Here is a 444,927-nt window from a genome sequence, read left to right on the forward strand (position 1 = left end):
ATGTGGGCTGCGGTTCAGGGCAAGGTACAAAGCTTTTGGCTCCATACTTCACCAAGGTGGTTGGAACAGATATCAGCCCAGCCCAGCTGGAGATGGCATCAGCCAATAGCAACCTTCCAAATGTTTCATACAGGTGAGGAGGTAGGACAGTGTCATCAAGGTTATTTCGTCAGGCAAAGGTCCAATATAACCTCCACAATCCTTTTGGGACACTTTCTGTTTGTCTCCAAATGCGCTTTTCAAACTCATTTTTGACTTTTCCTTACAGAACTGTGAGAATTGGTTTTATCAGTCACCCCCTATGAAGTGTAATCTAAGCCACAAATCAAGGGCCAGAGTCTAAGACTTGACAGTGTTCGAATGTAAAAGATCTTCAAAAAAATCACCAAGGGAAGTCAGCATTCAGATGCACCAGGATTTATTCTGGACAAAAATCCAGTAGTTCTTAGCAGTGATTAACACCCCAAATATGAACCAAACATGCTGAGTTGTGTACTGTTTTGTATACTGTGAGGTTCGGTCCTCTTCCCACATCTATAGGACGTATGATAGTAGAGACAGTTTTGACACCATTCTACTTAAATCTATTGGTCACATCATGACGTTATATTTCACCCTTTTCACCTCAACCTCAGACAGTGTCCAGCAGAAGAACTACCGTTTGCATCTGGAGAGGTGGACCTTGTGACGGCCATGACAGCGGCCCACTGGCTCGATCGCCCGCGGTTCATCCAGGAGGCTGATAGGGTGCTGAGGCCTGGAGGCTGCATGGCCCTCCTGAGCTACACCTTGGACATGGACCTGGAGTATGGGGATATCGCCGAAGCTCTCACTGACATCTGTAAAGAGGTCTGTCCCAAACATTAAAACTTGATTATCACATTTAATATTCAGTATTTGTTTACATTGATTAGAAAAAAATCCACTGTTTTTTTTTCATTAGTTCTACGATGTCCTGCGTCCATTCCGATATTCCTATCTAGGACCGAGCTCTAAGAAGCTCTATGCTGAGATGTTTGAATCCTGTTCATATCCAGACAAAGAGTGGTATGTGCTGTCTGATGCTGAGTTCGATTTTATGTGCATAATTGAAAGAGTATTTGGTACTAATTAGCAGCTTTCATTTAAAACACAGATTAATATTTTTTAATTGCATATGTCTGTGTAGATTCTCAGTCATTCAGCAGAAGGCAATGTCATTTGTTTTTGGTTCTTAAACATGTTTCAGGTGTGTTTGTGACCCCAAATTCCCAAGAAATAAGAAAAAACTAAATCTAAAAAAATCCTATTAGATCTTCACTCCCTGCAGACATCACTGTCCTATTATCACACTTGAATTTGGTTTATGGCATTTATCCAGGTTGCTTTCTCCTGACTAGATCCTTGCTTGTATTGCATGTACACTCAGATCAGGGCCGGCCCTAGGACTTTGGTGGCCCTAAGCAAGATTTTTTTTGTGGCCCCAAAACATGCACACGGCAACTACCAAATCACGTGCACAGCTTGTAATTGGGTTGAAACACACATGCACATGATTAACAGCAAATATTCAGCCCACTCCTGAACTTCCTTTTGGAGCCATGATGCCATCTCTAGTGCTACTGCTTTTCCATCTGTGGCTTCTCCAGACCAATGTAATCGATCAAGTTTGAAACGGTGCCGTGGTGTCACAGTAGCCTAACTTACGCACGAAGCATGGAGTCACCAACTGACTGCTGGTTTATTTTTTCTTTCCTGTATTTTTCCCGTATAGTTTTCTAATAAGCCAGTTTAAATTGATATGTTACCATGATGATTTATGTTTTATTGGAATAAAGACAGGCATGGGCGTAACCACCATCTCAGAAGTGAGGGGGACAAATTTTTCAGAGCGATTTATCATTCTCTTACATTTAATTGCACCGTCCGTAGTGGCTAAAGAACCACATAATCCCTAACAGCCACAGTACAATACCAGGGGACCAACTAGGTTAGTTCTTTAAACTATAAAGTATAAAACTTTAAACTATAAAATCTAAAGTTTTAGTGGCCAAACTCTAGTTGAGTTGACAACAATGTCCCTTGAACATCTACTGGACGAGTAGCCAAAGGTGCCAAACACTGAACATGAAATGATCAGTACTGCCTGGTTTCTCCCTGCAATAGATATCTTATTTCCAGGAAGTTATAATCTCTCCTTACCTGTAAAGACCCTACATCCTTGTCCCTGCTGCTGGCCTCTGATCCATCTCCTCCCTGACTCTGCTTGTTCTGTTATGGCAATAAACATAAAAAAAATGTAAGAAAAATTCTGAAATAGCATCAGGAAGAGTAAAAATTGCAGTAGAATTTAACCTCAAAATCACTTTAACCCATAGATGCATATTTTTTTCTCAGCCACTTATATATTTATTTTCACCTCTGCAGACCCTGCATGGTCAACATTACTGCTGGTCGCTGCCTCTGGTCCATCTCCTGCCTGACTCTGCTCTTTGTTATGGAAATAATCATTAAAAAATCTGAAAATCAAAATTCTGAGATAGAATTAGAAAGAGAAGGAGTAAAAAACAGTTGTAAATTTATACCATAGATAGCCTATTCTTTTTTCTCCTCCCTGACTCTCCTCTTTTGGGACCAAAAGACTTAAATACACGGAGAGCAATTGTGAGCACATCGTCTGCCCAGAACTAAAAGAGGACTGGGTTTATTCCAAGAATAAACTAATTAGCAGTAATGTAACAGAGGCAACCACATTTGAATTATTGTTAACTAGCTTAACATATTGATATATTGCCACGTTTTACCTTGTCGTCATTTAGCTAACAAGTCTAACATTGTTTGCATCCAACAAGGTCACACAACTTACACGGTTTGTTTGGAAAAAACTGTGTAAAGTTTTTTTGCTTCTTGCTAGCTCTGGCTGGTTTGCTAAACATTACTCCAGACGCACGTTCAGCACTGCTCAGCACAGCAGCACGTCTCCTGTGGAACACCTGCGTTAGCATGCGCTCATGGTGCATTCAAAGACGGCTCGGGAAAATACGTTACTGGATGCTAATAACGGGTTTAGCTGTTGTAACGACTGAAAAAAGTGCGGGGGGACAGAGGGGACAGATGTGGAAAGTGCGGGGGACATGTCCCACGCGTACCCAGCGTCCGTTACGCCCATGAAGACAGGGACAAAATGCGAATCACACACTTATTGTGGTGTGGCCCCCTCTAGTGGATGTGGCTATAAACAACTGCATAGAGTGTTTATGCCAGCGGCCGGCCCTGACTCGGATGTACTTTACTTCGGATAAAAGCATCTGCTGAATGAAATTGTAGAATTATAGAAAGAAATACGATGTGAAACTGCCTGGTGAGGCACCTCAGACCTGCACTTTAAGTACCTAGTAAATGTGTCATAGACCCCCTCCTCTGTTTTGGAATATGCTGTTCTTGTTAAACATAGACAACTTCCTTCAGTCCACCCTTAACTTATCTGTCTTTTCTGTCCAGCTTGTTAACACTTTGCTTCCGTTAGCCTTCAGATGCAGGTGGACTGCTGAGTCTTGTACTCAGGACCTGAGCTCCTGTATTGCTTCATGGGCTAGTGAACAGAGCAGCTCTGTTCGACAAAAACTGCATCACCCTGATGATAAAACACCCAGACACAAGTTGAGCCGTATATGTAGTTCAAGTATTTGCTGATACTGAGGAAGCGTCTTGAGAAATGAAAATTCTTTCAGCACCAAAAAAGAATTCCAGTCACCTTCTACTGAAGCACTTAGGAAAACTCATTTATTAGCATACATCCAGTGAGCCCATACAAATGTGTGCAGGACTGACTGTCTGCAAGTAAGAAGGACCCTGCCATTAAATGGATATATTTGCATGGTGGAGACCTTCTCCAGCTACCAGAAAATGAAGGAAAAGGACCCTGCTGGAGCTGAACGTCTCTCTAATGACATCAGGAACAAGTGAGATATTAACCTCCAACTCATCCACAAGTGTAATCTTTATCCTCCTTTCACCTGGCACTGAACAGTGATCTCCTCATCTCTGACCTAGATTAATTTATCATTAACAGAAACTGCTAAAAAAATGTTTCTGAATACTGTCACAGTCTCGGGTATAAATCAGAAAAACATTTCTTGACTAAGCTTAACTGTTGAGCTTTTACTGCTTTGATAATATAGCCACCATTAATCCCCCTGCCAGTGACAAGACAGACTGGCTCTCCAAGCGCAATATATGAGGAAACAAGTGCTAAGCCATAACTTTCACATGGAGGAAAATTTGTATTTCATTACTATCACAGTTTAGGAATATACATACTTGTACGCTCTATCTCTTGAAAGATTTTGACCTGTGTTTTCTTCTTTGGTCTTTGTTCCACTAATAATTCCACTGAGTTTGATTTCATCATCAATACACCCAATTGCCATTCTGTCTCGTTCATTGCAGGTTGATGTCTACCATGAAGGTATCTTCTCCTGACACAGAAGTGACGATGGTTGTCAAGTATTTCTACTTTCTGGCATTCAAACCTTCATAGTTCTTTCGGGGGTTTTTTGCCACCATAAAGCAGCCAATGTCCCGTTCTGGCCCTTTGTAGAATTCACTCTTGCAAAAATGACAAAAATAAATAAATGAAATTCCTAGAGGATGCACTTTCTTTGAAAATCAAAGACAAATTAATTTATAGGGTGCATTTAAAAACAGTACAAGTTGAACCAAAGTGCTGCACAATTAAAGTAACAAACCCAGTAAAACACAATGACACATACAACAACAGATGTTAATAAAAGAAGACAATAAAATGGGAACAAAAAGTTACAACACAAGATATATTTAAGTGTTTGTTTTGTAATGTTCCATGCCACAAAATATATGGTTGAGAAAATATGATTAGTTACTTTGTGCATCATCAAAGGTTTTTGTTAATGTGCAATCAAAAATGAGACTTTTCATGACTTCTTCTTACTACTTGACCAAAATTGCAGATACAGAATCAATGCAATGTTGATTAATTGTGGTGAAAATTGTCAGCTTTTATCTTTGATAGTTCCTGGGATATTGTTGTTTAAGCACTGCCTCAAATTTCAGTGTATGAAAAAGAGTGCTGAAAGTCGACAGACAATATATGTGATGTATCAAGTTAACATGTCAATAATATCTTCATAAAGATCCATTTTTTATGCTGTAAATTTTTAACACCAGTCAGAGAAGGTCAAGCAGAAATTGTTATGAAATTTTGATGATTTGTCATGGAATGAACCAAGTGTTTCTTTCATATGAAGGTAAAGTGCTCCAGAAATTAAGGGTTGCCACCTAAATTCTTAATCACCTTTTTGTGTCTTGATCTCAGAATGACAGTAGTTGAATAGTGGTAGTAAAGGCAAGTAAGTAATTTATCAAAGTATTTGCAAGAAACATTGGAATTTCACTTTTGCTAAGAGTCTCTAACAGATAGATGGAAGTTTTGGCAACTGAGCTGATGTACCTATAAAATTTGAAAGAGTTGTAATATATATATATATATATATATATATATATATATATATATATATATATATATATATATATATATATATACACACATATCTTAAAAAAAAAAGCTGTTGCAAATCAGTTGCCCAAAGGTCCAGTACACAGAATAATCTCAGTCCAAATTTAATTTCTTTGGTTTTTGTTTTCTGGTTTTGACAAGCTCAGTCAAAAAGAACTTCAAGACCTCTTATGTAAATGTGAAACAATGATGGAATGAAGTCAAATTAATTAAGTTTATGAACAGAATGAACATTAGATGAAGCTCTGTCATAGACTGATGGATGAGAGTCCAACTGAATTCTACTGCCAGATTCATACACAACTAAACATCTTAATCTTCCTTTAATTGAACGTACCAGTTCTAACAATTTATAAATGCCAGTGTCCAACTGCAATTAAAACAAGCCGCTAGTCTCTCACGGATATTGTTGTTGATTTCATCAGGGATATTTGATTTTTTTTTAACAGACTTCAACTGCTTTTTTAATTTTTTGCTATTCATATCCAAAGCCTTGGTACTTTGTGTAAAAAAATAGCATTCAATCATAATTTTAAATAAAATGCCATGTTCATCTTTGTGCAACTCCATTTTTCTCTCATCTTTTTACAGCTTTCTTGTCTCCCTATCTCCCGGTCTTCACCTCCCTTCTGAACTTGTCATCTGTGTTTCCTTGAGTGTCTTCCTCTCTACTGCTATGTGGGCACAGATTGTTTAAGGCTATGAGAACAGATGGTAATTAACATGTATGGCCTCCAAATCCCCTGAATCTCAAAGAACTTTATTACCTTGACATTTTCATATTGGTGATGTTATCCATCAAAAATGATTGCATGAATAGAACCTATTTTCATACCAAATAGAACATTTATTTTATGTTACTGTCTCCTGGAGTCAAACATATTTAATGGCATGCAATTTTTCACTTCACCTATCATATTAATATGTGAATAATTGGATTTCAAGACAAAAAGTACAAGAGCATGGAACACAAAAGCATTCTTTCCATGTGTCCATATAGACTCATTTACAGTAGGTAAATAAAGAGGGCTGCGCGCGCACCCTGGCAACGGAAGTATGGCGGCTAGTAGTGGCTTGTCAAGTCATGCGGGTGCATTATCAGTAAAAGATCACGAAAAATACTTTAAAAAGATCACTTTAACAAATGGCAAGAGGCTCCCAGATCCCTGTACACTTACCAAACGGGACTATGACGTTAGTAAGTGGCCCAATATTCAGTGGCCTGATATTTATTTATATTTAGTTGAAAAACCTAGAGTGTACACTAGAGAGATGCTGCGAGCATACAAATCTATGGAGGCCTATGATTATGCAATTTGTGGACAGGTACCGATGAGATACAAGGACACTAACAAAGAGTTTTGTGTTTTGATGTCTGAAATCCTACCTAGCCAAAGGCAAGGGCAGAAGACTACGATGTATGAGGCATGGGTGATCATCAACAAAGTGGAGAACTACATACACACAGCAAACTGCACCTTTATGGCGGCGACTGCAGCCGCTTTATTATTTATGTCCCCCTGTCACAACAGTCAACAGGGCTTTTATTCGTGGCTCTAATCGTGTGGGAACCGACAGCTCGTCAGTATATTCTGCACTGATTTCACTTTATTTGCCACAACAGAGCACACGCGTGCATTGTTGATGGTATCCTCCGTCCAATCCGCTGGCTTGATAGCCTGGAGCCACAGCCGTCTTCGGTTGCTCTGAAACAGCTGAGAGCCCATTGGCATGCGGTAGAACTGATGTCCCTCTTGAGTATTTCGGTTCGTACAACCAAAAACACAACAGCCTGACATTATGATGCCGACAGTTCAGCGTTAGCTTTTAGTTTTGCTACTCCGCGTGGTGCGAACAAAGCCAGGTAAAAGATAAGAAGCGGTACTTCCGTTGCCTTGATGCGCACGCAGCTTGTTGATGACGTAGGCTCTGATGGGGTCTATATATGATCAATGTCTGTGGCCAAATCCAGCACCTCAATGACCCTAAAGCACTCCCTCTGTGCGTTTACTCCTCCACACCACCAAAGCAGTCATGAGCAGGGTGACCAGTACTGGCACTGCGATGAATGGGGCAAGGACACCGATTGGTGGGTCATGGAGGAGCCGGCCGGTTAGAGCGCAATCGTGGAAGTAGGTTTGGTGAATCTGCATGAAGAATCGGTCGACTATTTGATTGGGCCAGAAGCAATCCATCCTCATGGCCACCTGGTAAGTGCAGTTTGTCAGACCCTCATAGATCCTGCAGAGGGCGACAATGCACAGACAAATCAACATATCTAATACATGCATTGTGTAAAACGGAATCAACAGACAATAAAAGGGAGAGAGAAGAAGGAGAGAAAAATTTGATGCAATTAAGTTAAGAGCCCATGTTTTCTTGATGAACTTAGAAACAATTTTCACTGTTCCTATTTATATTCTATTCATGCCGATAGGAAAAAATAAAAAGGCAAAGGAGTGTATAGAATTACCAGTGGGCTTAACGCAGTTAAATATAACTGCAAGGTAGGAGAGGGCAGGAGAAATGGAGATGCATACCAACAGAGTAGCGGTTCAGCATTGCACCATACCAGGATAGATTGTAATCCACATGGCCACTGAGCTTAACTGTATTACTAGAAGCCAAGTGGACCAGTACCTCACAGGACCTCACAGAACATCACAGTCTCAAAGGAATGGCATAGATCTTAAACTTGTGGGCAAAACGTGGCTTTCGACAAGTGTGACTGAGATGCTTTGTTGTCTCGTTAACTGAAAAACACTTGAAAATAATCTTACTTCAGACAAAAGTTTTAAAAAAGCCCACTTCAAATATATAATCCAACTTAGAATGGGACATTTTTGCTTTTTAAATTTGGATTTTATAAATGCAGAAGTACCTCTTTGCGCTCATCATAAAAATTGCAATATAGAACTTTTGATCCCTCTCCAGTAATATGAGTCACTTTAAAACTGATGTATTTATTGGACATGAGTCATCTCATATGAAAACACAGTGGATCTAAACTAGTTTTAAATGCATGCCTGTAAAATACTTTCAGTTTCATAAACAACTAGAAAAGCACTCGGAGAGCATACCTCCGCCAGGCCATCTGTCTGCCTGTCCGTCTGTCTGTCTGTCTGTCTGTCTGTCTGTCTGTTGACAGCATAACTCAGAAAGTCATGGACGGATTTTCACCAAAATTTTACAGGATGTCCGGAAGAGCAAAAGTAACAATCGATTAGATTTTGGAGGTGATCCGGATCACCGTCTGGATCCAGGATTTTTTTGAAGGACTCTGTACCATTGAGAGATGGCTACCAGGCGGCCTGGCAGACAAACAGACAAACGGACAAACTCCGGTGATTACATAACCTCCTGGCGGAGGTCATGAAACCATTTTTTGTTTCCCTTGGCAGACAATGTGGTTTAGACTCTGATAAAGTTGGAACCCATTAACCAGAGTTCGATAGCTTGTAGTGATAACTAAAATTGGCATTTCTGTATTTACCACTGTTTGGATCTCACCTGCAACTCGATTTGCTGTTACAAACTGTCGCTTCATAAGATGTGCTGACAAAATATAGGTGCTGGGAACATAAATGCCAAGCTCCTATGCAAACAAACAACAAATATAAGGCAGTGCTAGTATGGAGGAGTTAATGAGTCCACTTGCCATCACTTATCTATTATTACAAATTTGGTGCTGAAAAATTTATTTTGTCTTTTTAGCATTATCTGGAGGTTACCACGAGCGCGACTGTGAGAGAGTATTGTCAGTGTGTTTTACCAGCTCCTGCAAATAAACGGCAGATTTGGTGCCAAAGGGGAAGATGCCCCGTGCTTGATTACTCACACAACACAAGAGAGAGCATACAACCGCTACACTGGCTGTGTAACGTAACCCAACATCTTTGAAAAGAGAGATGCAGCCATTTCAGAAATAAGGAAACAATGGCAGAATTGAGTGAGGAAGCCACTCCTTTCAGTCACCAGGCAGGTACTATGCAGATTTGTTACTTTGTGATGTTGATAAGTAACAGAAGAAATGCCTGGATCTCAAATTGGGGTATTTGAGGCAGGAAAGGAGCAGAATTTTCTGAAGGAGAGAATAGATCCCTTTGGCTTGGGCATTACGTGACCTTAAATGAAAGGGAAAAAATAGAATATGGGCTCTATAATTTAGGAAACATTAGCTTTAAGAAGCGCCAAATCATACCCCACCAAGGAAGGTTATAGCTGAAATATCCTTTATTTTACTGCATTGGGCAATAATTTGATGGATCACTTCAGATGTAGAATTTAGACAATTTTGTCATACATTTTCAGTCTTACTAAACTGGCTTACACATTGGAATTAAAAACAAAAAATTCCCAGCCAAGTCATCAGGGAGCCAAACAATATTGCAGGCTTTTATGAGTTTTGTGACGCACCTGCAAACTCTAAAAGTGCTTGCACAGATGATTTTATGAGTTACAACTGCACACTCAGACACATGCACACACAAAGATCACCACCACCAATTATGTGTTCCAAGAGACGACAGTGTGCCAGGAGGGAAATGACATAGTTTTGACAGTAGCCTCTCCTGTGGGCCTCCCAGCTACTTCCACCCTCCTGTCTGACTCATTCCCTATCTGGCAGTATTTGGAAAAGAAGCCACCAAACACTGAGACACTGTCTCAATATAATGTCTAACAGACAGTGAAAAGATCGTGACCAAGTGATGTGGTGAGTCAAAACAGAGGCTATCATGGCTGTAAGGCAAACAGCTTTGATGCTGGGCAAAGAGTATGCAATAAGAGAGTGCGCTAAACTCAGAGCAACATATCGGGAGCAGCCTCAGTTATTAAACCACATTATTCCTAAACTAACCACGAGTGCCAGTGGAAGAACAGAAAAAAAATATGTGAACCGACTGATTATAAGACACAGTAAATTCCAGTAATCTAACCTTGAGGAGATTAATGCAGTAGTCACAATCTTCATGTTGATTAGACAGAAGATGGATTTCAATTTGGTGTTGTTTTCCAGTTAAAAACAAATTTTTTTTATGAGAGCATTAAACTTTTCATCCTGTTCCAGGGCTGAGTCAAAAGTGACACCAACATTTCCGTGGGCATGAATGTTTGGTGTCAATGGCAATAAATGGCTAGTAATGTTCAATATGGTGACAGTCGCTTCTGTCTTGCTGTCATTTAGCTTTTGCCATCCAGTATTTCACGTTGTGGAGGCAGTTTAAGATGGATGTAAAGAAGATGGAGTCAGAAATATTTGTGTGTAATTTTATTTGCAAAAGATGTAGGCTAAAGGGAGCATATGCATGAAAAATAAAATAGATCCCAAGATGGAACCTTAGTGTGTTTGGGGCTGTAAACGAGGACTGATTTTCAATCTTAACAGAAAAGGAGATGATGCCTGGATGTCAGCATCTTAAACAGAAACATATTTTTAGCCATTACTATTATAAGAATCTTACATTTCAACCCCCTTTTTCAGAGCCAAAAAATGTTGACATTTTCTGACTTTGCTTGAATTGCTACTGCTGAAACTTTAAATCATGATTCATCAAAATCACTTCACTGGGCATGTCTCAATTACAGGTTTGCAGAAAATAAACTACTTGCATAGTTATCCCAACAGAACAAAGCTTACTCAGTCTGTTTAGATGGTGAAATCTCTCCACTTAGACGTGAAATTCTACATGAGGATTTTAGCACTGTTATGTTCCACCCTGCTTTTAATTTTTTTTTGGTCTCTTTTCCCCTTTTGCGTGTTTCAGTAGGTGAACTCACTCTGTTGTGTCCGGCCAGCTGCACCACAAGCCTGGGTCCAGTCCTCCCATGTCGAATTTGAACTTAGCTAAGCAGAGATCACTGATCATCCTCTCGAAGAAACCTCTGTTGCAGCCAGACACCAGTGGAAGGACTTGAGCTACAGAGCAAAAAACAATGGACAGAAATGGAAACAAAAAGCTTGCACCAGGTAATGAGCGGACAAAACTTTCTTCATTGTAAAGACACAAACAGATTTTAAAAAGCACACATTGGTTATCTGCTCTGTTTAATTCTTTCATAATTAGGAGCATGTTTGTGCAATAAACAAGGTCATGTTCTGGCAATGGTTATTCCTAGTGGACCATTTCTTCCCTATTAGGCTATACTTTAATGAAGTTTTTTTTTTTTTTTTTAATTTGCAGACCCAATCCCATTTGTTTACTTTCGAGTTGTGTGTAAACAGCAGAGGCAGAGTGCAGCCCTCCCACAGGATGCAAAATGAATGTAACATCACCAAGCAGTACAGTAGCAGAGGGAGGCTTAAGCTGGTGGGAAAAAAAATGCCCTCGTGGAGATGAACAGGTTGTTGTTACGATCGAGAAACATGGGGGATCTCAGTCTGTGCCGGCTTGATAATGGCCAGCTGTGTGCCCATTATGTTTGCTCTGTCTCAGCTAGCTCTCTGGGCTCCCAAATGCTCAAAGGAAGACTGAATGTGTTGATATGGGAGTTTTGAAAGGAGATGCTACAGAAGGAAGATGCAGTGCACCAAAAATGCAACAAATAGCAAGCTGATTGGGGAAAAATTAAGTTCCAACTAGCTTGTACATCACTCACTTAAAGTTAAAGTGAGGTTACGTTTCACCTGTCTGTCTATTGGCAACTGCTGGTGGGAAAGACTGACATTGAAAGTTGTCTGGTTGTTAGCCAACATTCATTCCATTTTCCAGGAAAATTGAGGCGAGCCATGACAGATGCTATAGCACTCTCTACTGTAACTGAAGGTTCGTGCTCTGTCGACTTACTTTCAAATCTATTAATAATTTGTGCAGCCATTAGTCAAGCAGAAATCACTGATTGTGTGTCATTTTCACTTCAAAAGTCTAAAAGCTTGAAAGGAGAGCGTTAAACTCCTTCTCACACAGTTTAATTGCAAAAATGTTTACATTAATTGACTTCTGTACATGATATGAGATCATGTTTGATGTCAACATTAGACCTTCCTTGTAACCAAATTCACATTGCAACAAGTTGTTGCTGTACAAATTTTGTACTTCCTATGCTGCGGGATGATTTCAAGCCATTGAGGAATTTTACGGAAAAAACATCAAGGATTTAGCTGCATGTGTGTAGTTGACGCGCTGTATTTTTGTGACAATTTGGACTTTGCAATATCTAAATACAGTGCCTTGTGAAAGTATTTGGCCCCCTTGAACTTTTCAACCTTTCGCCACATTTCAGGCTTCAAACATAAAGATATAAAATTCTAATTTTTTGTCAAGAATCAACAACAAGTGGGACACAATCGTGAAGTGGAACGAAATTTATTGGATATTTTAAACTTTTTTAACAAATAAAAACCTGAAAAGTGGGGCGTGCAATATTATTCGGCCCCCTTGCATTAATACTTTGTAGCACCACCTTTTGCTGCAATTACAGCTGCAAGTCGCTTGGGGTATGTCTATCAGTTTTGCACATCGAGAGACTGAAATTCTTGCCCATTCTTCCTTGCAAAACAGCTGGAGGTCAGTGAGGTTGGATGGAGAGCGTTTGTGAACAGCAGTCCTCAGCTCTGCTCACAGATTCTCGATTGGATTCAGGTCTGGACTTTGACTTGGCCATTCTAACACCTGGATGCGTTTATTTGTGAGCCATTCCATTGTAGATTTGGCTTTATGTTTTGGATCATTGTCCTGTTGGAAGATAAATCTCCGTCCCAGTCTCAGGTCTTTTGCAGACTCCAACAGGTTTTCTTCCAGAATGGTCCTGTATTTGGCTCCATTCATCTTCCCATCAGTTGTAACCATCTTCCCTGTCCCTGCTGAAGAAAAGCAGGCCCAAACCATGAGGCTGCCACCACCATGTTTGACAGTGGGGATGGTGTGTTCAGGGTGATGAGCTGTGCTGCTTTTACGCCAAACATATCGTTTTGCATTGTGGCCAAAAAGTTCGATTTTGGTTTCATCTGACCAGAGCACCTTCTTCCACATGTTTGGTGCGTCTCCCAGGTGGCTTGTGGCAAACGTCAAACGAGACTTTTTATGGATATCTTTGAGAAATGGCTTTCTTCTTGCCACTCTTCCATAAAGGCCAGATTTGTGCAGTGTACGACTGATTGTTGTCCTATGGACAGACTCTCCCACCTCAGCTGTAGATCTCTGCAGTTCATCCAGAGTGGTCATGGGCCTCTTGGCTGCATCTCTGATCAGTCTTCTCCTTGTTGGAGGTGAAAGTTTAGAGGGACGGCCGGGTCTTGGTAGATTTGCAGTGGTCTGATACTCCTTCCATTTCAATATGATTGCTTGCACAGTGCTCCTTGAGATGTTTAAAGCTTGGGAAATCTTTTTGTATCCAAATCCGACTTTAAACTTCTCTACAACAGTATTTCGGACCTGCCTGGTGTGTTCCTTGGTCTTCATGATGCTCTCTGCACTTTAAACAGAACCCTGAGACTATCACAGAGCAGGTGCATTTATATGGAGACTTGATTACACACAGGTGGATTCTATTTATCATCATCAGTCATTTAGGACAACACTGGATCATTCAGAGATCCTCACTGAACTTCTGGAGTGAGTTTGCTGCACTGAAAGTAAAGGGGCCGAATAATATTGCACACCCCACTTTTCAGTTTTTTATTTGTTAAAAAAGTATAAAATATCCAATAAATTTCATTCCACTTCACGATTGTGTCCCAATTGTTGTTGATTCTTGACAAAAATTTTTATATCTTTATGTTTGAAGCCTGAAATGTGGCGAAAGGTTGAAAAGTTCAAGGGGGCCGAATACTTTCACAAGGCACTGTAAGTGACTGCTGCAGCACAGACCAAAACATCCTGATAATTAATCCGAAAACTGCTACATCCTACATGTCATTTAGTGATATCATCAAATTTTGTGTGTTAACTTTTACAAACTTGAAACTTTTGTGTCATGTTAAGCCTTTGAGGCCTCAATCCCAATGGTGAGAAATCACATTGTCTTTTAAAATACAGCCAAAATGATAACATTTGTATGTCCCAGAAACTATTAAAGCAAACTGCATCATCAGATTCTCAACTTGTGCTGGTTCTTGCACGAATCATGTATGATGTGCGAATTCATCTGGGAAAGTCACCACATCGAAGCTTAAAACTGTAATATTTCTTCAAAATTACTTTATTCTAGATGTCTCATAAAAAAATCCAAAAAGAAGGCTTTTGCCAAAATCAGATTCTGCAAAAAAAAAACTTTGACACTCCCCCATGCAACCTTGAAGTCATGAGTAACTCAACTACAACCATCATGTCAACTCTGTCACTTTTTTTTTGGATGATTTGCTGAGAGAGATTCAGAGAAAAATAAAACGTACTTAATAAAACAAATGCCACCTGGCTCACAAATGGTTTACAGAGCAGCAGGTTGCCACGTTGCTAGAAGATACATTCGACATGGTGAAACATCTTTCGAGAGATGATGTGTAGAATAGTGTGACGTTTGTGGAGGCTGTAAAAAAAAACAGGTAATTTAATATCTATAGTATGTAGTCACCTGTTTTTTTCACAATTGGTAACAATTTGATTGCTTGGAAAAACTGAAAAACATGTTCATTCCAATTTCAACTTTTGTTTCTTCTATTTTTTGTGCTGTTTCCATAGAGGTGCAGGACACATATATGTTTATAATTTCCCAAACATTCATAAGATCCAAACATATACATACGCATCCAAAACATCCAGTAAGAAGAACTTCATGTTTTACCACCACACACTAACCTGCCATCAACAACAAAAGCCCCGCTTTTAGGAGTGTGGCGCTCTCCAGAGCCATGCTGAACACTAAGACACGCTCCGATCACTCCCTGGAGATCACACAGCACATTCTCAGTTCGGTATTCTACCCAAAGCTGCTGTTTTATCCAGGATGACACCTCCACGAATCTCACCGACGTTGTGCGGTCACTGAGAAGGCGCCAGATCACTGCACGTAAAAAAGCCCCTTGACCTTCCACAGTGGCCGCCTCCTTCCCTCTGACCGCAGCCCTAATCATAGCAACGCTGCTTGACATCTGAGCTGCTTGTCCAGCTGCTTAGAGCTCCTCGCTGGGGACAAAACAAAGTCAGGCGCCAAAATTAGTGCCACTCATTACTGAGCCAGAGAGTCATTACTGCGGGAAAAAGGCCCATCAGTGTTGCACAAATAACAGAGCGTATGGGAACAGCAAGCTATATGAAAAAAAAAATAAACTGGCAGTTGTGTGAGTTGTAAATTTCTGATAGTAAATCCACCCCTTTGTGGGATGTTGCAAGAATATTACATCCCAGAGAAAATATTACACAGCAGAAGCCTCTGAATCCAAAAACTGAGTCCCTGCAGCAATGGGTTTTACTGACTGTTTTTTATTTATTTTTACACTGTTAATGCCCCAGCCTCTACAAATGGTGTATTGGTATGCACAAACGTCACATTTTGCACAGAATAGCCCTTTAAATACACAGTCATCACGATTTCTAATCTATCATTCGAATGATATTGTCTCTCAATGTGAATAATTGTGGCTGCAGAGACCAGCTGTAAGATAACGTCTTTAGGCTCATTCTGAATTTTTAATTGAAAGCCTATGAGTCACGTTTTCGCCATTACTTATTTATTAGTTGTAATGGATTACTTTAATACCTTCTCCACTGCAAGCCATTGTTCTGCAGCCCTTCACTCAAAGTCTGCACTGAACCCACACAGGGGTCCATTTTCACAGTACAAAAGACACAATTCCCAGTGCCATGTCAAAATCCATATCTATGCAAATCTCATGCAGCTCAGTAAGTGTCTATAATTGAATGTTTCGTCTGAAATTGTATTTTTTTTAATGTTTTATTTTTTTGTACAGGAACAGAGTGATACTCATTAGTATTCTCTGCATTGTGCTACCACCCAGTGTGTCTGTCTGAGTGTCCCATGACTCAAACAAGTATTTCCATGTGAGCTTTAGTTCCCTTCACTTCACTCCTGATTCTAAAAAACATATAAAGAGATTGTTTTTTATTACCAAAGGATTGGTTTGCAAAGTGGATGTCTCTCGCTGAAACCCACTGGTGGGAAACATAAACGCAGTGATAGAGTAAAAAATTACATTGCTACAAGAAAGAAAAAAGTCTGTATTTAAGTAAAAAATTGGTCGGCATGAAAATACACTTGAAGTGCCTGAAGCAAAAATACTCACTATACAGAATGATCACATACATTAGGTTATTGGATCATAACGTTCCTTCACGCTGTGTAGCACCATAATTTATTTGTCGATTTATATTTTATACTCTGAACCTGCAAAATGATGAAAGCGTAACAATAAATGTAGTCGAAGCAAGCACAATATTTGCCTTCAAAGTGAAGATATTTTACTGTATTTTACCACTGCCAGTCAATTAGCTTCTACAGCGCCCTCCATAATTATTGGCCCCCCTGGTTAAGATGTGTTAAAAGCCTTAACATAAACTCAGTTTTTATTGCAGAAGCATACTCTCACACTAAAAATTGTAGAAAAATGCATTACAGGAGAAGATTAGGTGCTGTTTTGTTGACAAAAGGGGGCTGTACACTGGAAAAAATGCCCTTCTCAAAACAAGAAAAAAAAACTTATTTCAAAGAACTTTTACCTTGCAATAAGTGAAAAAATCTGCCAATAGAACAAGTGAAAAATGGCTTGGTAAGATTTCTTGAAAAAAGATACGATATTGACATCTTAAAATTAGCTGGGAAAACTTATTTTAAGCTTTATTTTGAGAGGATTGTCAAGCTTAGGTGTCTTAACCCTCCTGTTCACAAAAAAATATTGTTGCCTTGTCTTTAAAAAAAATTCAAAAATTCTGTAAAACAATTCCCCAAATTTATACAAATTTGCAAAATCTTCCGGATGAAAATTCCTTAAGTATCCCTTTAAAGTTATTTTTTAAATCCCCAAATTTGACAAGAAATAAAAATTCAAAAAATAAAAACATTTAAATTTTAAATATTTGAAAAAAATTGATAAAAATCTTCCAAACAAATCCTAAAAATATCTAAAGTGATCTAATATTTTCTTTAAGAACATTTGGGTAAAAATCAACCAAAATCCAGCGAAATTCACTGGATTTTGGTTGATTTTTACCTGAATGTTCTTAAAGAAACATTTTTTTAAGCATTTCTTTTTATCCATCAAAAAATATTCAAAAATTTCCCCCCAAAATTTGAAGATGTGGAAGTTTTCACTGTAAAAATATGTTTTTTTCCCCCCCCTACATTTTAAACTTTAAAACAGGTCAATTTGACCCACAGGACGACAAGAGTTAAAACAAGATAATTTCAAAATTGTTTGAGTTAACAAGATATTTAAAATGAATTGTCTTAAAACAAGTCCCTCCATCTTGCTGAAATGTCACTTGTTAAGCGAATTTATCTTAAATCAAGTGGGATGAGACATTTAGACTAAAAACAAGACAAATAGACTTGGTAAGATTTAGAGTTTTTGCAGTGTACAAAGTATTAACATCAGGGGTGCTAATAATTGTAGCACACATGATTTGATGCAAAAGAATTATTTCTTAATGTGTGATTTTTTCCCCCCACTGAATAAATGCACTTGAATTAAAGGTTGGATTTTCCTCTTTTTTTTCATTGTGGTCCTATATTATTCAGGAAAAAAAACAATTATTAGAAGCTAAAGAACACATCTTAACCAGGGGTGCCAATACTTATGGAGGTATTTAGGGACGGTACAAAAACAGCCGCTGTATAAAAGAGAAATTGAGGCCTACTCCGCTTCATTCAAAAATGAAAGCACAGCAAAATCTGACACAGTTTTCCTCTCTAGTCTAGGATCACACTTGTCAACAGACTAAAAAAAACTTCATGAATCCAAACTGGTGTCCTCTGTATACAAGAATTTTCTCTACTTCAACCTTTATTGCAGAAATTTTCATCTATGATGAAAAAACAACTCTAAAAGAACTATGGAACAAGAATGAAAAAACCTCCAAACCCCTGTTGTAATTTCCGTATAATTCCTAACATGCATGTTTTTTAGTGATCTATAACTTTTAAAGTGATCTTGTGCATTTGTGCCTTGAAATTGCACAGCTATGAACACATAATCCGACATGTTATTTGATATCCCCCAGCACTTTCATGATCCATGGGAGCTGCTCCAAAATGAAATTTCAATTCTCCATAAATTCCCCTAGAGAGCAGCAGAGGACACTGAATGAACCTCCTCTTCATTGGTCTGGTTGGGATAGCTCAAAGATGATTTTCCAACCTCACTGTACAAGTAGCTGAATTTCAGCAATAGAGCCAATTATGTGCAAGTTTTCACCTTACAATGGATCACAAATCAATATCTTTTTGTCCTTGTTGATTTGCTAGGTCGTTTCACACTTTTCATATCAGTCCCACAAAATGAAGCTCCCGAAGAAGGTACTCTTGCTTGTAAAAATGGTAAATGGTACACTGTCGGAACCTTCATCTTCACTGCAGCTCCACAGGGCGAACATCATCAAAGTTTATCGGCTGTGCCTTCTCGTGGTGGATATTTGCAGACTCTGCTGGCATCGCAGGAAACTTTTGTGGTGTTACTCTAAGTATGTTGTACATGAAATGGGCTGTAAAAACACAAATTGAGCAAATGCAGTTTTATTATAGTTGCAATGTAGTCTGTAATAAGCAACTTAATGACCTAAATTACTTCAATATTTACTGCTCTGTAGTAGTTGCAGTACTATATTGCGAGAAATGAAATAAGACTTTAAATTAGGATCATTATTTTTAGTAAACAAAAAAAACTCTGCTCTCTATGGCAGCACATGTAGTAAAGTGAACTCCAAAAGAAACCTGCTGCTATTGGCATCCGCAATTAAGCTTAATAACCAATCAGGAAAGGTGATAAGTGAGGTGGGCGCAGGACACAAAACTGCTAATCTTTCAGATATGATTCAATAGGCAGAATGAGATGTCGATCACACTAAAAGGGGCGTGTTCAGACCCCCACCACCCCTCCGTCCCCAAACACACGCGCACGCCTGTAACCAACCCCCCCCTCCACCCCCCCTCACCAGCCACCGGCGCAATGGCAGCATGAGGAGTAAATGGCCAAGTATCCGCTGTGGAAACCGACCTAAACACTGGACTGGGAACCGATAAGCAAACACAGCAAGGCGCGGTGCGTAAAAACCTCTCACGAAGCGCGAAGAACTGTGCCAGTGTCCAAAGAACCAAGAAGATCCCGACGTCTTTTTTTCCCCTCTTTGTTTTGATTTATTTTCGTGTGTATGTGAACAACGAGGATATCTTAATTGGACATGTGAGTTACGGGAGTTAACACAAGATGAAGATGAAGTTCTCGGCTTGCTTCCTTGTCACTTTGGTGGTGATCCGATCGAGTGCAGCGCAGTCAGGTGAGTGCTTCGATGCGCGTCTCTGGTGTCTTCAGTCAGGTCTGACTTTCGAAGGCATGGGATGAAGTGAGGCTCTGAAACTTTCCCAAAGAAAAATCTGTCTTCTCTGACACAGACATTTAGGTTTGGACAACATTTTGATCATGAATGCACGCTTGTTCACTGAATGGTGACAAATGGAGCTGATAGTTAAACACACGGGTCATTCGCTCTGGTACGATTTTAACACAAGTTCATAACCAGCCACACTGATTTGAATCACCTCAGATTCACTCACACCTACAGCATACTGAGATTCAGCTGCCTGTGAGAGCATGTCGGGCTCTGCGTAAAAAGCTCTCCAAACTGCCCTCCGCATATCCGCCTTTAAAACAAAACAAAACATAACCCCAAAAACAATTGCCTGCATTTTAAAGCAAAAAGGACATATTCCCGACGTTTTCTTGATTGTCTAATTTGATAACAATAAAAATCTACTATCAATTTTTTTATCTTTCCCCAGTTCAGATGATGCCCTACTCCTTTATTTCCTGCCTTAAATATGAATAAACGCGCCATCGTTTCCATTTACTTTCCTTAAGCGGACAGTGATTGACCGAGGATCGCGGCTATTTTCGGTCATTTTTAGAAACCGAGCACCAGTGATACATTTTAAAAAAAATCCTTGCTGCCTTTAAATAATTTAGATTTAGCAGATATACTGAGGGGCTATATGGGCAATGGCAAAACATTTTGCTTTCATCATTAGAACCCCCGTGGTGTCACCCCCTCGACAAAAATCACTTTAATGTTACTGCAATATTCCTTGAAAGGCTTGTAATGCGTCCCTGACGCTCAACAGTGAATTTATGTGAAGTTACTAATAATCTTGTTTGTGTTCAGGCTGATTTTTACTTTGGCACTGGTGTAAGATATCTGCTGATTCCTCTCCCTTGATATTTGCTCCTTTGACATATAACATTTGAGGCTTGCTGTGATATTTAGTTTGCATTGATTGCAATAAAATCTCTCTGTCTGTTTATTGAAGCAGATTATTAGAGGCTGTGAAGTTGACTTTTTCAGTTTCACTTTGTGCACAGATTTACTTATCAATTAACACGCAGATCGTTTGGTTTCCTGTAATATCTGCTTTGGGATGATATCAAACTATGAGGTGACCTTTAGTTATACTGTATGTTTCATTCTGCACTTGTAAGCGGTCCATGATGCCAGAAGCTCTCTCCTTCATATTATTAAGCTTTGACAAAAAAGTCTTGAAAACAAGCAGAAACATTCATGAAGTTTCACCGCATGGAAGTTTGCAGATTCGATGCTCACAAGTGAATTTGGCTCAAACTCTCACAGGCACAAATTAGATTCCAGGATGCTTTTCTTCCCGCTTCCAACGACAGGTCGAGTCTTGGCTCAGTGTCTGGTGGCTTTTGGTTCTTCGGCAGAACTGGAGACACAAACACAGACACACTCTCCCCCCACTGGTGTGGATCTTGGATGGAAGAAACTGAATGCTGCCTATTAAACAAGGGTGGATGGATGCATGGGTGGATGGTCGATAGGCGGGATGAATAGGGAAGGAAAAGTGGCACCCTTGCTGGTTTATTTATTCTCTGTGCATCCACTCCCATCCGTGATATTTGTGATGCAAATTCTGCCCAAGAATCTGAGCTATGCCTCTTGGGAAGTTCATTGTGTGTGGGTGTTGGTGGGTGCATGCTGAATAGATATTTGTGCGCTGTCTATCCACTCTTTCGTCTCAGTCAGTCTCCCTCTTCTTATTGTAGTTTCAAAAAACTCGCTCCCAGCATCACATATCAGTTAACACTACCTAAGGTTGAAGTCAGTCAAGGCTAAAGATGTTCACTTTTTAAATGTATTTCAGTCTCCGTGCTCCTGCTGTGAGACGGATGTCTGTAGCATTCCTGCCAATTGGGTTGTCCACCCTTCTGTATACATGTGGTTGTGTGTTTGTGTGCTGTACTAGGTCAGCACATGTGTACCAAGCATAAAGGCAAGCAACATAAAGGCATACACTACAAGCAACTTGATTCCTTTCACAGGAATCAAGCTCAGTTTTCCTCCATTCTGACACATTGTTGGCAGCAGAACTGCCCAACGTAGAGGGACATATTTTTAGAGGTACACAGTCTTCCAGCAGACTCCTGCTAATTTTTTTATCAAAAGAAGAGATTAACACCAGGATTGACCTTAACAATATGTCTGTTGATAGATGTGATTATGGGTGTAGATTCTGTATGAATGCTGGAGGTCCTGGAGGTCATTCTGATGCTTTGAAGTTTGTGCCTTTTTTACATCAATTTATGGTGAAACTATATTTATTTATCGGAAAGCATTAACATTCAAAATAAAATGGACATAATAAGGCTCTTTAATCATTGTTTTTAATCACCTGTAGATCAATTTTCATCATTTAATTTTATCCCTGCTGATTCAATGCACACTACCAGCCAAAAGTTTGGACATACATTCTTATTTAAATGAATGAAAAAGTGTGTCCTAACTTTCGACTGGTTGTGTATCGGCATGACTTACTCTGCTGTCCTCTTTTTTTTTGTCAGCAAGATTTCAGTACATGTTCTAAACTTTCTGCAGATGCAAAACATATCAAATACACCTTCACTTTCAGAGTCATGTGCATCTCACCTGTATTGTTGAAGCTGACTGGAAGCAAGAATACGACTCATTTTCTGTCAGGGAATGAGACTTTGTTATATTTTTTTTTCAACAGTTCTTGAAAACTGAAACAAACTTAAAACATCTAGTAGCTCAAAACTTGCTTGGTGTTATTTTTTTTAGACATCATGCTTCTCTTTCCTTCTGGACAACCTGTCTGCAAATTCAGATTTTCAAAGTGAAAAAGACCCAGTGCTGGAGCAAAAAGAGTTCTGTTAAGAGGGATTTTTGCATCGATAAGTAACAATATAAATTTCCAGCTTTAAGTGTTATGTTAGAGAAATGCATGCCTTTCAAATATGTAGGGAGGAATAACCACTGCATCTACCCTGAAATCTACAACTATTTTTGTTGTTTTTTATATTGATAAGTCAGATCACTGGCAGGCTGATCAACAAGTAATCTGATGTCCATTGCATATTGATTGTATTGCTTTCAGCAGAAAAGTGGGCTCAGGGGTAGCAACTAATGACTACTGTCGCATGTTGTTGGTGAAGCTGAATATTATTTCAACAGTTTATTATGTTGCCTATAAAATATGCCTATAAAATATGAGAAAGCAGAAGAATTGCTCATAGCCAGAGCTGATGGATTATAGCTTGTTTTGTTATTCCATCAGTCTACAGCCCGATGATTGTAATTTTTTGACAGTGAGTTCTAAAAATAGCTCAAACTGTCTGATTAATCAAGCAATCAATTGCTCAAGGAATTCAAGAGGTGATATAAATGCTAAAGTTTCTGCCTCTGTCCATTAAAATGCATTTGATAGCTCTGTAAAAAGTTTGGAATTGGAGAGAGAACCTTGAGTTCAATCTGAAGTGCAATATTTTGCCACATTCATGTTTTTGAGGTCATGAAAAAGCCGCCATGTTCTGTTCTTGTGAAGACGATTGGTTTCACAAGTTTAATGATAGAGATTCTCTGATAAAATAGTGGCTACCAGACCAAAGCTTTTAAATGATGCTCACCACAGTAATATCATCATCCTCCATCAAGCTCTGTGTTTGTGTGTGTGTGTACTAAAAACATTTTAATCGCCCCAGCTCTTTGGTGGCAAATGCTGCATCTGCACGTGTGTGTTTGGGTGACATTTAAAGACGTGGTCTCCTGTGAAATGGCTAGGGGAGAAAGAGGACAGTGGGAAGGGACCTCGCTGAATGCCAGTATCAAATTACTGGGCGTTCATCAGCTGGCACACACAGAGCCATGGAGCTGGCCGAGGCTTTGTACACGACTGGCGGAAATGAGAATTCATTACAAGCTAATTAAGCTCTTTTTTTTGATAGCATCAGTCTAGACCACAAGCCCTTTATTTGACAGGATGAGAGATGAGGCGGGTGAAGGAATTCAATCTTGCTCTAAATTAGTCAACATTGCTATCATAACTTGATATCTGCCAGGCTCAACCCATGCCAGGCTTTGGCTGGGTGTTTTCAGAGACGATGCATTCACTTTTGACGCGCTGATGAAGATTTGTATAGTTTCTGTGCATCCGTCAGTGTCTCCTGGTGAAAGAGACGGAGCCAGAAAAGTAAAATATGGCGGTTTGCACAAAAGAATAATAATTGCAGTTCAGTGATGGTGACATTGAGGTGTGGGATGTTATTTGCTTCCTCTGTCATAGCTGGACAGTCTCAGGGGGCTGCAAGGGAAGCCTTACAAATGACTATGTGACGCGTGGGGATGATTGAATGCTTTTCCAAGGCCTGAGACAGCAGTACAGTACCTCTTATGGTACTCGCCGTCTGAATCAGCGCTCAGATTATTATCTGCACGGGCCGAACAAAAATGACACTGTTCTATCTCTCTCGCTCCGAAAAAGAAAAAGTCTTTTTGTCTCCTACTTTCCTTTTCCCAGGCATTTGAAAGCAATCCGGCGATGTCACAAGCCTGTTTGCTTGACATTTTGTTTGCCTGCCGGCTGTACAGAGGGGCTTCTGTTCTTCTGAGTTTGCGTACCACCCAAATATTTACATGCAGAATCACAACTGCACAGCATGGGAAGGGAAACATCCAAGACTTGTGTGCAAAATAGCAGCTTTATTGGCCTTTGCAATCATCCAGTCTCCCTCTCTCCGTCTCTGGCGCTGAGTTTGGCAGGATAGACTTTTGAACCCCTGTGTTTTTTGCTTCCTAATGATGAGCAGGGTTGGTTTTGGTTGTGCCGAGGTGTCTGGTGCCAACTCCAAGTGTGAGTTAGATTGGCCAGCCTAAGACTGAAAGCCTGGCACAAATGTCCCCCCACCCTCCCCCCTTTTTTCAGGAGGACTGAGATCTCACTTATAACGCAAGCACAGCATACACAGGGATTTGCTTTAAACATCCGTCTCATACACACACGCAAACTCAGGGTCATGCAGGGCACGATGGGAGAAGAGGCCGTGACAGCTTTGTTTTCAAGAGGGAGGCAACTTTTTGCTTTCATATTGTTTGCTTTAAGTGCAAGTCTTGAATGTAGTTTGGGTTTTGTGGAGTTCTTACACACATGCTCTGATCGAGGCATGGCCCAAGAAAAGAAAGAAACCGGAAAGACAGAGGAATCTTTTCTCTTTCCTCTTTTATTTCTTCTAGACCACTGGAGGGTTTGTTCGGCCCGCCACTTGTAATTCCACTCAGTGACAAATGCCTCCATCCTGTGTCTGAGGGGCTTCCTACACACACACACACACACACACACATACATACACACACACACACACACACTGTGGCAAGTGTTGCAGAAACACATATACAGATCCAGGTTGGCTCACATAATTTCAGACTTTACTTTGTCCTTTATTTCATTAGCTCTCTTCCACTTTCTGTCTCCGACATTTGTCATCTCTTTTCCTTTTTTCATCCCTCTCGCTCTCATACACACACCTTGTCTCCTTCCCGTTTTTATCCATTAACATGTCTCATTGCGTTTTTATATATTTTTCCTGCACTGCTTCATCTCTCGTTCACTGCTTCTACTTGTATTTCCTCTTTTTAACCAGATTCATCTTTCCTCTTCTGTAGTCTGTCCCTCTCTTTTCCGTCTCTCACACATCTGCACACACACACACATGCCTCCTTCTGTCTTTCATTAGTTGTGTGTGCGATGCTGTCACTGAGCGCACAGGGAGAATGGAAAACAGCTCATTTTTCCCGCTTTAATTATGACACCCAATTTGTTTCATGAACATGCTGTCTGCAGCTCCATCATACACAACTCAAACTGTCATTTACATGCTAACGTTTGTGTCTCTCGGTGCAAGCTTGTGAGCTTTAACCCTCTGAATCCCAAACACTTTCTGAGCATTTTTTGTCACATTTTTACTCACTGCGATAATGTGAAAATTTATTACGGTAATCTACAAGAAAAAGCAATCAAAGCACTCCTCCAAGGCTGCTCAGTTGTTGTATCATTTCCGGCAGATGAAATCAGTGTTATGCATATATGTATACTGAATCGCCTGACCTAAATATATAGCGGGCGACGGGAATTGATGGGACCCGGCAACAGCACCACAATTTAATCAATTGTTATTTGTATCATTTGCGACAGATAACTCCCGAAAAGCATACATTTTGTAGTAGGATCATAATCATGTGATCGTCAGCAAGCAGCTGACGTAGTGTTCACTTGTCATCGTTACGGTGACACCGTACCGCTATCTCGCAATACAGAAATCTTTAACAAATCTGTGGATCCAGACTATAAGCCACATCACTAAATCTAAAAAGTTGGTTCTTGTGTCATTTATGATCTTCCCTGAATATTTCATCCGAATCCGTTAGTCCGTTTTTGACTAATGTTGCTAACAGACAAATAGACAGACAAGCGCACACCGATCATCACATATAAATTGCCATAGTGACCACATGACTGTTGGTCAGCGATAAGTTCTAACCTCCCAGTTGTTCAAATAGCTGCAAATGTTTTTGCTTTTTAAAGAATCTGGTTAGATGAATCAGTTTATTATTTAAATTACATATGCAGGACAAAGTTATTCTGACAAAAAAAAAAAGCATTTTAAGCTTAAATTTGGATAAATTTTACAACAGAATGGGAAGTCACAGATGAGCAGTTCAAGGGCCGTAGTTGAAAATTCAATGAGTCTTTGTGCCTGTATAGGTTCTCACCTGGTGCTTCTTCCCACAGTCCAAAGACTGAGGTGAGGTAATTCATGATTCTAAATTGTCAGCAGTTTTAAATGTAAGTATGCTATGTTGTCAGTCTCCCTATGTGGCCCTGTCATGCACTTTTGAGCTGTCCAGGGTGTCCCATGCCTTTGTCCTAAGTCAGCTGGGATATGCCCCAGCCTCCCCATGACCCAACAGAGGATATAGTGGTGTATAGAAAATGGATCAATGGATGCTAAAATGCTATGTCAAGGTTTGAGAAAAGAGTCTGGTTTAGAGTTATAGAGAATCGGTGCATGGATTTCACAAATATGTATGTCTGCATATCCGTCTCTTTATATGTACAAGTGTTGGCTCTAAATCTACGTTTGCAGTGGCGTTTGCTCAGGCACTGCGCCAATTCAGGAAGCGGGACAGTATTCAGCTTCCTGTGATTGGCAGCACTTCTTTGGCGAAGCAGGATCAAGTGCCATCGACTCGAGTCTGAGCTTTTTCTTTTAGTTCTTTTGCTTTCTTTTTCACTTGCTCCCCTTGCTTTCTGTTCTGACTCTGTGTAGCACAATAGAGGGCATTAGAATCACAATAGAATTTTTTTTCCTCCCTGTAACCTTGACAAAGGCTTGCGTTTTAATGAAAGTCTGTGAAAAGAGAAATGATCACTGGGCTCTAATCCCTCATCTGTGCATGTGTCGATGTGACAATTCAACCACGACCTGCAGATTTTTGTCTTTACCATCATTATGTGTTCCCCACTCTTGTTCTTTTCCTTCTCTTTCCTGTGTAAGGAGATTAAACACATACCTTTAAACACACTCTGCATCTTCAGATAGTTAAAAACATAGCTATTTTGGATATAATCATTAGTTTACTTGTGTGTGTGTGTGTGCGCGTTGAAGCCATTCTAGTGTATTGTGTGTGAGTTAATCCCTGGTAAGATATTCATGGCAGCTAATCTGTTTAATTACACTACAAATTAAGGATGTTTACTGTTCCAAGACTTTTATGCGATACCCGCCTTAATCAGGGCCTTAATCTGTCTGGTGCTGTGAGAGTGTGTATTACTTGGTGTGTGCGCATGAATGTATGTGTGATTGATACTCTGTATGCTTAGGCATGTGCAGCTTTGTGTCTGTCAGGCCGTTTCTGCCTGTATCACTCCACTTTAATTCTTTTCTTGAATATTTGCCGACAATTAAGAGAGAACAAAACAAGAGATTATTGTATTTTTTCCAGTTGTCGTCATGCCAATGAAAGGCATCATTTACGAGGATTAAAATGTAATATCAGTGAGATGTCGCTTCAATATTTAAAGGACACAAACCCAGATCTATGCGAGTCTTTCTGCCTTCGACTCGAGCTCATGTTCTACTAATTCTGCAAGATTAAAACTGTGTTCAAACCATACTGTGTTCTTTGTCAAGGGCAGAATAGTGAAGATAGACTGCTGCAGTGTTATTTTTTTTTCTTTCTGATACTATAAATTTGATCTGAATGCAATGCCTGTAAAATCCATACATCTGTCAGCTGCTCCAGGAGTTTTGTGTCTATTGCAGCCTCACTTAACCATATTTGCTGTGGCTAAAAGCAAATTTCAGCAAAATTTGCAGTCACTCGGGGCCAAGTGGTGAAGCGATGCAGACTCATAACAATGTTGATTTTTTTTTTAGAAATAGAAACTAGTTTGTCCTATTTATTTAACTATTTATCATGTTGATGAGATAGAGGACTCATGCATCAAAAATGATACAAATTTTTTTTAATCACATCCCACCACTCATTGTTACAGTAAACCATAGTAATATTATTTGAAGTTTGTTGTAAAAATATGTTGGGAAAAACTGTTACAAATTATTGCTAGTGGTTTTCAGAGGTACACTTCACCTGACAGGGCAAATTCTGGGGACACAAACTTAGTTTGTAAATATTGATATACCGGTTCATAAAGGGGTTCTAAAATGCTGATTTCTTTTGTTTTTATGAACACTGTCATTGGTCAAACTGGCAGAATTTTTGCACGATACCCATTTTTTTGTGCAAAGTTAACAGGCTTTGAAGAAGAATTCTCAAGATTTGTTTCAATTTTGTGCTAAAGTTATTCTCGTGTGTGTGTGTGTTCCATTGGGGCACACTGTCCTTTTTAAATGGCCCCTTCTGCGATGGTGACCTGTAATAAATGAGTGGGCGCGAGAAAGTGGCAGCCATGACAGCTGACTGGGGAGGATGGGAATAGAGAGAGAGAGGGGGAGAGAAAAGACAGAAGTGTGTGTCCAGTGGAGTGCGTGTTAGAGAACAAGAGAAGACAAAGCGAGACAAACCAGAGGTAAAAGAGATGGAAAGTCTCTAAGGATAGATAAGGAGTGAGGATGAGAGGGAGACAATGGAAACAGAAAGGGGGGCCACAGTAAGGCATTGTGGGTCGATCGGTGCAGAACAATACCTTGACCAAAGGTGAAGACTCTTTCTCTGTTGCCACTCATTCTTTTTATCCTTATTACCCTCACCTCGCTGTGTTTTTTTCTTTACTCTCTGAAGTCACCTTGCAGTCCAGCAAAAATATGACTGCTCCTTTGGCAGGTTTAAAGGTACATAAAACTTGCGGAGGAGAAAACCTTGGCCAAGCTTTAGTGTGTGTGTGTGTGTGCGTGCGTGTGGAAGCGAGTCACCTTGAGTGCCAAGAAAGATGAGAGACCAGAGAAAAGAGTGCATTTGTAAGAATCTGTTTGTGCACTTCTATGGTTTTGTGTATCGCCTCATTAATTTGTCTGAGAGGCAAACACACACTCACAGGTTCAGGTGCTCACACACACACACGCCTGGGTGCCCCCTGTGTTGCACCTTAACCAGTTGCTCCACGGCAAGAACGCTATCGCTCTTGGCAAGGTGAACGTGAGCTGATGGTGGGTCATTTGCAAGAGACGGCGTGACAGAGAGCAAGAGAGAGGTGGTCTAATTTCAACTGAGAAAGGAAGGGATGAAGTGTGTGTGTGCACATGTGCATGCGTGTGTGTTTACAGTATGTCTGTGTGTGTGTGTCCAGCAGAGGTTAAGGTGGACAGAGAGAGACAGCGTGTTGTCTCTGAGGAGTACAGCTATCACCATCACTGAATGCTCCAATTAATCAGCCTTGGCCACACCGGTGTGTGTGTGTGTGTGTGTGTGTGCAGGCTTGCCAATTGTGTGTTTGTGAAGTATCTATTGTGCAAAGACTGTAAAGTGTGTCACGATCAGTGGGATGTGTCACATACATACGCAGCCTTGTTTTGTTTTGTCTCCATGGATAATGCTAATGGGGTCAAATGTGTTAGTTGTACCTGAAGAAAAGGAAAAGATGAAAACAAATTGTGCATTTGCATGTGCAATTATATACAACCCATTTGAATTGGCAAAATTTGCAGGAAAACGGATTCCCAATAGGATTTTGCACATATCTTCAAGCCAAAACAAAGTGTTCATACTAAACATATTGGCAAAAACAGTGAACATTTATATTTCAAAAAATATCTGACTTCTGGTGTCTAAGATAACTATAGGGCTATCTATTGTGAAAAAATGCCAAATGAATTTCTTTAGAAATATGAACGTGTTTTTCTTCAAATCCTTTTTTATGTCAAGCCAGAAGCCGGTGTTCTGAGATGCATATTTTTTTTCTAAATACAACCACGCTGCACAAGACATTTTCCAAAAGATACAGCTAAAAACTGAAAGAATACGGGGGTATAAAAGAGATTCCACTGTTTGCTCCTGTTTGATGTCCAGCTCCATTATTAAAATCCAATGATTTAATTTTGCTTTTCTATAAGGTTGGTTGGCTCACAAGGCACAGATTATGGGAAAAAAGATTAAAATCAAAGCAGCAGAAGCTGGAATAATACAGAGCCATACATGTCTCATAAAGTAGCTTCACTCACACTCCTGCATTGAAGCTATCCAGAGCCTATGCTGCGGCATAGTGACCTATGTCATTGTTAGTGTCTATACTTGTACACTTTTGTGCCTGTGATGCTCTGCAATTACACTGCCGAAGTCAATGAAGTAGTTTCTGTCACTGTGACGAATTCTTTGTGTACTTCAAACAATGGCGACTGAAATGGAGCAGACCATGTTGGCACTGGAGTTAATAAATGTTGAACAGCATTTACTTTCTATACAAGGATTGGTAGAACTATGAAAACAAGAGAATGAAATGGACTAGATTGTCTCAATACTTGTAGTTGTGTTTTCATTATAAACAAGCCAGGTGCAATTACAACTCATTCCATTTTGTTTCACTCAAGAATTAGCTTTGTCCAAATCAGGTGACCATACTTAAAAAGCACAATGTCTTAAAAATAATCAAAAACATTGGCAATTCATTCTTTTCTAAAGAATATTTTTGAGCTTTTTTAGCCTTTATTATAGTACACAGTGGAGAGAGAGACATGAAATGTGGGGAGAAGAGTGACTGAAGGACATGCAGCAAATGTCCGTGTGTCAGACTCAAACCCATGACTGCTCTGTTGGGGACTAAATCCTCTGTTCATGGGTTGTCTGCTCAACCTGTTGACGTACAGGACGTCCATCAATACATTCTTTCTAAATTCCATATAACGCAGCTGTAATCATAATTCCGGCTGGCTAATTTGCATTCCTCTTGGTGATTAATCTGTATTTCACGTGTATTTCAAGTGCATCTTTACCATATTCATGGTTCTGTTTCAGCAAATTGGAGTACTTGGGTAAGGTCTGATGAAATGTTGAAGTCAACACTGACTTACACAGAGGGAAAAGCCGACTTCTTTGATGTTTTAACAAAACCCACACTGTCTTCTCAACCTAAAGTGTTATAACTTAAAGCTGCTGTCCGGAGTTTCCGTTTGTTTTCAATTTATGTATCATTTTTTAACAAAGCTTAAATGTGTTAGTCTAGTTCGATACTATAATATAAAGTTAGTATAACGCGATATGAAAATTTATTCCTGAGCTCCGCCTTCCTCTCATAGACCCCCATGTTATTCCAAAAAGCGCCGGTTGCTGCCGACCAATCAAGTTCGAGCTTCAGCTTTGTCATGCTGTCAATCAACGGTTACGCGCACAGCAAGCAAGCCCATGCAGAGGTGGGCGAGCTACGCACTACGCAACCGCGCGCACATTTGTTTTGCTTGTGGAGGAGAGAGCATCAGGGCTCAGCAACTTCCAGAAAAGTTACCAATCCCACGGCTTGTCAGGCCAAGAGACTGCAGGACGTTTTTTGGCTCGGGGTGCTCGCATCGCTCCCCGACCACGGCCTCCATAGCCCGCCTGACGGCTTCGTTTAGATGCCCGACCTCTGGAGGAAGATGTTGGGGCGTCTGGGACATACTCTTCGTCAGAGGAGTCATGCAATTCTGAACTCTAGATAGAAATAAATAAACAATGTGACACATATACACGCGTAAATGCACTAAGTTTGATAAACAACGTAATCGAGAGGGATACACGAGTGTAATCACATATTGAAACTTTACTCGTTCGTCCTAGCAGATTCATGTTATTTTGGTATTAGGACAAGTTAGACTCAATACAGCATTCTAACGTAATTCCTTTATTATTTACTAAATGTACTAAATGTAGAAGAGGGGAAAACAGCAAAACAGGCAAGATGCTGCAGCACTCCGGGCACTTCTCTCATGTACTGCACGCGTGCACAAATAAAGGGGCGAAATCAGAGGGAGGGAGGGTGGGACCACCAGTGTTTTGGGAGACGCTGCGATTCAAACTCCGGACAGCAGCTTTAACAATCTGTAAGACGTGATTTATTCTAAGCAGTACCAATGAACTTAGTTAGAAATCCACTTTTGATTTTAATGATGCCACTGCTAATTATGTATGATTATTGTCATTTTTTATTTTGTCATGGCTTAACCCAGGGATGTCAAACTCATTCCACAAAGGGCCGGCGTGGCTGCAGGTTTTTGTTCCAACTAAGCAGCATCACACCAGACCTGACTCATTTAATCAACCGATCTCAGTCTCCAGACAGGTGATTGGTCAGACTGTGTGCTCTAGGCTACAGCATTTAGTTCCAACATATCTACAGCACACAGTCTGACCAATCACCTGTCTGGAGACTGAGATCGGCCCTTTGTGGAATGAGTTTGACATCCCTGGCTTAACCTATACAGTGTTAAAGTTTCAACTGACAACTAGCCTGTAATCTCATGAAAAAATTCCTCAGATTCTATAGTTCCCAGAGACTAAGGTGAATACTTAAAATAGCTGTCTAGTTGAACTGTCCAGAAACCAAATATATTTTACAGTAATTTCAAATTTTGCATATTTCCTTGATCAATAACAATTTTAGCAAACTTATTGATGACATTTTTGTTGATGAGCATTGCTTTTTCATGTCTACAAGTAAAAATATGTGAGAAAAATATTTTTAAAAGCACTGATCATGCAACTTTGAATAAAAGTGATATTCACATACTTGAAATGTCCCATTGTTGTTAAATCTGAGGATCATTCTGAGTTCATTAAATTCCTACATGTATTCATGTGTTTTCCTGCAGATAAGGACTGTGAGAAAGCCCTGAGAGAAGAACATGGAGGGAAAATATGAGAGACAGACAATGAGACATTTGCAAAATCAGAGATAAATATGAGGGCAGATGGAGGCGAAATGCACGTGGTTTCATCGTCCGGCTTTTCAGACAGCGCTTTATACTGTCACGCTGCTGCCCTCTGCAAGCCCGTGTTCCGCTTGAAAATGAAATTCTCGAAAAGCTTTCAGTCCCTTGAAATCATGTTTCAACTGTGGGGCAGTGGGGCATACAAACAGGTTCACTCAGAGAACTCATTGTTGGATCTGTCATAGCTTTTTGTGTCGGATTATAGAGTACTTTTGGAGCTTTTTCCACTTGAAGAAACACTTGACTTCAAATAAGGCCAAAAAAGAAGAAAGAAACTACTCATTAGCTAGTAAAGAGTTATCAGTTGTTGTTCTTGAGCAGTTTTTTTTTAACCATACCTGTTGAGCTGTTATCTTTCAGCTTTCAGTCCCAAGGGGTGTAGCAAGGTTAATAGGTTAGCGAGGTATGGTGAACCTAAAGTCAGAGTTTTCAGCTTTACGAAGTAAATGTTTGATTTTCATTTGCGGTAACTTAAGATCACTGATCCAATGCAAAGAAACCGAATGGTAAATAGTGAAGTCGTTATCAGTGAGATAAAACTCAGCGCAGTAGCGTTAGATTACTTGCTGCATCGTTTTGAGGGAATCTTTTGTGCATGTGAAGACAATTTTACTCCAAAGGAGGAATAGTAAACTATGTCAACAGCAGGGATCGCTACTCTGTGAGGGTTGATCAAAAACTTCCAAGATTGTGCGTATAAAAATTTATAACCGTACCTAATCTAAATTTGTTCTCTATCTTTAAAGAAGCAGTCTTCTTGTACAGTGGTGTAGTGCTTCTGCATGACTTGTCAGTCTTGCAGGAAGGACCATAAGATAAACATATCAAGCACCAAATATGAGGGCACCTGAATCTCTTTAACTGTATTGAAATTTGGTGAATAGGGTGGGTAGGGAACAATGATTGTGTTGTTGCGGCTGAAAGAAAACACATTTAACCACCACACTGTGATCATGCATACAGCGCATTGGAGCACCTCCGTCCATTGTGCCACAAGTTCTGTTTGTTTGCACAAAATTTTCTGCTTTGACTATCCACCCCTGGGTGTCTGGTACTTGCTGCACAACCACATGAAAGTGTTGTTTCGTCTCTTAGTCATAGCAGCAGACCCACCTCATGTCCTGAGTGATGATCCTCAACGTGAGGGTTGAATCCGTCTGGTTAAGGACTGTCACAGAATGCGATCTTTTCTTCTCTGCTCTAGTTTGCCAAACAGTTTTTTTTTTTAACATGCACATCCACCAGTGGTCACAAAAACCATGTGTGACACAGATCCCACTCTTTACAGCATAATGTTACCCAAGATTCTGACTTGTGACAGTTACTGCTCAGTTTTCTCTGTTTTGACTGTATGTTGTTCCTTTGATTATCAAGTTCCCAGACACAGACAGACCATTATGTCTGTATTGTCATTATATCAGTATTTGACTTTTTAAATATCACAGTAATCATCAATACTGTCATTCTGCAAAACCCCTAATACAGAGATAACTACAAAATGGTGATACATTGAAAGGTTACTGCTGAAGACAGGCAAGTCATAAGTAGCAAGAACAGGGAACGATTTCACGAAAAGATTAAAACCTTTAGTAGATGAAATGCAAGTGAATGTAATTTACTTATTTCAATCATTCCCAAAGTGCCAGCAGTGAGTGATTTCTATCAATGCTACTTCACTCAACCTAAATGTCAGGGTTTGACTGAGCCGGCAAGCGGAGAATTGGTGCAAAAACGTTTTTTTTTTTTTTACTTTAAAGTTGAAGATAAGACAGTGAGAGCGAGGTGTTGTAGAGAAAGTGCCAGACAGAGAATACACACAAACACAGACACAGAAACCTAGAGACAGCCACTGTTAGGCTAAAGAACAGGGAATGTGCGCTGTCATGAAATGGGGTAAAAGGCAAGATAGGTAGTCTGTCCTACATAGGAACATATTAGATACACAGACACTCACACAGGCAGTCATATTTCATTTCTCTCCATACAGTGAGTTTTCATTTCCTTTCTGGTCTGTGGACATGTGACATAGGTGTGTTGTGAGCACACACATACACACATTGGTGGAAGCATAAAAATGCAGACAGGGCGAGAAACAGAGAAAGCATGAATAAAAGACAAAGATATCTCACCAACAAGACAGCAAATGTGATGTGTGTTCTTCCAGAGAATTACCAGGAAAAGGCAAGCAAGCAGAAGAAGAAGAAAACAAAGGCTGAGGTGAGAGGAAGGGAAACAGTTGCAGCCCTGTGGGCTACACGGACAGAAAGAGGAGGAAGTGTGACTGTTTGCCTTTTCTTCTTCTCCCACCATCTGCCCTTCCGATTCTCTCATTTACTTAATTAGAGCACTGTGTCTCAAGGCCGCTGCTCCCAAATGGCATCAGCTGTGCGTGTGTGTTACCAGTGCGTAGTAACGTGCAGATACCTCAGGCATGGAGGGTTGTGTTTGTGAATGATGTACGTGTGTGTGCAAGTGTACCCTTTGCAGGCTTGTATAAGTGTGTGCAGTATATTTGGAGGGCTATCCTAAGGTCGGTCCTGTTCAGAACGGTTGGAGCAGGTGATTGTAGCACCCTCTTCCATAAACAAAATCTGGTAGTGTGAGAAAAAAAATTAGTAGTGACCTGCGTTTTGGCTCAAATGCACGCCAATACAGGTTTTTGCCCATGCCCACTGACTGTTGTAATACTTTTCCCTAGCTGCTTTAATCACAGTGATTTAGAGAAATAGTTTACTTATTTCTCAAATATGCTGTAGTGATTATTTTTAAACATGCAATACTTCAGCAGTATAGAGGAAAATAGTAAAAAATAAGCATTATCCTTAATTAATAATTTTGCAGAATAATGTCTTAACTATGTGCTTTGAACTGTAGCAGAAGTTTGGTGAACTTTCCTGTTTTAAAATGTGCGTGAGCAGGAACCTGAAGAGACATGACGACAAAGGTCTAAAAATTGGCCCTGAAAAAGAAAACCAGGTAGTTAGACCCGGAAGCAAGAATCGTACAGAACCGATAAATGCCAAACCCGAACGGGCTTGGAGACACAGATACAATTGGCACTGATTTAACAGCTGATTGCCATTAACATCCATCTATCCATTCATCCATCCATTCTCTGTACACCGCTTTATCCTCATTAGGGTCGCGGGGGGTGCTGGAGCCTATCCCAGCTGACTCGGGCGAAGGCAGGGGACACCCTGGACAGGTTGCCAGTCTGTCGCAGGGCTACATATACAGACAAACGATCACACTCACATTCACACCTACGGGCAATTTAGAGTGATCAATTAACCTCAGCATATTTTTGGACTGTGGGGGGAAGCCGGAGTGCCCGGAGAAAACCCACACATGCACAGAGAGAACATGCAAACTCCATGCAGAAAGATCCCAGGCCCACCCCGGGATTCGAACCAGGGATCTTCTTGCTGCAAGGTAAAGTGCTAACCACTTACGCACTGTGCAGCCCTTGCCATTAACAATGAAATGGTAATTTGCAAGTTGTCACATCAAAACTTTGTGTCTTATCAATGTAACATTCATAGCTTTCTCCCTTGTGCCTGGCAGTGGCACACCTAATCCATCCTCCTTGCCAAGAAAGTTTGTAAAATGCATCCAGGTTTTCTGTTAATCCTCTCTTGCTAATTGAAACAGCATGGCTAATCCACTCGTAATTTCAGCTCAAATGTCAGCTTGCTGTTATGGTGACAGATGATAAACGTGACTTGTTTAGAATCGGCTCTGGAGTTTTGTTGCACCTAACATAATAGAGGTAACTTCGACTGTTTGCCATTTTGAACTGTGATGATCATTGCTCATTTGGGTCTTGGAGTTCGGGTGAAAACGTGAGGACTCCTGCTTTACACCCCAAAGCTTTGACCACAAGTGCAGCGTCACTGTTGGACCTCACAAATGCTTAAGTAGTTAACTGGGAGAAAATTATTACAGCCATGTTCTGGAGACTGTCTCCTTGTCCCCTCCATCAGTTTCTTACAAACTGCTGACTCTTGCACATATATCTACACTTTTTTTGTCCCACTTTTTTTTGTTCTTGCTACTCGCAAATTAAAGAATGCATTTGTAGTTTCAGCTCTCATTCCTGTAAAGTATACCTTTTTGAACCCTGACCTTGGAGGTTATTCTGCAAGGATACCCAACAGCGGCAGTATCCATTAGTCTTGTGTGAAAGTTGTGGGGTCATTTATTCCACATTTCACACTTCAGAACATCTTTGAAAAACTGATCAGAATTTAGGAGTGAATGGAAAGCAGTTCTGTTATACTGAAGGCAAGTGTGGCTGAGTCTTTTTTTCTCCGAAGGTTGAACAGAGTCAATGGAGAAGTCCACCTTTCAGACAATGTCACTTTTTTAGTCTTTGAATTTGTCCATATGGTGTCTTTTACTTGCTGGAAGGCACATTATGAGCAAAATAAGCAGTTATCACATGGCTGAGCATTTGAGTCTATAGCTTGCTATCAAAAACATAGATGTGTGACAAATGTGAATTTTAGCTACAGTCAGTGAAGGCAATGTAGGTGTTGCTATTAAAAATTGCATTTGTCCATACCAAAAGTAATGTACTTTTAAGTTACAAATCATGTGCTTTGTCCACAGTGTTTTTATATTCTCACACTTTGTCAGTACTGTGATATTTAGACAGTAGATGCCGATACTCGCGAACTTTCTTCGTTGAGTTTTACAGTAACAGCAGATGAAATCTTGAAAACATGATTTAGACCAACAACTCTACATTTCAGCCTCATGAATTTCTGTTTGATTACTCTGCAGATCCTTGGGCCAAGGTGAATGGCTACACCTGCCTCTAAATGAAGATTTAATGGGCAAAAACATAGACAGCTAAACTGATATAGAATGCCAAGGAAAATATTGCAGGCCATGCATACTTTTTTAGCACAGCTGTGGTTGGGGAAGAACATCCATCATTCATGTGACAGAGGACACTGATAGTCGGATATCTGATATTTAATAAAAGGCCAGTGTTTGCTAGATAAAATGGCAAACCAATATCTCTAACGCTACATAGTCTGACTGTTAAAGCTTTTACGTAACTGTGTGTTTACTTTTTTTCCAGTGTAACTGGGCAACAAAGGTCTCATTTAATACAATGGGAATTGATATAGTAATCAATATTAAAAGTTTTTGATAGCTTAATAATTATGTAAATACATGATCTCTGACTGATCACACTGCATGGCTAAAGTTGTTGACTGTGGACTGATTGTTGGTCATGTTGTGCCGCTGTTATGTTCAAGTGATTTCTTGAGTGCCATGAGGAAAACAGAAATAATCAACTGTTTGGAGTGCTGCTGCCTCATTTTGATAATGTAATCAAGCTTTGGCACTCACAATCGGAGCACATACGCGCAAACTGCATGCATGTGTGCCCGATCAGAGTGATAGTGGACACAGTCACGCTCAGGTTAAGATGGGAGGGACAGACTATGAGCCAGTCACTCACTCTTCCACTTCTCTCCTGTTATTTCTGAATCCTGTCCTCTGACACACATCACCTCCTGCATCTCCCCACCTCATTTTCTCTGCCTAGAAGTTTTTTGAGTGGCATGAGAGAGAAAGAAAGGGGAGGGAAAAGTCAGCAATGCCGAAAGCTGACACGGCATTCTAAGTTTGTAACTGTGCTGTGTTGCTGTTTCACAATGCAGTGCTCCGAGGCTGAACGCTCTTTGTTGTGTGACATCAAACATATGAGAAACCAGATTCACGCTCCTTCAATCCCTTTGCGAACAAGTTCAACTCGGCAGCTCCTTTAACCGTGTACATGCCACCAGAGACCGCATAAACCCTCACTGAAGGCAAATAGGCAAAAAGGAAACGAGTCAAAAGCAGCTCTTCTAGGAAAACATTATGAGGGTGTTAAGTTTCTGCTATGCATCCCAACTGTAAAGATTTGAACTTAATGAAGGCCTGTTATCAACTCTGAGAGTTGCCCGAGTTAGTTTTCGTCCATATATCCTCACTGATTTTAGACCCCTACAGAAGAAGGACCTTCAGTTCACGTCAGAGTTTTTTTTATGTGGAGCAATGCACTATCGCAGTTCTGAAAGTAAATCTAGTTAAAAGGGAGGAAAGAGGGAAACACGAAGCTTTGTAAGGAGAGATGGTGATGCAAGGACCCAGTTTTATCAGTGGGAGGGCTGCGGTAATCGCCTATCTAGGGGAGGAAGGCGACGGGGGGTCCCTAGTTATCAAAACAGCTTTGGAGATTCACAGAGAACCTGCAACAGTGAGGAAGAAAGCAGGACCATTGTGTGTGTGCGTGTCTGTGCGTGCATGCGTGAGAATACACACAGTAAAAGTATGAAATGAGATAACCTCCACTTTTAAACTTCTCTGCATTCTTGTTTAACAATGACTGCTGCTCTGAGAGGAAAAATGAAGTAATTAATTATTTTGACATGCAGTGTTTGCTCACAGTAATTCGTAATTTTGTAGATGGAACTCAAGTTAGTTTCTCAGTAATAAAAGGTTTTTATTTCCACTACAACGGAGGCAGCCCTTAATAGCTTCAACTGGAATTTAGAAATTGGGAGAAACTTAATAAAAATTGTACACTGAGTAACTAACTGTTAATACTTTGACACACGATGTTCCAAATGTAGAATTAAAAGAGTCTCTTGTTCTTTTTCTGTTTTAAAAGGGTGATTTATTAAACATGGCATTCCAAATGTGAAAATATAAAGGGCTCTTTTTCTTTTTCCATTTAAAAAAGAGTGACTAAACAAAAAAAAAAGACATGTAGAACAGAAAATAGTTTCGTGAAACATCCCTGCAGAATTTACAGCAATCAATCATGGCATTAAAACCAAAGACAGGTGAAGGGAATTACATTGCTTATCCTCTTACAGTGGCACCTGTTAAGTGGTAGGATATTTCGGGGAGCAAGTGAACAGTCTTGCAGTGTGAGGATCTGTTTGACTTAGACAGCAGATCTGGTAGGCTGTTTCCAGGTTACAGTGGATATTACCTACTAAAGTGATCCAAATAAGGGAGTTGGACTGATCCCACAGAAAAGCTGCTGTAGCACAAATGACTGAAAACCTTAATCATTAAAAGGTGTCGGAACACATCAAAATGCTGCAGACCAGTCAGAGTGCACATATTGACTCCTGGCTACTCCTGAAAAGGCTACAATTGACATGCCATTAAAAAAAATAATCAGATTTTCTTTTACTTCATGTAAAATGTTGGATATGTTGTGTACCTAAGAATGAAGTGGCACCAAGATGCACTTAGAGAAGCAGGCAAGTCAGTATAGGCAATGTGATGCTGTAAGCTAACCTCTATGCTAACCATGCTCAGATGTAAAATAGATTAAACTTATCTTTATGTTGAACTTCACAGTTTAGCTTGAGCACGAAGAAGAGAATCAGGACCTGAATAGCACTGTCTGAGTAGAGAGAAGTAAAGAAAACTTTTTATTGGAATGTCTTGTTTGCATGTATGCTGCCCTTTGAGTTAATGAGGATGTGTTGGTGTTTATAGATGTCGCATTTGTAGGCTGCTTCTGCATATAGAGTATATCAAAGACATCATTTACTACATGGAGGCGCAAATGAAAACTAATCATCACATTTAACACCAAGTATATAAACTGCATTCAGTAACAGACAGCAGCTGCATTCATATCGGCACAGATTCACAAACACCTCTTAGTTGCTTCCACACTCAGACGTGATGAGAGTACAATGCTAATATAAAACTATACTGCCACATAAAACGTGTACTGCTCATTTGCCTGTGTGCGCCTGTATAATGAGCATCTGTGCTTTTTTTATGTAACGTTATTACCTTTAACAGCGCACCTGTCTGTTCTACGGCTCAGATAAAGTGTGGAGATTTGCTTTTTCCTGGAAGCCTTTTTCAAATGCCAGCCGGCAATCGACTTGGTGGGCAGTTAGCAAAAAGGACTGACAGACAAATGCATGCACGCACGCACGCACGCACGCACGCACGCACGCACGCACGCACGCACGCACGCACGCACGCACGCACGCACGCACGCACGCACGCACGCACTTGCATGGCAGCAAGCATTCTGTCGGGAAAATAGTGCTGCTAATTAGTGGAATTAGCCACAGATCAAAAGGTTCAATTAAAAAGTGGTGTTGTAGCGTGGAGGCAGTGAGCCTCATTTGCATCACAACACATGCTCAGTGTGGACAAGGCAGACGGGCGGATGGACAGACAGAGGGACCCCACAATATGGTGTGCACCTCAGAGGAAGTATGATGAAAGGCAGACTGCACATATAGCAAATATGTACCTCAAAAAGGATGTCTTATAAAGTAGTTTTAAGCTGAGCAAATGTGGTACCCTCAAAATCTGTGATTGCTTTCATGTCTATTTTGAAACTGTTGCTTCTATACTATTATTATTGAATTATTTTAAATATTGAGTATGTTATTTTTGCTTGTTCATCAACCACAATATTTCAGCATTATCCCTTTATTGTGAGAAGAAAACTTTGTAAGTAAGAGAGGATGGAAACAAATAAGCCTAGGTGATGTTTCATTAGGTGAAAGACACTGTCGTGAGAGGAAAAATCTGTAAAGGAAGGAGATGAATGATTAGTGTCGTCGTGTCTGGGTCTGAAAAATGAGACCAAAATGGAAGTAGCTTAAACTTGTTTTCTTTCTAATCAACAGCAGGCGGTAACTCCTCTGGTAGCAAAAATAATTAATAAAAACATCTGATTTTACAGCATGATTTTCATTGGAAAATAGGCTAGCCCTGAATAGTAGACAAATATTTCACAGTTATTTGTGTTGATAGGATATGGACAAGATTAAAGAGGAAGATTTTTGCTTAATGCTGCTCAGTGAAATAATACTGCATGTAAGGAGCATTTTTATTGTTGCGCTAACAGTAGTGGTCCCACTGCAGACACTGAAAAGATACATTTGAACAAATAGTGAAGTTTATTTTATTCACAGAGTGTGGTGAAGCTAACAACTGGTCTAAAGGAACAGAAACATACTAATGTGCTGTTTTTGAAACAAAGCAAGGACAGTCAACCAAACAATAGACACTGTGATAAAGTGGCCCTAATGCACAAGGCAAACTTTGAATATTCTCTTCGTGTTTTCAAAATTTTGCATGGTTTGTGTCCCCACTTGTGTTTTTCAGGAAACTAAAAGACAATGAACCGAAATCATTTGTTTCTGTAGTACTAACACACATGGCCACTTTTGAAATGTCAGTTTTTGAGATTTCTGCCATCACAAAATCCACTGGTGGGGAATGGTCTTTCACAGTAACATCTCTGCTATTTCAAAGACAGACCTCGCAATGAATAGTTTTTAGCTGCTAACTATCCTCCAAAAATTAAGCCTGATAAATGCCACACAATCTATGTGGACAGATATGGTCAGGAATAAGGAAATTGTACTGTGGATGAACTGGACCTTTAAATTTACATCACATATTGACACAAACATGCAAAGAAACACGCTGATTTGTGCAACACACGTTGACCGAGAGATGAGAAATGGCATTAATTTACCAAAAGACTCCCTAATGAACTTGCACTTACACACATTAACAAATGAAACATGAACATTAGACATGCATACACATGCAACAGCAAAATGCTCACACAATCACACATATATCAGATAATTAGAAGCATGCCACAAATTTGCACACGTGCATTCTTGACTTACTGTGTGGTTGTCCATATAGTGTGTGTTGTTGGCCTTTTGAATTCCTGGCTTAATTAAGAGTATAATTAAGTGCGTGCTGTTATGGCTTTGCTCAGTGGGGTGTGTGGTGATGTGCGTGTGTGTGCATGCATGTTTGCATGCATGGACATTCCCGGAGCTGCTCTCTGCCACAGCTTGGACCAATACGGCCAATTCACAGTGCCGCTAATTTACCATTTAAATACCACATGTCTGACTCCTAATTAAATACAGCCTCAACACCAGCAGCACACACACATTTTTTCCCCCCAGATGCTGTTGTTTGTTCCAGTTAAAGCAAAAGCACAATCTAAATGCCATGCACAATGTGATTTCCTGCTGTTAATGCTATCCTCCTGTTTTCTAAATGACGGTTTCATTTATGGGTATTGTGCTGTGTTTCCCCTCTAGATAACTGTACATCTTTTTCATTCTTACCATTTTTTTTTCTTTGTCAACGTCACCTCTGTTGTTTTTCTGTCACCTTTTTTTTTAAAATCAATGACATTGATGTTTGCGTGAGTTTTTATGTATTTCCATATACCGTATTTTCCGCACCATAAGGCGCATCAGATTGTAAGGCGCAGTCTTGATTACGGGGTTTATTTCTGTACTTAAGCCATATATAAGGCGCACCATATTATTGAGCGCATGCTAAAACAAGGAAACTGAAGAAAAAGAGTGAGTTTGGGTGAACTTCATTCTATACGTATTTAAAAATACAGTCACATTATTTTTGATCAATCTTTTGTCACACATTCATAAAAATCCTCATCTTCTGTATTTGAATTGAACAGCTGGGCAATCTCGACATCAAACACTCTCGTCGTTGTCGGAGTCGGTCTCGTTGCCGGCGACCGCGTCCCGCTCAGGTGGCGGTTGACTCTCCGGATGACATGGTCATCATCAGCAATGATGCCGGCTTTCACGAAAGCTTGGACAATAGTCAGTACTGTACGTAGCTTTATGTGATGTTCTCTGCCAGCGTGTGTAGTGTACGTATCACGTCCCTATGTCGGCGGGAATTGGTCCGACAGTCAGATTTTGAAACTCAGTGCACACACAAGACGCACAGAGTTAAAAGGCGCACCATCGATTTTTGAGAAACTTAAAGGCTTTTAATGAGCCTTATAGTGCGGAAAATATGATATGTATAGTACATTAACTTAAAATTGGTTAAAAGAAACGTTGACTATTGGAAAAATCAGATTGTGTCAAAGAGGCACATCTATAACTTCACCATATCTTAACATGTGACAAAAAAAGCTAACACCAGAATTTTGGGCAATAAGTGCCAGTAGAAACGGAACAAATTAAAGGCTGACAAATATTCTATTTTTACTATTTTGTAAAAATAGATTATATTGCAAAGGGTAAATAATGAGGTAATTGTTTAGGAACTTAACAGAAATGCATTTTGTGAACTTAAACCTATTGTAAGGACATCGTTTGACTCAGTACTGCCATCAGCTCAGCTGGCAGCCCAGTCTCTACTTTACATTTGAATACAAGTAAACTGCATCTCGATTATGTTTTGGGGAAATTGCATTTTTTTCCAAATTACATTTATAGCACATCACAAATACATTTCTCAATGTGTCTTTGCAATTTTTTCCATTGCTTCACTGTCTTAACCTTTTCGACCAACCAGTCATATGTTAGATTGACTTTTGCAGACTTGTTGCTCTTTCAAAATGTGCGCCTTTCCAACCACATCGCAGCTCACAAATTACGCTAAAAATTTACTTGAGTATGCAGGTTAGTTGCATAGGAATATGATTTTGTGGGTTTACTGGGTTGGTTTTTGGCCGCCTGACAAATTTTAAGTCCAATAGTTGCCCTCTTTTAGTTTTGTTTTGGTCTCCTCCAGCTCCTGAGAGAAACACCTTGCTCTTTAGCTGTTAGATGATTCTCCCTGTTAGCAGACTTCTGGAATCACAAATGTTGCCAACCACAGTGTTACAGAGATGTTGTAGATATGGACTAGCTCAATTCGCTGTAACACTTATTTTCTTTGGAACCAACTCACTTGAATGATTTGACCATTATTGATATTGATATTGTTGTTCACAATGTTGTACCTGCTGCGTTTTAGCTATTATGTATTTACATGACAGCAGGGGTCCACTTGTGAAGGAAAAATGTTAACACAGGCCGTTTTAAGCATTTGCACAATTGGCCAGTGCTGTCGTTTTTCTGGTCAGAACAGTCTTGTTTTGTTAGTTTGAGCGTGCAGCCATGCCAGGGTCTATTTTATGCTGTGTGTGCATGTGTGCGTGCGTGCGTGCGCCTGCATGCATGCGTGTGTGTTTCCATCCTGCTACTGTCTGTTACAGTGGCAGTTTGTAGCTCCATGCTGTGTTAAATGGGAGTGTCCGGGCTGCTACCAGACCTCATTCATCAGCCTCACACAGTAGCAGACCTGGCTGCTGGGAAATCACCTGGGACACACAAACACACACATGCAAATACACACTGAGTACATACAAATATTTAGCAATTTAGCAATACCTATTTACCTCCAACTGCACAAGTAAATGGTCTGACTGATGTTCCAAATTATTATGCATATTCTGTTTTTATTAATCTTTTCTAAATAGTCAATAGAAATGACAGTTGGTACGATTTTTTAAAAAAATCCTCAACAATTATATTCTAATAAGGATTTTGATTACAGGAGATGACATCAGTCTTTTGTAAAAATAAAAAAAAACAAAGCACATACAGTGTTAAATTATTATGCACGGCAGTTTCAAATCATTCAATAGGTTAGAACAATTTGAAAATGGAAGTCTGTTATATTTTTTGCATTAAGAGAAGTTTTTTCTCATAGTAAAAACTCTTTCAATCAAAAACATCTTTACAGGTAAAGTTACTTGTTAACATAGAAGCCCTTCTTGGATGTCACCTTCACAACTCAACCATTCATTGAACTTGTGAGTCCATGTATAGTTTCTACCTGGATTTTGTTTGCATGTGCGAGATATACTGACACCCACCCTCATAGATCTTCGTTTTAAGGATACTCCACAGGTTCTCAATGCAGTTGAAGTCAGCTGATAATGGTGGCCATATCGTGATTTTCTCTCCCTTTATGCCCATAGCAGCCAATGATATTTTTTGCGGTGTGGGATAGTGCATTGGCTTGCATGAAAATGATTTTACTCTGGAAGGCACGATTCTTCTTTTTATACCATTGCAGGAAATGATCAGTCAGGAACTCCACATATTTTGGTCTGTTGGCTCACTCCCCATTATTCCACACTATACCATCACTCCACCACCTCCTTGCGGATGTCACAACCTCGTTGGGACATGGGGGACATCCACTAGCCATCTAGAATTCCATCCATCTGGAACAACCACTTCCTCTTTAGGTATTTCTGAGTCCACTGCAAACATTTCTCCTTGTAAGCATTGGTTAGGGGTGGCTGAAATACAGCTTCATGCACAACTGCAAACCTCTGAGGGATCCTGCATCGAGAGGTTCTTGGGAATCCAGAGGTACAGGCAGCTTCAAATGTGCTGCTCAGCAGTGCTTTTTTTTTTTGAACAGCTGCTCTCTACATACAATGTATCTGCTTGACAGAAATCTTCCTCAATACACCTTTATCTGAACCAACCTGTCCACTCTCTGAAACACACACACGCATCTTTTCACAGAACGAAGATCTCTCACATAAGTTTCTCTTAAATTTCCAGTTTTTCAACCCTTTTGCAAGGCAATGCAATATTTCATGCTTATCATCTGCAGAAGGGTCTTTCTCTCTCCCCATATTGGATGAAACCTGTGACTTGCTTAATAATGAGAAACAATCTCCTTTAGTAGTTTCCCTTTAATTAGGCTCACCAAATAAATTGGTTAACAGACTTGTCTGAAATTGATGCCAGACAGAAGAAACCACACAAGCAAAATATTTCATTGAAAAACAAAAAAGACAAATGTTTAACTGAAATCCTACTTGCATAATAATTTGGAACACAGTGTATATAGATATGTGCCCACATATAGCGTGTATAGATGCAAGCTAAACACAATCTTGACCTTACTTTGACCGTCTTTCACTCTGACACCTCCTCTGTGACCTCTCCATTCTGCTCGGTGTCCCCATCACATTTTTGCTGCTGTTCTCAACCCATCTTTGCTGTTTTACAGCTTGATCTTTCCTGCCTGATTTCCATCTGCTGCTTGGCTGCTAATAGTTGTACCCCCAACACACTGCAGCTCTCATTTAATCCAAGCTTGCATTGGCAAACATCAGCGAGCATCCGACAAATTCCTTCCAGTTTCCTCCATAAGAGTAATACGAAAGAATGGTAATAATAATAAAAAAACAATTCTCTGATAAAGTCGAAGGCTAGCATTTCACAATAGGCAACTCTCTTCCATCTGGGTGCTAAATTATTTTTTGGTAGCATTCAGTTTTCTTCCCCTTTTATAATGTTAAAAGGGTTAAAAGTGTAAGATCAGACTATTTTTGCATTTTCAAGGATTTCTCTTTTAAAAGGTTTTGATGGTGGCTTGTAAAGCCACAATTGTTAGTGTGCCATTTGGTGAATCCTTTTATTCCAACTGCCTTGCAGTGCTGTGAGTGCATTCTTTGTTCAATAAGTATGGCTGAATATTCTTTTTTGTTCATTGCATTATTTAAATCAAGCACCTTGAGAGATCTGTGAAATTTGACAGGTTTTTTCCTTCCTCAGAAGTTCTTTTTTGTTTGTAACCAAGAGCTTCACTTTAGAGTTTAGCATTGAACTGCTTTGAAAATGCCACAAGGGAATGCAATATTTTAGCAATGTCTGAGTCAGAAATACAATGTTTTTTGCTGTTGTATCAAGTATCAAGAAATTATTAGGGAAACAAAAAGCAGCCTTTTGAAACTTTGCCCAGCTTGTTCAGCCTTGGGATTGCTTGTAACTCAAGTCTAAAGTAATTTTGCAAACCCTGAGGTCACTTTTGCATGTACTTTGTTGTTGTTCCCTGCATTTTGACCACATCAGACAACGTGGTCATTTGCAGTAATTCCCGGCTAAAAATAATGAGTAAGAAGAGGAAGAGAACACCTGAGAATTATGGCTCCTATCAAGTCCTGGAAAGTCTTGAGAAACCATTTCAGAGCTTCTCTCATCACTGTAGTTAGTCTCTTTTGCTCCCAAGAATGAAGGGGAAGATTTATATGGCTCGCCTTGACCTTGAATTCTCTGTTTCATCGTTTTTTTCCTTCGTTTTATATTACACCATGAGCGTTCTTTTTCTCTGAAGACTTATCGCCTTTGTAGTCTAAAATTGCTCATGTTGAGTTTAGTCACCGTAAAGGAAAAGACGCAACGAATGCAAAGGGAGAAGTAGGAAAAGCAGGGAAAAAGTGTATTTTTCCCATATGAAAACAGACATCGTGATCATCCCTAAAATTTCCTGCCTTGATGAACAAACTTGGGAATCAATCTAAATAAAAGCGCTTCGCATCTTCTCCTGTTATTTCCTTTTCATGGGCCTTTTTAAAAGAGGAAATGTTCACATCACCGTGCTCACATTTTGATCCTGACCTTTCTGTTAACCTATTGGAGTCACTTCTGGTAGTTTTTCTTTACCGACCCAATGTATTCTTTTTCTGTTGACAATTGAGATTAACCCCAATCTTGTGTGCAGCCGCCTTCGTATTGTGCAAGAGATCAGAGCCCATGTTAACTGTATAAAGCTTGTTTGCTGCTGCTGTGACCTTCTTACTTCCTAAGAGGTCGCAGCAATAAAGTGAAGCTCATCGCTTCATTTTCGCTCAGTGTTTACAATGTGAATTAGTAAGAAATTATATGTTTTCCTTTTCTTAATGTCTCTGGCAGTTATTTAGATGGTATAGTGTTGCAGTGGTTAGCACAGTGTCCTTACAGCAAAATGGTTCCACATTTGAAACTGATCAGCGGGATTGTTCTTTTCTGTGTTTGCAAGTTTGCACGTTCTTCCTGGTTTCGTCCAGGTAGTATAGTTTTTTTTTTTTTTTTTTTACTAAATTGTACTTAAAAAAATTTATTACACTGCTATTCTACAGATTTTCCCCATTTTGTTAATTAGCAGATAGTAATGAGTAAAATCACACAAAAAAATTATTGATTTTTGTGTGATCTGTACAAAAAAACAGAGAGAAACAGGACCTAACTGAATATAATTTTCATATCAAGTTCTGTATTTTGAGTTTTTGGTTTACTACATTTAATTGTAAAATGATACTGTTTATTGTATTGACTTAAGTGTGTGTGTACACTTTTTTTACAGTGCAGATTAATTGACAATTCTAACTTGGTTGTAGATGTGAATATGAACAAACATAGTAGTCTATCTGCAGGGATCAGCCCTAGTCACTCTGTTCCCTCTGCAGGATAAAGCTGGGTGAATGAATGGGTTTGATCAATCTCACTCTCAATCTTTCTATTCTGTGAATGTCCGCGCACTTTTGTTCTTCACTTTTCCCTTCCTGCATCAGGTCAATCCCCTTGCTAATTAACCATCCATTTCACCCTTGGGGGAGGGGGATGTGGAGCGTGTGATGATTGACAGAGGTGAGTATTGGCGTAATGGCATGTAGTAGTGGCGTCAAGGCCATCTGTCTACCAAGGTGTTGAGAGAGCTGACGGGAAAAGGTGTGTGGGGGGAAGGTGGGGTGTGTGTGTGTGTGTGTGTGGGGGGGGGGGGGGGGGGGGGCTTCTTCTTATCTAATCCACCACTGATGTTTTTTGATGTTTGTATGTGTGTGCCAAGATTGGTGTTCAGGGATGCCAGCTCAGCAGTGTAAGCTCAGCTTGACTGTGAGGCTATTGTGCCCATTCTACCTGCTCTGAGGTATAATATCAGTGCTGAGAGATGCCACTTCTCTCCTTAAATTCTCTTATTTCCACTCTTCTTCCCCCACCTCCCCTTCTTTTACTCTTTGCTTGCCCATGCAACCATGGAGGTGTCATTAGCACCGTGTCCTAATTAGTCCAGTGCCAGCTAATTGTGCTTCTGACGCTGTGTCTCTGGGGAGGCAAGCCTTGCTAATTTCAATAAGAGTAAACAAGCAGACCGCTCCCCACTGACAGCTATGGATTAATTAGAGACCATCCACTACACGTGCCGACCAAAGGAAAAGGGTGGGAGTTTTTGAGAGAGTTCCGTGAAGATGTAGAGACAGCAGAATAAGCTGTAGACAAGGAGGTGAAAGAGAGCGCGTTGTTGTCAAGCAACACACTCCAAGACTGACGCTCATTTTCGGAAATTACCATCGCTTTCATCTTTCCAGTCTTTCCAAAAGAACTACCCTCTCAAGTGGCAGCTCCCCATTGAGAAACAATGCTGTGCATGTGTTGCTTTTTCACAAGTTTCATTTAAAAGGTTGAATTGAAGCAAACAAGTCTGTTTTCTTTAACTTGAGAGACTCTGATTTGTGTACGCTCAGGGCCCAGATCGCGACAGTAAAGGGGTCTGTGTTCCAATTTTTTGATCAACAGTCAACAACTGCTCTGTGTGTATTAAATCTTTCAGGTTTGGCTGAGCATTCAGCTTCTTTTTAGCATGGTTTGCCTCATGATCCTGCAGTTACAGATGCATCTCCAGAGCAAGTACAACTTTTGTAATGATGGCTACTGTGCAGCTCTTTCTGACTGCTTATACTTCCAGTGCATTTCTCAAGACAGCATTATGATAGGGAAAAGACATACTTTTTTCAGGTTACCTGACATGAAGAAAATTTGTAGAATGTGATAAATTAGTTGTATAATATTGCGATGTCATGAGGTTGTAGAGAACATTTTCAGTATCTTGTCCCATTTCAGTTTCACTCAGTTGAGTGTTTTGTAGGGGTGGCTTAGAAACCAGCTTCAACTTAATCCATGGCTAAACCCAAATCAGACATACATTAGCTAATAATAACATACAGATACAGATATGGGGCGGCACGGCTCAGTGGGTAGAGTGGCCATCTTGTAACTGGAAGGTTGCTGGTTCGATCCTCGGCCCGTCGAGCTCATGTTGAGGTGTCCGTTAGCAAGACACCGAACCCCTAATTGCTCCTGGTGGGTCGTGGTTAGCGCCTTGCATGGAAAGCTTCCACCATCAGTGTGTGAATGGGTGAATGTGACGTATTATGTAAAGAGCTTTGGATAAAAGCGCTATATAAATACTACCATTTAGATTCTTTAGTTACATGTATTTTATGCTGTCTGTATAGATTTTTGTGACAATATTATGAAATATCTGAATTGCTATAGAATCTATGTAAAATTTTTCTGGCTGGTCAGAATTACCTGACTCTATGTGACTAAATGCTGTGGTTACACATAAATAAGGCCGTAAAACAATGGTTCCACAAAAAAGCTTTGAAAAAAAAAGGAGTTTGTGAATGTAGCGCCAGTTCTATGTGTGTTACTGTTTTTTTTTATTTTTTTTTATTTTTGGTGTTTGTGTGTAGTGACCACACTTTAGTTTGTAGAGCCTGGACAACCCTTTGGCTCTGCCTTGCATTTAATAGAATAGTAACCACAATAAGTTATTCTACATGTGTAAGTATTATTCAAACATGCCCATGTACATTTTCGCTGCATTTATTCTTAGTCTTCTTTTTGTAGCAACAGTTATTATACCTGCTACACACAACAATCAGATCGTACACTCCAGACACTGTCCACACGATTGTTGAAGATCTAAATTTGCATCTTTTCACAGCACAGTCTGGTCTAAGGAACTGTTGTTCAGGAACATTGCCGCTCTGACACAGTAAAGACCAAGAGTAATGAATTTCGGATGCTTTTACATAACCACTTATGTGGAAATTCACATCACAGTAAAATCACAAAGCTGTGAACAGCAAGTTGGTTTGGTGATTTAAGGGCTGTGACTTTCTGATTCACTTCTGGTGAGTTGCTACCGGTGGATCTTTAAAACTTGTCTCCACTTCATTTATTTATTTATTTTTTTCTGACCAAAGATGAGCTGATGCAAACTGTGAGCAGGTGCCATGCTCGCTTCCACCCCCGTATGAGAAACTCAGAGTAGTCAGTCAGCAGTAGATGGATGTACTGTGATGTGCCTGTGTATCTGTTTCTCTGGCTTCCCTTTTTACATTTTTTTTTTTTTGCTATCTGTGAAATGCAAGTCTTCACATCTCACTTCCTTGCAGACCGTATCGCACTCTCCCTTCACACCTAATTAATCACGCTATTGAACTTAACGTCACTCAACAAAAACCAGTTGGCAGTGAGAGTGAGGTGATTTGCCTTTCTCTCTCCTTCTTTTTTCCCCCCTTTAATTCTGGTGTGATCGCTACATGCAGGCAGGCTCGTTTTTCACGGTCCACCTCTTTTGCCACACCCTTTGTTTAATCGGGTTCACTGAGGGTCCTTCTTTATCACCGCAAGCCTGTCTATATGCCATTAAGTCAGGCATTAACAGTCGAGCCCTCCATCCACAGCAGGCTTGTAAATCTGAGGCCGCTGAAGGGTGTATCTCCTCCTGCAAGTGATGAATGGACTAATGGACTCTCATTACAGGCTTCCCTGTCAACACTGAGACCATGTGTGCACTATTACAGTGTAGATATAGTTTCCCTTTTGGGGAAAAACACCAATACTAAATAAAAAAAAAAGCTGTAAAATAAACTAAAAATGTGGCTAGAAACACAAACTGAAATTCAGGTATGGACACACACACACACACACACACACACACACACACACACACACACACACACACACACACACACACACACACACCCTCTCACACTCTTTAATGGCAGCAGTTACAGCTGTATCAAGGGAACAAAGGTGTGGGCGCTGACGTTGTGATAGATGGTTATTTTTCAAGAAGATGCTAATCTCTCAAGTGTGTATGTGTGCGTTTTAAGTTTTGTCATCTAAAAACATGGATGCTGCTTGTGTAGGAGACAGAAAGAGAGGAAAGGAGGGGGAGGAAGAAGGGAGGAGGGAAAGATAGGGGTATTGGAACGATTTATGGGTGTAATAATGGAATCTCAGTGGCTGGGCCATTGACACTGAGGCATTTTCTCTCATCCTCCTCCCATTATTAGATGGATGGAACAGGAGGGAGTAAGCACACCAACATATGGGCGGGAGAGAATGGCATTCTGTTGTGTTGTGAGCACAAATCGCATACTGTGATGATCGCTCTGCCTTTATAACATCCAGGCATCCGTACAACAAGCAACAGATTAGATGATTTCTCAGTGATAAGTTCACTTCATGGTTTGATGATTGTATTTTGCTGCATATAAAACTGTATTTTGTCTTCTGCTACTTTGTATATTTTAGAAAAGTTTGTCTAGATTTAGTGTCCCAGTGTTCAGTTCAAGCCCACCTTTACTACTAAAAGGTCTAGTCTGCAATGTGTTGATGATTAACTTTTGTTATATTTGTTTGATCTTTGATTGACAGCAATCACTAATAATAAAAAGGAAGAAATACACCCATTCAATCATTGCATTCAGCCTAGGGCTGCAACAACGAATCGATTAAATTGATAAAAATTGATTATTAAAATCATTAGCAATGAATTTTATTATCGATTCGTTGTTGCACCATTCATGCGTCATTCGCCATGTTGGGTCTGGACTTAAAGACATGGCTATAGGTCAGGTCTGAGACATTTACAGGCCTATGCATAGCTCCATTATTAACCACTTAAAGTAAAACCTTCCTACGCATCACAAGTCATCATCTCTTTTGCAGCTAAATAGCGACCTGTAGCTGATGCTTTAGTCATGCTAATTATGTTTACATTCATGTTTAGTGTTTCAATTCCTTTTATTTCACATATGAAAGCCCACTGACTCATATGCACATAGTTGTGGCTTTGAAGGCCATTAGGTTATGCTTCCGGATTATCTGCGCTGTTGTAAACACGAGCAGCAATGACTGTTTATTACAGTAATGTGATTTGCTCCTATTATCGGTCCTTAAGGTCACCACTGCATTAAACAAAATTGCTCAGGCACTCTTCCCCCTTATTCAGCTGACTGAGAAAGAATTAGAGCAGTAAAATCTGGCCTGTCATGGTTCAGTCTAAACTGTTAATGAAGGATCTTGTGATATGCTCAGTTAAAGAGGTATTTTTGCTTCATTTGGTGGATGTTCACTCACTTGTATTTGCAGCCTTGATAGAGTAGGCAAGAGCACTTTTGTAGAAACTTGGCATGTGCTTGCAAGTAACTTTAAGCTGTTAATCTGCATTTGTCTTGTTTTTTTTTAATGTAGTTTTATTGGTCATGGTTCCCTTAGAAGGGAAACCAATTGGAAAAAGATGGCGGAGAGGTTAAGTGTCCATCCATCCAGCCACTCATGTAGCTTTCACCACTGTCTATTTTTTTTTTTTTACAATTCTACATCCAGAAACAGCCCGCCGGTATGGCAGATTGCCACCAGCACTGCTTACTGGCCGTCAGTGAGCAACAAACACCTGCCATTTCATAATTAACACCTGCCGTGTGATAACAGACACCTGCTTTTTGCCTGCCTGATTATTTTATGGTGACAAAATTGAATGTAATGAATGGCTAAACGTTTTTCCTTCATTTCCTTCATTTACATCAAAGTAGCAGCCTCAGCACTCGTCACAATCACACTCCCACAGCAGCAACTCAGCGTTACATTAGCAAAGAGACAATAAGATGTGTTATTTGAAAGGTGGAGATCATTTGCAAACAGTTAGTTAAAAATGTCCCTAAAGTCATACTATTGGGGTATTAGAAACAGCCTTGTACCAGAGGACAGAAGTACAGGGCCTGGTACTTCGGCAAAAGTGTCAATAGCAAAGTAGAATTGTTCTCTGTAAATTCAGGTGATGCATTGAAACTTATACTTTAGCAAATTTGCAAAAGCAACATCAGAATATGCTTAAAGTACCAAAAGTACAAGGTCCCATTATGCTGAATGACATAGTTCAGATTAATGTATATTGATGGATGACGATAATTAATAGATTGTGTTTAGCACTTGAAGTAAAGAGGATTTAATCACTTTATTTAGTATATCTGCTTGACAACTTTTGAATGTCTTTCAGTGATCTTTAAGGTTTTATCTTCAGAATTGATGTAAAACTCCTAATTTATTGCTCAGAATTGAGAATTTGGATTTTCAAACTACATCTGCTAACTAAAATTATCAAATAATGCAGTGGGGTAAAAACTGAAACTGTTTGTCTCTGAATTGTAGTGGAGTAGAAATATAAATCCTAAAAATTTAAATTGTCGTTGTAGGTTTCTTGAACTTTACTTAAGGACAGTACTTTTGTAAATGTATTTAGTTATGTACCACCACCTTCCTGTATCTCCATCCTGATGATACCGACTCACACTCCTCAAAGATAGTGTCATGATTGCAGTGCTTTTGTTGATCTACAGTGTTGTCATATATTTTAGCAATAATATGAAATGTATTCCTATGAACTACAGATTGTGAAAAGCATCAGGCATTAAAGCAGAAAGTCATAATTGTCTCTAATTTTTGTATTATCAAATGTGCGTGTTGGGATTGAAGGGGCATGATGAACCAAAGTGCCAGATAATACTGCAGGTGCTTTACAAATATGACTCGAGGCCTTTGCTGAATTATTTAGGTTAACTGAGAAACCTTGCATGCATATGATCTCCCAAGCTGCTGTGACATTTAAATGAAATGTCAGCATTTATTATATAGTGTTACATTTTCAATCTCTCTGCTGTGTGCTGCAATTATTGAATGTTGGTGTCTATTCAGTTACAAGATTGAAAAGGTTTCACTTGAATTGCCGTGGACACCCATTAAAATAGCGAGTTAACACTGCTAATTCAGTATACTGACCATGTGTCAATATTTGCTACCACTCATTCAAAGGAGTGGGAACGAGGAGCATGGTATTGGGTCTTGCTAAGTTTACTTAAAATCCGGTATCTGAATATTCGGATACCAAAATTAATATCTGGATACCGCCGTACCGAACGGATATTCGGGATATTCGGGTCCAGCCCTAATTGTTTCCACTTGCTATTTGGTCTAGGCACTACAACTGCTTAGCTTGGTAACAGATTATGTTTGAGATTAAATCTTTTCACAATAAAGGGTTAGGGTTAGCATATCACACGGTGAACTTCTTGCTACGTGTGAGGAGCAACAGTGACAACACAAGCAGAGTATAGAAAAGTGGAATAAAGAGACCGAGCTGTTGTGCAAATTCTGGTATCCAGGCAAGATGCATTTGCATAGCTAGCTTTTAGTAAGTATTGTAACTTGTGATTGAGCAGTGGAACCACATGTTTTAATACAATCTAGTTTTTATAATGGTAAAGTGTTATTAGGAGGGTTCATACAAACTATAGTTTCAGTATGTCATGGAGCCCTCTCTGAACACAAAAAAAAATTCTGAAAAACTCAGCGCTACATTGTTGAGCCTATTCACCAACTATTTTCTGACATACACTACCGGCCAAAAGTTGTAGAACACCCCAATTTTTCCAGTTTTTTATTCGAAATTATGCATGACAATGTCTCATTGTGCTCTGAAATGAATGCATAGAACAAATAAACAAATAAAGTTAAAAAGCAAAACACTTGCTTTACTTTCACTCTTTTCTCAATTTCCTCCCAAACCATCTCCATGGAGTTTAAGTCTGGAGACTGTGCTGGCCACTCCACATTTTCAAGCTTAGTATTTTTTAATTTTTTTCTTATAGTAGCTGTGGCATAACTTGGACTTCAGATGTTTTGGGTCGGTATCTTGCTGTAGGATGAATCCCTGACCAACTAGGAACATGCCAGAGCATGGCACAGCCATTTTGGTTCAGGGTACCTCTCACTCTGTACAAGTCATCGACCCTGGATCCAGCAAAACAGCCCCAGACATCACGCTTCCTCCTCCGTGTTTTACAGTTAATGTCACACACTGAAAAACCATCCTTTTGCCTACTCGATGGTGTACAAAAATCCTGCGTGATTCATCAATCCATAATACCTTCTTCCAGTCTTCAGTAGAGTCCATTGGTGGTGTTTCATGGCCCAGGCAAGCCTATTTTTTCTTACTCTGACATAACAATGGGTTTCTTGCTGTAAGCCGACCTGTCAAACCTGCTACTCCAAGTCTTCTCTTCACAGTTGAAACTGAGACTTGCTTACTACGACTTAAGCTGTGCTTGAAGCTTTTTTCCTGTGAGCCACTATCACGCAAGCTCTTGACTCTCATAAACCTGTCTTCTGATTCTGTTATGGGTTTGAGTCGTCCAGACCTCTTCCTGTCAGAGTTTCTCCCAGTTTCTGAGTGCCTTTTGATTGGTGAAGAAAACTGTACTCAGTGACACCTTGACTTTCTACACAGTTTCTTTGTAGGAAAGATTTACATTTTTAGGGGTTATGATGGTCTGTCTCTCTTGTATTGTTAATTGCCCTTTCCTCACCATTTTTATGGCAACACACTACTTTCTGCAGTACAATACTGCTCAAATAATGCTCTCAAGGGTATGGTGACAGGGTGTGTTCCAACACTACCTTTATGGAGACAGAGTGGGTTGTAGGTCATCAAGAAAAGGACACTGGAACACCTGTAGGATTTGGTAGCAACAACTTTCAAGGCTTGATCACCTCCATTGCTGCAGAGCAGCTTTAAGTTGTTAACCCATTTCATGTTCCCTGAAAAAGCCCTTTTTATACAATTCTTAAATGTACATTTTTCGTCAGTTTTTGGTAACCTTACATGTTTTCAGCTACTGGCAGTTCACCACTTACCTTTGTAGCATTTAAGCTGTCCATTGGACTTGAACTACTTGAATTTCAATAAAAAAAATTGAAAAGCTGAGGTGTTCTGAAACTTTTGACCGGAAGTGTATATTGTGTGTTTAAAAGCAAATCTCTGAGCTTTCCTTACACAGACTTCAAACTCAAGAAGAGAGACACTGAAGGTAAATTAATTCATCCACGTCTTTTCTACTCTTCTTTGCCCTTGCTGGACTCGGTTTGGCAGCATTTGCAGGAAAAAGAGAGAACAAAGAGGCAGGCACTGGTGAAGTATTAAAAACAGCATGCTGAAGGCTAGACAGCTCAGCATCTAACAAGAGGAACATGCATACCACAGAGAAAAGCAGGCAATCACAAACTTATGATTTTGTACTAAGTGTTCTTAAATCAACAGAGCCAAGTGCTCTTGAAATTTAGGTGCATCATTCAGTATTTTGACCCCTTCACTTAGGATCACTGCTTTCTTTTTCAACTTTTCATCAAACAACAAAAAGGCAAATTGTTGTCAGGCGTGGTAGAGAGTTGCCCTCATGTTCACCCGCTGTTGTATTTCAAACAATATATATATGCTAATCCTAGGTTCGTTGTTGCTGTGCGGCACCACAGTGCTGAGCGACATAATATTTCCAAAGTAATGCAGACATTTTTGAGGGATTAAGAAGGGGTTAGGAGCTGGTCGGGGAACCCCAGGCAGCTCTGCACACACGCCGCATCAGCTGAGAGTCGACATAGTAAAGGGCATGTGTTTAACTGTGATTGATGCACTGTCAGTAATGTAGAAGACAGTGGGAATCCAGATTAGAAAAAATGACCCATGGGAGCTGAATGAGAGATGGGTGGGAGAGATGGAAAGTGAGGCAGGCGAAACATGGTCTCTGTGAACATCTGATAATCCATTTTCTCACTGCGACACGTTTCTCTTTAAATTCCAGAAATTCCTTTTCACTCCCTGCTGTTTCTTTTTTAATCTGTCTTTTTTTTCTGAAGAAGGCTTACTTTTAGTCGGACACTGCAATGACGATACTCCAAACACCCCACCCCACCCTTTTTAAAAGTCAAATCAGTGACTTTAGATGAATAGGTCTCATGCTGCTATGAAATCAAAGTGATGTTGGCCAGTTGTGCTTCAGCGCTGCTGTTATGGCAGGAATTAATCTTAATTTATGCAGTTATGTTGTTATGAAAGCAAATTATTCCAAGCAGGTATTAATATACTCAGAGAATCTAAAGTCCACCAGGCAACAAAAGCCCCGAATGGAAGAGGAAAACAATAAAGCGTTTGATTATCTTTGGAAAGCTGGTGTTTGATTTATGGAAAAATTAGATTCTAGTCACACTTGTGAGTTAATTATAAGTAAATGCTGTGGGAACTTCAGTTGATTACCATGCATTGAGATACTGGGATTGATATTGATTGGGAATTCTCACTAAAATGTATTCGCTTTCCCAGGGAGCATTACCTATGGGAACCTCAGGGTTTTAACATGTGTGTGCTCAAAATATGTACCGAATCACAGATGCATTCTTCAAACCTCATTAACTCTGCTAGTGTAGCTAAATAGTAGCCTGGTATGAAGTGATGGTATAATATATCTGTCATAAATCAATGTTCCAGCTATTACATGATTTTCAAATTAGTACTGATGCTAAAATGGTAGCTTAACATGCTCAGTTGTGTAAGTAAAAATTAAACAGAGCACAAGGCATTTAACAGGTGAAGCTTCAAATGCATAAAATAACATGGACATTTCACAGATTGTCTAAAAACAAAGTTTATATGACATGCAATCAAGTTTAAAAGTGAAAAGGCTATAAAATAAATCTAAGATCAGCCCCATAGAGATGGTGGTATGCTCCCATATAATAACTGAAAGCTGTTAAACTAGCAAGAGAATACAAAGAGAATGCACACTTTTGAATGACTGCCATGTTTTATTAAAGAAAATGTGTCCTACAGTGTGACAAAAACGAACAAATGACTCTCAGATTCTTTCACTATAAAGAAATATTCAACTTTAATTTAAGTTAAAAAATAAAGCCGAAATGAAGATGAGTTCAAAAGACGTAACTATCAGTGACAACCAGCGATCATGTCCAACATTCAGTGAGAAAACTTTAAAATATCAAGAATTTTAAATGGAGTTTGGGTTGTTTGTCAAAACTAATGGTAAAAGGCAGGGATCAGGTCCACACTTTCAAAGAGCCATCTTTCACTTGACTGAGTTGGACACCAGCCTGAGCTTCCATAGAGTGAGATTAGTGATTAAGTGAATGAATCCTCTTTGAGAACATTTTCTAATGATTCAAGAACTGCTTTGCTCAATACTTACTCCTTTTTTTGTTTTTCTTTGTTTCAGGATAACATTCTTCTTCTTCATGTTCCGTCCTTTACAGGGTTGGAGGATATGGTAGTTCTCCACGTACTTCTATCTTCGGCTGTTCTTACTGCCTCAGTGTACTGTATTTCTGTCCACTTCTTTATATTGTCTGTCCACATTGCTCTTGGTCGTCCTCTTTGCCTTCTTCCATCTATTCGTCCCTCTAATAATATTCTTGATATGTTATTTTTTCTTATGAGATGACCAAAGTATCTGAGTTTCCTGAGTCTTAATATGCGATCTAATTGTGTGCTCTCATTTTTTATGTTGTTTAAGACTACTTCATTTGTGATTTTATCTGTCCAGGATATTTTCAGCATTCTTTTATATGTCCACATCTCAAAGGCAATAATTCTTTTCATGATGTTATTTGTAATGGTCCAGGTTTCACATCCATATAACATGGTTGACCATATATAGCACTTCAAAATTCTCTTTCTGGTTGTTAGTCCTAGATTTTTATTTGTCAGAGTGTTTCTCATTTTGTTAAACACACCCCTTGCTATTGAGATCCTCCTTATAATTTCATGATCATTCTTTCCATCTTCAGTTATCTGTTGTCCTAGGTATATGAATGTATCCACTTGATCTATAGGTTCTCCATCAATAGACATATGAATTCTTGGTGATGGGCAGGTCTTTGATATTACCATTGGTTTTGTCTTTTTGGCATTCATTTTCATACCAAACTGTTTCCCTGCTTCATTTACTTTTGTCAGAGTAATATATGATTGTTTAATGGCAGAAACAGTGGTGTTCGTAAATCTGCAAAATATAAAGCTTTCGTTGCTCTAACGGATGCCTGCCTCATCTCTAAGTGGGTTTGTTACTATCAAGACCCTAGGAGTAGAGCTAAAAGCCCCAACTTAGGAACTACAAGGAGCAGTACCAGGTGACACCGAGTTAGGAATAAAAATGAAAAAAAGATAAAATGATAATAAATTTTGAAATTGTATTAGTGTTTGCATGGGTGTAAGATAGTATGATTTTCCTGTATTTGTCTGTGGGTAGCAGAGAAAAACTAGCCAGCCAGCCCATCCATTGCGGCTGTAAGCATGGGCCCGACAGAGGGTAATGGCTCTTATTCTAATTCTCTAAAAGATGAGAGCTACGAGAGGTTCAAATGCACACAGACGAGAGGGAGGAAGAGACAAAAAAAAAAGACACAAGGGAGGGATGGAGAGGCCCCATTCCATGCCTCATTGAGTCCTCATTCACAACGGCCGGCACTTCATTAAAAAACGAAGGCATCTTTCGCCGAAACACCAAAAAAGGCCTGCTTGTTGTTCATATTCCATCATGATGCACTGAAAGCCCAGAGAGTGTATTTGTTTTATCACAACCACAAAGCACCCAAGCATGTCCTTGAAGAAGGCAGGCTGCAAATTTGTAATTTATGATAATTGCCCTCTACAAAAGTGTAAATATATGATGATTATTTCCAGGAAAGCACACACCAGCTGATGTGACGTTTCATCAGATGGGGGCTAAAGAATTATTCAAGCAAAAATATGAAAGGCTTCCGAAGCCAGTGAAGTGAGCAAGGCGGAATATGGTGTCAAAACACTTGTACTTTCACACATGAATGCATAGAGATCAGTCACAAATGCAAGCTTCGCTGAATTCAAATAACTCAACAGCAACTTGTGTTATTCTTTTTCCATTTTAAACTCAAACCTTTATTTATCCAATTTTGATCAAGTGCATTTTCTACATTTCAGCGGTCACATTTACATATGTTCGCATGTTTCAAATTCAAAGTATCGGACTGCATTGGTGTTGACAGCTTTACCGATTCCCAGCGGAATGCCAGCACATTACACGATGTGACAACTTCTAGACTGAAAAGTAATAAGTAAAGAATTTGAACGTATTACTGTGAAGAAATGAAGCATGCATATGTATAAATCAGGATTAAGTTCTTAATAAAGGCACAACAAAAATGCAATAAACAAACAAAACTATAAAAACTAATTAAAAGTGCAAACTGTCTTGACTCTTGTTTGTGGCTGTTTTTGATTGAGGTATCAATTAATTTTTTAAGTGTATAATCTTCATTAATAAAAACATTCCTTGACTGGCAAGGAATGGTAATTTATCAAAGATGAAACACTTTTTTTTTTTTTAAGAAATCAGTATTTGCAGGTACATTAGACATTATTTTAGAAAAAAAATAGAATTAATTTTATAAAGTAAAATGGCAACAAAAATGCAGAAATTAAAAGAAAAACAATTAAAAACACATAAAAACATAAAAAACATAAAACATAAAAAAAAAGTTTTACTTCTCTGTGGCTGTATTAATATGTTATTGCAAGAAAAAAACAGAACCACAAAACTTGATTTGCCACCTTCACAGGTAGACTACTCTATGAGAACACATAAGTAAATCAGATAATTAAACTTTTTTTCTGTACAGCACATATTTTTTCAAATTTCTTGATCATGCATCATTGCACCATTGCACCATCGCGGCTCTGATTTTGCTTGATTCCAGCCAATTTCCCACTGCACAAATATCAAACGATGTCTCTGCTACTAGCATCATATGACAAGGTACTTGTACGTATAAAAACACATATTTCCGATTATGAAGATTTTTTTTCTGCAATATAAAATCTGCGAGAAAAAATTAAAACTCTGCAAGTATATCATATCTACATATCCGAGACTGTTCTGAAGAAAACAGACAAAACAAAACGAGCAGAGTAAATGGCTAGCCCTCATAATGATCAAGGTAAGACCTTGAAAATAAATCTAGTGAAATCATGCAGACAATAGAGTTAAAGAGGTAGGTGTAGCAGGTTTATTCTGTTGTATATTGTGTGTGTCTTAAATATTTTGTCTATATGTGTGTGATTTTGGTGTGCATAATTAATACTTTATGCTAGCTGCACTGCTTGTCTAAATATATATGACTGGTACAGAGCAACACTGCCATGGATTAGGCTTACATATGTTGATTTATAGAGTGATACAGCAGCAGAATTATATCTTTGCTTCACTAAATAAATTTTTCGTCTGACCCGTCTTGCGTTTACCAAAGAGAGATTGATAATGTGGCTTGAATATTCCTTTGGCTTCTGGCTTATAGTCACATGAGCAGTCTGTTTGTGTTGATTACAGATATTGATCCTTGGTACCCAGCCAATACTTGTTCCTCTCCACACTGGTAACAATTAATAATAAAGTATTAGTGTCCCGCTCCCCGCTGTTGTAAAGCGGGGTTCTGTGTCTGTTGATTAGTGGCCTTGCTTTGCAAAACAGCTGTTAATATGCTCTGCTTTGATACTGTGTTGATACAGTGTGACTTTAGACTGGATTATAGTACCATATTTTGTTTCCACAGACACAGTACGATTGTGCCAACAAAGCTCATAAAATTTAAGCATGTTTAAATGCAGGTTATGTTTGTTATGCAGCCCTGAATTGTCTTCTGGGTTATATTAAGGTTTGGGCAAGGCAGACTTAGAGGCCTCGGATGGTTTATTGCAGAGGGTATCGCAGTATTGGTGTCAATAACACACTAGGGCTGTAACTAATGGTTATTTACACTGTCAGTTAATCTTTTCTTGATTTATCAGTGGTGAAAAAATACTGGTATTTCCTAAAGCCCAGTAGGAGATCTTCAAATGTGCCCCCCCCCCCCCCCCCCCCCCCCCCGCAAACCAAAGATATTCAGTCACAGAGGAGAAAAGAAACTAGAACATGAATCACATGAAGCTGGAATTAGGGAATTTTGTTAATTTTCTTTAGAATATTACTAAATCCAATGAATTAGCTATCAACGAAGGCAGCAAATATGTAATAGTGTAAAATTAATCAATTAACTGATTAATTGTTGCAGTTATATAATGCACATAGGATTTAACAACATTACAAAACATGTAGGACGCATGTGTTTTAGTCATTTTGCTCTTGTCTTCTGTGGTCTGACTTGCCATATGGTTCTTTTTTTTAAGAATTCCTTTTAACCAGCTATTGTACAACACAGAACATGAATTCATTTAAATAACCTATAATAGCTACCAGTTCTACCAATGTGACTCTTGTAAAGAGAAATCAATGCCTCTGTTCTGGACTCTTTTTTTTTTTTTTTTTTTTTTTTTCTTGTTCAGTGAAGAAATAATGTCAAATTGCCTTCTGCATGATGGCATATGCTGTGAATTTGCTTGTGTGAGTACTTGTTCACCTGCCAGCAACCTGAATGCTGTACCTCAGGTGTTTTCTGCTTCTTCAGCTACTCAGTTTGCCATGTTCACGGTATGTTTTTCTTTCCCAAACCTCCTTTGTCAAAGGGTCAAATCTACAGTGCACGGTGAGTTCTTTTTATCCGAGTCTCTATCTTTGTGTCTCCATCCTCCACATATTGATCGCTTACTGACCTTTCACCCCGACTGTGAGTAATGGAATTGCTTGTCGTGGACGCAGGCACTGGTCAAGGTCTTGTAAATGTACGACACATGTTTGTGCGAATTTGCCAATCGATGCCTCGCCTGCTCCGGTGTCATGGAGAATAGAGCTGTCCACTGGGTTATGTCTGTCAGGGCCTTATCTTGATTCCTAAAGTCCTTGAAATTCAGCTAAAACCTCCTGGTTTGAAGAGAAGCACATCTGTATTAGATTGGCTTCTTTTAATTTACGGCACCTGCTTTTAAAAATATATTACTTGACTTGATATTTTATATTATGTCTTAATTTGTCAGACAATGTTGAAACAGGTGTAATGCCTTGTGAGAAGCACTTAAACACAGTGGACACCTGCTGTCACAAAATGATTGCTGATATGAATGGTAGCAAAAAGCATGGAATTTTGAGTCATTTCAGGTTCTTCACTTGTAAAATAGCTTCCTCAAAGGAGTCACTCGTGTGCTTTTGAAGTACTGACAGATACATTTAAGGTTTATTCCTTTTTAAAGTTTAATTTCTCCCCTATAATCAGACTCTCACAGTGGCACAGCAATTGTGATAGCTGCAGACTGAGAGAAAAGACTTGTGAGTCGATCCTGGAGACTTGTTAGACCGCGATGAGATGGTATACCCCTCAAGAGTCTATCAGATTTCGTTCTGACAGATGGGACCAGTGCGGGGAGGTACCGCCTGGCGATGGAAAAGATTGTGGCAGAAAATAGGCCAGCATGGATTACGGAAAGGTGTGAGGTGGGGGTTGCTGTGACTGCCTTTACAGGAATGTTTGTGGTGGTTTCCTCAGTGATGGTGAGTGTGTGTTTGTGTGTGACAACAGGATTACTGATATTTTTGGAAGAAAGTTCGAGGGGGATGCACTGGAAAGATCACCCTGAACTGTACACTGCAAAAGAGTTTTCAAAATGACTTCGACTGATTCACACGACACTATTCTGTTGTATGTTTGTGCTCATGCACAGGGCAGTGGAAACTGAGGGAAAGGGGAAATGGATGTATAGTCTACTAATGAGTTTTCTTTGTTCTGAATCCCAAACCTGCTGAGGGGATTTGAAAGGCATGTGGTCTTTTAAAAAATCACCAAATTAAACCATTTGTCAGAGCCACAAACTGTAAAAAACAAAGAAATCACCAAAATTTGAACTTCCTCACTTTCCTGATACTACTTAGTTGTGATGCAGTTTCATTCGAAAAATTTACCCAATTTAAGTTTAAAACTGTAGTATTTCATTAAAGTACATGTAGAATTTAAAGAAGAAGTTCCTAAAACAAACCATTTGTTGTAACCAGATTCGGTTAAAAAAAAAACATTAAATATTCTTCCCTCCTCAGCATAATTGTGAAGCCACCAGTGACTCACTACTGAGTCACAGTGATGGAATTAAAAAAAAAAAATTATATGCAAATTTATGTAATTCTTTCTTCTTCTGAACAAGGTTGTACTGTTTCAATACAGATGTGGAACTTGAAACAAAAAATGAGCCCACATTGTGTGAAAACATGACAGGAGCAAAGAAACAACTACAACTTGCTTGAGTTTTTGGACATGTGCTCAAAATAAGAAAACAAATTACTTTAACCAATACATACATTATAAAACTAATAATTTAAAAAGTAACACAGGCAAGCAGCTCTGTCAGGTGCTAACATGTCTTAGCTTTTAGCTTTTATCATAACATGCTAACATGGTAGCATTTGGTTATTCTGTAGCACTGTTGAATGAGTCAAGTCTGATTTGTTTTTATGGTGTATTTTACAATATTATATCAAAGAACCCAAACAAACCCAACATTTTCCTTTGAGCAGCACGTGGGAAGAAAAATGGGGGGAAGTACAACTTTTTGAAACACCTGACAGAACCAGGCTTAGGGAGGTTGGTCATCTGCTTCGACCAGTTGGGGTGAGGGTGCAACAAAACAGATGAAAGTTTAGTTAGTTTTGCAGGAATTGTCTTTAGAGTGGAATTTTTGGCGATCACCAAGAGGGTTTAGCCAGCGGCAAACGAAAATCTCAAGCACACAAGAGTAATTAGAGCTATTTTTGTGTCAGTTTTTGAAGGTGGGTTTTAGTTTCTCAATCACAAAACACATTTTTATTTATTAAATTATCCAAACTAACAGGACAATGCACAGATTTCTGTCAAATAATGGAACACAGATTTATTACCGATGCTTCACTCTGGTGCTACCCTCCCCACAGGCCCATTCTGAGCCAGGAAAAACCCTAAATTTGGTCATCAAACAAAAATTAAATTTGACTCAAAAATTTTGACAAGTTCTAGTACGGTAGACAGTACATGAAATTTATCTGAATTGAAACAGAGTTATGAGAATACAACATCTGCCAAGCCTGAACAAGATTTTGAAAAATTTCACTGGGCAAATTTGTAACTTGGCTGAATAAGTAGGTGGTTGTTGACGGGTGACACTAGAGAAAAGTCTGGGTATCACCAAAGTCATTAGGATCCATCTTGTAAGGAGCGTGAAAGTCTGCATACAATTTTATGGTGATCTATTTAATATTTGTTGAGAAATGTTAGTTTGGGGCTTTACTGTAGTTCTGGATAGAATGACAGAAAAAGGCTGATATTTCTTGCAGTGTACCTTTTTTATGCAACTCAGTGACCTTAACCCTCACCCAACACACACACATGGAAAAAATTCACACATATACACTAATGTCAGGAATCTGGATTCTCCTTGAGAATCCAGCAGAACCCCTTGTGCTATGTCAACGCATGCACGCACCCAGAATAGCAGCACTGCCATGTCCTTTGCATTCCACCACCCAGCTGGCTGCCCCATGTACTCACACATACTGCTGTTGTCTTGCACACGTAACCAGTTACAGCAGACATTTACCATACATATTTTTCAGCACACATTTGGATAATCACCCCCTTCTGCCACAAACCACCCCCCCAAAAAAATAACGCACACTGATACTGCTTCTTCTCACTTCCCACTTTGGACTTTCCCGTCTGTTTCAGTGCAGAGTGTTCACCGTTTGCCTCACCCCATCAATGAACAATACGAGTTCGGCCATTGAAAGCCTGTAGTTAATCCCTCAGCTGTTTCAAGTTGGCAGAGGAGAGCCGAAACACTGGAATAGCCTGTGCCTTCGCCAATTGCAGCACAGATCAGATATCAATTTGTCAACAGAGCTGGCCGGGTGGCTGCCTGGCTGGCTGACGGGTTGGTACAGGGCCTGAAGGCAGAGGTGAGTCAGCAACTCGGACAGCCAAGAATGGAGAGCCAGCCAAGCAACCAGCCAGTGTATTCAGCAGCAGAGAGTCTCAACTCTGACTTTATAGAGAAAAAGTTAAAAAAAGTTGAGAAAATGTCCACTCTAGTAAAATGACACAAACCCTTTTTTCTCTCTCTATGGATAAGGAACATTTTACGACCAGCTAGATTGTGGGTGTATTGTGCTTCAAAGTTTTATAATGGACTGTAATCCATTTCAGCCCCACTGTTGCAGTGCCACGCAAATATTGAAGATTCCATAACAAAAAACGCCTATTGTTCTTCTTGTTTCCAGTATTTACTCTCACCTCTTTCTCAGAGCATTGATCTTGAGAATCTGAGTGGGATGGCAGCTTTAGTGTGCACAGGAAGACAACTCTCAGCTGCACTTTTTGGACAATGCGATGCGAATGTGCTGTTGGATTCCTGTTGTTTGAGGAACTTTGATGCACCTATATCCAATGTGTAGCAGGTATTGCGGTGGTTGAACAGTTAAGTCGAATGCTGTAGGCAGGATTAGGAATTGGAATGTAAATTTCCTGCACCAGAAGCAGACACAGATGAGACCAGTGGCTCATGGAGTTTGTCACTTTACACTTAAATCTGTTGTTAACTGTTCTTCTGTGTAACTATCAGTCAATCTTCACATCCTAGAAAGAGAAATAATTTTAAAACACTCTTGTGCCATTTTTATACTGACATTGTTCTTGTGGGTCAGCAAAGGAATGATTGTCTTGATGAAAATTTGGGAAAAGATGACATAACACAACTACCAAGCGGCATTTGTCCTTGTTTTTCACACGCGTTGCTTTGGTTGCACCAGTAGTCACAATACATTTAGATGAAGTTGCTAGATGGTGACGTAGCAGTGTCCTGCTTGTGGGACATGACATGGTGCAATACATCCAGAATAAACATACTGTGCCTGTTTTAGCTAATTACCACACATAGTTTCAGCCTTTTTTCTTTTTGGGACAAACATAATATTTATCTTTGGCTTGGAAGCAAATATTCTAAGGGCCATCATTTCAGCACTGCACTTATTGATGAATTAATTTCGGCTAGACCAGGCGTCCATAAAATAAATACACTTAAAGTGCAAAAATTAAAGCATTTCCAAGGCAAAATCAAACAGATTTGACGTCTCCTGTTGCCTGATAATGACAACGCTATTGGGACACTGCCTCTTATCTCAGTCACTGTCTTTTGGACTGTGGCCATAACCCCTCTGTTTGGGCTGCAATCAGATCATAAAGGCCTCATTTCCCCCCTTGCGCACCATATAGCTAAATTAAAACCTTTTATGAAATGTGACAGAGCCATTAAGAAGACGGATGGTTGGAGTCCACTGTGGATTCGTCCCTCTCTTTGTGCACCTCAAGGGCCCTCATTCTGGACCAAAGCTTTGCCCCTGGCAGCCCCTGCTGGGCATGACCTGGGGCAGTGTCTTTTTTTTTTTTGTGTGTGTGTGAGTGTGTTTATGCATGCATGCATCTTTGTATGCATAGAGGGCAATCTCTGCCCTAATAGCTCTGCGGGGAGGTTCAAGAGGCGACACATTAATCACTTAATTGAGTTTCGGCTATGAAAAGTGTGTGATGGGAGTAGGCCTATAACACCAGCAGTATAGGTTAGTACTGCCACCATCACAAGTCACCATGCTCTCAAACACACACACACATTCACACACACACACACACACACACACACACACACACACACACACACACACACACACACACACACACACACACACACACACTGTACCGGCTCTCTTGGGTTCATGTTGGAGGTCATGTTGGAGGTGAGGGACAAAGGGGGATGGCGAAATGATGGATGATGGAGGACAGCATTGAGGCTGTCAGTGGGAGGAATTTATAGATTGAACTGAACAGTAAGCACTTGTCTGTGTCATCTCCTGGTGTGTGTGTGTGTGTGTGTGTGTGTGTGTGTGTGTGTGTGTGTGTGTGTGTGTGTGTGTGTGTGTTTGTGGAAGTGTCCAGCATGTACATGTGCTTATTTTCCCGCGGTCTTTTGGACATGTCTGGTCACCATGGATATGCATAAATGTTTTGTCTGTATGCATTCATTATTCAGCTGTATGTGGAATGTACTTGTTTTTTTCCCCTATAGTATACATTCTCCTTTCCTTGTTTGGTCTATTTGTAGCTGCTTGTTATTCCTTTCCAAGTCAGGTGTGTTCGAAGAACCATGGTGCTGTTCAAGGTTTCCTCATTGATTTCCGTTGCGATGGTGCTGACAACATTTTATGTGGTGGAATATTATCGACCCTCAATTGCTTGAATGCAAAAGGAGAAATCTTTGAATTAGAATCACGCTGTCGACTAAATTTCTCATCCAAGGACCTCATCATTCTTCCGTATTTCTCATATTGTAAATAGCAATGTCGTCGTAAAAATATGGAGCAGTGTATGTGTCATGACACCAGAGGCTGTAAATATGATTCCAGGCTCTCCTGGAGGAAAAACGTCCTCAAACCGTTTGCTACCTGAGCTAAAAGAAGTTCCAAGTTAGACCGACTTCAGTTCTCTGGTGCACAAAGATTTCAGCAGCTCATGTGTGGCCGTCATCTATCACCCCTATTGAACAATTACTGTGCCAAGCCAGCCAGCTTCTAATGAGCTGATAAAACACAATGGAATAAAAGTCGATATTGGACAAATAAATTATTAATTGCTGTCTAAGATTTTTATTTGTTCACTTGCAGTTACTCTTGGCGATGGTTGAAAGGAATAGAGCTTAGGAAGGAGGTGAGACTTTGGATTTTCAATTATCTGATTTTTATGAACTCTAGTGTGGTCTGTAGCCATTGAGGAACTGGATAATTTATCCTCTGTGCTTAATATATTTGAGGCAAGCTAACTGTGCCTGTTACGGTTTGTGCAGAGGCTCAAGTGCAGGAAAGGAGATGGCAGACGAATGAGTGATTTTAAATGCTTTTATTTACAGCACAGGAAAGCACACAGAGAATACGACTAATAACCAGAAGGCTAAAAGTAGACATGGAAGTACAACAATCTGCCACAAGCGGTACAGAATTGGACCCTCTCTAGCGGGCAGGCGGAGAAACCGCAAGGACAAAAGAAAGTTAAATTTAAGCAGACCCACGTATGGTAGCACCAAGGCAGGAATACAAATTTAAACAGGAATCTAGAAAACAGGGAAATACTTTAACTAGAATAACTCCACTATTAGCAACCCACATATGGTAGCACCAAGGCAGGCAGTGTTTCCTCTAGGATTTTTTGCAGCAGCGGCGGCAGGCTCTCCGGGGAGTGTGCCCAGGCGCGGGTGCAGTCTCTGCCCCAGCCGAATGGTTTAGAAATGAAATCTGGTTTCATCTCCTTCTTAAAATGATACAATATCATACTTGCCGGTTTTCACTATATTCTTACATTTTATCTACTAAAACCCAATATAGATGGAAAAATGGACAATATAAAGGATCATTGGTGCAGTCTTCTCTGTGTCACATCATGTTTATAGAATAACCAAACAACAACTTAACCTTTTTAGTTCGTTCTCAGTCTTTTTCCAAGCTGCAGTAAACTGAAGCATGAGTGTCCATCAAATTACTCCCCACAGCCTGTGATAAGTGTGTTCTAGCCAAATTTGGTGATTGCACTTTCGAGTTCAAAAGCTCCAATATTTACCAAGTATTTTGTGTATTCTCACCAGGGATTCTCTGCTTGGTACCATCAGTGGGGCACTGCTGCTGCTCTTAACTGTACTATGCGTACTGTGAACCAGGAAAAAAAGGGTCCCAGTAAACCCAAGCATCAAAGGGTGTGCAACCCATAGCATCATTTGACTCTCGGTACCACGTCATGTTCCGTCCCCTGCTTGTTTGCACTTCAGTGTACCTGTGCAAGAACAATTGTGACTGAGCAGAAAAATATACTTGGATGCAGCAACAGCTACAACATCAGATTAGTGAACATCAAAGTGTCTGCCCATATCAAACTTCCCACAATGCTAATACACAGGACATAGACTGCCATTAACAACTATTATTGCATCAGAGCCTCCCTTGGGTTTAGAATGTATAATTCAGTTGTTATTTTTATTTTATCTTACAGCACTTATCAGCTTTAGAGCATTGGGCAATGCTGGTTAGTGGGCTCTCTGTGGAATACGCAAGCAGTCAGAGGCATCAGCTTGTTAGTCTATTATCAAGGAGGTTGTTTCTACTAATTGCTCTTGTATATCCTTAACATCACTTCATGAAAGATGGAAAGGAAGAAATTAACAAGTTTTTTCATCACCCCTCTTTTCAGGTTTTGATGCACTCTTTAGTGCAGGGCAAGTGTGCTCCACACTGTAATAACATTGGCTGTAATGTGTCTTTATTAGGGCAGTCTAAAGGGACAAGTGCGCTCCACTCTGTTCTCAGATGTCAGTAATCTGGTCAAAGCAAGATTTTTTTTTTTTCCACCCTGCCTGCACACATACCTGATATAAATAACTTGCAGTCGATTTGCCTCCATTTAAGGTGGTTTAGTGGGAAAACTGAAGGGGAAAAAAAAAATGAGACAGATTATCATCCAAAGTGGTATGACCTCTGGCGGTGCGCCTCTCTCGCTATCTAACTGCCTTTAACTTTATTTGGCTCTCGACTTGAAAGAGTCTTGCTGTGCTGGCTGCTGCGACTGTGGACGCACACTCACACACTCAGAGATCTCCTCCCATATGGCATCACTTAAAACTCCTGGCAACTAATGTTTGTGTTTATCAGCACAACAAAGCCCCACTCCTGGTCCACAATGGAAAGCAACTAAAAAGGTCCCTGCTCAATTTAGCAGACATGCTAACAATTCATTCCACTGCTATTATTACAGTAATAGGGGTCATTCAAGGTCATGGCCGGACTGGGCACTGGCTTATATTTAGCCCACATTGTGAGCACTTGTCTCTGTCCAAAGCCTTGATAGTGAAGCAACCGTGGACTTCATTTGATACATGCATAGTGTTAGGTGCTTCAAGTTAATCTTGTGATAAGGAATTACTGGTCCTATTATGAATTAATAAAAAGATTACCCTTGTAAAAAGTCAAGGTGCCTGCCTGGGAGCATGAGCTGAACATTTTCCTTGAACCTGCCTAATTGATAATGTGTGCTATGTCTCTCTGAAGGGGAAAGGAATATGACATTCCCTGAATTTCAATTGTTCAATTCATGGAATTCACATTCCGTACTGTTCAAATGTAGAACTGCTCCTCTCGAAAGGTTTGTCAGGCAGAGGATTCCAAAAACTCAATTTGCCTTCGATTTAAAAAAAAAAAAGTACTTAAATTTGTATTAGCTTTGTGCTACCAGTCACTTTGAAACAGGAAGTAGCATTTATGTCTTATTTTGGCACAAAATGAATAATGGAAAAATCTGCCTTATCTGAGTTTTAACCTTAACTTCCTTTCAACTCTTGCTAGTGTATTTATGTGAAACAACAGAGTGATGAGTGATGAGTAATGTAAAGGTGCATAAAACTAGCCCTGCAATAAGTATTCCCTGCAATTCCTGTTTTTCTTGCTGCCTGCCATTGAGTACACTCTTCTTGGACTTGGGTCTGACCTGCAGAACAACTAGCTTTTGTATGTGTGTGTGGGTGTATGAGATTATTGGTAGATTGTGGAATTGAAGGCAATCATGGGGGAGGTAACATTGACGGTGACGGTAAAGACTGTGAGCAGAAATAACGGTGCTGCTCCATTCTCTGGGGCAGATGGAAGAGTTATAGCATGAACGCACATGTGTAGCAGCGGTCCTAAAAAACCAAAAAGATCAAACTCAAGCACACACATACACTGTAGGGGTGACTCGCTGTAGAGGTCGGCAGTGTTAGCACTCATATCTCTGGGCTCAGTCATAACAATGAAAAATGGCCTTTACAGCACATGGCTTCTGCCTCTGTGTTTGCGAGGGCAACTCAGTTTGGGTTTGTATGTTTGTGTATGCGTTTGATTTCCACCATCATCGTTTCCCTTCCCACCTCCGTCTTCTTGGTACCTGCTCGCGTCCAGGCTTGAACTCGCCCAGGGAAAATGGGAAACAATCAGAGGCAAATTGCCGCGCTGCCGCTGCCTGCCACACACAAGTGGAAGGGGAAGTGCTGCATGCTCTCACAGGGTACTCACTGATGGATGTGAAACAGAAATGATACACACTGATAGCAGTGTGCCTGTTTCAGTCCCTTGAAAGATAGATTGAGAGCAAGCGCTGCTGTGCAAGTCAGGGACACCGCCTTTTGCAAAGCACCTGGCAGTATGGCCCACAAAATGTATTCATGGCACCCTTCACGTTGACTCGAGCACAGTTTAAAGCACTCCTGGAAATAGCCTGGAAAGACGAACAGTCACAACAATGCATGACTGCTGCCAACTCACTTGTAGCAGTGCTGCATTGTGTAAACTCACACACTGTTGTTTTCTATTTGCAACGTAATGGAGTGAGAAAATAACTCTGGCAAACTGGCTCCCCAGGTTAAGAGTGGTCCGGCGTGAAATCTGTTAGCAGCAATGAGTGTCAACATTGTTTTCATGCCAGGAGTTGCCACATCAGCACCCACCTAATGAAGAGGTGCAGCACAAATTGACAGACAGATGGGGCAAAGGTTGAGAAAGTTGGCGTACAGATGTGTGCATGTGAGAAGGAGAGGGGTTTTTCTGCTGATTGGTAATTTAAAATCCAGTTTTGTTGAGCTCTGCTTTTCCACATTGGGTAGCTTTTGCGGCGAGCTCACCAGGCTTTGGCTCATGACTCTCAATGTCTGCCAGTTTTTCTTGTCTCAACAGATAATGGAGAGGATCTACCTGGTTGATAGTGACAATGTAATGAAGTGAATTATGCGTGTGTGTGTGTGCACATCTGCACTAGATGTATTCACTGGCATAAGTGTGACAGCTTTGGTTTGTATGTGCCAATATGTGTAAGAGAACGCTTTCATGAGCAGGAGCTAGTACAATCAACATGAGCACACACGACAGACTACACATCTTATTGCCTCTTGAGAAATTCTGCCCGTTTCCTGCCTCTGTTATTTATCACATGCTGAACTCAGACTCTGAGCACTAGCTCTTAGGGGCACATCTCTCTCTATTGCTCTCTCTCTATTGCTCTCTCTCTCTAGCTACTGACTTGTAGCACCTGTTTTGCCCACTATGGCCAGATGGACAATGCTCCAGTGCACCTGCCCCTCTTGGTGCCAAGTCTCAGTGCTGGCACCTGAACATGCACACACACACAGTTGGAACCTCCTTACCCAACTTGGCACGATTTGGCCTGGAACATAAAGTAGCATGTGCAAGCATACCGTAAAATGAGGTTTGCTTTTGGAAGTGGAATAGAAATGGTGAAGGAAGGGTCTGTAGGTGACTTTCCACTGCAGGAACTTGAGGCCGGTATAAAGTGCCATGAACATTTATAGGAACCCTTTTCGTCTTTTTGTTTGACTGTGACACCAGCTCCAAGTCTACAAAAACATCCACAACTAATAGTTCATGAACATGCCATCAGTTGTACTTGCTCTTAGAACTGATGGAGATTTGTTATGCCAGCCTGAATGATGAATTTCAAATTTAGGTGGCAATGTCAAAGTTGAGGAGTTGAATTTGACATTGTTGATTTTATAATATAAGCTTTAACAAGACGTTGGCACAGTTTTACAACACCATGCTTTATCAGTTTTATGACGCTATTGATTGGATGTTTTCCAGAACTACTACTACATCATGTTCTTCTTCTGCTTCTTCTGCTTCTTCTTCTCCTCTTCCTCATTCTTCTTTTTCTTCTTCTTCTTGTGATTCTAGAAGAAAGACTTCAATACTGAACAAAATATTTAGTTGAACTGAGACTTAAAGATAGAAATATTTCTGTTTTAGTGTTGCATTTATTTTGTCTCATAAATGTTTTATCAGGTGCCAAAAATCAAGCTGTTCTTAAAATGCCCCATGCAGACAGGTGGTGAGCCAAGGCAGCAGTGGTAAAACATCAAGGGAAAGTTTGCGGGAGTTATTCCAATATCCCACTGAGACTGGGGGCCCCTGGAGTAAAGGCAGAAACACCTGTGTTTACTGTGGCTTCAAAAATGAGAGGGAGATTGAGATAAAGTGAGAGAGAGCAATATACAGAGAGGCAAACTTGGCAACAAGCAGGCAGAAAGCTGGTCACACAAACTCTCCGCTTCCCTCCCCATCCTCTTCTCTCTGTCTACTGGGAGCGGATGAGCTGTTGATACCCCTACTCTTTTTTCCCTCGGTGAGGCTGAGGGATCTGGCTGGATGCAACGCAACCTAAATGCAATGTGATGTGATGTAAGCTGATGTGGTGCCTATCTTTATCTGAGTACGAGTTGCACCATCAGGCCCAGTCACACATCCAAAACGAATGGTCTCATGGTGTTTATCTGCAGGCTCTGTCAGTTGTGTTGAAGGTTTTTTTTTTTTGAAAATGGACATTTATTGAAACGAAAATATTCTCAAATGCTGAATAACTTTTGCTTTGTGACTCACAGGAAACTCATAAATGCATGGATTGAAAAAAAAAATCAAGAAAAATGAATCGTTATGCCATCCATGGGGCGACTTGTGTGAAAATATTTTAAATAGAAATTATATTTTTCTGTTTGAATGAGTCACTACCACCCCCAGGTCCCCCTCCCCACTCTGTCTCAGACAGAGGTCAAGAAGGTGTTGTGTTTTCCTGGAGCAGAGGAAGTGGGCAGCCTTGCACCTGCTCTCACATTTTCTCTGTAGCTGTCTCCATTTCCATTTATTTACCTATTTTTTCGTGAGTCCTCTGTATTATGTGAATGCTCTGGCAGTGCATCCTCCATGCATAGAAGGACAAAGTTAATACACAGCTGTGCTGTAATGTGTGCTTAAATCTGTTATTAAAAGGTGGAGGTCGAGTACATACTCATCGCTAGTGTGGTTCTCTTGAATTTACCTCTCTTAAAGTTGTTACTGACACCAATATCAATATCTCGAAAACAATCTTTTCTGTTGAGATTATTCCTCCTGGGTTCCTTCTTCTCACCACTCTACTAAGAAAAGAGTAGTAGTGGCAAAGGCGCTGGAAATGAAAAGAGAAAGCAAAGGAGTATTTGTTATGTCATGTGTGCGTAGGAGGTCGACAGCCTCCCTGATCACGACCCTCCTTGTACCAGTGACAACGGAACAAAAAGTGTCTCCGTATTGGGGAGGAAGGCTGGACCGATTGCTTTTTTTGTCCTGTCACAGTTACACTCCACATGTGTCACAGCCGTGGACCTGTCACCTCACCAAAGTGAAGAAGATGAGATAGGGAGGGGAGAAGGAGCCGGGAAGAGAAAGGCAATAAGGGGCGCTACTGCCAACAACGCTGTCAGCCTGTCTATCAACAGACATTAAAATAGACATCAGCCGCCCATCTCACTGTCGTCTTCTCACAAGCTTCCTTTGTTTCTGGAAGAGGTAGATGTCTAGGACCTGCCTTGCTAAGTGCTTACTGAGCACCACTCACTGTCACTGCAAAGTACCTCAGCGGCAGCAAGAACCAGCCTCTAATGCAGTGATTTTATGTGACTTCAGCTGGCCAACAATATCATAGAAAAAGGCTGTTATTGTCCTCTGAAACTGCAGTAGTTGAGCACCACTTGCCTCAATACTACTTATTGTTCTCCAGAAACGCTGCGAGTAAAGGCCTCTTTTAACTGTTGAATTTCTTTTAGAAGCTTCAGTAAAAACAAGTCCTCTTATAAGTTCTTAAATATTGAACTGAAGAAGCCTCTGGGATGAGAGGTTAAACATCTTCAGAAATGTAAAAGAGAAGTTATGCTAATATTTACTGAAGCTCCTAAGATTACTTTTAGAATCTACATAGGCAGTTGAATTTTCTTAGACATATAATTAGACATTTCACATTTCCTCAGATATAAACTGATGACTAGTTAAAACCTGGTTCTCCGAAAAGCGCTGTGGTCAACACAAGGTCAAGCAATCTAGTGTTGTTTTTAAGAGAATATTACTAATAAATATATCCAGTGTGTTTTACAGGGTTAAACCTAACACTTGGTGACACTAGATTCTTTCTTTATGATCCACTTTTCTTTCTTTTTAGTCCTTGAATCCCGTGGGGCTGTTGTTGCAAAGAACCTGAAAATGGTTTACAATAAATGCTGTTTACAATGGCTATAGAGTTTCTATTATCAGTGTAACGCAGTAACTTTTACAGGGCAAAAAGGCGCAGGTTAAAATGAGTCTTCATACTAAAACGTGACCAAACAAACTTCTCAAACATATATGATATGAAAGAAAGGCCTGCCTCTAATACAAGCCTGCTTCAATAAAAGCAGTTAACCTTTTATAGTTCAGGCAGCTATAAGGCCGCATGAACCAGCTAAAGCTGGTTATCTTTAGCGTAGCATCAAGACCAAATGTCAAGAGATACAGAAGTACCTAAAAGCATAATTTTTTTGTATAGATGAAACAACAAAGACCTTTAAAAGAATTTGAAGTCTTTGGGCAGAACCAGGCTGGCCTGAGCATAATATGCAATCATCTCATCAAATTTTTGGCCGGTAAGCAAATTAATGTACTTGATCACACTATTCCTGTAATTTTGCATCTCACTGAGGCAAAAAAAAAAAAAGAATTTATTTTCATGTAATCTTGTTGCCATCCTCTATTACCTAAACTGATGCCCCAGGAGTTTTCCTGTCCAAAAACGTAAAAAGGAAAGGACAAGATGTCAAATATCTTTAATAAGTTATTTATTATTTTTATTTTTTTTTAATTGATGCAGAAAAGTACAGCTGGCAGAACACAATTGTGCTGTATTTAATAAACTAAATTCCAATAACAGAATATGAGGGGAAGAAAAAAGATAAAGACTGCTTCAAGCTACATGGAGTGAAGAATCCTTCTTGGCTGTTCGCTGAAGAACCTTCAGAGTTACTTGTTATATGTATCAGATGTCAAGCAAACGTCTGTACCTGACCTCTACACAAGATTGATGCAATTGGTCATACAGGAATTAGTCATGTGTCATGTTTACAGGCTGTATGGATGTGCCTGAGGCCCTCCTCAACAAAATGACCCATCAATCCTGAGTCGGCTGATTCTCATCAGACACCCTCACAACTCGAACACAAAATCACATGAACATTCAATACACTGACTTTTGAGATCAAAGACGTTAATTTCGCTTGCTAATCACTCTCCTCACTTATTACATATCTCATGGCTGATCAAATGCAAACATATGAAAAGCTCTTGATGTCTTTGATGACTCGAGCCATGGTGCAAACTTCCCTTTGAATTTAGTGTCAGTCATGGCTATTTACCCAGTTGGCTGTGATTTGGGGAGTTTGTCTCCGATACTCTAAATTTAAACTATATTTTAATGCTAGGTTATGGCATGCTTTTGGGATATCTGTCTGTCCATCAGTCCCATTCTCCTGAATGCAATATATACACAGTACAGTTGCTTTTTTCAACAGGATAATGTAATAAATTGATTACATTTTATATCCAACATGCCAAATGTCATGTTCGTTGTGTCATCATAATGTGCAAAAACACTTTCTTGGCCATTGTCCATCAGCATAGCTTCACCACAACAGAATTAGAGAGAGCAGTCATATTACATATTGGATATAATGCTGATTTGGCTGCGTTAATCTTTATTGCTGACATTAAAAACCATGGTGATTGTGTAGATCTTATGTGTTGCTCAACTGAAGATGTGTGTGAAGCTAAGCACAAATCTGTGCACAACTCTAAGCATGATTCATTCACTTACAGTGAAAGCAGTGAGCCTTTGTCACATTATTGGATGGAAATAAATGCATTTTTTATGCATCTATTATCATTGAAGAAATAAAACCACTGTTAACATAACTGATTAAATAGCTGGTTGAATAGCTTTGTTTTTACTCATTTTTGTCATTTAATAAATTATGCTTTTCCTTCAGTGCTATCTAAAACCCTTTGTGAAGTGCCAAGGAAAAATCCTAGGGTTGTTCACATTTTGAAAGTTGCATTTGTTTTTGTTTTTTTATTTGAAGCATCATGGTTGCAAGTTTGTTTTTTCACAGCTTTATTGACTTAGCATTGGACCACATACAAGGGCTTTAACAGTTTTTTGGGTTTTTTTTGTTCCCCACAATGAAATTATGCACCTTAAAGTCTTCACTACATCTGAATCCGGACAGACATGGATGTAAACTGTAACCTGACTGGTTTGTGTTGCATACAACTGCAGTAATTCTACTTTAATTAACTGGATTCTGTTCGACAACTCTATATTCCCTTTGGTGTTATATTAAGATCTATGCTTCTGTGCTTTGCTATTGCGCTATGCTCAGTGCCAAAATTCAGTGCATTCATCTGTTTATTGCTTATAATATATAATATTTAGGGTCTCATCTGCGACAATGTTGTATGCATTTACCTAGGTTGTACAAGTCTCGAAATATAACACGATGCTTTTAACATTTTCGGTGTCTCCTATGAACAAAGGGCCTCATTCCAAAAAGCAAGGATTATGCTCGATGAAATATTCAAAACTTGTGCTGGTTAGAGATATTCAGCAGGGGTTCAATCATTTTTTACAAGAGTAGATGTCAATCTATTCTTTCTAATCCCCTCTGAGCAACGATCTGTTCAACTGTTGCTATGTTTTTAAATGAAAACAGACCTTTAATAATGAACAGGGATTGTGTAACAGAAACACCCGCTTCTCTAATCGCATGCAAGTCAGAGATCGAATCTTAAGAAAGCCTTCGCTCTTGTATTAGCCTTTTACTGAGAGAATAAGAATGAAGAGTAGCAGGATGTATAAGAGATAAAAATTAAGTTGATTACATTTTTTTCCAATTTGTAAAATGGATATGAAGGAAGGAAATCTAAGGGATCCAAAGGACAATGAGTACACTTATATACCGATGGGTCCTCTTTTCCACATAGTCAATGCAACTCTGCCCTGAGTTTTCCCAGATAATACCACTGCATAGTGTATAATTCTACTTGAATTGAATAGATTGTGCAGCAGGCTAATTGGACTGCTGGCTGCTTGGAATGTTCCCTCTGAAATTTGAAATGACCTCTTAAACACTCCAAACATGTTGTGTATAAAGCAGGCATTTGCTGGAGCGGAGGAGGTGCAGTTGGGGCACCCGGTGGACTATCTCTGCTATGCGAGAAGCATTTGGACCAGTGTCAGGGTCAAGGTATTTTTAACCACGCACTCATACATACAACTTTCAATGCCATGTGCCACCTGCTGGACCCTGTCAGCTGTTGAATAGCTGAAGGGGATGAAGTCGCGGGGGGCGGGGGGGAGTGAGACGAGAGACCGAGGTATGTTTTGTGTGTCCTTCATGTTATTGTGCCTTTTTAATGTTGCCACTAAATATTTTTGGCATTGAAAGCTGTCCTGCTATTCAACCAGAAGGTGGATTTAAAAAGGAAACAATGACCACACACAAAATTCGAGAAAAAAAATACCGGCAGTTTACAGGGAAAGAGCTGAGGTGGCTTGTTTATTTCACCTCAGGGAGCGGGAGGTGGTGGTAGATCAATATTTAGCAGATATTGATGGTGTTATAGTGGTTATTTGTTCTTGAACCCTTTGGGTGTGGACATTCCTCCAATAGGTGAACAGTAGGAGTCTCTCATTCTGGCCACAGTTGCTGTCATACAGTAAACCAAGGTTCATGTTGCAGCAGCTGGACCGAGCTCCACACAAGACTAATTGTAACCCGATTTCACCTTCCCCTAGAGCCAATTTACCGAGCGGCAGGAAGGCCAAGTAATCGATTTCCAAATTTTTAAATGAAGTTTTTGAAATGTCGATTTGATTTATGCCACATCAACTCATTTCATACTTTTTTCTTCTTCTCAACTCAGCTCTCCTTTGCACTTTTCAAGGCGGCTTTTAAGTTTAGTGTATGTCGCTGCAGAAAATCTATTTTACCCTGTACGCCAGTGATACAAAGGATGCAATCTGAGCGTCTTGTGCTCTTGTCCTTGTGGCTTTTATGACAGTTGGGCTGCCAGAGCACCAAGGACCAAACGAATACAAGCCTTGCAGGAACAACACAAGCAAGAGCACATGAAAAACACACCAAGGTTACAGACACCTGGGACACAAACCGCTATCTATGTTCTGTGTGTGGCTGTGCATGTTCACACAAGCAGTTATCCGCTTTTAATGATCTGCAGCAACTTTAGCCATTGTGCAGGGGCAAGGCATCCTGCAGGCCCACACTCAAGTTTTCTTTTGTTGCTCGGCAACAGCACAGAATGTACAGTAAACAAGTGTAAGGGGGATTTGTGCATTTGAGTGTGCCAGTCTGTTTTTAACTTGCTACTCATACGCTGAACTTGACGGGCCATTTTGAAATCCACTCCATTCTAATTTTGGATGAGGTGTGGAGTTGAAGGTCAGACCATCTATCGGCATGCAGATATTACAGTATGCATCCAGTCTTTGAAGAGACAATCTCACCTACATTTTATGTACAGAGAAACGAAAAGGTGTTTGTAATTCGTAGTCAGCTTGAATTCAATTATTGACAGTGGAGTGCAATTCAGGTCCGTTTTCACCTCTGGAAAATGCAACAAAATATTCATCAAGTCCTCTGCTTTAAGATCATCTAGAAGCCTTTGTTGCATGTTATTCCCTATCTCTATCCCCCTAATTTTCTATCATCTTCTTGATATTAACACAACACTCCTGTGGTATAATCCTTTTCCAAATGTTTGCTGTGCTACAGTAGATACACCAAAACACTGCTTCTGTATTAGGCAAAATTCTCCTTGAAAGATTGGCTGCTTTCAAGAAATTGTATTATTTGTGGAGACACACATTTTATGTGGCATTCAGAGTGGCACCAGAAATATTTTGTTGCTTCTGTCTTGGTGATACACTGATTGTTGCACAATGACAAGTTTAACTTACAAAATGCCTATAGGATCAAACAGTGGAAAGACAGACATAATGCATGGGGTCATACAGTAAATCTTAAAACTGTCAGAACAGAATGGACAATTCTTTGATTATTTTTTTTACCTAGTATGTGACCCCTTTTACTTATCTGCTGTTTTCCATATAAAAATATAGTTATCACAATGTCAAGCTGTGCTTAATTTAGACTGATTGTCCACCTTATCCATTTCCTAAACATACTGAAACCAGTGCAGCACAGAGAACCAGATATTGGATAAAATAGCGTTATCACCATTCAAAGGCCTGTCAGTCAGACCAGATCTAGAGAGTACCCATATGTCTGGATGATTTGCCACCCCTGGCATAGCGACCATGGATGAGCTTCACATGTGAAAAGAGGCTGTTTTCTAGTCAGCCCCATCTACACTGATGTGATGTGACAAGGACAAACATAATATGGCTGTTTCATTGTCTTTGATTCTCTATTGTTCCAGTCTATTACAGATATCAAGTCTGGCAGGGATCGGATTGTGCTTCGGCACCTGCGTCCCATCAAAAACAAACACGGGCTGGTTTGATTTGCTGGATGATTTCCAATCCAGCTGTCCAGTTGTTCTGAGGGCTCGTGGGAAGGAAGGTGATGAACGGTGGTTGACAGGAGGAATCATCGCTTTTGCAGCTCTGGTTTTTCTTGCAAGGGATCAATTGAACCTGAAATAGTTAGCTCCTGCCCAGGAAACATACAAATGAATTGCTTTTCCTTTGGGCAAAATGGTTTCTAAGAGGGCATGTTTGTCCCAGTGATTAACCTTTTTTTATTGATGTTTTGATTAACATTTTAAGTATTCATCTGTATTCTATATTCACAAATACATTATGTTTCTACTACTACTAAATTAGAACGAGTGACAGGTCTTATCAGAGGGGATGGTGCAGTTTTTTGTTGTCTTGTTCCACCTTCCATCTCACAACAACTTTTCCTTTTTATGATATAGTTGGTGGATGGAACAGTTTCTGTTGAGTTGGCAGTTTTTTTTCTGCCCCTGGGTTTATGAAGCCAACATTTTCCACTGCTTCAGACTGTTTACTTGTCTAATATTTTTTAAATCAAAAGACCTTCCATTTTACTCATCCAAAGCACTTTTCAGCAACAGACTCCCACCTGTTATTGGCAAATTTCAAACCACAGGGTGTCTACTGTTTTGTGCAGTAAGTTATTGTGAACTAGAAGTGTAAAAATTAGGGGGATTTTACGTCTTAATTTTAAAACGTATCATAGTTTAATGGGACTTGAAAGGTGATTTGCGTTAAAACGCTTAATCTCCAGGACTGGTCTGCCTTTAGATGTAGATGGATAGCCCATGTAAATAATATGAATTGGTTTACACTTGGGTAAATGTGACATTAGACTCCTGATTTCACTCTTTGATCACACACTCTCTGAGTAACTGAATAGAGAGACTAGAGGCTTCCATGTGCACAGTGACCTAACTACTGTCTACCATAGTCTGCATGTCAGGTGCTCATCACAGCGATAATTTGTAGTACCTGTCCACAAGCAGATTGTCAGCAAGTGGAGTTGTATTTTTATTTTGCCTCTAAAAGATGCACCCATTTCAGTTGAAGTAGAACCTTGTTTTACGTCTTATTAAGATGCAAAGATCAGTACTTTGACAGCAGTATAGCACAGCATCAAAGTGAAAGCAGTGCTTGATTTATTGAAATGTCTTAGTTCACTAAAACTATTGGAAAAACTGAAATAGAATCGGTTTGTTCTCAATAATGCAGCCCATGTTGGCACCCTAACAGATACTTCTTCCATATCTTCTTCATGAATTAGTAGGTGGCTACTATGTAGCACAAATGGTGGTGCAGAGTTCGGCAATGTCTTGCCAATTAGTTTGTGAAATACAGTGCTGAAATTTTAATTAAGAATTACCCCATTTTTCTCCTTTCGTCATATTTCTCCAGCATGCACTACTGGTCATAAGTTTTAGAACGCCACAATGTTTTCAGTGATCTGTTGGCACTGAAGTAGTCCAGAAAGCCTTTTTCAAGAAACAAGAAATGGGTTAACAACTTGAAGCTGTTCTGCAGCAGTGGAGCTTGATTAAGCCTTGAAAGTTGGTGCTACCAAATCCTACAGGTGTCCCAGTGTCCTTTTCTTGATTACTTAAAACCCTCTCTGTCTGCGTAAAAGTAGTGTTGGAAAAAAAATGTCACCATACTAGGGCTGCACCTAACGACGCGTCGACGAGTCGTCTGAGCACGATATACGTCATCAAAAGCGGAAGTGAGCGTGCAATGCAACAGAAATTCCCTTCCGGCCGGAGCGCGGAACATGGACGAACGTCGGCACTGCATCGTGCATGTATTATGTATGCACGATGCAGTGCGGACGTCCGCGTTTAGACACAGCTGTATAGTAAACGCTGACATCCATGTTTACGATAGAACGCGGACATCCGCGCTGCAGCATGCATACATAGTACATGCATGATGCAGCGCCGACATTCGTTCGTGTTCCGCACTCCGATCGGAAGGTGATTTCTGTTGCATTGCACGCTCACTTCTGCTTTTGATGACGTATCGTGCTCAGACGACTCGTCGACGCGTCGTTAGTTGCAGCCCTACACCATACCCTCAAAAGCATTATTTGAACAGTATTATACTGCAGAAAGTAGTGTGCTGCTATAAAAATTGCAAGGAAAAGTTGATTAACAATAGAAGAGAGACAGACCATCATAACACTTAAAAATGTAGGTCTTTACTACAGAGAAACTGCAAAGAAAGTCAAGGTGTCAGTGAGTATATTTTTCTTCGCCATCAAAAGGCACTCAGAAACTGGGGGAAACTCTGACAGGAAGAGGTCTGGAAAACCCAAAGCCTCAACAGAATAGGAAGCCAACTTTCTGGGAGTCAACAGCTTGGTGATAAGCGGCTCACAGGACAGTTCGGCAGCTTCAAACACAGCTTACCGGGCTTTGCAAAAGTTCTGTTGCACTCGGTTTCATGATCTTTAGAGACGTTTACATGTCAGAGTGAAAAATTCCATTAAACAAACTGAAAGTTCTACCTAATAGGCAGGTGTCATTAATACAAATTTGTTCTCCGGTGAAGTTGTATCAAGATAGAAGTCAAAAGAGTTGAGATATCTGCTCTCCTTCGTAACAGAACTTTTGCAAAGCCCGGTAATAGTGGTCGTAGTAAGCAAGTCTCACTTTCAGCTGTGAAGAGAAGATTGAGTTGCAGCAAAATAGTGTGGTGTCCCCTATTCCTGTGGGGGGATGCAAATAAGGCTATGAAAAGAAAAACAGATTGACCAATTCATGCTTTCGAAAGACATTAATATACAGTAGGAGCTCCTACAGTAGGCCTGAATGCCACTTTTAGTGACAGTCAGCATAGCATAAAAATGTTAAACAATAGTGAGCAGAGTGGTCAAGGGGAAACTAAGAGATGTGTATGTTGATAATTTGATTTGTTTTATTTTGAACTGTTATTGATATATCAGACACACATACGCTACCAGTCAAAAGTTTTAAAACACCACAATTTTTCCATTATATTTACTGGAAATAACACACGTTAATGCCTCATTATATTAATAAATGAAAGCATAGAATAAATAAGCAAATTAAGTTTTAGTACAAAATCAATTTAGAAACCAAAATGTATTGTAGAATGCTGTGGTAGCATTTTGGCTTAAGGTACCTCTCACTCTGCACAAGACCCCGACCCTGGATCCAGCAAAAAATACAATGAAAAAACAGACCATCATGCTTCCTCCTCCATCCTTTTGCCTACTTGATGGCATACGAAAATCCTGCGTGATGATCCAAAGATTTAAAACTTTGATTCATCAGTTCATAATACCTTCTTCCAGTCTTCAATAGTCCATTGGCAGAGTTTCGTGGCCCAGGCAAGCCTCTTTTTCTTATTCTGACTTCTATTGCTCTGTACAGTAATCCAATGATTTTCTTCTTTGTTGTTGAAGTCACAGCAAGACTCTGTGGCTCTTTCTATCCCCAGGAGGAAATGACCAGACATCACTCATGTCGACTAGTAGGGGCTTGCTCAGATGCTATCTCCAAATTGTCTTTGCTATCTACTAGGGCTGCAACAATGAATCGATTAAATCGATTACAATCAATTATTAAGAGCATTGTCAACAAATTTCATTATCGATTCGTTGTGTCCCGTCAGTCGCCATGTCGAGGAGCCGTCTACTTCACCTGCAGAGCTTTGTCAGTGCTGGCTGACTGAAATAAAGTATATAAAAAAGAAACTCTACCTGCAGTTCAACTTGAACAGAGCGAGGTGGAGGTAGAGCGGAGGCGGAATTTTCAAAGGAAACGTAAATTCAACAAATGAAACATGTCCAACACTCATAAAACAGTTTGACTGAAGTCCTCAAAAGTGTGGAATCACTTCACATTTTGCAAAACGAAAAACATGCAAGCTTTACAAAAGTCATATGACGTGGCACGGGAGCACCACGATGATGATACAACACCTGAAATGGAAATGTTGGAGTGACCGATGAGGATGAACGGAGCTCAACAGCAGGGTAAGTCACTACATTATCCTACGTTTGTTCCGTGTTAAATTGAGAAAACGTAACGTTAGTCTCTCTGGTAGCTCGCCTGATGCTAGGGTTTGCTTGTTAGCTGATTAATGAAAGTGATAGGGCACGTGTGTGTGTGTGAGAGAGAGATGCATTTTATTTCACTTTAATCAGCTAAAGCAGGGTTTGAATATGCTTTCTAAATTATAAATTAACGTAACTTGCACACAATGGTGGTAATAATTTAAAGATGGAGCCTCAAGTTTTGATTTTATGACAAAGTCTGAGTGAAGACACTGGTCTGTGTTGGAGTGAGGCAGGCTGAATTGTATTTAGACGGGTTAAAGTAACTACTTCTACTGAATTTATGCAATGAAGCATTTTTTATGGTGCTTGTACTGTAATATGTGTGTGTGTGTGTGTGTGTGTGCTTTGCTCTTTTACATGCCTTAACCTAATACTGCAAATAAAACAAGATAATTATTGAGTTGTTGTAAATTGTACTATAACTCATACTATACTATCTTTCTCATTTCATCAACAGCAAAAAATGACAGGCTTCATGATAAGACAGACATCGTATATATGTCCACCACAGCAAGCAGCTGTCTTGACTGAGAGCATCCTCAACATGATCGTCACTGATATGAGGCCTCTTTCGATGGTTAAAGACGAAGGCTTCACTACAATGATCTTATTTGCTCCGTCAGTCCAAATCTTCTATTTTTGAATAAAGAGGCGGAAAATAAATGATGTACTTGTTTTTTTAATCCGATTAATTGAGTAATCCAAAAAAAAAACCATCAACCGATTAATAATCGTTGCAGCCCTAGTAGCTACGCTGTGTGTGAGACTGTGAGAACATGTACATTTGGCTGCTTCTGCTCCGTCTGCTGATCAGATGATGGCAGGGATCAATTGATGGGGTCATGCCTTCGCAGAGTAATTACCTGGTGTTAAGAACAGATCAGCAGTGATGCGGGAGGAGATACCCTAACATGCACGCTCGATTGCAAATAGCTTAATCTTCTCTGTGTTTTGCATCTGATCAGAGAACAAAAAAGACATGAAACACAGATGGGAAGGTGCATTTCTCTCTTTTTTTTTAAAGTTTTTTTTCTTTCAGGCATGTAGGTGTTTGTGCTCTGTGCATTTGTCTGGGAAAAGTCATCGGGGCATGCTGCTATTTGTGTTGTTTGTTTTCCAGCTCTTGTGTGTGTTTGCGCGTGATGAGAGTCGAGGTGGGTCGCGCCAGGAGGACAGGCGCCGGCTCATTTTTTATCCCTCTCCTGTGTGCTTCAGTCAAGGGAGGCTTTGTCACCAGTTATCTGCCTGCCAGCGCTGCGTATTGTTATTCCAAAGTACAGGCCAGTTAACATTTCTCTTGTCACTGCTACATCTCTCCCACAACACAGCAGAAAAAAGAAAAGGAAATGCCTAGCTCACTCTCCTACTTTGCCCTTTCCTCCTTTCTCTATCTTTGCCTCCCTTTCTCTCTGTTTATTCTCCTGAGCTCTGGAAAGAAATGCCTTCTTTTTCAGCTTGTTCTACATGTTATCTGCTTAATAAAACTCTGGCAGTCTTTTCATAAAACAGAGCTGATGCACTTGTTAAACTTTTATTCTCTGTCTTCATTTTCTGGGCTGTAACTTTGAGCTCCACCCTTCACAAGTGATAATGATAATCAAGAAATGTTTGATTGTTTGCCTGAATCTGATCGCAAAAGGAAGCTGCAAACTTGGGCATGTTTTTCTGGACTCGGTATGTACCACTGAGAACCCTGCCGAGAATGTTCTGTCAGCAGTGCTGAATGCAAAAATGCCTGTATCAGCCGAGGAACATGATAAATACCCGTATTCATGAGTAAATGTGGTATTTACAAATATTATTTGCAACAATGATGAATGCTGTTGATAAACTGGATTCAGACTGAATTATTAGGCCATTATCTTGTGGCAGTTAGCCCTAACACTTGGACACAACAGAAGCTGTAGGTGTTTGCCAGATGCACACGTCCCTTCGGACATTTTTGAGTTGATGACAGGGCTTTCTGTGCCCATATTCCTCAGATTTATTTACCCTGCAAGAGCCTGGCAGGCTCAATCGCCCTGCAGTAAAGTCTTTACGCGGTACGTTGTTCGATTGGGAGCAGCTTGTAACTCAGGCAGTCTATCAAATCAATGGATAGCGTGTTGAGCGCTGATTTAGGACGGTAATTAGAGATGTTAATTGTTTTCATTACTCAAGGCTGGGGGAGGGTAGCACCAAGGAGAAGGGGGGAATGGGTGTTTCTGGTGCTGACGGCGGGGCTTCATCACTGAGTGATTCAGAGTGACCTCCCCGCTGCCTCCAGATGGTCTCGTCATCTTTATGTGACATCCACGCAACCTCCGTTGATAGTGAAGCTGCTGATTCCTTGACCTGTGAATGACCTTTCTGTATCTGGCATAAAACCAAAAAGGCTGCACTTTGATATATTAGCTGCTGTTAAATAATTAGCTCTGAGGTAGAACATGATTTGCAGCAGAAGGAGATGGTATTAATGACTACTTAAGCATGAGCATGGTATATCATAGCCCTTGACACTCACCGCTAACCATTTAGATATTATTTATGAAGCCAGAACTACATAAAATTACATTTACAAGCTGAAACTATGAACTTCCTAACTACTTTTGATACTCAGTGTGGCCACAACTGTGCTGTAAATCTGCCTAAATGATGAATAAATGGAAGAGACTGCAGTGAATAGGTATCAATTTTTGCTTGGTAGAGGTTGTGGTGCTTCAGGAGAATGGGAGCATGCAGCTTTTGTGTTGTCTGTGGTTCTATTCAGATGCTGAAAAATGAAGAGGTTCCTTTTCGTGGTTTTAAAAAAGCATGACCACTCATGACAGCCACAACAAAATTGATACAAATGCTTTTAACCTGTAAAATGATGCTGAATAGCTCGTCCTTGGATAACTGAATTGTGGCTCTTTTATCAACTAAATACTGTGGATCAGACATGCACGCAAAATCATGAGTGTTTGAGTTTTGCTTTTTTATTTGGTTGTTTTTTTATTTCAAGTTCAAAATGACTGTACTGTTAATGAAGTATGCTGGTGCAAAATTCTATATTTGATCATTAAGAGACTCAAAAGTGGCCATAAGTTGGAAAAATGCTCTTCTCCAAACAAATGATTTCAAGGAACTTTTACCTTGAAATAAGTGGTAATAAATCTGCTAATAGAACAAGTTAAAAATGGCTTGGTAAGATTTCTTGAAATAAGATCTTATCTTAATGAGATCTTAAAATTAGCTGGGAAAACTTATTTTAAGCTACATTTTTACCAGGACTGTTAAGCTTGGGTTTCTTAAAATAAGTCAGATATGCTAAAAAAAATAGTAGTTTTTCACTCAAAAATAGATTTTTGCTTTCATGTAACCTCCTAATTTGAGATGTTTTAAACTTATTTTGAGTTGTATTATGTGGCACTTCTCTAGATTTAAGACTATCTTGTACTTGAAATAAGTTTCCAAAGATAAATTGAAACATTTTGAGATATGTCTTCTCACAGTTAGAAATCCTAATATTTAGTTATGTTTTGACAGCATTTGGAGCTGTTGTGTTTTAGGGTAAGCCAGCTATGCTCAAAAGCAGGTGTTTTTAACTCAAAGTAGACATTTGCTTTTTAAACATTCATATGGAGTGCAAAATTTAAGATATATTTTACTTATTACCTCTGCCAAGGAGGTTATGTGACACCCGGTGTTTGTGTGTCTGTCTGTCTCTGTCTGTCTGTCTGTTAGCAAGATAACTCGAACACGCCTGGCCAGATTCACATTAAATTTGGAGGGGACGCAGACTATGGTAAGAGGAAGAGCTGATTTAATTTTGGTGGCAATCCGGAAAGGATCCTGGTTTCTGGATGACTTTGAATTTTTTAGTATGTCTTAGTATGTGGTCCAAAATAGGACAAAAACATCATAGTTTAGTATGTTGTCCAACAATTCAGAGCAAGGTGTCCAAATAGCTCAACTGGTTAAGAAGGTGATTTGTAAACAGAACTGTGTCAGAGACGCAGGTTCGATTCCAGCTCATGCTCCTTTACTGCATGGGTTTCCTGTTTTCCTCTCTATTCTTGGTGGAGGTCTGCACTCTCTGAGTGCTTTTCTAGTTGTAGGTTGTGTAACAGTGACATGACTCTAGATTTAAGACCACTTTGTCCTTGAAACAAGATTAAAAAGCGTGATTTAAGTATTTTAAGATATCCGTCTGCATACAGTTGGTTGAAAATAAATTTGTTACAAATATGAACATGATTCTTATTCCCTCATTTAAAAATATCTCTACACCAAGTAAATAAGTCTTGTATTGAAATCAACAATCTATTTTCAAATTTGCATGCAACACATTGGCAAACTTGGCAATATGAACTAATTGGTGATTTTCCAATAAAGCGTGTTTACTTGAATCAAGTGAAGTTTATTTCTTAAATCGAGATTGTGTAGCTTCTACATATAACACCTCAGCTTGAAAAATGTATGAAAAGTAAAATTAACCTTGTTTCTTGTAAAATCAGCCTGTCCTCAAACTAAAAACGACCACATAGGTCGTCTGTACACGCCCGTATTATGACCCAGTGTTAAGTTTTGACATATGCGACCTCCAGCGGTTGAGTAAATATCGACACTCTGGAGTCGCAGGTGAAACGTCACCAGGAACAAACTTTGATAGGGACACTATCCCTGTCCCTATCCCTAACCCTAACCTTAACCATAACCCTAAACCCGTGTTGGGAAAGTGAGGAAAAAGCCGTTTTGCGACGGAAAAGCCGTTTCGTGAATTAAATCCTGCAATGCGTTCCTTTTCCCCGTAGGGGCGCTAACGTAAATACGCTCTCACGGGTCGTATTCCGGTGCACGGGTCGTATGAATTTGAGGACTTGTTGTGTAAAATACAACTCAAAAAAATGATAATTTCAAGATATGTCATTTAAGATATTTAAGATACATTGTCTTAAAACAAGTCCCTCTATCTTGCTATATGTCACTTGTGAAATGAATTTATTTTAAATCAAGTGGGATGAGACATATCAACAAAAAAATAAGACAAATAGACTTGGTAAGATTTTGAGTTTTGCAGTGTAGACTTACAGTCTTTTCAGGATATAGCCAGTTTTTTCCCCAATGCATGCAGGAACAAAGTCAGGCCTCACAACCCCACAAAGGCTTTGTGGAAACACTGCAAAAAATGTACAAATGGAGGAAATCAGCAAATCCGTTTTAGGTTTTACTCATGTCAAGTTAAGGCAGCATAAAAATAAACATTTTATAACATCAGTTCTTCTCACTTGATAATGAACATATTGTCACAGTATTGGTCAAGGTTTAGGTCTCTTAAGGGACCAATTGCTCTTGCATTTTTGCAGAAAACATTCGTAGTGGACACTTTCTGTGAACCTTAGTTGTTTTCAGTGTTAATCATGACGGTGATGGCAGCAACAATGAAAGTTATTATTCATATTCTTCCATGCTTTCTCCTGGCTAAACCTTTAGCAGATGACTACTTGTGATAGTAAGTATGACTGACCTGTACAGTAAGGGCAATGAGTTTTACGTTATTTGAAAGAAATCTGTGCATCTTTATTTCTGACCATTTCATGAACAAAAATGTCTATTATGCTGAGGTAAATTGAACTTCAATTAGGAAAACCGGTTAAGAAAAGTGTTTTTCTTATCTTGAGTTCCATTATTTTGGGGCTGGAGTTTTTTCATCAGAGGCAAGTAAAACTTGTTTCAAAGGCATTAAAAATTTCTTATTGCAGAAAAAATACTGTCTTCCCCCAATCTGAAGTCACATGGCATTGGAGCAGCAGAGCATTTTAGTGTTTTTGCAGTAAAAGTGGCTGGAACATTAGTGGTAAGAAGGCCTTAAGGTCTTTGTAGAAAAATGAACCCTTCAACTGGAGAGCAATTCTATTTGTATTGTTTCAAGTCTGATTGAAGGGCTCTGACTAAACATCATATATTAAAGTTTACTTAACTCCTCATGAATTCTTAAACCATTTTCTCAACAAAATGTAGAAAACTAAAAATACATAATGTTTTAATCATCCGGCATGCTAGGAAACACAGTTTATTGACTCTGGGTGTCATTTACTTTTATCAAAGGCATATCTATAACATTTCTATATTCCATGCATAATAAATGTTTTGTTTGTTTGTTTTTTTAAAATCACTGCGGGATGTTTATATTCTGCTTCACAGAGATCAATAACAGCTTATCTGTGAGTACAGGCCAAGGTTTTAGGGTTTACTGTTGAGTGTCCACTTTCCTCTTGTGGCAATCTTGAAATTTCACACTAGACTGCCCATTCTTATCCTTTCTGAATATTGAGCGTGCGGCTTACAGCACTTATCTGCAAGTGACATTTCTACTGGGCGAATTAGTCTCAGATGTTACTATCTTTGGACCGTAGAGCAAGACCTTCTTGACCCTGTTGGGGAAAACCCCCCTCACCTCACAGATTAAGATGTTTGCCCCTTTCTGCCTTCTGATTTCTCTTCCTAGTAGTTACTCCTTCATGCGAGAAATGCTGCACTGCTCCCATTGAAAGAAAATGATCAGCAATCTGTCCTTTTTAAATAAATTTCTTGAGACAGTGTCTCTCTCTTCGCAAAGATGTTGATTTGTGTTTGTGATCTCTTTCATGTAAAGATTTCTGGCTTTGCCCTATGCAACTCATGAAGTCAGCTGCATGTCCTAATACTAGATTGAATGTAATCACGCTCTTGCTCCTCCTTCCATGATCAAACTGGCTTTATTCTTTACTCCAGTGCTTCACCTCAAAAGGGTACACATTATGGATTACATGTTGCTTTACTGTGTGTTTTTTGTCTTTTGTTTTTTTGTTTTGTTTTGTTTTTCTGTAGAGTCATGCACACTTCTCTGTGCACGTGAAAAAAAATGTTCTTGCAGAACATAATATAGCGATTTAGTTGATCTATTGAAGTCTTTGAGCCGTGCAGCAATGATGGGAAATTGCAGTCAGGGGAAAAGTAGGCATTTGATGACCCCTGCATAATAGTGTAATGCCTGTAATTATGACAGCTGAGGATGGACATGGAGTTAATGGAACCACCACATCAAAACACACAAACACTGAAGCCCGCTGCGCCACCTCATCTAAGTTGAGGCAGTTGCCAGAAATAGCCCTGATTGGGCCCTGAATAATTCAGTGTCATTTTTTCCCTCCTCTCCCTCCTCCAAAAGGACTGGGGGAGCAATTGATGAGCGTGGATGAATATTTAATGGCTTGGAGTCTCTTGGACAAGCCGGGGCTTGGGATGACAAGCTCCAAGAAATCAAACAGAAGAAGAGGAGAATGAGAAAAGGAGGTTGCGCAGTGAGGGGTAGCACAAACACTGAACGGAGATATGAGTTCAGATGCAAGCAGAACCAGATAACCATACATCTACACGCAGCCAGTGACCACTTTCTCTCAAGCATTTAACTCGCCATATTGCAGCGTCTGCTTAAAAGTTGAATCGAAGCGTTTGATTGCCCTTGTGAGAAACTTTGATACTTTCGCAATACTCCTTTTTGCCTCTGTGTCACATTAATTATTAACAGATGGATGTTTTAGAAAAGCATTAAATGTTTTTCCACCGCTAATAAAAGTCCTATTGGGGGGTTTCAAGCCAGCAGGAAAGAAACTTTGACGCTTCAAATTTCTTTTCAAGGTTAATTTCCCGGGAGATGCAAACTATATGTTACAAGGAGCTGCAATTTTACAGTGATGGAAGATGGAGCATCAGAGGGTCCCACAGCAATATGACCCCAATTGGTCAAAGTGGGGTGCCATTATTGAGGTCAAATCTGAAGATTTTTATAACTGTACAGCACATTCATCAGATTCCAACTTTGGAATGTAAACTACGCACATTCTAAGAGGGGGATTGTAAACTGGACATTGGATCTTTTTTAAAAGCAAATGTATGAGTTTGGACGAGGTGTATTTTAAAATTATAATCTATCAATTACTCCCTGGGAACAATTGTCCAAACCCCAAACCCAACTAAGCCCACCAGGTTTCAGGTCTTCAGATTTACTCACTGCCAGTCATTCTCAAGCAGATATTTTGTAACAAATGTTGCTGCACAGAAACAGAAAGAGCTGTCACCTGGCTTCCATATTGGTTTTGCTAACAGAACATGCCAAAGTGGATATTAGTGGATTTGTGAGATTGTCTACTTTCAGAACTCCCAGTGGTTGCTGGGTCACTTTAATTCTAGAAAATATGGCGTTTGAAAATGTGAAAAAATGACTTGTCAGAATCAAGAATGAATGGCCTAATTCTTAAGAAGCTGAATCCATGCCCCCAAAATATACAAAAATGATTTTCAAAGCAGTTTATTTGAAGTGCAAGACAGACTTAAAAAAAAGATGTACTGATTTTGTAATTTTATCTTAGTTGGAATTGTGTTGATATTCATGTTGACACAAAGCCTACTCGTGCTACCTTATTTGCCAAATTCAATAACACAACTCCCACATGACCAATCAAGTTTAGCAACAATATTTTTCTCCTCTTCAATTAATTTGTCAATTTAATTTTTACTTTAGGCTGTTGCTCTTAGGTCGAGTTTAATCACTGATGTTAGAGCAGTTTTTATTTCAGTTTAATAGTTCCTATGCAATATTTTAAATATAAACATATCAGCAAGCACTAATCTACTATAATTAGATATGGCGAACTAGTGGTATCCTAGGAGAGAATGAAGTCGCACTGCCTGAGTGTTTGTTGTAATCTGAACTTCTCTGTTCTATACGTTGGCAGTCGGTTTGATTATAATTGCATGTTAGTTCATGCCTCACACATTGCGTTGTACAAGTACAGAGGGTTTAGCTGGTCCCCCTGAGAACCACAGAATGGGGAAAAAAAATAGACTTTTTAGTTATCCTATTACTCAAATTTATGAGCAGTTGCTTCATTTCAGCGAAGTGTGAAAGTCTACTGCTGTTTTGTGGCTCTGCTTTGATTCTTCTGTGCTCCACAGTGTCTGCTCCATTCCAGTTCAGTGTATATGTCTGTTTCACCATGTTTCACTGTGTGTGTGTTCTCTGGAGTTTGTCGTGGATTAATGGTGAAACAGACACACACAGACTAGAGGAGAGAATTTCGCAATGGTTGTGGCTGGATTATTTTTGTTGGCTCTCGTGCACACAGCCTTTCATGTTAAAATGACATTAAAAGTAAAAGGAGGTGTAGCCAGTGCAGTTTTGATGCTGGAATTGTAGCGACATCCAGTGGTTCTAAATGCTGTATACAGAACATTTAAAGCAAGCAGAGTAGAATGTCATAACCTTTCCTTTATTTCAAATACATTTTACTGTTAAACAGTATGAATATTAAACACTGCCACATTTATACTGACATATGACTGTAATGTCAATATAGCAAATTTGACATTTTGCATTTTTATTTATATGTAGCAAAAAAAAGTCGACATTTGGTCGACACTGTTATTTTGCAAGCCATGTAGGAAAGTAATTAAGCTAACTAAAAGACAACATGTCATATAGCACTTAACAGTGGTGACTGAGATTGACTGGCTTTCAATCAGCCCACAGATTGCATATTTCTGATTTTAGGAAACTTAAATTAGTTTCATTACCTTTCACCCTCACAGAAAAGCCAAGAGGTGAGATTAAATATTCTGTCCTCAGAGTGTTGATATTCATGTATATTCACCGCGGAGAACACTTTTTGAAAATGAACAATCACAGACGGAAAGGTCACCGTTGTGCTGAAGTAGTGCATTATGGGAGTGGAATAATTGCTTTTCTCACATTAGTTCCTATTGTAATGAAATCTTGGCAGTGCCCGACACTGAATGACAGATTACGCCACGGTTCAATCACACGAGTGTGGGTGCACGGGCTTGGTGGAGGGGGTGGCAGTAGAAGGTGGGTGAGTGTGTGTGTGTGCGGGGGGGGGGTCAACTGGCTTTTGTTGAAAAGTGTGGCTCTCCTGAGACTCCACATAAATCATTTGTATCATTTTCAGTCCTTTTAACTAACAGCGCCACTTTCATCAAGGGTTTGTGTCATTGCACTCTAATTGTTTTGAAAAGTGAGAGCTACTGTCTGAAGAGAGGGAATGAATAGAGCGTAATGATTTGTAATGTGGCATATTTAAAGACACGTAGCACGGCCATGGAGCAGTAATTTAGCGATCCTTTCTCTTTTTCTCTCTGCCTGTCATCCTTCGCCTTTGAATGTGGGCGTATTTGTGTGTGTGTGTGTGTGTGTGTCTGTGTGCACTCGCGCACATGCGACACGTGTGCACGCTCTCATGCACGTTCGTGTGTGTGCTTGCATGAGTGCAGTTAAGCACTATTTCTTGGCGGCGCTCAGATCTTTGAAACCCAACTGTGTTAATCATGGTTTATGTGTGGGAGACATCAAACCTCCCTCTACTTCGCCTGCCTCACCCGCTGGGTCATACACACACTGAATACACACAACCACGCGCACGCACAAATCTCTCAAGGGCACCTTCACCATAGCCCCCTTTCATTTACAAGGATGACCATGGGCAATCAGTTATCTTCTACAGTTTCTCTCTATTGGAAAGATGAATCACTTTGTTTATCATTGACATTTTTACAGGATGTAGACAAGTCCTCTCACATCAGCTCAACGTGTTTTCACCACTACTTGACAACCACTCTGTATCCTCATACTGACCGGCCCCTTGCATATGTCGAACGTCATAGCAACCTAATGTGCAAAATGAGCATCAACAACTTTATATCTTGTGTCTGCCAGGCCACACTGGGTTTCACTTCAAAATAGCTCCGCTATTTTAATCATGGGGGGCAAAAAGGCTTTGTGCTGCCACACTTCAATCCAGGATGAAATGAGAAGTTGAGTCAAGGGAGGCCTGTCTGTTGGTCTCCAGATGGAATAAAAGGAGACGGCGTCGCGCAATGAAAAGGCAAATATGGAGGTGAGATGAATATGTGATTACTTTTCCTCACCTATGGCGTCCCTGCTGGAAATGTTATCCATTCTGTTTGTGTTTAATTTTGCTCGACAATTTCGGGAATTTCTATTGTCACAGCAGAAGAAGAGATGATATGGCACGTCTTGTTCAATGCTAAGAAGTTATGGTTAGCTGTTACGGTGATCTACAAGATTGTGTGTAGTTGAGTGTTCAATGGTGGCCAAGAGGTGTGAAGGTGATTCTGAATCCCTGTTGTATTTTAGTTTTAGAGGAACCATGTTCGATGATTTTTTTAACATCTATATTTCTATGCATGAATTGTAGACGTATTTTAAAATATCCCAATTTTTTTTCCATCTTGGTTAGACTTTTGTAAACTGAAAAAAATCCCCCTCTCAAAACAAGAAAAAAGCTTATTTCAAAGGAACATTCACCTTGAAGTAAGTGAAAAAATCTGCCAATAGAACAAGTGAAAAATGGCTTGGTAAGATTTCTTGAAATAAGATATGATATTTAGGATATTGAGAACTTAAAATTAGCTGGGAATACTTATTTTCAGCTATATTTTACCAGAATTGTCAAGCTTAGGTGTCTTAAAATAGGACAGACATGCTTAAAAAAATGCAGTTTTTCACTCAAAAATAGATTTTGTTTTCATGTAACCTCCTAATTTGAGATGTTTTAACTCTCCTGTTGTCCTCATTTACAGGCACCAAAAAATATTTCCTTGTATGAAAAAAATCCAAAAAATCAGCAAAAAAAATAAAAATAAAAAAATCCCCAAATGTCTGAAAATTTGCAAAACTATCAGGAAGAAAACTCTAATAATTCCTGAAAACTTTTCCTGAAAAGTTTTATTTAAAAAAAAATCCCCCAAATTTGACAAGAATATTCATGTAAATATTTCAAAAAATGAGTGAAAATCTTCCCAAAAAATCCTAAAAATGTCTAAAGTGGTTACAGACAGTGGGTACAATAAGTATTTGAACACCCTGCGATTTTGCAAGTTCTCCCACTTAGAAATCATGAAGGGGTCTGAAACTTTCATCGTAGGTGCATGTCCACTGTGAGAGACATAATCTAAAAAAAAATCCAGAAATCAGTGTATGATTTTTTTAACAATTTATTTGTATGATACTGCTGCAAATAAGTATTTGAACACCTGTCTATTAGCGAGAATTGTGAGCCTCAAAGACCTGTTAGTCGCCTTTAAAAAGTCCACCTCCACTCCACTTATCTTCCTAAATTAGAAGCACCTGTTTGAGGTCGTTAGCTGCATAAAAACACCTGTCCACCCCATACAATCGGTAAGACTCCAACTACTAACATGGCCAAGACCAAAGAGCTGTCCAAAGACATCAGAGACAGAATTGTAGACCTCCACAAGGCTGGAAAGGGTTACAGGGCAATTGCCAAGTAGCTTGGTGAAAAAAGATCCACTGTTGGAGCAGTTATTAGAAAATGGAAGAGGCTCAACATGACTGTCAATCTCCCTCGGACTGGGCCTCCATGCAAGATCTCACCTCGTGGGGTCTCAATGATCCTAAGAAAGGTGAGGAATCAGCCATGAACTACACGGGAGGAGCTGGTCAATGACCTGAAAACAGCTGGGACCACCGTTTCCAAGGTTACTGTTGGTAATACACTAAGACGTCATGGTTTAAAATCATGCATGGCACGGCAGGTTCCCCTGCTTAAACCAGCAGATGTCCAGGCCTGTCTTAAGTTTGTCAATGACCATTTGAATGATCCAGAGGAGTCATGGGAGAAAGTCATGTGGTCAGATGAGACCAAAATGGAACTTTTTGGTCTTAATTCCACTCGTCATGTTTGGAAGAAGAAGAATGATGAGTACCATCCCAAGAACACCATCCCTACTGTGAAGCATTGGGGTGGTAGCATCATGCTTTGGGGGTGTTTTTCTGCACATGGGACTGGCCGACTGCACTGTATTAAGGAGAGGATGACAGGGGCCATGTATTGCCAGATTTTGGGGAACAACCTCCTTCCCTCAGTTAGAGAATTGAAGATGGGTCGTGGTTGGGTCTTCCAACATGACAATGACATGAAGCACACAGCCAGGATAACCAAGGAGTGGCTTCGTAAGAAGCATATCAAGGTTCTGGAGTGGTCTAGCCAGTCTCCAGACCTAAACCCAATAGAAAATCTTTGGAGGGAGCTCAAACTCCGTGTTTCTCAGCGACAGCCCAGCAACCTGACTGAGCTAGAGAAGATCTGTGTGGAGGAGTGGGGCAAAATCCCTGCTGCAGTGTGTGCAAACCTGGTGAAAGATTACAGGAAACGTTTGACCTCTGTGATTGCAAACAAAGGCTACTGTACCAAATATTAACATTGATTTTGGTGTTCAAATACTTATTTGCACCAGTATCATACAAATAAATTGTTAAAAAATCATACACTGTGATTTCTGGATTATTATTTTTTTTTTTTAAGATTATGTCTCTCACAGTGGACATGCACCTACGATGAAAGTTTCAGACCCCTCCATGATTTCTAAGTGGGAGAACTTGCAAAATCGCAGGGTGTTCAAATACTTATTGTACCCACTGTATATATCAGTAAAACTTCTAAAATTTTCTTTAAGAACATTCACAAAAAATCAACCAAAATCCAGCGGATTTCGCAGAATTTGGTTGAATTTTTTGTGAATGTTCTTAAAGAAATTTTTTTTAAAAACATTTCTTTTTTTCCACCAAAAAATGTTCAAAGATTTCCCAAAAATGTTGAAAATGTGGACATCAGAAGTTTCACTGTGAAAATTAATTTATTTTCCCACATTTTCAAACTTTGAAATGGGTCAGTCTGACCCGCAGGACAACAAGAGGGTTAAACTTATTTTGAGTTTTCTTGTAAAATTCAACTCAAAACAAGATAATTTCAGGATTGATTGACTTAACAAAATATTTAAGATGCATTTACCCAAAATAAGTCCCTCCATCTTGCTGAAATGTCAAAAACTCACAATAATTTTCACACAAGACAGGAACCCCAGTGGCCTGGCTGAATGCCCGGCACTTGAGTTATGCCAACCACTGTTGGCTATTTCAGTAAACGCTCATATGTCCTATATGTGCCATCACCACCATGTCATAAAGTGATAAAGGCCTACTGCACATTGGTGGAGGATGATACCTACTAGCCCGGTCTATGGTAATGAAAAAACTGATAATGGCAATTCAGTGCACTAATTACAATGATATCAGGTGGATAAACTAAGAAGCATGGTAAGATTGTTAGCAACAAAGGGTGTGGAGGAATCAGGTTGGGGTGGATGGATGGGTCAATGAAACATCAGATTTTAACATGGGAATGTTGTTTGATACTTGATTCCAGCCAAAGGCAGGATCATCCCCCAACACTGAGCATTACTATTGTAATCATGAAGATTCTAAAGAGTGTTGTCACATCATATATAAACAACAATGAATTAATCAACAGTGCTTTAATGGTCTTGCAAGACACATACACAAAATGTTATCCTACAGAAATAAAATCAGAAAGGATTCTTTGCTATATTGTAGACAGCAATGACAAAACAACAACAACAAAAAACAAACGATCAAAAAAAAAAACATGCCCAGTCATTTATTTGAAGGGGTTGTTAGGAATGGCAAAAATTAAGACATATTTACGGTTTTCTGTGATTTTGTACTGACCTAAACTAAGTCCCTGACCCAAATACACAAACATGTTGACAAGGGTGTCTACATACCTTTAGCCATATGATTTACATTTGGACAATTTTGGTCCAAAGGCAGCACTCTAAATGAAGCTCTGCAAACTGCCACATTTAGTGCTGTTATAATAACCATAAAGGGATACATCTTGGTAATGATGAACTTGAAGTTTTTAACTCTTTGTAAATCTTTGATTTCTGCTCAGCCTTACTGCACATGTGTTTCAAGGACACTGGGTTCCTTTTTTTTTTTTTTAAAACCATGCTTCCCCACACTACTAGTGACAGCTTTTAACAAACATATTTAGTTGGACTTCTGTAGCGGTGTCCTCATCCACGTGGAACCTTATCCAAGCCCATTTTCACTGTTTACACATATTTGACCTTTATGCTAATTACTTTTATGATGATAAAGAGGCCAAGATGATGGGAAGAAGAGGGAGAACAGCTCTTTCCACCCGTGCAAACACACACACACACACGCACGCAAAGGCTCACCCTTTCTTTATGCTGATCACAGCTTTCACAATTAGACAAACTGTGATAACGCCGTTTATGCAGCAGGGAGATCCATAGCAATTATGCTTAGAGGGCATTTCTCCTCCGATGCAGGGTGGCGCATGTTGCTTACCCTTCACACAGATGTCTACTGACAAAACTGAAATTCACAGCTCCTCTTAGGAGGTCTTTAGGGGCAAGGGGGTGTCCTCGATTCCCTGCTGGAATGCATTCGGTGATGAGAGTGAAAATGAGACAAGGGAATTCATCATGAAAAAGAAAAGAAGCAGCTAAATAAATCTTCATGCTAAACACCTTGGTTAGAAGCTAACATATTTTGACGGAAATAAACAAAACAGCAACACTGAAGCTCAACATCTGCTGTCAAGATTGTTACAGGAACCAAAAGTTATTTTCCATTTTCCAGTTATAGGCAAGTGAGTTACTGATGAAAGAGTGAGTAGCTGGTCTATTATTTTCTTCAGTTCCCCAGTCTTAGGCACACAATGCAATCTTATTCACATCAGAGCTGCTTCACAATTTCAGGTAAATAAACACTGTGGGTTTTGAAGACAACATCATTTTTATTTTATGACTGTCTTGCCAGCTTTTCCCTGACTGAGGTAAACCTTTAGCTATGTGACACTTTGTAAGGTGAAGCACACCTCTTGCCCCTTCCTACATGTATGTGTCAGTCAGTATTGTGTGAAAAATAAATGTATCCAAAAAGTAATACCAGTGTCATCGAGAACAGTTTCATTATGACTTTAATGGAAGCAGAAATGCATAAATAACTCCACTACACTCACATGCAGTCATTAGTGTTTGTCCATCAGGACACTAGTTACTGCTTCCAGTGCATTTGCCACCTAATCCCCCATTTCCAAAGGCCCTGGTTGATGAAGATCGACAGATCCAATCCCCCCCGACCCCAAAATTTCTCAGCACGCACGCACGCACGCACGCACGCACGCACGCACGCACGCACGCACGCACGCACGCACGCACGCACGCACGCACGCACGCACGCACGCACGCACGCACGCACGCACTGTCCTCTTCATCCACTACCTTGGTGCACAGTCATGTCTGCTACAGCACAAACTGTGTTTGTTGGAGCAAAGAAGAAAAAAAAAGACAGACTCTTTTGATCAGAGACATATTCTGCCTGCTGTTCTTCACCACCCTGCATCAACAGCTGAGGCAGTTGTTGTCTGAAAGACATAAGATTTGAAGTTTGTAGAAATAATGGGGCAAAACGAAACAGTGTTGCTTTCAGAGTGATGAATGGACAAAGAATTTTACTGATGATCAGGGTTTGATCCAAACTTCTGCTTTTCCAAACATAACGTGGTGTAGTGTAATAAAGAACGATTTATAAAGGGTGTTTACACAGAGTTGCAACCAATGGATTTAGTAAGCAGTTTTTAGATTAGCAGTGAGCCATTTGTGTCAGCAGGTTGTCAGGAGTTGTCTGTAATTTGAGTCAACAAAAAATATCAAGATAAACTGGAGGAATTCTTGCTCTGTTACACTTCACACTACACCATTTCCGCCATTTATTAAGTGAATGGTTGCAAGACTAAAGAGTTGGGTTGACATTGCAATGTTTACCTAAAGTTTAGTGTAGTTCGTGTAATTAAATTTCTGCATCATTAGATTTCAGACACAATTATATATTATTAAATTATGATAATAATTTAATAATATATAATGATAATAAAAATAATAATAATAGTAATAATAATATATAATTTAATGAAATTGGTATGAAAAGTGTCATCTTGACATGCCTGGACAATTTCAAAATATAGTACCTTTAATTACAGGGAAACCTAATTCCATTACACAATGTTTGTCAGTTGGACAGAACTTTCACTGTTTTACTTTTATTATCATAACTCAAGAAGGTTGGTGGGATCTGTGGCATTTTTGTTGAACCCAAACATTATTTTTTAGGGCGGAAACAGTGTTGCAACGTTGAAGCTCCAGTCTCTTTCTATTACAATCTATAATGGCAAAAATTACTACAAATAGAAACAGAATAAACATTTTGTACAATTTCTGCCTGTTTTCTGCTGTTGTAACATTTTAACATTTGAAAAACACAGACTATTAGTCAGCACCTTATTTGTGTTCACAATCCACATTCCAGGATGCACAACTGTCTCATTCTTGTAGCCACGCGTTTCCTCCGAACCCTCTGCTGCAGTGTTTGGCAGCTGCTCGGTCGTCCGTTCCCCGCTGTGCCCTGCAATAATTCTCAGGCCGGCTGTCTCAGATTGATGCTAAATGCATCACTTCCAGATGTGGTTATTCTTGCCTCTGCAGCTATTTTGTTTTGGGGAAAACTGAGTTAATTAGACACAGAAACAGCAGTAGTGCGAGCGTGATCATGTGTGTTTCTATCAATAGCAGCTCCACCTGCACACTGCCTAATAAACACTAAGAGTGCAGAGGGATTGCATCCCTGTCTGCATTTGCATCCATGTCTGTTAAATAACACCAGAGATGGACTTCTCTATATTCTGACACAATCAATAGCAACCTCTTTCATCTCTTCTCACTTTTCTGGCTGTGGAAAAAAAACTCATCTCTCTCACTCTTATTTTCTCTTTCACTCTCACACTCTCTTTCATTGCCGTCCAGCACATTGATGTTACAGATATGAAAACCTATCCAGCAACAATCCGCCTGATCTTCTGTCTGATATATCACAAGCAATGACTCTCTTGTCTGATTCCAACAGCAATAAAGTGCAATATTCTTTTTAACATGCCCACAGGTACTGTAGTTTTTCTCCCCTCATATTATTTTTGACAGATAAAACCAATCTTTATTTTCATAAAGTGCAAGTTGAGAAAAAAAATAGAATGAGTTTTCCTTGCTATTCCTCCTCAGTGGCTGCAGAGTACACAGTGCCATCTAATGAGGGTTCTGTATATTTTTTTTCTAAAGTAAGTGCCTGTCTACAGTCACTGCAGTTGCTCTGTCTAATTTGCTGAAAAGGATGCACCTAACCAACATTTTAGCGCGCATTACCGGCTAACCTGGGAGATGTGCATGCTCTGAAATCATTACACTTCACCAGACAATGAAAAGTACCATCCAACCAACATTTTCTCTACTTTTTAGAGGCAGGATCAGATAAATGGGATATGTGTAATGCCCAGTGTCTCTCTAAGTCCTTTTTGCTTCCCCAGATCCCTTCTCTAGTGCCTTTAAATGCAGTACGAATGTGCAATAGCCTTAGCTAATGAAGCATCAATCTCTCCAGAAAACTATGCTCTAGGAAATTCTATTTTTGCAGGACTGGCTAATTGGGAAGGGGCCTGCTGGTCAAAAGCCTTGCTGTGGGTTTCATTCCAGAGACGGCTGGGAGACTTCAGGACTGAATCCTGATCTTCTTCCCTATCTAATCACCAGCTAAAGGAAAGTGGAAATTTGCCCTCTGGTGGGAAATAAGACCAAAGTACCTACCATGCCTTTGTTAGCTGTCTTTCTTTGCCTGGGCTGATGAAATCGAGGTCTGAATTTACTAATGAGAAATCAATGGGTGCACGGCAAGAACCCCGAGGCTGCCCTGCTCCTGCAGTGTCATTCTTTTATTCCCTGCACACACACACACACACACACACACACACACACACTCTGTTCCTGTCTGGCTCACTTTATCCTTCTTTCCCTCTCGCATTCGTCTTCACTTTTTGACGTATTTCTCAGAATTTACTTTATTGCGATAAACATCATATGTCTTCCTTTGAAATAAGATCAGAGTGGCTTATTTACTTTACTGGCCTTTTTTTTTTTTTTTGCTGCAGAAATCCAGAGCTTTGAGGGAGTGTGTGGACTGTGCGCGTGTGCTGGAAGTGGAGTTTCACCCATGTGTATATGCTCCGAGTGTTTGAGCGTAGCTGTGATGGTGATCCTGCTATCTACGCCCCACACTGTATCTCTAAACTAACAGATATATTTTTCTTAAAGAAAATTGCTTTTACCGAAACAAATCACCCGACTGACAGGAAGGGACTGTCAACAGAAAACTCCTTTTGAATTGCTGTTATTTAACACAGGAGGTCTGTATGTTTTGCTCTGTCACAAAACGACAGCCAACTTTGAATTTTGGGTCCTTCGTGTGTTATCGCAATGTGCAAAAGTTTTCATTTCATGGATCTGAATTGCTGTCTGTAACAGATATGGTGAAATGAGGCAAAATAGCTGTAGGTTGGCTAAAAAATTTCGATACCTACCCTGTATTTACACCTCATGCTGCAATTCCGTCTCCTAGTTTCTGCATTGAGGGATGTTAATAAAGAATACCATGACACTGACGTGATAGTCACTCTCCTTTCTCCCTCTCTTCTCTCTTCTAGGTAGGTCAAGACTTCCCCTTCCCTCCTTTTTGAATTTGGCTGCAGATGGGCCCCTGCAGTAGTCATGAGTAATGTATGGCTTATTTACCATGATTCATCCTAATTATGGATGAGTAAATCAGGTTTATGGCATAATGCATGAAACACTATGGCTAAATATATATAATGAAAGTCTGAACATTATATATATTCAGACTTTCACTATATATATTCAGACTTTCATTCCATATTTTCAAACGTATCCATATCTGAATCTTAAAAAATGCAACCTAATAATTGTAGTGCAGTAGAAGTATAAAGCAGCAGAAAAAGAAAAAATTTAAAACACTGTGCATATTATTAAAAATAGTGTAATTATACCCTATATAATATTATATAATTAAGTATGTGGGGTGTTTTTCTGCAAAGCAAATACAAGTAGTTTTAACTTATGTAGTATCTGAGTGTCTTTCCACAACTGTATTATTAATCAAGTCTAGATTCTTGATTTTGATGCAGCATTGTGGACAAAAACAGGCCTAAACATCAGCTGTCAGAGCTATGACAGATTAGTGACAAACCTGCTAATTGTCCCAAAAGAACTTGTTCCCTTCCGAGAACATTTTAATTCCTGCCAAACATCTCCGACATTCCCACAACACATTGATAGCATGCCTGTCAAAAACATACACTTTACATGACAATTGCTCGCACCTTTCTGTGCACTGCAGATAAGAGCTAGGAAATGAACTGACCCCCATCCTCCCCATGTTTCCATCAGCGATTAATTAATACCTGCCAAACATTTGAACCTCGCCGCTGCTTTTCATTTTTGGCTAATTACAGGGCCGTTTGACTTGATAGATGTTTACATGTGCACACACCCACGCTTAGTTTTGCTCATTTTTTTCCCTCTCTTGCTTGCATAAAATCACACATACACACACAGAGCTGCTCTGTGGCTAATTTTGAGGTGATTAGCTACGCGGCATTAAGCAGTAGCCTTGGCTGGCCCTCGTGATGGTGCCATCTAAGTGGCCCAGGTTATGCAGGGGCCGCCATCAATACACTGTTAAATCCATTTGTGCCTCTTCAATCTATTTTGATGTGAAGTTCATTGTACTTAACCTGTCTCAGTAAAGATCACACTGGCATCACGTCCTCAGTAGTGACAGTAGTTTACATATTTCTTTTGCAAGGTGGATGTGCACTGCACCATTTGTGGAGTTAATGAGGCTCTAAGTTGCTGTCAAAGTCAAATTTTTTGTTGGATTCCTTTCTCACACACTCAGCCTTTAAAATTGTGATTGTTAAATGACTCAGTGTAAGATTTTACTTTGTTTTTAAGCCATCATTTACCTTCAAATTATTAGTCATTATTTGAATAAAAGAGGTCAAGCCAAGCTGGCATGTTTACTTAAAAAAATGAACAGCAGCAAGCTGACACAGACTCAATGACTGAACAGAATAATAATTCATATGACTTGAATACACCTCTTTGGAAACCTCGCCATGTTGCTGTCTGCTATATGGATGGTAAATGCAACAAGCCGCAGCGTGTGGGAGACAAGTGTTCCTCACGCTCAAGTGACTTCTTCTGATTCGCTTTCTGCATTGAGTTTAAGTGCACATTGTGTTTTCATTTTGCCCTCGGGCTCTTAGGGCTCGAAGTGTACTCTCACAAACACTGAAAACTGAAAGAAGTCTGCAGATTACAACTTTTATGGATGTGTTATTCTCTGTAGATGTGCACTTTGCACATGCTACTGGCATGGCTGGAAGAATGGCAGTTGGGTGGTTGGTCGTCCATACACTGGTTTAGTGACTAAAATATCTCAACTATCAAATGTATTGCAATGGATTTTTGGCATTCGTGTACTCCTGAGGATAAAGCCAGCTGACTTTTATGATCTTCAGACTTTTCCCTCAAGTGCCATCATGAGTAAATAGCATTGTTTGCTGTGAAGTTTAGTATATATATCATGGTAGAGACTGCGATTTGGTAGAATTGGAGTTTCTACCAGTAGAGATTACGATTGGAGTCTCTACCAGTAGAGATTGCGATCGCAATCTCTACCAGTAGAAACTCCAATCCTACCAGTAGAGATTTGTCAGGGCTAAGGTTAGACTTTTAAGGTTAGGGTCAGGGGCCAGGGCAGGGGTTAGATTTAAAGGTCAGGGTCAGTTAAGGTTAGGGTCAGGGGTCAGGGCAGGGGTTAGATTTAAAGGTCAGGGTTAGGGTTAGGGTCAGGGGTCAGATTTAAAGTTCCATCTCTACTGGTAGAGATTACAATCGCAATCTCTACTGGTAGAAACTCCAATTCTACCAAATCGCAGTCTCTACCCTGACATATACGTTCATGTTCCTCATAGGATGAATTATATAGAAACACCGACCAGCCATTGCATTAGACCACTGAGAGGTGAAGTGCCACTATTGGATCAACTGCCCATTTGCGCATGAGTGGTGGCATGTGGGACGGCAAGTCTACTTGGCTGCCTAGATAACCAATAATCTGCATCAATACTGGTCATGTTGGTCAAACCCTAGCCGATAACAAAACACTTGCAAAATTAAAGCCTAAGATTCCTTTGAGTATATTGTGCAAATTCTTACTATGTGATCACACTATTAATATGACTATATTAGACCTGCTGCAAATGTTGCCACTCTCACTGTGAGAATGCTCATATACTGATGAAATTCAGCCTTCTTTCCAGCCCCTCAGTCGCACCAGCATTGCTATATTTTCTGAGCCTTGCTTGAATGTAACTTTGCAATTTGTTTTCAAGGAGAAATGCATCCCAGTCAGTATTTCATGATGGGAGGAAATTTTCCTACTACCTATTTCGCACAACCTCCATGAGCCCTGACCATCTCCTTCATCTGCTAAATTTCATTTCACGTCAGGTCTCTTTCTAATGACACAGGAGAGTTCTACAGTATTGTTGAAAATGGACAGCCCTTTTTCAGGTGTTTGAAATCTGAGTGGAACAACACAAAAATGTGGCACATAGATTAAAATTTTGTCATCCCTTTGAAGAGTTCATTCATGTTCAAGCTCTGACACTTATCCTATTTTATCTGCAAAGCAGAAATGACACTCTTGCTGTGTGACACTGAAATTTCGTAAGGTGAAAGGAGTAGTTTTACTACAATACTTGATTTCTTTGAAATTGTGTTTGTCTTTCTTCTAGTCTTTTAGCTGTGAAAGAGAGTCAGAAAGTGTTTAGTAACACAGACTGAACAGCAAAGGTCATTGGATTTGTTATTTCAGACCAAAAATCCAATAGTAACCCCTTTTTTCAAAAAAAAAAATGAGGCCAGAAATATTCCAGACAGCTTCCCTCCGAACTTCAATCCCCAGAGTGAACTTCAATGCTTCAGAAACAGTTCAGAGGAGCAGATAGAGGATGCAGCCGAGGAGGAAGGATATCAAAAAGAGCGGCCAAAAGGAGAAAATTGATTTCAAGTCCATCCTTTAGGTGTAGCTCAGGACGGTGAGATAGCATTTTCATACGGTGCTGCTCTTGGCAGGGAGGCTGGAGATGGACTCAGCTTTAAAAGCAGATCTCCATGCTTTGGTGTGGAGCATAGATGTCTGACGTTACTTTTGTGGGACTTTATGTCAAGTGTGTCCATAAAATGCTGGTGCAGCTTCAGAATGATTGAGCAAAGAGTTTCTTTGACAAAGTTGATTTCTTTTCAATTGTAGTGAATTGTTTCAGGTGTTTTATTTGTTTATATTCTGATTTTGAGAACATTGCTGTGTTTTTTTACAGAGTCAAATAAATCAAACTTAAATCCAATGTCAATGAAGGGAGTAAACAAACTTTTTGTTGATCCAAGAATGTCTCTCACTCTGCTGAGAACCTGTAGACTGGATCTCAGTTAAGTTTTACCTCCAAAAAAAAAGTATTGCTCATTGATTTGACTGTTCAAATAAAGGTTCATCTCACTTGCTTCTTCTCTACTGGTCTTTTAGCCATATCTAACAACCTGTTTAAAGCTTTACAGTTGTCATGGAGATTTCCTGATGGTGGTTCATCTGATAACAGGTGCTGGATCTCTGTCATCAAATACAAATCCCCATGATGGCTTTGATATTTCATTTGCCTGCCATCAAATTTCCCCCACCTGTGGCCTGGTTTAATTTACAGCTGCTTGTCCAAAGTGCTTGCAGTTTCTTACAGCTGGTGTCACATGTCACTCCATCCTCTCTGTCTGTCAAGATCTTTGTGGTAAATGCTGAAAAGTGCTAACCGAGTGAATTGGTTGGGCCAATTAAATGCCATTTTGAGATAATTGTTGTTGTACAATTACCAGAGAGATGATTGACAAGGACTGTGTTGCATTGGTCTGCATTGGCTCCTGCTGTTAATTTGTCATTTTCTTTGTTGTTAAGATACATCCATGAATGGCTGCACAGCATGGTGCATCGGAGCAGGAACAGGGAGTGACACCACAAGATTTATACTGGATGCCAATAAGTCTAAAGGACCATTAGGAGATACAGCCAATTAAAGCCACTGTTAAAAAGAAAAATAAATAAATAAAAATTTAGTTGACACTTGCTTAAATTAATAAGTGCAGAGGAGACAAACTGCAAAACTCTAGATGTTCATTTAAGCTCAACTGTATTTTTCTGAATAAAGTCCAAACAACAACATGATACTGTAATGATGTATTGGCTGTCGATCCTCTCTAAAAATCAGCATCTGCATTGCTTGTGGAAAAACCCTTGCTGATCAATGGCTAGCGATGACTTCCAAAGACTTGAACGCTTTAGCTATAAGTTCTAGTTGATTGTGATTTGTGTTGAGTTGGCATCTTGATGTTGAATTGGTATAGAGTTTCATCATACACTCCTAGACTTTATCTCACCAGTTGATATTTGAAGACAGGTACCTAGGAATGGTAGCTTTGTACTCATGAAGTTGCTGTGTTGGTTGATTTTTTATTTTTTTTCATTCATCTTTGTGCCCAGAAATATAAAAACTAAATCACAGCAGTTTGGTCAAAGTCTGGTCTGTACCAGTTTTAGATATCAAGTGGAATTATGGTGATTGTGAATCTACTTTCACTATGTAACAACACTCTAGCAAACACCTTTCTCTAGTCCTTAAACTGCCTTAATTAGCATTATTTTTATTAGAAAAAATATAAAAATTAAAGTCCTCTTTGCTTTGGTAAGAGTGCATTTGGCAGAAACATCTCAAAAATAACTGTATCAAATGAAGAAACTGTATGTCAACAGTTTTTGAGTATCTGTTTGTGAATTCTCTTTGAATCTGGACTGACCCTTCACAGAGTTTCAAAACCAGAAACATAAGTGGTGTTTTCAGTGTGTTACCCCCTAGCTACCATGTAAAATATAAGAGATATCCCCTGTGACTCTCAAACTTCAAGCCGTGTCTAGAAATCAAACACATCAAGGAGCGAGCTCACATGTTCTGCCACTCGGCAGTCTCACAAAAATCAAGACAGGCAGGGTTCAGAGCTAGGGAAATATACTTCCTGTCTTTGCCAGTTTCAATGTGCTGCACATTAATTCAAAGTCAAAGAGGGGAAGTGGTGGAATTAAAGCACCAGCCCCCCAAGGACAATAAAGAACTGAGGTAGAAGGGAGAGAGACGGTGGAAAAAGAACAAGGGAGATGAAGTAAAAAGGAGAGAAAAGTAATACCGTGGTGGAAATCTTTTACTATACCCATTCTCTCCTAATGCAAGGTTCCCGTGGCAGAGAGACAGAGAAGGCATGTGTGGAATGGCTGATGAGCCTCCCACTGCTGTCGTGCAGGCAGACGATGATTCCTCCATATTGCCCCGAAAGCTTGTAAAAACGTTAGCCATCAGTTCAGACCTGACGGCAGTGAACTTTTGGCCCTGCTTTGACCAATGGGCTGGAGTGTGTCCATACAGAGCTGCAATAGCCACCTTAAATCAACTTTCCAGGGATAAAATACTGAATAATTATGCCGCTGGCATTGAGGGTGTGCGTGTTTAAAATAGTGGGAAATTGGGGTTTGTAGGCTGTTGAGATCCAACACAACTGCTTCATATTTTTCAGAATTTTTATGAATTTACTTGGGAAGAAAAGGACAAAAAAACTCTATCAAATTTTATTTCCAACATCAAGTTTTTTTTTTTTAATAATCTCTCAAATGGTGTGCAAAAGTCCAAAAATTATTCTAAAATGTTACACTTGAAAGTTTCTTTCAGAGTAACTTTTATGACTGAATGTATAAGAGTGAATGTAAACACATCAATTTATTTGTAGCTGAAACTAGCTTGCATTCTGTAACCCTAGACAAACCACAAAATTGTGTTTCTATGGTACTAAACTGCCTTCTCATTTATGTTTTAGAGGAAACTGAAGTTTTAATTTGTGACTTAAAATCAACGTATCTTTGCCATTTAGTGTAATGCTTTACTCTTTCCTTTAATGCAATCATACATTAATGGGTTGGGATTCATCACCCGGAAATAGCGGAGAAGCTATAAAAATGTCGTGAATGGTTGTATTTTACCCAAACCATGATGTTTTCCAAAACCTATCCAAGTAATCTGGTGCCTAAACTTAAACGAGCTTTTAATTCTTTGTCATGAAGAAAGTGTTGCCAACATTATGACACTTTGCTCCATGTATGTTTTCCACCATGTAGTTTTGGTACTTAAACCTAACCAAATAATTAGGGAAAACTGCACGTAAACAACAAACCCTAAGTCAAAGAATAATGGTCACACAAAGTCCTGTGTCAACTTAAGACTCTATCCTCTTTTCTTACTGTTTTGCTGGAATTTTGTGGCTCTGTCAAATTGGATTCCTTTCCTACTGTGTCATCAGTGAGAAAATATATTTCTTTCACAAGATACATGACAATGCAGTTTAATTGTATAGGAGTGTAATTTTATGGTTCTAATTAAAATGCTGGAATGACCATGGTAGTGGGACAAAATATTGATATGTCGGTATGGGATGTTTTCACTCCTTCAGTTACATAGATATTATGAGATACTTTAGATGATTGCCTTGTGATGTATTAAATAATTGCTGAATCATAACACTGTTGTGTGTGCAATGTATAGTGATAGTGCAGTATTGTGAGTTACTCTGCAAATCCTATCCCTTCTTGACACAGTCCATGTACCAATCCAACAGATATTCTTGTGTTTTCAAAATGTGTTGCTTTTTTGAAAGTTAACATGTGGCAAGATTTGGTAAAATCTAGGAAATTATTGTGGCCATGCTGAAAAGAAAAGATTTAACTAAGTCAAAAAACAACATTTCTCAGCAAGACATCTGAAAATCCCAAGCCTTTATTTTCTTTGAAAACATGGAATATGAGCAATATTCACGAAAAGGAATGTCCCAATGAGGAACAGTTACACATGTCCATTATTAATTGACAATGACATAATATCAGACAGCCTGTCTGTGTACTTCGGTGATGGATAATTTGTTAAGCTGATGACTCACTGTTGTGACTTATTAGTTAGGTTTGTCTTTCTAGAGTCCTTGGCAGTGTGTTTTCTTCTTTGGCTATTTTTGTGACATTTGAGAAGATAAGGTGAAATTTGCATAGAAGTCAGGATGAGATGAAAGTGATTTCAGTTGGTTTGGGGGAGGGGTGTTGGACTAAGCTTCCTCTCCTCTCCTCTCCTCTCCTCTCCTCTCCTCTCCTCTCCTCTCCTCTCCTCTCCTCTCCTCTCCTCTCCTCTCCTCTCCTCTCACTTTGACATCTTGTCCCAGAAGAGCTCCACCAGGTCCACTCATAAAAGAACAAGTGTGCTTGTCCACATCTTTGACAGCCGAACAAAGACACACACAAACATTGCAGGCACACTCCAGCATTGCACTTGTCACAGTGGTCTCACATGATACAATCCCCTGATAAAACCAGCAGATACACATGAAAAACGTTTTACCCAACCTCCAAAACACACACACACACACACACACACACACACACACACACACACACACACACACACACACACACACACACACACACACACACCTGACACACTCCCTTCCAGGAAAACCAAGCATATCGGCACTCTCTGGAGTTGAATCCACTTGAGGATATCTGAATGAAAGTCTGAAAAGTCCAAAAATAAACTGCCTAATGTGCCAGAAAGCAATGCCTCGTCATATGTGGGCCTGTGTAATGCCAGTTAAAATGCTTGGCTATGGACCAGAAACGATGAGAGTGACCGTGGAGTGACTGAGTTTGTGCAGAAACTTCACATGGATGATTGGTGAAGGAAGGAAAGAAGAAAAGGGAGAAATGTGGAGTGCCATCCATGCCTGTCCTTCTCTCTTTTTACCATCCCTTCTTCCATCTCTCCTTGTCCCCACTACCACCTCCTCCCTCTGTCTTAGCTTCCTTTGCTTCCCAACAGCTGAGGCATTCACGCGCCACATAATCGCAGCCTTTGTCTCCCAGCCCCTCTCCCTTGCAAGGTCACTCCTCTCCCATTGTGTTACATCCCAAGTCACTCTCAAAAGGCTCATTCAGATCAGTTATGGGGCTTTTGTAAATATTTAGTGCAGGCATTCACTGCACACCTCATCATTTTCACCCGCTATATAATTCACTCGAGGATTATGTCGCGTTGCGTCCTTGATGCAGCATTGCTGTGGATGTCCAACACTTCACTCACAATAAATACATTTAAAGTGCTGGTCTCCAGTGGATATATTGTCAGTTTAATTGAGAGGATCGCATACTTGTGTTACATTGTTGTATTCAACTGCACATTTGAGTCTGCAAATAAAAACAGAATCAGTTTTTCTGCAAGGTCACTGCTGGAAATTCATAATTACACTGGAGTGCAGCGAGCCCCGTGTTTGTAATTAGCATCAACACAATTCTGACTCATGCTTTTATGATTGTGTCTTTGTATATCTGTTTGCACATGCTTGATTGTTATGTTATTTACTAAAGAGAATTTACTAACATTTCGGCACTGTTACTGGAAAAAAAGACAAACATTCACTGGTTCCACAGTTTTCCAGATGTGAAAATTTGCTGTTCTTTTCTGAAATCTATGAAGGCAAATTGAATAAATTTGGGACCTTGTACTTATTGTTTACTATATGTTGTCATTTGCCAAGCGAAATTGATAATTACAATCGTTTCCATGAAAAAAAAGTAAAATAAATGTCAATTCCAGCTTTCCAAATGTTGATTTCTATGTTTTACAGTTTGCTATATTGATTCCAAGAAACATTCTTCCAGACAGTTGGACCAGTTTTGTTCACTGCCGGAATCTTTTGCTTTGGATATAAAAAAGCCAAATTATTTTAACATGCATAGTGTTCCTTAGTATTACTCTCACAATCTACAAGCATGATTAAACAACTCATAAACATGTAAAAATGTTATTCCTGAATGCAATTATGCTTTGATACAGATATGCTAATACAGACTACAAATAGAGAAGCGGTGGGGTGTGTTCATGCGGGTAGTTTAATGTGTGTACTTTGCCATTGGTGTGGTGCAAGTTCACGGAAGCTCAATAAATGATGTGGCAAACTGTATCAAGCGGGGCGCTCACAGCAAGCGCATAAGATTGGTTGATAGATAGATTTCACACTCTGGTGGCTCACATTTCGTGTTGGCTTCACACCAGCTTTGGTGTTTTGTCAGGGAGCATAACAGGTGATTATTCCACTTGGCTTACGTGGGGATAGGGTGGGGAGTTGGGGTTTATGTTTATGGAATACTGTACTTGAAGGAGAGCAAAAGGAAGAGTCAAAGTATGTATGGGAAAAGAGGAGAATAAGAGATGACCTAGACCAAAGAGCACTTTCAGCAGATCGTCAGAATCAATTTATGACAGCAGTGTTTTTCAGTGGTTTTGGAAGCACTTTTTCCTTTACCTGTGTTCCCCCCTCCTTCACCTTCATCCTCAGTTGCCATTTGGGAGACACAACTGACAAAACTGACATTGTGTGTTGATTTTCCATTGTCTGCCACACCCTCGATCTCCTACCATTTGTCATTGATTGAACAACTGTTGGTCACTATTAGATTAACATGCTGTCCTCTCCTACAGTTGTACCATCTGTATAACATGTTTTACTCTGCCGATGTTCTGGATTGGTTTCCCTTCACAGATTTATTCTCAGTGTCCAGTGAAGCACCCCACTACAGCTAAGTTTGGATGAGAACTGTGAGCTGTGAACTGATTATCCAAATGACGTGTGGTGAAAGGATGTATTTTTTAGTTCATCAGCAACAACTGAAACAGATGACCAGATCTTTCTTTTCAGTGTTTCCCTCCTGTATCTTGCTTAATTTGCTGTGCACATATAAAGCCAGCATGACATTAAACAGTATGCTCCATCAGACAGATCCTTCTGGTAGATTAGTCATGGAAAATGAAAGCTGTGCAAGTTTTCGTTTTTGTATAAAGCAACAAAAAAAGTTGTAGTATCATGTGTTTGAATGTCACTTATTGCAATATTGTGCATATCACCATGTTGATTTTAAGGCAATACATTATGCAGCCCTAGATACCACTACAGTCCCTGCTTTAGCCCAAAAACTGCAACCAGCTCATCTAAAAACCTCTCTGACCCCACTCAGTCTTGATGGATTATGGGGAGAGGGGTGTCCAGCAGTGTATCGCTTTTTGAGTGACAGGTGACTCGGAGTGCAGAGGGATGCAGTGATCCACTCGTGTCATCACTCCATTTTTCTGCAGGATGGAGGCATGTTAGAGGAAGACAGAGTGGCTGAAACATTGCCTAATTGGCAGCACATGATGGTAGACAGTTACACTAACACCTACATAGAAGTGCATTTAAACATGGTTCAAGAAGAGAAAGATCAACAATTACACACATGTATAAAACACATATTGGAGCACACACAGTGATATTTCCTATAGGGCTGTTACCAGCACTTCTTGACAAACCAAGTTGAGTGACATGGTCAGACAGTTTTGAGCACGTTTGATGTGGGAAGGTTGTTTCTTCCAGTTCAAATCCTCCATAAAAGACTGAAACAGACCAGCGGTGAGGAGCTGCTGCTCTCACTGTTCCCTTTGGACTCTCTTTCACTTTCTTTCTTTTACTGTGTTATTCTCCCTTGTGCTCTTATTCTGTCAAACTCCTCTTATGCCATTATCTGTATTTCAAATTCATTATTGCACACACTCCGTATGCTATAAATGAATGTGGTGATTCTACATGCTAGAGTGGTGTTCACATTGACTTCACTTTATGCTTGTTTTACACTAGTGTCCACAACCAGTAAGTGTGTTTGCTGTAGAGAAGCTCAAAGGTATAATACAGACCCTGGCTGCAAGGTTTGGACAATTAAGCCATTTTTGGTACATTTGGAATATAATATGTAATTGCAAACTACATGTGATTGCTGAAAGCTTAGTGTTGTGCCTGCTTCTGAATCATGAAGGTGTTAGCGTTTATTTGACGTGGCTTGTCATACACTATTTTGGCATAAAGCTGCCACATGATAACTCTAATTTGAGAGGGAGGAAGAACTGAAAAAGACAAGAAAACCAGAGAGAGAAAAAAATTCTTTTCTGTTTAATGGAATGATTTTTACGTTTTGGGAAATACACATATTCACTTTCTTGATGAAAATTTTGGTGTGCATCCACATAATGCTTTTCGCTTGCAGAAAAGTGATGGGGGAGTTCTTTATCCAAGCACTTCATCAAAAGAACTAAACCCATGCTACTTGAAGGTTTTATTTCAATTGCATTGTCTTGACATTCATCATTACCTCCGGCAGGAGGTCATGTAATCACCAGAGTTTGTCTGTCTGTTTGTTTGTTTGTTTGTCTGTTAACAGCATAACTCAAAAAGTCATGGACGAATTTTCACCAAATTTTTACAGGATGTCCGGAAGAGCAAAAGTAACAATCGATTAGATTTTGGAGGTGATCCGGATCACCGTCTGGATCCAGGATTGTTTTGAAGGAGTCTGTACAATTGAGAGGGATGGCAGCCAGGCCAACTCTCAATTGTACAGACGCAGAGGTCGCCGGATCGATCCCAGGCGACGGCCGAGTTCCGCGCGGCCGGTTCGGGCTGCCCGAGCAAGTCGGGACCGACGAAACGAAGCGGCAGCAACGCGTACGGTACTGTCACACACGCGCGCAATGCTACCGTTACGTGCGTGCGGCGGCGCCGCCGTCAAAACACTGTGCTATTACACTGTACATGCATGTTATACTTTGTGCACAAACTGTTAAAACTAAATTAAATCCGTCCATGACGTTTTGGGTTATGCTGTTAACAGACAAACAGACAGACAAACAAACTCCGATTGGTCATCTGTACAATTGAGCGATGGCCTGGCGGAGGTCTGCGCTCTCCGAGTGCTTTTCTAGTTTATCTTTGTGAATAATTGAAAAAAGATACTAATCTTGAGTCTACATTCAGGCTTATTTGCCAAATCTGAAACTAAACAGCCAGTTGACTTTCCACAAAGACTGGAAACATGTCAACAGCTGCTTGGGTATGTACAAAGATTGGAAAATATGCTGTCTGTACCTACAGTAGACCACTTGTTTGGTTCTGCAAGCCAACAAAGCTGCAGTTCGTATCCATGTCTGGGCACACTCATATAATAAATTTAGTCAAAACTTAAGAGTACCAAAGCTTAGTGCCACCAATTCAATACCAGACCAGTTGTGAAATGTGGTCACAATCGCTTCTTCTGTTCTTGAGTTCTGTCAGTGTATTCTGTATTCAGGAAAGGAAAAGGGGATTGATTGAGAGCAGTGACCCTGAATTTTGACTAATAAGATCAGTTCATCCTTGAGTCCAAGTGAACATTTTTGCTAAGAACACCACGCCTCTAAACATGGCTGTGATGCGGAGGCTTGATTTGTTTTATTGAAGGTAATGTGCTGCACTATTTCTTGGCCAGGTTCTTCAACTTCATTGTATCACCCCTGGCTCTGTGGTAACAGAAATTAATCTGTATTGCTTTTACACTTCGGTTTTTGGAAACAGTTGGGATATAACCTGTTAATTAGAGAGGATTAGAGGTGCTTGTAGGCAGATTGTGTTATCCTCAAACAGAGAGGCTAACATTTCCTATCTTTATACTAATCAAAGTAGCTACGGAGTGTTGCATCAAATTAACAGACATGAAGCCTTTTTTCCCCAGTTATTATTCTCGTCTGCCTCTCAAGAAGAAACGTATATTACTTAACAATTATGATCCTGGCTGTGCTATTACGGAAGGTTTATGGGAAAAATGCACATCACAGTTTTTCCCTTACTGCTACTGGTGCTTCTTAGTTATTGAAACTGTCTGACAGCCTGTGGAAGGCTAAAATGCTCATCTCTCCCCAATTTATTGAATAGAATATTTTTTTTGGCAACAACAGTGCACTAAGCGGACACTCCTCCTTGCACTGCTCTCAATCTATCCCCTTTTCCATTCCTGCTCGCAGCTTCTTTTCCCCCGTTGCGTTTCCAGCGCAGATGGCTGCTGCAGACGGTGGCATCGCCTCGTGTGCACATTTGTGTTTGTGTGTTAACATTTTGCAAACCCCAACACAGATCAGCTCCACTGTAGTACACACCCAGTGACATCAAAAAGGACACATGCGTGCACACATGCCTGTCAGCACGCACGCATGTGTCACACACACAATGTGCAAACACACAGAAAAATTAGCACACTTTCAGCATCCAGTGGGGAAAACCTTTGTCTGTTTCTCCAGTCTTGTCAGTGTTGTTACATCTCCGCTCGCGTTGCAGTTCAGTTTGGAGTTGACTGCTGCTGTGTCATTCACACATACATGATTGCACAGTTCTAAACACATTGCAATTGTGTGAAATTCATTGCAAAGGAAATCCTTTGTGGGGGAAAAATAACACTGGCAGCAGGCTTAAACTAAAATATCCTTTATCTACTTATAATCATGGTGTCAAAATGAATGTGTGTGTGCGGTTTCAGATTGAATTACTTGCCACAATTGTACAATTTTTTTAAAAAAAGGGAGGGGTGGGGGATTTGTTTGTACTGTAGTGCAAATTTTTTGCCAGCAAACAGTTTTCAAAAGGCTACTAAAATATGAGTGTTTTTGCTCTGGATGCCTCCGAGTTTGGTCCCACCGGCAGTGTTGTCAACTTTCCCCTCTCTTCAGCTGCCATACACACAGCGTCACCTCAGGGATGCTCTCACAAAGAGAGTGCCTAATGAATGTGGAAAATGAGAATACCAGTTTGATGAACTCTGTTACTCAATTAGTGCAATTAATTTTCCTGTGGCGCTGCTGAGTAAAATGGAGTCACGGATGATTGAGCCACTGTTTCGCTATCTTATTTTATTTTTAGACAGCTGCCTGCTTGCGTGCACGGGTGTCAGAGTGTGTGTGCGCAGAGGAGAGACGCAGTGAGGGATTTTTTTTTTTAAGGGAGTCTCATTTTATTTGTGAAAGGAAAAAGAAATTGTGTTCTTCTTTGTTCATTGCACAAGACTAGTTTTCACCTTATCTCCTGTAAGCTAATATTATTCATGTCTGATTTAGCCTGAACTGAATTACAAATCCAAATGCATTTGAGAGATGTGGAGTCTCTGTAATGTAGGTTGATTCGTTCTGATATTCTGAAAAATGAAGTGATATGAATGAATGAATGGACTATAATACTATTTATTTAATATTATCCAAAGAGAATTTGTCTCACTAAAGATAAAACAGCAACTTCAAATCAACCTCCACATCTTTCGGCTAATTAACTGTCTGTAGAAGTGGAGTTTACGGGAAAACATGAAAAAGTTAGCTCACACCACATGAATCAATATACATAATTCTGCAACTAGTATGCACAAGATTATTTGAATCATGTGCAGTCTTGTAACGTATGGCCTTACCTCTTGAGCATACCCAAATTCATTTTGCCCGATAAACTAATCTAATCCAGTAATGTACTGACTTCCTAATTAACTTAGTACAAGAATCCCATCTCGTCTCCTTTAATTTAGTTTAGGTAGCTGCAAGAAGTAAACGATTTTACAATCTTCTATTGTGGATGATTTTAATTTCAAGTACAATCTGCTTTTTACAAGAATTGTGCAGATTGCATCTTGAAGTGAGTCAGTTGTTTCATGTTTCTCTTCTTGCAAGCTGGTCAGGTCGATGCTATAGTGGCTCTCTATGTTTTTTCAACTGCCTCTTCAGTGAGTTTTACACTTCAAGAATGGACGCCAATTTGCAGCTGGTGACAGTAGTCCTTGTTCTGCTCTTTGGAAGGTCCGCAAGGTTTTGGAGAGTCCCTACAACCAGAACCTGTAGTAGGTGAAGAACTGATTCATGTGCCACTACACCAACTTTATGGAGGCTGGAGAGCAGAACAAGGACGCCACGAGCCTGCCCATGATGAGATAGGTGACTACATCGAGTTGAAGTCTGTTCGTGGGATTGGAGATCCACTGGAGACATAGAGAGCTGCCAGATCACTTTTATGGTGGCTTATTTTGTCAGCTGAAAACAGCATAGCAGACAATGAACTGTGGCAAATGCAGCAAAATCCTGAAAGAACATCAAAACAACAGGGATACGAATCCCCATTTTAAATCTTTCAGGCTAAAATCTGTCAACAAAGAGCGCAGAGTTTTCTCTGAGTAAGACATCTAGCCTTAAGTTGAAATGACAGGCATTGTGTCCACACCAACATATGCAAAAGTTGACTTGAGTTCAACAAAATCTCTGGGGAAATTTTTGATCTGTGCATGTTGTGGACCATAACCAAAGAGATCGTCATTGAATCACTGATCGTCATGCAATCTTTTGGCCAGATTGCTCACCCTTAGCTCCTTGTGAAAAAGAGAACCTCCAATAGCTGGCCACTAAAGTCATTGAGTATTAATTTTATCCTCATTCTGGCCTCCTGTGATTAAATGATGATCAAATCAATTACTGCCTAAACTGAGCAACCAGCCAACAGGGAGCAATCAACATGTTTTGTCTTCATGCTGTTGCTGTGCAACATTTCTTGGAGGCTGTGGCTGCAGACCGCATAGGAAAATGCAGGCGAAATAAAAATCTAGCTGAAGAGCTAGTCCCAAGAAGTGCATCATCATGTTTTGTTTGGAAGTATTTAGGATTTAGGGTAGGTGATGTTATCCCTCATATTGTCTTCAGATCCTGTGCACTCCCCTTGTCCTCATACTAGTCTTCTCACATCTTTTGGGTCATTGCTCCCATCTGCAAGGTACATAACCTACAACAATAATAAAATACAATAATAGATGCAAACAAAAATAACCTCAGTTTCTGTGTGTGTGTGTGTGTGTGGTGTGTGTGTGTGTGTGTGTGTGTGTGTGTGTGTGTGTGTGTGTGTGTGTGTGTGTGTGTGTGTGTGTGTGTGTGTGTGTGTGTGTGTGTGTGTGTGTGTGTGTGTCAGTCTGTATATGTCGTTGTGGTTTTAGATGTGTGTGTGATGTGAGTGTGTGTTTTGGTCCACTGTGACTGTGATTTTTAACTACCGTTTCAAAAATGACCCGAAGACAATCTTTGTACACTGTTAATGTACAGCTTTGATGAAAATAAAAAACAAAAACAATCTTTCACTTTATCTAATGCTGGGATCACTTTAGGTAAAGTAATCGAATTTCAAGTTGAAAAAATGTCATTTAGAGGGTTTTCTATACTGTTAAACATGTCTTTGGGTCATTTTTGACAAGAACAGCAACAGCATATTCATTTTCAAAAAAGTGCAGATACATGACTCATGTCTGTGCCACAAAGCAACACAAATAACTTGCTCAACCACCTTAAAGAAATCATCATTAACTGCAGTACAATGAATGCCAAGAAAAATATAGCTAGCGTTTCTCAGTAAATTGCTGTCTTTGTCCAGCATCAATCCAAATATCCAGTGAAAGTGACAGCAGTGAATGCATGAAGACCCAATTGATTCAAAGATTTGTGCAACATATGAGGTTGTATACCATTTTGTTTATCAAATCAATCAATCGTGATAGGTGATCTAAATATTAATCAATTAAATTATTTTGTCCATAATTATGCAGCCAAACAAACCAGACAAGCAGCTTACTTGTCAGGTGAAAACTTGAACTGTCTTAAACAACACCAATCTCAGACGATGCAATGCTAATGTTGGTGAGTAAGGAGCCTGATCTATCTAATATGCTTGCCAAATTCAAGACAGTTAACAAGATGATTTGATAACTAAAAGGTCCACAGTAACCTATATTGTGCTAGTTTATTTGGATCAGTTTTGGGGGCCTGATTTCTTACAATTGCTGAATTCAAAACGTGGCAATAAATGTATTTTACTATCTACAGCCTCCACTGTCTAAGGCCAAATTTGTGCTGAAGCCAGTATTTTGCTGAAGCCATTTGGCCAGACCAGCTTCTAGTCGCCCTCTTAGACCTGTTACCATGCAACCACGTCAAAGTGCCTGGCATAGGAGGGCCAACAGGCGGGCACCCGGCATGCCCGCAGATGGTAGGGCGGTCAGAACAGGCTGTGAGAATGGTACCCCTCACTGCTCACACACATTCACATGCGCACAGTTCTGTCGACTGTTGCTTTGTGTGCTAACAGCCAGGCAGGCTCAACTCCCACTCGGCTCTCCGACAGGCTAATTATTGTGACTCGTGTTGTAGCTGATGGAAGATGTTGTTCTCTGGTCATTGAGTTAGTCTGCAGGTAGATAGTACAGTGTTGGATGTCAGAATATCATGCTTTTTTCTGGGGATACATATCATCATGGAGATGGGAGGGGTGTTAAGTAACTGCAGATATATTATACATAAACACAGGTTGATGGAAGCAAACTTTTAACGTCTGAGCAACCGCAAATGACGCAGTCTCCCTTAGAGAAAGTCTATCACTATGTTTTGATCTGTAATCCCACTTGGGTTTTAGTGTCAAGTATGAAAATGCTGAAATACATTTGTAATATTTAGTCAAACCCTACCGGTGCTATTTGAGATAGTGTTGCAAAAGATAAATGAACTGTAACTGTGTAATTACATGTGAATGCACTTTCTGAAAAAAGCGAACACAAATTTTAACAACTGTGTTTCATTTCAAATTTATGAGCATTGTACGGAAACATCTCCGTCCTCCTTATCAAGTGGTGTTAACAATCGGCCTGGGAGCGACTTAAAACAAACACAGCTTTGAGTGACAGGTGGATGCTTTGCAGCGCCAGCGGGGCCACGGTTGGCGGGCAGCGGTGACAGTCATCCTGCCGGCACACAAGCTGCTCCTACTGGTGAAACTACAGGCGAGTCCAGGCTGGCCACTTGTTCCCGTCCTTTACTCTCTCCATCCATCCATTGATTTATCCATCCTCCGCCGCCTCCATCCTCTCCAGTTCTGTGCCTCTTTTTCCATCTCTCTGCTGCCTCTTTTTTCTTCCCACCTTCTCATTTACTCTAATCTTGTCTCTTTTCTCTATTCATTTACAGTCATTGCCCAACTTCCTCTCTTCTTTCATCTGTGCAGCTTGCCTTTTTTTTTAAAAAGACTTGAAAGAGTACCAAAAGATATATGCTGACTTGAGCTAAATACACCTGTCTTATCAGCTTTAGCGCATAATTCAGAGCAGCATTTATGATTTTGGACTAAATTTATTATTCTCAAATTGAATTACTGATGCTTATGGGTTGATTTCAACTGCCGACAGGTGGTTCTGAATGCTTATCAGACTTACGAGCATGTGCTTGTCCTGAGGGTAAAAATGTATACAAAAGAATAGCATCTTTTAAACCTGTTCTTTATGTGGAGACATTTTTCAGCTGAATAAAAATATCCAATGTCTAAATCTAAACATGTTACTACATTGTATATCAATGTAATGAGCTACAACAGAACATTTAAAGCCACCTCCCTAATTTTGTGTCAGTCCCCATCGTGCCTCCAAAACAATTCAAAACAAAGACTCTACATACCTTCCACTGTGGGGACTCCATGGTTTGGACTTATTTTTCTGGTACATCCCACCGACGCTTAATTAGATGACGTACCGTGAAATGTGAATGCCAAGTCTAGGGCTGCAACAACGAATCAATTAAATCGATAATAATCGATTATTAAAAGCATTGGTAATAAATTTCATCATCTATCCGTTGTGTTGCACAATTCATGTGTCACTCGCCATGTTGCAGAGAAGTCTACTTTACATGCAGAGCTTTGTCAATGCTGGTTGCTGGCTTTTTTAAAAGAGGAACTCTACCTGCAGAGCAAGTTGAATAGAGCGAGGCGGTATTTTCAAAGGAAAAGTAAATTCAGCAAATGAAACATGACCAACACTGAGAAAACAGTTTGACCGAAGTCCTCAAAAGTGTGGGAGCATTTCACGCTTCACAAAACAAAAAACATGCCACATGTCTACTTCATGCAATTTTCCCACACGGCAACGCACACATCTGAAAATTGCACAGATGACGGATGGTCACTAGCGGGGCACTACGTGGTCATGTGACAGCGCTTTCAGCTTGACGGTCTGGCAGATGAGTCGGATAAACACAGAAGCTTGGCCGCAAACTTAGTCTTTTATTTTGAAAACACTAAGCTGTGTAGCAGCTGAATCTGTCCTCGTTTTAGGTCACCAGCACCTAGTTTTTGATGTTTAAGGAAAGTTTCACAATGCATGGAATCCGCATCGAATTTGCATAAAGTAGAAGTCGAGTCTACTTATGTCACATAAGTAGGTATGTCACATCTAGTGTCACACACCTTAATACATTATCCTACGTTCCATTTTAAAGTGAGGAAACGTACGGTTTATCTCTCTGGTAGCTCGCCTGATGCTAGCGTTTGCTTGTTAGCTGATTAATGGCAGTGATAGGATATGTGTGTGAGAGATGCTTTTTATTTCACTTCAATCAGCTTAAGCAGGGTTTGAATATACATTATAAATAAACGGAACTTGCACACAATGGTGGTAATAATTTTATGATTAACCGTCAAGTTTTAATTTACTGACAAAGTCTGAGTGAAGACACTGGTCTGTGTTGGAGTGAGGCAGGATGAATTGCATTGACAGGCTTCATGATGAGAAGGACGCCATGTACACCACAGCAAACCGCTCTCTTGACTGAGAGCATCCTCAACATGATCGTCACTGACATGAGGCCTCTGTCAATGGTTGAAGATGAAGGCTTCACTATAATGATCTTATTTTCTCTGTCAGTCCCAATCTTCTATTTCTGAATAAAGAGGCAGAAATTAAAAATGTGTTTTTTTTTAAATCCCATTCATTGATTAATTGAAAAAATAATTGAACAATTAATCGATAATTAAAATTATTGTGAGTTGCAGCCTTAGCCAAGTCTACAACTTCAACTCTATACCGAGTATCTCAAAGCATTCCTGAAGTATGTATGCCCTGTCCTCAAAGAATAACATATTCATGAAGACCATGAAGGGTCTGCAAATATGGTTAGGGAAGTGGCACAATCCACATGAATAATAGACATAAAGCATACTGTTACAATCTCTTCATCAACTCCACCTGACCTTCCACATAATGTGAAATAAAAACCAAAAAAAAAACATGATTCATCAGATCAGGTCACCTTCTTGGATTGCTGTATGCTATAGTTCTGATGGCCATGTGCACATTTCAATACTTCTAGCGATACACACGGGTTAGCATGGAGTCTTTGGCACCCACTGGCTGTCTTTCATTGGACTATTTTTGGAGGTGCATCCTGAGAACACACCAGGAGTCCTGCTGTTTTGGAGGTGTTTTGATGCAGTTGTCAAGCCATCACAATGGCTAGACAACTGCATTTAATGTTTTGATTGATCAGTGTATGTCACATAATAGCATTTAGGAAACTATCAAAGTTTTTAGGAAACAGTTCAAACATCATGAAACACAAGAGACGGTATTATCTTCATCATAGAAACATTCTTTACAAGCATTTCATGTTTTAATCAATATGGTTTGCTTGTGTGACAAATGTAAATCAGTCGTCATCTCTGCATAAGCTGCATAGCTGAAAGTTTTACCTCAAAATAACAGATGAATAAGAAATTTGCTTTTAGAGAGATGTTCATCCTAACAGTTTTTATATTTTCTTGTTGTATTTGGAGCACAAGGGTTATTGCAAAATCTCAAGACCTCACCAGAAGACAAAATGAAGGGGAATCCTACGAAAACAAGAGCGAAGTTGAAAAGAAATAATGAAGGCTTTCCTTTTGAAACTACTGTGCCCCCAGCAGTCGTAAGGAATGTAGTCTTATACATGCAACAGCTCATTTCAACATATCTCTTGCCCCAGCTAATACAGTAATTGTAATCACGTTCGAGGCAGGTTTTGTCTTGTTTCAATATAGCCTATGCCATTGTTGTCTGCCATTAAGTATTTAACCATTGTTGTGAGTAGACTGTAGCTATATTATGTCAAAAGCATAAGCAGTTTTTTTGAGGTTGATTTCTAGCGTTGAGATTAAGGACACAGGTGTCTTTTATTCTCCTGCCTCATCAGCGTCATGGTTCCTTTTTGGCAACCTATCTATCCTGTGTGTGCAAATGTGTGTGTGTGAGGGCTCTCAAGAGGCCTTCAGGTCCTGTGCTTTATAGGTCCTGGCTTATCTATGCGGTTTACAGTCCGGCATTGTGAGCGAGAGAGTGGCAGACAAGGCGCGCTATCGATCGACAGCCACCACACGAGGATGTGTGTGTGTGTGTGTGTGTGTGTGTGTGTGTGTGTGTGTGTGTGTGTGTGTGTGTGTGACACTCAGGGAACCAAGAGCATCCACTGCCATCTGTTTTCCAGCCTGACAATTAGGACACAGTCTGAGCAGCAGAAGCCAAGTTTGCCCTAATGCAATATTCTGTCTGACACACACACACACACACACACACACACACACACACACACACACACACACACACACACACACACACACACACACACACACACACACACACACACACACACAAGAAAGCAAGAACACAAACTTTCATATGTATATTACAATTCTACTTTCCCCCCAACAAGAAATAATTTATGTTATGCAAAGTTATTGCATTGGACCCTTGTTTTGGAGTACAGGCTGTTTCATTCAGTATGGTGTCCTAAATTTGACTGTGTCTGTGTGTGTGTATGAGCATGCACGTATCTGAGAGTGAAGGTCTGTTGAGGGACGTGTAATCTGTGGGTGGTGCTTTGCTCAGTGTGTGTGCTGTATCGCTACACCTCCATATCCCTGCAACACCACAGGGTTGCAGCTTATTGCCTAAACCACTACATACAGGATCTCCCTGACACACACACATGCCCATGCACACAAATAGAAATGAACACTTGTAATCGGGAACCCTGCAGATCTTACACTACTATCTCTCTTGGAGGCCTATTTGACAGCAGAGGTCTTTTGTCTGCTAGTGGTGGCCTTTTGTCTGTCCTACACAGGTGGGGACACACACAAATGCATACAACCCCAAGCATATACTTACACAGCAACATGATGGAAAATGGAATGGGAAATAACTGCTTAAATCACAATGAATCAATTACCTCAATCCAAATTAAATAAATTGCTTTTTAAATTCATTGTAATTAACAATTAATGGAAAATCATCAAAATCATCAAAATCTTTTCAGTGATTTCCAAATAACATTTACTTACAGTACACATAAAATCATGACAGTTGGAACCATTAATAGCTGATTTGGGACTGCTTTCATAAATGGTTGTCTAACTAACAACCGGTTGCAGCTTATTAAGGTGTTTGCTCTTGCTTCACCACAAATTTGTGCTTCAGATGTCTTTCAGAGCTGTAACTTTCAGCGCTTACATAGCTAATGTGGGGTTTTCTCCCTATAGCCACCCCAAGAGACAAATGCTACCTGTATTTTAAAACTTACTTTTTATTTTTTTTGTCTAGCTGTTAATGGATGACATGTTTTTCTGGATTCAGTGGCCTATGTGGACTTGTTAGAGTCCAATAGAATCCACCTTTGCAGTTCTTTAAGATGCAGTTGATGTACTTTTACATGGAAAAGCACTGACCCAAGTTAAGGTCAGTGTAAACACTGCTTTTGTTCCTTACTTTGCCCTGTTTGCCTGATATGGTTACTATATGGTCAAAGTTGCCCGTGTTGCCAGCTTTCGTTGTTCCTTACATATTTCACTTGTTTTATTTTGTCCAGGTTCGACTGACCTGTTTAGACCTAACTACTGCTGTAGTCTCGATATGTTCTAATCGGACCAAATTCTCATTGGTCATGCGATCGCCAAAGTTCTATTTGTATTGAGGTAGTGAGGACACAAGTGCTACAGTAGCTATATCAGTTGGCCTCTAGGATTAACCATAATTTTGGATAACAGGAGGAACCAAGTACCTGTGTCAGATAGAAAATTGACCCCCATGGAAAAGTGACCCATCCCCAATTATTCTGTCAAAAATTATTTAAACACATGAAAATTAAAATATTATTGTGTTTTACAAATACATATTTTTCAATATTGCAATAATTATATATAATAATAATCTATACGATTATAGGAAAAATCATTAGGGCCAATACTTAATAGCATATAAGAGAGACTGGATGAAAACTTTACAACACATTATTGAAAATAATGATTTTATTTACAAATTCATTGTATTTACATTAAAATAATAATAATCCTGAGGTCAATATTCTATAGCATGGAAAAGTGACCTGGGTTAAAAAACATCACATATAACTAGCATAATACATAGTGGGGTCACTAATCCATAGCATGGAAAAGTGTAAATTATAAGCTATGATGGTGAAAAGATGTTTTTTTTTTCTAGTAAGTAAGTATAGCAGAACATTTTTATTAGCAAAATTTAAAATTTCATATAGGGGGTCACAATTCTATGGGGCGGGTCAGTTTTCTATACTAGAAAAGTGACCTGCGGGTCAGAATTCTATATAGAAAAGTGACCCAGGGGTCAGATTTCCATGGGGTCAGATTTCTATATGACACCTGTCTTTCCACATCTACGAGCTCACCAAACCCAGTGGAAACTGCTTGCTGGCTCACAACTCGCCATCACCATGTCAAGAAGTCATTGGTGTGGCTGAATTTTGTTAAAGCAGATGGGCAAAATTCAAAATGTAAACAGCAGTTTGTATATCACAGATAGACAAACAGCACTGCCTTAAAACAGCATGCCATCTTGTCTGTGTTAATAATGGGTCTTGTCCTCGGACCAGAAGGTGACACAGTTGTATTTTCAGAAATCAATCCAAGCAAGTGCACATTGGTTGACTCCAAGGCTGTTGGCATAATTCATTGTATCAAGCAATCAATGATTTTATATGCTGCAAATACTAAGTTTGATGTTTATTTAACATTCATTTAGGCATGTTCATCTAGAGATGCTGGTTTTGTTCTTCCCCTACAGCTAATTAATTGGTTGAAGAGTAGGTATGTACTTATTTGGCAAAGATCTTCTTAACTTTAGCACTAGAATGAACTTAAATGCTGACTGACACAAATTGATTGTTTCCAGTTAGGATTAGATGTCATTGTTTTTGATTCTACTTCAATGTGCATTAAAGGTAGAAACTTGACTTAGTGAGACTTGGTGAGAAATTAATTTTGTTGGTTAGTGTAAGTGTAGTGCTTAACTTCAGGTGGTGCCACACCAACCATTAAGACACTGCATTAGATGTGAAGATGTTAGTGTTGAAAAGTGTATTTGCATTTGCCTCTTGCATCTTGATGTATGTCTTACACACGAGCACACATGAGCCTGAAAAACAGTAAAACCAAAGCAGGTTTTACTGTTTTTCAGGCTCGTGTGTGCTTTGTGCAAGTCCCTTGTGTAATTTCACTTGGGTTCTGACCATGTGTGTCTGCGCTTTTTTGTTATTTTGCTCTTGCATGTGTAGCTATGGTGCTATGTGTGTGCGCACGCAAGAGCCTCTGTGTGCGTGTTTTGGCAGCCTACTACTGCCTTTAGTTTCCAAGCGTTTCATTCAGAGCCAGTTGAAATCCCTACTGCTTCAACAGTAGCGATCAGACGGCGTATCATGCAGTCGTCGCCGCAGGCAAATGCACACAGACACAGGTGGATTTTACTCTCTGCACGTGTGTGTGTGTGTGTATGTGTGTGTGTAAAGGCAGTAATATGGCTGAGAAGCTCATTACACATCCCCAGTTGCCTCTTCTTTCATGAGCGTCATCTCCTCAGGAAAAATGAAAAAAAAAGGCATGTGGGTTGGAGAGAAATCCACAAACGGACAGATAAGGAAGCAGTAAAGTACACATGGAATGAGAGGGAATGACTAATATCAGAAAACATGTAAATGGAGCCAATACCTGCTGCCACACACAGGTCTGCTTCTTCTTTTCCCTCAAATAAGCTGTAACTAATTCCTCACGAGTGCACTGCACAGCATCCAGGATATGAGAAAACAACAAAAGGCAGATGAAAGCATATTCAGGAATTTTTGCAAAGTTACACGGATCTGTAGAGATCTTATGGAGAACTCTTGTCTTTCTGACACAAATGCAGCAAGAATTTCATGAAAGACAACAGCAGCTGGCAGCTTGGATTTAGAACAGGTATACTGAATTACTATGATGAGTCACTGACAAAAGATCATGTCTGAATGTATCAAACTGTTCAAATCACTATTGGAGTAACCATCTATCCAATTCTGATATTCACGCTTGGTATGCTGCTTTGCCAAAAAAAAAAACAAACAAAAAAAAAACTGAATACTCCACTTCCTAGAATTTATGTATTTGGCTATGATAAATTAAAGAGTTATATGCTATAAAATAGCATAGAATAACTGTAGATTGGCATTAAAATTTGTCATGTGATGCTGCTGTTGTTCTTGAAAGACATGTCGAGATTTTTTATTCCTCCAAGCAGAGACGGCAGAGTTACACACGTGGACAAAATTGTTGGTACCCCTCAGTTAAAGAAGGAAAAACCCACAATTCTCACTGAAATCACTTGAAACTCACAAAAGTAACAATAAATAAAAATTTATTGAAAATTAAATAATCAAAAACAGCCATTACTTTTGAATTGTTGATTAACATAATTATTTAAAAATAACAAACTAATGAAACAGGCCTGGACAAAAATGATGGTACCTCTATAAAAGATTGAAAACTATTTGACCAGAGTGACATGATTAACTCAGGTGTGTCATTTAATTGACATCACAGGTGTTTCCAAACTCATAATCAGTCAGTCTGCCTATTTAAAGGGAGACAAGTAGTCGCCCTGCTGTTTGGTGAAAAGGTGTGTACCACACTGAACATGGACAACAGAAAGCGAAGGAGAGAATTGTCCCAGGACATCCGAAAAAAAATTATAGACAAACATCTTAAAGGTAAAGGCTATAAGACCATCTCTAAACAGCTTGAAGTTCCTGTGACAACAGTGGCTCATATTATTCAGAAGTTCAAGACCCACGGGACAGTAGCCAACCTCCCTGGACGTGGCCGCAAGAGGAAAATTGATGACAAATTGAAGAGACGGATGGTTCGAATTGTATCCAAAGAGCCCAGAGCAACCTCCAAAGAAATTAAAGGGGAACTCCAAGGCCAAGGTACATCAGTGTCAGATCGCACCATTCGTCGTTGTTTGAGCCAAAGTGGACTTCATGGGAGACGACCAAGGAGGACACCACTGCTGAAAAAAACTCATAAAAAAGCCAGACTGGAATTTGCAAAAATGCATGTTGACAAGCCACAAAGCTTCTGGGAGAATGTCCTTTGGACAGATGAGACCAAACTGGAGCTTTTTGGTAAGGCACATCAACTCTATGTTCATAGACTCAAAAACCAAGCATACGAAGAAAAGAACACTGTCCCTACGGTGAAACATGGAGGAGGCTCAGTAATGTTTTGGGGCTGCTTTGCTGCATCTGGCACAGGGTGTCTTGAAAGTGTGCAAGGTACGATGAAATCTGAAGACTATCAAGGCATTCTGGAGAGAAATGTGCTGCCTAGTGTCAGAAAGCTTGGTCTCAGTCGCAGGTCATGGGTCTTCCAACAGGACAACGATCCGAAACACACAGCCAAAAACACCCAAGAATGGCTGAGAGAAAAGCGTTGGACTATTCTAAAGTGGCCTTCTATGACCCCAGATCTGAATCCCATTGAACATATGTGGAAGGAGCTGAAACATGCCATTTGGAGAAGACACCCATCAAACCTGAGACAACTGGAGCTGTTTGCTCATGAGGAGTGGGCCAAAATACCTGTTGACAGCTGCAGAATGCTCATTGACAAATACAGAAATCGTTTAATTGCAGTGATTGCCTCAAAAGGTTGTGCAACAAAACATTAAGTTATGGGTACCATCATTTTTGTCCAGCCCTATTTCATTAGTTTGTTTTTTTAAATAATTATGTTAATCAACAATTCAAAAGTGATGGCTGATTTTGATTATTTAATTTTCAATAAATTTTTATTTATTGTTACTTTTGTGAGTTTCAAGTGATTTCAGTGAGAATTGTGGGTTTTTCCTTCTTTAACTGAGGGGTACCAACAATTTTGTCCACGTGTGTATATGACAATCGGCGTACATGAATCTTTCCTTCCCTTTGTTAGGAACATTTCTGAAAAACGGATTTGGATGAAAATTTCAGGGAAGGTCAGAAGTAACACTAAATGTTCAGAATTTGACAGTGATGTGACTTATAGTCTGGATCCACCGATTTATTAAGGATTTCCCATTGAGAGATAGCGGCCGGCACTGTGTCATTGTAACTATGACAACAAGTGAACGCTACATCAGCTCCCTGCTGACAATCACGTGATTGCGATCCTACTACAAGTTGACCGGGATTGATCCATCGGAAATCAAACAAGGAACAATTAATTAAATTGTGGGGGTGTTTCCGAGTCCTATCAATTCCCACTGCCTGCTACATAATGCCTACAAAAACCCTGTAACTTTGCAAAAGAATTAGCAGCCGTTCTCAGCTCTCTCTCCCTCAACACACACACCAGCACGGAGCAATAGGCTACACACACACACACACACACACACACACACACACACACACACACACACACACACACACACACACACATAGACACACACTACTGCTGACTCTTAGACAATCACAAGTGAGTGAGCTAAACATGGACCATTCACTGACATTAGGTAAAACTTGAACTGAGCAGTGAACATTGAAACCTCAACGTCATCAATATCAGTCTGTTACAATATTTGGGTCACGTGATTCGGTATCTGTACATAATATACACATACATAACACACGCCTGGACTCAGTGCAAGATCATTTTTTATTAAAGATTTCATCTGTCAGAAATGATACAAAGACTGAGCAGCCTTGGCGGAGGACTGCGCTCTCTGAGTGCTGTTCTTGTTGAATATTTGACAAACAATGAGTATTCTCTGAACTGATCTGAGATTATGATATTGTATGATAGGTTTAGGGGACATTTGGATCTTTTAGTGTATGGACCAAGTGCTGAGTGCATGTGCCTCTTGGGGTATTTGGTGTATAATTATACTATAATGTTCATGAGCATATGGTTGGGTGTGTGTGACAGGGTGAGTGTTTGACCTTAATCTGCCAGGAGCAAAATGGTAATTTTTAGCTAATTAGTTTGTTTATCATGAGTTTTCTAGACTCTCTCTGCCACTCTTATACACACACTAGCAGTTTGCACATGTGGGCCGGGTGTGTATGTGTGTCGATAAACCACTGTTTGCTGTTGTGACAGGTGTGTGTGTGTGTGTGTGTGTGTGTGTGTGTGTGTGTGTGTGTGTGTGTGTGTGTGTGTGTGTGTGTGTGTGTGTGTGAGTGAGTGAGTGAGTGAGTGAGTGAGTGAGTGAGTGAGTGAGTGAGTGAGTGAGTGAGTGAGTGAGTGAGTGAGTGAGTGAGTGAGTGAGTGAGTGAGTGAGTGAGTGAGTGAGTGAGTGAGTGAGTGAGTGAGTGAGTGAGTGAGTGAGTGAGTGAGTGAGTGAGTGAGTGAGTGAGTGAGAGAGAGAGAGAGAGAGAGAGAGAGAGAGAGAGAGAGAGAGAGAGAGAGAGAGAGAGAGAGAGAGAGAGAGAGAGAGAGAGAGAGAGAGAGAGAGAGAGAGAGAGAGAGAGAGAGAGAGAGAGAGAGAGAGAGAGAGAGAGAGAGAGAGAGAGAGAGAGAGAGAGAGAGAGAGAGAGAGAGGTGAGTAGCTCACGAGTAATGGCCAGTGGCAGGTAGAAAGGTGATGGATTGCCTGATTAGTGGTCTGGCAGGACTCTCCTCGCAGATGGGCTGTTAGATATGGGCATCTGGTCCTGACATGCACACACATGAACTCACCCAAACACACACTGTATAGGCAGTGCATGTCTGCACACACACAGCCCTTCCATACCTCACTCTTTAGAGACACGGACGCACAAATACAAACTTTTCTTTCACCACCTGTCCCTTGTCTTCTCTCCATCCCCCTTCCTTGTCCTCCCTCTGTCCTTCTCTCTTTCTCCGTGTGCGCTTGTGTCCCCGTGCTTTGCTCGTTAGTCAGTGTAATTACCACGGAAAAGGAACAGATTAGGTTGTTTACGCGCCAGGATGTTTACATGGCCAGACACACATGCCGCCTGTATCGCAATGTGAGGGATTAAACATGCACACTGTCACACGAGCAAGCGGTATGAAACACAACTGAAGCAATGTAGAATGTGCGCACATATTCATGACTCATGCAAAGTCATTAATAAAAAAAAAACATAATCATAAACACACGCATACATGGAGAGAACACACATGCATACACTAATGCAAGAAAACTGCATATACTGTGTATCCCTGCTCTGAGAAAAATTAGTGGGAATGCAGTAGATTGTTTTTGTGAGATGCATGTTTGCATCAGGAACATGGACAATGATGTACATGCCATTGTGACACCATATCAGATCAGTGAGATTTCTGCAATGTAGCTACCAATAAATGTATTTTGGTATAGCCTGATTATATAACCAAGACAGCCTAAAAGAGGAAATCTGGCTAAGTTGGGGAGCAACGAACAAAATATATAGCAAGTTTAGATGGAAAGGAATAGCTTAAGATTTGGGGAGAGAAAAGTGAAGCTTCGCCTGTCACTTAGCCTTGTTCAAGAAGATTTAATCATCACATAAAAGAGGGTACCAATTTATTTGACTAGCACTTCCTTGCTGAGTGCATGTGCTGCTATGCTTGCAGATCAGAGGTTGCTTTAGACTTTATCATTGTCTGTTATTTTGACAAACAGGGTGCTAAATATTTCCACCTAATGTATCATATTTTTCATTTTTAATAATAATCACATTTTGTTAGCATTTAATTTTCAAAATCAACTCGATCACATCAGTAATTAATATACAGAGGATACTTACAGATTATTTTAATTTTTTAGAGGTTTGGAAAGAACAGATTAACAGAGGCACTATATATGCTGTCACATTTATACCAAGCTAATTTGTTATTATTATTATTTTTAAATTTCTGCATGAAAGCACTAAAACACCACAGCCACTGTGCCTAACACAGACAAATATGAACAATAGGAACAATGACACACTGTAGGCTTTATTATGAGCGCAGCTTCAGCCAGCAGTTTGAAGTCACGGAGCATTTCTTATCGAAAAGTGATCAGAAGACAGCAAATTTTTTGAATGCTGGATTTCCTGACTCTGCAACCACTTGTGCCACTGGGAAAGAAATTCTCCAGCATGTGATCCTTCTTCAACTCTGTGTCCCTCTGTGACCCACTGACACTACAAGTTTTGCTGTTATATTAAGAAAGAGACAGACAGCAATGCTGCACATGTGTGTTACTTGGTAAATGGTACATAATGGTTGCACTAAGTTGCATCAGATTCATTTTAGTTGCAGTACTGCAAGTGGCCAGTGACCATTACATCCATGATTTAATGTGCTAATGAGGGAGCTTCTTTTTTTTTAAAGGAGTGCTTGTACAATATGCGTATTGCTTATATTCCCTATGCCAAGCTACGCCAGGTGTCTTCGCTCTGTAGCTTCATTCGGTTGGTAGATATATCTAGCTCTCAGCTTGAATGTCAGTTAAATGATATATTTCTTTCAGCAGAAATGAAATTGAATTGAATTGAATATGCCACATTACCACAATTAAAAAAATTTTACGATGAAAAATATCCCCTACATCCCACAAAATGACTATGATGTAACATTACACTGTTGTTTCCTCTACAAAGTGGAGATTTACGAAATCCTTGTCTATGTCTTCACCTGCTTCTTCACAGCTTACTGCAGCTTAAGCAGACCAGCTCATCAATGACTGTTTAAACACTGTAAGGTTTATGCTACACAATGGTAGCATAAATGTATTGGACATTGTCTAAATCTGTATTTTGAGGCTTTCATCAGTGTTGACTGCTTTTCTTGCTTGTGTCTTGTAGCACATAATCATCAGCATATAGACATGCTGACAATGCAAAATACTTGATTTTTAAAAGACAGAGTATTTAAAACAATTATTATCGAAGCCAAGAATTGTGGACTGTGTATGGTTTGTCCTCAATTGTTCCCTCATCAAAATCACTATCAAAATGACATGTGTGATAAGAGCCAAAATTCAAGCACGACCTAGAACATTTCGCTGCTGAAATGACAAATGAAAGGTCATTTCAAAGTTTAATTGCCCCTGGCTCTCAGCTCTGCTCATAAAGTCCTCCCCACCTGTACCTGACTCTTCCCATGCTTCCCATCCTGAATGAATTTCCTGCATGATCACCGCTCACCGCATATCATGTATGCTTCCGTGTCAGACCTGCAGGTGCTCCCCCACTGAACTGAACCGCTGACTAGCATTAGAGGAACCTCTTTCACTGCAACCTGCTATCAGTCCGCACCAGGGTGCAAGACATCCAGGCCCCCACTGGGGAAGGCTCATCCAATCCAACAGGGGATTTTGCAGTGCGGATCCCAGCATTTGATAGGCTCCCTGGTGTCTCCATCCAGCGTGATGATAATGTCATGTGTCGTATGCCTATTCAGGCTCAAAGTAATATCATTTGCAGCGTTTTCCTCTCTGCCTTCAGCCTTTGCTCCATAAAGCTAATAACAGTGCTCAGCTTTGGATTGGGAAGGGCAAAGAGGGGAGAAAGACAGGAGGCAGAGGGAAGTAAGCAGGGGCTAATGCCATTTTAAGGGTGGGGAACCACTCCCGTTACTTATTATAATGAAAAGCTAATGCACACACCTTGAGCCTTAAGTCACGTGTGTGCGCAGGAGTGCATGTAGCATGGACTTGCTTATGCTTTTGTAGTTGCAAGCATATTACGACAGATAGATAGATAGATAGATAGATAGATAGATAGATTTTTCACTGCTTCATGCAGTTAAATAACCATTCTGTGCCTTTGAGTGTGAAATTTTTCCTCCGGGTGATATCATGCAGAGGACACCGAGCCCTCATTGAGTTAATTAAACCTCAGTGAAAAGATGTAAAAGAATAAAGTCTGAGTCTCATCGAGTGATGCTGCTGTAAAAATACAATTTTCAAGTTACGAAGTTGTTTCATGCACTGAAAGGGGTTTCATAGGAATTCAAATAAAAATTGTAACAAGCTAGACATCTAATAAACTGAGGAGCTTTTCGAAAACCCCAAACTGGGGAATCATTATACCCAAGGTAGGGACAAAAGCTTCATAAATGGATTTGTGATTTGAAGGCACTTGGCCTTGCAAATGTCTGCTTTTTTTATGTAATACTTTTTTGAATGTCGACATTTAAATCTGGAGAGATATTAGTTTTTTGAAAGAACCATAATTTGCTTTCATTTTGTCCTGTCATTTTGTACAACTGATTTTTTTAGTTTTTCAGATAATAGACAGATAAAATGTTCCTTTTGGAGATTCTACACTTTGAGCTTCAAACAGTAGCTGCACATGTAAAACATACTCAATTATAGGTTTACAAGCTTAGAAAAGCTTGTATAATTTTCTCAATCTTCCACACATGTACTATTACATACTCACTTATCCTCCCACCAAGTCCTTCCTTCCACTTTCCAAGCTGAGCAGACAGGCTTTGTGTAAACAATGCATCAAAAGTGAGTGAACTGTCCAGAGAGATAAAATAGTGCAGTGACTCGTCTTCATCTGCCTGTCGGCGTTCTCTGCTTTGCCAAATAATACATCTTTGTCACTTACTTTCTCTCTCTCTCTCTATATATATATATATATATATATATACTCCAACTACTATCCTGCTCTGCTGCTGTGTTTGTGTCTGCATGAAGTGACCTCACTGCAATGCATTATGCAGGGGTATTATGTTTAAGTCAGCTTCCCTGTGGCACTTCAATATCAACAATACTTGAGAAGACTAGTTTTTAAACTAGTTAGACAACTACAAAATTCAGCTGATGAGCTGTGTCCAGCTCAAGGTCCATGTTTTGAAATACCTTAACTGATGCTGGATGCTGATTATAAAGAGCGGAAAACTCTGCTATACACTTGTTGGTGACATGTATAACACTTTTTATCTTGCTACAATGCAGTGTCCTTCTGGAAAACCTTTGGTCTTGGCATACATGTTGATATTACCCTGATTTGTGCCAGCCAGCCAAACAATGTTCCACATATCCCCTTTGTCAAAGGAACTTCCTAACAGCAGCTGTCTCCTCCAACAGGACAATACACAAAGTAAAACTGTTCAGGGATAATTTGAGGAACACGACCAAGAATTCAAAATGATTTTCCAGTCTTCGTAGGATGTCCTGGGTCCATGTCTCAATGGGTCAGAGCTGTTGTGACAGTACAAGGTAGTTAATTGATGTTAAGTTAAAAAAAGGGGGAAATGATTGGGTCACTGTTTAACAACTTAACTAGTTAGCACCTTACCTAGACAGCTCTTGATTCTGCGCAACTGCCTCCTCAGCTGTGATATGTACTCTGCTACATGTGTTGCAGACAGTGGCGTTTGAGCCAGACTATGTGATGATGCTTTTTTTCTAAATTACCCCAGTGATCTTGTGCTATTTTCTCTTTCATTTAATTGAATTTCAGTTCAAAACGATGTTTTGCTCAAATTAGGCAATCTAGACATCAAAACGAGTATATTTGTGGCAGGCCAATATCAGGAATATCAGGATAGTCAATATCGGGCTGCAATTTCTACAATTCCAATTTAGGGTCATTCCGTGTGGTTTCACCAGATGGTGGTTGCCGCACCATCTTCAAATTAGTCCTAAATTTGCATGCCATTAGATAGTCAAAAAAGTACTTTCTATGCAAAATTGTAGGCCTGTAGCTCAAATAGTTTTTGAGTTGTGGGGGTCTGAAATTTTCAGAATTTGGGCTATAAAAAGCCTCGCCAGCGTTTTTTGCATCTTTAAGTGGTTATTTCTCAGCCTCTAGACATACCAGAGAGCTGTGAGTTGGTAAACAAGGCCTCTGCATGTAGCTAGTGCCCCACAAACATCCCCAGGTGTTTCCCTACACTCTGCAGGCCGTGGGGGCTTGCTAAAAATGCTAAAAAATTAAGCGACACCTTCTCATGAGTGGAGTTTGGGACCTTAAAAGTACTAGAAATACTGCACAGAAGTGTTCTAACACCCATGGGTTCAATTCTACACAAACTTGTGTGATAACTTAGCAAACTGGAGCTTTCTAGGTACCTCAGTTTGGAAAATATGAGCTCCCAAAGTTGGACGAGATTTTAAATAGGCTATTTTGGGGGGCAAAAATCTCAGTGTGGGACAGGTACCAGAGACCCCAAATTTTTCTACAAGACAGTTCTATCTGTCATCTATCACTGTACAAAAAAGCAGCAGGGTTTGTAGTTGCTGAGATATTCTTACTCAAAATGGCATGGGTGATGTCAAAATCGTGTTTTGCTTTTCAGTACTTTAAATTGGGATACAAGTATTAGTAGTCATTCCAATGGTAGTATGATGTATGTTTTGTTCTTTTTGAAATGCTAGTTGTTAAAGGTGACTACCTTCAAAAAGTGTCATGGTATAACTTAGGTATACCTAAGTTATAACTTAGGTATAGGTTCTTTTGCTTGTAACATGACATTGTACAATTAAATTTAACATGTTTAATCCCACTGCACTGATACTGTAAAATTCAACATTATTGTTGCATTTTTAAATTAATCAACCATAAACTACTACAGAGCTCCCTGAATTCAAGTTAGTACATGTAATTTGTATGTGTATGTTATAACTACATGTATGCATTGCAAATGGGTGTCAACATGTCATTACACTTTTTGAAGGTAGTCACCTTTAACAACTAATATTTCTAAAAGAACAAAACATACATCATACTACCATTGGAATGACTACTAATACTTGTATCCCAATTTAAAGTACTGAAAAGCAAAACACGATTTTGACATCACCCATGCCATTTTGAGTAAGAATATCTCAGTAACTACAAATATAACCTTGCTACTTTTTTGCACACTGATAGACGACAGATGGAACTGTCTTGTAGAAAAATCTGGGGTCTCTGGTACCTGTCCCACACTGAGATTTTTGCCCCCCCAAAATAGCCAATTTAAAATCTTGTCCAACTGTGGGAGCTCATATTTTCCAAACTGAGGTACCTAGAAAGCTCCAGTTTGCTAAGTTATCACACAAGTTTGTGTAGAATGGAACCCAGGGGTGTTAGAACACTTCTGTGCAGTATTTCTAGTACTTTCAAGGTCCCAAACTCCACTCGTGAGTAGGTGTCTCTTAATTTTTTTTAGCATTTTAGCAAGTCCCCATGGCCTGCAGAATGTAGGGAAACACCTGGGGATGTTTGTGGGGCACTAGCTACATGCAGAGGCCTTGTTTACCAACTCACAGCTCTCTGGTATGTTTAGAGGCTGAGAAATAACCACTGAAAGATGCAAAAAAAAACGCTGGCGAGGCTTTTTATAGCCCAAATTCTGAAAATTTCAGACCTCCACAACTCAGACACTATTTGAGCTACAGGCCTACAATTTTGCATAGAAAGTACTTTTGTGACTATCTAATGGCATGCAAATTTAGGACTAATTTGAAGATGGTGCAGCAACACCCCCAAGGAATATCTGGTCATTTCACCTGGAATGACCCTTTAGTAGATGCTTGTATCCAAAGTGACATCTGAGTAGAAGTGGGTTAGTTAAGGTCAGTATTGTCTTGGGAAATTTGGAATTAGGAAATTTAAAACTATCAGCATCAGCAACTCATGTACTAAGATTCAGGCCTCAGATCTCCCTTGGCAATTTAGTGCTATTACTGCCACTGTGGTTCGTGTACTCAGAAGGTGAGGAAGCAGTCAAGGTGGTGCATAGAAGGGTAACATCTGATTTTGCCTTTTATTCTAACTGCAACCTTCCTCTTGCATAATAGCCTTAATTAGCATTAGACATAACCCTGGGTTTTTCAGAGGTGCCCAATACTGTCAATTCTTGTCCATTGATAAGGCTATATAGGGATCAGTCTAAAGAGAAGCACTAAAGACAATCCATTGTCCCCATAAAACAAGTTCTGAAGGGATTTCATGCTTTCATCTTTGTCTCATTTTATGTGAATGCACACGGTAGCTATTCAGTGGATCCCTGGGACACTTATGATGGAACCACAAAGCGTCTGTACTGTATACAATAAATCATTGATGAATTATTGATATATATAAGCTTTTTCTCGCATCCAGATGGTTTAGTGGTGTACTCACTGGCTTCAGTAAAAAAACAAAACAGTTGCAATACCAAACCAGTGATGCTCTGGTTAGCACTTTAAAATAGAACTCAGTTTTTAGTTTAGTGTAGCCATGTGTACTGTCACATATAATTCACTCCCATGTGTGCATAGTGCCGCCTACACTTGAGTGTGGACATGACAAATGCAACAGAATTTCATGAGTTTGATGTTGACAATAGTCTGGTTGCTGGAAAAGATGTATGTATATTTATGTGAGTGTGTGTGTAGGGGGATTATGACATACTCTGATGATGTACTGTTACCCCCACCCACTCTGTTCATCCTCTCACTGTCGGGAATTACACTGTAGAAAAAAAAAGGGTTGATCTTTACATGCTCGGCAGAACACACTTACTCCCCATGTCCTGGTTATTGTCCCTCACCTCCTCCTCCTTCTCATGACTTTACTTCTTCTATTTTCCTTCTATGTATTTTTCCTCTCTTCGTCATAATCCCTGTTCTACTCTTTTTTAGAGGTTTTAGTATTTATTTTTTTACTGCCACTCTCTGCCAAGTTCTGACATGAAAGTAATCTATTGCTGTTGATTTTTACTGTGTAAGCTTGCCCCTGTGTTTCAAGGCTGATCGTTAGGACCCTGAGCTCATTGTACTAACTGTGTCGATTGTCCTGGGGCCCAAGGACTACAGTCAATGAGCTGTTGGCTGCTTACAATTGCAAACACTGCTTACAGTCTTGTTGCAATACATGATAAATCATACTGGGCTCTTTAAATTATACAAAATGGCTGTCTACATATTTATGGATATTGTTAAGTAAAGCGCAATATGACTGGTTGCTACAGTGTGGTGATCTTTCATGCACACACAAGGAAGACAAGGTTTTGAACGTATATTTTACTCTGACTATCAAGTCTGGATTTGTCATTATTTGAATAGGTATCTAACCAAATTCAATCTAAGCTGTTACCCAGAAAATGTAATTTCTCTCGCAGAGTAAATCATGCACAAGCAAAACAAATGGCTGCCAGTCACTATTAGGCATATCCCATCCTGGGAACACCATGGGCAGGCAATGCTGGTCTGATCAGAGAAAGTTGGCAGCCAATGAGGAAAGGATGGCACAACAGAGAGCAGACGGTTGGAAGGAAAAGGTAGGAAAATGAAAGATCCACAGAGCAGGTGAGGGGATCTGTGCAGCCATGGATTGATATGTCCACTAATCCCCAACAGTGTTGACAGGTGGGTCCAGTCAACCCTACAGTGTTGCTTTGCCAAGCAAGGCCCTCAGCCCACTGCGGACAAGTCTTGCCAGGCTTCAGCTGTGGGCATAGGGGCCAGCGAGTCTGCCCAGTGCACCACTTTACAGGGAGAGAACAATGCTTACCGGTCAGGGCCCCCTGCAAAATGTTATTGTTTGGACATGACTCGCAGGCCTTATGGGAGTTTTAAAATCTGCCAAACAGGAAGCAGTAAAATGGCACCATGCATGCAAAAGCAGACACACACAACCATAACTTTTCATAAACTTTCTGATATCTCCTAAATCCAGGTTGCTGCACAAAAACGGGAGAATTGATTGATCTTGGCATCTCAAAAACACACAAATTAAAGCAAGATTTTATTATTAATTTGCTCGAATGATAATTAGGTTTTCTGCTCACTACAGAGAGGGACCACCTGCAATGCAAGTAACAGTGCCAGTACTAGGCAGAATTCTCAATTAGCTCAACTGAATTGGAAAAGCTGCTTTCCAGGATCAGATGTTCATAATTTGCTACAAAATAAGTTTAACAAAATGGTACCCAGACAAAGTAAGGATTTCAACCATATGTGATAGCTAAAAATCTCATTCCCCAACTATGAACATCAATCTAATCCTGGAACCGCCACGACTCTGGCGATAAGACCTAGCTTGCTTGACTAACCCAAAAGGTTGGTTTTGAAATCCGGGCTCAAGTTCTTCCACATCAAACTGGGAAAATCGTCTCTTATGAGCTTCCTTTGTACAGTATAGCAGTGTAATGTTGAAACAGAAAACAAAACATTGATTAAACATTTGAAACAAACTGTCATTTAAATGATTTTGAGATGGCTTTCTAATACAAGACCTTGCTGCAAGCTTGAGGTGGCCCTTTCAATCTTTCTATTTCCATTCTGGTGTAGAATCTGAAAACTTCGATCTCCATAATTACTCTGAATGTTCCAAAACCTGACAAATGGTAGTGACTAGACGCAACTGTAGTTCGATGAGCCTGGCTGAAATGAAACTATTTTGGTATATTTTATGTGAAAGATATTAGAAATAAGAAGATTTCTACTGAACAAGGAGGGTTAGATTGAGAGTGCAGAAAAATTGTTCATTGTGCTCCAAAAATTTAAGCGATCAGCAATTGTCTTCTCCAAGTTTAGCCAATCAGTGACAAGACCCACAATGCAGTTTTTCAGGGCTGCTCAGAAATACCTAGCTTGGATTTACTTCCCTTCTGCAAACAGCACTGAAAGTTTCTACAGGGGACAGTTCTTGTGGTCAGAACCTGCACAAAGGTTTAGACTGTGCCACAATAGCTTGGAAGTTCCTGCAGTGGAAAACAGCCTATTGTTTAATGTAGCATTGGGATATCAAGTAGAACTCCAGCACAACAGACAGCCACATTAACTCTGATTGTGAATGACTTCGATGACCATCCTCAGAGGGTTAAGGTCCCACCATGGTGACTTGTGGAGAGCCAGACAATCTCCCATCCCCTCTGATTTCTTCAGCGATGAAATGTCCTACCATGAATTGACGCGCTGCTTGCTTTTCCCCTCTGTGTGTTCTTTTGCTGCTGCAGGCTTTGTGCTGTGAGAAACAGAATAACTGATTGGGCCTCTCCTCTTTCCAAAAACCACTTTATCTTTCTGTGGGCTTAAGTGTTCTCTCAGACAGCCACTGGGGCCTCTGCGAGTCCCTGAGTATCATGGCCCTGCCTTGATCTTGTTTATTTAGTATTCCTTCAGAGCCCAGATACGGGGTGGGGGTGGGACGAGGACGAGCAAGTGTAGAAAAAAGGAGGAGAAGACAAGAAGGAAGCGGAAGAAGAAAAGAGTGGCTACCTCACCCCTTTGCAACCTATCCACTCTGCTCTTCGACACTCGACAGAACTTCCACCCTCTGGTAACTTTTCAAAGGCGCCAGTAATGGTCTTTGAAGCAGCCATCAAAAATAAGTGTTTTTTATCCTCTTCTTTTTTGTCAGGCTGAATGCTCTAAGGGGTAGGATGACTTTTCGTCTGTGAGTTGTATGTATGAGAGGAAGAAAGAAAGAGGAAAACATAAAGAGACCAAGGGGTCTAACAGCCAGAAAGCAGAGAAGTGTGTTTTTGTTCTTTCTTCTGCACCTCTAGACCTTTATCTTACTTCTCTCCACTGTTTTATTCACTCTTTCTGTTTTTGTGTCATATTTTCAAGGGGCAATTTTGTTTCTAAGTACAGCATGGATGCTTAGAGAATGCAAGAGACATTTTGAAGCTTGTTACTATTTCATTTTCTATACTGGATAGCAGCAGTAATACCTTCTGTTATTCTCTATAATTTCTTTGGAGCTCCTTAAGATCCCGATAATATTTAAGTAACAAAACTAAAATCAAATGGGACATTTCTCCAAAAATGTTTTCTGTTGGATGCTGTCTACATCCCAGAATTATTTAGCAAGCCAAATAAGTCAGGTGTTGTTGCAATGGATGGTTGTTTATTCCAGTTAGAAATACGTTTGGCTAACTGGAAGTTAGTAGGTGGAATTAATAATGAAATATTCCTATGTAGCTGGCTGGCTACATTTATGGAAAAATAGCCACAGAAAAATGGCAAGAAGCATGGATAAGATCAACACAGATGTACAAATTCTAGTAAAATTGAGCTTCCAAAAGAATAGGTAGCTATTCATTCGGAATTAGAAAACAAAATAAAATAGCTTTCTTTCTTTCTTTTAATAAGAATGAATAAAATGTCTTTATTTACATCCATTGTAGTAGCAACGGGATGTCTTTGTGAAACTTTAATGCAACATCTGCATTGCCATTTAATCAGAAAAGCATAAGCATGTCCCAGACAAATATTTTTTATAGAAACTCCACTACAAAATGCTCACCTTACCCCACTGTGTTGACAAGTTGGGTGTCTAGCACTAGAAAATGGGCCTATTTGAATCTGTTTTATTTTGCGTTATTTTGGCTTGCTAATTTGCTAATCTTTTCCCAGAAATACACCTTATAGTCTGCTCTTCACTTGAGAAATGCAGCTACTAGAAAATCACATTGTTTATAGTGTAATCAGCTTAGCCTTTGTAAATCACAAGGTAATTTGAGGTGCATTTCGATCTGCATCCATCTGAATGTTAAGCCACATGTCCTAAATCTGCTCTCCAATATCTGTCAGGTCTCTGTTGGCTGGTTCACAGGAAGTGATGCATTTCACATGTCTGGCTACAGAAACAGCAGCTCTTTTAGAAGGAACAGAAGCAGAACTGGGTAGCTCAGCATAGAGGATGAGCACCATATACAGAAAATGTAACTTCCACAACAGAACATCCAAGGGAGTGGAGAACAAAGCACTGTTGCAGCAAACCCCACCAAAGATTTCGTCAAAATCAAATATCCATTTGACAGCTGGAGGAAAACACGACTTTTCTTCATGTCTCTTTTTCACTCAAAAGGTCATAGAGTGAGAGAGCATGTATCTGTCTGAGATATGTTTTCAGTATCAGCCACAGTGTGCCCTCAGCTCACCCCACTGCACATAAACAGTGTTTGAGTGTATCGCCAGGGTGGATAGCTCTTTATATGATGATGTCTGTGTGTTTGAGCAACTACCAGGATGTGTGTATCTTGCTGTGTGTAAAAGTGATTTCTGCAGAACAAAAGCACTTTTGCTTTTTGCACCACTATTTCCAGACGTTTTGCTCTCCCTTGCCAGTGGCCAATGCACAATTACTCTCAATTAAAGCTTCTGCTGCACTACATTTTACAGTTGGTCTCAAAACTTTGACTGCAGATATAAAACTATATTCAAATTTGGAGAATATTGCAGAACTAGTCCTGGTTGATGTGTGTTGGGTCAACAACTTTTGTAAATATGATATCTTGAGGATCTGTTTTTTGTTTCTGACCTCTCACTAATGTGAGACTGTCAACATTTTAAACACACCCTCAATTGTTCTTAACTAAGTAGGTGTAAGAGACACCAGAGCAGAACTTGCCAGTTGCGTGATTTTGGATGGCAATTGGAAACTACCTGTTTCACTGTTGTATGTTTTGGTGTGGAAATATATATGAAGAATAAGGTAAACATATTTCTTTTCTTGTGATGTTCTGACTAAAGGTTTGGGTACACATTATTTTGTTCAGGATAAATGAATGACAGACAGGCTGCCCATACTGTGGTTCATATAGATATTGCTATCATGACTTGTTTTGGCCAGGACAATCAGGTGGTAAAAATGTGATATTGTGACATACCCAACGCCAAAGTTTCATTTTCTTTGTCCAAGAGTACGAGAGCATCTGCACAATGCAAATTTCACCATCTTCATCTGTACAGTCACCAGTTCTGTTGGTGACTGTACAGTGTGTAAGAGTGAAGTTACTGAATTTTAATACTCATAAAATAATCATAAAAAATCCTTAAAATTCAATTTTTCATTTAGCACCAAACAAAGAGTTGTAGTATGACCAGCCGCAGCCGATTCATGGCTCCAGTGATTTTAGTGGCTCTACAGGGTACAAGAGTAAAGTTATTGAATAAATGTGTAGTGTCTCTTTTCGCTGTTGCAGCGGTTTTGCTATTTGCAGACGGTCCCTGTTCACTCGTTGCACCGCCGGCTGCTCACAGCCAATGTTATTTCTGTAGCTTGAAAGACAGCGACTTTTGATAAAATTGGCCTTGTAGCACATTGTCTACCTTACAACGATTTGAAAGAGGCATCGTTCATGTTTTGACAACATATATCTCATGAGTTATTGATGCCGGAAGTCCGAATCTGTGAATATCTTTCCAACTTTACCGAACTCCGCCAGATTCATTGTAAACTAAACTAATGCACGTGTCTGAGTTTGCAAAGAACTAAAACTGGACTTAATTTACAGCAATTTAGGCTGTACAATGGGCTGATTCATACGCCAATTGCCACGATTCATAATCTCAAATTATGTTTGTTTTGTTATTAAGCCTCCTTAGCCTCCTCATTAGCCTCCTTGCATTAGAAGGCTAATGTGTCACCGGCCCGGCTCGTTAGCGTGCAAGCTAAGCAGTACCGTCTTTCGTCCATAAACTGTATATCAATTAAAACAGTACAGTTTCATGAAATAAATTACAAGAAGTTGGATGTGTTATTTACTTGACCTGTGAGGCGTCACCTGCCCCGGTAGGTCCACCGGGTCCACCCGGCGTCTACTCTTTATAAATGGCGCATGCGCGTTTGGAGCAATCGGTGTTCGATTACCTTCCCCTGTGACCTATGTGACGTCATTCCAGTATTTTTCTACTCGTACCCATAAACTTGAATTCGTCCTCACAGGGAAGACTTCGTAGTCGTAGAAATTGGAGTTGCACTCACAACTTTTAGGTTCATACTCGTAAAAACAATCCTAACCCTTAATTTATCAAACTCATGCATATGACAGCAGAATTTTGTGTACAAATTTTTTATTAACATACAAATGTTTAACATTACGAATACGAATGGTTAGAATCGTGGATGAATACTTTTGACAGTAATCTTACTCCATACAACTGTGCCAGTGGTGTTTTCAAAGGAGTACGATCAAATCTTATATGCATGTAAAAATTATACTTTTAAACCACTTTAGCCAAGATAAAGCTATGAGTCGAAGCTGTGACTTGTTTAAAACTTCCTTTAAAGGGTTACATGATGGTTGAGTGATTGAGGGGCAGACCACATAAGCATCAAATTCTGTCAGCAGTGAGTCTAATGTTCAATTTCCAGCCAACTAGATCTTCAGTGCATACCACTCACCTTTTCACCCAAATTTCATGTCTCTTTTCATGGATCCTATCCAAACTAAGGCAAACAGCAAAAAATAAATATAACGTAGTCATTACAATCTCAACTCTGCATCCAGATTCATAGTATATGTTTTCGTCTGTTGTAGAGATGATCATATAACCATAATGTATCACATCCAAAAAATTATGAAGCAGAAAACATTTGTATGCTGTAATGTATCCCATATGTATGGTATGAATAGCCTTCAACATGTTCTCAATTAATGTAATTTTGTCTTCTGAACAATGTCTGCAACGAGAATTTCAAGAAAATTGTATCGTACATTCAAAAGTAAGTGAATAAACAACAGCATTTGTATTCATAAAATATATGTACCTGTTTGCATGTATATGTACAGTTTTCTCTATTGTAGTTCCCTCTAATCCACTCACAAAGCTGTTTCTCTAAACACTCAAGATGTTGAAATGTTGTCAGAATTCAGCTCAAGGTCTTCAAAGTAAATGGCAACATTGCAAATGCAGCAATGTTAACATTTTCCGGAGTAAATACTGTTGCTTTTGGCAAGTGGAAGTAAAACAACAATTCAAGTCACCTCCTTTATATAAGTGTATTTGACTTATTTTATTAATTACTGTTTTGTTTAAACACCTTTTCTACATTAACTGTGACTTTCAGATGAGATGTTTTCCTCAGCAGAGCATAATAGCCTAAAGCTGCCCATTATTTCTATTTTTACACAGTTATTTTTTAAACCAGAAAATGTGTTGCTTTCCTGTTTCCCCAATATTTTAGTGGTGATTTATATCTTAGAGGAAGGGGTGATGAGAATGTAGATGTTTACATATTTAAGTCTAATGCTGCCCCCACATCCTCCGTACGTGTATCCCCTTCCCCCAAGACACCTAGGAAACAGGCAGAAACAAGCGTGGGAGATGGTACATATTTCTCTTTTGAACTCCACAGTAGTCAGGTGCTTTCAAACGCTCCCAGGTGCAGATTTTTCTTAGATGGGAGGAGTAAGGGCAGGGAGTTCAGCGAGCGAGGGACAGGAGAAGGAGTAAAGGAGGGAGAGGAAGAGATGGCAGAGAAAAACTGCTTGAAAAAGAGAGAAAGAATGCCAGGCAGAGCACAACAAAAAGGATAGGAATGGATGTGTGTATCCTGCTGGGGGTGAAACGGTAAGCCACTTTCTATGTTTTGGAGGAAGTGGATTGATTTCCCCTTCTGTGACCTCTGTCTCACTCGCTGCTGTTGCCAAGTGTGATACAAAAGTCTTTTAACTGGAGGTGGAAATACGCCGGCTGCTGCATTTGAAAACAGCAGAAACTGTAGCAGGTCCAAATGTTTTCAGGCATGGTGCAGAACAAAGTCAGAAAGGTAGGCCTACAGGTGTAGCCTCGGTCTAAGTGCCAGCTTTTTTATTACATGCCTACTGAGTCCTATCCCCAAATGGGAAGTTTTGGGAAAAGTCATAAAATGCAAATGTTGTTTTAGCACTCTGTGTACCTTCTGTTTAGTCTATTTTTGCTGCATAAAGAGAATAAACAACCAAGACGCAAAGCATAAAAAGACAGCCTCCTTTGTTCCATAAAGAAGGATAAGGAAAAAATACGTAACCATCTTTTTCTTGAAGTTTCTCTCCAGTCATGATTAAAACCTAAGAAACTCTTCTCTGGAAATGCTCAGCCATGACATTAACTGCTTGTTTAATTTTTAGCATATAAAAATACCATATGGCGCCTTAACAAGGTAAAAAAAAAAAAAAAAGTTTTACTGGAGGAGGTCTTTAAAACAGTGCACATTAAGTGAAACCCCTTTTTTCTCCTACAGAAAACAGTTCATTAGATTTTTGAGTTTTATACTGTCCCTCTTCATATTGAGATTAAATCTGTTTTCTCGGTAGTGACATTCACTCGTCGGGGCACCTGTAGCATTTTACCTCAACTGGCAATGATTTGTTTGCCAGTGCTGAAAAGACCAATAGGAACAAAGGTGGTGGTGTAGGTTGCATCCTACCAAAACTACAAAACTATATTCTACCAAACTTATGAAGTATCCGAGAAGAGCTGTGATGCTTCAGATGAAAAAAGAAGCAAGCAGCGAGGCATACGTCATAAAAATTTGCCGACAGTGTCTATGCAGTTACTGTCACTGCCAGAAGGAAGAGACAAAGGTTTTGGAGTGCAGGTTTAAAGTATACTGCGTATATGCACTTTTTTTTTAGGATAATGAGACTATTTCAAAAGAAAAGGAATTTTGTTTCAACTGAAAGTACTTGCTCAGAACAGTCTCATAACTATTACATACCAAGGATAAAAACTCACTCACGAAACCTTTATGCACTTATCTTCATTTAAAACCTTACTTGTTCAAATGGGTCTTGAAGCACCCTATTTGGATGTTATCACTTCATTAAATTGCTGTTATCTGTTGTAATCGCACTCACATGTTACTACACTCCAAGATGCATTATCATGTACTGTGATCATTGATAAATAGGGGTGTAACGAAATGGTCAACTCACGAAACGATACGAAACAGGGCTCACGATATGAAATACTCACGATATGAAATAGAGATTAAAGAAAATCCCCAGCAGTAGGAATTTATGCGAAAATCTCATTTTCTTTATTTTCTTCCTTATGCAGACATACAAAAAATAATGCTGCATCAGTACAAAATAAATGCTCTTTGAAAAAAACCCTAAATTGTAGGGTTTTTTTCCCCTTATTTAGACTACAGTGCAAATACAAACATAAAATCTCAATAAAAAAGTGCTTTGTTGTTGTAATAATCAGGATAACTACATTCTTGAATGAAAAGGAAAACAAGTAGCAGTCCTAGGAGCAGCAGTCTAGACCTATAAATGTCTGAACTGTGAACTAGTTTTACTCGCTGCAGTATATGGCGAACTGTAGTGGCATATTTTGCACACGGTTTTTGTTTTATCCACAATCTTCTCACCGTTATTTCGTCGCTCACATAGTAAGCCAAAATAGGTCCACACAACTGATTTATTTGATGAAGGAGCGTCAGCTTATTCCTCAACCTCGTCTTCCTCCGTTTTGAAGCGAGTGTTTTGCTACAGTAGGTGAGGAGGGTCAAAAATCATCAGTCTCAGTGTTGCGCGGCGCCCCTTCGCATTTTTTTATTTCGTGCATCTTTGAATTTTATTTCGCCATTTTTTATTTCGCATTTTTATTACACCCCTATTGATAAACCAAATGTAATCCAGATTATGTAGGTGACGTCTTTTGGTTGTGAGAATAAGTGCATGTAAATCATCCAAAACTGAGCTTTGCAACGTATGAGTAATGTAGAGAATTGTTTCTTTGTATACCAATCCATGATCTTATCCTTTGCCTAACTTTGGAGTTAGATCCCTGAAAAAGTAAAAATAAGCTCTATTCTTCACTGTGAAAGTCCTCTGACAATATCATGCATGGCCACATCTGATAATGGCGATTTAATGGGCTGATGACATCGGAAAGCATTTTACAAAAAACATGACTGATAAATCACAAAAAAGAACTTTCATAGCATGTTACAGAAATTCTTATGTATACATTTTGCCTGGATCACCATAGCAAAGCACAAACAAAGAAACTAGTTTTGCAAGGCTGATGTTGTGTCAAGAAATTGTTAACTCAGTATTGCTGTAGTCTGAATGATCTCTTTTGTCCATTTTTCAACAAAGATTCACAACTAATTTTAGTCACTCTCCTTTGTGGCTAGTTTTCATTCACGCTCCCTTGGTGCAGAAATTCTGTACATTCTCTAGCCTCCTTCAACAGGTCATGTCCCCACGTCGGATCAGTGAAACATAAAATTAAAAAGACTCTTAGCCTTTTGACATCTCCTCTCAAGGCTTCAAAAGTTAATCCGTCCTTTGTTGAATTCAAATTAACTTGACCTTCCCCTTTATAGCCGGTGTGTTCCACTGAACCTCTTAAATGGCACCAGCCACACCGGTGATGTTTGCCTAAATGATACAAGCTGCACGCCTCCCTGAGGCAAACGCACGCACAATTCCCTTGAAAAAAAGAAAAGTGGGAAAGTGGGTGTAGTCATTGGAGGTGAAGGTCAAAGTAGTCATGGGCTTTAGAGCAGCCCAAAAAGGAAAAAAAAAAAGAAAAGAAAAATTTACTGAATGCTCCCTCTGGGATTCGGTATAAATCACAGAGCTGTAAAACTAGTCCTGTCTACACTGCCCACCCTCATAAATTGGCATCTCCCTGCCACCCTCGTCCCACCACTGGCTTCACACATGCTTTATGACAGGAAGATCAGACCACTAAATGAACGGAGGCAAGGGACTGTAAATCTTCCAGGTGAAGACAGAGATACAGCGAGGGAGGTTGTTTCAGCTGACTCTTGACCAAAGACAAAAAGTGAAGTTTGGCCCTTGGGATGGATGTAAAGAGGCCGAAAACAGTTGAGCTTAGAAAACTTTCTTCTTTCTCCCTGGGCAAGACGTTGCATCATCATGCTGGAAACACCTCTTGTACTTCCTGCAGAGCAGATGGATTTGCTCTCTGACTTCCACTTTGCATATTAATGAAGAAAAAATTGATTTCCTTGAAACTCCTTACAACTCCCTTTGTTTTAAGATGTAGTATTCACATTAATACCTTCCATATGTTACGTGAAGACAAGTATGTTGACATAGAAGTATTGCTAATTATACATTAATTTACTGAAGTAATGGCATAATTAGCATAAACGGTTGTTGGTGATTCTTTATGTGTACGGCTATGGCTCCGACGAATACAGATGTGTTGAGATTTCATCTCAGTACTGCTTTAATTCAGGCATCTCAATTGAAAAACATATTAAAACCAACAGCTATGATTTTCAAATTACAGGCGCATATAATGAGAGATTCTTTCAAAACAAGATGCATCAGTGTTCCGTGGAACTCTGGCATGCAAATCAAATGCCTCTATAATGAGTAAACCTTTAATTTAATTCAGCTCAACAAGGCTTCAAATCGTCATGCTATTGATTTATGTTAGTGAGAGGCTTCATGTTTTTTTTTTTTTAATCACTACCTGGATTCCAGTGTTGTGCCCAAGAGCAACACAGCTTAAATTCATTCGTACATGTATTAAAAGGACACATTTACACAAGTATTGGGTTCTGCTGCTGACGTTTTGGGCTTTCGTTCAGTTCTTTACCAAGATACGGAACAGTTGTGTTTCCTTTGTTTGGAACACACACATGCTGTGTTCCTTTCTGTGCAAGGAGGACATTAATTTACCTACAGGGGGCAATTGTGCTCACACAAACCGTTTTGAGAAGCTATTTCTCATTCTTTATGGGGCCATTTCATCAGAATCCCAGTTTGAAAATAGACAAACTCTTGCATGATTTTTTTTTTTTTTTTTTTCAGAATTATGACAACATAGCTTGCAAAAAAGCTGTTCTTTTCAGTCCTCTGGCCTTGTGTCAGGGTCAGCTATGCAGCCACAGATGTAATTTTGGGGAGTATTTTTTTAATTTATTTATTTTCTGTCAAGATAGAAGAGCAGTAACTGCAATTCAGCCATTGATTGCATTTGTGCAGTTAAATCTATGAAATGTCCTTAAAAGTTTTTGGTTTTTTTTGTAATGTACTGAATGACATTGAAAGAATTAAATATATTATTGAACTATTACTGACATGCGTGCTTTTTACTTGATGGAAGGAAGAACAAGTGCAGACAGAGATGCTATTTCTGCCTGTCTGGCTCACAATGATCCCTCCACCACCAGCATGCAAACTACAGCTGAGCCAGGAGGAGCTCAACTTCTCTTAATAATACATGATCTAACATGAAATACGTACTGTGAAAGTTTGGGGGGGTATCTAAAATACTGACTACGCTTTTTTTCCCTATATCTTCATCATCGTGGATCATGCCATAACATGAGGCTATTATACTGATGTATGATTCATGCATGACCAGCATATGACCATCACCATAGAGCGTAAAGGCGATAATCTTGAAATACACAGGATTTCTTACCGTCTCTATTCTAAAGATTTGTCACACTTCCGTAGTGCTGAAACATGCACAGCAGTGGGTGCTTTTCAACTTGTTCTCATTAATTACATTCAGACGATCGGGAATACTGATAAAAACTAATAGTAATTTTCCTCTTTTGCCACTTTTTCACTCACTGTGGGCCTCATTTTGTACTACAATTAAAAGTCCAGCACCTCTGTGAAAAACAGCACAACCATGACACCATGACTCGGAAGTTAGAGAGAACTCAAATATGTCTTTTGTGTAGTGCAAGAGACTTTTAATATAAAGAATAAAAAGTAGACATTTTCTCAGTTGTTGTTTTTTTTGTTGTTGTTGCTTTGTTTGTTTGTTTTTGAAGTGGAACAAAAAATGTAATCAGCATGCACAACATTTGTCAGAGTGCCCGCTGGTGTTCCCAAAATTGAAAAAAAAAAAATGGTGATATGCAAATGTCTGTTTTATTAATTGCATTTTGTTGGTATTCTTGTCTCTTGTCCTGTCTGTTTTGTGTCAGCACAACCTGCAGTTAAGCAGAAAAGTGTCCTAAATTTTAGAAACGTGACTGAGTATTCATACTACTACTGAGTCTCTGTTGTGCTGAGAAACACATCATTTTTTTGTTCTTTACTAAATCTACTTAAAACAAATTGGGGTTTTTTGGGCAATTTTTTAAATGATAAATTTAAATTTTTAAACTTCAGTTTGGTTGTTTTTCCTGATGGAGCTGCAGGTCAGGCACGATAGGTGAATGGGGAGTTGGATAAGTTGGCAAAGACAAAAGCTGGCAATGCGACAGACTAACAGACAAAGAAAGATTCAAGGGAAGATGTGTTAAAGTAGCAGCACATTTCAGTCAGAACAAATGTCACAAGGCTGAGTAAGTGTAATTATTATAGGCTTATTTATTAGTTTCCTTAATTCTTTGGTTCTTTGTGTAGTCATTTACAAATGAGGCCCTTAGGTCTTTGTTACTCAGTTACTGCACTGTAACTCTGCTTTCTTTTGAAATCCAAACTATTTTTCATGCATTTGACTGCCAACATTTCTTTTGCTGGTATATTTTATTGTAATAAATTCTGCCATGATATGTATCACCATAATTTTTTAGTGTTTGTGTGCTGTTTTGCGTCATTTTTTTTTTTTTTTGAGAGGGAACAACGACGAGCTGAAGCTATATGTGTTTGTTCATTGCTGCATGTGTGTGTGCGTATTTCCAGTCTTTCAGTGTGTGAGTAACTCAGTTGATCCTTGTGGTTAATGGATGGAACGGCCTGAGACGTGCTGCCCTGTGGTACAAACCCAGGAGACCGAGGCATCAGCAGGTATAATACACATAATTATAGTCTGCTTGGCAAAACATCCACACGCTGCGAGACTTGGAAGAACCCATATGTTCTTTGATGTCTCATTAAGTTACTATACTTGACTGTCTTTGCCTCCTTTCTTATAAGTTTTATTCCACTATATCCATCCATCAGTTTTATGTATATTTGTGAGGTCTTTTTCACAGCTTGCTGCTCTCTCTCTTTACTGTATTCCAATTTCACTCATACTGTATAACAGCGGTCCCCAGCCTTTTTTGCGCCATGGACCGGTTTAATGTCAGACAATTTTTTTCACGGACCGGCTGTTAAGGTGTGGTGGATAAATACAACAAAATAAAATGATGCGACTGGCATAAAAACTGGTATTATCTAAATATAATAATTAACGTGAATCCACTGTGTTTGCACTGTATTAGCAGCATCCTCGTTACATCGCGCCAACATCATAACATGAGTAATGGCCTCGAAGCCCCACACTGTCTGATTGTAATGGTAAAGGTTAAACATACCTTCAACATAAGATGCACCACAAGAAAAAATATAAAGTGCATGGCAAATACAATTCACCATAACATTAAATCAGTGAGAGGCCTGAGCTTGTTTCTCGGCAACGAGACAGTCCCATCGAGGGGTAATGGGAAATGATGACACCCGAAGTGTATTGCTTATGTCCAGTCTGCTCCGTAATTTCGTTATGGTTGCTGTCACTGCCAGAAAACCCTACTTCACACAGATAGGATGTCAGAAATGGAACAGGGTTTTCAGTGCTGTTGTGGCAATCTCAGGATATTCTGCCCTGACTTCAATCCAGAACACCGGTGGAGTTCTTGTCTCAAACGTACTTTTCCGGTCGCCATCATTTGCGATCTCCAGCAGTTGATCTTCTTTTTGTATAGACACGCTGGATTCACCTGGTTTGCTGGCAAATGGGTCGCGGATCCATTCCTTGGCAGTTCGTGAGTCTTTTGTGGTTGGGAAGTAGTGCTCAAACTCTTTTAAAAGCAAAGACAGGTGATCGTGCACCAGCTGGGCGAATGAAGGCTTCGGCTCAGTCTCTTCCAAAATCCCTGCTAATGTTTGAAACATGTCAGATGTACCTCTGTTCACGCGCCATCCCTACAACTCCAGTTTGGCTTTAAATGCAGCTACTTTATCTGCCAACTTGAAGACAGTTGTCATTTTCCCCTGAAGTGACAGATTGAGTTCATTAAGCAGGTTTAATATGTCACACAAGTAAATGAGTTTTGTGACCCATTCCTCATCACTGAAATGTGCAGCCAGCGGTGATTTTTTTTCTGAGAGAAATCTCTGCAGCGGCTCTCGTAATTCAAACACTCTGGCCAGTGATCTCCCTCGGGATAACCATCTTATTCCTGTGTATAAGAGAAGGTGTTTGTGCTCTGCGTTCATATCCTCACAAAGCAACTCGAACAGGCGCGAGTTAAGGGCCTGTGCTTTGATGTGGTTATTAACTTTTAAGTTCCGGTGGCATTTTTCTGCTCGCCAGCATTTCCCTGTGAATGACACAATGCGTAGACTCACATTCAGGTGCAATTTCCTTAACCCGAGCAGTTAAACCAGAAAGCTGTCCAGTCATTGGCAGCAGCTCCGTCTGTGCATATGCAGACACAAAATGACCATTCAGTTTTCTTGATATGTAGTCATTCCAGTGACTTGAACAGTTCTGCGGCTGTGGTTCTGGTTGGCAATGATAGTGCACATAACAATCCTCGTGCACATCCTCCTGATAAACATATCGCACATAAACAAGAAGTATTGCTTTGTTGTCAATATCTATAAACCTGGAGTGTGTACCACGGTGATGTATTAATCCTCTCCACAATTGAGTCTCGATGTCCTCTGATATTTCCCCAATGCGCCGAGAAACGGTGCTAGCCGAAAGAGGCACCTGTGCTATCTTTTTAACCGGCAGCCTCTCCTAGAATTTCAATGGCAAATGTCTTTAGTGCGGGAAGGATCAATTCTTCACCATAGTGAATGGTTTCTTAGCCTTAACAATACGATTATTCACCAAGAATGATGCTCTCGAATTTGTTGATGTGGTGGCCCTCAGTGATTGCTTCTGTTCTTTGTTCACGCTTTTTTTTTCTTTCAAAATACTCCAAAGGCTTGTTCTTTTAATGCAGAATGCTTGGTCTCCAAGTGGCGAAGCAGTTTTGAAGCTTCATTGCCTCATTAGAGAGCAGGTTCTGCATATGCAGAGCGGGCTCGGTGCGTGAGAACAACCTGTTGCAATAAATCCATATTTCAAGTAGGACTCCTGGTATTGTCTGTTAAATGCAGCTTGTTTTTCTTTGAAGTCATAGGCTCTTCTTCTGTCTCCTCACTGGCTCTTTTACCCTGCGCAAAGAAACTTTCCAAAGATGTTTGTTGTTGTTCATTTTGCTAGCTTGGGGGGTGTCAATTTAGCGATAACGTACTATGTGTTACCAGCTGGCACAGCCCCTTTAAGAAGGGTAGCAGATTGTAGGTAAGACATGTGACCGAGGCAAGCATCTTTGACATGCGTCATCAGTGAGTCATAGACAGATGTGGTGGAGAGAATCTGGTAATTTTCCAAAATAAAACATCATTCAGAATCAGATAATCAATAAAACGGAATTATTGTAAGTTATGTATTCTTTCTGTGCGGCCCGGTACCAATTGACCAATTGGGTTGGGGACCACTGCTGTATAATACCTGCTGAATCTATAAATTATCTTTTCCTTCTTCATATCTGTGTCTGTGTTTCCCCTCCTGTGTAGCCACACAGAGGTTTCCATGCATGTCCTTGTTTTGCTATTTATAACTATCTTCCAGTTCTTCATTTTACTCAGATTAACATCACACACAAGCAACTCAGACGAGGGCGTGTCGTAACTCACGGTTATCAACCACCATTAGTTTGACACAGTTTCAGTGTGTTTTTTGTGCCTTTGTGCTTTTTGTAATCTCATGAAGTCAGCTTTGCGAGACCAGCTCTGCCACAAAGAGACTTCCTGATTACAACCCAGATACTTAAATGCATGATAAAAACGGTCTGAAATCCTAGCCCGTTTTATATTCTTTCATTAAAACCTCTAAAAGCGGACATTTTCTTGAACTTTTGCCGCCCCTTGATTCATGCATTTCGGGCGCCTTGATGTTCCGCAGGCGAGGACGCAACGTTGGCCGCTTTCAAAACGTCACAGAGGAGCAACATGTTTGCCTCTCAATGGCAAAAACCCCATTAAAGGTGGCTGTTTATGGTGTGAGGGGCCTTCATTAGATGAGATGAGAGCAGGCGTTTGGATGTAGCCGTGTTCATTAGCACCATGTTCTCCCTCGTCCATCAGCGCCCCTTTATGGTGCATTTTACTCCCAACTAGGTCATTCAGGTTTACTTGGGCAGATGGAATAACCTCAGCAGCATCAAGACATAAAGCAGCCAGCTGCATAATGATGCCTGCACACATGCTTTTGTACACAGACACTTAATCACACTATTCATTTCTCCTGCTTTCACAAGCGCATACACCACTTGTTCTTTTGCTTCACCTCTCTGTCTCCATTTGCTCTTCAGCCCTGATCGCAACAAACTGGAGAGAGGGAGGGAAAGGGTGTGGGTGTGGTGGTGGTGGTGGGAGGGGGGCAGCAACACTATTTTCTTTCCCTTTCACTCCCTTCCACACTGCTGTCAATCTCCCTCCCCATTACGCGAGATGTGAAACGCAAACACACACCAGTGCGACAGGCATTCTCCGCGGGCGGAGCAGGGTAATCATGCCGCGGCACCCTCTGGCAAGGCTAATAAAACCAGTGCATCTGTGCCGCATTTCACATCTGGAGCAGGTGGCGGCATGCCTGCAGAAGCCTCCCCCCCACCCCGCCTCGTGACTGCACTGCTAAACAATGACAACTGCAAAGGCTATCTTGTTTTTTGGTTTTGTTTTTGGGGAATTGTTACGTCTTCAGTGAAGTTGCATTGAAAGTTTGAGACAGCGAGGGCAAAGTGTGCACTGTGCTGGACTCCCCTGTGCTCTTACATGTTTTCCAGTCAAAAGAAAAGAATATGCTCACTTGACCAGAGATGAGTTCATTATCTCTTCCAGTTATCTCTTCACATACTCTTATAAAAATTCTACACTGATCAACAACCTTGCTCATACGTCAACACGGACAGAATTTTAAAAGCTGCTGCCACTTCCTCACTATTTTTTCCTCTCTTCCTGGCTTGCCTCTGCTGAATTGTGACACAAAAGCAAACCTCTCAAACTGAAATCTCTTTAAAGACAGATTCAAGTCTCAATCGAGCCCTTGGGGATAAGTGAAGTTTATACTGGCAGAAATCAAGTCAGACAGTGAGACAAGTGATAGGAATTGACAGCGCGGGGTGTTGAATCAAAGCCAGCAGGAAACTCATGAGTCTTCAATTACACCGTCCTCCCGGGCAAAGACAAAAAGACTTCAGTTTCTCTATTTGCTGCACTCATGGTTATGACTGTGCAAATAAAATTTCATGAAAATAGGCTTGATATGAACCAATAAAGTAATTTGCAGTGGAGTTAGTTAAAGTTTCTTTCACTTTTCATGTTATATTAAATTTGAATTTACACTCCCATGATTTTTCTTCACATTTTATCATCTTTAATCTTAACTAAACTGTTTGGGATTTCTATTTAAATTACTTCCTATTTGTCTGATCCTTGGTGACCCTCCAGCCTTCACAGCATGTCCCTTGAGGCCCAATGACATGCCTGTAACAAGGAGCTTATTGCAGCGTTATTGCCCAAGCATCTAGACGGTTCCAGGGGCCTGAGGGCATATGTGATGGCACTGACAGGTCCTGGGACTCGACTGTCACTGTCAGCGAGCCAGCAGGTCGGCTAGATGCAGTTGTCAAACAGTAGCCAAGGAAACACAGACAGCGCCAACACTTTTGTTAATAGATGCACATCATTTCTGTGCTTGTGCATATGCAAACGCACCGGAGCATGACAGCACTTGGTGCATGCCACATGCAAAAATGAAAACATAATGTTGTTTTTGCTGTGGTGTGACAGGAGTGCATACACACACACACCCACACACACACATAAAACACACACGGAAGTTGGTGAGTCCTTCGGGAGCTTCCTGACAGCTCTGCCCTGAGCTTCCAATCCGTCTCAGGGAGCTCCAAACACCCAGTGCAATTACTCTTTCTTGCTGACTGCACCTGCACAACATAATTGAGAAGGCTACTGGGGCTTTGTCACTTAAGGTAAAGATGTAAAAGGGAAAAAAGTGCCCTGGCTAAGCTGCAGAACTGCAGCATGAGGCTATTACACCTCAAACGACGCGTGTGTCTGTCTAACTGTTGGTGTGTGAGCGAAGGTGTTCTTGGGGCTGTGTGTTGTTTACTGAAGGACGAGGCATGGGACCTATGAGGGGAAAGGTGAATTTGGATTCTTTGCATTAACTTTTGTATTGAATATTCCGTGACAAATAAGCACGATTTGAACTCTGCAGACAATTCTATGGATATGGCCCGTCAGCCAGACTGAGAATATCAAATATTCATGCTTCGTCTGTCGTTTGAGTTTGGCATTAATGGTTCGAGAGTCTATTTTAATGATCCGAGATTTAATTAAGCTCTAGTGGTGCAACTAGGGCTGACTTCAGGAGACCAGGGGAGTTCCCTAGTCTTACTTTAATGAAACCAGCAGCAGGTCATTGTCTGTAATGTGGAAATTGACTTGGATCTAATTTTATGTATATCTCATTCTGTATGTTGTAATTTCCAACAAAATGGAAAAAGAATACTATAATGTCCTTTTTAGGGGGGAAAAATTATTAAACTTTTACTTTTTAAACAGTTTCATGTCATGTGTGTTAAACTCTTTCACAGACATCATTCTCCCTGATGAATGAACTGGAAATTAATTCCAAGTGTTACTATTTAAATGGTCTGATGATCATGAAGCGTGAGAGGTGAGAGTAACTTAACTGGTCAAAATGGCAGATTTCCCTCAGACAACCTAGATCTCAGCTACCTCGTTTCCGAGCCAAACGATATATGACATAGATGAAATTTTTATTTTAGAAAGGGGTTAATGTGCATTTTTTTATTTTCATTCAATTTGTTTTCATGATTTATTGCTAATTTATAACATTAATAATCTCAGGGCACCTCATAGAAAACAAAATTACATTATAGAAAGAAACCCAGCACTTTGACATCAAGGAGAAGAAAAAAAGTCTCCTTCAAACAGGAAGAAACATTCAGGTTCAAGGAATGCGACTGTCTGCCTTGACCGTCTAGAGAGAGAAAAAGGAAGAGCAAACACGACAGCAGACAGACAACACAAGAGAATAATAACTTTAGGCTTGTGATATTTATACTGAGCTGTTTTTAGATTTATATCTTCCATGCTCAGCTGGGATATTCTCTCGTAGTACTAACTTAATATTTAGCAAAGAGATTTATGAAAGTTATGGTAACACTTTATAATAACTATACACTATTAAGCATTAGTTAAGCATTGGTTAAGCATAATTTCAGCATTAGTTAATCCTTAAATCCTCATGAACTCATCATGAATTCACCATTAGTAATACATTACAAAGCATTAGTAAAGACAGTTTTAAATGTTCAACCAACACATTATTCAGCATTAGTTGAACATTAGTAAAGTGCTTAATTCATCGTTAACTCATCATTTGTAACTAATTAGTTATACGTGCTTAATTAATCATGAATTCATGATCTGTATGGCATTTATTATGCATTACTAAGCACTTAATAAATCCGGTTAAAAATGTTTTGTTGCTCATTGATAACCTCAGTTGTTAATACTTTATAAAGGGTTAGCAACTGTGTTAGTATATGATTTACAAACACATATTCATACTCAATGAATAACTTATTAATGCGGTTACTACTCATTAGTTAAGTATATTCCGTGAGCCCATCTAAAGTGAGGACTATCTATGCTTTATAAAGCATTTATAAATGACACAGAAGCAAAGACATACAAAGTGTCAGTTTTATTGGTCCCAAACAATACAAGCTCTTTTAAATACACACTTTAAACAAATACAATCTATAAAATTTCAAGTAAACTTGACAAATATCTTCAAATAACAACAGTCTGTGATCGTATAAAATAGAAAAATAAAATACAAGCTCTTTAAATACACACTTTGCAATCCTTAACATTTCAAGTAAACTGGTGAACTATCTCTTCAGGGCACACACACCAGAGGTAAGTGGCTGCCTGATTCTGGGATTCCGCCAGTGCATTTCAATGGTGTGCCCTTGAAGTGCACAAAGTGCTTTACAGTAAAACAAATATACTGTTTTCAAATATTGCAAGATAACACTAGATAATTTCTGCAACCTGTTTGCCTCTACGATCAGCTGCCATCTCCCCAGCGTGATATGGCTCTCTCTCCGACTTCCGCATTTCAGAAAAATTAAAAAAACCCGCGCGGTCTCGCTCTCCAGAACCGCGGAGGAGGCTGGGACTTGTAGGACTCTGGGACGTGTAGGACGCTACTGCGCATGCTCTTACCGTCAAAAATGCTAGTGCGCATGCTCCAAAATCCCAGAGTCCCAGAGTCCTACAAGTCCCAGCCTTCTCCGCGGTTCTGGAAAGCGAGACCGCGCGTTTTTTTTTAAAATTTTTCTGAAATGCGGAAGTCGGAGAGAGAGCCATATCACGCTGGGGAGATGGCAGCTGATCGTAGAGGCAAACAGGTTGCAGAAATTATCTAGTGTTATCTTGCAATATTTGAAAACGGTATATTTGTTTTACTGTAAAGCACTTTGTGCACTTCAAGGGCACACCATTGAAATGCACTGGCGGAATCCCAGAATCAGGCAGCCACTTACCTCTGGTGTGTGTGTGCCCTGAAGAGATAGTTCACCAGTTTACTTGAAATGTTAAGGATTGCAAAGTGTGGATTTAAAAGAGCTTGTATTTTATTTTTCTATTTTATACGATCACAAACTGTTGTTATTTGAAGATGTTTGTCAAGTTTACTTGAAATTTTATAGATTGTATTTGTTTAAAGTGTGTATTTAAAAGAGCTTGTATTGTTTGGGACCAATAAAACTGACACTTTGTATATCTTTGCTTCTGTGTCATTTATAAATGCTTTATAAAGCATAGATAGTCCTCACTTTAGATGGGCTCACGGAATATACTTAACTAATGAGTAGTAACCGCATTAATAAGTTATTCATTGAGTATGAATATGTGTTTGTAAATCATATACTAACACAGTTGCTAACCCTTTATAAAGTATTAACAACTGAGGTTATCAATGAGCAACAAAACATTTTTAACCGGATTTATTAAGTGCTTAGTAATGCATAATAAATGCCATACAGATCATGAATTCATGATTAATTAAGCACGTATAACTAATTAGTTACAAATGACGAGTTAACGATGAATTAAGCACTTTACTAATGTTCAACTAATGCTTAATAATGTGTTGGTTGAACATTTAAAACTGTCTTTACTAATGCTTTGTAATGCATTACTAATGGTGAATTCATGATGAGTTCATGAGGATTTAAGGATTAACTAATGCTGAAATTATGCTTAACCAATGCTTAACTAATGCTTAATAGTGTATAGTTATTATAAAGTGTTACCAAAAAGTTATTTTCTGAAACAATTCCACTTAAATTTACACTCAAATATATAACTGCACCTGCTTTTGCACTGCACTGCACTGCACCTCTCTATATGAAGGGGCCAGGCCACCCTGCTCTCCTCTTTCAGCCATTGTTCGGTTATACTTTATATTTGTACAAATTAATTGCCGATTCAAACATTTCACCTTGATCTGGCCTTCGCTCCAGCTCCCAGTGTCTATTTTCTCTCCTCGCTTGAACCCAGCACCTAATTTTAATGGATTTATACACACACTGATGCGCACCTCGGAGTCTGTTGAATTGTTAACCAAATCCAAGATGTAATTATTTCCTCTGTAAGAGCTTACCAACTTTTATCAATACATTCCCCTCTATTTTTCTGCTCACGACTTCTTTTCTGCACCCTCTTTTCTATACCTCCACGTTCTTTGCCTTTCATCACTTTTCCATCCTGAACTCATCCTCTTTCTTTTTCCTCTTCTTTTCCATCTCCTCACTCATCCTACTTCTCCTCCCTCCCTCTAGCCCACCTGTGAAAATATTAAACTTTCATCCCCCTCTCTTATGTATTCCCCCTGAAGGCAGACTAAGCTCTTTCCCCGTCTCCTCCCGCTCTCTCTTAGCCCTCTCTTATTCCCTTGTCTTTCTTATTCTCTCCATTACTTATGTGCTAACTTGTACAGAAAAGGAACGCTGCCTCAGACATACACTCCCCTGTCATTTGTCAACACTGTCAGCTCAGATGGAAAGAAACCTCCTACTTACCTACCGCCCACTTGCGCTTCTTTTGTCAAATCCCAGCACAGTGGAGTAGGCTGCACCTCAACCCTCTGTATCATCTCCAATATAAAGAAGACCACCCTGACACGCAGGATCCTCCTTGTGAGGGACAGAAAACAGTCACATTAAGTTAGAAAATGTGAAAACTTGCCAGTTGCCTTCCTTAAATGTTGAGTCAAATCCCCAGAACAAATTCCAAATGAAAAACTTGACTAATTAAATATCAACTTCCAAAAAAAAAAACTGTTTCCGAATTACACTTTAAAGAAAGGCTTAGAAAAATAAGACCTTGAAGGCTTGAGATTGTAGCAGCGTTTTTTGGCATGCTGTCATACAAAAAAAAAAAGAACTAATCCTTGAAAAGTCAACTCAAGCGCAGCACATTGTGATTTGTTTGCATGTTAAGACATCTTGAAGCTTTTGTTTGATCTAAGCATATGACAGATTCTGATTTTACTGGTCCACTTCCAATTACTCAATGAGTTACATTTTTTAGCACATAAAAGCACTAGAATCAATCAAACAGTTTGGCATCTGAAAATATTAGTGCTGTCAAACAATTAAAATTTTTAATCAGATTAATCACAGGGCTGTGTGGATTAATTTTGACGAATCATGATTAAATATCAGTCATTTTTAATCTATATTAATCGCATATTCAAGGGAGAAGGGAATGTATATGCACTTGACATGTTTTTAAAGACCTGTGCTTCGGTCAAAAGAAAGCTCTTTCCTATAGAGTGCGCATATTACTGTAAGTGGGTGGACTGTTCTGTCTTTGGGGATTTTTTGCATGCAGACGCTAATAAAACTACCAGGTTATATCAACATATATCACACTAATTCAAGTTAAACATTAAGATTTTCTGGACCTTTGCTTGAATACATTTTCTCTAACTGGACCTTTATGAGTTTTAGTTGAATACCCCTGTGCCAAACAGCCCGTTGGCAATCAATAACTGACTGTCAAATAAATTAAATTCAATACGGTTCAGAAACATTTTGACAACATTTATTAATAAATAACTTTTGATTTAACTGTACATCTGAAAATAAAGTGAAAAATAATGACGGAACAGCCTGAACCAACTTATATACATCTTTAACAATACCTAAATCTCAAAAAATTTAAACAGTTGAACACTTTTACATTTTATTCTGCCTTATATCGCTTCCCTTATACTCCTGCTGCTTAATGGGAGAATGAGCTGCCAGCATTCGGAATCGTGGTCATATTGGTAGACTGTGGTGAAAAGCTGCATGAACTGACGAGGGCAAGGCCTGTGTGTCTCATGTCAACTATTTAAGCAAGAACTACTTTCTTGTTCTGAAGCCACACTTCATTGAACATCCTGCAGCACCTAAAATAGTCCTGACTTTGGAGAAATAATATCTTCAATACACCATCACCTCCCTTCATCACACAGTAATGTTTCCTTTTTCACACTGATTGCCTTTACATTGTCACTTACTTAAAGAAAGGCTGCGGTTCATCTCTTAACTTTGCCACTGAAGCGTCAGAAGCAATTAAGCCTCAGCATTTGAGGCCCTGCTTCTAAGTCAAATGAGAAGGAGGGATAAGCAGAGAGGAAATGAGGAAGGTCAGGCTTGGTTACATTACGGAAATGCAGCATGCAGTGTAACAAAGTGTGTGTATCATTTCATCTTAACTATCAATAGCATTTTTTATGTAAAGAGAGAATATTTGCTCTCCACAAGCAATGCATCTAACACCACAGAGGTTGTCAGGGGACATGTAAATTGTCTTTACAGAGTAAGATGAAATATCTAATCATATAGTTCAAATTTAAAGCATGATGTAACACAGTGTGGAAAGTATGCATTTGCATCAGTACTGTGCTGAACTCTGAAGTTGTTTTTTTTTTTTTGGGGGTGGGGGGGGTGGGGGGAGGGGTGTTAAGCTCCTGTGACACTCACTGTGGGCTCAACTTTCACCGCTGTATAAAGTCCTCTATTTAAACACACACAAACTTGATAAGAAATAGAAAGAACTGAAAAATGGCTTCTGTGCATAAAACAGAAATTAGGGTCACCAATACTGAAAGGAAATAGTGGCTGTGCACACTCTAAATACTGTGCTACTTATATTTTTAAGTTATTTACATACTGTCTTATATGCTCAGTTTGTACACAGCCTACAGTTCAACCCAGATTTGAAAAAAAGCCGAGGGTTGTCTTGTGTGACATCACCATAACTTGTCAGTACAGTTGTATATGATATAGTTGTCATTAAGGGATTATGTAGCCCATTGGTTGCTGTTGTTTGTCGATTCTATTAACATGCACCTCACTTAATTTCACCTTTTCCGAAAAGAAATATATTGTCAGTGGTGTTCTTTTAGATGGATGCAGGAAACATGGCAAGAAGAAAAGTATATTTTCTACTACGTATGTAGCTATTTGATTTTTTTTTAAACAGCTTGAAGGTTTTTTAAATGCCTTATCAATAAATGGATTAAAGGTTCGATTTTGTGTCTATGCTTAAAAGTGAAACCTAGTTTAATGTTTGTATGATAGGCAACAGGCAGAAAAGACAAAGGAACAAATGGGAGAAATGATCTGATACTATTGTCCAAACCTCTCATAGGAAATTTTTTTTGGTGGTTAGTTTTATCTATTTTAACATTTTACATTTCGCTGCACTGGAGAGCATGTGGCTCTTTAAAAGAATTAGTCAAGAGCAAGGTAAACAGTCAATATTAAGCAGAAAAAGTTTGGTTTTGTTTGATCTTGCACCGACTCCTCCATCATGATATGATGTTGTCTCCAAGCTCTTGTGAGGTGAAGGGAGAAGGATTGGTGGAATTACTCTCAAACTCCAGACTTCATTACTACCCCAATGAGCAATAACCATCCCTCAGTTAGCTCAAAGCGCAATAACGCATTTAATTTCAGAGTTATCGATTGATTTTGATGGCCACACCAAAAGGTCAAGATGAGTTTTTTATTTTTTTTCCTCCACTTAGTTGGTGAATGTGAACCAGATTTAGTTGAAAGAAGAGTGAGGAAGGGAAAGGCTGACTCACACAGACAGACTCTCCCACTGAGCGTCTGACAACTGGCTTTCTGATTGGCGATGGAGACACACAAACACACACTGACACATTTTTAACATGAAAACACTGCATGTACCAAGCACCATTAACCAGCTGAGCAAAAATCCCATAGCCTGGAGTACAGATCGGGAAAACAAAGAACAAATACGGCTTCTTCAACGCTCACAAATGCACATATTTGAGCATAAAGACACTTTGCTATGAATAATGCACATCAACAGATCAGAAACCAAAGAATCGCATGCAAAGGGAATCTTTATGTCTTATGTCTGCATATTTTTGTTGTAAAAGACAACATTTTTTTATTAGCATTTTACAGATTTTCCATGTTTTAATAAGTTACACATAACTACTAAAGTCACGACGGGGAAAAAATTGAATAATTTACCTATAAACAATTTACAAAACCACCCTCAGCAGGACAATGCACAAAACTGGTCAGGAGTGACACCCGGAGAACTCACCAGAGCTTAGATTTTCACCTGGGTTCTACACTTCCCAGATAAATCTTATTGACTATCAATGGGACAAACCAGGATAAGCCTGAGCTAGGTAGGTCCCATCCTGCAACCCACAGGACCCACAGAATTTACTGCCACCATCCCGGTGCCACAGGACATACCCAGAATTCCTGGGTCTGTGCCCCACTGGGTCAGAGGAGTTTCAGCGGCATAAAGGAAACCAACACAATATTAAGCAACTAACTACATATTGATTTAAAAACAACAAAAAACAAGTCAAAACTGTGCAAAATGCTAAAATTGTGTTTTTATTGTTATTAAATCCATAAAAATGCCAATATTTTACAGATATGTGCCATTGTTTTCTTAATTTTTACAGTTTTTGAAGGCACAATCAAATCTGTTTCCTTTTATTGATGTCGAAAGCAATCCAAATTAGAGTCCTTGCCATAAAATATTTTGCTGCTTAAAGAGTAAAATACGGTTGAAAAGTGAAAACTACACGAGTACTCCCAGACAACAACCGACATACACAAAACATCCCTCTGTACACACTAATACAAATTACCTCATTCTTGTCCTTGCTCTGAATCATCTCCTCCCATCCCTCCTCACCCTGTCATACCCACAATTCCTGACTCATCAGACACTATTGTCATGCACCCTCCATCGGCAGGCGTGTAGGGCTAAATTATTGGCCCCTTTTTAATAAGGCTATGGATTGTATGAGGAATGGCACCAGTGATGCTGTTGATTATATCGAAAGCCTGTTGTTTTATATCCTGCGAATGTCAGATTTCTGCTATTTACATCCCTCAACTCCTGCACGCCAGTGAATGGTTATTGATTTTGCCAAAGATTAATAGGAGTGGTTGTGCGGAATTAAAAACAAAAAGACAAAAAGGGGGCGAGTGGAGGAGGAGGAGGAGGTTGTGGGTGGAGGGGAAATTGAAGAGTGTTGTTAAGACAGTGGACCTAAAATGCAAAGAGAGAGATGGAAGACTGGAGATATTAGATAGCAAACCAGACTTTGACTAGTTTCAATGTTTTGAAATTCAAGCAAAAAAAACAAAAAAACTAAGCAATGTTACAATGTGTGATTACGGAGCTCACACTTGATTTGGACATTTTTTGTAGCAACTTATGAGCAAGGGTTTTAGTGCCTCAGTTGGGCGTCCGTCTTGGCCGGCTCTGTAAACAAAATAGTTCCATATTTTTGTTCTGGCATCAGTTTTTCAAGCAGTTTTTTTTTTTTTTTTTTGACGAGCTGGGATTCAGTTCAAGACGCGATGGACTGTTTGATGCTGTTGCCATGTTTTCGTCCGATTGTCTCCATTGAATTTTGCGCCTACGGCTACAATCTGTGGTCAAGAGCCAGACTGCAGTTCTGTCTGTTCCAAGCCTTCATCTTGTTCTCTTAAAGAAAAAAAAGAGATGCCCCTCTTCGACACACTGTTACACATCAACAATCTGTGATGTTCAAAGCATCCTAGGAGTTATTCTTCAATGAAATGATGTTGTAATGTACTTTTATTAGTGAACCTGTTGTTTGTCTACACCTTCCTTGTGATTTGTATTGAGTTTCTGGATTTCCCGCATTTCCCAGAATATCTTCAGTGTCAAGAGTCATTCTCCAAAAATGCTTTTTGGTTCTCTTGTAGGTATTTTGGATTAAAGAGGTTTTTTGTGGTTTCCCACAGTCTTACTCAGCAGTGAGGAAAATGGTATTCGTACCATTTTTTTTTTAAATTTTTTGAGCATTTTCAAAAAAGCAAAAATGTTATTAGTTTTTTTTCCCTACACGTTTGTAAACAGGTAACATATTAAAGGAAAAATATGAATAAATGAGTTCAGAAACATTCGGATAAAAGACATTAAAGGCTCAGTTGATTCTGCGATTGTTTCAAGATAGCAAGAAGAAAACAGATAAGTGAGTTTAAAATTAGGTTCTCTGTTGGGGAATGGATGGCAGGAGTTTTAGTCGCAAACACTGCTCCAATGGCTTCAATAGGAACAGTGACTAAAGTGACATCCAAAAGTGACATGTCACGTGTCACACGCGGGGCGACAAGACACTGGACTTACTGTATGTGAATGTGAAAGGCGCCTACACCGCTGCCCCCCTCCCCCCACTGGGCCGCTCGGACCACGACCTGGTTCATCTGCTCCCCCACTACACACCCAAGGTGAGAAGAGGACCTGTGCAGAAGAGGACTGTGAAGGCATGGACAGAAGAGGCCACTGAGAGACTGAGAGACTGTTTCCAGACCACTGACTGGAACGTGCTCGACAGTCCTCATGGTAACGACATCAATGGCCTCACGCACTGCATCACAGATTACATCAACTTCTGCGTGGACAGCACTGTGCCAACTCGGACGGTACGGTGCTTCTCCAACAACCACCCCTGGGTCACCTCTGAGCTCAAAGCCCTCCTGAACCAGAAGAAACGAGCTTTCATCTCAGGGGACAGAGAGGAGCAGAAGAGAGTGCAGCATGAGCTCCAGTGGCGGATCAGACGGGCCAAGAAGGACTATGGGAAGAAGCTGGAGGAGAAGCTGGTTCAGAACAACGCGCGGGACGTGTGGAGAGGACTTAAGAACATTTCTGGACATGGACAGAGTGCCAGAGGGACAGCTGATGGGGAAAAGTGCAGGGCGGACGAGCTGAACTGTTACTTCAACAGATTTGACTCTCCCCCCACCCCCTCTGCCCCCCTTCCTGCTCCCCCCCTCTTCACACATCCCCAGCCCAGCGGACTCTCCCCTTCCTGCGACACCTTCACCGGCCCCCAATTCACCCTCACTGACTATTCCCAACCCCCTGCAGCCCACCTCACTCCCCCCCTCACTCCCCCCTCTCCTTCACACCGGATCAGGTGAGGAGAGAGCTGAGGCGACTGAAGCAGAGGAAATCTGCAGGACCAGACGGCATCAGTCCCAGGCTGCTGAGGACCTGCGCGGACCAGCTCTGCGAGGTCCTCTGCCACCTCTACAACCTGAGCCTCAGCCTGGAGCGGGTCCCCGTCCTGTGGAAAACCTCCTGCGTGGTCCCGGTCCCTAAAACAGCTCACGCCAAGGAACTGGCCCACTACAGACCTGTCGCCCTCACCTCCCACCTCATGAAGACCATGGAGAGGCTCCTCCTCCACTACCTCCGCTCAGTGGTGAGCTCCGACTTGGACCCGCTGCAGTTTGCCTACAGGCCCAACATGGGGGTAGAAGACGCTGTCATCTACCTGCTGCAGCGAGCGCTCACTCACCTGGAGAGCGCCGGCAGAGCTGTGAGAGTCATGTTCTTTGACTTCTCCAGCGCCTTCAACACCATCAGGCCGGCGCTGCTGCGGGGGAAGCTGGAGGACGCGGGAGTTGATGGACATCTCGCTGCCTGGACCACTGACTACCTCACTGACTGTCCACAGTACGTGCGGCTGCGTGGCTGTGAGTCAGAGGTGGTAGTCTATATAGGGCACCGTCCTCTCGTCCTTCCTCTTCACCATCTACACCTCAGACTTCACCTCCTACACGGACAGCTGCCATCTCCAGAAGTTCTCAGATGACTCCGCCATTGTGGACCGTGTGTCCGAGGGGAACGAGCTGGAGTATCGGTCGGTCATCGTGGACTTTGTGGACTGGTGTGAGCGCAACCACCTGTGCCTCAACACCACTAAGACGAAGGAGATGGTGGTCGACTTCAGGAGAAGGACACTCCCACATCCACCAGTGAACATCCAGGGGCAGGACATTGAAACAGTGGACAGTTTCAAGTACCTGGGTGTTCACCTCAACAATAAACTGGACTGGTCCCACAACACTGATGCTCTGTACAAGAAGGGCCAGAATCGCCTCTACCTTCTGAGGAGGCTGGGGTCCTTCGGAGTGTGCTGACCTCTACTAAGGACTTTCTATGACACTGTCGTAGCCTCTGCTTTCCTCTACGCTGTCGTCTGCTGGGCCCCGGGCAGCACAGAGCGGGACATGAAGAGACTGAACAAGCTGACCAAGAGGGCCAGCTCTGTCCTGGGCTGCCCACTGGACTCTGTGATGGATGTGGGTGAGAGGAGGATGTTGACAAAGCTCTCATCCATCATGGACAACAGCTCCCACCCACTGCACCGGACTGTAGTGGACCTGAGCAGCTCCTTTAGCACGAGACTCAGACACCCTCAGTCCAAGAAGGAACGCTACCGCAGGTCCTTCATCCCCACTGCCATCAGACTGTATAACACTACTGTGTAGTTGTTATTATGTGCAATATTTATTATCTTGTACTTGCACTTTTGTGACTTTTTGCACTCCTCTGTTTTTTGTTCCTAAGAGCCCTGTAACAGTAAATTTCTCCTTTGTGAGATTAATAAAGTCTATCTTATCTTATCTTATCTTATCCTCATTTCGATCTTTGGGAAAGACATCAGTATATAGGTTTGAAAATCATAGTGGACAGTGGCCATTTAATGAGTCTGATCTGTAAGAAAAAATTAAAGAGCAACTCTTTCTTTGGTGGTTGAGAACAGTTTGATAAACACAGAGAGAAAAATCTTCTTGTCAGGCCAGAGTGCATAAAACTGTCATTACAAAGATGAACCCACATTTGAGAGTTCAGTGATGCACAAGGGGTTAAATGGTTTGATGAAAGGTAGTGTCTACAGATACGAACCCGTACCCGTAGCCTGTGGCCTACGGATACGGCACTTTACCTTACCATAAATATTAATGAGACGGACATGAATATTAATGAGTCGGCTGATGAACGCGCTTTGTGATTGGCTGGTAATCTGACGTACATAAATATTAATGAGCCGGCTTGGTAATCCGAGTGATGAAGGCGCTTCCGTGATTCGAGGTGAATCTGTGTGCCGAGCCTGTCATGTCAGTCATCTGCTGTTCTCTTTTCTATCATGCATAATGTCTTATAAATATCATTATCTGACTTTTTCACGGACAGCGATTTGGGGGTTGAAATCGGCACTACTATTAAAAATAGCAAAACTTTTTATTCACGTGACCCTGTTCTAATAAAGCACAAACAGCAAACAAAACAAATGGCAGAACTAACAGCCAGCAAACGACAAGTATTTTTTTTACCTTCAAAAGTAGCGACAGACTATTACATATTAACAACCTAAACAAAACCCTGACGTATTTTCTGCGTCTGTCAACACAGACACTGCACGTCAGTCACTTTAATGTTAGCGGACTCTGTTGAATGGTTAATTGACATCACCACAAACAAATCTCACAATATCACAGTAAATCGAGTTTGTGGTTTTTTGTAACTTCATGCCGAATTAAAGAGCTGCTCCTCACCATTCACGAGTGTTTGTTTCATATTCGACATCCTTAATTTTATCTTGTAAATTAGCGTCCGAAATTAAATAGGAACATTTGCAATGGAGTTCGTCAGCCGCTTCCACCACTGAACGAGGTAAACTAATTAATAGGAACTGGACTTCAAACAATTTAGACACGGCGTCTAAAAGCGTAAAAACTGCAATGTCTAAAGTGTGAGAGGAGACGGTGTATTTTTGGTTAAATTATACAATGTTCGCCGTCAAAGTCATTCATATAAACTGCCTGTAAAGTGCAGCAAATAGTAGTTAACCGGCGCCAGCTCTTCAGTGACCTTAACAGGTCCGTACCTCTAGTACAGATGCTACAGGTACGGACCCGTACCTGCAGCATCAACCTTGATGAAAATGATGTAAATCATATGCTATGACTTTCACAATCACCACATCTCAACCCAACTGAACACCAATAGGAGACTTTGATCCAGTGTGTTCGACTGCTCCTCCACCATCATCAAAACACCAATTGAGGGAATATCTTTTCATTAGATGATGTTCATCCCTATAGCAGACTTGCAAAGACTTGGAGAGTTAATGCTAAAGTGAATTTAAACTGTTTTGTTGGCACTCCGTTGTCTAACACCTTAGTAAGTATGCTCTTTGTTGACATTTTTCTGTCATTCATCACCCATCTATACATAGATTCTGCACATACAAGGCCTGATTATTAATGAAACATACCAGTATGAACTGCTTGAAGAAGTCACCTTGGAAAATTTGGCATTTGTCACTGATTAAACTATCCGTTAGCTGTGACCTTTTGTCTTTCGAATGCAACTTGCACATGCATGACCAGTGATGAAAAGAAAAGTTGACAGGCAAAAAATTAAACAAACATTTGCTCTTTTTTTCTCGCCATTGCTGAAATATGAGCTGTTCCCCTTTGTTAACAGTAGAGACTGCTGGTCAAACTAAGTTAGCAATTTAAAAATATTCACCATTTTCCGAGATGTTCTACAGGTGTGGTGTGGTGCCATGACAGCCATAGGAAATGGATCTGAAAGTGCTTGCAAATATAAATTATTTACAAAAGTTCAGTGCTGTGGATATGAGCAATTTAAAGAGTGCTTTAAATTACTTTAAAGTGCAGAGAGGAGTAGGAAATGAGTGTGGAAAAAAGGAAGAGTTAGAAGTGAATGAGCGATTGAAGAGCAGTTAGAGAGGCAGACCTTGAACAACAGACAAGGACTGAGTCAGGAGAAAGAGCGCCTTCAAAAAAATGATAGAAGAGTGAGGTTGGGAAAAGTGGGAAAGACTCCTTAAAAACAGATGGGGAGCAGAAGAGTGTAAAAAAAGATGACAGGAGTGGAATGAGGTGGTGGGACGATGGAGGGAGGGAGGGTGGCCGGTGACCGAGTACAGATAGATGAATGACATTTTGGATTCTCTCAGCAATAAAGCGTCTCCCTAGACACAGGCTGTCTGGGTTTAGATAGAGGCCGTCACACTGAAGGGCTCATTTGCCTTTCAGTTGCTCATTACATCCAACCCAAACTTATTTCCTCCTCTGGGAAGCCGGCTCCAACCCTCCCACTGCACTCTGCCTGTTAGTATGCATGTGTGTTTACATGTGTGCAGCCGTGCATGTGTGTTGACATGGACAGGATGTTGCTTTTTGCACTGTGCTTCTGTCCATTTTGAATGGCACACTGACAGCACCAACAACATCTGCATGCGTTTCATTATCTCTCCGGTACGTTGTTTGCAACTCTCGATGTGTACACAATTTGAATGCTGCGTTTCGACTAATTCAACTGACTGATTCTTTGCACAACATGCACCAGCAAACACCCCAGTGTGATTTATAAAAGGAGAATAAAACTAAACTCACTTGAAGAAGTACGACACAATCTCCATGCATATTTACACCAAAGGCGTATCCTTTCACCAACTCCAATACCGAAACACAAAAGGCCTCACAGCGTAAATGTTCTCGAACCTTCCTTCATAATGATTTCTCCCATATGGTTCCCTACTAATATTCTGCTTGGAGCCAACTCACTGGAACTGACACACACACACACCTACACACACACACTTGCACGTGCGTACACATTATACTGTGTATGTGTGTGCTGATCATAGGCAGCCCCTTCTGTGCTACATTAACTACAAACCTCATTTCCTCACAAAGGAAAGCCACCGGCTGAAAATTGGCTGGGACGAGTCATTAAACCTCACACACACACACGCGCACACACACGCACACACACGTCAGTTTTACAAATGACCCCTGCACCCATCCACCCACCCACCTGTGTCAGTGTAGCAAGTGATATCCCTGTGCCAACTGAGAAATGATTGACCCTTTTGATGGAAGAGCTCCAATATTTGTGTGTGTGTGCACATTTGTGAGTCTTAATACTCGTCCCTTTAAATGCATTTCATGATGTGCGCTTGTGCTGCTGATATACATGGACTGCTGAGTGATGGTGAACACAAAAATGAGGGTGAAGACGCAAGGGGGGAAATGGAGAAAATGTCGTGAATGGATGAGGAAGGCAGAGGGAGTAAAGGAAAATACTGAAAAGGAGAAAGTTAAGGAGAAAACGAGGATAAGTGGTTTTGAGAAATCAGAGGACAAAACGGGAAGACGAGGTGGGATGAGGAGCTACAGGGGTGCAGTCAGCAAGCATGAAGGGGAGAAGAGACCCTGCTGAGAGATGATTGATGGCTCTGAACCCCCACTGGCCGTAGATCAGCCGCCCAGCCAGATCTATGAGGGACAATTTGAAGTTTACCTTGGTCAGAAGTGGGGATGCCCTTAAAAGCAAACAAAAAATGGTGCCCTTGTTCATGCAAACTCTAATAGAAAACAATAGAACATTTGTGGAATGGAATTTTAATATGGTTACACTTTAAGTGGACACCTGCTGGCATTGCTTAGAGCTTAAAAAATGTCTTGCATGCCTGTGTGAGGGTTACAAATGATCATTCTTTGTAAAGGTGCAGTTACATTAATACTTTTTAAGACTCTAACTTTGTCTTGTTTTTGCTTGCAGGTTCAGACTTTAAGTCAGCAGCGTTTTATTAGTACTAGTTTGAGCTGTTTTTAATGTCTTGCAAGAAAATCAAATTAGTGACGGTGGAACTGTTTAGATCTAGGTACTACAGTCCAATCCATTTTGCCGGAAATAACAGAAATGTCAAAACTGGTCTTTTTTTGTTGTTATTTGACAGTTATAAAACCAAAAATGAAAAACAAGAAAATGGGCTTTTTTAAAATATTTTTTTCTTTATTGAAAGTCAAATGTAAAAAAAAAGAAAAAAAAAAGAAAAAGGAAACTGACTGTCATGCTGAAAAGCTTCAAAATATCATGAATTTGAGAACCCTTATGAAATATTTTAACACTATTAATGAAGTGTAACTGCTTGCCGCATAAAATTATTTTAAGAAGTTTGTTTTCACGGTGTTTCATTTGCACTATCATTCATTTTACAACAGTGGTGATCATTTTTTTTCTCTCTTTTTTTTTTAGACAGTGTTTAATTTTGGAATGAAACTTGTTTCATATAGAGTAAGCCCATGTGAGCCTATAAGCTGTGTGGCTGCCTTGTCAGCATAACCTTAGGACTGTGCAGCTTCTGAGTAGCAGAGATGATGCTGATGATGGTGATGGTGGAAACAGTGATGAGGAGGATGAAGGCTGCTTGGGCAGATAATAACCGTCCACCGCTGATGTGGTCCAGGCTCCTGGGATGTTTGAAGCCAGCCATGTGAGAGTGTGTCAGTTGAGAATGTATTTTGAGCAATTTGTGATGACGGGATGGATGATGGCTTCTGTTGGATGCAACTGCAGCTGAGAATGAAGGAGTTTATAACAAACCTTTTTGAGACAAGAATATTCTGTTTGCTTTGCACTCACACAAAAATTCATCATTTATAGTTTCAATAACATTTTTTTTAGTAAGCTGAAGGTTTAAATCTGACTTTTGTCCCAGTTTTATGCCATGTAAAGATGTTTCTTGTATGAAAACACTGCTTACGACAGTTAAGAGTTGTTCCTCTGATGTTGTCAGGAAATAACTGATGAAATCAGAACAAAATAAAGATTTTGTGTGACAGGTTCAACATATGCCAAAATGGAAGTGTAGAAACTGAGTCTAGAAATGGAAAAGGCATGGAAAAAATGTCTGACAAAATCACCTAATTTTTTAAGCGTTGTTTTGTTGTTGTTCTTTTTTCTTTACTTTTGATTCTATACATGTTGTTTTTATGCTCAGGTGAACATAGAAATTGCAGTTATGACTCTCTTCCCATTCATTTAGAGAAGCCTAGTCTTGTAAATTGAATGAGTCTTCTAAGATTCATATTAATCAATGTGTGGGTCAACAGTAAATTAAATCCTCAAAGCTTTCATAATTTAAAAAAAAAATCCCTCATTATATGCAGTTGTTTCTAAAAAATCTGTAAAAGAAAATTGTAATTGTCATATAACACATAAATGGTTAGTAGTTTTTTATGGTTTTTGGTTTTTATTATAATTTAAAATATATATTTCAGAAAATTTTCAACCCAAAATGGCAAACATTTCCAGAAGTATTTTTTTCAAAATAAGACTACTGATTACTTTTTTTTTTTTCAATTTGGAAAAATGGAGCTTGCAGTTGTAAATTAAATGACTCCTTTTCTCTGTTTTGACCAAAATATCAAGTTAAAATATTATAGAACATGATCAGTAGAATATTTAATTATCCTATGCTCTATAGTGAAATAATACTAAATACCGTATTTCTTAGCAGTTATTTTATATTTTGTGATTTACAATGTTCTAGATATTTCAATAATCTTAATAACGCCTTATTGTAACTCAGACTTGTTTCATTTGTTCCGTCTTTTTTTTTTTTTTAAAAAGCAAAAAACAAACAAAAAAAACCCAGCATTTTAAATTCAACCTCTATAGAAATAGAACAAAACAACATGTTTAAAAAGCTTCACATACATCATTTCTGCCTAATTTAATAAATCAGTTTTGTTATTCCTTTGGGCACAATGCGGTCTGATCAATAATTCTGAACAATGAATTTGAAATGATTGCAGAGGTGACAGAGAGAACAGCAAATGGGATTTTTCTGAGTCTAAAGTCATATTTTAATCTTCAGGAAGGGGGAAAGAAAAAGTTCTTGTAATTTAAAAAATGTTGTTATTGCTTTTCTTACTCGGAAGAAATTGTTTATTTTGACCTTTATTGATCAGACTGCCCGGATGTGGCAGGAATAAAGAATAATAAATTCTTTTTTTAAAAATGAGTGCTACTCCCCTGGCATATGCATAACAGATCATATGTTAGACTGTGGCCATGTAAGACCTCAGCTTTGTCACAACAGAAAAAAATGACTGGTTCAGTAGGAATTTGTTGCATATTTCAAATGTTTCATCTGGTTTTCCCCCCTTCTATGATCTGTCTTACTGAAACACCGTCAGATACACTGTGAACAAACAACTTTTTAAAAAGTGGGTTAGCAGATAATGAATTACTGCTCACTGCATTTATATTTCAATGGATTTTCTTGCTTTTTTTGTCCTCTTGAAAAAACTAACAGTCAGAAAGAATGTCTGTGAGATTGAGGACAAACTGTGAGTGGATGTTTTGCCCTTGTGCTGCAGAAATCGATCGCTCCAAACCCTTATGTCCCATACATGCTTGTTTATCAGATATAACACTTGAGATCTTTATTCTTGCGGTTTTAACAGCAAATCAGCTCAGGAAAATGCAGCTTCTTCAGTGTTTCCATACTTAAAATCCACCACTCCAATGAATAGAGCTGTGACCTCTTGACAAAGCTCGGAACCTGCTCTGTTTTACTTATGTCATGTTCATGTCAGTTGGCTGACCTCCTGCTGCTGCTTTGCCACCCACTCAGTCAACCATTACAGCCCTGAACCATTACAGCTGTTAAAATGTATACATTTTGTTCTGTAATCTCCATTTCTAACATCAAAAAATGAAGCGAAAGGGAGTGTAGTGCATTTTCAAAAAGATGGGAGACCTTTGGAGGTATCAAATGTCAAATTACATTGATGTGGAATATACGGAATAATTTCCTTTATTTAGTAATTATCCCTTCACACAGTAGTTTCTATTGGTTCTGGTGGAGTCCACCATTCCTATAATGGATTCAGATTGCCATTTAGATCCTACTACTTGAAGGATTTACAGGCCAACGATGCAGTGTGTTCTCAAGCGCAGTTTTATATAATTGATAACTGAACAGCCTCACTGATTCTTAAACCATTTCAGAGCAATAAGAAGGAGGAAAAAAAGAAGAGAAGAAACGAATCAGTCTGAGTTGAGACCTGCAACAAAACAGAGGATGGAAACATGATAAGAGTGCCTACACAGACGGAATAAAAACCTGAAATGAGGCAGGACTGTAAAGAAGACGAGGAGATGAAGTGAGAAATGAGACCAAGCGCGGCTCAGCATGTCAGTGAGAATGAGCAAAGGAGGCCACCGTCTGCCTTCATCTCTCACTCCATGGATGGTTCAGAAATGCTCGTGCAATCGCACAAGTCTCTGCTCGCACCTGCCTGGTGTTAATTACCACAATTTGTTAATTAACTTGTATGTTCCAGGAATTTAGACATCTGCATGTAAACAGAGAGGAAATAAAGATCAGCTCATTGTCGTTGCTGCAATGTCACTCCTAGCCTAAGTCGTCCCCTTTCCTTTTCTCGCTCATTATCTATTAGTCATAAAGACATGAGCATCAGCAAAGTGAATGAGGACACTCTAGTGAAGCAATGAGTCATTGCTTTACTGTTGAGGGCATGATAATTGGGCTGTGGGATACTCTTGCCAACAGCTCACTTTTTCTTTTCCTTTCATTGTTTTTTCCTTCTTCCGCATCTGTTTTGTTCCTCCCTCAGTTTCATTCATCGTCTGAGACTAGTTTCTTTCCTCTCTTGTTTCCTCTCTTCTCCTGTCTCTTTGCTCATTTTACTCAGCTTTGCTTTGTCATTCTTGCTGTTGATAAATGCATGGGCCTGTTGTTTAACTGCTCAAACACTGCCTGTTTTTACCATTACTTGACAAAAAGCTGGCACAGCCACATAATAATGACTGTGTCCATAAAAGTCCAAAAGTTGTGTGTTGCCGCTTCGCCAGACCTCACAAAGAGGAATTGATAGTTCGGTAGGCAAAGCACGCGACACGGGATTCAGCGTGTTGTATACTGTCAGTAATGAAACCTTTTAAATGTGTGTATCATCAGTCTCTGACCTAAACAAATTAGTTTGCACTCAAACTTAGTGCATACTACCTATTGTATATTGTATATAAGCGTTCGGCAGAAGTGGGTGGCAGATCAGAAAACACCTATCTGAATCGTTTTTGTAATGAAAGTGCAGGCCTGCTAATGGAGGTTGCAACATTCTCTTATTGGTCATTTTAAAAGGCAGTTAAAAACAATATTTGTCAGTCAATTTGGAATTACCGTTGCACAACTGAACAGTGTCACAGGTAGGTCTCTTGGATGTGTGAACTTTTTTGGAAACAAAAGACAGCATGGCAGACAAGGTATAGTGCGCCATCTTTTAGACCAGAATGCCACCTGTGTCCTCCTCAAACATATCTCTTACCCACTGAGCCTTGGATAGCAGTCCCAAATCTTCTAACCCAATGCCATTGTTGGTTCTGTCCAAGTATTAGCCGTACACTGCTTCAATATTGTACCTCTCGCCAATGTAATGGAAGCATTCATTTAAAACTTTTTTTTGTGGGCTAAGAGTGCTACGGAATGCATTCCCTGCCGTTCATTTCGCCTTCTTGACTTCTATTTCAGTGTATCATAATACAATTCATCAGTCACGCCTTGAAAATTATGAAACACGCTCTTATTGTACCAGTTTGTTTTAAAAACAATGTGCTCGCATAATGCATCAAGCCTTAATGTTATAATTAACAGGCTTTGTTTCCAGACACCCATATATAGAACTAATCCTGAGTTCAGATATTTATTTATTCATTTGCTGGTAAAATATGTAATGAAAAAACACCAGTGACAGCCTGGATGAATGGTATGTAAAGTTTACTGCTGGACTGAGTGTGGCATTATATGAAAATAACAAAAATAACAATTTTGAGGACCTTGATGTTTTGTGGACAATTATGTGAAAATCTTTGTACGAGGGAGAGGTCAACAAGACAGACACTGCATGTACCTACATTAAGCCATGAATGGTAACCTAACAAAACTTTTCTCAGGCTATAGACTGCATCCAGACAGTGTATTGAAATCTTACTTGCATGGTCAGACGTCATATGCTGTAGTCATAGTGTCAGTAATGCAAACATTAGATGGGAGCTCTCATGCACTAAATTCTTTGTCTGAGAACAGTTAACAATGTTGGAATTCTACTACTATTCCATATCTTATGGGCTGCTTTGATTTTTATTTATTTTTTGTTAATGCATTCACACATTGCAAAACAACAAATGCACAGAACTCAAATACGGATTTTCGAGTCAGTCTAAATTCTGATGAATTCAGGTCAGCCATACAAAAAAGGCAAAACTACTGAGAGCATCTTTTGCCTCATACAAAGATGTAGAACAACTGTTTTCTTGTGTGCACTATTGCAGATATAGCTTTTAAATGAGTGAAACTTAACCAACATGCATTGTTATGTCATGCATCCTGCTGACTTGCATGTATCTCTGCAAAGATAACTGTAGAGACATTCTGCTTATTATGCTGACTGGCAGATATCAGCTCCGCCACTACACACACATACAGACACCTGAGCTGTCAAGTGGACATGGCCGAGTGTCACCCGATGCATTAACGGGGAAAAAGGCAACAGCTCAATACTTACATTGTCCACTGCTGATCCTTAGAGAAAGGAGACTGGAGGAAGTCAGAGAGAGAAGTCAGAGACAGAGAAATGGATGGCTAAGGGCAGAGACAAAAAGGAATTGCAAAGAGAGAGAGAGAGAGAGAGAAAGAAGTAGAGCAGATGGATCTAGACACTTTTGAAATGAGCCCATAGAAAAGAGCATTTACAGTAGAGCGTGTTGATATGAATGCTAATGCTCCTGGACGTCATTCCCACTCTCGCAAATACAAGATTGTGTCTCTCTTTGTTATTCTGCCTCTCTCTCTTTTTCAATTCTGTTTCTTTGCTTGGCTTTACCTTGCTTGCATCGAATAAGTGCTATTTCTCTCTTTGTCTGTATGTGTGTGTGTGTGCTGTCGGCTGATATTGGCTTTCAAGAGTTGTTTTTCCCTTCACTTTTCACCTCTACCCTCTGATCTTTTATCACCACGCACACACCTGCAAGTAAGTTTCAATAACAGATTATTACAGAAGCCAGCCAACCTTTCATCTCCACACACACACAGAAAAAATAAAAAAGAATCCTTGCGCACATTCATCGATCGGACCAATTTTAGATCCTTGCACAGACTTCCTTCGAGTTTGTAGCCGCTCTTAACCCATTCCATCTAATAAGTCATCTGTGTGAGTGTGTGTGTGTGTGTGTGTGTGTGGTCAGCAAATCTCATTTATCACCGTAGTTCAGGTCCCCTCACTGCCATTCTATCTCATACAGCCTGTACCCAAAGCAATATGGAGGATCACAGAGGAGAGGAAGCGCGCTCATCTTTGCACAGCCAACGATCCATAAAGCAATATGGAATTTTATGAGCTCTCAATGTTGTTCAATATAGGGGCAAGTTCAACTATGCAATAGCTCTTTGGGACTTGTGTTTACTCCCCCTTTCTAAAACTGTTGAAATTGTTGAACAGTTTTGTTTTCAAGACATGGCAAAAGGTGAAATGCAAAAATGTGGTCCTTGCCAAACCTGCAATGGTGACCATTCATCTTCCTTGCATCCAAGAGTGCCCTCAGAATCAGGGGAAGCTACGTGAAAGTTTCTGGCGTGCTACAGCACATTAATTTCCTAAAATTAAAGTTATTCATTTTGCCAAGACATTAACAAATTTGGAAAGAGTGTTTCTATTTTACTTAAAAAGCAATTGATAATCAAAATAGTTGCTGATTCATGCTTTTGCTTGCTAATTATTTTCCTGACTAACTGTTTCCACATTAATTAATTCCAGCTTGAAGCAGATAACATAACACAGAACTGACATTCACTGATTGAATGAGAGTAAAGAAAGGAGGAAAAACACATAGAAGCCAGTTAAGCACACTGAAACATTTCTCAAAGAAAAACCAGAACTGCACTTTAAAACAGTGCAGTTACCCATTTCAGTCTTTAAAAAGCAAGAATTTCAAAGCATATAAAAGCATAAAAGGGAACTGAAATCAATAGTTTTTGATATATTATCCCCAAATTCTATTCATCAATCCATTCTTTCATCCGTCCATCCATCCATTATCTATACACCCCTTAATCCTCATTAGGGTCACTGGGGTCTGGCGTCTATCTCAGCTGACTTAAGGCAAAGGCAGCTGACACTCCGGAGAGGTCACCAGTCTCTCACAGGGCTACATATACAGACGAACAATCACCCTCGCATTCACACCTATGGACAGTTTAGAATCACCAATTAACCTGAGCATGTTTTGGATTGTGGGAGAAAGCCAGAGTACCCTTAGAAAACCCATGCATGCACAAGGAAAACATATAAACTCCAAAGAGAAAGATAGATCTCAGGCCCAGGCCAGGACGCAAACCAGGAGTCTTCCACCTCTCAGTGCTTCTGCCATGTTTGGAATGCTCTCTGGAAGTCTTGTTCTATAAGCGCGTCAAGCACCATCTGTGATTTATGCTAGATCTCCTCCACGGTGGCAAAATGGCAACCCTTCGACTTGAATTTCAGAGGAGGAAGAAGTAGCGGGGGAGCCAAATCTGGCAAGTAGGGTGGGTGGGGTGTGACGTTTGTACTGGTGCTGCCAAAAAAAACTTTTGTGTTGTGAGCACTCGCATTGTCATTATGGAGCATCCATTTGTCATCACACTATATTTCAAGTCATTTGCACCAAATGTTCTCTTTTTGACATCTTCAGACGTTACAGTACAACTTGAGGTTGACGGTTCAGCCCTAGAGGATAAATTCTTCTGTTCTGGAGACTGCAGATTCTTCTCCTACAAACAGCGCTGTTTGGTCTCTGGATTGTAGGTGTAGAGCCACTTCTTGTTGCGAGTTATGATTGGTTTGGTCATTCTGGGCCTACTGAGCAAGATCCATGCAGACTTTGACACAGTGCTGCTTCTCCTGATCCAAGGTGAAACTGCAAATTCACACTTGCATGCTACCACAAAGATGCATCTGTAGGTCCTGTTGGTGGTGCAGCAAAATCATGTGGCATCTAATTCATGCACACAACCATGCCATCCTTCCTTTGTGTCCAACAGGAACAGAATCATAACTTTTGAATCACAAATTGTATTTAATTATAATCTTCATCATATTACTGGTGAGGAAGCGGTACAATGGAGTTTTTTCTTTTAAAAATTTGTTTCCTTTTTTTAAAAATTCCTTCATTAATGAACATGTCCAATATGCGACACCTACACTCGATTGCAAAGCAACCCTTTTACTTGCATGATATGTTATAATATTCAGTTTAAGTATCGTTTACTTTCAAGGAAAATTTGTATTTAAAAATACTTGATAAAGGTGGGAAACATCTGCAGTATGGTGACATCTAGTTTAAAAAAAAAAAAACAACCAGTTCACTTTGAATTCATCAGAAATTTAAATGTTTACTTGACGTAGTTGAATGGGGTCAGACAGAACATTGAAGTAAGGTATTTAAGTAGGTAAACATTAAGCAAATGAAAAATTATATTGCCTTGCCAAAACAGCTGACTGTTGGTGCAGCAGGAAAGCAACTAACAAATTATATTCAGCTTTAAAAGTAAGACCTATTCAGAGTTGAGCTGCTGGCAAACTTTAATGAGCATTTTAATTACACTGAGCCAAACTCCATTCCGGTGCCCACCACACGCATGCAAGCGCCGCCGCACAAACCTCCAGTCCTGCCTGTGGTAACGTGGTGATGGTGCCAGCTGAAAGGAGCAGATGGTCACAGGACTGAGGCTGCAGAGGCTGACTGACTGACTGGTGGAAAGGAAATGAAAAGATTGGAAATAGAAGGATTTAACTACAGTGGTCGGCACTGCATTGGGCAATTGTCACGCATTTGTCATTAGCACTGCAGACAAATGCAATCGTTTGCATTGTTGAAACGTCTTTCTGCAAAGAGATGAAGAGCAAATATCAGTGGCTTGTATCACTTGTGGGTTTGACATGCCAATTATAGTGTCATTCTGCCTCAATTCACCAAATGCCCCAAATCTAACCGTCTTTAATTTGACTTTTTTTGTGGTAATTGTTGATTGAGCTGATCATGTATAAAATTCAGGATCATAGATAACATTAGCTTTTGAGACATCAGTACACTATCTATTATTATGACCAATTTCCCCGACAGTGTTTCTATGTGACCAACTCTTTGCTAACAACATTCTAATTATAATGAAATAAAACAGATCTTGATAAAGAAATTTAAAAACAAGCACACGGTACACATTAGGGCTGTCAAAATGAACAAGTTAACGTGGATTAATCCATCATCATGATTATTCTGATTAGGATTTTCATGAAGTTAACACATCTGCAGTGCAGAATGGCTCAAAATCCTTGAAACTGGCATTGACATTTCAGGCAGTTAGTCCAAGTAGACTTACCGTCGTGCATGCCATCGCATTTGCGCAAATGGGCAGTTAATTCAGTAGTGGCAGAACCAAGCAACTTGAAATGGAAGACTGTAAATAGTAGGGCCCGACTCACTTATCAGCCAGCCGATTCAGTCAGCTGATTATAGCCCTTTTCAAAATAGTCATCACCAGCCGGAGTTTTTCCCGTTTAAACGCCAATATATTGCTAATTTCTCATAAAACAGTAAATGCTGTTAAGTGTCAGAGTCACGCAGAATGATGTCCTTGCACCATTTGTCCAGTACATGGAGCTCTGACTATGCAATCCTCAGTAATGTACAGGAGTAAGCTACAGCCAGGCAACATTACAGGAGTGGGCTGAGCCGAGAGGTTAGTTCATAACGACGTTGTGAAATGGTGTCTCCTGTTTCAGTTAAGAGAAAAAGTTCAAGTTAAAATGACCAACATTGCTGTCTTTCTTCAGTTACCTCCATGATGTCATGTCATTCTTAGTTTTACTTTGTCAGAAAATATGATAGCGTGACGCAGCTGTAACACCAACTCACTGTGTGTTGTTAGGGAGTAACATTAGTGTCAGACCATTCTATATTTAAAATTCAACTCTGTCAAAGATGACATGTTTTGCCATCCGAGAAAGACGTCTCTGGTTTTTATTATGGTTCAAATATGAGTGCTGACTTCATGGGAAAGACAATAATGTAGTGGAGACAATGTGATTTAACATCAAAGGGCATCAGAGGGCTGCGTAAATAATGTCTTCACTTATATGCGAGTGTGTGCATGTGAATTTTATTTTTTTTAATTTGATGAAGTGAGGTAGAATGACCCTATAATAGATTTCATTGTCTTTTCTTGTTCTTAAAGCATTTACATCAAATGAAACCCCACATGCATTTAAACAAGAGCAACAGGTTGCATAAGGAAAATGGGTGTTTACCTACTATGTGCATTTACGTGGAAGAAACCATGTTTAAGGCCAGATTTTTTGTGCAAATACAGGTTTTAACAATAAATACAACGTTACTGACACCTTATATACATGAAACAGGTCTCTGTATACACACTAATCAGCCACAACATTAAAACCTATTGCGTAGTGTTGTGTCAGGCCCCTGTTTGCCACCAAAATCAGCTCTGGTTTGTTGTGCCATGGTGACAGAGACTCTAGGGGTGTCGTGATGTCTAGCACTGGAAGAATAACAGTGGATCCTGGGATTGCAGGATTGGTCCTTCATGAATCGGGCAACTTGCAGCTCATCCAGTGAATGCTCAATTGGATTGAGATTTGGGGAATTTGGAGGCCAGGTGAATGTATTGGGCTGATGTTCTTCTTCTTCAAATTGTTCATGGGCTGTTTTTGCAATGTGAAAGCATTACACATTGTCCTGCTGGAGAAGGCTGCTAGTGTTTAAGGAAACTGTTGTCATCAAGGGATGTAAATGAGTTGCAGCATTTTTTGGTATTTTTTCATACATGTATATATGTATGTATGTATATATATGTGTGTGTTTGTCTGGCTGTAGTTGTAGGTGTTGGGAACTGGAAGCTTTGCAGAAGGTGCTGACAGCTGCATCTACGCTTTCATGTCTGTTTTGTGCATGTGGCTAAAAAAGATTAAAAAAAATCTTGCTGTTTCTAATTGCCTGGCCTTCCCACATGCCAACAGAGCCGCTGTGTCTTCTCACTATAATATCTTCAAAGTCTTGTAATCTCGTCAGCCGAGTAAAATCTCCAAGTGAAACCCTCTGTAAAGGTCAACCAATGCAATTTGAATATCTTTGATTAAACAGTGTGCCGGTGCCAGACCCAGACTGCAGGTCACTGCCTCAGAGAAATGATATCCAGCCTTCTACCCCCACTTGTCCCTCCCCAAGTCTCGACTCTCGGAGCTCCCTCATTGTCGAGGGTCACGTCAGCTGCACTCCTTTCAGCAATTTACGTAATCTCCAGACCCTCGATTCCCTCTCACTGTTGTCTCTGTCCTTCAATCCTCCCTTGCTCACTTTTCTTTCTTTCTTTCTTTCTTTCTTTCTTTCTTTCTTTCTTTCTTTCTTTCTTTCTTTCTTTCTTTCTTTCTTTCTTTCTTTCTTTCTTTCTTTCTTTCTTTGTCTCATATTCACACCATAACACTCAGTTTCAGTCCTAAAATATCCCACCTTGAGTGTTTCTCAGTCTTTTCCTCATTCTCCATTCATTATCTCACTGATTCTAACATTTTGAAGAGCCTATGCTTCACAGCAGTCAGCGAACCATGCATTTTCAAGGCTGGTGCTTCAGTTAAAATCCCATTAAGTGCTGGCAAAGAATCGTCATTTGTTAGAGTGAAGCCCAGTGAAAATTCAGAAGAAAAAGATATTTTTCTATCAATTTTACCACTGAAAAAAATAAAAATAAGTATCAGTGTCACTTATACAGGTTAGTTGGTTGGTTAAGTATTAAGCAACTACAATATGGATCCTTATGTATGTGATCAAGGTAGCAAGCCTTTGAAAATAATGACTACCGCAGTTATGAATGACAAGTTTCAATATAACTTAATTCATGTTTTGGCCGTTACTTCAATACTTGAAATTTTGAATGTGTCATCATATCTCAGTGTACCAACTCCATACGACAAAATGCCTCTGAAGTAAGTCATTTTTTCTGTCTCTGTGTCTAGTTTGCCCTGGTACAGAGAACAAGTTGAGCACTCTGTCTGACCTGGACCAGCAGTATCGCACCCTGAAGAAGCTCTACGAGAACTGCGAAGTTGTCATGGGAAATTTAGAGATTACGAGCATCGATCGGAACCGCAACCTCTCTTTTCTCAAGGTACGGATTTGAAAGTGTCTGGTTTGGTTTTATGTTAGGTGTTCACAGCATTGTGCTATATCTGCATGGGTAGATGAAGAAAGATAACGGCTGGATGCTTTAGCACTGTGGAAAGGGCAAGAACTGGGTTTCAGCACCATGGACAGAGACAGACAGAAAAACAGGGAAAGGGGATTTGGATGTTTCTAGTAACTTGAAGCAAGATGAAACCTAGATCTCTGTTTCTCACAAATTTGTACCAACCACTAAGTAGTTCAAGCTACCTATGGTGGACGCTAAATCAATATTTTAGACATTCAAAATCAGAATTTTGCATCATCAGTGAAGCAATATAGTGCTATAGAGTGCCTCAGAATGTGGAGACCCTAAAGAGTGAACATAGTTCACATAGTAGTAAATAGTCAGTGATTTCAGATGCAGCCAAAGAAACAGGGTCAGAATGTATCAACACTGCAGACAGATGCAATTTAATTTTAGCAGCATGGATAAAGACACAAGTAAAAACAGAGTTGGAGTGTTTCAGCATCTTACTTGGACACATGTAGCCTACTTCTGAGGCTCATCTCAGCTTTGATCATTTTTAAGATTTACATGGAACAGGGAAATGCGGTTCTGCAAAATTCCTTCATATGTGGTAAATATCAATTACTAACTACTGCAAGTGATTTTGTACAGACACCTGTGATGTCAAAGGTGAGATTTCAAATTTTATTTGTCTTCTACCTATACTGTTCTTTTTGGACACTAATACTGGCCTGCAGTTGCCTGTAGAAGATTTGTGTGTGTGTGTGTGTGTGTGTGTGTGTGCACAGTGTATCAAATAAGCCAAATAAAATCACTTTATTTATATAGCATATTATCCCTCTGAACCCCAAGCAGTTTTTGAACAGCATTTATTCCTGTCACATTTTCCCTTACTGTGGGCTCATTTTTCACTGAAGTATGAAATCCTGCACCTCTACTGAAACAACACAACCTAAGCTGGAAGTACAGAGAAAACTTAAACATGTCTTTGTGTAGTGTAGCAGTACAATTATAATGCACCAAATTATAGAACAAGAAACTTGGATTCTTCGTCTTTTTTTAATTACTGAAAGCTGAAATCAAAACAGAAAAAAATTCCAAGTGCCCACACGGGTTACAAATACATGGGAAAATGATGACTCTATATTCTGTACAAAATTTGAATGTGTCATTTGTTTGGCCGCTTCTCTCCTGTCTGCTCTGTGCATACACAGTCTACAGTTCAGCCCATTTCAGCCAAAAATTAGTGGAACTTTGACTTTTGGTCATCGCTGAAACAGAGCGTGTCAAATTCTGTTATTTACAGAATCCAGTTATGGAAATACAATGTAAGTGACTAAATGAGATATGTATCGGTTGACAGTTCCTTCTGTTTTACAATTTCTTGCTCTGACAAACTGTGTGGTTTTGGCTCTTTTTTTTTGAGAAAACATGTCTTTTACTTATGATGAAGGGTTTTGGACTTCAGAAGGTTAAACACAACAAAGCACTGACTGAACTTTCGTACAACATAAGGCACATGGTACATAAGGCACACGGTCATATTAAGTGTTATTTTCATTAGGAATTGAAAACTGGTCGTGAAGTTCACAGCCTGTAATGGGGAGGTGATTCTAAAGTTTTCTGAACTGCCACTAAAAAGACCCACTTTGCTTTCAGCAGCAGAAGGAAGTACCAAGAGATTCTGGTTTAATGACCTAAACAAGCAACAAAGAGCAAACATTGTAAAATTCCTATAAGAAACAACAGTTTATGTTTTTTACATTTGCGTTTAAGGTAACTGGTGTAGCTGAACTGTAGCACTACTAAGAAGCACAATGGAAGAAATGTCTGTAAGATACTGAGAGGCTGCAGGCAAATGAGTAGCAATCTGAATACAAAGTGTCATCATTTCCAGACCCACGTCTCTTGGGTCTGTAGCTGCTTTCTGTGACTCGGAGTATGTGTGTGTTTATGTGGTCCTGTCATTGAGACAGTGCGTTTTTTAAAAATGCACGTTCTTGCAATGGCCTGTTCATATACTGTAGTGTATGTAGCACTGGGCCCCAATCATCCACCCACCCCCCCTCGCATGCTGTTTAATGAAGTGGGGTGTAGTCTAATTACTGGGCCAGTGCTATCAAATGAACACTATAAACAGTCCCATTAGGCCCAGCATCATTAGGGAAACAATTAGGCATCTGGGGAATTGTTAAGTGAATGTGGGGAAGGGGTGGGGTCTGGATTTGTGGATGATGTGGTTGCCATGAGAACATTGTAGCTGTCACCCTGTTGGTCACACCACCTGGATTCGTTCATTCAGATGTGCCATTTGTTGTGTATTGTATCCCGCTTTCACAAACAGATTCTTTCATTTATGTGGATTTTTTAATATTAATTATCTCATTAAATAAGCAGTAACATCAACAACCTCCAATAAAAAAAATTACTTCAGATAGCAAATTAAAATCAGACTTTTGAGAGCCAAAGGCAATTTTTTTATTCAATTCTCAAGAACAAGCTGGAGAGTTGGGTTGCTTCATTTTTGCAGCAAAGCTCTAAGAGTTTTTCCTCTTTTCTGTTTTTCTTTTATTTATCAGTCTGAACATTTTTGAATATTGCCTTAAACTTACAAGACATGCACACTGGGTCACACAAAGTTCAACTTCGGCATGTGTACATATCAGCCATGTGCATATGCTGCACACAGTTTGACAGATACACTGCATTGTGAGCCACGGGCCGGCTGGGTGAGGAGAGCAGTTCATACAGTATATATATGGGCCAGCGGATGGACGTAGAGTGGAGGGAGGGAAGAATTAGAGATGGAGGAGAATAAAGAAGGTGGGAGCAAGAGAAGAGCTACAGGGATGTCACTTTTATGGCAGGCAAAAACAGTTGCTGTGCTAAAATTACAGGGTCTGTGTTTGTGTCTGCATATGTCTCTCTATATGAAAGTGTGTATATAGAGTTAGCAGAGAAGAGGGGGTACACTGGGCAGAAATGGAGGTTGAAGGAGGGAAGCTTGGGACAGACAGGAAGGGGTGGTATTTTTGCCTGGTGGGATGCTGACATGCTGATGGATGATATGGGCCCGCAGCCTCCTCAGGTTCAGCTTTACTCACTGGTTGTCCCTCATTCTCTGTCACCTTTCAATGGACTTGGAGAGAGAGCAAGATCTCAGTAGATTTTTATTCACAATAAATCTTTGTGTTTGTTTAGTCCAGCTTGGGGACCCACATGGGTGGAGCTTACTGCTATCAGGTCACCATGAAGCTAAATGCTAAAGCTCACTTGCTTGAAGGAGGATGCAAAACTGAAGAGTGCAGTTTTAAAATATTTGAGGAAATGTGTAAGAATCTGTCTGCAGTGACCTCAACTGACCTACATTGGCCTTTGCTGCCTGTGACCAAGTCAAGCAACAATGGTGTTTAATACTGTCTGACCCCAGTTTGGTATACTGCATTGAAAACTCACTTTTGGCTGGCAACGATATGGGGTGCTAATTTGTATGTTGCAAGCTCAGAGGTCAGTTAATGCCAACCCCTTTCTGATCAGTCTTTATCAGTTTAATTTTAAGACAAAGAAGTATGCATGCAACTCAAAATGTATTCAAAAAAAATTAGTTTTGGGAGACTTTTTTGGAAGCAAACACAATTTTGCATTGGTTTCATATTAACATATTACTAGAAATCTTGTACATTTTTGTATAACTCACTCTATCATAATGCAATAAATGCTATGTCAGTTTCGTGGCTACAGATAATGAATATTTAAATTTGTAATAAGAGCTCAGTCTAACTCACATCACATGCAGCTACTGTGGTGGGATGCCTTCATGTTACATTTGAATCCACTTAATACCCTGTGTGTCATTTTCCAATCTGCATGTTAGTTGGATAATTCAAGAAACAGACATAAGTCTGTAGTCAGTTGTTCTCTGCTGACATTGACCCTTCTAACAAGTTTGTCTTGTAACGTGTTAAATGCTTTGAAAGGGTGTTATTTTAACCCAAGCCATGATTTTTTCTGGAACTTGATCATATAGTTCTAGTGCTTAAATTTAACTAAACAGAGAATTATGACAAATTTAAACTATCAAATCTAAGTGAAAATAGAATGTTCATGAATCTCAATATCTTGGAAGAAAGTCTTATGACTTACATTTCCACATGCCATCCACACTTATGAGACTGTTTTAACCCTCTGAACCAAAATCCTGTTACATTTTCACTCACTGTGTTTTTTTTTTTTGTGTGTGTATGTTTTTCTTTCTTTGTTTTTACTGCAGTATGAAGTCATGCACCTCTCTGAAAACAGCACAACCATTTCTCAAAGTAAAAACTCAAAATAGTACTCTGGTACAATTCTAATTCTATATTAAATTAGATGCTATAAGTCTTTTAAAATGAAACAATTCGACTCATAAAGTTTAATTCTATTTAAAAGAAGCTTTAATCGGTGTTCAACATTTTCCCGAATGCTAATAAGTGTTACCAATATGCCAAAAAAATAAATGAAAAATTGGTCTCCCTCTACAACCTGAAAGTTTTTCCTACCACCAGCATGCATGTTTGTATACTGTTTTTCACCCATGCTGCTTCTTTAAAAATATTTTTGTGTCCTGTCTGCTGTCAAAAATCTTACAATTTTAAGCTTGGATTAGATTATTGTCGCTGACAGAACTGTACGTTACAAGATACATCCAAGAGCTGTGGGAAAGTAGAAAATGTAGTGATTTTCTGTTTTACATCTTTTGGTTCTGATTAGTGGTGCAATTTTTTTTTGCTTTTTTTTTTTTTTGAGGAAAACCTCCCTTTTTAACGTGGAAGTGAGTTTGGGGGTTGAGAGGATTAAATTGGTAAAACGCCTATGCATGTACTGGTGATGCCAAAAGACATTTTCGGGTATCTTTGACAGTCACGCAGTCTTCGACATCTTGAGCATAAGAATGGGTTTGTAATCATTTTCTTGATGAGTTACTGAAAAATATCAGATTTTTGTGAAAAAATATTAAAAATATTAATAACAAATCTTAACATTTTATAAACTGTAACTAGATAGCTAGAGAATTTTGGCTTGAAAATGTCCCAAGATAATAAAAGTTAAATACTTGCCCATTCTTTGCTGAGATTTCTGGCTTGTTCAAGGTTTATACCTATTCTTGATAGCTCTCATGGCATGTCCAGCCTGATCTCAGTTTCTGTCAGGAACTTGACATTACAAAGTAGGTTAAAACTGCAGTAGAATCGGTTCATTGTGAATTGTGGGCAAGGTCAGCTCACTAAAGTTGTCTAGAGGTTTGCGTTCTCTGTAAAACCCTCTCACTCTGACTCTTTAGGGCTCCTCAGAAGTACTTTTGCTTGAGAGATAAAATGTTTTGTGAATACAGTCACAGTTGTCTGAAGGGCATCACCGTGTTGCCACTTGGCATACCCTGCTGTCTAGTTTGCTGCCCAGCTCCTCTGGACACTGTCTGTCTGTCACTCAGAATGACCCATTTTCCCAGAAGTGAAACACAGAGCTGCGCCAAGTGGCCCGCAGTGGCCCACAACCAGCTAATGATGTCACCTAGGCTGAAGGACTCTTCATTAAAGCCGGATCAATCTGGCGGCTAGCTCTGCAAAACACAGGGCATGATGCCAGGGCTGCAGCTGAGAGTCAAGGGACGGTGGGGATATCCGTATAAAAAGCCACAAAACAACATACAGGAAAGCTTTTGTGATACTGAGTGTGTTTTAAACTCTGAAAGTTCTCCCCAGAGGAGAAAATCTATCAGAAGTTAGGGATACAAACACACACACTTGAACACATGCACGCAAACAGGCTTCAGCAATAAAGAGAGATGAATGACACAGTCACTGAGGTGTATACTCTATGTCGACATGCAGACAGAGACACTCGTTGCTGAGCTTATCTCTGGCAAACACCAGCCAAGAGAGACAGAGAGAAAAGAGAGATACAGCTTTTTTAAAACCAGCACTCCTTCCCAAACTCTCCCATTTTTAAAAAAAAAGAAATGGTAACGGGGCTCTGTGAGTTCAGTTCAGCGCAGCCAGGAAACACAGGAGAGAGGAAAATAAAAGAGATGAGACAGGAGAGAAAAGAGACTTCTCACACCAAAGGCTTCCCATTTTCCTTGGGCTGTATTTCAGCTGTAAATGAAAGCGTTCAGTGATTCTGCAGCTCAGCTATTCTCAAAGCGTACATCCTCAGAAATCTGTGCTTGGCTGCCTCATCTGCTTACTGTATATGTGTGATCTGTGCATTTACTTGCTTGCATGCTGTGCAGATGTTATATTAGCAGCAGCATTGTGAGCTACCGAGTCAAAATGAGGTCACAGGCTATACTTAAAGGGAGTAAAGGTCAGTTAGCCTGGAGTACCGATGTTCTTTTTTTTAATAATGAACTTTCGTCTTTGTTATTTTACATTATGGCCTTGGCTCCAGTGCAATTTTTTTCTTCTTTTTCTGTCCTTGCTATAACCTGATCAAATCAGTGTGTTAGTCAGAGATTACTGCGTCTCCGTGTGTCATTATTCAGAGCTCATCTGATCGCTCTTCTCTCCGTCTGAGAATGTGGCTCTGTGCTGTTAATTTACCGAGCGTCAGTAATTCAGACCCCGCTTTATCACGCTTGTTTCTGTGTCTGCCCTTCAGCCATGTATGCCATTCATTCAGTAGCTTGTGATATACTGTATGGAGACATACTTTTGTGTACCTTTGATGTGGAAACATTTTTTATGGTTAAGGCTCTGCAACTTAGTTTGAATTAAAAAAAAAAAAAGTAAGACAATTGTGTGCTAACAATTTGAGAATGACCTTTTTCTTTGACATGATTTCTCTTCTTTGTTGATATGACTGTACTTTTATGATATACATCAATGATGATGTAAATATTGATATATATACCAAATTCATTAAAAAAATTGAGCATTGCAAGGGTTGAGAATGGCTCAACAAGACATCTACTGTCATAATAAGAAATAGCATTGCAGATATTTATTTTCATTGTTGATTAAGCTGTTGATTGTTTTCTCAATTGATTGTTAGTTTAGTCAATCAATGTTTCCCAGAGTCCCAGATAGCATTCTCAAGTGTCTTGTTCCATCCACAACCCAAAAATATTCAATTTTTCGTAATAGAAGAGAAAAGAAACCTAAAGTATTTACATTTAAGAAGCTGGAATCACAGACTTTTGATATTACATTTCTTAAAAACTGACTGAAACCTATTAGTCAGTTATCAAAGTGAATTTGGAATTCCTCTAGATCATCAAAAAAAAAAAAAAAACCACACACATAAAAAACAAATATGAACACCTTCTAAACAGAGGTGAGCGGTTTTTGATGTCTGTGAAACTGTGTGCCCATTTTCAAATACATCTTGATCAGGACTCATCATTCACCAGAGTTTGCATTACTTTTTGCTCATTTGCTCCCTCTACCATCTGAAATTTGTGACTGTGACTGTCCTGCCCTGTGTACTTCTCTGTCACTAAAAATGACCATGCTGCTAATTATGCTTAACTTTAAGCCTTTAAGCAGTTTAAATGGGAAAATTGCATATTTACCACCTGTACAGCTGTAAGGAACTGACCTATAAAAGCTTATTTTTGTACCAATTTGTAAACATGTTTTATTTCTTCTGTAAAAATGGACATTTAACATGGTTGTCCATGGGATTTTGCCGCTTTTGAAGCCAGCCTCAAGTGGCGGTTTCAGTAATTGCGGTGGCTGGCACATTGATGTCGCAGATTGTGTCACTCTCTATTTTTTCTGTGGCCTGAGGATGTCACCGAGCACTCCTGCCACTCTCGCCACTGCACACGTTTTCATCCTTGTAGTAATTTTAAAAATTATACAGCAGGTGGAGTTAGACTCAGAGTTGGGGTGAAGTTACAGTTAAATGAATACAACAGTCCTATATAAGTGCAATATCCATGTTATATCTCTGAGGTGAGCTATAGGAACCAGAAACTCCATGACTACTTACAGACATCAAAAATGCTGCAGTGAGATACCAGCAAAAATACTGAGTGTCTATGTGTGAAGATATATTTGGTATCCCAGGTTGCCTGCAATGTACAGGAAGTCCTCAACTTACGTTCGAGTTCCCTTCCTACAGATTGATGCAAGTCAATTTTTGCAGTAAGTCAGAACTCCAGAGAAAATAGAAGCAAAGCCATTATATTCAGCACAAAAATGATCAGTTCTTCATAAAATTCATGAATATCAGTGACTTTGTATGAGTCATTATACAGCTTGATCTAATAATACCGATGTTTGTTGGTGTTTTGCGGTTCCAAGCATTTTATGATATCGAGTTTGACCTCCATGGTGTGTCGCCCTTAAGGGAGAATTATTAATGTACTTTTATTTTGAAAAAAAAATGTTTATTTTGAAGTTGCCTGTTGATGGTTGTCACTTCCTGTCTGCTATTTTGATGTTTAGCATTACACATGTACGTGCTTTTCTGGATGCATGGCTCTCTACTTTGTAAACGCCACATAGGCAATGACATAACTAATTAACTTCACTTTTGGACTTACTGGTTAAGTTAAATGGATTTATTCACATGTATTAATGTTGCAGTTTTCACTCTGTTAGTAATGTGCATCAAGAGCCACAGTAAAAAAGTCAAGTTTGCTACTACTCATGATTCATTTTGCTAGCATGAGTTTACGTAGTTGACGGCTGCAGCGTGTACGTTGCAGTGAAGACAGCACACAGGGAGACTGCTTTGCTTTTCTTAGAAGCACTGCCATCAGAGGAGTCTAACTTAAAAACCAAAATGAAGGGCAGAAAGTTAGCAAATGTAGTACAATCCAAGTACAACCGCTGCATGTAAACAAAGCCATCTTCTAGTACCATGTGATGATGTATTCATTTGTTCAGCTCACCAACTAGTTCCACATAACCAGTAAGAACGAAACGCCGTAAGTCGAGGACGTTGTAAACCGAGGACTCCTGCATATATAAGACAGCTGGAAAGCACGATGCCAAAACAACCAGGGAAATGTCAAAGACAAAACGACAGAGCTGTCTTGTTCTAATTCTGATTAAGGATTGGTTCTTTTGATTCAAAATGACTAATGGGGTTTTCGACCAGGAGCTCATAGGTGGAAGCCAATCAGCTAGTGGTATCTGTAGTAATAAACACTGCTAGTTTTCATGAAAAGTTATTTCACTTTATCAGATCAGATTATTTTGATACAATTTTAGTGGATTTTTTCCACAGTTACCTCCTCGTGACAATCTAAATTTATCTTTTTGGGTTTGTGTTGTGTGCTGGAGGCATTGTGGATGCAACTGAGAAGAGAGCTCTTCCCTCACAGTGAGAGATGTTATTTACATAGAGAGACAGAGCAAGAGAGGCAGAGGACAGGGCCACTGAGGAGGTCAAGGACTCCTCTCTCTCATTCCCTATCACTCTATTGTGCTCCATGTTTCACAATGGCTGCTGCAGGGCCTCTTCACCGTGTAATGACACGATGATCCCGGTTGCAGGTTTTGAGAGGGGCGGGCTAGCTGGGCGGATCGCACAGTTTCATTAGCCTCTGAACCAGCTGAGGAGCTCATAAAAGGTTGGGACTGTCGCCTGGAATGGGAGGAGGCTGTTAGCGCCTTGCGGGCGCCCAGCAGCGTTTGCATAATTACAGCTCTTAACACTGGGAAAATTAGCACCCTGCTTGTGCCAGCCAGCACCCTGCCAGATCACAGTGGCACTACCCTGATGTATCTTATAGCTCATTAATTGTAGGGTAATGGAGACATCCAAGTCCAAGAGAAGAAAAATATAGCATTTTACTCTTTGTTCTGCTGGGGTTTTTTGGCTGCCTTACCAAAGTGTAGCTGTTTCCTGCAGTTGACTAATTTAAGCAGAAATGACGTGGGGAAGCTCAGAGAGGATACAGCTAAAAGCAGAAATAAAAGTAAAAGGTAAAACAACACTCCCAATATATGAGATATTCCTCTTGTTCACGTGATTCACTTGATTCAGAGATCTAAAAATACGTAGAGGGACACAACACACAAACCTACACAGGCATTTGGATGTTATTGAATAGGCATTCTTTTCTCTTCCGCCTCCTAGGAGGTTTATTAGACCATTCTCACAATATTCAATGGAGATGAAGCAGCAATTTTAAAGTTACGAAAAGCAAGAAAAATGTGCATTTGCAGGTAGGAAAGGTAGGTGGTGTACTTCAGATGACATTCAGCAAGTAGACTTGAGAGTGAGTAATGTCTCGGATTATTAATACAGTATTTTTGCCTTAAGCTTCATCTTAACTTGCTATTTCAGTTTCTGTTTACTTGCATTTTAAGTTTGCATTTGGTGTAGTTTAAGCCCCAAAATACCTTAGGAAAATGATTACATTTTCAGGTAAAATACAGACTGTTTTTTTCTTTACCACATGTTGCAAAGCTCCGTTTTATACATTTTCATATAGCTATGGTATCTGCTTTACTTTCTGTTTATTAGTGATTAAAATGGCTGATAACGTATTCTGGTTTACTAAAAAGTGGAGGAGGACCCTATTGGCCCCTATGTATGGGGCAAGATGATAATGGCAATATGAGGCAAATCATGACCAAAGTGGGTCTGCATTTCTTCCATTAAGCTCATAAATGTGTCCCAAAAAATTCATAAAATTGATGTACACCTTAAAATTAAAAGCACAAGTGTGTGATATAAGCTGATGCTTTAGTTTCATACAACTGATTTTCTTTATAAATGCATAAGGGCAAAAACAAACTGCCAAAAGGTCTTGAGGCTCGGCAATAGACATCTCTGTCATTTCCTCCTCTTTCTGTCTCTTTGATTTTGAAATATAAATACAACCAAGTGTTTGCATGAAAGCTACAACAGCAAAAACACCGTTTTTCATGTGAGGTGCTGCTTAGAGTGGATGAACTCATTATTTATGCTTTGTTGATGCAGGTGCAGCCGTTTTCCATAAGCACAAAGGTGCATGACTTCATATTTTTATGCTGGTGCTAAACAGTAAGGTTTCAATATGATTTTTCCAATTACCTGATATGTACCCTAGGGATTTTTTTAAGCAATTGGGGGGTAACTAAGTTTAATGCATCGTATGTAAGAGTAAAGAAATAATAATCTTCAGACAATGATAGTTTCCTGGAAGAGAACTTTGCAACAGGGGCTGACATTTTCTTTCTTGAACATGGCAGTTTTTTTTTTTTAGACATGGAACTGAAGCCTGAGTCATCCATCTCTTCATACACACCATCCTGGGCATATTTTTAAACTAAAATGCAAAGCATTCTTTATGCAAACCATCACAAATACCCTGAAGTAATTGATGTCATCATATCTATTACATAGTCATGCTATTTCACAGAGCAGTTCGTGAAAAGTTCTTAAAGACATCAGCAGCACAATGGCTGTGTAAGGGTCAAAACGATGTCTTTAAGTGGTAAATGTTCTGCTGCACTGAATCACTCTGCTGATTCATCTTCTAAAAAAAATTACATTAATTTAAGAGCTGTTTAATGTGTACACAGTGCTCCACCTGAACAAAACCAATATATTTTTTTTTCAATTTTCTTCAGTGAATAATTGAGATGTTTTAAAGTTTCTGGAAGAAGCATTTATGTGAAGTTGAAGTTTTGCCAGGTTATGTGATCAAACCAATAAAAGAGCCTCATCTGATTGACAAGGTGTTTATGAGAGCTAATGGTGGAAACACTTTACCACTTTCATGTACTGTCAGTCAAATCAGCTACAGTCTTAATGAGAAAAGCACTCAGAGAGCACAATACTCTGCCAAGGCTGCTCAGTGGTTCTCCTTCTAATGGTTGAAATCTTGAAAAAAAATTGTAGCAGAAATCACGGCACTATGGAATGTGGCCCTTTAATATAGTGTGTAATATGTACCCACAAACAAAATTACCTTGCGCTGGGCAGAGGTGTGTGTTAATCATGTGTACATGATGTATGGATACCATATCACGTGACCTTGATGGGACTCGGAAACACCCCCACAATTTATTCAATTCTTTCTTGTATCATTTCCAACGGATACGTCCTGATAAGCCTGCAGTGGTTGATTTGTAGTAGGATTGCAATCATGTAATCATCAGCAGGCAGCTGACGTGGTGTTCACTTGCTGTCATAGTTACTGTGATGCTATGCCGCTATCTCCAGAAATCTTCAACGACTCTGTGGATCCAGACTATAAACCGAATCACTGCCAAAATCTAATCACTTGGACCTTGTGGTTAGTCAGTTTTTCAGTAATGTTGTGAACAGACAGACAGACAAACAGATGGACAAACCAACGCTAATCGTCACACAACTCCTCCGCATTCCTTGGCAAAGTAATTATGTAAAACTTTTAGATTTAATGCAACTGAAATTGATGGGTTACATAAAAATTCATTACACTTTTAGCTGTCATCGGTGAGCATATGAGCTTTACAAAGCAGACACCCCACCCCCACCCCACCACCGAGCCTCTTGCCAGGTCATCACTGTAAATGAGAAATTGCTTAAAACTGAGCTTACCTGGTGAAATAAAGAATAGTAAAAAAAATGGCATGTTTTAGGCTGCAAACATGTTTATCTCCGCTGAAAAATTGGGCATTTTAACAAGGGTGTCTAAAGGGATTGAGTCACTATTGGAGGATGCCTCAAGTGGCTATTTAAAGAATTACAGTCCTTGGCACTTCTACACTGACTTTATTTTTTAACGCACGAGTTTGCCACTTGGTTTTACGTTTTCGATATATAAACAGAGGTTAATATATATATATATATATATATATATATATATATATATATATGCTGTTACTTTTATGAATATTTTGGCATTTTGTTTGGAGCCACCACAACTGAACTTTTCAAGATGTAGCCGGTACCCGAGTATGAAATATGTCAGTTTTGTGGAGCATAGTGCAAATAGAAGTATTTTATTCTGACATTTAGTGCTTTTCTGTAAAGGTCTTTGCAGATGTTCAAGTGGATTCCTGGTAAAATAAATAAATAAATAAATAAAATGGTGCCTCAGAGTATTCTGGCAATTTGAGGCTTTGCTATCAAGCAACAAAAAGTTTGAAACTGTGTAAACGGAAAAAAATATTTTGTATTAATGAAAGAACAAATATACCGTGCGTGCATATTGCTTACACAGTTGCCTATTTTTATTTTTTATTTTTTAAGAAAAAGTGTAAAGATAAACAGGCCAAAATAAGAATCTGGGGTTGCCACTGTTGGACCTGACTCCTGTGGGAGTTCCAGTTCCTCACTTTGGATGTTGGGTGTCTAAAGGCCCCAGGGGGATTGGTAGGTGGTACAATTGAGACACTGCTCCTGCTCATTACTGGGCTCCTGGTTGTCTTGCCTGCAGCACTTGAGAGCTGTTGTTTTACTGGAGAAAGAGGTGCAAAGAGGCCAGTGTGACAGAACAGATGCACACGCACACACACACACACACACACACACACACACACACACACACAACGCACACATACTCATGCAGCATGTATTATAGAAACATATGCATGTAAACACAAACATGCATATTAAACATGCATGCACACAACCTGCCAGGAACTCAGAATGGCCCTATTCATCTCTGCACATGCATGTTGGTGTGTGTGTGTGGTTGATTGGATGCCTGCTTTTTTGTCAGCCTGATCAAAGCAGACATGGTGCAGAGCAGAGGTCTCTGAGGTGGAATTAAAGTCTTGCTTCTTCCACGGCATGGAGGGGAAAAGTGATTACCGTTAAATTAAAAGGTACGACCATAAAAGTGCGCCACGGCCGAACCCTCGCAATTCATCAAAATGATCCCACGGCGCGTCTTTTGCTTATCAAATTGTAAAATATTGTCCATGACACTGGCGTAACAGGGGCGTAATTAATGCACTAAATCAATTCCGAATCACTCTGCACAGAGTGGCCCTGCTGGGATGCCGTCATTATCACAAATTATGGTGGCAGATGCATGGGGCCGACAGGAATGGATAAAGCTCTGGTGGCATTTTCCTCTATTTTTACAAGGAGTCCTGCTCATTTCTCTGTTACTCACTGAGTGTCAAACAGCGTGGCATTTCTCCTCACTCACATCTGTGGCATGTTTTACCAGGTGCAAATAGTTTTATTAGCGAACACTATTTTACAAATTCACATCCTGAAATGATCCCTTGGCAGTCGCTGACACAGGGGTTTTAATGACATAATGCGCATCTTCATCGTCAAAGAGATGAATATATTATAGTTACATTTTCTTTCCTTTCTTTTAAATCTGAGGCTGCTGAATATCAAGAGGCGCCGCACACAATTCCCATTGAATTACAGCTGTTTTATCGCTTTAAAGAGGTTATTTACTCCCACAACTGACTGTATTAGATGAGCATTGTTCCTCATCACATATAGTGATAAATAAAAACCCCATCTTTTTGTTATGTATATAGATGGCTGTTTTGTGAAGCAGCAGTTACTTGAAATCCTATGTAGAATGGGCCTGATGTTTGATATCACAGAGCTCCTGGAAAAGCATGCAATTTGATTTGACAAATTACCGGTAAGTGTTCGATAAAGCAGAGGGAGTAAGTAATTCTCTTTCTTTCCTTCCAGATTTTGCCACTGTTCTGTTTTCTAAATATCAAAAGGAAGGCAGTACTATGGCGTGCTACTTAAATGCTCCAAAGAGCAGCCTCTACGTCTATACAGTGTATTAAGGCCAGTTGATGCTTTGATTTGAACAGTATTTCCATTGACACTGTCCAAGCAGAATCAGAGGTTCACAGTTCTCCAGAAGTCCTGTGCTTTGTCCTGTCGCCGTGCTCAATACACATCAGGAATAATCACTTGAGCCACAGATCATTCTGGGACTGTCTGCTATATTCTATAAAAAAGGAGAAATCCACAGCCAGCCTGGCCTGTGTGTTATCCTGTGTCCTATGTCACATAGGACACAGAATAACTCATAGCTCTTCACATAGGCTATGTGAAGAGCTATGCAAGTGTCTGCATAGCAGGAACATGTACCCTCTCTGCTATGAAAAGATCTGCATGTGCATCTGGCTGTCCATTTTAAAGTCTGCATCATCAGTGCACAGAGATGCAGAAACAATGAATCTGTCTTATCTGGGCCAAATACCAAAAACTTTGCAATTGTGTTGCGTACACTAGCATACAAAACATCACAAATAACTAATTAAAAAATAAAAGACAAAGCTTGTCTGAACATTTATGAATTGTGCAGTAATGTACTTATCAGAAAAGTAAATGGGATATGGGCTGTACCTTATAGCTGTGTGCACACAATGCACAAACAAGGCTGCACAGAGGCTGTGAAAATTCATTTATTTAGCTTTTGTTTGTTTTTATTATTTATTCAACATACTAAGGGAAAATATGTAGATTTCACTGTAATCAAAACCACAGCTATCCAAATCCCTGGTGTGATTGCTTAGAACACCTTTGCATCGGTTTGGAGTGCCTTTTTCTTCTAAGTGGACCAGTGGAACCAAACAATTCCAGCAAAATACCCTCCAAAGCATAACAGCATCACCGGATCTCCACTGTAGGAGTTGGTCTGAAAAATCTGGAAGTCTGGAAATCAAGTTTATACAGCACAGTGATTGTAAATGGCTTTTCCTTCATTGCCAAAGTATCCGTATAGATTAGTGTAAACAATAGGAATACAGTCAGTGTCCTCTAAATACACTGGTTTCCTCTTGGGGTATCTCAAAGTTGGGTAGCATAGATCGAGCACAGTTCCACTAACAATCTCACATACGCAGAAAAGAGTAAAGCAAGGCCACGAACCGCGCCTCACTGCAACACACAGATAAATAATGGAGGTTTTCTTGTCCCAGTCTCGTCTCCCACAACTTCCCATGAACTTTCTGAAATCCTCAGATCTTAGCTGCGAACATATGAATAGTTACATTATGAGAACAGTCCACAAGACTGAAGAACATTTTTGTGTTTGGCTGTGCTTGTGTAATCATGCTCTGATATCATATGCCTTTTAGAAGGCAGCGTACCATTGCCGCAGGATATATTATGCATGCACGGTGCATTTTTATGGCATTTCCCAAAGACTGTGTGACTCACAATGACTTATAAGATTTTTCAATTGCATATTCCACGCTATGTACCCAACAGAAGCTGAACTTCCTCAATTCTGCAGAGTTCCATTGTTGATTTAACTGGTGTGTTTGCACATGAAGTTCCATATTATGTTAGTTCAAAACATTATGCATGTTTAATAGTCTCAGCTTTTTAACATTCTTTAGGTTGTGCTTGGGGCACAAGATGAGGGTGAAGTCCAAAACAACTTTACAGTATGGGAACAAAGACGGAAAAAAATCAGAGAGCATTCCCCAAATAGGAACATCTCTGTCTTCACCTTTTGCTAGCATAAAAATTAGCACCGCAGATGCTACAGAGACAATTTAAGTAATGCTGAAACTGAGAAAGCTTGTTTAAAAAAAATCCTACTTATTTTAAATTAAATGCCAGCAGGAGCCTCAAAAGCAGCAAAAGACTGAAAAACATATTCAAGACCAAAAAGAGGAAGAAAAAACCACCTAATAGAACATCTCATAACTAATGTGGTTCATTGGAATCATGCCCATAACATGAGTCCGTATAAAAGAGCATTCCAGAGAAGATGAGTCATTTGACAGTAAAGATGAAGAGTGTTCTTAGAAAGACAATGTCTACAAATAACAACAGCCCTCAAATTAAAATTGCAAAAAAACAAGCAAATAAAACATTAGGATTCATCTACTCTACCTATTATCAATAAAAATTCTGCGAATACAAAATGGTCAAGGCTAGAAACCAATACTGAATGGCTGTGATCTTCAGGCATGGAGGTGGCACTGCATTAAGATTCTTTCTGCAAAGGAAATTACTGCATGGGCCTTGGAACTCTTCTGCAAACACTTTCAGTGAGCGTAGTCCATCTCTGCAAACTACAAACACAAGTTAAGACTTTGCCATGCAAAGAAAAAGGCATAAACAAGGTCAAGCATCGTCCTTCCCTGAGCTGATTTAGGATGGGCTCAGGTAAATTAATAAACCAGTCTGCATCGAAACATATCAAAATTTGCAATTCTTTTTGAAATGATGTGCACCGTGGCTCAGGGGCTAAAGAGGAGAGAGAGCATCCAGCTTGTTAACAGTTCAAGTCAGCATCTGGGATTCTAAAGAGGTGCACTAGTCCACATAGAATTGGAAAACTGCTAATTTGTGAAAGGATCATTAATGCCGAATGATTTGTGTACATGTTTTGGACGACGTACTGCCATCCAGATAAGGTATTCTTCAGTGATTGATTCTCTTATTTCAGCAAGACAGTGCCAGCTGCATTTTGCACGTATGTGACACTGTGGCTCTGTCGTGAAAATTGCTCTTGGAAAACACTTGCCACGTTATGAAACAGAAAAAAACAAAAAACAAGATTGTTAAGCAGCTTAGATCCTGCATCATGCAAAAATGGCTAACAGTTTATCTTTCACAGCTACAGCAACTGGTCTCTTCAGTTCCTCACACTTACATAGTGCTGGTAAAGGAAAGGGTAATGCAATACAATGGTAAACATGCCCATGTCCAACTTTTTAACATAAAATTCAAAATAAGATATTTTTTCAAAGCACAAAGCATTTCCTCAGTTTCAGTATTTTCAGTTAAATAATTAGCAAATCATTGCGTTCTCTTTATATTTACATTTTACAAAACCTTTTCAGAAACAGGGTTGTATTTAAAGATGCCTAAATGTGATTTATCATGCACTGTTTTCACTCATCATAATCAATATGAAAGTCTTGTATTTGATTGCCGTACAAAATGTCACAAAACAGATTATTTTAACATCACTGTGCTCCGATGGAAACCAACTAAGCTGCAGTAGAATGTGACAAATTGTGGAATTCATTTTGGTCTAAATACCACTTTTTTGTGGTAATTATTAATGTTGGGATTACTGGGCCTTAATTGTGGGTTTCATGTTTAGGATGTTGGTATTCTTCATTCATTTGCCTTCAGAACAGGTGACGCATGTACTCAAGCACTAACGCCTCAAAAGGTTTGGCACTGGGACAGACCCCACCATACTGCCCCTCAGTTTTCTCCCACAACTTGGTGACATGTACTGTAGCTTTTGGGGTTTGGTTTCTCCCAATTCCCACTGACGAGACGGAGAAGTATGCATCATGTTTGTGACACCAATCCGTCGTCCTGGTCCCACTTTTTATATTGAAAATGCACCTTACTCACAGACTAATTTGTGGCTGTGTTTAAATTGTTTCTTCCAATGCCTTGTTTAATATCTACCTCTTTCAGCTGGTGTTGGGGAAAATAGGCCCTGCATCATGCTGCTGGTGCTGCTGCTGAGTGGAAGGAACAGATTGCGTTCTTCGGTGACATTTACACCGTGTATGTGAGAATGTGAGCATGTATCTGTGTGTGTCTGTGCGTATATCAGTGTGTGACTCATGGCGTCTTAGTGTGTATGTCTTTGTGTTGTGGTAAGTTTGTAAAAGTCTGTTACTTTGCAGTGATTGAGCTGCTCACTCCCAGTCCTGATGTTGTGAGGACTTACAAACTATCAGAGGACGAAAAACTGCAAATTGAATAAGTACATTGGTGCTGTGAATCTGAATCAAAAAAAATTGAGCCTGTAAAACCAGAACAATGTCTGTCTATAAGCTGATGATAGAGTTGATCTTTAAACACAGCATCAAAGTCAAGTCTGATGTGTAAACAGTTTACAGACGTGGCATAATTTTATTTTTTTTTCGGGTGATGAAGTCTGGTAAATCATCAAAATATGAAACGGCTACTGTATCACAGACTGTTTGTCACTTTTAGGCCGTGAATTTAAATTTGCATGGTTCTGTTAAAAATTTCAGTAGGACTGTGGCTTTGTTGGCATTCTTTAGTGTTTTCTCCCCTTTATTCTGTGGTGTCACAGCTAGTAGTAATATGAATTATTAACCAGGACTGATATTCATTCACATTCAGCCTTGATCAAGAGTCACTAGAAGTCCTTATATTTTTATGTAGAGCACAAGAAACTTGTGAGTTTTGAAATGTTATCCACAGCCGAACTCTTGTTGTAGTCAACTGACAGCAGCCTCTCAGATTACAAGGTTTCTGCTTTGGACAATTGAGTTTAGGGAAAATAGCTTCATGGAGAAGAAGAAGTTCAATCTAGATATTCAAATTAGAGCTTGAACTATATATTGGTTAGCTGAGCGGTTATACCAGTATTGTACTATAATATGCATAGATTTATATAATGTACAATATATTGCAGGAAAATCAACATTTGAAAAATGAATAATAATGAATAATGACATTTAAAACTAGATCAATTATAAATGTGGTAGCTGACAGTGGTACGATAGCTTAATGTGTTCCTGTCAAAATCGTGCAACCAGTACATCAAAATTGACTTTAAGACTTGCAGTTTTAGCGTCATGTGTTAATTTAAAGACAACAAAATTGTCAAAATGAAAAAGATGCTTTGATTTGAAGTTATGGTTGTGCTGTTTGCATGGAGGTGCTGAAAAATATGACTGGAGAATAAAAACACAGAGAAACTACTTCGGGTTCAGAGGGTTAATCAGAGCTCAGCTACTAATGTATAATGGTTTCAGCCAAACAAACCAAAACTCAAAATAAGGGAACACAAATGGGAAATCACACAAAAAAAACAAGGCAACGTCTCACTTGCTGCACACAAAACAAATAATATGAATCTTCATACAAGCAATCTCCTTAAAGCAATCCGAGAGAAAATATTAGTTAAACCCATCAGCTATGACAGATACCCGAGCCAAATTCTCCTCCCAATCCAAGCAGTCAGAGTTTACAATAGACCTGCAGACAAGCCAAAACAAATACACAGTATTCCATAAAAAGCAAGTAACTAAACAACTTAAAAAAACACACACAGACATGTATCTTACAAAAGTGGCTCATCCACACTTCTCCACATTAACAAGGTAGAACTGAGTTGGAATCAGTCCATCGCATGCTTCCATGCCAGGATCTACAGCCCGCCAGATTCTGTTTGCTCTCTTTGATGACATTAGTGCCGCCAAATTCAGACGACTTTCTTTTCACGGCTTGCCAGCGAGTTCTAGTCGTCACCCCATCACTGCTCATGCCACCTATCATTGGTCCAGCTCGACAAACCCAGCCCCAACATCAGTTCCACCAGGCTACAGAAATAATGAAATTCCCATCAAACATCAACACAGAAACTGATTAGAGCTTGTCGATAATTATGTCAGCTCAGCAAAACCATGTAATGTACGTGATGAGACAAAAGCAGCAAAAATAATTGCTTGGTTGCATTGACACAGATGCACTCCAAGCTTCTGACACCACACACAGTTAGTCAGAACAGAAAAACACACCAACCAAGCTGGCTGGAGTATTTATTTCTGTTTATTCCTTCACATTCTCCCTTACATGACTTTAATTCCATTGGAGCTAATGTCAAATCCAAGCCGTTTATTAGAATCTCAATGTATGGTATATATTCTGTATCTTGACATATGTATGTAGATAGCACAGAATTGTCTCCAATACTCCTCAATTTATGCCTCAGGAGTTTTTCCCATGTTGCATGGTGAGTTATTCTATGCATTTCATTCTTTGGATTAAGCCATTGTGCTTTTTTTTTTGTTTGATGCCAAACCTAACAAAACATAATTTTTCAGATATGTTTCCAATTTTGTGCAGTTTTATTTTTGGCATGATTTTTTTTCCAATTTTTCCACTCTTGGTCCGGCTGGGATTGCAACTAAAGCCGCAGCAGCCCTATGTGCTAGGAAAAAATATGTTTTTTGACTCAAGCATCTATACAGATATTCACCTTAAAAGGTTTTTGGACCAAGAGTAAGGTATCTACCTTCACATGCTACCTTGCATAAATTGTGACTTTAGGTTATTCCTTGCGCTGCACCACATTTTGCAAGAGTTCATTCAATATTGCAGCTGCTTTTCCTGGAGCAAATAATAGTGCATGTAGTATATTTTGCTGCTGTTGTATAGATATATATATAGCTGCTTTATTGATTCTGAAATGACTGTGAAGCGACAAACAATCTGACAAGCTCTGAGGCTAGTCAGTAAAAATGTCAAACACAGAGCCAAGTCAGAAAGCCACTTCTAGAGGTCGTATGACCAGTCTTCAACATGGATTTTTGGGTTCATATTGGTGTCATTTGAATAACTCTGTGGGTAAGCAGAGTTTAGGATTATGGAAATTCATCTGCTACAGTTAGCCAACAGCATGTCACCCCCTCACCACTGACACTATGTGTAGGTTAAATTTTGATTGGGTGAAAGGTTGGCTCTAACCCAAAGGGCGAAAAATGCATATGTGCATCGACTTTTGTTTTTGCCACCAACAAGGGCACACAACCTGAACAAAAATAGCTCACTTTTCCATCTGTTGCACATATTTTTGACACTGTCCGCAACTGGCACCAGACAGGTAGGTCTGCAGAAGCCAGCATCACACCAGTATAATACCATACTAGAACAATGAGTCGAAGAGGACTCTGTTGCTGAGAGTCAGACGAAAACATCAACACTACTTTTAGAATTGCACACTAAATATGAAGTTGCTACCAGCAGCTAGCAGTGCCCAAATGTAACACAAATGCTGTCATCTCACTTATTTCCCAAACATCTTTTTGAAAAGGATGCAGCTCATACCATTAGCTCTAGTCATGGGACTAGTATTGAGATAGATTCATTTTATCTCCAAACACAATGCACCGGTTTTTCCGTTGGCCAAACAATGCACATATGTGGTCATTAGTGTCCAAAATTATCTTATTAGTTTCAGTGGAAGTGGACTGAATATTTGTGGAGTCCAAGTACAATGTGTACCTTAACACTGTCCCTCTACCTTCACTTCTGACAAAGAACTGACTTTTCCCATAAACATACCAGGTCACTTGTCAGGCAAAATGAATAACTTGCTCTCTGGTGATGCTAGTCTTTTGAAGCAATGCATAAAGAAGTGCACATCATGCACAGCTGCTAGAAAATACAGTACAAAAGAGTGAGTCATATAACAGGTATCCAACCACATGACTGAATTTGTGAGACTGAGTCTTAGATGAATGTATGAATGAGCAAAAAATGAATAGGCCTCAGTGTCCTACAGTGAAAGAAAATCTTTTGCTCAAGAAAAAAATACACCTGCGAGAACGCTGAAGCCACATTTTTAACAGGATGATATATACAATTTATTGAACGGAGAAATACTGGCATCTGTCATGCATGTTTTATCCATCCATCCATTATCTTTACACCGCTTAATCCTCAATAGCGTCGGAGTCTTAGGGCAAAGGCAAGGGACACCATGACAAACAGACAAACAAGCACACTCGCATTCACACCTACGGACAATTTAGAGTTACCGATTGGACTGTAGGAGGAAACTGGAGTATCCAGAGAAGGCCAACGCGTGTGCAGGGAGAACATGCAAATTCCATGCACAAGGAATGTGGGGACGCGATCCGGAGATCTTCTAGCTACAAGGTGACAATGCTAACCACTAATGCTAGCCACTGTACAGCCCATGAATGCTTTATCTCTGATTTATTTTTATAGTAAGATTGGTATATTATGCCAACCTACACCCTGGAAATGCACATGCACATTGGAATGCCCAGAAGCACCAGTAAAATGCACACATTTGTGCATATATATGTACTCATGCACACACTAAGTGTTGTCTCAAACCTCAACATCCATATCCGATTAGGACACTTTCATTCCGCAGTAATAATGCAGTTTAGTGCTTAAACACGGCATGCTCCATAAGCTGATGATGCCCCTGAAATAATTTTCCACTGAGACAAAATAGCAGAGAAATACCACCCCTAGCCAATACACACACACTCTTGCATGCACATTTTATAAAGAGACAAGACAGATCAAATCTGACATGGTTGTAATCAGTTCCACAGCTGCTTGGTTACCTGGCCTGAATGTAATTGCAGCTTCCGAATTGTACAGTTTGCTTTTCATTAGGAAGAAAGAAGAAGAGTCGAGTGTGCATTATTGCTTCTCTTGTTCTTGTTTGGTGCAGTGAAAACAATCATCCTTTCTCTCTTTTTCTGTCTAAAGAATAATGCGTACAAATGTTAGTGCATTCCCAGATCTCAGCAATCAACCTAGTGAATGCTATATTGTCGTGCAGTATACACTAGATAGCCAGAGCTATAGAAATAAAATGTACTTTTATTTAATTTTAATAATAGGTGCTCTATAAAACATTCAAATCTGAATAGGCTCGGCCTTTCGTTTCTGTCACTCAGACCAACTGCCAAAACATAGAATGCAGACACGAAAATTTCAACACATTTCATTTTCTGCTAAAGACACCATTGCTTCACTATATCATTACATAGTGGATACTTGTTTGCTGCTATATTACTATTCAAAATCTTGCATATGAAAACTTTAAATATATTTTTATTGTACCCTTTGCTACATTTACAGTGCCTTGTAAGAGTCAAAATACAGCGCAAGTATAACTGGGTGAGGACTAGTGTATGAGAGTGTGAGAAAATATCATATGTATGAGTAGTTGAATGCGAGTTTATGGGACCCTGTGTGAGAGGAGGTGTGATTTATGTCCTCCCTGGCCTCTCCTAACACAATCATTAACTGTAACTGCTATTTTGTTTCCATACATTCACCTCCTTCCACACTGTGAATTCCTGCATTCTGTCTTCTTCTCCATTGACATAAATTGATTATCCAAGTCAAGTTACGCATTGTCTACCTATGGCCGCATCCTACCTCTTCACCGGGCCCAATCATCAATCACTTGGAAGGGCCATTAAGCACCTTTTCTTCACCAGAGGAGTGAGCTGACATTGGGCCTCAAAGGCCATTCAGTTCTCCCCTCCTTCTCTTCTCCCTGGACTCGGTGGACCCCCCACACAGCAGAATGACCCCTCCCCTGTGAGGCCCTGCTAGCTCTCAAAAACTCTGTACTGATCTGAGATGACCATGAATAATGAGGGCTTTAAATATGAGATAGAGGAGCTAGGTACTATAGGAGATAACATGCTTCTCACTTTTTTTTTCTCTCCATGGCCACTGTCAAGCGAGCTGAAGCCAGCCTGTGGCTGACGTGCACTAGCTTTGTCACATAACTGCATTATGTAGGGTCCCCAAAGGCTACAGCATAATGCGATACGCCGTGCGACTGTTGCTGGGTTTCTACAACAGCCTCACCTCATGAGTTATGTATTAGTGTTTTCACTGCGGCTTAAAGATCAGATACTGTAGTGCACTGTTACTGTTTTAGCTTTGCCTGTTAATGTGCTGCAAACCTTACCCTTTGGTAATTTTAATTTCAGAGTCAGGGTCTTTACTGTAAATGTGTCTTGACAACACAGACGCCTCATGGACGCCGCTCATGAAGCAGCGCTATATGAGATTGTCGGGCTGTCTCAGACAATAAATATCAGTGCCGAAAGCCAGTAGCACAGCTGCTGCTGGAGGCACCCCCCTAGTGTCAACACACACACACACACACACACACACACACACACACGCACACGCACACGCACAGACACATACACGCACATGCACACACCACTGTGTCATTCCAAAGTCATTGTCAACACTAGCTGGCAGAAACTGAGACACGTCCATGTGGGTATCTAACTCTAAAAAACTTGACTTTTACTGGCACCTTGAGTAGAATGTGATCCAGTGTTGAAAAAAAAAACTGTTTAACACATTTTTATAGACTTTATTTTATTTATAAATCAATATTTTTAAATTAAGTGTACATTTTTAATCGCTTGAGGAAATTGCAGTTTCAAATTAATTTCCTCCCTATCCCGCCAGTTTTCTCTCACCGCCTAAATGAAGAAAATCACAAATAAAAATACTTGAAGATGAGTGAACTCCTTAGCAGCTTAGAATAAAAACAAATCATAGTTTGTTCAGCCTTTTTTTTTTCAGATTTTAACTGGGCCTCCTCCTGACTTTCTTGCTGGTGTTTGCTCACAGTAACTTGATTCAAGACATTGTGTGAGAGTAGATACTCAGAAAGCTCATCCAATTAAAGTCTTTTGATTGAGCTGAGCAAGAAATTGACTTTCCTTTTCCCTAATGTGCTGGTAGAGAAGCTAAAATGCCTTAAAGGGAGGGGATTGCAAGCATCTCTGCCTGCACCATCGACATGAAAAGTGGTGTGTGGGTTCAGAACTCTCCATGTTTTATGTGATTTCTATCTGAAGTGAGAGAAAAAGCCCCACCCTCCTCCATCTGCGCACTTTTAGCCTGTTGATCATACCTCAGGGGTACCATCAGCAAAACTTGAGATGCTTCTTACAAGTCCTTCTCCTAAACTCTGCACACATACCTGTCCTGAATGACTCAGTCATTTTCACAGTGACATTTCATGCAGCTGGATTTTCATTTATTTCAAAGTCAATGGCTCTCCTCTCAAAGGCCTTCTTTTTTTCCAACAGGATTTCTCAAAATCTTGAATGTCACACCCGAGTGCTCTTAGCATACTTAGCAGCCAAACAGTCGCACGAGGTGAAGGAGTGCATACTTCTCTCACAGAGCTTATTGAAGCGAATTGGTAAACAGGTCCCTGCCCGCCCATTGACTTTGCTGCCTTGTGGAGGAGTCAGATTGCGCCGACGCTCCAGTCGGATCAAACTGTTGAGAGTCGGCAGTCTTGCTGCTGACATGCGCCACTGCACTCTCCTTGACTCACTGGCAGAGTGCTCTATATGTATGGAAATGAGCCATAATCACCATAATATGTGTCCCATCTCTTGTATTTTATAATGGTGTCATTATACTTTTTCCCGCCGTGATGCATTTTTCCCCCTTCCTCTTCTGCTTCCCCACTTTAGTGCACCTTCCTCTCCCCCTCTGCACATACCCTTCCTTCTTCCTTCAGAGAATCCTTCCTCTTTCTATCACTCCTTCTACCTCATTTACACTCTCACTCATCCAGATGACAGGAACAGGTGCACTATTAATTATGCTTTAAAATATATCTCCTCTGTGCTCTGCTTCCTCTCCCCCTTATCACTGGGAGCCTGCAAATGCTTCATCAAACCTCGCCTCCGAAACTTAAACTTCCCTCCTTTTCTTCTTAGCCTCACTTTGACTCTCTGCACCTTCTTCTTCTTCTTCTTCTTCTTCTTCTATAGTGCCAACTTTATTTCATTCCTGCTTTCTAATATTTGCATGTCTATGGAGGCTAAGAGCAACTCGTACTATTTTCCAGCCTGTTGGGTGGTGATTACAATTTAATTGTTTCATTATCATGCGATATCAAAGTGTTCTCACGTGATCATGTGTGACTATCTCATTATCTCGACATGGCAAATTGTGATTTTTGCGGGGCCCGTGTTTGCTATCCTCAGATAACAGCTCTATTACATTGTTATCACAAGGCATCAAACATTGTTTACACATGAGCACCACAAATATCTCATTATTTTGAGATAGCAAATCCGTGTTTTATTGTTTAGTTTTTTATAAAAAGAAAAAAAAATCCAGCTGCTTCGCCCCACTGATGTTATTTTGAGAGTCTATCCAAATCGGCTTAGCCTAATGAAAACGACACTCTGACAAAAAGACCAGAGTAGATTGAATTTGAGATAAATAAGAGAGAATTAACCCCATGATGAAAATAACCCCCTGCTTGGAAAAAAACCCCACAGTAATATCTAAATACTATTGAACAAAAGCAAACTCCAAACCTTATGATAATTATTTTGGTTTTAACAGTGAATCAGGATTAAATTAGAACACCAGAACAGCTTCAGTTCTCTTTAGCTTGGAGGAATGAACTGTATTTTTTAAAGTTGTCATGTCATTTAGTTCTTCAATTAATTCTTAAATTATGTCACGGGAGCAAAGTGCAGTTTTAAGCTCCTTTTTTTTTTTTTTACTTTTCTATTTGATGACACTTTATACTTCCACTCCATTATGCAATTACACATCAAAGGATACTATTGTACATTCTACTCCTCTACATTAATATGATAGCTTTTGATAGATTTAGGATGAGGTATTTACACAGTGGATGATTTAACGACACATTGTTCAAGACTAAACCATAGACTATATATAAAGATGGACGTAGCATCTGGCTCCAAAATTGAAGCCCACCTGGAAGTGTCAAAAACTTGCAATATCACGCCGTCCACTAGGGTTGGCTCCAAAAAGTTTTTGCTCCATAGACCCCAATTCATTTTTGGAAAAAATAAAATTTGATAGACTGATTTTTCTACAGCTCAGGATTTTTCCCGTTAGTTTTCATGGTCAAAATGAGAGATCAGGTGGCCGATCTTAAAATAAATCAATACTGAATTTTAAATAAATCGTTAAAGTTGGCGGAGCCAGGGGGCGTGGCTATACTTGATTGACTGTCTCATTGACTGGTCCTGCCCCGAGTTGCTCTCCGGTCCAGCCTGTGTGATGACGCTTTTTACGTCACTGGCTCCAAAAAATCCAAAATGGCGACCAGGAAGTAGCAAAATCCGGGCTTCATTTTCTCGGCGTTGAAACCAACGGGTGACGTCACGGTTAGTTTACGCCTGGACTAAACCAGTGATTTCCAACAATTTTTTGCTCCTGATGTCTCATAGAAATCAGTGTGTAGTGGTTGTCATATTACACAGCTCCACCAATCAGTGATTTTTTTCTATCTAACCTTCACACACACAAGTTCATTTGAATAAATACTCAAATGCTCCAATAACTCACCAAAAATCAAAGATTTGAGAAAAGTCAGATTTGTGGATTAGACCTTTGTTTTTGCTTAGTTTTTATTTGTTTGCTCGTTTGTTGTTATTGGATGGCAGCTCGGATTTTTACGCTGTTCCCAAACTACCGCTCTACATGCTGCTGAGACATGGATATTTTTAATACTAATAATAATGGAATCATGTAATATATATCAATATATATGTGAGTTAGTAACTTCTTTTAAATTACTTCTTAAAAAACACTTTCATAGACTTGCTTTTATGTGAAATTTGCTTTTAGCTTTAATTAGTTTTAGTGTTCTAGTGTTCTGTTTTGTCCTTTTTGTACCTATAACTGTGATATATATTGGCGTCTAAATGTAAAGGTACTAAAAGTTTCAATCATCCTTATAAACAACATATCTATGCCAATTTTATTTATTTTTTCTGACATAAGACCCTTGTAATGGACAGTATATCAGGTTTTTATGGCTTTAAAAAAAAACACATTTTCTTGACTTCTGAATTCTCTTAGATTGTATTGACATTGGTGTCTGAATGTTCTGCAAGGAAGACACAAGGCAGAGGAGGTAAAAATCTCGAGTCTCAATTTATATATTCATATTCATAATGACAGTGTTGGCAAGATTTCCTACAAAGTAAGTCAAATTAATACATTTCATGAGACAAACAGGCGATGAGCCTTAAAACATCTTGTTTTTGATTTAAATAAGTGTCTGTGAAGTCACATTTGAGTTATTTTGGAGATTCATTTAACATGGTAAGCCTTGTATGTGAGTTTGGTATTCATGTCTCCTCTCTTTTTATTACCAATTGTTGCTGAATTATGACATGAAACAGTCGACTGTGCGGACCAGCAAAGCAAGTCTCGATTCATTAAATGATAAAACTGTTTACTTTGCCAAAACAATTGTTAGCTCATTTCAATAAAGTCAGGAGTACAAATACGCCTCCTTCCAAATTTGGTATGTAGTGCCGTACAAGTTGAATATCTGTGCCTCCGTCCTATAAGAGATTGAAAAGATTTCCACATATCTGGAGGGGTTACAGGAGGAGGAGAAAACTCTGCCTCATATCAAGCAGTTTCTGTTTCCAAGACAGCACAGGCGCCTTCTATCATGATTATGTTGTGTGGAGCAAATAAAGCACTTTGGATTCGCCTGCCTTGACCTCAATGCAACGTATCCTGGAGACACAAAGAACAATTTACCGCCATGCGAAATTCACATTTCACCCAGAGGTAAAACTAAAGAAGAAAGTAAACAAGCCAGTCAGAAGTGCACAAGATTCTGTCTGACTGAGCTCTTCATAGTAGGCTACTAATTGCCTGCAATTGATCGAGAAAAGCACTCGGGGAAACATTAAAATTGCAATGCATCGTGTGTAGTTGACCTGTATCCAATGTGTCTTGTCTATGCCTCATGTTGTTGTGTTTTTGTTGTTGTGGTGCATAGGTGGGTATTATTGACATATATGTGGCCTGTATGTGCATTCAGATTGTGCAAATGTGTGTACTCTTTCAGGGCTCACTACAAAAAAACACTCTGACTGGAGCTAGAATTGGAAAGATTCAGTTGTAATGAAAAATAATGACCCGGCCTGTGCAGGGATTATTGTGCCTTCTTCCTTTTTGAGCCACTTCAATCACTTTTTCTACTTTAATGTCACCAGCTAAAGTCAGGATTAAAGGGAGGAAGTATTCTGGTGTCAGTCGAGGGTTCATGCACCTTGTTGGTACAAATTAGCCCTCCCACTCATCTTGTTAAGAGTATATTTTTGAGAAAGAACAAGTGGGAAAAAATCATCAGTATGTGCACCCGCTGTCCACCTTGTTAAATCTGAGCACATCGCCCATAAGTCAGCAGTGGGCAGCTTCTCCGGGTAACATCCTTCAGCTTCTTGTGTTTGTGTTTCTGAAACAGAGCGCAGTTGATGCAGCAGGAGGGGAATGCAGGTGCTTGTGTTTACTTCCCTCTGGACCTCCCTCCTCCTCCTCGTCTCCCTGCTTCCTCCCTCCTCCAACACTGAAGAATGCAGATAAATATTGATTGAGAAAGCTTTCAGGAAAGAAAAAACACTATTTATGGCAATGGAAGGAAATTAAATAGTGCCAAAGCGAAGGAAAATTACTGAGAAAGGGCAGAGTAATCCTTTAATTTAATTAGGTAAATTACAACAAAAAAATCCTTTCTAAGTCAGTTTTTTTCCCTTTCTTCTGCCGCCTCTCTCCCTTGCTCCCGCCGGAAGGCTTTCCTGTGGTTGCTAAGCAACAGGGAAACAGTTTTTCTTTGGTTTTGCCTGTGGGTCCCGGAGGCTGGCAAGGAGAAGGGGCACAGTGGAAGCACTGTGGAGCCTGCCAGCAACCGAGTGCATGCCTACAGCTGGGTCGGGGTGCGGAGCAGCCTCCCTGTTCCCCAGTCATAATGCCCCTGGCAAGCACCTGGGGGATATGGCGGAGATAATGATAGCAGAGTGAGCTTGCAAATCACCCCAGCCCCCAGCAGTAAACACGGGGTCACAGTAGGGTCAGAGTGATGAAACTGGATGACTTCTAACCAAGCGGCCGCATTGACAAACCTCACAGCCTAGTGCTTTTACAGGCTGAGTCATAAGTTGCACAGAGTTGCACAACTTGCTAACTCTCTAACAAACATTAAAAAAAAGACTTCACAAAAAAATATGACAGAATATGATTTTACCAAGGGATTTTTGACAGGCGGTGGAGTACCTCACAATAGAAATCCTTTCTGCAATAAGTATGCTAATCAAAGCCTCTGCTGAAATGGATTCTACTGCTCTTTTATTATGTTGTTCTTTCTCTCTTCAGGTGATTGACACATTGTAATCTTGCTAATAAGCACCACCACTGTCTGTTTCCTTCCTATTGTGTTAGTGTTACAATGGGCCAACTTGGCAGGTACGCAGTGTTTGCTTAGTACTCAATATAGGGAAGCAATTCTTGGTTACCTGCTATTATCCTGAAATGCAGGCACTCTGCAGGCTGTGCCCTAGCTGTCAGTCTCCACTAATGTCCCTTAGGGGTCAGCAGCCAATCAAACCTCACATTACTTATTTTCTCCCTCCCTCCCTCCCAACCAATCATCGGCATCATTACTGACCTGTCTCTGGTCATTAGAATGTCTCTATAGCTGCCCGCTGCTTTGAAAACCTTTTCCCTTCATGCACTGTCACTGGATATTCAGATGGCCTTAAGAGTGTTTGCTGCATAATGATCATCAAGGGTTTTAGGCAGGGCATGACGACGAGTCTTGCCTTCGTGTCCAGGGTTGAAGACAGCCACTGTTCTCGAGAATTAATATAAAAAGGAGTGCTCGCTTTGAGCCCATACTTAAACCTGTGTTTACATTTAAAATATATGCTGCTCTCTGTTCATGTCCAAGCCTTAAATATCAACCAGTTCAAAAGATATAAAAAGCAAGCTCTGTTAGGTTGATGGGAGGAAGCCGGTGAGGGAACATAGCTCTGCTGCGCTAGTATCTCCTGCGGGTTGGCCTTGACACCTGTACAGATGAAACTTGAAGCTATATAGGAGATAAGGATGGCAATAAAGCTGTAGAGTAACCAGGGCAAAGTTGCTGAACTGAATCGGTTCCTCGTGCTGGAACACAGACCCCACATTGGCCTACATGCACCCCGATGTCAAGTCCATCAGACCTCAAAGCAGGGCATTAAGAGTACATTGTTTAGGTGGTGGAGGACACAATGTAGTAGGTATTTCATTTACCTTCCCAGGACAGCCATTGGTTCATGCTGGCATGATGTGGGAGGCCCAGGTAGCCATGGAGAAGCACACCTTGGGAGGCCCGCATGGAATCCACAAGGATAGTGATAGAAGACTCCATTGTCAAAGAATGTAATAAACTAATGTGTTATATAAAATTGGGTATATATTGCTATTATTTTATTGCTCAGTTAGATCCTTTTGGTGATGCCCATGGATCAAAACAATAAAACTAATAATAAAAATGTGGGTGTTGACGTTGAAAAATTGACTAAACTGAGTAGTACAAGAGGGAATCATTCACACAGAAGAACAAGACGCCCACTTTTAAAAGTACTGTTCTAATTAGGCATGTCAGCAGTGGTCTGTAAAATGTGTTGGCACATAATTTAACAGCTGTTTTATGTGTGTTTGTAAGTATCTGTGTGTGAGCTTACTCAGTGAATGATGCATGGGAATAGGAGGGATTTAAAGCTTTAGACACACACATGCACACATCAAGCTAAGTGCGAGTATCTAGTAAAGATTCTACAATTCTACAATTTCATTTTGCAGACGGTTTTGTCCAAAGTGACGTATAACACGAGTAAGAATTCAGACATAAGGAAAAACCTGTAGTAAGTGCAAAAACTGCTTCTTTTTTTTTTCTTTTTTTTTTTTTTCACTTTGTCAGCGCTAAGTAAGTGCTGGGTTTTGGACCACCTGACTTATTCTACCCCTAAGGTGGAGTCAGATTAAGTGCCTAATTAAGTGCCAATTGAGTCTTCAATTGTCTCTTAAAAGTAGAAAGGGACTCAGCAGAATGCACAGAGTTTGGTAGTTTGTTCCACCATTTGGGAACAACAGAGGAGAAGAGTCTGGCTAGAGATATCGAGGGTTTTGGACCGCCTGACTTATTCTACCCCTAAGGTGGAGTCAGATTAAGTGCCTAGGTGTATAAGATGGTGTATATGAAGACGCAATTGGCTGGTAGTTTGATTGATCGACCTGACAGCTAAAATATAATAATATCACTTCTTAGGACTGCTCTCTGTTGATGTATTGACTTTTAGCCCCAATTTTTTTCTCTTAATTTATTTAGTCATGACCTGGGGTTGAGGACAAACGTCTCTCTGGGAAATTCAAATAAAAATATTCAAATATTCAAATAAAAAATTATATTCAATAGTAAATGCTTGCCGTGGCCTATCGTTTAAACTGACTTTACAGTTGAATTAATTTGCCTCATCAAGTGCATAACACAGAGATAATCAGCTTGATTTTTAGTGACTTTTGAGAAGGTCAATGGATGCACAAAGAGGCAGATAAGTGAGGTTTCCCATGCTCTTCAGCAAGGCACTCGGCACACTGACACTCATAGTATTATGTGTGTCTTGCTCAGGCAGTCAGCCCAGACCTGTTATCTTGGACGAAGGCCAATTTCTTCTCCTTTTTATTGTTTGATCACCCCTTCAGTGTTGCCATATGATCCCTTTCACATAACCGGTATGAAATCAAATTATGTCAATCAATAACAATTAAAACTTCACTGTATTTAAATTGCAAAATATTGCTTTTAAAGGTGCCATTGATTATCAGGTCTATGAATGTCATATGTTAGTATCATGGTTTCTGAGCCTCTAAAGAAGAATTGGGGGACTCTAATCAGAGGAGAAGTGTAATCAGTCTGCAACTGAGCTGACATTTTAATCATTTTGGACTGTAGGTCCAAATTTTCCATGAGGTTGACATTTCAAAATGCAAATAGTATGCTCCGTGCATAGAAAATGAGAGGAATGTAATACGGCAGGCAGATGTGGCTAAAATGACTTTGAAATAGAGAAGACAAAAGTTGAAATTCAGGGAGATGAATAATGTATTCACTTGTATCTCTTCAACAAAAAAACAATGGTTTTAGATTTTGATTGAAGTTTTCTGACTCAAATGGTGGGCTGCTCTTGTCCGTATTGGGCATTGCCTCAAAACCAATTAGATAACTCCATAGCTATGGTTAGCAAATTAATTTTGGTGAAGGTGTTGTTATAGTTAGGAAGGAAGTGGCCCATCAACCGCCCTCACCGCCACACCCGTCCTCTCCAAATGCTGGATAAAACAAACCCTGTTTTCCACATAGAGTAACAGTGGTGGATAATAGCTAAGTAAATTTCCTCAAGTACCTGAGTAGTTTTAAAGGTACTTTACTTAAGCATTTCTGTTTTATGCTGTTTTATACCTCCACTACACTACATTTTAAAGAAACATGTTTTACTTTTACTGATAAAGCTGCCATAACATAAAACAGGCTTAAAGATTCAATATTTTAAAGATTAAATATTTTTGACTTCTGTCATCTAACAAAGAATAGTGTGTAGTCAGGATCACATTTCCACCAAATAGTAATTTTCTTGTCTAAACTTCTGAAATTGTTTCATTTCAGTGAATGTTCCTATGATCTGTTATCTCACCAAAAATTAAAGATTAGAGAAAAAGTATGTAGAGCATAGACGTCTTTCTCCTCTCATTACTCATCCAACAGGCCTTTGGGTTTATCTGTTCTCCCTGTATATAATACTGCATGTAAAATAGTTCAAAGTAGCTCAGTCTGCTGCAGATATGTTATCATGCAGCTTTTACACTAATCCTATAGTATTAATAATCAAATTATGTCATATATATTTGCATAAAAAATGTTTTTGCATTGCTGTATTTATACTTCAGTAAATGCTCTGAATGCATGGGTACTAGCAGGTAACTCTTGAGGTGAACAACAGATTAGTTTGAATTTAATTGAATTTCTAAAATGATTTCATGTGACAAATGTGACTTCTAAACAACACTTTTGCATTTGAAGAAATGGTATTCACGTAATCGGTCCAACTATGTGTAACAATGTTCATATTCCAAAATTTATTATCGTTCATCTTTTTTTCCTACAAAACTTTGACAGCACCAGATACTAAATTGCATATTAAATGTGTCTACATCACTTGTCTCTTTCCTCCATACAGTCTATCAGAGAGGTGACTGGCTACGTCTTGGTGGCACTTAATCAGTTTGACCACCTACCGCTGGAAAATCTACGGATCATCCGAGGTACCAAACTGTACGAGGGCCGGTACGCTCTGGCCATCTTCCTCAACTACAGACGTGATGGTTACTACGGCCTAAGGCAGCTGGGATTACGCAGCCTCACAGGTTAGAATGATGACATGAGTGAGTGGCATGTTTAATGATGTGCTGCACTATCAACATGTCAGTAAAACTCTTCAATTTTACTGCTTTGTTCCACTTCCTCTCCTAGGACCTAAAACACCATTTTTGACGCTTCAGAACACCAAATCTAATATATTACAGTAATTATAATAAATCATTTGTGAAAAAAATTCAACATTTAGCCATTTAAACTCCCTCACATAATGAATAATAGCTTATTTTTGTGAATAAGCCTGTGTTTCCCAGCACTATATAAAACATGTTGCCATTTTCAGTACTATTAACGCCTGTATTTGACTTGTTTTTACACCCACATATACAGATTTAATAGACCCTTTTTAATTAAGTCACCAAATTGGAAGTCAACTTTTGAAGCTACGAATCTGCAATGGCAAATTAATCTTCTGTGTTGTTACACAGAAGGATCAAATGGCTATGAAAAGTCCTATTTTCCTGTTAATTACATTTTTGTTTACACATGCAAAAGGCTTCTTTCATGTAGTAATTTTTTGAAAGTGGTTATGTTATGTTTTATGCAACAGCTGTTCTTTTTTCTACATTCCTGTCAAGTAAGAGGGCATAAGCTAGAGTGGATTGCATTTGTAAAGGGTAGCTTTTGTCTGTGGTAGTTTCGTCTCTGTATGAGTCGTGACCTCGGCATTGGTTAATCTTTGCCATTTTTAGTGTTATCCAGTGGTAGAATGACCTTCCAACTCGAGTCAGAATAATACAAGTAAATACTGTGTAGTGTTACATGCTTTGAAATCTTCTGCTTCTTTGTCTTCCTACTGAATCCCTCTCACTGCTCTCTCAAAATAGCCAATTTCTTCATTATGTGTGTTAAGCATGCATGTGGTGCTCACAGATTAATCTGTAATGGCAGTCAGCCTGCTAAAAGGTTCACTTTTTCCACCACCTCATTTGGTCAGGTGTTGCCTTTATCATCTGTCTTGGCGCCTGCATTAGCATCGCTCCAAGACAGAAATGCAAGATGTTGCAGGAGAGGTACTGGCTGATGGACAACTGTCATGTACAATCTGAGGAGAAGCAGTGAAGCCTGGTCTGAGGGTCACTTGTTTTCTTTGACAGCATTTCTTCATGGTGTTCTGTCTGGAAGGTCGTAAACAGAATGAAGATAGAAAATAGGACAAAGGTTGGGGATGAAAACGAAGTGTTCCAAGAAATAAAGTTGACAGCACTTGGGGTGGGGGGCTGTACTGAATGTCTACACATCTATGTACTGCCACTAAATGCTATTTTTCCATCCAATAATCTATCCTTTACCAATTGGTCATTTAATAAAAATCATTTATTTTCTTTGAATGATTTTCAAATATGCAACAGTGGATGTCTTAATCACAGACTGTAAGAAAAAATCATGGACAAACCATTCGCAATTCTAGCAATCAGGTTTCCAGACAAGCAGTTTTTAAGCTTAGTGTAATGACCATCACTATCTTGACATTCAGTGACTCCTCGTAACTTCCTGCTAGTTCAAAAACAAGCAAGAGGTGAACCTTGAGGTAAGCTGAAGTGGGCCATGGACTATTCTGTGGTAGCAACCACATGTCATTCAAAGCGAATATGCTCTTAATTATACATGACTTTATGCCTTAATACAATTTAAACCAGTAAATTTTATTAAAATCCATCTACATACAGTTGTCACAAACAGGGAAATTAGATATACACCCCAAAACATTTTTTTATGAGAGGGACTATGGGGAATGACAGTTGTATACATTGCCCAGCCAAAAAAAAAAAGTCACACACTCTAATATTTTGTGGAACTGCCTTTAGCTTTAAATATGGCACTTACATGGCACTTACACATCGTTTCAATAAGCTTTTGCAATGTTACAACATTTTTTCTGTCCAGAGATGCATTAACTTTTCACCAAGATCTTACATTGATTATCGGAGAGTTGGACCACTGTGCAAAGTCTTCTTTAGCACATCCCAAAGATTAATGGGTCTGGATTCTGTGGAGGCCAATCCATGTGTGAAAATGATGTCTCATACTCCCCGAACCACTCATTCACAACGTGAGCCCCATGAATCCTGGCATCGTCATCTTGGAACATGCCCAAGCTATCAGGGAAGAAAAACTCCATTGATGGAAAGACCTGGTCATTCAGTATATTCAAGTAGTCAGCTGACCTCATTCTTTTGGAACATAACAACTCCAGATCATAACCCTAAAAACCACAGACTTGTAGGCGCTAGGCATGATGAGTGCATTACTTCATTCCCCTCTAATCTTAATCTGATGCGCCCATCACTTTGAAACAGGGTAAATCTGGACTCATCAGACCACATGTCCGTCCACATTTGTTTCTCGAAGATGATGGTTCACCACTGTCCTTCCAGATTTTAATAGTGTGTTGGACTGTTCTTAACTTGATTTTAGTAATTTCAGAAATCTCCTTAGTTGTTTCCTTTGCTTGATGCAGGTCAATAATTTAACTCTTCTGAGGTAGATTGACATCCTTTCCATGACCACAGGATGTCTTCCAGCATGGTTATTTAAGAAATGAGAAGCTCCTTACCGTATCAGCTAGGGTTAAATAAGTTGTTGCCTGCTGTAACATGGTCATTACTTTAGTCATTATCCAATGGAAGGCTCTTACCTATTTGCTTGGTTAAATCCAGGTGGCGACTTTTTTTTTGGCCAGGCAGTGTAGCCAGCTTGAAGTGGTCATTCAAGGAACTGCAGTTATTCTCATGATAGATGACACTTACAATTATAGACTTCACTTACAATGGATTTGCTTTTCTGCCGATACATCTTTCAGAATCACGTGATGTATTTTGACTTTAGCTGGTTGTGCTTTGTGCTAGTAGTTGCTGTGATATGCAGTTGAAATTTTGCACTGTGTACAAACAACCTTTTTCATTTGTGATCATTTGAAGTTGTCTCGTACTTAAAATCTTGGAGATTTGTACACTAACCAGGTTGAACTATGCTGCAGCTGCTATTTGCCAAGATGCTGAGCTTGTGCAGAGTGCAACCAAAAAACTGTCACTGTGAGCACCACAGCGGTTATATAGTAATATGCAAGAAAAAAATTTGTTGCAATGAATCCAAGAAAATTAAAACCTTGCTTTATTTTAAATACTGATGCAGATGCATTGTCTGCATTAACATTCTAACTAATCACAGCAGCCCTACTGTATCCTAAATCTGTTGATTAAGTACAGAAAAGGGTATTTGAAAAGATCTGTATAGAACCTCTGTTTTATTTCATGTCTTTGACTTTATATCAGACAACATCCTGCAATCTTGCTCATGTAAAACTTTATCAAATGTGTTTAACTGCTTGTAGACAAGACTCTGACAGAGCAAATGGAATGTCTTTTTGAGTCTCTACACTGCATTTTATCTGTTGTAATCTTGTTGGATTTTGGAGAAAATTTGGATTTGGATTTCTTCATGGCAGAAAAACAGGAAGCAATCATTGTTCTTCCAGCACGAATGGAGCTAAATCTTTTAGAGTGTGTTACCATGGCCAATGGGTAAACTCATGTCCAACACATATGTCCTCTAAAGGACAGCCAAGGAATAAAGACAAATGGATGATAAGCTGCCAAACCCTGACATTTTGTTCACATCTAGGTATCTTGTCAAAATCTAAGAAAATTAAAATGTAAGAACATTGAACAAACTGATACATGTATGACATTTCGGGTTAGTTTAATAGTTTGATTCAGAAAAGGAGATTGCCAAATCATGAAAGAAAGAAAGGGAACAAACTGTACTCCCTCAAATTGTGAATGGACCACATAATATCTGTCCTAAACTAAACCGCCAGGACACCTCTGTGGTACCCTCTATGTTGTATTTAGCCTGAGGTTTTCTCTTTGACATCGATGTGCCCACTTTTTACTGCTCTGCTGTGGCCATTGCAGTTTATCGTGAATTTGTCCTGTGTCCCTACTGCAGACAATTCTGTATCGAATTAATTTAAGTGTAAAACACATCTCATGTATCTTGCAATCTTGGATCACCTTTACTTAAAAATGCAACAAATGTTTGATAAGCACAGTAAAATATTCTCATATTGATGACAAAAACCCTCAGTGTTGAGAAAGCTGGACAGGAGAAATTTATTGTAGGCTCTTATGCCATTGACTTTGCAGTAGTGTTTACGTGATTGATTGCGGTGGATCAAACACCCATCCATATTAAAACACATGGCAGATTTAGTGTAATAAGCAGCGTTTTATGGAGTCTTAACACCATGATAAAGGACTCCTGGGAGTTTTAAGGGCATGCTGACATCCTAAGCTGGTAAAGCAGTTGGGCGCCTTCCACTTTGTCCACCCTTACAACGAAAGGGGAGGCCTAAGTGTACCTTTATCCCTGCATGACTCACGATGATGCTCTTTTCTGTTCCTACACCACAGATACCCTGGACTGAAAAGATCATACACAAAGTGCACAGGAAATGTCATACTTATTGGCTATCTGGGGTTTTGGTTTAATCCGTTTTTCCTTTATTATTCACAAGACAGCTCGAGTAGGTCCACATGTACTCTAAGGTGTTTTTGCTTCTTTTGAGACAAATCAGTGAGCTTCTTAAACATCCAGGAATGAGACAATAATGCAGTTGATAGCCATTGTCTCTGAGCTGTCATAGAGTGACCAACAAGTCCAGCCAGTTTGCATTTTTGTTTTCTTTTGTATTTTGCTCTGTTTTGTTTTGTGAAATGATCAGGATTTTATGTGAATAGCACAGTAGAAAAATAAGTGTAGCATTTTCTTAATCCCTTCCAGGTACAGGAAGATATTTCTTACATTATTTATATCCACAATGCATAATCTTCATTTCCAAATTTATTTTATTTTCCTGAAACTTTTAGTTAAGATGTTCATCCTCAGAGGCAGAATTTACCTCTGTCTCACTGCAGGGTCTCCCCTGCCTGTCAGGCTGACACTCCTCAAATCTCCTGTTTAGCACATGCTCAGGATGGGTGCTTCACATCACCAGACTCTAGTCCATACTATCTGATCCCAGTGCACCCAGTGGTGCAATTAAACCCGCTCTAGCCATGCATATGGATCAGTGCTGTTCCTCTTGATTCCCCACACTCCTGTGCTTAGGAAAAATTAAAAATGCACTATTTCTCTCTTTTAAGATGACAGTTAGACCAGCAGATGATTCCTCTTTTCTTTACAATACTACAGAAGCCACCATTTGTTTCAATTCATGTATGATTAAATGTACGAGTTCATTTTGCAGCCTGCCACCACTTCCGCCGTAACCAGAGGGGATATATGTGGCCAAGGAAGAATATATTTAGCATTTTTCATTGCACATAATACATTAAACAACAGCTTTATGACTCCTTTATCCCTTGGTGAATTCTGTACACAGTGGGAGTTCACAGAAAGCGTAAAATTCAATTTGGCTGCGGAGTCAGGATGCATACAGCCGTGCAGTCTTCTCAGTAGGACAGATATATAATAATCTGTGTTAAAGGAACTTGTCTAATATGGACTTGGTCAGCTCCGTCCCATGACGTTCTTGCAGCTCGTTCTACGCCTGCTTATCCTATGACACACATGCACAACACATGCATCTCCAGCCACATGAACAGCGTACATTTGTATAACATGCCTCACTACACACTGCAGTGCAAATTACTTCATGCTGAGCAGCAGCGGTTATAATTACCACCAGAGCTAGAGAAATCGTTTTCAGATCCAGTTTGCGGCTCTTTCTTTGCTTAACTTTTGCTTTGTTTGTGAGGTTTTTTTTTTTTTTTCTACCTTGTGAAATTGCCCATTTGGATGGAAGCCAAATGGCTCAGTGAGCCCCTAAGAGAGCTCTGACTCCAACTTCCCATCTGGCAGCAATGCCCCTCATGCATGTGTGTAGAAAGCAAAGCGCCAGTTTCTGCTATCCCTCTTTCTTCCATCAATAACCTTCCTGCCTTCCTCACCTGCTTTGCTTTTCCTTAAGGCTCACTGGTGCTGCAGCGACACTGCCATGGTCTCACAAGCTGGCAATGTCCCAAACATTCCCTGATTTAAAGCTAAGCTAATAATTCACCGCTTCTGTCTGACTAATTGTAGCATTTTTGTGCGCATTTTGAACACATTTAGGCCAAATTACCACCAGCAATTGCTGCTGAGGTGAATAGATTAAAGGATTTCATTACAATTAACCTCGTGTGCATCATCATATTTAGAGCATGACTATTGATTTAGTGGGTCACGGGAATTCTAAGTAGTTTCTCATTTTCACAGTCACTCTGCTCAGCAGAGCAGATGGAGATTTTTCTTGGAGATTTGAATGTTGATAGGAGGGAGTGATGCAGTGACCAGATCACACCAATTTCGACAGCAATGTCAAGGAATATAATTATGTAGATCAACATTGGTTTTGTATAACTTCTAATTTATAGCAACGAGGGAGACATAAAGGTCTCTACGCATTCATCAGCAAAAGAGAATTAACAAACTTTTTTGTCAATTCAGTTGTGCCATAAAAGCTGAATCGATACAGTACATCCCCTTAGTCAAGAGCATAAAGATCCAGCACAAAGATGGGAATACACCTAAAAGGAGAATCCTACAGCACTGCACTTTACATTATGACAGCTGACTGATGTTGCCTTCTTATGCATCTGTTACAACTTTTTCTCACCTCATGTTCAACTCAAAAATAGGCACATAAGAAGAATATATTTGTCGACAATGAATGTTAGGCACTTTTGGTCGTGTTTTTACATTTTTGGTTTGGCCATTTTTCCCGATAGGCCCCTTGTTAAAATTGAATTGAGGCACAAAAAATGCAAAAACAGTAACTGTGTTTGGAATTTGTATCCGAAAAACTCTGCTTCCAGGGCCTCTTTTACTTATAAAAGCTTGTAGTGTGATCTCCAAAAAGGAGTGTAATTACAGAAAGATCAAATAGAGCAAAAGCGGCTAATGCTAATACCCACTCTCACTCTGGACTGTTATGAGGAAGAGGGCGAGTGGAGGGATGGGGCCTATTAATAATGAATCCACTGTCATCATTAAGGCGCCAAATGATTAAAACATATCTCCCAGCTTCAAACGCTGCTTTGCTACCCCAGAAAATGCTGCAGTCGTGAATCTGCAAAGCAAGAGAGCCCTTCAGTCTGCTTGTGAAATAAAGTTTTGCTTTTTTTCTTTCATCTTTACCCCCTTTTTGGAGTGTTGAAACACCAAAGCAGCAGCATTCCTTTTTGAAAACAAAAAATAAAAATAAAAATACTTCAGCATTATGTAATGCAATGCAACCCATACATCTGCACGGACATTTCTTAGATGTGAACTTTCATGCCGAGCCAGGTTGGAGATGATTTTTCCTTCACATTCATGAGTATAAAATGTGAAGAAAATGAAGTATTCTTCATATTCTTGGGTCACTCATTGTTCAGTGTCTGTTCTTGACATCAGACAAAATGACATGGCAAAAAAAAAAAAAAAAAGGTGGCATTCATTGACGTGCAGACAAACAACAGGATGCCATGTCTGACTTCATGTCACACACTTGTAGACCTAAAAGTCATTGTAATGCCTTGCTCACAGTTGTATCAATAGTGTGCTGTCAGCACTGCGCTGCTGTTTGTGTTTGTTGTTCAAATCCTTTGGCGAGGAAACCCAAGAGGCTTTGGGTTTGTCTTCATTAGTGGCTGTGGCATGTCTGGAAGAAGGGCAAAATGATCTCTAATGTAATGGTAATAGTCCCCCACGGCAGTGTGCCTGCTGCTCTGTGCACCATTCTTTGATGTTCGGGTTCATTTCCACTGGCTGACACACGGTGTTCTGGAGGTCACTGTTAGCTGACCCCGGCTAACTGAGCTATCTACACACCTAACAGAACCCCCAGTGAGCAATAATGGCTTTCACATCATAATCCTGGATAACATCACCAAAGGAAAACCTTCTCCTGAGCCTCCCTCAAACTTCACCTTCCCAAACCTGTATGAACTCCTCTGTCATTAGGAAGTAGTGAGGACGTCTACCAGTCATATCGGAAATAAACCTAAAGCATAAGTCCTATTAACAACTGTGGCAATGACAACTTGAGCTTCCAACATCAGCTATTTTGGAATGACTCGTCACTCTCCGCAAGGATGGACAAAAGTCATCATAGCAGAAACTGGGGAGTGACGGTAATGAGTGCAACTTTACAGGCCTGATTCTGAGGGTGTGCAACAGCATGCATTAAAGCCCCAATTTAGTATTTTTGCAACCTCTCTTGACAAACAAATAAGAAATTTGTCCTCAATAATTGTGAGTGTGAAGTCTTGCTCGTTGCATCATTGTGTAGCACATTCAGTAAAGCAGCTACTGACAGTCTGCAACCCTATTTTCACAAAATTACATTCCTATATAACTAAACTGTTTGAAAATAAGTATTATCTCACCTGTAATGAGGGAACAAATGTTTCTAGATGGAAATAGCGGCAAAGTCTGCATTAGGAGGTCAGTTGGAGGCATAAATCAGTGACCAGATTCTCACCAAGGAGACCATCATTCAAGTCCCACGTGGAACCATTAGTCCTGAACTTAAGGTTTGTTTTCGCTGGTTTGTTTTCAGTTTTCTCTCACTTTCTGGTTAGGTTGGGTAATCAAACTACATGGTTAGGTTAAAATGTCACACAAAAATACATGATTTTGTGATGTCATTGTCCAAACCACATATTATTTGATGAGATCCAGGAATTCAGTGGAAAAGTCACCTAAAAAGTTCGTAGGGCAGAGCATCTCAGCCAAAATGGCAAAACAGACATGCAAATGCAAAATATTCTAACATTTTTGAAACATTTCAAGGTGAGACAATGTCTGTGATTGACAAAAGTCTCCTGTAACTGAAGTCTCTCTCGGATACCTTAAGGAAGGCTTGTTTGGAATTTTTGCCCAATGAAGGCAAAAAATGACTGTGTACCCGAGTTTTAAAGCCACTGTTTTAAAATATTGTTTGCATAATGGAATAATTGGGAAGTAAATTTATACAGGAGTCATTAATATCACTTAAATATGGACATAAAAACCTACAAATAACAGGAATAATGTCATTAATAGTTACTAAAGCGTATGAAATATTGTCAGTAACTCAATGAAGCAACTTCACAGAGAAAATTACAGTCAGACACCCTTTTTAATTTCCCCCAACATTGTCCTTTGTTGAAACGGCAGTAGTCCCCCTGCCAAAGCTCAAAACACTTCTGCTCAGAGGGAAAGTGGTGAAAGCCCAAATGAGTCAGCATTTCCTACCCAGCAGTTCTTGGAAATTCCACCTAATCAAACCAAATAACCGTGACTTCATCACAGTAGCTCATTAGAGTCGAATTAATTCTTCAGGAGATTAGAATTACTTGTGACCGACTCTTGTGTTCCCCCATTTAAATGATCTGAAGCACAAGCTGTAAACGGCATTTTGCTCTGTAAGAGAGAAAGAAAACCTGATGTATGGAATGCAGGACACAGTTTACCAGCCTCTGATGTGATACAGGAGGCTGTCACCAGCTTAAAACGGGATAATTCATCTTTGATTGATCGAAACTCTTATTTTCCTGCAATCTGTTACACCGTACAGTATAAAAAATCTAATTTTTAGTCGTTTTTATTGTAGTTTTTTGAGCAATATGCTGATATTTTAGAGATTTTCCCCATTTTTGTCAAACTGCACATAATGAAATCCTTTTAAAAATTCTAAGTTTTAATATTTACCATACATTTTTTCAAGAAAAGGTCACAACTGTAAATAATGTCCATGTCAAAAATAAATCTGTATTTTATTTCTAATATATATAAAGGGCTGAAAAAAATGATGATCAGTACATTTTAAGCCGTTGTTTTACAACTGTTCCGTTTTCTTAAATTAAAACAGCTTTTACAGTTTTTGACCATAAATTTACACTTTTTTTTTGCAGCATTCTGACATTTTTAATGTATTCTTTTGATCACCCTTACTGTCAGATTTGCACACTTTTTTTAATAAAGAATTTTATTTACGGTGCACAATATGATACAATGCAATAAAATTAATTGTCCCAATGGGGAAATTTTCCTCGGAGCCAAATGCTGCTGTGCTGCATATTATATGGAGAAATTGGTGGAGTACATGAGGTTATGAAACCCTTCCGAAGGGTAATTTCATAACCCCAAAGTATAAAACCATTCAGCTAAATACAAGGCGACTGTGTTTTGCTGACTTTCTGATGATAGGAAGTTTTCATTTGACAGTAATTACATTCAAAGTGCCTGATTGTTTATCTCACCACCAGGCACATGCTACCCTTCTGACATTGCTGCATATTTGTATGCTTTGGGGTCTCGGAGGGGAGAAAAAAATTAATGGTGCACTTGTGTTTGTGCATGTGCAAATTTTGCCTGCACTCTCTTCCAGGCGTCTGTAACCTATTTGACTTTGGTGTGTTTTAATGGCATTTTTAGGTCCACTGTGTTTTTTAAGTGGCCTGCCTCAGTCCAAGCCCCCTCTTGAGGTATGTTTTGTAGCATACACTCCAAAGACGAAATCCATTAGAGTGTCAAGCATAGCCAATCATTATTACTGATGGATGTGTCCCTACACACCTCAGGTCAGGAAAACGTGAGGTAGAGTCTGGAAAAAAGAGGAGTGGAGTCTTATAGGACCGACTCACAAAACCTCTCACTGTAGAACCATCCATTCATAACCTATACATAGCTTCATCTTCATTGGGGTCGAAGGGGGCTGGAGTCTATCCCAGATGACTTAGGGTGAAGGCAGGGGACATCCTGGACAGGCCACCAGTATATCACAGGGCTACACATTGAGACAAACAATCACACTCACATTCACAGCTATGGACAATTTAGAATCACCAATTAACCTCAGCTTGTTTTTGGACTGTTGCAGCAAGGCGACAATGCCATCCACAGAACTACTGTGAAGCCCTACTGTAGAACCAGATGGAGGTTCTTTACTAGTCATAGCTCATTTGCTAGTGTGTGTGTGTGTAGGTGTGTGTGTGTCGGTGTGCCCCAATTACAAAAGTGGAGGGATCAGCGCTGCAGTTCAGTGCAAGAAAATGACAAATAGCCCATTTAGTCCATTGTAAGTGTCAAGTTTAATGCAGAGGGTAAGTTCAGTTTTCAACACTTCTTAAACATTTTACGCTGTGAAAATATGTAATGAGTTCGCTTTGAAACACAAAATGCTTATCAGACTGACAGTGTGCTTTTGCACTGCAGGTGTTCACACATTCAAGCTTGAAAAGGAACACTTTTTTTTTTTTTTTTTTTTGGTTTCTTGACTGAAGAGTAGACATTTAATAATAGCCCACATTTCAAGTTATGAGCTCAGCTGCTCGGCAGTTTTACTGTCTTCATGACTCCCCAATGGTCTATTCATAGTGCCCTCTAAATTTTAGTTTGATGTTCTTATCTTGGGCAATTGCAGCAAAACACTATTTCCAGCACAATAACAGAGTAGAGAGTGGACTGACTGTTGGGATAACACTGCTGTAAAACAACATATCGCTGCTGTCATGGAAAAACGACATCGGACAACTTTTGTCAGTCAGGGGTTGTTTGTACTTTGAGACTGGCAATATATTGGATGAGTGAGTTGCTTGACCTTTGGGTCAGGGAGACCTATTAAAAACTCAGTATAAAATTTCCTTTTTGTTGCAGGATGTGTACCTTTCTGGAGCTTGAACTTTTTTCAAAGCTGCACAATCTCCCTAAAGTAAGGTGAAGGACTCAGTTTTGACGTGAACAAACTGATAGTTGTCAGGTGTTAATTGATTACTCACTAATCCCACCAGCAACTCTTACACATACACAAGTGTTGATCACTGACGGCCACCGCCATTCGTTACCTTCATCAGCATTCATCAGTGCTCTCATCTATTTGGCCGGCTCTTTTGTTTGCCTGTGCTGATTGGAAGGCCTCTGGTTAATTCAGATGCAGAGAAGCGGTGACAGAAGAGGGCTTATTAGGGCTGTGAGCCCATCCAGCCTTAAGTGCAGAGTCTCCAGTTCCATTTTCATTTGCCTCTATTATTGAATTTGCTGGCTTCTCGTTTGTCCTGATTGCATTTTGTGTCACCTTTAAAAAAAAATTTTAAAAAAGAAGGGAAGAAATTGGCTTCCTCTGGAGGTACTGTGATGCTCAGATGGGAGACATACATCTTACATTATGATAGCAAACTATTGAGACAGAGAAAAGTTTAGACATTGACACCGAAGTACTTTTTTTTTCATATTTAAAGGCTTTCTTTTTTATTAGGTTTGAGAGGAATGTCTCTGGAAGTTTTCATAGTCATGATTGCTGAGTAACCTGGATCCCAGTGGGTGTATTTTGGTAGAAGCAGGAGAGAGGCAAAGCAGGCAGAAAGACAGTGTTTATGTCTACAAAAGGGTGGAGCAAGAGTGGGTGGAGGAAAAGACAGAGAGTGACGGAGGGATTCATTTAGCCTCCATTGAAGCTTTAGAAGTTTCGCAAAAAAAAAAGAAAGTGTCATCTCCGCCTCCGCCTCCTTCAGCGCCTACACAGCTTCCATAATCTCTTAACGTGAAGCATTTTTCATAAGGATTCATCGCAAAACAATATCATTCGAGACTGCAAAATTTAATCAGGGGCTTTAAAACACAATTATGGTTATCGGGAAGGACAAGGCTGCAGCGCTCCAGATCGCGGGAGAGGAGGGTGGGAAGGTTGGAGGGGGGAGAAGATGGAGGGGACCTCCCCCGCACTGTCTGCACCCTAGCGCTCCTCTCCCATTTGTCACCAAGCACAATATCTCTTTGGCTGGCAGAGCTAATAATGGAGAAGTGGGGAAATGGGGCTCTGGAGACCCACCTCCGCCTTTCCGTGAAGATCAGATAAGTTCTCCTCAAGACAGAGGCCCCTCCGAGCCACTGTGGATTTGCTTGTAAGGATTGTATCATTTATAAAAACACAGTGCATCCATTGACAGCTTTTTAGGTGTGTGAATAATGCAGAGTTTTATAAAATTGTGCAACTGCAGGAGCAAGACATTTCCCCTCCTGCAGAGAAACGCTACCCAGTTTCCACTTTGAAAAGTTCATTTCATTTTGGTCACCTCGAACCATGGAACCTCTTTTGCTGATGCTTTCTTTTTTTCCCCTTTTTTGTGCCTCGAGGCAAACTAGTTGCTGTTTTCTGTCTCTATTATCTTGCCGATCTGCAGCCATTTATCTAGCGATGGCTTGTTTGCAGTCTGGAGACTTAGCAGTTATTCATGGGATTTGAGAAGTCGTTTTCACTTAAGCAGCTACTTTCTCACCAGCCTCTGGTTTTTTTTCTTCTTCTTCTTCTTTCCTCTTTAGAGTAAACATGCTTGCAGGCACTGTACAGTCGAGCGCTTCACAATTACACAGAGGGTTTCCTCTAGGGATCAACTGCTTGTTTTCTTGTCGAGTCATGTGTTTATCTCAAATCGTGGCATTTCATAGTGTATCTTTTTGTAAATTGACTGAACAGGGAAATCAACAACTTTATTTTAATTATTTGGTGGTATGATGTGTGTACACCTACCACATTATTATTTGATGTGGCAGGTGTGCACACATCACTACGCACTCAGTTCCTGATGCACACATAACATCAGTAAACCAAACTTCCTCTTCTTATTCATTATTCCCTGAAATTGCACTGTGTGTCTTTTGTTCAGGAAATCTTTTTGTTCTCTTGCTGGACTGGATAGAGATGGTATATGGTGCATATTCTAGCCCATAAGATGAAAGAGATTTTTACACTGGAGTGGGGGTCTGAACTCTTCATTGTTCCCCTGGTTTCACTGATCTTGTTGCAGCATTCTCGTGTTGCCTCCAATGCGTGCGTATGAAGTTCAAAGTGCTTTGTGATGGATGCCGGTAGGCTTCAAGCAAGGGAACATCTGTGGATGGACTGGGTTGTCGGAGTCTATTTTTTGGAGATTGTAGTATTTGACAGTGTATGGGTACCATATTTTGTCTCATTCTCTCTTCACAGAATGACAATTTCTATGGATAACTCTCCTAAATGCATCACTACCTGAGTTTGATACATGATCCCTATGACTCGCTGTTTCTCCAACTTTACTTCATTGGCTCCCAATATTTTCCGGAGTAGCTGATTTGCCGCTTGTTGTGTAATGTTCATTGGCGTTCCCTGAAGAGGTTGCACTCTACGAAAATGAAGGCAATTTGTTTCATTCCCCAGTTCGCCACCTTCTGCCATGCCAGCTGTCAGTGCTGTGTCACAGGCCACACAGAGCACCAGGAACTGATGCATGTAAACGACTGCAAAGAGCTTACAGGTCTCTGGGACAACACACACTCACACACACAGTCATTCTCAGATTTAAAACGACAAACAAAAAAAACCTGTCTTCAAATAACCCTTTTGCTTGCTGGGTTGCCAGTAAAGGCTGCTTTAAAAAAACAAAAAAAACATTTGTTACATACAACTTACAAAAGACCACCAACTGCCTTCAGGTCTTCCTCTAATGCTATTTCTGGAAAACATATGCAGTATCACTGTTTGAGTACAGTTTTAGGACTGAACCACAAAAGACAGTCGGGTCATTCCAGGTGAAATGACCAGATATTCCTTGGGGGTGTTGCTGCACCATCTTCAAATTAGTCCTAAATTTGTATGCCATTAGATAGTCACAAAAGTACTTTCTATGCAAAATTGTAGGCCTGTAGCTCAAATAGTTTCTGAGTTGTGGGGGTCTGAAATTTTCAGAATTTGGGCTATAAAAAGCCTCGCCAGCGTTTTTTGCATCTTTAAGCGGTTATTTCTCAGCCTCTAGACATACCAGAGAGCTGTGAGTTGGTAAACAAGGCCTCTGCATGTAGCTAGTGCCCCACAAACATCCCCAGGTGTTTCCCTACACTCTGCAGGCCGTGGGGGCTTGCTAAAAATGCTAAAAAAAATTAAGCGACACCTTCTCACGAGTGGAGTTTGGGACCTTAAAAGTACTAGAAATACTGCACAGAAGTGTTCTAACACCCATGGGTTCCATTCTACACAAACTTGTGTGATAACTTAGCAAACTGGAGCTTTCTAGGTACCTCAGTTTGGAAAATATGAGCTCCCAAAGTTGGACAAGATTTTAAATTGGCTATTTTGGGGGGCAAAAATCTCAATGTGGGACAGGTACCAGAGACCCTAAATTTTTCTACAAGACAGTTCTATCTGTCGTCTATCAGTGTACAAAAAAGCAGCAAGGTTATATTTGTAGTTACTGAGATATTCTTACTCAAAATGCCATGGGTAATGTCAAAATCGTGTTTTGCTTTTCAGTACTTTAAATTGGGACACAAGTATTACTAGTCATTCCAATGGTAGTATTATGTATGTTTTGTTCTTTGTTAAAGGTGACTACCTTCAAAAAATGTAATGGTATAACTTAGGTATACCTAAGTTATAACTTAGGTATAGGTTCTTTTGCTTGTAACATGACATTGTACAATTAAATTTAACATGTTTAATCCCACTGCACTGATACTGTAAAATTCATCATTATTGTTGTAATTTTAAATTAATCAACCATAAACTACTACAGAGCTCCCTGAATTCAAGTTAGTACATGTAATTTGTATGTGTATGTTATAATTACATGTATGCATTGCAAATGGGTGTCAACATGTCATGATATCTACAGGTATGACTCTAAACTAGACCTTGTGACACAAAAAGGGCATTACACTTTTTTGCTTTTCAGTACTTTAAATTGGGATACAAGTATTAGTAGTCATTCCAATGGTAGTATGATGTATGTTTTGTTCTTTTTGAAATGTTAAGTTGTTAAAGGTGACTACCTTCAAAAAGTGTAATGACATGTTGACACCCATTTGCAGTGCATACATGTAATTATAGCATACACATACAAATTACATGCACTAACTTGAATTCAGGGAGCTCTGTAGTAGTTTATGGTTGATTAATTTAAAAATACAACAGTAATGATGAATTTTACAGTATCAGTGCAGTGGGATTAAATATGTTAAATTTAATTGTACAATGTCATGTTACAAGCAAAAGAACCTATACCTAAGTTATAACTTAGGTATATCTAAGTTATACCATTACATTTTTTGAAGGTAGTCACCTTTAACAACTAACATTTCAAAAAGAACAAAACATACATCATACTACCATTGGAATGACTACTAATACTTGTATCCCAATTTAAAGTACTGAAAAGCAAAACACGATTTTGACATCACCCATGCCATTTTGAGTAAGAATATCTCAGTAACTACAAATATAACCCTGCTGTTTTTTTGTACAGTGATAGAAGACAGATGGAACTGTCTTGTAGAAAAATTTGGGGTCTCTGGTACCCTTTCCACACTGAGATTTTTGTCCCCCAAAATAGCCTATTTAAAATCTTGTCCAACTTTGGGAGCTCATATTTTCCAAACTGAGGTACCTAGAAAGCTCCAGTTTGCTAAGTTATCACACAAGTTTGTGTAGAATGGAACCCATGGGTGTTAGAACACTTCTGTGCAGTATTTCTAGTACTTTTAAGGTCCCAAACTCCACTCGTGAGAAGGTGTCGCTTAAGTTTTTAGCATTTTTAGCAAGCCCCCACGGCCTGCAGAGTGTAGGGAAACACCTGGGGATGTTTGTGGGGCACTAGCTACATGCAGAGGCCTTGTTTACCAACTCACAGCTCTCTGGTATGTCTAGAGGCTGAGAAATAACCACTTAAAGATGCAAAAAACGCTGGCGAGGCTTTTTATAGCCCAAATTCTGAAAATTTCAGACCCCCGCAACTCAAAAACTATTTGAGCTACAGGCCTACAATTTTGCATAGAAAGTACTTTTGTGACTATCTAATGGAATGCAAATTTAGGACTAATTTGAAAATGGTGCAGCAACCACCATCTGGTGAAACCACACGGAATGACCCAGTCTTTATCAAGAGGCGCAAGTTAAAATTAAGTACACAAATAGGCAACATCACAAGATTTGGAAAACATCCAGTTCACAGCTAATATAGACTAATCCGGATGATCGGCATCAAACAACAATTATGTTGAAGGATGGAGACTACAAAGAGTGAGAAAAGATGCACAAATCCACAAATGGATGCAACCATCTGGCATGTTTAGCAGTGCAAGTTGCTGTAGGTTTTCATGGAACTGTAATATGCGGCCGTTGTTTGTACTGTCTGCTTGCAAGCTCTAGCAATGTATCGACCTAAGCTCGTAAAAAACTTTGACATGTATTTGAGTGTTAGAGCATAGCGTGTGCAGGTAGGCACGTACATAGTTCATGCTTTTCTACAGGTCCACAAGAGTCAGTAGGATGTAAATTTCACCAAAGTCTGCAGGCAACACTCTTGTCATGCTTGTCATGTTGAGAGACTGTACAAGGAGCTTTTTGGTCATCCACACCTTTCTGATTCATCTTTAAAAGAGTTTGGAGGAGGAGCCCTGCACAGTCTTTCGTTTGTCAGTGTCCAAGCACAGTAGGGACTCCTAAGTTCTCAAGAAATCTTGTGACATGTCTGCCTTCTGTGCTCGGCACACTTTGCAAATAGTCACATTGACATGGTGCGACCTGCTGCTATATCCTGTAAGAAGTATTCACATGAGCACTTTGTGATTTTCTGTGTTCAGTATGAATAGAACTATGTGTACACCCAGTGTTTGCTTTCAAAGTTCACATCAGTCTGTGTACACGGATGTTGAAAGCATGAATTGGCCCTTGACATTCATGTAGGCCATCCAGTCCATGATTGGATAGGCTGCGGCTGCCACGGATAACAGATTTTTTTCGTCATAGCATAAGAGCTCTTGATTTATTTTTCCTATTCTGCATGTAAAGAGATTTTCAACAAATAAACACATTGAAAGTCTTAAAGAAAATACATTTCTACCACTGATATATACTGTAGTTGGATGCTAAAATGCACACAATAGTAGGCAGTGATACAGATGTATTTACTGACTTTAGTGTCCATAGAAGGGTTGATCAAAAAGTTGACTGAGACCTAACATGAAGTGCACATACAACATATACCAAGAATAACTGTCATTAGTCAAGATAAATTTGTGATATCACTCTATCAACAGTGAGACTGGTCTTATACACATTTTTCAAAAATGTTTCACCATCTATGATGAGCGCTGAACCTCTTATAAAAATGTGCTTTAGCTTGAATTTCATTTGGGGGAAGAGGAAAGGAGCTTAATCTGTGTTCTGTTGTGGCCAAACATAACATATCTAATCACTGTGCTGTGACAGGTCATTGCACCATAGCATGCCATTTGCACTAGATATTCTCCCTCAAATACCTTAGGATGGTACAGAATACCTCTGCCCTGACAGCCCAACCCTGATGGTACGTGTCCACAGGATCCATCAATTTCTCACGACCCATTTATTGTTTGTGTGAAACACACCACGTTGCATGCTGGTTGCGTTGCAGCGCATTTGGAGAGAAGTTCATTTGCATCCAGTAGTTTGACTTCTACTTCATGCAAATTCGATGCAGGGAGAGAAGGTCCACCGACTTTCATCAAAACGTCTAAACAAGCCGTCACTGAACTACAATGAGGACAGATTAAGAAACTGGACAGCTTGTTTATTGCCTAAGATGCTTTCAGAATTACTTTTGAACTGTTTGTGACCAAGCTGCCATGTTGGTCTGACACTTCTACCAGACTTAAGATCTGAAGGGCTGTCATTTGACCACCTTGTTCACCACTAGTGCACGCCCACCAAATGGGCGATATTCAGATGTGGTGCGTTTCAATGTGAGAAAAAAATGCCCTTCTGGACACGTACCTTGAGGGATTAAGACCCTAGGAACAATCACATAGATGCTAAAGTAAACAGTGTGAGTTGCTTCCGGTCTGCTCCTGATTTCATGCACCTTGTCCAGTTTTTTAAACTGTGAACTTCTTCACTTTTGTTGATTCTCTCAGTGGTGGTCATAGACCCCCTGATGATCCTTGACTTGAAGTAGTCCCAGCTGCTGACTGACTGAGAATTGGTGTTTGCTCCCAGCTCAGGTTAGAGGTCCCTGACAAAATCGCAGATGCACACCTACAGGTTAAAAAACAAACATGTAAAACACAGGTCCTGTTGTTTATACCACAAAGTAACAGTGCATCCTACTTCTACCTTGAATGCCCCGAATGCCTCATGAAGTTGTTCTGTGGTCAGACTTCAGTGCAATAAATGGAGTATGATTACTGTGCTAGAGTTCATTTTAATAGCCTAAAGGATGAGAACCACTGGAAGACTATCATTGTGAAACATGAAGGTAGGACGCTATGAGAGTCGTATTTGCTTTAACAGAAGCTATAGTACATGAACAGGGGAAGCAGATCAGTCTAAAGGCAGATTCTATGCTAATATTTGATTAAATATGTGTATGATATTTAAATAAAATAAAGCCAAGGCCACTGTTTGAGAATTTATGGCCTGTAAGTATCTTATTTTATCAACAAAAACATGAACAATTAGAAGAAGGTGTATTCCACTACATGTGAGGAGGAAAAAAAATTACAAGGTGCTTCCCTTGGGCTTCTCTCTCAAGCACTGAGTGATTAATTGGCATTTAAGAGGTAAAGCTGCGGCTTAACTCCCCAGCTCTAGCTACAAATGCGAGGCTTTGTCGACCTGATGCAACTGAGCTCCAAGATGCTTTTTGGCATCGGACAGGGAGTATTTATCATTGGGATTTTGCATGTTTGTGTGCTGTATTTCCACACATTTGCCTTCAAATTTTAGAGATAGTTTTCCGCCACATCCGAGAGACTTCCTCTGTGTGTGTGTGTGTGTGTGTGTGTGTGTGTGTGTGTGGGTGTGTATCTTTGTAATAGTGTGCGCATCAAGAAAAAAGAGGGCATCCGGCTGTGAAGAGAAAGAGTGATCATCTCGATTTCTCTGTTCACCATGCTCAGCAAGTCGGCCCATCACCAGAGTGAGAAAGTGCTCTTCATGTGGGAGGGGATGGGTGGGTCTGAGGGGTGGGTGCAGGGTGGAGGACGACAAGTATGGAGAGATGATCCTAATAAAAAAGAGCAGAGTAGATGGCCCGAATGCACTCAGCTTGAGTTGTGTGATACGTGACACACCCGCCCTCAAGACAAGACAATAACGGCAAATGCATGGACTCATCAGTCGGGGACAGATCACTATTATGGCCTTATTCATCAGCATAATTAGGGAGAGAAAGAGATGTGGGACAAGTGGCTAGCAGCACTGATGAAAGCTCATCAGCAGGCTCCCTATAGAGCTATGGCCACTGATTGGTGCTGGGGCCATCATTGCCCAGAAACTACTTCAAAATAGGGGCTCTTTGCTCTGCTGAACGACAGTAAAATGAACTTAATTGGCTTGCAAAGGCAGCTTGGCTCAGGGATCATTTTTACTTCCCTAACAATCTGTACACTGATTGGCCCGTTCTCCATACTGAGTGTGATATGAACAATAAAAATAAATAATCTGAAGAAATCTTGTACCTCTGCACTTACCTTAAGCTTTCGAAAAAAAAACACCCCAACCAAACTCTTTGGCTCATGTTTCTTTTTATATCTTCACATAATCATTTTATGATCACAAGAATACTGTCAGGGCACTCTGACTCTCTCTGTACTCCTCTCTATTTATTTCTACCAGAAATTAAATCTAATGTTGACCCTGGTGTTTACTTTATGGAAGAAAGTGAAGAAAGTTTGGTTACATCTACCCACTTCTCCAATATTATCAGGTTTTTTCAAGCGTGAAGTCATTAATAGACAGCGATTTGTCCTTGAATTCATTAATTTGTCGACTTTAATGACAGTACCTATGTTTGGTTCAGTTATGCAGTTTTACAGAGTTCTAACCGTTTTATGAATAGGTATGGGTCGATTGACTGACCTGATAAAATGTTTTGTTAACCTTTTTTTTCCGCAAAGAAAATATAACAATAACTAAATACATACTAAAATTAAGACTATACTAAAAATACAGGCTCCAAATGCCACAAAAGTGAATATACGTGGGATTACTGACACAAAATTGAGTATGCCTGTGCATGGTTTTAAAAAGACCTGTGAACACTTTATCTCAGTTTTGGACCAAGAGGCTGTGTCTGTAGGTATCTTTGCATTGTAGCTCCACATGAAGAATTTCTAGATGAACAGATTTGTCCAGGACAACCACAGTGAATGCATAAGTCTGACAGTGAAGCATGGAGGTGGGAGTGTGATGATATGGGATTACATGAGTGCAAAAGTTGTTGGGGAGATGACATTTATAGATTGCACCTTGAAGGTCTGTGGATGCATCAAAATGCTGGCTGACATGACGATTCCCAATGTGTAAAAACTTGGCAAGAGAGGAGTTTTCCAGCATAACAATCCAAATCACAGTGCCAAAAACGCAAGAGTTTCCAAAGAGTAAAACAGTGAAAACTATGATCTGCCCATGTTATGGTATGTCGCCTGAATCGAATCCAACACAATGACCAACACAATTTTAGAGAAAATGGTAGAGCAACACAGCAACTCAAGCAAAGAATAACTGGGGAATAAAAAAAAAACCCTCTGGAGAATAGCAGAGTGTCTCTTCAGTATTTGAGTATGTCTGTCATCTAAAATTTGGTGGGCATACAAAGAAAAAAAAATCTGAATCTTAGTAATGAAAGATGCACTGACTTCCTACTGTGGGACCTCTATTTTTTAAATTTTAAACAAGACCAAATACCCTACTAACATTGATGTAACGCAACTATTGACAAGTGATACAATTCCAAATCATAAACACTTACCTGTGAATTGCACAAGGATATACTCACTTCAGTGTTACACTATAAGTATCTTTACTATATTTAAAATAAAAGTACAGGATTGCAGTAAACCTAACTTGACATGCAGTTATGAGGTCAATAATGCTTTGAAGCTAAACATGTAACCCATTAAAACATCAGCTATGTCTGTTTTTCTTAATTTGAATAGCAAAAACTAGGAAAATTAGACAATTATGTGGACAAACACAAATCTTAAAAAAAAAAAGGCATAACAGTGTGTAGCAGAAATGTTTTCCTCATCTGTTTCTCATCTCACAACATCACACTTTATCTTATAACTCCTTGTGGGGGGTCCCAACCTCCAGGGTGGAAAAAACTGAGCTGCCTGTAGCGAGAAGATTAGCTCGGCTAGAGGGCTTACAGTAGTTTTCCGCATAATTAAAAAGCATCCTATCTGTATTCTGCAGTTCAAAATTCAAGAAATCTTTGGAATGAATATGAACTAGACAGTAGTTGCTGGTCATTTGTTCATTTAATATTATTAAATCAGTAGATGCCAACAGCCTTGTGTGTACTATGTGTAAAATCTACCCTCCACCTGTTATTGTATAGTCTTTTAACAATCCACTGAATATACAGCTGACAAGATGTGGAAATTTAAGTCACCATTTTCTGTTGAAATAGAACTTGCAGTGAATATCTAGGTTTCTTATATTCATTTTGGTTGTTTTCATTCGTTTGTCATTATGGAACAAACCTCCCATGTTATTACAGGAACTCTTTTCACTTTTAAAGACTCGCAGAGCCACATAACAAGCACCGCCCTTTACATAGGCCACTGGAGCAATTCAAAATTGTGGGGGTTTATAGGACTGAGAGAAGGGATTAAAGACAGTAAATGAATTTAATATAGGTAGGGTCATTAAATACAGTCATTCATTCCTTCACTCAATTTTGCATTTGCTGGAATTCACCAAATCTTCTTTCCCTCTGGTCATCACCTCATATCCCGCTGCACAGTTCCACATCAAATCTAATCTCTAACTCGCAATGACACTTCAGCTTTTGCGAGATGGCATTTTTTGAATCCCTTTGTTTCACTGCCAAGAGAGATGTAGCAAAATGCGCCACCAGAAGCGGTCTTGAACCAAACATGACCTGACCATAAGGCAGCAGAGCCCTCAGCGGCCACGTACACGCATAAAACGGCATCAGTGGGAACTGTGTCACCCAGTAAAATGCTTGGCAGAACTGAGTGCTTCAGTGGAACATGCAGTGTCTATCAAAAAGGAGGATGGTCAACTGTAATTCAACTGTAATTCAATTAATGTGAAAAAGTGGTATTTCAAAACTCCTACAGCCACAAACACTATCTTTGCCATTAAGAAGAGTGATTATCTGCTTTATTTGATACCATCAAGTTCCTAAAGTAAATTCTAGCATTTTAATGCAGATTTTGAACAGAAAAAAATCCTGTCAATATGCATATATACTCACCGGCAACTTTATTAGGTACACCTGTTAAATTTCTTGTTGACACAAATAGCTAATCAGCCAATCACATGGCCGCAAGTCAATGCGTATAGGCATCCAGACGTGGTCGAGACAGCTTGCTGAAGTTCAGACTGACAATCAGAATGGAGAAGAAAGAGGATTTAAGTGACGTTGAACGTGGCATGGTTGTTGGTGCCAGACAGGCTTTGAGTATTTCAGAAACTGCCGATCTACTGGGATCATAAAACAATCTCCAGGGTTTACAGAGAATTGAGAGAGAAAGTGATTATTTTCATGGAAAAAAACAACAACAAATCTATAACTTGGATACACATAGTTGAGTTTCTCGGATTCTGAGATTTAAACAATGAACAGAGAGGATAAATTTGCATGAAAAGAACTGGATTTAAGTTCCTTTTGACCAGAAAATAACTGTGCAACTCCTATACTATCCTAAAACTTGATAGTTTCTCTACCTCATAAATTAATTGTATTTAATTTTTCACATGCTCCACATCTCTCTCATAATGCATGACATTTATTTGATCTGTTTTCTCAGCTGAATGAAATAAACTTGCTTTCAGAGTAATTCAAAGAGCCTTTGTAAGTTAATCACTAGCGTATTACATCATCGCTGCTAACAAAATTCTGCATAGTCCATTTATATGAAAGGTTTGAAAATGTGGTTCGAGTGAGCAGCAATTCTCTTCGACCTTTTCTCACATGTACGTTCCCTCCCTCTCCTGTTGCCCTCTCCATCTCTCATTCTGCTTCCCCGATGCAGGACAATAGCTTTTATGACTACCTCGTGAATCACAGGAATGTGGAGGATGAGGGAGCTGGGCGGCAGCGGGAGGACAGCCGGCTGTAGCTCTCCCCTCCTGAGCAAAAGATCGAATCGCAGAGCAGGGGAGGAGGGGCGGGTGCCAGTGGAGCAGGAAGCAGGGGCCGGTCGGCAGCGCAGGACTGTCACCCGTTTATGAATGACCACCTCATACAGGCTTGTCATCCCACTGGAAGAGTTAGTGCCCTTGCCTGGATGGACAGCAGTGTTGGCGATTTGTCTCTCGGCTAGCAGGGGGAATCTTGACTCGGGCATTTAAAAGAGCACTTGGGACAGAGCTGGGCAGGTTAAACAGCTCTCCATAAAATAGCAAAATTGATTATGTGTCATACCACAAAGGCTTCAAGTGTAGAAATTATTTCATTTTGTCACTAAAGCTTTTAACTTTTAAAAGGCAGATATCTTAGAATCACTATTCATCTCTTTGGTGCTAACATGATGAAAGCATTACTATGATTAGATTGTGGAATTAAGAAGCATCTTGTGTCCTATAGATATGATATGCATTTGTATATCAGTTTTTGGCCATGTGCTAATGAATTTCCTCAAGATTCTTCACATGTAAAGTTGATAGTTTTTGGTTTATAGTGTAATAGTTATTGGATGGTGGATGGATGGAAGCATTTTGCAAACAGTTTTCTTGTTTTTTCCCCCTTCCCAGGAATTTAAAATTTTTTCATCAACATGTCAATATTAAATGTGTTGCATTTTAAAATGCAGATAAAAATTCAGTTGGTTTCACTACAAAATTACAGGATCTGGAACTCTGTATCAGTTGTCAAAGAGCAGACTCTGCTATTCCAACCACATGCATTCCATTATACTGAAACAATATCAGTTAGTTCTGCAGATGTTAGCTAAAACACCTCAAAAGTGTTTCAATGTGTTACCCCTGCAAAGCCAAGGGGCTGCAAATCATCAGTTGCAGCTACAAAATATGAGACACAACATCTGCTGAGTCTGGATTTGGACAAAAAATCAAAAGCATTATTCAGAACCTTCAAGGCTTTACCACATGCTGCCCAGTGAGGGCTGCCAGTCAGGTCTAGGAGTTCATTTTGGAGCACAGTTCAGCCCTTATCTATCGTCCTGCTGTGTTGCAAAGAAGCCTGTCCTAAACAAATGCCCACTGTACACTGTGTGTGTGTGTGCACTATGCCTGAGCAAATCTGTTGTTTGTCGGTGGATCTTTAGAGTGAAGTAGCGCAATATCAAAGCCTTTTATCATGTAAAGGTGACTCCGGGGTAGCTGCATTATAACCTGTTGGTAAGTTAAAAGGAATGTACAGTACCAGTCAAATGTTTGGACACACCTTCTCATTCAATGCTTTTTATTTGTTTGTTGTTTATTTTCTACATTGTAGATTAATACTGAAGATTAATGCTTTTTTTTGTTCACAAAATAATTCCATATGTATTATTTTATACTTTTGATGTCTACAGAAGTTATCTACAATGTATAAAATAATGAAATAAAAAGCATTTAATGAGAAGGTGTGTCCAAACTTTTGACTGGTAGTGTACATCTATCAGACAGTAAGATATGCAATGTTGGAAATGTAGCTCGATAATGGATGGCTGCTTATTTCATGACTGTTTTTAAATGACAACAAAGCATGCTGACAGTGCAGTCCACGCATTATTTGAATAAAGCGCAGCTTGTCCCTTTTCTCACCCACCACCCATGAATGTAAAACACCCCCCTGATAAATTGTCCATTGTGACGGGAACATGATTACACGAAGCTGCGGCTGTAGGCCATTCAGCAGGCAGACGGAGTGCCATGTCACCTCTAAGAGGGCTTTGAATAAATGTCCCCGTCTCTACCAAGGCCCACTTCCTTAATCAGGGTGTCGGATGGTAATGATTAGCTTCCTGCGTGTGCTCCTCCGCCACCGAATCATCCACATAACTCAGACGCTGTTAATAATCTGCCTGGAGAGACAGTGCCCTTCTTTACCTTCAGCTAATCCAGCCCTAATCTGAACCACATTGTTGCTTTTTTATTATTATTTTTTTAAATTCAATTTATTATGACAAGTGCTTTCATGGAATCACGCTGTACTCATATTCAAGGAGACGGCGATACAAGGTGATTGGATCTAAATCCCTCAACTGGGTTAAATTACGCAGTCAGCTGGTGTCCCATTGAGAAAGAAACTCTGATGGGGGGCTGTTGTTTCTCTTCTGCCTTAGGTCACAGCTTGGGGAGGGGGGGGATTACTGCAGCATCATTTCATTCTGTGTCTATATCCAAAACCTGGATTAGTAACAGGGAGAGGGATTAGAATTTATTATCACACTCCATGCTCAGGCATCTGTTAAGGGCACTGGTCCTTGAAAAGAAACATATTTTTGCTATTAAGCATTTGCTGGATGAGAAGCCCGGCTTTGTCTTCAGTCCCACTTTGATAGAGGGATAGGGAGTAGGTCAAGAAAGCTGTGATCCCTAATTTTCTGTGAGACAATTTGACGATTTGGGCCCATAGTGAGCCAAGAGAGAGCCCTTGAAGATAATAGTGGAACGATTGCTGCAAACTGCATTTTTCTTTCCTCTGGAAGATTTAGATGCATCTAATCCTCATGAACAGAGCAGGATGGTATCTGCTCCAGTTTACTATTTCAGTTTTAATGAACACAGCAAGTATCTGGTGTCTTCCTGTGTCATTCAAACTCATTAAGTCTTTCTAAGTCTGAAGTGAAATGAAATTATTTAATAGTGAATGCATAATTAGGAAATTATACCAGCATACAGTTTGACAGTGTGGCTGTTTGGTTTGCATATAAAATTGCCTTTGCTTATTTTTTTTTTAAATTTATTTATTGTGGGGCACTCTGTATAAAACAGTTGTGTCTTTGGACGTGGCATTGAATTACTGTGTGCATTTGTCAATAGCATTTATCGTCATGCTCAGATGCACTTCAGGGAACAACCGTATGCAGCGTGGTTCTTTGAGACAAAGGAATGACAAGAGTTAACCTTGAAGTATTGATTTTCTGCCATCGTGTACATGCACTATATATCCATGGCGATGCGCTCATTTCTCTGTTTCTCTCTCTCTTTTTTTCCTCTTTGTGCAGAAATTCTGAACGGAGGTGTTTATGTTGACCAGAACAAATTCCTATGTCATGCAGACACCATCCACTGGCGTGATATTATCAAGAACCCTCAGGCCGAGCTGCTAGTGGTACCGTCCAACAACAGCAACCTCGGATGTGAGTATGCCATGTGGCTGAAAACCAGTGGAATCAGTAACTTTGGATAATATTCAAATGTAAAGGCATCCCATGGCAGTATAGTGTGGCAGTACACACTAAAATACACACACACAGTCCACCAGCAACAGTCATGCCCCATCCCTTTTTACTCATTCTGTTTGCCTGGCGGTCATTTGGAAGCAAAATCACATAGTGTTAGATCAACGTGTGAACCTTTCCATTGTAGTACTATGGTAGCAGCTCTGCAGCCAGGCCCATGGAGCTGCTGTCTGCTCTGCTCTTTTTAAATCTCAGTGAATCTGACAGCTGGTTTTGAAGCTGCCCACTTCCCTCTGTGGCCATCCTCTCCTCACTTCTAGGTCCCCACAGTCCCCCTAGCTTCCCTCTGCTTTGGACATAACAGGCGTCACTATCCGGCAGACATTCAGTGTCAGAAGAACTGGCTGTTGAAAACAGAGCCTCTCAAACTTTTCTGCTCGCTTACGAATTACCCTTTTGCTCATTTTAAGGGAGGGACAGGGAAAGCAGAGAAGTTTCCCCAAGCCCTCTTTATCAAAGTATGTCAGGGTGAACAATAGGGTCAGCAGAAGCACCAAATGGTGAGCAGGGATAATGGGGGAAATGCTGGGAGTGTCTTTTTTGATAAGGCACAGTGACCTTTCTTTGCTTACTCGCAGAACAGAATAAAATCTGCGCATCGTTGACTTGACATTAGCAGGGAGCTAGGCATCACGCAAAGTTTTGAGAAGACACTTTTAAGTACAATATGTGTTAAACATTGTTATTTTGTTGATTAGATGGCACTGATGGAGGGGTAGGAGGATGGAAAAGCAACACAGAAACAGAGGAGGTGGGCCAAAAAATGACAAGAGTATGTGGGAGTTGAGGTTGCCAAATTGGGGCCCCTTTGCCAAACCGTGGTTAGTATTTAACATTAACAACCCCACAGTGGGAGTGGTTGGAAGGACCCAGTGACAGTCTGCCACACTATTCCACTTAGTCTGTAATTAACCCATAGTCAATTAAGTCTTGATGATGGGCCACTAGCAAATGAAGGCTGTGAGTGCTCTGTCAGGTCCCACTTTGCCTGTGAGCACTTGATGGCGGGGAGTAGAAGCATGTCTTTCATGCTTACGTTCCTCACAGGCCACAAGTCGCCACAGTGACTCCGGCTCTGCTGTCAGATGAGCGGAGGAGATTCGACAGATCTGTCACTGTCACTTCTCAGAGAAATTTTAAGAGTGTGCGTGAGTGGACGATTAGGTGTTTGAAGGGGGCGAGTGTGTCTCAGTGCGTGATTTGTGTCACAGCTGCATTCGAAGTTGCCAAGGAGTTGTGTGTGATGATGTTCAGTGCCTGTTTGTTGGTGTGTTTTGCAGGCAGACGCTGTCATCGCACATGTAACGGACGCTGCTGGGGCCATCAGGAAGACCAGTGTCAAACCTGTGAGAACACACGCACACACACACTCACACACAAAGCCAGTACAGGCCTGCTAACTTGAAATGATGTGGCTGATACAAAAGTAAAGGAAGAGATCAGCAGTTTGCAAAATCCAGTTTTAATGCCAAGATTGAGATAAGAAAATTGATCCCACTCTCATGCATGCACATATCATACAGAGCTGGACCTGCTATGTGGTTAGCCTTAACTTAGTACTAGAAAATGCCAAAAAACCACAAATTGCAATGAATGTATATTAGGGGCTGCAAAAATGCAAAACTCAAAATGTCAATATACAACAAAGCAAACAAAGAATAAAAGCAATAAACAATAAAAAGCAATGAAGTTAGAATGATCCTCTACATTTATAGAATGGTTGGAGAAAATTGAGGATCCTGCACAGCCTGCTTTATCGTAATCTATAATCTCCTATAATCTGCTTTGATATAGATTTATTATCTTTGAGTATGTGAAAACTTCTGCTCACATCTGTTTTTAGCTTTTTCTCTCTATTTTATTAAACTCCAAGGCAAAAATCAAGGTCAAATGCAGGAAAATAAATGGTGACTGTTGAAAATAAATTACTTTTATTCAGTATGTTGCTGAATTTTAAATGCATGTTGCTACATAGCAAAATAAACAGATGATATATTAGTAATATTTGTCTGTTCATAACAGCAGAGTTACACAAAAATAGTGAAAAAATAATAATAAAATGAGAACCAACACAAAGACAACAAAGGAAGCAGGGCAAACTAGAGTAATGTTAAGTTTTTCCGTATAATTACAGGATGTTCTCCTCGTGTTGTAAAGACCTAGCGAGGGACTGGCCTGTTTTCTCAGACTAACACAGACTACAGAGCGTTGTTGTGTTGTGTTTTTTTTTTCACTTCCTGCATCATTATGTTCGCAACTCAGCAGAGAGTAGGCCACAGCAGTTTTTAATGCCTCAGCCTCAAGGTCCTGCTGACTTGCTGGTTGGTGTTTCTCAGACTCTACCAATACTATGTGGGAGACTGTTCTGCAAACTCAAGTATTGGAACAACTTTTAATGCAATACGTACAAGCCACACTTTACTAATCATGCTTACATAGCTTTTCTTAAAACTAGTTTTTGCAAAAAAAAAAAATGTGGGAAAGTAACTGGAAAAGAAGTCAGTGTTTCCCTGGTTACCACACAAGTTGGCATAGCAACGAATAAAACCAGGCTTACCAGGGCTTTCCATGAATCAGCACAGTTTGGAATGCAATCTTTGGCCAATATGTCCACTTGGCTTGAGACCAGTTGTATGAACACAACGCGGTGACTCAGTGAGATCCAATGTTATGGGATAATTTTTTCAAACTTTATTTATCGAGGACAGGGGTTGGCAACCTTTAACACTCAAAGAGCCAATTTCGACCCGTTTCCCACAGAAAAAGAAAACACCGGGAGCCCGCAAAATCCTTTTGGCATTTAAAATGAAGACAACACTGCATATATCGCTTTTTTTACCTCTATGCCCTTGTTAATCAGTCATGATTAATTAATTACAAAGCCTCTAATTAGATAGATTCATTTTTAAATTGTGTCCTTCCACTAATATTTATCTTACTTGGTTAATGTCATTTTTGCTCTTGGACCTCATATGTTACGTATGTTAGCTGGAAATCAATATTTTGGCGAATGTCTGTTTAACTTGTAAAATCTATTTATCTATTTATCTTATGCTAATAACTTTTTCTCCGGTAAGTCGGCTGCCACTATTTTCCAAAGATGACACTCCTCTGACTCTCTGACCTGCTGCCGTGTTCTTGCGAGTAACGTGTATTACCCTATCACGAGTTAGTTTTGACTCAAAGACAAGACGTGTCTTTCTTGGAGTGGAGCTTTAAATATACAGGCTTGCCATTCTTGAGCCCGAAAACGATGTGAAACTACAGGCATTGCTTCTCTATCTCCTCTGCATCAACTTTTCGCTGTCATATCCCAGCCAGGGGAAACCCCAGCAGCACATCTGGTGGAGTGACACATGAAAATAAGAGGCGGTAATTTCACAATAAAACCTCTATATTAAAATCCATTGAAACGCGTCTGAAAAGGCAGAACAAATTTATTTTCCAAAAGTTACAGGGAGCCACAACAGAGGGCTGAAAGAGCCGCATGCGGCTCCGGAGCCGTGGGTTGCCGACCCCTGATCTAGGAAAAGCCTCTTTAGAGTCATACCTGGTAACAGCCAAACACAACTGTACAATGAAGCTTGTGGAACACTTCAAGAATAAGAGGCTTGGTCCCTCTAGAGGAGTTTTTGACAGAAGAGACAGTGCTCCATGTTTATTTAGACCTGTCTGGGCTTTCAAGTCAGTTGTCATGTGTCACAAACCCACTTATCTGACCTTTAGGTTGCTGAAGCCCCTCATTTTTTTTCTTTCTCCTCAATTCCGAAACATACACTGTTTCTGACCAGCTTATAACTTGAGATGAAGGTTGAGGGTGGTGGTATTGTCTCTTTTTACGAGTGTGCATGAACGTGTGTGTCAGACCTTTAAAATTCAGTCTTTTCACTTCCTGGGCAGTGACAAAACGGTGTGTGCAGAGCAGTGTGACGGTCGATGCTTCGGGCCTTACGTCAGTGACTGCTGCCATCCGCGAATGTGCCGGCGGCTGCTCGGGCCCCAAGGACACAGACTGCTTTGTACGTCAGCTTGCACACAAATACACATGCATGCACGCGCACACACACACACACACACTGTCTCACTTTTCATTCCTCTCTTAACTTTCACTTTCAACAGTCTTCTACTTTTTCTCTCTCATTTCTGCCTTCCACGTGCATCCAGAGACCAAAGAAAGCGGTCCTCTCTAACTATGTCCCCCTTCTCCATCCTATGTGTTCACGTCTTTTGTACAACATCTGTCTGCCATCCAAAAATGATCCACTTTGTTTACCCCGCTGATGAATTGTTTGTCATTTTACAAGGCCATAAAGTCTGCCACAGCGTCAGTTTTCAAAGAACAAATTGGTGATTTCAATGTTCCAATTAATATCCCTTTTATCACCTCAAGTTTGTCCTGTTTAGCAAACTCGTGCTGGGTACACGCGCTGACAGAGGCGATATTGTAGTTGTAATTCACAGGAAGGCTCATCCAATTCAATTACTGCCGTTTCAGCCTGTGGCCACTGACGACAAACACTTAAGAGGTTTATGGGAAAACATTTTACCATTTACATCATGGCTGTGGATCAATGGCTCCAATTTTTTCTCCCATTTGGTGTTCAAAGAGACGAGGGACAGCTGCATGAGTCGCATGTCACAATCCACGTAAAAATGAAATGCTGCTGTAATATTTTTTCACTCATAGTGACTTATGTGGAGGGAATCACAAGCCTGCACTTGCTTCACCTCACTATGTTTCACTCTGTGCACCCCCAGGGGGAGTCTGACTAGCATTCTCAGCCCTCAGTCAACGTGTTGTTATGTTGCTCTCTGCAGGCTTGCACCAATTTCAAACGACAGCGGAGCGTGCGTGACCCAATGCCCTCAGCCATTTGTGTACAACCCGACGTCTTTCCAGTTAGAGCACAATCCCAGAGCCAAGTACACCTATGGAGCCTTCTGCCGTCAAGAAATGTCCACGTAAGTCCTGCTCAAAACACAATGCATGCACATCCAAGCATTTGCGAGCAGATCTAAAAAACTACACCATTGTACTTCAGGAACATAGATGGCTCATAATGAAGTTCGTAATTAAGTTTTATAGTGTGGGTACTGGTGTCTATTAAAGAAGCATTTATCCTCTCTCTATTCTGAAATTGGACTCCAGACCAATTATTCAAAGTCAGGATAAATTGCTCCAACATAAATAAATTGTGCATCTCAATAACTAGTTGCCACACCATCTGCTTCAACTTCTGGCAGCTCGAAAGCAAATCTTAGCTTGTTCTTTTACGGATGTGGCGTCAGAGTGGCAGCAGTAAATTCAGCGAACATGCATTAGAAGTCAAGCTACAACCAACAGATTGCATATTCAGTTCCACTGATCATCAAATGAGCATACGCCAGTCGCGCTTTTTCACTGCTGCTACCAAGTGCTAATTTGATTCATTACTTCTCCTGAGCAATATAGGCCCAGACCATTAGTTCTGATCATTATAACAAATGTGATTAAAATACAATCAATTTCTTGCCATTAGTGGGGTCCTTCTAGGAAATTGCTCTAAGAATAAATGCTGCCCTTTGATTTTTCTACTTTTTTAAAATCTAAAATTGACTGTAGGTGTCATGTATCTGGTGATGCCAACCAATGCTTTACATTCTTATTCTGTTAGATAACTTTGTTGGTGGACCACAGCTCCTGTGTTAGAGCATGTCCCAGCAACAAGATGGAAGTGGAGGAGAACCGAATCAAAATGTGCATCCCTTGTACCGATATCTGTCCCAAGGTAAACCACACAATGCTGTACAGAATACTAAGTAGGAGAATAGTGATATATCCTGCAATGTCCCATAAACACAGAATCTACAGTAACAGTTGGTTGGCTAACATAATGTTGTAGATTGCATTTACTACATGCAGATTTAAGTCACACAGTGTGACTTTGCCAAATAATTGCAAGATGAGTTTACAAGAACATGGTAAAAGAGAAACAACAGCAATGATGTCTGAGCAGAAACCTGTACACTACAAATGGTGTTTTGTAAGACTGATAGATCTTCTTGCTTCTATACTAGCCATTTTAGTCACAGTGTTTACATCTATGCCTGCACCAAAACTGTCCACCCATTACTAATATGCAGGGGGAACTGTTGCTGTATTCTGGGTTAGCACCGTCCAAGAAAACTGGGACTGGTTTAAGGAAATGCAATCAACCTTTAGCAGAATTATAATAAGGTACAATCAGATGATTCTCCAGCACAGTCAGTGTACACAGTTAAAGTACAGTAAGTGCAGAATATTGTTACTGTACGTAAACTGTTAAAAATAGTAGTAATAGTTTTTCAGTGTTTGTAGTTAGTTGTGCTACTTGAAAATGCTCCTCTTCAATATTGAACAAAACTCAAACATTTTTTCTCTCCATCAGTAATTTACACGCAAAACTATGGGGAAAATCAAGCCTGGGTTTAATCATACTGGTATTAACCTTTCAATTTGACACTTTAAGTAACTCTTAACTTTTATCACGACTCCAATTTTGATTAATCTAATGATGGGTTTTATCGTCCATTGTCCACGAGGAGTGCCTGCATCATTAATAATTGGTTCTCACTGCCTTGTAAGATTGTCAGATTTGTGCTGGTGCAGGAATAGACAGAGAGCAGACAGATTTTGCCTATTTTACTTACCTAGAGGTAAGGTTTTAAACACGTTGGCGATATATTAGTATTCATATTATGCTAATATAATGATAAATTCTGCTCAGTGGGATGAAAGCAGGTTTTATTTTTGTGAGTGGACTTTTTCCCTGCTTCCTCTATGTACTGGTCCACTGCATTTACTGTATGTACAAGAGCTTATGCAGTTCAAACATTTTAATCTAATAGTTTATGCTAACAGTGATGATACTGAATCAACAGTAGCCCACAGTAATTACTTAAAAAGCTTTATAGTAAATGCAATTTAGTACATTGGGGGCCAGCTTTGCTTTTTTTAAAACAAAAACAAAAAAAGAAAAAAATATATAGTATCTGGTGCACAAATTAGAACCAATTCATTGATTGCAATGAGCATCCCGAAAAAATCGACATTTTTTAAAAAATAAAATTTTAAGTAAGGCATGTCATACCCAGTTCTGCAGTCTCGTCCCTGAATTTACTCTTTAACTTTTGTCTTTCTTTCTACATACAATAAACTTTGTTGCTTGCTTAATATTCCTCAAAACTGTCTGTGTTGTTGAATTCAAATGCAGTTTTGACATGACACAAAATGCCCTTCCAGCATTTTATGTAGAGGAATAAACTTTGGGTACTTAATACTCATATTCCCTCCTTCTGTTATTACTGTTGGTGCAAAATCCTATGTGTACTCATTACATCCTGCAGGATAAATATGTTAAATTCAGCATAAATGAAGGTCAGATGTTTCATTCCCACAATAGACGACATGTTAATTAACATGAGATAGACCCATAACGAGAAGCTGCTCTTACCTGCTCAGTAATTACAAGTCATTTTGCTGTAAGAGCATCATTCAATGCCTGAAATGCCTAATGTGAAATTAAACCACATTACTTGAGTTCAATACCGAGGATTAGCCCCTTCATCATATTGTTCTCACAAAGGTAACTGATCTGCCCTTTCTCCTCAGAGGAGAGGCAAAAGCGGATCCTTTCAGGCTCCATGTATGAGCTGTAGCATCCATTGATTGGCTAATCTCTTGATTACATCGTCACATGGCAGGGAGGGGTTAATGAGGGATAGCCCAAGGAACTGTGGGAAATGATAACAAATTAACATTTCAAATATGGGAATTGGTTTGGTATAAATCACTATCAAAAACTGGTTACACCACTTAATGCCAGCCTTATTCATCATCCCCTCTGCCTCTGTCAGAAATACTTGGCTCACACTAGACCGCAAGTGTAATTAATGCAGATGTAATGAATTCATTATAGGGAGGAATTGGCTGCGGATTGGCCCATGGTTTCATCAAAAGAATTCCAATGCATGGAGAGGGGCCATGGCCTTGCCTTGTGCACCAAAAGAAGAGCTACATTTTCATAAAAGAGAATAAAAATTAAAGTGACAAATGGCTAATAGTAGTTTCTCAAAATGAGGCCTCTGCTAGACAAGGACACAGCAGCAGGTAATTTGTTCATACCTAAAACAACTAAAATGGTAATTATTTTGAATAATGTATGATTATGTGTTTGCATGTGTTTCGTCAGTGTGTGATGGCATAGGGACGGGGAGTCTGCAGGCAGCTCAAACAGTGGATGCCAGCAATATCGATAAGTTTGTCAATTGCACCAAAATCAATGGCAACCTCATCTTCCTCATTACTGGCATTAAAGGGTAGTGAGAACCTCACACTTGATGATTTGAAAGCCTTTTTTTCCTGAACCGTATGCCAGACAAACTCATGGGAGCATGCTGAATGGTGATGTTTATTTAACTTACCTCCATGTACAGATATCTCCCACTACTCTGACATGCACTAGTTATAGCGCAACAGGTTGCCAACACAGCATTGTCATATTTGTACATATGTTGAAATGATACCCACATCAACCTATTGACTGGAACTCTCCTAACTACCAGTTTTGGGGGCTTCAAAGTGTAGGTAAGAATTATCTGTAAATATTCAAAGCTTTGACTGGGCTTTGGGGTTGCACCTATTATCACATGACAGTTAGCCATAGTGGTAAATATGGCATTACCCTTTTTGAAGTATAAAAATATAGAAGTTAAAACACAGCTGTGCTCTTGCAGTTTTAAGTCATCTGTCTTTGTGGATTAAAGATATCTGGCACATTTTGAAGCTATTCCAGATGAAAGACTGTTTCCAGATGATAGATTTACCTTCAAATTTTGCTTGTCTAAGAATGACTAATAAAATTAATGCTAATGCATTTAACGAATGATGTGAGATCACTACTTCTTACTTGATAGGGATTGCTGCGATATTGCAAATATAATCAGATAAAAAAACATTTGCTTATTGAGTTGGATGTGGACTACAATGGCAATGATTACTATAATACAAATTACTGCTGCTATTCGCACATTGTGTTTGCATGAACTTGCTAACTCCAATATTTACTTTCATTTTTGCTCTGTTTTGGTCTCAACTACCTCTCTAAGCAATACTTTGCCTCTAGAGCTGTGTGAAGGATGGACACATTGGAAGATAGTTGATGAATTTAATGCATGTCATCCAAGGAGGATTCCACTTCGCTTTTCCACGGTGGCGAAAGTGATTAAAAACAAACCTAAGCATATCTTTCGATATGTCCATCAGTCACGTCCACTGAGAAGTATCAGTTCAGCTCTTTCTTCTTTCTGTCAAAGCCATATTTAATCTGTTGAGGCAAAAAAATATATTGCTCATGATATCTCCTATGGGTTTAGACTTTGGGGACACCCTGTATAAGAAATGTTAATGCCAAACTGTTTCCTCTACATTCATTTAGGACTGACGTGCCGCCATTCCATTATTGTTGCAAATATACAACCGCTGCATGTCTCCACCTTCACAGCAGAGTCCTGAACTGTTTCGGGTACTTACTCATGAGTACTACCTACAGATGGCTATCTTGCTCAGTATCTACTCTTTTATAAGTTGTGTTAATTAATCGTGAGAGCACAGCCTTGAAAATGACATCACATCAAGCACCCAGACGACCAGGTCAGAGAGTCAGAGGAGAGTGTAGTCTTGGAAAATAGGGTAGCAACTTACCAGAGAAATGTTATTAGCTTAAGATAACTCATAATTTATTTTTCAAGTTAAATAGATATTTTCAAAATATCAATGGCCAGCTAACATTACGTAACATATCGGTAGCCCAAATTAATTAGGGCCGATGCCAACTTAGTGTCGCTAACATGAGTAAACTAATTGATAGCATTAAGCTAATATCTGCACGCCATGATGTAACTCCTGACTGCATTTTCAGATGAGCTTGTTCAAATATTTATTTATTTTGTATTTTTTACGTTCCACCTTTCAAAAGCTATTTTCAACTGGCCATTCAATAAATAGGTTGTAAAAGTAACATCTGCATTCAAGTGTCATTTGTTTACGCTGCCATGGCTCCTGGTAAGCCAGCCACCGCTGCTGAAAAAACGCCCCGAGGAAACACAGTGCCATCATGTGTCCCAGTTGGTCACTAAATTTGGTTGTGTTCTACATTACATACTTTGTCTTTTACTTTTTGTACATACCACAGTTGTCCTTGCAAAGTACATACTGTTGTATACATTCTGTATCCAACTTTGACATACTAGTTGGTCATAATATTGCACAATGACAGTTAGTTGCAGTCATCTGTCTATACACTTTTGGCAGCTAAAGCTATATTGGCACAGGACGCTGACGTATTTTACTTTGCATCAAGGATTCTGGGTCAAGACATGTTGGCTTACAGACTGCAAAATGCAAACGGTTGTAGTTGGATACCTTTGTGTTTTTGGCACTTGACATACTATGCATTGGGACATACTAACATTTTTTCTGCCATACTAAATTGTATGGAAATGTGGTTGCTGGAATGCACCCCACATCCATCTGCTGCTTGGTGCTGCGAGGATTCTGAACAGTGTACAGCATTTTCATTGAAAAACTCCATATAGATGAGAGGAGCTGCTGAGTTGGGTAATAATTGTTACTCCCTACGGGCAACCAATTTAAAATTACATATAGTTATATAATCCATTTTTAAATATTAAAATATTATATTAGAGCAGCTTTTAATTACTACTTTTCAGTGTGCAGCAAGTGCACTTTGAAACATTGTAGACTTCATGCATTGTAAACACAGAGATAGATTCAAACACTTCTAAACTCACATCCTGTAGTTTCAGAGAGAATCTGGCTTGGGAAAGTCAATGAACACTGTTCTCTGTTAAATCAAAACTGCTGTCAAAGTGCTCAGATTCTCTGAGGACAGGATGATGTAGAACTGTGAATGTCCCTCCGCATTCTTACTTTGGACTTTTCTTAATGATGCATTCAGGTTCATTGCGTTTATACCTTCATAACAATAATTGTTACACTTGTGTTTCTTTAGGGACATGTATCATGGTATTGGACCTTTGGACCCCGAGCGTCTTAATGTTTTCCGCACTGTGAAGGAGATCACAGGTGAGACAACTTCACCTTGGAGGAACTACCTGAACAAAACAATATTATTATGCTGGAGTGTTTGTGAGTTATTTGGCCTCTGAAGTAGTAAAAGAAAACATAAAGAGAAAAACTGATTTTTGTCAGTGAACTCGAAAAGATGCTCTTGTGAATACAGAGCTATTGTGTGCATGCTTTCATATTTATGTATGCTTTCACTGTGTGTGTGTGTGTGTGTGTGTGTGTGTGTGTGTGTGTGTGTGTGTGTGTGTGTGTGTGTGTGTGTGTGTGTGTGTGTGTGTGTGTGTGTGTGTGTGTGTGTGTGTGTGTGTGTGTGTGTGTGTGTTTGTGCCTCCTTGTGTGTGCATTTATTCATTAGCTATTAGAGGCCTTAAGGGATGAGCAATACCTCGTATACAAACCCTTTTGTCATATTAAACTGCGACTTGCAGTTGAGCCAAACAGCTAATGGAGCGAAGCTGCATTTTCATAATGAAACCTAAGCAATAAGAAAGAGCAATGGCCATTCTATCTCAGCCGTTTCCTGCTCTATCCCTTTTAATGTCATTTCCACAGATGCTGATTTGATATAATCTGTCATTAAAGGCAAGTGCAACCTGACAAATTGTGCAGAATATTAAATCCATTCTTTTAATTAACATATATTGTCTTCTCCCTGCGCATTTTCTGCAAGTGCTCTGTTCTTGCCGAACTCTACAGAGGCTGTTCTCCTTCATCAAAAACACCTTTGACTCCTTTTCTTTATTCTCTTTCTTCCTTTAACCATTTTCACTTTAAAAATGCCCTTATGATGGTTATTAATTATCTACTCACTCTGTGAAGAAAAAAAATGTTACTTAACCCATTAGCGCTCGACAAACACGCATTGAAAACGTTGCCCAGTTTGCCACCTCTGAAAGCAGGATACTATATGTGGACTTATTTATAAATCATACAGTGTCCAACCGTCATAGTTATGATTTTGCCAGATTCCACACAGTCAATCTAACACAATTATAAAAGTATATTTTTCATACCAGCATTTTTTGGTAGCATAAAAATGCTGTATCTTCATATAAAGATACAAATATATTAAAAAAAACTGCATCTATTATCATAACAAATCATAAATGATCTGAATAGCTAAGCTTGTTCTGAAAAATAAAAGAGAAACAGAATGCATGGCTGGCCCTTCTAATGACAAAGATAAGAGCTTCAAAGTAAAGATTACCAGAAAACAGATATTTTACTAATCAACACAAGGTTTCAACACTTTGCCTGATATGTCTTTAGGCTTTCTCAACATCCAGTCTTGGCCTGAAAACATGACAGATCTGAGTGTTTTTTCAAGCCTGGCAACCATCGGAGGCAGATCTCTTTACAGGTACGACTGCAAGCACACACTCGGAGTTACTGTTGTCTTTCTTGGTTAACTCAAAATTGCGTCATTCAACATGAAAACATCTGGAATGAGATAAGAGGGTTACTGGGCAGCAGTAACACTTACCCCTCATTCATTTTACAGATGTGGTGCCTATGTTCCACATTCAGTTTTATAGGTTTGAGTTCGAATTCCATTACACTCGTTTTGAGCAGATGAGATGCTCATATTATCAGCTGCCTTCATTCCAAAAGCGTCATCTCATTTCTTGCGGCTTCCTTGCATCGTGACGCTCGCTGTTGGAGCTGCTGAGCCAACGGCCTGTCTTACTCCGCACAGAAGCTCTTTGAAGCACTGCTGTCACACAGCTTTGATTAGCCCTGTTTTGATAATAGGTGCTGTGTTTGCTTACAAGTGGCAGATCCGAGGGATAATGCTGGCAGAGCCAAAGGAGGTCCAGTCTTGTTTTCTGAACGCCAGTGATGAACATGTAGCTCAGCAGTGTTTTTCATTACCATTCACAGCTGGAGGAACCTTCTGCATCTTGCTCATTATAATTGTTGTTTTGCATTGCACTTTCTCTACCTTTGTCATTCCTTTCATGCCCTTCTCTTTTGCTACTTCTTCTACTTGTCCATCTCATTGATCCCTTTTTGACACATACTGCTCTGTCTTTCTCACCTCTTTGTGTCACTATTTTCTCTCTACCTCACAATCAGATCTGCTCATCTTCTCCTTTACCCTTACTTGGTCTGTTTTTTCATCTTAAGTTTCTTTTTTCTCCTCCTCTATTTTCTGTCTCGTTAAATTTTTCTTCCTAATCTTCCACTGTGCTCCCAACTAAATCCTTTATTTCCCTTCTCTCTCCTCTTTATCTTTACATCCACTTGTTTCTCTTCTCATCCTAATTTCCTGTTTCTTGCAGCGGAAGCGGCATTTCTCTTTTGATCCTGAAGCAGAGTTGGATCTCTTCTCTACAGTTTCAGTCGTTAGATGAGATCAGTGCCGGAAACGTCTACATCTCCAACAACAGCCGCCTCTGCTTCTACAACACCGTCAACTGGACATCGCTTTTCAGAACCCCAAGCCAAAAAGTCCTCATACGCAACAACCGAGATCCAAGGGAGTGCAGTAAGTAGTGGTGATGGTTGGGGTCCTAAAGTTTTCACCATTTGCTGAGTTTGAGCAATATTGCAACAGCTTCAGATTATTATGCAGGATGTTAAAAAAAAATTGATGTGAAAGTGTTTTATTTTTGGAAGCCAAGGGCTTTTTTAAAATTTAATTTAATTGCACTGGGCAACATTTCAATGGGAAACACACTAGTCATATCCTTGAAAAGTAAACACATAACTGAAGACAAACATGAAGTTTCCTGAGCAACAGAGACAAAATAATCACTTCCATCACAGACACTCAACATAAAATACATATTTAATTGAAGCGCACTTTACTGAAAGCAGCTGATTTTGAGCTTAATCCTTTGAGCCCAACGAATGCACTTTGCATCCAAATTCTTCCAAATCTTCTTCTGCAAAGTAATATATGTACTCATTTCCTTACCAATCTTCACACTGCAGCATCTCAGTTGAGTAAGTCAAGAAGCTCCATTCATTTTATATCATAACTGCAGAACCTACTCTTTCCAGTAATACTAGTTGTTTCACAATGCCCAAAAGAGCAATACAACTTCGAGATAACGTATGCCTGATTTGGCATTTTTGCAAGTAAGCTACTCTATGTGAACACTAAAGTGCTTAAAATAATCACATTTAGTTTACCCATTAGTAACTAAGCACTTTTTTTCACTTTTCTCCCATCATAGTTCTGATATTGCCAGGTTGCAATGTTCCCCACCCAATTATAATAAGATGTCTCTACAGAGAGCATTTTATAGTAAGATACATGTAAAAACATTACAATTTCAGAATGCAAATGTATGTTTTCTTTGATAATAAAGCAAATGCCGATGTAAAGATTCTGCATGTAGGATCATAACAAAAAATGATGGAAGATCTGGATAGTCTCGATTGTTCTGATAAAAATAAAATACAACATGTATGGGCTTGGAAGTAAAGGCAGATAAATTACCTTAAAAACAGCTTCTAGTAGTGTTTACACTGGCTCATACGGGGAACGTTTGTGTTAGGCTGCCTTGTAAAAATCTGCTTGGATTTTGTTCTGCCGGTTATGGTAAAATCATGCAGCCTTAAGTGCTGGAAGAAACTTTCACACACACTGATGCACATACACACAATGTTTTGTCTCAACACACACACACACACACACACAGAGTAACCAAACACCGACGAAGCACTCCTGTTCTTATTTTTTCTCTCATTTACACTCTAATTAATTCCAAACTTTGATTTCCCCACACATCTCTGTAACTCCCAGCTCCACCCCAGCCTTACCCGTTGACATAGCTGTTTCCAAGGCAACAGCACGACGGGCGTCTCTCACTACTTGGCCATGAAAGCCCTTATTCAGCTCCCTGTGACACTTAATGCGTCATGCAGTGAGGTGGGTTCAACTCACTGCTAGTCACAGGGAAGCGGAGACCTGAAGGAACGAGGGTACTCTGATAAAAAAAAAAAAATATTGGTCTTATTAATCATCAGTGCCCATGCTGCTGATCTTATTTGTAACATTTGTAACCCTTTCATGACATGTCAGGTGTGTTTGCCAGTAAAGATAATGGTGGCAGAGATGACATGACTTGGTCGTTTTTCTTTGCTCTGCCATGCTGTGGTTGATATCATTAGTCAGTTAATGAGTGCAGCGTGTGTGGAGGATTTCGATCGACGGGGACCTTACACCGGCCTCTTCATTAGGCTCGACCCACCATCTGCCATTGGCCGCTCTGTTGTTGACAAAGGGTTCGACCCCCACCGAGCGACACTAGCGGGGGAATGTGTGTGGCTCACTGGATGGAGGGGACATCGAGGCTGATAAACAGCATTGATTGCTGGGGTTCAACTAGAGGGGGAAACAGGGCTCAGGGTTATGGTTGGGATGTTCTTTAAATGTAGAGGTCTGGGGAATACCAATGTTTACTCACACAGATGAGACCTGCACACATACACCCACACACAAATGAGCAGAAATGTGCAGGGATACGCAGCCAGCACTAACTCCTCTCCCAGGCATGAATACAGAATGACACAGATTGCAACACGTGAGCACAAACACTCGTAAATACACTTCAAATCTATAAATGAACCTTCTGAACCCCTGTGTCTGGGCATTTTTTGCTACTGTTACTTTTTAGCTCACTCACAATAAGTCTTGCACATACATGGAAACGGCACAAACATTGCTACAAGTAGAAAGGGCTCAGATGTCTTTTTCTCCAGGATATCATAATCGATAAAATGAGAAAAAAAAATTGAATTTTTTGTTAATTTTACCAAAACTGAAATAAAGTGGACTCAATATGTAGAACAAGTCTAAGGCCCCACAGGTGTTATTAGTACTGGGGGAAAAAATTGAGTATATTATGTTGTTATTCCCCACTGACATTTTTGATTTGTTCCCATTATTGTCTCTTATTTGTGTGAACACAGCTTGCTGTTCAGCACAGTTCCACTGAAAAGTCTCTAAATTTTTGCTGTGTGACTTTTGGTGAAAATGAATCGCTAGTGACTTCCCAGTTGCACAGATAGATTTTTTTTATATATATTTTTTTTTGCAGAATCTGGTTAGTGCAATTGATTTGCTTTTGGGAAATGTTTAAAATGCAATCAGGTGGTTTTAATGAACTCAATTTTTAGTTTGGATTTGGTTATTTTTTTCCCCCCATCAAAATCAAAAGTGACACATGATTAGATCAAGGAAGTTGAAAATACAGCAACTCTCTGTTTGTCGCTATGGCAAATGGTCCCAACTTTGGTGATATTTTTTTGCACATCACTCATAGATTTAGGATTTTCAAAGGGATGAAGTTGCTCATAATTTGCCATTATAAGATTATGATATTTTTCATCGATATTTATATCATGTTTCCACTAAGCTTGAATTGCATTGTATGTGTGTGGGCTTCAGGAGTGTGTGTCTACATGTGTAGATGCAAACGATGTATTTACGCGTTTGCCTTTCTCTTTACAGCTCAGCAGCGAATGATATGTGATCGGATGTGTTCAGACGATGGGTGCTGGGGCCCAGGGCCGGACCAGTGTCTCTCCTGCCGATTTTTCAGACGAGGTCGCACCTGTGTCGAGTCCTGCAACCTCTTTGATGGGTGAGTAGTCCATTCACACAAAAAAATCAAACAAAAATCACTTTCTTTTTTGATTCCTTCTGACCTCATGTCTTACAAGTGTCTAATCATACCTCTGACGCAAATCTGTCAAATTGTAAAAAACGAGCATTTTCCTGAATGCCAGATCATTACAGTTTCAGGAAGCTGCATTAATTCCCCAGCAAACAGCAATACGTGATGAGCAGAGGAAATAAAATCAATTTAAACAGCTTTAATTCATGAGAATGAAGTCAAAACATCCTCAAGGGCTCAGGAGGAGGAGAGTGTAATTGCCGATTGGCATGAATGTAATGAGATGATCCAATAAGGAATTGCACAGTGCGACCAGTCAAAAGAACATTTGGCTGCGCGTTACATCCATTGTCCAAAATCAAATTAAATATATTGTTGAATTGCCCATTTGGGCAGAGAGGTGTAAGTGTTTACTGCACTGAGCTGGAAAATGGCTGACATTTGACACAAAGACTGACTGATGTTCAGTTTTTCTGTGTGAATAATTGCATTCAGGTCACTGCTCTATGCTGCCAAGAGACACATCAAAAAGATCACCGCCAACTCACCTGGGAAGAAACACTCCTTTGTAGATGCAGTTTCCAGCCTTTTCTTGCTACTCTTGAATGAACGAAGAGATGTTCTGAATCACAACACCTATCTAAAATAAGACTGTACCGGCAGCATCTGCAACAAGATCAACATGACTCTCTTGCAAGCAGTGATGTCTCGCTCGTGTTTCCCCAGGGGGACGAGGAGGAGAGTGCTTGTGTGTGTGTGTGTGTGCAAGAGAGGGGTGTGCGAGAGTGAGCAACCCTCGGTCATGTTGACTTGTTGCTGGTCCTTTCCGGCGCCGTTTGTGGGAGGGAGACTTTGAAGTTTGCCGGGAAAAACAGCTCATAGCGAGGGCTTTGAAGAAGACGAGGGAAAAGGCGCGTGGCAGGGAGCTGCTGAAGCCCACTTGTTTCCAATACTGTAAATACAGTCAGGCACAGTGATGCATTGTAAGTAACATTCGACAGACCGTACTTCTTACTTTGTGTCACTGGCCTGTGAACTGTGGTATAAAATCCTCCACAACCTGAAGGTTTGCCTGCTTTAAGAACCTGCCAAGCAACCATGCTTCAAAAATGTATATTTGACAAGTAAAGAGAAGCTTTACCTTGAATAATCTGTACATCTTTCCCTTGGTGACTACTACTTTACACTTTCTGTTTCACTCAAACCAATGACAATTCACCCTGCAACAGTGATTACACTTGAGGAATACTGTTGCTGGTGTTTGCTGACTTGTTCCCTTTGTCTTTAGAGAGTTTATTGTGAGAATAGATGCTACTTTCATGAGAATAAAGCCAGACGTAAAAAGAAGAAAAAAGTGTATTAAAAAGTGATTCAGAAGATTTAACATTTAATGCATGAAGGCTAAAAGCTTGAAAGTATTTTGTTCATTAGAGAATTAAAGTGAAAATAGCATGCAGCACATAGTGACTCATCAAGTACATGACCCCATAGGTGATAGAAAAGGTACGAAGCTACTGTTTACTGTGCGTACAAACTTATTACAAAGTGAAGAAGTACTGTGTTGCTGCTGTTGCTTTAGCATCTTAGAATTGTTTCGATTCAGAACAAGCCTATTCTTTTCAAAATACAACAGCAAAATTTTGACTTGACTTATCTTTGAGCTGATAGGTAATAAAGCGTTAAATCGGCATTAAGCCTACAGCTTCTTTTGTTGGTTTGACCTTTGAACCACAGGATAAAACTGATAGTGTGTCATGAAATTGAGTCCAAAGCTAAAAAGGATCATTGAATAACTTAGAAATAGTATGATAGACCAGCATTGGGACCTCTAAACTAACCTTGAAACACTGTTAAACAATGGTATTCCATCACTTACGGCCTTATAAATAGAAATATACAGTGCCAGTGCTCAGTCAGAAAGAGAGTGTGAGCCAGCTCTTTGACTGAATGGTGCAATAACTACTACTAGTAATGAAATAATAAACTTTGTCAGGATTTAGGAGTGGTCGCTGCTGAATGTCTAAATATGGCATCACCCTAATCTAGTATAGACAGAGACTGTTTCAGCAGTTTCACAAGACTAAAAAATCAGCTCCAACCCAGATGGCTCAATTTTGTCCTTCAATTTTTTATTCTAAAGTATTTCCGTCCCTGTGTGTAATTCACTGCAAAGTGCAGAAATGTGGTGCAATTAGAGAAGCGGTTAGCACATATTTTCTACAGGACAAAAAAGTTAAAAGTCAAAAAACTGTCCGAATGTGCCTGAAATCAATTCAGTGATTTGCCCAAAAATTATTAAAAGACATTACTGTTGTTCTTCATTATTTCTTGATTCAGTGAGCCATGTGTTCAAGATGATACTTTAGATTCAAATAAATAATTTCATTTGAACTGGAGAAAATGGGTGGTTACTTATTTGCAGAATGCCTATGATCAACCTACCTGCAATATTGTATTATTTGCATATTGTCATTGCTGCAATTGCTAAAAGCATTTGTTCATAACACTCGAAACTTGTGCCTGATTTGTTTAAATCTAAACAATTTTAAGATGCTAAAGCAACAGCAGCAACAGTACTTCTTCACTTTGTAATAAGTTTGTACGCACAGTAAACAGTAGCTTCGTACCTTTTCTATCACCTATGGGGTCATGTACTTGATGAATCACTATGTGCTGCATGCTATTTTCACTTTAATTCTCTAACGAACAAAATACTGTCAAGCTTTTTAGCCTTCATGCATTAAATGTTAAATCTTCGGAATCACTTTTTAATACACAATTTGTTTATTTTTTTCTTTTTAAACTTGTGCCTGATTTGAATTTGGCCACTATCACCTTTGAAGTAGTCTCCTTGAGCAGTGATACACAGCTCATAGTGCTCCTGCAATGGTTGGAAATCTCCCTGAAAGTCCTCCGCTATACGTATCCGTATACGTAGCTTGAAGTTAATTTTGGGAAATGGGAGGAAATTGCTAAAATCTACCAAGAATGTTTGCTCTTGAATGTCTCAGAGTGTTACACTGGAATTGCCTGGAAAATCCAGACTGACTTTATTTACAGTGCCTTGTGAAAGTATTCGGCCCCCTTGAACTTTTCAACCTTTCGCCACAATTCAGGCTTCAAACATAAAGATATAAAATGTAAATTTTTTGTCAAGAATCAACAACAATTGGGACACAATCGTGAAGTGGAATGAAATTTATTGGATATTTTAAACTTTTTTAACAAATAAAAACCTGAAAAGTGGGGTGTTCAATATTATTCGGCCCCTTTACTTTCAGTGCAGCAAACTCACTCCAGAAGTTCAGTGAGGATCTCTGAATGATCAAATGTTGTCCTAAATGACTGATGATGATAAATAGAATCCACCTGTGTGTAATCAAGTCTCCGTATAAATGCACCTGCTCTGTGATAGTCTCAGGGTTCTGTTTAAAGTGCAGAGAGCATCATGAAGACCAAGGAACACACCAGGCAGGTCCCAGATACTGTTGTGGAGAAGTTTAAAGCCGGATTTGGATACAAAAAGATTTCCCAAGCTTTAAACATCTCAAGGAGCACTGTGCAAGCAATCATATTGAAATGGAAGGAGTATCAGACCACTGCAAATCTACCAAGACCCGGCCGTCCCTCTAAACTTTCACCTGGAACAAGGAGAAGACTGATCAGAGATGCAGCCAAGAGGCCCATGATCACTCTGGATGAACTGCGGAGATCTACAGCTGAGGTGGGAGAGTCTGTCCATAGGACAACAATCAGTCGTACACTGCACAAATCTGGCCTTTATGGAAGAGTGGCAAGAAGAAAGCCATTTCTCAAAGATATCCATAAAAAGTCTCGTTTGAAGTTTGCCACAAGCCACCTGGGAGACACACCAAACATGTGGAAGAAGGTGCTCTGGTCAGATGAAACCAAAATCGAACTTTTTGGCCACAATGCAAAACCATATGTTTGGCGTAAAAGCAACACAGCTCATCACCCTGAACACACCATCCCCACTGTCAAACATGGTGGTGGCAGCCTCATGGTTTGGGCCTGCTTTTCTTCAGCAGGGACAGGGAAGATGGTTAAAATTGATGGGAAGATGAATGGAGCCAAATACAGGACCATTCTGGAAGAAAACCTGTTGGAGTCTGCAAAAGACCTGAGACTGGGACGGAGATTTATCTTCCAACAGGACAATGATCCAAAACATAAAGCCAAATCTATAATGGAATGGTTGACAAATAAACGTATCCAGGTGTTAGAATGACCAAGTCAAAGTCCAGACCTGAATCCAATCAAGAATCTGTGGGCAGAGCTGAAGACTGCTGTTCACAAACGCTCTCCACCCAACCTCACTGAGCTCGAGCTGTTTTGCAAGGAAGAATGGGCCAGAATTTCAATCTCTCGATGTGCAAAACTGATAGAGACATACCCCAAGCGACTTGCAGCTGTAATTGCAGCAAAAGGTGGCGCTACAAAGTATTAATGCAAGGGGGCCGAATAATATTGCACACCCCACTTTTCAGGTTTTTATTTGTTAAAAAAGTTTAAAATATCCAATAAATTTCGTTCTACTTCACGATTGTGTCCCACTTGTTGTTGATTCTTGACAAAAAATTAAAATTTTATGTCTTTATGTTTGAAGCCTGAAATGTGGCGAAAGGTTGAAAAGTTCAAGGAGGCCGAATACTTTCACAAGGCACTGTATGTATTAATATAAATACAAATAAAGGCAGTCTGGCATTGTGATGATAAAAGATGATTTCAAAAAGGAGGGGCTAACGAATGCAGCTTGAACAAGAAAGAACCAATCAGCGTAACACGGATGTGACGCACAAACAAATCGACCTTGAAGTCCATGTAGTCCAAACAACAATGGCATGCAGCCGTGAAAGCGTCGCGGTGAATGATTACTGCCGTTTTTGTCACAAAAATCTGCGAATACATAGGGTAGTCTCAAGTACAACACTTATTTTTGAAAAGGCTACGCAACAAAAGACTCTTTCTGAACGATTAGCGGTGTTAGGAATAACTTTAAATTGGAGCCAAACCAAGTCGGTGCGTATGTGTAAAAGTTGCTTAAATTTACTCACACGTTTGGAACGGGATTTTCCTCTGTACAAACAATGGCAAGAAGCCGAAAGTAACGAGCCATCCACTGCCTCCTCATCGTCGGAAACGTCAAGTGAAAAGAGGCAACGACTAACGCCATCCAAAACGCCAAGAGACCTCAAAAAGATTTGCTTTGCCCCCCCCTCCTCCAGCATAATCTTCGAGACGCTGAAGATGACGCAGTATTAACTCCCGCCTCCCGTGCTATGATTGGTCGTACCAAACTTTTCCGGGAGGGAAACGCATTCAATTCGCCCAATGCCAAACTGATTCTCCTCTATCTCCTAACATGGAGATAGGAGAGTACATGGAGATTCACTTTGGATTTTCCAAGCTAACACTGGAATATTCTTACAGTCTGAGTTTGACAGTCTGACTTTCAGACGAATTTACAGTGCACAGCCCCCTGAATGTTAAAGGAAATACCAAGCTTACTCTTGATGTGCTTTTTTGGCCTTAGAAACTTTAGGTTTCTTCTACGACAAATACTGCTGTTTGGTTTTGCAATGTCGCCCTAGACTTTACTTCTTTCACCATTAATGACCCTCAAGATTCAAATGTGCACCTCCAATTGGTCACAAAAATGTGCCTTACATGGGTTCGGATGTAAAACCAAAATCCTGACTCACAGGAGTTACTGTTTGCATGTGCTACGTATGAATGGCTTCGTCTGTGCTCAAGGGAAACACGTTTTGAACTTTTTGATCCCACCTCATATACAGACAGCAATGTTATATGCTGAAACATCACTTTAGCTGTACTGTGTTCAAGGCATTTGTACAAAAATGTATAGCCATTAGGGCTATCTTAGGTGTAGTTACAGCATATGGGTTTACATCATCTGCTGCATAGATTTGCCTAATATCTTACTTTGTTCTGAAGCTATTGAACTGTATGTCTCTGCAGAATTTAGTGTTGGCTCATTAAAATGTTTTCAGATTGTGATTTTAAACCTTAAGATTCCTCAGTTTGCTCTTGCTCTACGTCTCCATTCCTAATGAGGAAAGGCACTAATTCCCTTTGGTTTATACATCTGTTGAATAAAACAAAGGAAGAGCAAAGGAGTGCAAGAGGGGGGAATAACTGAGATGGCGTCCACTGAGGTTAGGGGGAGGAGGGAGGGGAGAGTTAGGGAGGCGTTGAAAGTGTTTAATTAAAAAAGTTGCTCTGGTGGTTTGACCACGCGCTGGCTTTGCTGGATGTTTTGAGGTCTGAACGGTGGCCACAGTCTTGCTTAAATTCCTGCTAAAACAGGGCTAATCCCCCATCAGGCCATCCCTCATGGGGCTTTGGTGCACACTTCCAGCCGTGAAGGGGGCCAATCAGGAGGAACGGCTTTGACAGAATGGAAATGACCCCAGAGAGCACCGCTGCAGAGGTCTTTGTCTCTCGCCCAGTCTCCTCTATGTATCTTTTATTTATTCCTCAGCCAACAAAAGAGCTATCTCTCTACTGCCTGGGCCTTTTTCTAAAGGATTCCCCTGGACAGAGCTTCCAGGAGAGAAATCTAATTTATTTTGGAACAAGGGAAAGAAAGATGAGGGAGAAATGCAAAAAGAGCAGTGGGAATTTCCTTTGAAACCTCATTAATAAAATGACAGCCTGTATGGACTGTATTTCTGGCTGTTTGAGACAAACCGCTGTGATCGCAGCAAACCAATAGGACCATTGAAAGAAAAAATGCCCTGACATTGGGGCTCAGCAGAAAGCAAATCTAGGATTTTATCTTCCTTTTTATTGCCCTTTAATGTGATACAGTTGAACTCTGCAGTTTCTGAATGTCTCTTTTCTTTTTACATAGCTTTTAAAGCAGCCAAGTCAAAAAGATTTTCACTGAATATTCCCCACATGAAAATGCATAAAACACACATACCCGCAGGAGATCTAAACTTCTCAGCGCCAGATCATGGGGAAAAAAAAAAAGCTTACAAGGAGGAATCTGTTGACTCTTATTCCACCCCAGTAGCATTACATGCAAATCCAGACAAAACACAGTGAGTCACTCTCATTATCCCACCACTGTGAGAAAGAAGTTTGTTTGTAACTGTGTGAATCCTCCTCTGAGGGTGTCTGTCCTCTGCATTGGCTGATCGATCCCTCTGATGTGAAAAGTGTTTTTGATCGGCAGCGGTTGTTATTGACAGCAGCCAGCCTCTGCCCGCCAGAGACGCCTTCACTTCAAAAGTGAGGATAATACGCTGATTCGGACACAAACAAGACAGAAATTTATAGATCGAGTGGCTATGCACACACACACACACACACACACACACACACACACACACACACACACACACACACAGAGACACACCCATATACACATATAAGGATTCAACAATATGGCCTGAGGCAGTGTGTAACTCCTGCCAGTGTAATTGCAGTGTATAAACCCAATATCGAGCTCTATTGTTTACTTATTCTTCCTTCAGAAGTCTAAGTGAAAAAACAAACCCAATATAAACTGAACATGCATTGCTTTAACTGCCTGAATAAAGGGTCTGGTAGAACTCCTAGCAGTTGCAGAACCTCCAATAATTCTTCATAATAGGATGAAAAGAGAATGCAATTGACTCACCTTTTGTCACTCTTGTCTTTTTCTTTTAGGCATGTTTTTTTTAAACCTCGTTCTTTCTCTTGTCTCCACTTTCTACCTATTCAAACTTCATTTCAGCTCCTCCTTCTTCTCATGTTGCCCTGTGATTTAAAAGGAGCTGTTCATTATTCGTGAATCTTCTTTGTAAGCATATTGACCACACTAAGCCTTTAATTCGATAAAATATTTTTTGGCAGCTCACTCCCCCCTGCATACCCCTCTACCAGAGGGCACTCCAGCAGGCAGTGGAAAGTAGGAATCTTGGAGATAGCCAGAGTAAATGATGATACTGCATTGCATGTTGGAATGTCTCCTATGTACAGCTTGTGTTTATATGCACATAGAGTAATTCAGAATGTTCTTATAGCATACTCTTAATCAATATTTTAACATGGGCACAGTCTCAAATCTATAATACATGCATCTCTGTTTTGATTCTCCCATCTCCATCAGGGAAGTGCGTGAATTTGCCAACGGATCTATGTGCCTTGAGTGTGATAGCCAGTGTGAGAAGATGGATGGAAACAGTATGACTTGTCTTGGCCAGGTAAGAGCCCTCCTAATTCCACTTCAAACACCTTTATTCTTGACTTTGTTTTCACTTAGCAACACATTTTTCAAAAACAGACTTTTTGCTTCAAGATTTCGACCACTTGCCTCATTTTTTTTCTGCGCGAGATAGCTTCATATCTCTTTACGTGTTAAAGTGGATTTCCAATTTATTTTTGTGGGAGTCTATCTGTTTTGCACGCAGGATTCAGTAGATATAAGTGCTGTTTGCAAAGGTGAATAGTAGGTTAATGGGAGGGATGATAAACTACTGTGTCTGCTATAGGAGACATGCTTTTGGCAAGCACACGTACACACACTCAAAAGCAAAATGAGATTAGTTTCTGACCTTCCCATAAAGTCACTTTTGGAGTCGCCCATGTGAACACACCGTGACTCTCCAAAATGTTAGCTTTTCTCTTTAAAATGTCAGTAGAGAGGATGCACATCTGGACACACTTGCACACATAAATCATACATTCACCAACACATGTAATGTAGAAACACATCTGCTCATACCAGGCAGCAGCAGCAGCAGCATTCGCATTATAATGCTGGAGCCACTGGTGGAAGGAGTATTCAGTATCTTATATTAACCACTGTGTAAAATAACTGTAAAGTAACTAAAGCTGTCAAAAACATGTAGAGGATTAAAATGAACAATATTTCCTTCCAGATCTTCCCACAATAAAGTGAAAGCTCCAAATAAGGAACTTTAAAAGAATTAAATCCATACCCTCATGCCAAGAAGCAGGGAAGGTGTTCTGGTGGCAATCCAAAACTTTCTATTTCTGTCAAAACCTAAAACACATCATTATCTTAAGGCTTAGTGTGTGTTTTAATTCAATATTGTTCCTGCATTTAGATGTTTCTGAGGGTTCTATCCAAGCGATGTTATTTTCATACATCCTGGCAATACACCAATAGTTGCCAAACCTGGGGGAAACCCAGAAAAAGTTTTAAGAAATACCTCAGTGATTGCAGGATGGTTAAGGGGATAATAAAGCAGACAGAATATATTTCTGCAATAACAAATCGTATTTATTTTGCAAATGGGCTTGCAAATTGCTGAGTATTTTTGCTTCTTTGGAATTTATTAAAATGTACCCCTCGAGAGAGAGTAGAATAGCGTTTATTGCCATCGTATTGTGCAAAATGCAATGAAATTAAGAGCGCTACATCTGATTGGTTCAATAACATACACATACAAACCACAACGCAATCTTGAAAACACACAACAAAGAGGTTGTACTCTAATTATAAAACCATTACGAGTTGCCACAAATTGCAATTGTGTTTCAATTGATGACTAAAATGATTAAAACCACAATGGGCAACCTCGGTTGTAGACGGATGCCCAAGCACTTACACTTACTTACACTGAGAATAATAATATTAATAATAAAAAAGATTCAAATTAAAAAGAACACAATCATATTAAGCCACCCCCGTACTAATCTGGCTCTGAATATGCAGAATAGTGAAAAGAAAACACAATCAAAGGAAGAAATGCTGAAAGTCTTAAAGAAAATATTTACAAGTCATTAGAGGGATTTATTGGACCATAAACAAGCCAATAATCAATGATAGGCAAATGCAACAAATACTCCTATGATATTGTAATTATGCTTTACATACATTCAATGTTTCTTTGTGTTTTCCATGTCTGCAACACATGAGCTCCATATATGCTCTCAAGTTGCGAATTTGTTGACTAAAGCTTTGTCCATGCTAATACAGAAGTTTTCCTTGGTAGATATTTTCCCACTCCATTAAAAAAAGATTTAAAAAAAATCTGTCTACATCGACATCATTTTTCAAAGTAGCACTGAAGAATATACAAACGACTACAAACGCTATAATATACATGCAGTACCAGTCTATATCAACGATCAAAAGAGTGCATTCATTCGTTTTAATTGATTCTGCAGTCTCAAACTGCAGTTGCGGTGAGTTAAGTCACACTGGGAAGAGGTGCAGCGATGCAGTTTAGGTTGTAAATGTAACCTGTGTACAAAAGATAGATGGCTTAAACCCGCATTCTATAAAACAACCAGCAGAGGGCTATTTCTCTGATCGTGAAAATAAGTTAAATTAAATAGATGTTAATGAGAAAATGACTCTTCTTCTCACTTGATTTGCTATCTCAGTGAACGTATTCCTAATGAGCTTATGGTCTCAAAGACTAGTTTCAAGACTCCTTCAATACAACATCATGCTCGTTTTGTAAATTTTCGTACAATTCAGAGTGAAATGGCTCGTAAAACAGGGTATGTTTTAAAGCAGGTCTATCTTTTGATTGAATGATGTGTAGTGTCAAATCAACTCCTCACTCATTTCAAAGACCAAAATGGAGAAGGCCTATAGCTGAACTTGTGCCTTTAGAACAGTAATCCACAAACCGTGGATACATTCATCTTTTATATCCAAATGGTCTTGGTCTTGTAAAGAAACTTGTGTTGTTGTGGTTTCTGAACGGAGATGTGCCATCATAGCTTCTCAGATCCTGTTCAATTGGATGCACATTAAGTAGAGTTTAAAAAAATATCTGCATTTGAATGACTGTTTTTGTGTGGATAAGAGGCCTAAGTTGCCAGTTTTATGTATTTACTACATGTTTTTCCTTTATTATGCCCACTCTATGCAGAAAGTCAGAGTTTTGTTTCCTAGTTTAATTCGCTACTCCAGTGAATTTGCAGGCATATTTCTTTACCAGGATGAGGTCAGGCACTGTCGTTTATTTTAAATTAAACATACCCACACAATCGTGGTAGTACTCACTAGTGCTCAAAATATATATGTACATAGAGGCTAATTTTACATTTGCAGTGTTACATTACAGGAAGTTATATCTAATGCACTGCGAGACTTATTTTGTGAGAACAAATGATTGCATGATGAACCTTTTCTGACTGAGAGAGAAGAAGAGATGAGAGAGCAACTCCTCAAGGATGCATAAAGCCTTGTGACTTTGAGATGCTGGTCACAGCTGAGTAGTAAATAACACCGGAGTCAATCATCCTCTGGTGCTCTCGCACACAAATAAACATGCATACGGCATACACAGGCATAGTCCAATGCGTTCAGACATCTGTATGCATCTGCATTAATGGGCACGCACATGCTTACACACAAACATGCAAAATGAGAATAATGTTTATTGATGGCATGACTCTGGATGTGTCAAACTGTGAGATGCTGTCCATCAGGTCACTGTGGTCGTCATTAGCAACAGAGCACCGTGTCAAAACTCCCAGGGCACAACTTCTTCCTGACAACAGCTAGAGCATGCACACATACAAACACACACACCTCAACAGCTTCATCACTTTATACACAAATACACACATTGTACAGTCGTTTTTTTCTTGCTTTCATACATGCTTACACTCCACTACCCGTCTTTCTTATTCATGATCCTGCTGCAGCTGAGCTCGTGCTCTGTTACCTCTTGTCATCTCCTCTATCAGATTAGATGTGCAGCACTTTGACATGACCTGATTCTTCATGTATTTTGCCAATTTTAACAGAGGGGCGCAGCGGCATACACTCTAGGCAGCTTTGCTCAACACATTACAAATCACTGAATGGAATTCATGTGGGTCCTGCCAGGTAAATTAGCTGTGATAGGACGTGAGCAAATTGCTATGATTCGCCAGGTTTGGATTTGATTCTGTTCAATTCTGTTCTGTCCGCTCATCCGTTTTTCCCCCCTTTATCTCCATTCTTTCCTCTTTCTTTATCACTTTCCATAACTTTATTTTTCTCTGCCGGTTTCCTTTCACCTCTTCGCCCATCACTTTGTTCTACATGCCGTTTTCTGCTCACTTTCCCTTGTACTAATCCTGTTCCTGCACCCTCCACCTCTTTGTTCTTTTATTCACCCCTTATCCGCCACCTTCTCTCGTCTCTGTTTTCCTTGTTCTGCTCTCCTCGCAGGGCCCGGACCAATGTGTAAAATGCCTCCACTTCAAAGATGGACCCAACTGCGTAGAGAAGTGCCCCGATGGGTTACAGGGAGCCAACAGTTTCATCTTCAAATATGCCAAGGCCAACAACGAGTGTCATCCCTGCCATGCCAATTGCACCCAAGGGTAAGAGAGGGACGATACATAGAGATGTTCACCTATGTAAAAAGGTTAATCCATTTCTTTTCAAGTGTCTGCTTGCCTTTGTGCTTTCTTGAGAATCCTCCAGCTTGTGTGCTCTTATGCATCATAAGGACATACTGCACTGCACCTGGCTGGTATTCCCTCCCACCCAAAGAGACATAGAGAGAAAGCATGACTTAGTCATGCAGCTGTATACATTCCCTGACCTGTAGGTGGATTCAAGGGCCCCTCCGATCAGGAGCAGAATGTATTGACCCTTAAGGTACTGTGTAGATGAACAATGCATGAAGGGATGGGTGCAGACAGAAAGTAGAAGGGAGTTATGAAGCCAGTGGGCAGTGCAATGTGGGAATTTGAAGACAGAGAGGAAAGGTTGGCTCGAGCTAAAGAAGTTGGTGGAAGAATTGCCTGAGAACAAGACTTACATGCACTAGAGAGTCAAAGTTATATAGTCATTATATTGTTTTTGTAGCTTTAGGATTGGGTTCTCTCTGCGTGGCAATGCTAAAAAAAACAAATCGACTTATTTTGCTAAGACCGTAACAAAGAAGTGGAAGCTTTCTTTACCTGCTTACAGGAACACTGAGGTTTTAAATGACATTTGCAGCTGTTCAGTTAGTCTGTTGGTCTGCAACTATGAGAGATAAATTGTTTCAGCAAATTCAGTGTTATCTGAGAAAATAAGCCATTAAAAGGTATAAATGTTGGTCAGTATTTCTCAGGACGAGTTGTTTTTTTTTTGTTTGTTTGCTTTGTTTTGTTTTTTGAATAATTAACAGTTTGGTTGAACTTTTATTTGTAGTTTTCAAGCAAAGTTAAATAAGTAGTTTCAGTTTTAGGCCTAAAGCAATGGAAATACTTTTTTTTTTAACTTTCTTTGGTGGAAACACCGACACTACACTTTCCAAAAACATCGAATGCAGTTCAAAATGCTTAACAACTGAAAAAAACATAGGATGATTAAGGTTAGGGTTAAGGTTAGAGACTAATACACAACACAATGAATAAAGTAGTCAAAAGTAAGATTATTAAGATGATAAAAAAATAAATGGAAGATTATCAATCAAAATAAAATAATGAAATTTTACACAAAATTAAAAGATTGTAGTAAAACATTAATCAAAAAAATAATATACTTTATTATATTCTACTTTTAAATTAAACAATTGAATAATTAAAATTCATTTTCTAGCTTTTATTTTAAATTAATTTGTGTAAACCTTTGGCTTTTTAATGTTTTATGAGTGTTATTTACATGCGCAAAACATTGAAATAAACGAATGAATTAACAGCGATGAAAATATTCAAATTTTTTTGTGAAAACCTCTGTAATTGTACAAGCTATGTCATATAATAAACAAATCAATGTAAAATTACATTTAATTTTTAGAAATAAACTTAAATTTTAATACTTTCATTTGTTAAATAAAAAGGAAATATTAGAAAATTATAATAAATTTCCAAATGTATTTTAATGTTTATTAAATGGCAGAAAACTCTTAGCTTTCTTTAGAAGTGATGAAAGCCGTACGGCTGTCTATAGCTATCAGCTATGTTAGTATTGTCCAAGACTTTTAATGTATTTTTACATGTGTATGTAGATTCATAGCCTGCTTTGGGGATTTCATTGGCGATTTATAAAAAGAAATAGAAATGGAATAATATCTGTAAAATAAAAAGGGAAAAGTGCTGTTTTGTTTTGGTTTTTGTTTTCTCTTAAATAAATGGATTTTAAGTTTATATTTTAAAAGATCTGTAACTTCAGCTCATTGCTAAGGCTAAAACCAGTATTACAAAATGTTTTGGACAGAAAAGAATCAGAGAACTTTTCCTGGCTCGTAGACCAATGGTATTTCAGAGAAGAAGTTTGCTGCAAGGCCATGTTGTAAGTTTTAAACAGGTAACTAGTGTACGGACTTTAAAATAAGTGGAAATTCTTTTTGGTCTTGCCCAGCACTATAATAGCAGAGTTTTGAACTGTAGCTGATTTATTGTATTCCTCAGTAGACCAGAAAGCAGAGCATTACAGTAGTGAAGCCTGGTAGTTATAAAAGCATGTTCCTGTGTGTTTCTCAGAGGTATATTGAATATGAAGCCATAGCCAGTAGCCAATTAGCTTGGCTAAATATAAAGACTGGAAACAGCTGGGTTTAAATACATCCTGTCAGCACCTTTAAAGCTCAGAAGGATTTTTTTTTTTACTTTTACACAAAGCCCTGGTAGCTTTTTCTTCCTATTCTCTGCCTCTGTGCTAAGCCAAGGTAACCAGCTTCTCTCTTTAGCTTCATATTTCATGCACAAACATAAGCATATTAGCAATCTTGTCGTGTAAATCACATTCTCAAAATGCTTAAAAACTGCTTCAATGCATTGAAAGGTGGTAAAGATGACAGGTCTGCACACAAGTTACTTAACATGACCATTAAATTTCAAAGCGTAAAATCATAGAAAAAATGTGTAAATATACTCACAGCTTAACCACTTTACAACTTCCTCTCCTGTCTCTCTCTGAAGAAGCGCACTTTAATACAGAGGTCAGAGCAGCATGGATGTTCAAAAACACAGATTCTGTGGATACAGAGAATATTTGCCTTCTTCATGAACCAATATGCCTGATTTATGTTTTCATCTTCTAAAGCTTGCATTTTGGAGTCAATGTAGCCATGGCTTTGAACTTGAGCCTTGGCCTTTTTTACTTTTCTTCTTAAACTGGAGGCATGCCATCGGGGAAGCAGCTGAACAGTGGGGGAGGGTCAGAGAACAGAGAGGAAACGATGGGCGTGGGGGCCGAGATGAAGCTTGTATGTGGTCTTGGCAAACAAAGTTAGAGCTCTGAAACCTAGCAACAGGGCTGGCGAGATGATGTGAGGTGGAAAAGGGACTTAATGTTCTGTCTCTCACATAGCGGGAGGTCATTTTATATTACTGCAGCTACCCTGTACAGTGTTGATATCAGTGCAACTTCAAAGAGGCAAAGCAAATTAGTTTTTTTAAAAGTTGGTGGGTTAAAGAAGGGGAATGGGAGTGCATGTGAGACAAAGACAATAGATGGAGAAGTTATAAAGCACAGGAGGTAGGTAGAGGTAGATTCTTAAGTCTTTCAATGATAGTTATCACTCATGCAGACACACATGTACGACCATTTTTGATCCTACGAACATTAATCTGCCGTTAGCATGACAACACATCCATCAGACCCTGTCATTTTATCCTGCTCTTTAGTCACAGGGTGCTGTAGATGAGCATGGAGACTGAACCTGAGGCTGAGTATTTGATTGTATGAGCCAAAGTGAAACATTACAGAGGTCAAAGGTCAGTATCCTTCGAGCTTGTATTACTAAAAAAAAAATTGTGGTGGGATGCAATTAAAAGAAAATTAGTCTAATTAATTTTAAGCTTTGTAATCACAAAAAGTCACATTTTTGACAAATAGTAATATTTGATACTATAAGCTTTTCAATTCAAATAAATTTTGGTTGATGACTGAATCAATGAATAGACATATACGTGAACTTTCATATGCCTACTGCAGTCACAGATTACTACAAACTCAAAGTGCAATTCTAGCAATTTTATTCAAGATTTCAAGCCTTTTTGTAAACTCAAGTACTTTCAATGTCTTGAAAAGTGGTTTGTTGTGGGCTTGCTACACCGTTTGTCACCAGGACTGTCGTAGCTACTGTGTCCACAGGATCGTCAGTTTCTCACATCCCATTTATTGTCTATGTGAAACGCACCACACAGCATGCTGCTTGCACTGCGCCATGTTTCAGACTGTGTTCTGGTGCGTCTCCCCAGAGCTCATTTGCATAAAATAGACTTCTACTTTATGCAAATTTGGTCTGACGCATTGCGAAATATTCGTTAAACGTCTAAATTAGCCATTGTTGGGCTAAAACAAGGACCGATTCTGCAACTGAACAGCTTATTTATTGCCTGAAATGCTTTCAGAAATACTTTTTGCTGAAGTGTTTGTGCCATAAAAGAGAAAATTTGCGGCCGAGCTGCCATGTTGGTCTGATATTTTTACTGGACTGACACTAAAGCGCTGCCATGTCACCAGCTAGTGTCCCACAGCAGTGCGTCCTGTGCATCTTCTACGTGGCTGGCAAACAGACTTTAGGTTCATTACTACCACCTGCCAGGCTGGAGTGTGCATCCGTGTAGTTAATCAGAATTAACGTGTTGAAGTCCCAGCTATAAACAAAATGTACAAATATTGACATACAGATAGAATCACAAACATCCCTATGAGAGATGGACTCCTTTTTATTAACCTGATGGAATCTGAATGTGTCAGCTTCATGTGGGAATCACCCATCACACATGAAGTTGCTTTTATATAAAAAAAAAGCCCGAATTGCATGCCACCTAATTACTCACAGATGTGTACTGGGAACATACTTAGAGTTGTCTGAAGCAATTTGGGTCTAAGTATTGGTCTAAAAATGTCAGAGAGAGCTCCAAAGACACCATTTGTGTGGTCAAATCTCAGAACACCTTTCTCTTTTACTTTGCTCTACAGTGTTCACATCTATTATAAACTAAAATGTCCAAAAGCTATACTGTGATGATGACATTCTTTGACGTGTCAGATTAATGAGATCCGGAAGTCATAAAAATAATCTGGGTTTTAACAAAACGTCACAGGTGCTGACGTTTAGCTTGTTGCCTCCAATTGTTCTTGTGAGTCCTTCCTCTAAGTTTATCAAATCACTGCAGCATTAAACAGCAGATGAGGATCCAAGTGTTACACACATTTGCACGCACATAACAGCGATAATTTCATTAATTGCTCATAATATATCGATAAATTAACTCCAACATAGACACAGGAATAATCAGAATCTTGCAGCAAGCCACACTGCTTTTGTTTTTTTTAGTTGTCATGCACATAGTCAGTGTATAAGCTGTCATCAAATCATCTTACATAGCAAATTTAGGTCATTTAGAATATGTTTTTATTACCTATAAAGTCCAATCTTGTGTGCATGACAAATATTGCAGTGGGGCCATCAGCCACTGTGGCACGTATGTCTGAATGAAGCCATGAAGAACACTAATGTAAAAGCGACCAATGTTTGAATGTCAAAATGCCATCACTTGAACAGACTGATGAGGCAGCAGTGTTTCCATGTCTGAGAAAGGGCTTTAAAGAAAAGAGCGTGTCTAGCGCCTTGCTTGTTATGTTCATTGTCAGAGAAGGTCTTTGTTCTTTTGCAATGCAGGTAGTGAATGAAATCCATGCACACACAGCACTGGATACAGGCTCTGATTGCTTGCTAATTAGCTATTTGGTGCACCGTTTAATTGACAACGAAGCGACTTTGGAGGAGCCACAGTTGTCACTGATTTAATTCCGAAGTTAGCCAGCTCTTCTAATTTGCTCTGTAATTTGTTGTGTCTTGTGTGCTCAGGAAGCTTGAACACACACACACACACACACACACACACACACACACACACACACACACACACACACACACACACACAGAAAAAAAAATATGTTCTCCTGTGTCTGTCCTGCTGTTCAAAGTCCTCCACTCAAGGACCGAGAATTAATGAGCAGCGCTAAGAGTCTGCTCTAATCACTTCCTGCTTACCTAATGTTAGCAACACCTCTTACTGATCACTGTGTTGTCAGCACTGCATTCCAGCAGATTTGATTTTTAAGAGTCTTATATTTGTTAAAAGATGAATGAGATTCTGTTAAAGATACTGAAGTCTCCAGAAGACTTCAAGCAGGACCAAATGTGGATTACAACATCTTTTAATTAATTAATAAAAATAACTTATATACTTACTAAATAAACATTTAAATTATTATGTTCACCAAAGCACCCATTAAGCCTTCAATATCATCTTTTTTTCATCTCTTTATTCACGCAGCAGCAGGCTTTAAACACATATGACATAAGGCAATCACCTTTTACTTTTATTTTCCCAGCAAATAGTTGCGTGTTTTCACATCCAGTATATAGCAGCATCACCATTGGTTTTGAATTGTGCTTTTGGTTATTTGATCAGTTTAAGTTCAATTTAAGTGCTCCTTATGCCTCTGTTTTGACCTCTACCAGTTCCTAGGGCTGCTATCTATCCCCTTTAGCTGGTTAATGCATTCACCAGCTAATTGCTGATTTTGTCTATCTGGCATTTGTTGCTGGTCAGATACCATGTAATGGGTATTTAGAACCTTGTTGTACCCAGCAACAAACAAGCACAGCTGCTTGCTCTGACTGAACATGACATCAATGAGAACCGTAATACCAAAGGTGAGATTTTCAAAACCGAAATCAAGCTACGATGAAGCTCCACAGAACTGTCCGTCTGCTACCCTAGAAATGTGAGTTATCTGCTTTTAAGTGGCTAATCACCTCAAAGTCGTCTTATGAGTTAAGCAAAAGTACAAAACTAGCTGATTTAAATGAAAGAGTTGAATAAACTAGTCACATGGTTAATGACAGACTTGTTTTTCTGTTACATTTTGTAAATTTTAATCATGTTTTCTTAATTTTACATCTATTTGTCCCATAATAATGCATCTCTAGGGAGTTTTAGCTATCTATCAATGCTTCTAGGGGATTCTGCGTATCTGCTTTTTTTTTTTTTTCCGTATTTAGTTATGTTTATGAGTTCAGTGAACTCTCAGCTGTTCATTCATTTAGCTCATTTTAGGTCAAGCTGGTTCAACTTTTGAGTTCATGGAGTTCGAAAGTGGTCATGAAATACAAAATAGACATTTAAAATCCAATAAAATAGAAACTAGCATAACTGCATATTTACAAGAATTACACTAACAAAACTGAGTTGAGATGACTAAATGCCTTTACGATGTTTTACAGTACAATGTTATAGAAAAATATAAAACATTTTTCTTAGCCCAAGCAACCCAGCAAATATACTTTATCAATTACCTTAATACCTGTTAGCAACTTCAACTGTAATAGGATGACACTAGAATGTGTTCATCAATAATTCTAATTAGGTAAAAATTGATTTTTATGAAATATGCCAGTCTGCATAATGAGAACTTTTACTTTTGAAATATATTTTTGGTGTTAATACTTTTGTATTTTTATTAGACATTTGAATGTTTGACTTTTCTATACTTAAGATGTAAGTACTTCTTCTTTGTTGTCTTTCTAAATTTTGGAATGCTATAGATTCTTAAACAAGGATCCCTCCTGCTGATGTATTTATGAAAAAAGAGTGTGTAAAAAGCAGCTAAGTAAAGTAACTGTGAAGGGAATGAATTGGGACGGTAACATCTCTAGAAGGCTAAGTGGTAAACCCCGCCACACCATGATGTATTAATCTCCATGCCACCTGCACTAGCCTGACACTGCATCTACACCTAGACCACAACATCCCACCCAATATTTCTCAACCTCATTTCTGTTTTTTTCAGCTCAACAAAGGGAATACTAAATAGGGGAAAGAAATAGTATACTGGAAGTTGTCTCTTATTGTTCAGACCAATATGACTTTCTATAGAGGGTATTCATTTTTATAGATGCTTTAAAGGTGTCTTAGTTGTTATTGAGATTTGAATCCTTTTTTCGTTAATTTCCCCACAGGTTTAGCACAGTGCTTTGGTTAGAAATATGCTCAGAAAAGTGAATGATGCGGGAATGTTTTCTCAGTTCAAATAACACAAACAAGAACAATGCCTTCCAAGCCAAACACCTTTTCCTGTCATATTGACAAGTGGTCGACCATGCTTGGGATTCAATTTTCCACAAGCCCCAACCCAGTGACAGATGATTGACATCGCAGAAAGACAACATGAGGTTTACTCATAACCTGTCCCTGATTTAATGGATGATTTCTCTGGTTTCTCTGCCCTGCAGGTGCATCGGGCCAAGACTCCAAGATTGTGTGGGGATGATGGACAGGTAAGTGATCACAGGTTACATTTGTTATGTTGAAGACAAACCTTTAGGTCCTGCCATGACCCATTAAAGCTCCTGTTAAATCCTGTTTCTCATGATAGTCATTAACAAGAGGACAGTCAGTTTTGTGTTTCATAATTGGAAGATGAATTGAGGAGCTTTTGTTGTTCTCTAAGCTGCTACTAAGCCTTCTTGTGGCCCAATTACATCACTGTTAGTATCTGATGTTGGATTCACTGCAGAAAAAAACTGAAGTTACCAGTTACCTTGTAAGCACTGCAAAAAGTGGTATTTTTTTAATCACTGTCCTCAATATGTAAACTGTTAGGTAATTTTATTTCTTTTCATCACCTATATTTTCAGTGGCCAGTCGTGACGCAACAGTTTTACATTTACTTTTAGGCCCATATTACCATACGTTTTAAAGGATAGTTTGATATTTTGGGAAAGAATGGACTTTAAAAGATTAATACTACTCCCATAAATAACCCTGTTATGTAGGAAGCCACTATTATTTTTTTAAAATTCACAATAGGACGTACACACTCATAATTTGGTCACCCAAGTCACCATAGTCTCACACCAAAATCTGGTGAAGCTACGTTTGTCCACAGCATGAATGTACTAGTTTCACAGTAAAGGCTATAAAATTGTGAGATACTTACATTTTTTTTTTTGGCCTATGGCATGCATCCATTTTCACTTTGCTCTTAAGAACAACAAAATGGTTTGCATTAAGATACTGGACAGGAGTTAGGTATGGGATTATTCCCTTTTGTATATTTTTTTTAACCATTGTTTTCAGTCTTTTTCAGTCACTGTTTACTTTATTTGCTTTTACACTACAAAACTACTTGGTCAAATTTTGGCACCAACAGCCTGGTTAGGTTTGTAAAAGGTAAAATAAGACAAACCATTAATGCTCCTCATATCAAGGGAAATTCCCAGTGTTATGGCAGCAACATATTTCAAGTGACCAGTCAAGCTTCTCACAATTCCAGAGCTTTTTTGGTGAAAATATCCATCCGTTATCTATACACCGCTCAATCCTCATTAGGGTCGCGGTGGGGCTGGGGTCTCTCCCAGCTGAATCAGAACAAAGGCAGGGGATCAGACTGGACAGGCCACCAGTCTTTCAAACTGCTACATACAGAGACAAACAAGCACACTCACATTCACACTTACGGACGATTCAGAATTCTCAATTAACCTCAGCATGTTTTTGGTTAAAAAGCCAGAGTACTTGGAGAAAACCCACCCATGCACAGGAATATCATGCAAACTCCATGCAGAAAGATCCCAGGAAAGCCAGGACATGAATTGGGGATCTTCTTAACTGCAAGGCAACAGCACTAAACAAGAATGGGGAGAGGATCTACAATCGAATAAAGGCCACTGCATCGGGGACTGTAGCCCCTATTCCTGAGTCGCTATCTGGGCGCCTGCACTTGTGTAAACACACATGGGAAACTTTAATTGCACAGTGGATCCGTGTAGTTATTGCAAATTTTTGTGGGACTAGGCTGCTCAAATTAAAGGAAAAACTGTAAATACAGTGAAGTAAGGAGTAATATTGGGCATAGCCAGTGTGTTGTCTTTACATTTATGCTAAGCTAAGTAAATTCTCTCCAACCTCAGCATACTGAAAGAAAACAATGAAACACACTTCCAAAAATGTCGAACTATTCTTTCAAGAGACTAAAATCAAGATTTCATATTTTATTTGTTTCCATTAGATCTGCCTTATTAGAGAGATTAAAAAAAACTATTAGTAAGACTCACTTCCACAAGCCCCGAAAGAAAAGAGAGGCTTTTCTTTTTTTAGTTGTAAAGCTTCAATCTTTATGCTTAAACTCAGTTATGTACAATATTTGTATTAAAACAGCTTTAAAAGGAAAATGTTTAGTGAATTTGATTCCATTCCAAAATACATTACAGTGCAACTGCAAAAAGGACCACTTTTGTTGGTTTTATTATCAAGAAGAAAAACAACCACGTGAGGTTAACAAAAGTTGGAGGATCTGAAAAGCGAAACTACCTAAATAGCCCAAAGACAACAACAGCAGTTCTAATATAACACCCATAAAAGACGAGATCTTTACAATTAGAGCAAACTCAAAAGAATTGCAGGCTCATTAAAATGTAACCAAACCAGGAAAGCCATAAAACAGAGGCATTAAGCTCCCTTTGAACAGAGGAAACGGAAATGAGACCTTTTTCCACTTTCCTCTGGGAGGCTTCTGCTGAGTCTCTGGTCCCTGACTTCTTCTTTTGCTCTTACAATGGCATTATTCCTCTGCCTCATCTGATGACCCTGTGTCGCTTGTTCTGCTGTAAACCTCTCCTCCTAATTAAAAAAGTCCTTTCCCTTGTCTGGTGCTGCCTCACTCTTCTTTTTTAAATTTCTTTATCTAAGCACCGTTTTTTTCATCCTCTTTGGTTTGTTTCTTTTTTCTTTTGCTTCATCTTGAGCTACATTACAAGGAATGTATAGGAATGTAAAGGAGTGAAACATTACATGTTACATTCCTTTTTCCTTAACTTTTTTTTTTGCTTTTGTATTTTTATTCCACACCCTCCTTTATGTGTTTCTCCTTGTCTGTCTGCCCCCCACCCCACCCCCACCCCCCTCAGCTGTTGACCTAATCACTCCAAACTGCTACATTACTATTCACCACATGGCTGTATATCTCATTATGTCGAAACCCACATCCTCTTTGTAAATTTCAAGCTCCCCTTTCTTTAAGTCCGCCACAATCGATACAGCAAATGCTGCGGCACCTCGCTCCACCATAGCACCCTGGTACACGAGTCTTCCATTAGCAGCTAATGGCTTCTGCAACTAATAGAGTTTTTGAACATCAAGTATCAGGTGGAAGTGGATGTTATTTTATGCTGTAGCATGTGATTAGGTTTTCCAAAAGAAGATGTTGGCATTGGTAAGAATGTGAAAATGGAATACAAATGGGAATAAAAAAAGAGGGGAATGAAAAAAGGGTAATATAAGGACAAAATTGAGTGGTAAGATAACAGGAGACACAAGTGCAAGAGGTATGTAAATGGCAAATGCATTAGTGGCATCGTTAGTGAAAAGGAAGAGCTTTTAACTTTCAACCTTTAGGCTTGCCTTAAGCAGAACCCATCCAACCCCCAAAGAAGATGGAGAAGAAATTTGCGAAAAATAGGCTCTTTTAATTTCTCATTTATTTGACATTTTAGACTCAGTCCCAACATATAACGTAAACACATTACTACCTGCACAATGCTTATTGTTTGTTCTTCAATGTGGCTCACATGACATCATCTAATAGAAATCAGCACTTGATTAGAGTTTTTCCATCAGAGCATTCAGCATCACATGAGGAAGAACATTTGATTTGAGATTCAAGGGGTTAAATCTGACAAGGTAAGAACGAGTATAACAGCAGATTGGGTAATTTGTCAGCGCAGGCTGAGGTTTGCACTTTCTTTCAAAGTGCCTTTTAGTTTCTTAATGTTTCAGCAATGTTGATGTTTTTTTCCCCTTTCCTCTGTCTCTACAGGACACCCCTAATAGCAGCTGGTATTATCGGCGGCCTATTCATCATCGTCATTCTAGCTCTCAGCGTGGCCGTTTATGTGCGACGCAAAAGCATCAAGAAGAAGAGGGCCTTGCGGCGCTTTTTGGAGACAGAGGTGAGAGGGGAGAGGTCGCAGTAGCAAAAATGTATTTATTTTTTGGCAGTTACTTGTTGCATTTGCAGCTACCAAGATCTTTTTGTTAATTTTCCCTGCTGAAATTGCCACTTTTTTGAGTTTATTCGACATCCGTTAGCTCAAAGTTGCAGCACATTTTTGCAGATGGATGCCAGTTCAGCTATATTCCTAAGCAAACCTTGAACATTAAACCTTGGGTATGGTACTTAGCCAAACCACGCAGAGCGCAGGAGGTTTTAAAGTTATGCATGGCTGCCATTGCCCATCGATTGGGCCTTGAAGGAGGTTCATTTCTGGGAAGCATTAGACAGCGGAGCAGATTTCATATTCAAAGGAGAAAGTCACAGATTTAAGGTGCAGGTGAGTGCAGGGTTTATGTACACATACAGTATGTGCTGATCACTTTTGTGCCACTACGAGACTCTGTTTCCTGTGTGTAGCCCTGCAGTTAGGCCATTGCTGCAGGTCGGCTGAGTGGCCTTGCCTATAGGAGTGGGGTAGGCTGCTTGTCAGTCAGCATTAGGATAATTTACAGGTAGAGGCAGCAGTGTTATAGACAGCTGTCACGCGAGAGATGGGAATTGGAGAAGGGCAGCCATGGGCAGCTTCTGCTTCATCCCAGCCATACACATCCATCTTAATCAACCAGGCCCTGTTCCGACAGCCGCTTGACCTGAAGGGAAGTCTTCAGTCCAAGCAGATTTACTAATGTACTGTCACAGAGCAGGAAGGGCTGTAACGGAGCACGCTGGAGGAGGACCCCCTTGATCCCTTTTGCATTTCTTCTGTATAAAGAGACCGATGGTTTGTTTTTTTATTGAGTTTTTTATTGTTTTTTCTTTGCTCCTGCACAGTTTGATTCAGTGCTCCACCAGGAGAACTGGTCAATTTGCCCATTCTCCAAGGAAACTTAAGTAGGTGTTGTAGTAATTAGACATAATAAAATCTTTAACGCCTGTGGCAGGTTGGCCTACAGGTTAGACGAATCAGTCATTAAGAGCGGGTCATAGGTTTAATCCCCACAACAGCCCATGTCCACATGCATTAGCAGCCTTGTAGTTGTGTCCTGAGGATTACACTGAAGCAGATCAGTTTTTGTATATCATAAACTGAACAGTGAAGATGAAAGTTCTGCTTCAAAGCTGGAAAATAGCACATGCCTGCAAAGAAGTGATACATAACCGTCATTTGACCGAGAACAAAAATTAGAGGCTTCACTCCAAATGCTAGTGTTTATGTTTATTTGTCTTATTTCGTAAGACACTGGGTCCTTCACCTCACTCTGGAATTCAAATCCCCTTCCTCTTAAATGTATTAATTCACATCGCATGCATGCTTTGTGTATATACACAGCTCCTCTCCCCCCCGTTCACTTTCCCTCAGAATGTTCTTCTCCCGTCTCACTTTCCCAGCATACAAAAAAAACCCTTGCATTTCTTGCAGTCTGTATCGCACTTTCCAGAGGCTCTTTTTTGGCTGATGAAACTACGCGATAGGCTTTGGACGGCTGGCGAATTTGGATTCTCTATTCAAACGAATAATAGAGCCGAGTCTGTGTCTGTGAATGGAGATCAAGCTTGTCTGGATGAGGGATTTGGGGACAGCCAAGGCTCAGGGACTCCCCCTCTCTCTCCTTATCTGCCATAGCTTTTTAAACACAGAGCTCACCTCTTGTGTCAGACAGGGAAAAGATGCCTCCAGTATGTGCTGTCAAAACGTGATCTGAGCACTCAGCTGGCATTTCCATATCAAGGACACGTGTGAAGGCTGTTGCACTGTGTTGACTTGCAAAACACTCCGCTATTTCATTTCTTTGTTTTACTATTCTCTGTCTCTGTCTTTTCTTGTGTCCTCACCTTTTCATTTTTTTTGATCTCCGTATCTCGATTTATGTCTCTCCCTCCCTTGTGAACAGACATTTTATTCTTCTATCTTTTCAACTCTGTCTTTCTGTTTTGTTTTTTTCCCCCCTTCTCTCTCTGTCTCACCTTGAAAAAAAACTACAGAGCCTAATATAAAAAAGCCTGTCTCACACTGTGGTGCCTTTTGAAGAAGCCCCTGAAAACAAATTACTTTTCACAGGGAGAGACAGCACAAACAGCAGAGTCACTCCACTGTTGCGGCACGACCCCAGGCATTGAACTTTGACCCCCGTCCAATGAAGCAGGACTAATGTGCTTGGAAACACCCCCACCCCACCCCACCCTCCGTCCGCCAAAAGGGTCCTCTTCTAGCTGCTTTGTACAGACACGGGCCATGTGAGTGTTTCAGCACCACAGGGTGTGGACAGCTCTCGTGTTGCTTACATGCTCTCCTCTGCTCGCCTACAAGGAGGATTTCAGTATTCGAGGGAGTTGGTCAGCTCCCGTTGTTCGCCCCAGGGCAGGCTGACTGAACAGCGGCACGGGACATTATTACAAATGCATGTGGTGCAGCCAAACAATGTTCATTATACTGGACCGTATGTTAAATTTAAGTCAAGATCTCAGTGATACAAATCAAATGTGACACTAAATATGCAGAACTTTTGACTCCGTCCAAAGTAATTGCAGCGGAAAATGACCAGTTTTAGTCAGATTTGTGAGTTTGGGGTTCATTTTCTTATGCCTAAGAGGCATGTTTGTTTGTCAAATAATCAGAAATAACAGGAACAACAGGAAAATGCATAGATGTCTGCCAGATTAGGTGACACAGACTTGCTGCCTATACTGTACACACACCAATCAGGCTTACTGTCTCACATAGTCATCCTCCAAAAACCTCCACATGTCATGTTGAATGCTATAATTTTCTGTTTTATGTACTGGTGCAGCCAGAAAAAGCAAAACAAAACAAAACATAACATAACCTATGTCATGAACAGTAGTCAGACTGTTGAACACCCTGCAGCTACAACTCACCTAGACCTGCGCACACACCCATCACCTCCAAACTCCAAACCACAATCACATTAATCTCACCCGTTATCACCCGAGTAGCAAGTATGATTGTGTCTGATGTATGCTTGTGTTTTCTTTTTTTTTAGTTAAGTCTTTTTTTAATTTATCTTGTATTTATTTTCCCTTATATTCTTATTTATTTCTAGTACTACTTTTATTTTTGAAGTGCAAATGGATGTGAGAAAAGTCATTTCATTTAACTGTGTACTACGTACATTGCTGAATGACTATAAAGGTGAAGTTGAAGTTGAAATGGACTTAAAAGAATCATCTATAAAGTAAAATTGTATTTTCTTTTGTAACTGGCCCTCAGTCTGAATGACTTCAAACAAGAAAATCAACAATACTTTTGTTTCCTCGAAAAATTTGCAGTTAATTTTCATGGCAAATGTCACATTGGTGAAAAAAATACAATATCAGTGACTATAACATACTTATTGTTGGTGCTGGATGGGTCAGTTTGAGGTTTTGAACTGATCTCTTGAGATTTTCTACGAGACGGCAGCTGAACGTGTTTGTAGTTAATGAAGATGTTTTTCATTCAGGAAGCTTCCTCAGTTCTAAGTAAGTAATGGGGAGTTTCAAATATTTATTATTACCCCCAGCTCACATGACCAAAGGCTTGTCAACAATCCAAAACTCACAGTTTTTGGCTCTAAAGCCAGAGGGGAGGCGTGGTTCTGACATCCCTGACCAGGCAGTTTCACCACCATTTATCACTTGAGTCGTGAGTTTTGGGTCGCTGATAAAAGACACCTGGAACGCACCACCAGTCAGACAGCACTGAGGAAACCTCTTGGATAAAAAGTTTGACGTCTTCAACAAACAAAAAGATATGTTGGAGCACTTTGGATTGCCATGACCTCTTAAAGACCATGGCAGGCACTCTAGTTTACTCAGAGGGGTAAGAGGCATCCAGAAACATCCAGTGAGTGGCAACTCTGCAGATGGAAGCACCTTGTTGATGTAAAAAGGTCAGAGGTGATCCTGTCTGCCAAGAACAGAAATCTGAGGATGTACAGGGAAAATATACAGTGTAAAACTCCAAGGTAAAAGAATGTTCAAATGCAGACAGCAGAAGAGAAGCTGCTGCTGTGACGAGCTCACTAATATGAGCGTCCTTGCATACTGATGGGCTCTTGCTGTTTTGCACAGATTGTGTTAATGAGCTCACTCTGTGACATTGTGGTGCCCTAAGTGTAGCACAGGATATTCCAACCAGCTTCAAATTACAACATTCAAGAGAAAATAAGATGCTTATTATCGAATCACACAGTGGTAGAAAGTAATTGGCATGTTTTATGGGGTTCTGTGTCTTCATCCGTTTCTTTCAGTCTTGTAGTAAAATGGCTATTTACATTTACATTGTTAATTAGACAACTACTGTTGTCAAATTTAACTTCATGCATTATCCCATATTTGTCCTGAATTGCACCTTTTCTTTCTTGTACATTATCAAATAAGCTTATGTAAGACCTACATTTGTGAAATATCTATAAATAGTTAGCAACATACTGAAGACGAAAAAGTTTAATTGAAAAGTGACCATACAGAGATAGCAGCCCCAAATCCCGCCCCTAGATGACTCCGGGAAAAAGTCAAAAGTCAAAAAAAAAGGTGTGACAATGCTGTTTCACCTCAATGTGTTTCAATTACACAGTACAACAAATGTAGTGTTTTGAATGGGTAATGTGAACATTAAAGCATATACCCGAGGGTTTGCAGAGCAAGTTTATGTTTGAAGACTCTGTTTACTTATTCAATACACAATAATTCTGTGAATGTATTCTAGCTCGAGGCTTGAGCATACTGCTTATTTGTCCAATGAAGCATCCGAATCCTCTCCAGCGCGCCACCAGCGAAGCTCATTTGGCAAAGGCACGGTGCAGTATTAGCCGGTAAATAAAGTGGCGTGGTGAGTGTGTGAGCGTGAACGAGCTCAAGAGAGTTTTGCAGGCCATGGGTCTGTATCTTATTTAATAGACCTCTCCTCTCTCCCTCTCCCCTCAGTCCAGTCCAGCCTTGTCCTAATGAAACAATAACAGCTACAGCCTGTCACCATCTGCTCTTATTACTGCTCTGCCACCACCTCCCCGCGCTTCATCTCTGCTCTCTCTTTCTGAAACACTCCATTTCTCTCCACCTACAGCGCTGCTTGTTTTCTTGTTATTCATACAATGTATGCACAAGCACACTGATGCAAATAATGCTCTTTGTATCTACCTCCACAGGGAGGATGAGTTTTGGTCACATCCATCATATCAGTGTGGTATTTTGGCAGTCAGAGGCCAATGATTACATGTGATAATTTCTTTAAATGCCTAAGACTCTACTTGTATAAGTTTCAGCTCATTGAAAATGTGTGGGTTGAACTACAGTTTGTTTGTTTTTTTTGTCATAGAATTGCCTCAGCTCACAAATCATGGTGGAAAATCGCAGAATCACAAATTGAATTTCAAACCAGACATTGAGACCATAATGTAACTAAATTAAAAAGAATATATTTGACAGGATTCTATAAATGCATAAATGCATCTCCAAGGCCCTGGTTATAGATGATAGCATGCATCTTGGATGATCTGATCACATGCTTTAAGTGCAGGAATGACTGTATCCAGGATGCATTGAGGACAGATCATATGGCTTAGACCACATTTGAAGGTGGTCTGGGCCAGATGTGGTCACATTATTTTGTGTTTTCAAATGTAATCTGGGCCGTCTGAAAATTTTCAAAAGCTCAAATACACACCAGTCAACCATGTCTGTTAAAAATGTAGATACCCCTCATGTCACCAAAACAGCCCTGACCTGCAGAGCCATGGAAACCTCTGACAGTGTCCTGTGATGTCTGACACCAGTGCATAGGATCCTTTGGGTCCTGTGGGTTCTGAGTGTGGTCGAGCTTGTGCTTGCAGATCTGCAAGAACACATCTGTTTGGTCAGTGCCTTTGGCTCTTAGGCTCTGTCGTGTTCCTTGATCCGATTCTGAGCAGATTTAACCATGTGATAAGTTGCGTTGTCCTACTGAGGGGTGTGCTTGGTCTACAGCAATGTTAAATTGGATGGTATGCAAACAAGTAACAACCACGAGAATGCCAATATGTCCTAACAGAACATTGCGCTGTAATAAAATGATCGATACTTTTCATTTTCCCATCATCAGTAGTTTTAATATTGTGATTCTGGTGCCGATGTGATCTGCCTAGGACACACAAGGGAACAGTTCGTTCGTATCACAGTTATTACATTTTAGTGTTTTGCATTACTTTTTATTTCGTTTTTCATTTTTTGCTTTCAGTTCAGTCTAATTTCGGTTAGTTTCCCCTGTAGATTTTCTCGTTTCAGTTTAGCTTTTATTGTTTGCAAGTATTTTGCATTAGTTTAGTTTTTACTATTTTCTGCGTAACTTATAGCAAGTGGCAAGACCGAAGAAGCTCCAAATACATTTCAGAATACAAAAATGACTTTTTGTAAATGCAGTTGACTCACAGTTATGTAGACATCTGAGGCTCAATACACATGATTGCCACAGACTACCACTGCCACTGCCACTAAAATTGAAGACGTTTTTTGTATTGTTTCGGTTAGGTTAGGTTTTCTAAAGTGTCAGTTTTAGTTAACAATAATAGCCTTGTTTTGTGTTGTTTCAATTTCTTCTTCTTTAAATTGACAGGAGGCACAGCCCAAGAAGCACATTGCCGCCTGCCATTGCTTAAAAAGAACAACACATTTTGTCTTTGCAAGCAGACATGTTTATTTGTATATAGAGCGAGGATCCAAGTGCTCACTCAAGACACATATGGAGGCTCATTTTCATACCAAGTGTAAAGTGATGCATTTAGAGCTGTACACTTGTAATCAACCAAGACTCAAGTTACCACCAGGTCTCAACAGGGCCTAATATGCTGTATTGTCCTCCTCATTAGGCCGCTGGCGGGATGTCCCTCCCTTGAGGGTTAAAACAAAACAGTAAACCTCTGTGCACTATACACATGTATTCAGTGCATTTTTACGCTTATTGGCACTTGAAAGACATCAGTGTAATGACATCAGTGCCCTCCATCACTATGGAGGGTTACCACAATCAGTTAACAGCTAATGAGAGCAGCACCTACTTCGAAACCTTTTCAGACTTATGCAATGGATACCAAGACAGAATGTTTGTCGTTTTTGATGCAACTTTTGCCACCAAAAATGAAAATTGTAGCTCAAATTGCTGAATCTTGTGTTAAAAAGAGAAAAAGGGAGGCCAGAATTTCTTCGAACAAGCTTATTTTTCAAGATTGAAAACACATTTGGACCTTGGAGGGATAATTTCACCAGTGCAATTTCACTTAGCTGTCTGTTTAGCGGAAATCTTTCTTCACACTGCACTTTAGATGTTTATTGCCGCACTCAATCTTGTAATTTTCTGAAAACAATCTGATTTTGCTAAAACACTGGACTAAATGAAGCACTATGATGGAGGTATTGGAGAGGTGCGTCACTGTTACGCACATGCTCACGCTTCCTTTTTCATCGTGATCGCTTCCCTTCCGTCTTGTAGAATTTCACCCCCCCACCCCCGGGTTCTGTCTGCTAGCTCACTCCGCACAGCGACATCTAAGCATCTAAGCCTTAAGGCCTTGGCCATAACAATAGCCATTAAACGACATGTCATTGCCAAGCTGCAGGCAATGTCATCCATTCTGCGGACCGGCCCGGCACTGCCGGTCCTATTGTGCTGATGGTTTTATATCACATTGAGTAAGTGCTTGTATGGCTGACCGACTGATATATGGTCTCATTATATTGTTTGATGGCCGTGGTTGAGCTGGGTGATTATGCCGCTGATAAACCGCAGCGAATGAGAGACCCGATAGGCTGATAGGCTCATTAAGACATATATTGATCAGAGGCATTGACTATTTCTGTGTGAATGTGTGTGTGTGTGTTCATCTGTGTGTGTTTGCATGTGCTGTCTGTGTGACACATGCATGAATTGTGAGATGTGCACTACATTCCGCCTGGATGAATCTGTGTGTGTGTGTGTGTGTGTGTGTGTGTGTGTGTGTGTGTGTGTGTGTGTGTGTGTGTGTGTGTGTGTGTGTGTGTGTGTGTGTGTGTGTGTGTGTGTGTGTGTGTGTGTGTGTGTGTGTGTCTCCCTTCCCTCTGGCTGAGATCTTTTCACAGCTCGGTTACAGGTGCCAGCTCCTGCTCTTTATATTTAGTAGCCGAGGCTTTGTTGAGCGGCTAGTGGTGAGGCGGGCGGCCATCCCAGCTGCTGGGATGCTGTTCAGTGTCAGCTGTTACTGGCAGGGGAGGAAGCGCGGAGGAGGCTTGTCATAACCTTGAATTGGAATTGTTTTGTATGTGCACAGCTGGTGCGCTGCTACTCTTTGTCGACTGTGATAGCAGCTGACACCAAACTGTGATTTGCTTAGCGGCGGGCACACTGCAGTCCACGCTGGTAACTGCCAGTTCTGACAAAGCTCTACATTCACAACCCTGAATTATTTGTGTTTCATAAATGCATGTGGGTATTGAAAAAAAAATCATAACTATCAGGAAAGGACGGTCGCCGTTTTTGGCTGCTTATTTGTTTGCTACAAATAAACCTTTGTGTTCGCCTTGTGCTGCCGCTCTCCAAGACTTGCTTTTTACTTATTATTTTAAATGGATCAGTCTCGCCCTGCTGCACGTTCCCCAACAGCTCTTAAGATGTGCTTTAGCATTCGGAGTACCGAGAGCAAGAGGTTAAAAATATTTTGTCTTGAAGCAGAAGAAAGGCACGCTTCAGGTTTTTGGTGGTTTCACAATAAAAGCGATAGCCGCGAGGAATTCTTCTCATCTTTTTTGGCACGAGTTGCTGTAACAAGAGGTGGTGAGTGGCATAAATATGTATGTGTGTTTTCTCAGCTGGTGGAACCCTTGACCCCTAGTGGAACAGCCCCCAACCAAGCTCAGCTGCGGATCCTGAAAGAGACGGAGCTGAAGAGGGTCAAGATTCTGGGTTCAGGAGCATTTGGAACAGTCTACAAGGTCAGTGCGTGTATCTGCTTTTATAAGAGTGTGTGTGTGTGTGTGTGTGTGTGTGTGTGTGTGTGTGTGTGTGTGTGTGTGTGTGTGTGTGTGTGTGTGTGTGTGTGTGCGCGTGTGTGCGTGTGTGTGAGGATAATTCACACAGCAGCCCTCATTGAAATACGCGACCTCTACATTATAAATCAAACACCAGTGAGTCAGCTAAATGCCACAGAACACACTCCAGCGCAAAATTTTGTTTCAGCAGACACTAGTAGAACAACGCTGCTCGACAACCTAAACAATAAGCATAAACATTTCCCTTTGTAGCAGTGTTTCCTGACAGACATGCGCCTAGGGCAGCTCAAGGACCTGGAACGGAAACTGCTGTTTGCTTGCCAAATTCACTGCCCTTGGCAAAATTATTCATACCACCCCGAAAACTCAGCAAAGCCCTTTGAATAAATACTGCATTTTGTTGCACCAGCTCCAATTCCTCTCAATTCCAGTATTAATGTGCTTGCGTAATTAATATTTTGATTTAATCTGCATACAGTTTGTTGCAAAGTGATCCACAAGCTCCTTGCTTAGTGCAGATGGTGGAATTTGTTACATTTCATTACTTCATCGAAGGTGCTTACTTTCACCTGAGTTCAGGATGTGAATATTGACTCATTTTTAGGTTATGAGAGCAAAACATGAAAGCAGTGGTTTAGATGAATCAGACCTGCAGAGGAATGCAAGCGGGGCTCCGTTAAACACAGCCGCTACCAATTAAAATCGTCAGGGCCACAGCTGTGTGTGTAAGTTTATTGGGATTTAGGGCAGTACATTTATAGTGATTGCCTGTGTATTTCAGGGCATCTGGGTCCCAGAAGGTGAGACAGTGAAGATCCCTGTGGCTATAAAAATCCTCAACGAGGCCACCGGTCCGAAAGCCAATGTGGAGTTCATGGACGTGAGTTTTTTACATCGCAACAATTTGTGTCTATTTTCATCCGTGTGTATTCACGCCTGTGTGTCAGAGCCGTAAACCCTTAGTCCAGTAAAAAAAAAAAAAAAAAAGAGAGAGAGAGAGAGATGGCCGAGTCTGTCACTTTGTGGAATTGTGCATTTGGCGGTAAATTCTCATGAGAGTGCCATTTCAGTCATAGCCTGTAATAAAGTGAACTGCACTGCATTGTACAGAGAGGCATGTATTGAACAAGGCTCTATTAAAAAACTGAACTTGTTTATGAGATATGGCTTTATTGGAATCCAGGAGTGATAGGAGGTGGAGGGAGACGTGGGGAGTCAGCTGTGGAGTTTCTAGTTCTTGCATCTTTGTGAGTTTTTGAGTTTCCTTTCCTAACCTCTTTAGTTCCCTTTTACACATCTTTCTTTTCACATGTATGACTATAATTACTTACCAGGAAGTTTTGCAAATTGATAGTAGCTCATCTTTATGTCATTTCAGAAGTCAGATATGCATTGCTCCTGTTTGTTTTTCTATTTTTAGATTATCACTGGTGACTTTTTGTAACCTGTGTCACCTTTGTACATACTGGTTGGGAGACTTCTGCTCTGTTTTGCCATGCTATTCCTCCTTTATTGAACAATGCAACCATTACCCAGCAACTCCATTGTTGCGCTGTTTACTTCTGAGATCATAAATGATACTGGTCAGTATGTCAACCATAACTATAAAACACATCTGCACTAACACAGGAGGACGAACCACAGAGAAAATGTAGAGTAGGACTGAAATGATGATTGAAATGAGTAAAAAAACAACAGAGACAAGTGGGGAAGAAGAGATTTCAACTATATATTTTGATATCAAAATTGCTGGAGGAATGAGTGATACCTTTTCTATCCGCCAGGGTCCATATGATGCCACTTTCATCACTGGCTATTCTACAAAGCTAGTAGTACACAAGGTCTGCAGGAGCACTCATGAACTGGATACACTTTAGATACAGTTTACTGTGCATTAATTGAATAGCAACAACTACATGTCTGCAGCTGTCCTGTTGCTTGCCTGAAAGGGAGTATAACCAAATTTTGGATTTCGACAAGCAAAAAGCCTCAGTGAGAAATCAAGGGAACTTCCATGAGAGTTGTGTTAAGTGTTTCACATGGACATGGTGCAGGAAAATAGGCAACAAAGATGTGGAAGGCTTGCAGATTTTGTCAAGAAGTGGTGCCACCCTGATCACATTACTGTGAAAGAATGTTTCTACAGCCCAGACATTGAGCTGTTTGCAATGGGGCTGCATACCCACAGAGTTTTCGCATGCCATCTTGGTTGTTGTTTACATCCCCCCGCCTTTGCTAACTCAGCAACCCCAAGTGATATCAGCTACAAGACTCCAGACTCTGCACCACTGTGCTTTCTTCATGATCTCAGTGGACTTTAGTCACATGGAACTGGACGAGATTTTTCCCATTTTGCGGACTGTATTACACAAGGTGGCAGGACTCCACAGGACAGGTGGACATCCAGTTACACACATACTCATCGTGCTGCTGCAGTTGTGTAATTTACAGTTTTTCAAATCCGTTTCCCTGCAGGGTTTTAATGATTCTGAATGATCCACCTTTTCTGATTCTTATCATCGCATGGTTCATTGAAGTTATTTTTCAAACAACAGTTCATAACATATTCACACCTCTCAGTTGTGAGGGTTTACTTTGTCATATGTGACAGTAAAGATAATATCTGTGAATTGTGGACTGTTGTCTAGACAGAACAGGCAAACTGAAGATGTTGCCTTGGACACGCATTTTCTTTTACAGATCAAATGAGAAATCATTTGGTTAAACATGGGCAGAAAGTGCTCAGGATTTTTTAGGAGAACTGAATATGACAATGGGGGGCCGGCGTTCAAACAATTTCACTCTCTTAACCGAAAGCAGTTTCTTATAGTTTTTACTGGTGTCACATTTTAATTCACCATAGGTTTTGTTTTTTTTTTGTTTTTTTACTGCAACATAAAGTCCAGCACCTCTGTGGAAATAGTACAACCTTCTGTGCAGTTACACTACCATAAAAACACTGGAAAATGGTGACTCTTCATACCATGCATACTCATTTTCTGCTGTTTCCTCTTTGCAAACAGCGCCAGAAGTGCTGCAAAACTGTCTCTGAATTTTTGTCATGTGACTAGCCCCCCCCCCCCCCCCCCCACACACACACACACACACACACACACACACACACACCACCACCACCACCACCACCACCACCACCACCACAACTACATGCAGACAAAAGTGCCTTTTTCAAAAGTGCTTCTAGGTTTTGGGGTTGAGGCGGTTACAGCGTATTCTCCAGAGACCCAGAGACCACCTTTATAGAAGACATTCAATGAAACTACTAACAGGGCACCACTTATTACACCCTGTATTATTTGTATTGAGCACATAGCAGAAAAACAAGTTTTCACATATGTGACATCAACCCAATTAAGCAGAGTTTTTTTTTGGCTGCATTCTCAGTTGCTCACACACTGGTATCAGTTGATAGGGAGGGATGGAATGTATAATTTTAGTCCTGTATCTGGTTTCATTGGTACATCCATGCTGTTTCCACAGATTGTATTTATGCATTGAATGCGGCAGAATAGGCATTGGCAAACAGTGATACCTATGAGATGATGGTGGAAACAGTCCCAAATTCAAGTTAATGAGAAATCAGGCGATGCTAACATCACTATCCACAACCAGTTAACTACTAACCACAGCACAGATTTGTTTCATTTTCCCTCCTTCCATATTCTTCCTGCAGCAACATGGCCATGCTTCTTCCTTCTTTTTTTTTCCTTTTCTGTCCAGTTTTTCCTCTCTTCTCCACCTCCCTCCTCTTCTCCCTTTCCTCTCTTCCTCCCTATGTGTTTCTCCCAGCGGGGGTTGTCTGTCCATCCAGAGCCAATATGCTCTGTCTGCTGGCTTGTTAAACAGCAATCTAAAGGCAGGCTCACGCCTCGCCACTGAGAAGCTAGCCACCGGAGTGCCAGCTCCAAACACACTCCGAAAGTCCACACAGATGTGCACACACACATACACACACACACATAACCAAACAGCACACTCTGTAACAAAAAGCCTCCCCAGGTGGTGGTGGCCTTGCGTATGAGAGATGCAGGGGGATTTGCTTGTGTTGGCAAATATGTGAATTTGAGTTAGCAACTTGATTATTTGATATGTGAAACGCAAGGGCCTAATAATACACTAATTTAGTGAATTTGGATGCACACACACTCACTTCCACGCACATGTCGGAGGAAGCATGCTCCTCTTTTGCAGGGCTGTGAGCGAGGGAAAGTGAACAAGTGAGCGAGATGGGAAAGGAGGGTCAGCCGGTAGTAATGGAGGTCAGTGCTCAGGGAGATGAGAGAGAAACCAGAACACACACAAACACTCATGCACGCACACAGGATCTCGTAACGTTTGCCCGAGGAGTACGAAGCCAGAGCAAGAGTTTAGCCCGACATGGTTTACGACTCCCATGCAGGTCTTTGGTGATCACAGTGTGAGAATAAAAGCTACTTCCTTCTGTTTCACACAAACACACACACACACACAGGTTCTCTGTCCTCCCTCCCTTTCTGTTCCTCCCTTGATCCCAAGGTGTGAGGTATCCCCAGTGGAGAGGTGGCTGGAACTGTAGAACGTAGGGGGTGGAGGGAGCAGGTGGTTTTATGAAGTAAAGATGTAGTGGCACTACTTTGGGCCAGGAGGCTCTGTTTAAATCAGGGCACTGATGGTGCCAAAAGCCTCTATGTGGCCTATGGCCCCACTCCTGTTTAGAATTAATCTACTCACACCCACACCCCCGCCACTCTCCCTCTAAGCTCATTCTTTAGCATCTAAATTTAAAATGGCACCTCATCTATCTATGAGCTGCCCGAGGGCCAAGCTTGGATATACACCTCTTCGACCACTTGCTGTATGCAAAGAGAGAGAGAAAGAGCATGTCCTTGAGTGTGTGAGTGTTTTAGAGAGCTGCCAAGAGAGAGTGTCCGCATTTGAAAGTGTGTGAATGAGAGGGAGACCCCGAGAGAGGTAATAAGAGATGAGAACGACTGAAGTGAATGTTTTTAAGCAATGACACTAAGTGCAGCTTCTGCTCAGCCCTAATGCGTATACACGCCAGCCACAAGTATCAGTCCTCGCCATCATAACACTTTATCACCACCACACATCCTTCTGCTTGCAGCTCCGCAATAACAATTACCCAGCGTTGAGTCCCAACTGTTCGAACCTCTATGTCCATCTGCTGCAGGAAGACATGAGACATGAGAGATGAGAAAGGAGGGAGAAAATGCATTTACACACCAAATAACACAACAAACAAAAGCGGCTTATGAAATCAGACATATAATAACTTTATGCGAGACAGCACCAGGAATTGGAAGAATGCACAGCTCACATTTTGGTGTTTTAATTGTGTTGGTGCAACATTTAAGAACCTCTGTGTGCTATACATGCTAAAATATAGATGAAAAAGGCTGTGTTTGTCGAGCTTTGAAGAAGGGTTCTGCAGGATTTTCTCTCACTGTGAGAATACTCTGGACAGATGCTGCGCATGCAGATATAGTCACCATCCCACAAGTCTTAATTTATGCATCTAACTCCACCTCCAGTAGGAAGTTGCTTGAATATAGTGCAGTATTTTCCATGGATAATAGATGCATGGTCAGACGCATTGAATTCTACTTTTCAAAAAGAACGTCTTGCTGCTCAGTAAACTGAATATTTATATCAGTTGACATATTTATGTCTCTCCTCCTTCACACTGTTGTTTCTAAAAAGTTAAATCCTTGCAGAGGTAAATGGGAGCAGTATTTTTTTTAACATTTTAAGTATGCACTTTTAATCTTAGTTCATTTCTAATTGTCTTTGATCTGCATACTTGTAAATGCCTAATTTTTGGCAGCTTGCAAGTTATGTTAAGTTTACATTACCATTGTGAATCTTATATTTGCATATACAATGGACAACAGAGATTTAGAAAAACTTATTAGAATGGTAATTTATTGTAATAAAAGTGAATGCACCTGTGATCATTGATGCACTCTTTAATAATCTGTGATCACCGTAACAAACTTTGGCACAGCTTTGAATACCAACCAGCCTAGCACTGAACATGGTCATAAAATGAGTTTAAGACCTTTATACTGTGTCTTTCTGCATTTCTGCATCATGGCTCCACATTCATCTCCACATGATTCTGAGATGTCACAAGGATGTATAAAACACATACACACACAAAAAACAGGAAAACCTTTGCATGACTGCAAATCAATGGAAAGTGTGGAGTATGTCATGGGCCATAGCACCACTAATTAGAGCTGCAGTGGTCATTCGCTTTAATAGGCGCCATGGACAGTGTGGTGGTTGCACAATTTAGATCTAATAAATAGACAGACTGGTGCTTCAGACTTGCCACAGGGCTCATCAGTGGAAATCAGCCTCTATAGATGGAAAAATGAAAAACTCTTGCTTGCTCTTTGGCACAAAACTACAAACTAAATCTTTGCTAAAGAACTTGTACAGAAGCCTGATGAATACTGAGAGCACATTCTTTGGTCAGATGAGATCAGGATTAATTTGTTCAGCTCAGATCTACTTCAGCATGTTTCGTAAACGTGGCCGGGATCACTACAGTGAAAGCATTTTCCTGACAGTAAAGCACAGACATGAGAGTGCGATGATATATGTAGGTTCATAAGTGAAAATGTTGTTAGGAGGATAAAGTTATAGATGGCACCATGATTGCCTGTGGATTTACCAAAACACTGGCTGACAAGAGGATTCCCAGACTTCAGAAGCTTTGGAGAAGAGGACTAGTCCAGCATGACGGCTATCCAAGGCAAACTGCCACAGCACAAGAGTTCTTCGTTGTAGAGGAGGATTTAGTATGTTGTGAAAAATCAAGATGGACACAGGAAGTACTCAAAAACTTAAAAGTTTACATCTGAATGATGAAAAATGTTTTGTTAAATTTTGAGTTCAATGTGGCATCTGTATTTCAATATAGTATATGGATACATTAAGGTTTTTTTCTGACATAAGCGCAAACACCCTACTTTTTAACTTTGGAGTAGTAAAATGATCTACAGTTATATTTTTGAATGATTTGGCAGTCAAGTCATATCGCACACAGAAGTACTCACATCTGTTGTTTACTGTAGATATTTCCCACGTGAAGTTGGTAAGCCAAATTTATTTGCCTGGAAAATCCAGACTGACTTTATTTATGAATTAATATAAATACAAATAAAGGCAGTCTGGCATTGTGATGATATGAGACGATTTTAAAAAGGAGGGGCTAACGAATGCAGCTTGAACGAGAAAGAACCAATCAGTGTAACACGGATGTGACGCACAAACAAATCGACCTTGAAGTCCATGTAGTCCAAACAACAATGGCATGCAGCCAAGAAAGCTTATTTTTGAAAAGGCTACGCAACAAAAGACTCCTTCCGAACGATTAGCGGTGTTAGGAATAACTTTAAATCGGAGCCAAACCAAGTCGGTGCGTATTTGTAAAAGTTGCTTAAATTTACTCACACGTTTGGAACGGGATTTCCTCTGTACAAACAATGGCAAGAAGCCGAAAGTAACAAGCCATCCACTACCTCCTCATCGTCGGAAACGTCAAGTGAAAAGAGGCAACGACTAACGCCATCCAAAACGCCAAGAGACCACAAAAAGATTCACTTTGGCCCCCCTCCTCCGGCATCATCTTTATGGGTAATCCAGGCGCTGAAGATGACAGCATTAACTCCCGCCTCCCGTGCTATGATTGGTCGTACCAAACTTTTCCGGGAGGGAAACGCATTCAATTCGCCCAATGCCAAACTGACTCTCCTGTATCTCCTAACATGGAGATAGGAGATTACATGGAGATTCAGTTTGGATTTTCCAAGCTACAAATTTATAAAGTTATCACCGCCCTTACTTGCCTCGTCAAACTCCGATAGTGGAAAAAGTTTGCTCATTTGAGTTATGTATTTTTCGAGAAGCATCAAGTTTAAAATTCTGTTAGGTATGGCACCAATGGCATGCAGTATCTTGGGAAAACTGCAAAAAAAATCTAAATGAATAAATTGTTGAGCAGCTGAACTGCTTTGTTTGAAACAATCAGAAGACAAACTGGGTACTAAAGGCTAGACCTTAATCCTCAACCTTGAACAGCAACAGTCTTCTTAGTCCCCCTTTGTTCTCCTCTTCCCCCTCTCACCTAGGAGGCCCTGATCATGGCCAGCATGGAACACCCCCACTTAGTGCGTCTGCTGGGTGTCTGTCTGAGCCCTACCATTCAGCTGGTCACCCAGCTCATGCCCCACGGCTGCCTCCTTGACTACGTGCACGAGCACAAGGACAACATTGGATCACAGCTGCTGCTCAACTGGTGTGTCCAAATCGCCAAGGTAAGCTACTATAATCAGGTCATAATAGGACGGCGTCTGTGGTGCTGCAGCGTTTGTGTGTTAATGTGTTTGGGAGGTGTGAGGATGGTAATAGATTTTATGGATTTGTGTTCATGTGGCATGAATGTGCCTTTATTTCCCAGCCAGAATTTGACTGATGGTGACAGAGGGTTGCCAAGTCCAGTGTTAATCCAAACAAGCTAAATTTTTTTTTGCAAGAATATGATAGGATTGCTCATTCCAGTTTCATATTTAAACAGCTTTCAAAACAATTTTGAACTGCTATCACAAACAGAGCTGTATGACCTTTGGTTTTGATCCCTTTCTTGATCAGGTTTTTGTTGCTGTTGTTCAGGATTTATAAGATGGTATAGACATTAGTATTATGCAGAGTTGAAGCAATCATGAAGAATCCGAACAGCAGCTGCATGTCAGAAAGCAAGCCATTTGGAGAACAAATACAGAGCTTGTGGGCCGATCGGTGTTAAACTTTTAGTATGAATCTTTTCCAGTTTGCCCCTGTTGATCCTAATTATCCTCACGGCTTGACACATTGATCATTTCCACAGCCCTCCCCAGTGACACGACAGGTCACTGATGTTAAGCAACAGACAAATCTAGTTTGCCTTAAACTCTGTCCTTAAAGCACATTGCGTTATTCTTTCAGGAAATGAGTGTCGGCGCAAGAGATACTCAAATTAAAGACCCACTCTTTGCTACCCAAACAAATTCTGCCCTCATAATCATTGAAGCAGCAGTAAGGCTTGAAATATTGTGTGTGCTTTTGCTTACCCAAAGAACATTTGTGTTTTGTTTGCAAATTAAGTCGATGCGGCCAGATTGCTTGATAGTGTAACTGCTGGATGAGATTTAACTTCTCTGAGTTATGACTCTGCGATGGCAGTAGGGTGCTAGGCTGCTATTACATGCTGCGCAGGCAGACATCTGCTGTGACACAGAGGCATCACCCAGCAGCTCTGCAAGCAATAGCAGTGAAAGAGGATCTAACAGAAGTTTGATTTACTGCTGGCACTGATCAGCCTGATAGGACTTTAGACAAAGCGACAACTGCTAATATGTTTTACCAGAGTTGATTTTGTGTTGTCCATGCTTGCTAATGTATATTCTCAAGATCTGTGGTTGTACCCACTGAAGTTTCAGTCAAGCAAAGAGCCAGTTCAACTGTGCCTCCAAGGAGTGTTTGTATAATTAAAATTGCAGTCAGCTATTTTGCAAGTCAATCCAGATATTTCTTTGAGGATGGCAAAGCATCTGTGTTCCTTCACTGCAGGCCAGGAATCAAGACAAATTGAACATGTATAACGTTTAGAAGAATTAGGTTATTAGGTTTGATCAAGAAATTTTGAGCCTGAACTTATTCAACAGGTACGAAACAGATTTCCTGACACTAACTTGCAGTGTAAAATTAATTTGTGCTAGACCTTCAAATTTGCATGTTAATTCTCAGAAGACTTAAGTCTGGACCCAGATTGTGAATGCAGATTACTTTTACATATGTCTTTCATAGTTTACCCACGCTGTGTAAATATATTCTGGCAAAGTGAACGTTTTTATACTACTGGTGTCTCTTATGTTATATATAGAATGTAAATAATATTTTTTCTTGCACCTTTTTTCTTCTCATTTGGTGTTTCATACCTCCCAAGGACACATGGAGTTTGATCAGAGCTACTCCTTATTTAAGTTTCTGATTTTCCACCAAACTATTTGTCTGATGAAGGTCTAGTACTGAAACATTTCACAAATTTTTTTCATGATGCAAGGTAGACACTGTGTGGGAGTCTGTTTTGTACCTGTTGGATATGCTTGTCCCTCTCCAGCGCACCTGCCTCATGTAACAGATTTGCCAAGAGTTCCCTTGACACTGAACTTATTACCAAAAATTGTACCTGATTGGAATTTGGCTGCCATACCATTTGAAGTCGTCTCCTTGCTCTTTGCTATCCTCTGCAGCAAGACATCATTGTAACTGCGTGTGCCATGCTTGGAATGCGCTCCAGAAGTCCTGTTCTGTAAGCGCATCAAACGCCATCTGCGACACACACTGTATGTCCTCCACTGTGTCAAAACGGCAAGCCTTCAATCTGAATTTTGTTCTGGCAAAAAGGACGAAGTCATTGGGAGCCAGATCTGGTAAAACCATTGTGTTGGTGCGATTATAAAACTGCATTTCCAACATGCTGTGAGCACGTGTTCGTAGGCATGGTGGCACTGTCCAGGTTGTTTTTGCTAAATATTGTCTGTCAGACACCTTAGGATGTTACAGTAGAACTGGGCATTGAGAGTTAGAGCAACAAAGACATGAGCATTCTCTTGGTTGTGTTATGGACCTGAAGCGAATTCTTCGATCTCCAGCTCTTCAATTGAACAGTGCTGTTTCATTACTAAGTAGTACCAAAAGACCTGACTCTTCATCAACAGGATTAAGCTTAGATCAGTTGAATTCAGAATTCAATTCGCTCTCTGAACAAGTTAAGAGGTCTGTGGTGAAATTGCAAATGTGGACCTGCTAGGGGTCAGAAGACCCCTTTCAAGGGGCTAGCACCTAAATGTAAGTCAGGTACAATTATTGCTTTAGTAGACACTGCTTTTGAATTATTTCATTTTGGTGAGTCATGAGCATTACCATTGTTACATTAATTTACAGTAGGAAGAGCCCAGTTGACATTGCGTTATTAATATAAATAATCACAATCTATAAAGACTTTTTGAAGAAATTAAATAACTGTCCGATCCCACAGATTCGTCAGTGTAAATGCAACCAAGGGTCTGTCCCCTGCAATACACTGAAAGTAACTGAATCAGCCTCCTTGTCATATAAAGCAACTGGGGGGAAAAAAAACTAGTGATTCCAAAACATATCATCATACAGCTGTGGTGTTTACCTGATCCCTGTTCCCAGATCAGATTAACGACTGAATTATTGTCTAGGTAGTGGAGCGGTGATCTGATTTACATAGGTGAGGGAATGGCATGAGTGAGAGTCTGCCTTGCTCTTCATTTATCCCTGGAAGTCATTTATCATTTTGTGGTCATGTGTAGTTGTTAGCTAAGTTGCAAAACTGCAATTGCAACTGCTGTTAAACTGATGAAGTAAAGAAACAACATGAAAACTGTGCTTAATGTCACCATTAAGATACCATGCTTCTTTTAAATGATACATATCTTGTTTTATTTATTTTTTATCCGCTGTTTTGATGTTTTTTGAGCCAAAAATGTTTAACTAGCAAAGGAAACCAAGCTAAGACGAGCAAGGCTATCATTTTAAATGCAGATATTCAGGCATAGTCAAGTGTGATAACACACTAATGTTGCCCAGAACTCTAAAGCAAACTAGCGTGTTACCATGAAAAAGTAAACCCATCTCATCAATGCTCAGCGAGTTCATAAATGACTCGCTGAGCATGAAAAGCCTTTCACAGACCATCTCGGAGATCATTCTCTCTTTCTAAAGCACTCTATCATTCAGACTCCTGCAACTGATTCGTATTGGTCATCGTTAAAGTGAATGTATTCTCTTGTTTAATCTGTGTGAGTCAGGGATGAGAGCTTTGGTCACATGGGGTTGGGGAGGTTAGTGTGATAGGGCTTAACCCTGCATTCCCCCATGATGGATGATTCCTAAGAGCATGAGGAGCAGGTTACTTAAACAGGTACTTATTGCCGTAATTGGATTCGATTTAACCTGTGGCGGCAGAAGGGGAAATGTCAGGTTCTTGGTGGTTCTGTAAGGGAAGGAGAGAGACTTTTGTTCAAAACTGACATCGCACATGGCACTGACATTCAGTTCAGTAAACAGATCGAACGTTATTGATAGCAATACCTGCCATTTATTCTGGTGACTTGTTGATGACGAAGCTGCTTGACATGATTGGAAATCATACACTGATAATTACTTTTCATTGAGTGAATTAATAAATCGGTCTAGTCTAGTCAGTTCTCTCTGTTCCTTTTAGCCCTGAAGCGACTTGCTCTTTCCTTTAGTGTTTCCATTATTCCCAAATAATAAATCAAAGCTATCTCAGTGCTAGCTAGACTATCACCACCTGGGGCTTACTGATGGTCATGGTTTGTAATTTTAAAGGGGCACATCACTTAGAATTACATTTGAAGTGTCAACACTTCAGTGTGTTATTTAAATGGCTTCATATGTTTTCGTATGAAGCCATTTATAGAGCCATGAATAGAATATCTGTTTTGAAGTTCAAGCATTTACACATAAGAGCAGATCAGCTATTACAGGTGTACTGCATAGGAAGCATCTCTCACACTTGGCAAAAATATTTGTTTTATCACAGCTATGAAATTTATTTAGAATGTTAGTTTATGTTTGTTCTCTGAAAGAAAATGTTACCAGGGAGAACAGTGTTGAGTTTGAACCCAAGTGTACATTTTGGCTAAAGTATGAACACCTCAAACTGTTGCCTTTGGAGGTTTAATTTATGACTCAGTGTGGTGTATAATGGTAATATAATCCCTGACTATCTTATAGCACAGCTTGGGGAAATTGTCTAATTGGACCTAGTGCTTCTATCCTGTGCTTTCAATAATCGTTATAACGTTTCACACAAATCCACCAATGTGAACCTCGTGGTGCTGCCAGAGGAATCTATGAATCGCCAATGCCAGTCGACTTAATGTTTTGGGGACGCACAGTCGCACATCAAAATGTTGTATGTGCTTTTAAGTGGCAGATTTCACTACAGTCTACTAATTGAATTTCAAATGCAGCACCCCCTTCCATAGCCCTCTTCATCCTAATGACGAATGTCTGAGTTTATAGGCCTTGGTTTGTCTATCTATTGATAATACTACTAATGTAGTAGTATAGTTTGAAAGTGAGACAACCATAATTTTGTCATCTCTGCTTGACCATCAGCCTGATCATTGAAAAACACCTGATTTTGTATTTTCTTTTTTTTTCTACCAATGCCACTGTTCTCATCCCTTTGCAACACTCCCTATTTTTTCTTCAGTGTACTTTTTGAATGTAAAATGTGTTTGTTTCACAACAAAGGCTGTTAAGTTGTGAGATACATATATTTTTTGGGTTGTTCTTTTATATTGGCCTGCATTTACATCATGTGACTTCCAAGCTTTGTGATTCATGCATTTCTTTCTTGCACATAGCAGCAACAACAAGGTCTGGATCGCTGCCCAAAAGAATTGGAATCTGAATCACTGAATACACTCAAATGATATTTTCTATGTAACAGGGATGACAATTCGTACCACTAGAACAGAAACATAAATTGTGTGCATTAGTGTCTTTGAAATGTTAATGCCTATCCATCAAGTACTTGAAATGTTTGTCAGTCAAAGAATTGATTTGAGTGGTCATTCAGACAGAAACTGCAATTCTCAGAACTAAATCACACTAAAAACTAAGATCAACTAAACCAAACTCAAAAATCCACCGATTAGGAATCAGTTTGACTTTATATGAGCCCTCCTTCTTGATACAGTTACGTTTTCCCAGTTACAGCAGGGAGCCCATTTATCAGGATGGATTTCTGAGTCACACAAACCTAACTTAAGGAGTTAAAGTGCTCACAGCATGAAACCAGGTAACTCGATTCTTCTCTGTTTTATCAGCCTCTTAGATTCTTCTCACAGGTCCTTCATCACATAGCCCCAAGATATTTTTTAGGACTGAAAAAGACATGCCGTCCCTACAGTGTGGTCCATGGCTGTTTTTGTGTGTGTTTCTGTGTGTCTTTGCACCTGTGTGTGTTTGTGTGTCTCTGTGTGTACCTGTGAGCACATGCAGGTGTGTGTTTGGGCATGTGAGCTGAATAAATAACTCACAGCACTCGTTACTGAGTGATCTTTGCGCTCTCAAGGTAATGCTGGGAACCTCTCCTGCAGGAGAAAGAGCATCCTTCAGAAGTCGCTCAAGCAAAGGGAAGAATAATTTTCCTTAGGTCTTCAGTTAGCTTTGAAAAGGGTGTTGTTAAGATAGAGGACAGGAGAGACGGAGGGTGGAAAGAAGGTATGAATTGAAAAGAGAGTTCACGAAAAGGCCCCCACAGCAAACTGAAGGCAGTGTGACGTATGGCATAAGACCAAGGACTGACTATGTACTGCTGTGAACATACATGAAATGGACACATTCCTCAAAAGCACCTCACAGTGTGACAAGTATCTTTAGTCAAAGGAACACTTTGGCATTTTTGGAGGAAGTACCTCCTTCAGAGCTCCCTGCCAAGACCCTGTCTGTTTGCTTTACAGACAACTAAACTAGCCTGCTGCTGGCTTAAACATCGCATTGAAAAGACAGATGGGAGAGTGGCAACCATTTTCTCATCTGACCCTCATCACGAAAGCATACATGAGGATTCCAAAACTGGCACACTCTTCCTTTGAATAAAACTAAAAATGCTACAATTACTTATAAACAGAAATCAGAGACTGCAAAAATTGTAACAGTAAAATGTGATTGATTCTCTTGCAAGGTACCGTAATGTCCCTATGTCGTTAGACAATCTTGTCTCCACCAAATTCCATTCTGATACAACTACACTGTATTCTCAAATATGTTTTGACAGGAACGTGACCCCCCCCCCCCCCCCCCCCCCAAATATCTGACCTGTTGTATGGTTGGAAAGACACCCATTTCTGAAAAGCTTCAAAGTCCAATTTCGGAGGCAGCAACGGTGCATGATGGCATGAATCACTAACCAGTCTCAGAATTTCTATAATTTACCGTATTTTCACGACTATAAGGCGCACATAAAAGTCTTAGATTTTCTTCAAATTGTGCGGCGCGCCCTATGGTGCAGTGCGTCCTGTGTGTGTTGTTGTTGTTGTAAGGCGGACGTAGACCAGGTGGTTTTTTCCACGCATCACCATCGCTGTTGATCTGTGACTCTATGCGTGCCCATCTCACAGCCGATGTGAAAAAACAAGTGAAGCAAATGAACTCTGAGCTTGCTGTCATTCCGGGAGGCCTGACAAAGGAACTCCAACCGCTGGACATCGGTGTGAACCGGCCGTTCAAAGTAAGGCTGCGAGCGGCGTGGGAGCGATGGATGACCGATGGAGACCACAGTTTCACTAAGAGTGGAAGGCAGCGCCGGGCGAGTTACGCCACAATTTGCGAATGGATTGTAGATGCTTGGGCTAACGTGTCTGCTGGCACTGTTGTTCGAGCTTTCGCAAAAGCCGGCATCATTTCCGAGGCGCCGCACGGCACGGAAAGTGACTCTGACAGTGAAGAAAGTGAACCTGGCATGTTTGATGGAGGTTTAGCGCAGCTGTTCAATTCAGAAACAGAGGATGAGGACTTCCATGGGTTTGATTGATGACGATTACTGGTAAAAAAAAAAAATGTGAACACCAAACTCAGTTTTGCTCCCGCTCTATTTTTAAATACGCACACTTCTATGCTTGTGTGTGTGCTGTTGTTGTAAGGCCGACGTAGTAGAGGACACCATGAGAACGTTAAAGGGGGAAGCGTGGGCATGGATTGTATATAAAACCCTCGCCATATAATCAGGTGCGCCTTATGTGTGTGTTAAATACAGTAATGGCACACATAACTGAGACTGCGCCTTTTGGTACAGTGCGCCTTTTGGTCGTGAAAATACGGTAATTTAGATTTTCACTCGCTTTCTGGATGGATTCAGAAAAATATCACGTTTTGTTAGACATTTATATGTTCGAAGCTCAGTTAAGGTTAGATACCAAAATAATTTGGTCAGGTTTCAGAAAAATCCCACAGTTTAGATTAAAATATGACCCTGTCACTACATGTTTGAAACATTTACACCATCTTTTGGGTTATCCAGAAGGTTGATGCTACGGGTACGGGTCCGTACCCGTAGCATCTGTACTAGAGGTACGGATCCGTACCCGTAGCATCTGTACTAGAGGTACGGACCCGTTAACGTCACTGAAGAGCTGGCGCCAGTTAACTACTATTTGCTGCACATTACAGGCAGTTTATGTGAATGACTTTGACGGCGAACATTGTATAATTTAACCAAAAATACACCGTCTCCTCTCACACTTTAGACATTGCAGTTTTTACGCTTTTAGACGCCGTGTCTAAACTGTTTGAAGTCCAGTTCCTATTAATTAGTTTACCGCGTTCAGTGGTGGAAGCGGCTGACGAACTCAATTGCAAATGTTCCCATTTAATTTTGGATGCTAATTTACAAGATAAAGTTAAGGATGTCGAATATGAAACAAACACTCGTGAATGGTGAGGAGCAGCTCTTTAATTCGGCATGAATTTAAAAAAACCACAAACTCGATTTACTGTGATATTGTGAGATTTGTTTGTGGTTATGTAACTTAGCCATTCAACAGAGCCCGCTAACATTAAAATGACTGACGTGCAGTGTCTGTGTTGATAGACGTAGAAAATACGTCAGGGTTTTGTTTAGGCTGTTAATATGTAATAGTCTGTCGCTACTTTTGAAGGTAAAAAAATACTTGTAGTTTGCTGGCTGTTAGTTCTGCCATTTGTTTTGTTTGCTGTTTGTGCTTTATTAGAACAGGATCACGTGAATAAAAAGTTTTGATATTTTTAATAGTAGTGCTGATTTCAACCCCCAAATCGCTGTCCGTGAAAAAGTCAGATAATGATATTTATAAGACATTATGCATGATAGAAAAGAGAACAGCAGATGACTGACATGACAGGCTCGGCTCGCAGATTCACCTCGAATCACGGAAGCGCCTTCATCACTCGGATTACCAAGCCGGCTCATTAATATTTATGTACGTCGGATTACCAGCCAATCACAAAGCGCGTTCATCAGCTGGCTCATTAATATTCATGTACGTTTCATTAATATTTATGGAAAGGGAAAGTGCCGTATCCGTAGGCCACAGGCTACGGGTACGGGTCTGTATCTGTAGACACTACCTATCCGAGAAAACAACTCCAATCCCATCTAATATATGATTGGTTGGCTGAAAAGAGGAAGCAGCAATGGGCTGTAAAATACATATCAATGAGTATAGGTTCACCATTTTATCAGTTTGTATTTGTTGGATATTATAGTTTTACTTATTTGTATCTTTTGTATTTAATTTATTTACTTTTTTTCCCCTATTTTAACATTTTGTGTTTATAAAGCCCAGTGGAGCCCATCATACTGTATGTGCATGTGACAAATAAAAAAATCTATTCTCATCTAATGTTTCCCTCAAAGTGCAATTGAGTAAGCAGTTTAGATGTATTAGGATGTAATTTTGTGCATACTGCGTTGCATGATGCCTTGTTAAAGGCATTAGAGGAGATTTAATTTCTTACGACTTTGAACGTAGCATGCGCATGCGCACATACAACCTCTCCCTCACCCCCCCTCTAACCTCCCCCCTCTTAACATTTACGAAGAAACGCCCCCCTCCAGAAACTTGTGTAGCACTCGTGAAGTTGTCTTTTACGGCTGGGTCCCCCTGGATCTTTATCTGCCATTATGTAAAAAAAGATGAGCAAAACAAGTTGCCAGCTAACTACGAAGCTATACCAAAGCAACACACACAGAAAACACGTAAGTCCAAGGCGTACGTAATCTACGTAACTAGGCCTGAGCTGGAAAATTTTTGATTGACAGGAAAGGGAGCAAACCAAATGCCTCGGTCCGAGCGCATTGATTGGCTGATGTTTTTCAGGTCCTGCCATGTCCACAGTTATTTTATTTTATTTTTTTATTCTTTTAGAGACCATACATACAAGTCCACTAAAGGTCAGTATATTCATTTTATGTGAATCAGACAAATTAAACAAAAAAAACATCCTCCATAATGCCTTTAATGGATTGTAAGTTACTTTGGGATTCCCACCCATATTAATAGTTGCACTTCAAATTGTCCTATTTGGTTATGAGATCTCCCCATTATCAGTCAACATGACAAAGTGAATGAAATAATACCAATGATTGAAATAAATCCGGCAAAGATTCAGATATTGTCCCATTACATCTGTGGAAATGCAAAGCAACAGTAGTATAAAGCAGCAAAATAGGAGGTTATTCAAGTATAACTACCTTAAAAATGTGCTGCTGAGTCGCCCATGTTAGCTGCCAAGCCTGGCAGAGCGGAGTACCGGTTTCACCATACTGTAAAGTCGTGGATATTTGCCAGTTCTTCCCCACTGCCCGCCACAACAACACAACCATCCGCTCCATGTGGGCTCTGACCCGGGCAGGTGACTGCTGTGCCACAAATTGATTGGCCGAGGCCTGTCGCCAGGCAGTGACTCTTCATCACTGAGTGTTTTGGGCATTGAGATAATGGCCTCCATTAATCTACAGCCACACTCAGGGCTATTCTCCTCCCACTGCCACACATACACACACACAATGACTGACGCTCACATAAACACACACACACACGCGCGCACAATGCAAAACAGTCACAGAGGTCTCTTTAGATCTGTGTGAATAGCCTCTAATTTATTAGTCTTGTGCTTCCCTTCCTTTTCTGCCCTCCTTTCCTTTCTTCTCTTCTAATTTCCAAGGTTTTTGTCGATGTCCTTTCCTTTATTTTCTTTTGTCATGTGCTATGTCTTTTCTTTTCTCTCCATTCCTTTTCTGTCCTTTATTGCCCCACTTGCTCTTTTTTCATCTTCTTTCCTTTTGGTTTGTGTCCTTTCCTTTCTTTGCTGTCATGTTCTTTTCCCACTTTTTCTTCCATTTTTCTAATTATTTTATGTCCTCTTTTTTGTTTCCATGTTCTTTTCCTTACTGGCTTTATTTTTCCACTTGTCTCCTGTTACACCTGCATTTTCTTACTCTATTTTGCAATTCATTGCAATCTCCCCCTTTTTTCTTCTTATTTAATGCCCTTTCTTTTCCTTTTCCTCCTTGTCCTCTGTTTTATTTGCTTCTCTGTCATTCCTCTCATTTTTTTTGCATTTTTTAGTTCCTTAAATGCCCTTTCATTTCCTTTCCTTCCTTTTCCTTTTCTTTCCTTCATTTTCTTTCTTGTTTCCTCTTCACTTTCTTTCCTTATCTTATCTGTTCTTCCCTTCGCTTATTTATAAACACCGACTACTCCTTTCCTTTTACAAATCTGTTTTTTTTACCCATTTTTCTCTCTCCATGTGCTCGGGTTAACAGAGGTCAAACTTTTCCTTGCAGCTTTTTCCTCTCATCCATATCCTCAGATGACCCTGTCTGTGTGTGTTCTCATGTGTGTAAATGTCTCTGTAGTAATTTCTCTGTGCACAAAAATGACCTTCTTGCCTTTTTTGTCTCTCCCCCTCTTGTCTCCATCTTTTCTTTATCGTTCACTAACTGAATCTCTTTTCCCCTCCTCGCTCTCTCTTTCTCTCTCCCTCTCGCACATATGAAGAGCATTTTTTTTCATTAGGTTTTGGATTATTAATGGAATAATTAGGATTGGGATGTATTTTAATGAACAAATCAATCACTGAATTAAATATGGGATTGGAACTGAGTGTATGCGGGGCTACAGGAGTCTTTTAATTTGGCTTCTCTCTCCTCTCCCCTCCCCTCCTCCTCTCTCTCTGTCTTCCTTTCACAGTCTCTCTCTCCTCAGGCTCAGTGTAATGAAAGTAGAATAGAATCAGCAAGTAGCTGTCCTGCCACCGAAATGATTGGCCTTGGCATTGAAGCCCCAGCTGGACAAGGGTCTTGATTGGTTTTAAAGGGGGGGGGGGGGGGGGGAATGTTGGACTGGGGCTTGTATCTAGGCCACATTCAGTTGCAGAGCAGTGAGGGAGTAGAGCAATTCATGGGCAAATTTGTGGACTGACATTAGCACAACATGCCCTGCAGGAAAACCCTCCAGTTAGATTCACGCTCTGCTATCACTTGGCTGTGTTTTACAGATTGACCGTGCTAATGACGCCGCCTGGTACTGCACTGTGTCATGGTAAACTGTGCTTGCAAGCAAGTGTAAACAAGCGATGGCATAAATGTTAAAATTTACAGTGTATGTGTATTGAAACTAAACACATACAGGAAAAACTGTCACTGTGGCAATGATATTTTCTAGCAAAATAAGAAGAGTTCATTTTCATCCACTGCTTAGTCAGGAAAAGGAAAAATCCTGGGACTTTTAAATTTGCCTGCTGATTTCTAACTCCATGTGTGTGGAAGCTCAGGTGTGTACGCTCCCACCAATCCGAGTGTGTGTGTGTGTGTGTGTGTTAAGATTTGCATCCCGCGGCGGCTCCCTGGAGATGCCACCCGATGGCAGGAGATCCAATCTGGTCAAGCTTAGTGTGGAGCCCTCTGTGTCATTCACTTTCCTGCAAACGCCTTTCTGTGCTGAGCAAACACATCTCGGCTGTAGTCATTAGCCCAGCCTTAACACTTCCTCCCCCTCTTGGTCTCTCCCTTCTTTCCTCCCTCCCTCCCCCAACACATATCCGTCATCTTACCCTCTCTCCCTCTAAGATGGAATCCATCCTTTGCTTTTAATCAAGTCATGTCCCTCCTGTGCTGTTGTGTCTATCATGTCATCGCATCTCAATGCGAAGAATGTCTCAGTGGACTCTGGAACGTGTATATTTGCTGATGGAATTGGCCTGATTTCCTTTTTTTCCCCCTCCAGTTACATAGACCTGCTATTGAAATCGCAAAATTCTTTCACAAGGGACATGACCACAGGGATGTATGATCTTGAGACGTTCCTCGCCAGAACAATTACAACATTGGTGATTACTTAAAGGACATTTTCAGATTTCCTTCTCACTAAGTCTTTCCTACAACTGTTATCTTTCCAATTCTCAGTACTAATTTGGTAAAAGAGGACAAGTTTGGGGGAGATTTTCCTTATCCTTCTTGAGCATCTAAGCATGGACAGTGTTGTAGACTGTACAGATTTGAAATCTTATTGAGACAGATTTGTGAATTTAGATTACATAGCTGGTAGGCCCCATCCAAAACCTCATTCCTCAGTCATATCAGTATTGGTAATCATTAATCATTTTCAGTACTGTCAGCACTGACCGCAGCACATGCATGTGTGTATGTATCTTCGGCTGCTATGAAATATACATGAACAAAGCAATATAAATACAGTGTCAACACAGAACTGAGTTGTGGGCTTCAGTGTGTGAAGAGCTCTTTGGTCTCATACTCCATATCACTTGGGATACTTGCAGCCCAAGTACCATTTTCTTCCCCAGTGCTTTTTCGCTCAGATTGCTCAAATACATCTTGAGTATTTCTTTATCCGTCGCTGAAAGCACCAACCGTCTGACAGGGCCTCCTAAAGATGCACCATGGACACGCACCGAAAACTAAGCCAGCATCTTGAGGTGCTCATGCATTAGGCTTAGGTTTAGCGATAACCTTCTGAGGAAAGTTATTATTGAAGTGTCATTTCAAGTGTCATCTCATGTTCAAGTAGCGAATACAATTTACCTACAGTACATTGTAGTTCAGTTAGTGCTTGTTGTTATCTGAATAGAAGGTGCTGTGGCAATTAGCTATAGAGCGATGAAAACATTCCTGTGTACATGGAAAAGCAATTATGATTATGAGCTCAAGAGTAACATGATTCCTGTCAATGATGTCCACTTAAATCCCTGTTAACAGCTGATGAGCGAATGTGATGCAGCCTGATGGTGAAACATGTTTTTTCACTTCAGTGTATTTATCCTTGAGGTGTGGAACATGTGTAGAAAATGGAGCAAATCTCATGTGTGTTGCGTAACATCAGAGACAGATTTAAATGTGTGAATTAATCAAAGCTGATAGAAGTGTAGCATTTATTCATTTGATTGAACTTGGTGCTATTATGAATCCCGTTTCAAAAATTATGTTATTTTTGTACATTAAATTGTGTAATTTTTTCATTTCTTTATATGTCACTTTCGAGAGCTGTACAAGCTTCACAAGCTTTTCATGCATGTTGGTTTAAAAATTCAGCATCAGATTTTTGAGCAGTCAATTAAAGCTTTTTTCAAACTTCGTTGCTTAGTGACAAAGTGCAATCAAGAATTTTCAATAGTGTGCATATAAAAAGCAAGATCATTCCTAATGCAAATGTGGCTAGTGTTCCTGTGCCCCTGCCGCATTTAAAATCTCATCCTTACCCCTTGTGTGTATTCCTCGGTGGTCATAAAAGTTGAGTCTGCAACTATGAGCCAGAACCTAAAAAGCGCTCACCACATTGGAACAAGGTGTAATATGAAGAACAAGACCAAGAGCATGCTCATGAATTTGTTTGGTGTTCTCAGGGGTATGGACCTTCAATTTGCCCCTCAGTGTCTGACTGTTAGCACAGAGTTCTACTGTAACATTTGGGGGAGTCTGAGGGAGAACATTCACTTCAGACGGCATAAACTGGAGTGCATTGTATTTGCTAAAATGCCATTCTACTCACATGGAGCCACTCACAGTATGTTGAACATAGACACATTTTTTTGACCGCCCCAACACAATAGCCATTCCCATCTGCCATGCTTGCCAAATTTGGCTTTTTTGCAACTTTTGCCTCTGTCCCAAAATGAAATTGAGATTGAATGTTTTTGTTTGTTTGTTTTGACACAGTGAAAGAATTCAGTGTCAGATGTAGTGCTTGAAGGCTTCCAAGGAGCATTTCAAATATTGCAGGAGCACTAGGAGCAGAATGTCACTGCACAAGAAAACTACATAGATAGATAGATGGATAGATGGATAGATAGATAGATAGATAGATAGATAGATAGATAGATAGATACTTTATTAATCCCAATGGAAATTCAACTTCAAAAGGAATAATAATCAAACTTAACTCAGGTCCCATTTTTGCTTTTTGTCAAAGCAAACACAGACCTTTATGATTGTACCTTGTTATCAAAAACATGTACCCAAAGGATCCTAAATACTAAAAATCTCCTTTTGTGAATAAAATCATAAGCAGATGAGCGTACATGTCCATATCTGCCAGATCCTTCCATGTTATCAGGTTGAAATCTCAAGAACCAATTTCCAAGTGCACTTGGATTGTTGGGTCAGAAAAGCATGCATTCTCTTTCCCCTAGAAAACCTACTTTTGCAGAGTACAAAGGAATTCACGCTGGATTCAGATATGATAAAATGCTGTTGGATGCCAGCTCCACAGTGACATAAAGTGAATGATTGATGTGTTCACTGCCATGTACAGTACATTCAGTTTCTTTTATTCTAGTCTATATATTCTACTAAAACACATTACACTAAGTTATAGTGAATTTATTACCGTCAGCAGGCGATACAGTAGTGATCCATGTTCAGCACTTCATTTCCCCTGGGCTTCATTAATAATGCAGTCCCACAATTCTTTGCATCTCAGAGCTCGTCGGGAAGCACATCACGCCTTGATTACCAAGCGACCCATAATACTATCTTACATGATGTAAAAAAAAACAACAAAACAAAACCAACTAATGTGCACCCTGAGCAGTTTTCCTCTTCCTCCAACACAAACACATTCTCAATTTCACACACACACACCAGATCAGACCCCAGGAGAATGCACGTGTCCCTGCTGATGCTACAGAATGAGGAAATGGGACGGAGGGAAGCCGAGGAGGAAGAGTACGAGGTGATGAGGAGAGCGGGCGGTGGAGAGATAAGCCCCCTGGGTCTTTCTAATTATCTGTAAGGATCAGCAGTGCTCAAGGCTGCATAAGGGGAGGGATTTGCTTGCCAGATCCACTGGGAAGGAAGGCCTGATTGGATCGGTCACCTCTTTCCATACACACCCATTACCCAGGACGCCTGAAGCGGGGGCTCATTAGACACAGGCATATACACGCATGCAGATGAATGGTGGCGGGCGGAAATTCACGGGGATTCTCGTACATGACTATGCTTTTCTGAAGTCTGCTCATAAAACTTCATTTTTTCCTTTCATCAAGCCCTGAAGTTGTCATTTTAGTAAAACAAGTAAAAATCATTCTGCAAGCTTCTGGTGTGAATCAATTTTCTGCAATCAGATTTTCATTTTCTTCATACTAGCGGCTTTACTGCAACCAAACGAGATGTCATAGTACTGAAATTACAGCATTTTATTCCCTGTTTGTGTGCTCATGCGTTAGAATAATCACTTGCATACATGTGTTTACTCATGTATGTGTTTGTGTCAGGTGAACACTGTTGCTTTTCTATATCAGAAGTAGCCAGCAGGCAGGTCAAATCATTTTCTCACTGCGATAATTATCTGCTGTGATTAAAAATTATAACTTCTCAGTGTCACAGCAAGAAGCCGGCAAATTATAGGCATTACTGCAATGCTGGAGAGTATTTCTTGATGCTCGGCAAATTCAGATAAGCATCAGATGTCTTCATTGTTCCTTTTCTCTCTCTCTCTCTTGCTTTTCATTTGCTTTCTGTCTTCCTCTCTGTTTGCCTCACCTGTCGAAGTCAGGAGACTGGCGAGCCGTCCATGAAACCCATCATTATCGTCCTCCCGGCTGCCCGCAGGCTATCACAGACTTCACAGGATCTCACTTGAGTGCTGTTAATTCATGCTTGGATAGCATCATCACCCCACAAGGACATTTAGCTACATGGCTTCAAATGTCATCTTTTGCAAGAGTGTTTCATTTGAACTTTCAGGGCATTGCAGCTTTACATCATATCATCATATTTTACTCAGAAGGACTGCAATATATCTAGCTGATCAAAAAGTCTCTGTTGCTCCTTTTTCATTCTGTTGCAGTCGCCAAAAAATTATTGACATTTGCTCATGTAAATTTGCCAGTCGCGGGCTTTTATTGCCTGCACAGTGACATTTTGGAAGGATCTCTCCGTCCTCAGGGGAGCTGAGATCATGGAAACGGAGCTGAGATGTTTTTATATTTGGTTCCCTCTCCTGCGGAGAGACCTAATTAAGAATGGAATCAGGAAGACATCAAGAACTGATAAGTTCCGACATTGTTTTTAAAATCCACTCCCACTGAGGGAATTTCAGCCTCCTTTGCTTTCACATTCTCTATCTTACCTCGTTCAAATCCCACACCCCTCCAGTGTACATAGATATAGACACATAAACAGCTCAGGTTGATAGATAGACGCAGTTTTTCCACAAGTGGTTCCAGAACGGCTGAATGCGGAGTAAATGGGCCTGCACCCCTACTGCCACGCTACCGCTGAGCTGTCGTTATATATGTCACATTATGTCACATTCACCTGCACTGTTCATTAACCATCCAAACCATCCAGTAATACAGTTTGGAGCTTCTTTTTTTTCTACCATGGAGATAATTCAAACAGTACACTACTTTAGCACGTAGTCCGAAAGTGCTTTGGGAGTAAATTAGACTCAACTTTCATTACAATATTTCAGAGCAAATTTTGAATTTGCTCATGATTAAAGAGACTGGCTGTTCTCAGTCTCTGTTTTGCTCATTCTCCCATGCAAACACACAGAGGTGTTTCGCACACATGCTTTGGAGACTGCCAGCTCTATGGGAATGCCTCCCATTCTATCTCCAGCACAGCACACAGCACATGACAGACGACCACCGGCGCCACCTGAGCAGACCCATTGTGCACGTTCCTTATCGCGCTGGTCCCAGTTCTCGGCGTGCGGACAGTCCCATATTGCTCACATTGTTGCTGCCTCTTCACCCATTCTGCGGGGCAGTGGGGCTTTCGGGTGGGAGACTGCGTAAGGGAAGGGAGCTGCACCACACACGGTGCTGCTTATCGCTCATTCTGGAAACAGGCACCTCACCTTCTGGTTCCTGCAAGAAACTCAGAATTCTGTCTTTTTTTTAATTCTGGCTTTTCTTGACATAAATTCTCAATAAACTCTGTATGTGTTTTCTACCCAAGAGCTATATCATTAAACCACTGATGATTCCCACTGCTTCTTGAAAAAATATGTTGCCTGGCAACAAATGCTAAAAATTCGAAACTATTTCATGTCAGTGTGTGGCTTTGAGAATTTTTCAGCAAACACTGGATCTGCTGTGTTGAATGTGTTGTCCATTGCAGTCCATCATATCCGTCGTCCACTTGCTGCTCCCCTTTAAACGCAGCATCTTTTATTCCACAGCATCTTTCTCTCCCGCTGAGGTGCACCGCTCCCTGCAGTCCCACGCTACTCCATTCCTTTTTTCATGCCTGGTTTCATCCGCTTGTTTTCCTACACTACTGAAGACCCACATCTTTAGTCTTCTTTTCTCCCCGCGAGAGAGAAGGTGCTAATGGGTCGCAACCAGCCATAACCTCGTCTGTTGCGTGCTTTAGAAGACTTTTAGCCTCTGTAAACAATTCAGGACCCTGCAGAGATGAAAAAGACCTTCAGTGCTATTTAAAAATGAGATTTTATCTGGCTTCATAGTCGGCACTGGGTCAGAGGAGGATAAACTATAAAGAGTGACTATTCACAACACACCGCATCCTCTCACAAATCGTTTGGGTGAACACTTAAACACAGGAAAAGAAGCATTCATTGCCTTATTTTCTACGTGTCACTCAGTTCAGATCCTTAACCATTTTTTTCTCTGTAGCATAAAAACAGGGACGAGTGGTATAAAATTTGATTGAAGTGAACCTATTGTACGGCAGTACAGCTCAAGAAGTAAGCGATAACATATAAAAAGGTGTCCTGACGCATCTGAATAAGTCAGAGGTAAAGACAGCTCTGACGAGAAAAAGCATTTTTTCCTTGGTCGGTTATCTTTCATGTAAGGAGCTCTTGATCTTTGTTAAATTATGCAAAAGTGAAAAAAAAATGCAAACTACATGTTATTTGCATCTTTGTGCTGCAATGCAATGTCACTTATATGTGTCCAATAAGTTGTAATTAGGCCTAATTGTTAGTTTATCTTCTTAATTAACCACCACATTGAAACCACTGATAAGTAAAGTGAATACATTGATTGTCTTGCTGCTGTGGCATCTGCCAAGAGGCAGCAAGTACATTAGGCATCAGTTCTTGAAGTTAAAGTGTTGGAAGTAAGAAAAATGGGCAGCTGAAGAGTCTGAGGGGCTTTGATAAGGACCAAATTATGATGGCGAGACAAGCGGGTCGCTACATCTCAAAACAGCACATATTTTGGGGTGTTCCCAATTTAAAGTGGTTCCTAAAGGTGGTTCAAGGTAAAACAACCAGTGAAGCAGGGACAGAGATCACAGATGTGTGTGAAACAAAGGTTGCCAGTCTGGTCCAGTTCGAAATTGCTAAAAACCTAAATGCTGGCTTTGATATTTAAAATTTTGACTCATCAGTCCAGAGCACCTGCTGCCATTTTTCTGCACCCCAGTTCCTATGTTTTCGTGCATAGTTAAGTCACTTGACCTTGTTTCCACATCGGAAGTATGGCTTTTTGGCTACAACTCTTCAATGAAGACCACTTCTGACAAGACTTCTCTAGACAGCAGATGGGTGTACCTGATCCCATTTGTTTCTGGCAGTTTTGAGCTGATGGCACTGCCAAACATCTTCTGATTTTGAAGGGAAACAAGCTTGATGTGTTTTTCGTCTGCTGCACTAAATCTCCCTGGCTGACCACAGCGTCTACAATCCTTAATGTTGCCCATTTCTTTGTGCTTCTTCAAAAGAATTTGAACAGTGCACCTTGAAACCCCAGTCTGCTTTGAAGTCTTTGTGTGGGAGAGACCTTGCTGATGCAGTATAGCTATCTTATGTCTTGTTGCTGTGCTCATGGTATATGACCTGTGACATGAAAGTGCCTTCCACAACCTCACTGTGGTAGCAGAGCTTCGCTGTTCCTCACCCAGTTTTAAGCCTCCTACACAGCTGTTTCTGTTTCAGTTCATGATTGTGTTTCAACCTACATGTGAAAATGATCATCATTTTGGCACCTGTTTAGTATAAATGGTTGATCATACACCTGACTATAACCCTACAAAACTCCTGGCTTTGTACCTATAAGAACTGATAGTGATTTGAGGGTAAAGGGTAGGAACACCAAATGTGGATCTCATTTACATTTTTCTCTCTTCACTCATTTTGCATTTTGTAAATTCATAAAAGAAACAAATATTATGTATCTTTTTGAAAGCATTCTCAGTTTACAGCATTTTACACACCTTGGATAATTTTTTTCCTCAATACTGTATATCACATCAGAAGCAAGTAGCTGTTGAGATACTGATGTTTTGTCAGTGCTCAATGTCTGCAGCACTTTGCCACACCACCAGAAAGAATCTAACTGATGAAAATACTGACTTGTCCTAAAGCACACTCTGACTTTTGTAAAGGTCTTGGCTAAACAGCTATTGAAAAGTTATAGTGACTACAGTGTTTTTTGGCTAAAATAAAAGTTGAAATTTTCCAACTACCATACTCTAGCAGCACTTGATTCTCTGAGGGCTTCAAGCATACCCCTGGTGTCATTTGGGATGCTCCTGGGCCCTTAACCTTAATGCTCCATTGTATCATGTGGCTCACAAAGCCGTTGGCACGCTGTGAGAGCTGCTGGGGAAAATACTTCATGGGACCTTTCGTATAGGGTTCAAGTGGATGTTTTCTGGTAACTGCAGCCTTTTCCTGAATCGGGCAAATATATTCAACACTGCTGCTGTTGTTGACAGTGACTATTCATGTGCTTCTAACCTTATGTGAACATTGAAATTTTGTCTCATAATTGGAGTGCAAACATGCCATTTAAATTAAATGACACGGGTTATATACAACATGAGCAGATGTAAAGGATTAACTGTTATGTCCCGTTAGAAGTTTCACCCAGAATAAACAAGAATTCATAAATTTCGTGTCCTTGACACATCGTGCATTAGCTCTTTTCCCACTACCTGTCAAGGTCTTTTTTTATTTTGATATCACATAAGAAGCTATAACTGCTTCAATAACTTTGAAAAATTGGGCTTTTATAGGCACAAGTTTGAGTGAATGTAGCCACATGTCCTTGAAATCTTTTCATGCACCTTATATTAATTTGCCAAGTCACCCTCCTTGGGGTTGTATGTTATAGTCTCATTTTTCGATCTCACAATGTCACACACTTTAAGATGCACTTCTGCTAAGTTCACAAGGGCTTAGGTCTGCCTTGCTGCAAATTCAGTAAATACTTAAGGGCTCTGATATGAACTTTAGGAGCCTTTCATGCATATTGTTAGAGTCTGCAAACCTGCTCTTCAAAACTTAATGGACATAAGCCATACTGTTCCTTCAGTTATGTCAATAAATTATATTACCCTTATGCATATAGTTTTATTTTCTAAGGAGCAAACTGCTGCATGGGATTCATAAGTTTTTAGTGTTTTAGTGTACATGTTAGATAACTGATAGAGTAGTTGCAATTTCCCTCCATTTCTGTACATCATCGTGAGCATCCTCCTTCCTTGAAAGGTCATTTGTGTACCTGTATACTTTGAACTTTGAGTGCAGCAGCGCAGCGGAACATTTGGAGTGGCGCTCAGCGAAAATTCAGCTCTTCCTCTGAAGCAGGCAGTTTTGCTTTCTTCACAGGGAAATAATACCTGAGAGAGAGAGCACGCAGTGATTTTCAGCTGGCAGGCAGGTACTTCACTGTTCATTCAAGGTGCTGCAGCAACTCAAAATTTGCACTTAAAAAAAATCTTTAGATGATTATCATTATAAGAGTAATAAACAGAACCATACATCATAGACTCCGACCACTACATTATTTTCGGAGCCAATACTGATTTTATTGACAAAAAAATTCTGATGTACATGTATCAGCCAATGTTGTTTCTACATAGGTGAGACTTATTTTGAAAATGAAACGTAATGGAGTCATTACGTAATAGCTTTGCAGCAATTTATTTAACTGTTTGACAACTTATTGCTGACACAAAGCTTGACTCTAGTCCACCATCTTCTTTGCTACATGTGCTGCAGACAGTATTGAGATTACTTTAAAGAATGTTGGAATTTCTCTGCTGGACAAACTTTGTTATTATACTGATTCTAAAATACTCTTTTTCAGCATCTTTTTCAGTCTTCTTTTCAGTCAAGGAAAGCTTTCATATTGATGTACATCAGACACCATTTACGACAGTACAGATATTTCTGTGACAGGCCAATTTCAGCAAGTGTTATTGGTCATGTTCTCATAAAATGAGCCAGAGAGATAGTAAAGAAGAGGCTACATCAGTCATCTTAACCAGTAATCATTTAAGATAACGTTGTTGATTATTGTGTATGATTAGTAAGAAGATTTAAACAGTGCTCTGTTGTAGGTTCTAACCAAAAATGACTTCTTCTGCAAGTTCTTGCATGATCTACAAGTTATGTAATCACAAATTATCCCATCTGCCCTCCATTTTTTGTGAACCTCAGGACCCTGGAGATTTTACCACTTAAGCAGTGTTAAAGCGGCACAATCAGCGGGACCCTCTCGACCTGAAACAGTGGCTGCCCCCTCATCCTCCACTGGGACGCTCGTGTTTACCGCCCAATGGCTGAAAATTAATTGGCTCCTTGAGCTGTTGTACATTCCCGCTGTCAGTGCGATGGCCTCCCCTCATTGCCCTGTCACTTTAAGTCGAAGTGTATTAATGGACTGTGTGGGCCATTGATTCCTAATTTCTCTCGACGTCGACATTGGGGATAAATATTGCGTGGCACGGTCGTCTTCGGGCTTATTGTAATCAGCATTGTTATTGATCGCCTGCCCGAGCACCCAGAAGTAATCTATTTTAAATACACTTTCAGTGAAAGGGGGGGGGTGTTTGGAGCCTTGTCACAGCGCATTGTCTTCATGTTGGTGAGGAAAGCAACATAGCAGTAGAAAGGGGGAGACACAAACTAACAAATAAGAAGTGTAGGTAGAGAAAAGAGAAAAGAGAGAATGACAGATAGAAATATTGCAAGCATGCTCTGTGAAATACTATATGTCTTGCTTTGCTTGTAGGTGGTCTCTGGGTGGTCTCTGTCAGGGTGTGTGTGTATATATGTGTGTGTGTGTGTCTGTCTGTCTCTGCAAGGCCGGTGGATGATGGATGAGGGCTCAGCTAGCGGTGAGCCAGACGTGGGCGCTATCGATTTATCCTTACATTCGTCTGGGAGGAGGCGGTGTGGGGCAGCTCGCTTACGACAAGCATTTCAACACAACGTGCCTCACTTACACACACACATGTATGCGATATTTTTTCCCGTAAGTATTTCAAATGGGCAATAATTCTCTCGCCCCAATGGAGGCATGGACCTTGGTTAAAATTTTTCATTGTCTGCTGACTACAGTGACTGTCTCCCATCTTACCAAGGTATTTTTATTGATCTGCCTGCGAAGTGGCATCAACTTGTTTAACATCTATTCTAATACACTTCAATTGGCCCAGCCTCGCTTGTCTGCCGGCTCTGTCTGGCTGGTTTGTTCGACGAGTGTGTTCACAAGGGCGTGATGAAACGTGTGTGTTTCTGTGATTGCTGTGTACAAGCGTTCATGAAGACATAGTGTGTTTGTGAAAATCTCGGACGAAGCGCATCTTCATGCGCGCGCTCATGTGGCTGCAAATAGATTTTTGTGCGACTGTCAAGATTCCCCTGCTCCATCCAGCCCATTGAGCGACAAAATTAAGGCTGCAAAGCAAAGTTCTCTTCATTCTCTCCACCCAAGGCTTTGTTGTTTTTTTCCCCTTACTTGCTTTGCTCATCGGGTGTTCACAATCAGCTTTAGCAAATTGGTAGGGCACCCATTGTTATTCCTGCCTAGCCAGCTTGAAAATGGCCCCAATTACCAAGGACATGGAGGCGTCACGTCAGAGAAACAATCTCAGTTATGACTGAACAAGATTGGATTTTAGCTTGGACACATTACAAGATGTAGATATTCATGCGACACACAACACGGCCAGTACCTGCTTTATCTTGAAGTTGTACCAGCTGCTTTGCTCAGAGCAGTGGTGAGAGATACAGACTTGAAAAATGTCCTCTACCCTGCAAAGATTTAGTTAGCAGCTGCTGCATTTTAAATGTATGTTTTATCGTTTACCATTCAGAGACCAAAGTGATTGAAAGGTCATGCATGACAACAAAAAAGAGGATTTCTAATAAGAAATATCACATCACTCACATCTTAGAGGAAAACGTTGTGTTTTTGGAATTCTGATTTGAAAAGCAGGTCTGATGGATTTCCTGCTTGTCAAAAAAAAGTTTCTGACTTCACGACACATTTGAAATGCTACAAAAGCTGCCTAGGACTCTGTCTCTCAAAGACATGCATGAGATATGATAACAATGAAAGATTGAAACTAAATGTCTGTGTGGGTGTATGGTTAATGATGATGACAGTTATGACAATAATTTTATGTTAGTGCTGACATTTAACGCATCGCAGATCTCAGACTGCTTCAATCATGAGATATAAAATGATGAATGGCTCCGTGAGAGGATCCATAGTCATCTCCTTCTCTCTCGCTCCTTCAGGGGATGATGTACTTGGAGGAGAGGAGGCTGGTCCACAGGGATCTGGCGGCTCGGAACGTCCTGGTAAAGTCTCCTAATCACATCAAGATCACCGACTTCGGCCTGGCACGGCTGCTAGACGCTGATGAGAAGGAATACAACGCAGACGGGGGCAAGGTTGGTGTAAGTGGAGTGGAGTTATCTTTGCGTGATTAGCTAATTCTTAGGAATGCAGGTATAAGCATGACTTTAGATTTCATGTGACATTATTTTCCCCTTCAGCTATCAGCGTCTTCAAAATCCCTTCATTCTTTGAAGCACCAACAACAACCTCTGAGCTTGCAACCTACACCCTTAAAGTGGCTTATCTGTGTATCTAATCTGATTTTACTACAGTTGCCGGACCAAAACACCAGACTTAGTCTCACAGGGCCGTGATGTGCCAATGTTGATCCATTTTCAGACACAGTCATCATGAGCCAAAGTTGTTTTGCCACATCTTCTCACTCTGCTCCATTGACATTGACATGACTAATGTGCCGATCTGTTCCACTTCACACAACTTCTGTGAACTTCAGTGTAATATTTTTCTGCAAGAGCCACATACAGCTTGCTGTGGTTTTGATGAATTCAGTGAGCTCCTCCAGAGCACAAGCACGGGCAGACTACAGCTCCAAGGCCTCTTGCTCAAGCCTCCAGCACTGACACTGGGCTGTGAAGGCAGGTCTGGCTAAGACATGCAGAACATTTCACATGAAAATGCTTCCCATCGGACGTAAACACTGAAACCAAAAGTAATAAAAGACAAGGTCATGGCTGGTGACCCGGAAAGCAAGACTTGAGAAACCTTGTTGGGCTCCATTCCCTCAAGGATTGTATTCAGAATTCCCTGTGTTAAGTATATGAAATGCCAAAATATTTCTCTCCCTAATCACAAAGGTAATTTGCTAAAAAGAAAAAAAAGCAAACTTTGTGTGACAAACAGATAAAAGAATCCAAAGTGTCACATTTATGGTGATATGAAAAGAAAAAAAATACAAGCAACACTTGTGTTTTCAAAGCTATAAATATGAATATATAATTTAGGTCATCTACACAGCGGGTCTTTCACACTACTTTCACTCACTTATAAATATATTTTACTACTGTCATAACATATAATTATTGTTTACATACACTTGTCAGTGACAGCTGCAGTCTGAGCCAGAATGTTATTGAGTTGTCAGGGCATTATTTCAAGAATATTTATTTTTAAAAATTTGACCCAAGCATTTATGTGGACTGAAGAATTAACTAAGTAGATTGTCGAAGCCAAAGGTCATCTTGACCTTATAAGACACATCTCTGGCCATAACTTAAGACATCACACATTAATTATGATTAAACATTACATACGTATCAATAGGATAAAATCATGATGTGATGATAATTTATATTGTGAAGGTCAAAGGTCAACTTCACTGTGTCATAATAATGCTTTGTAAAAACACTTTTCTGGCTGCATTCCGCCACAAGAACAGAAGAGGAAGCTGAGACATTCCTATAGCAGATATATTGTGCAGTTTGGAGTCCTCAGTAGTTGTGAAGGATGTCCAAATGTTTGTATATAATAGTGATACCGTATATGCATATCAATTTCTTCACACTTGATTTGGTGACACCCTGAGAATGTTTGACTTTCCCATTTTGATAAAAGCGAATGCTTTGGGTGCGACTGCTTCTGCTGGCAGCTACTTTTGTAAGAGCAGGCACACCATTTTGAAAAGGTTGCTAGACCCGAAATACTAACGCGTGTCCTGAAAGCCTCAAGCATGCAACACAAAAGATGGAATATCCTTATGCATGCAAAACTCTGGTCGTGATAGAAGATGCTGACAGGAAAAAAACACAAAGAAGTGTATTTTGTGTATCGCAGAGCAACAATTTTGGTCAGACAAACTCTGGTGAACTCTTGTCTTAGTACAACACAATTTAGAGGCGCTTCATCTGAACAAATAATGCCGCCAGAGTTCCAATCAGTTTGTTTTGTTTGGGGACCCAGACTACATTAATCAGAAGCCCCTTCTATTTCCCTCGCTCGAGATTTCCTATGCAAATCATGCTGATCAACTCCCTTTATTAAATTGGCTTGTTCATTGCTACATGTATTCAGCTGGAGGCCTCAAGGTAGCCACTGCATCCTGAGCTGGAGCTAGACACAAGGAAGGGTAAGAAAAAAAATAAAAAATTCTGTTTTTTACCAGGCGAGTTTGCTGCAACCAGCTGAGTGATTGCCTTCATGACGGTATTCACTGATGCCTTGATAAATGAGAGCTGTTGTCAGTACATCTACATGCATGCCGTAAAAATGTGAGAGATAAATCAACGCAGATGAATGTGGAGGTGCCATACCATATTTCCAACCCGACGCATTTCATTTCCGTGCTTGCCGTTCATTTCCCTGAAGAGCAAGTGTGTGTGTGTGTGTGTCTGGCACACATATAAAGGGTGGAGCTGTTTTTTTTTTATTGAATGACCATGCACATGTCACATGCAAAACGGCCAGATAATTGCCTTGTTCGGTGGATAGCTGAAAATCCCCCTGTACTGTCAGTATGGAAATCAGATGGCAGTTAGGATACAGCAACATGTGCCATTGTCCTTGTCAAGAGACCTGTTGCTATTACCATTTCACACCCTGCCTGCGCTGAAGCTAAAGGGCTATTGAGATAATGTGAGACAAATGGCCGATACAATCTCATTTAGTATCTTAGCTCACTTACTATTGATGATCCCTGAGTTGGAGAGAATCCAATCAATCACAATACTTGAGTAATATTGAGCAAAGCAAAACCGTGGTTGAAGGCTTTGTCGATTTCCCAATATCGCACAAATGCTGGAGTAAAAGAGAGAGCTGCTGTTGAGCAAAACAGTCAAATGGAAAATTGTCTGTAATTCCTGTGTAAATGAATGAGATTAATAAGAAGCTGTGGATTTTTTTCTTTATGTGCCTATCTGTCTCCCCTCAGATGCCCATTAAATGGATGGCCCTGGAGTGCATCCACTACAGGAAGTTCACCCATCAGAGTGACGTGTGGAGCTATGGTGGGTGCTTTGTGTGGGAGGAAAGACGTCAATGACCTGAAAGCCTGTTTCCCATATTTGCATTTTCGTCCCCCTTTATCTGCGTGCTTACCTTGTTCTCTGTCATGTCTCTTCCGGTCTTGTCTTGTTTTTTCCCCCCTACGACACACTCCAGGAGTGACCATCTGGGAGCTGATGACATTCGGAGGCAAACCCTATGACGGCATCCCCACACGAGAGATACCAGACATCCTGGAGAAAGGGGAGCGCCTGCCCCAGCCGCCCATTTGCACCATCGATGTCTACATGGTCATGGTCAAATGTGAGTAACAGAGACAAACACAAAACATACAAAACACAAAATAAAATAAAAAAAATCACATTTGTGCAATATATGGTTCATATGAGGTGGAAAGCACTGAATTGCGTTAATAGAGTGTCATGTTGTCTCTTTAATTTTCACAAGAAAAATAGCCTTCTTAACCCCAAAACCAACAACCTATTTCAAAAGCATGATTTTGTGTTTGAAAGATGATGATAATTTTACCATTTATCAGCACTGTAAACTGTAACAACTGTAAGAATCATTGGATTTTCAATTTATCTACTCATCTGTGATGTGCTGATTTCAAAACATGACCAGGTAGAGATTAAAAATCGGGATTTTGAATCAAAATCACATTGATCAACATGTATAATTTAAAAAAATTGCCCATAAAACAATTTGCATTAAACCTATTCTGTAAAAAAACAAAACATTCTGCAGTCCTTGGTGCAAAAGTCACAGAAATTTTAGTTTCCAGCTGAACTGCAGGCTGTATAGACAGAGCAGATAGGAGACAAGTAATTGTAGAAATGTCTGTAGTATATTGTCACTATTTTTTTTCAGTAAATTGGTAACACCTGTGGGCACTTGGAAGACTATTGGACATGTCGATTATAGGTTTGTCTAAATTTGTTAAAAGAAAAATCTAATTTTTTTTTTTTTTACGATTTATTGCATTATTACTGTCATGCTGCACAGAAGACACTTACAAGCTCTGTTTCTAGCAATGGCTGGGCTGTTTCCAAGCACGTGCAGGATTTATATTACAGTGAAAAATGAGCTGTCAGTGGGTAAAAATTAGAAACTGTGTCACTAATGGCTTCCCGGTTGCACCAAGAAGTGCAACATTTTTAGTTTTTGATGTAATCTGATACGCATAGTTTATTTTTAGTGAATTTTTAAATGACACATGCAGAATCAAGTGATTGTGAATGAATGACATCATGTTAAGCGTAGATTTGGTTTCTTTATTTGATGCAACATTATGTCACATTTGAGTCGTTCACAAACCTTCAGAAAGTTGAAAACTATTCTGTCTCGCTCTTCCTCTTTCTGACTCTGATCAATGGTTAAATTTTGCACATATCTTTCATAACCAACTGTATGTTTTGGATTCAGAGGGTACACACATTATTTCTCACGATATCCCCGCTGAAGTCCAAAAGCAATAGGCTGTGAGTTCACACGGTGAATTGAATCGCCAGGTAACTACAAAGTTTATGCTTCCAACCAAGAAATAGTCCAACTGTTATTCAGGCTCTTGGACATTTATTCTAAATTTACTCAGCCTACAGCTTCAAAAATCAGACTGGTTTCAATGTCAATAACAAAAATAAAACTAGCATAGGTTACAAAAAGCCAAACTCAAGTCGTTCTCTGTTCACTTTTGGCTAGTTCTTTCAATATCTACAAAAATGTCAAAATACATTCATGAAATTATGACAAAATCCTTTCATTTAAATAGCAATGTCTCAAATTGTAATAGTTGTGCAATGGCCGCATGATTCAAGAGATTTTAAAAGGAGAGTTAGCTAATTATATATAGCTTTGTCCGATCTTCTCATTGTATGTGTCGCCAAACTGTGCCTCCATACAATTCACTATAAAAGAATTGCGATCTAAAAATTCAATTGCCACAGGTAGCAACATTAAGCAGAGTGTTACAGAGCAGCAGTCCAAAGCACTGAGACATAATCTTGTTTTTTATTTTTAAATCATGTTTATACACTGGTGCAACTGAGGTGTCACAGATGAGTTGTAGTTTAATAAAAGGCTTCACGCTTTTAATATTCAACTGGTGAGAAGTTATTTGAGCTGTGGGGCTTCGTTTCAAGGCCAGAAGACAAGTTGTTATATAAAGTGAAGTGAATGAGTCGAACTATGTTGTCGGAAAACTGTGATCAGAAGCTTGTTCATGGTCTACAACATGCAGTCTGGTCTTCACCAGGGATTCTGCCCACATCCCTTGCTGGTGTCATCTTCCATCTGGACAACCACACCTCGTTCCTGGGCCGAACTTACTCCCAACTCTCCCTCCAGCCCGTACAACTCATCCAAAAACCGGCCTTCTCTTTATCCTCCCCAAATTTTCCCATGTCTCGCCCATCTTGCATTCCTCCTGGCTGAACACAGACTCCTGGTGCTACAGAGGGATCCACCCTCCCATATTTCCAGGAAACAGTCCAGGCATTTATGCCAAACCGTGCTCTCAGCCCTGCCAGCTATTGACTGCTTGGCTATCTTTCCTTGCACCCGGCTGGTCATCACTCCACCCTGTCTGAACCATGGCGGAGTCACTGTTTTGTCACTCACTTGGTCTTCTCTTGGCTAAAAGTCTCATAAAAATGGCTGCACAGCCATATCTCTCCACTGACTTCCTTACTTTTCTCTTTGATTGCAGTTCTTACTTTTTTGTATTATTATTTAGTCTGAATTGCACAAATATTGCATCTGCATTATGAATACAGTTATGTTTCCTGGCTCCCTGTAGCCAAGTGAATTTAAACTTATTCCACTGTTGTTCTCATTGTGATTCACCCTGCAGTTAGCCTAAAATGCCAAAATGTGTTGAAAGAGAATAATGCAATCCCGCTTAGAGCTTGATATCAAAACATATTCCCTTGACAAAACTGTTAATCCAACTCAAATGTCATAATATCTGATAGTTGCCAATGGCTTTTGACAGTACAGAAGCAAACCATGAAAGCCCTGCAGCCATCTAGCCTAATAACGGTGCCAATTTGCTCCTTCTTTCCCCCTGGAAGGAGTGAAATAAACCTTATGTGCTGTTTAAATCTGTCTGGACAATAATGTTGAAATTGCTGTGGTCAAAAGGATTCCCTTTAACTGAACAAGCAGCAAAAATGCTTCTGTTCTCCAGATTTATTACAGATTTAGAGCCCTAAACGTAAAGAGAGCTTTAAAAATAATGGCATGAATATTATTAATTGAACAATTAACTTCATTCATTCATTCTTAATTAATTTCTTCATTCATTTTGGCTGTCTCAGTCGCCTCTGTGTCTTCATTTAATCCCAGACTGATTTGTTGTTCTTGTTGCTGAAGATAGTCCTATGCAAGTCTTCATATTTAAGCTCCAATCTTAGCGTATCCTTCCTGCCGGCCTAAAATCTCCTCTCAAAATCATATTTACAAACACCCCACAAGCACTACAGAGCTGAGTGGCATCACTGCAAAGATCCGGGCTCGTCAAGCTAGCGGCAGGGTCATCCAGACCGGTCAGAAGCCAGATGGAAGCTCAGCAATCGGCGGCATTAATTCTAATTACATGTTGACTCAAAACCATTGTTTGTGATCTAGTGTGCCGTCACACTGCGTGCCTCTGCGCCTCAGTGCCACCCCAATAAAAATAAAGTAGAGTCTGATTGCTGGACTAATTGCATCTAATTTAGGTAATGTGCCTGCGTGGGGTGCTACAAGTGGAAATAATATGAGCTGAACAAAGTTAGACAAGCAAAATGACAGCAGAAAGTTTAAGAGGTTTGTTCTAGGGGAGATGGGTTTTGGATGGAAAATGGTCTTGACACAGCTCAAATTAGGAGCCTCGGAACAGAAACATACATTTGACAACAGATTCTGATTTGGTAATGAGTTTTCAATGTTGTACGCAAGTTTTTGTCTTTGAAATAAAGTTAAAGCTGCTGTCTGGAGTTTGAATAGCAGCGTCTCCCAAAACACTGTTGGTCCCACCCTCCGTCCCTCTGATTTCGCCCCTTTATTTGTGCACGCGCGCAGTACATGAGAGGAGTGCCCGGAGTGCTGCAGCATCTTGCCTGTTTTGCTGTTTTCCCCTCTTCTACATTTAGTACATTTAGTAAATAATAAAGGAATTACGTTAGAATGCTGTATTGAGTCTAACTTGTCCTAATACCAAAATAACATGAATCTGCTAGGACGAACGAGTAAAGTTTCAAAATGTGATTACACTCGTGTATCCCTCTCGATGGCGTTGTTTATCAAACTTCGTGTATTTACGCGTGTATATGTGTTACATTGTTTATTTATTTCTATCTAGAGTTCAGAATTGCATGACTCCTCTGACGAAGAGTATGTCCCAGACGCCCCAACATCTTCCTCCAGAGGTCGGGCATCTAAACGAAGCCGTCAGGCGGGCTATGGAGGCCGTGGTCGGGGAGCGACGCGAGCACCTCGAGCCAAAAAACGTCCTGCAGTCTCTTGGCCTGACAAGCCGTGGGATTGGTAACTTTTCTGGAAGTTGCTGATCCCTGATGCTCTCTCCTCCACAAGCAAAACAAATGTGCGTGCGGTTGCGTAGTTCGTAGCTCGCCCACCTCTGCATGGGCTTGCTTGCTGTGCGCGTAACCGTTGATTGACAGCATGACAAAGCTGAAGCTCGAACTTGATTGGTCGGCAGCAACCGGCGCTTTTTGGAATAACATGGGGGTCTATGAGAGGAAGGCGGAGCTCAGGGATAAATTTTCATATCGCGTTATACTAACTTTATATTATAGTATCGAACTAGACTAACGCATTTAAGCTTTGTTAAAAAATGATACATAACAAAACAACAAACGGAAACTCCGGACAGCAGCTTTAAATGAAAAAGCTGCATTCTTAGAACCCTCTGAGATTCACCTCGGCTGCACTTTGGTCATCAGTGTTGTACAATATGTTCTGGAGATTCACACACTGAAATAAACAGCTCAGCTTTCTTACTGTCTAATCTACGGCGAGACACCACCTGCCGTTTCTCTTCACCTTCAGGGTTTTTGTTGTGTTTACTGTAGCCTCAGGGAGAGAAACGTTGGCTTGAGACAGAAATGAAAAACACTTTCCTCTTCATTTATAACTACCCCTGAGTTACCCTTGAGCAAAGCCCTTAGCTCTCAAAATGTATAGAACTTAATTAAAGTGAACACTGGTGCTGCTCTTTCAGCATTCTGAGGAGGTTAAAGGATCAAATTAATACAATTGTATTGAGTATATTACTTTAGTGGAATTTCTACAGAAATAAAGAAGGATAATACTTTAGCAAGTCTCAACTTTTTTTTTTTTTTTACATCTTATAAAGACAACTACTGTATGGTACACTTATTTGAGAAACTATCGGTACAGTCTGAAGAATTTGCAAGTGTTTTGACTGTGTCTTAACCATTTGTTTAGTGTGTATTTTATTATATGTTTGCCAAATATGATTTTGATTTGAAATTAAGTTTCTAAAATGGGTTCCTTGTAGTATTCATACATCCAGCCACAGACAAGTGGCTGAATAAAACCAAATGACAGCAAGTCATTGGATGTCAAGATTGATCTTTCTGAGAAATAACTAAAAACAACAAGTGAAGGCTAAACAGACAATTAAGAAATGTGTTTTCTTGGGCCTTGCTTATCTCTCTGATCTCTTTATCTTTTTCCAATTCCCCTATATCCCTCTCCTGTTTTGTCTTTCTCTTTGTCTTCCCCAGGCTGGATGATTGATGCAGACAGCAGGCCAAAGTTCAAGGAGCTGGCTGCTGAGTTCTGCAGAATGGCCCGTGACCCCCAACGATACCTGGTTATTCAGGTGTGTTTTCCACAGCAGGCTCACAGTCAGAGCGCTTGATAATAAGGCTTTTCTGTGCAACTGTGTGCATGCTGGGCAATAAAATGTATCTGATGTGATTTTCTGATATGCATAGTATGATGGTCTCACGGGGATTCGTGAAACTGTCACGTCAGTTTTTGTTTCGGTTTCGTGCGCACCAACACGATGTCGTCATGTTTTTCGTGCCGCTCACCACGAGCGAAACCCGCTGTGGTAATCATATCTGAAAGTGGTTTATACCGGCGGATTCATGACGATCTAAGCTGTCCATTGGCGTTTGCGGCCGCCGCTGCGGCCGCCGGACATTCTTTAAATTCCTATGCAAATTAGGCGGATTCATGACGATCTAAGCTGTCCATCGGCGTTTGCGGCCGCCGGACATCACATCTGAAAGTGGTTTATACCGGCGGATTCATGACGATTTAAGCTGTCCATTGGCGTTTGCGGCCGCTGCTGCGGCCGCTGCTGCGGCCAGATGTCTGGCGGCCGCCGCAAAAGCCGATGGACAGCTTAGATCGTCATGAATCCGCCTAATTTGCATAGGAATTTAAAGAATGTCCGGCGGCGGCAGCGGCGGCCGCAGCGGGGGCCGCAAACGCCGATGGACAGCTTAGATCGTCATGAATCCGCCGGTATAAACCACTTTCAGATGTGATTACCACAGCGGGTTTCGCTCGTGGTGAGCGGCACGAAAACATGACGACATCGTGTTGGTGCGCACGAAACCGAAACAAAAACTGACGTGACAGTTTCACGAATCCCCGTGAGACCGGGCTGCTCAGACACATTAAGCGTCTGTAGTGCCAGTTAAGTTAGTAGACGTAAGTTAAAGGTTCTGTGCGCAACCTTTCTAAATCTTCAAGAAACTTCCAGGCATGTTGGCCATGCCTCCCCCCTCCCTCCATACACAAGAGCCAACAAAAATAATCATGCCACAACTATTGGCTTACAGTGACATTGTAAAATGCACTAAATCACTGCAGTGAGTTTTTGGTAACAGAAATATTATCTTCACTTTTCCTGTCTCTCCTTCATTACGCTTTTGTCTGTTCTGCTCTGTGTGTGTCTGTTTCCATTTTTGTTTTTTGCACTGGAGCATATCTGTGGACAGACCAGGTCCACAGATGGACACACAAAGCAGCACAGACGCAAGTAGAGGAAGGCTAGTGGAGGACAGCCTCAAAACGGCAATAAATACACTCAGACTTAGATTAAATTAAATGAGTGTTAAAGCTGCTGTCCGGAGTTTGAATCGCAGCGTCTCCCAGAACACTGTTGGTCCCACCCTCTGATTTCGCCCCTTTATTTGTGCACGCGCGCAGTACATGAGAGAAGTGCCCGGAGTGCTGCAGCATCTTGCCTGTTTTGCTGTTTTCCCCTCTTCTACATTTAGTACATTTAGTAAATAATAAAGGAATTACGTTAGAATGCTGTATTGAGTCTAACTTGTCCTAATACCAAAATAACATGAATCTGCTAGGACGAACTAGTAAAGTTTCAATATGATGACACTCGTGTATCCCTCTCGATGACGTTGTTTATCAAACTTAGTGCATTTACGCGTGTATATGTGTTACATTGTTTATTTATTTCTATCTAGAGTTCAGAATTGCATGACTCCTCTGACGAAGAGTATGTCCCAGACGCCCCAACATCTTCCTCCAGAGGTCGGGCATCTAAACGAAGCCGTCAGGCGGGCTATGGAGGGCCCGGCTGACGGCTTCGTTTAGATGCCGTGGTCGGGGAGCGAGGCGAGCACCCCGAGCCAAAAAACGTCCTGCAGTCTCTTGGCCTGACAAGCTGTGGGATTGGTAACTTTTCTGGAAGTTGCTGAGCCCTGATGCTCTCTCCTCCACAAGCAAAACAAATGTGCGCGCGGTTGCGTTGTGCGTAGCTCGCCCACCTCTGCATGGGCTTGCTTGCTGTGCGCGTAACCGTTGATTGACAGCATGACAAAGCTGAAGCTCGAACTTGATTGGTCGGCAGCAACCGGCACTTTTTGGAATAACATGGGGGTCTATGAGAGGAAGGCGGAGCTCAGGAATAAATTTTCATATCGCGTTATTCTAACTTTATATTATAGTATCGAACTAGACTAACACATTTAAGCTTTGTTAAAAAATGATACATAAATTGAAAACAAACGGAAACTCCGGACAGCAGCTTTAAGTCTCCATTACTCCACTATATCTTTACATAGCAGCTTGCAACAACTGTTTGCTGCTATGTCGATGCTGTATTTACGTTGAAAATCTTGCGTGTTGCACCTTTAAAGAAGTTATTTTTCTGATTCAGGGAGATGACCGTATGAAGCTGCCCAGCCCCAATGACAGCAAGTTCTTCCAGAGCCTGCTGGATGAAGAGGACCTTGATGACTTGATGGATGCTGAGGAGTATCTGGTCCCTCGAGGTTTCAACATGGCTTCTCAGTCATGCACAGCCAGGCCTCGAGTTGACTCCAACCGAGTAAGAATGAAGTTGACATACTGGCAACATAATCAAAATGTGTGACGTTAATGTATTCAGGTATTTTAATAAAACTACACCTCAGATCTCCTCTAGAGCTCTACTGAATTGAAAAATCTCTCCTTTCTAGTCATAAACTGCCCAACTCACTGTCCTCTATAAGTGCTCAAGGTGCTTAAGAACTTTCAATACACTGATGATTTTCCTCTGCTAATGGCCCACCTCCATCATTTCCATCCCAGCATGTGTAGCTTAAACCTGCGCTCTTTATGCGCTAGCTCCCCAGGCCCCAGGTTTCATTACTCAGAGCTCCAAAAGCAAATAACTGGCGCTCCCTTAAAATGCCGGAGCCGTTTACTAATAGACAATGAGTTCAGGCTCGGCTGTTTGCTCTGCAGCATTCAGCACGTGGTGCTGGCTCACTGCTCTGCATCTCATGCACCTTTACCCCCTTGACCTATCAATTTGCCAGTGGCTCTTTTTCCCTGACGACCACACACATACCCTGAAAAACACACAGCATCATCTAGCAAGGTTTGTGAATGTTTAAGGTCAACCACCCTATCACCAATTGAAATTCTTTTGATTATGCTGTCAAAGCCACTGCATGCCCAGAGAGAGGAAGGAATTCATTGAAAAAAATCCTTCGGCTGGCTGACTTTGCCAGAGGAAGTTAGTTATTCGGTTGCACCGCCGCAAACATTGTCCGATACAGATGGTTATCTTATCTGTGCTGAATTGCTCTCACGCTTACACTTGAAAAGAGGAGCAGATAATGACTTGCTTTGAAGAAAGGATGAAGAGAGAAGTTTGAAGGAGGGGGAAGTTGATTGCAACGGAGGGAAGACTGTGGGAGTAGGTGGACAGATATAACCCCGGGACATTTCCTTTTTTTTTCTTTCTGTTGTGTTTTGTAGCTCTGCTTCCTTTAATTGCTGCTGTAGCGCTAGCAGCTGGCAAGAGTGCAGAGGAGTTGGCCTGGATTAAATAGCCCACGGCAAGCCAACACAGCACCACAGGAAGCCCTTTGCTTCACATGTCATGTTTTGTATTTTCTTGTGGGGTGTTTTGTTCTTTTTTGAGGTTCAGGTGTATGAATTGCAGCTTTGCCTGGCTGCCCCTTACAGTCCCTTAAGGCTGATGACTACTCTAACAGAACTTTGTCTGAGAATTTTACTTCAACAGGCCACAGCATGGGTTAAAAGTCTTACTTCCTTTGCCGCAGGTGGTATATAACTGGCATAAACTGACTAAAACTTTATTTTTTATGCTATTCTGTTTGTTGTGAATTTATTTATTTAATAGCAAGACAGTGTCTTAGACAACATGTATCAAAGTTTCGGGAGTGATTCAGACCAAAGACAGCCATGCCAGCTATTATTCCATTAAGATCAGACTGCATTTTCTCATCTATTTACAACCCACCCTTTACCACAGAATCAATTTGGCTATCGAGATGGTGGTCCAAACCTTGCAGAAGGACCCCTGGCGAGTGCCCAAGCCTGCCTGAACCAGGAAGTCACAGGTGGCCCAGGTCCGACTCTGGAGGACCAGCGCTGTAATGGAAGCCTGCATAAGAAGAGCCTGAGTCAAGCTGGAGGGGAAGACAGTGGAGGGCAGAGGTACAGCGCTGACCCTACCATCTTCCTTGGGGAGAGAGCACCCAGAGGGGACACTGACGAAGACGGATACATGACACCCATGAAGGACAAGAGCTCCTCAGGTACTCTTAAGTAAAGCACAAAAGTACAGCATTGTAGAAGTGTTGCGGTCCCTGGAATCACTAACAGTCGAGTTGAGTCAGTTTCATTTTGTTGGGCACATGTAACATGCAGAATTGCTTTACAGAAGCTAAAAATAAGTCCAGGTTGAAATTCTGCAGCCCTGCAGGGCATTTTGTCGTGGCAACGCATAAACGAATTTTAAAAGCTGTATTTATTCCACAGCATGGTGTAGATAATACTAATTTTTAAAATAACCATCTATCCATCCATTATCTATACACCGCTTAATCCTCATTAGCGTTGCTAGGGGGCTGGAGCCGAGCTGATTTAGGGTGAAGGCAGGGTTCACCTGGACAAGTCAACAGTCTATCGCAGGGCTACACATAGAGACAAAGAAACCCACTCACATTCACACCTACAGACAATTTAGAATCAGCAATTAGCCACAGCATGTTTGTGGACTGTGCAAGGAAGCTGGAGAACCTGGTGAAAACCCACATATGCAAGCGGAGAACATGTGAACTCCATGCAGAAAGATTCCAAGCCGGGACGCGAACTGGGGATCTTCTAGCTTCAAAGCGACAGTTCTAACCACCTAGTCACTGTGCAACCCTAAAACAACAATACCTCATCATATTAATTTCTCACTAATCTTCAAAACACAAGTAGCATAGTGCCATGGAAACGAAAGTCATACATCCACTACGCACAATCATCTGTGTAGTTTTACAGACAGAAAAGTGCATCCTGTATATGTTCTGAATTCTGGCCTTGCACACCTTTTCTCTGCTCTGTCATCTCTTTGCTCATTCACGGATAAATGCGATCGTTTGTAGTATACTCTGCCTGTCATTTTGCCTGTTCATTTCATTTCGTTCTATTGATTGAAATTCCTACTGAGTTGCCATCAACTGCAGTGTATGTCAGCTACTACTACAGAGTCATGTTTTGCCTTTGATCATAATTCAGTCCATCAGCTCTGCTCTTACACTACCATCTTTGATTTTTGAGCAGCTCAAAATATAACAAAGCCTGCAGCAAAATGCATCTGATGCAATCTCAAGGAGTGGAAGAGTGGGCAAAATCAATAGGTTTCGCACCCCACTATTATAGCGCTTGGAAGCAGAGAAGAGGGGTCATTTGTTGGCATTTTCACCCCCGACAGATGGAATTTCCAGTGCCAACGAACTGTTGGCAAGTTGCCAATCTGGTCCTGAGTGGCTGCCATTATTGCCATTATCATTTCCATCTCCATCTTCTCTCCTCATTAGAGAGTGATCTCTTTCTCTGACTCATTTTCCATTTCCTTTGTTTTCTCTTCTCTTGACTTAATATCTGTGGATTTTTTGGTTTTTCTGTCTTATTCTCTCATAAACTGCTTTGTTCTCTTTTTCTTCACCTTCCTACCCTCCTGTCCCTTTTCCCATCTGTGCTACAGAATATCTGAATCCCATTGAGGAGAACCCGTTTGTCTCCCGACGCAAAAACGGTGAGATCCACGCCTTGGACAACCCAGGCTACCACAGCACACCCAACAGTCAACCCAAAGGAGAGGATGAGTATATCAATGAACCCCTCTACCTCAACACCTTCCACAGCCCTGCTGAGCTGGGCCTGGAAGCCCTGAGGAGAAATGGTCTGCCCTTGCCCACCCAGGTTCCTTCTTCCATCTCCAGCACAACCTCAGGCTCCCACCTCCCACTTACTATCCAGACCAGCCTGCCCCACTACTCCCTCCCCACAGCCCAACCATCTCCATCTGGCATGCCCTGCCACCATGGACCACCGACTCACATCCTCCACGCCCACCACACCATCAAACCTGCAGGACAACCTGGCAATCCAGGTGGCGTCTCTCTCTCTCAGATCCAAACAGGAACTACTGCTCAAGTCCAGGTGAGCCAGTCAGGTGCCCTGTCTACTTTGGCTGCCATCGGGCACGGCAGCCTGCCAGCCTACCAGAGCCATGCCACCACACATCCCGCCAGTATGCTGAAACATGGAGGGCAGATGTCAGGTAAAGCCAGTGGGAAGAAGCTGAAGGTGACCTTTGACAATCCAGAATACTGGCAGCACAGCTTGCCTCCCAAATCATCTAATCAGGGGGCCCCTGATGGCGCCCAAGGTTCGTCCACCAACCCCAAGCTCTTCTATAAGCAAAATGGACACATACGGCCGGCAGTAGCTGAAAACCCTGAATACATGTCTGAATTTTCCCTGAAATCTGGCACCGTCTTGCCACCTCCACCTTACAGGCAGCGAAACACTGTGGTCTAGAACTTTCCACTTGAGAAATGTTTCCCAATCCTCCAACCAGCCCCACATCCTCTCTGGTTCCACTGTCCCACACTGAAGAAAGCGGCCACAACCAAAGCCACCTCCAGCTCTTTTCAAATAACGTGCCATCTGTTGTAGACTGTAGCAAAACCCAGTGGAGGTGGTCCAACCAAGCAAAACCTACTCAGACTCTCACACCTTCGCTATATCCAGTCCAGTCCATTTCTGTTCTGTAGATAGAGACTGTGCTCCAAGTCATTGATAATGTGGAGGTAATGGCAGATTTGGGCAAATAACGGAGAAGTGACTGTCACATAGCAGTGTACTATGTTACCCAAGGAACACAGACAACTCTTAAACACAATGGATTCAATTTAGGGGACCTGAATTCACTGCCAGCCACTTCCGTGTCAGATTTGTGAGAGGAACAAGATCTTTTAATTATTTTTTGTTTTCCAGGACAGAGGTCTGAACAATATTCTGCTAAGGGTTTTGGGAATAAGCAAATAGACTGAACAAATACGGTCTGTTAGATGTCAAGATGTCTGGTGTTGTGAATGACCTGAGAGTGAGTGAAGTGAAAAGGCAAAATATGGAGGAAAAAGACTGAGTTTAGTTCAGTCAGTAGAGTAAGCAAGACGGAGCACCTATCAATCATATTCAGTGTTTTTGCCTATAGGATTATACCGTGTGTTCTCGACTTTTCCATTGAATATGTAAAACGCATCTCATCCTTATACTGTAACTGTGATACTGTGATGGCCAAAACTACGGTGATCTCTTGTTTCACGTTTGTAGTTCAACCATGGACTTTTTAACTTGCCTGCAAATATGTAGGGCAAATGCTGTTTTATTGTTTTTGCTCATCTGCTGTCTACTTGGAGAGGCTGATCAGAAGCAGCCTGTCCAAAACAAAGGGTATAGGGAAAAACACACTGTAAACGTTTTATGAGCACTGGTTGCAGTGTTGACAAAGTTAGATTTTTGTACACTGGTTTTCCCATTCACATCATGAAGCTAACTTAAATGGGTAAAGAATGACTTGCTATGAGAGTGAGAATGTAGTTATGGAAATTGCTGTATACTGAAAAAAAACCCCGATAAGATCAGCCATAAAACGGCTCAACTCAAAATGGTGATCACAGAGATGGAGTGGGCTAAAGAGAGGAAAGAAAATCGAGAACGAGGGGAGCAGAAGTTCATACAAGCCGGCTAATGAAGACCTCAAGGAATGAACAAGACAGCACCAGCAGAGCACAGTGAACAGACTACTTTTTATGTGTGTCTGTGTTTATGTCCGTGTGATTGGGATCAGTGGGTGTGCATGTGTTCAGATTTTAAGCCGCCAACTTGACCCCATAGGGATGTTGATGGAATCGACCCTTCAGTACCACCGCTAACCAACCATACGCTTAAATGAGGTTTTTACCACATGACTGCACTGACACCCCTTCTCTACCCAAGCAGTTTTAGGGCTGGTTTGGAGCTGGCATCGGTGCGGCACGAATACTTTGCCGATCTAAAACCACCAACCACTAACCTTAGGGGCTGAGATTATCGTACCAACAAGTCCAACTAAAACTTTGCAACTTCCAGATTTGAAAAATATGTCCTAGTCTGCATAATCCAGGAGCTTTCTGTGAGTAGGGCTACAATCAACATATTAATCTGTTGATTGATCGATTAGTTGTTTGCACTATAAAATATGAAAAATATTGGGTAATATGTCCCAGTCTTTCTTAGAGCCAAAGATGTTGTCCTGAAAAATCTGCTTAAACTGCAGTCCTAAAATTTTAACTTTTCATATCAAAAAAATACACAGACCAAATAATTGACTAATTTAATTGACAACTAATCGATTAATCTTTGCAGCTCTATCCATAGGAGTGAGAAACTGTCTGCTGTGTCACTCTGGACCTCAACAGATGTCCAGAATCAACTGAGGGAGTTTTGATTAAAAAAATTGATTTTCATCAAAGGATTGAAAGTTAAACTAGCTCAGAAGTAGCACCTGCTTGATTATGGTGGAAAAGGGGTATGAGTTGCCCAACGGTAGCAAATGGCACCAATTGTTTCTTTATTTTCGAGGGTTCGCAGCTTTGTTGCCATTCTCCAAATGGGTTGATAAAGTCGGAAACTCAAAGTTTTCTATAGAATCTGTTGATGCACACAAAATTATGGTTTGGACAAATTAATACATTTAGAAAAACAGAATTTTTCTCTGTCACCTTGTTAGTTTATACTTGCCATGACCGTTTTGATAGCTTGTACCTCATTAACACTGATAGTCATATTTATAGGGGATTGAGGTAGTTGTTTCCTCCTGAACTGTGCTCCCAAACATTTTTGTTTTTCCGCCTCATCATGTTCTTGCAGCCATTCCAATGCAATTTGTTCTCAATTCATCAGTGGCAGTTTCTAAATCATTCGCCAGTTGCTAGTTTGACAACCCAACAGTGATGATTTATTTGACAAATAACTACCACTAGACAACTAATTACCAAGTCAGATCAACACTGCATCAGTTTTCTCTCTTTAGACTTACTTTGTCTGGCTATAGTTAGCAGCAATAGTGATGCCAGTTTTTAATTGTTTCAAATTTTAAGGATTTTCTTGTCTACAAGTTGCATTTTCACATACTACTAACGCAACATCCTTGTCTCCTGAAATATATATTTTTCATCAACAGAATGAGAATATGTTAATTAACTTAGAGTAACATGTAGATACTTAATAACCTATCAGTAAACCTGATGGCATCTAATAATTTTTTTCCCTGTTAAAAGGGTGTTTTCCTTGCGACTGTCGCCTTTGGGCTTGCTCTGGGGGTCAGGCATATGGGTTCTGTAAAGCGTCTTGAGACAATTTGACTGTAATTGACGCTATATAAATAAAATTGAATTGAATTGAATTAATACCAGAATATCCTGTCATATACCTGACATTACAGCATTAAGGTTATTTGTAGGCATTGGCAGAATGCGGTTAAGGATAGGAAAGGATCGTGGCTTAATACAAAAAGGAGATTGGCAAAGCTTGCAGGCCTTTCGAATGCACAAACTCTGAAAAAGATTCAGACAACAGTTGCACTTTTGGAAATAATGCGTTGCTTGCTATTTTTTAGGACAGTGTTGAGCCTCCACATTCAGTAAATGTTGTCCTAGTTGTTGTCTTTTCACAGTTACCAATTTGCTTTTGCAATAGTTTGTTGTTGAGTTACCTAAAGCCCAACTTCTAATATCGGCCAGCATGCCAATATACAGCATAAAGTAAATTCTAAAGTTGTGATATTGTTTTTTAAATGCAACTGTAACTTGTTCGTTTGCATTTTCATCAATGTGGAATTATAATGAGCTCATGTAGAGTCTAGCCACTGTTCGACTATTGCTGCATTCGATATTTTCTGTAAGTGGAAAACTGGAACTTGAAATTATTTTGACATCCAGCCGTTGCTTTTTTTATTATCATTATTTTGATTTATTTGACACAAACATTAGTACGGTGGAAGACCATGCTGGTGCCAGATGCCAGAACGCTCTTACATCGCAGTGGTGTTACTATCATACCCATATACATCTTTGAAAGTTTGAAGCAATGTAGTTGTATGGTTTTTCTACAGCGGTCAAAAGCACAAGTTCAAACCACTGCGCCAAAGCTGAGAACAGGGTTTGCAAGAAATAGTGTAAATTCTTCTTAACGATGAGTCTGAATGAGTATATGTTTCACAGATTTCCACTCAAGCACAGGGGCTAGGGAAGGTAGACCATTCACTTTTAATCGGATGCGGTTAATGTTCTTTTTACATTCTTTTACACACTTAATGATGTAGACAAGTCCTAAACACTTGACCCTGTAGCATCAATGGCTTTGCACATTTCCAGACAATTTACAACAGTTCATGGCATGTTGAGCCATTTTCAACCCTTAATAAAATGCATCCTTTTTTGAAATACCATCATAAAAACTACCAACAGTAGCTGCAAAATAAACAGCATATATTGTTCCTGCTTGCAGTGAAATCATGTAGTATCTGAACTTTATCAGATAGTGAAGTTTAAGTGAGTTGTGATGCTGTTGATGCATTTTCAAGCAAAACTACTCACCAGTAGAACATTGAATGCCCCTTTAGTCTCAATACAATAGTCATAGCACTCACTACTGATGCTTCTGCAGGCCTACTGCCAGTCAGTGCTGCTAGAAGCACTGGTGTTAGTCGTTATTTCTTCCACCAAGCCATACAGAACACTTCTGGTTGGGAAAACTCCTCAAAGGCAAAATTTGTGTAATGTTGGCTTGTTTCAGAGCTCCTCTTGCAATATTTCACATCTTCGATGAATCTGAAAGCCTCAGATGTCAAGAGTGACATTTTTGCCAGTCTTTATTTGTGAAGGATGCATATTGCTTTGTCACTATTTCAACAACTTTTCGTCATTATGCTGCAGCAGAGCGCTGTGTGAGCGGTTTTCTTGTGTAGGTTATTTATTTTGTGTATTTAAATGTGTGTGAAAGTGTTCGTCTGAGTCTATGCACATGTAAAGCTGTATATGTTTGTCCTCCCCATGGAGCACTTTGATCAAAGTCGCGGGTAGAGAGAAAGGATTTCCATCCTTCATTACTGAAAAACTCAACTTGTTTATCTGGTTGTGTATCACTTCAGAGAGCAAAAGCTCGAGCAAAAGACCGACAAAGGTGCTGCAGCCAAGAGTTCACGGCAAAAACACGTTTTAGGTGGTACAGATCAGCTTCAAGAATGTCCTTGTTTCCATGTTTTTTGTTTGTTTCGAACAGTATTTATACTGCTGCTTTGATGATATCATGATTAATTGATTAAGGAGTATTTTGTAGTCCCTTTTAGACCTCTAATTCAATGAAATGGAGACAGCATTTAATATCAATGTGAAATATTTATAACGTGTTTGAGCTTGTTTATACTGAGCGATGGAAGCGACTGCCAAATCTGGGTTTCAAGAAAAAAAAAGAGAAAAGGACGATGGTGGGGAAAAAGCAAAACACATGCCTTGGTTTCTGTCTCATTCGCCCTAAATTATACTGCAGACCGAGGCAAAATATGTGTTTGAATCAAGAATAGATTAAACTGAAACACTGATGAGACGAATGACCTCAGATGTTTTTAAGAGCACTTCAGGGTGCTGAAGGAACTCTCAGTCTCACCTTCTACCCACTTTTTGTCTACAGAGTTCACCAACAGAAAGGAAGAAAAACACTCCTATACCTTAAGATCCACATTTTTCAGATCCTGTCATCCATAGTCCTTGGTTTCCTTTTTACCAAAATGTGCTTTTGTAGACACACTTATTTCTCCTGTCCGCTGAATAACATCTCATTTCTTGTTTCAAACATATTTTTGCCTTGGTTTGGGGGCTGTGTTACCTGCTGCTATTTGTCTCAGCCATAAACGCCCTTGTGATTCGTGGCTGTTCAAACCACGTCACAGCAACACTGGTGTTTAAGACTGATCTCGTCAGATCATTTTACTGTTTCCTCGAAGCCAAGGTGCAAAGGCATGTAGCCATGTACTGAAGTAAATCCTTCAAAATGTCATCCTCTGCAGTTATCTATCATACAGGCTGCAGCACCAACCACTGTATAGTTAATATTACATTGCATGGTACCCAAAGTGAGTGTTTTACTGCCCTCCACCTTTGTATCTCTTCTATGATATATTCAAATTTCTGTCCGGATATTTTTTACCAAGTTTAGTAGCACAAAATCCTGGGAATCCTTATTTCTGAAAACTTTCATGGGATTTTTTTTTTGCGTGTATATGTGTGTGTTGTACTCCTATATAGTCTTTTTGATATTGAGTTTGGTCCATATTATCAAAGATGTACTTCTTTCCACTTATGCGTCGGCTACTGTACATTATTTAACATGTTTGTAATTCTAGCTACAATTTTTAATTGCACAAATCATCATTTTCTGCGTTTAAGTTATCAGATCAGTATAACTGTACAGAATCTTTGGGGTTTCCTCCAAAATTTATCTAACACACTTCAAACAATAAATGTGAATAGTATTTTTATAAAGCACTGAAATGGCGAACGTGGGGAAATCTGTAAATAGGGAGGCAATGCTTTGAATTTATATTGGTCTTCTCTCCTACTGCTGTTTTTCTCCTGCTTATAACAACTTGTACAAAAAGAGCCGTACATATTTGCTTTATGTGAGTGTACCTTTTGACTAATGGGGATTTGATTTTAAAAGTGCTTGTTGACCCTTTCTCATGTGAAAACTCTGTTCAGTGACCCCGCTTTTTTTTCCCCCCAGACCTTCGTGGCTGTCCTCATGTAACGTTTCAGTTAAAGTGAACACTGTAAAACTCTATAGAAGTGGTGGTGAGTGGGGACAAAGGGGTCTCTGTTTCACTTTCCCCATGCTTGCTGTATTTCATTTCTCTCAGTAATAAGAACACAACCAAACAAGTGAACAATACAATTTTTTCCTCCATTTTGGTCCCTCTTTATAATTGTCAAAAAACTGAAACTATTCTGCCAACTAACTTTGATAAATTATATTTGGGAGTCAGTGTTACCTTCTCACTTACTTTCTACTGGAAATATTACTGAGCCTAGTCTAACCACTTCTTTCCTGAAAGGCAGAGCACAGCCCTCACCATACAATCTGTTTTGCATGCTTTTAGAGGAGATATCATGGAGAGAAGGCATCATCAGTTACTCCTCCCCACCTATGTTAGCTTCCCGTGTCGTTTTATCCAATGCGGTCATTGTTGACTATCTCACTGAGTACTTTGAAACCATACCCAAAGCTTTATATCATAGAAATACTGTTCCTCATGTTTGTTACATGAATCTGTCAAAAGTATATTTTTAATTTAATATAAATAAAGATTGATTCAGTATACATCGTGGTTGCTTCCGTGTGATTTTGCGCATGTTCTGCATCTTTGCAACGCTCAAGTTGAGCACATTTCAGAAGAAAAGTTGTCTGTTTTTGAACACTCCAGCTGGCAGGTCTGCTTCAGGGGATTACACCTGATATATACGTGGAAAAAATCCTGTACTAAGTTGTGTATCTTGTATCAGCCACATCAGGGACTTCTACATTGCTTCTCCCTTGCTAGGAATTCTGTATCTTTCTCAAAGACACCTCAGCAGGGGTGCTCAAGTCCTCGACTCAGATCCCAGGTTTCCTTGCTGAACACGCCACCCCGCTGCCCGTAAATAGAGCAGAAAATGAACGCTCCACTCGGATGCCTTAACGCGCATGCTAACAGCTTTAATAATAAAATTTAACAGATGGTGTCTTTAATTAAGACGAGGAAAAACTCTCAAGTTACACTGCGCTTATTTTGACCTGGCTTCTGAAGATCAACATTGCAGAAGTTGCACTGGAGATGGAATTCTGCACTGCACCACACTTTCATGCTCAAAAGGACTTGCAGATGAAGACCAGCTGCATCAAAAGGTCCGCAGTGTTCTCCTAGCTTCCTCCTGCAGCTCACCCCAAATAGGCTAATGTGTGGATATAACATTTTGCTCTCGTTTTTCTCTCGCCCCGTGCTGCGCTTAATCCGCTGTTTACCCAAGTGTTGGTTATGTAAACTGGCATAGGCAACATCATTTGCTATGCAGCGCTCTTCTGTAGCTGCTCCATTCCCAGGCTTTCATTCCAATCATAAATAATACAAAACTGTCCAATGGCAGAATATGAGCTTTCTGAAGTCACTGCTATTAATACTAATAAGGCAATGGGGTGCTTTAAGTAAACACTGTTTATGAACAGAAAATCCTCTCCTTTCTCTTCCTCCTTTTTTCTCCTCTCTATTAGTTTCCTCAGAGCATTGAGGCTCAATTAGTAAGCACATCTAGTTCCACCATAGTAATTTAGAGAGGGGCTCTTCTGCTGCAGAGGAACAGTATTTGAACTATTTCCAGTTATATTCTTACATCGCTACTTATTCAAAGTCTATATTAGGTCTGCCTGCTTGAATCACTGTCAAAAAAAATTATACTTCCCATTTGCTATGTTAAAGGAAATTTAATTGATACTCACTCCCTGCCTCGTATTGAACTCTACATAATAGACAGATTATCTTGAACAGTAAGCACACTTCATGACAGGACTATGCACATTATCACCCACACCAGACAGCAAGGAGGTGGAGGAGGGGTCACTGTTAATTTGACAACTGCTGTATAACCATTTGTCATTATATTACAAGTCTCCTTTAAAGCCAGCCTTCCAGTGAAGCCTGCAATCGCCGCCAGGAGACGGGCTTCAGCTCCATCCCAGAGGCCTGTAGCAATTATACTTACAGCTGCCCTGTACACCTGTGACATAGCTCGGTGATGACAGCTCATCGCCAACAGACCGCTGCCGTTTAATTGCGACGTGTCACCTTGACAGGCTGTTTTACCCGCATATCCCTGAACTGAGGAGAAAGGGTTTTGGAAATGGCTGCACACGCTTGATGATTCTTTTATATTGCAGCCTTGAGTTTCACCAGCGGAGGGTATTTTTCTTCAGTCTTGTTGCAATTTTTTTGTTTGCAAGTATTTCAAAAGCCCTGGAAGTAGAATTTAGATGATTCCTTGCATAAATTCTCCAAGTAATTATTCTATGACAGGGCTACACCTTTGAAGAATGAAGAATTACTCTACTTATATAATTTAAATGTGCTGTGTGCACTTATCAGCCACTACATTAAAATCACTGCAAGTGAAGTGAATAACACAGATTATCTCATTACAATGGAGCCTGTCAAGAGGTGGGATGCATTAAGCAGCAAATGATCAGTTCTTGAAGTCAGAGTATCTCACAAACAAAACGTGTAGTCAGGTGTTCCCAGTTTGCAGGTGTTAGTAGCTAAAAAACATGGTCCAAGGATGGAAAATCAGTGAAGCAGCAACACTGTCATGGGCATCTAAGGCTCACTGATGCATGTGGGGAGTGAAGAGCAGCCCATGAGGTCTGATCCCACAAAGGAGCTGCTGTACTGTCATAACACATGCAGGAAATTGCAGTTTGTTGCCTATACTGACTCCTGTCTGCAACCGAAAGCTCCTGCAATGGGTTTATATCCCTCAGAACTGGATCATGGAGAATGGGATGAAATAAGGTAGCCTGGTCTGATGAATCGCGTTCTTTACATCATGTTGACATACACATTTACCTGGAGAAAAAATGGTGGTATAATACACTATGGGTAGAGGGCAACCAGGAGAAGGAAAAGTGATGCCCTACACTGAAACACCTTGGACGATGACGGACGTTACTTTGACATGCACCTAAACATTGTTGCAGACCACGTGCATGCCTTCCGGGCATTCCCTGGTGGTCTCATTCGGCAGGATAATGTCACATTGCAAAAATTCTTCAAAAAGAATTTGAAAATCTGAGTTGAAGGTGCTGACTTGGCCTCGAAATTTCCCAATCCCCAGCACCTGTGGGATATTCTGGAAAAACAAATCGGATTCATGTAGGCCCTACCTTGCAACTCGGGGTCAATGCCTTCACAGATTAAATCTGTTTTCCAGTTGCAAAGCTATAATTGGACATTCAGGTCAGTTGAAGCACTTAGCAAATGGTCCTTTCAGTATTGATTTGTTCTTTTTTTTTTTAATGATTCATCAGTTTGTTGTTTAGCTAATTACATGACATTTTTATTTTACTATAACATCACCTACCAATTGCAATCGTTCTCTTACACATCTGAATTTTGTAGGATTTAAGCTCTAGCAACAAGCCTGGCAGTGCAATGCCTCCTAGAAATCATTAATCTGTTCTATCTATATTAATTTGTTGCTTCACAGATGGTAATCTGATATTATCACTCTAACAGGTTGCCCTTTTTAACTTCAGATGGCATATTTACATTCTAATAACATGGAAAATGCTTCTGGTGTTGTGTAATGTGCATTTGAATTCAGAATGTGTCCATTATGACGGTCCCATAATGTGGTTAAAGATATGAAGCGTAAATCATAGTTATCTCCCACCATGGGGCTGTATCTCCCCTGTAGTGTCATGACTGCACATGGTTATGTTAATATGCGATTCTGTGAGTTATATTCTCTGTGTGCCGGTGTTGAAGCAAGAGGCATGTTTTTGATCTAGAATCTGGGGCAAAGTATGCCTGAAAAAAGCAGATTATAGCCAGAATTTAGCCAACATGACTAATTGACAAGATCATTAAAAGCCTCCACAGGGCTGTAAAAATATTGACAGCTCATGGTGGTTGTGGATTTTAATCTTTTTGTCCTCGTCAGACCGTTTTATGATTATATCAAATACGATGTCTTTGACTGAAGTCAAGATACATTTAAATGTAATCCTGCAGTTTGACCTGGTTAATAATACAAATTTATACAGACAGTGTCTCATTTCGCAATTCATACAGATTTTAATAGATTTTATGGCTTTAGATAAGAAGCCTAGGTAATCACTGACTCATTAGTATTCCTCTGCAATCCTCCCAAAGTCAGGCAGATACAGGAATTGGTCAGTTAATGCAAAATATCTTACTTATTGCACCTTTTAGTCAGTTTGTTTCATAGAGATTTAAACATAGTTGTCTACCCCAAAGCTGTGTGAAACTCTTAAATGTTTACTATTGGCTTAATTGCAACTGAAGAATTTACATCCTAATATAATTTATTTTTAAATATGGTAAATTTGAGTAAAAGTTGCCCAATTATACTTAAACATTTTTTCACGACTGCAGGCTGTCGTGGATGTTGGATCAGCATTTTTCCGCTGATTAGATTGAAAACTTGTGGGATATGTTAGCTCCATGCCTGAGGCTCATACAAAAGTCTTGGGGGAAAGACAGACCCGAAGAGACCCATCTACAGCCTGCCAATGAAGACACTCAGTCCAGTCTGTAGCTGTCATGTGGACGAGGACAAAAAGAAAGAGGAAGAAAATGAGACAGGAAGACATCTTCCCATGAGTCAACTTTTCCACACAGCATAGCAATCAGAGCAGAGGCAGTCGAAAACAAGAGAGGGAGAGGAGAGAAGACAGAGGAGGCCAAATGGAGGTAGAGGTTGGGTACAACAGCCTGAGGCAGACTGCTGAGGGCAGAGAGCTGTGGAAAATCACCCCTGAGAAAGGAGCTGTTGCTGCTATTGACTAAATAAGCTGTAACGACGTGGCTAAATGCTCAATTTTATGAAATAATTTTTAAAACTAACAAGACCAACACAACGTGTGCGCTTCAGTCTACAGTATTGTCTGTGCAAAATTATGATGGTTACCCTCAAAACTAAAGATATTTTACCACCAGCATTTATTTCCATACTTACTGTACCTTCTGTCACAACCTCCAGTTCAGCTGAAAAATTCCTGAATTTTTGTCATGTCAGAGTTTGTTGTAGCTGAGTCACTATTGACTTTTTGCTTGTATTGAGGTGTACAGAGTTTTATTTTATTTTTTATGGAATCTTTAGACAGGCATAACAATAAAGTGATCTGATAAAATGTCATGGTATTGAAGTTCAAAGAACAGTACATGATTAGTTCGAAGACTGTTGAAAATGGGACAATTCTTTCAGTTTTTAATAATTTTTTTGACTTTAGTGATGTAGTATTGTCAGTTTTTGAAAATACCCTTCAAACCTACTCAGAAGGTGGAAATATTAAAGACAAACTTTCAAACAGCAATAATGAGCACATGCAATAAATAAGACCACTGCTATTTGACCTTGCAGTTAGTGCTCGTAGATAAAAACCCAAAAGGTAACTTACTACTGCTTATTTAACACCAAGTTTTCTCGTGGCACATGCAGACTGATTTGTATCTCAGCATATAGGTACGTGACATCTTGGCTGTGTGCTCAATATGTATAAATATGTTCAGCCTTCTACATGAGTGTTTATTTGTTTGTTTTTTATGAGTTCTTTACAGACAGGGCAGTTAAACCTGTCCCATTTCTTGAACTCACCCATTTACCAAAATCGGTCCTTATTGATATTTAAAGCATAGCGGCAATTTTCTACCAGTGTGATGAATCTACAAGCAAACATCTGGGAAGTATATGTAGTACTACTTAGCAAAAGTAAATACTAGAATAGAAGGATGAAGTAATTATATTTTATTTGCAAAAGGTCAAAGGTCAAGTCTGGACAGATATAAATATATATATACATACAGAGAGAGAGAGACCCAAGGACAGAGATGGAGAGCTCTGATTTCAGCAAGGCCCACAAAGTCCTTCCATCCCTCTATACTCAATCTCCTCTCTTTCTCGCTCACAAAACTAAACACACTTGCAGAATTATCACTTTTAGACACATTTGTAGACAAACAAACACACGCACAAACACGGACCCACATATTTTGCAAAAATGTGTGGTATTGCCATGTATGCCAGAAAAGAAAGTTCTCAGAAAAGATCCAGACTTTACTGTGGTGTTTATGAGATCTCTTTTAGTTCCCCTCAATGTTCAACCACCACACACAATTCATCAAATCACACTAATGCCTTTTAACGCTGTACGGTTGATTACCTTTCAAACCTCCTTGTACAAGAGTGTGGATATCTGTCAGCAACTTCTCCATCCATTTCTGCCTGCATGTGTCAGCAGTGAAGGACTGAAACTGCAAGGACAGAGGAAAGAACATTTTGAGCTCCAATTCCTGACTGGGCAAAATTATTCTGGAACCAAACAGTCCCAGGTTTGAATCTCTCCACTGGTCTCTTCCTGTCCTGCTGTTATTTCAAGTTAAGGCACCGAACCTTTACCTGCTCACTCTATCACACGTTTGCTGTGGATATAACGGCATCAGCTAAATCACTAACATGTACAGAGGCCTGGAGACGTCCAGATGGTCTGCAGCAGCTCGGCAATTTGTCAAAGAAAATGATGCTGAACAGTGTAAGAAATGAAGCAAAATATAGGAAGAAAGCATTTCTCCTCTTTAGTTAATGGCAAATGCTGTTTAAAGATAAGACTGGCATGGTTTTGTGTTTTTATTTTAAGTCACAATTCTATGATTGAAATGGGTTTTGTTTTTTTTAGCATTTTTTAGTGAGCCAATACTTTCTGCTGATTTTGGCTTTTCACTGATACATTTGTACATGTCATCCAATATGTGCTGATGTAAAAGCTTGCTTTTACAGAGCATAATGCAGAAAGAGATGCTTGAGGTTACTTAGAAATTGTTCCGTTGTGTTGCAATGCACTGCAGTGTTTACAATTCCTAGCATTGATTGGATGGAAGGATGGATGGATGGATGGATAGATGTTTGCATGGCATGCAGCTGAACAGACAGTGGTGTATAGTCAAACAGTGTCTTCATGGCTAACTAAGTTTTCAAATCAAGCGCTAGAAGGTTAATCAATGATTTTATATATTCTGTTCTTTTTTAGAAGAACACCAGCATGTATCAGCCATAAGATCAATATCAGAATTTCTTAGACCACCTGAGAAATCCAGGATCTGTTTGACTCTACTTCATGCGCAGTGCCACTTTTTTTCTTTCTTTATCTCATTTATATTTTCTGTCATGGCCTTAATTTCTCCTAAAATCTGTAAACGCATTTTCAAAACATTACACTATAAATCACTCTTTCGAGGGGGTGAAAACACCCTGGATGTTCCCGGCACAGCAACAGAAAGAAAAAGTCCTCTTTGCAGTCTCGCCCCTTAACTCTGCACACTTTGATGTGGCCAAACAGAGCAAAGAGCGCATCTCACCACCGCCTACCTGTGTCTACTTTCATCCAGGAGTAAGCCTATTGGGCTGAAAAGGGATTCCTGCAAACACATGAAAGTCACAGTAAGCAATAGTTACTTTTATGTCCTAAAGAGCTGTGATTTAATTAATGTAACCACCAAGGGCCAGGAGGGGTCTACCAGTGTGATGAATCAAAATGAGCATGTGGGCCTGTGTAATCGTTCTATCGATCTCTCAATATATAGGGCATGAAAGTTGGCTCTTACGTTTGTGTGTGCGTGCGTGTTTTGCGTCTTTGTAAATGTGCCGGTGTGTTTGTCCTACCATCTCCTGCAGTGACTGAGTGTCTCTAATTGAGTGTGCTGCTCACTCAGACAGGAGGTCTCAGACAGTGTTGACATTCAGGCAGTGGAAGGCCACCATTGGGGATGACAGCTGATCATTCTTCCAGCCAGCACCCTAATTACACAGAAATGGAGAGAACGAAAAGAGGGAGACACACACACACACACACACACACACACACACACACACACACACGTTTTTGAAACAACAAACAGGTTCCGGTTGCTTCCAATCAAGCCTCCCGTCCTGCTGTTTCGTCCATTCATAATGGTTGCCCCCCTCTTGCAGTGGGTAGAAAAGCAGCCAACACCCCACTGTCTTCCTGCTCTCTGACTGAGCGCCTGTGACCACACTGCCGCCTCCAACTCTCTCAGCCTAGCATCTTTCACAGCACTTTCCCAATTATACCAAAGTCGTGCGCTGCTGTGTGTGTGATTTCGTTGTCGTCCGGAAGCTTAGAGAAACGTGAAGCTCTCTCTGTCTTCTTGTCTCTGTCTTTCTCCCTCTTTCTGGGACACGCACATAGAGAGAAACAGAGACATTTGCACACACCCTTTGATGTATGGAGTCAATCAGACTTCATTGGACAGTGTTGCGATGGCCTCAGGATATTAGCAAGCTTTCTCTCTGCTCACCCAGATGATAAACTCTTTATAAGTCCACAGGCTTTTGTGGAGCAATAACAGCATCTCTGGCCTCCCTCACCCTTCACCATCCATTTCAGTGTAACTCTAAATGTGGGGAGCTTAGCGAACCGCTGTGAGCGGCGCCCAAGACTTCCCAGGAAAGGCGATGAACACATACACATTCAGGTGAGCAGCCATACTTCTACCTGCTGCAATAATGTAAGTTTCGGTATTAACCCCTCCCTTGTTCTAACGGTCATCAGAACATTTCCTTGGGCCACACAAACACATCTAAAAACACATGTAGGCCTTTTCCACTACAGGAACATAACACCCTTTAAGTGAAGGTGTCACAACTGTGGGTCCAGTGGTCCACTCTGAGGCTTTTACTTCACACCATCAGTGCACATAACACACATCTGAAGACCAATGATCTATATGTAAAATGCATCACAGTGATATGTAATTGTAGAAGTATGTGTGAAGGCATATCTGAACCACCAGACAAATGTGTGACAAACAAGTGAGGAAGGGGTAGATTATGAAAGTGTTTTACAGCATTGATCTGCCATTCACTGTGTTGTTTTCATTTTGAAACCTCACCAAGGCCCCCAGTGTTTGCCCTGATCAGCCAAAGGACGCATATTGCCATTCTGCTATAATCTCTGCAAGTGCATAAGGGCCCTCTAGGGAAAATTTTAAAAACCCTTTTGGCTATGTTCATGCCAGCAGAATAGGCATTGCAAGTGGCTGCTTTGTGGTGGCCATGTTTCAAACAGACCCAGTGAAAAGATGAAATAAGGTGTCATTCAGGGCTTTTCTGATTGCCTCTAGATATCAGAGATACTTGTACTTCATGAGTGTTTATAGTTTATGCTAATACATAATTCTGATTCAGATTGAGAGAGAAATGTACTTTTTTCTCCAGTAATTACAGAAAGTTACAAATGCAATCTATAAATATATGAAAACAATAAATACAGAAATAATAATTGAAAGTATATAGGTGGTGGAATTGCATTCTTAATATTAAAACTTAAACTTATCACTATAATCTTATTTCTCTACTGGAGAACCCCTGGGCTCAGTGGCTGCATTTTAAATGTGCAACCATACACTAGTGCATTTCAAACAGTTAGAATATTGTGAACAAGTTTTTTTTTTCGTAATTGAATTCAAAAGGTAAGCTTCCATACATGATATATTCATTTTAAGTAAAGTTAAATATACTTATAGCTTTTCTTGTTTTCATTTTAATGAATGTCAATATATTTCCTAAGATCAATCACAATTTCTTTTACAATATGGAGATGTCCAGTATCTGAAAAGTATGTCAATTTTCTAGACTCAGTCCTTGGTTGGGGCTCCTTTACCACAAACAACTTCATCAGTGCAGCGTGACATAGAGGCAATCAACATGTGGCTCTGCTGACATGTTATTAAGCTTTGCTAGCAGCCTTCAGCTCATCAGTATTTTTGGTTTAAGTGTTGCTCATTTTCTTTTTGACAATACTTAATATGGACTTCTGTATGGTTCAGGTCAGGTGACTTGACTGGCCAATCAAGCACAGTAATATCATAGTCAGCAAACCAGCAGATGGAAGCATGTGGTGCTCTAAAATCTCCTGGTAGACAGCTGTGTTGACTTTGGACTTGATAAAACACAGAGGACAATTGCCAGCAAATGGCACGGTGATGATGTGTTCATGATGTGTTCATCACTGTGCAAACATCACACTTGACTTGAAACGCCTTGGATTCTGTGCCTGTCCACTTCTGGTGGAAACCAGACTATAGATAGATAGATACGTAGATAGATAGATAGATAGATAGATAGATAGATACTTTATTAATCCCAAATGAAGTGCAAAGTTTACATTGACCAAAAGAGGACTTTGGACCACTGAACACCAGTCCAGTTCTTTTCCTCTTAGCACAGGTAAGACACTTCTGATGTTTTCTGTGGTTCAGGAGTGGCTTGATATTAGGAATGCAATATTTGCAGCTCCTTTCCTCAAGAACTCTGTGCTTGATAGCTCTTGATGCACTGACCCCAGCCTCAGTCCTCTCCTTGTGAAGCTCTCTCAAGTTCTTGAATTGACTTTTTGGACAAACATCAAGGCCGTGGTTACTTTATTCCCAACTATTGTGGTTGTCTGTGCTGAACTATACTGTGAGATACATAAACTTGCAATGGAATATTCTCATATTTAGGTTTTAAACTTGTATTAAAACATGCTAATTGTATTGTAGTGTAGTTAACAGTGACTGGACTTCACCTGATGTGACTATGGACCAGACTTCTGGTACACTGCTTTTGCTTTGTTTGTCAAGGCATTTTGCGAAACTTTGCTTTAAAAGTGCTATATCAATTAAAAATACATGTATATATGTACTTAAAATGACAGAATGTGTGTAATGTATGTCCCTCACACCACACAGATATTTAAATTTACATAGTCACAGAATGTAATTTTCTGCAGTGACTAATTTGACTTTTGAGACTTTTAAGTACATCTCAACATAATACTTATGTCCATGTACGTACTGAAATATCGGACTACTTGTAGCAGCACTTCACACTCTGGGATTGCTATTTTTATTTAAAATGTGTATAATAATAATGCAAAATTTTCCTCAGTCATTTAATTCTGCACTTTTTCCTGACGCATAACATAAAAAGTTGACTTTTCTTTATTTTTTTTCCACAGATCACACAACAGCTGCACATGTCAAGATCTTCAAACATGTGCAAATGCGTGCAGAAATTAAAGCGATGTAAGGCACAAATATGCGCACACATACGCACACGCGTTGCACGTCTGCAGGAATCCACTTGAGATTCATAAGCATTTAATGACTATCTCTTGGGTGCCAGTGTGTCTGACCTTGCTCATACCCCTCTCTTATTGTCATACATCACACCGGACGCTGCAGACTTTAGCATGACAGGGAGGCGACTGACGATTCTTTGTGCGTGTGCAGTCTCACACGTAAAAACTATTTTAGCAAGAGAGTAAAATATGTGCGCACACATACTTTGAGTAAATGCCCATATGTCAGTGATGAAGTGGGTATTTGAAACGCCGATGGATGTGTGCGCTGGCTAACCGTGTGTGTATATGTGTGCGATCTGTGCATTTGCAAGCGTGTGGGTGTTCAACATGGTTGTCAAGTGCTTGAGCGGGCCAATCTCTCATCTGCCATCCACTCAGATGAACTGACATGCAGCCAAAGCAAACAGACATAAAGACAGAGCGGAAAGCATCACTATGCAGCTCAGCAGTGCAGTTTGTCCTGACCCTGTCTGGGGCCCTCTCCTCTCCGCTGATTCTAATGAGCTCCCTGGGGATTAGACTTAGGCGGCCAGCGTCCCAATGAGGTGCGGGGGGTTTTGGTATGGGGAGGGGGCAAGAGGGCGACATCAATACACCCACACAAGCAGTGTACACACCTTGGCACGGAAACACAAACTTTTTGGAGCAGATGTTGGAAATGCCTTTATCCACAACCTGGTGTAAAATAGGCTGAGACAAACAGATTTTTTTTTAGCACTTCCATCCAGACACACAGGTACTTTTCCACGTGTATCACTATTTCCTTAAATTTTCGCCGATGCTATTTTACAGTAGATGGCATAAAAAATGGGAAAAATAATTAGCTTAAGTCACCTTGTATTTTTAAAACATCCTTACTATAATTGATATTCTTATCTGTTGTATGCCTGTCTTTGCATACAATTACAAGTATACAAAAGAACTTATTTTGTAAATTTCTTTTGATTTGAATGGCATATGAGCAGATCCTTCCGTTCTACACTTCATTTCTCCAGTTTCATTTATCAGATGCTTTTATCCAAAGCGATGCATATCTGAGGGTAGATCCAACACTAGCAAGGATCTACTCAGGAGAAAACAATCTGGATAAGTGCCATAAAACAAGTTCAAATGTGATAATAGGACCGTGGAGCCTACAGGCAGTGGTACTACTATTTTTTAAAATTCCATAGATTTTAATTAGAAATCACTATGTAACTTTTAAAAAAGAAAAAAAAAACAAGTAGATACTTTTATGTATTGTGTGTTTACTGTAATTTATACCTTGCCTCATTAGAACTCTGTTTGGGGGATCTGAAGAGACAACGCTGAAGTTAGCATCCAATTCAACAGTTAAGCCAAATGCTAAAGGTAATGGGCCAACAGTAATGAGCGACCAATTCTAAGTTTTTTTTTTTCCAAAATTTTAATGATCGAAAACATGTTAGATATTTTGGGTAAGCATTTAACGAGTGAAACCAACTGCCTGACTTGTGGAACTCTTTACAAAACTGCAAAAAATGGGTGATTTCACAGTTTCGTCATTGTTTTTTAGTTTGTTTGTTTTTGTTTGTTTGTCAGATCTGGGCCACAGTGTTCCAGACTGGATAAGCATTCTTCAAAACACAGTTTCTGCTTGGTAAAACTTATTTTCTGTTTGCAAAAAAAATACAAACAAAAAATGATTTTACTGCTATTTTTGCATGTGGCCCAGCAATTTTCTGAAAAGCAAATCTCTCATTATTTTATGTGATTTTTCTCCCCAGAGATTTTCTGTACTACTGAAGCATCACCTGTTCATATCTGTAATTATAGCATTCATGGCTCCCATTGGAGAATAAACTAAGTCACTTTAATGATTCTATAGCTGTATGCATGTACTAGATCAAGTTAAAGCAAGTTAAAGAATTTGTCTTTTTTTTTTATAAATGTCTGCTATTTTCTATTTGTGCTTAATTAAAAAGAAAACACTAATATATTTGTCTTTAGGCCTCAGAAAAGAAAAACGGTTTCCTAAGTCAGACCAGAAGTACAGTTCTGCCTTTTAAGTGCCATCAAACTTGTTTCCCCAAAACTTCCCAACAAATCAGCTCCAAACTACTATCTAGCACGTAGTTTTTAAAGTCATGTTCTGTCTTTGCAAGTGACACAAAACCCTTATTTGTGTGCAATTTCCCATGCTGGTATCAAAGGTTAAATGGTAAGAGGGCTGATCAGGTATTGTCTGTGCTAGACAAGCTCATTAATGTGTCACAATTCATTATCAGAGCCTTGTCCTCACCTTGTCAGGTGGCTAATGGGAATATCAATCATAGGCTTCCCCATCACGACCCTCCTCACATCTTTGCTTCGCATCTTGCCTCTGTTGACTTCTCATCCCGAAATACCACCAGGCCCAAACAGATCTGTCTGGAACAAATGTCAAACACAATTCGGCTCAGGAGTAAACACCCGCAAACATGGCTGACATACAGAGTGCGATTCTTTTTTTTTACACTGTGGCGGTGGCTCGTGTTGGTGTTTCACAGATGTTTCCCATCTGTTTGCTTTGCGTTGTTTTGCGTTTAATTTCCTATACATTGTGTTCTTTGTAACACAGTGGTGTTACTATCGTTCTACTGTTAAAAAGTTTGGGGTCACTTCGAAATGTCTTTATTTTTGTAGGAAACGTAGTTTTTTTTTCAATGAAGAGAACGCTAAATTAATCAGAAATACAGTGTAGACATTGTTAAAGTGTCAGAAGTCTGGAGAAAAATCATTAGTAATCTCAGTTTAATGACTGCAAGAATTTGGATATCACAATATTACCCAAACCCTCACAATTCTCTGGTTTCAAACACAGTTTTTCAGCTTGCTCAAGCCTTGCAGGTCATTTTTAAGTGGACGTAGGGTTTAGGATTTGCTCCATTCCCACCTGGCCACATCTTTGCTTCACTGGATTTACACCAAGAAAGAACGAAAAGCAACCTCAAGTGTAAGACTGCATACCTCAAATTACTAGTCAAGCTGCATCCACAACCACTGTGTTTCCCAGCAACAAGGAAAATCCAGTAGGCTATTTTTTTCCTACCATTTTGGTCTCATGTGGACTTCAGGTAATTGGTAAATAAAAATTAAAGTGAAAATCTGGTGTTAAACCAAATAATGGCCTCCATCACTTAACCACCCCTGACCCTGTCTGAATAATTTCGGAATTAAAAGTGTCTAGGTCCACGTATAATCACTATAATTAGTTTCGGAAGCCATTAAACAACAGAGTTCTAAAGAATAGAAATAAAAGCTTTCAGTGGAAAAATTGTTACTGTTTGTTGAAGAATTTTTACACTCTTCTCCTCATATTTTCCCCAATTTAAATGTAATTAGTATTTACGATGAATGTCCCAGAGGCAACTACTTAACCTGAATGATTCACTGTCATTAGTTAAGGTGGGTAACTACAACAGCAAATCATACAGTGGTGAGGAATTAATTTTATTTCATTTTTATTTTTTGCATTAATGCAGTGAGTTAAAGTATGCCATTATAACACCTTAGCAGAGAGACCTGTGGAGTTTTTACTCCGACTGTCCTGCTGGCTTGTTGTAGCCTGAATAGGTCAGCTGGTACAATAATTTGAAGACTGGATGTGAAGCTTGTGTTAGAAAGAAAGGGGTAATTTTCAAAGGAGCACGGAAGACTGGAGCAGGTAAAGGTTGTATGACGTGAGGGAACGAGGAAAGTGCAAACCTCCGCCAAGACTCTTCTGTGATGAGCAATTTCACAACCAAAATGAGATCTGCACAAAGTTTAATGGGTTCTTCTTTTGCCCATGCTCCATCTCCTGCCAAGTAATGAAAGCACCTTGTGATTTTATCCTGCTGACAGACATACACACAAACAGGCAAATGCTAATGAAAACCTCATCGTAACCTTCTTGGCAAAGGCAATGGCATGAATCACTGCTGGTGAGGAGGCCAAGCTCAAATTCCCCAAATATTTCTTCATTTCTTCCTCCTCCTGCTGCGGCGGCTTCTCCACCTTTTGTCTGAAGCTGATGCAGCGCCAAAGCTGAGAGGAGTTCATCGACTTGGGACAGCTCGATAGCGGGCGTTGCCTCCCAAGCTCCTGCTCTCAAATTGCCTGTAATTTCATTTTTGTGTGTAAATATGTGTTTCTTGTCAGGTGCGTCGCGCAGAGAAGAAAAACAGGCACACGGACAGCTCTGACAAGCAATTACACCGCGGCTTGTTTGGGAGGCAGGTCGGGATCTGGTCTGCTCATGGGGCAGCAGATTGAATACTCCGCAGACAGAGGAGAAAATGGCCGGAGGGAGAACACTGGTGAGACAAGCACAGACACGACGCTGGGTTTTATTTTAGTATAATTTTTGGTTTTGCGGGTTGAGCTTATCTGGAGAGACGGAAGAAGCTGATGTGTGGCAGGTCAAGGAAATAAAACCTCAACACGACACCTCGCCTGTTAAAGGCTTTTTGGTGAGACTGCACATCATAAGATTATATTTTAAAGGCTTTAACCGTGCTGCAATCTTGTCATGTCAATAGTATATTTCTGTAAATTGACTTTGCGACCTATCTTCAACCTTTTGACCTGGAGTAACAATAAGTTTAGAATAGGTGCCTGCTTCCATATGTATTATACAGTATGTATCTATACACCGATAAACTACAACATCACTTCATTCATTCATTCATTCATTTCATTTTTATTTGAGCAATTAACATTTCGTTAGCACAGTACTGTTCTCTTACATTGAGGTAATATGCTCAAAAGGAGTAGGCCGAAGCGAGATCGCTTATAAGCGCCTACCCCTCATTACAATTATTGTTAACCATGCATTCATTGTCCATTTCTTCATTGTTGTCACTTCAACACTTGCAGGTGAAATGCATAGGATTAATCATCTTTATAAAGGGACTCTTGGGCTTCCAGCATTCAGATGAATGTTTTAAATAAATGAATGAGTTTTCCACCCATTATACAGGGTGTCCCTAATGTTTGGACGCAAAAATACATATTTTCAAGAAATGAAATTTTTAACAACATTTTATTTGATACATTTTTATACATTTGATAATTAATCAAATATATAATTTTAATATAATAGCCATATTTAATCTGTGGAGGCAAAAATATACTATATATAAAGTTAATGAGATTTACTATGTGTCCAGACTTTAGGGACAACCTGTATTTATTTATTTATTTTTTCAGTTCCCACTGTGGTTGACATTATACATTAGCTTGCTGGTAACAGTCATTCTTGTTTTGGGCTGTGTAAAACAGCAGATTTTATATAATTTAACCATATTGCACTACTTTTAAAATTTGTGTGTTTTACTGTAGTTATTTACCGTGCACTTTACCACATTCTCCACGTTTCAGCCAACTTTTGTCAAGATGTATATGTATATATAATGTATATGTATATATAAGATGTATATTTATTCGATTCCATAGCTAAGGAAAGAGACAACTCTCACACTCTGAATTTTTCATTTTTTTGCTGAACAAAACATTGTATTTCCAGAAAAGTTTACTGCAAGTAAAGGACAGCAGCTTTTTCTTCCCTTACCTATAGCTACTTCTTCCTCCACATCAGTCGACACAAGACAGCATATTTGAAACCATAATGTACAGCTAACATGAAGCATTCCTTCTAAATATTTTTTTTACTTGTAAAATAAGAATTTCTTATTCTGTATTATGCACATTGCCTCCAAACATTTGGTCTCTTCAATGCCAAATTCTCATTTCAGGCAGCTAAAACGTGTTGGCTACAGTTAGTGGAAGATGGTGATTATGGTTGAATGAGCCAGTACTGTGAAAGTTGGAACGTGCATTCAACCATCTACCAAAAGCTCTATTATTTTGCTCTAATCTCTTTCCTTCCTCTTCCTGTCTCTGCATGTTTATAAAGTAGACCGATAAAGCAGTAGGACAAGCTCAGATTCTTCACTTAAATTGATGCATTTACCAATTTAAAACCGGCGGTAAGAGGCTGCAAAAATGGCAGTATTGATTTTCTTTTCGTGTACTTTATACACTAAGCAGCTGACCTGGAACATTAAAAGCAATTACAATATAGTAAGTACTTTCAAACCAGCTTGCAGCACTGGTCTATTGCACACACGCACCCTAAAACACCATACTGTGGAGTCTTGGACAGGATTGTTGGTTTACTACAAGTGATGATCAGTCAGTGACTTGGCCAGATTCTGACATTTTTGGCATTGACTTTCGCACTGGCCTGCTGGCAGAAAAGTCTGTTCCACACAGCCTCACAAACTGCAGAGGATGTTTCATTTGGACACATGAATGGTTTTCAGGAAAATAATGAGGAAAAAAAATCCTCAACCCATTAATTTTCTGTAGAAAAAAGTGACCAGACTGCAATTTTTTCTCGGGTCAGCTATATGGTGTGGCCTTTCACCAAGGCGACAACCTTCACAGCCATCCTGTCATTACAGCTCGCATCACTTCACAGACTGTGGCAGTGCTGCCGAGGATGCTGACAGCAGTTACACCCCACACATAACCTTCCCATGGTGCACACATATGTGGATGTCAGTGTTGGTGGCGTAGGAAGTGGATTGACAGATGGGCAGGCCAGCTCAGTTGTCCCCAGTCGTGAACCGGGGAGTGTCACCCTCAGGGGGAGTCCCAGGGCAATGCGAGGTGGTACTGTGGGAGAGAGTACAGTTCGTCCATTCTCAGATGTTCCATTAACGTGATTAATGGCCTAATTACTGCCAGTAAACACTCCTTGGAGATAAGAAACAGGAAGGCGGAGGAAGGTTGGGGCAGTAGAACCAAGTTGGCTCATGGTCAGTCAATTACAGTTGTTCTTTTGTTCCAAAAGAGCACAAAACAAACTTAGACTGCTTTTTTTAACCTTTATTTACCTGAGGCCGTTTCTACTGAAAGCAGTGCTGCACTGATCCACATCTGGACAGTGCCGGAAGCTAAACAGGAGCAGTTGGGGGGTCTTGCTCAAGGACACTTTATCTTTGGTAGTGAAGTGGAGGCATGTGCGGCTCTTGGTTTTCTCACACAGAAGTATCCTTATGGTTCAGGGTTGGACCAGAACCCTTTTGGCAACAAGCCTACTTCTCTGACGTTTTGAGGACACAGTCACTTCAGCATCTACAGTTAAAATCTAAATTATTCATGCCTTGAATTTTAGAGATTTTTTATTTGACCAGTAAGTTCCTTCTAGCTGGTAAGAATATAAACAAATCAGAAAAAAACAGATGTGTTACAAATGTTAGAGATGATTTCGATTTCTTTTTATTTCACAGTTTTACTTGATATACCCCTTGAAATTGTTGCAGATTTTTTGAGAAAACACAGCATCTACACCAACCAAACAATGTTTACTATGTTCTATGAAGGCTGTAACATTATAATCATGTGTTTTTAGGTGTCAGTGGTCACAATTGTGGGGTAGGAAGCAAACTTGTTTGGACATAAGGGTGTGGCTTTCATTTTGCAAAAAAAAAAAAAAGAAAACCATTTAACATTAAGAAAGCCATCCCCACAACAATGTACAGAGGTGGGGTTTTTTGTCGTTTGTTTTGTTTTTTTTTTCTAGGCAGGCAACCTTGTCGGAGTAAACAGCGTTGTGAGAGAAGAGGACATTAAGATTGAGAAGGACAACATCAAGCAGCTTGCAAAAATTCTTAGCCTTGGGCCACAACAAAACATTAATCTGGAAGATACCGCTAAAGTGGTCAAGAAATGGTTAAAGTAAAACAACATTAGGATGTTGGAGCGCCTCAGCCAGAGACCAGATCTGAACAGGGAGCAGAGTGATATCAAGGAAGCCGTTCAGCCTCAAAGACCTAGAGCTTGTCGTAAAGAATGAGTGGAACAAAATCCCAGTGGAAACCTACAAAAAGCTTGCTTGCAAATAGAAGAATTGTGTGATTGTTGTGGTGGCAGATAAGGACTTTGCCTATGAAAACTGGATAATTTTGGATTTTTTCATTTACTTGCTGCTATAATTTCCAGCCAGAAGAAGCATACCTAAACAGAGATTCACTATAAATCAAAATTTGGCAAGAATAATTCTGATCTTACCTACCATACACTGTCAGGGCAGCAGGGCTTATATCTCAGGCAACAGAGGACCAGATATCCTTTGAATTTTAGGAACCAAGTCAGCAAATACAATTTAATTTTCACATGCCACTTTCTAGAGCAACTTTAATCAGTTTAAGCACCAAGCAGCTAACAGACGAGTAAACAACTAATCAGTGAATGTATCTAAAGAACCAGGTATTTCCATTCAAAGTTGGAAGAGACAAAAAAAACAGAATGGGTATTGTTGAATGTGTAAATGGGCAAGTGCTTCAAACAAGTTTGGCATACAATAAAACTTGTTTCAAGTTGCCGTGCAAAGGTTCATCCTCATCTTTGCTCAAATGCTTAACAAACCTATACTTTGTCTTGAGCTGATGTAAATAACAGTTACAGATTTTGTTTATGAAAGAGTTTGCTACAGTGGAGAAAATTCGTTGTGATGGGTTTCCAACTTTAAAAGAATAGAGACACTGATGCAGTAGAAGACAATGCAGACTGTAACAGTTGTAATTATCGTTGGAACAAACAAGAACCAGGTGCAGACTCTGTAAATCATGCTTCTGTCTCCCTGAAAATAGCATCAGATTGTGAAAAAGATCCCCCCCCTCCTCCAAATGCTTTGGAGTAGCGTGTCTGGTGCCCCCTCTGCCATCTCCAATCGCCGTGTGGGCGGCTCGCTGCAGCCTCACTCCGCTCTCCCCTCATCTTTCTCTACAGATGTGGGTTGAGAGTGTTGTGAGGCCTTTGCTCTCGCACCGAGAAGCGGGGAAGCGAGCCTTCATCCTCCTCCACACTAGTCTGAAATGCAGCCAAGTTCAGTGAGGCAGCCGTGACCCACCCTGCGCAACACTTACAAGTAGTTCAGAGGCTTCTTCCTGCTCCCTGACGCAGAACAGAAATATGGGTTTCTGTGGTAATCAGGGATATAAGATTGTGAAATGAGTGGAATTGATTATGCGATTTATGCAGAGATGAGAATTAGCATTATGATCAATGTGTGGGCAATACAACTGAAAAATTCCTTGACTTTGCCATGCTAACCTCCAATTACTGGGTTGCGTATACTCACTGTAGCATGTGTTGCTAAAATCTGACATGAATGATTTTTGCGGCTGCTTGTTCTTTTACATAATGGAGACAGTTTTCTAAATTAAGACGGGATTTAGGAAAGATATATTTTAATTTGCCATTGTTGAACATTCCCCCTGACTGGGGTCTATAAGTCACTGAGTTGTTAGCTCAGGCATCATTTTAAACCCCTCTTACAACAGTGTTGCTGATAGCTTTCTTTAAAGTGAGGCTCCTTCTCAGTATAAAATGGGACTTTCCAATATTGTTTCCATTGATTCTGTCATGGCAACCATGTAACAGAGCCCTGCTTCATAATGGGATTGCCCCATTGGACACAATCAGCTTCAACTCCCCTGCAAAAGCTGAAGAGAGGTGGCGGAAATGCCAGTTTTGTGCAACGCAAAGCTGTTGTGAAATGAGGAACAAAGATCAGATTTCACACATAAGCTGCATGTTTGGGGTGTGTTATTTTTGTTGAGCCGAAAATACCCAGTCAAAGAGTTTAAAATGAAGAGAAATATTATAGTAACGGCAAAGTTAAATGTTGATTTGGTTTGTTTGCGTGTTCATTTGACCAGAGTTTGTAAATTCTGTGAAAACACTATTTAAACTGAGGGACTGAATTTAATACTTGTATATTTTCACTTGAATGATGGCAGATAAGACCTATTTTCTAGATATGTGTTTTCTTGTAATGTGTTGTATTTTGCAAATACTACTGAGGATTGCTAAATGCTCTCCTTTCTTCACTTTTGAGTTTTACAGTAATTGGGGAAGATTTTGATCTTGCCTCGAAAGGCTCACCAGAACAAGAAAATGACTGTCGGGGACATAGAACTGGATAATAGGACACCGTCCTGTCATTATGGAGAGTTTCTGACTTCAGTTTTTAATGATGAATCTGTCAGTGAGCTGTCACAGTTCCACTGGACTCAGATCTATTTGTTTTGAGAATTTTCTTTGAGTCAAGCAGTGCAACACCAACAGACTGCTCTGTTTCTGCTCAAGCTTTCGTTTCGAGATAACTCTCAAACCAAATGCGACAGCAGTGAAAATGAGTTTTGCTGGCTCATATGTGCGCTTGATATAAAAAAGGCAGTAGGATTTCATAGAGTTTAGCAAGTTACTTCCTCATCGAATACTAATCAGCAGCAAAAGTAATGTTAAATTTATGCTTTACTTCCTTTACACAGCTTGGTTTTGTCAAAGTTTTCTTTACATTCCAAATTTCCACACCAACTACATTTTTTGTTTCCATCCAAAACTGATATTCCATTTATGTTTTGAAAGAAATGTATTGTGTCCCTGAAAGATGAGACTATGTTTGAGATGCTTGCACTCGAACATGATTTCCAAGTCCTGGAAAGACTGGAAAATGACCATTACACTTCCATTTCACATTCACTCATCTGGTTCAGTTTGGCCACCATAACTACTTGCTTAATGAAAATAGCATGGTTAGGGTTAAAAATGATATCTTTAAAGCTTCTCCTCCATTTTCTGCATTACCAGGATGATAGGCGATCAGCTTCTAAATGATTGGTTGCTTATAAAATAAATGGAAAAGATACGTTGATTTGGAAAGTAGTTGTGATGCAACACAAGAAAACATTTTCCAAAAGAAAATGCATTTCACCTGAAATGTGTTTCAGAATATAATTTAGTTACATCATAACAGCATATTTGAAGACAGGGTTGCACAAAAAATATTGTGTATTTCTATTTAACACTCATGATGTGCTGACCATCCAGCGACAGATAATTTAGCCTCTGTGATAGCTACCAGCTCTTCAGACATCTGACATATCCCCCCCCCCCCCGGTCTCAACAAACTTGTTGGTTGCTGACATGAGCGCACATTTACACAAAACAGTTGTGGAATTATTAGAATTTAAATACATATCAAGCTCCTTTGTTAAGTTGGACCATCTGTCCTCGATCAAGCTGCAAATGAAATTTTAATTAGTTTAACTGGTATATGTACTTTCGCTGTTGTTTTCTGAATCAATGGGAAATTTGTACTGGCAATGAGTCGTCTCACCTCATATTTTTTTCTTTTCAAGTCACACCATTTTTGATGCTGTTGATTGTTTGTACGATAGTCATGCAAGTACAGCATATTGAATGGAACTGAAGTGGGTATATTTCAATTGAAAGTGGGACGACCTTTACTTGCCCAGAGCACAGTGGCAGTGGTTGATGGCCTAAGTGTTCACACCTGCATTGGGGAGTAGTCCACCTATATCTCATTTTGTTGTTCTCACTTTCTGCTTTATTCAGTCCGGGATCACTCCTGCCTCCTTCCAGCTTGGCCACAGTTTGTAGCTGCCCTACCTAGCCTGCACTTGCTCAGTCGCAGTCCTGCCACGCCACACGCAAACCTCCATCCACATCTCCTCACTCTCTCTTCCCACCGTGCGGCCAGGTAAGTTACCCCCATCTCTCATTGGGTTTTAATGTAGTTTTGTAAATAATTTAGTGAGTATTTATATGCACTCTTGTGTTTAGCCTAGTTGGTGTTCAAGTCCTGATCAGTTCTCCACTAAAAATCAGATTTTTCTCTCATAAGATTAAGTCAGATTGTTTTGGTGATAAGGACTATATAATTTTCTTTGGTTATTGATAGGGGGTGTTCCCTTTTGCTCTTTCTTTGTAACAGATGTTACATAAATGCAAGTATCTATACTATGTGTGTCTGTACCTAAACTATCATTGTAAACTAAACTAAGAGCATAGTCACCTACCTGTACAATGCACACACAGTGAAGAAAAATGACAGCTAACGCACCAAATGTACAACGCCCACCATAATTATTGGCACCCTTGGCTAAGATGTGTTGAAAGCCTTCAAATAAATTCAATTTTTATTGCAGAAGCATATTGTCAAACTGAAAATTGTTGAAAAAATGTATTGTAGGAGAAGATCAGGTGCTGTTTTGTTGGCAAAAGGGGGTTGTACAGAGTATTAGCATCAGGGGTGCTAATAATTGTGGTACACATGACTTGATGTAAAAGAATTATTTCTTAATGTGTAATTTTTTTTTTTTTTTTTTCCCCCACTGAATAAATGCACTTGAATTAAAGGTTGGATTTTCCTCTTTTTTTCATTGCGGTCCTATATTATTTAGAAAAAAAATGAATTTATTAGAAGCTAAAGAATACATCTCAACCAGGGATGCCAATAATTATGGAGGGCGCTGTATATCTGTGAACAGTCTTAACAAACGCTCTCTTCTGAACCTTTCATGAACATGGAATGAGAGTGCTCCTCTGCAGAGCAGCAGAGCATCATGGCCTCTAATTGGCTAATGGCTTAATTGTCTATTTAGTCTGCTAGCTTTTCTTCCTGATTTGACTGCAACAGCTGTGGTGATACCCTGCACTATATTTTAAGAATTCATATTGGTTTAGGGATATAGTTTGGTCTTAATGTAATAAATGTGCAGCTTTGAATCTGTCCATGTATGGGATTTGTCATTTGGTGCTAAATTTGCCTTTTTTGTGTGAATCGCGCTCATAGCTGTTGATTGAGTTGATGAGTCCTTAATGTAGCTGCTTTTGTTAGGCTCTGTACAGCCACATTGTAAATGAACGCAATTTCATTTCTTTTATTTATTTACTCCAGATTCTAAAAGGGTCGTTGTAGTCTAAAAATGCTACTTGTTTTCTAAAATTACACAATTCTGTTGTTCAAGTCCTTATGAAATTAGATTCCATTTGTATAATAAAAGTAAATTATATTCACAAAATATTAATATTTTAACACATAATTACAGTGCTGTAGAAGAGTATTATTTCACAAAATAGTCTATTTTTGCATATTCGTCACATTTAAATGTGTCAGATCATCAAACAAATTTTAATAAAAGACAAATATAACCCAAAAAAACACAGAATGCAGTTTTTAAATGATGATTTTCTTTATTGATGGAAAAATTCAGTCCAGTCCCACCTTGCCCTATGTTGGAAAAATAATTGACCCCTTCCCTACCGGACTACCAAATGATCAAATTAATTTGGCAGTTGGGTTCAATTTCACCAACCACACCCACATATGATTACTGACAGGCCTGTTAAATATCAACATTACCTAAATAGAACTTGTCTGGCATTGTGAAGTAGCTAAAGGGTTTCAGAAAGCCGCACATGACGCCACGTTCTGAAGAGAGTCAAGAACAGATGCGGAACAAAATAATAGGACCTATATCAGTGCAGAAAGGGTTACAAATCCATTGCTCAGGAATCTCCAGTGAATTACAGTGAGAGCCAGTATTCACAAATGGAGAAACATGCAACAGCTTCGAATCTTCCCAGGAGTGGTCAGTCTACCAAAATTTGTCCGAGACAGTGCTGAGATCTCATCCACGAGATCACAAAAAACCCAGACATGCATCAAAAATCTGTAGGCCTCATTGGCCTCAGTTCAGGTCAGTCTACATGATTCCACAATAAGGAAGACACTGGGAGAGGTGAGATGATGAGCCCCAAGCCTTGAATTATTAGCAAATAGAAGAAATGTGTGATGAATGAAAGGTGGAACTTTCCGGAAAACATCTGGTGCAAAGCTAATATGGCAACCCACAAGAAGAACGTCATACCAGTAGTGAAACATGGTGGTGGCCATGTGATGGTTTGGTGCTGCTTCCACAGGACCTGGACGACTTGCCATAATTGATGAAGTCATGAATTCCGCTGTGTGTGTGTCAGAAAATCTACCCATCAATTCATGGCCTAAAGCTCAGGCACATGTGTTATGCTGCTTGACAATGACCCAGAGGACACAAGCTAGTCCACCTACGAATGGTAAAGAATAAAATTCAGATTTTGGAGTGGTCGAGTGAAAATCTGGACTTCAAAACAATTGAGATGCTGCGGCAAGACTTTAAAAGGGCAGTTCATGCTTGAAAACTATCTAAATGGCCAAATTTAAACTATTCTACAAAGAAGAGGGGGTCAAAATTCCTCCACGGTAATGTAAAAGACTGACAAAAAGCTATGAAAAATGTATAACTGCAGGTTGTTGCTACCAAAGGTGGCCAGACCAGTTTTAGATTTAGATATTTCAGATAGGGGGCAATTACTTTTTCACAGGGGTGATGCAGGTTTTCAATAAATCTTTAATGAATCATTTGTAAATTAAATTTTGTGTTCTGTGGTTTCTCTGTCAAATATTGGATAGGTATAAACATTAGTTTGATGTGGAACATTTCAGTGTGAGAAATATTCAAAAATGGAAGACATCAAATGTTTTTGGGGTAAAAGTAAAAAAAAAAAAAAGACTTCAGCATTATTAAATTTTTCTCCCATGAGATTCATGACAGTATCTCCTAGCTCATTACTTTTCTAAAATGCATTAATAGAGTATGATGCAGTGAACTAAGATAACCAGCAATTTAAATATTTTCATATAGCCTTTCAGTTTCTGGAAGAAATAATTGAGGGTTCAGCAAAAACATACTCCAGATGTCACTCTGAGTAATATTTATCATGACAGGAGGATGATAAAATTATGCTTGTTGAGATAAAGACAGAATTACCTAAAGTATACCTTGATGTGTGCAGTATTAATATTTTAAGGAGACTTTAACAAGAATGCACAAACAGGTAATTTCTGCCAGAGGCTTTACAAACACCAGACATGACAGACTGAGTTAAAATCGCTAGTGGCCCCTGCAATTATTAAAAATCACTGGACGTCCGCAGCTCATATTGATCTGAGGTTAAAAGAGGCGTGGTGGGAGTGACGGCTGCAATTGGTGCTAAAAGTTTTCAGATGCCCCATGTCCTTATGTGCAACTTGAAAAATCAGATGAGGTCTTAACCGTCATCTTTAGCACCCTGACTGGATGTTTGATTGTAGTTTCTGTCCTGTTGAGCAAACGGAAATGGAAAGCACAGTGGCACAACAGATGGCATCTCACACCCTCACTGTCCCCTGAGCCCACTCAGTGACCAGAGCCATGCTGCCACTCTGGGCGCAGACACTGTGTGGCAGAATTCATTAGCAGGATCAGGCTGGCAATAAGGAGGTCTGCAATGGTGGTCAGGCTCAGGTCTAACATTTCCTGTGTCATTTCCCTTCTCTAGGAGCTCCGTTTGTCACCCGAGCTGTTGCTGCCGCGAGTGCACAACTCCCTCCAGTGAGCGTTTATCACTTAGCCTTGTGGTGAGGATCCCTAAAAACGAGTCATTGATTCAGGAAATGAAACTACCTTGAGCTAAACCAACTGTGTGTAAACACTCTTTGTCGCTACACACCAAAACAAATCCATATAGAATTTACAGTCTTTCGCGAGGGATTTTGAAACGCCTCGCTCTGTCACGGCGTCTGGATTGTGGTGGCGATAAATGGACTGAGGCAACCAATTCACAGCAGAATAACCTTTGCTGGCACGCTCTAACCTAGTTGCTGGTCGCAGCTCAGCCTCTTATGTTTGGCCTTTTTATACAAATGACATTACAGTCTATTGGCCTTTTGGAGCAATCTCCAATTCAAGACTGTGAATTGGAATGGAATAGAAACAGACGCTTCTGCTGAGGCACAGCTGTATCCTCATAGTAAGGTCACGGCAGTCCTTATGTTTTGAATTGACCTCTTGATTGCTCTCAGAAAGACCAGGAGTAACAAAAATAAAAATAAAAAATGAATATCCGTGTCAATAAATGTTACATTTCGGAATAAATTTCGAGGTTTTGAACAGAATGCAGTTTACTTGAAATCACTGTGATCACAGACAAAATAAACATTGATTTTTTTTTTTTAATTTTTTTTTTGCTGCTTAAAAGCTCAGATTCGGCTTTAAAACAAAGAAGTGATATTTAGCCGTGTGTTGTGTTCCCACACTTTCCATCAAAAAAAAAATGTGTTGATTCCAGTTTCAGTCTGGCGAGAATCAAAGATGTTTCTCATCTCTCCACATCTGGTATCATCTGCTGTTTTCATGTTCATAAGCTTAAATTGGCACCGGATGAGCACAGTTGGTCAGTTCTATTTCCATCCAGGCAAGTCAGTCTGCCTGTTTATCTGTGAGTCTCAAACAACTTAGTCCCCAGAAAGGTGGAGAAGCTGCAGCTATGTTTCTTATTACATATTCTCCCTGAAGAACTCCACACTATGTTCGCTGAAAACTCTGGCTCCTGAGACTGACTGACTCTCACTCTCTTACAAACAACATGACTCCTGGTTTTCCAGACCTGAGCAGAATAGCAAGAAGGAAGGAGATTCACATGCTTGAATATGGTTGTGTAGTTGTATGTTTTATGTAGCGGATTTGTTTCCCGATAGATCATAATTATAGATAACTGTCTTTGAGAGCATTGTGTACTCCTGTAACTATAAAATATCATTAGTATTCTGCGTGGAAAATTCCGATTTCTGCCATAAAAACAACAAGTCATGAAATGTTCCAAGCAGTTACAGCCCCCGTGATCCTTTCATATGATTGGCTCAGAATAAATTAGTCAAATACATCAAGTCCAAAGAGAATATTTTCCAACATTTTTTTTTACCAATAAGCCTGATAATGATTTCCCCGCATGCCTCTGTATGACTCGCAGTTAAATTTGTCTTGTCTGAACGTAATGCAATATGCATTATCAATTTGTGTCTGTAGAACAGTTGGGTTTTTTGGAAGTTCAGGTCCAACAGCACCACTGTCTGACCTTGCTGAGGTACTGCAGGTGATTCCTAAACCTTTGCGTGTGACTCAAAATCCAAAATTTGCATCCAGGACGTGTATCGTCTCAGCTCTTTTGGAAAGAAGCAGTAACATAAATTTTAAAAAATAAGTCCATCTATGCTCAGCAAAAGTACATACAGTGTGGGTGAAGCTAGGAAACATGCTGATGAAGAAGATTTCCAGGTACTAAAACATATACAAACACACTAACCCTAACCCGTGAGGCACTTTCCCTGGTTTGTTTCCCTGTCTTCACACTTCCACCGACTTGCTGAGCTAATCTGACACTTGTGCGACTCGTCCACTCCCCCGATCAGTTGATATTTTCACCAGACTCCTCAAACCCGTCTCCTGAGAGTCCACGGGAAACGGCTATATAAAATCCCCAGCAGCATCATGTCAAGAGTTCCTCAAGCACTCTCCTCCTATACACACATCTACACACTCCTGTCTGTCACCGCTCACCAGCGGGGTTGCCACAGACATTCACTGACATCACAATTAAACCGAGAACGCCCCAGCACTGCATGGTCATCCATCACCCCCAACACCCCCCGCACCTCCCTCCCACTACAACCACACCGACAGAGATGGAGATAGCAGTGGGGCAGGAGTGCCATCCTGCATGCTATGAGGGAGGGATGCATCTCATGCTGGCAGCTCCACGAAACATGTTGATTGGGGCACGAAAATAAATTGTCTAAACTGGACGGCAGACTGCATTACACTGCTAGTCTTTGCATAATTTTATCATAATTAAATTCCTCAAAGTGGTCGTTACTAGTCAGAAATGTCTTGGGGTTTTTTTTATAAGAAAAAAGCAAGTTGTTTGAGGGGAATGTAAAATGTTTTAAAGTTATTAACAGCATTATTACATTTACAATTTGTTCAAATATGATACGTAACAAACATACACCACCGTTCGCATGTTTTGGTCACCCAATTAATTTCATGTTTTTCATGAAAACTTGCACTTTCATTCATGTGCGGACATAATTGCTAAAGGGTTGTCTAATCATCAATTAGCCTTTCAACACCATTAGCTAACACAATCTAGCATTAGAACACAGGCGTAATGGTTGCTGGAAATGGGCCTCTGTACCCCTATGTAGACATTCCATTAACCCTTTACGCTTCAGTGCGTAGTAGGTGTACCGCCGGTGGTACACCTACTAATTTGCATAGGAATTTCAAGAATGTCCGACGGCTGCAAACCCGATTATACAAACACTATACGCCGATGGAAAGCTTAGATTCTCATGAATCCGCCGGTATAAACCACTTTCAGATGTCATTACCACAGCGGGTGAGAAAAACACATTTGTCCGACAAAAACAAATATTCATCCATCCGTTCTCTATTCACCTTATTCAGCTCCGCCCATTTTCCAACGGGCGGGACTTCCTGTTTTGAGTAGCACTTCCGGTAACTCGGTCATGGCGGTGTTTACAACTGAGAAAGTGATGTGGGAAGAAACGAAAACCTCTTTAAAAAACAGAAATGGATCAAGTCTGCCACATCCGCAACTTATTACAGAGTGGGAGGATGACATGAAAAAGTGGCCACAAGTCATGTATGGTGATATTTTTAACTATTTCGTGTTGTCTTTTTGCGTTGATCGCTCGGCTATGAGGAATTATAAGAGCACTGAAGCCTATCAATATTTGCACAGTGGTAAAGTCGGCGCTGTTCTGTTACATCAAGAACGGGAATATACGTTTCTTAAAGCTAATGTCAGCCCGAGTCAGGCTAGTACCTCCTCACACATCGTGCGTGTGTTGGTGACAGCTGATGAAGCGGTGGAGACCACGGGATGCCCCTGTATCGCTGGGTTGGGACGGTCCTACAGTCATGTTGCTGCGATATTATGGAAGGTATGTTGATTTGAATAAAACTTTATTTGATTCATGTATATATGATGTGGTTGTGCAAACGGAGGTTGTTATTGTCATTTCTGAAACAGCTCCTGCGGTTTACTGTGTTATTAGCCCTGTCACAAGCTAATGCTAATTCCCTGGAGCAACAAAAAACTGATTCTGACCAAACCGCAGTCATAACAACGTTTCAAAATAGCAGAGAGCATCTTTTTACCTCACTGATGGCACGGCTAGGTCTTTAGTGGAAACTGAACTTTGGTAGAATCGCTGTAGCTGCGCTGACAGTGACCGATGCAAGCTGTGTGTTTACATAGCCATGAGCTGGTCCACAGCATTCAGATCTAACCTTTCCGTGCTCTAAACAATTCCGAGAGAGAGAAAGCTTCATTTTTCCCCAGTTGCTGTGGCACCCACGGACAGCGCAATTGATGCCACACATGTTAAAATCGCTTAAAAGAACAGTTAGAAGTAGCTACAGTAGCGAGAGGACTCGATGTTGTTGTAGTGCGAAGACGGTCAACCGGAAGTCGATCTCAAAAATGGCGCCGCCCTGCCTCACTTCCTGAATAAGGTGAATACACGGCTTCAACGCACACAGTGCGACTCACATTTCCGGGTTCTTTATTACACACAGAAAAAAAGATTCCACAAAAAACGGCCATAATCCAACCTTTTACATCCAGACAACACAAGCCAGTAAACTATTTTGTCCAAAACATGTCCTGAAGTCGGTATAAAATCCACGAATCGGTCGTTTTCCAGGAAATGCACCTCGCGATGTGCGTCCAATATTCCCTGTATTTTTCATCTTTTTTTTTATTTAAAAATAGAATATTAGCGATTTTTTTGTACTGAAAACGTCTGGAATTGACTGAAGCTTAAAGGGTTAAAAATCAGCTCTTTCCATTTAGAATAGTCATTTACCACATTAGTAATATCTAGATTGGATTTCTGATTAATTTAATGTTATCATCATTGAAAAAAATGTATTTCAAAAAAGTACATTTCTAATTGGTACCAAGTGTTTGAACAGTAGTACATGTTAGGTTTGTTGCTTTGTTGTTCTAAGTGTAATCGAAATCACAAATGAGAAACTTTAGTGTTTCAGCTGTTAGAATACAGGGGATATCAGATATCAACAAATCTTGGTCATATTTTTTTAAATTTATCTAATATTGAAAATGTATATTTTTCAAGAAAACCAAAAAGCAGGTAATGTTGGCATTATTAAAGCAGTCTACATGACTTTGTAAAAATCTGTTTTCAGTTTGACAAGAAAGAATCTTCATTTGTGAATTGACCATGATTTAATGTTGAAAAGCAGTAAAGGGGGAAACTTCCATGGGTAGGTAAATACTTTTTGTAGAAAGTTTTCTCAAACATATACACAGTATACAGACTGATGTGCAGTCATCCAGGTATGCTGTGATTAGACATAGACTGTACAGTCTATGAAATTGGAGCAGCAGAAAATGATAGAAGCTATGACAACACTACAAAATGCTGCTGCATCTCTTGCTTTGTCCTTTTGTAGAAAAGACCTTTTGATGCAGTTTGGATGGCTCCTATATGGTAATATTATCGTTGTCTTACACTTTTCCTGCTAAAACCCCTCCAGTGAGTGCTCAGTCAGGCTACAAAGGTGAGGATAATTCCCTGAGTATCAAGAAGATGCCCTCTTAGGGGCCCCTGGCACTCACCAGACGGGCAGCCCCGTGATTCTGATCTCATCAAGCGAGCACGTCCGCCTCCATTAGTCTCTGGCATTGTGCTCGAAATTGCTCTGACTTGTCGGGTGATTACCTCAAATGAACAATTAGGCGGCTGGCTGTCACAATAACTTGCTCCCCGTCTGTGAATTGGCTCGCCTGTTTTAACGGCTGCTGCTGCCATCAAGGTGCTCCAAATAAATGATCCATTCTGGAGGGGAAATGTCAGCTCATAGCCATCGTAATGAATTGGCGCGCAACATCTCGTCACATACACTTTAATAGGATGATGAAGGAGATAATGCTGTTATTGGAAAATGAATAAGTTGGCTGGGGAAGTTTCTTGATTGAGCCGCGAGGAGATCATTTTTTTGGTGGATGTAAGACATATGTTGATGTGTTTGGTTCAATTTGGATTATTAAATTAAAGCTATCGTGATTGTGACCACTGGCAGGTTACTGTTGAAGTGAAAGTAAACTATGGCACTATGTGGGGAAAAAAAGTACATTTCCACAGTAATCCATTTCATGCATTCTTATGCCTTGTCAAAAGCTGTAGCCTACTTTACCCATGATGCAGCTTAGCCCCTAAAAGGTCAGAGATTCAGGTGTGTTCTGCTAGTTACAGCTACAGAAGTCTGGCAACCTGAGTTATATAATTATCAGTTTATTGAAATTGTAGTCTGACCCAATATTAAAAATTTCTCGTTTTTTTTTTTTAAACCAATCAATTTTAAGTTTTTAAGGGCTTTTTTATGATTTGTTTAGTATTTTGGCTGTGACTGTATGAAAAGAAATCGCACGTGAAGACCTAAGAATGACTCTTACTATTATTAAAATTCAATATTTTAAAAATGCATAGGGTGTCCAAAAAAAATGTTTCCACCACTTTATAATGTCCTGACTGATATTAGAATATGAAATGAAAATGTTACAATATGAAATGCCACCATGTCAATTTTCTGCATGATATCAAATAAAGTTCGATAGAATTTGTGGATAAAATGATAGACTTTGAGCTGGATTTTTGCTTTTCATTCAACTATGCATTAGATGCTTGACAGAGTTGGTGTCAATTGTTGATGCTAACTTCTTCTCACATCTGCCATTGCTTTGTCCTTAAATAGCTTCAGATGTCTATGTGGGCTTCTGTAGCAAAAACATATATTGCAAGCATGGTCATGTTTGGCCTCTGCCACTTCTAATTTAAAATACGCATTTTTATGTACCTGTAGACTTTGAAAATCCAAGTAAAAAGCACATCCTTATCCGTTAAAATGATTAAATCACATAGTTGACAGGTATGTTATTGCAGATTCCAGGGTCAGTCAGGATATTTTATGACATTTTTGGTTCGGTTAAGTGCAAACTTTACCACATTTTTTATGTTGTGTAAGTTTCAATGTCAGATCAGTGCTCCAGCTCAAGAATCTGCTGCTGGTTGATGATTTGTACCTTCTCAGGCTTCTGTACTTAAAACTGTGCCATCCAGTCATCTAACACACATCCAGCACACAACAGTATTAACTGCTATCATGTAATCATCAGTTGTTTTGTTTTATGATTTTTTTTTTTTTTTTTTAATTTCAACATTTGCTGGTTCCAGGTTAAGAGTTACAAAAAATACATTGCTTTTCTTGACTTACACTCTAAAAATGTAGTATTTTGGGGTTTTACTGTTGGTTGGTTGGACAAGAAGACACATTTGACAGCTCTGGTTAACTGTGATTGCCTCACTTGCAGTTCTAAAATTTCATCATCATGAGATCCCTACTGTAAAACATTGATATATCCTTTTGCAGCCACTGCGATACTTGCAATACTCTGACTTCCTAAAATGTGGACGAAGAAATGTGTTTTTTATGCCACTGGGTCAGACATGCAGACACCCACTGCAATATCAGGAAGATTTTCTTGTGACTGCAGCAACTAATCCCCCTTGTATGATGGTAGATTTTATGATTTTTGGACCTTTTTTTCTTCTTTTCCCATAAGGGGTCAGATTTAGCTCTTTCTTTTATTTTAAACTATATTGAAGAAAAAGTCTGGGAATCAGAAGGCTGGGGACATCATTATTTTGTCAGGCCTGGTGTGAGCAAATCTGGAGAGATTCAAAGTCACTACAGACAACTTACTCGAGTTGCTTGTTTGTACTCTTCCCTACTCCTCATAAGTGCAACACAGCAATTGTGTATTCATCAGTGTGACACTCCATGCCCTCCCCCAATCCCCCAGCTCAGTTTTGGGAGCAAATCTGGTCTGCCCCGATTGGTCTCAGCCATGGTGGGCAAGTCATGAGAAGCCACAACCATTGGTTACGGACACATCTCAATGAAGCACGGACATCCACTAGGAATGTAATCTGTGCGAGTGTGTGTGGTTATGTGAGTGTATCTCTACTGCTCAGCCAAGTTGAGGAGAGCCCCCGCAAGGAAATCCTGCATCAGTTCAGACCAGATTACCGATCAGAGTGTGACCAATGTCAGAAAGCGCAGAGCGAAGTAATGCGGCCTAATGGCGAGACAAGCCGGGGACTCTTTAATGGTAATGAATACACAATGTGAGCCCAAGGCAGGATGAGAGAGAGAGAGAGAGAGAGAGAGAGAGAGAGAGAGAGAGAGAGGGAGGGAGGGTGGGGTGGGGAAGAGTCGTGACCAGACTGGTGAGGAGGGAGAGATAACCACAGTGTGTGAGAAAAAGGAGTAAAGCTACTGTGTTTGGTCAGGGAGGTCGACAAAACACCTTGCACAGTGAATCCCAAGCACACTGTTGTTTTTCATTGGCCGTATACACTGCAACATATAGGAACGCAACAGGAAAACACGACAAGAACCTCCCAAAACACAGCAAAACTGACCTCAGCACTGACAGATATGAGATTGGTTATTCTTTCAACAAACAGTAATAGATGCCATGCAATTACAGACTCGTGTTGTTGAACCAGACTTTTTGCAAGCACATTTGAGATTTCAAAGTTTAGACAGATATCAGTTGTGTCAAGATATATTCTGGCTAAATGTGTCTAAATTATTAAATGACAATATTTCTATGGAGTGGTTCAGCTGTAAAAAGGATAAAATATTGAGTTTAAATATTTCTCTCCATATAAATATTATATTGCTTCAGTGGAGAGTTAGAACGAGCTAAATCAGAAGCTTGTATATGATACTGTCAGAGTGGAAAAGGATACTAAAGGGAAGAAAAGTGGAGAAAAATGTTTTTCAAGAAGTTGATGACCAACATTTAGCATATTTGGGCTTTCGGCATGTTCTTTTGATTTTAAGGCAGCAGCTGGTTTGTATGCAAATGTTGGCTGTGAGCCTCTCTAAAGTATTTATTACTCCGCAAGGAGTTCTGTGACCATCGGTGTACGTTTGTCTATGAATCTGTGAATCTGTCTGTGTGAAACATTACTCAAAAACGGACAAATGGATTTTGGATGAAATTTTCAGGGAAAGTCAGAAATGACACAAGGACCACCTAAATAAATTTTGGAAGTGACGCAGCTTATAGTCTGGATCCTCGATTTCTCATTGCCAGTTATAGCTGCCGGCATACCGTCACTGTAACCAAGGTGTGAATACTGTTTCAGTTACCTGCTGACGATACCATGATTGGGATGCTACTACAAAATGACTGATTTATCCGTTGGAAATCATACAAGTAACAATTGATTAAACTGTGGCGTGTTCTGAGTTCCATCAATTACTGCCACCCACTACATATTTAGGTCAGGCAATGTAGCAAATCCCAGCCAGACAATGGTGAAGCTCCTGGTGTTTCAGAAAGCCTTGACTTGCATTCAGCCATCAGCCTTATTTTGAACACAAATTCACCTTTCTGTCCTTCCTTCCTTCCTTCAGGAAACACCGTAAGAGCTTGTCCCCATTCCAGTTAGGTGCTTGTAAGGTTATACACATCCTTTGCTAGACAGCGACAGCGTGGAATAGTGCTGGGCGATATGGAAAAAATCGTATATCATGATATGGATTATTTTATATCACGATAACAATTTATATCACGATATACCACAATACCACAAGTTTTTTTGTGGATCTTCTTTAGGTGATAGAAGAGGTTTGTTGTGTCAGCATCGGGCGCAGGAATAGTCTTGTAGCATAGTTTGCATATGGCCTTCTGCTCCGTGTCGGACCTCTTGAACCCAAAATGTAACCAAATCACAGACTTGCCCCCTCTTTTCGGTAAAAGTGCTTCTTCTTGGACTGCTTGCATCGCTGTCTGTCTGTTGCACGTCCATCATTCAGCACTCATGAGTTAAGTAACGTAAAGCATGTGGCAAACCCGCGGGAGAATCAAAGAACGTAAAGCAACGTGATGTCGCAAAACTACAAGATGGGGTTTGTTTGCGACAATTCTTTTTTATTCTCTATTTTCACTTATATAAACTTAGAGTATGCATAGTGACAAGAAAACACTAATACAATTGTTGCAGGCTATTTAATGATATATTTGCTGCAATAATTGATAAAATTAGGTTAGAAACGACAGAAACAATAGAAGAGAATGGCATGATAGACACTTTTCTGTGGTTCCCACGATATGTATCGTCATATCGAACAGCACTGGTGTGGAACCGTTTTCTGGTGAATTTTTGGAGTTTTCGGCAGCGTCTTCGTAATTTCAAGAAACTGCTTCTTCGATAAACATTTCCTGTGCTGCTGGAATGGTTACAAAATAAAAGGCTGTTCCATTAAAACTGCGCCTTCAAAATAAAAGCCTGGAGGGAACGGTTATTTTAACATTAGCAAAACAAAGGCTTGCCAAATTGATGAACTGATCAACAGACCTTTATAAGTGTAATTTACACGTAATTTGGTATAAATACATAACATGCATATGCGTAACACATGTATGTGCTCAGCGCAAGGTCATTTTTTTAATCTAAGATTTCATCCATCGGAAATGATGCGTCAACTGAGCAGCCTTGGCGGAGTACTGCGCTTTCTGAGTGCTTTTCTTGTTAGTGATATTTGCACACAAATAGAAACCCACATGAAGACTGTGGATGCTCCCCATGACTAATTTCTCTCTCAACTAAATACGAACTCAAATATAGACAAGTCAAACAGTCTAAAAGTAAGAAACACTCAGACAACAGTCAAATAGTTTTGCCAAATGTTAGCAGTCCTAGCAACAGCAGCCTAGTGGTTATGCATGGCTACAGCCAATATGACATTCTTTCAAGTGTGATGGTGCCTTTGCAGACTACAGATATTTTTTTCTGTTTGCTATTCTTAATTCTCTTGACATTTTTTTTTCTAAATGTGACATCTAGAATAAAGCGATTTGGTGAAATGATAAGCTTAGACTTGATTAAATTTTCCAACAGAACTGCAAGTCACAGATGGCAATCCTTTCTGTCCTTACAGTTTCTGACTAATAAATAGTGTCATTTAAGTGATTTCTTACAGACAGCATGCCTTTCAAACCCGTTGGCAGGCTGCGGGGTTCCAAGGGTTAATAGAACAGGAATTCTGGTAGCGACCAAGTGGAAACCTATAGGCTGCAAAATGTTCCTAAAATATCTACTTAAGGCTGGTTCCAAAGCGATCCCCATAGAATCCACATTACAAAGCACAGCCTTTTTGCATAAATAAATATGTTTACAGCCTGGCACAACAAAACAGTTTCCATTCCATTGCTCATTTTTGGATTAGCTGGGAATTGGGAGGAGTCCGATGTAGCTTTGCATTTTTCAAAGCACACATATCCTGTCAGGAGAAACATAGCTGTTTTCTTGATCATAGTGGATACTGTTGGAGAATTTACTCTGCAAAAATGCTTGGCTTCGTTTTTATCAATTGGAATTTGCCAGGGAGCTAGAGGTAGCAGTTCATTAGCAAAATAAAAAATACAGTGTTTGTGTCTTATATGCAGCAGTGTAGAAGTACAAAATATGGATGTATACAAATACCTCAAAATTGTACTTAAATTTAACTGAGGCACATACTAACATTCCACTATTGTTTTATCACAACTGTCAAAATGTTTCCATCAAATAAGTATATGTTTCACATGCTACAGCTACAACATAAAAACGATCATGGAACTGAATCAACATAAAGCGTAATATTTTTCAAGGTGTCTCTGTTATTGTGCACATCAATTTACAAAGTTTAAAGGTTTGTGTGTCTCCTCATTTTAAATGACAAGAAGAGGTAAACGGTGAAGAATTGAGGCCGGTATAGATGAGTAGTAGGGCTACAGCTGAGCTTGTCTTGTAGTATTTCTCATTTAGTGTTCCTGTCTGTTGTGTGTACAGCCTTTCTCTCCCCAAGTGATGATTCTCAGTCTGTGTGTAACAAAGGCTTCCTTCAGTGACACGACCAATAAAAACAGGAATTAACCGTGATCACAGTGGCTCGTCGCCTTCCACATATCCTCTCATAGAAGCCTGTCCAGCCTCTCTCTCTGCAGCTGATTTTCACTGACTTTCTATGCCTTCATCCTTCTCTCTTCCTTTTTCTGCGGGGCGTTTGTGGTCTATACCATTTACTGTTGGCATTTCTATTAGTGAGCTTGATTGTGGCAATCGCAGTGAGACTAGTGGAAGTGCAAGGAAGTCACAGTGACAGAAACAACACAGGAGTGAAGAAAATACAGTAACGAAACGATGTACAAAATATATGTTTTGACTTGTATCGTTTAACATAGATGCCTTTGCTTGAATTGTTTCACATTTCACTATAAAAAATATTTTTAAATGTTTATTTATAGTGCTTTCCTGGGAAATTGGGTTTGATGCCAACTTAACTTAAGGTCTAATTGGTAAACCCTCACTCACGTAACTGGCAACGACCTGTATGTGCAGCTGTACTGCTCAAATACATGTGAAAAGAACAAAGAGGCCTCAACGTCATGACAGAATACATTGCTCATATATTATTCATATTACATTATTGTTGGGGTTTTTTGTTTGTTTTTTGCGATTGCATGCCAGGTCTTGACATTATCCAGATTTTTAAATTTAATGAATTTTCTAATTTAGGCAATTGTCTGCCAAATTGTAGCAAAAATGCTTTTCAATATCTTGAAAATGTATTTCCTACTTTGTAGTAAATATAAGCGACAAATAATTTAAATTTTAACTATAAAAAAGGTTGATATTCACCAAAACAACTGTAAAATACCAGAACATAGCATCCAATATGAATACGGTATGTATATTTAACATACATTTTCTGGCCTTAATTTACATAAATTTTGCTTTTTTAAATGTCTTTTGGTTTTTTAATGTTTAAATGTATGAAAGTCTATGTAGGTGGATATGATGGTAAAATATTAGGTGCGACAAAAACACTATTTTGCTGTCCAATTTTTTTTTAATATCAGTATTGCTTTTTTATAAGATGCCTCATATTTAATAAATCTATGCAAAATTACCAACCAATACTACTGCTTCTCATAATTGTCACCAATTGAATCTAATTTTTGAAATTTATTTACAGTATTGAATTTGCATCAAGTTTCATCCATTAATTTTAAAGAAAATATCAGTGAATGTGTCCTTAATTTGGATATTTGTGTTTGTTTAAATAGGGGTAAAAATCTCTATTAAAGAAAACATCTGTAAAACCATTGCTTTTATTTTACCATGTATATATTGGTACAGTATACTGTATATTGAAGTGTCCTTATGCTTCTTTATGAATTTGGGCCCACATTTATAATTCATATACATTTTAGTCAGATAACAAAGATCAGGAAATCCATAAACATCTGTAAATCCTATGGGGATGTTTTGCTGAAATTACTACACTAGCGTTTAAATGTATGGGGTCACTTAGAGAACATGAAATTGCCTGGGTGACCCCAAACTTTTGAATGGTAGTGTGCTTTCATACTGCACTATGTCAGCAATTTTGCTATGAACTATGGGAAGTCTGCAGATACGTGAACTCAAAGTAAGTATCAGAGAGTCTGCATCAGAGCCCGCATACTCTCACAAAGTCCATGAGTGTGCAGAATGGAACTGGTTCCAATAGTGTTTCATTATTTTATAAAGTTAAAGCAATTTCTAATAATGTGTTCGAATACTTTTCAAGTATTGACCACAGTGACCACACAGCACCAAATGATGTCAAAGTAATCTTTCTTAACATCCCATGAGCTTTTTTTTAAAAAAGAAAATCATAATGGCATATAAACACAATCATGTTGATTCAATTATGTTTTTCTCGCCTATATCCTTTTACTGTTGCTGCACTGAAGCATTCTTCTCACTACTTTTCTTTTTCATCGCTCCTTTAAACCCTTGCATTGTTAAAATCTTTGCAAAAGGTGGATTCTAGTGTGATGGTGAAAACAGATCATGTGGAAAAATGGTGGACTCTGGGTAGATTTAAAACATACACATGTCTTGAAGTCTCTCTCTGCCTTAGGAAATCCATTATTTGGATGATTACCTCCTGCTCATGAACCAAGCTACCGCAGTGAGCAAAAGAACAGCGACAGTCAAAACGGACTACACATTAAAATGCAGCTCCGTGTCCACACACTCTATTGGATCCAATCAGGAGGTGAAATCTCTCAGCCAAATTGATCTGTTTCAACACACATCCCAAGATTACATTCTACAATAGATTAGGAGACGGGAGGGGAGAAAGGCATTAGCACATATTCCCTTTTGTCAGCAGAATGGTGTGGAAAGTGTTCATGCCGAGTCTGTTTAAGTCTGCTTTAGTCTTACTGTTAAAAACATAAAAATTGAATTCGTTTGCAGAATCAGGACCAGAAATTACAGCATGGATAGAAGAGCACACTAGAAATGCATATTATTCTTGCTTCAATATCTGTGTACTTTGCTAAAAATTTAACATTAACGCTAGGCCAGGCCTGTTGTTACATGAAAAGGCGTTTCTGAGCAGAAATGAAGTTGTGTCCCTTGCAGCACCTTGTAGTACAGTACTGGCTGCTCTTAAAGAATTTGCAAATATGATGCATAGTTTTATATATTGATAAATGACAAAAAATAAGACATTTTGCTGCAATTTAAAAGCAATTCTAAAACTCAACACATATTTAGTTGGAAAAAGTAGCTTAATCTTGAGGGATCTCCACAAGGAACAGATGGACAAATCAGAATGGCTGCATCAAATTTAGAGTATTTTGTCAGATGCGTATCTAATCTTGCCACATGAATTCCTTGAATATCTTACCGCAAATGCTAGACATGTAATATGATCCCAACTAAAGAGCTCTCTAATTTCATAGATTATGCACATCTGTTCATTACTTACATTGTGACAGTTGCTTCATGTAATATTGTGATTTTTTTTTTTTTAACTCTTCTTATCATTCCTGAAAATTTCCTGCCAGGAAATCACCTGTTTCCCAGAATGCATATGGAGAACTGTTAGTGTGTCCTCTGTTGGACACAATAAACAAAATAATGATTTGAGTTTGGTTGTGGTTAAAGGAACAATAAGGTCCTGGGTTCAAACCTGACAGTCAGCTGCTGCTTTTCCATGCTTGCTTTCCATGTGCTCTGTCCAAAGACATGCATTGTAGGATAATTGCTGATTCTAAATTGGCCTCAGGTGTAAGGGGCTCCAGCCCCTGCGATTCTCCACAGGATTTGGCAGGTAAAACTAATTGGATGGATGGATGGATGGATGGATGGATGGATGGATGGATGGATGGAGACTTTGTTAATAATGGATTTTTCTGTGTGTAACTATTGAAAGTCACTGCAGACAGTTGTAATAAAAAAGTTCAGTTACTTCAGTGCTGCTTTAGAAAATAGCGACCAAAAATTTCTGCTTTATCGTAGACACTGATGGAAAGCTAATCTTTCATAAAATGACCTTAAATGTACAATATGGTGGATGGAAAATGTTAGCCGCTTTTGTTTGCTGCATTTTTCTTTTAAAGATATGTGTACAAGGAACAAGTAATCCAACACAAAACTTTGAAGCAAGTATGTCATGCAAACAAACAATTACTTTGTAAAAGCAGGGGGGAAAAAGGCCTGGTGGCACAGCAGCATGAAATGTGAATGCATACCTTCCATTTGTTTTCCACTAGACGTCTTGTAACTGAAAGACGACGTCTTTCTTTTTTGTCATTCTTGCCTCCATCTCTGTGCATGCTCCATTAGCCAGCGTCTCCCTGGCTCTGTCTCCTCCATTTTAAAGCTGTAGTTTACTGCTGGCATGCTTGGTCAGGCTTGTGATTCACAGAAAATGATGAGGTAAAGGCTTCAACCTGGCCAAAAAATATATGGCTCTGAAAATGGATGTCCTAAATATGAGCCACTTGAAGGGTGGGAGTACTTGATTTAACGAGCCAGAAACTTTAACTGCTTTTAAGTCGTCCATGCTCCAAACCTTTAGTAGCTCTTATGCTATGTCATTTTCTTTTGCCTATAAGTAAAATTGTGTAAGCCATCAACCTTTTCTTGAGAGAATCATAGAGCACCATTGACTTTTCTCCTGTTTTTTTTAAAAGCTGTCTTAATTTGGACTCATTGCTTGGGAGAATGACTAATAATGTCTTTACTATAACTGTGCAGGAGAGATAAGTAGGAGAACATCTGAAATCAATGGAGAGGGATTAAGGAGAGCCCTGGGGCTTCCACCTTCTCTGTTCAGACTCCTACAACAAACGCATGCCTTTCTATAGACCCCTGAGGACACAAGGTTGGTATGAAACACTTTGCATCTCCCTCAAGAGAACACATTACTCTGCATATTACAACCACTGGCTGACCTCTTTACAATAGTGGTTCACCAGCTTTAGTAATATTTTATTGAATCCAACCATCAACTGTTTTTGCCTGGAGTCACCTGCTTTTATGTTTATTGGCTGTTTATGGTTTAATTGTAACATTATTTGGATGTGAAATGTTGCTTTTTCCTAAGGGGAAAAGGTGAACGCGCTGCACATCACAAAGGAACACAGGTGGGACCTTTAAGGCTGACATTTCAGTTTCAATTAATGTATGCGGCCTATCATCTGAGGGCTTTGAAACTGTGCCGTCGTGGAAATGCTGGAGAATTAAATGGAAATGCAACCTCAGCAAGGAGCTGACGGCCCCAAGCAAGGAAATTACACTGCGACAAAATAATTAAAAGCCGTGTCTAATTTAAATACATGCTTCTGTACTCCAAAATACCCCTCAGACTTCTTAGCACAAGCCAGGAAAATGCCGCTTCCACGGGTTTCGAAGTGAAATCACCCACGGCCGTCTTTGCCAAAGCAACAATGATTGGACCTCCCTTTGAAAAGTGTAGCAGAGGAAAAAAATAAGATGTAACCCTTTCAGCAGAATCAAAATAGTGCCTCAGCTGTGTGTGTGTGTGTGTGGGGCAAAGAACAGTGTGGATCCATGCAGAGAGACGGAGCAATAGGGTGAAATCGAGCTGAGATGGAATTGAGTTGATGCAGTGAAAAAATAAGCAATGAAGATGGAATAAAAGGGAAGGAAAATGGTGCGTGTGTGTCCATGTGTAAGCATTTTTTTCACTGTACTCTATGTATGGGTATTCATAAGCCTTTCTCTTCCTTGCACGCACCATCCACATGCGCTCATCTATACCATATGTGGCTGGTATAGGTAACAGCCCTATTATGAAGCAGTGAAGCGACTCAGGCACTATCCCAGGTCTTGCTGACAAAACTCTAATGTATAGTGCCTTGTGCTCTCTGTGCTGGGATTCAATTAGGCTCCCTAACAGTCGGGCTTGCCTGGAATGGGATGGAGGAGTTAGAGCCCTGTCATATGGGCCCAGTGGGGCGGCAAGTCTCCACTCTGTCTGCCTAATACTAGTGTCACAGTAGCAGAGAAAGAAGCCCACTACCGATGGCACTGACTGAGTGAATTAGCTCCATATTTGTTTTATTTTTATTTTTTGTTTTTTTTGTCTTTTCTCCTTACAGCTCCACAAGTTAAGACTAATTTGAAAGCCGCATTTTGTCAGCAATCGGTTGTAGATTTATTCTACACTTAAGATTTATGCCCATAGCCCACAAGAAGAGAAACTTCAAAATGTCTTTGAAGTAGCAGGCTAAGCACAGATTTTTAGAGGAAGCTGGACTAAATGTTAAACAGTTTTATTTTTCTGCATTTTTTACAGAATGGATGGAGTGTTCAACCTTGGAGGTTATTTCTGTTGTAGTCAAAGAAGGTGGCTAAAGACATTCTTAATGGAGATGTAACTCCCTACGAATGTTTCAAAATACCAAGAAAGCATTTTTATGGGAATGTCTTCTCCTGCATAATATGACACATTTTCAGTCATATTTCCAGCAGCAGGAAGGTATACGTGGGATTCAGACAATAAACCTCAGTTTGTTGGTTTTCGTCTTTTATTGGAAATTGTATTTTTAGGGAAAATAAAGAAAGTCTGCAGAGTTTCCTTTCTGGCAATGCCTGACAGAAGGAGTTAAGAGACTGCTATGCAAGTGGTATAAAATGTAAAGGAAGTGTCTTTTTGTTTCTTGAAAGTAGTTCACTTCTCATACAAGAGGTTTCCGTATTTCTGACTGGTGCAAGATATTTATGCTCCCTCCCAAGTCACTTTTTTTTTCTCAAGTGTGACATTCAGATGCACTTCAGACCAAGGAAAACTCTTCCATCCACAAAAAACAGTTCACCCTATGGGTAAAACATCTAAACACAAGTTGAGCAATGTTGTTAAACAGTCCAGTGCAGTGAGGAGTGCACCATCCTATATATAAGGGAGACTCTACAACCACTCTTCAAACATAGAGCACAACACAGGAGAGCCACCTCCTCACTGTAAGACTTAGTAGTCCACCTACATCTAAAGGATAAGGGGCACTTCTTTGTGGACAGCAATGGTCTCAGATGGTTTGCGAGAGCGGTTAAGGAAGCCATCTATGTTTAACTGAAACAGACATTTCTAAAAGAGGAGGGAGTTTACAACACCACTTAGCAGGTACTTACATTGCAGTCCTGACATCCCTTCGCAGGCAGTGTCGCAACCATTCACACCTTCAGTCGAGGGAGTCTTGGGGCATGTACCATGTGATTTGCGGGTGAGAATGAATACCTGGGAATCCCCACTCTCCAGTTAGAACTGAGAAAACACCTTGGATAAGGGGTGAAATGTCTTGAACAACCTGTCCATTCTTATGGTTACCATGACTTGGCTGACAGAATCTTTACAGATAGACCTTAGAAATAGGCTCAACAGTTGTATAAAGTCTGTCTACACTTTCATATATCACCCCAACAACACGGAGTACACCAAAGTCATAATCCACAGACACAAGGACATAGGATATCAAGTGCTTCTCAGCATATAAGTGGTGTGTAGGGCACTTTGAGCCTCTAATGAAAACCTTTGGTGTGTGTCCATTGTTCCTAATTACCCCACTTTCTTTTTACCACAAAAACCATATTGTTCTGGGTGATTAAAACCCCATTCATTCAATAAAACACATGCTGAAGATCCATTTAGGCCAAAAAGAGTGCACAGGAAGATGAGCACCGTGAAAGCAAAATGCAAACATGAATCAACAGTGGGAAAACAAAGCACAAAGTACCACCATTCTACTATTAATAGGAACAATTTAAATAGGCTTGTTTTTTTTTGTGACAAATGTATGTTACCCAACTTTCACAAATTATTTTCTGATGCTATTATCGTATTTGCCTGTCTCAAAAGTCGTTTCATGCTTTAACTTGCCAAAGAAACTGAGTACTGCTAAGAACACAATTCATAGTCAGTGCTTGAATTTGGATAACCAGTCTGTAATTTCCCAGACTTCATGCGCAGCCCACTTTAATCTCCTATTAGCCATTTTCTGAGTTGTCCTCTTTATGCACTCCAAACATCACAGCCGTCTCTTTTAACCTTCATCTGATTGAGGCAGCTGCTGAACTCCATATCTTGATTTCTCTCCCTTCGTCCCATGTGAAGCCGTGTCTAGAAGTCAAACCAAACAACTTTCCTGACATGCAGGCCAGATCTGAGTGTAATCAGTGCAAGAGCCTCAGAAGCACAGCCCTGCTTCAAAACACTCAACATGAGCACAAAAACGTAACCAGGCTGAGGTATTCTTCCCACTGTCCTCTCTACCCGATGCTGAGGCCACAGCCAGCATGACGGTAGCCCCACCACTGGTGACTCAGCGTGGGATAATCAGTGTGAAGCCGCAGCCAGGATTACGAGGGGGCAGATAGTGCGGGACGGTAGGCTGAGGGCAAGCAAGGTGACAGGGTTGGGTAGAGGAGGGGGGTTCTCCTGCCATCAAAAGACCCAGCGTGAGATGTGATAATCACACCCCACCATGAGCCCCAAGCCTGCCCGCTAACCAACTATTACTGAGTGCAATCACGAAGACGAGCCCTATCAGAAAGGGAGAAGCAAAAAGAAACAGCAGTGCCTGTCTGCATGTCCGTTTTGAAAGACATAGTTTATAGGGTGAAAGAAATAAATGAAAAGTTACTGAGGGAGTTGGAAGCTCCTGGTACTTGAAATTGGAATGAAAATACAATTCTGCAAATATTTTTATTTGACAGCACAGTAGTAGGGTTGCAAGTTAAAGGTATTCTGTTCAACGCATAACTGATAAAGTTAAAAATAAATTAAGTAAAATGTGAAGTGAAACATATATACAAACTAAACAACTGACTAAACAAAATGAAAAAGGACATATTTTTGTCATACTGTATATAAATTAACAATTTCTGAATAAAATCATTTTAAAAAATGTCCTTTTTATTGAATGTTGCAACATATTTTGACATTTTCTTACTGTGTCTTTGTAGTGTTTTTATGATTGACCAGCTGATCTGATGGACAGTAAGTAGGAGGCAGTTGTGATAACAGCTGGACTATTTTATACAAAATGTATAATACACTAGACCAATTACCTGCACAAACTGAAATAGAAGTACCAGTGGCAGATCTAGCGTTATCCCTAGTTAATCGTAAAATTGAAAATAGAGTTGAATCATGAATGAACTGTTGGTGTATTTTTTTTCTTGTTAAGCCAGAAGACTGCTTTTCCGATTCTTTTCCTACTTTCCATCCTGAGTTCAATTTTCCTCATTCAGAAAAAATCTACCACAGTCACAGTTATCATTGTTAGTCCTGCAGTATCAGCCTGTTCTGTTCTTTCAGTGATATACAAATTGCCTGTTTCTGTTGTTTGTTCACATTGACAGTTGAGGTACAGAGCACTACGAGTAGATACTAGCTTTTCAAAATGGCACAGCAGGAAGCAACGATGTCCCGTTTGATGAATACAATTTCTTCATCTTTTTCATTTCCCTTTTTTCCTGAGTCCTACTAGGAGTGTGCGATGTGTCGTTTCAGTAGGGAAATGTGCCCATGCGCAATGTGCATTGTGAAGTAAGGCAAATGAAATAAAACACATCATGCAAAAAGAAATGCAATTTCAGTTCTGTGGAAATATTTCACCTTCAGAATAGACGTTATGTAGGCTGCGCTGCACGCTCGTCCCGTCTGGGCTACTTGGTTCATCCTGCCAGTAGCATATGCTTGTCTCAAAGATTTAGCCATGCAAGTCTAAGTACACACGGCTGGTACAGTAAAACTGCGAAGGGCTCATTAAATCAGTTATGGTTCTTCTTCCGCTATCTGCGTATTATTTATTTCAAAATCCGCTTTACTACAGGGAACAACATCTAGGCTAGTCACCTACCACACAAAAAAATGCAAAGTTTTGCCAAAGGTTTGGATTGTGCGAAAAGGTAGCCCTGCTAGTTTCTTGGGGGGTGGATTTTCCATTTTAATGACAGTGCTTGTCTACTTTCATGCAAATGTTTCACCACAAAAATTGGATCGGTTTAAAGAAATGCAAACAAGCCAGACTGTGTTTCCTTTATAAATGGGCTGGTTCAGCAACACTACAGAAAGGAAGATGTTGACCAAAAAACATATACTTTATCTGCAGTGTCTGGTAAGTGTTGCCACTACACAAGACAATACTAACCAATTGTTTGACCTTTTAAATATGCACTGCAAAGCTCTGTATGATAAGTGCAAAGTCAGGTCTAAATGGCATCCAGAGCCAATCACTATTTTAAATGTCTTTGCCAAAGTTGCACCAAATAAGAAACTTCCCAAAAGACATGAGAATAAACATGAATGCCAAGAGTTTTTTTTTTGTTGTTGTTGTTGATGTTTTTTTGTTTTTTAAAGCAGTATGTAATACCAAGAGGCAGCTATTTTTTTCTAAGGTTGCCATTTCAGAGCTCCCAGAGAGCTAAAGCAATGCAAGGCACAAGTTGAAACAAAACTGTGGAGGAATATCATGCAGCTACCATCTTACTTGACAGTTGGTACTCTTCATTTATTAATGAGGAGTTAAAACTGAAAAGTTGGATGATTCTAAAAAGGATAACATAGCAACAAGAAGCTTCCTGGGATCCCGATCAAAGACGTCAACTATCCAGAGCAATAGACAAGTCCAATGAATATAATGAAGGTGAACAAGTACACAAGGCTGCAGTGCTACCCATGCTCGATTTCAAAATATGTTTTGCAGAAATTTCATAATGTCAGTTACTTTCAAAATTGTGCAGCCCAATACTCTGTATTGCTCTACCAGGAGTTAATTACAGTAGATACATTTGGTAGCAGTTGTTTTTGGTTCAAAGTATAATGTAAAGTGTGCCATTGTGACATATAAGTAGCCTTTAAGCAGGTGTTTTACAAGTAAAATTCCTAAAAAAAAAACTAATTAAAAACTAACAAACTCATAATAGTGAGATGTTTAGTAGACTTTTGTAACACTAAGGGCCTCCACGCCAACTCTTGCATGCTTTTCATTATCATACACATACATAGCTTTCAAATCTGTTTCTCCCGCTTATCTGATTTTGGTTAATTTACTAATTTGAAATTGTGCCCAAACATACCAAAGGTCGTTTTACCTCTAGAGATATGCGTTAATATCATCAACACAACAGCTTTGCTTTTTTCTTTTTTTTCTTTTATTGTACCTAATTGCATTGCTCTTCACAGATGAATGCACGCACTGAGTGTGGTTTTGTTACGATAACTGCCAAACGTACAATTACAAGTCCCATTAACATCCTTTTGAAAATAACAGCAGATACACAAAAGAGATGGACGAGACACATGAGACAAAATTACAGACAGTCGATACCCCTGTTCGTTGATTGTCACAGAAGCACAATAAAGTCTTTAGTAGTTTTACAGAAGAGATGGAGCCATGGTGTTTCCATCTCAGGGCTGACCAGGCAAGAAAGTGACAGGGTCATTTTAAATCGCACTTTAATTCAAGAGAAGATGACAGTCATTGTCAGCCTGCTTTGTATCAAGCTTAATCCCTGTGAGAAAAAGTAATTTGATCCTCGGCATGCTCGGGCAGACAAGTGGTAATTTTTTTTAATCCACTGTATGTGTGTAAGGTGAGTGGTTTGTTTGTCTTTTATTTATGTGTGTGGGTACAGCTGTGTATTTGTACCTGAATGGATACTTATACATCATGTTTTTGATGTCTTTGAAACCTAATCTCACAACAGGCTCCAGTGAATTTAAGAAAGATACTTTACAAAGACACTATATAGTGCATAATATGCAGACAAATTGGAGTACTTGAACGTTTGACCCCCAGACTGAGTGGATCTGGTTATGGGGAGGGAGACATTTGACTAAATGATTTGGCTCCACTTGTCCCGTTTGAGTAAAGGGTCACTGCAAATCATATGCGGTTTTTCTGAGTGATCACCTTTATTCTATGTTGAAACTTTTCCTTCCAGATGGGAGTGGTCTCTTGACAGTCTTCACAGTCACCAGATCCTCAGTAAAGTTCCATAGACTTTGACGGTAAATGCAAAGAAGCGTTGAAGCTGCTCTGGTAGCACATGTTGACCTTTCTCAGTGGTGTTATGCTGTTTTTTCCTTCCATTTGTTGCACATCTGTGGTTTAATTAAGTTCAATTCGTTTAAATATATATATATACATATATATATATATATCCATCCACTCTCTATACACCGCTTTATCCTCATTAGGGTCGCAGGGGGTGCTGGAGCCTATCCCAGCTGACTCGGGCGAAGGCAGGGGACACCCTGGACAGGTCGCCAGTCTGTCACAGGGCTACATATACAGACAAACAATCACACTCACATTCACACCTACAGACAATTTAGAGTAACCAATTAACCTCAGCATATTTTTGGACTGTGGGAGGAAGCTGGAGTGCACGGAGAAAACCCACGCATGCACAGGGAGAACATGCAAACTCCATGCAGAAAGATCCCAGGCCCACCCCGGGATTCGAACGAGGGATCTTCTTGCTGCAAGGCAAAGGGCTAACCATATATATATATATATATATATATATATATATATATATATATATATATACACACACACAGTGCCAATAACAGTTTGGATTGTCTCAAGATGCTTTACAGAACCCATATGCCTGAACCCCCAGAGCAAGTGCTAAGACTTCAGCAGCAAGAACCCATCTGCTACTGGCCGGCTGGGGTGAGAAGGACAGAAGAGGTACAGGGGGTGGGGGATTGGGAGGGGGAGACATATAACACACATTGGGATACATGCATGATAAGAGTAACACAGATGATGCAAAGTACCAGCCTACACTGAAAATGATTCATAACTTTACTGTTATGGTGCAAGGCTGAGGCATGAAAGATACTCCATAAATAGCTGGTATTAAGATGCAAACAGTGTGTAGGTGGGCTTAACATGTATAGTAAAGTCAATGCAGAGTAGATTGTTGGGTTGGCAAAAAATGAGTTGCTCAGCACTCTCCTAAACATTACCAGACACAGGAATGCTCTGTTATTTTAATATTTTCAAGTAGGGTGCAACAGTAACCCTTGTAATCACATGTATGCACAACTAATCTGTTAGCACAAAAAAGTGAAAATTTAATTTCAGCCTGTTTTGAGTTTGTGTGCCAGTGAAACTGTGGCTGCAACAGTTTTTGAAAACCTTGAAAAACATCTCAGAACACCTGTAGGATTCATTGTGTTCACTTCAGGAAACACTGCAGAGTTGTGAGCTGAAATTTAATAGAGCATTGGTCTGACAGCAGATATACAGGAGGGTATTTCTGTTATGGTGGACTTTTTTATTGAGCTCTAAAGCATTGTGGGTTTAAGTCAGTGAGGCAGCAGCTTGCAACACATGAAAGAAATTTCTGAAAGAAGAAATAAAGTCTTTGTAAGCTGTGGGAAAATGGCCACAAAGGCCTGAATTAGATAAGCGGGAACAAAGATATTCACAGGGTAAAAAATAGTGTGGGTCACTGACCTCCAAAAGCAGATTTTCACCTTGAGAGAGATGGTTTGTGTGCCTTTGTATGTCTATCTGTTGATGTTTATTATAAGCTTTTTGTCTATTTGTGTCTATCTTTGTGAGGGCCAGCTTGAGTTTTAGAACTTTGGAGATTATTGAAAAGGGAGGACATTTTGGCTGGCTCTTACTTTAGAATACAGGTTTTGGTTAGGGTAAGAGTTAAACATTGGGAGGTAGTGGTTAAAGTCAGGGTCAGAGAGTCCTCACAAAGAAAAAGTGCAAGTGTGTATATGTGCTGGTAGCAGTTTGTTCCAGACATTCACCAGTGTAATCTTAAAATATTCATGTCTCCTCTTCAGCAACAACCTGAAGTTCGTTCTGTCCTTCCTGGCAAATACCACATATTTTACGTAACACAAAAATGGATTGTGATGCTGTCTGGCAGCATTGATGTGTTTGAGCAAAAAAAACCCAATAACAATTATTCAGAATTTTTTTTTTTTCTGCTAACGGTCTACGGATGCTGAGGATGCAATGACTCTACAAGCTCAAACTTTCCTCAATCAAGTATTGTTGTTTTGATGAAATTAAAATGAATAAGTCTAACTGCTAACAGTGACTCCTTGCATGTGATCTGCAAATAATGACAGGTGAATATGTACAACTAAATCGCAAAAAAATATATTTTTCAGTCAAACTAAATTGTAATTTCAATGACTATGGCTCAGTGTATCCTGATGTCATTACAGAACACTTTTAAAAAAATCTTAAATTTACTCAGAAATGTCAATAGTGTCCTGCTAATAGTAAAATGTGCCTTAGTGCAGCTTTCTGAGCTTTTTTTCTATCTGTTTATCATTTTGGAAGATGAATATCTGTTGTTTGCAGATTTTTTTGTGTCAGATACAGCACACCACTCAGACTGTCTCTCACTGAAGTATATCCTTGGACAATGGCTTCGTCTGACAGTATAAATAAAGGCCTCTCAAGGTCGAGATGCTTTTGTATCAGCATGCGTGGCTGTGTAGGGCGAAGGATATCCAACTGTTCTGTCTGGACAAAGGAAATAAGGAGAGACGGGGCTGAGTGTTAGTGGTTCTCATCTTGCCAAAATATTCTTTGTATGAATTCAGCCACACTATTCCAAAAAGATACTGAAGACACTAAAACAAGAAGTAAAGAGGCTTGGCTTAGCTTTGGGAAATGAGTAATCTGGCTCTGCCCAAAGGTAATTAAACTTTAAACAAATTGCATCCCTAAAGTTTCCTAACTGACATGCTAATTCTCATTAGATTAATCTGTGCAAAAATACACATGGAAATTACCTTCCAGTTGTGATTTGCCTTCCGCTTGTGGCTGATTGCTTTTACGCTTACGATTTTCTACAAATAGCCAAAAATACAAGGGTGTCGAATAACTCAGTAAATTTACAGTTTTAACTTACTTGTGCTTCACTTACATGTTTCAATTTTATGCTAACTTCTATGTTGACTCTTTTACATTTCTGCTGTAATTATTTTATGACATTGTGAAAATACTGTCATAAACTAATGAATGATGTCAAATACAACAGATTTTTATAATGCTAAGGTTTGATGTAAAACCTTTTTGATGATCTGTAAAATGGTTCAAATCAGCTGCATCATTACAATAATAATAATCCAAGGGTGTAACGTATGAAAGTGGAACACTAACAGAGACCATTTTTGTGTGTGATGAATGCCTATATACCTACAGGACATTTTCCTGATAAAAAGTACTTAATTTTACTCCAAGTCCTTCAGTCATTGATTAAATAAAAGAAAAACATTCCTGTGTATTTAAATTACATTTTTAGAAGTTTCTTCCATGAAAATAATGCATTACTGCCTTAAAATTGCTTAGATATAACTCTGTACTTGAGAATGTTTAGCTGTATGAAATCCTCACCTGCTCCTCTTTCCACTGCACACTCGTTCACCTACAACTTCAGAACATGTCATGATCCCCATTCCAGCCTCTGTCCTTCTCCCTCCTTCTCCCTCTTTGTCCCTCCTTCTCTCTCTCTATGCATCAGTCTGTCCCTCTATCTCACTCTCTTCTCTCTCTCTCTCTCCTGTCTCTCTATTGTCTCTCTCTCTCCTGTCTCTCACCCCATTACTCTTCCTGTCAGTCCTGAGCTGCCTGCTGACTGCGCTGATATGCGAGACAGCTGCGGTGATCAGCTCACCTGCCCATAATTGCCTCTCTCTTTCCAAAGCCCAGCTCATTCACTCATGCACTCCCCACCAGACTATAGACTCTCATATCGTCACATGGACAATTCTTCACCTCCCATGTTCCCACCGGTCCCTGAGCCACTGCTTCCTCGCAGACCTGCATCGGCGAAACATTTTCTGGTCCAAATCCGCCATGAAAAAGAATAACCTCTGACAGTACCAGGCTCAGAGAAGGCGGCCATCTGCCTTGACCGGTAGGGCAAGAGTGGGGATGCAGATTGTATACTAAAAAACACCACAAAGACACGCTAACAAGGTAAAACACTTGATGTTCATCAAAGGGAGTCTTTTGTAAGGTTTGGAATGTAGGACTTTTTTTGCTCCCTTAAATTGTGGTATTGTTACTTAGACTGATCTGTGAACTTCTTCTACCACTGCTTCAGGGGTCCTGTTGCCTGATGTTGTTAAAGCAGAGTCAGGGTAGCTTTTTCCTCCTGTTTCCAAGGCAAATGTTAGCTGCAGAAAAACAAATGTCTTCACGCCTTCCTACAAATCACTTAGTTATATGTTCTATGAACAGATGTGAGTGGAGTGTCAACTTTAAGTGCCAGTTAAGCAGATAAACATGCCGTCTAAGCTTGTCTCATCTCTTAACTTGGATTATGTTCTTTTACGCAGTTGCAAGCCTCTTCAATAGACTCTCAGATCTGAGGTTCATTCTGCCACCGTGCAACATTAGGTTTTTTTTTTCGTCTTCGCAAATCTTTTTACACATGCTTCTCTAATGATGCTGACCCTTCACGTTCTTGTTTGAGCTGGTGGACATGCTCAGAACCCAAATCTACATTTCAAGAAACCAGTTAGCAACAGACACGCAGACGACTGCGAATGATACACAGAACCACACCTCATTCTCTTTCATTATTAATGAAGGGGTCAGATTGGACACAGCATTGCACAAGACCTAGCACAATCTAAGGAACATGATGTGAATTTTTAAGAAAAAGAGAAAACTGACAGAGGGGGCAAGGCAGGCTGTAGTGAGTCGCCATGACTAATGAGTAGTTCAGTGCTGCTGTAACATCATGCTGGGATATGTATTTGGTCAACCTGCTTGGAAAATGAATAATTGGGTGAGTTGATGCTTTTGACGGAACAGAAGCTCCCACAGAGCAGGACTGCCTTAAAGCTATTACTCCATAGCAACTAATGCCTTTAATTAGTAAAATGGAAACAACTTATTAACTCATGTAAAGCCAATTTTTCTAATGGTTATCCGGGTCACGGCACCATACTGTTGAAGAAATTTCACTCTCGGTCCTTCAAAGTTTGTTGCAATGGTGTGATTTTATTAGTATTTCCGGTAGTACGGTGGATTTACCGACACAGGGTATGGGTCTGTAAGGGTAAGTCGACCCAGAGCATTTTCAGGGCACACATTTTATAGCAATGTCAGAAGATGGATCAAAGGGTAGGGAGGGGCTGTATGCAAACACAGAGCATAAGACAAAAGGGACATCTCAGAGGATAGATAAAAGGGTTGGGAGGGGAATCCGTGTATCATTCGTTCATTCGTTTTTCAAAAATAAAACCAAAACCAAAAAAACGAAATAACGACTCGTTTTTTTCAATATTTGTTTCCAGACCCAAAACGAAAAAACGGATAACGAATCTTTTATCCGATTTTCGATTTTGTGCACAATTGGAAAATGGACAAAACTGATGACAGGGTTAGAATAATAACTCTAATTTAGCTATTATTGGTACCCATTTCCCAATGTGCTTTGCTCATGCAACAGAGTAAACGCAGCTCGGGCTGCTGCGCAGCAAGAAATACTGCCGCCCTCTTGGTCCGGTCACCCGGTCTACTCAGCGCTGTTTGACAGCGCATTTAATCCATCTTAACTCTGAATATTAAACTGATTTTCACGCGTTTTTATTTTTATTCTTTTTGCTGCAAACGTCATACATGTAGCTATGATACAGGACAAATGGTTTGGCATATTTTAATATTCATAGCGGGATTAACAGTAATAGAGTATTCTGATATTAAGCTCGACTGTAGACAGGTATTTTGCAAACACTGTAAACACACACACACTAATATATGTTAGTGAAGCAGATAATGGCAGTAAAGTCAATTATTTTAATAATTTGAAGAGACAATGATTACGCTATAGACCTTTTTCCGAAACGTCATCATCGAACGTCACCGCCGGTCACCGGCCCTAGCAACGCGATTCCGCCATTTTAAGAGGGGTATGCTTTGCCTTGACGACCATTACTTTCCCACGTTTCCCTCCCGATTTGAACGACCAAAAGCAGATATGCCCAAAACCTGCGCTGTTTTTGGCTGTAGTTCTCAGTCATGGAGCAACAAGAACATTTCCTTTTACAGGATTCCGACTGAAAAGGGCCAGAAAAGGAGTTTATGGCTCAAAGCATTGAGGCGGATTAACAATAATGGAACCACATGGAGCCCACAGTCAAAATGGTCCTATGTTTGCAGTCAGCATTTCGTCAATGGTATGTTGTGTTTCATGCAATTATTAACCCTTAACTGATTTTCTGAAATTATTAATTAATAACCCGTTGCGCTTCAGTGTCCCGCCCGCGGTACACTTTGAAATCTGCATAAGCAATTTGCTAAATGTCTGAAACTGCAAACACGATTATACAAACACTATACGCCGATGGAAAGCTTAGATTCTCATGAATCCGCCGATATAAACCACTTTCAGATGTGATTACCACAGCGGGTAATATAAACACATTTGTCCGACAAAAACGAATATCCATCCATCCTTTCTCTGTACACGGCTTCAACATATACACAGCGCGACTCACATTTCCGGGTTCATTATTACACACAGATGAAAATATTCCACAAAAAACGGCCATAATCCAACCTTGGACATCCAGACGAAACAAGCCAGTAACATATTTTGTCCAAAACATGTCTTGAAGTCGGTATATAATCCACGAATAGGTCGTTTTCAAGGAAATGCACCTCGCGATGCACGTCCAATATTCCCTGTATTTCTCGTTATATTTTTATTTACAAATAGAATATTACCGATTTTTTGTACTAAAAGTGGCTGGAATTGACTGCAGCTTATGATGTCTATAATTATCTGAAATGTTGAGGGCTAGCTACTTAACTTAGGCTAGTGCTAGTTGTGCTTCCCACAAAAAGTCAGGGGTCTTTCTACTCACACTGCTATTTTTAAACCTTCTCTCCTCCCTTTCGTTCTGCTAACTACTATGCTGTAATCAGCAGTATTGTCCTCATTATTGTTAGCACCTCATACCCTTGGGCCTAGGGTGGGTAGAGCTCATTTACAGGTATCTGACTCTTAGTTTTGATAATGCACATCTAACTAATATACATACACTACTTCCACTTGAAATTAAAAGGTGTAATGGCTCACCCCGTTAGCTTAACATTAGCTTAGCATAGCGGAGCTGGTGTAGCCATATCTTACAAAGCATTTATCATTCTGACATTGACCTGTATGCACAAAAACGTATAAATATAAGCATACCTCAAAGAAAACGTATGAGTCCAGGCTTTTATAAGTCTTCATCTTCTCCATTGTGTGGATGCCTGGGCTGTTGATAAGGTACTCGTAAATGGAGTGCCAATGAAGATCTGGACACGTAGTAGGGTCGTTTTCCCATGAAACCAGAGGAATTTGGTACGGACATGACTGCAAACCAACCAGTTCTATTTTTTCTTTATACCGTAGCTTGGCTTTTGACTCAAGATTTCCGAAATAATCGCCAGACGTTTTTCTCCGGGTCAAAACCGCGTGGTTTCGGCGGTCAAATCATGGTTGCTAATGACTTTGTTGCCCCCTCTTAAAATGGCGGCGTGCGTTGCTAAGGAAGGTATGGTCACGTGTCCCCGACTCTGACGTCACTGCGAAAAGGTCTATAAATACATTGACTTTACTGCCATTATCTGCTTCTCTAACATATATTAGTGTGTCTGTGTTTACAGTGTTTGCAAAATACCTGTCTACAGTCGAGCTTAATATCAGAATATTCTATTACTGTTGATCCCGCTATGAATATTAAAATACGCCGAACCATTTGTCCTGTATCATAGCTACATGTATGACGTTTGCAGCAAAAAGAATAAAAATAAAAACGCGTGAAAATCAGTTTAATATTCAAAGTTAAGATGGATTAAATGCGCTGTCAAACAGCGCTGAGTGGAGTGGGTGACCGGACCAAGAGGACGGCAGTATTTCTTGCTGCGCAGCAGCCCGAGCGGCGTCTACTCTGTTGCGCGAGCAAAGCACATTGGGAAATGGGTACCAATAATAGCTAAATTAGAGTTATTATTCTAACCCTGTTATCAGTTTTGTCCATTTTCCAATTGTGCACAAAATCGAAAATCGGATAAAAGATTCGTTATCCGTTTTTTCGTTTTGGGTCTGGAAACAAATATTGAAAAAAACGAGTCGTTATTTCGTTTTTTTGGTTTTATTTTGAAAAACGAATGAACGAATGATACACGGATTGAGGGGGATGTAAATAAATGTAAAACAACAGAACAAAAGGGCAATTGGGTAACAGGAGGTAAGACGGGGGGTATGGCAGAAAGGTGTGATAACAGGAGGTAAGAGGGGGTATGGCAGACCGTAACAAAGGATGAGAAATAGTAAAGGTGTGATAACAGGAGGTAGGACGGGGTATGGCAGACAGTATCAAAGAATGAGTCTGGTGACATGTAACAGTACCGACAATATGTGGGCTATTTCTCCATCAGTTAACTGCAAAATAGTTCTATTTAATGTTAAATATTGCGTTTACATCAACAACCATTCCTGTGCATTTTATTTCTGTCCAAGCAGTCCTGTTGTGAGTTGTTTGCAGCTTTACTCTTCATGGAGGGAAACATTTCATGTCTGGCAGATTGCTTTTTACCAAAAGCAAGCCAATGACAGTTTACCTGCCGCATTACTCGGCCGCTGCTGCCAAACTACCTGGTATGATGAATGTTGCACAAATCAAGTAGCAAATCCGTGTTTTCACTTTTAGTAATATGGCTTTAACAGTTGTGTTCCCGCCACTTCTTGTGTGTAAATAATTTTTGTTGCTTCTTATACATTATTGCAAAATAGAGCTTGGGAGCAGGTTGGTAATTTCCATCACAATTTTTTCTTCAAGGGAACATGTAGAATTGCACTAGCTGTAGGAAATTGGGAATCTTTTTTCTCTCTCTGATGAGCTTATCTTTTATTTGTTTTGGTTTGATTTACTCTGTATTTGTTGAATATTGCTGAACCAACATTTTTGCTAATTGAGCGGAAGTTCCCATTATAAGTTCCTGTTGATCTTTCTCCTTCTCTGCCCTGAAATCTCTTGCCAGAAATATGTTGCATTTTTTCATTAGGCCAACAGCAAAACTAAAAAAAAAATCTTTCTTTAAGCTCTGGAGATTGCTTTTTGTTTTTTTATTAACAAGTGTCTCAATTACTGCAGCTCTCAGTCTTTCTTTTCTTGCCTGCAGGATAGCTGCAGCACGAATCCTCTCAGGTACTGTTGTTGAGTTGAGAGGCAACATTTCCCCTTTACTGACCTCCCATCATAGGCTACCAGTCAAATACAGAATTGATTTTAAAATGACTTATAAAGCCCTGCGTGGTTTGGCAGCAACCTACATTCAGGCCTCTCAGATCATCTGATCACTGCTTCCTGTTCTCTGCCAGAATCCAAATCCTTTCCCATTGCTGACCCTGGACTGTGAAGCAGTTTGACCCTCACTCAGATCTGCCCAATTAACCACCGCTTTGAAATCTCATCTAAGACCAATCTTTATAAAATTATTTTTGAGCCCTTTTTTTGATAAATGTCTGTTACAGCTTTTTATATATTTCTTCTGTTGAGTGGGAAAATGTAACTGAGTGCATTTGCTCAGGTGGTAATTGTAATGTACTTGAGTATTCTCATTTCATGTAGCTTTATACAAATAGTCCACTACATCTCATAGACACACATGCTACTTTTGACTCCACTACAGCTTTGGTTACTAGTTACACTTTAGATTTTCTGTACCCTTACTGTCTATTGAAAACAATGCATCTTCAAATGGAGTGACTTTGAATCTTTGAGGTAAATTTTATATTAAGGTTTCTTTTTAATCGGTTTCAAAAATTCCTACTCCTTAAGTGTAATAAACAAACCATTGCAGTGGATTTACTGAAAATGCACTAAATGTCACTAAACGTAAAACAATGCCTCTTTTCTAAGCTCCTCGGGAGCACATTGCAACACATTATCTGACTACTACTACTACTAATCCTCTTCACTCCTAATGGAGCATAGGGCCTCAACAGTAGCTCTCCACTTCCCCCGGTCCCTGGCTTTCCTCTTGGCTTCCTCCCAAGACAGGCCGATGGTTTTCAGCTCATCGATGACGGATCGTTTCCATGTCTGCTTTGGGCGCCCACGCTTCCTCTTGCCTTGAGGGTTCCATTCAAGTGCCTGCCTGATGACGTTTGCAGGTTCCTTCCTCAGCGTGTGGCCGACCCATCGCCACTTTCTCCTCCTGATCTGGACAGCCATAGGCTCTTGGTTGGCTCTAATCCACAGGTCGGTGTTTGACACTCTGTCGAACCACTTGACGTTGAGGATCTGCCGGAGACACTTGTTGATGAAGGTCTACATTATCTGACAGGGAACATTTTTTACCACAAAATGAATGCTTTAAGTGTAGCTTTAAGTGTATTTTGCACATAATTCACATAATTCCTACTAAGGTGTTGCTTGTAGTGTATTGTATTTCTATTTGCACAGCACGGTGTTAATATTTTTACTTCAGCAAAGAATTCAAATACATCGTCTACCACTGGTTATGCTTAATTTTTTTTTTGCTTTGTTTGTGCTCTTTAAAAGTATATGAATGCACTTCTAGATGAGACCAATGACACATGAAAGGGAAAAAAAATGAACAGCATGAAGTAACTTTGTAAGGTGTCTGGGTATCACGTGACGCCAAAACAGCTTCACTGCATCTTGGCATCGATTCTCCAATTCTTTGGAATTCCATTTGAAGAATGGAACACTGTTCTTCAAAAGATATTCCCTCATTTGATGTGTTGATGATGGTGGAAAGTGCTGTCAAACAAAATCTAAAATCTCCCAGAGATGTTCCATTTAGTTGAGATCTAGTGACCGTGGAGGCCATATAGGTTATGATTTATATTATTTCCTTCTTATCAAACCATTCAGATACCCCTGAGGTGGGAGAATTCTCATCCTGGAAGAGACCACTCCCATCAGGATAGATAGGAAGGCTGCATCAAAGAGTGAAGGAGATTACTCAGAAGAACTCTAATGATTTGCAGGGACCTAAACGATTGCAGAAATAACACCCCTTGAAGCATAGAAGAGTCATCGGACATGTTCACTGTAGGGGTAAAGGGCTTAGGGTTTCACTTTAATCGGTGTGTTGAAAGTTCGTCATTAAAGACACAGAGTTTGACATGGCGAAGAATGTAAGATTTAGAATGTAGTTAACTGAGTTTACACTCGGTTTTGTCTCGTTCTGTAGCCAGTTGAGGTGTATGAACTGTGTAAACTATCACTCGAGGTGGTCAACATCTCTGGAAAATGTGACTGTGACTTTTAAAAGTATTGACTCTGTGGTGCATTTTATGGACTGTTTTATTAAACTCTTGCATTGCTTCTTGAAATGATTGGAGTCATGAGTTGAGAACTATAATTATGCTACATAGAAACAAGCTTGAATATAATTCGAAAAACCTGGAATGGCATAACGAAGATTTTTACAAACAGCTGCAGTTAACGCCACACCTCTCACTCACCCACATTGCTTGGGCTTAAAAAAAAACTGCAGCAACACACCACAGTGAGAGCATCCTCGTACTCCTGGCTCCAGGACTGTTTGGCGAAGAAGCCCCTCTAGCTGGAGCCTGGACCACGAGCAGGGGCCCCCTCTGTCTGTAAGCTCAGGCGGACAGTGAACCACCAGCCTTATGATTCCCTCCACGTCCATCTCATTCCGAGCCACTCACAGCCACTCACAGATCAATAGCAGTCTTTGAGCAAAAGCGGAGTCCCTATTGTGGCTGCATTTACCAGGGCCAAGCCACCGCCACCACTGGTGCAGCTAAACCATGACGGATTCATCCGGCCTGGTTCTCCCATTAGTCAATCACCACGGGTGAAAACACAGACCTAAGGTCCCCTAATGGGAATTTAATGCGCTTCAATGTACCTGCAGCCAAATAGAAAGAAAACGGCTGCTGTTTCTCCCTCTACTGATGATGACTCACAGTGGATATTAGACTGCCAAAGTCAGTGAGGCCGACGTGTATCATAAGCAGAGTCTCGCTGTGTGCAGAAGCGGCTCCAAATTGGACTTGGGGTGCTGAATGGACTTGTGTGCAGCCGATGGGTATAGAGCTTAGTGGATAGATTGTTTCTTTTAATGGGAAGTGGGAGGTGTGTCTATGTATGTGTGTGTTAGTGTGCAAGCTTGACACAACCTTAAGTGTGCATGGACACAAGCTTGTCTTTGCGTGTGTTCATCTCTCAGCCGTGCAAACAGAAAAAGTAGTGGGAATTAACCTCTATTATACAGCTTTGAGGAGATATGTTATGCTGGTGTTTTCACAAAAAGTGAATTCACAGAAAATTCAGATTCCATGCTTTTTAAGCAATCTTTGCCACTTAAGTTGGTTTTTGCTCTTTCTGTTTAGCATTTGGCATATTAATTATACATATAGATGAATGTATCAACCCTTATGGCCCAGAGTGTCTACTACTTGCTTTTTCTTAAAAAAAAAAAAGATTTTTTTTCTGCTTGACTAAAGTCTTAATTGATCTAATTACTCGCTCAGTTTGACTTTCCTTGAAGAATCCTCATTCTAGCAGTGCAAGAAGGAGTAAATATTTTAATGGTGTCCATGTGCTGGTTTAAGCAGAGAGGAGAAAGTAAACACTGTTTGTAATGCTAAATACTTTCCTGAGCGGATCAGCTTAGGAAATGTTTTGCACGCAGTCGTATTTTTATCTGCAAGTCACTGAATCCTCATTTGTGAGCCTGTTGTGGTTGCTTGAGATTTTGCAAAGTCTCAACAGGCCAGCTAAATTAGCATCATGCTTGCAAGTGTTTAATTTTGGCTTGTGTTTTGGAGTTGCTTTCACATTTAGCTGCCCTTTTACATTGCTGTTAGGTTTCTTGTGTAATGGTACTTCCCCTGCTTTATCAGCACTTCCAGTAACTGTTGCTATTAGGATTCTGTGTGATTTCCACTGTGCAGTGAGCTGAAACATCATTAAGAAGCCCACAGGCCATGCACCCTATATGCACTGTGCCTTGAACATTTCGCGCTGTTCATGCCAAGAGCTGAGACACTGACCCTCGTAGCTATGCAGGGGGCAGAGTGCAGGGCCTGGCTAGCTGGTGGCCATAACCCTGTGAACCCTTCCTTTGGACACACAGATTCATGTGCACACAGACTCTGAGTGGGGGATGAGTATAAAACATGACAATATTGGCAGGTCCCTGGATGGCCAGGTCTTGTCCACCCCTCCAAGGTGTTGGGATTCATAATGACCCTGTATGCTTCTGTCCGATGTGTATTGAGCGCTTGTGACACATAAAACTGTCGTGGCGTGATAAGAAATAACCACTGTCAGCCCACATCTGCGCTTCAAAAGATTTAAGCCTGGATGGAGGAGAGGGGAGGTGGGAGAGATGGACCAGAGAGAAGAGGATAGAGGGGGAGGCAAAGGGCAGTCTGCATGGTGGACCAGCATGATTAATGCACCCACGACAGGGCACAGGCTTTTTTTCAAAAACACTTCTGTTACTATGGCTTTGTCACTGGTCTGCTGACTAATACCAAAATAGTGATTCACACCACAGAATTGCATGTCCAGTTCACAAAACCATTTTTTACTTTTCTTGTCTTTAGATGTGCCTTTGAAATGTTTCTTTTTTCAGCAGCATCTGTCATCTGAGTCCTTAACTGTTCATCTTTTGTTAAGAGATTGATAGGTGGATGAATCCTCAGTGAATAAATGCGTCGTTAGGTGGTTGAAAACACGACACATGGATGTATGTTGGAGAACAGATAGGTAGATAGGCATGAAAGGATGGTTTTGATGATCATGAAGGTGTTTAGAAGAACAGATGAGTGTATGAATGTACTAATTAAATTACACAGAATACACACACATAAAAAGCATCATCAAGTGATATGTGGTATTGTATCTCCCAATTTTGTTTCCACAAAACTAGTGTAGTCAGTGCGACTAAACAGACCAAATGGCTATAACAAAAAAATGTAAATGCAGTAAATTTCACAAAAATGATCATATCAAATACACATTACTTCCTGTGTGTCTGTTAAACACAAAACAGATTTTGTCATAGGTTGTGCATCTTATTTAACAAAGAGTAAAACACAAGTAAACAGGCTTTGATGTTTTTTTTCTCCCTTCTCTGTGATGTTTTGAGATTTGGTGGACTAATGTGATTCTGAATGATGAGACGCGCTCAGCGTGTCTTCTAACTCACAGAGGGGTTCCAGGTAGCTCTACCTGTTAACCGGCGGTTAGCCTAAGCGTCTGAGCTTGCTTCCCTGCAGCGAGGCAAGAACTTCAGCTCCGCAGGGGATGAGAGAGAAGGAGGCGGAGGCGATGAGAATCGTGTGCCGCTTCCTGATCGTGTCATCAGTCTTGCAAGATGGGGGGAAAGTTTGCAAGTGGTGACTGCACAAATACAGTATCTGCATGCCTGTAATGTGCACAAGTGGATGTAACAATTGTGCTTCTAAGTGCAGATTTTTATAGGCCTTTTTGCCTTTATCGTAGTGCACAGTGGAGATGGACAGGAAACGTAGGGAGAAAAGTGGGGGTAAGACATGAAATAAATGGCCATGGGTCAGACATGAACCCATGACCACTTCACTGGGACTATCGCCCCTGTTTATGGGTCACCCACTAAATCTGTTCAGCTACAGGGGTGCCCACTGATGTGTGTTTTGACTGTTTTCATTTGGATCCTGCATATCCGCACAGTTTTCTGCTAAACTTGGAGCTGCTTTGAATGCTTGCTGAACACATTGTCTTTTTCATCTCTCTTTACTCTTCTTACTTGTTTGAAGTGGGTGGGGTTTAACTAGATGAAATTTCTAAGCACCAATCAGGATTGACATTGGTATTATGATGTGAGATTTAATTGTATGTGACTTTAGGGATCCCCTGAAGTTTCTTCCAGCACCATTATCTGATCACAGTTAAAAGGAGTCCAATATTTTAACCTGCAGAGGTAATTGTATTTCCATCAGCATCAGCTGTAACTTTTATTATTGCTAGTCGGAAAATAATAGCATTCAGACATAGAAGACAATCGTGGGGCTACGAGACTGTCTGCACTTTCACGAGGCTATGTAGTCATGTCAAGATGGATGCTGCTGTCTGGGGTCTTCTTTAGATGACGCAATACGTTCGAGTAGTAACCTTCAGAGGTGCCAGAAATTGCAGTTATTTAAATGGCCATTTGAGGCTTGCTCAAAAAGCGAGCCAAGCCCAATGGACCTCTATGTTAAAATGATCAATATTACAGAAGAATTAAACATAATCAAGCCTTGTACAAAAACTTTTGTTCTCAATTGCTAATTTGCATGTTCATGACACCAGTACCGTGGACAAACTGCTATATAAGGCACCTATTTAAACTATATTAAGGATCAAAATTATGCGTATAGGATTAAAGATGCACATAAAAGCACCGTCACAGATTCCATGGATTTGGCTACATACGGCATCCACCTCTTTGTTTATTTTTGGTTTAACCAGTAGTGGGAGGAGTCAGGCAATGCTAAGATGAGAACAGTCATCTTCAAAATCACTGCACAAGAAAGCCCTGTATGGTTTGCCCGTCTTTACATCCTGTCTGTGGTCACTGTGATTGTTGCTGCCACAAGTAATTGTGGGATGGCATTATCACCTTTCATTTTCGTAGAGGATAGACTAATGTTTCCGAAGCTAAAGATAAGAAAGCAGTTAATTTGACCAGCTATTATCATGGCTGTCTAACATTTCATTTAATTAGAAATTTTCCTGAGCAAATAGTTTACACTACTCCAGCCATAGTGTACATGGTACATACGATACATGCTAGACATTGTCATGTCAGCGTGAGGATGTAATACTAATATTAACAACTAACTCAAAGCATTGATGTGTCTTGAGAACAGCTTCACATAGCAGCATGGTGGTAGATGGTATGAATATTGTTCATTTTGTTTTGATAATATTCGCATGGAAATGTGAGTATTCCTTTCATGATGCTCACATTATCACCTACACACAAACACAAAGGGCTGCTCACATACACCTAGAAATATACAATCATTGCAATCAGCTGCTTTTGTTAATATCCGTCTGCCTGAATCTGTTTCACCCACGCGTCGTCCAGCTGTCTGTTGTGTCTTAACAGTTTGAACTTGGAACCAAAACTCTGAAGCCTCCTTTACTAATATGATCCACTTTTGCTGTTTTCATGGACAAGCTACGCTCCACATCCCTTCCTTGTTTTTTTAAAAAATTTTTTACTTCATCTCTCTTTTCTCAGCTCCCGTAGATTTATGAACTGGCTAGGGTGTTTTTGGTTGTTGTTTGGAGCAGCGGGGTCCCCAGACAGAGCCGAATCTTAATTTCAGCTCCTCCCTGAGCCAATCTGTGCCACCCATATTGGTAGGATGGGTGTTGCTCTGTGGGGCTTTATCTCTGCACAAAATCGAAGTGGTGCCTGTTTTAATGAGGATCCTGTTAAGTCCATTCAGGGAGGCTGTGCAAGTACTTAGCCTTTGCTCTCTAATTAGGAAAACTAAACAGTCCCAATTGCGAGAGATCAACCTTTAGGGGGGAGTGGAGCACTCAGCAGGCTGTGCTCAAGGTGAAAAATCCTGGGCAAAATATTGGAGGAAGAAAGGGGAGTGGGGGAGTAGAGTTATTGTCAATGCAAACAATAGGCTCAAAACTTTTCTTTTTTTTTTTTTTTTTTGGAGGAAGAGAATCGATTTCCACTGTCATAGCAATAATGAAAACAGCAATCCTCCACAGGATGCCAACAGGTATGTGAGGGTAAATTCATCAAGACATGCCAAGTTGTTACAAGGACTCCACCTAGTGGTGCTTTACTCGTCCACTTTATTTAAAATGCTGCTGAAGCAGTGAAGATGTTGACCATCATCTTCACCACATGCAGTTTCCTAAACTGTGTGGTAAACTATGAACTAGGTTTCGTAAGTGTGTGTGGGGGTGGAAAACATGCCTCCTGAGCCCATGTACAGCACAGGCAGAACCATGAGGATGTTGACAAGGAAAACAACACCATTCTGCCACAGCTCCCTTTATCCACACAAAAAATTACTCTCTGATTAGCCTGTTCCTCGTCATGCAGATTGTTGTTAAAGTACATTAAGAGATGAGCGTTTTTTTTAGATTAAGACTCTGATCAAATTTTCATAACTCAATTTCAGGGAGAGATGTGTTGCTGTGGGAGGACTGAGGGAGAGAGACTGAGAGAGAAAGAGATGTGTAAAACAGTGTGCATTGACTGTAATTAGCTTTCTTGTGTGCATCCATTTCATTTTGAGTAAAACTGTGTCACTGATGATAGCGTTCGTATGCTCGTGCCAACTTTAAAGAGCTGAAGCTGATAATCTTGTTTAGTTTCTGTTTCCAAGTTGCCATCAATTACTGCTTTTGTGATTCTTTTTAATTTACAATACCCTTTCATTAGAAAACTTTATAAACTTTCATTCCCCTCATCATAATAAGAAAGAAAATCCTCAAAAATGTGTATTTGCTGTTAACAAAAAAGGATTTAACATGATAGTAGAAGTATTTAACAAGAGGCAAGAAGTAATGCTTGGTGTCAGTTTCTTTGGAGCTCACTCCAACTAAAATTTTAGTTGCATAATTTCAACCTGGTTGTCTCCACAAAATTGGGCAAGCTCAAAGTTGTGAAAATGACAGGGCATCTCTTCCCTCTGCCACCAAAAAATGATGGATTAATCCTAGAAAGCCAAGGATATGTGATGCTATGTCTTACAGGTCAGTGGTACAGAAACCACAGGCAGAGATGTGGAAAAAAGTAACAAAATCAGATGAATAATCCTTCGCCAAATTCTCAGCAAGTTGGTGAGTGCATGTGTGGCATACAGACCTCAACCCTTGACCCCTGCAGTGAGTGGATCTCTTGGCTCTGTTATGCTGTAGGGGCATTTTGCTGGCATGATTTTGGGTTTTTGTGGGTGTTGCACCAAACCGTCGCGGTGAAGAGGGAGCTGCGCTGCAAGGCAAAGCTCTTGAGTTCCCAGTCTGTCTGTTCTAACCCTCACCTTTGGTTATGAGGGAAACGGCAAATCATTAAAAATGTGTGTGATCACCTTTATCTCTGTTACAGTGGCCTCCTTCAGGATGACACTGTCTATATCCAAGAGCACGAGGTCAGTGAATGAGTTGAGTATGAAAATTATATAAATCATATGCTATGACTTTCACAGTCACCAGTCACCCAACTAAACACCTCTGGGAAATTTCAGACCAGCCTCCTTCATCAAAACACCAGATGCAGGAATATAAAGTTTCATTTTATGGTGTTTCTTTATCCTTTGATTTGTCACCCGTCTCTGAGTTTTATGAGTACCTGTAACTGTAAATAACCATAAAATGTCCATTGCTGATTTGTTTCTTTTTTAAAATAAAAAAGACTCAATAAAACAAATAGCAAATTTTTAGTTATTTCAAAAACACTTCCTTTTTGTTTCATAAAATAATTGTTAAATTGAACAATATTACTATAAATATATTTCTCAAATTAGTCATTAAAAAATAGAAGTTTTCCCCAACAAAAATGTTAAATTAATGTGTTTTCATCACTGTATAATATCTATAAGCACTAGTAATCTGTCAAAATACATTTTATATGTTATGGGTAATTTAATAGTTTAACAAGTACATAACCTTAATTATTTTTTTTTTAAATACATATTTTTTTTTTAAATACGCATGATGTCATGTAAACTTCAGGCCAGAAAACATGGTACAGTAGTTTTATGCAACTGTCATTTTGTATTATTTTACTGCGTTTTTTGGTGGCTAGCTGCTGGAATTACTTTTTTTTTTCTTACTGTGAATAATTTCCATTTTAAACTCCATTATTTTGTTATGTTTTCTGCAAAGTCATCTCAGTCTGTGTCTAAATGGGATCAAATTGAAAGAGATTTTTGTATTTTTGTATTTGCTTGTCATGCACTGGGCTTTGTAATATTGGTGTAACACATGCACATTGTCCATGTCTTTTTCCTGTGATAGAAAGATTACAGTGAGCAGAGTAACACCCTCCCCTCTCTATCATGGGCTCTCTTATCTATTTCTTCTGTATTGCTTCCATTCATCCTCTCTATCTGTCTCTCCCATTTCAGTCTCTCTCTCTGCTCCGTCTCAAATGATTCAAGTTGTATCTGTCGATCTGACTGTCACCTCTCTTTTTCTTTCCTTCTTTCCTCCCTCTTCGCTTCCCTCCCCTCTCCTAGACAGTTGACTGGTATGGCGACACCAGACTGCATGTATTTTTAGCGCTGCCACAGATGGGGCCGTGGCAGCGTGTCAGAGACCAGAATGTTCTTTATCTCAGCTGTCAGGCCGTTCCCCAGGACCAAAATGGATATCGTCCACTTGGGGGAGCAACGCTGGGGGAACGGTAATGGTGGCGGGAGTGCACGAGACGTTTTCTCTCCTCCCCTTTAAAAGGTTTTAATTGTGTCTTTTAGTATGACTAAATAGCTCCTTGCTGGAGAAGGCACAAGCGGAAGGAGGCGAGAGAAAATGCTGTGTCAGCTCCTGTGTGGGAATGTTGTGTCCAAACCTATGATCAAGAGGCCTGTCGTACTTTTGCAGAAGAGGCAAGGACAGCAGATATCGGTACTTATTACCATAAAAAGATGTTTTGAACAAAGAAAATCCATGTTTGCTAATGTCCACTGATTATATGTTATAAATCATTATCCTGTGCCAAGTAAATTTCATACCAAGGCTTCAGCTGTGGTCAAAAGCCGGTCTGTACGCCTCTATATTCACACAGGATCAAGATACCGCTGTGTAAAAACTCTGAATGTCCATTGCTGGGGACATTCAGCCTCCAACCACAGAGTTGAACAGCAGAGACCAGCCAGTAGCCATTTGCAACTTTAAAGAATTTAGATTCTTTTCTTTTCTGTTTCAAAGAGAGTTGAAGAATGTGCTGCAGGCTACAGCTGGGGGTCAAGTGGTCGACTTTGTGCATCACAGTTTGGAGTCTGCTGAGACGCTCCTCTGGCAGCGTTCACACACTCAGCAGCAGGCAGGCCGGCTGTCCACGTGAATATCAAGAAGCGATGGGAGGCAGAGAGAGAGGCAGAGATGCTGGCAGAAAGGAGGGAGGTGATGGGTGGCAGGATAAATCAGTCAGAAATCATCCGAAGTTCAGTTTGTCAGTCTGTCACGTTGTGTAGAAGGGAGTTGGATTGTTTTCAGGAGGTGTGAATGAACTTGTGGGTGACTTACTTTGATGATAGAAATATTTTTAGTATATTTCGTGCCAGTTTTTGACAAATACCATGTTCTTTATAATGTTGAAATGAGCTAAGGAGTAAGGCTAAACTCTGTATCTGCACATTTTTACTTATCATAGCCTTTACTCAGTGTGTCCGCACAAATTTCAAACGGATAAGTCTGGCTAATCCAGATGATTCTGTCTTGACCTTCACTACATTCATGACGTCAACTGTGAGCACATTTAGCAAAGTACCTTGAGAACTGCCGAGTAGATTGCCACAAACATTTCCAGCGATATTGATCACAATCGCATCAAAGTTTAGACTTTTCCAGGAGGATATCACTACATCTGCGATACCAAATCTCGTAGAGGGATTTGTTATTCTCATCTGATATATTGTACTGATTTTGTCGATCCCTTGACTTTTAACTACTGCCACCACTAGGTGCTTTTTAATGTTCATGTTCCCTCTGGTAATATAATAGTGTTGGTGATCCATTAACTTTTCACGTAGCGCCACTACTGTTTTTTGATCCACTTTGATTAGTTATTAATAAGTAGTTTGGTCTAGAAAATGCTGAACATTTTTGATCAGTGTTTCCCAAAGCCCAGAATAGCATCCTCAAATGTCTGTTACTCTGAAGATATTCAGTTTACTATCACAGAAGAATAAAGAAAAGAGAAAAAATTAGATTTAAGATACTGGAGACAGAGAGTTTTGATTGCTTAAAAATTACTGTTCAGTAATTACTGTTCAGTAATTTTTAAGCAATCAAAACTCTCTGCCTCTGTTAATTGTTTTCAAAAACAATTAACAGACTATCAAAATGGTTGGTGATTGATTTGAAAACTAGTCAATAATCTTTGAAGCTCTGGTCATGCAGGTCAAAATTTTAAACTGTCAGTAAAATTCTTGTCAGCCTCATATCTGCTAATTAGCATTGTTTGCATGCTAGCACACTAAACGAAGATGACAAACATTAAACTCGATTAACATGTGAACATTGTCTGCTAGGGCTGCTAGCATGCTGCCGTAGACTAGTTGTTGGGCAGTGGAGGTCTACGGAAAAGAGAAACAAGCACACCAACAGTACTTTGTAGGATCAGCCTATTGTTGGCTTCAGTCTTGAATGGCATAGGTTTACAATAAGAAATTCCATACAACCTAAAGAAGCAACTACTTGATAGGTCCAGTCATTGCAACTGAAGCAATGTTGTAGGGTTCCATCTAAGCCATTTTATGGTAGGAAAGAACTTCTAAATATGTAATTTCCATACATAGAAGAATTTTTAGGGGGTAAATCAATGACTGGGAAGACCTTTAAAACTTCTAATTCGCAACAGTTATGTTTAATACAGTTTGTATATGTATGCTTTGCTCTCAGTTTAAATGTTGTCTTGTGCTAGAAACAAAATGGATCAATATTGCTTCTTATTATTTTTTCTCTATGAAGCCAGTTTTCGCAGCGGGAAAACAGTGGGTGGGGAACTCAGCTCAATAATGTGTCTTTCAAAAAGACGCTCTAATCAAGCCCGAAGGTCTCCTTTTGAATCTTGCCGCACTCTCAACCTCATTTCCATTCCCCGTCCCTCAAGGCAAGGTAAAACAGTCCCGAGGTATATGAGCAAAAGGCTCTGTACTTCGTACAGCATGACCAGCCTTCACCTGCAGCCTGGTCAATTGATATGGAAATGATGAGGAGCCAAGTTCCTCCAACCAGGGGGAAATAGTGGAGCACACATAAGCAGAGAGGGAAACACAAAAAACACAAGACTGACAGTGATGACCGAAGCAAATCTGGCCAATCTAATTGTGTGCTTCATTTGCACTTCTCAAAGACAAGGTTACACAAGTCATCAAGATGAGAAGTACAACAAATAATCCTCCACATAACTCAGACAATGTTATATAAAGTTAAGATGATTGTTAAAAACTTTACTTTTCAAGGCTCAGCAAACTTGGATGCTATCTTAAAAGCATTAGAAGTATTATCAAAAAACATATTAAAAAAGACTGCAAAATGTAGTCACAAAGGATTATCAGTGTGAAAAATTTGCCTTTCCTCTTGTGTAAACCTTCTGAAGTGAGACTAATGGTGTTCATTTGTCCAGAATATAGTTTAATTAGAATTCAGTGTTAAGATCTTTATTTTAAAGTGTAAAACCAGAGAATAATCAAAGTCCTTCTGTAGTTGTATCCCATTCCACTCTCTCGCTTTGAATGCCACAACAATGTAGTCTTCTCAATCGTGCCATTCATGGGGCAGAACGTTCAGAGGGGAGATTATATGGCTTGGGCAGCTTCCAATCTCTGCAATAAGTGAGAATGTGGAACGCCAGCAGTGAAACTCAGCAGAGTGCCAATCAACACCAGCCCTGCATTCTGTGTGACTACAGTAATTATCATCACCATCCACAGGAATAGCATGTTGTTTGGGCTTTGCAGAAGGTCAAAAGCAGATTGGTGGCACATGATGTTTCCATGGTAGCAATGTGAATTAACCATGCTCTCCTCTGTGATCATGATTTTAGATTTTTTTTCCTGTTAAGATTAGAAGTCACCAGCATTGTCAGGATGTTTGCGGTCGTCAGCTAAAAAGTAAAAGATCAGCCGTGGTGTGTTCACTGACGTATGTGACTATGATTGCGCAATTACCATAAACCGTTGGGGAAATTCATGTTGATTGGCTAATGTGAGATTAGGTGCTTGTGTTGCAGTCATTCTGAGCTCCAAAGGGAAAATTATAAAGGGTGTTGTTGCAATCTGCAAAACTCTCATGTCAAGCAGCCCCTTCAAATAGATGTGCATCAGGACGTAAAACACCAGTTCAACAAGGCAAATTCGACAAGATTCTGTCTCAGCAGGAGGGATTTTTTGTTATTTGGTATCTGACGACCTCTGATAAGAGCAATCTTCACCATAATGTCCCCTGACTAGGACATTTTATATTTATTTGCAAGGGAGAAAAGTTAAACTGTGTCTGATGGGGCTCAGGGCATGGACACAATTTAACAAAGGCAATTTAAACTAAGAACACTTTGCTCTTGCTTTATAGAAATACGTGGCTGCCTATATTTGTTCTCCATGGCATTCATCTGCAAAACTGTATTGACTACCCAGCACTGTATGGAGCTTTCAGAACGGGACTCTAATACGTCACATATTCTCTTATTTTTCTAAAACAGTGCCTCCGAGATTTAAAATCTGCTTCAATTTGCTGCTGATCTGTTGAACCACTGTTAGAAGTTGTCTTTCAAAGCCTCAAGAGTGAACTGAGAGACTATTCAATTTGTAATGGTGATAGGGAGTAGGTTGTAGAGATTATCCTTAGGAAATAAAGGGCTGGACTTCATACAACTGAAGAGGGGGTTTTGGTTTAGTTTGTGAATATTTGTCTTGACTAAGTAAGGATCACAAAGCAGAACCAGAATGCATTTTTCAAAACAAACAGGTGGGCTCAACATCACCAACAATTTGTAAAATTACATTCACTTTTGTAGATATAATCCTTGAAAGGCTAAGTAAATTATTTGTTTTACAAAAGCTCAGTTTTTCCCAGAGCTTTCTGTCTGTTTCAGCAGATGGAATTTGCTTCGGGGACAGATCCTGAACTTTGAAGGCAAAACTCTATATGCAAAAACATAGTTTTTTCTGCATTTCTCAATTCAAAGATTTTTTTTTGCTCTGCCTAATGGAAAGAAAACATCCAAAATACACATTTTGTTGCTTTTGTTCTGTAGATTTAAATTTAAATTTCTTTCAAGTTCTTTTCCCAAAATGAGTATTTTCTCCACTTCAGTAGCACTTACATAAACTATGTTCCAGTTTTATTTCCCTTCATACAGTCATGGAAAAAAAAATATTAGACCACCCTTGTTTTCTTAAATTTATTGTTCATTTTAATGCCTGGTACAACTAAAAGTACATTTGTTTGGACAAATATAATTATACCAACAAAAATAGCTCATAAGAGTTTAATTTAAGAGCATATATCTAGCCATTTTCTATGGTTTGTTTGATAATTACCAAAAACACTTAAGTTCTTACATCAAAAGCTGTAGCACTGTGCAGCTGTAGTTCCACTTCCGTAACAGATGATGTCAGTAACGAGCGAGCTAATGCTAATATCCCGTCTGGAGAAACGAAGAAGAGCCAACATCAACACTGAAGCTCCTGCACAGGTCCCTACCCATGTGCAAAATTAACTACAATCTGTAGCTTTTAATGAATGTGTGATATTCCGAAATTAAAATGTATTTTGCTACGTTTTTGCAATTTTTTTTTTACACCTGCGAATGTTCGCCGCTAGCTTTAGCGACTAAGCTACGCTAGCTAGAAGCTGCAGCGAGCTAAACTGTTGTTAATTTGAGTGTGTGGGTGTGTATCCCTGCACAGAAGGCTTGCTGCGTTATGTGGCTTTATACTTTGTATTGCAAGATCGATAGCTTTGTATTTTAACCTTCACATCGCCTCGTTCTCTTCTCCTGCGACTTACGTTGCCTCTTTTCTCTGCAGATCGTTTTCTTCCCGGCCCAGATAAAAAGTAGTGCAACAGCAACGACGCTTTGGAAATGGACACAAGAGCCTTGAGGAATCCATATCCTGATTATGATGGGAGTCCTGCGTCTACACAGGCTTTGTTTGATATTGAGGGAAAGGTAATGCATGAAGGAAGGTGTCGACAAGTCAAATGTTTGTGTGTGCGCATGTGTTTTAAGTCCACCTCATTGTTTCTTCTTTACCTTTAGCTCACATCAGAGTTTGCCCAGCAGCTGAGCAGCAAGATCTGTGAGCTCTTAGCTGTCATGGAAAATGGGCTGAAGTCTGCTGATCCAAGAAATTGCACTACTTACACAGGCTGGGCAGGTGATGACAGGATTACAACAACTGATATAAATGAGTGATTGCCAGAAGTTGCATGCATGTGACTGGATGGCATCTTAATGGCAAAAAGTAAGGCTGCACATGTGATTGTGATTGCAGACACCACAAAATAACCCTGTAAGTGAAAACTTGTGATGTTTTTCCGTCTGATTGAAGGGCTGGTGTTTTATGGGTGTTTCATTTCAATAATAAGAATGTCTACAATTTCCCAGAACCCAAATGTGTGTTTTTTTTAAGCCCTTTCTGGTGAAAATCAAGTTACATGGTGTTTTTATATGCTGGACGCATCCATGAATGAGCAGTCAATGGCATGGCTGATGTATTTTTTTTTCATCTTGAAACAGCGACTGACCAACATTCATTTTAAAATCACGCAATTTTAGACTTTATATCAGTGAAGCAATTTCAACTTGCAGGGTAGGACTTTCTACGTCTTCTTATAGTCCAAATGTGCAGCCTTGCTTTATTCATGCAGGGGTTCAACTACGAAACATTTCTGGATTACTTTCTCAACTTTGCGACGTTGACACGAAACATCTGATTGTCCACAGGCATTGCCCTGCTCTACCTGCACCTCCACAATGTGTTCAGGGATCCCTCCTTCCTGCAAAAAGCACTAGAATATGTGAGCCGCAGCCTCAAGTGTTTGACCCGGCGTCATGACGTCACCTTCCTGTGCGGAGACGCGGGACCGCTGGCTGTAGCGGCTGTAGTCTACCATCGCCTTCAGAGGATGCAAGAGACTGATGAGTGCATCAACAGGTTAGTCTAGAAGATGTAATTATTAGGTGTCTAAGTGTTATTTCCTGAGTTTTTATATGTATTTTTTTATCCAGTTACATTTTTTTTCTAAGCTTTGTAATTCCATGCTTGTGATAAATTGATGATCAAGTTTTGAGTCACTTTGATGAATGTTCCCCACTTGCAGTGTTTTAAATGAAGTGGTGGTTTTGCGCTCAAGGTATTTATACATGCAGTTTATGTAAAAAAATTGCTGCGCCTGACTCAGCCTCATTTTCAGTGCTGCAAAATTTTAGCTCTAGCTTTCCTCAGTATTTATTTTTTTTTTGGCGAAATACCATAATCATTATTGCAAGTCCAGTATAAAACAACGGCAAGTATAATTGCACTTAGTTAGGAAGAATCTGCATTATCTATCAGATGCGCTCATATGTAGTTGACTGGTCCTATTTAATGGTCCAGATCCGGTTTGATTAACTGCCAGAGCTGGAATTGTGATTGCATTTATGATATAGTTAATTGTATATGCTTATAGGTCACCCTGAATAGAAAGTGCAGTTTTCATGTGGTTCATTGGTGCAATAGTCTGTCACAGGCTTTGTGAATCCTGTGCCTTTCTCCCAGACTGTTGCAGTATCACCAGACTGTGGTGACGGGTTCAGGCGGGCTGCCAGACGAGATGCTTTATGGGCGGATGGGCTACCTCTATTCTCTCGTCTTCATCAACCAGCAGCTTGGGCAAGACAGGATCCCACTGCAGTACATCCAACAGGTGGTGACCTCGGATACAATCATCTGCGGTGTTTGTGTTCTCCTGAATGTGTGGATTATCACTACTGCAGGATGTTATTTTATTCAGGAACGCCTTTCTTTTTAGCCATTACCCTCCTTTGTGTTAGATACATCTACAGTAATCATAAAAAAGAAAGAAATGCATTGAATGTTTATGGAAATGCGGGGATGCCAGCAATGTGATGGCTGATTGGACTTTCACTGCCTCCAATGACTTTGATTTGCTGTAATTTGCGCAGTCCGGCACATATTGATGTCCAATTGCTCTCGTTTATCTCCATTGATTTTTCTTCATTTGTGCAGATTAGGTGTTAGGTTTTGTGAGCTTGGATATGTTGTTTCTTTCCTCAGATCAGCGAAGCTGTGGTGGCGTCAGGTGAGCATCTCAGCAGGAAGTTCCGGGTGCAGAACCAGAGCCCCCTGATGTACGAGTGGTACCAGGAGCAGTATGTTGGCGCTGCCCACGGCTTGGCTGGCATTTATTATTTCCTCATGCAGGTACAGCAGGTCTCTGGTTAGGATTAAAGAAGTCTGTGACTAGACTTGTGCATATACTGTATTCAGTTAAGTATATTTTAGTGGTCTTACAGCAATGACAACCATCCACAGAGAGGTGGGTGTAGCAGATAGTTGTGGATCATGCAGTAATGTAATGTGGTCTATGGCTACAATCCTGTTGTATAATTTTATCTGGATATAGATCAAAGAAAAGGACACTTTTAAGATGCGATAATAAGCAAATGTTTTGCATTTTGCCTCGTAAAATACTTAAATGATTTATTCATCTTTAAAATGGCTGTTTATAAATACATTATTGAATGAACAAATCATATCAGACCAATCTGATTCAATCTTGGCGATTTCATCTTTTTTGGTATCTTCCCAGTTTATGGTAGGTGAACTCAAAAGTTAATTTCCAATAAGCACACTTATTCTATCCATTGCAGCATTTTCCAGTTATCTGTATCTCTCTTTTTTCTTTATCCAGTTCTTGAAAAAAAATTATAAAATTGGCTACTTTGGCTGCCATGCCGCTGTCTGTCTCCATTTGTAGTTCCAAGTAATGTCATACTCACATAGTTTTTGGACACATTTAAAATTTTACACAGTCTCAAATATCATCATGAAATATTTGTGGAAAAATCTTTTTGAGCTCCAATCCTGGCTGGCATGTTGACCACATGCCTTTCACACTTGGTGAGGAGTAATCTTGTCCCATTCTTCTTGAATTACTGTTTTTAACTCTTCTAATTTTTTTGGATTACACTTTGAAACAGATCTTTTGATAATGCACCACCGATTTTCAATAGGGCTCATGTCCAGGGATTGAGATGGCCACTCTATGACCTTGATACTGTGCCCCTGCAGCCAGGTTCTACTGGCCCTGGATGCGTGGCACGGGGCATTATCTTGTTGAACCGTCCAGTTTGGACCTCGACGGAACAGTACACGTCCAGAAGGGAGCATGTGGGTTTGGAGAATGGCACAATACTTGGCAGAGTTCAGTGTGCCATCACAGACGGTGAGATGAGCAACACCAGCAGCGCTCATGCTTCCCCAAACCATGATACTGCCTCCACCATGCTTGAAAGTAGGTACCGTACATGTTGGACATAATGCTTCACCTGGCCTTCTGTGTACCCTCATATTAGCAGGAGGAAGATAAAGCTGAAAACTGGACTGATCTCATCATAGAATCTTCTTCCAGTTCCTGGCTGTCCAGTTCTTGTGTGCTTGGGCCCAATGACGCTGGGCTACCCTCTGTCTCTCATTGATCAGGGGCGTCTTGACAGCCTTGTTGGACCTGAAACCATGATCTCATGATCGGCCATGTACACTACGGGTGGAACACTGGACACCGGTTTGGTTTGACCACTGCTCCTGAATCTCCTGCGATGCCATTCAGTGGTTTTCCCTGCACATGTGGATCAGGATCCGAACAATTCTTGCTATAGAAGCCCTTGCATGCAGAGATCTTGGTTTGTCTTCCAAGCTATTGGTTCATCTGTATTTCTGCAGTGTTACCAACTGCTAAAGGACTGCATCTGCGCTATCTGGCGGCAGCTGTACCCTTCCTGGTTGAGAATCTGTGTCTTCAGGCATGTTTCCTGCATTGCGTTCCTTGTTTTCGCCATTTTTCTCTCTGAATAATTTTCTCCTGGCTTTATGTAGACATGAAGCACAACAGCAAAAGTTGTCTTGATTTAAAAACTCATACCTTCATTAGTGGATCACTAGTACCAAAATGACCCTCCATCAATGTCTCATTGTTCATTGACACAGATATGAAGTGGATGATCTATGTTTGTCAGAATGGCCTCCATCTGGCTCAGTGCACATCTCTCCACCTCATCCTCCAATGCGTTCAGTCTGATTCCAACCACAGAGCCAGCTTTTTGAATCAGTTTGTTCAGACGCCTTGCATCCTCCTTTTTTATACTGCCTCCCCAGCAGACTGCAGCATAAAAGAGGACACTTGCTACCACAGACTGATAAAACATCTGCACCATCTTACTGCAGATGTCTAAAGATCAAAGTCTTCTGAGGCAAAACAGTCGGCTCTGGCCCTTTTTGTAGATGAAGTCTGCATTTGTAGACCAGTCCAACTTATTATCAAGGCGGACACCTAAATATTTATACAATGTCACCACCTCGATGTCCACGCCAAAAGTGTTCACTGGCTAAAAAGCTGTGGAGATCTGTGATCATTTCCTTTGTCTTTGAGGCGTTGAGTAGGAGGGAGTTTTGTGACTCCAGTCACTGAAGGCACTTGTCAGATCCCTGTATTCGGCTTCATATATATATATTCATTTTATATAATTCAATTCAATTTTATTCATATATATATATATATATATATATATATAAACACTCTGACAGATAAATGCTAATATGTTTTAATTAAGCCTATGTATAAATTATTAGGTTGGAATTTGTTTTAGAATTTTAACTTCAAAGTCTTCATTTTCATTGCAAATACAGTATATGTCAGTTCCAAACATTTAGTTTGCGATCTTGATTATCTGTATCAGTGTCAGCCCCTTAAAAAAACGTTTGGTCAACCCTCCTCTTTTAAACACAGTGTAATTCCTCCTTCACAGCCAGGCTTTGTTTCTGCGGCGGAGCATGTGCACAGGCTGGTGAAGCCCAGCGTCGATTACGTTTGCCATCTAAGATTCCCCACAGGAAACTACCCTCCGTGCATCGGAGATGATCGAGACCTGCTGGTGCACTGGTGCCATGGCTCTCCAGGGGTTATCTACATGCTCCTGCAGGCCTACAAGGTAACAACAGAAAGAGGAAATGAATGTTCAGTTAGAGAGAGAATGTGACTAAGAGAAGCGAGAGATGGATCATTGACGGGGTCATAGTGCCATCTTGTGGTGAAGTTTACTGATTGTTTTCATCTCAAGTTTTTGTACTGGCATTACTGAGAATAAATAACTTTTATTTCAAAATAAGAACATAATCACGATTGCTTGCAAAAGTGACTCTGAGAACACAATGCAGAATATTATAACCTAAGCTTGTCCTTATGAAGATATGGGAAAAAATATTCTTACACCTTTCATGATCTCACTTTTCACTGATGCTTTGTTTGCTCCAGACTTTTGGTGTTCCTCAGTACCTGGAGGACGCTCTGTACTGCGGGGAGGTGGTGTGGCGGTACGGTTTGCTCAAGAAGGGCTATGGGTTGTGCCATGGCGCGGCAGGCAATGCCTACACCTTCTTAGCCCTCTACCGGCACACGCAGGATCCCAAGCACCTTTACAGAGCCTGCATGGTGAGAGCGCATGAAAGAATCTTAATAATGTGATCGTCAATAGGATGCAGTAGCCATTTGACTGATTAGACAACTGCAAATAACAATTGTGGTGCTCCTGCAGTGCGTCCATCGTAATTAGCATCCACAGACTTGATGAATGTCATCAGTTACTTACCAGAGAAAGGTATCACATAGCTTTCATTCATGATATTTCTGTGCACATGCTCCATACATATTCATGTCGTATATCAACTCTGTGGCTGAAAATAACAGCATTTTCTCCCAAATAAGTACATCATAGAGAGCATTAAAAAAAAAAGCCTCATGATGAAACCCTAAAATATACATTATAGTGAATTTAACTGAAAGTGCAAGTATTTCGCATTGATCTGCCAAATACTTGTCAAGGGATTTAGCTGCATCGTTACCCTTTAAACAACTAATATAAAAGTTAATCTGTGCAGTACAAAGCCATAACAAATAGAAGAGGTCATTTTATAATTCTTTTTGAGGCTTCGTCTTGTGTCCATCCTTTGCTTTCTCTGACTTTGACGTAAGATGTGAAAGTCGCATTAAACTTCGTTCAAAGCACAACCAATCGCAGCACAGCTGGCCCCCCGCCAGACTTGAAATTGAGAATTATTCCAGAAACGGTGGGCATGTGAGAGGCAGGGCCTTTTATGTAGGTTGACAATAGGTTGGTGGCTGTCTGTGCGAGTCGGCGTCAAAGCCAGCCGAGCGGGCTGGTAGCAAACTCTGTTTGGATGCGCTCCAGGTGGCACGAGTCCCGCAAGTACTTTCGTTAATATGAGGCTATTCATAGAGGATGGAAATGAACTCTTCAGATGCGTCGCCAGAGCTCTGTTGCATCCTCCAAGTGCAGCAGAGTGACATTGTGGTTATAGTGTGATACCTCGACAGATGCTTGGATTTCACCGAGTGGAGCACAATTTTCAGCAGTTGTTGACATTGCTCGGTATTCTCCTGAGACTGTCCAGCTACACTTCAGCTTGGTGTTGTGTTGTTGTTATGACTCTCCCTCTCTCTGTCCCTCCAGTTTGCAGACTGGTGTATGAACTACGGCAAACATGGATGCCGGACACCTGACACTCCCTTCTCTCTTTTTGAAGGTAATATGAGATGACATATCCCATTTGCCAAAAATATCTTGTCATAACTATGCTTGGCTTTTACATAACTATGGCTAGATGAAGCTGAGAAACTAAAATTGAAAAGTGATAGAGGTACAGAAAGCAAAAAACAGCAGGAACAACCCTGCAATAAATAAAATTGTGCCTTTTGTGTTTAGTTTTTGTTGTGATTGATGGTTGAATTCATCGGTAGTTTCTTGTAAATGTTCATTTTTACAAAAATACATTTAAAAAATCCAAACAGTACTCCAGCTCGTATACACTAATATATAATTGAGCTTTCTATTGACTACCATGTTGCATAATTTAGCAGTTTTTGTGTGTAACGCACCTGTGTTTTAGGCATGAAAATATTTGAGTCGTGTTGTTGAAAAAGATGGTATAAAATATGATGAGGCCCCGAAGGACTGATGCAATAGAAATTAAAGAGTAAATCCATAGAGCTGTAGCATTTCAGCATCATCGATGCAATATGTGCTTGCCCTAAGCAGTGAGAAGTAAGGCATAGTAACTCAAACATAACAGGCTGCTTTTTTTTTTTTTTTGCTGCTTGATACATCAAAACTTGCATGGTTCTCATTTTCTGTGACTGATCTACAGAGGAGTCTGTCTATTCGAGCGTTATTTACTCTGATTTAGGAGGGGTTTTTTGTTGACATGCCGGCTCTGTTTGAGGAACAGGAGAGAACAGAAGGCCAGATTCAAATTTATTAGCACCACAAACCTAAAAACAGAGAGAACTAATACATTTTCAACTGTCCGATAGCCTGTAATCTAGTTGCAGGTGTCAAGAAAATGAACCAAATCACAACGTAAAATTGTGACATTTCACCAAAATGACTTGTCTCGTTAAAGAAATGACCAAAAACAAACTGTGAGAACTAGCATGATTCTGTACAATCAAAAAGTTCTGTAGCTTTTGTTGCACACAAGAAACAATTAGTGGTTCAGCTCAGTGTTGTGAGAAAAATTCAGGAACCTTTTGGATGAGCTGCAGGCTGCATTTCCACAGAACAAAGAAGACAAGTGTGGACGTGAATTAAAAGTGTCAGTGGTAAGGTATCTATGGTAGAGACAGGTTTACAGTTTTGACTGACAGTTTCACTTTCTGATTTATGATAGTATAATTTTGCTCTACTTCACAACAGACATTTTTGAATTCTCTTTACTAGCTGTGGTTGTGCAGGACTTTATGTTCCTGTGAAAAATGAACCCACAGTTAGTAAAAATGTGACGGGAGCAAGAAACGCCCAGAAACTGCTTCAGATTCAAGACATGAATAAACTTCAAATACTAGCGTTTTATGTTCATTTATGCTTCAGTTAGGTTAAAAAACACAACTCATAAATTGATTAGTTGAGGAGTTGGTACAATTTCAATATTTCAACATTTTCTTTGATCAGCTACAACTCTGGAGTCCACACTGGATTTTGGAGGGAGGAAAAACAAAGCTGTGCTGATTTCAGTGGGCTAAAACTTAGTTGCCACTAAATAGGAGTACATTCATTTGTGATTTTTTTTTTAATGATATCTCATCTGTTCAATGCTGTAATCTCTGTTAGAAATATTAGATATTACATGAATACCACTTAAACAAGAGTATTTAACATGGCAAATTATACAATTGAAGTTATTTAGATTCCTTCAATCAGCTGTGCAGCTTCAAAACTGATCACAAAGCCCACAAAACCTTGAAACGCACCACTCACACCCTGTGTGATCAACTGCTGCATTCTGAGAAAGAATATTGACAAAAATTCTTCCATTCTTAGTGCAACTCTGAATCCGATCACATTTGTTTTGTTGGTTTTCACTAGTCATGTTACCTCTAATGTAACAACTGAAGATTTCTCCTGATGTGGTTTGTTCCAGTAATGCGTGTTTGTAGTGTTGTAAATCCAATGCTGTGTTTGTGATACAATGTAGAGACTCTTGCCAACACACCTTGGAAGTGTTTGCTTTGCAGAGTACAGAACTGCTCCCTCAAAAATGTCACTGAAGTTGAACAAAGTCCTCAGATAGTAATACAAGTTTGCGCTGTCCTTTGCCCACCATCATATAACTCTGAACTCAGTAGTGTCACTTCTTGTTCGCAGGCATGGCAGGCACCATCTACTTCTTGTCCGACCTTCTGCAGCCAATGAAAGCAAGGTTCCCGGCCTTTGAGATATAGACAGGGTCCACAGGTAGTGCTCCCCACCCACACTGCAGATAATTTAACAAGAAGACGACTCATTCTGCTCTCTGTCACACGCATGCATGGAAACACTGCATTGGTGAATAATATCCAAGGAGTTTACAAGAAATGTAGTCTTGATGGCTCCTGCTTCAGACTTTGTGCCATCTTTCTCCTGCTCTTCTCTCCTAGGAATTGATGTCTTATTAACAAGAAGAATCTTATTAGATCTCAAAAATATGTTGCGAGCTTCTATAGCATCTTTTTTTTGGTCTAGCTGTAACTTCTGCTCTGTAAACTCACATTGTAATGTCTTTTAGGGATTCAGCTAAAAAAAAAAAAGACAAAGCAATTTTAATTTCAGACTGTCAAAGCAGAAAAAGAAAATGTGGGCAAACAAATAAGATGTTAAACTGTATATTTGTATAATTTCTAAGTTGAACATAGTTGCTTTTGTTTTCGATTTAGTGTTTTTATTTCTTTTTCGAAAAGCAGCAATGCTTGTAATGTCGTACTAGATTTATTACTGTACAAGCTGTGTCATGTGTGCAGGGCTTAACCCCCACAATACCCGGTGTAAAGCTGTCGCCTGTTCTTTGCACTGTTTGAGCAATAAACTTTTTACAGCTGTTGCTCTGTAGTGATTTTCAAATTTTCTCTTCTTGCGCAGCGGTGACGATAAACCACAAAGGGGCAGCAGAGACCTGTGAAGTTCTGAAATGCACGATCAAACGAGTTCACCTTGAAACTTCATGAATAGTCGCTTTTATGCTAATCAGAATTATTTTCCGTATTCAGCGTGGATGTGGATGCTTTAGACCACAACTTAAGTGTTCATGATGTGATCTGCTTTGACTTGTTTATGAAAGAAATTGTCCTTGTAAACCATGTGACACCAGAATGCAGGACACAGACATATCTGTTTCAATTTAAACTGTCAGTTTAAATGGCTTTAGATGCCAAATATTACATTACTACGTGTGTAAAATCCTTTGGCCCTTCCTGCTTGGGACACTTGGCCCGACTTGTCCAATCTTTTCCAAATAAGGCTCACGTATCACTCTGTAAACCAAGCAGCGACACAATGCCTCTGCTCTTTTTTAAGCCTCTTGCCCAAGCTTCTTTATGATCTGAGGCCAGCTGGGGGTTTGGTGTACATGGGATGGTGGTTACTGTACCAGAGAGTCTTGAGAAACAGGAGTGTTAATTTTCTCCACCCCCCCCCCCCACCCCCCACCCCCCTCCACAGAGCATAGGAGAAACTGAACCCCTCCAGCAGGAACGGGTGTAAAAATAGTGCTCATCTGTCTAGGGCGTGGTCTCCTGGACTTGTTTGTCACCTCGGTTCACTCCCTCCTACAAATGTCCTACAGTGCCTCCGATATTCAGCAGTCGGCCATTCTATGTTACAGAGCTGATGACAAGTAAGACTTACAGGAGGTTGGCAGCATGAACACAGCAGCCATCTAAGCTTCGAGGGAATTACTTAAAGGGGAACTTTGGTTTTTTTCAACCTGGGGTCTGTTTTCATATGTCATTTCATACATGTGAGTGATGGAGAAATGAATTTTCGACATAGCTCCAGTATTTAGCCAGGCAGGCAGCTGAGCAGCTCAGCTAGCAGCTCGGCTAGCGAAAAGTATGGGGCAGCTGGCCCCCCTGCGTCAAAATCCGCCCTAACGTGCTTTTTGCCCCACACTGACCGGCTCAGATAGCCTCAATGAGTGTCCCACAACATACTAGAGATGAGAAGTGAACGAAAACCTCCACATTACCTGGCGATGGCTCTTTGTTGTGGTCTGTATCCAAATCTCAGGACGCCAGAAAGCAAATCTCATTCCGAAATCGCGCGATAGCTTGTGCCAAAATGGGTGTTTACTACACAGAAACTACACTTTTTACTGATTCAAAGTCATTTGTCAATTGTTCATAGATTATTGTAGATGATACTTGCATATTAATATCCCTGCGCAAAAATGTGCAGCAGATTTCTAACCATGTGTTTAGTATTAGGCTGAGTTATTATAATGTATTCCATAACATTAGCATCTGGAGTAAGTAGTGGCCAGCAGAGGCTTGTGTGGGGAAATGCAGAGATGCTAAATGAATCTTTAGCCTGCACCTGCTACAGAGAGCTTCAGCAGCCAGTGCAGGGAAAATGCACGGTTTGAGAACATAATCGAACACATTTCTACACAGATGAAAGCTCAAAGGCAATCACAAATGTATTCTATTACGAAAGATATAGGAAACAAGTCAGAGCAGTCAATTGAAATAAATTGTAATAATGCTAATAAATTAAATGAATAATTAGCTGGATTAGCACTCATATCAAACAAGAGGACTAGGCAGTTTGAAAATTAAGAATAAGACTGAGGGTTACAATTAAAAACCAAGAAAAGTAAAAAATTGAGAATTTAAGAATTATAGAGGCGATATCATACCGAAGAACCAGGCAGTTCAAAGCAAAATAAAGCGAGAGAATGTATAAAATAAACAGGACATAATGCATAACACAACACTCAAACCAAATAAAGCTAAAAATAGACTTCGCATAAAAGCAAGGCTATAAAAGTGGGTTTTAAGAAATGATTAAAAAGAAGTTCCTGACTTTGCAGGCCTCTCCTCAGGGAGGTCATTCCAAAGTCAAAGGGTCCTGATGGATTAAAGTGATATTTTGCTGCCTGTGTTTTTAATTTGTTTCCACATTTGTCTCTACTTTTCCCTATGCAAGCATAGCCTGAAATGCATGACTTTATTGTAGCCGAGTCATTGATGGCTCTTCAGTTCTGCACAATATTTTTTTCTTCTTTATAGATTTTGGATAGGGAACATGATTTATTTTTGGCATTATTTTTAAATGAGTCATGTAGAATAAAGTGATTTTGATTAAATATACCTTTCTCTGTTTAGATTTGGTTAAGTTTTTTTGTTGGGGCCACATGCGAACTCAATTTTGTGTAGAAAAACTAAGGCATTGTTGAAGATGTCAATACATTTTTAAGAAATATACTACCATTTAAAAGTTTGGGGTCACTAGGAAATGTCCATATTTTTGAAAGGTAGTTTTTTCAATGAAGATAACATTAAACGAATCATAAATACAGTCTGTAAATGACTATTCAAGCTGAAAACAGCTGATTTTTAATGGAGTATCTACATAGGGGTACACAGTGATGATTAGAAAAGCCTTCTGCAATTATGTTAGCACAAGAATAAAAGTGTGAGTTTTCATTGAAAACATGAAATTGCCTGTGTGACCCCAAACTTTTGCATGGTAGTGTAAACGGCAAATGAGGTGAAATTTAAACTCTGGTACTATCTGGAAAAGGGTTTCCAGTAAAAATATGTTTTTTGAAGAGACTTGAAGAGGCCTGATTTAATTGGGCAGATGGTTCCAGAGCCTTAGGGTACTGGCTACAAAGGCGCTGTCCTGAATTGTACTAAGAGGTCAGAGATATGGCTGGGAGAGAAGCAATGAAAATCCGAAGAGGCTAAAATCTGAACAATTTTATGGTAGCTGTTGATTATGGCTAAATGCCTGGCAGCTGAGTTCTGTAGAGTATTGGGTCAAATAATAGATTTTTGGTTCAGGCTGGTAAAAAAAACAAAAAACAGTTGCAGTAATTTACATCTGATGAGATAAATGCATGTAAAATGGCCTTTATGTCACCAAAAGTTAGAATCCATTGTATTTTTGAAATATTTCGAAGATGATAAGAACACCATTCTACAAGCGTTGAGGTATGCAGCTTCAAACTTAAGTTAACAAAATGCAAAAAAAAAAAAAAAAAATCCACAGTTTCAACATCAAATGTATCTGTCATATTGAAGCTGTTCAGTTTTATGTATCTACTGCATTAAAAGAAATTATCTTTTCATGTTGGCATCAGCACCATGGAGAGCTCTGGTGAGGAAGAAGAGAGAAGACGACGACCGAACCTCCACACATGATGCAATGAAGGCTCTTTTGGGTAACTTAA

At 40.0% G+C, this 444,927-nt stretch overlaps 3 protein-coding genes across 6 annotated transcripts in view; all 3 read left to right on the plus strand.

The window, feature by feature from the left end:
* The window catches only part of si:ch211-93g23.2 (uncharacterized protein LOC100005086 homolog), an 11,871-nt gene extending 407 nt beyond the window's left edge, over positions 1–11,464 (plus strand). The window contains exons 2-6 of one of the 3 annotated variants that reach the window (XM_022196597.2): positions 1–133; positions 636–849; positions 944–1,047; positions 3,804–3,941; positions 4,429–6,102. The exon at positions 1–133 is cut by the window's left edge and continues 28 nt beyond it. In XM_022196597.2, coding sequence (XP_022052289.2) covers positions 1–133; positions 636–849; positions 944–1,047; positions 3,804–3,941; positions 4,429–4,519 — 680 coding nt within the window. In that variant the 3' untranslated portion in view covers positions 4,520–6,102. Of the gene's footprint in view, positions 134–635; positions 850–943; positions 1,048–2,406; positions 3,096–3,803; positions 3,942–4,428; positions 6,103–11,298 lie in introns of those variants that run through there. The other 2 variants (XM_022196598.2, XM_051941925.1) reach the window with 2 other exon arrangements.
* Positions 11,465–19,573: 8,109 nt separating this feature from the next.
* Positions 19,574–358,394, plus strand: LOC110952854 (receptor tyrosine-protein kinase erbB-4-like). Its single transcript, XM_051941926.1, is given in 32 exon segments — positions 19,574–19,917; positions 191,495–191,646; positions 226,158–226,344; positions 253,520–253,654; positions 255,037–255,102; positions 256,902–256,905; positions 257,657–257,726; positions 257,728–257,775; positions 258,575–258,589; positions 258,591–258,701; positions 258,703–258,718; positions 259,411–259,421; positions 259,423–259,523; positions 261,965–262,093; positions 264,808–264,881; positions 266,154–266,244; positions 267,167–267,372; positions 270,349–270,481; positions 278,655–278,748; positions 282,690–282,844; positions 290,713–290,757; positions 294,297–294,429; positions 303,288–303,410; positions 304,249–304,347; positions 311,624–311,809; positions 336,113–336,268; positions 339,100–339,175; positions 339,330–339,476; positions 344,927–345,024; positions 347,341–347,511; positions 348,949–349,234; positions 350,674–358,394. Coding segments are annotated over 32 exon segments (4,227 nt in total). The 5' UTR covers positions 19,574–19,847; the 3' UTR covers positions 351,513–358,394.
* Positions 358,395–431,508: 73,114 nt separating this feature from the next.
* Positions 431,509–441,576, plus strand: lancl1 (LanC antibiotic synthetase component C-like 1 (bacterial)). 2 transcript variants are annotated; one of them, XM_022206793.2, is made up of 10 exons: positions 431,509–431,615; positions 431,950–432,092; positions 432,183–432,300; positions 432,870–433,080; positions 433,684–433,831; positions 434,203–434,349; positions 436,953–437,135; positions 437,459–437,635; positions 438,675–438,747; positions 440,865–441,576. In XM_022206793.2, exons 2-10 carry the CDS (start codon positions 432,006–432,008, stop codon positions 440,939–440,941), a joined length of 1,221 nt encoding a protein of 406 aa, XP_022062485.1. In that variant the 5' UTR covers positions 431,509–431,615; positions 431,950–432,005; the 3' UTR covers positions 440,942–441,576. The 2 variants fall into 2 exon arrangements, with proteins under 2 accessions (XP_022062485.1, XP_022062486.1); XM_022206794.2 differs by lacking the exon at positions 431,509–431,615 and adding an exon at positions 431,674–431,811.
* The last annotated feature ends 3,351 nt before the right edge of the window (positions 441,577–444,927 follow it).

Source organism: Acanthochromis polyacanthus, chromosome 22 (genome assembly GCF_021347895.1).
Source record: "Acanthochromis polyacanthus isolate Apoly-LR-REF ecotype Palm Island chromosome 22, KAUST_Apoly_ChrSc, whole genome shotgun sequence".
Taxonomy (NCBI): Eukaryota; Metazoa; Chordata; class Actinopteri; family Pomacentridae; genus Acanthochromis; species Acanthochromis polyacanthus.

What these genes read in the sequence shown, in the direction of transcription:
- lancl1 (XM_022206793.2), top strand. Translation starts at nt 432,006, where the DNA reads ATGGACACAAGAGCCTTGAGGAATCCATATCCTGATTATGATGGGAGT. An exon ending in TACTTACACAGGCTGGGCAG is followed by an intron (nt 432,301 to 432,869) that starts GTGATGACAGGA and finishes GATTGTCCACAG; the next exon opens with GCATTGCCCTGCTCTACCTG. An exon ending in ACTGATGAGTGCATCAACAG is followed by an intron (nt 433,081 to 433,683) that starts GTTAGTCTAGAA and finishes CCTTTCTCCCAG; the next exon opens with ACTGTTGCAGTATCACCAGA.